Here is a 487,587-nt window from a genome sequence, read left to right as displayed (position 1 = left end):
ACAGTAATTCAAAAACGGCTTGATCGATTTGAACGAAACTTCGTATGCAGATCCCTCACTACCTGGGGTGATATGTTCTGGGGGTCTCGCAGCCCACCTGCACACGTGGGCGGAGCTACAAACAGAAAATCAGATTTCACCCATTCATGTCAATGGAAAAAATATAAAAAGCTGCCATTTTCACAGTAATTCAAAAACGGCTTGATCGATTTGAACGAAACTTCGTATGCAGATCCCTCACTACCTGGGGTGATATGTTCTGGGGGTCTCGCAGCCCACCTGCACACGTGGGCGGAGCTACAAACAGAAAATCAGATTTCACCCATTCATGTCAATGGAAAAAATGTAAAAAGCTGCCATTCTCACTGTAATTCAAAAACGGCTTGACCGATTTGAACGAAACTTGGTATGCAGATCCCTCACTACCTGGGGTGATATGTTCTGGGGGTCTCGCGGCCCACCTGCACACGTGGGCAGAGCTACAAACAGAAAATCTGATTTCACCCATTCATGTCAATGGAAAATATGTAAAAAGCTGCCATTCTCACAGTAATTCAAAAACGGCTTGACCGATTTGAACGAAACTTGGTATGCAGATCCCTCACTACCTGGGGTGATATGTTCTGGGGGTCTCGCAGCCCACAACTCTATGTTGCTTGCTCAAGGGTAGGTTCACCCAAGAATTTATATGTTCTTGCTCCAGGAGGTGAAACTAAAATTGTTGTTTATAATCACGTTTTGCGTTAGTTGTATTGTATTCATTTTGTCAAATATTTCACATTATAATTTGAATATTGTACTTTTTATTAAGCTGTAAAAAAATAATTTCATTCACCACTGTAAAGTATCTTTATTTGAATCCATTTACAGTGTTATTGCTATAATTAAATACCCGTGCAACGCCGGGGCATCAGCTAGTCATATATACTATCTTCCTGAAAAAAAGAAGCTGAGAACTTACAACCTATAGACATTAATAACCTTTCTGATTTCTTGGAAAAATCTCGCCCTACTCTCCTTGTGTCATTTGTTTTTGAACAAGACCTAAACTCTGTAATGTGCATGTTTTTTTGTTTTTCTCAGGCTTTATACCTTGGACAAAGAGTTTGGGTCTACCGTGATGTGACTAAAACCACTCAGGAATGTAGAAAATTATTCTTAAACATGAGACAAGAAGTTAAGGCATTGGGGGCCTCTTTTTAGCCAAGTTTAGTTAAGTATGCTGGGACCAAATATACTTTCTTTTCTCCTGATCAGCTTAAGACCTTTCTAGACGCTAAGAAGCTGCTCCATTGATGCAGGGATAATTAATTTTAATTTGCAGATGTTGTTATAACCCGCTAAGCATATGCCTAATTGCTATATGTATGATTCTAATTGATCTCCTTGTCTTTTGAGTTCTCCCCCCTTTTTTTTTTGTGGTCTGAGGAAGAGATTATGTATTGCATTGAGATTGTTAAATTCCTTTTTTGATGTATTAATCCCTTATTCTCTGTATTTCCAGAACAAGTGAATGCTTGTAACTTTATTGATAAAATGAATAACCATAATAATTAAAAAAAAAAATTCAATAAATAATAATGAATGTGCTGTCACATTAACACCAATTAGTATCGGCATCAGTAAATCAAATCAGGTGTTGCTATATACATCATAGCACTCCCTTCCTACCTCCTATAATGTATAAAGCAAATAGCTTAAACATAAAAAAGAAAGCACTTATCTTACTAAAATCTTGTCTGTGTAGTTCAATAGGAGTGCAGGCTTTGTGAGGGTGGCCTTTATTTAAGTAATTTTGAGGAACATTTCCTGTACACTTCACAGTATCATTCTGCTATCTATATATGAAAACAATTTATAGGTAACACTAGTGTTTTAGCCCGTTACATTTGTTACAGTAACGGGTGCTAGAATAGCCCCACCTATACTCTGACCCTGACTCTGACCCCACCCATGCCCCGCCTCTATCATGCCCGGACTTTGCCTCCCACTGATCCCAGTCCCACCACCTCATCTTTCACCATTTCTTTTGTACCCTTTTGGCCCTCCTGACAGGGTCTTTACTTACCCGAGGCGGCAGCAGCAGTCCTGACATACCAACCTTTTTCTCCTTCAGTGCCCCAAAGCAGCACTGGTCCTACCTTTTTCATCTCTCCCTTTCCCCCTTTCACACCCTCTACCATCTCTCTCTGACCCTGTTTCACCTCTTTTGCCATCTTTCCCTTTCCTGTCCCCCTCTTTCCTTCCCCAAGACCATCTCTCCCTCCTGCCCCCTCCACACTCCCTGAAGTCTATCTCTCCCTATCTCCTACCATCTCTCCTGGTCCCCCTAATAGCCCCTCTGTCCTTCTCATCCATCTGTCTCTGTCTCTCTCTCCTTACCTCCTGCCTCTGCGGAGCTCTCGCAGCTCCTCCTCATCCTCCTCCAGCCAGGCTTCAGCCATCTTCCACCGCGGCCTGCTGCCGCTGACAGCCACCGTGGCCGACATCCACCTCGGGAGATTCTCGCGCATGCACACTCCTACCTGTAGTGCCCTACAGCGCATGGAAAATGGGAGCACGCAGATGGGAGTGCGCATGCGCGCTTAGGGACTTATTCTATTAGATATTTGGAAAATACATTGGAACAGTTTCATGCGTGTGACTCCAACTTAACATTCACGGCTAAAACAGATTTTAATTCTATTTCCTTTTTGGATATATAAATCAAGCTGGAGGAGGGCAAGTTTGAAACCACCATACATCGAAAAAAAATACTGATCGAAACAACCTTTTATGTTTTGACAGTTATCACCCCAAACATCTACGGGTCAATTTGCCCACTGGACAATTCCTGAGATTACGACATCTTTGTACTACAGTTGTTGAATATAAGGAACGTGCATAATACATGTGACAAAGGTTTACTAAAAGGGGATACCCCAGAGGAGGTTGTTAAAAAAGCATATATGAGAGCCCTATATGCACAAAGAGAGCATTTACTTTAAAACAATGACATGTCTAATGAGTCTAGCTTGGTGTGTGTATTGCCCTACTACTACTATTAATTATTTCTATAGCACTACCAGATGCACACAGCGCTGTACAGAGTCACAAAGAAGAAGAAAACAATCCCTGCTTGAAAGAGCTTACAATCTAAACAGCCAAACAGAATGCCATGGATACAGTTAAGGGAAACGGTTAATCTTCTGGCTGGGTTGGAGGGCAGAGGAGTAGGGTTAAGGATTGAAGACTATATCAAAAAGTTGGGGTTTCAGTCTGCTTGTAAACACGAGAAGGGGCTTGACGGACAAACTCGGGTAATTTATTCCAGGCATAGGGGGCAGCTGGATGAAAGGAACGAAGTCTGGAATTGGCAATGGAGGAGAAGGGTAACGCTAAGAGTGACTTAACTGAGGAACAGAGTTCTCTGGGAGGTGTATAAGGAGAGAAAAGCGAGGCGAGATATTGAGGGGCAGCAGAATGAACACACTTGTAGGTCAGCAATAAGATCTTGAACTGTATGCGATGGCAGATAGGGAGCCAGTGAAGTGACTTAAGGAGAGGGATGACATGAGCGTAGCGAGGTTGGTAGAAGATAAGTCGTGCAGCAGAATTTTGCACAGATTGCAAGGGGGAGAGGCAACACTACGGGAGACCAGTTAGAAGTAGATTGCAGGATTCTAAGCGTGAGGTTACAAGAGCATGGACAATGATCCGGGTAGTGTGCTCATAGAGGAAGGGGCAAATTTTGGTGATATTGATTATTGAAGAGATAGAAGCGACAGGTCTTAGCAGCTTGTTGGATGTGCGTAGAAAATGAGAGGTCAGAATCGAAGACTACTCCAAGGTTGCGAGCAGAGGGGTCTGGAACAATGACAGTATCATTTACCAAGATGGCGAAAGGAAGAGCAGAGGGTTTAGGAGGAAAGCGAAGCAGCTCAGTTTTGGACATATTTAGTTTTAGATGACGGCAGGACATCCAGGCAGCAATGTCAGCCAAAGAAGCAGAGACTTTTTCTTGGACTTTAGACTATGGAGTGTTGGGGGCAAAAACCAGATTGTAGAGGACTGAGAATCTGTCAAGTTGAAAGGAAGTCCAGACAGCAACGGATCAAGTATCTTGGATAGGAATGGAAGAAGGGAGACAGGGTAATAGTTGGATGGGCAGGAGGGGTCAAGTGAGGGTTTTTTGAGAAGTGGCTTCACCACCGCATGTTTGAAGGTAGAAGGGACAGTTGCAGTGGAAACAGATAGACTGAGAATATGGAACATGGGAGGGATAACAGTATGTTAGATGGGGTCGAGTAGAGGGGTGGGAATAGGGTCTGAGGGGCATGTAGTAGGCATGGTTGAAGATAGAAGTTATTTTCTTCCTCTGTGATCTCAGAGAGGGAAGAAAAGTCAGCAGTAGTTGACGGAGGGACAAGAGAGTGGGATCAGACAGGAGAAGCTTCCTGAGCTGTTTGGGTGAAGGATGAAGGGGTGGTGTGAGATTAAAGTTCAGGAGATTGGATGGTGGGTAGGGGAGAAGGAGGGGTCGGAAGTGGGGGCGCTTTGAAAAGAGACGATGGGGGTTGAAAGAAAGGGAATTAGTTAGTTGGATGTAGTAGTCTTGCTTGACCCGTGTAAGTGCAGAATTAAAGGAGGTTAGCATAAATTCAAAGTGAAGAAAATCAGCACTTGTGTGAGATTTGAGCCAAAGGCGTTCAGCATAGTGGGTACAGGAACATAATTAACGGATGCTGGGAGTGAGCCAAGGTTGAAGTTTGGTACGCCTGACAGAGTGAGGAACAGGGGGAGCTAGGCAGTGGTGTACCAAGGGGGGAGCGGTCCACCCTGGGTGCAGCCTTAGGGGGGTGCATAGCTGGCCAGGTCCGGAAAATTCAGCAGTGAATGGTTTTGAAACAGCTCCCTTTCTCCCTCCCTGTCCCTTACCTTTGTGGCCACGAGTCTAAATTGCCTTCTTACCGCAGCTGGAGCCTTGAAGCTGCGTGTGGGCAGCCGTAAAGGTCATCTCTGATGCAACCAGAAGTTGCATCAGAGATGACCTTTACGGTAGCCATATCCAACTACAATGCTCCGGCTGCTGTAAGAAGGCAGTTTAGACATCGTCGGCCACAGGGCAGGGAGGTTTGTCGGACTGGGCCTGTTGTTGGGGGGGGAGGGAGTGGGGAGGGAGAAAGGGAGGAAAGGTGGGGTGGAGAGGAAAAGACACTGAAGGGAAATGAGTAAAACAGAAGGGGGAGAAGGACGCTGAAAGCACATGGGGAAGACAGAGGGGGAGAAGGACGCTGAAAGCACATGGGGAAGACAGAGTGGGGAGAAGGACGCTGAAAGCATATGGGGAAGACAGAGGGGGAGAAGGACGCTGAAAGCACATGGGGAAGACGGAGTGGGGAGAAGGACGCTGAAAGCACATGGGGAAGACAGAGTGGGGAGAAGGATGCTGAAAGCACATGGGGAAGATAGAGTGGGGAGAAGGACGTTGAAAGGACATGGGGAAAACAGAGGGAGAGAAGATGCTGAAGGGAAATGGAGAAGAGAGAGTGGGGAGAAGACGCTGGCAGGGAAAAAGACAGAGATGCCAGACAGAGATGGGGGGAGCAGAGGGAAGAAGATGGGTGTCAGACCAATTTGGAAGGGGGGAGAAAGGGAGAGGCACAGTAACAGAGCAAATGGAAGATGCAGAGAGAAGAGAGACAGTGGATGGAAGGAATTGAATGAGAAGATGAGGAAAGCAGAAACCAGAGAAGACAAAGGTAGAAAAAAAATTCTCTTTTTTTTTTTTTTGTTTCAGGATAAAGTAGTATATTAGTTGTGTTGATAAAAATTTATAAACAAAGCCATGCCAGCTGAACATCTCTTTCTCCAGTTCAGCAGCTAGAACTTTGATTTATAAGGAAGGAATAAGCTAAATATTGCAGTACTGAGGCTTGTATGGATGCTGCGGGGATGGTGACGGGGCGGTGAATGGGATGGCGGTGACGGGGCAGTGAAGGGGACGATGCAGTGACGGGGACAGATTTTTTTCCCCGTGTCATTCTCTAATGCTCATGTCAAAAGCTTCCCTCTGACTCAGCTTCCTGTTTCCGCTTTTGACTGAGCACCGCGTTTCTAATCTGAAGTTCTGTTGATGCCGGGGATAGAAGGAGGCCCATTGCTGATCTTAAGTGGCATCATGGGGGGGGGGGGGGCATTGCCGATCTTGTTGCCAAAATCGGAAAGGTGAGGAAGGGAGAAAGATGGGCCTGTGGTGGATGGAGAGATTGAGAGAAGGGGGCAGATGATGGAAGTGGGGTGAAGGGAGAGCAAATGCTGAATGGAAGTGGAGAAAGAGAACACATACTGGATGTAAGGAGGGATAAAGAAAAAGGACATATGCTGGATGGGGGAAGAAGATAGAGTTAGTGGGATAGTGGAGGGGTGAAGGAAAGGGGTGGCATGCTGTGGGTAGACATAGTGAAAAGAGAGAAACTGAGGAGTGCATAGTAAGAAAGAATTTTATTTAGACGGAGGCAGAAAATAAAGAAGGAAGACCAGAGAAGGAAAGGGAAGAGAAAGAGGAGAGAGAGATGCCAGAGAACGGGGAAGGAGACAGAGATATCAGATCTGAGCGGAGAAATGAGAAGAGAGAGATGCTAAAAACCACAGGGGGGAGGGAAAGAGAGATGAAAGGAGAAAGATGCCAGACCATGAGGGAACAGAGGTAAGATGATGGATGCCAGACCAAAGGGGGGGGGAGTCTAGAGGAGAGATGGCAGGGGGAGACAGACAGTTTCTGGAAGGGGTAGACAGTAGATGGAACAGGCAGATGCTGGATTGAAGAGACAGGGCAGACGCTGGAAGGAAAAGAGTGAAAAGAAGATAAAAGTAGAAACCAGAGACAACAAAAAGTAGAAAAAAATCATTTTATTTCTATTTTGTCATTAGAATATATCAGATTTGAAATATATATCCTGCTAGAGACATAACTGGGGACTGCAAAGCCCAGGCAGTGCTTCTTTAGCTTCCAGCTGGCTTAGGGCACTCTTGGACCAGGGGGAAGTTGCCCTAGTTGCACTCCCCTAACACTATTCCTGTCATGTATGACTGCAGTATTCTGTTAGCATGATATTTGTGTAGCATTCTATAATAATTTGGCTTGTTCAGTTTTCTTGATAGTAGAGGGGATATATGTGAAGGGGAGGGGAGACAGGGGTTTTGTTGGTCCTTGCTCTGTATATCCTATATAATAAAACGCTAGCCGCGCATGCGCACTCCTATCGGCGTGCTTCCATGATCAGTAGGTCTGTGGCCGCAGGAGTGCGCATTCGCGAATCCCCAGCACCTACCTACACTCGCTGGATATCCTGCTCTCCTGTCGGCTCCTCTCACGAGCCGCACCAGCGTCGGAGAAGGCTTCCGACGCTGGCGGGGATTGGGAAGCGCCGAAAAAAGACTCCAGCTGCTACTTTCTTCGCGGTCCTGACTCCAAACGCCGATTCAAGCAGCGTGTGCAGCACTCTACACACACTGCTTCGGGGCCTTCTACTGCCCTGATTTGCTCTGTCGCGTCTCTGATGATGTTATCCTAACTTGAGCAACAAAGCAATCAAGGCTTTGTTACCATTTGGATCTTCTTATCTTTCTGAGAGAAATTAAATTGAAAAAAAAAAGAATGACTGCAGATGGTGAATGATGAAATGTGTGTTTGCTTATTGACTATTGAGCCACATTTTGAGTTAATTTACACTCAAAAATAGCACATCCATCACATTGAATAGCAATTCTATTCTATCTACTGTAGTTTCACCGTTGCTACAATTACCCATACTTAGCTTAAAGAACTTTAAATAAATAACTCTTAAATTTAAATTTTTGTTGGTTTTGCAATTTTATAATTTCAATTATAATGTGATGCAAAAAACATTTGCTCCATTTTAGTGAGCCAGAGCTAAAAAAATGTTTGAAAGACACTGCTATACAGTATCAAGTAACTTTAATGCAGACCAATCAGAATCATTATTAAAAGGCAAGAGAATACTGATGTCATCCCATTTTCCAATTCATTTTCACTCTATATGATCACTGGGATAAGAACCCATTTATCCAATTCAAAACTTTGCCCTGTACACCCCAATTTTGTAATACTTGTTTTAGAAGATTAAGGTCGACAAGGCCAAACGTACTTAAAAGGTCAAATTGTATGGCATTCTGACCCTGACTCCAAATGGATCTACCTTTAGCCACTAAAGAACAGAGCAAGGTTCTCTACACTGTTACCTGTTATAAACCCTGATTTAAATGGGTGTAATAATTCAAAATGGTCCAGATAATCTGTCAATTTGAGGATGATACCAAAATCTGCACTAAAGTAGACAACCCTGATGGTGTGGAGAACATGAGGAAGGATCTAGTGAAGCTTGAAGAATGTGCTGGAATTTGGCAGCTAAGATTTAATGCTAAGAAATGCAAGGTCATGCATTTGGGCTGCAAAAATCTGAGGGAACAGTACAGTTTAGGGGGTGAAGAACTTTTGTGCACGAAAGAGAAGTTGAACTTGGGTATGATAGTCTGTGATGATCTTAAGGTGGCCAAACAGGTTAAAAAAAATGGTGAAAGCTAGAAGGATGCTTGGGTCATAGGGAGAGGAATGGCCAGTATGAAAAAGGAGGTATTGTATAAGACTCTGGTGAGACCTCATTTAGAATATTGTGTATAATTCTGGAGACCGCACCTTCAAATGATAAAAACAAGATGGAGTCAGTCCAGAGCAGGGCTACTAAAATGGTTGATGGTTTTCGCCATAAGGTGTACAGGGAATGATTTAAAGATCTCAATATGTACACTGTGGAGGAAAGGAGGGAGAGAGAAGATATTATAAAGATGTTTAAACACCTGTATGATATAAATGTGCATAAGGCGAATCTCTTTAAACTGAAAGGAAACTATGGAATGAGGGGTATAAGATGAAGGTGAAAGGGGATAGATTCAGAAGGGTGGTGAATGAATGGAATGGCCTTCCAGTGGATATGGTGGAGACAAAAAAGTGTATCTGAATACAAGAAAGCTTGGGACACGCACATTGGATCTCTAAGGGAGAGGCAGGGATAGTAGATGGCATGGTTAGGCAGACTAGATAGGCCATATGATCTTTATCTGCTTTCATTTTTCTGTTTTTGTCTCCATCTCCCTCTCTGTCTCCTCTCTCCCTCTTCCACCCCTTTGGTAATTGTGCTTCTCAGCACTGATGCTCTAAACTCTTCCCACTGTGGTTGGGTTTCCAGATTTTCCCGAAGGAAAAATAAGCCCCCGGTTCTGCTCAATTCCGCCTGCGTCATGCACTGTTCTACCCCCAGCCCCACCCCTTAACCTGTTCATGCTTTGGGATGGCATCCGCACACGTGCGGATGTGTCGCGATGACATTGCGTTGATGCGTGCATGTGACATGTTGACATCACGCGTGTAACATCACCACATTGCATCTGCACTTTCACAGATACCTTCTTGACTTCGGCAGCTTTTCAAAACCCAGACGAAGTGCCGTGTTTTGAAAAGCTGTCCAGACCCCCGGACATGTCCTCAAAGGAGGACATGGTCCAAGGAAATCCGGACTTCTGGTAACCCTACACTGTGGGGCTGACCAGTCCTTAAATCTCCTCTCTATCACTCCCCCTTGCCTCTTGATTTTGTACTTCTGAGAGGGATTTTATTGCCCTTTAGGTCCAGGGTATCCCAAGCTTGTAAATCACTAAGATTACAATAGTAGACTGCAATTTAAAAATTCTGTTAAAACAAATGAATAAATCCTTGACACTTCATTTGAAGTTGTAAGTCCTGGGTGGAGGGGACCCTTGATTGCTAAGGCCAGCCCTGAGAGATGGTGCATCTTGAACTGAAAAAACCTCAGCAGATTCAAAAAGATTGTTTATATGTTCTTAGATAAAAATCTGATACGTCGAGCATTACGCTGCAAAAGAAGAGAAGGTCTGCTCATATAGTGACACCTAGTGGCAAGCCAAAGAACAAGGAAATTTATTTGGGGAGAATTAATCAGAGTATTTCCTGTGTTGGGTTATGGTCCAGTACTCAAAATACCTTGAGGGTCTCTAAGGTTATTCTGGATGCCAACAGAAATGCACAAATATAATCAACATAATGTTATCTTCTGGCAGCAGAGATATGAAGCTTTCTAAGAGAGCCAGCCTCAAGCCCTCAGACCTCTATTTATAGGGAGAGTTCCTGGTTAGTAGTTTCTCTACACAATACCTTTTGTGATCCTTCTGCACCGAAGGCTGCTTTATTATCTCTAAATGCTAAGGAAATTTGTTTTGAAGCATCTAAGGAGAGCTATCGGTACAGAAATTAATCTGACTTCATTTGAGTTTATTACTGCCTTTGTTAATAAAGCTTAGGCTGCTTGAGCAGTCACCACATTGCTTGTTAAATGCTATTAAGGCTTTAATGAAAACTCAAAAGAAAGCTAAATTCTATTACCTTCCTTTTAAGAAAAAGTCTTCTATTGAAAAAGGAATGGATGGGGATCAGTTGGTCTCTCCTGATATTGATTTAACTGCTTTGTTGGAAGAACATAAGAATTGCCGCTGCTGGGTCAGACCAGTGGTCCATCGTGCCCAGCAGTGCGCTCCCGCAGCGGCCCTTAGGTCAAAGACCAGTGCTCTAACTGAGTCTAGCCTTACCTGCGTACGTTCTGGTTTAGCAGGAACTTGTCTAACTTTGCCTTGAATCCCTGAATGGCGTTTTCCCCTATAGCATCTTCCGGAAGAGCGTTCCAGTTTTCTACCACTCTCTGGGAGTGATTCAAATAGTAGGTTTGCTCTTTCAGTAACGTATGTAAATTAATGTGCTAAATCATTGGTTATGAAGCTTTATTTTAAAAAGAAAGTTGTAGTCGTTTGAGGGGCAAAAGTGATGATATTTCCTGATGTTGGCAAAATATGATCACTTTCGCCATATCTTCAACAACTGCATTGGCTACCAGTCGCCTTCAGAATACAATATAAAGCAGTATTGATTTGCCATCAATTCTTGTATGGAAACATAGCAAAATTGTTTAAAAATAAAATGCTTAGCTACAGATCAGGATTAATTCGTCGAGGACCCTAGGCACACTAGTACACTGGGCCCCCTGCCACGCCCCACCCCACCATGCGCCCAGGTGGAAACAGGAAGCTGCGTCAGAGGAAGGCTTTGAGCAAGAAGCACCGCTTGCACAATTACTGTTCCCGTTGCCTTTCTTACCTGTGTTGCTTGCTTGTCTTACTTTCCATCGATGGGGTGCCGATCGGGGGGCCCGCGTTGCCAATCGATGCTGGAGGGGCCCATCGCCATTTGGAAAAAGCAATGTTGATGCCCTCCTTCATTGGGCCCCCCTGACCATTTCGGGCCCTAAGCATGTGCCTACTTGGTCTATTGGTTAATCTTGCCCTGCTTAGCTATACACCAAACAGATCACTACGTTCTGAGAATTTAGTTCTACTGCAGACGAATGTTAATCCAAGGCTTGTTGAGACTGGCAAAATGACTTTATGCTGTGCAGAAGTTAAAATATGGAACTCCCTTGAAGGCCCGGAATGTCCTCTCCGACGTCAGAATTGACGTCGGGTGGCGAGAGCTGGTCGGCCCCGCGGGAAAAGCAGGGTGAACTTGGAGCCGGCCTGTTCCCGATGGCGGCAGTGGCACCCTTTCTCCGACAGCAGCCTATTCCCCGGTGGGTGGCCAGCTGTGCACCCCTTTGGGGCGTGCACCCAGGACGGACTTCCCCCCTGCCTCCCCCTTGGTACGCCATTGAGTCAATCCTTTACCGTGAGATTCTGTGTAGACAGCCTCATTAGCATTCTCTTCTCTGTCTCCCATCACTCTAGGCTGTTGTGTAATTCCCGATTTGTCTCTCTACATGCGAGATGGTAAAAACCTGTTTGTTCTGCATGTATTTATTTTTCTTTCAAAAAAAATTTTTTTAAAAAAATCTGGTCATGAGGCTTATCGGTGCTGCCGAGGCTCCCAGCTTTGGGACATCTATGGCTATGGGAGAGCTCAGACTCTGAGGTCAGATGTCTGTAGCCAAGGTCATTTGGTCGGCCTGCACTAAGAGTTTGGGATCTCAGGGACTGTAGCCTTGGGAGCAAGGCTCGCGCTCCAGGTTCTGACCGCAGAAGGCTTGAATGCAGACTGAGGGGGTCTGTGGCAGTTTTTCTACTAGGATCAGAGCCAATGCGTTTCCTCCCCTCTATTGTGCACATAAGTTCTGGTGAGGGTTGAGGTCTCTAGCTGGTCGGTGGGTCGGAAAGGAAGGTAGAAGAAGCCAGCAGTTTGGGTTCCAGGCTTGTTTGAGGCAGAAGCTCTCCCATTTTTCTGGCTGTAGTTTCAGCTCCCAGTACAAGCATAGCACAGTGAGTACAAGGCTGACAGTCTATGAGAGAATCGTAGGATTCATTAGAAGTGATTTTTTTTTGGGGGGTGCTGGGCTAGAGATATGGTCTCCTACCCCTAAAATCCTAATATCACCCCTAATGTAGCTCCCATGGGCTCTTTTTGGTGCCAGAATTGCTGCCATGGTGGATTTCACAATTTGAAAATAAAAGCTTCTCAGTTATCTATTGGTATTGTTCTCTTTCGTTCTTTTGCTTTGCCTGATGTACTGGACAAATGGCATTGTAAGTTACTCGATATTCTTATGGCTCTTGCTCTGCAAATGATTCTCTCACACTGGAAGTCAGCTCAATTATTAAAAACCTCTTTTTGGTGAGCTACGGTCATGATAATTCATAAATATGAATGCAAAGCAAATTCCCTTACTAATAGGAGCTTTAAAACTAACAAAATATGGCTTCCAATAACAAATATCTCTTCTCATTTTTGAAGTAATTGTTACATTTCAGCTGCTTAATTTACTAAAATGAGTTCTAATCGAATCTTGTCTAATCGTTGGTCTTTACCTAATGGTATGGTTATATATGGTTAAAATTGTCAAAAAAACTCTGTGGAGTGACGATGTTCCCAAAAGTCCATTTGGGAACATCGTCACTCCACAGAGTTTTTTTGGTTTTCTCTGGATTTTCTTCTTTGTGGATATTTTGGGGCCAATTCCTTTTGTTTTTTGTTTATTTAAATTTGTCTACATAGATGCTTTTAGTCTTCTCTGCATCTATAAAATCTCATTGTATTTTATTTGATCACTTGTAATATGTTAAACTTCAATAAAAACATTTTTTAAAATGAAAATAAAATCTTCTATCTGCCTCAAAACACTTTGATTTAGGTTAAATACAGGTGGGATGGACTCCACAGGCAGGATACATTGGATTCATACCAGATTTGCACTGGTTGGTGGGCCATGGACCATCTAATTTCTATGCACTGCAAGGCACATGAAGGGGTGGGAGCCACGGGCATAGCCCCCTCTTATTCACCTAGGGATGTGGGATCCCAGATGGCTCAAATTCCAGACCATAAGTCCTGGTTAGAGCTGGAAAAGAGCAAAAGTGTGTCCCTGGTGAAGTACAGCTGCACACCTTCTGCAAAATCCCAGAAAGGGACATGGAAGTGACCCCAAGGGACCTCAAGGTGTCCTGTGTACAGTTTTGCTCCAGAATTCAATATGCTGTATGAAGCATATTTATTTAACAGCAGTCACATGGAACCCTTGGGGTTCAGAGCGATGCTGTACCAGGGGTCTCTCATTCCAAGGGTGCACTTCTTCCTCAGCGGTGCCATGCGCAAGACATGGAAGTTCAGTCGGAGGACTGGGATGATATGGATTCAGTTTCCATGCCTTTGCTTTCCTAGTCTGGATCTCCAATAATAGGGGATTCTGAGTCATATCTGGGAGAGTTGGATCCTGAACAGGTGAAGGCTCTGGATCTTGGAGAGGACCTGACTGTGCACAGGTTATTTAAACCCTCAGCTCTTTTGGAGATAAGTACTGAGTCTCTCCAACAATTAAAGACAGACTCCTTAGTCCTCTGCTACCCAGTGCTTGCTTATGAGCAGCACTAGGGCTCAGATAACATATGCGTTCCCTCACATCAGGACATTACTAAGTATATTTAGACAGAAATTTAACCATGAAAGCATTCACCTCGGCGTTGGTGAAAAAATGTTTCTTTATCCTGTGGAAGTTGCGAACCATAAAATCTTTTGAACCTATGACATTTAGACTCCTTGTCTAATCCCTGATACTTAGCACTTTAGATTACTGTAATTCAGTTCATATTGCGGGACATCGAACAAATATACTTAGACTTAAAAGAGTTCTAAATGTCGCAGTATGCTTGATTTTGACTTGAAAAAATCAGATCATATTACATTTTACTACAGAAGACTTAATTGGCTTCCGTTTGAGGCTCGAATGTTATTTACACAGCCAGGCACTGGAGTATTTACTAGAATTGTTTATACCAAACCGTTCTTTACACAATTCTACTTTATTTATGTTCCCCCGAGCTCGAGGTTGTACGTACTCAGATTCCAGCAGCGTCTGCTTGCTTATCAGGCAGCAAGCTGGGACAGGGAGTTACGCTCATTATTCACAATGTCTTGTTCCTACTTACATTTTAGAAAACTACTAAAGTCAATATTATTTACAAAATTTCTAGAGCGCTAATATGATCTTATGATAAATTTTGTAGATCACTGGGAATGTCCGTTTTTTATCTTTTTGTGAACCACATCGATCTGTAAGGTTTTGCGGTCTAGAAATGTAAATATAATGTAATAGACCATGACGAAGATTTATACAATGGACGCTGATTTTAACCAGCTATTTGTCCCACCAAAGGTGGATTCTCTGGTGGTGCAGGTAACCAAATGTACCCAATGAAGATGGAGTGGTATTGAAAGATACCCATGACCCTAGGCTGGATTGTGTTCTTAAGAAACAATTTGAGGCTGTGGTTGCAGGATTGAAGACAAACTCTATCCCCGTCCCCGCCTTGTCCTCGTGAGCTCGGTCCCCATCCCCACGAGCTCAGTCCCCATCTCCACCCCCACCACATCCCTGCAAGCTTGGTCCTTGTCCCCGCCCTATCCCCACAAATGGTCTGATCCCACCTGCACAAGCCTCAAATAGTCATGATTTTATATTGAAATCATTTTATTAAAGTTTAAAAAGAAACAATATTCTGTACAATTGTCATTTTATAAATCACAAATAATACAGAGCAAGGATCCCCTTCCCTCCCCCTTACAAATATCCCCTCCACTATCGAGACAACTGAACGAGCCAAATTACTACAGAATTCTACATAGAAAAATCAAGCTTACAGAATACTTCAATCACACATGGCAAGAATAGTGATAGGGGAGTGCAACTAGGGCAACTGCCCACTGGCCAGAGAGAGCCCTAAGCCAGCTGGAAGCTAAAGAATCATGGCCTGGGCTTTGCAGTCCCCAGTTATATATTATACCAGCTCTGGCAAGATACACAATACATTTCAAATCTGATATATTCTAATCACAAAATAGAAAGGAGAGGTACTGGACCCGCAGCTCAGAGCTGGAGCTAGAGGGAAGGGAGAGAGATGTTAGAACCATGGGAGAGAGGCTAGAAGGAAGAAAGAGAGGTGCAGGATCCATGGGGAGTGTTGAGGGAAGAGACAGAGATACTGGACTGAAGTGGAGGCTGGAGGGAAGGGTAAACTGGGTGTTCAAGCCATGGGAGGAGTAGGTGCTGGACCTGCAAGGAGGAGGAGAGAGAAGGGAAGGGAAAGAGAGATGCTGAACCAAGGGGAAGAAGGGAATGTCATATTTAATACAGTGGAGTGAGAGACACATTGGTGTAAGAGTGTAAGAGGAGAGAAGCTGCATGGGATTAGTGGGGCAATGCCAGACATAGGAGGGTAGATGGACACAGAAGGAAGATGGCTAGACATTAGGGAGAATAGGAATGCAGGAGAAATGCTGGACTTAGAGGGGGCATGGGGACACAGAGGATTGACACTGGACACGGAGGGGATAGGGACAAAGAATAGTGATGAGCCACAAATCTAGAACATCTTCCTTCCCTCGAACTCCCAGCTGTGGGTCTGGCACCTCTCCTTTCTCTTCAGCTCCAATGCCCCTCTACATAGGTCCAGCCCCCCCCCAAATGGGTCCAACTGTTCTCCCCTCCCAGCCCCCAGCCCAGATACAGCACATCCCTTCAGCTCCAGCTTTGGATCCAGCCATCATCCCCCATCCCATGATTCCAGCAGCCATCCCCCCTCAGTTACAGAGATAGTGGCAGCAGCAACACCCCCCTCCATGATTGGCTAAGAGTTCCATCCAAAGGGAGGACGGCAATACTGAGTGTGATCCAGCTCCTGAAAAACCTGAGCTGGGGGGGGGGGTCAACTTTTGGAAAAGCCTCCTGGAGCCTACACGATTCCTGGAGTAACTGGGGATTCAACAAAAAGGAGAACAAAGTTTTTCTGCCAGTAGCCCTCAGAGCAAAACTCAGACAACAGATCTGGGAGATTAGGGACAGGCCGGCACCAACAACTTGGCATTACCTGTAGGTGTTGGGCTTGTTGGTAGCAACTATAGATGTGGTCCCCTGGGCAAGAGCACACCTGTGTCTCCAGGATGCTTTTCTATCCGACTGGTGCCTGCAAACAGATGCATTACAGATCATGTATCTTGGAAAGCAGCAGAGGCGCAGCTTAATTTGAACTGGCGGCTGGAGCCTCAGTCCTTGGCCTGAGTTGTTCCTCTTCGTATCTCCTCATGGGGGATCCTAACTACAGATGCCAGCCTCCACCTGGCACTTTTTCCGGGTTTTGAAAACCATTGAGCTCGGGGTCACGTCGGGAGGGCATCTGTGCGTGTGATGTCATCGCGTTGCATCCACGCATGCACAGATGCTCTTCAGGCCTGGTCCCAAAGAGTTTGTGTGGGGCTGGGGTTGGGGAGTGGAATGGGGCAGGGCTATGGGCAGAATGGTATGGGGCCCTGGGCAGAACGGGGCGGAAACAGGGCAAAATGGGGCAGGGCCACTCATCCTCTTTTTTTTGGGGGGGGGAGGACAAAATCTGGCAACCCTCTCATGGCAATGCAACCTAGCCTGTCACAAAGTAGTATATCAAGGAATAATAATCTTGAATTGCGCATTTATGGCTCAGGCTTTATCTACCCTATATTTTTTAACTGGTATGTTAACAAGCAGAAGAATCCTGGCCTGAATACTTTATCCTATTATCGAAAAGGGCCAGGTTCCATAAATGGTGCTGAAAATTAGGTGCCAGGAAAAATCCATGCTCAGTGCTATTCAATAAAGGGTGTTCTGTGATTAGCACCCTCTATTGAATAGTGCAGGGGTGGGCAACTCCCGTCCTCAAGGGCCGGAGTCTAGTCAGGTTTTCAGGATTTCCTCAATGAATATGTATTGAAAGCAGTGCATGCAAATAGATCTGATGCATATTCATTGGGGAAATCCTGAAAACCCGACTGGATTCCGGCCCTTGAGGACCGGAGTTGCCCACTCCTGGAACAGCGCATAGCTTTGAGTGCAAGGACCTACGCCTGCTGAAACCTGCTAGCACACCTGCTAGCACATAAATCCTAGCACACACCATAGCCATCACAGAAACACTGTAACTGGATAGTAACACCATTACTAAAGCTCATATAAGAACATAAGAACATAAGCAATGCCTCCACTGGGTCAGACCCGAGGTCCATCGTGCCCAGCAGTCCGCTCACACGCGGCCCAACAGGTCCAGGACCTGTGCAGTAGCTCCCTATCTATACCCCTCTATCCCTTTTTCCAGCAGGAAATCGTCCAATCCTTTCTTGAAATCCAGTACCGTACTCTGTCCTATTACGTCCTCTGGAAGTGCATTCCAGGTGTCTACCACACTATCATTGTATTGTACCACTATCATTAGTAGCGGTATAGAAGCTCACAATAAGCAATGAACGAAGTTGGGTGCAGATTTTCATTGCCTACATTTTGTGAATGCTCGCCCATGCCCCGGCCCCTTTTCAGCTCTAAGTAATCCAATTTAGGTGACTATTGTTGTAGAATAGCATGCAACCAGATCTGTGTGCAAATCACATGTAGTACCATTTAAGTGCTTATTAATTGCAAAAATTAAATCACTGGAGCTCATTAACTAATTATTTTGCATGCAGATCTGGGATCCATGCCCAATTTTAGGCAACCTTTATAGAATCCAGGGGAAAGAGTACTCATGGGTCAGCATACTTAAGTAATGCCACAGTACCATATTGTCTGAGGTGTCCCAGTTTCACTTTATAACCACACTGCTGCCACCAGCCCAATGTGTGGCAGCGGCCAAAAAAGCAAACAGGATGCTGGGAATTATTAGGAAATGGATGGTAAATAAGAACAAGAATATTATAATGCCTCTGTATTGGTCATGGTACAACTTCCCCTTGAGTAGTGCGCTCAGTTCAGGTCACCGTACCTCAAACAAAAAAAAAGATATAATGGAATTAGAAAAGGTTCAAAGAAGAGCAACCAAAGGGGATGGACTCCTCTTGTACTAGGAAAGACTAAAGAGGTTAGGGCTCTTCAGCTTGGAAAAGAGACGGCTGAAGAGGGAGATACGGTTGAAGTGTACAAAATTCTTAGTGCTGTAGAAGGGGTACAAGTGAATGAATTTTTTTACTCTATCAAAAATTACAAAGACTAGGGGGCACTCAGCGAAGTTGCAGGGAAATAAATACTTCTAAAACCAATGAGGAAATATTTTTTTCATCCAAAGAATAGTTGAGCTCTGGAACTCTCTGCTAGAGGAAGTGGTAACAGCAGTTAATGTAGTTGGGTTTAAAAATAGTTTGGACAACACCCTCACTACTGTCAAAAAAATGTGCCGATATCATAGAGCACTAGTGCACCTTAGTAAAAGGACCCCTATGATCTTGTGACCACTATCTCAGATTCAGAAAACTTTTAAAAGCATTTCTATACCAAGACAGTGAGCCAACCCTGAAGTAACTGAAATGGGAACTGTAAAAGACCATTCTTAACTTGTCTAATGCAACTCCTGGGACAAAACAAAAAGCCAACAATGGTCTACCTGTAATTGCAACTATATATTTGAAACTATGGCCTAACTGTATTAGTAACTGTACTGACCTACCTCTACTAGCAATTCTATTGAATGTCCGTGTCAAACTGTCCATTGTAACTTCCTGGTTAACTGGCCCAATTTCTTGTAATATAATCCGACATTGAACTGAATAAGTAAAAGTGGAATAAAAAAACCTGATTAACATAACACATTACAAAAGTCCATAGACTGCTATTGAAACTGACACGAGGAAAGCCATTGCTGGTCCTGGAATCGGTCTCATTGAATGTTGCTACAATTTGGATTTCTGTCAGGTACTTGTGATCTGGATTGGCCACTGTAGAAACAGGTACTGAGCAAAATGGACCGTTTGTCTGACCCAGTATGGCTATTCCTGTGTTCTTTTGTACCTAGCAGAAATATTTTGGATTGGAATTCATAATCAAATCAAGAACTCCGGCAGAGTCACAGGAGCAGCTCTCCATTGGATGAGCTAGTACAGTGGTCTCAAACTCACGGCCAGGGGGCCACATGCGGCCTGCCAGGTATTATTTTGAGGCCCTCGGTATGTTTATCATAATCACAAAAGTAAAATAAAACAGTTTTTTGATCATATGGCTCCTTAGCTATAAATCAGAATATTATTATTAAGACTTAGCCAAAAGGCAAGATTTATAAACTATAAAGAGTTTAAATTCTTAGCATTTTCCTTTATGTTTCGCTCTTTTTGAGTCTTGGATCCTAAGTTGAGGACTTGAGCATGAATAGTAAAAAATTTTTGTTAATTTTATGAGGTTTAATTAAATTGTACTTAATGTGTTTTCTATTATTGCTTTCTGTACAAGTGTAATGCTTGAAATTTAAATTGAAAATCAATAAAAATTTAATAAACTATAAGGAGTTTTACCTCATGCAAAATTGTCATTTCTTTAATAAGAAATTAACTATTTTTTTCTGAGGCCCTCCAAGTACCTGCAAATCCAAAATGTGGCCCTGCAAAAGGTTTGAGTTTGAGACCACTGAGCTAGTAGGATATCCCTACAGGAACTGTCTTAACCTAATTGCTTTTCTTCTCCTGTTCACATCTTCATCCCATCACTGGCTCATTGTGTGTAAGAATTTCTGGAGACATTGGGAAATGTGTCGATGTTTTTTTTAATTAATTCAGCATTAGCTGTTACAGACAGGCACAAAATAATCTGTCTCATTTTATTAGTATTTGTCTTAAACAACTATATAAATATGATAAGAGAAATGATAAACTCATCATTATCCAGTAAACAAAGCAGTTATTTCTTTATATTGTAGTCCTTCTTGTGTCTTCCAGATGTTGGCAGCAGGTGCCTGTTTGCATTGTGATGTGATATGCAGCTAGGTATTCTAATAAAAGCCAAAATTCAGAGCACATACACTGTGTTATTCTCGACTACAAACTTCAAAAACCACCTCTCCCTTTCTTGTGTAAATTAATTATTTTGTATAGAACAGCCATTAGTAAATACTGTACTCTATGGACAGAACACAGGCACTACTTGTATATTCTTTTAGGATTCTCAACAGCCAGAATTTTATAAATATAGTGAAACAATTAGAAGACCATAATCACACTTGTTCAGATAACCAAAGAAACAAAAACTAGAACAGGGGTTCTCAATCCAGTCCTGGGGACATATCCAGCTAGTTAGGTTTTCAGGATACCCACAATGGATATGCATGAGAAAGATTTGCATACCAGAGAGACAATTCATACACATTTATCTCATGCATATTCATTGTGGATAATGTATCTTGAAAACCAGATTGGCTTGGTGTGTCCTGAGGACTGGGTTGAAGACCCCTGAACCAGAATAAAGCTTAAAGCTGGCCAGGCTGAAACTGCTACACAGTCAGGGTCCTATACTGCTCCCTGGTAAACAGAGATATGTTTCAAGAGATTCAGGCAGATGATATTTTCTATAGTCAACCACTGGCTGAAGCCATCATGCACGCTCTGTAGACTTCTCTGAAGGAGTTTCTGAGTAGGACATATGGGAAGCAGGATTCCATCATATCCACACTGAGGAAGGAGGACTCTTTCACTATCTGAAACAAAATACAATCAAAAAATGTGAGATAGGAATTGGAAATCAGTATAGCCTGGGAGTGGGGGGGGAGAGGGCATTTTTTTAATGGTTCAAAAATAGATGCACTGATGACAAACATATCTAGGAAATGGCCATTTTCCAAAATAAAAAGTCAAGACATTTCCCTGTTTTGAAAAGAGCAATTTTCTCTTGGATGTTTTTTTTTTCCTCCAAAAACAGCCATTGAACAGGAGGGGGGCTGAGCCCAAAGGACGGAGGGAGTGAGGAAAACCAATATTTTCCTTTCTCCCAGCCCCAGGTACAACTAAATCTTGCCCCCCCCCCCCCACACACACACCAGGTCCAACTAAATCTCAATCTCTCTTTCCCCTCCCCCCGAGTTCCAACTCTCTCCCTCCCTTTCTCCTATACCCCAGGTCCAACTCAATCTTCTGCCTTCCCCCCAACACACACATACTTATGTTCCCTCTAAGCTGAGCACCTGAGCAATTCTAGGGGTGTTACAGATTTTACAAGGTCGCACACAAAAATACGAGTACTTGCAAATCTGGGAAATTGTTGGCTTTTAGAACTTGTTGCTTACACAAAGAAATTCACCCAAGGCAGTGTACAGCAGGTTTAGCTTGAATAAAATTTACAAATATAAGCAAAAATAAAATCAATGAGGTAAACTTGGAGATAGACAAATTGAATCCTATTAAAAGGAACGACATGATAACAGTGGCAAAAATATACACATTATAGTAGCACAGTAGAACAATCACATAACAGAAATATGATAAATTTCAGCACAGTACAAATGATACACCATGAAAAACATTGGTAAAAAGCGAGAATAGGAAAATGATGATTCTGGGCACAACTATGCATGTCCATAAAATACATGGGTACTCTACAATTCTTATAGCCGAATCCAAAATCTCTTGTTAAAGCCAAAGATAGGTTATTAACATGGAGGAAAAATGTCTCAGTAACCCAGTGAACCATCCACAAGGGATAATAATCGTTCACATACGTATGGGGTTCCAGTGTCTATCATTGCCCATAAAACCTCTGGGCAATTCTCTATTTTTAACTTGAAACTTTTTTTTGTTAGTTTGAATCTTTTTTTGTTATTTCAATTTTATATATCTTTATAAATAAATAACTTATCAAACATTCATTAAGGTGCTTATCTTGATCTGCATTTGCCAGCGTCTGAATAGTGACAAGGCTATTCACTCAACTCCCATCCCCGACGGGACCCATTTCGCCTGGTTTCCGGCTTTATCAAGGGTCTACTACATTCATGGGGCAATTGTCTGAAAGAGAACCGCCGCTCTACGCCAGCATTTCACTCTCTTACTCATTATTCTCTTACTCGTTATTCTCTAACTTTGATAAGTTATTTATTTATAAAGATATATAAAATTGAAAATAACAAAAAATGTTTCAAACTAACAAAAAAAGTTTCAAGTTAAAAATAGAGAATCACCCGGAGGTTTTTTGGTCAATGATAGACACCGTAACCCCATAAGTATGCGAATGATTATTATCCCTTGTGGATGGTTCGTGGGATTATTGAGACCTTTTTCCTCCATGTTAATAACCTATCTTTGGCATTAACAAGAGATTTTGGATTTGGTTATAAGATATAAGTTATCTCTTGATCCTCATTGGATTTTGTTACTCTACAATTCTTCCACTGTTCCATTCAAACTGCTTCCTGGGGTACACATAAAACTTGACATCTTCTTGGTGCATATATTTATACACTTGTACTCTGCAACATAATTTTATGAAAATCATCCTCTGCATATAAGGTAAATTATACACACTAAAAATTATAAAAACCTCACCCACTTGCATGTAAATAATGGCACTTACTACCGTGTTTTCCTGAAAATAAGACACTCTTATATCAATTCTGGGCCCAAAAAAGGCACTAGGTCTTATTTTCGGGTAGGTCTTATTTTTTTTCATGTACAATGATCATCTCTCCCTTGCTCTCCTCCACCCCAATTCTTCCTATTTCCTTTTTCTCCCCCACATGTGCAGCATCTTCCTCCCCTCTCACACATCCCCTTGTGCAGTATCTTTCTATCCCTCCCATCCCCCTGTGTAGCAGAACCCTTGCAGCTTCTATCCCTCCCTTCCTCCCATCCCCCTGTGCAGCATCTTTCTATCCCTCTCATCCCCCGCCGCTGCTGCGCACCCCGCATTCTCCCGCTGACCCTTTCATTTCTCCCTCCCTCCCATCCAAACCCCCACCGTGAGCTGAAATACCTGGAAATAAACGGCAGCGTCGGCAGCACAGGCTGCATCGCGGCCTGCCCTTCTCACATCATCAGCAACGCGGCACGGAACGGCCAGCCGTGAGAAGGGCAGGCCCGATGCAGCCTGTGCTACTGACACTGCCATTTGTTATCAGGTATTTTGGTCTCGCGGTTGGGGTTCGGATGGGAGGGAGAGATGGAAGGGTCAGCGGTGAGTGCATGGGGGGCAGGGGCATGGGGGGGGGGCAGGGGTGTGGGGGGTAGGGGAAGCACTGTTGCTGGCGACTAGGGCTTATTTTGGGGGGTAGGTATATTAAGACCTACCCCGAAAATCATGCTAGGGCTTATTTTTAGGGTAGGTCTTATTTCAGGGAAACACGGTATATAGGTACAAGAAAAGTTTCAAGTTTATTTTAATTTGATGAATCGCTTATTCAAATTTACTAAGCGAGTTACAATTAAAAAAAAGATAAACCTATATTTAGACATATCGTTTAAAATTTTAAAATAATGGATTAGACCGACAGACTTACAGACTAATCGATACATAAGGAATGGAGGGATAGAACTACAATTCAATGCTTTAAAATAGAAAAAAGAACCATAGATGGAAAAAACATTAGGGAGGGAGTAGTATAAACCTGGAGGATAACTAATTTAAGATTTGAGCATAATTTAAGGATTAAAAGTGTCTTTAAAAAGGAAACTTTTTCAGTTATTTTTAAGATCATTTTCCTCCTCTCATATATTGGGGCAAAGTGTTCCAAAGTTGCGGAGCCATCACCGAAAACATATCATGTCGTGGAGGGGACTACTATGAGCTTTTGGTTAGTAGAGCAGAGAGAACGTGGTGTATTATAAGGGATAAGCATTCTATTAATAAATTGTGGTTTGTTGGTGGAAAGAGTTTTAAATACTAAAAGTAATATTTTAAAGGTGATACGGTGGTTAATTGGGAGCCAATGTGATTTGATCAAAAAAGGAGTAACATGATCATATTTTTTACCGTTATGAATGAGTTTGGCAGCTGTGTTCTGTATTATTTGAAGGCGTTCAACAAAAATCTCGCCCACAATAAATCCTCAATCAATATAGTAGTAAGGGCAAAATTCACCACATCAAACAATTAAGATCTTTCCTTATCTTTGGAAGCATCGTGACTACTGCTAACTTCCAAGAATGGGGTAACTGTCGCTCCCTCAAAAGGCATTAAAAACCCAAAGCAGATGCTTGCCAAAGTATTAATAAATATTTTTATAGACCCATTAAGCCTGTACTGGTGTTGATGCAGTTGGTGATGAAGCAAAAATCTAATTCTATTGGCAGTTCAGAGTTTCCTGGATCCTCCTTCTTCAAGACTGTTGATGCCAAAACCAGGTGGGCTGCAGGAGGAGTACTGATGTTATTGCGAGTCACTTGATAAGTATCACTGACCTGGCCTTAAACCTTTGCACTTCTCCCAATGATCAGCCCTTTCTGTGGGGGTGCCTAGAAGGTGGTCCTCTCCTCAGGTTCTGGATTCAGGCAGTAAAGACTTGATGGCCACCAGCACTGGAGGGATCAGCCTGAAAGGAAGGTTCTAGTTCAAGTTCAGTTTAATCTTGATCTTGCCATGATCTTCCTGTGCCTAGCATCAGGTATCAATGATGCCGATGGTCCATCATCTTTAGTTAACACTGGCAATGGAATCCCACAATGCCATTGCTGAAGTGATAGAAGCTTTTGCTTCTTTCAAACAGGACTTTGATCATAGTTGGTTGTGATGACCTCTGTTCTTAATATTCACGACATATTAGATATATTAATTGTTGTCTATCTTTCTTTAACTTTATTTGTCTAGAATTTTTGTACTCCATTGTGAAAAGCAGACTATGAAATATGAATAGATTAATTCATTTGCAAAACAAATGCTTCAATTGTAATAAAATCTTGTTCATATTTGAATATTTGGTGAATGAATAATAATACTCTATTCAGTAAAATCAGTTCCATGTAAGCCCTGCAAGCAGCTGGTTTTGTCTTGGCCTTGTAATTTCCCACGGAGCCGATATATTCACAAATGGGCAAAAATAGGAACAGCTTTGGGAGAAAGATGAAAGAATCTCATCTACTTAGCTGCTTATCACTTAACAAATGACTAAAAGCATGTCAGCTCTCTCCTTGCTGACAGTGGTGGGTACTTCCTTCCCTTGTCATGTCTGCCAGCACCTGCATGCAGCTCACACAAAAAACATAGTACTTGGACGAGACCACAGTTTTCATCTCAGTGGGCTGATAAATTCTTTTGAGGACAAAGTTGGTCTTCTCCTCCTGCTTCCCAAATAAGGATGACACCAGCTGTCTTTACTCATTTGCTGTTTCTCTCTTGAAGCATTTGCATTTAAATTGCTTTGCTGCTATCTTGTTTCCCTCTCCGAATATAAAGCTGGAGACATATATCGTGTCTCCAGCTTTACATTTGGAGAGTGAAATATACAGGTATATAATTTTCTTCTACATGGTGAGTAAACTTTGGAGCAAAGCCATGAGATTTATGTCTTTGACCACTTTATGCAGAAATCCACTAATTAAAACTGTGCAAACCCTACAAGCAATCGTGTGCATTGTTACAGTACACTTCTCCCTCTGTATTCGTGGTTTCAGCAATCGCGGTTTAAATTATTCACAGTTTTTAGCTTGCTGGCTCCTCCCCCCAAATTACATCAGCTTGCATAGAGAAATTGCTGATTCCAAGCGTTTACAGAGAAAATTGCCGCTTTCCCAGCACGTTCTTCACCATGTTTTGCCTCTCCTTCATGAACAAGCCAGGTCTCCCACCATGTTCACGGTTTCACCATATTCACGATGGTTTTTAATAGAAAACAGCGAATAACATGTGAAAAAGTTATTTGCGTTTTTCTGTATAGAAACATAGAAAAAAGCAGCAGAAAAGGGCTATAGCCCACCAAGTCTGCCCATTCCAAATATCCCGTCCCCTGAATTTACTCCCTTAAAGATCCCATGTGAGTATCCCATTTTCTCTTAAAATCCGTCACGCTGCTGGCCTTTATCACCTGGAGTGGGAGTCTGTTCCAATGATCCACCACTCTTTCGGTGAAGAAGTACTTCCTGGAGTCGCCATGAATCTTCCCTCCCCTGATTTTCAGCAGATGCCCTCTGGTGGTCGAGGGTCCCATGAGCCAGAAGATATCATCTTCTGACTCGATGCGTCCCGTGATGTACTTATATGTTTCAATCATATCTCCCCGTTCTCTTCTTTCCTCAAGTGAGTACAGCCGCAATTTTTTAAATCTTTCTTCATACGTGAGATCCTTGAGCCCCAAGACCATCCTGGTGGCCGTTCGCTGAACCGACTCGATCCTCAGCACGTCCTTTCGGTAGTGTGGTCTTCAAAACTGAACACAGTACTCCAAGTGAGGCCTCACCATGGCTCTGTAAAACGGCATCATGACTTCAGGTCTCCTGCTGACGAAACCTCTGCAGATACACCCCATCATTTGTCTTGCCCTGGAGGAAGCCTTCTCCACTTGATTGGCAACCTTCATGTCCTCACTAATGATCACCCCTAGGTCGCGTTCCGCCGTGGTCCTAACCAAGGTCTCACCATTTAGTACATAAGTTCTACGCGGGTTTCTCTTACCCAGGTGCATTATCTTGCATTTTTTAGCATTGAAGCCTAGCTGCCAAGTAGTTGACCATTGTTCCATCAACACTAGGTCGTGTGTCATATTATCAGGTAATAAGCTTTTGCCTACTATGTTGCAAAGTTTGGCGTCGTCGGCGTACAGTGATACCCTTCCTCTAAGTCCTTGCGTCATATCTCTTATGAATAAGTTAAATAGAATCGGGCCCAGGACCGAGCCCTGCGGCACTCCACTGATCACGTCCGATGCTTCAGATGGGGTACCGTTCACCACCACCACTGTATGTGCGGGTCTGTTAATCCCCTATCACAGCGAATATGGAGGGAGAAATGTACAAGAAAGGTCTTGTTCTTTAAAATGTTTCAGTGGCTATCCGCTATTTCTTAAACTTAGGGTTCCTTTTATCAAGGTGCGCTAGCAGGGTTAGCGCGTCAGACATTTCATCACGCGCTAACCCCCACGGCAAGCCAAAAAACTAATGCCTCATCAATGGAGGCATTAGTGACTAGCGCGGCAGGTGGTTTAATGCGCGGTATTCCGCAGCTTGATAAAAGGTCCCTTTAAAGTCCCTGCTAACTGAGTTAATGCTATTTCTTTAGATTGGGAAGAAAACTGCATCTTCACAGGGAAATGAATAAAACATGGGTAATGTTGGTATGTAAGGACCTTTTAGTCTCCCTAGTCCTCCACTTGTTCCAGCCTATTGTGCAGATTCAGAACCTGCTTGATTTGTAGTCTTCATAGTCCTTTGTCCTTTAACTATGATCTCTTTGCACTTAATTCTATCATTTTAGTGTCTAAATGTAAGCGCCATTTGCATGCTAAGGGGTAAATATTCAGCTTTTTTGCCACCAGTGTCATTACTTCCAGATATTCAATGCTGGACTCTGTCCAAGTACCGGCACTGAATATCTGAGTTTATGTGGCCAGCTCTCTCTTCTGCAGTTCAGTGTAATTTTCAGCACTTAACCTCCTAATGGAACAATGGACCACAGAATTCAGACTGAAGCTTAATTCAGATAAAACTAAATTATTTATAGCCTCGCCACACCCACCTGTCACTACAACACCACTACGCATTAACAATCTCAACTACCCTATTCAACCTACAATGAAGGTCCTGGAGGTAATACTGGACCAAGGTCTAACCATGAAAGACAATGTGGACTCCCTAGTCAGAAAGGGTTTTTTTTACTCTCTGGAAACTTAGGTCCATTAGAGCATACTTCGACACTTCAGCATTCAGAATTCTGGTACAATCCCTAATACTAAGCCACCTTGATTATTGTAACATTGCCCATCTGGCAATCTCCCGGAAGCAAATGCAGAGACTACAACTGATACAAAATGCAGCAGTCAGGTTGATCTTCGGGTTGAAGAAGTCCGATCACATAACCCCTTCCTACCGACTCCTGCACTGGCTGCCAATGGAGGCACGTGCGAAGTTCAAGCTGGGATGTCTCTGCTTCAAGGTACTATCTGGTCTAGCCCCTAAATATATAACTGACCTCTTCTCCTTCTCAACCAATAGACATAAGAGAAGAACACACCTGAAGTTCGTTTCCCCACCGGCTAGAGGATGCAAATTTAAGAGACATCATCAACAACTTCTATCGTATCAAGCAGCCTTATGGGGCAAAGACCTGGAAAAACTAATTTCACACACAAACAACTATGGTGAATTTAGGAAACACCTAAAAACATACCTGTTCTCGAAATACCTAGGTAACGAATCTGAACAATAGACACCATCACAATCCCACCCCCAAATCTGATCTTGTAAACTGTTAACCACTACTCTCTAACTATGAATGTTCCATTCAATTTGTAAAATCTTTCTAATTTATTGTAAACCGCATAGAACTTCACGGTCCTGCGGTATATAAACTGTTGTTATTATTATTATTATTAATGACATTGCGTAAACATAGGATTGACTTTTATACAGTCTGATTTGGCCGCTTAACCAAGGTCAGGGGTGGGCAACTCCAGTCCTCGAGAGCCGGAGCCAGGTCAGGATTTCAGGATATCCACAATTAATATGTATGAGATGGATTTGCATGCACTGCCTCCTGGAGATGCAAATCTATCTCATGCATATTTATTGTGGATATCCTGAAAACCTGACTTGGCTCCAGCTCTCGAGGACCAGAATTGCCTACCCCTGACCTAGGTGGTTAAATGTTAGATATTGGAACTTAACTACATAAATGCCAACTCTGCCCTCAGACTGCCTGCACAATGGTCATCTTTCAGTTAACTGCCACTGAATATCAGCGGATAGCCCCCACACAAACAGTTTAAGGCAGGGGTAGGGAACTCTGGTCCTCAAGAGCTGTATTCCAGTCAGGTTTTCAGGATTTCCCCAATGAATATGCATTGAAAGCAGTGTATGCAAATAGATCTCATGCTTATTCATTGGGGAATTCCTGAAAACCTGACTGGAATACGGCTCTCGAGGACCGGAGTTCCTTACCCCTGGTTTAAGGGAAAAGGGACTGGGACTTATATATTGCCTTTTTGTAGTTTTATTGTTTATTGGAAGCTTCTATACTGCTACTAATGACTGGGGAGTCAATTCAGAGCGATTTGCATGAGCTTCAGTAAAGATGTTACAGTACATGAGTTAAATATATGTACTATATATGTTAACTATTTATACCATCTATGCACATATACTATTATTATAGTTTCTGTGTGTCATATATTCATCTTTCTTTGTACTATTTGTGAGTTCACTCTTTCATATTCCAAGTGGGTAGTAGCATGCTGTTTCTTCCATGTTGCTATTCCCCCTAATTGTTTATTTGCTAAAGTGTTCTGTGAAGAGTATCAACTTTATTCCTTTCTTGAACTTTTTGGTGTCCTTTTCTAGTTTTAATTCCCTCGGAAGGGAGTTCCACCACATTCTTTTCCTGATGCTTTTGTATTTGATGTCTCTGAAGGAGGGTATTTCCAGTAGGTACTCTTTGCTCGAGCATAGGGTGTGAGTTGGTTTATGGTTGTCTATTCTGTTTGCTAGGTATTGCGGTTCTGAAAGGTGAATGTTTTTGTGTGTCAGCATTTTCAAGCATTTTCCTTATCTGCCTTATCTAATATACCCGGGGCAGTGGAGGATTAATAGATTTGCTCAGGGTCACAGGGAGTAGCGTGGGGTTTAAATCCACAACCTCAGGGTGCTGAGGCTGTAGATCTAACCACAATGCCCCACACTCCTCCAACCAGCCAGAATTTTGACCCCCCTAGGATTATAGCACATGCATGCTTGAATGTAACATTCATATAAGCATATGCCAGTTGCACGCTAAGCAATAGTATAAGCTTAGAGTATAACCTGCATAGAACTGCAAGGAGGGGGAGGGGTGCATGTAGGTGGAGCATAGTCGGATCCCTCACCTAGGTGCATATTTTACAGAATACTATGTGCTAAAGTGTAGCATTTATGTGCTGACATTTATGCCTGCATTTTACATGGCATATCTGATGGTGCCTAAATATTGGTATGCAAATATCAAGCCTGGATAAAGACAGATGTTCCACAAAAAGACACAAAAAGTGGAACAAAAGATCTGGATGTTCAGAAAGTCATGTGATAACAACAGAAAACTCTTGGATACAAGAAGTCTGTGTCGGAGCTGTACAGTAATTTCACCAAATGCTAAATGCTCACAGGATTTGTGGAAAAAACTAGACCCTACATGGGCCGTATTTTGACAGAACATTTCCTTCCTCAGGGGTCCTGAAGGTGCATATCCTGAGCTCAAGCAAAATTGTCCTATTCAGGACTTGCGTCAGCTCAGCTCCAATGTCCACATCTGTACCCTGAACAGGCTTTACCTGCAGCGGTATGCAAATGCCGCCTTATGCTCTGTTCTGCAAAGGAGCCTGAGTGCCCTGATGCTACTACAGAAGTCATGCCCTGCATTCTAGCACCCAAATTTTGGTGACCATTAGAGAATTGCCCCCTTGGTGTCTGGTCCATGAACGCTTCAATTTTGCATCTGATTTTAGCTCCCACTACCTCTGCTGATAGGATGTTCCAGATATCCATTAACTTTTACTGAAAAAGAAAAGATTTTCCCATCTTTTAGTCTCTGTCCTGTAAAAGGCCTTGTTAAAGTCATTAGTCAATTTCAATATCCATGGTATTCAGCATTTGTCCTCGCTCCCTTCCATGCAACATCTGTCCTCTCTCTTTGCCCCTTCCACCCAGCCTCTACCCTCTCTCTACCCCTTCCATCTACTATCCACCCTATCTCTGCCCCTTGCATCCACTGTCCATCCATTTCATATAGTACATCCTGCTCATCTCCATTGGTTCAATTGTCTATCCTCTTAACGCCATACTGTTCTAACTAGAGTTTGGAGAGAGGGTTTGTCAAAAAATAAAGGGACCTATGTTGTCTCAAAAGGCCGTGTTCAACATCTTCTTTGGATAGAAACATGATGGCAGGTAAAGGCCAAATGGCTCATCTAGTCTGCTCATCCGCAGCAACCATCATCTCTTTCTCTCTCCGAGAGATCCCACATGCCTATCCCAGGCCCTTTTGAATTCAGACACAGCCTTACAGCATCCAGTTTTCACGAGGATTGATACTGCTCCTAGAACTCTGTATTTTAATAAGGGGAAGGGAGCAGTAAGATTTCACCTTGAACATCTATTTTTTGGACTTAGCTCACACCTTTTTCAGTAGTAGTTCGAGACAATTTATGTTCACGCATAAGGGTGAACAGATAAAAGCAACAATTATCAGGACTTTGATGGCCTGGAAACAAAAGGTTCATAGAGAGCATGAAAGCCTCTCTGCCATTTAAATTGCAGATTCAGCTGACCCAATGTGCGTGCATACTAATAATGAGGAAGATGGTAAAAGCCGAACTGCATGAGGACAGTTTTCTTTTTGCTTCTGTTAGTGAAGAGTAAGGAGGATGTGACAAAGGGGGGAGAGAGAGGTGGCTGTAATAATGATACACACCTAGAAAACTAACATAGATGGTAGAAAAAGTGAACTGATCCATTCAGTCTGTTCACCTGTCCCTGTTCTGTCAAAATATATCCAAGCTGCTAAAATAGATAATGACAGTTTCTAGGACAGTTTTTGTTGCATTTCTCTGTACCCTACTATCTTAGGTATGAGCATACAAGATCTCCCGTTTATGTCCTTGCCCGCTCCCCCAGCATTCACTTTTCCTTTGCCTAAAGGCTTTTAAATAAACTAAATAGCCAACAATACTAATGTGACTGTTGCACAAACATATCCTCCTAGGTCTCCTGTGTAACCTGCCAAACAAATCTGGCTATTTATTTATTCATTCAGCCCATCCTCCCAAAGAATCTGGAACGGGTTACATATGTATATCACAATGGATTTAATTTAAAAAAACATAGCTAAAAATATACAAATTTATCAAAATCATATATAACCTAAAAATTAACAATAATTCATCTACAAAAATGTATAAAATCAAAAGTAACGGCCCTAAACAGTAAAGCAAAATCCAATAAAATGTAAATTTTAAACAAATAAGTTTTTACTGCCTTATGAAATGCAAGTATTCTATCTATCTAATGACCTATAACATCAGACAGGAGCTGGTTCCACAATTCAGCCATAAAAACAGAGTAGGCTTGCTTTCGAGATCTTTCTAAACCAAAATAATTTAGCTGACGGAACACAGAATCACCTCTCACTTTAAAGAATTCCATAAACATGATTTCTCTATGGGCTCCTTTTACACGCACAAGATTAGCGCTATAGCGTGCGCTAGCCGAAAAGTTACCTCCTGCTTAAAAGGAGGCGGTAGCGGCTAGCGCACGCAGCATTTTAGCATGCGCTAAGCATGCGCTAAAACCGCTAGCGCGCCTTTTTAAAAGGAGCCCTATGTCTCAATGATTCATCCAACAAGGATACCCTAGAAGGGTTGTTCAAAGAGCATATAAAAGAGCAATGAATGCTAACCGTGGATAAAAAAATTCATTAAATTAAAAAAATTGGTGTTGTAGTTCGGTCTCCTGAAGAAGTATTTGAAGAAACATAGGACTATGTCAAGATCGAGAGACTGAGTTGATTCAATTATGAATTTGGGATATTATAAAGGAGGATGATTTTTAATTCACACTTGAGAATTTGATAACGGAAGACATCACATTTTTAAAGAATTGTTTGCCCATGAGAAGGATTACAACATTTGCATAAGAACAGCCAGCCCTTAATTTCACATAATTCCTCTCCTCTCCGTTCCTTCCTGCCCTCCATAGTCCTCCCTACCCTCTTCTAACCCCTTTCTCTGTAATGTCGCCTAGAGCTTGTATAGGTATGTGCGACGCACAAATGGAATAAATAAATAAATAAAAATAAGGGGTTACCTTTGAAAGCTAATCCTAAACTACATTAATTCCCACTTTTACTAAGCATGGTAGAGGTTTCTACTGCAGCCCACAGTGCTAAATGCTCTGACACTGTCACAATCTATTGACACAATCTATTGAACCACAGTCACAATCTATTGACACTCACTGAACTTGTATCTTTCCATATTAAAGGGAGGCTTTGAATATTTGCAAAAATATCAGACTATTTTGACTCTGCATCCTATATTTGACCCAGACTTATGTTTTGCCAATACCAGACGTTCAAATTTAGAATTGTTATAAAAAAAATCTGTTCCTAAGCAAAATGATTATTGCAAAGCTCCAGGACATTATCGTTGTAATGAATGTGTGTATTGGCAATATGCATGGGAGACTACTCAAGTTACTCATCTGTATTCAAAGAAGCCTTTTTATTTGCTGAGTTGCATGGATTTCATTTCAAGTCATGTTATATATGGTATTTGCTGACCCTGCTCCAAGTGGTACATTGGACAAATGACAAGAAAGATAAAATTGTGCATAGCTGAACATTTGAATCATTTATGGAATAATCATTTTCAAACCCCCTTTGGTGGGGCAACGGAATCAGGCGTGCCACGATGTTAAACGATTTGCAATTTGTGGCCCTGTCCCAGTTACAGTACACCAGGGGTGGCGATGTTTCAAATATTCTTCTGAAAAAAGAGCAAAGATTAATTTTTGAAAGGGATATGGTTTATCCCAAAGGAATAGATAGAATGGTTCCACTGGTGAATCAGGTTTGACATCATCTTTGTAGCCTTTATATCCTTAATGAGCAGTGCACATGTGCAGGCGTTTTTTGACAGTTGAAGGATTGTGTTGCTGGAGTGACGGTTTCCAAACTTCTTGCGCCTCAAAGCATTTTCTTATATTAATTTTTGGATTAGAACTTTTAGAAAGTAAGTAAATTTTATGAGTTCAATAGTGTTTGCTATATGGTGAATGAGTTTATTAAATAAGAAAATTTTTAATTTTTAATATGATAAAAAAATTCATTAAATTAAAAAAATTGGTGTTGTAGTTCGGTCTCCTGAAGAAGTATTTGAAGAAACATAGGACTATGTCAAGATCGAGAGACTGAGTTGATTCAATTATGGATTTGGGGTATTATAAAGGAGGATGATTTTTAATTCACACTTGAGAATTTGATAACGGAAGACATCACATTTTTAAAGAATTGTTTGCCCATGAGAAGGATTACAACATTTGCATAAGAACACCCAGCCCTTAATTTCACATAATCCCTCTCCTCTCCATTCCTTCCTGCCCTCCATAGTTCTCCCTACCCTCTTCGAACCCCTTTCTCTGTAATGTTGCCTAGAGCTTGTATAGGTATGTGCGACGCACAAATGGAATAAATAAATAAATAAATAAAAATAAGGGGTTACCTTTGAAAGCTAATCCTAAACTACATTAATTCCCACTTTTACTAAGCATGGTAGAGGTTTCTACTGCAGCCTACAGTGCTAAATGCTCTGACACTGCTCCGATGCTCATAGAGTTCAATGAGTGTCAGAGTAGCATCGGAGCATTTAGCTCTGCAGGCTTCAGTAGAAACCTCTACCGTGGCTTAGTACAAGGAGCTCTAAGTTAGTCCAATAAAAAAGGTATTATTTTTTTCCCTTTGTTTTTGTTTTATTTCTACATATTACCTTGAAGAGTGGACTAACACGGCCACCATACCATTTCACTCAAGATAACTGCTTTTGAAATCTATTGACGTTTGCTAGCATATTGCAAACAAAGACTTGATAGGACTTGTGCGATGATAAACAGTTTTATCTCATGGGTTAAACGTCACTTGGTTTGAGCCCTGTTGAAATTATACAAAGTATAGTATATATTTCTCAACTAGTTTGAAGAAATTTTACCTTCTAAGTAGGATTAATATTTTATAAGGACACATAAGAGTCTATTAGGGGTATTTTCAAAACACAAAGGCGTCCAAAAAACATCATAAATTGGCACCTGGACATCCTAATCGCAGGATGTCTAAGTGCTGATTTTCAAAACTGTCTTTCTGGACATTTTGCAATACATTCTAGTCGCTGTGTGTCCAAGAATAAAGGGGAGCATGTTGAAGGCATATTCTGGGCAGCGCTGCTCTGGAATCTTCTTGCCGCTGAGTCCCTCCTCCTGATGTAACTTCTGGCAAAACCAGAAGTTACATCGGAAGGAGGGACTTGGTGGCAAGAAGGTTCCGGAGCAGCTCTATGTGCAGGAAGCTTCTAAGAAACTAGTAGACCTGTCCTGGGAGGCACGAAGAGGCCGACCCAGGAGAGTCACAGGTTTGTTGTTTTTTGCTTTTTGGGGTTTTTTTTGCCACCTATGATCAGAAGCCAGGGAGGGAGGGTGCGAGGGTGGGGGGCTGTTGGACACGTGATAGGAAGGGAGGGGGGATGCTGCTGCACATGCAAAGGGGAGAGGGGGGTACTTGGGCTGCTGGACTGGCTGGAGCTGAAGGGAAGAGAGATAGTTGCCAGATCTGATCTGGGAATTAGGAAGAAGGGAAACAGGTGCTGGGTGCATGTGGTGGGTGGAGTGGAGCTGGAGGGAAGGGAGAGATGCCAGATCCACACCTGGGCGCTGAAGGGAGGATATAGAGGTGTTGGACCCATGGGAAGGGGGCTACAGGAAAGGGATAGAGGTGCAGGACCTGCAGGGAGGAAGAGAGAGAAGGAAAGGGAGAGAGAAAACCTGAACCAAGGGGATGAAAGAAGAGTGAGTAAAATATTGAACATAGCAGAGAGAGGGAGGAAAGAGAGAAAATGAGAGACACTTTGGTGTAAGGGAGTAAGAGGGGGAGAAGCTGAACACAGGGAGATATACAAAAAGAGTGGAGATGGTGGGCATGGTTGGGAAAAAAACAAAAGGAATTGACCCCAAAATATCCACAGAGAAGAAAATCCAGAGAAAACAAAAAAAAACTCTGTGGAGTGACGATGTTCCTAAATGGACTTTATTTGAAAGTGTCAAAGTTCCAAAGGTACACTGAAATCATCCACATATATATAAATTCATCCACATAAAAATAAATTAATCCATATAAAAATAGGTTAGCCACATAAAAGCCTTAAAGGACCTAGTCCGCTAGGGATACAGGACCCAACACAGTCCGCGTTTCGACAAAATGTCTTCTTCAGGGGTCCCTGGGGCTTTCTATTGCAAACGCAAGCAGTGTCTCACTTCCGGCTCACCACACAATTGTTTCCCACGTATTCACCTTTATAGGACCCCCAGGAATCCCTGAATAAGACTTTTTGTCCAAACGCGGACCGTGTTGAGTCCTGTATCCCTAGTGGACTAGGTCCTTTAAGGCTTTTATGTGGATAACCTATTTTTATGTGGATGAATTAATTTTTATGTGGATGAATATATTTTATGTGGATGATTTCAGTGCACCTTTGGAACTTTGACACTTTCAAATAAAGTCCATTTAGGAACATCGTCACTCCACAGGGTTTTTTTTTGTTTTTTCTGGGCATGGTTGGGAGCATAGGAACAGGGGTAAAAAGGGGAATGCTGCATGGGGGTGGTATATGGACACAGAGGGATAATGCTAGACATGAGAGGGTATATGGACACACAGAGAAGATGGCTAGACATGGGGGAGAATAAAAATGCAGAAGGAAGATGCTGGACGGGGGGGATAGGGATATAGAGGAATGATACTGTACACTGGAGGAGAGGATCATAGAATGGTGAGATGATGAAGGCAGGGAGATGGGCACAGGGGTAATACTAGAAAGGGACGTATAGGGGACATGGAGAAGGGAAATGCTGAACATAGGGAACAATACATTCACAGAGATAGAAGATGGATGGTGAGCATGGAGAAAGAACAAATGACAAATGGTCATGAGACCCTGGCAAATGAGTTAAGAGAAGACAAAAGAAAACAGAGACCAGCACCTGAAACCAAAATGATTTGAAGTATAAAATGACAAGCCAGTAAAAGGTAGAAAAATAATTTTATTTTCTATTTTGTGATTAGAATATATCAGATTTGAAATATTTATCTTGATGGAGCTGGTGTTAGATATAACTGGGGACTGCATAGCCCAGGCCGTGCTTCTTTAGCTTCCAGCTGGCTTAGGGCTCTCTCTGACCAAGGAGCAGTTGCACTAGTTGCACTCCCCTAACACTATTCCTGTCATGTGTGATTGCGATACTCTGTTAGCATGATTTTTCTGTGTAGCATTCTGTAATAATTTGGCTTATTTAGTTTTCTCGACAATGGAGGGGATATTTTTGAAGGGGAGGGGAGACAGAGGTTTTGTTGATCCTTGCTTTGTAAATTGTACAGAATATTGTTTCTTTTTATACTTTATGTTGAAATATGTTTATTGGGTTATATATCAAACAAAGTTAACAGTAGATATCATTTTCAAACAAGTAACGTCCCCCCTCCTCCCCCTCCCTGCCCTCTTCCCCCCACCCCCCCAACCTCCTAAATGAACAAGATTCCATCCTCCATCAATCCAATTGTTACGGGTTCAATAGGTTACTTCGAGCTTTATGAGTCAGTGTTAGCCAGAATGGTTCCCAAATAGAACTAAATGTTCGTCCTGTAGGGGTATCCAAGGAATCCAAGGATAGTCGTTCCATTGATGCTTGACGAAGCATCAAGATTCTCCAGAGTGATACTGTCGGCGGATCTGATGTTATCCAACAGTGTAATATTGTTTTCTTTCCCAAGAGGAATGTTCGAGTCATAAAACCTCGAAAACCTTTCGGGGATATCCGAGGAATGGAGTCCATTGAAAATAACAATTCCGGACAATTAACATAGCCATGGTGCCACATAGAAGAGATGTGTTGCTGTAACTGTTTCCAGAAGCCCTGTACCAAGGGGCATGTCCAAAATTGGTGACCCAAAGAAGCTCCTGGTTGAGCACATTTAGCACACTTGTCCGTAGCACTGATTTTAGCACGATACAAATATGTCGGTGCTCTATAGAGGCGTAAGTAGAATTTATAATTCAATTCAATAAGGGTCACTTGCCCCGTTACTTTAAAGATTGCTTGAAGACCCTGTTGGATATGCTGTCCAGTCACCTCACAAGGTATATCCCCTGACCAACGGGCCGCATAATTGTCATAGGAAATGGGCTCCAAACTCTCTCTCAAAAAACGTAAATGGAATTTCAACGGGATATGAGTCTGGGCCGTCAGGCATAGCGCTTCCGAAATAGCTTCCTGACTATGACTTGTAAGTCCTGCCAGTGGTAGAGATTTAACATAAGATGTCATCTGTGCATAAGCTAACCAGTCCCTAGAAGTCCAGTTATATTCAGCCAGCATCACCGTGAATGATGGCACCAGTCCCTGTGCTGTTACCACCTGTGAAATATATTGTAGATGAGAAGTTCTCCACACCGATGTAGGAAATCTAGATGTCCCAGGTTGAAAATCGTTGTTATCTATAAACGGCAAGTAGGCTGTGGCTGTTGGATTTATCTTTAATTGTTTACATAAACGCCTCCACACCTGACGCAGCGGGTGAAATAATATTTTACCAACTGGTGGCGGTCCCCCTGGAATACGTAAGGTGTGCAATAAGTAGCTGAAGTGATATGGGTAGCATAATGTCAGCTCCGCGGGAGTAGCCGAAAAATGGCTCGTCCCTCTGAACCAGTCATTCAAGTGGCGCATTTGGCACGCCTGAGAGAACATTCGGAGGTTATGCAGTCCCATTCCTCCCTGCTGCTTTGGCAGCATCAAAGTAGACAGTGAAATTCGTGCCTTTTTACCATTCCACAAGTATGATGTTAAGCATTTCCTAATTTCTTTCTCATGTTTAGAGGACAACAAGAGTGGGAGCATTTGAAAGATATAGAGCCACTGGGGCAACATCACCATGTTGTATAATGCAATTTTACCCATTAATGATATAGGAAAGTCCCTCCAAATTGACAGTTTCTGTCTCGTAATAGCGATGAGCGGTAGGACATTCAATGAATATAAACTATTAAGATTCATAGGTATTTGTATTCCTAAGTAGGACAGTGACGTGGTTGCCCATTGCAATGGAAACGGTCCCCTCCACCTATTTGGGACATCTCGAGATAATGGAAGTACCAAGAATTTTTGAAAATTTAGAACCATCCCTGAATATAGGCTAAATTCATCCAGTATCGCTAAAGCTCTGGTCAGAGAGGCCTGAGGGTCAGCCAATGTCAGTAGCATGTCATCAGCATACGCCAGTACACGCAATTGAGAGTTCCCCTCCGGGAGGCCCTGCAAACCATCATCCTTCTGCAGTGTTCTCAGAAAGGGGTCTAAATATAGCAAGAATAACAAAGGGGAGAGAGGACTACCCTGCCTCGTTCCCCGTGCTATCGGGAACGAAGGAGTCCTTGTCCCGTTTACCAATATGCTAGCTGTGGGTGATGTGTATAATAACCTAATCATATCGGAAAACCAACCAGTAATTCCCATATATGATAGCACTGAAAATAGGTATTTCCAGTTAACCTTGTCAAAGGCTTTAGCCGCATCTAGGCTTACTAATATTCCCTCCTGTCTCGCTAGTTGAGTTCTGTGTACAGCCGTCAATAATCTCCGAACATTTAGGACCGAATGTCGTTGTTTTACAAAGCCTACCTGCTCTGGGACAATCAATTGGGGAAGCAGTGTCGCCAACCTATTGGACAATACTTTGTCTAAAATTTTAATGTCTACATTTAATAGTGATATAGGTCTGTATGATTCTATATCCGTTTCTCGTTTCCCAGGTTTCGGAATTAGTGTAATGTATGCATGATTGGATCCCTCTGGAAACGTTCCCCCCTCGTCTGCTGCGTGATAATATGCCTCTAAAGGTCCACATAATTGCGATAGTAAGAGTTTGTAAAACTCCGGAGTAAACCCATCAGGGCCCGGGGATGTTCTGTTTCTTAGTTGTTTTATTGCTAATTGTATTTCCTTCCCCTGGATAGGTCTATTAAGTGTGTCACGCATAGTGGATGTCAATTTGGGCATCCCCGCATCCTCCAGAAAATCCACAGATTCGGGTCCCCCAACATCCTCCACCGAGGAGTAAAATCTTTTATAATAACTAAAAAATTTTTCCGATATTTCCCCTGTTTTCGTCAATTTCGTGCCATCCGGCATATGTAGACAAGAAATATACCTATCTGGCCTTCTCAATTTAGTGAGAGAGGCAAGCAATCTGCCCTGTTTGTTCCCGTGTCTATAATATTTGTGTTGTGTGAAATAGAGATATTTTTTTGTGCGTTCATGAATCAAGGCGTTCAGTGCAATCTGTGCTGATGTCAATTGTTCATTTGAGCGGGGCGTCGGATGTGCTAGGTGTCGTTTTTTAAGAAGTAAGCATTGCCGCTCTAAATGTATGATGCCCTGTGCCAACCTCTTTCTGTGAGCCACTACATAAGATATAATATCTCCCCTAAGGACGGATTTAGCCGCCTCCCAGAACAGAAGGGGTGTGTCTCTATGTTGATCATTAAAGCGAAGATAGTCGTCCCATTTTTCCATTAAATAATTTTTGAATTCTTGATTGTCAATTAAATAAGAAGGGAACCGCCACCCTCCCAAATTCTGAGATGTCCCAGTAAACAGATCCAGCCATATCGGACAGTGGTCAGATATAGAGATAGGACCAATTTCAGCTGTCTCAACATGAGAAAAGAAGGAAGTTGACGCTAATATGTAATCTATTCTGGAAAAAGATTGGTGGGCCCGAGATTGATGTGTAAAATCTTTCTCTCGTGGGTGCAATAACCTCCAGGGGTCCACCAAGTCCAGGGCGTCACACAAATAAGGTATGCCCTTGTGCGGTGCTGAGGAATGATTCATTCCCGGTCCAGTGCGGTCCTGTACCGGGTCCATGACCTGGTTAAAATCCCCCAGAAGTAGTAATGATATTGTTGGGTCAAGTTGGCCCAGTTTAACCAAACCTTGGAAAAATTTGTGATCATATTGATTAGGGCCATATACCATAAGAAGGTGAAATTTCTGATCTGATGTGGTCACCCTACAAAGCAAAGATCTACCCATAGGATCAGCATATATTTGTTCAACCTTCCCTTGAAATCCTCTACGCACCAACAGTGCCACTCCTGCATGTTTATTAGGGGAGGAAGCCGAACAAATCTGTCCCACCCACCCTCGTTGTAATTTGGCATGTTCGGTCACAGTCAGCCGGGTTTCCTGAATACAAGCAAGATCTGCCTTGTGATGTTTCAATCTGGTAAGGATCTTAGTCCTTTTTATAGGTGACGTTATTCCCCCTACATTCCAGGACAATATTCTAAGCGTCCTACCGCTCATCATAACCTGAGGAACATGCATGTCGCAACATTATTAACAGGAGAACCCCAGGCGCCCAGCCTTCACCTGGGGGATCCTCAGCGCTCAGTCTTTTCCTGAACCCGCAAAATGCGATTAATTCTCTTAGACATACTATATAAGAGGATAAATCTAACGATACATAACAATCAACATGTGTGTTCTTTCCCTCCCTCACCAATATCCCCCCCACCCTCCCCTTGATCCCCTGTTCCTGAACTTCCCCCCCAATACAGAGACCCATCCTGTAGCACTAGGATACAGGAAGGCAGAGCACGTCTCTGATGCTTGGAAACTCGTCCCCCTCACATAATAAGCTGAAAATGAAATCAGTACGGGAGATACAGCAAATGCATAGTTATACAGTGAGATATCATACAGAGTTCTAGTGAGCTTTCAATTAGTCAAGTTGTTGAAGGTCCTGGATTCCCCAGTCTATTTATGAATTCCCCTGCCAGTACATCTGATTCAAACACATGCCATTTGCCTTCCAGTTGGATTTTCAGTATAGCTGGATACAGAAAAAGGAATCGGTATTTGAGATCAGCCAGCTTCCTGCACAGAGGGTAAAATACTTTCCTTTTTTCTGTCAAGGCAACAGAGTAATCCTGTCCAATTCGAATGGGTATGGAATCATAATTCAAGGACTCCCTTTTAAGGCGAAATTCTTTAAGTATCTCCATTTTGTGCCTGTAGTTGTGCAATTTTCCAATCACCACCCTTGGCCTTTGATCATTCCCTGGTCGTGGTCCCACGCGGTGGACCCTTTCAAAGCGCACTGGGCCTATGTTAGCAGGCATCTGCATTTCACTAGCTAGCCATGTTTCCAGCACATTTATAAGAGATGAATCTGCGATTGTCTCTGGGAACCCCATAAATCTTAAGTTCCCCCTACGGGACCTATTTTCTAGGTCCTCCAACTTAGCTTGTTGTTGGTCTAGCTGTGTTTTCATGCGGGCCATGTCCGACGTTACACTGTGGGTTTCATCTTCCACTGCAGACACTCGTTCCTCCAGCTCAGTCACCCTCGCTGAATGGTCTTCCATTATTCCTTCGAGTTTTGTAAGTTGGGCAGAAAGTTGCTCCATACTGGGGGATAATGCCTGGGTGACTATACTTTTCAATTCCGCCAGCGTCTCCGGCGTGAATTGTCTCAGGACCCCGCATGCTGCGTCCGCCATTTTGTCCTCCACAGGTTTGCCTCTCTCCTTGTCCTTCTTGGTCGATTTCGTGGACATGGTTTGCTGTGTTTGTATTAGGAATCTGTCCATATAATTCCCCACTATAAGCGCCGAGTTTTGCTATAATTTATTTTTTGCCGTTCGTCCCGTTTCGCGGCAAATGAGGGGAACGAGCTCCGGAGCTGGCTGAGCTGCGTGCACGCCGGCTCACGTCATCACGTGACTCCCATTCCTTCTTTTTATACTTTAATACAATAAGTTCAATATAAAATCATAACTATTCGAAGCTTGTGTGGATGGAATCAGATGGTTTGCAGGGAAGGAATGGGATGGAGGCCGAGCTCGTGGGGATGGGGGACTGAGCTTATGGGAACAGGACAGGGACCTATCTCGCGAGGACGGTGTGGAGACGGGGAAAAATTTTTTCTCCATGTCATTCTCTAATCATAAGGTTTGACATCCTAGCAGTCAAGATGTTTAAGTAGGCAATTTTTCCCCCAAAATTATTTGGACATCTAGCACCTTTAATGGTTTCAAAAATGTCTGTTTCTCCACCTCTGACTTTGGATGTCTTGTGTGAAACTTCAAAAATTAGACAGATGTCCTATCAAAAATGGCCCTCCAAGTGTCTTTATAATATAGGCACCTCTGTTATAAAATTCCCCTCTTAAATTGTGCTTCTGTTACATTTATGGGATAGGTGGGCAGCTAAGGAGAGAAGGGAGAAGCAGAAGGTTGAGAAGAAGATGATAAAGCCTAGCTCGACCATTATTCAGAGCTAAAGGTTATTTACTACCTAGTATTTCCTCCATTGCTACCTGTGTGTGTGTGTTGGGGGGATGGTCTAGGGAGGGAAAGATGAGATGCTGGACATTGGTGAGAGAAGAAGAGGAGAAGAGATGTTAGACACCTTGGGGGAGAGTAGAAAGAAGGGAGATGCTGGTCCCTGTGGTATAGGGAAAGAGAGGCGAGATACTAGATAATGAGAGAGAGGGAGGGAAGGGAAGAGAAAGGAAGATGGTGGACATTAGGGTTAGGAAAGAGATGGTTGGGGTGGGGATGGGGGTAGGGAAGGGAAGGGAAATACTGGACACAGGTTGTAAGGAATGCAAGGGATGATGAACATGGAGGAAAGGGAAGGAAAGGAGTGATGCCAAGCATGAAGGGGTAAGGAAGGGAAGAGTAGATGTTGGAAACAAGGGATGGTAGTAAAGGAAAGGGAAGGGGAAATGCTGGAAATGGGGGTATTTCGAGAAGAGAAATGGTGATGCTGAATACAGGGGAGGGGAGGGGGAGAATATCTAAAGGTTTTCCTAGGGCATCAGATAACCATTTAATTGGTCCTGTATGCAAGGGATGGCGGAGAAGACTATCCTTCCACTCTTTTCTAAGCCTGGTACTCACCAGATGTAACAGAAGAAAGATGGATTCTCTGTTCCGTGACTTCATTTTATCGGTCTCTTGTCCAAGCTGTAAAAGGCTTACAGAAGCCAGCTGCAAGAAAGTGAGAGACAAAGATTCTTCATGTTAGACCTTTGCATGAAGATCTTGAGAAGGTCTCTATTATTCTGCCCTCATACGGCTTACTCTCATGACCATACTATACAGATAGATAAATCTTAGCATGTCAACATGCTAGTAAGTCCTTATAATTTTCAGAATTATATTTTATTGAGTAAATTTGGTAATTGTCCTCCTGGATGCTGCAGCTGGAGAAGAAAATGAAAATGTAAATTTGAAAAATGGTGGATGAGCAGAGATGAGGAAATAGTTAGGCAGAAAGGTGCTCCAAGTTTCAGAGTTGAAATGCTGAATTATTTGTGCATGTGGTTTAGTAGCTTAAGGTGAAAATACTTGCTGGTGGTTTGTTGGGGATAGAGTCGTGTGTTCAAGATGGAAGCAGACATATGACTGAATTCTGAAGATAAAAGATTTGGGAGATACATCCAAGACACGCCCACAGAGCTACGGGGGAGGAGAAAGGAGACCAACAGAGACAGGGTTTGGCAACAGGTAACAAGAGAAAGGTCATACGTTTGCAAACCCATCAGAGCAAAGGTTGTAGAGAGGTGACCAGGAAGTACAACAGTGAGACAAAAGACCCATGCTTACATGAGAGGAAAAGGGAGGTCTCAGGAGAAAGACCACTAGAAAGAAAGCTTATACAGGAAAGCGGGAATGGCTACAGTAGGTATGAGTGAGGCTACATTTCATACAATGCTTTGCTCACACATTATAGCAGGAAATGATTGCAGCATTACAGTTCTATGAAGTTATGTAAACTGCCTAAGTTTTTAGGTGGTATAAATTATTTAAATAAATAAAATAAAATTAACACATCTTAGAGTTATGTCATAAACTAGCAGGAGGATGCCAGGGACAGAACACCAATGTAATGTTATATTATATTTATGTACCACTAGAGGATTGATTATTAGTCATTATCCCCAAAGGTTAAATTTAGTAAAGTATGCTAATGTGTTACCATTTGTTAGCACATTTATGCAGTGGGATCTATTTACCAATAAAGTACACTAATGTGGTAGCACATTTTAATCAATCTAGTTCCAAGTGTGCTAAAGACTATAGGCCCGATATTGAAACTGCAGTCGGCAATGATCTTATTATTCATTGATAGGGTCACCGGCATTGAATATCTGGGTCAAAGTTCAATGCCTCACACTTAGCCAACAAAACCAATTTTCATTGGCTGGCAGAGTAAGATTAACGGCCAAATATAGACCTTTTAGGTAGGTCTATCTGGCTACGTGCTTTAGCCAGACAGCCAATGAAAATTGGTAGTGACCAGCTATGTTGTGTAACATAGCTGGTCACCAGGATAGCTGGAGAGCCAGCTATCTCCTGTTGCATATCGGTGGATAGCTGGCCAAACAGGATTTAGCTAGCTGGGAGTTCTTTCCTGTTGGCTCAGTTCCACTGAATATTGGAGGGGAGGGGGCTTTGTCAACAGACTGCATAATGTATTATGGTATGAAAAACATTACAGACAAGCCTTTTTTTAAAAATGCTTCTCCCTCAAATCTTTATGTGCCATCACATTGGTACCAGAATTACACATTACTCCAGTCTTGGAGATAGTATCATAAAGACAGCATCTCTCATAAAAAAGGGCTATGAAACACTCATATTCCTCTACAAGGCTACATTTGACCCAACCTGATAATAGATGTATTTATTTATTTGGATTTGGTGTGCACCTTTTTCAGTAGCAGCTTAAGATGAGTTACATTCAATTACAGTAAACATAGAAACATAGAAAGATGACGGCAGAAAAGGGCTACAGCCCTTCAAGTCTGCCCACTCTACTGACCCACCCCCTTAAGTCTATACCCTAGTGACCCTATTCCTTATCTTCACCCTCGTAGGGATCCCATGTAGGTATCCCATTTATTCTTAAAGTCAGGGATGCTGCTGGCCTCGATCACCTGCACTAGAAGCTTGTTCCAATGATCTATCACTCTTTCCGTGAAGAAGTACTTCCTGGCGTCACCATGAAATTTCCCTCCCCTGAGTTTGAGTGAATGCCCTCTTGTGGCTGAGGGTCCTTTGAGAAAGAAAATATCATCTTCCACCTCGACACGTCCCGTGATGTACTTAAATGTCTCAATCATGTCTCCCCTCTCCCTACGTTCTTTGAGAGTGTAGAACTGCAATTTGTTCAGTCTTTCTTCGTATGAGACCCCTGAGCCCCGAGACCATCCTGGTGGCCATCCGCTGAACCGATTCAATTCTGAGCACATCTTTACGGTAATGTGGCCTCCAGAATTGCACACAGTATTCCGGATGAGGTCTCACCATGGCTCTGTACAGCGGCATTATGACTTCAGGCTTCCGGCTGACGAAACTTCTTTTGATACAACCCATTATCTGCCTTACCTTAGATGAAGCCTTCTCCACTTGCGTGGCAGTTTTCATGTCTGCACTGATGATTACTCCTAAATCTCGTTCTGCTGTAGTCCTAGTTAAAGTTTCTGCATGGATTTCCTCTTCCGAGGTGCATGACCTTACATTTCTTGGCGTTGAAGCCTAGCTGCCAGGTCGAGGACCAACTTTCTAATGTAAGCAGGTCCTGCACCATAGTATCCTGTAGATTGCATTCACTTACTATATTACATAGTTTAGCGTCATCAGCGAATAATGTTATCTTACCTTGAAGCCCTTGAGTCAGATCTCCTATGAATATATTGAAAAGAAGTGGACACAGGACTGAGCCCTGCGGCACTCCACTGGTCACCTCTGATGTTTTAGAGAGGGTACCGTTAACCACCACCCTCTGAAGTCTGCCACTTAGTGTGACAGGGATCCGGCTAGGCCTAATAAAGCCAAGGGAAAAGCTCCTGTAAGTATCACTAAAGTTCCAGTGACTAAGTGGAAGAAACATCCTGGGTATAGTGGAAATCCTGTGCACAATATCAAGAGTGAGCCTACCCCTTTAAAAGTTCACAGAGCTCAGGCAGGAACTAGAAGGACAGGGCTCTTTAAGAATTTAGCTGACTCTGCTGTTAGGGGGCGTGGTTGCTGGCCCAGTCTCCCTTTTTCTGAGCTTCCCTTGTCAGAAGGAGAGGAGAGGCAGCTGGGACTGGAAGCTGAGGAAAAGCTGAGAAGGAAGTCAGCTAGAGCAGCTAACTTATGGCCAGCACAGGAAGGTTCTCACAAGGATTGGAAAATGGAAAATCCTGAAGTACAGTCTGAGGTTTGTGATATGGACTGGCTGGAGAACAATGTTATGTCTCATGGGGAAGAGCACCCCATGGAATGGGAGTAGGTTTGGAAAGCCTGAATTTTCTTTTCCTTTGTGAAGGGTTTTTTTCTTTTTGGAATTTTGTGTTTTGAAAGTATTTTTGTACACTGTTTTGAACCTGTGCTGGGAGCTACAGAATTTACCTTGATCTTATATGATTGGAAAGAGTGGCAACACCTGTAGGAGAACCGGCCTCTCTGCTCCTACTAAGGGGAACTGCTGTTCAAGGTTACTCCAAACAGCTTTAGAGCTAGTACTGGTAAAAGCCTTATATCCTAAACCATTACCAGAGGCATGAACTGTTCTGGCTTACCTTGAAGGAGGCATATAAGATGAACTGCATTTTGTGTTATTATTGTTTTGAACTTATCTCTGAAAGCACAGCCGGTGCTGGGATTAGAACTTGCGTGTATGAGAAAAGAAGCAGGAGAGAAAACTGGAACGTTTGGTTTTTGTATTGATGCCAAATTTTGACCTTTTTGTTTGGAACTTTCATTGATGTTCAATAAAAGTGTAATATTTGGACAAACCAGGCCATTTTGGTGTGCAATTTATGGGAGACACCAGGCAAGCTGTGTTCCACCACCTTTACGCTCACGCCAAGACTAGGATTCTTTTTTTTTTTTTTTCATTATTTTTTATTTTCTAATTTTTCATAAAGTGTACATAATAATAAATTACAATTGATAAATGCATATTATCACTTTTATATCTAATACATTATATATCTGAATTTGATTTTCCCCCTCACCCTCCCCCCTCCCTTTCATTACTTTAATATAATATTTTAATTTTCAAATTTTTATAAAAAGTATACAACATATTAGAATACAATTGATAAATATTCAATAACTTTTTTATATCTAATACAATATAATCTAAACAATTTTTGTCCCATTTCCCTCCCCTCACCCTTTTATTACCTTTTATTCATACGTTACATTTTGTATAATATATTATAACATACTATGTATAAATTAATTTTTCTTACCCCCCCTTTATGTGTGTCATAAAAAAAGATCCTTAAAAGAAGAAAAGAAGAAGAAAACATCATATTATTTATTCATTACAGTATTTTGTCAATGGCCCCCATATTTTTATAAATTTATTATATGTCCCCTTTTGTATTGCTATTGTTCTTTCCATTTTAAAAATATGACATATTGTATTCCACCAAAATGTGTAATTTAGGTTGTTGTAATTTTTCCAATTGTTAGTTATATGTTGAATGGCAACCCCTGTCATAATTAATAAAAGCTTATTATTTTCTGGTGAAATTTGACTTTTTATTCTCATCATTGTTCCAAATAAAATTGTATCATATGATATTGCAATATGATTTTCCATTAATTTATTAATTTGTGGCCAAATTGAATTCCAAAAAATTTTAATATAAGGACAATGATATAATAAATGATCTAATGTCCCTGGTTCTAGATTACAGTGCCAGCATCTATTAGACTTAGAACTGTCTAATTTTTGCAAACGAGTAGGGGTCCAAAAAGCTCTATGTAATAAAAAGAACCATGTTTGTCTCATAGACGCTGACACTGTACATCCCATTCTCCAAGACCAAATTAGTGGCCATTGAGATGCATTAATTTGATGTCCAATCTCAATGCTCCAAATGTCTCTTAGACCATTTTTTGGTTTTTTATTTAAATATCCAGATATTAATTTATACCACAATGCGGCTTGATGTCCTAGGAAGTCTGCTTTAAAGCATAAGAACTTTAAACTATATTGATTGTTTAATGATTTCCATTCAGGGAACCCAACCTGAATGGCCTGCTTCAATTGCAACCATTTAAAACTTTGTGTTTTATTGAAACCAAATCTGTGTTGCAATTGTGGAAAATCCAGCAGTTTACCTTCTGAGATAATATCATCTAGAGTTCTAATGCCTGCATTAATCCAGTTCTTCCAAAGGATTTGAGCTCCGCCAATTTTGATCTTGGAGTTTATCCATATGGATTGATTAGTTGATTTGTATATTGGGATGGGTGTTAATTTATCAATAAATCTCAATGTTTTCCAAGTATCCATTATTATTTTATTTTCTTTGTATCTTTTAGGTATATTAATACTTGGTAGATGAACTAAATTTAGGGGAAACATAAGGCGCCATTCCAAATATAACCAATCTGGTGCATTATCTATAAGTTCTGGGAGGATCCAATACATACCCTGACGTAGAATATAGGCTTGATGGTACCTATAGAAATTTGGAAAATTTACCCCTCCTTCCTTAATTGATTTTTGTAAGGTTACTAAAGACTAGGATTCTGTGGAGCTACTAGGCTTCGCCAGGATCCCGGTCCCACATTAGCCAATCCCTGTCCCCAAAGGGTTTACAATCTAAGGGCTCCTTTTACAAAGCTGCGGTAAACACACTGAATCCCATTCAGTTCCTATGGGTTTCAGTGCCTTTACCACGGCTGCATCGCAACCATGACTTTGTAAAAGGGGCCCTAAATTTTGTACCTGAGGCAATGAAGGGAAAAGTGGTTTGCCAACGATCACAAGGAATAGCAGCAGGATTTGATCCAAGCTTCCCTTGTTATCAGCCTGATGTTCTACCACTAGACTGCTCCTCTGAAATCTCTTCCAGGCTTATAACTTCATTTCCCAGGGACCATTTTCATGATTTTCAAGTAATTTGGAGGAAAATTTTATTTATTTAAAAAAATTTATATACTGCTTATAATTCTAAGCAGTTTACAGTCAACATACAAAGTATTTAAAACAATACATCTTTTCTAATATAATAAAACCCTAAGCTGCGCATGCACTCTTACCTGCGTGCTCCCGTTTTCCGTGAGCTGTAGGTCTCTTGCAGGTAGGAGTGCGCATGCGCGCCCAGCTGTGCCAGTGGCCTGCCTGCTCTCCACCTCTCGCGCATCCGGAAATAATGCTCTACAGCCCGAAGTTTATTTTCAACTCAAAAGACGCCACAATGGCTCCTCCCACGAGCCGCTCCTGCGTCGGAGAAGGCTTCCGACACAGGCGCGATCGTGAGAGAAGCCACCTAGCACCCTCAAACCCCAAAATAACATCCGACCTAGGAAACTTAAATGTGTCAATGGGACCGCGGGAAGGGGGGGGCAGCAAGGGACTAAGGGATCCACGGCGCTATCCTGTCGGCTCCCAGACACAACCAACTCCTCCCACGGCCTGGTCACCGAGCTCCACAGATGCAGTGTGGGCAAACCAGCTCTCTGCGGCCCATCAGAGGCCCCGCGCCAGAGTGCGTCGACAACCGATGCAGAAGTCAGCTCCCCCGGAGCCCAAATCCCACCAGCGCCAGACAGAAAGATAAGGTAAAGGGGAAATGGGATTTTGAATATGGTTAGGTAAAAGGAAGGGAGAAGGGCTACTGCTGGACAGGGGGAGCAGGGAAAGGGTACTACTAGACAGGGGGGGAGGTAATAGCAAGGGAGAAGGGCTACTGCTGGACAGGGGGAGCAGGGAAAGGGTACTACTGGACAGGGGGGAGGTAATAGCAAGGGAGAAGGGCTATTGCTGGACAGGGGGAGCAGGGAAAGGGTAATACTGGACAGGGGGGGAGGTAAAAGCAAGGGAGAAGGGCTATTGCTGGACAGGGGGAGCAGGGAAGGGGTGCCGCTGGACAAGGGGGAGAGAAAGAAAAAAAAAGAAAGAAAGAAAAGAAAAGAAAAGCCTAAGTCTATGCATCTATTCTAGCACCTGTTAATGTAACGGCCCCTTCAACATTTCAATGGCTTGCTCTGTGCGATTTTGTTTTGGATGTGTATTTTTTTTTTTTAATGGTTCCAAAAGATAGAAGCAAAGAGCACAAACACATCTCCCCTGCTGCGATCCTCACCCCGAAGTGCCGCGGTTTGGGGGGGTGGGCAATCATTATTGCGGCAGGAGAGATGAGCCATTGCTAAAATTTATGACTAACTTTAAAGGAATCATTTTAAAGTTACACCTGCCGCCACTTGGACACCTAACTGTGCCAGTGAATGGTAAGATTCTTTGTCACCACACTTCCTTTAAGTGTAAAACTTTTGACATTTTGTGTATAAAGCATTAGTGTGTGTTTGTGTTTTTTTTAATTGGTGGTAGATAAATGTATAAGTGCTTTTGAATGTCTGCTTATATGCATTTATCTGTGTTTCTCCCGTGTACCATAACACATGGTAAATACATAACATAAGAATAGATTTTCTGGGCAAGACCAATGGTCCATCAAGCCCAGTAGCCCGTTCTCACGGTGGCCAATCAAGATCACTAGTACCTGGCCAAAACCCAAAGAATAGCAGCATTCCATGCTACCGTTCCTGGGCAAGCAGAGGCTTAATAACAGACTATGGACTTTTCCTTCAGGAATTTGTCCAAACCTTTCTTAAAACCAGCTACGCTATCCGCTCTTACCACACCTCCAGCAACGTGTTCCTGAGCTTAACTATTCTCTGAGTGAAAAAACATTTCCTCCTATGGGTTTTAAAAGTATTTCCCTGGGTAAATAGAATAGCATGACTGCCCAAACTGAATTACACTATATTATACTGTATTATCAAACAGCTAGACTTAGGGTCCAGGATTGCACAGTTCTGGAGGGAGAAGCTGTCCTCCTTACAGCCATCATGTCAGCCAATACACTTTTTTCTTAATTATTCTTAAACCCAGAGGGGAATAATGTACAGTATCTTTGTGCTATTGTTTATTTCCCTTGTCCCAAGTAAATATCTGCTGATATGTGGCGGGGTATGTCTGGAAGTCAGGTGTCATCGTATAGGTAAATGTAGCACTGTTTGTCAATTCTCAGAGATTGTTTTATTGTGAAACAATTTCTCCCGCAGTTCCTTGTAATTACAATTCATGGAAAGCATTTAAAGAGCTTCGGTAGAGCAGTGGTGTGAGTGACACTAATGAGAATTACAGTCAGCTGCAGTGAGCTGGGAATACTGAGAAGGTACCATCAGATAATGCCAGGGCTATGCATTTACTGCACACTGGAATTCTTTAAATGTGCATGTGAATAATGGCGAACTGGTTGATGCGGAAGGGCCTTTTTCAATGTGATGTCTAAATCTGAGTTTAGATGTTTTGCAGAACACCACAAAAATCCAGTACCAAACATGCTCATTGTGAAAACTGCAAAATGTCTATCTCGTTTTTCCCCAAAAATGTATGCGTTTGTGCTCTTTGCTTCTATCTTTTGGAACCATTAAAAAAAAAAAAAAATACACATCCAAAACAAAATCGCACTGAGCAAGCCATTGAAATGTGAAAGGGGCCGTTACATTAACAGGTGCTAGAATAGACTTAGGCTTTTCTTTTCTTTCTTGCTCTCCTCCCTGTCCAGCGGCACCCCTTCCCTGCTCCCCCTGTCCAGCAGTAGCCCTTCTCCCTTGCTTTTACCTCACCCCCTGTCCAGTAGTACCCTTTCCCTGCTCCCCCTGTCCAGAAGTAGCCCTTCTCCATTGCTTTTACCTCCCCCCCTGTCCAGTAGTACCCTTTCCCTGCTCCCCCTGTCCAGCAGTAGCCCTTCTCCCTTGCTTTTACCTCCCCCCCTGTCCAGTAGTACCCTTTCCCTGCTCCCCCTGTCCAGAAGTAGCCCTTCTCCATTGCTTTTATCTCCCCCCTGTCCAGTAGTACCCTTTCCCTGCTCCCCCTGTGTTATGGTACACGGGAGAAACACAGATAAATGCATATAAGCAGACATTCAAAAGCACTTATACATTTATCTACCACCAATTTAAAAAAACACAAACAAACACTAATGCTTTATACACAAAATGTCAAAAGTTTTACACTTAAAGAAGTGTGGTGACAAAGAATCTTACCATTCACTGGCACAGTTAGGTGTCCAAGTGGCGGCAGGTGTAAATTTAAAATGATTCCTTTAAAGTTAGTCATAAATTTTTAGCAATGGCACATACTCAGATCATACCATTGATAATATACTGTATTTTTGCACATATAGTATGCAAATTATTTGTCTGGGTAAAAATAAACTCATATAACGTGCGCTATACTGGTTTATTTTTCTAAAGCAAACCATTTGCAAAATTAATGCATTTGTTGTAAAGAGTTTGAATTTTTAGGATTCTGCAGCTATTATTAGTGCATGAAACCTGCAGAAAACCTAAACATAAAAGAAATGCACTGTCTGAATTCAAGAGGGCCTGGGATAGGCACTTGGAATCTCTCAGAGAGAGAAAGAGATAATAGTCACTGCGGATGGGCAGACTAGATGGGCCATTATCTCTCATTGTTTTGATTTTTGCATTTTGTATTGCCTTTGACTATGTTCTGTTGTGAAAATGTTATAAATAAAGTTATGAAAAAACAACAACTAAGAACAAAAACCCTAATGTGGCTTCATAAAAGGGGGGTGGGATTAGTTGAGCCCTGGTATGGGAGGGTGGGGGTTAGGAGGGGTTGAGTTTTACAATGCGGATTGTTATCTTTGCTTTATTTAAGATCACTAAGACGAGTCAACCCCAGTGATCTTTTCTTTGTTTACTAGCTTTGGAATGATGAGGGGAGGGGAGAAATGTTCAGTTTTTTTTGAGTGTGTGAAATGTTTCTAATGTACTTTGATATGGGGTTTTCTCTGTATATTCTGTAAATTCATGTTTTTAAAAATCTTATACTTTGTAGTTGTTCTCAATAAAAACTTTAAAAAAAAAAGTATGGTCAGCATCTGAAGTCAAAGGTGACTGTAGGGTTTAAATATCAAAGACCTAGGGCTCCTTTTACGAAGGTGCGCTAGCGTTTTTAATGCACGCACCGGATTAGAGCGCGCTATAGTGCGTGTTAGCCAAAAAACTACCGCCTGCTCGAGGAGGCGGTAGTGGCTAGCGAGCGCCGCATTTTAGCATGCGCTATTCCGTGCGTTAAGGCCCCAACGCGCTTTCGTAAAAGGAGCCCCTGGTTTTATAAACCAAAGTGCATAAAATAAGAAGCAACTCAGACAAAAGGTTAACACATTATTTAAAAAAAAAATGAAACTTCCGATTTTAGAGCTGCCAATTTACTCAGTTCTAGTTACGCAGTCCTTGTTTTAGACTTACATCCCAAAGCAGTGCATTTTTTGTAGCCACTAACTCTACCTACTGAAATCAGTGCTGCAGGTCCCATAATGCATCAGAAAACCAGGATTGGCCTAAAATCTTTTGGAACTGAGGAACTTGGAAATTCTATAAGAACATAAGAACATAAGCAGTGCCTCCGCCGGGTCAGACCACAGGTCCATCCTGCCCAGCAGTCCGCTCCCGCGGCGGCCCAAACAGGTCAAGACCTGTCTAATCATCAGAAGGGGCTCCCTTGCCACCTTGGTTTCCCATTTAAGTCCTGCCTTCCTATCGAAGTCCTAGCCCTCCGGTCTTGCACATGCACGACCTGGTTGGTTTAATTCTCATTACCTGGTTAACTTCCTATACTTGTGTTACATCCCAGCTCCTCCCTCAGTATCCCACGATCCCTTTATCCCTCAGGAAACCATCCAATCCCTGTTTGAATCCTTGTACCGTACTCTGCCTGATCACTTCCTCCGGTAGCGCATTCCAAGTGTCCACGACCCTTTGGGTGAAAAAAAACTTCCTTGCATTTGTTTTGAACCTGTCTCCCTTCAGTTTCTCAGAATGCCCCCTCGTATTTGCTGTCCCCTTCAGTCTGAAGAATCTGTCCCTATCCACCCTCTCTATGCCCCTCATGATCTTGAAGGTCTCTATCATATCTCCCCTGAGCCTCCTTTTCTCCAGAGAGAAGAGCCCCAGCCTATCCAGCCTCTCGGCGTATGAGCAGTGTTCCAGCCCTCTTACCATTTTCGTTGCTCTCAGTAGAAGCAGCACAGGGGTATTAACCTTAGTGAAGGCAAGAGCTTTACAATATTAATCAATCCGTAGCTGTTGATTCTTTGTAATCCCAGCTCTATATTGAGTGATTAAGTCCCTTCGGGGGGCAATTTTCATACTGCCTGCATAGTAACAAAATCCGTGGGTATATTTTAGCCATGAACTTTGCACCAATTTTCAAAGCCAAAGTAACTGCATTATTTCATTTTGAAAATTGCCTATGAAAAACATACTGATAAATACTTCTATCCGCTTTTTTGTGGGTATATTTTTTAACAAAACTAATGCAAGTAGTTTTGTAAATACAAAAGTACACGTGTTGTCTCCACCAGAGCCCCTATTCTGCCCTCTGGGTAAGTCTCTGATACATGATGACTGACAAGAATATACATATGTATTGTGGAATTACTTTAACCTGCTGTACCTGAGAGTAACTCACCTCGAGCTACAACTGGAAGGCATGAGTCAAATCCAAATAAGTATGCGTAAAACACTCTTTTGGTCTCTTTATCTCGCTCTGCTCACATTCAAACTCCAACTATCGCTGATGCTCTGTATGACCTTGTAAGAGTCACTTTATCTCTCTGTGCCTCAGTCTTCCTACTTATTATTAGGTAATGACAACGGTTCATAGGCAACAGCGCGAAAGACAAAAGCGCACGCCGCACAAACTTACAGTTTTTAGGGGCTCTGACGGGGGGTTTTGTTGGGGAACCCCCCCAGTTTACTTAATAGACATCGTGCCGGCGTTATGGGGGGTTGTAACCCTCCACATTTTACTGTAAACTGAACTTTTTCCCTAAAAACAGGGAAAAAGTTAAGTTTTCATTAAATGTGGGGGGTTACAACCCCCCACACGCCCCCACAACGCGGCGCAATGTCTATTAAGTAAAGTGGGGGGGTTCCCCCCCACGCCCCCCCCCCCCATCGGAGCCCTAAAAACAGTAATTTAGAGTGGCGCGCGCCTCCGCGCTGCGCTCAATTGTCTGGGCGCGCCTTTGGGTTCATAGACAACGGTGTGAACCCACGCCCCCCCGTCGGAGCCCTAAAAACAGTCATTTAGAGCGGCGCGCGCCTCCGCGCTGCGCTCAATTGTCTGGGCGCGCCTTTGTCGCGGCGCGCTTTTGACCTGACACCAATGACAACACTGCTACTTTCTCTCCCCTCTGCATATTTCCATGCACTGCAGCACTAGAAATGTGCTGGTAAGCCTTCTGCTCCATGGATTCACTTTTCTGATTTACTGACTCATAAAAACACTCTGGCAACCTGTTTGAATAAAAGGCACTGTCCATTAAAATTATCAACACTATTCTCAATAATAATTCTTATGAAATTTTGCTAACCAGAAGGAACTCCTTTAGATGGATCTCGATGTTCTTGTTAAAGATGGTGAACAGCGCCGCTAGCACGTTAATGATGGCTTTTGCCAGGCACTGGGTGTTGTTACTGTAGCCTGTAGAAAGAAAAGATAGATGAGGATTTTGTTTGGATTTTTTATTAATGCTGCTATATTTCATTCCATCTCTTGGCTTTTTATAACATAACATAAATTCTTATATACCGCAACTACCTCAAGAAATATTAGTCAATCATAGTATGATCACGAAAAATTAATCAAGGTATTTGCCAAACAAGTAAGTTTTCAATGATTTTCTGAAGGCCAAATAAGAAGTAGAGATTGATATACGAGTACTAACTTGTTTATCCCACATTGCCACCTGAAATGCTAGAATTTTTACCCAAGGTGATGGTGGTGAGGGGGAAAAGTGATGGTGATGCTAGCCTGAAAGTCATTTTACTCATTGACTTCATTGTTTTTTTCGCTGTATGTCCAGCTCTTCTTTATTGTAAACCGCCTCGAACTACTTTGGCTTTGGCGGTATATAAACAATAAATTATTATTATTATTATTATTTTGGGATACAGCAAAGACCCACTCACATACACTGAGCTGGCCTGATGGTCCTTGCTTCCAAAGTTCACAAAGTTCCAAAATTTGTCTAGTTTTTGGGGTTACCAAAATCCAATGAACTATTTGAACAAATGGAGGTAGTTCTTTTTAGCCAGACAGATTAAAAATGTCATTCTTGTTTCAAAGCAAAAAGAGGAATTCACCCTTTTAATTTAGGGCTCCTTTTACAAAGGCGTGCTAGGGCCTTAACGCACGGAATAGCGTGCACTACATTGCCGCGTGCACTAGCCGCTACTGCCTCCTTTTGAGCAGGCGGTAGATTTTTGGCTTGCGTGCGCTAATCCGGTGTGTGCATTAAAACTGCTAGCACACTTTCATAAAAGGAGCCCTTACACAGCTGACTGTTCAGTTTGTCTCATTTTTGCCTCTCCTGCTGCTCTCTAAAATGAAAGGACAAAATACAGCAGGACAGTGGCCACAGGAACATATTATATACAGATAAATTATTCCTATATCTTCACATATCTATCTTTATGAAATACCAAAGTCAGACCACTGAATATGCAGCTGAATATTGTTGCTATCTGCATAGCTTTTTTGCGCTGTGCCAGCATGCCTCTAATCTAGCTCACATACGTTTTGGCCATATACAGACACACCTGGTCAAAAGTTATCCATTCAGAGGGGCAGGAATTTGGCAACAAAGGACATATCCGTGTAACTTCCAAAAAATTCCAAGCAAAGTAAAAAGAGCAATTTTTGAAGTTATTTTCATGGATAAAGCATTTCCTAAATAGCAAGAGGACTCTGAACACTGCTCTCCTCTCTGCAAGTAAAGATTGCTTTGACCCCTGGCTAAAAAAGAAATGAAGGCGCTCAGGGGAGGCAAAGGCTTTCATTTAACTCATCTACATTTATATCTGCTTGAAAGTAGGTGCACAATTTCTCTAGTACTACCGTAGGTATCCACTGTGTCCTGATGGTCCGTTTTATAAAGGAACCACACTTGTTCTAGTGGGCCTGCAAGCTCCATTACCACTGTGAAAATAGCCCCTTATTATAAAAAAAAAAGAAATCAGAGGCCAACCTTTGAAGCAGGCGACACTGCCCCTACTGTATTCTATGGTGGGGCAGTATGTAAGTAAAGCTTGCATGCTGCTTGCTGCATCTCTTTTGGGGTAGGAGACAAAGTGTGTGCGAGAGGGAAGATTGTACTGCTGCCGTCTATGCTGAACCAGTTCCATGATGGGGCAGTGTGTATGAAGAGAGCTGGCACTGCCGCTGCCTGTATCTACTTGTTTAGATAGTGTGCATGTGATGCTGTTTATGCTGTATCTGTCGGGTGAATTCTGTACTGTACATGTTTTGTGGTAGCACAGTGTGTCTTTATATGAGAGGGGCATAGAGAAAGTAGAGAGAGATAGATTCTTCAAATTTTCAAAACATAAAAGAACAAGAGGGCATTCGGAAAAATTGGAAGGGGATAGATTCAAAACAAATGCTAGGAAGTTTTTCTTTACTCAGCGGGTGGTGGATACCTGGAATGCGCTTCCAGAGGACGTAATAGGGCAGAGTACGGTAATGGGGTTTAAGAAAGGATTGGACAATTTTCTGTTGAAAAAGGGGATAGAGGGGTATAGATAGAGGATTGCTGCACAGGTCCTGGACCTGTTGGGCCGCCGCGTGAGCGGACTGCTGGGCGCGATGGACCTCGGGTCTGACCCGGCAGAGGCATTGCTTATGTTCTTATGTTCTTATGAGAGTGTGATTATGTGTGTCAGGGAAGCTTCTATTGCTGCTGCCTCTACTGCACTTGTTTTGTGGTGGGGCAGTGAGTGTGTGTGTGTGTGTATGAGGGAAACTTGCACTGCTGCCGCCTGTGCTGTACCTGTTCTGTGGTGCGGCAGTATGCACTGTGTGGATTGCTGCCTGTGCTGTATCTGTACCATGGTGGGGCAGCGAGCATGTGTATGTGTGAGGAAGTTGTCACTGCCTGTACTATACTTGTTTTGTGGTGGGACACCGCGTCTGTAGGAGGGAATCTTGCTCTGCTGCTGTCTGTGCTGAACCAGTTCCATGGTGGGGCAGTGCGTAGGAGGAAATCTAGGACTGCCGCAGCCTGTATCTACTTGTTTAGTAGTAGGACAGTGTGTCTGTGTGTATGTGATGGAAGCTTGCAGTACTGCTGTTTATGCTTTCTCTGTCTTGTGAATTCATTTCCCAGTGTTGTCACTCATCAAATTGTCCTTAAATTTCCTGGAATTATTTTTATAACAATAATGAGAACTGAAGACAATTCGGAAGCTTTTCCATACTCATTCATTAAACTAGCTACAAGCAGGCTGGAAGTACATTGGAATCCCTTACCATCCTTCTCGATGCTGTAGAAAGACAGGGGATCAGCCGCCAGTGTGGGAAGAGACACAGCTAGAAAGACTAGTAGCAAGCAAGCTATCTTGTACTCTTCCTCAGGGGAGGTGCTGTCTACAAGAAACGGAGAAACAATTACAGCCGCTGAAAGATTTCCGTAATGAGCTTTGTTCTTGCCGCCAATTGTTTTCTGCAGTGGGAGGGTATATCCAGAGCTGACAGCCTGCTAAATGCTTTGATGAATGAGGCTGCATCAGGATTTTTTGTCTCCTGGAGATATTCTTCTGTTATTTAATTCACATATATGCACTATTTGAAAACAATGCATTGATTTGGAGAGATGAGCTCATCTTTTCAAAAGTCACTAGGAGTGTTGTTTAGATTTGACATACCACCATTGGAACAACAAAGTTGACAACAAGGTGACTGACTGAGATAAGGTTACTATATTGCTCCATGTCAGCAGGGAGAGACTGTCAGTCCTGCATCTACAGGCTTGCAAGTCCAATTTCTCTAAGAACAGCAGGAAACTGCCAGTCCATAGATCAAGGACTGGCTCCTCTCCACAAGTAAAGGTTACTTTTACCCATGACTAAAAAGGAGACGGGTAAAGCAAGGACTGGCTTAGCTCTTCCCTGACAAGGTACAATTTGTCTCTGCAGTACCCACACTCCTCTGGTATCACCTGCCAACCAATGTTGGCTATGCTGTCTTTCTCTTATCTAACAGAGCTAGAGCCCAGCAGGCATGGCTGTGCTTTAAATTACTACTACTATTTCTTATTTTTATAGTGCTACCATCAAACCACACAAGAGACAGTCCCTGCTCAAAAGAGCTTACAATCTAATTATGAAAGACATACTGGACAAAAGTGGCGAGTCAATATATACTGCTCATGTAGGGAAAACAAAGGGAGAAGAGGTAGAGAAGGTAGGGGCTACAGAGGGAATGACAAACAGATGTGGTGCTTTACAAATTGGTAGGGTTAAGATTTAAATGCAGTTTCGAAAAAGTGGGCCTTCAGCCTAGACTTGAATACCACCAGAGACGGAGCCTGATGTACCGAGTCAGGCAGGTTGTTTCAGGCATACAGCGCAGCAAGGAAGAAGGGACGGTCGGGAGTTGGCTGTAGAAGGGTACCGACAAGAGAGACTTAATTGACGAATGGAGTTCACAGGGCAAAGTATAGGGAGAGATAAGAAAGGAGAGATATTGAGGAGCCGCAAAGTGAATACACTTGTAGGTCAGTAAGAGGAGTTTAAACTCTATGCGGAAGCAGACAGGGAGCTAATGAAGCAAGTTAAGGAGGGGGTAACGTGAGTATATCGACCTTGGCGGAATATTAGGTGTGCAACAGAATTCTGAACAAATTGAAGGAGAGAGCGATGGCTTAGCTGAAGACCTGTGAGAAGCACATTGCAGTAATCTAGGCGAGAGGTGGTGAGAGTGTGGATGAGGGTCTTGGCAGTGTTTTCAGATAGAAAAGTCTGGATTTTAGCGATGTTGTATAGAAAGAAGCAACAGGTTTTGGCGGTCTGTTGGATATATGAAGCAAAGGAGAGAGACAAGTCAACGAAGACCCTGAGGTTGTGAGCCAACAAGACAGGGAGGAAGAGAGTGTTATCTACTGAACTAGAGAACGGAGGAAGGGGAGAGGCAGGTTTAGGAGGAAAGATAAAGATTTCAGTCTTGGCCAGGTTTAATTTTAGATGGCAGTAAAACTTCCAGGTAGCAATGTCAGGCAGGCAGGCTGAGACTCAGATCTAGATTCTTGTAGAAATTTGGGGGGGGTAGAGAGGTAGATTTCCTAGTCATCTCATTCCAAGTCAATTGAAAAGACTGATCAATTTCTGGGTTTGCCTTCTTGAAAATTGGATTTCTGATTTTTCCCACTTATTTTGTAGCTGCCTACTTTTCTAGTAAAGCCATTTTAGGCTAGTCCTAAATCTCTGGCAACTCTATCCTGATACACTATAGCAATGGTCTCCAATGTGTGGCCCCTGAAGTCTTCCATTGTGGCCCTCAAACAGGTGGCTCAAATGCTCTTCAAGGCCTGTAAATGTGTTAATTTCAATCTTGTGTTGCTACTGTTGACAATCCAAAATAAAGTGGGTTTTTAAAATCTATCCTTAAAGTATTGTAGAATCATACTACTATTATGTTTAATACCCAGTCTGAACAAGCAGGTCCAGGCAGTTTACAAAATTAGTAATCTTGTTGGCTTTTCTCATATCCACACTGCGGCCCTTTGCATGAGAAAGGTTGGAGACCACTGCACTATAGTAGTGTTTCCCAACATGTGGTATGTTAACCCCCAGGGGAACATGAGACATCCACTGGGGGTAGGCAAAGCACTGCACCACCGGCAACATTAAGTTGTAGTGAGGGATGCGCCCAAAATCACCACGCCGCACCCCCTGCATTCCTCCTCAACTCTAAATTAGCAGCAACCAACATCTCTTACCTACTGCTCATGCTGGCCTCAGTTTTCCCTTTGAAGTCACTTCTTGGTTCCATGACCAGGAAATAACGTCAGGAGAGCCAAGGCCAGTGTGAGCAGCAGGTAGGAGATGCTGCTCACTGCCGGTGACGTGTTGAAGAGATAGGTAGGAAGACAGGAGAGAGAGGCAGAAGAGGGAGAAAAAGAGGTGCTGCTAGGGGAAAAGGGGAGGTGAGAGAGGGGTGCTGCTGGACTTGGGTGGTGGGGGGAAGTGAGAGAGGTGCTTCTGGACTGGGGACAGAGGAGGGAGACGTGGAGGTACTGTTGGACCTGGGTGGTGAATGAAGATGAGGGAGATGTGCTGCTGGACTTAATGGAAAAGGGAAAGATGCTGCTGGATTGGGGGGGGGGGAGGGCAGTGGAGAAGAAGAGAGTGACTGGATCAGGGGGGAACACTGGACTCAAGGAGGTAGAGATGTGAACCACAGGGGGAGGGCAAAGAATAGAGAGGGAGACATCAAGCCACAGGATGGGGGTGGGGACAGGAAAGAATAGAGAGGTAATACACAGAGAAGAGATGCTAGGCATGGAAGGAGGATAGGGACAGAGAGACAGAGGAGGAATGATGGATTGAGAGGGGGTGGGGGCACAGAAAGGCAATACTGATCACAGGGGTACAAAAGGACAAGGAAACAGAGAGTAGATGCTGGACAGGATAGATATGGATATAAAGGGAAGGTGGACGTGGAGAGAGAAGATATGTCAAATAGTCAGAATACCCTTCAAAGATAGAAGAAAAAAAAATAGAGAACCCAAAGAGAATGTTTCTGTGTAGAAATCTTGCAGCAGTCTTATTATGATTTCTCACTAGGTGCTGTATTAGTGTTTTAGGAACTGGTATAATATTTACAGTGCATTTTTCACAAATAAGGTTGTTGCTCATTGAGTCCTGGGAGTTAGTGCTGTTATGATATGGTAAGGTTCCAACTCTCTTTTTTGTACAAGTTTGTGCATTGAGTTTTGCAGTGGCGGGATTATTTATTGGCCTTACTGAGGTGATATCAAAATTTTTTAATATAGTTTGTTATAACATCAGACAGGGTTTTAGACATTTTGCAGTAACTGATACGTGTTGAGATGCAAGAAGAGCCTGCTGATCTTGTAACTTCCAATCTCATGAGACAGCAAAACCAACAAGCTCTCTGAGAAATGGGCTGAGTGGCTGAGGGCAGGTGGATTGTGTGTGTGAAAGACTGGCAAAGTGGCTGAGGGCAAGTGGGAAGAGTGTGAGAGAGAGATGGGCAGAGTAGCCTGGAATATAACCAAAAAAAGATCATATCTCAAACTTCAGTAAATTTTGAAAAGGAACCCATATTTAAGAAATCTAAAAACTTACTGTTGGCTGTGCAAAAAGATACTTCTCTCTCCTGTCAGTATTTCTCTCTCCTTACAAACAAGCAAGAATAATCAGTGTCCGCCATGTGAAAACACCCACTTACATACAGGCAGCATAGGTTAAAAATTGGTATAAAATTGATATTTTTGCCAACAAATACCATATATACTCGAATGCAAGTTGAACTGAATATAAGTCGAGACCCCCATTTTCCCCCCCAAAAGGAGGAAAAATGGTTGACTCGAATATAAGTCAGGCGGCTTAATATTCAAATGCCCTGCCTTGTCATGTTCTGCACCTAGCCCCCTTCCCTCCATCCCCTGCCCAGCACTGCACCCAGCTACCTTCCCTCCCTCTCCTGTCAGACACTGCACCCAGCCCCCTTCCTCCCCTGTCAGACTTTGCACCCAGCCCTCTTCCCTCCCTCCCCTCTCAGGCTCTGCACCAGCCACCTTCCTGCCTTCATTCCCTCCCTCCCCTGTCAGGCTCTGTGCCCAGCCCCCTCCCCCCTTCCCTCCCAGGCTCCCATGAATTCTCGCAAAAATTTGTAAGAGCCAGTCAGGAAGCCGCTCAGCACTGAGCAGCAGTGTCAAAGTGCGCTCCTGCTTGGTGCCGCTCAGCGGCTGAAGAAACCAGAACTTGCGGCAGCCATTGACCGACCAGGTTAGCAGTGGGGCAGAAGCGTGGAAAGCTCGCTCCTGCCCGCTGCACCTCTGGACCACCAGGGTTCAGCAGAGGAGGTACGACGGACAAAGGAGGGAAGGGGGCAGGGTGCAGAACCTGGTGGCAGCCTGCAATAAGTTTGGGAGGGGGGCGCTGGCCCGAATATAAACCGGGACCCCTATTTTTGGGCCAATTTTTTGGCCCAAAAATCCTGGTTTATATTTGAGTAGTTATGGTATATGAAAAACGATCATAAATTATTCAGCGTTTTTTTGAAGAGACTAGAAAGTTTTGGTTTTAATTGAATAGTGTTGCAAGGTTGGTAGAGCTTACAATTTTATATTTTATGATTGGGTTTCATATATTTGTGGCAAAAAGGTTATATGGGAAGTTTGTGATCCTATTCTTTATAGGTATATTATGAACTATATTTTGGAAAATATACTGCATGCAGGACTGTAGTATTGAATATTAGCATGCAGTTTTTAAATAGACACTGAAAACTCTATTTATTGTGCAGTTACTAAACATGTATTTTAATTAAACTGTTATTTTAGATACTTTCCTGTTTTACAATTGCCATTGATGTTATTTTAATTTATTTATTTTAGCCGTCATGATTTTGATTTATATTATTTTTTTATTTTATAGCTTTCACCCCTGAGGGCGAAACATGGCCACATCAGGTTTATTTATTACTAGTAAACAGACTATGTAAAAAGTCTTTTCGTTTGTAATGTTGTGTTCCTAATTGTGGTCTGCAGACCTATACCTCTCTTTCTGTGCTATTACCATTAATATATTATTGCTATCATTACTTTTCTTACCCTTTCCTTCAATTTATTTCCTTTCATTTGACAACTGGCATTCTTTACTCTCAGATTTAGATTTATTGTTCACTGCTTTATCATCTCCTCAGGAAAGATGGTATATTAAACAATAAACCATAAGATGTAACGCAGTAATATATTACTTGCACAACTCTGCAGGCAGATTGGTACGATCACTGTGGTCCTCAGATATGAAAAGGTCAGGCTCTGAACCAGAAGCTCAGTAATCCCCCTCTTTTACGAAACTGCAATAACAGTTTTTAGTGCGGGGAGCCGCGTTGAATGGCCCGCACTGCTCCCTATGCTCATAGGAACTGAATGAGCATCTGGAGCAGCGCAGTCCATTCAGCGCGGCTCCCCGCACTAGAAACTGCTATCGCAGTTTCGTAAAAGGAGGCCTATATCTCTCCCATAAGGCAGCAGGTCCATGAACGGATTAGGATTAACCTTTTGGTGGGCCTTAGGCAAACAAGCACATTGAATGCCCACCATAATATAAATATATGTTTAAATTTGCCTATACATATGAACACCAGTATATCTAGGGAGTAATTCTTTAAGTGGACACTTTCCTTTAGGTGCCCTGATGCCATGCAATTAGAGACAAATTCTATAAACGGCGTCTCGATTGTAGGCATCGGTAGGTGACCTACCGCTGTCTACACAGCCAAACGGGATGCACTTTTTTAAACAAAAAAACACTAAGGCAGGCCACCTACACCGTAGGCATCTCTCAGTGTTGAGGGAAATGCATAGGGACGCTAGCTGATCTTCATTTCAAATAGACGCAGCTGCTATGCTGATCGCAGCAAAGAAATCTCACTGCTGTGATCAGCTGAGCGGCGGTGTCAAGGAACTTGCCCCCCCCACGAAGTCGGGCAGCAGGAGGGATACCCATACCCTCCTGCACCCTCCCCCCCCCCCCCGAAGCATCCCCTGGCAGGAAGAGTGCCCACTCGTGATAGGCAGGAGTGATGCCCACTCCAACCTGCCAGAACACCCCATCCAAAACATCCCCTCACCCAGCAACTGACTGACCCCTACCCACCTAGCGACTACTCCTCCACCCACCCGGCAATCCATCTAAAGTGGAGACTACTCCCCTAACTCCCCTGTACCTTGTAAAGAGAAGGTCCAGCCAGAGGGAGGCATATACCCTCTGGTCAGAAGGCCCGCCACTAGAAAATGATAGGCTTTCTCTTCCCGGTGTATTCTGGGATACACTGGGAGTGGCCAAAGACTCCAATTGGCCAGATAACTAAAACCCCTCCCATGGCACCTATTCCATTATAGAATACTAGCAGTTTCACCAGATACAGCAAGGGTGCACATAATTCTGTAAATGGCATGCATAAGTAGCAGCTTCTTCCATGCTTGCCTTGCACCTCTTGCATTTACACATTATGCCACTTACACATGCTCTCAGAAGAAAAGAATGAAGAGAAAACCTCTGCGCAAGAGTCAAAGCATCCAAAAAGAGTAGAGGTGGACCAGTGGTATTCCAGCAAGATAAGAGCAGGACACCAGAGAGTTAATTAAAAAATCCATACATAAATGTATTCAACAACTTTCAATAGGCCATCTGTTACATTTATTTGTATGCCTCAAAGTGGTTTATCTTCTGGCCCATTTTGGACTGTTAGAATTTGTTGAATACCTTATATGTATAGATTTTTATCGACCCTTTAGTGTCCTTCTCTTGTTATCTTACCAGAATACCATTGGTCCACCTCTCCTCTTTTTTGGTTACTTATGCACATCCTTCCAGAATAGCGCTTAGGTGTTTCACTACCACTTGAGAGTGTAAATGAGCATAAATGTGTGTGCCTGTTATAGAACTGCTCCCTTGTCTCTGCACCTCCCCCTTGCATAATCACAGCACTCCCTCATAGTCTTATCCTGTGGCAGAATCGTCTTTATCATCCCTCCCCCTTCCTGATCCTTGTACCTGCAGGAGCCAATGAGCAGCACTTCTTACCTGATGCTGTCTTCTCCTCTATAGGTGGGGTTAACTGGTCTCGCTGTGTGCTTTTGACTGCAGAGGACAACAGACACAGGAAGAGGCAGCCGGAAAGAAGCAATGTTCACCAATTCCTCCTAATGACTGGAGAACAGTGCGCAGGAAATGGGAAGACTCACGGGCAGCGGAGTCTCTGGTCAGCCCCTGCTCTGCTTTTTTTTTTTTTTGCCAACAATTGATTTACCAGGGCAAAATTCTGTCTCTGGCACCATGTACGAGTATGATACGCCCATCTAAATATGTGCTTAGAATACCTATGTCTTAATCATATTCTGTCCAACACATACAGACTATATATTTTTTTATTTTTTAAATTTCTTCATTTCTTACAAAATAACATTTAGGTAATTTGGAATTACAAGTAAAAATAAAACAAAGAAATAATGCAAATCATCCTATCAAGGGCACATCACGAGGAGCTTGGGAGAAATTTTTATACGAGAAAAATATAACTTATTTAGCAGGCAATTCTATGTTTAACCTTATAAACCTCTAAAAAGAAAATAATTTATTTCACATCTTTCTCAAACTTATTCAAAAGGAAGGTTTCTAACTGACTTGGATCTAGAAATACCTAAGAGTATTTAACCAAACATTTACAAGGAAATTTTAGGAACAAGGTACCTCCCCTTGCCAGAACTAGGTCTCAGTAGGAGGAAGGCCTTACGTCGAATTTGTGTGTGTCTGGAAACATCAGGGAACACAGAAATTGATTGATCATAAAATGGTACCGATTTTTTTGGAAAATCAAAATTAATATTTTTTTCCCCCCACAGAGGGCAGAGGGGCAGAGTTGATCTTTTAGTTATAGAATCTTGAGTTGATTCTAAAAATTTTGTAGTGTCTAAACTGTCAGGAGAATTTAAATTATCCATCCCACCTTCTTGGAAACTATATTCTATACCTGTATTCAGACTGGCTAGAGCCATCACCAAGGCAGGGTCTACATCACAGGAAATGCCTGCTGCAGTCGCCAGCTCAAAGACACCCAATGCCACCTGCAATATAGTAAGAGAGGATTTTAGCAACATGCTCTTAGCTGAGAGTTGTTCTTAGTTGGTTTTCATAATTTTTTGGGGGGTACACATTTAAAATCCTTGCTAACTCTTCATTATCCTCTTTGCGGCTCTTTTCAAATAGTGTTCCTCTGCTGACACCTGTGCTTTTCAGTCTACTCAGGCCCCTAGCAATGCTTATTCAATCACTAGGAATTAAGTCTTTTTTTACTTTGTTCATGACATCTAGCTGTTTTGTGCAAATTCCAACTCACTCAACCACTCTAAGGCAGGCCACCTACACCTTAGGCATCTCTCGCTTAGTCCCACTTAATCAGTATCTCTCTCAAGTTTTTTAATGGCTTGAACTGAATCACCTTAAATATAATGATCAAAAATGTCAATCAATGTTGATTAAAGGCCACAATTGAGCATCATCTCCTACCCCCTTATTGGATGGGAGACCAATCTCTCTTAATTCCTCTCTTTTAGTTTTAGAAGTTGTTATTAACTCAGTCTTATGTTTGGAACCTCAAATCTCTACTGTTACAGACTTAATTTTTTGACCATTGTCAAATTAGATTGGTTAGGTCATTATTGGAAATGGACACTTTATTTGTTCTCATTCATGCTCTAATAACCAGATGTCTCAACAGTTAACTGTAGTGAAGAGATTTCAAATCATTCCAAATACTGTTACTAGATTGCTTTAGCACAGTATCTTTCAAACTGTGTGTCACAGCACAGTGGTGTGCCCCGAAGAGATTCTGGGAATGCCATGAGAGATTCCAGAATTTTTTTAAAAATTCCCTTCATAAGTTGAGGTACGGCGCATATGCAAGAGTCTGTCAATGTTATGAGCATCTGGTTTGTTTTTGTTTAAATTGTATTTTAATTGGCGCATTGTTTTGGCGTTTCTGTATACCGCCTAGAAAGCTTGATTGGGCGGTATAAGAAATTTTAAATAAACTTGAAACTTGTGTAAGGATACAACTGCCCAGACAAGCATAATTTTTTGACATGATTGGTACATGATTGGGGGGGAACTAGCACAAAGATGGCATTCCCTAAATTATTATCTCATCATTATTTTTCATTTAAGCTCTCTTAACTTTCATTTAGGATAACTTTCAACTTAGGATACTGCATATACTCAAATATAAACTGGGATTTTGGGGCCAAAAAATTGGGGTTCCGGTTTATATTTGGGCAAGCGCCCCCACCTAGAATTACTGCAGGAATTCGCGGGAGCCAGTCAAGAAGCCGCTCTGCTTGGAGTTGGAGCGTCAAAGTATGCTCCTGCTCGTTGCCGTTCAGCAGCAGAAGAAACCAGATCTCGCAGCAGCCACCTCCAACCGAGTTAGCAGCGAGGCAGGAGCAAAAGCTCGCTCCTGCCCGTTGCACCTCTGAACCATCAAGGATCAGCAGAGGAGGGAGGACAGGGCAGGGAGGGGGGACAGGGTGCAGAGTCTGGGAGGGAGGAGGGATGGTTGCAGAGTCTGACAGGGGAGGGAGGGGGGCTGGGAGCAAAGCCTGACAGGGAGGAAGGGAAGAGGGCTGGGTGCAGTGCCTGACAGGGGAGGTTATGTGAATATTAAGCCGCCCAACTTATATTCAAGTCAACCATTTTTTTCTCCTTTTTGGGGGGAAAATGGTGGTCTCGACTTATATTCGAGTATATACGTTATTTTTGTTATGTTTTTATGCAGTAGTTATCCTAACTTGAGCAACAAAGCAATCAAGGCTTTGTTACCATTTGAATCGTTCTATCTTTATGAACTTGGATTTTCAGCTCTGACAGAAATTAAATTGAAAAAGAGAATGATTGCAGATGGTGGATGATGAGATGTGTGTTTGCTTATCAACTATCGAGCCACATTTTGAGTTAATTTGCATTCAAAAACAAGCACATCCATCACATTGATTAGCAATTCTATTCTACTTTAGTTTCACCTTTGTTACAATTAAATCTGCTATAATAAAACCCTTAGCGCGCATGCACACTTCAAACTTGGCGCCGTGCCCGTGCATTCGCAGTACCTGCCTCAACTGATTTCCTGCCCCGATCTCCGACGCCGATTCCCTTCCTGCCTTCTGACTAGCTGCCGGAATGCCTCTTCTTCTTACCCCCAGACCAGCAGTGGCAGCAGCCGCGGTTTCAACAAGCAGCCACAGGCCATTTGCTAGGCCGGCCCACTTTGATAATGCGATCCGAGCCAGCCTAGCAAAAGCCCTGAGGCTGCCTGGCCTAGCGGATGCTGTACAGGGGGAGCAGGGAAGGGGGAAGGGAGAAGGGGTGCTGCTGGACAGGGGGAGCAGGGAAGGGGTGCTGCTGGACGGGGGAGGTAAAAGGAAGGGAGAATGACTACTGCTGGACAGGGGGAGCAAGAAAGGGGTGCTGCTGGACATGAGGGAGGTAAAAGGAAGGGAGAGAGACAGAAATAAAGGCAAATGGAAGGGAGAGAGACAGAAATAAAGACAGACATAAAGAAAGAAAAGGGGGCAGGGAGAGAGAAAGAAAGACAGACATACAGAAAGAAACAAATGCCTAAGTCTACACATCTATTCTAGCACCCGTTAATGTAACGGGCTAAAAAACTAGTAAATAAATAACACTCAAATTTATTTTTTTGTTGATTTTGCAATTTTTTAATTTCAATTATAATGTGAGTGAAAAATATTTGCTCAATTTAGTGTGCCGGAGCTAAAAAAGTGTGAGAGACTGCTTTAGCATGCTAAATGATCTGGCATTTCCCTTTTACTTAAAAAAAGTCACTGGCTGCCAATAGCTTACAAGATAACATTTAAGATCTTGGTTCTTGTGGTCAAGGCTATGCATACTGGACAACTAGTGCTATTTTTCAGTGCTCTGATCCCCCATTCTTTACCATGGCCTTTGCATCACAAAATTATAAACTTTTGTAGTGGTTAGAACTACAGCCTCAGCACCCTGAGGTTGTGGGTTCAAATCCCACACTGCTCCTTATCTCTGGAAAAGAAAGTGATGTAATTGCAGGTAAACAACACAAAGGGCTCCTTTTATCAAGCCGCGCTAGCGGGGTTAGCGCATCGGACATTTCATCACACGTTGGCGTGTGATGAAATGTCCGATGCGCTAACCCCGCTAGCGCGGCTTGATAAAAGGAGCCCTTTATGTTGTTTACCTGCAATTACATTCAGCAGGATATAAGATTACACATAACATAACATTGTTAACCTAATGTATACAGCATAAGCCAGGGTGGGCAACCAATGGTCCTCGAAGGCCATAACCCAGCTGGGTTGTCAAGATTTCCACAGTGAAGATGCCTGCATACATATTCATTGTGGAAATTTTGACAACCCAGCTGGGTTGTTCCCTTGAGGGCAGTGGTCGGATAAAAAACTAATGCCTGCTCAATGCAGGCATTAGCGGCTAGCGCAGCAGGCGGTTTAACGCACGTATTACGCGCGTTAAACCCCCTACCACAGCTTGATAAAAGGACCCCAAAGTTTCCTTGATTTACTCATGAAACAAAAGATATCCACAAAAATGTGTATTCTAACTGAGGAATAAATTAGGGCACCCCCACATATCCTCCCACTTAAAGTGGCTCAAATCACACACAGGTGTATCACATCAGGTGCACATGATTAGAACATTGTTACTCAGCATTTTGAAGGAGGTTTGCTCTACTTAAACCTCAGACATTTAGTTTGGTGTGCTCATGACTGTTGCGCTGAGAGTGAACACCATGGTAAGATCAAAAGAGCTGTCTGAGGCCTTCAGAAAGAAGATTGTAGCAGCTTATATCTAGTAAAGGATTTAAAAAGATCTCGAAAGAATTTAACATTAGCCATTCCACAGTCCGGAAAATAATATACAAGTGGAAGACTTTCCAAACAACTGCAACATGCCCAGATCTGGCCGTCCAAGCAAGTTGACCCCCAGAGCAGGCTGCAAGATGCTAAAAGAAGTCTCCAAAAACTCTAAAATGGCATCACGGGACCTACAGCAGGCTCTTGCTACTGTTGAAATGAAAGTGCATGCCACTACAATCAGAAAGAGACTGCATAGATTTAACTTGTATGGGAGGTGTGCAAGGAGGAAAAGCACAGTTACTTACCGTAACAGGTGTTATCCAGGGACAGCAGGCAGATATTCTTAACGTATGGGTGACGTCACCGACGGAGCCCCGGTATGGACCTTTTTAACTAGAAAGTTCTAGTTGGCCGCACCGCGCATGCGCGGGTGCCTTCCCGCCCGACGGAGGAGTGCGTGGTCTCCAGTTAAGATAAGCCAGCTAAGAAGCCAACCCGGGGAGGTGGGTGGGTCGTAAGAATATCTGCCTGCTGTCCCTGGATAACACCTGTTACGGTAAGTAACTGTGCTTTATCCCAGGACAAGCAGGCAGCATATTCTTAACGTATGGGTGACCTCCAAGCTAACAGAGAGGGAGGGGGGATGGTTGGCCATTAGGAAAATAAATTTTGTAACACAGATTGGCCGAAGTGTCCATCCCGTCTGGAGAAGGTATCCAGACAGTAGTGAGTAGTGAACGTGTGAACTGAAGACCAAGTGGCCGCCTTGCAGATTTCCTCAATAGGCGTGGAACGGAGGAAAGCCACAGAAGCAGCCATAGCTCTGACCCTGTGGGCCGTGACAGCTCCTTCCAGTGACAGGCCGGCCCGAGCATAACAGAACGCAATACAGGCAGCAAGCCAATTGGAGAGCGTTCGTTTAGAGACAGGACGACCCAGACGGTTGGGATCGAAGGTCAGAAAAAGTTGAGGAGAGGATCGGTGAGCCCTGGTACGGTCAAGGTAGTATGCAAGGGCACGTTTACAATCCAGTGTGTGTAACGCCTGTTCCCCAGGATGAGAATGGGGTTTCGGGAAGAAGACAGGCAATACAATAGATTGGTTGAGGTGAAAAGCCGAAACCACCTTGGGAAGGAATTTAGGATGGGTACGCAGAACCACCTTGTCATGGTGAAAAACAGTGAACGGTGGATCGGCGACCAGTGCATGCAGCTCACTGACCCTCCTGGCAGAGGTGATGGCAATGAGGAAAAGCACCTTCCATGTGAGAAGTTTGAGCGAAGTAGTAGCAAGAGGCTCAAAAGGAGGTTTCATGAGGGCTGACAAAACCACATTTAGGTCCCAGACGACAGGAGGAGGCTGTAGAGGTGGTTTGATGTTGAAGAGGCCTCTCATGAAGCGGGAAACCAGAGGGTGAGCCGTGAGAGGTTTTCCGAGGATAGGCTCATGAAACGCAGTGATGGCACTGAGGTGGACTCTGATTGAGGTAGACTTGAGACCAGCCTCGGACAGAGAGAGTAGATAGTCCAGAATGGTCTCTACTGCCAATGAGGTGGGATTGTGATGATGCAGGAGGCACCAAGAGGAAAACCGGGTCCACTTCTGATGGTAACATTGAAGCGTGGAGGGTTTCCTGGAGGCATCCAGAATGCGACGGACAGGCTGAGACAGGGTATCTGGAGAGGTTAGCCCGAGAGAAACCAAGCAGTCAGGTGGAGGGAAGACAGATTGGGGTGCAGTAGAGACTGATGCTGCTGTGTAAGCAGAGTAGGAAACACAGGAAGAGGAATGGGCTCCCTGGAGCTGAGCTGGAGCAGGAGGGAGAACCAGTGCTGTCGGGGCCACCGGGGGGCGATGAGAATCATGGTGGCCCTGTCCTTGCGGAGCTTGAACAAGGTCCGCGACATCAGAGGGAGTGGAGGAAAGGCATAGAGGAACCGATCCGTCCAGTCGAGTAGGAATGCATCTGGGGTCAGACGATGCGGAGAGAAGAGTCTGGAACAGAACTGGGGCAGCTGATGGTTGTGAGGAGCTGCAAATAGGTCCACTTGCGGGGTGCCCCAGCGAGCAAAAATGGAGTGGAGAGTAGGAGGGTCCAGGGTCCACTCGTGAGGTTGCAGGATGCGGCTGAGCTGGTCGGCCAGGGAGTTCTGTTCGCCCTGGATATAGACAGCCCTGAGGGACAGATTGTGGGCTATGGCCCAGGTCCAGATTCGGAGGGCCTCCTGACAAAGGGGACGAGATCCGGTGCCGCCTTGCTTGTTGATGTAGTACATGGCGACTTGGTTGTCCGTGCACAGGAGAAGAACCTGAGGGTAGAGGAGATGCTGGAAAGCCTTGAGAGCATAAAACATGGCCCTGAGCTCCAGGAAGTTGATGTGATGTTGACGCTCCTGAGGGGTCCAAAGTCCCTGGGTGCGGAGATCGCCCAAGTGGGCCCCCCATGCATAGGGGGAAGCATCCGTGGTTATGACCATGGAATGAGGAGGCGGATGGAAGAGAAGTCCCCTGGAGAGATTTGAGGAGTTCAACCACCATTGAAGAGATTGCTGAAGAGACGATGTCACAGAGATGGGATGAGAAAGAAGATTCGTGGTCTGTGACCATTGGTTGGCAAGGGTCCATTGAGGTATCCTGAGGTGGAGTCGTGCCAGAGGAGTCACATGGACTGTTGAGGCCATGTGGCCTAGAAGGACCATCATCTGGCGAGCAGGGATGGATGGATGAAGGAGCACCTGCCGGCAAAGGTGAAGTAGCGTCCGGTGCCGGTCGGCAGGAAGGAACGCCCTCATCTGATTGGTATCGAGAACTGCTCCGATGAACTGCAGGCGCTGCGTAGGAAGCAGATGTGACTTGGGATAATTGATCTCGAACCCCAAGAGATGGAGGAAAGAGATGGTTTGATGAGTGGCTTGCAGCACAAGCGGAGATGTAGGTGCTTTCACCAACCAATCGTCCAAGTATGGGAACACTTGTAGGTTGTGGGACCTGAGAAAAGCCGCTACCACAATCAGGCACTTGGTGAACACCCTGGGTGATGATGCGAGACCAAAGGGCAGCACCTTGTACTGATAGTGGTGATTTTGTATCTGGAATCGGAGGTAGCGGCGCGAAGCCTGATGGATTGGGATGTGAGTGTAGGCCTCCTTGAGGTCCAGGGAACATAGCCAGTCGTGTTGAGATAGAAGAGGATAAAGCGTGGCCAGGGAGAGCATTCTGAACTTTTCTTTGACCAAACACTTGTTGAGGTTCCTGAGGTCTAAGATGGGACGAAGATCTCCCGTTTTCTTGGGTACCAGGAAGTAGCGGGAGTAAAATCCCTGACCCCTTTGGTCTGGAGGAACTTCTTCGATGGCATTGAGGAGGAGGAGGGATTGGACCTCCCTGAGGAGGAGAGGAGTTTGGGAGGAGTGGGAAGAGTCTGGAACCTTAGTGAGTATCCGTGGCGGATGATGTTGAGAACCCACAGGTCTGATGTGATGGCCTCCCAGCGTTGGAGAAAGATGGTGAGGCGACCTCCGATAGGTTGAGGAAGAGGCATCGAAGGGTGGAGACTGGCTATGCCCTGGAGAAAGGAGTCAAAAGGGCTGAGGAGGTTTAGTCTGAGGGAGAGGCTTGGTCGCCTGGTGAGACTGAGAGCGAGCCTGAGTGTGCTGTTGTTGGCGAGGACGGCGAGATTGCTGCTGAGGAGGATTCAGCGGCCTGGCAGAGAATCGGCGTTGATAAGAGGACTGAGGCCTGTATGGTCGTGCCGGTGGAGTTTTCTTTTTGGGTTTAATGAGGGTGTCCCATCTGGTCTCATGAGCCGAAAGTTTTTGTGTTGTGGTATCAAGAGACTCCCCAAAAAGTTCGTCACCAAGACAGGGCGCGTTGGCGAGACGGTCCTGGTGGTTTACATCAAGGTCAGACACCCTCAGCCAGGCTAGGCGTCGCATGGCCACAGCCAGTGCGGAGGCTCGTGAAGTAAGCTCGAAGGAGTCGTAAATCGAGCGCACCATAAACTTTCTGAGCTGAAGGAGGTTGGAAATCTGCTGTTGGAAGAGTGGGACCTTACGCTCAGGTATATATTTTTCTAGAGCAGAAAGTTGTTGGACCAGGTGTTTCATATAAAATGAAAAATGAAAGGTGTAATTGTTGGCTCTGTTAGCCAGCATGGCATTCTGGTACAGGCGCTTTCCAAATTTGTCCATTGTCTTTCCCTCTCTGCCAGGAGGGGTGGAGGCATAAACGCTGGAGCCTTGAGATTTTTTGAGAGTGGACTCTACAAGGAGGCTCTCATGGGGCAATTGGGGTTTGTCAAATCCCGGAATAGGGATGACCCGGTATAAGCTGTCCAGTTTTTTAGGGGCACCTGGAACAGTCAATGGAGTCTCCAAATTTTTATAAAATGTTTCCCGGAGGATATCATGTACAGGAAGTTTTCAAACCCGGAGGCTTGGATGATTACAACAGGCCCCGCCGGGGCCGGCTGCAAAAATAAGGAAAAAGACACGAAAAGAAATTTTTTTTTTTTTTTTTTTTAGAAGAATAAAGTCGAAAGACAAAAATAGAACCAAAATTGGATCAAAAATCGCGAGCGGGAAGGCAAATTGAGAGTTTTCAACGGCCGTTGAAAAGCACATGCGTCTTCTTCGCTCCGCGGAAACGAAGAAACTGGAGACCACGTACTCCTCCGTCGGGCGGGAAGGCACCCGCGCATGCGCGGTGCGGCCAACTAGAACTTTCTAGTTAAAAAGGTCCGTACCGGGGCTCCGTCGGTGACGTCACCCATACGTTAAGAATATGCTGCCTGCTTGTCCTGGGATAACCTTTGTTCTCTAAGAGAAACATCAAGGCCAGACTGAAGTTTGCCAGAGAGAACATAGCCAAACAGCAGGACTTCTGAAATAGTGTTCTATGGACAGATGAGTCTAAAATTGAATTATTTGGTCACCAGAAAAGAGGACATGTTTGGCATATACCAAATACAGCATTCTAACTGCAATCACATCACTTTCTTTTCCAGAGATTTAAAAAAAAGAAAGAAAAAAGATTCGACATCAATATGTGAACATTTCTTAAGAAAGAATTGAATATTTCATGGGGTGTCCTAATTTTTTCACATGACTTTATGTCCGTTTCCCAATCTGTGCTGTAGCATCTTGAACCGTTTTGTCCTAATGGTGAACACACTAAGGTCCCTTTTAGAAAGTCCAATAGCAGGTCCCAACGTGGTTATGTATTTATTTTTCAGTACTGTTCTGTGTAATTTTTGTTTAACAGCGTCGCTGTATTTCTAACGGTGAGAAAGCCATGATGCATTTGCTTAGGTTAATGAGCAGACTAATTGCTTACTGTGGCCTGCTTCTGCAGACTGAACTTACTATCAAGCCGCCTCAGAGACTTTTCTATCTCTTAAATATGTTTTATTTTATTTTTAATTTTTTATCTTCTTTCATTCTTTCTATTTTATATTTCTTTGATTTTTGATCTTGGAAATGTATTATATGTTATTACTTATTTTTAGTTTATCAGCTACTTTAGCTATATTGTGAGCCTTTGGAACAGATAGGGTAGTTTTCCTCAAGTACCTAATTTCATTTTAGTTTGATACATTGTAAACTGCTTAGGTCAGTAAACTGCAGGAGCAGTATATCAAATCTTAAATAAACATAAACATACTGTATACATTACTATATTTTTTTCAGCATTATTGTATGCTAATGTTTTTGTTTAATAGCGTTACTCTACTTTTAATGGTGAGAAACCATGGTGTATTGCAGGGGTGTCCAACCTGCGGCCCAAGGGCCGCATGCGGCCCCATGAAGTATTTTGTGTAGCCCCGGTTGAGGGCGCTGCAGTGTTTTCCTCTGCTGGCCCCAGGTGTTTACCATCTTGCCAGCTCCCTCCTCTGTCTTGCTGCAGTGTTTGCACGTTTGTGTGGCCCCAGAAACATTTTTTTCGGCCAATGCGGCCCATGGAAGCCAAAAGGTTGGACACCCCTGGTGTATTGCATTGGTTGAGCAGATTAATTGCTTACTATGGTTATGTAATACCGTACATTTATTTATTTTCTAGCACTGTTCTGTGCAATTATTTTGTTCAATAATTTTACTTCTGTAAGCAATACTGCAAATAAAAAGTAAGTTTGCAACATTCTAAATGTTCTACTATGGTTTTTGTCAAATGCTGTCCATGCAGGAGCCTAATCCTATTTTTCCTATAGGATCCATTATTCACGTTGGTACAGATTATCTAAATGGTGCCCAAGCTCAGTGAAAAACGCCATATAAATGACATTTTCACTAATTTTCAAGGCACCTTTTGGCGCCTAACAAATCGGTGCCAAAATGGCGACTCCATTGGAGCTTTCCGGCCTTTAACGCCACAGTAGGTGTGGCTAATGCTGGAAGTGGCGTTAGGCACCAGAAAGGTAGGTGCCGGAAATGTAGGCCTGGAAACTCTGGTCTACATTTCCGGCATCTGCCTTTGCTGGAGGCGCGATCTGGTAACCAGTGCCGTTGCGCGATTGACACGTGATCCGACAATGGCGCCGTTTACAGAATCTGGGCCTTTATGCAGTTTTGAGGTGCAAAATGTACTTCTGGAATCTAACCTTCTATTTTCCCAAAGGTGCATTTCGTCATTCGCAATTTTGCGGTTTGCGGACTTTGTCAGGAACCATACGACTGTGAATAACGAGAATGGACTGTATTTGCAAAGTTTGAAATTAAACTCAATTTTTTTTAAATGGATTGGGGATAAAAGTGACCTGAAACCATCTATTTTTCTTGTTATATCAGGCATACAAATATCTTTATGTCGGGAGACTTAAGATGCTGCGTGTCCTTCTGGATTCTCATCTGATAATAAATTTTCATCTGAATTTTTTGATTAAAAAATATTTGGTCAGATACATCAACTCAGACATATTAGATCATTTTTAGATGTACAAAGTTTTCAGACAGTAATTCAGTAATTTTATTATCACTTGACCCACTGTAACAGCATATTGACTGGGTTACCTGAATGCCAGTTGTCTTGCCTACAACTATTACAAGCACAAAATGTTGCAATTAAGATGATTTTTTGAGGTACTAAATGGGAAAATGTGACACCTTTTATGATAATTCTGCTTTGGTTTCCAGTTAAGGACAGATTAGAATTTAAGGCCCTCTTTTATTAAGCCGCAGTAGAGGTTTCTACCGTGGCCCAGGGCGCTAAATGCTCCGACGCTGCTCTACCGCAGCTTTGTAAAAGAGGGACTAAGCATCTTGAGGGAAATTCTATAAACGGTGCCTAGTTTAATTGATGTATTAATTGTCCACGCCATTATAAACTAATTAAAACCGATAAATCAAAGCTACGCAAGGAATTCTGCACAGTGCCAAGCACAGCATAAGTCGAGGAACCTACTGACACCTACCTGAAAAGTAGGCATGATTAGGAGTGGCAAATAGGCATGCTATGACTTGGGCGGCAGCACTAGGCATCCGTGGTAGGCGCTGGTAAATTATTCTAGGAAAACATTGGCCTAATATGCTGGCACCTACCATACCAAGTGATACCTAAGCCAAGTTAAGTGCTGCTAGGTGTGATTCTGTAAACAGCCCCTAGCAATCAATTGACAACTGTCCTGAAGTTAGGTGCCGTTAGGCGCCATTTATAGAATCAGGCCCCTTATACTGTTGTTTAACCCTTTATTTGGCATTGTTGCTCAGAAGCAACATGTGTCTTCTATGGCTCTAATGGGAGATCTGCATCTCCAAATGCCCGTTACTTGGCACTGTTGCCCTCGTTCAACATCAAGTTACGTAAAGCAGCCGTTTTACCATCTGCCAATTAAAGGGTTAAAATTCTTAATGGCTAACCCCCAAATTCTATAAAGTCTGCCTAAAGTTATAGCAGGTGCCTACATCGGTGCACCTAGCCGATGCAGGGGCCTAACTTAATTGATAGGCTTAATTGGCACCAATAATTGGCACTTAACACCTCATAATTGCTGTTAATTGGACTTAATTGATAGTTAGACGTCTAATTCAAAAAATGTGATTCTATAAAAAGTAGGCACCTAGTCCAAGGTGTATAGTTAAAAATGGGCACTGTTAGGGGTGGATCATGGCCATGTTTCCAAGTTAGGTGCCTGTTTTCGAGTTAGGCATCATTGTGTGCCTAACTTAGGTACATGTACTTAAGCCAGAAAGCCCTGACACAAATACAGTGCACCTAAAAGTTAGGACTCCTAGCGATGCCACTTAGGTGGCACTAAGCGTGATTCTATACAATGCATCTAAGTTTTATAGAATCACGCTTAGTGCCGCATTAGATGGCGCCAGTTTTTTTTAGGGTAGCTTGGTTTGTGCCAATATGCCCTCTACATTTAAAAGTGCAATATAAGTTGCTACTATTGTCACTGAAAGATTTTAGACTACGAAGCTGGAAAAAAATATTAGGACTAAGGGGCATGCGTTGAAGCTACTAAGTAGTAGATTTAAAACAAACCGGAGAAAATATTTTTTCACACGACGTGTAATTAAACTATGGAATTCGTTGCCAGAGAATGTGGTAAAATCAGCTAGCTTAGCGGGGTTTAAAAAAGGTTTGGATAATTTCCTAAAAGAGACGTCCGTAGGCCATTATTGAGATGGCCTGAGGAAATCCACTGCTTATTCCTAGGATAAGCTGCATAAAATCTGTTTTACTACTTGGGATCTTGCTAGGTATTTGGGACCTGGGTTGGCCACTTTTGGAAACAGGATAGTGGGCTTGATGGACCTTCGGTCTATCCCAGTATGGCAATTCTTATGTTCTAATAAGATCATTAGAAGGGTCTGGTCCCGAACTTTGAAATACATTACCTTTAACACTATGGAAGAGAGCAAATTATATGCAATTTTATCATTAAAACTTGGTTATTTAAGAAATACTATTGAGATAACATATTCTAGTAATATGGACATTACTAACATAGATTACAGTACTATATCCTATTGCTGTGTTTCCTGAGTATTTTTTTTTTCAACCTGTTATCCACCTAGAGTTATTATATTTGGTTAAGTGAAATAAACTATAAATGTATGATAAAATTAAATTAATCAAATTACACAGCCAGCATCGGGTGCTAGTCGCATAATTGGTTTTATTGGAATTTGCCAGCACAGACAGTACAGAATGTTTAGCTGTGTAAGTTTCCATATGGCCAAAAGTTTTGCATTTATACTGAGACGGGAGTAAGGGCAATTCAGGGGTGGGGCTTAAATTTATCCTGAGATATTCTGCTGCCCTCCGGATACAGTAACTTATCCATTTACCATGGATTCTACAGTACATATGGCGCTTTGAGTTGTGCGTATCCCAATTTGCGTGTGCAATTTAATTGAATAACGAGCCAGTCAGTGCCGTTAATTGGCCACTAACAATAAATTATTGGCACTAATTGGCAGTAATTAGAATTTATGTGTGCATCTTTTTAGGCATATTGTATAAAGAGGTGCATGTAAATTCTAGTGCATGGAACTGATAAGGGGATGTGGCCATGGAAGGGGCATGGACAGGTCATGGGTGTTCTGAAAATATATATGCACTGTTATAGAATGCGACTGATCTGGGCCTAAGTTAGGCGTGTGGATTTACAGTAGGTTTTAGTTGGTGTAAATGGTCGTGCCTAAATTTAGTCAAAGGTCCCAGCGCTAAATGCTATTCTATGAAATGTGCCTAACTTTTAGGTGTGGTTTATAGAATAGCACTAAGTGGGGGTTTTCCATGCTGATTTTTGTTTTTTTTGGGGGGGATGCCATATATAGAATTTCCCCCTTAAAGAGGAAGTTGTCAATGCAGGCTACTGTTAAGATATGTTATTTTACTGTTAATTCCAGTTATTAGCATCTAGTATTTCATTGCATAAAATGGGACCTGTACTAAAACAGCACAAAGTAGTGGTACAATCATATCTAAACTGCACTCCTAAGTGGGATTACGGAATTAATAGCCCTAACTTTATATAAATTTTATCAATTTGAATGGACACTTATAAATTGATATTTTGACTCAAAATAAATTATAGGGATGAAATATTTATTTAATTTATTTATATGGATTTATACCCTGTCCTCTCCAAAGACCTCAGAACGGGTTACAGTTTACATTCACAGCGTTACAATATAGGATTTACATACTGTAGTTGCAATATATCTGCATATAAGATTACAGTGCTCTCCCGGTCATTCGTGGTCAGTGATTCGCGGTCCCAGTCATTCGTGGTATTTTCTGACCGCGAATGACCGGGCAGCCAGAGCGCAGGCGAGTGAAGGAAATCACTCGCGGTATGCTCCGACAGCCTCTTCCTGTACTAAAGTCGGGCCTCACCAATCCTTCACTTGCCAGCGCTCTGGCTTTCCTCTCCTGCCTCTCCGGCTGCCCTCTCCTGTCTCCCCCGCTAAAAAACGTATTCGCGGTTTTTCAACATTCGCGGGGGTTCCTGGAACGAAACCCCCGCGAATATTGGGGGAGTGCTGCTGATGAAGTGTTGAGAGAGTGACTAGGCAAAAAGTAGGTCCCTCTCCACATCTGTGCATATCGGCCTCTCACCTTAGCACCCTTGGATTTCTACAACCCAAGTCCATCACTCTGCACTTCTTTGCATTGAATTTTAGCTGCCAGAGGTTAACCTTAGAGACCATTCTTCTAACTCTTGCAGATACTTTTTTATGTTTTTCGCTCAATCTGGGGTGTCCAGTCTGTTACAAATCTTGGCATCATCTGCAAAAAAACAAACAAACTACCTTCTAACCCTTTGACAATGTCGCTCACAAATAAACTGAACGGAATCAATCCCAGCACCGATCCTTGAGGCACTTTCAATAAATTGCCTAGGATTTCAAGACTCTTCCCCACACTCTGTTTGAACTCTTACCACATCTGCAAGGGATGCTGGCACCACTGGATACAAATCCCTGGATTAGAGGTTTCTTTTTTATCTCTCCCAACATTACTATGAGACAACCATTAGCCTGTCAGAATTAAGTTGGGCTCAAATCAAACTGGCCTCTTTTGAACACTCATAACAATGTAACGTGGCAGTGTAAAGCCTTGACAAAAAGGAAAGTTTTAAGCAATACTACGGTCCACTTTTCAGCAAGTGACCCTTTAAAGATACAAAAGGTTTAGAACTGCTGAATCTGCTGCCTCTGTTCTTCTGTTTTCAATAAAGGAAAACATGGAAAATTGGTCACGGGCTGAAAGGCAGGCAAAGCAAATTGTAGCCCTCCAGGGTCAACACTCTGTTACTTACCGTATCCAAGCAGACACAGCATGGCTGATTATTTCTTCCTGCGTGCGCTAAAAACCTGTTTAAGAAGTCTGACCATGTTGCATGGCTCCAATCCTCGGAGCTCTTAAGTCTTTTCTGATGAAAAACATGTCAAAGAAGCCCCCTCCCACTGACTTTCAGAGCCCAGGTTAGTAAATAAAAAAATACTCCTCTTCCCTCCCCCGGCTCCTGCCCTTGGGGAAAGTGTTCCCAGTCCATCATGACATCAATGAACAATTTGTTAACACCCCGCCGATTTCAATTGCATCTGGAACACCAAAATGACAACTAATGGAGGCTGGCACAATGTCTGCTGCAAACACATCTGAATTTAAATGAGGATCCCCACATACCAGGGTCTAGCACAAACTCTGATATTAAAGCCGACAAGCAATACAGAACAAAAAATTCCAGAATGCTTAGTGAACCAAGTTAAGCCTCCAGAAGCTCGAAAAGTTAAGAATAGAACTGGTCCTTGAAATACAGCAAACTGCAAATTATTGTTGCTTGCGAAATGCCTATGTATTTAGTCAGGGTATAAATTTTTAAGATAAATATACTAGCAGATATCACAAGACCACAATCTTCTACATAGAAACATGAAGTCAGATAAAGGCCAAATGGCCCATCCATAGTAACATAGTACATGATGGCACATTATCTACAGCAACTCAGCCACCTCTCTCATCAAACTCCTATCTGATGCATGAGCCACCTCATGCAGAATTCTCAACAGGATCCAATTGAACCTCCCCTTGACAAAAAAATTTTAAATACAGAAGAATTTTCCAATCCATGTTCACCTTCCTCGGAGTCAAAATCTGGAATGATCTCAAAGAGACTATAAGAACCGAAGCTAATCATGCCCTATTCCGAAAGAAACTGAAAACCTCACTCTTTGACAACTGATTCCTCAAAGTTCGCCTTACACACCTGTCCTTTCTTTTACTATAATTAGGATCTCGTTCCCTGTCCCCCTTCCTTCCTTCCTTCCCCTTCCCCTCACTTCCCCTTCCTTCTTCTAGTCGCCTAGATGTGTGTGACGCACAAATATTAGATTAGATTAGATAAAGACCCAAATGGTCCATCCAGTCTGCCCAACCATACCCTAACTTTAAATTACTGATTTAATTTAAATTGTCCTTTTTCCTAGATATTTCTGGGCCAGAAACCCAGACCTCTGTCCGGTACTGTACTTGATTCCATCTACTGAAGCCTCCGTCAAAGCTCACTCCAGGCCATCTAAACCATGCCAGCCATTGAAGCCTTCCCCAGCCCATCCTCAACCAAATGGCCATATACGGGAAACAGACTGTTCAAGTCTGCCTAGTACTGGCCTTAGCTCTTCAATATATACCATTATTTTCTGAACTGTCACCGTTTTCCTCTCCACCAATTCCCCCGGGAGTGCATTCCAGCTTCAACCATCCTCTCCATACAGAAGAATTTCCTAACATTACTCTTGAGTCTACCACCCCTCAACCTCAAATTATGCCCTCTAGTTTTTACCATTTTCCTTTCTCAGGAAAATATTTTGTTCTACTTTAGTACTTTTCAAGTATTTGAAAATCTGAATCATATCTCTCCTGTCCCTCCTTTCCTCTAGGGTATACATATTCAGCGCTTCCAGTCTCTCCTCATATGTCTTTTGGTGCAAACCTCCTACCATTTTCATTGCTTTCCTCTGGACCACTTCAACTTTTCTTATGTCCTTTGCCAGATACAGTCTCCAAAATTGAACACAATAATCCATGTGGGGCCTCACCAATGTCCTGTACAGGCGCATCAAACCTTCTTTCTTCTACTGGTTATGCCTGTCTCTATACAGCCTAACAGCCACCGCCTTGTCACACTGTTTCTTTGCCTTTAGATCTTCAGACACCAACACCCCAAGGTCCCTCTCCCCATCCGTGTATATCAGCCTCTCACCTCCCCAGCACATACAGCTCCTTCTGATCTCTAATCACCAAATGTATTACTCTGCACTTCTTTGCATTCAATTTTACTTGCCAGATATTAGACCATTCCTCTAACTTTTGCAGATCCTTTTTCATGTTTTCCATTCCCTCTTTGGTGTCTACTCTGTTACAACTCTTGGTATCATCTGCAAAAAGGCAAACCTTTCCTTCTAACCCTTCAGCAACGTCGCTGACAAACATTTTGAACAGGATTGGCCCCCAGCACCGAATCTTGAGTGACTCCACTACTCACCTTTCCTTCCTCCGAGCAAATTCCATCAAGTTTGTTCAAGAGCCTCCTATGAAGAATTGTGTCAAAGTCTTTGCTGAAATCTAAGTAAATTACATCTAGCATTTACCCTTGATTCAGTTCTCTGGTCACCCAATCAAAAAAATTGAATCAGGTTCGTTTGGCACAATTTACCTTTAGTAAAACCATGTTGCCTCGGATCCTGTAACCCATTAGATTCTAGGAATTTCATTATCCTTTCTTTCAGCAATGCTTCCATTATTATTCCAATAACTTAAGTGAGGCTTACCGGCCTGTAGTTTCCTGCTTCATCTCTGCAAACATTTTTGTGAATAAGGACCACATCTGCTCATCTCCAAACCCAAGGAACTACTCCCATCTCCAGAGATTTGTTGAACAAATCTTTAATAGGACCTGCCAGAACCTCCATGAGCTCTCTCAGTATCCTGGGATGGATCCCGTCTGGTCCCATTGCTTTGTCCACCTTCAATTTTTCAAGTTGTTCAAAAACACTTTCCTCTAGAAATGGAGTGGAATCTACTCCATTTTCGTGTGTAACTTTGCCAGACAATCTCGATCCTTCTCCAGGATTTTCTTCCATGAACACAGAACAGAATTATTTGTTCAGCATATTTGCTTTTTCCTCATCACTTTCCACATATCGGTTCATAGCATCTTTTACTTAGTTTCACAATTCCACTTTTCATCTTCCTCCTTTCACTAATATATCTGAAAAAAAATTTGTCTCCCTTTTTTTTTACATTTTTAGACATTTGCTCTTCCGCTTTCGCAAGACTTATCTCTCTCTTGGCTTCTTTCAGTTTCACCTAGTAGTCTTCTTGGTTTTTTTTATATTTTAGGAACACCAACTATTTTACCTTTATTTTCTCCACCACTAGTTTGGAGAACCATATCGGTTTCCTTATTCTCTTGTTTTTATTTATTTTCTACACATACAGGTCACATCCCTCCTGCCATTTTTGCTGCCATGGGGAGGTCATTGGGAAGGGCCATCAGGACAGGACAGGACAGGAGGGGGGACTTAAAAAATTTTTTTTATGGGGCAGATTGTGTGTGTGTAACACACGCATATCTGTGCCATTAAAAAAAGAGAGAAGTCCTAACAGCAGTGGCAGGAGGCTGCTTCCCCTGTCTCTGCTGTTAGGGCTCTGCGCATATGTCAATCGCTTACTGAGTGATTGATCTGTTGGGTTTGCATACAAACTTGATAGCGCATCGATCGCTCCTGGAGAATTGGCCAACAGCGAACCAATCAGTATCTTTAGTGCATCCAGGCCTTTGAGTTTTGTGTGGCCGCTCTCCACTTTAGCTGTTATATTAAATCAAACCGTTTGATGATTGCTACTTCCCAGGTTGGCTCCCACTCTAACATTAGAAATATTATCCCCATTTGTGAGGACCACATCCAATATCACTTTTTCCCTTGTGGGCTCTCTCACCATTTGTTTGAGCAGAGCCTCTTGAAAGGCATCCACAATCTCCCTACTTCTTTCCGATTCTGCAGATGGAACTTTCTAGTCCGCATCTGGCAGATTGAAATCACCCAACAGCAGCACCTCCTCTTTCTTTCTGAACTTTGGGGTATCTGCAATCAGATCTTAATCAATTTTCTGCAAATGAGTCAGAGGTCTGTAGACTACACCCATGTAGATAGCAGTTCCATCTTCTCTTTTCAAAGCGATCCATATCGCTTCTTTCTCTCCCCAGGTCCCTTTCAGCAATATCGCTTACAAAAATGTTAAAATGACCAGACCCAAGAACCAAACCTTGAGGCATACCACTGGTAACATCCCTTTCCTCTGAGCAATCTCCACTGACCACTGACCTCTGTCGCCTTCCACTCGACCGGCTCCTGACCCAGTCCGTCACTTTGGGGGCCCATACCAAGGCCACTCAATTTATTAGATGCCTGCATGGACACTATTAAAGGCTTTGCTAAAATCTAAATACACCATATCTAGTGCACTCCTATCTAATTCTCTGGTCACCCAGTCAAAGAAATTGATCAGATTTGACTGACAAAACCTGCCTTTAGTGAATCCATGTTGCTTGGGTCCTATAATCCACAGGATTCCGGAAATGTCACTATTCTCTGTTTTAAAAGTGTACCATTAATTTACTTACCACAGAAATCAAACGTAGCAGCCTGTAGTTCCCTACTTTTTCCTTACTTCCACTTTTGTGAAGAGGGACCACATCCGCCCTTCTCCAATCCTCCAATACTACTCTCAATTCTATAGAAGCATTGAAAAGTTTAGCCAATCACCTCCACCAACCCAAAAAATCAACAGGTCTGCCTGGGGTTTTTTTTTTTCAATGGGCACAGATGTTGTGTATGTGTGTGTAATACACACACAGGCCCTGATTCTGCAAAGCGTGCCTAAAGTTAGGCACGGTTTGGGTGTCCAAGATAGGCATCTTTTGTAGAATCGCACTCAGCAAAGCTCAGCACTGTTTAGATGTCCAATTTTTGAGACGTCCTTTAGAGAATCGGGTTTTAGGTGAGAGTTAGACGTCCAATGTCCTTAATATTATAATATTTTATTATTACAACGTTATTAGAATGGTGATTTTATGGTGTTTTTTATTATAAATGTGATGCTGGGAGTTGGATCTGTTTGATGCTTTTATTTATTTCTCTTCCATCAGAGACAGTGACAGGGATTTGAACCAGCAACATTAGGGTAGAAGGCTGTAGGTTTAACCAGTGTGCTACATAGTGAGCTAGCAAATTGCATAGCAATTGTAAAACTAGGTCCTATAGGCATTGTAAAGGAAGTCTACTTTTCAGCATAGTTTGGGGTTCAGATAGACCTAAGTTCCATGGACAGAATTTAGGCACAGTTTGGACGTCCTTAATACGATCTGCTAAATAGCTCTCTGGGTTTTTATTTTTGCTTTAGTATGCTCAAAATACATTTAATAAGGCACCACATAAACAGAGCACATCAAAACAGATATATTGCATGCAAAACCTTCTATTTTTGTGGACAAACAGCAATGATCCATTAACTGAAGCACAGCATATGAAAAACAGCTTTGTTTCTTACTAAAAAGCTACCCTTTTTTTCTGACTAAACAGTGCTCCAATGAGCTCATTACTGAAAACAAGGAAAGCACATGGAAAAAAATATATAGATTGCATACATAACTTCATTTACAAAAGCTTAAAAACAGAATAAACAGATACAGACTTTAGCATGGCTTCTACTTCATTGGAAATGGAGATGTGCAGTTGCACAATGCTGACCTCATTGTGAGATCATCAAGGTGCACCTGCAAGGTACAATGCCACAATTAAAATATGTGCTGGGATTTGAACCCATGATCTCTGGAAGATAAGCAAAATGCTTTTACCCAGTGAGCCACAGCTGCTTCCTTGTAGTTATGGGAGTTCCTACCATGAGAGCTTAGTGATCCTAGCCATGTGAAGGTGAAAATACCTGGCAAGATCATAGCTTAGCAGAACCCTAAGCTAGCAAACAGATGATCCCACATTTTTAATTTGTCTACAGATTTTGTGATTCTGTACCAACCTCTTGGGAATGTCAATTTAGAATAACTATTATCACATCACAAAAAAACCCCCAAAACCCCAAGTCTGAAAGATAGGCCTGTTCCCCCATAGAAGAGACAAAAGGAATCAGTACCTTGATATCTGTATCTGGAGTGACAAAATCCTTCATACACTCAATTGGGCCCATCAAGTATGGACAGTGGTCAGAGAACACCTAGAGGAGAGGAAGAAGAGAAATGGGAGATTAGGGAACACAACCAGCTACATGCAATTAATCATCTCTAGATCTGCAAAATATCCAGGTCTGATTCCTAGATGTGATTCTATGTCCACAGTTTAACTGAGGTAGGGTGTGCTATGGAGGTACCCATGTTCCCAGGAAATGCAGAGGATGGCTTGGCACTTTTCTAGCACCATCTGCTGGTCAGACTATGAAATACATAGATATTAAAATGCCTTGATGTGCTTTTTCCTTTAGTCATATCAAATCAAGCATGTTTATTTGCATAAAGAAGGCAATTAAATCTACATTTTGAAAGTAAGAATGAATTTAATGTTGAACAGGTGAAGGAATCAATGTTGGCGTGTCTGCTGGGAAATTAGGATTCCAATATCTTTCCATATAATAAGCTAATATAACATTACTGTCAACCAATCAAAATCCAGATTGTATAATTATTTCATTACAGCCAGCCCCCCCCCCCCCATTCTGTTCCCTGTGATGTGGAACTTGAGTAGCCCAATGGTTAATGCAGGAGCTGAAGAAAATGGGGAACTGGGTTCGAGCCCCACTCCAGCTCCTTACAAGTCATTTAACCTTCCATTGCCCCAGGTACAAAATAAGCATTTGTATATAATGTGTAAATCCCTTTCCCTATACCTATTTCAGCTTCCTCTACCAATTTTACCCACCTTTTGGAGTCCTTCCTGTGCCATGGAACGGAAAGAGAGAATGACTCCAATGATGGTCATCCTTTTCAGCAGGTTCTCTTGGGCTGGTAAGGTGAAGACAGACAGGATTAGTTTCCTTTAGCTCCAACAATGTCTGAAAGCTGGGGCAGATCTCGGAGTGTAAGAACTGCCCAGGTCACTTATCTGCCTTAACCAGGAAACTATGGTTGTAATAGGAGCACTAGAATTGCACATGAAACTACCAGGAGGTCTGTGTATGTTGGGAAAACTACAAAATCAGGAAATGTCACTAATTTTAAATGAATCTTTTGAGGCCTGCAGGCTTTGAGACCTAATGGCATCTTGTGAGGTTTTGGAAAACTCAAAATCCTGACTCCAGATCTGAAGCTATTAAAGGGCAAAGACAAAGAAATTTTTATTCCAAGCATACTGACCGAAAGATAGAATAACCTAGACCTCATCAAGCTGTTCTTCCCAGGTATAGTATCATTCAAATATGTGCAAATCTTGGTCTTCCTCACTAGGTCTATGGGAAGATTAGGTTCTTACCTCGATAATCTTATTTCTAATAGAAAGGCACATGAGTCATTCTCCTCTAACTGCAGGTTGGGTAGAAGACATCATCTACCTTTTTCAGCTCCTTCTCCTTCCTCACCGGACTGTGAAGCAGTTTGTCCCAAAGCAGTTGTAAGAGGAGAAATAAGGAAGGGGACTGGGAACCTCCAACAAGCCACTTCTATTCTACTCTGCAACAATTATTGTTAAGCAAACAATGTTAATAAAAAAAATATTACAGAAACAAGGTGGAATGAACAAGCCATCTACCTAAGTACTTGTAGAGCTCTCATTCACTTTCTTTTTAGCATAGAAATATCTCTTTATTCTTCAGACCTGTCTGACAGGAAAAGATCCCAACTTTTGGAAACACTTATCTGTCTGAGGGCTAGATGCACTAAGAGGATGGGTAAGATCATGTGGGTCAGCACTGATCTGATTTTTTTGGTCAATTCAGAAAGAGCTATTGAGACACTAAAAGGTTTATATGCAAATGATTCATGCAGATTGACTGCTGTGAGAGCGACTCTCACACATGCGCAGAGCCGGTAGGTGAAGCCCGAACAACTGAGAGGCAGGGGAAGCCCCAAAAGCAGGCCCCTGTCACTCAGCCGTTCAGGGAAGGAAGCCTTTTTTTCTTTTTTTTAATGGGCACAGATGCAATATCTGCCTCATAAAAAAAAAAAGCCTCTCCCTGGCCGATGACGGCCCTCCCCAACGAACCCCAATGAACACGGCACTGGGAAGACTCCCCCCTGTGCTAGTGAAAAATAGCAGGAGGGATGCCCATTCCCTCCTGAAAATGCCATTCCTCCACCTGTGGCAGCGTTGTGGCAGGAAGGATGTCCACTCCCTTCTGACACCGAAGGCCCACTCACGTGCCAGGTACCCACTACCCTCCCTCTCCCCCCCCCCCCCGAAAAAAAGGCAGGAGGGATGCCAATATCCTCCTGCCACCAATCCCTTCCCCTTGTACCTTTTTAGAGATGTTGGAGGACGGAAGCTCAGTCTGTCTTGCTCGTAGGCCCGCCACTCCAAAATGGCAGGCCTTTCCCTCCCTAGCGCATCATGTGATACACAGGGAGAGGCCTAAGGCTCTGATTGGCTCAGACACCTAAGATCTGCCCCTTGGTAGAGGCCTTAAGCATCTAAGCCAATCAGGGCCTTAGGCTCCTTCCTCTGTATCTCATGATACATGGTGTACAAAGTGGACTGTCGAGACTCATGTGCCTTTCCACTAGAAAGATTATCAAGATAAGAGCCTAATCTTCCCTTCTAGCACATAAGGCATATAAGTCTTGACCAGGGGAACATACCAAAACAGTCCCTGAGTCTAGAGCAGGTCAGATGAGCCTGTTGTGAGCACCGAGGACCAAAATGCAGTGTCCCTTTGTGCTTTCATGTCCATTCTATAAAACTTCATAAAAGTATGAATGGTACACCATGTAGCTGACCTACAAATCTTTTGGGTGGAAATGCCAAGATTCTGCCCATGAAGAAGCCATACTTCTTTTGGAATGTGTTCTCTAAGAGATCGGCAATTCCTCTGGAAACAGAGGCCTTAGAAGCTGACCTTCCCAGTCGACTAGGATTGGTTAGCACAAAAAGATGATCCGAGGGATGAAAATCATTTATCACCTCAAGATAATGGGGCAGAACCCCGTGGGATGGAATGCAGGTAGCTGAACTTCCTGATTTACATGGAAGGCCAAAACCACTTTTAGCAAAAAAAGAAGGTGCTATGCACAGAGAGACCTTAGCCTTTGTAAATTTCAGGAACGGCTCTCTGCATGAGTGCATGCAACTCCGAGACTCTTCCCACAAAGGCGATTGCCACCAGAAAATCTGTCTTAATGGGAAAATCCATTAGAGATGCCTCCTATAAAGGCCTGTATGGAGCCTTACTGAGGCCCTGCAAAACAATGTTAAGGTTCCAATGCAGAAAAGGTTGCCATATAGGAGGATGCATCCTAAGCATGCCCTTCAAAAATCTGGCTATGTCTGAATGAGAAGCCAGTGAAACTTTCTCCACTTGAGCCCCAAAGCACAAGAGGCCTGCCTTCTGCTTGGACCACTGACATTGGAGCTCTTAAAGGCTCTGCATTCTCATTAGCACCCCAGCACTGAAACATTTTCCAAGCCTTAGCAAAAGCCACAACAGTCACTGGTTTCTTAGACCTTAAGAGGGTAGCTATGACCACCTCCAAGTAGCCTTTCTGAGTTAATGCCGCTTGCTCAAGAGCCATGTCATAAGCCCAAAGTATTCCGGATCCTCCATGGGAACTGGACCCTGTGAGAGAAGGGACAAATGAATCAGCAGTTTGAGACCCTTGTCCCTCTGCCAGCACATTAGATCCACATACCACGGCCGATGCGCCAATCTGGGGCAACCAGGATTACTAACCCTGGGTGGCTCACTACTCTGCGAATGACCTGACCTATCTTGGGTCATGATGGAAACACATACAACAGCCCTCTTTCTGGCTACGGTTGAACTACAGCATTCAAACTAGCACTTCTGGAACTGAATCTTCAGCTGAAGAAACAATCTACTTTCTTGTTGGCCGTCGTTGCCATCAGATTGAACTTCAGTTGTCCCCATTGGCACACAATGCTGTTAAAGGCCTTTCAGGACAATGGCACTCCCCTGGGTCCAGCATCTGACAGCTGAGATAGTCAACCTATACATTGTCCACTCCCGCTCATGTACTGCTAAAAAAGCCTGCAGATGGGCTTCTGCCCAACAGAACAACAACTGGGCCTCTAGTCACAACAGAGCACTCTTGGTACCTCCCTGCCTTTTAACATAGGCTACTGCTGTGCCATTGTCTGAGAAAACCCTGACTGCTGTGCCTTTCAGTGTGTTATCCAATGTCTGTAGTGGCTCGAGTGGCTCGCAGTTCCAGTCAGTTTCTAGATCATTTCCTCTGAGAGAGCAACCAGCATGACTAAACTAGATGACACTTGTAATGACATCACTATTGTCAGGATCACCCCAGAGGATATGCAGACTGGCATTCTTCTGGACAGAGCCACCAACACAAACTAATGCGCCTTCACCATCCAGGACAGCGGTATCTGGATCAAATTCATCTGTGGGGATCAGCGGGACAATAGCATGTCTAGAAGAGGGCGCATATGAGCTTTTACCCAAGGGACAACCTCTATGGTTGCTGTCATCGACCTGGAGATAGTGTCAAGTCACAGGAGATGGCATTGCCAGGGGTTTGAAATCTGGTGAGTGCACTTCAGTTTACATGACTTTGAAGACAAACAGAGCCTTCTGTCATGTTGAAATAAATTCCCAAGAACTCTACTACTACTACTCCTCATTTCTATAGCACTCTTAGACATTGTGACAACCTAGGCCATTGCCTAGGCTCTGAAATGCAGAAGACACAGTGCCTGGTGTGACTCCCAGTATGCGATACCTTTTTATACAAATTTCTTTATATTAATTTCACCAGGTTTTCTCAGATGTCTCATCAAACAGGAGTCAATCCAACATCCAGGAACTTTTAAGGCAGCTTTTATTACTGTCCCATACTTTAAACATAGCAAAAAGAAATCATAGAAACTGAGCTTTTCAAGAGATTTCATTCACACCAATTAGATAATCAGTAAACCAAACCAAAGCTGCTCTTTAACAGTTCAAATATCCCTTATATTGTAATGTATCAGAGAGAATTCTTTATACCAAAACCCTCTTAACTTAGGATTTTTAAAATTTATCTTTAAAGGCTAGGAGTTCATGGTGTCTGTTTTTGGAACTAATCCTGTCAGAACAGCCTTTTGTGAACTATCATTAGTCCTAATGGCCTTTCTTTTTTATGGCTAAAGCTATTGTCTTTGTTCTTTTTTTGTATTATTTTTCTTATCTTCTTTTACATCTTATATCTTTATGTCTTATTTATTAATTCATATAGTGATGGTGATCTATCCAGTACTACTCATAACAGCGGAACAAGAGCAAACATGACTCAGCTGGGAGTTGAGAGCGACAGCTGAGTTACTTCTACAGCAATTCTATACAGCTGGGAGCTGTTAGTACCACCATAACATCTGGACTTAAAAGCTAAGTACTGTGGAGGGGCATAATCAAAGGAAATGTCTAAGTCCGTTTTGGCCTAAGTCACCCAAAGTCAGACACGGGAAAAGGTCCATTTTCAAAACATACATCCAGCATATATTTTTTTTTTTTCTCCGAAAATCATCCAACTGTACGTCTAGCTGTCTGATTGCCCAGACTGCTAAGTCATCCATCTTTATACCCCATTTTCGACCAAAAATTTGTCCAACTCACAAATGCCTGGAAAAAGACTTTTTGGGCGTGGGAGGGGCCAGAAAAGTGATGGACTGGGCACCCAGACATGGCACCAGAGTAGTGGGGAACCTTACAGGGCACTGCTGTGAACTTTACAAAAAGAGTCCCACATACACATCTCACTACAGCTCCCTTATAGTCATGGTGAGCCCCCCAAAACACCCCAGAATCTACTAGACTCACCTATCTACCACCCCAATAGCCCATATGGCTGCAGGAGCCACTTATATAACAGTACAAAAGGGTTTTTTTGGGGGGTGGACATTTTTCACCATGAATGCAGTGATTACAGTGGCTTATGTGCCTGGGTCCTCCTCTCCATGGTTCACTAACCCACCCCCAAGACTACGTAAGCCACTTCTGTGCAGCTCTACTAGGCTTTCCTATGCCAGGCTGCCAGGTGCTGATGTTCTGGAGGCAGATATGTAAAGTAGTTATTACGATTTTTAGGGGGGGGGGGCAGTGATAACTGGGGCAGTGTGTGGGGATTTGTACTTTGTGTCTGCAGTGCTTATCTGGTCACTTTGGATACCTTTTGTGGACTTAGACCTGGTTTTAGATGGCCTAAGTCACAACGTCCAAGTTCCGTCTTGGCAGTGTTGTAAAACTTTTGGTTATACATGCAGTGCAGTGCGCGCTATTACGCGCGTTAAACCGCTAACATGCCTTCGTAAAAGGAGCCCATAATGTTAAAAGTTAATGCCAAAGACGGATAAAGGGTAGAAAATGAAGGAGAGAAAAACAGCAATTGGATAAGAAGGCCATAGAAACACAGTTAAGAGCACAGACAGAAGGAAGTGAAAACAGAGACTGGGAAAAGATGAGTAGAAAAATAAAATCACCAGATAACAAAGGTAGGAAATGTGATTTTATTTTCAATTTAGTGATAGAAATGTGTCAGTTTTCAGAATTTACATCTGTTGTCTATATTTTGCACTATTTCTCTCTGCTATTGCTTCCTTCCTATGCGGGGACAGAGAAAAAGCTTCCAGGTTGCTGGAGGCAGCATGTTTACTTCACTCATGCTGCCGGTGGTCCGAACAGTTAAGAGCAGTGCTGCTGGGAATGAGAATGGTGAGTAACCGGATCTCACTTGGGGGGGGGGGGGGAAGGGGACTCCGGCTAGGTGTGCAAGCCGCCCAGAAGGTCTCTGTGGGTCGCCATTGGCTCGTGGGCCTTGCAATGTAGACTACTTCTATAGGGTTACTAGATGTCCAGTTTACCTGGACAAAAGTAAAATAAAAAAAGCTGCCCAGACTCTTGAGTCATCAAAAAGAGAACATGTCCAGGAAATCCCAGACATCTGGTAACCCTACTACTAGGAGAACAGTCCCCCAAGTTCCACAGATGTTAAATGCAGGCTAGCTAAACAGGTTCCCTGTAAAAGAGTTGCCTTGTGAGCTACAGACTTCTGTGCTTTCTCCCAGGCCGAGCTGTGCCAGGGCTGCTGGGGACCTCTTGAACACTAAAAAGCATCCATATCCGGATAAAAACCCGAAAATAAAGTACATTCAGAGCAGAGCAGAAAGGCATCTTACAACTCAGGGGTAGAAAAAAAAAACTGAGGAGCTACAGCACAGCCCAGTGAGGAAGGAGATGGAGCTAAAAAAGATAGATGACGTCTTCTACACAACTCACGGTTCGAGGAGAATAACCCACTGGTCAAGACCCGAGCCTTTTGCACTAGAAGTAACAAGTCAGAGGCTTCTCTTAAAGAGGCATGACTGTATTAAAGCACTTCTAGAAAGGTCACACATTAGAAGTATAAATTTCTCTAAATATCACAGTCTTAGTAACAGCTTTGTCTAAACAGTGGCTGCACAGGTGTTCCTTAAACTCATAAACAGAAGAAGCACTGTGGCATTCTGGACAAAAATGGCCTCTTAGAAACTGTTAACAATCCTGGATGGTGTCTTGTCATCATATCACTTACAAGTCAGCTTAGGTAGCAGAGCTGCCATCTGCTCAGGTTTTTCATAGTTGCATCGTATCTGAACAAGGACATCCATGTTCTCTACCACGATTTTCTAAAAGAGAACCCAGTAAAAAAAACAACAACAACAAAAAAAAACAACTGATGGCAATATTCCTCATTATCTGGACATTCTCTACATCACAGCAGTTCAACATTATGACAGCATATTAGAACTTCATAAAGATGTAATATTCCTGAGATATTATCTTTTCCTAGCTGCAAAAGTCTTTAAAACTGTAAACAGCAAGAAAAATTCAACTTCTTGTGAAGAGTTTTAGAACTAGAGCCAGACAAAGCGGAACCAAAAGAAACAGCAACAGTACTTGAAGCATAATTAAGGCTATGCTGTTACCCTTCATGGGTGAAAGAGGTAGCTCTGTTCAAGTTCCCTATTAACTCTATTTATTAGTCTACAATGTTCATGGAAACTAGTGCTGCCTGATTTGCCAATTCAAATCAATTCGCCGATTCACCCAAATCGATTCGTTGTCCGAGAAAATTGGACTCACCAATTCAGCGACACCCACCATGGTGAGACCTGACATACCTCTGAGGTCTCCTAAAGCAGCAGCAGCGGCACTCTGAATGGGCTGCTTTGCAGCCTTCTCTGCTGGGGCCTTCCCTTTGCTGCATCACTGATGACATCATCAGTGATGCGGCAGAGGGAAGCCCTAGCAGGGCAGGCCATGAAGCAGCCCATTCAAACTTCAGAGTACCACTGCTGCTGTTGCTGCATTAGGAGGCCATGGAGGTATGTCACGGTGGGAGGGACGGTGGGGTGCTGCTGCACAGGGGGATGAAAGGGAGGGTGGAAAGTTGCTGCACAGGGGGATGAAAGGAAGGGTGGAAAGCTGCTGCACAGGGGGATGGGTGGGAGGGGAGGACAGTTGCTGCACATGGGGTAGAAAAGAAAGAAGAATTGAGGTGGAGAAAAGGAAGGGAGAGATGAAACAAAGTGATAGAAAGGGGTGAGAAGAAGAAATCTTTCATATGGTGGAGGGGAGGAAGACATGCATGGAGAAGAGAGAGGGAGAAATGTTGGACATAGGGTGGAGGGCAGGGAGATACAGTTCATGGGGAGAGAGAAAGAAATGTTGCATATGATAATGGAGGAAAGGAGAAAAGCTGCATGGTTGGGAATAGAGAGATTTAACTCAGGGCAAAAGACAGGGGGAGAGAGAAAAAGAGAGAGAGAGAGAGAGATGGTAGACGGTGGGAAAGAAACAAATGTTGGCTATGGTAGTGGAAGGTAGAAAAAAATAATTTTATTTTCTATCTGCGATTACAATATGTCAGATTTGAAATGTGTATCCTGCCAGAGCTGGTGTTAGACAGCGAGTGTGAGCTAGAACCTAACAGAGAGAAGAAAAGTATTTTTTATTTTGTTTACACCACCGTGCTGGTGTGGGGTTGGAGAGGGGAAAGAGGAGTGGGGTGGGTGGAAAGACTACAAAATAAAGCTGCCATGATGTTTGAAGAAAACACCTAACTTCGTTTTCCCTTCAGTTAGTGGATGCAAATACATAAAATTTCATGAGCGCCAACTCTCTTTCCAAGCTGCATTACATGATAGTGACTTTAAGAACCTATTCCTAATGTCCCACTCTTATCTTCAATTTAGAAAGCAATTGAAAACCCATCTCTTCAACAAATTCATTGGTAATCAATCTTTTGTAAACCGCTTAGATCTACTTGGTAATGCGGTCTAGAAACTGATTTATTATATTGTATTGTCTAATTGGGCAAGAAAAGTGAATCTAATTGAATTTTTTAAAAAAAATCGATTCAGTAGGCTGAATCAAATCAAATCAAAAAAATTTTCCCTGAATCGGGCAGCACTAATGGAACCCACTAAGATTCCTGATTGAGAGCAAAGCTGAAATCTTGAATTCCAGGTAAGACAGAAAGCCTTCTACAAGTGCTCATATTTCTTCGTCCTCCCCCCTACTTGACCACACAGTTCAGTTCTGTGCACCTCCATTATGCTTCCTGAGTACCATCACTGTTTAGTCCCTTTACAGAAATGCAAAATACCTGGGTTTGTAAGAATATAAGAATTACCATACTCTGGCAAAAAAAAATTATAATCCATGGTACATACTCCCAAGAACACACAGTAGATTTAACTAAGGGCCTCTTCTATTAAACTGCGCTAGCAGTTTGTAGCACAGTGAGCCACGCTGAATGGCCCGTTCTGTTCCCAACGCTCATATGAGCGTCAGGAGCAGCACAGGCCATTCAGCGTGGCTCTCTGCGCTAAAAACTGCTAGCGCAGTTTGATAGAAGAGGCCATAAGTCTACTATAAAAATAGATTATGGATGTCTTCTCCAGTAATATGCCCAAATCTTTTTTAAACCCAAGTATGCTGTAAATTTTACTATATTCTCAGGCATTGAATGAAAAAAAAAATATCATCCTTGATTTAAAGATACATATTAGTAACTTCATCAAATACCCCCTTGTCAACAACCATTTTGCATTTAGCAGTTCCACTCCACTCAGGATTTTATAAACTTTCATCATATCTTCCCTCTGCCATCTCCTCTCTATGCTGATGAATCCTAACTTCTTTAGCCTCTTCTTATGAGCAAGTTATTCCATTCCCTTTACAATTTTGGTTGTACCTTCTCCAATTTTGCAACATCTTTTTGGAGATGTAACCAGAACTGCATACAAGTAAGCTGTGGTTGCATCATGGATCAATAGAGAGGTATTATATTATATGAGGATTAAATGAAAAGTAATGCCTCCACCTCCGGAATTCAACAACAGGTGGTAGCACTAATATACTATATGTGTTCTCTTGTTCTTTGACATCTCTTCTTTCACCTCAGTTGGCAAGAAGTGTCTGTGTGAAGAGGCTGTTTTCCTATTGCTTATGAAATGGAAGGATGCAGTGAGCAGAAAACAGTGTCTTCGCACAGACACTTCTCACCAGTCAAGAAAGAAGAGATTTGAAAGAACAAATAAACAAGTGTAACACATCAGTGCGGTAGAATCATTACTTTTCATTTAACTTTCATAGTTATTATACATGTTCTTGTACAATCCCTCTGGAGGCTGAACTATACATGTTCTGTTCCTATAAAATCCACCTCCCACTCTTGAACACAGGTAGCTCCCAAGTCCCCGCCCACCTCATCCTCTGACCCCCATGTAGGCCACCTGCTCCTTCCCATTGCAGCTCTGGTCTTATTTTGTGACTAGAGTCACAACAGGCAGGAGCGAGTGGACATTTCTCCTGTCCATAGGACCCCCTAGACCACTAAGAATATCCAAGGTAGGCCTGGGAGGGGAGTACATGGGGTGGGGGATAAGGCAGGCATGCTTGGGGGCTCCCTGTCTTTGGGTGTGTGAGGGAGAGGGACCCACATTGGGGGGGAAGGGAGGGAGAAACGTTGATGCTACTACCCAGAAGTTAACCAATAACTGGCAGAATATACTTGTACATTTAGATTTAATACTGTATGGTGGAAGGGCTGAAGAGTACTGTGTTACTATGCCTGTGTTACTATGCCTTCCCCCTCCCACCCGCCCCCCTCCAGTTTTCAATGCAGCCTGCAGGCACTCAATCCTGCACTGCTGCACTCACTGCAATTATTTGTTTGGGACTGGAAAGGGTCAGGGCAATGGCAGGTGTTGGGTCTGTCCCTTTTAAAAAGTTGGCAACCATTTATGTCGCTGGCAGGGATCTCCAAGCCCTGCCAGCTGAAGACATCAACAATCCACCAAACACCAGTCAGAAAACTGAGGAAGACAGCAGCGGTGTGCCAAGCTACTGACACTGGCATTGCAGACAGGCTCAGTGCTAGTATATCAGTTTATGTGTGAAAACTGAGCATGCCAGGGATGCCAGTTTTGGTGGCATGGAGTGCTGTCACAGTTTTCTTAGCATGGGTCAGCAGGCTGCAAATGTCTTCAGCTGGCAGAGCTTGGGAGTACTAGGCAGCTAAGATATATAATTTTAAAATTTGACAGGGAGGGAGAGAGAATATGTGCCCAACAAATACAAGAATTGCCTCAGTCTATGCCACTACACTGCTCATTTTAAATCCCCCTCCTCTAGTCACAGCCCCCTACTCCCTCTGGCCAGCTGGCCCGCCTCTTCAAAATGGCGGCCCTTCCCCTCCCTGGTACATCCTGGGTTGCAATGGGGAGGGGCCTGAGACTCTGCCCAGGTTTGTTTAAGGCCCCTCCCATAGGTGCATCCGAGAAAGGGCCTAAGTCTCTAAATGGCCTAGACACATAAGGCCCCACCCATAGGAGGGACCTTAAACAACCTGGGCCAAGCAGAGCCTCAGGCCCCTCTGCTCAGTTTGCACCAGGGAGGAGAAGGCCCACCATTTTGAAGAGGCGGGCCAGCTGGCCAGAGGAAGTAAGCATCTCTCCCACCGCCAAGGAGTGTTGGGGGGGGGGTTTAGTTTGCGGTGGGAGTAGTGGGCATCTCTCCTGCTGTCCAATGGAGGGTTACTTGTCCTAGCGGCTCAGTTTTTGTTTTTTTGTGTTTATTCTGTGCATGTGCCCATCGCTATCACCAGCGAAGGGCACATGCAAACTTAGCAAATTTTCGTTACTCTTTGCCAACCTTATTTGCATGACCGTTTTTTGGAGAATGACTTGCTCTTTTTAAAACCGTTACTATAACAGCTGCGACAGTGGCATGTCCTTTTATACGCAGATTTTTGAGAATCTAGCCCTAAGTGAAGAATACACTGATTATCTCACATCCACATGACAACTTAGGCTGGTGTGAAGGTCGATAAATACCTTCAACTCAATGACTTGCGAAGTGATGTGCCAAATAAGGTTCTCACTTAGGAATTTCATTCCATAGGGGCCAATCAGCTCAGCTAATGCTCGCATTTCTGTGGAGGAAAGAAGAGGCAGACAACCATTCTTGTTAACAGACTGCCAGTGTTTGTTCAGCCTCCAAGTACAGGATTATACAACAGAGAAGAGATACAGGATGTAATGGTGATAATCAAAGGGATTCCATCATGATTTTGCTCCATCCCTTCCAAAGCCTCTCCGTGTTACAGCAGAGGAATTTTCTAATTATCATTTTCCATTAAACATAGAGGGACCGATATTGACACTGAAGTAGGGAGGACAGCTAAATCCCACACTCAGCACCGAGTCTGAATATTCAATGTCGAGCTGTTTCTGCTGACTGGCATTGAATGTCTAATCTATTTTTGGCTAGCTCAAACTTAGCCAGCTAAGTTGATTTTAAGTGCTAGCCAGTTAAGCTATAGCAGCTAAAGAGAGAGCAGCTATTTGGATGGCCCGATTTGGCTGCTAAACATGGCTGTTCAGCACTTAAAATCAGTGGCTATCACGAGATATAGCTGGCTAAGTTTTAGCTGTTAACCGCTAATATTCAGCAGGAGATCCCCAAGTTCAGGAAAGGGTGCAAAAAAAATAGAACAAAAAACCCAGTGTGGATAACAAATGCAGTGAAGAAGGCGATAAGTGACAAAAAAGCATCATTCAGGAAATGGAAAAAAGACCAAACAGAGGAGAACCAAAAAGTGCACAAAGAACACCAGAAGGAGTGTCACCGAGTGGTTAGAAAAGCAAAAAGGGAATACGAAGAGAGACTGGCAGAGGAAGCAACAAACTTCAAGTCTTTCTTCAGATACGTCAAGGGGAAGAAACCGGCAAGAGAAGAAGTGGGACCATTGGATGATGGAGATAGAAAGGGAGTAGTAAAAGAAGAGAAAGAGATAGCTGACAAGTTAAATGAGTTCTTCACGTCAGTCTTCACGAGGGAGAATACAACCAACATTCCGGAACCCGAGGAAATCGTAATAGGAGACCAAAATGATAAGCTGGTCAATTTAGAGGTAAGCCAAGAGGATGTACTCAAGCAGATACAGACTAAAAAGTGACAAATCGCCAGGTCCGGACGGCATTCACCCAAGGGTACTCAAGGAACTAAAAAACGAAATAGCGGAGCCACTTCGACAAATATGCAACCTATCCCTAAAAACCGGAGAGATCCCGGAGGACTGGAAAATAGCAAATGTCACGCCCATCTTCAAGAAGAGCTCAAGGGGTGACCCAGGAAACTACAGGCCGGTGAGCCTGACCTCAGTCCCGGGAAAGATGATGGAGGCACTGATTAAGGACAGCATCTGTGAACACATCGAAAACAATGGGCAGCTAAAACCGAGTCAGCATGGCTTCTGCAAGGGTAGGTCATGCCTCACAAACTTATTGCACTTCTTTGAGGGGGTGAACAGCCAGGTGGATAAAGGGGAATCTATAGATATCATTTACCTCGACTTCCAAAAACCCTTCGACAAGGTACCACACGAGAGACTGCTCAAAAAGATATGGAACCACGGGGTGCAAGGGGAGGTCCACCGATGGATCAAGAACTGGCTGGCAAACAGGAAACAGAGGGTTGGCGTAAAGGGCCATTACTCGGACTGGAAAGGGGTCACGAGCGGAGTTCCACAGGGGTCGGTGCTGGGACCGCTCCTGTTCAATATCTACATAAACGACCTAGAAGCGGGAACCAAGTGTGAGGTCATAAAATTTGCAGATGACACCAAACTATACAGCAGGGCTCAAACGAGGGAAGACTGCGAAGATCTCCAAAAGGATCTAACGCAGCTGGAAAAGTGGGCCGAAAAATGGCAAATGAGCTTCAACGTAGGGAAATGCAAGGTCATGCACGTGGGGAAAAAGAACCCGATGTTCACTTACAAAATGGGGGGAACACCACTAGGGGTCAGTAACCTGGAAAGAGACCTGAGAGTGATGGTAGACGCAACACTGAAGGCATCGGCGCAGTGCGCCACGGCCTCAAGGAAAGCAAACAGAATGTTGGGTATCATTAAGAAGGGTATCATGACCAGGACGAGGGAAGTCATCATGCCGCTGTATCGTGCAATGGTGCGGCCGCATCTGGAGTATTGTGTCCAGTACTGGTCGCCGTACCTCAAGAAGGACATGGCGGTACTTGAGGGAGTACAGAGAAGAGCGACTAAACTGATAAAGGGAATGGAAAATCTCCCATATACCGACAGATTAAAGCAGCTAGGACTTTTCTCCCTGGAAAAGCGGAGACTTAGAGGAGACATGATAGAAACCTTCAAGATCCTGAAGGGCATAGAAAAAGTAGACAGGGACAGATTTTTCAAATTATGGGGCAACACAAGTACAAGGGGGCACTCGGAGAAATTGAAAGGGGACAGGTTTAGAACAAACGCTAGGAAGTTCTTCTTCACTCAGAGGGTGGTGGATGCATGGAACGCGCTTCCAGAGGCTGTGGTAGACAGGAACACATTAAATGGTTTCAAAGAAGGTTTGGATAGATTCCTAGAAGAAAAAGGGATTGAGGGGTATAGATAGATATAGTCCACTGCTCAGGCAATGGGCTTGATGGGCCGCCGCGGGAGCGGACCGCTGGGCAGGATGGACCTATGGTCTGACTCAGCGGAGGCAACTTCTTATGTTCTTATGTCTCGCTGAATATTGATGGTTAGCTGGCCAAACGCTATTTAACCATCCAGGAGCCATTCCTGGTCGGTTAAATAGCGCTGAATATCGAGCGGACAGTCCTTTACAGAGCTGCCCTATGGTACTGATTGTCTTCCACATAAAGGGAGAGCAATTTTCAAAAGCCATTCACCCGAGGAAACAAGCTGCCTGCAATTGCCAACCCTGTACACAGTGATCAGTGACACGGATAATTTTACCCCCACAAATAAAGTGGGTAGTCTCAAAGATTGGGTCTAGGCCACAGGAAGCAATACATGCAGTTTTGTGTTTTCAAAACAAAATACATGTCTCCTCATTCTATAATCTCGCATGCACAATTTTATGCTTAGCACACAAAATTGTGCTCGCAGGTTATTAAATACTGTCAATTATGTGAGTAACGTAATTGATAAATTAGGTGATAACTATCAATAAGTGGCTATAATTTGAGTTAATTGGTGATAATTGGTAACTGCACTTAGTTATAATTCTATAACCTTAAAGCGTACATTTTTTTACTTGTAACTGGCGGGGTGGGGGGGAGGGGGAAGGTGGATGTGGGGCATGGGCAGTACAGGGACGTGCCCAGTACTTATGCACTAAGGTTATACACGCATAACTGACAGCATTTAGGCGCAATCTGACACTGAAGGAAGTTGTTGCGTCTAAAGTTAAATGTGTAAATGCAGACTTACGCCAGTATTCTAAAGCAGCAATTATACGCATAATTGCGGTTTTATAATTTGCGGCTAACGCACGTACTTTAGGCTCCTAACTTTAGATGATATTGTTCTTCAGGAAAAAGGTACCCACAGAAAAAGCAGAGGGGATAAAAAAAAGATTCAGGAATTGCAGAGGAGACAGAGACAAAAAGACACTCAGAAAGAACAGGGTCAACAGAGTTAGAGGAACTGCTGAGGGGAGAGAAAGGAGCAGCTAAGTGTAAAGCAGGAGCAAAACAGTAATTGCTAAGGAGATGGAGGGAAGCAGGGAAAAAGAAGTGACCAGAAACACAGAACATGCATTTCACAGAAGAAATAGTCATTGTCTGTGATTATCCATAGCCATCAGTGCAAGAAAGAATACATCCCGAGTCTTCTGTTCTATTATCACCATGCAGTGCAGTGATTTTACTCAGCGAACTGAGCATAAAATGTTTCCAGAGTCTGTCTTTCTCTGGAAGAGGTAGTATTGCTATTATTTTGTAAGCTTTTCTGGTACGCTTTTCTTCCTTTCAAAAGTTACCTCTGCTCAGTATACTGAAAATGGAAACAGATCTTTTATCTTTTTCCCCAAATGACTTCACCTCTTAAATGGTTTCCAATGTGATGTGTCAAGATGCTCATTATCTTTATACAATGCAGGTCCTAAAGCTGATTTCAGATGTGGCTGTATCTAATATGCCCGTGGCTTGCTTCACATTCCTTGTCGCTGGATTGGTGTACACAAGTGATTATGACTTCACTGGCCTGCCACTGGGATGTCACAAGGTATCCCCGACAGAGACTGGCAGACAGACCCAGCAGACAGGGATAGGGACAGGGATAGGGACAGAGCTTTTAATATAGTGAGGAACAGGCTCATATAACCAAGGTTCCCTAATGCTGATCCTCAGTTCATAGACATAATCGCGGAAGACAAAGGCGCGCGCCGACAACTGAGCGCAAGACGGAGGTGCGCGCCGAAGAAAATTACTGTTTTTAGGGGCTCCGACAGGGGGTTTTGTTGGGGAGCCCCCCCACTTTACTTAATACAGATCGTGGCGGTGTTGTGGGGGGCTTGGGGGGTTGTAACCCCCCACATTTTACTGGAAACTTAACTTTTTCCCCTAAAAATAGGGAAAAAGTGAAGTTTTCAGTAAAATGTGGGGGGTTAAACCCCCCGAACCCCCACAACGCCCCCACAATGCGGCGCGATCTGTATTAAGTAAAGTGGGGGGTTCCCCCCACGCCCCCCCGTCAGAGCCCCTAAAAACAGTAATTTTCTTTGGCGCGCGCCTCCGCGCTGAGCTCAATTGTCTGCGCACGCCTTTGTCCCGGCGCGCTTTTGACCTGAAACTCTGATCCTCTTTGGTTCATATAGAGCATCTGAGAGGAACGAGGCAGCCATCTCAATCTTCGCCACCTCCTGATCCACCAGAGACCAGTCATCAGACTCCCGATCCAGGACACGCTCAGCCCATCGAAACACGGCGCGTGCGACCAGCCCCCCACAAATAGCCGCCTGGACCCCAAAGGCAGAGACCTGAAAAGTTTGCTTAAGGATGTTCTCCAACTTGCGCTCCTCAGAGTCCCGCAAGGCAGAACCGCCCTCAACAGGCACGGTATGCCGCTTAGAAATCGCCGAGACCACCGCGTCTACGACTGGCGATGCTAACGTAGCCCGAGCCCCCTCTGGGATGGGATACAAACGAGCCATGCTGCGCGCCAAATGAAACGGCGCCTCCGGCGTCTTCCACTGTTCCAGAATAATATCCCGAATATCCTGATGCATAGGAAAAGAGCGGGAAATGGAACGGATCCCCCGCAACAGAGGGTCCCCCACACGCGGAGTCTCCGGCGGCGCATCCTCAAAACACAACACCGAAGAGACCTGTTGAATCAGGTTCGGCAGCTCATCTCGCTGAAAAAGGCGCACCACGGACGCCTCTTCGCCGGAAGACGGGAAACCCGACAACCCGCTGCCAGCGGCCGTCCCCTCGAGAGGGTCCTGGAACTCCTCAGAAAGGTCCAGGTCCTCATCCAGACCGACATGCTCCTCCGACCAGAAATCCTCATCCCAAGACACCCGCGGACGCTTGGACAAGGGAGGAGGAGGAGGAGGGGATGCCACAACAGCCGAGAGAGGCAAAGCCGCAGGGAGCGCGGAGGAAACCCCACTCCCCGAAACCCCCTGAGCGCAACCGGGACCCCCAGCCGCCTGAAAATAGGCTCTGCACAAGGAAAAAAAGAAATCAGGAGAAAAACCCCCCGAGGGTCCCAAGGGACTCCCTGCCACAGCAGGGGACCCAGCCGAAACCTGCCCCTGTTTTTCCAATACAGGGGGAAGGTCACCTGAGGTGGAAGACAAAATGGAGGGGCCAGACTGAGAAGATGGCGACTTTCCCGCCAAAAATGCTCCCTCCATAGCCTGTAGCGGCTGAGAAGCCTGAAAAGTCCCAGCCGCTAAAACAGGCAAGCCGGCATCAGCTGTCAAAATATCAGCTGAGAGGGAATCCCCAAAAACCCGACCGTCGGCGGCTCGGGGAATCCCTCCGTGGGCGGTCGGAGAAGACCGGGCTTCTCCACTGCTCCCAGCCGACTCGCGAGGCACCATCGGCGGGGAGCTCTGGGCGCCTGCCGCCGCTGCCGACGGAGCTCCTCCACCGCACCGGCCTGAACACCGCTTGCACAGGCCGGCCGCGAGTGCCTCGCGCCTGGAGCACAATGAGCACTTTTTCCCTTTAGAAGTGCTCATTGCTCCATACGCGACCTAGCTATAAAAAAGTGCCGGTTAGATGAAAAAATACAGTAAAATACAGTTTTCTTAAAGGGAAACAACCCTCCAGACCAGCACTACCTCAGGATTTTTTTTTTTTTTTTTTTACAGAACAGACTCCACAGGCTCTCGAAGCAATATGCCTTGCTTGATTTAGGGGGCAAGGCTTACTGCTGAGGCTCCTCTAGAAAAATTTGGGGAGGTGGAGGAAGTGGGGGGAGGGACCCCACTCGAGACCCGCCGGGTTTGACACCCCCGAGGTCGGACGAACCCCCAAACAGGGTCCGCCCAAGCTCCGTCCGGCCAAAAACAGGGACTATAAACCCCCTAAACAAATTCCAACAGCCCTACCAAGGGAGATGGGTACAGATCACATCAACACCTGCTGGAGACTGAAAGAAGACTGAGGGAAATAGAGAAGGGAGTATAGTATATACTGTCCCACAGTTTTGTTTTCAGTCTCCACCTGCTGGTCATGATTGGATATATACCCATTCGTAAAGATTAACCTCTACTGGTCTGGAGAGTGCTAAAGAACAGTAATTTTCTTTGGCGCGCGCCTCCGCGCTGAGCTCAATTGTCTGCGCACGCCTTTGTCCCGGCGCGCTTTTGACCTGAAACTCTGATCCTCTTTGGTTCTGCACTTGCAACTGTTTCAGACTTGCCCAAGCAAGTACGTTTGACTATTTCCATACTATCTTTGCATTTCATGTTGGAGCCACAGTGTACAGAGGTATTTGTTCTTTGCATGCTGATTTATTTTATTATGTTGGGTACAGGTATTTTTTATCCTGACCCAGGGTTTGGGCCTGCTATCCACTGCTACATAAGGCTGATCCCAGTGGTATAGCTTCCAGCGGGGAGGGGGTCCAGCTCTCTGCTCTTTGTTGTTTACTGGGATTACCTGGCTGTTTTCCTCTGAATGATCAAGGCATGGTTTTCGCTTTCACTTTCATTTTGCTTCCCTCCCCCCCCCCCCTCAAGCCAGGGTAGGAGGATAGGTTCACCTTTGTGAAGCTGCTTTTTCAGCTCAGTGCTGCCTTTGGGTTTGTTTTATCAGGTCTTATTCTTCTCTACTGCTCCTCGCCCTGCCATGCCACACCACAGCATTTTTCCTGCTGCTCATCCCTCCAGCAATTCCCGCTATCCTCTTGTGAATCTATGTTCCAGCAAGATGGAGGAGAGATGCTCTTTGATAAGGCCTATCTATCCAGTGCTGCCATTCTACTTGCCCATCCTTCACGAAGGCAGTACTTCAGCTCCATCCCTCCCCTGAATGTTATATTAACTTGGCGGACTTCCTGCTTTCCAGCATTGTGATGTTCCCGTGTACATTGTTCCAACAAAGTACACAACCCACTGTACAGAATACTGAACTCTTTAGCCCACCTGTGGTTTTGGATGCTATGTACGATGAGTCCAGCAGTATTGGTGTTGTTCAGAGCACTACTAGATCCCATCCTTTGCCTGTTCTCAGCTTGATGAGTATACCACTGCAGCTGGCCAACAGAACAAACCAATTTCTGATCTTTAATTTCTCCACACAGCCGGTAATCACAAAGTCAATCAGCTGTACCAGGACACCTTCATTGCTGACAAGCAGCACTCTACGGCCTTCCCAGAATTCTTCAGATTCTGAAGACCCCAGACCTCCAGGTCACTGCAGAGATGTGGCTACTCACAACACTGTGGAAGAATTTACTGCCATCAACCCTGAAGGAGATATTCCAACTGGTTGAATTGGAGTGGATTTATTTGTTTGATATACCTCAGTTTGGTGTCACAGGAGGTCTTGCTCTAGTTCTTTAGAGAGGCATTACTCATGTTGGTGCAGTTCCAGGTTATATTCCCACTCCCAAAATTGAGGATAGCGGCAGCATCATCACTATGATTGTACACATCAAGAACCAGAGGAGGTGGGAGTACTTTTGCTCTGGTGCTTCAGCTGTGTCATCAATGCTCCATGCTAGAGAATGATTCGATTTGAAACTTCAGCAGCTGTTCTGAGGCCAATGATGCTTCTCTCATCAGCAGTTTTGATGGTCTAGGAAATTACCAAATAGTCACTTCCGTGCAGCCTGCCCTGTAATCTTCAAGAGCTGCTTCCACAAATATAAAGATATAATCATACAGACTCTAATCATCCAATGAACAATCAAGTCTGAATGATTCCATTTTTATATTTAAGGAAGTGTTTTTTATGTGTCTTTAGAAACTTTAACTTGCAATAAATATTACAAGTTTTAAAAAAAACAGAACTGACTCACTATTTAGTCAATGCTAGTTTCCCAGCTTGCTATGGAGGGGTTAAAAGTGGAAAGGTACGCCAGCAGCAAAAGAGATGAATAAATGGAAGGAATGATCCAGAAGAGATGGGAAATTCCTCAGGCTGAAGCTCCTATTCTGAACATCTTTCACTGTTCCTTGCTGAAATTCTAACATTTATAGATGTTAATCCCATATTACCAAGTAAGTTCTGGTTGCCTACAACCAAAATACATACTCCAGTGGGAAATGCTGAACTTAATGGTAGGAAAGAAGCACTATCTGTACCCTTTCCCCCGCCCTCACAGATAACAGGAAATACATATCTCACACAGAATGGAGGCCTGAGTCATTGCCATGGTAACGAGATGAAGGTCCAGTGATTTAATGCAGCATCATGCCAGGGAAACACTGTGTGTCAGCCCAGCTCAGGAGCTGGCCACAAGGGTCATCTTCAAAAGGGATCCAAGTGAGTGCTGGGTGGGGGGACTATACTGGTATATGGAGTGGATTGGTATGCCTGACATAAAAGAAAGCCTTCTTCAGCATTCAGTAGGCTGAAGTTCTGTATGAGAATTAATTATTTCTGGTAACATCTGAACAGCTTGGGAAGAAATAAAACAAACAAAAAAAAGATTTAAGTGTTACTAGGAATAGGTTGGCAATTTAACTTGAAGTATTCTATGTTTCATGGTCCAAGAAACTAAGCTGCACAGAGGATGGTGAAAAGGCATAGAACCTCTCACTTGTAAGCTTGGATGGTTCAGGGATGGACACAGAAATACAGAGCCTGTCACCTCTTAGACTGCAGGCTCAGGGGACAGGCACAGGGATATGTGGCCTCTCACCTTTAGTACTGATGGCTTAGCGGATGGGCAGCTGGATAGCTGGATAGCTCAGGGGATTTGAAACAAGTAGCAAGAGTGAGCAAGAATTATACGATTATTGTCTGGGCATATCCTGTTAGCACTGGCTTTAGCAGATTGCAACTTGAGACAGGTGAGGCTGGTATTCTAGAGAAGCTGTGTTCACAGTCCTGAGAGGGAGTTTCAGATTAGAGAATGACACGGGGACAAATTTTTCCCCGTCCCTGCGGGAACTCATTTGCTCGTCCCGTCCCCATGAGTTCTTTTCCTGCCCCATTCCTGCAAGCTCCATCCTCATCCGCACAAGCCTCAAACACTTTAAAATCATAAGTGTTCGAGGCTTGTGTGGTTAAGGCAGAGCTTACAGGAATGGGGCAGTGACAGCGCCATAACTCAAGGGGACAGGACGGGGAAATTGAGTTCCTGCGGGGGCAGGGACAAATCCGTCCCTGTGTCATTCTCTATTTCAGATATTGCTTAACAGTAACACCTACACCTAATAGCTGAACTCAGGCCCACATTAGCTGAGTTCCAGGAGCCTCATCTAGAGAAAGACATGGGGATGGGGACTCATGGTAAAAGAAAAAATGAGTACTTTTACTGCAGATGTGGGAGTAAGGAGAAATTAGGTTCTTATCTGCTAATTATCTTTCTGTTAGCTTGTAGACCGGTATACTCTTTATGAATGGGTTATATGCCTCACTGTTACCAGCAGATGGAAACTGAGCACAAACTTGTATATCAGGCTAGCTTCCCCCCCCCCCCCCCCTAGCAATCCAGTCTGCCGAATAGCCAAGCAGAACCAAGAGAAGACTTCAACTGCGAACAGGAGTGTACAGAACAACAAACACTTCTAAACTACTGTTGGAACATGTGTAGAACTTAATCCTGGGAAAGAAAACATCCCCACAGCTCACAAGCTAAGCCAGCTGAGCCATAGCCGCTGTTCTTACTTCTCCCCGACCCTAGAAAAATTCTAGAACCCGCAGAAAAAACAAAATCTGTGCGCGGACAAAATCAAAAACTCGCAATCACCGCACAAAGACAGATAGGGTGGGGGACTATACCACTCTACAAGCTAACAGAAAGAAAATTAGCAGGTAAGAACCTAATTTCTCCTTCTGTATCGCTTGGTAGACCGGTATAGTTCTTATGAATGGGATATACCAAAGCAATCCCCTTTAAGAGTGGGACACCCAACGGGCCGACACCAGAACACGTTCACTGAATACCACGTCTCAACGCGCTTGAACATCCACATGGTAGTGTCTTACAAAGAAATTCAGAGAAGACCAAACTGCAGCCTTGCAAATATCCACTGGAGGCACTAGAGAAGATTCAGCCCAAGAAGCTGCCTGACCCCTAGTGGAATGAGCCTTAAGAAATTCTGGAACAGGCTTCTTCTTCAGAAAATAAGCGGAAGCAATAGTCTCCTTGATCCAACGCGCAATAGTAGCCTTAGAAGCGCCATCCCCCTTATGAGGACTTGCTAGAAGGACAAAGAGATGATCTGATTTCCTGATCTCCTGGGTCCTCTGCACAAAAGAGTGAGGGACCCGACTGACATGCAACTTGAGCAGCTGTCTCTGCTCGGAAGAGCCTTCCCGGCTACCCAAAACCGGTGGAGGACCACTGCCTGACTGACATGAAAAGGAGAAACTACCTTTGGAAGAAAGGAAGGAACAGGCCTCAAGACAACACATTCCTTAGAAAACTCCAAGAACGGAACACTACAAGAGAAAGCCAGCAGCTCAGAAACACATCTAGCTGAAGTAATGGCCACTAAGAAGACCGCTTTAAGAGTAAGGTCCTTCAAAGAGCAGTCACCCAATGGTTCAAAAGGAGGGCGCACTAAAGCTGACAGAACCAGATTCAGATCCCAAGATGGAACAGAAGGTCGCACAGGAGGCTTGAGCAACTTGGCTACCCGCATCAGGAATGGCAGTCAAACGCTGACCTTTCAACAAACCATGAAAGGCTGACAAGGCCACAAGCTGAACCCAGAGAGAAGACCAAGCCAGTCCCTTGTCCAGGCCATCCTGCAAGAAAATCTAAGATGTTAGGCAGGGAAGCGCAAAAAGAGACTGCTCCATGCGCATCACACCATTCCTCAAAGAGACACCAAACCCTCACATAAGCCCGAGAGGTGGACAGTCTCCGGGACCCCAATAGAGTTGAGATCACTTTATTTGAATACCCCTTCTTACCTAGGTGACCCCTTTCAAGAGCCAAGCCCTAAGACAGAAGGGACCCGGATCGAACACTGGAATGGGGCCGAGTCAGAAGGTCATCCAAGTGAGGCAGAGGAAGAGGATCTGCCACCAGATGCCTCACTAGATCCACGTACCATGGTTGTTGAGATCAATCCGGATCCACCAGAACCACGAGGCCTAAATGGCAAATTATGCGGAGAACTCTGCCCACTAATGGCCACGGAGGGAACACATACAACAGCCCCTCCGTTGGCCATGGTTGAATCAAAGCATCCAGGCCCTCTGCCTGACCATCTCTGCAATGACTGAAGAAGTGGGGTGTTTTGGCGTTGACACTTGTGGCCATCAGGATCTAGCACATGACGACTTAGGAAGTCCGCTTGAACATTCTCCACTCCGGCTTTGTGGGATGCTGATATTTCCTGAAGGTGTGACTCCACTCAGACCATGAGCAGAGTTGTCTCCTGTGCCACCAAAGTGCTCCTGGTGCCACCCTGATGATTGACAGGCCACCGCCGTGGTTATCTGACAGAACCCTGACTGACTTACCCATCAGAAAGGACTGGAGCCACCAAAACTGATAGTGCAGGCTGTCTAAATAGGTGCCCTGTAAAAGGGTTGCCCTCCCAGCTACAGACTTGTGACCCAGAGAGTCTGTGTCTTCTTCCAGGCAGAGCTGCCCCAGTAACACTGGGGGCCTCTGAAGTATGTAAAAGCCTCATAATTCGTAATTGATTGACCAAGAAGCCTCCTGGAGCATGCACAGATGTGTGTGACATCATCCGCGCATACTAAGAGGCCCTCCAGATGCTGCCGGAGCTCGCCAGGGCTTTCCAAAACCCGGACAAACTTCTGGGTTTTAGAAAGTCTGTCTGGGATCCCAATAGTCCTCTAAAAAGAGGACATGTCTGGGTTTTCCCGGATGTCTGGTAACCCTAATTTTATGCATACGAGTATTCATTGGGGATATCCAACAAGCTAGGTAGGGATGGGAGTAGAGCAGCCACTAGAATCAGTTTGAACGTCACTGACCTAGAATTGTGATGAACTAAATCCCAATCAATGAAAATCCCAAGTGAAATGAGAGGTATTCAGAGCCTAAACTGCCCATGTTTGCCCTCATCTCTGTGTGATATCAGATGGGTTGATATTCAAAACAATTTAACTGGCCAGAAATGGCCCCTGGCCAATTAAATCACCTTTATAGGGCTAATTGCTAATTTTCAGCAGCACTTAACCGATTATTGCCACTGAAAATAACTGGCTATTTGGGGGCAGAGCTGGCACCTGGCCAGTTAAGTGCCGATATTTAGCACTTAACTGAAATAAATAGGACCACACAAAAGACAGTCCTATTTTTATGTGGTAACTCATACCTAGTTAAGTGCTAAATTTCGCACTTAACCAGCTATGCGTTAGCCGGATCTAAACCCGGAAATTCAATACCAGCGCCTGGATATAGCCTGGCACTGCATTTCTGGATTTAATGTTGTCAGCAGTCAGCAAAACACTATCACTGCCTGCTGAATACTGGGCCCAATCTTACCCCCTCTTTTACTAAGGTGCGCTAACCGATTAGCACGCGCTAATCGAATTAGCGTGCGCTAAACGCTAAAGCATCCATAGACTAACATGTACGCGTTAGCATTTAGCATGCGCTAATCGTTTATTGCACCTTAGTAAAAGAGGGCCTTAGTATCTACGTACTTGTCTGAGGTTACATAGGAAAATGCATGGTGTTGCTAAGAGCATACGCTTTCCTATGATACTTGGATTCCACAGAGTAGCCAGGATATTGTTTATGACATTAAATAATTTTTTAAAAAACATCTTATTTTAAATAAGTCTTGTACTTCTTCCTCAGATATCTTTCACTTGCCTGAAATATCTGAATATTCCTCAGCACTGAAGGCCTGCTCCCCACTGGTGTCCCGGGAAATAGTAGTGAAACTCTGCATAGTTGGGGAATGGATGATTAGGCCACTGCTAGCCTGTCTGAGGAGGCTTTCCAGGTACCTAAATGCAAAACAAGGTGTTGTATTCAGAGTTGAATTTCCAAACTGGTTAACAAGGTTTCAAGCAATGCACAATGAATGTTTGAGGCAAATTTGCACACAGTGGGTACCTGAAAAAGTCCTGCATGTATTCTTTCTGCCTGGCCTGAAAACATGAATAGCTAAGGCTGAGAACCACTAAGCTCCATCATGTACATCACTGAGGTTTATAGGAAAGTGGTTCTCAACCCTCACATGGAGGCATACCCCTAACCAGTCGGATATTCAGGATAGTCACAAGAAACATGCAGAAAAGAGATATGCATCCAGGAGTATTGGAAGGTCTCAGGTTTTCTGTTAATTATTTGGGGATACAAAAGAATGTGAGACCAAGTGCATAGACTCATTTTCATAAGTCAGCAAGGGCTGAAAGGTGCAAGAAAACACAGTTGCTCAATGATAGGGTTGACATTATAAGCTAGTATTTTTAAATTAATTAATTGCAGTTTGAATAGCTATAGCAGTAGCTCTTTTTTGCTTCAATGAAAGTAAGATAGGCCTGAGCTATGACCAGAACTAGTAATGCTTACTGTATTTTGATATATTTATGATTCTTTGTTTTTATAATATATTGGTATTTATTTTATTTTTGTGCTCTGTAAACCACTTTGGGTTGTTATTTCCAAGGAAAGCAATTTAGAAATTTGATGTAATATCCAGAAAATTACTCTGATCGGTGTGCCTCCAGGACACAGTTAGGAAACAGTGTTCTATACAATGGCATTCAGTTTTAGCAAATATGCTCCGAGCCCTGTGATATCAGAGCACCATAGGAAAATAAAAATATCTACAGGGCAAGATTTCCAAATCTGCTCGCATTGACACAAGTTGCGCTAGCCAGAGGGTTTTAGAGCGGGCTGGTGAGGTAGGTGCTCTGACGCTCTTAGGAATTCTATGAATGTCGGAGCATTTACTTTGCAGGCCCACGCTAAAAGACCTCTAGCGTAGCTTGATAAAAGCCAGCCAAAGTTTGTTGGAATTCTTACTGGCAAGTTTGCACCAGTTTTCAAAAAGAAAAGAGGACTAGAGATAGGGTTCCACTACACAAAAGTGGAAGTAGGGAGAAGGCTGAGTCTGACATCAAAATTTAGGGGTCCTTTTACAAAGGCACGGTAGCGGTTTATCACGCGGAATACCGCGCGTTAAACCGCCTGCCGCGCTAGTACCTAACACCTCCATCGATGAGGTGTTAGGATTTTAGGCTGCCGCGGGGGTTAGCGCATGATGAAATGTCCGACGCGCTAACCCCCGTAGTGCGCCTTGATAAAAGGAGCCCTTAGTATATTAATTGAATTGCTTCTAAAATAGAGGATAGTGCACTTTCAGGCATTCAGTGGATTATAATATCCAAGGTTTTATTAGAGGTAGTTTTTTTTTAGATGCACTTGGTTTTCAGAAAGACCTCTGACCTGGTTCTACTTAGGTGACATAAATATGCTGAGTGCTCTTGAGATAAGCCCTAAGGTGACTAGGTTAGAAGCTGGTTGTGTGGGAAGTGATAAAGAATAGTGGTAAATGGAGCTTGGTTCAAGGAAGGAGCATCACCCGTGGTGTGCTGCAGAGATCTGGCCTTGACCCAGTCTTTTTCAACATTTTTGTAAGTGCTATTGTAGAAGGGCCATCAGGAAAGGTTTGTCTTTTTGTTGATGATACCAAAATCTGCAACAGGATAATCACTTTGAAAAGTGTGGGAAACATATGCAGGGCTGCAGCAAAGCTTGGGGAATTCTCTAGTGTTTGGTAACTGATGTTTAATGTAAAAAAAAAAAAAAATAGTCGTGAATTTGAGTTGCGACATAACATAAGGGGTGAAGTTCTTCTATGCATAAAAGAAGGGCAGTGCCTAGGAGGTGATCATAATGTATCTGATGATCCTAAGGTGGCCAAATAGGCAGAAAAGGCAATAGTAAGCCAAAAGGATACTTGGGTGCACATGGAGAAGAACAGCCAATAAGAGAAAGGAGATCATGGAAGGAAGTGACATTGGCTTCCTAAATGGATTTCTGATTTTGAGCTCTTGCCTCTTCACCCGAATAATAGCTTCTATCTCGCTCCATCAGCTATCGGGAACTTTATTTCTCACCTGAATGGTGTTCAAAACTCTCCCTGATGGCACACAAACTCAAAATGTTGGAGGTAAAACAAACTTTAAAGCAGTTTCGCCACACCGGTCCAGATGGCACCATGCACCAGGCCCACGGGCCTAGCTCACCAACGCAGGCTGTGGTGCCGGAGATACAGAGTAGATCTGAAGATGAAGGAGAGTTGGAGTCAGTTAACCTCCAAAGCTTAAGCCGCGAAGTTCAGAAATGTTATAAAGATCTCTGTTTGGAGCTGAACGACATGAAGATTGCCACCCATATCGATACAATACACCGGGACCTTAGAGACTTGGGATCACACTTTGACGAGATGGAGACTCAATTTGAGGAACAAGGGAAGGCTGTAATGGATAGGGTTACCAGACGTCCAGATTTGCCCAGACATGTCCTCTTTTTAGAGGACATGTCTGGGCATATGGATGGATTTTCAAAACCCAGCACTTTGTCCAGGTTTTGAAAAGCTTCCACCTCGGGACTGCATGTGATGTCATTGTGTTGCATCCGTGCATGCGCAGATACCTTCCTGACATGGTTCTGAGGACGAAAACAGGTTGAGTAGATGGGGCTGGGGCAGGACTTGGATGTAATGGGGCATGGCTGGGTGGAGCTAGATGGGGCTATGGGTCTGGATTTTACATCAGTAAAATCTGGTAACCCTAGTAATGGACCTCCAAACTAAATGTACAACCATGGAATCCCAGCTGGAAGATATGCACTATAAACTCAACGGCATGGAAAATAGGGTACGTCGGAACAATTTGCAGTTCTGAGGGATCCCTGAGAGTAATAATCAGGAAAATGTGAGAGTTGTTCAAACCTTGTGCTGATAGATATTAAATCTGACTGAGGCCTCCTCTGAAGTTGAGCTGGAGTGGGCACACCAGGCCTTGCCTGCTGCCTCAGAAGATTGTCCCTGGGACATTATTGTGTGTTTTGCTAAATACACAGATAAAAAAATTGATTTTACAGAATGTTTGCGAGCTTCCATCCCTCCACTTTCAAGACGCCCCTGTCTCTCTTTACCAGGATCTGCCAACGGGGCTTGACACAATCTGGCTTGGCAGGTGCCACAGCCGCTGCCTTTAGACCTAAGGTTAGGACCTTAAATTGTCTTTTGAGGACTACATTCACTCCGGGGTCTTGCACATCTTTTAAAGTTACTCCGCTTTCATTAGGCAGTGAAGTATGTTTAGTTACTTACGTTACCAGTGAATCCACTTTAGGCAGGTCAAATAGTGGCTGAAAATCCAATGCCATCAGATACAGCTTTGTCATAGTCTTGGCATCCAGCAGATGACTTTTAGACAGGAGAACTCTGTCCTGAGAGGGCAAACCCCCCTACGCAAAATCACAGGTGTGACCTCAGATGGTGCCTGCATCCTCTGATAATTTAAAAAGACTGTGAAGATTAAACTCACAAAATATGGAGTAAACCCCTGAACAAGGAGCCCTGAGAACTCCTGCAGGAACTCATCCTGTTTCCTCACGGGACCAGAGGTGTCTGCTCATCCTCACTTCGCCGAATCCACCAAGTCGCTACCTGTGGGCTCTAGAGGTTTTTCTTGACTCCCAGAGCCACCTTCAAGTGTGATGCCCTAGAGCAGGGGTGTCAAAGTCCCCCCCCCTTTGAGGGCCGCAATCCAGTCGGGTTTTCAGGATTTCCCCAATGAATATGCATGAGATCTATTAGCATACAGCGAAAGCAGTGCATGCAAATAGATCTCATGCATATTCATTGGGGAAATCCTGAAAACTCGACTGGATTGCGGCCCTCGAGGACGGACTTTGACACCACTGCCCTAAAGGGATCAGAAGAGGTTAAGTCCAGCACTTCTGCCTCCTTCAGGTACTCTGTAACACATGGAACACGGATGCTCCTCAGCCTGCATCCAGCATGAATCCACATTAAAACAGCCTGAGGAGTCCATCTGTAATGATTTTAAGCAAAATCAAGGTATTTTGAAGCAGACAGAAGCTTTTAAAATCAAACCAGGAAATCTAAGATGGCCACTGTGACAGCATTTTAGCACTAAAAACGGCTCGGGACTGCTAAATAAAAACACAGAAAATTCAACATATGTTTATGTTTATTTATTCATTTGATGAATCGCTTATCTATAATTTACTAAGCGATTTACAATAAGATACATAAGCATTATAAAACAAATTACTAATATCATATACAAACTAAAAACAAAACTCATAAGCAGACAAACACTTAAACATTTTAAGACAAACATAATCCTTTTAAAAGACATATTAATAATATCAAGTACTAAATAAAAAACCGACTTATACACAGACAACACTAAGACACATAATGATAAAAAAGGGGAAAAGTTACATAATAGATGTTTCAAGAAGAAAAAAGAGAACATTCAAGGAAAAAACATAGGGAGGGATAACTTGACTACAGTAAAAAAAGTATTTCTATTAAAGATTAAAAGCATCTTTAAAAAGGAAAGTTTTTAATTTATTTTTAAAAAGACTGAGATCCTTTTCATTTTTTATGTATTGTGGCAAAGAGTTCCAAGTCTGGGGGGCCACAATTGAAAACATGTCATGACGTCTGGTACCTACCACTTTTAAGGAAGGGACTGCCAGTAACCCTTGTGATAAAGAGCAAAGAGAACGTGATAAATTATGTGGGATAAGCATCCGATTTATAAATGAAGGTTCATTTGTGGATAGAGTTTTAAATACTAGCAATAGAATTTTATATGTTATGCGATGAGTAATAGGGAGCCAATGCGACTCAATCATATAAGGGGTTACATGGTCATACTTTTTACCATTATATAAAAGTTTGACTGCAATGTTTTGAATTATTTGTAACCGTTTTTTTTCTTTTTGCGTAATATTAAGTAATAATGCATTGCAATAATCAAGCTTTGTTATTATCAGTGAATGTAAAAGAATATTTAAAGATTTAGGTTCAAGAAATTTCAAAATTGAACGAATCATTCGCAATTTATAGAGGCAGGATTTGACAACGTTGCTGATATGATCATGATAGGAGAATTTTTCACCAATCACAACCCCAACATAGGGGTTTTGGAAGTGGGGGACCCAAATACCAACCTCAAAAACCTTTAAAACTTCAATTTGTAGATCACTCTGATGTCTCCCATAGGTTACAATAGCCTGAAACTGTTGTACTTGTGCTGTGCCTGCTAGTGCTGCCCAATTCACCGATTCAAATCAATTCACTGATTCACTTCGGTGAATTGATTCGAATTGATTCATTTTCCCTATGATTCAGACTCATCGATTAAGTGACCAGCCCTCCCCCTCCCTCCCCTTCCCTCCCAGTGAGGCCTGACATACCTCCAGGGCCTCTTAAAGCAGCAGCAGCAGCAGCAGCGATGACTGGTGGACAGATGCAGCGCTCTGAGCAGGCTACTCATGGTCTGCCCCACTGGGTCCTTCCCTGTGCTGCATCACTGATGTTGTTACTGACGACATGGCAGAGGGAAGCCCTGGCGTACAGGCCACAAATAACTTGTTCAGAGCACTCCCTCTGACCGCAAGTCATCGCCACCACTGCTGCAGCAGCTTTAGGAGACCAGACAGTTTGTCAGATCTCACAGTGTGGGGGGGTCAGTTGGAAACTTGAAATTTGGAAAGTGCCACATAGGGGGTTGAGAGGCATGGAAAGCTGCTGCACAGGGGGCTGGGAGGGAGGGATGGGGGAAGAGAGGAAGAATTGTTGGGCATGGGGTGGAGGAAAGGAAGGGAGAGATGCAATAAAAGGTAAAAAGGGTTGAGAAGGAGAAATCCTGCATATGGTGGAGGGGAGGAAGACATGCATGGAAATGAGAGAGGGAGAAATGTTGGACATAGGGTAGAGGGCAGGGAGAGAAAGAAATGTTGCACATGATAATGGAGGAGAGGAAGAGATAGATGCTGCATGGAGGGGAATAGAGAGGTTTGACCCAGGGCAGAAGGCAGCAGGAAAGAGAGAGAAGAGAGATGGTAGACAGAGGGAAAGAAATGTTGGCTAAGGCAGTGGAAGGGAAGGTACAGATGGAAGAAGGATGGTGAGCACAGAGAAAGAAGAAAACATCAAAGGGGCAGGTGACCCTGGTGAGTGAGTTAACTAAATACAAACAGAAACCAGAGCCTGGGATCAATATGATTTGATTATTAAATTGACCAGACAATAAAAGGTAGAAAAAATAATTTTATTTTTTATTTTGTGATTACAATATGTCAGATTTGAAATGTGTATCCTTCCAGAACTGGTGTTAGTATGTGTGAGGAAAAGTCTTTTTTGTTTATACCACAGCACAGGCATGGGGTTGGGGGGTTGGGGGTGAGTGAAGAGGCTACAAAATAAACCCGCCAGTGTGTTTGAACAAAACGCCTGATTTTGCAGGAAAAGCAGATCGAATAAAAAAAACCAATTCAGTAGGCTGAATCGAATCAAAATTTTTCCCATGATTTGGGCAGCACTAGTGCCTGCTTCAGCTGGGCAATGTAGAATGGACTCAGACAAACATAAAAATTCACTCCAAATGCTTGTTTCTTTGGGCTGCCAGTCAGACCCTGAATGAGCCTGAGACCCCAGATCCTCACAGCTCCTCATGTATCTTCGAGGGGGGGGAGACACAGCTGGCACCTGCTAAAGCCCTCAGGACCGGCATGGGGGCCACACAGCTTGCACTCAAGCTCTGATAAAAACCAGAAGTTAGCCTTTCTCCTAGGGGAATGGTTCCCAAACCACCAAAGTGTTAGGGCAGGCTGCCCAGTCAGGTTCCTTATAAAAGGGTTGCCCTCCCAGCTACAGACTTCTGACCAGAGAGTCTGTGTCTTCTCCCTGGCAGAGCTGCCCCAGTCGAACTGGGAACCTCTGAAGCACTGCAAGTCTCACCGTTTGGATGAAGACCCCAAAATAAAAAATTTAAATCAGGGCAGATCAGAAAGACACCTTCCAACTCATTTGTAGAACGAAAATCTGAGGAGACTGGGCACAGCCTAGAGATACAGGAGACAGAGCTAAGAGAAAAAGGTAGATGATGCCTTCTACAAACTCACGAGTAAAGGAGAATAACCCACTGGTTCAAGACTCATATGCTTTTTGCACTGGAATCAGTATTAGGGGAACACAGAAAATGCCAAAGACTCAGTGTTAATTAGAAAATGACACAGTATTTAGATAGCATGGGGGTTAGAAGGTAGTTTAAATCAGAGAAACCCATAAAGGATAATTCAGCTTCAAAGCAACAGACTTACAATTATGTATGCCCTTATTTAATGGCAATATTTTCCCAGGAAATAAAGTTTGGTGTCTGTTGTTTAAGCAGACAATTTTTTTGTATTGCTTTACATCCTGAGGTTATAACATATCCTAATATGTTCATATCCCCAGTGCCTGTTCATGTTGTTTTTCCTTTGTGTGAAAGCCAGCTGCTAGCTTGAATTGAAATTTAAGGTTAGTGCAAAGCCTAAGCCTCTTCATATCACATTTAACCAGCTATATTTTATCTGGTGCATATCCCATCTAGTCCAATCCAATCCTTGCCTTTCTATACCAATTCATCCCTTGAAAAAGGCTCGACTCAGTTAACAAAATTTCTTGAGTACAACTAGAAAAAAAGATCATTTCTATCCTACAATCAACCAGTAGTGTAGTGAAGGTAGGAAGCACCCCCTTCCCTGCTCCTTCCATGCAACCCCCCACATTCCACACTCATGCCCTCCCTTCCCACCCCCATACCTCTTAAAATCTTCGCCAGCACATGCAGCTTCTCCAGTTTGCTGCTCACGTTGGCTTTCCCTCTGATGTCACTTCCTGGTTCCGCAACACGGAAGTAATTTTAGAGGGAACCAGGCCACTGTGAGCAGTTGCTTGTGCTGGCAAAAATTTTAAAGAAGTATGGGAGGGTGCGAGCATGGCATGGGAAGGCACTAAGCAAACTGATCGTATACCAATCGGTTTGTGACCTGATTTTCCTCCAATCTGATTCACTAACCTCTGTGCCGATCTTATTCCAATCCGATTATGCAAATGAGGGGGAATGGCACGCAAATGTAGGCAGGCAGCGATTCACTAAAAAAAATAAGGGACACCGACTGGGCTGACCGATCCAAAATATGCGACTGCTGAGGACCAGTTGCTCAGGTCCTTTCCAACTGCCCTGCCTTCTGCCGCCCTGCTCTCTTTCCTGCTTCTCTGCTCACTGCCCCAATCTCCTGCTCTCAGCCCTGATCTGCTGCTCTCTGACCCAACTCTCCTGCCCTTCCCTGCAGTGCAAACCCATAGTTTTAACCCTTGGGTTTAAAGCGGGTTAAAACCATGGACTTGCGAAGAAGAAAAAAGCAAAACAGCACTGGAGGCAAGAAGGGGAAGGAAGGCCGAAAGGGACAAGTCAGGGCAAGTAAAAAAAAAGGAAAACAAAACAACCGGACAGATAAAGCATGCGCAGACCATCTACAGGCAAAGTAGATGGTCTGCGCATGCATCAGTATCGCTACCCAGCGATTCATGTCGTCGGATGGGGGCATGCCTCCGATCACCCCCATTTGCATCAAGATGGTTTGTGAATCGGTCGGCCTGCCTCCAATCGCCCACAGATTGGACATGGATCGGAAGATTAGTAAATCTAGCCCAAAGTCTTTTGTTACTTTATTCTGAGGCTGCTAGCCCATCTGCACTGACATCCCCCAAGACTAGATATCAATGATATGATCTCCCATAGGCCTTTGCTGACATTGGTAAGGCCAGCAAGTTAAGGCTGGGCTTACAGTGACACTTCAATACTTTTTTGGGGGGGAGGGGGGCTCATCCTTACATACACCATTATGGACTGTTTGGGATATCTACAGAGTATATTTATATGAAGCATTTGTTTGATAAATTAGAGGAATTTCCAGCGGCAATTGTTTGGGTTACTTTTCGGGCTACTCTGAGTACAAGTTGGGCTATATTTAGGCTATTTTTTGCAATGAGTTTGGCTGGAAAATGTTTTGCCATCTAGCAACCCTGGTTACGCTAGAGTCAGTCTCTATAACTTTCCTGCTGTAACTTATTTTGGTATTTGAGCACATCACAGAAACATCCCTACACTATAGTCTCATTCAAATCCCCCTACTACTTTTCAAGCTCATGAATTCTTGTCCCTTTTTCAGGAGAGATGTAGAACAAGCAACCCTTGTCCTGTTTTCTGAATGATGTCATTGCATTTCCCCTTGTTCTGGCTACAGATGGCTCAGCTTCCCCTTACCAGTTTGTGTAGATGGTGGTGATGGTCTGATCCCCACTAGAATTTAGTGGCTGTGTTTGCTGCAGGAGTGCGCTGCGGACAGCACGAGTAATATCAATGTTGATCATGTGGGCAAGGGAGTAGATTGTGGTGATGTAGGCACCCAGACTGGCCAGTACTTCTGATGGGCGTTGAATTTCCTTTGTGTTTTGGTTGTAGTTCAGCATCGAGACCATGGCTCTATAGAGACAGATACAACTTTGTTGAGGGCAAGGCACTGACATATCCCAAAAGTATAGCTAGCCTTGTAACCCAACATAAGCAATTAAGCTCTTTCATATGGGAATCCTGTTCATCAAGTTCTCATACCTCAAAGGTTTGAGGTGGCCTAGCTGAATATTCATCCTTGTTCAATAAACTTTCAGGCTACTAGACGTCCTCCTGCGAGACTGATCATTAAATGCAACAATCATAATCCCCCAAAAACCAGTGTTACCAGAAAAACACTGTAAAAATGTATAATTGGATCTCATACTTTCAAAATGTCCTAATCTAGATCATTTGGACTTCGGAGAGGCCAGCATAGTAAAGGATTGGCCACATAGACATCCCAACAGAGCAGTGAGATACCTTAGAGGGCACTGCTGTGAACTTCACTGAAAGGGTGTCAGATGTATATCTCACCATAACCCCGTTATAATTTATGGTGAGCACCCCCCCCCCTCCAAATCTACTATACCTACCTATGTATTACCCCAATAGCCCTTATGGCTCCAGGTGGTAACTATATGGCAGTATAGTAAGGTTTGGGTGAGTTTTGATGTGCTCATACTTAATACTATAGATGTTGTGGTTAGAGTGTCTTATGGGCCTGGGTCCTCCTCTCTATGGTTCACTAACCCTCCTACCAGGCTACTTAAGATACCTGTGTGATGTTCTACTAGGCTTTCCCATACTAGATGCTGCTGTTCTAGAGTCAGGTATGTACCTTTTTGTTCTCATTTTTGTGTGGTGGAAGCGGGTCAGTAAGCATTAGGGAGTGTAGGGGTGTATTACCTTTGTTGCATGCAGTGTTCATCTGGTCAGTTTGGGCACCTTTGTGACGTCTTGCAAAACATTTGATTATCGCTGCAAGACATCCAAGTCTAACCCGCCCTTATGCACGCCCAAAGCCCGCCTATAACACACTTCCACCATGCCCTTCTCAAGCTCTGGATGCACAGAGGCTGGGACACCTCGCTAGATGTCCAGAAAGGTAGTTTTGATTATTGGCTCTTGGACGACCTGGTGATTAGGATGTTTATATTTTTTGATTATGAGCCCCATAACTTTTGTTCAGACACCTTGATGCCTGGCCAACAGTTATCTATTTAAAAGGGAGAGGAGACAAAGGTGTGGCAGGGTTGGGTTTAAACCTTAAGTGAATAGGGATAATATTCATTTGTTGTCTGGTAAAAGTTATCCAGATAAGTATGCTGCAATATAGAGTAGCCTAAGATATCATAGAAACATAGAAAATGATGGCAGAAAAGGGCCACGGCCCATCCAGTCTGCCCACACCAAAGACCCACCCCCTATCTACCTCCATGAAGAGATCCGACATGCCAACCCATCTTTTCTTAAAATCTGGCACGCTGCTGGCCTCAATTACCTGTTGAGGAAGATTATTCCAACGATCAACCACCCTTTCGGTGAAGAAATATTTTCTGGTATGGCCATGAAATTTCCCACCCTTGATTTTCCATGGATGCCCTCTGGATATCTTTAACTAGCTATATTCAATGGCACCAGTGGATTTTTCAGGAACTGTTATCATTTTAAATATCCACAGAAAGATATTGTGAAACTTTAATTTGTATATATTTGGGCTGAATGCTGAACCCCTAATTTTTCAAACACTGAGACGCTGCTTGTCTCATATGCTGTTGGTGCAAACAGTATACTATGCTATCTTGTGAGGCAGAAATCTCCAGCCTTTGACTGCAGTTATCAGAATCTGAGCCTAGCACCAATTTAAGGCCGAATACCTGTTGAGGCGTGTTTCCACATGAAGGCTCAGGTACTCTGCAGGTGTGATGACATGGTCAAAAATGTTCAGACTGGAGACGGTGCTCAAAGTCAGAGAGAGTTCAGACAGGGTAACATGCAGCTTGTCCAAGCTGGGAAATAAAGTAAAAAAGAGACATTCAAAAACACTGTAAACAAACTGAAACTCACTGACCCTATTTCTGTTAGTAACATTAACCTATTTAGACACAGCAAGGTAAAGGGGATGGGACGATATACTGCTTTTTCTGTGTGATTACAATCAAATCAGTTTGCATATTTTAGACAAGTGTAGTGGTACCTTGGTTTGCAAGCATAATTTGTTCCAGAAGCATGCTCGTATATCAGAACGAGTATCCCCATAGAAAATAAAGGAAACTCAGATGATTCGTTCCACATCCCAAAAACGCCCCCCTTCCCCCCTTCCTGAGGCCACTGACGTGCTCGCTCCCACCCCGGGAACCCGCTTTGCACCCCCGTAACCCACCCCCAAACCATTACCTCAAGCGGACACTGGCATGCGCCAACCCACAGGACATACGCGTGCTGGTGCCAAAAGAGCCTGCTGCGCCTGCCGCTGATCTATGCTGGGCTGCTGCGGGGTCTTGAGCATCTGCACATGCTCAAGGCCTTCTAGCTGCCACCCTCTCTGAGATTATGGGATTGAGAATCTCATGAGAATTTCGGAGAGGGTGGCAGCCAGAAGGTCTTGAGCATGCGCAGATGCTCAAGGCCCCGCAGCAGCCCAGCATAGATCAGCGACAGGCTCTTTCAGCACCGGCATGCATATGTCCTGTGGGTTGGCCAACTTCTTTGGTTCTTGTGTTGTGCTAGGGCTTGTGGGACCAGCTTTTGAAAAAGCAAAGGAAACACTCGGTCCGAGTGTTTTACATTACAGATTAGATGTGCTGCGGTATTTTGTAATATCTGAATTCATTTAATTTCATGCTGGAATAGCTCATCTAAATTTATTTATTACAGGACCAGGGCAGAGATTTTGGGAGCTGGCAGCGCAGCTGAGTGACTGGCATGACTGGTAAGAAAGCAGCGGTTGATCTTTGAGTAATGCATGTGGGCAAGGTTAGCCGCATTTCACCCCCTCTCACAGGACATTTGCATCAAAACAAGCGAAACATTACATGTATGTGTGTATAGGTATTCAAAGGCCTTGTGCCATATTTCCTGCTTTGGTGGAGGTAGAGCGGCAGAGGTAGAGGCAGAGGGAAGATGATGGACACAGTGTGTATTGGGGGAAGAGATGCTGGACAAGGCAAGGAGGGAGAGATACTGGATATAGTGTGGTGGAAGAGGAAAGAGATATTGGACATGGATGAGAGAAGGGAAGGGGAGAGGAGATGCTAGATAACTTGGGGAAAAGAAAGGAGAGATGCTAGACTAAGAGGAAGGGGGGATTAGCGAAGGGAAGAGTCTGTACTACTGGGGATGAGAGAGAGCATATATATAACCAAAGATTAACCTATGATATTAGATACTGTTAATACTTTTATCTCCCGATACCATTTTGGGCTACTGGCACTATTTTGTGGCCAGCACCAGCATGGGCAGGAGCAACTGGTGATTGCTCCTGCCTGGGGCCTACTGAACCTCAAGGGACAACAGAGGTAGGCCCGCTGAGGGGGGAAGGGGGAAAATGCTTGGAAGGGGCCTGATTTTGCAGGGGGCCTTATTATGGGGTGCTTTAATCATGGAATGTTAATCAAAGGCCTGGATTAGGGGAAGCAATGATCAGGGAGTGCTGGATCAGGGGGAGGGGCTATGATCATGGACCAGGATAGCACAGAGGGGCCCTTTACAATGCAGGCTTGGAGCAGCAGGTAGTGGTTTTGAGGTAGAATAATGCTGCTTGCAGGGTTGTTCAAAAGTGGCATTGTTCTTTTACCATTGGAGTCAGCAACCTGTGGTAAATCAAGTTGTGCTAAAAAGCTCGCTTTTTATTACACCTTGATAACCTCCCTCCTTCTGAGATGACAAATATAAGTTTGTACTGAAATCCCTAGAAGTTTCATCTTCTGCTCCCCGTGTGATTTTCTGCTGACATCTGAACTATAGGGACTATACTAATGCTCTAATAACATACAGTTTAAAGCAGGAGTCCCCAAAGTCCCTCCTTGAGGGCCAAATCCAGTCGGGTTTTCAGATTTCCCCAATGAATATGCATTGAAAGCAGTGCATACATAGATCTCATGCATATTCATTAGGGAAATCCTGAAAACCCGACTGGATTTGGCCCTCAAGGAGGGACTTTGGGGACCCCTGGTTTAAAGCATCCTGTTTCAATTAACGGTACTCTGTAAAAAAAAATTATTCTCATCCTTATTTTACAGGAGTCCGGGTCATACTTGGTCATCAGGCTCCTGTCCTTCCTCTGGCTCTCTGTCCCTGGCTTTTCACTCTCCATCTCTCCCTTCTTGGCTGCTGCTTTGTTTAGCTTTTTATTTTTCGCTTTGCTTATTGTCCGGGCGCAGTGCTTCGGCAACAGCTGAAAAGAAAAATGGACAGATGTTAGCCCTTATTGTGATGAGAGGCATAATATAGCATATGAATCAGGAAGGCAGAAAGCTGCATGAAATCCAGCAGGCTCCACTTCGAAAGGAGAGGTTGGTTCAGTCCTGCCATTACCCCCACTGCATGCATAAATCTTTATAGTTATGATTTTCCTTAGAAAACCAGGTCTATAGCCTTAGCGTTGGAGTGGAGGCACAACCAGGACTAGCTGAGCTTGCCCTGGAAAATGAAGCCAGTGAATATCCTTGGCAAGAAATAGCTTCTATTCAGCAACGGTAAGCACAAATCCATAGCCACAATAAGGCAAAACCTACCCTGGCCTCTGTTCTACTTATCATTCTTAAAAGGTTACTCGGTTGCATGGTCCATTGCACAAATACACACAACAGTTAGTCCATGGAGCTCACAATCTGGTCAAGGCACACAGGCATGACAAATAGAAATTTATTTATTACAGTAAATATCATTAACATCAAAGCGCCTCAGATTAAAAAAAAATGTATGAAGTCAATGCTAATGCTCTATCAAGAGATATAAGCATAAAACTTGTGCACATTCTCAGAAGCAGGTTTAAGTGTCAAATCAAAAGTAATACGAGTGGCAAAATTCAGTCACTCTGTATCTAACTCATATTAGGGTTACCATATGGCTCCAGAAAAAGGAGGATGGACTGACATCCGGGATTTACTTCCATTGCTTGCAACGGAAATAAACCCAGATGACTCTGTCTGTCCTCCTTATTTCCATTGAAAGCAATGGAAGTAAAACCCTTATGTCTCAAGCCATCTTCCTTTTTCTGGAGCCATATGGTAGCCCTAATTCATATGGATCGGTGAGGTCAGTGAAATAGTAGACCTATCTTAATCACATGATCAGTGACACAACTGCAACTTAAAATAGACAATCGGTGCTTTTTAAAAAGCTGGCACAGCTGAATACAAGCATAAAATATATTTGATATTCAGCCACTTGCCTCTTTATGAACCAGATCAATTGTCTGAATATTAGGTCCAAGAAGGCTATAATCATGTAGAGCCAGACTTTTAAGATGTACAAACAATTTAATAGGCAGGAAATGAATAAATCCTGAGAGAAAGCATGTTGCACCAAATCAAGAAGGCTGTTTCAGGCATGAGACACAGCCAAGGAGAAAGAGAGAAGACGGATTTTGGGATAGAGGAAAAGGGCACAGATAAGAATGGCTTATTATGAGCTGGTTGGGAGCACTGAGGCACATGGAAAAATTAATGGAGGACGTGGTAACCGTGGTTAGAGTAGCTAAGCTTAAAAAAGGTTTGGACAATTTCTGGAGGAAAACTCCATAGTCTCCTATTGAGACAGACACTGAAGAAGCCACTGCTTCCCCTGAATCAATAGTTATGGAATGTTGCTAATATTTGGGTTTCTATCAAGTACATGTGACCTGGTTTGGCCACTGTTTGGAAGCAGGATAGTGGGATAGATGAACTGTTGGTCTGACCCAGTATGGCTATTCTTATGTTCTTAACAGAGGGGAATTTTCCATCTATAGGGATGGAATGAAATCAGCTTATAATATTGGCCAAAGGTAGTGGGGGGAGGGGGGCATTGGATATGGGTAGGAAGAACATGGGGTGGTGGGTAGACTTAACATTAATGTTAGGAAATTCTTTTTTACAGAGAGAGTGGTGGATGCCTTGAATGCTCTCCTGAGGGAGGTAGTGGAGAGGAAAACTGGCAGAATTCAAAAGCGCGTGGGATGAACACAGAGGTTCTCTAAGGTGTCAGGTCAAAAGCGCGCCGGGACAAAGGCGCGCACAGACAATTGAGCGCAGTGTGGAGGCGCACGCCGCAGAAAATTACTGTTTTTAGGGGCTCCGATGGGGGGTTTTGTTGGGGAGCCCCCCCAATTTACTTAATAGAGATCGCGCCGTGTTGTGGGGGCGTTGTGGGGAGTTGTAACCCCCCCCATTTTACTGAAAACTTAACTTTTTCCCTGTTTTTAGGGAAAAAGTTAAATTTACAGTAAAATGTGGAGGGTTACAACCCCCAAACCCCCCCACAACGCCGGCGTGATCTCAATTAAGTAAATTGGGGGGGCTCCCCAACAAAACCTCCCATCGGAGCCCCTAAAACCTGTAATTTTCTTCAGCGCACGCCTCCGTCTTGCGCTCAGTTGTCGGCGCGTGCCTTTGTCTATCGCGGGGTTGTCTATGAACCGTTCTCTAATTAGAATATAAATGGGCAAACTTTCACAGTCTGAATCCTGCAAAGGAGATGGTTTGGATAGGCTGGAGTGAGCTTCAACGGCAACTCCAGTAGTTGGAACCTAAGGTGGATTTCTAAGGTCTATGGCCCAGAAATAAAAAGGAAAAAAGACATTTTAATTTAATCATGAAATTGTAATGCATGCAATTACAGGGCAGACTGGATGGACCGTTCAAGTCTTTATCTGCTTTCATTTACTACTTTACTCTGGGGGAGGAAGGGGGGATTCTGTTAGGCTGGATTGGGGAGGGGGATACCAGGTGGGGAATTTTACTTTCTTATTGTTTTGGAGCTGTTCTTATTCCATGATGCTGGATATTTTTATTGTTACTTGAGTCTGAATTGTATTGTATGTTCATAGAGTTAATAAATTTTTTTTTTAAAAAATAAGTCTGTTCTTCATGACTTGCCATCATTTAGTAACATAACATAAAGGCCATTTTTGATAAGACTAAATCTGATTTTAGATGGTTCCTGAAAAATGTCTAAAGTCGGAAGCAGAGAAACAGCCATTTTTGAACAGGATGTTCAAATAATTTTTTTTTTTTATAATCCCCTACTTGAACGTCTTGGCCACCAAAACAACTAGGCCACCAGGACATCTAACTTTATTTGCCATTTTTTATTTTTAAAAAAGTCCAAGTTAGAAACTAGAGAATGACATGGGGAAAAATGTGTTCCCGTCTCCACCCTCTCCCCGTGAGGGTGTGAAATTTTCAAAACCTTTATTTTCACAGGTAAATCAGCTTTAACAATGATCTCTGGACTTTTAGTTAAAACTGGTCTGCCTATAGCCCATTTCCTTTTTTTAATTGTTCTCAGTAAACTCTGTAAGAACATGGCATGCCTGGCTGCTGAGGTTGCTCTGCTCCGCACAGATGTCCATAATGCAGTTACACACTTGCTTGGTAATTTCCTCCAGGAAAGTATTGCACATACCAACTGCGCAGTTCTTCAGGTGGGGGTTCTGCCAGAAGGAGGAAAAAACACGGTTAATGAGGAAAGAACACATATGTTCTAGCTCCCACTCCCACACATTATCCCCCCCAACCTCCATACAGTTACTCTTAAGAGGTGAGGCATGGCCTAGTGGTATAGCTGCTACCTCAGCATCATGAGATTGTGGGATCAATCCCAGCACTGTGCTTTGTGACCCTGGGCAGGTCACTTAATCTTTCATTGCTCAAAGTACAAACTAAGTACCTGCATATATGTAAACCACTTTGAATAAAAAGGCAATATACTAGTTCCAATTCCCCCCCCCTCTTAAAATGTTAGAGTGGCCAAAAGTAGTTGACAGCAGATTAAGCATTATAAGCTTCCTGTTTATACACTTCTCCCTCAGTATTTGCGGTTTCAGCATTCGCGGTTTCAATTATTCATGGTTTTTAGCTTGCTGGCTCCTGCCCCCAAATTACATCAACTTGCATAGAGAAATTGCTGATTCCAAGCGTTTACAGAGAAAATCACTGATTCCTAGCACTTTCTTCACCCTGTTTTGCCTCTCCTTCAGGAATAGACCATGTCTCCCACCATGTTATTCGTGGTTTCACCATATTCATGATGGTTTTTAATAGAAAACAGCGAAGAACATATGAAAAAGTTATTTGTGGTTTTTCTGTATTTGCAGTTCTGTTAATCCCCTATCACTGTGAATTCGGAGGGAGAAGTGTAGTGTCATTCTTGTTTTTCCTCTCTACCCCCCCCCCCCCCCCTTACTAGTACTACCCTCTGTATTAATCCTCAAAATTGCTTGAATTCTAGAACTGTTTTGGTTACTATTATTGGGCACCAACTACTCCCTTGGTAAAATATTTCCTTGCATTTTATCTGTGCTTTCACATCCCTTCCAGTTTCATACCATGACCCTTTGTCCTTGAGTTTCTTTGTAAAATGCTGCCATCTTGTGTTCTAAACTGAAATCTCACATATTTGCCTTTAGTAAGGTTGAATTCACTTCCAAAGAGAACCCAGATTAGAAGGGCTTAGTGTTTCTTTTTATGGCTAGTTATGATATTGCCCAATGTTGTCAGAACAACACAATTGCAGCAAAAGACCTTTCTTCAGTTGAAACCTAGAGCTTTGGCTTTGGGGGATCTCCTTTTTTCTTAATTTTTCAGGAAATGCTTGGCATCATTGGGGAATATTTCATATGTGTTCAGAGAAACCAACACTTTTGTCTACTTTTTTGTTTGAGAAAGAGAAAGTTGCAGTCACTACCTGAGAAATGATTGCATCCTATATAATAAAACCCTAGCCGTGCATGCGCACTCTTAACTGCGTGCTTCCATGATCTGTAGGTCTGTGGCCGCAGGAGTGCACATGCGCGGCTCGGCCAGGTAACAGCTGCGACTCCCTCCTCCTCCCTTACCCCCCCCCCCCGCCGCCAACCCTAGGCATACCACTAACATGCCGCGAATCCCCCCTCCCCAGGCACACCACTAACACGCCGTGACTCCCCCCCCCCCCACTGACCCTACCCGGCACAACAGAAACCCCTGTTGACCCTCCCAGCCGACCCTCCCACCGCTAGATGGCTGACAAACCTGGCAGCTCCAGCAGCATCCCAGGCACACTAAACACGCTGCTTCGGGCCTTCTACTGGCCTAATTTCCTCTGCCGCATCCCTGATGACATCATGTGTCACTGTTTCTGTGGTGTTGCATTTTATGCAGAGTCCAGCTTCATGCTGGTTCAATTTAACTTTGTCTATGTATTTCTATTTTATCCTCCCTTTTACAAAACTGTGGAGTGTTTTTTAGCGCCAGCCGTGGTGGTAGCAGCTCTGATGCTCAGAATTCTATGAGCGTCAGAGCTGTTACCACCGTGGCTAAAATCCACATTACAGTTTTGTAAAAGAGGGAGGGGTTAGTTTGTGATTACATATTCCATAGTAGGCGAAGGTGTTTTCTGTGTTCTGTGTGTTTGAAAGACATGGTTTTCTGTTAGGATTGACGGTGTAGGATTGATCTATACTAGTCTGGCTTGTTTAGTTTTACAATGGGTGTATTGATGTACTGCTCACTGCAATATGTAAGATGCTGCCTTTTCCTAGATACTCATGTGTGACGTGTGGCTTGTTACTAAAAATCATGTTTTTCTTACAGATGGGGGGTGCCAAAAAATGATGGGCCCCGGGTGTCACATATGCTAGGTACGCCACTGCTATCTCCCTCCCCCTCCCATTAAGCACTGTTTTTTCCCAACATGGACTTTCCCTTTCACCGAGACCCCCCTACCCCTGTGCTTATCTTTAAAATCCCTAGTGGTCTAGGGTGCAAAGGGCAGGAGTGAATGGAGATCCCTTCCTGCCCTTTGTTCCTTATATTGGTAGGAGTGCTTCAGGGGAAGGGGAGGTCCATGTTGTGAAAAAATAATGCTCTTAGGAAAGAAGATGAGAACAGATTGGAGGGGCAGCCTTGTTCTCAAGAAGGATGGATGAGAATCAGAAGGTGAGAGCCTAACTAGCTATCCTTATGTGGGTTCCAGCTGATATTCAGTTAGGACCCTCATAAGTGTCTTATGGGTGTGACTGTCTGAATATTGGTCGGGCCCCACATAAATACTGGGAGCCAGAAGTCTGGTCAAACCCGGATATTCAATGCCAATGCTTGTACATGGCCTGGCATTGTAAATCTGGGTTTAATTTAGCCCCCAATGGTCAGTGCATAAAAAATATCATCCAAGTTGGCTGAATAGTGACTGGTATATTATTTTTGCAGTAAACCACTTTAAGTTGATCATTGTCCAAGAAAAGAGGTATATAATTATATGTTACACAGTGTAACATCATAGATGAAGTTTACCCTCTCCTTTCAAAGCCAAGAGCAGACTGAGCCCAAGCCTTTCCAATAGGTCATAATCTTTACTACTTGACCTAATTCCCTCCTTTATTACTGACCTCCTCTGGGCACATATCATGAGTGTAGTTCATAAAGTGTGCGCAGATCATAGGAAAGGAAATAGAATAACGCAAGGCCGAGGGCTCCTCCATTGTTTGTGAAAACATCTTCTCAAAGGTGCGAATGTGAAAGCTGTAATGAATCAAGATATGTGAAAGAACAAACAGCAAATGAGAAAAAATTAACAATTCTAGACCACAGTAAAAACTATAATTATGCATTATGACCAGGAACTGTGAAAAAAATATGCCAACTTTGTTCAGAAAGGTTTGTAAATTAAGTTGAAATAGCAGCTTCATGGAATCGTTATAATGTTAAAATTGCTGGCAGGACCCAGGCACAGCCCTTCTGGCACAGGGGGGAACACGGCAGGTCCAATTAAAGGGATTTAAAAGAAACCCTGAAGGCTGCCTGAGAAAGAGATGTGGACCCCCAATTTATCAATAATGGGACATCCGGACGTCTGGTAACCCTACATACTGTATTACAGTTTACTAAATGTATTATACCTCTAGGCTATGCTAGATACAATGGTTTCCAATTATGTAATGAGATTTATTAACCACCTTTTCATGAACTTTCAGTTTACAATACAATAGTAATCAGGTACTCTTAGGTATTTTCTCTATCTGTCCCGGCAGGCTAACAATTTAACTGTGGTACCTGGGACAATGGAGGGATTAAGTGACTTACCCAGGGTCACAGGGAGCAGGCTGGGATCAAACTCAGCCGTTCTAACCACTAGGTCACTTAAATATCACAAAGCGTCAAGAAAACCCAGTGCCCCGGCTGGAAGGCATCCAGAAGTGCCCGGACGTTGACACTCATTTATGGCACCATCACGTCGATGTCCGCGTAGGCATAGAGGCCCATTTGGCCGCGACCCTGAGCCCATCACTTCGGTGGAGGATCCTGGAGGAGGGGAGGTGCGGGGAGAGGAGGAGAGACACCTACAAGGAGGAGAGTCGTCGACGCCAGCTGACTGCCTACAGGAAATGCCTCTCGCCGCGAGAGGCACATCCTATAAGCAGTCAGCCCGCACCGGGACCTCTCCTCTTTACCGGCATCTCATCGAGACACACCTGGAATCTACTGCAGCACACAGTTTGCAATACACTGGCATAGTACATGGTGCGAACATTATTTTACCTACTCTCTCTTTCTCATCATTATCCCAGGATATTTAGAACCCTATTCTCCCATCTATTCCAGTGATGGTGTTCTTCTAGGAGCTACAGCCCCATCAAGAATTCAGTACACATGTACTAAGAGCCTAATCAGTAGGTGTTAGTTTTTCTCATGCAACATTATTAAGTCTACCAAATGATCCAAGCTAACACGAACTGAGTTCCTTAAATACCTAAACAGTGTCAGCAACTTGTTGTTTAGGGAGGGAGGGTGATTGAAATGGGAAAAACATGGGGGTCCATGGCTGTAGAGGCATCTAGGGCAGGTGATACAGAAAGAGACTATGAAAAGAAAACCATGAAAGATTATACAAACCAGAAGATAGAGAGGTCAGAGGTCTCCACAATAAGCTCCTCAATGGAATCAAGCATCTTAGTATGAAACATAATTGTGTTCATGACTTTTCCTAGGTCTGGGTTATCCCGTAGCTGCAGGGGAGCCTTAGACACACTGGTGTAAGCCTGGTGGAGTAATGAAGAATGAGAAAAGACAACTGCTGAAAAGCTCACAACTTCTTCCACTGACTGCAGAGCTTTGAAAAATGCAATGCTTGCTGTATTCATATTGTCACAGTCTCTATCAGCCACAGAAGCCATGCCACATGAAATAAAAATGGAATTAAATCAGTGGGAATGTCCCAAACAATTACCCCCCTCATTCTATAACTAAGGCCCAGATTCTCAAAATGGGGTTCTAAGTTGTAGAGTAGGCTTCAGGGTTGGGAAGGAGACAATGGGAAGTTCTTAAAAGTTAGGTGAAAGACATCTGGAGAGGGTTGCAGTGGATGGAGGAGTGAGACAATATCTTGTATGAACTTTTTGAGTAAATGCAGATGAGCACTGATGCTGGTTTTAACCAATAGCTGCAGCAATTGAGTCTCTGGGATGAGGTAGGGCTTGATCGCTGGACATGCTATTTTTGGAGACAGGGCTCCAGGAAAGAGATTGCTGGGGGACTTTGTTTGTGCAGAGTATTGCTGGACTGTTTACTTCTGCTTATACCAGCATTTGTTTTATGTGGTGGTGTATTTAAGGCAGGGGTGTCAAACTCAATCACATAAGGAGCCAAAATCTAAAATACAGGCTGTCGCAGGCTGAATTTTTTTTAAAGAGAGATCCTTTTATTAAGGTGCGCTAACCGATATAGCGCATGCTAAAGATTAGTGCATGCTAAAGACGCAACTTCCTGTTTCCGCCCGGGTGGACCATGGCAGACAGAAAGCAGGAAGGTGAGCTGCAGACAACGTTGCTGAATCACTGCCGAGGCCAGCAAATTTTTCCAGCATGACGGCGACATTGGATCGGCACGGGAGGGAAGACATGCTGGGTCGTGAGAAGGGGAAATTCCGAGAGAACTCCTGCGGGCCACATAAAATGGCCAGGCGGGCCAGACTCAGCCCGTGGGCTTTGTGTTTGACACATGTGCTTTAAGGAGATGAGTCATATATATATATATATATATATATATTGAAGACAGTCTTAGTACTATAGTCCAATTTTAAGGAGGAGGTTTCGAACATTTTTTTCTCTCAATCTCTCTTTATATATATGTATATAAATTAATGAGGATCTATATATGGATTTATTAAGGAGAAGAGTGCCATACCCTGGAAGGAGTGCATCTTGCTGCCTTTCTAAGCCTGCCTTTCTTGCCTGCCTTTCTGAGCCTGCATCTTGCTGCCTTTCTTAGCACATGAGTGCATCTTGAGTGCACCATAAGTGCATCTTGCTGCCTTTCTTAGCCTGCCTTTCTTGCTGCCTTTCTGCCTTGATACCAGAGGAGTGTGGTTGGTGAAACAGTCCATGGTCTGCTGGCCATATTCTCCCCCCCACCCCCAAGCCTCTACAAACCTGCTATTGGAGTTATGGCCATGTTTGATTGAGCAGGAACACTGAAAGAGAAATGGTGCCATAGGTGTCAAAATGGGGGGGAGGAGCCACAAGGGGAATGGCTTCCCCAACAATTGGAAGTCATAAGAGTCAGTTATGGCTCTCACGACTTCCCCATCTACCACTTCCCCGTCTCTGTAATTTTAAATCTTTGGGCATGTGGCAGCGGCAACAAAGTGAACCTGCTGCTGTCAGCCTGCCATGGAAACTTTCATTCTGAAGTGGTCTGTCAACTCAGAAAGAGGGAGTTGCTGCAGAATGAAGACTCCTGGGGCAGGCCAACGTCAGCAGGCTCACTTCGTTGCCATATGTTGCACTGGCTGGGGGGGGGGGGGGGGGTTGGGAAGGCAGGGAAGAACAGATACTGGATGGGCTCGGGTGATTGGAAATGCAAAGAACAACAGATGCTGCATGTGCTGGGGGTTTGGGAAGACAGGAAAGGGCATATGCTGCATGGGTGGGGTGGTAGGAAGTGAGGGAAAGAGGTGCTGCTGGTGGGGGAGGGAAAATAAACAGAGAATTGTTGGACATACATGCATGGAGTGGGAGGGAAAGAGAGATGGTTTTCATGGGAAAAGGAAGAAAGAGGGAGAATTGTTGGACATGATAGTGGTGGAGAGGTGGAAGCAAGAAATGTTACACTGGGAGGGAGGAGAGATGACTCAAAGAAGGGAGACGGAAGGAGGAAGAGAGATGTCAGACCACTGGAAGGGGAAGGAGAGAGAGTTGCTAGACCAGGGAACGAAAGGGAAGGAAGGGAGAGAGATATGCCAGACTGTGGGAAGGAGAGGAAAGAAATGCCAGACTGCGGGAAGGAGAGGAAATACCAGTCCGTAGGAAGGAGAGAGAAATACCAGTCCGCACGAAGGGGGGAAGAGAAGTAGAGAGATGTTAGACCACAGGAAGAGAGAGGGAAGGAGAGAGAGATGCCAGAATATGGGAAAGAGATGCCAAGCTGTGGGAAGGAGAGGAGAAAGATGCCAGACCATAGGAGGGGGGAAAGGGGAAGACATAGATGGCAGACCATGGGAGAGGAAGAGAGAGGGAGAAGATGGTGCACAGGGATGGAAGGGAAGGAGAGAGAGAGGGAGGAGATAGTGCACAGCAATGGTTGTGGCAGGGAAAAAGGATAAAATAAATGCTTCGTATGGATAGATGGGACTAGGGGAGAAGGAAGATGGAGAAGATGGTACACATGATTGGGAATGCAAAGAACAACATGGGATACATGTGAAGGGAAGACATGGAAAGGTAGATAGATTTTGAATGTTAAAAATTAATGCCAAAGATGAATGTAGGGCACAAAGTGAAGAAGAAGAGAAAAACATCAAATGGATAAGATGGCCCTGGAAACACATTTAAGAGCTCAGACAGAAAGAAGTGCAACCAGAGCCTGGGAAAAGATGATTAGAAAAATAAAATCACCAGACAACAAAGGTAGGGAATATGATTTTATTTTCAATTTAGTGATTGAAATGTGTCAGTTTTGAGAATTTATATCTGCTGTCTATATTTTGTATTGTTCAGAAACAAATTAATTTCTTTCTATTTCTCTGGTGTTTTACTGCATGTAGAGTCTGGCATCTTAAGATTTCATTTGTGTATATTAGTACTTTTAGTTTGTGGTCCTGCATTTGCATAGGGGTTATCTGTGTTCTGCATGTGTGACCAAGGCCAGGTGTTCTGATAAGAATGAATGTTGAGAAGCATACAGTGTGCTTTGTGCAGTTTAATTTTGTGGCTAACCATTATGTGTTGTTAATAAGATTATATTGTGTGTATATATGAAAAATGAATGGAAAATGGTATTACAATTAGTACTATTATTATTAAGGGGTCGGTTCAGGGGCAGAGTATTCTGCTGCCTATAAATGGTGCTATCAGTTCATCTCCCCCAACAGTACTGAAGCTGGGTCTTGGGGGGGGAGAAAGCAGTTGGCATAGCTGAAAGAGCTGCTATGCAGTAGAATTTCAAGGCAGTACAGAAGTAGAAATCCTTCTACATTCAGTCTTGTGGGAGTGTTCTCTGTAGAATGCGTTCCTGTTCTTTCTCTTATTATTATTTTTTGAGTGGACCATTGTGTTCTTCATTTGTAGGTATCAGAAGATTTGACAAAAAACTGAGGAGGAGCAGCAGATCAGACCATGGGAACTCCTGAACATGTCCAGTAAGCCAAAAGACTTACTTTAAATAGAAGAAAGCACCAACATACCGGAACCATCGAGACACATCAGCATCAAATGTGCCAGGTCCAAAAAATCAAATATTGGTGCATGAGTGCCTATACTTAGCCAGTAGTGCCAAAAATCAATGCCTACTGTCCAAGTCCTCTAACTTTTAAGAACTTCCCAACCTTCCCGTGGTCTTGCGAGGTTGCAGAAGGAACTCACAGCAGCCATTTTCTTTAGCAGCATTTCATGAGGCAGGAGCTTAGAGGATTGCTCTTGCCCTGGTTCACTGCTGGACCATCAGGGCGTGCAAGGTAGGCTTTACCAGGGTCTGGGGAGCTTGAGGAAGGTGTTGTGGGGTGGAGGGGTCGCTCCTATCACCACTCACCGTTGGACCACCAGGGCTCAAGGTAGGCCAGGGGAGGCCTGTAATGGGTCGGGGAGGAGGACACAGAACCAGCTAGGACAGGACAAGGAAGGATTGTTCCTGTCCTGGCTCACCACAGGACCACCAATACCTATACTTGAATATAAATCAGTTTATAATAATGATTTTCAACTGATAATCTAGATAGTTAGACCTGTATGAAGGTCCGCTACCTAAAATGTAGACTGTTAAGCTAAGTTAGATACTCAAGCTTTTATTAATAAAATAACCCAAATATTGTTATACTACTCTCACCCATTCTCACAATGATCAGTGGACATGCCACAAACACAGCATAGTCAAACCATGGGTAGCAGGCCCAGCAACCACAATCTAAACAGTCTCGGACCATATCAACCATTCTCAATCATGGCCTCCAATCAAAGCATGGCAATACTGAAAAACAGTATTGCACCTTTACTTCACTCCTGTGATGGAACATTACCTGTAGCCTGAACCAGTCGAGTCTCAGGGCCATGAAATCAAACTTCTCTTTGTTGTCAACTGTAGGAAGGAAAAATCTTTATTGATCACTATATTTTTTTCTTTTGGGTTTCTAATATTGTTTGCAACTTGGTCTGAGACCGAAATGGTTCTAATGTGATACAAAATATAGAAACTCAGGGGGGTAATACTCAGCCCATGGCAGTCAGCAATTTTGTAAGCAGGCTGAATTAGGCCCAGATATTCAGTGCTGGAACCTATCCAGATTAGACTATTGCAACATTGTTTATGTTGGATTGCCATCAGTTTTGATTAAGAAACTGCAAACTATCCAAAATACTGCTATTGGAGTCCTTGTTAATGCTCGAAGATATGATCACATTTCTCCTTTTTTAAAGGAATATCACTGGCCACTCGTTAAATTTTGCATTATGCATAAGGCTTTAACGCTTGCGTATAAAGCATTACAATCAGGTCAACCAGACTATTTAGGAAAATTATTAGTTCCCTATAAGTCTTCTCATAGCCTACGTTCATTGACTGCTCACCAACTTGCTTTACCTGCTGTTCATTTGGTACGTCTAGCATCTATGCAGAAGTCTGCCTTTTCTGCAGCAATTCCTTGCCTGTGGAATTCCCTTCCAGTCACAATTTGTTCTGTGTTATCTTATGTAAAATTCAGATCAATGGTTAAGATGCATCTTTTTGGTTTAGCATTTTTATGAGAGGATTGGTGACTTAGGATCCTGGTGGGGGGTTTTTGGCAACTATTTAAACAAGATTTTTAAACAAAAATTATTTAATTTTTAGTTTTTTAGATTTATAGATTACTTGGATTTTTTTTTTTTTGGCTTTGTCTTTTCTTTGCTTTCCTATTTTAAATGGCGTTCTTTTCGTTTCTTGTTTTTATATATTTTGGTTTTTATATATTTTGCTGTTGATAAATCGAAGTGCAGTTAAAACTTTTAATAAACCTATCCAAGTACCAGTGTTGAATATCTGTGTCACCCAGAAAGGTTCCTACCTGACTCCACTCTCACACTGCCCTGGCACTAACCAGATAGTACTGCAACAATCAGCACTAATTCAATGGCACTACAGTAGACTCTCCGTTAACCGCTGCCGCAGCCTGTAAGCGAATTGAACCCATGCAGTGGGGCTGTTCTAATATTGTGCGTGCCTACTTCCCTTCTCCTCCAAAATAGGAAGTTACATCATGAGGGAGAGGGAGGAGAAGGCATGCACAGTATTAGAGCAGCCCCGTGGCATGGGTTCAATTTGCTTATAGGCTGCGGCAGCGGCGGGAGAGAGGCAGGGAAGCTTACATCACCTCACCACACAGTCAGGGGGGGGGGCCTGCCCTGTTTCCTGCCCCCGCACGCCAGCCCTGGAAAGGGAAGGGGAAGAGATGCCCAGACAGTCTGTTTGCCTTCCCCTAACGATAGTGGGCCCCCCTTATGTTTTCGGACAAGCAGTCGGGGGCCCAGGAGGAAGAAAATAATTTGTGCACTGCTGACAGATGTGTGAGACAGAGAGGGAGAGGAGAGGGAAGGGGAGGGGAAGAGAAATGCTGCTGCACCCAATTGATGAGACAGAGGGAAGGAGGGAGAAGGAAGACCAGAGAAGGGGGAGGAGGGGAAGAGAGATGCCAAGATCATGGGAGGGAGGGAAAGGAAGAAAGAAAAAGAGATACCAGACCATGGAGGGGGAGGGACCAGGGGAAAGGAAGAAGGAAGGGAGAGAAAGTAAGGAGAGGAGAAGCCAGATAATGGAGGGAGAGATGGAAGAGAAGGAGAGCAGAGAGATGCCAGGGCATGGGGAAGGGAAGGGAAACTAGGAATACAGATGCCAGACCAGAGGGAAAGAAAGGAGAGGAGATGCCAGAACATGGAGGGAGAGTTAGAGATAGAAGAGAAGGAGAGGATAGAGATGCTAGGGCATTGGGGGAGGGAAGGAAATGAGAGAGAGATGCCAGACCAGAAGAATGGAGAGGAGGGTGAAGCTGAGATGAATCATGTACAAAGGAGAGAAGGGGCACAGGATAGACAGTTTATTGAAGGGAAATAGAAAGAGGGAAGATGCCATATGGAAGGAGAGGGCAGACAGTGAATGGAAGTAAGACAATGATGAGAAGATGAGGAAAGCAGAAACCAGAAAACAAAGGTAGAAAAAAATTATATTTATTTATTTTTGCTTTAGGATAAATTATTATTGTAGCTGTGTTGATAATTGTTTATTAATAGGAAATGGAATTGAGGTGGGGCAGGGCAGGGGGCCCAATGGACTTGTGTGCCTAGGGACCCTCAACAAATTAATTCTGCTCTGTTAAAACATTTTGAATATTGACCCCTTAATAACTGTATCACAATCCTTTTCACTTTATAAATATGTGTTTATTCCATCACTGTGGCTTTCTTGCTTCTTCCTATATAGATTTTCTCAGGGAAGTATCGTTTACATAAACCAAACTGTTTATAATGATTTGCTATTAAATCAGTACTTGAATCAGGTTTTCTGACCTAGTTCTAGCCTGGAGTTTGGACCTTGAGACTGCTAAGAAATAAAAAAAGAAATGCAAATGAAGGCGACACTACCTTGTTTGACACTGAGAGAAGACAGAGAGTTGACAAATGAAGACATAATGATGGATTCCTCCTCAGGGCAGACGGTCAGATTCTAAAAGAGAAGAACCACCTGATCCTTAGAATGACATATGCACCATGAGATATACTGTTTTGTTTTTTTTTAACTTTATTTTTATTGAATTTAACATACTTTACAAGTATAACTACTTGGTTTAGAAATACAGAATCATGTTCCAAAAGAAAAACATCATTAAACATTACAATATTTAAAATAAATATATATATGAAACTTAACTCTTCCTTAGACCTCAATTAGGAGGAGGAAAAAGAAAACAAAGATATTATAGGGAGTAATATTACAATAATACAACAAAAAAGTAAAGACTTAAACGCTACGACCCAGCATTTCCTTTAAGCTACATTCCCTCCACTAGATAAACCTTTGAGATCTATAAAGGAACGTAGATGATCTGGTGTAAAATACACATATTTCAGACCCCTAAACTTAATAACACATTTGCATGGATAAGCTAGCAAAAAAGTAGCACCTAGCTTCCTTGTCTCTTCTCATGCCCAAAAACATTTTCCGTCTTTCCTGGGTTATTCTAGTTACATCATGATATAACCATAAACGTTGACCACAAAAAAGTGATCCAGACTTTTTAAAGAATAACCTCATAACTGCATTAAGATCTTGTTCAAAGATAAAGTTAACAATTAAAGTTCCTCTTTCTTTAACTTCCATAGATGATTCCTCTAATATTGCCATAAGATTTTGCAAGTCTTTATCAGTGACCAAGTTCTCACCCTTAGGTATATCTGAATTTCTTTTTGAAGTAGGTAAAAAGTATACTTTATTTAGGGGCGGAATCTGATCTTGCGGATAATTCAAACATTCTACCAGAAATTTTTTAAAAATCTCAATGGGTGATATTGCCGAAATCCTTGGGCAATTTAGGATTCTCAAGTTCAATCTTCTGTTAAAGTTCTCAATCATTTCTATTTTACGGGCAGTAGAATTTTGTTCTTTAACAATAGTGGTAATTGAATTTTTCAATGAAGCTGACTCAGTTTGTATTTTGTCCATGCACTCTTGCTTGACTTTTACCAGACTATCAGAAAAGTTATCCATTTTCTTAACCATTACCTCAATATCTGAGGCAGTCTTCTCCACCTTCACATCCAGTCTCTTGATAGCCTCCAAAAGTATCTCTAGTGTCACTGCTGGGGTGCTTGTTGGTGCTCCTTCTCCTTCAGCAGCCCTTCCACCCAGCGTTCCAGCTAGGGCAGTAGCTCCTCCCATTGCCTGCTCCGGGGTCTCCAGCTCCTCCCCCTCGGGGCCAAGCTCAACACTCTGCGCCTCTGCTGGACATGGGGGGCGCAGAGAGATGCGGTGGAGACAGTGATGTCATCAAGTCCAGAGACCCGAGTGCTCCCTCACTCAGGTCCGACGCGGAACTCTCCCGCCGCGGGGATATCTGGGCGTTGGCTGGGCTCAGCGGCTGTAGAAACTGCTGAATTGTCTGCTGGGCAGGAGACGATGTGAGCAGCGGCAATTGCCCCGCTCTCACACTCCCCTTCCTCTTCGTATGAGGCATTCCGATAGTGTAAGTATCTGGTTCGAGTTATTGAAATGAAGAAAAAAAACGCTGAGCCTGCCGAGCACAGCTACATAGTGTCCGCCATCTTGTATTCCTCCCCCACCATGAGATATGCTGTTAACCTCAGCAATGCCAGGTTTCTTACCAAGGGGAAGGCTTATTTTTAAAGTGATTTTTCAGGGACCAGCTTCCACTCGTGTGGAAGACCTTGGTTTGATTCCTTGTTCTGGCTTCCACTCTCTTGCCCAGACAGAGTTGGCTCAAGGTTTTACCACACCTCAGAGGTACAATAATTGTTAAGAGGCACTGCTGCAGGTTAAACTATAGTTTTTGGTGGGAATCCTAGTGCCAAACTTATAAATTTGAACGTATGAGAGTAATACAATTGGGACATTATAAGAAATTTAAGGATGTTTGGGACCCATTGACAAAATTTTGTAAAGATTGATTATTGGTTTTAGCCCTTTGATTATACACATCCAGGAGGGGTGGGTGGGGGGATATGCCTTTAAATTATTATTTGATTGTAATTTGTTGGTCTTGACCATTTGTATTACTCTTGCTTATCTTTATACTGTATGAAAGGATGGGGGGAAAGGATATGTATTTATTATATCATTTGATTGATGGAATTAAGTGCTGTTTATTTTGTACATTGTTTGATAATATGTTGCACTTGATGTTGGTTTTTAAAATGAATAAAGATATGGAAAAAAAAAAGAAAAAACAGGCACTGCTGCTCAACAGAGGTCAGTTCCAGCTGAGCTGGAATTCTAAATGAACAGAAGGAAACTAAAACAAAATTGTATTTTCCAGCCTTTAGGGATACAATATAGACCGGGAGAGAAAGAGGTATACAGAGAATTTGGAAGGAGATATCACAAAAAGTAGGAAATGCAAGGACAAAAAAGGGAGAGGGACAACTTTCTTTAGATTTCTTAACCTATAAGGAACATTTCCCCCCTCCTCCCCGAATAATGTTGTAATCACATCTAGAGATCTACAGACCAGTGGGTCATTATTTGATTGCCTAGTTTCCATATCACCAGAACCCATCAATACAATTATAGTTGTAGGATATATGGCTGGGGATCTGTCACCCCTCAAATTATGCTATATTTATCACTGAAAACACATTAACTTCTTGTTTACTGTACCTGGATGAAATCGCTCAGCACCAGAGCATCAAACCTGGACAGGTATTGGATATAATATTTCTGAATCACCCATAGGTAGTGGTGTGTCAGGGTTTTCAGTTCTTCCATGTAGAAGATCAATTCAGCAATGTTCCTGCCAAGAAAGAGAAACAGAGGGACCGAGTCACAGCCTAAAGAAAAGCAAGGCAAAGGATGACCCCACTTGGTGACCAACAGTATCAAGGGGGCATGGCACAGCTGAAACAGCAACGTCAGAGGGAAGGCTTCTGGAGGAGGCACAGGATGCTCGTGAGGAGCCACTGCCCACAGCCATCAGGGAGCTGGTGACCAAAGGCGGCCGCTCAGCGTTCAATGCAGAAGTCGGGACCTACCTGAATGAACCGGGTATGAAGGTTCCTTCGACCCACACGTGTTCCCCTCACCATCTCAAAGCCCGAAGAGCCATTTTCCTTTTGGAAGGGGCCAGACTGGGCGTGGCCCCAGAAGTTCCTGGGAGGCAGCTCTGCCCCTCCCCCAGTACGGAGCAAACTTCTTGACTGTGGCCAGGGAGGGGATCATTTATGTTGGATTTAGCCCCCCCCCCCCCACTCACACCCTTGATCCCAAATACATTGACCACGGCTTTCTGAGTTTTGTACTGGCCAGGTGCAGCCAGCGAAGGAATGGAAGGGCCTTTGGGGGGGCTCAGGTTGATTTCCCGCACGTGATGGAGTGTCCCTGAAAACTAAGGGGAGAGCAGGTTGACGCTAGCATTTACTGGGTACATTTTTCCCAGGATAATTGAACTATAGATTGGATTTATGAGCTGATTACCACTTGGACAGGCCAGAAGGCAAGGCACAGCATGGAGGAAGAGAGACACCAACGGTAGGGGGAATGCTTTTATTGTTTTTATTTAGTGATTGATTTGTCTGTTCAGGAAGAAATGGCATTTGTTTCTTTTCCTCTGGGGTTGTACTGCTTGCAGAGTCTTGCATCTTAGGGTTTGTTTGTAAATATTAGTACTTTTAGTTTTTGGTCCTGTATTTACATGGGGTTATCTGTTTTCTGGTAGGAATGAATGTTGAAAAGCAAACAGTGTGCTTTGTGTATTTTAATTTTGTGGTTAACCATTATGTGTTAATACAATTATATTGTGTGTGTATATATGAAAAATGAATGGAAAAAATGGTACAATTAGTACTATTATGGGGGCGGGGTCTGGGGTGGAGATGGGCACGACTTAGCCTAGTGTTCAACTGCCGGTCCGTGGACCGGTGCCGGTCCACAAAATAATTATTTTATTTCCGCTGGTCCATAGGTGTCAAAAGGTTGGAGCTATTGCAAAGAATGCCAAATTTCTAGTTCTCTTCCATTTTGTTTTTGAGGGGTGTGGGATTACTAAAGTATTGTCCTGTAAAGATCGAAGAACCCTTGATGGGGAATATGGAATAATTAACGATGCCATATAATCAGGAATACCTGTATGTAAGGTTTTATACGTCAAAGTTAATATCTTGAATTGTATCCGCGAATGGACTGGTAGCCAATGTGACTGTTTTAGTAAGGGAGTTATATGATCATATTTCCGTGGATTGTTTAGCACTCTCACTGCCGTAATTTGTAATGTCTGAAGACATTTCAATTGTGTTTTAGGCAAACTCGCATATATTGCATTAAAGTAATCTAATTTTCAGTTTATAAACGCATAAAAAAGTTTTAATAGCAATTCCTTAATAAGATTACAAGTTGCTTTAAGTCTCCTTAGGGCATAAAAGCCAGATTTAACCACAGCTGATATTTGCGAGACGAACGATAACTGGGAATCAATAACGAAACAACTTGACTACCGGAATCTGTGTATTCCAGAATGTAGGGACCAATGATGGAAATGATTTTTAACAAGTAGTAGATTTTTCAGGATTAAGGACCATATAATGATCTGATAGCCACAATGATATCTTTGAAAGGCAGTTTTGTAAGCAAGAGAGATCCAAAGAGGTTGTCAACAGGCAGTAGGAGAGTCATGCTGAATACTATACTATTACTATTTATTATTTCTAAGCAGTACTAGATGTATCTGGTACTATACACAATCCCCTGCTCAAAAAAGCTTTCAAGCTATTCAATACTAAATAAAGGATTAGGGAGGTTCACTTATTATGGGAATGATTAAAATAACATGGGTACTTGAACAGGTGAATAAGAGGTTAGGAGTTAAAAGCTGCCTCAAAAAAGTGGCCTTTCAGCCTGGATTTGAAAAGGGCCAGAGAAATCACATAACATTACCAACTTAGGAAGTCTATTCCAAATGTACGGTGAGGCAAGATGCAAAGAACAGAGTCTTGAGTTGGATGTGGAGGAGAAGGGTACAGACAGCAAAGTTACTCACCTGTAGCAGATGTTTTCTTAGGACAGCAGGATGCATATTTCAACTGATAGGTGATGTCTTCTAAGGAGCCAAGCATGGGAATTGCTCCCCAGCAATCAATCTAGAAGCTTAGATCAGTACAATACTAAAGCTGATAGAATGCAATACCAAGAAGAGGAAGGGGGGGGGCAGCTGGAATAAGAATCTTGCTGTCCTTGGAGAACATCTGCTACATAAGAACATAAGAATATAAGATGCGCCATCTCCGGATCAGACCTTCGGTCCATCAAGTCCGGTGATCCACACACGCGGAGGCCCTCCCAGGTGTACACCTGGCATAATTTATAGTCACCCATATCCTTCTATGCCTCTCATAAGGAGATGTGCATCTAGTTTGCTTTTAAATCCTAGGACGGTCGATTGCGCAATAACCTCTTCGGGGAGAGCATTCCAGGTGTCCACCACTCTCTGCGTGAAACAGAACTTCCTGATATTCGCCTTGAATTTGTCTCCTCTCAGCTTCATTTCGTGTCCTCTTGTACGTGTGCAAGTGGACAATGTAAATAGTTTTTTCTGCTCTATTTTGTCAATTCCTTTCAGTATTTTGAAGGTCTTGATCATATCCCCTCGCAGTCTCCTTTTCTCAAGGGAGAACAATCCCAGTCTTGTGAGTCGATCTTTGTATTCCAGTTTCTCCATACCCATCATTAGCTTTGTTGCTCGCCTCTGCACCCCAGCAGTTTTATATCCTTCTTTAGTTTGGGGGACCAGTGTTGGATGCAGTATTCCAAGTGGGGTCTGACCATTGCTCTATAAAGCGGCATTATAACCCTCTCCGATCTACTCGTGATTCCCCTCTTTATCATGCCCAACATCCTATTTGCTTTCTTTGCTGCCGCCGCACATTGTGCAGACGGCTTCAGGGTCCTATCTACCAGTACACCCAGGTCCTTTTCTTGTTCGCTCTTACCCAGCGTTGCGCCTGACATTCGATACTCGTGTTCCTTGTTCTTTCTGCCTAAATGCATTACTTTGCACTTTTCCACATTAAACTTCATCTGCCATTTCTCTGCCCATTTCTCTAACTGATACAAGTCGCTCTGGAGTTCCTCGCTATCCTCCTGCGATCTGATTGTCTGGCATAGCTTTGTGTTGTCTGCAAACTTGATGATCTCGTGGAGGCTTGTTGCAGCGGTGGAGAGAGGTAGCCGGGAGGAAGAAGGAGGGCTGAGGCAGAGACAGAGAAGGTAGCGGCGGCGAGGGCGGGCAGCGGCGAGAGTAAGCTCCGCCCACCCGCACCGCGTCACCAGCGGAGCCAGAGGCCGGACTCCCCCTTAAGAGGAGGGGAGCTGCGGCACGAAGGCAGCACAAGCCGCGTGGAGGCTTGTTGCAGCGGCGGAGAGAGGTAGCCGGGAGGAAGAAGGAGGGCTGAGGCAGAGACAGAGAAGGTAGCGGCGGCGAGGGCGGGCAGCGGCGAGAGTAAGCTCCGCCCACCCGCACCGCGTCACCAGCGGAGCCAGAGGCCGGACTCCCCCTTAAGAGGAGGGGAGCTGCGGCGCGAAGGCAGCACAAGCTGCGTGGAGGCTTGTTGCAGCGGCGGAGAGAGGTAGCCGGGAGGAAGAAGGAGGGCTGAGGCAGAGACAGAGAAGGTAGCGGCGGCGAGGGCGGGCAGCGGCGAGAGTAAGCTCCACCCACCCGCACCGCGTCACCAGCGGAGCCAGAGGCCGGACTCCCCCTTAAGAGGAGGGGAGCCAACGGCGCCCAGCCGTTCGGCGCGCGGCAAAGGTGAGCGGAAAAGGCGCTCGCCTTAGCAAGAGCGCCTTTGCGAAGGGCCTTAAGAAGGGCAGGCCAGGTCACTACATCCAAGGACTCCAAGAAAGGAAGACAGCAAGGTAAGGAAGTATACACAGACACGCACACACACAAGTAAAAGGGAAGCAAACACAGAAAAGAAGGAAGGAGTAGACCCAGGAAGGACCACACATCAAAGGAACGACAGGCAAGGAAGGCACTGAAGAACAGTAGCAAGGGCAGAAGACAGGGTAGAAGCAGGCTAAGAAGGTAGTGCACACACATACACAGAGACAGCAGTAACAAGCTCAGCAGGACAAGAAAAGGCGGACTCAAGAGAGAACACGAGCTAAAGGAGAAGGCAGCCACAGAGGGTAAGCAAGGGGCAAATAGCACAAGCGCATAAGTAAAAGGAAGCGAAAGACGAAGAAGGTAAGGAAGAGCCAGGCACAGGAGTGAACACACTAGCAAAGAGCAACAGGACTCCTAGAGAGCGGACAAATATGGAAGCGGAAGGAACCCGAAGGATGAGCTTCCCAGTGTATTGCACGGACTGCCACATGTATGACTACCTCCCCTCCGGGCAGCAGTCATATGTGTGCGGACGATGCCAGGAACTGGAAAGCTTGAAGAGTGAAGTCAGTCGACTGAAGCTCAGGATCCAGGAGCTGGAGGGACTCTACATCTCCGAAGCCCCCTTCCAGATAGCCGAAGACCCCATGCGAGAGGGGTGCATCAAGGAACAAGTCAGGGAGCTCGAGAGGTTCATCGAGGATGCCTACAGGAGAGTGGAAGAACAGGAGCACGGAAATGAGGAAGACACACAGAGCAGAGGACAAGAAACATCTGACACCAAGGTAGAGGATACCCACGGAGGAACCTTGCTGGAAGAAACGAAGAACACCAAGGACACAGACCTGCGACCGACACGGAGGCTGAAAGAAGGGAAATCTGCAATCCTGGTGGGAGACTCAATCCTGAGGCACGTTGACAGTCACATAGCAGGAGGGAGAGAGGATCGGCTAGTGACCTGTCTCCCAGGAGCAAGAACAAAGGACATCGTTGACAAAATTGAGAGAATCCTGGAAGGAGCAGAGACGGAAGAGACAGCAGTGATAGTCCACGTCGGAACGAACGATGTCACCAGGAGGGACTACAGCAAGAATGCACTGACTGAACAATTCAAGATCTTAGGAAGGAAACTGAAGATGAGGACCCAGAGGATAGCCTTCTCAAAGATCCTGCCAGTACCGAGGGCAGAAACGAAGAGGCAGACGGAGCTACAATCAATTAACGCATGGATGAGAAAATGGTGTGAGGAAGAGGGATTTCTCTTCGTGAGGAACTGGACAACGATCTGGGGAAAGAACAAGCTTTTCAAGAAGGATGGTCTACACCTGAGCAAGGCGGGAACTAGACAACTAGCAAATAACGTCAGAAGAGCGATAGAGCAAGCTTTAAACTAAGTAGAAGGGGAAAGCCGACAGTCGACCTGGTATCGACGGTTCGGGAAACAGTACCTAGTGAGGGTACTGAGGGGAAAGATTTTGGGGAAGACACAAGTGGCAAGCAACAGACTATGAACAAACAAGGGAGTCAGATGAAGCGAGAGGGGGAAAGGATGAACATACTGGAAGGGGAAGTCAAAACGGGACTGGATGATGAGAAAGAACAAGAGGAGGACAATAGGAACACGCCACAAGGGGAAGGCAATAGGAATCTACCACAAAGAGAGGACAAAAGAGACAATACTCAGGAGTTGGCAGGCCAGGAAGGGGACAGAATGAAGCATGAAATGCAAGGGAAAATAGAAAAGAAGGGAAAATGCCAGGACTTGAACTGCATGTATACTAATGCAAGGAGCCTAAAGAACAAAATGGGGGAACTAGAAGTCATGGCCAATAATGAGAGACTAGACATCATAGGGATCACGGAAACATGGTGGAACGAGGAAAACAAATGGGACATAGTACTGCCAGGATACAAACTCTACCGAAAAGACAGGACTTACCAGAAGGGGGGAGGAATAGCACTATACATAAGGGATACCATTCACTCAACTACTGTGGACACAGCAGAGACAAATGCCCAACTGGAGTCATTGTGGATCAAAGTACCAGGAAGCAACGGATCCGAGATAAAGATGGGACTGTTCTACCGTCCACCTGGGCAAACTGAAGCTGAAGATACAGAAATGGTAGCCGAGCTGAGAAGGGAATGCAAGAACCCAAACACCATAGTTATGGGAGATTTCAACTATCCTGGGATAGACTGGTGTCTTGGAAATTCAAAATGTGCAAGGGAAACGGAGTTCCTGGAAGCAGTCCAGGACTGCTTCATGGAACAACTAGTCGAGGCACCAACAAGAGGATCAGCGACTCTGGATCTGATCCTCAATGGGCTGAAAGGCCCCGCGAAGGATGTGGAGATCATAGGACCACTAGGAACCAGTGACCACAACATGATTCAGTTCAAAGTGCAAGTAGGACTACCTATGGGAAAGAGAACCAAGGCAACAACATTTAACTTCAAGAAAGGGAACTATGATGCCATGAGACAAATGGTGAGAAAGAAGCTCAGAAACAGCTCCAAGGAAACTCGGACTGTGGAGCAAGCCTGGTCCCTATTCAAGGACACAGTAAACAAGGCACAAAACCTATATATACCAAGATTTAGGAAAGGTTCCAAGAAGAATCAGACAAAGGACCCTGCATGGATAACCAGTGAAGTAAAGAAGGCACAGGCGGAATAGAAATCACTAATGTAATGTAATGTAATGTAAAGAAAGTGATAGGAGACAAGAAAAAATCATTTCGGAAGTGGAAAAAGGACAAAACTGAAGGAAACTGGAGAGAGCACAGGAAGCAACAAAAAGAATGTCACCGAGTAGTCAGGAAAGCCAAGAAAGAGTATGAGGAGAGACTAGCCAAGGAAGCAAGAAATTTCAAACCATTTTTCCGATATGTGAAAGGGAAACAGCCAGCGAGGGAGGAGGTGGGGCCCCTGGATGAGGGTGACCGGAAGGGAGTGGTGAAAGAGGAAAAAGAGGTGGCTGATAGGCTAAACAAGTTCTTCTCGTCGGTCTTTACAATAGAGGACACATCCAGTGTGCCAGAACCGGAAAAAATCTTCAGGGGAGATCAAGAGGGGAAATTATCATGCATGGAGGTAAGCCTCGAAGACGTTCTCAGGCAGATAGATAGATTAAGAACGGACAAAGCTCCGGGCCCAGACGGGATCCACCCGAGAATACTGAAAGAGCTCAGAGATGAAACAGCAGAGTTACTGCAGCATATTTGCAACCTGTCCTTGAGAACAGGGGTAATCCCGGAGGACTGGAAGATAGCGAATGTTACACCGATCTTCAAAAAAGGATCGAGAGGTGACCCGGGAAACTACAGACCGGTGAGCTTAACCTCTGTTCCGGGGAAGATGGTCGAATCAATGATCAGGGAAGGTATCAATGAGCATATAGAAAAAAATAATCTGATGAGATCGAGCCAGCATGGTTTCTGTAAAGGCCGATCATGCCAGACAAATCTACTGCATTTCTTTGAGGGGATAAGTAAGCAATTGGACCAAGGTGACCCAGTAGACATTATATATCTAGATTTCCAAAAAGCCTTTGACAAGGTGCCCCATGAACGCTTACTGAAGAAACTGTGGAGTGGAAGGGAACGTGTACAGATGGATCAAAAATTGGCTGGCGGACAGGAAACAGAGGGTAGGAGTAAAGGGGCACTACTCTGACTGGATAGGGGTCACAAGTGGTGTTCCGCAAGGGTCAGTGCTGGGACCATTGCTGTTCAATATATTTATTAATGATCTAGAAACGGGGACAAAGTGCAAAGTTATCAAGTTCGCGGATGACACAAAACTCTCCAGCAGGGCCAGAACTGTTGAGGAATGCAAAGAACTGCAGAGCAACCTGAACAAACTGAGTGAGTGGGCAAAAAAATGGCAGATGAGCTTCATTGTGGAGAAATGTAAGGTCTTGCACATAGGGAAAGGGAACTCTATGTACAGCTATACGATGGGAGGGAGGGTACTCGGGGAAGGCAGCCAAGAAAAAGATCTGGGGGTATTGGTGGATAACACAATGAAGCAGGCGGCACAATGTGCAGCGGCCTCAAAAAAAGCGAACAGAATGTTGGGCATTATCAAAAAAGGTATCACTACCAGAACAAAAGAAGTTATCCTGCCACTGTATCGAGCAATGGTGCGCCCACATCTGGAATACTGCGTCCAATACTGGTCGCCATACCTCAAGAAGGACATGGCAATACTCGAGAGGGTCCAGAGGAGGGCAACGAGGATGCTAAAGGGTATGGAGAACCTTTCATATGCCGAACGGTTGGACAGGCTGGGGCTCTTTACCCTGGAGAAGCGGAGACTGAGAGGGGACATGATAGAAACTTATAAAATCATGAAAGGCATAGAGAAGGTGGAGAGGGACAGATTCTTTAGACTAGCAGGGACAAGAGGTCATTCAGAAAAACTGAGAGGAAACAGATTCATAACGAATGCAAGGAGGTTCTTCTTCACTCAGAGGGTGGTGGACACCTGGAACGCGCTTCCCGGAGAGGTGATAGGACAGAGTACAATTCTGGGGTTCAAAAAGGGACTGGATGACTTCCTGGAAGCGAAGGGGATAACAGGGTACAGATAGAGGTTTACCTTACAGGACATTGAGCGAATAGGGTATGGATATTTTAGGTTAGGTAGGGAACACTTTCAGGTCATGGACCTGGGGGGCCGCCGCGGGAGCGGATTGCCGGGCACGATGGACCCCTGGTCTGACCCGGCTTAGGCAACGCTTATGTTCTTATCTCACTGGATATTCCTTCTTCCAGGTCATTAATATAAATATTAAATAGGATCGGCCCAAGTACCGAGCCCTGGGGTACACCACTAGTCACTTTCTCCCAGTCGGAGAACTTCCCATTTATGCCTACTCTCTGCTTTCTGTTTTCCAGCCATTTGCCTATCCATCTTTGTATATCTCCCCTCTATTCCATGGCTTTGTTGTTTCCTGAGAAGTCTTTCGTGTGGAACTTTGTCAAACGCTTTCTGGAAGTCCAAGTATATTATGTCCACCGGCTTTCCGCTATCAATTTGTTCGTTCACGGTCTCAAAAAATTGAAGTAAATTCGTTAAACATGATTTTCCTTTCCTGAAGCCATGTTGACTGGGTTTCAGCAAGTCATATGTATCCAAGTGCCAGACTATGCTATCCTTGATCAGTGCTTCAACCATCTTTCCAGGGACAGACGTAAGTTCTTACAGGTCTGTAGTTGCCCAGTTCTCCTCTCGATCCTTTTTTGAAAATTGGCGTGACGTTTGCTATCTTCCAGTCGTCTGGTATTTGTCCAGTTTTGATTGTCAGGTTGGCAAGTTTTTGCAATAACTCTCCGATTTCAACCTTCAACTCCTTTAAGACTCTCGGGTGAATTCCATCCAGTCCAGGGGATTTGTCACTTTTAAGTTTGTTGATCTGGTAGTATATCTGTTCCAAGTTCACTTCAACTGTGGTAAGGCTGTCTTCTATTACTCCTCTAAACACTTTCACTGCTTCTGATATTGTTGCGGTCTCCTCCTTCGTAAAGACGGACGCAAAGAAGGAATTTAGTTTGTCTGAAATTTGTTTATCTTCCTTGATGTACCCTTTTCTTCCCTGGTCATCCAGGGGTCCCACTGCCTCTTTTGCAGGTTTTTTTCCCTTTCATGTATCTAAAGAAGGCCTTGAAGTTTTTGGCCTCTTGCGCTATTTATTCCTCATAGTCCTTTTTGGAATTCCTCACCACCTTGTGACATTTCTTCTGATCATCTTTATGTTTGTTCCAAGCTTCAGTTGTTTTCATGCGTTTCCATTTTTTTGAAAGAGCCCTTCTTTTCTTTTATGGCTTCCTTCACCTGTCTGGTAAGCCATGCCGGTTCTCCCTTACCTTTTGTTCTCCCTTCTTTAGAAATCCTCGGAATGTGGAGATTTTGTGCTTCTGTGATAGTATTTTTCAGTAGGGTCCATGCCTGGTCTACCATTTCAAGTTTGTCCACCTTTTTCTTGAGTCGTTGTTCTACCATGGCTCTCATGCGATCGTATTTACCCTTTTTAAAGTTTAAGGTTGTGGTTAAGGTTTTGGCACGTTTCCCTTTCCTGATGTCAAGTTTAAAGTTGATCACATTGTGATCGCTTGTCCCCAGCGGGACCGTAACTTCTACTTCTTTTGTTGGTCCCGTGAGACCATTTAGGACCAAGTCCAGGGTGGCATTGCCTCTTGTCGGCTCTTTTACCATTTGTTCCAGGAAGCAATCCCCTAGCGCCTCCAGGAACTTGGCCTCCTTGCCGCAGTTGGAGGTTCCTAGTTTCCAGGATATCCTCGGGAAATTGAAGTCTCCCAATATTATTACATTACCCATCTTGCATTCTTGTTTAATTTCCTCTATCATTTCTGAGTCAGTTTCCTCCGCCTGTCCTGGGGGACGATAGTAAAGGCCAATTTTCGTGTCTGCGCCATTTTGGCCAGGAATCTTGATCCAAAGGGACTACAGCTTCTCTTTCATTTCCGTCGTAGCCACTCCAACAGATTCTACTCCTTCCTGAACATTTAGGGCAATACCTCCACCTTTCTCCCCCCTCTCGATCTCTTCTATATAGTTTGTATCCCTGTAGTACTGTGTCCCATTTGTTTTCTTCAGTCCACCATGTTTGTTATGCCAATGATCTCCAGTTTATCATGTCTTGCTATTGTCTCTAGTTTCCCCATTTTGTTTCCTAGACTTCTAGCATTCGTATACATACATTTGAGTTCTTTTCGTGTTACCTTTTTGGACTTTCTACTCATTGCTGTCCCTACTGTTTCTTTCACGGTATCCTTAACCGCTCCTGTGTTGTCTCCCTTGTTTGCTGTGTAGTCATCCCCTCCTGTGTTGAGTTATCCCTTCCTGTCTTGTCTCCCTTATTTGCTGTGAGGTCGTCCCCTCCTGTGTATGAGTAGTAGCCCATGGTTCCTTCATCGGGGCATCCTGTCGTCTTTGCCATTGACTGGTGGTCGACTGTCGGCTTTCCCCTATTTATTAGTTTAAAGCCTTCTCGATGGCCTTCTTCATGTTGCCTGCCAATACTCTTGCTCCTTCCTTGTTGAGGTGTAGTCCATCCTTTCTGTAGTACTTGCTTTTTCCCCAGAACGCCGTCCAGTTGCACACGAAGTCAAAGCCTTCTTCTTCGCACCATCGTCTCATCCAGGCATTGATAGCTTGCAATTCCCCTTGTCTCTTTCCATCCGCTCTTGGTACTGGGAGGATCTCGGAGAAGGTCACCTTCACCTCCCTGATCTTCAGCTGTCTTCCAAGTGAGCGGAGCTGACCCTTCATCTCTTCCCTGTCATACTTCCACCCACTCACATCATTGGTTCCCACGTGGATGAGCACAGCAGTATCCTCTCCCCCTGCGTTGTCTATGATCCTGGAGTTGGCCACATCCTTCACTCTTGCTCCAGGCAGACAGGTGACGATTCTGTCCTCTCTTCCTCCTGTGGTGCGGCTGTCCACGTGACGTATAATGGAGTCGCCTACGATGATCCCCCATCTTCTTTATTCGGGGGTTCCTTGGGGATCTTAAGTCCACGTCTATGGTATAGGGCCAGTCTTCTTCCTCCAGTGCTACTCTTGAAATTGTTTTCGGCTCTTCGGATGGGGGGAACGTCTTCCTTCGTTCTCTCTCTTCCTCCTGGTGTGCGGATGTCTCCTACCTCATCTTCGGTTTTTTCTGTGTTTGCATGGGTGTCTTCTCTCCTCTCTTCCATCCTGTGTACAGCTTTCCAGCCCTGGGATCTCTACGTGTTGCTGGTGGGCTTCCTCGATTAATCTTTCTAGTTCCACGATCCCTTCGCTGGTATCGGGCTCCTCTAGCAACTTCTCCTGCATGCGGTTTTCTTCCTTCCTAGCAAGGAGTTCTTCGAGTTCCATCACAGTTCCCTCCAGCAGCCGAACTTGCAGTTTCAGGCTGTCCAGCTCCTCGCATCGGCTGCAAACGTATGCCCTAGTCCCCGAGGGGAGGTAGTCATACATACTGCAGCCGGTGCAGAAGACCGGAAAGCTCATCTTCTGGCTTCTGTGGGGTGGGGGAGAGGCAGATGTGGGATGGGATGGGAAGGATGAGAGATAGTGGATGCTGGACAGATAATGAGAGGTGACAAGCTGCTTTTCACGGGTTGCATTTGCCAATCTTTAGTGATGACTATGGCACATAGGTGCCATTTTCTTTGAAAATCCATTTGGTAGGAAGGGAGTGACCAAGATGGCGGTGATGTGAGCACGCTGAGTGAGAAGTCGAAGAGATTTGCTGCAGCTTTTCCCCTTTTTCTTTTACCTTGTCCGGGTTTCCATGGCTGCATTATATTGCTTACTAAAAGAAAGGGGATACTGAAGTTTGCTTCCTCACTGGCTTCTGCTTCATCCCCGCTCCAACAGAGAATCGAGTGTTTTACCACAGTGGTCCATTCACAGGATACCGGAGCTGTTAACCCTGCTTTACAGATTGACAAAGGAGCGTCATCAGTGTTGGGGCATGAGATCTCATTGTCACCTCTGGAACCCAGCAATCCTCCGTGTCCAGCGTTGGTGGGGGAGACACAAGCAACTGGTAGTGATGTGAGTGAAACTCCTGCAGAGAAGATGCCAGGCTTTATATGAGGGGGTGGGGGTGGTATAGAAGGGTGTGGAAGATGCAGGTCTTTTTGTACATGGGTGGGGTATGGAAAAGGAGGGAAAATGGATGGATGGGGGTGTAGGATGGGAAGGGTTGATTCTGGACTATAGAGATAGATGAGGGTTGTAAAGGGAAGGGCTGATGCAATTCAGACTAGCAAAATTCAGACACTGAAACTAGTCAGGAGTGATAATACAGTGCTATTGGCCTGTGCTTTTCTTTTTAGGCTTGAAGGAATCCCAAAGCTTTATGGGTATTCAAGGCATTATGTGAGCATTTCATGAGGACAGCTCATATCATGTGAGAAATTCCTGGTAAAATTACCGAGACCTTGACTATTCAGCTGGTCAAAGCAAACAGACTTTATAACCCAGCTTAAGAGACAGGATGATTGCAGTATACCTGACAGCAGCATAAAAATCATAAAAATAGAATGTGGACAGGGTTACAAACTGTTTGGACAGGTGAAGAATTGTAAACTCTCCACTGTTTGGAAAGGCAAAGAACAGAGAATGTTTTACTGACAGAGACAGAACAAAGAATTTCTAAGTACTCAGAGGCCAGCTATAAACAGCTGTTGTACTAATTTTTGACACTGCTGCCTTAGGATATCATTTTTTATTTAAGTATTTATATATAATTAAACTTAGTAGCTTCATCGCATGTCCCCTAGTCCTAGTATATTTGGAAAGAGTGAACAAGCAATTCACATCTGCCCTTTCTACTCCACTCATTATTTTATAGACCTCTATCATATTACCCCTGAGCCATCTCTTCTCCAAGCTGAAGAGCCCTAGCCGCTTTACCCTCTCCTCATAGGGAAGTTGACCCAACCCTTTTATCATTTTTGTCGCCTTTCTCTGTACCTTTTCTAATTCCGCTATATCTTTTTTGAGATACTGCGACTAGAACTGCACACAGTATTCGAGGTGTGGCCATACCATAGAGTGATACAAGGGCATTACACTTCCCCCTCCCCATTCGCGGTTTCCCTACTCGCGATTTCACATAATTGTGATTTTTTTGGGGGGGGGAGGAGGAAAAAAAACAACCATATTTTTGTTTTCCCCCCGGCATCCCGGCCTTACCTGGTGGTCTAGCTGGTTTTCGGATGGCTGTGGGGAGTTCCCGTAGTCTCGAGAGGCTACGGGATGCCAGGGTAAGGCGGAAGGGAGGCGGGGGTGGGTCAGAGCTGGATATTCGCAGTTTTTCGCCATTCGCGGTCCGGCTCTGCCTGTATCCCCCGCGAATAAGGAGGGAGAAGTGTATAACATTTTCATCTTTGTTTTCCATTCCTTTCCTGATAATTCCTAACATTCTATTTGATTTCTTAGCAGCCGCCGCACATTGAGCTGAGGGTTTCATCGTATCCTCAACAATGACACCTAGATCCTTTTCCTGGGCAGTGACTCCTAACACAGAACTATAGTTTGGGTTCCTCTTTCTCACATGCATCACTTTGCACTTGCTCACATTAAATATCATCTGCCATTTTGATGCCCAGTCTTCCAAGGTCCTCTTGCAATTTTTCTCAAACCTCTTGTGATTTAACAACTTTGTGTCATCAGCAAATTTAATGATCTCAGTAGTTATTTCCATCTCTAGGTCATTGATAAATATGTTAAAAAGCAGAGATCCCAGCACAGACCCCTGGGGAATCCCACTATTTATTGAGTTAACTTAAATTAACCTAATAACTCACTCCACACTCATAAACACAAAGGAACTGTAATAATTAAAAAACTTTTTATTCCTTTACAATAGCATAATTTTAAACCTCTTCCTAAGGTTCAACAACGCACTGTGGATTTAAAATTCAAAAAGCCACTACTATACTTCAGGAATCTTGTAAAGGGGGAAAAAAAGCCTCAGACTCGAGCCTGCTGCTAATTTTATAAACATTCAGGCTACTATTAGAGATACCTATCAGCATAAAAAACCCCTCTTCCAAGTATTCCTACCGTCAGTAATAAATATTTTTTCAATAGTAAATACTTTTCAAATATTGAAATATTTCAATAAATTTTCATCCACATGCGCTGGGAGCCCTACTCTAAACTCCTAAAGAACAGCTGTGTTGAGAGCGACCATAAAATCGTTTCCCGCTAATGTAATTGGACTGTGTCCGGATTGTGTGCCAGTATATAATGTTACTAATACTGTTATGATAAAAAATTATCTTTCCCAGCGCTGTGCTGGATCAGGTCCATGTGTCTTTCATACACACTTCTGTTCTTGTGACAAGTCTGCTCAGCCAAAGCTTTCAGCGGACTAGGTCCCTAAGGTTTTTATGTGGATTATTTTATTATTATGTGGATTGCTCAATTATACTTTTGGAACTTTGAAATTTTCAATAAAGTCCATTTCAAGAACATTGTCACTCCACAGTGTTTTTTAGTTTCTCTTCTCTGTGTATCTCCTAGGGTCAATTTTTTTGTTTTGCGTGCTTTGTCAAATGCCTTTTGAAAATCCAAATACACAGTATCGACCGGTTCACCTTTATCCACATATTCATTCACCCTTTCAATCTCTTGTTGGGGGGGAAGGGTCAGGGATTGGGTAAAGGTAGAGTATGAGAGTTGTATACAACACCATGTACTTTTGCCTTTTTGCTGTGCATGGTTCCTCTTGTTTTGTAATACTTTTTGCTGAAGAAACAATAAAAATATATATTTTTTTTAAAAAGTAGTCTCCATGAGAAGTCTGAGTCTCTGCCTGCCTTGCTTGACTGACACCCTGATCAGACCTGGAGCAGGGCCGCTGAAACATCGGGGACCCCTGGTTCCCCAATGGAGCTCCTTCCACCCCATGAGGAAATGGAGATCAACACCAGTTTGACACAGATTAGTTCCAAAGTCCTTCAAGTACTCAGTGTTAATTTACTTGTCACAGTCAGTGAATGGGCCTCTAAGGTAGACAGGAGCTCCTGAGGAGCCAACACAGATACCCTCAATTCCATGGCCTCTTGTAGGACAAAATGTTACTCCACTCCTCCTGGAACATGGCTTCGATTTGCTGCTGGTAAAGACTGGAGGGATCACATCCTCCAAAGTCATTGGAGAAGTATTGGTGAACAGGTCTCAGTTTGATGGATGCTATTACACCCCACCTGATTCCCGGGAGGGTAAGAAGCTTCACATTGGAAGCACTTGAAGAATATCGATGTTCTCAATGCCTTTATGCTCACAATGCTGTGCTTCAAGGGAGATTGATGTCAATGCCTCTTGACTTCAACTCAACGATTGGCATTGGGATCCCTTGGCATTCACCATCAGAAGGGGATCAGAGGATATCTGCTCCTGGTGACCACTACTGATGTTCATCATCGAGGAAGGTGAAGACCCTCTCAATGCTGATGCATCCCCAGTGTCCAATGCCAAAGTTGATGGACTGAACTTCTTGGCACCAAAAATCCATTTGCACTGCATTCCACAACCTCTAAATTATCTTTTTGCCATCTGTGAATAGTTAACAAAAACAAGGACCATTACCGGGCCCAGACACTGTAGTGGGCGATTATGGTTGTCTGTAAGGAATATGATCCTGTTGCACCAAGTACACTTCTTAAAATCACTTGGGGTTTTCTGAGACATAGGAGGTAAAATAGCCGAGGCAAAATTAAACAGCTCAATGGTGCATGAGGCCCAAGACTTAGTGAGCCATGAAAAAAAGTACAGAAACCTGTCAAGTTCTGAAAAACCTGAAAAAGTGAGAACAATACAGTAAAGACTGAAGGCATGAGCTGTGTAGAGGGAAAGTAAAAACAAGTCCCCAGTGGTCTGCAGAAAAGATAGTACTGATCTGATCCAGCACGACAACAGTGTGTGGGAAGGAGCATGCATACATGGTGAGCTGCTCTCAAAGTCTTCTACACTGATCACTGGAGAGCCATTCCCATGCTGGGCTCTGTCAGATGATGTCACCCATCAGTTGGAATTTCACATCCTTCTTGTCCTCAGAAAAAAGAATGGCTTATTAAATAAACAGATTTCCCAAGGAGGGGCATAAGGAGAAATAGTAGAGCAGAGATACTGAGGAGCTGCAAAATTGATGCACTTATAGGTATGTAAGAATATATGAACAAAGAATAGCCAACTGCGTCAGACCAATGGTCCATCTAGCCTAGTATCAGGGAGTGGCCAAGATGGCGGCGTGACTGGTGCGCTGTAGGCAAGTCGCTGTTTGTTTTTCCTCAGAAAGCTATGCCTCATATCAAGCGGAAAGGCTCTGTTCGGTCGGGACCCTTACCGGCCGAAACTTCAACGCCTTTGCGCCAGACCTTCCTGGATTTCGCCACCAGAATCCCTCTCTCTGCTGGACCGTGAGGCTCATTGAAGTTAGCGTCTCAGGACTTAGGCGCTACCCTTGAGCCGGAAGTTTCATATCACCTCCAGATCCGACTATCCCTCCATGCCCCGCAGCTGATACGTCTGCGCTTCGGAGTGGCCCCGATACCGAGGTGGTTGTGGGAGTCCTCTCCAAGAAGGGGGGCGAGACGGAGTTGGGGGCTGTGGGTATTGAAAATCAGCCAGGGGCAGAAGATACCTTACTGACCCCCATGGAGGTAACTCTGTTTGATGTGTGGAAAATGCTTGTGAGATTGGAGGGAACGGTACTAAAGACTTCTGCCGAGACTTCGACTTTGGTGAATAAGGTAGACTCTTTAACAAAATCATTAGAGGAAAGTAAAATTGAAAATGAATCAAGATTTGTGTCTCTTAATGAAGAAATGACTGCTCTAAAAGCTGTTAATGATGGGTTAATTAAGAATAAATTGTTAATCCACAGGAAAATAGAGCAATTAGAGAATCATAATAGACGCTTAAATTTGAGATTCTTAAATTTCCCAAAAGCCTTGGAGATTTCCTCTGTGGAAATGTTTAGGAATTACCTACAGCAAATATTGGGCTTCGCTCCCGATGCTATTCCGCCTTTAAATAAAATATATTATTTGCCTAGTCCTAAAAAGTAGATGCGGAGCGAAACACCAGGAATACCTCAAGGAACTATGGATCAACCACTTAACTTGGGAAACTTATCTGAGATTCTAGAAGCAATTACTATGAAAACTGAGGAGAGAGCTACCTTACTTGCTTCATTTGTATTTCAACAGGATCTCAATGCTGTACTGAGGTTATATTTCGTAAAGCTCAGTCTCCTTTCATGGGACAACGTATTTGGGTCTATCCCGATGTTAACAAAGAGACACAAGAAAGGAGGAAACTATTTTTGCTCATGAGGCAAGAAGCAAAAGATTTAGGGGCTATTTTTTAACTGGTGTACCCATGTAAATGCCTCATTAAATATCAAGGGACAAAATATACCTTTTTTGTTCCTGAACACCTAAGGAGCTTTCTAGACATGAAAAAGATCAGAGAATAGTGGATATTATTGTATATGAGAGGAATCGATTCACGTTAAGCAATTTTCTTTATTACTTTTTGGTTATAAGTCCTTTAAGATTCCCTCCCCCACTTTTTCTTCACTTTATATTGGGGGTCTAAGAAGAACTTTATTACTGTTTCATGTTAGAAATATTTGCTTGTCTTTAATCTTCTTTGTTCGAGTTACCTACACAAGTGTATTGCATGTTATGATTTTCAATAGATAAATAAAGAAAGAAAGAAAAAAAGCCTAGTATCATGTCATCGACAGTGGCCAATCCAGTTCACAAGTACCTGGCAGAAACCCAAACATTAGTCCAGTAGTTCTTCCCTCCTTCCTTTTTGTTCCTATCGTCGTCGTCTATGTTACAGCCTTACTTTGTTTGTCACTCCCTCTTTAAAATTTTGTACATCGCACTGAATTTATGATATTGTGTTTTAATCAAAATTTTATGAAACTTGAAACATTCCATGCTATGGACACCAGGGCAAGCAGTGGACTGGGATTAGTAGTATCCCTGGGATGTAATAGAGAAGGAAATGACAGATTTTAGCAGTCTATTAGAGATGTGCAGAGAAAGAGAGAGAGGAGTAACGGTAACTCAAAGCTGAGGAGATGGGAGGATGATAGTGTTTTCTACAGAAATAGAAATAGAGGAAAGAGAAGAGGTGGGTTATGGGAGAAAGATAAGAAGCTTAATTTTGACCATATTAATGTCAGACAAGCAGGCTGAAACTTGGGCCTTGATTCCTGGTGAAATTTCAGATATACACAGTTACATCTGGGAATCATCAGTTTAAAGCTGGTAATGAAAACCATCTTTACACTGATGAACAGAGCACCAAGAGAACAAGAACAGAGAGAGAAGAGAAGGAAGATTGATTAACATCTGTTTACCAAAGTTTCATTTCTTCACAGCACAAGAATTTTACAGCCTACATTAAAGTGAGGTTCTGCTGGCAAACAGAACATATATCGTCAAAGGGACATGCAGGGTTACCAAAGACTTTACCATTGCAAGGTGATTTTTCACTGATGGATTATTATATCTTACATGTCAACATAGTCCTCCTGGTTCTTGGATTTAGTGACATTTTCACCATGCCGCACCAGCCAGTTAATCTCATCCCGACCGAAAGATAAAGCCATGAATACATAGATAGCCTAGGAAACAGAAGAAAGAAGATATGAGAGCACCCAAGAAGGAAAGAGAGGGCAAGGGAAGACTCAAAACAACAAAGGGAAGATCAAAGGTAACAAGGGTAGGAGGAGAAAAAATGTGTGAAGGTTAGCAAAAGACAGTAGCGTACATTTAAATTTGGAGCCCCCAACCTCTAGCTTTAACATTGGTAGGAGGAATAAGAGCACAGTAAATTGCCTTGGGTGAATCTTATCATAAATACAATTAATAAATACTAATAAACAAACAAGCACTAAATGCAGTATAATTAGCTGAACACTTGCACTGGGCAGGCAGAGAAGCACAATCTCCTACTGTTAAGAGTCAAGTCTTATGATAACAGCATTGTGATTTTGCTCCTGCAGTTATCATGGTACTTAGCTTCAGGCAGCAGGAGCTACCTTGGGCTGATCATTTTTTAAGTTTTGTATAGTATAGAGAGTACTATTAGGTATAGTAGTCTTGTTCTTTTATCTTGATGTAGAAGGAAACTGAACTCTCTTCATATAGATTCCTGTAACAGTATGACCCCTGCAACTATACTAGTGCAGTCCAGAGCTTATTCTATAGCCTTCTGCACTCCAGAATACAAATGGGCAATGCTTATGCTTCAATACAGCAAGAACTTTGCTTTGATGTATGCCAAGGTTTGTACTTTTTTCAGTTCAAAGATTTTTTATTGATTTTAACATACAAAAAGTACAAAAAATGTTAACAAGGCAACGTAAGGCACATGATAAGACTAATCAGACCTTACTTTCACCAATACCACTTTGCCTTAATCATACAACTGATGATCCTACCACAACTGGACTACTGTAATTCCATCTACATGGGAATCAACTGCTCTAATTCACAAACTGTAACTCATCCAAAACACTATCGTAAGACTTATCTTCAACCTGAGAAAATATGACTCAGTCACAACCTTCATCAAACAAATGCACTGGCTATCCATCCCATCACAAATAACATTCAAAATATCTTGCATTATTCATCGCATACTCTATGGAAACTGTGCAGCCCCACTCATCCAACTCTTCTCAATAGAATGGTCTACTTCCCGTAGAACCCTCAACCAGATGCCACTAAATCTCCCATCCACTAAAGATCTTCACTATAAACGAGTTTTCTACTCCATGCTTACCTTCCTAGGAGTCAAAACTTGGAATGGCCTTACAGAAAAAACCAGAACTGAACCTTGCCACATCATCTTCCGAAGAAAACTGAAAACCCATCTGTTTGATACTTAATCTCCTTTACCCTCTCTTCTCTCCCTTTTCCTTCTTCATCTCTCCCCTCTTTTTCTCTCCCCTTCCTCTCCCTCTTATCTATCCACCTCCTCTCTCTCCCCTCTTACTTCTTTTACAGTCATCTTGAGCCTGTATAGGTATGAGCGACGCACAAATAGAAGATTAGATTAAGATTAGATCTATGAATGCACACACCTATCAATCTATTGGAGTAAAGTTTGGGAAATCATTTCTTCAATCTTGAACATACAAGAGCCCATAAGTCTGCGCATTATTATATTGGGCTACCAAGGTTTGTACTTTGAAAGGAAAGTACCTGTAACCCACTTTTGGCTGATGCAACAATGGGGAAAACCCATGCCAAGAGCCCTTTGTCAGGATGCCCTAGCCTCCTTAGTGCCAGAATTCAGAGAAAAGTTTCCAGAATGATTCTTATGCTTTTCTGAGCCACAACATACAGGGCACAAATGATCATCTTTCTACTCTTCAAAGACATTGCTTTTTTCAAAAATGATATAAAAAGGGCAACTATGGTGTTGAGAGGGATCTCTCTCTCGTGAATTCCTCTGAACTTATCTCTACTCATTTTGTCACTTCATCTTCTGGAAAAAACACAAAGCAGTGCCCAGCCATCTCGAGACCACCTTCTAATCCAGCCATTCCCAAAGGAAAAGAGACTTGTCTCCCCGTAAAGTTGTGTTAAGATAGGCTCTGTAATTGCTATTGAGTAATAAAACAGATGGCCTGATTGTACGCCATAGGGAGTCTGTTTACTCGAATTAGATTCTGATAAGTGTTCTTTCTGTACCATTTAAAGAACATTATTTTTAACTTCATTCTACACTTACCTGGCATTTGTACATAACTTTTAAATCTTGATTGTTTTCATTTTCATTCTTGGTTATAAATAATAACGCTTTCATTGTTATTGTATATAGTACTTGTGTTATGTAGTTTGTCAGTATGCCTGAGAGGTAGGAACTCATATCTACCCAGTTAAGGGGGACGTGATACTAACATCCTAATTCCAGAGTGCTTTATAAAAAGTAATGTGTTTGCATCTCTACCTACACTGTCTAGTAAGGGCCTCCACTCCTACAGGCATATCTAACCTGCTGGGATTTCAAGATTATCACAATGAATAATACATATAGCAGAGACCCTATATGCAATCCTTTCTCCTGTATATTCATTGTGGTGATCCTGAAAACCTAATTAGCTAGAAGCACTGACCTAGTAGACCACCATCTTCTGGATGGTTTATAGGAAATCAAAATTAGAGACTCAGTTCTGCAGTGGTTCATCTCTAGCATTTCCTTGATATCCTTTCCCATCCTCTGTACCCTTTTAGTGCTTCTCTCTCTCTTCCAACCCCCAATCCCCCTTCCAAGGGTATCCATCTCTCTCCTTCCTACCTTCCCTACTGCTGTTTCTGTCTCTCCCCTCCCATCTAGCAATACCCTACTGTATGTTCTTTTCTCTTGCACTCTCTACTTTCCATAATGCTTCTCCAGCTCTCCTCCCTCCATCCATTCTGTTTCTCTCTCCCTATCTCCCTCTCTTCATATTATTTCTCCAGCCCTTCCTCCCTCTTTTCTTCCATCCATGATGTTTCTCCCTCCTTCTCTCCCTCCATCCATGCTGTTTCCCCCTCCCTGTTTCCCTCCATCCATGCTGTTTCTTCAGCCCCACTCCATGCTGTTTCTCCAGCCCCCCCAGCCCCTCCCTTCCCTTTAGTTTCTCCAGCCCCTTCTACTCCCTCCCTACGATGCTGTTTTCTAGCTCCTGACTCTCCCACCTGCCTCCTTCCCGGGCCTGGCTGGCCACTGTAATTGAATCTTCAGACAGCCAGCAGCAGCAAAGAGGTATGTCTGTGTTGCTGGCCTGCCCCAGAAACTGCCTCTCTGCAGCGACTTTCTGTTCTCATGTAGGCAGGACTTGCAGAGAGGCGGCTTCCAGGGAAGGCTGATGGCAGCAGGCTTACCTCAAGATTCAATTACATCAGCCAGGCCTGGGGAGGACGTAGGTGGGGGAGTCAGGAGAGCTGGCTAAACCCAGATAGACTCCCCCATTTTTGAAAAACCGTCTGGTCACCCGAACAGTCCTTGAAAAATAGGACATGTCTGGGTCTTTCTGGATATCTGGTAACCCTAGGCAGGAGAAACTGCAGGAGAAATGGGGAGAGGGGGAGGGACCCAGCACCACCAGAATTACATCCAAAAGACTGAGCTCCTTTTACGAAGGTGCGCTAGCGTTTTTAGCGCACTCACCGGATTAGCATGCGCTAACCGAAAAACTACCGCCTGCTCAAGAGGAGACAATAGCGACTAACGTGTGCGGCATTTTAGCGCGCGCTATTCCGCGCATTAAGGCCCTAACATGCCTTCGTAAAAGGAGCCCTAAGAGAGAAAGCCTCTGACCAAGAAACTCAACTGAAGCACCAAGAAATGGCAAGAAGCCCACCAAAGAAACCTAAGACAGAGCTGCACAGCGAGGTTCTACTGCCTGCTAAAGACAGAGAGATACTAAAGGGAACCTAATGCACAGCAGCCTTATAAGGCAAAGTTGCAAATTACTCTCTCTCTACCTGCTGGTAGATGGGCAAAACCCAAAGTACGGACTGATCGTTTGGAAAGTCAGTTAACATTTAACCAACATAGCTCTTACCTGGTTAAGACATTTTTTTTTTACCCTATCAATCCACTTCAGTTCAGAATATCCTTGACAGTAAATCTCTTCAATCTTTACTTCAAGCTCTTTTTATTTTTCAGTTAGCATACTATAATGTGCTTTATCTCTATAAAAAAATAGTAGTACATCTCCTTAGCAGAGCTAGGAAATATGATCATGATACTTGTTTTGAAGTATATATTTCCTGCTCATCATATCTGTTAAAATTGCTTTTAAGCATTTGGTTTTGACACATTGGATTTTTTTTATTATTTTGGATCTTCATTTTTTCTTATTTAGTCTTCTAACTCCTATTCTCCAATGTGTATCCCACGATCTGTCAAGAAAACCCTCTTGTGGTTCCAATTTATTATAAACCACATCAAAAGTCCATCAGATGTATTTAAATTACCCCTTCCCCCCTTTAACTCACAGAGACCCAGTGTTGTAATATTACAACATCACATTTAAGGCTACAAAATAAACCCTCCCCCATTTTTTTTCTTTTTAAAACTTCATGTACATTACTAATAGAACCTATTGTTCAGTTCTGCAACACCATTGGATGGTTGAATGTGTAAATAGGTCTGTTTATCTGGCCATGAAGTCATACAACCCTGTTGCCTGCTTTGGAGTATATCATCTTGTTGTTTTGGACGGGATACATCAGGACTAAAGTAAGTAAAAAGCTTGAAATATTTTTTTATGTGATCATTAATATGTGTAGATCATGCAGATTTTATGACATCATTGAATATACTGATTTTAAGAGATTTAGAGCTGGTTATTTCTATGTTGTAATTTTACAACAGTGGGTCAAAGTGATAGCAAGGTTTTGTCTGCACTCCCCTGAGACCCAGTGTTGTAATATTACAACATCACATTTAAGGCTACAAAATAAACCCTCCCCCATTTTTTTTCTTTTTAAAACTTCATGTACATTACTAATAGAACCTATTGTTCAGTTCTGCAACACCATTGGATGGTTGAATGTGTAAATAGGTCTGTTTATCTGGCCATGAAGTCATACAACCCTGTTGCCTGCTTTGGAGTAATGATGTCCATTCCCTCTGCACACCACTGGAGTACTTTCAGAAGTTTGTGACAGAAGATATGATCAACGCTCTGGCAGATAACACAAATCAGTACAGTTTTCAGAAGAAAGGATCATCTATAAACACAAACACAAACACAAAGGAAATAGAGCAGATGATTGGCATGTATCTGAAGATGGGTCTTGTCCAAATGCCTGGAGTCCGTATGTACTGGGAAGCAGACACAAGATACAGTCCTGTCGCTGATGTAATGTCACGAAACAGATTCCAGTCTCTGTTGACATCATTACATTTTGTGAACAATCTAACCGTGTCTGAGATGGAACAAAAAAGTGACAAACTCTGGAAACTCAGACCATGGCTTGATGCTTTCAGAGAGAAATGCCTAAAAGTGGTCCCTGAAGAACATAACTCTGTTGATGAAATGATGATCCCTTTCAGGGGGAAATTCAGCAGCATCAAACAGTACATGCGTGGCAAGCCAAACCCATGGGGGTTCAAGCTGTGGGCAAGGACTGGAATCTCTGGTATACTTTGTGATTTTGATGTGTACCAAGGCAGTGTGAATGGAATACGGGCAAGATCTGAACTTGGACTATCAGGGGATGTTGTGATGAAACTTGCTTCCACACTTCCACATAGTCACAACTACAAGATCTATGCAGACAACTTTTTCACCAGCATCCCATTGATAGTTAGGCTGCTGGATTGTGGAATTCATTACACAGGAACAGCCAGACAAGTGCGCCTTCCAAACTGTAATCTTGAGGATGAGAAAAGCTTGAAGAAAAAGGGAAGAGGAAGCTTTGATGTCAGAGTGGAGTCAAATCACAACATTTGTGCTGTGAAATGGTTTGACAACAGACAGGTTACACTTGTGTCTTCCTTTGCTGGCCCACAACCAGTGGAGAAGATTCAACGCTGGGACAAAACTGCCAAAAGATTTGTTGAAGTTGAGAGGCCTTATATCGTGGCTGCCTATAACAAATTCATGGGCGGAGTGGATTTGTTAGACTCATTTGCAGCAAAATACAAGTTTCCACTGAAGTCCTACCGCTGGTACCTTTACATCTTCTGGCACACCATTAACCTAGCTGTGATCAATGCTTGGCTCCTGTACAAAAGGGACTGCAAAGCTTTGGATATCCCAAAGAAACAGATGCTAAACAGGAGAATGTTTCAGGCCCAGTTGGCATCTTCTCTTATCCTGATCGGAACGGCTGGGTCAGTGTCAAAGCGAGGGCGACCATCTGCAAGCCCAGTTTCATCAAGAGGGGGCACCTTGACTTCCCAAAAGAGGCAGTTTACAGATGATGGAGGTTCTTCAGCTGCCATGACAGCCAAAAAGTCAAATGCACACCCTCCAAAGGAAGTTTGCAAGGACATGATTGGACATTTTCCCATCAAAGCCGATGGAGGACGGTGCCGACACTGTGCAAAAGGCTATACCAACACACTTTGCAGGAAGTGCAATGTTCGCCTGTGCTTTTCAGAGCAAAATAACTGTTTTTGGAACTACCATAACTGAATAAATGAACAAATAAAACATGCACATATAGGGCTCGATTCACAAAACCGTGCTATGAAGATAGCACAAGTGCTATTTCATAGCGTGGCCGTTTTTACCCGTATTTGCGCTAACATGAAATTTTTTGTGCAAAAACACGAAATTTCTTGATTACCGCTGATAGAAGTCAATGGGCGCTTCACAGGGAAAAATTTGCGTTTTTATATGATACTCATTTTTTGTATTAAATTGATAATAAAAATTACTTTTTTCTTTATTATACTATTGTTGTTGTGTATATACATAAACTTAGGTGGGTCTTTATAAGCTGTAAAGTACAAATAAACTTTTAATTATTCCTTACATGTGTTCAGAGAGAGAGTGACACTATTGAAATTCTGCTACCTTACAGGCCCAGCGTTGCAATTTTACAACATCCTCCCCAAAAGTTACTAAAATGTCAAAATAAAAAAAAAAACACTGATTTAGGGATCACAAGCCTCCTATAACAACATGTGAACGTTCGAAAACATTTTTTTACGTTTTTTTCTATATTTGGGTCTCTGGGGGTTAATCAAGCCACGCTGCTGAGTAGCATGAGCTAAATGCTGAGCCGTCCACAGGAATAGCGTTTAGCTTGCGCTGCCTGGCAGTGCAGCTTGATAAAAGGGGGCGTTACTGTTTTGGCTATTTTGTAGAGCAGGCCTGCACAACTTCGGCCCTCCCCAGGCCAGGTTTTCAGGATTTTCCCAATGAATATGCATGAGATCTATTTGCATGCACTACTTTCAATGCATATTCATTGGGGAAATCCCATAAACCCGACTGGATTCGGCCCTTGAGGACCGGAGTTGTGCAGGCCTGTTGTAGAGCGATCTACCGCTTGATATTAGCTTGAAGACCTCATTAACCCTCCCCCTTTTAGTAAGCCACAGTAGAGGTTTCTACATCGGCCCGGAGCGCTAAATGCTCTGACAGTCATAGAATTCATATGAGCGTCAGAACATTTAGCGCTCCGGACCGCAGTAGAAACCTCTACCATGGCTTAGTAAAAGGGGAGGGGGGATTAAAGAAATTTTAAATTGCAATGAAAACACACTATTATAGATTAGATTTTGAGTCCTGATAAAGCTTCACAGAACTGTCAGGTTTCCTCAGGACCTGGGTCTAGAACAGATGAGTGGGAAGGGAGGGTAACAAAGGGGACCTACTATTTTTAACATGTATCATTATTGAATGTTTCTTAGGGTAGTTTAATTTGAATAGTTTGTGAATTGTTTTTGTTATATTCTGTTGGCTTCTTGTTGGGTTTTTTTTAATGAAACATGTAGGTATTACAAATAAAACAATTATCATGCCATTTAACCAATAAAAAACCCCCACAATTTAGCTGTCTGTGAATTTAAGTTAGGTGATGCTAGGCATCTGCAATTAGGCCACCTGTTGGCATCTAACATAAGTACCATTTATAGAATGAGGCCCTATTTGGCTAACTTTGTTGGAAGATCCTACGGGCAAAATAGTGATAGGTAAGTGATGCTGTAGTCCTCTACCTCCACTTCTATGGTGTGGATGGTCACCAGACCCTTTTCTTTACTCATTCACCCAACACTGCTTAGTCTGCATAGTCAGAATTTACACCAAGGGTATAGCCATGGGTGGGTCATGGCCCCATCACCTTGGAGTTAGGCCCACCCTATCAGTGGCAATAGTATGAGCCAGTGAAAGAAGTGGAGGCAGTATTGTCAAAGCTCATACTGGCTAGTGCCCACCCTGTTAACAATAAACCCTGCCCAAAAAGCAATCCTGGCTATGCCACTGATTTACACCTCTAGAAACCAAAAAGGAAGATAAAAAAGGGACAGGTGAAAGCAAAGGGGAAACAGAGGTTATAAGGAGCCTTAGAAGGTCGGGAGGCAGGAAGGCAAGTCAAGAGAGTGAAAATCAGGAGAAGTAGGCAAAGACTGGGGAGGGCATGAAAGATCCAACACAGGCCGTGTTTCAACTCTGTGGTCTTCCTGTGTTGGATCTGTTCTCCTTTTAACTCTTCATATTATGTGGATAAAGTGTATAATACAGAGCACTACAAATGGTGGTGTGTTTCAATAAACATAATATAAAGAGTTAAAAGGAGAACAGACCCAACACAGGAAGACCACAGAGTTGAAACACGGCCTGTGTTGGGTCCGTTTTCCTGCTTGCATTTCCCTACTGCAGATCCCTACTGCTGTTTTTGTTTGCTGACCATATATTACATAACATTCAAAATAGAAAAACAAAAGACGTAGCATATACTGAGATATGTGAGAAACTAAGGGCTCCTTTTACTAAGGTGCGCTAGCGTTTTTAGCGTATGCAGGAAATTACCGCGCTCTATGCTTCTAGAACTAACGCCAGCTCAATGTTGGCGTTAAGATCTAGCGCGTGCAGCAAAGTAGCGCGCGCTATTCCGCGCATTAAAGCCCTAACACGGTTTAGTAAAAGGAGTCCCAAAAGCTCAAAGCATCTTATTTGAAGAGAAAAGAATGGAGGCAACAAAAAGGCAAATTTGGATAATGAGGCAATCTTGGTAGCACTGCTGCTCTAAGTCCCACTTGTGTGCAGATGTAGCAAAAGTATCTCAGGATGCCCATTTGGCTAGCACTTGCCTTTGGCCCTAGAAGTCCTGGCTGGTCTGCTAATATTGTCTGTAGCTCCTTGATGGCGCTTCTCAAAAACATCCGTCTGTCACGATGAAAATGGCCACTGTACAAAAAAAACCATACTGTGAGTTACTGGTCCCACCCATCCAATGCTACCTGCTGTTACTTTCAGTAGAGGCTTATTCGTAATTCACTAAGGTGCTGAAGATCAATCTGTAGCTTGAGAGTTTTGTGCAGTGGCAAAAGTTCAATGTAAGGAGCCCCAGGTGAGAATTTTGGAAAGGGCCCTGAGAATGGAAAATTCCACCTAGAAGATTTGGGAGCAGCTGCAGATAGACCCTCCTCTTCCAAGGCTGTTTGGGTGCAACGAGCCACTACTTAGGTCATAGGTGCCCGATATAAGAGGCTTGGGGAGGCTAAGCCTCTCCAGCCCAACTGCAACCTTCCCCTCCTCTACCAGCTGCATGAGATCAAATAGGGAGTGTCCCCTCCTCGCTGCCTGTCTGCCTGACCTGCTGCCTCCCTGATTCAGTGGCCTGCGTCAATAAAAAAAACCCTATGTGCGGGGCTCTAGAGTTCTGCATACCAATTCCTGACCAAACAGCTCTTCTGGTTCCTCTCAAATAGGAAGTTGTATTACAGGGGGTAGGACCAGCAGAGTCATCGGGAAGGAACCAATGCTCAGAACTCAATGACCCCGCACACAGTTTTTCTTTATTTACAGGCCACTGAATCATGGCGTCAGCAGTTTGGGTGTCGGGTTGGGGATGCTCCCCTGTTTGTTTTTCTTTTTGAAGCAGTGGGGAGGAAAAAGGAGAGAGAGAGAGGGTAATGCTGGAGAGGTAGGAAGTGGTAGGAAAGAGAAAGGGTGAAAGGGAAAGAGAAAAGAAAGATACACAGGGGCAAAGCTGCAAATTTATTTTGGGGAGGGGGAAGAGACATTGGATTAAAGCTGGATAGTGGTGAGAGGAACAGACAATGCTGAATGGTGGGAGAGAGACTGAGGAGTGATGATAGAGCAAAGAGTGAGAGGAGGAGGGGGAATGCTGGATGGTGGGGGGATAAATAGAGGTGAATGGTTGGATGGGGAGTGAGAGTGAGAGAGACAAAGTTTGGGACAAAGTACATTGGATTTCTAAGGGAAAGGAAGGAGTAATAGTTGGCATGGATAGGCAGACCAGATAGGCCATATGGTCTTTATCTGTCTTCAGTTTTCTGTTTCAATGTTTTCTATGAATAAGTGACTTATGAAATGAATAATATTCTCACCTGTTAGCCAATACATTTTCCTTGCACTCCTTTACATCGGTCACTCGCTTCCCATATCTGTAACGAGAGATAGTGAGAAAGCATTTTATCTTGGTCCGGCATTCTGAGAGTTTTGGAAAATCTATGTTCACGGTGGCTTAAAGGAATTCATTTAAATCTTTACGTAATTCAGCAGATCACATACTCTACTTGCCTACAGTATCTGAAAGGAAAGATATCTGTGGGCCATCCTATGTTTTATTTTCTTCTCATATCAGATATTAGGTGATTAGGAAAAGAGAGTTCTCTTATGCTGGTCTAATGCTGTTGAACTCAGTAGCCAGAGAGATGAATTTCATGGGGGATTCCGAAAGCTCAGGGTAGGACTGGTTAGTTCAGAGGCTGTCTTTGCATTATGGGCTCAATATTCAGTGCTATTTAGATAGCCAGGAATGGTCTCCTGGCCATCTAAATATCCCATTGCTAGCTGTCTGCTGATATTCAGCAGGGGATAGCCGACTATCTCACACTGAATATCCTGGTCTCCGGATTAACCGGTCACTGCCAATATACAGCTTACAGGCTAAGTTTGCGGCCAAATACAATAAGAATGGTATGTTTTTGGCTGTTAAGACTTACTCCCCCTTTTGCAAAGCTGCCACACGGCAAAAGCCCCGAAGACCTATAAATCTCTATGGGCTTCGGGGCAGTTACCTCTAGAAGCCACTAGCTTGACCCCTGCTTAACAGTGGGTGAGACAACTTCAGCGACGGCCCCGAGTTCTAAAGAAACTAAACAGGCTGGCTAAAAGTAGGGTTACCAGTTGTCCATATTTCCCCGGAATTCTCCTCTTTTGAGGACATCGGAAATCCGGGCGGATTTTCAATTCAACAACTTTTGACTGGGGAAACCGTACATCTAGTAATCCTACAGCAGCTCAACCTATCCAGAGTCCTCCTCCTCCCCACGTGCACCTATCTGGAGTCCTCCTTTCACTCTCCCCCCCCCCCCCATGCACCCATCCGTCCTGTTGCCTCTCCGCCCCCCCCCCCCATACACACACACACCTATCCAGAGTCTTCATCCCTCTCTAGCCTCCCTCCCCACCCGCTCACCTATATGGAGTCTTCCTCCCTCCCTCCCCCCCGTTATCCTAAGCTTGCTCACCCGGCGCTTTTGTAACTCTTCAGCCGTCATCAGTGTCAGTGAACTAAAAACACTGCCTTCGATGACCTGCAAGCTTTCTCTTTGCAGAGAAAAAGCTTCTGGGTCACCGAAAGCAGCATGTTTAGTTCACTGACGCCGACGACAGCAAAAGGGTTACAGCAGCACCAGGTCAGGAAGCACAGGATCGGGGGTGGGGGGAGGGGAGAAAGATGATAGATCACAGGAATGGGGAAGGAAAGGAAAGATGCCCTAGACTTCCAGGGGAAGAAAGGGAAGGGGCAGGATAAAGACCAGACTATGGGAGGAGGAGAATGGATCGGAAGGAAAGGATAAAAATCTCAGACCATAAGAGGGTGAAAGAACATAAGAATTGCCGCTGCTGGGTCAGACCAGTGGTCCAACATGCCCAGCAGTCAGTTCCCGCGGTGGTCCCCTAGGTCAAAGACCAGCGCCTTAACCGAGACCAGCCCTACCTGCGTACGTTCCAGTTCCGCAGGAACTTGTCTAACTTTGTCTTGAATCCCTGGAGGGTGTTTTCCCCTATGACAGCCTCCGGAACAGCGTTCCAGTTTTCCACCACTATCTGGGTGAAAAAGAACTTCCTTACGTTTGTACGGAATCTATCCCCTTTTAACTTTAGAGAGTGCCCTCTCATTCTCCCTACCTTGGAGAGGGTGAACAAGGAGAGGGAAAGAGAGGGAGGAGATGGTACACAGAGATGGAGGGGAAGGGGATAGAGAGGTAGGACATGGTGCACAGAGATGGGAGAAGTGGAGAAGGGAAGGAAAATGGAAGAAATAGATGTGAATAGGGGAGAAGATGGTACATATGGATAGATGGGAAGGGAAGACACGGAAAAGTAGATAGATTTGAGGAAGAAGTAGAAAAATGGAAGAAAGTTGAATGTTAAAAGTTAATGCCAAAGGGCAGAAAATGAAGGAGAGAAAACCAGCAATTGGATAAGAAGGCCATGGAAACAGTTAAGAGCACAGACAGAAGGAAGTGAAACCAGAGACTGGGAAAAGATGAGTAGAAAAATAAAATCACTAGACAACAAAGGTAGGAAAAGTTATTTTATTTTCAATTTAGTGATTGAAATGTTTTCAGAATTTACATCTGTTGTCTAAATTTTGCACTGTTAAGGAGGAAATATATTTCTTTGTATTTCTCTAGTGTTATACTGCATGCAGAGTCTGGCCTCTTAGAGTTTTGTTTGTGTATATTAGGACTTTTAGTTTGTGGTCTGTATTTGCATAGGGTTTATCTGTGTACTGCATGTGTGACCAAGGCCAGGTGTTCCGATAGGAACGAATGTCATGAAGCATTATTGGTATCATGGCCCCAACTACAAAGATATTTGTTGGCAGTTTGGATTTTGAAAGGCCCCAGACTCGGGGCCACATCTGTAGGTCGTCTGTGCATATGCGGATGTCCACATGAGGACATTACATGCATGCGCACATGAACGTGATGTCATCGCAACGACATCCACACATGCATGGAGGCCCTCTAGACATGGCCCAGAGCTCGGGGAAGGAAACGTGAGGTTTGTGTGGGGACGGGGCTGGGGGCAGGGTCAAGTGTTCTCTGTTTTTTTAAAAGAGAAGATCTGGTAACCCTAGCTAACAGGTTCCCACTGGGATTGGTCTGTCAGCTACAGTCAGAAGTCTGTGTGTTCTCAATGCAGTCAAAGCGAAAGAAATGCTCTGAGCACAAGAATCCTGAAGAAAAAAAAGGACTAAAATCACTGAATAAAATAATAAAACATGGAGAGCAGAACAAACACACTCCTGCAGGCATGTGTGCAGAAGGGAAAAACTACAGGTGGAGCTAAGGAGCTCAGTGAAGCACAGAAGAGGACAGAGAGAAAAATCCAAACTGGATTCCTTCTGCAGATGGCAAATGGCCATGGGGACTCTAGAATGTCCTTATTGCACTGGAATACCCTACTTATTAAGGTATAAGAGTATATAAATTTGTAAAGAAACAAATAAAATGTATACAAATTGTGAGAGCTCATTTTCTGAAGTATCCTTTGTTTGGGACTTTGAAAAATGATAGCAATAATTCTCCTTCCATCATCTACTACATGACCTTTTCTTAAGTCCCTGAACCTTCTCGGACCCAGTGTATAAGCTTTTCAAAACGGGGCCACTTCTGATAGATGGTACAGTGCCTTGTACACTGACACTAATGACTACAGAATTAATAATACATTAAATTATATACAGAACAGTCTAATTCTCTAAACACTGTTATTGTCATATTTATTACAGAAATATTGAGGTAATGCTGTTGCCATCACCCCAGATCCATGAGATATTCTCTGGCAGGACTACCACACTTACCCCTTCATATTTCCCAGGAAGTCCTCTATGACTTTGTGGGTGTAGAGTGTTTCATCTCGGATGAGGGTGATGTACAGAGAGCTCTGCAGCGCCATCTTCCATAGTTCTAGGCACTGTGGGTTAGCATTGAGGCTGCTGTTAGACAACAGGAAGCCAACTGAGGAGAAGGGAGACCACCACTAGTTACAATGTGAGATTTCAGACTGTTGGTTTTTAATTTTTTTTTTTTAAGCAGCAAGGCTACCTAGAGTCTTTGGTATTTTATTTATTTAAAAATTTATATACTGCATACAACTATGCGGTTTCCATATCACATACATAAAATCTTGTTTCCCTATGATTAGCACATATAACATAGACATGTCTAAACAACATCATTAAGCTTTCCTGTTATAAACAGGGATACAGCACAAATTCAATCAATTCAGAAATACAGGCAAGCTTTAAATCATACGTTGCTGTCCAAAAAATTCTTATAAGGCGATTATCAACTGAAATATACGGTACCTTAGCATAAGAAGGCATTGGCAAATAATTGAGTTATCAGCATTTTCTTAAAATTCATCCTCCCCACACAAAACCACAGGATACCAGGCAAGACATTCCATAGTCCTACGCCAGCTACAGATAGTTTTCGGCACATATTCCAACAAGAGAGAATGCCTGTTTAGAGAATTTGTCCATAAGTTGATCAGTCTGCCTCTCTGTACACCCCTGTGCTGTACTCATTAGGTGCTGTGTCATATCATTTTATTAAGGTAACCATACATACTCAAGTCAAAGAAAAAGCTATACAATTAGGGTTACCGGATTTTCGTAAATGAAAATCTGGACCCATGGCCCCGCCAAGCCATATCCCGTTCTGCCTGAGTCATGCCCCTTTTTGCCCCAGCCCTGCACCGCAGCCCCGCCCCCTCAACCTGTTTTCTCGTCCAGACGGCATCTGTGCATGGGCTGGTGTGACACGATGATGTCATGCGCACGCGCATGACATCACCGTGTTGCATCTGAGCATGCGCAGATGCCGCCCCAATGTCGCTCGTTGCTAGAAGCTTTTCAAAACCCCAACAAAGTGCCGTCCGGACCCCCGGACATACCCTCGAAAAGGAAGACATGTCCGGAGAAATCCAGACATCTGGTGACCCTATGTTCAGGGAAGAACGAAGTGCTGGAGGGGTTCCTGGCACAAGTCAGACTCAGCATGGCAACACAGATAAAGACAAACACGCACCGTCAAAGGCGCGCCGAGACAACTGAGCGCAAGGCTGCGCCGAAGAAAAACAGTGTTTTAAGGGGCTCCAACAGGGAGTGTGGGGGGGAAACCCCCCTCCCACTTTACTGAATATAGATCGCGCCGGGGTTGTGTGGTGTTGTGGGGGGTTGTAACCCCCCTCATTATACTGGAAAACTTCACTTTTTCCCTGTTTTTTAGGGAAAAAGTGAAGTTTTCATTATAATGTGGGGGGTTACAACCCCCCAAACTCCCCCCAACGCCGGCATGATCTGTATTCAGTAAAGTGGGGGGGGGGTTCCCCCTCACACACACCCCGTCGGAGCCCCTGTTTTTCTTTGGCACGGGCTTCCGCCTTGCGCTTAGTTGTCTCAGCGTGCCTTTGTCGGCGCGCGGTTTTGACCTGTCACCTTCCTCTGACATCAGAGGGAAGTCTTTTCGGGTCGGCTTCAGCGGACAGGGGAATGCAGGATGGAGGGCATGGGATCCCCAGCGGCGATTACAGAGGATGGGGGGGGTCCTAAGGGTACGCGTACAGTGTGGCCTATGACATGCACTATAACCTGTTTTTTAATATTTTAATGCCTTTTAAAGAATAAACCACCATTTCTTTTTTTAAACTCTTTCTCCATGTTCTCACTTCAGCTATTTGTGCTCCACTTCTGCTTTATATCTGACACCTGCAGGTTTGCTGATGACGACCAGCTCCACAGCATCATTACAAAGGCAGAAGCAGCTAATCAGAGAACTTTCAAAATCTCTACTCATTAATACCCCCAGGCACCTGAAGAGAGTGTGCCTGTGACTGAGGACAGAAAGTCTACCCCTTATATGGGTGAACTTTCAAAGGAATTTACATGTACGAGTACTGGAAGGGATTTCAGCATCTTTTGATGATTCTTTTTTTGGTTTAGTAAATGGAACCAAAGCCCACAGATTGTGAAAAATTGCAGGCAGACCTTAGAAAATTGGAAGACTGGGTGTCCAAGTGGCAGATGAAATTTAATGTGGACAAATGCAAAGTGATGCACATTGGGAAGAATAACCCAAATCATAGTTACTGGATGCTAGGGTCTACCTCGGGGGTTAGCGCCCAAGAAAAGGATCTGGGTGTCATTGTAGACAACACGATGAAACCTTCCACCCAATGTGTGGCAGCGGCCAAAAAAGCAAACAGGATGCTAGGAATTATTTAAAAAGGGATGGTTAACAAGACTAAGAGTTCCTTTTATCAAGCTGCGCTAGCGGGGTTAATGCACGCAACGTTTCATCACGCGCTAACCCCTGCGCTGGCCAAAAACTACTGCCTGCTCAAGAGTAGGCGGTAGCAGCTAGCGCGGCCGGTGGTTTAAAGTGCGCTATTACGCGCGTTAAACTGCTAGCGTGGCTTGATAAAAGGAGCCCTAAGAATGTTATAATGCCCCTGTATTGCTCCATGGTGCGACCTCACCTGGAGTATTGCATTCAATTCTAGTCTCCTTATCTCAAGAAATATATAGCAGCACTAGAAAAGATTCAAAGAAGAGCGACCAAGATGATCAAGGGGATGGAACTCCTCTCGCATGAGGAAAGACTAAAAAGGTTAGGGCTCTCCCTTTCTCTCCTCTCTGCCATCTCTCCCTTTCACCTCCTTCTACCATTTCTCCCTGACCCCCCTCTGCAATACCCCATGTCCATCTCTCCCTCTCTTGCTCCCACTGTCCTTCTCCAAATCCATCTTTCATTGTTCCCCTTTCACCCCCCTCTGCCGTCCCCAAGTCCATCTCTCCCTGTCCCTCACAAATCTGACATCTTTCCCTCCCTCCCTCCTTCCTTCACCCTATTTCTGAGTCTCCCATCTCTCCCTCCTTCCCTCATTTGAGTCCAACATCTCTCCCTTCCCCAAGACCTATATTGCTCCCTCTCTAACTTCTACCCCTCCCCCAAATCTGAAATGTCTCTGGAAAGGCCTTATATCTAGGCAGCACTCTGGTGGAAGTGATGTCGTGCTGCCGGTCAGCGTACCTGCTGGTCATCTCTCTCTGCTGTGTCCCTTCTCTGACATCTACTCTTACCTCCCCCCACCACCCCACGTCTACCTTGAATTTCTTGTAAAAGTTACTGGATGGCGGAACCGATTCACAGTGTTGCTCTGCTGCCAGACCCTGCATCTTCTCCCCGCTGTGGCCTGCCCTCTCTGACAACTTCCTGTTTCTGTTGGGGCGGGCCGCAGTTGAGAGAAGACACTGGGGCTGATGTCAGGGCAAAGCTGTGAGTTTGTTCTACCACCAAGCAACTTTTACTAGAAATTCAAGGTAGATGTGCCAGGGAGGGGGGGGAACGGGGGGAAAGGAGGGGAAGAAGTAGATGTCAGGGAAGGACCGTGGCAGCAAGATGCTGCTCTCAGGGAGTGCCGAGGCTGCCACCTCAGTTGGTGTTTATATCCCCGCAAGATCCCCATTAGACCTGATACTACCAGGTACATGTTGTCTTAGCAACAGTGGAAATGCACTCCCTTGAAGAAGAACGATTCAGAAAAAAATAGGAACAAATTTGCTGTCTGTGTATTCGAATTTCGAACATCTTGCATAGAAACAAATTTTTTAAAAAACAACAACTTAAGCTGTGCATATATGTGTGAGATAAGCCTATGTCCTGCTCAGTGGCGTACCTAGCATATGTGACACCCAGAGCCCATCATTTTTTGACACCCCCAATCTGTATGAAAAACATGATTTTTAGAAACAATCCACACGTCACACATGAGTACCTAAGAAAACTCAATATCTTACATACTGCAGTGAGCAGTACAAATCAATACACCCATTGTAAAACTAAACAAGCCAGACTAGTACAGATCAATCCTGCACAGTCAATCCTAACAGAAAACCGTGTCTTTCGAACACACAGAACACTGAAAACACCTTCGCCTAGTATGGAATATATAATCACAAACTAACCCCTCCCCCTTTTACAAAACTGTAGTGTGGTTTCTAGCCATGGTGGTAACAGCTCAGACTCTCATAGAATTCTGAACATCAGAGCTGTTATCACCACAGCCGGCGCTAAAAAACGCTCTACGGTTTTGTAAAAGGGGGGATAAAACAGAAATATGTAGACAAAGGTTAAACTGAACCACCAAGAAGCTGGACTCTGCATACAATGCAACACCACAGAAACTGCAATGCATCTTCCCTAAAGCAAAAAAATAAATAAATATAATTTTTTTTCTACTTTGTCTTTTCTGGTTTCTGCTTTCCTCATCTTCTTGTCACTCTCTTCCTTTCATCCACCGTCTACCCTCTCTCTGCCCCTTCTATAGGGCATCTTCTCTCCTTCTATTCCCCTTCCAGAAACTTTATGCCTTCCCCTTCCATCTCTCCATCCTCTTTTGTCTGGCATCCATCTCCTTCCCTCCCCCCTATGCCCTGGCATCTATATCTCCCCCTCCATGGTCTGGTATCTCCTTTTCTTTCCCTCCTTCCCATGGACTTGGCATCTCTGGTTCCTCTCTCTTGTCTTCCTTCTCCCTCCTTTCCTCTGTCTCTCCAATTGGGTGCTACAGCAGCAGAATTTATCTCCGTTAATGGCACTAATTGGCTCATTAGCCAATTTAGTTGGGTGACATCTTGGATCGGTTCAAAGTTTTGGATACCATATACAGAATTTGCACTATGCCATTTATGTGCACCCTTATAGGTTAGCACTTAGGGAGCCTGCAGGTTATAGAATTGTCTTTTACATGAGAACAGTTTTGCAACACAATTTTTCTGCTAGCCAGCAGAGTAATGTGGAACCTACTTATTATCCATCGTTCGATCACCTCCACAGACAGGTACTCACAGGGCATCTGGGGAAAACAAAGAAGGGAAACATATTACAGTTCTTCCTTAGACCCCAATAACAGAAGAGAGTGCACCAATGATAAAGAGATCTGTAAAAAGGGGAAAAAAAGAGGAAAAGGCCCTAGCGTGAATATTTCCCCGTTTTCAATAATACAAGTATAGCAGTCATTTAAAACTTGAAACTCAGGGGGAGATCTTCTTTATATATTCTTTAGATCTTCTTTAAATCTTCTTTAAATCCTGCCCCGGCAACCACCCCACCCCGCCAATCCAATATGGGCAGGAGGGAGCCCAACCTCTCCTGCCCAGGCGACCCCCCTACCCCACCCCACCCCCACCTAGGCCCTCCTGCCCATGATGCATCCACCCAAATGTCCCCAAACCCCCGATTGGCCCAAGACCCCCCCTTTATCTTAAAGAAGTTGGACGGACAGACAGGTCCCAAGCCCGTCCGCCCGGCAAGCCCACCATCCACAGAATGGTGGGCCTTAGGGCCTGATTGGGCCAGGTGCCTAAAGCCCTGCCCACAGGAGGGGCCTAAGGCAACTGAGCCAATTATGGTTGGCCCAGGCGCCTAAGGCCCCTCATGTGGGTGGGGCTTTAGGCACCTGGCCCAATCAGGTCCTAAGGCCCGCCATTCTGTGGATGACAGGCCTGCCAGGCGGACAGGCTTGGGACCCGTCCTTCCAAATTCTTTAAGGTAAAGGGGGGTCTCGGGGGTGGGGTGTCACGGGGTCAGCGGGGGTGTCGCAGGGGTCAGCGGGTGGGAGGGTTTGAGGGGCCGATCGGGGATTCAGGGGGGAGTGCATCGTGGTCAGGAGGGCTTGGGATCCTTCCTGCCCGTATCTTAGTGGGGTTGGGGGGTAGGAGGGACACCTGGGCAGGAGGGGTTGGGCTCCCTCCTGCCCATATCGGATCAGCGGGATGGGGCTCCCTCCTGCCCTGATCGTGTCGGGGGGGGGGGGGATCTTGGGTCACCGGAGCAGGAGGAGTTGGGCTCCCTCCTGCTCAATCCGATCACGGGGGGTGGATTGCGGCAGGAGAGATGGCCAATCTCTCCTGCCGTGATGGCGATCGCCCACCCCTCAGAACCGCGGCACTTCGGTGATGAGGATCGCGGCAGGGGAGATGGCTCATCTCCCTTCCCATGATGCTCACCCCAATATGCCACCGTTCAGTGGGGGGGGGGGGGAGGCAATCGCGGCAGGGGAGATGAGCCATCACTCCTGCCACAATCGTTGCTGCGGGGGGGGGGGGGGGATTCTGTAACCGGTGTTCTATTTGACAGACACCAGTTACAGAATCCAGCTTTTAGGCGAAGAACTGGCTCCTCCTTCGCCTAAAAGGCCTGGTTTTGGGCATTTGGGACTTAGGCTGTTTTTTTGGTTGGTAATGTGTCTTAAGTGTAGACGTAGTGGTGGTCTGGGCATTTAAACAGCTGAACGTAGAGGCAGGCCATTATCCAAAAAAAAACCCTTTTCGATGTTTTTTTTTTTGAGAATGGACATTTTCCCTGCTTCTACTTTCAGCATTTAGGGCCTAGGCCAAAAGGGGACTTAGACCTTTTTTTTTATTATGCCCCTCCACGTATTCAATGCACGAACCATCTTTATTCAAAATCTTTACAAATTGTTTCATCAGGCCTAGCTTTATATGTAGTGGTGGCAGTATGATTCTATCTCATGCTACCAAAGGTTCATTGATTATATTTAGTCCTCCAACCACCATTATACACAAAAAAAAATGTGGGTAATTTAAATATATAAATTCCCCATTCAAAAAAAAAAAGCTTGTTATTATATCCCGACTCTGCAGAAGAGATCTTTTAAATAGCGGTAAAAAAAAAAAATAATAAATTCAACCATATCTAAGAAACTAGAGCTGATACAGTCTATCCAATGCATTTTTCTGTAACAGGAACCCCAGGAACGGGTAAAATAAAATAAACAGGAACTGGTAAAAAAAAAAAAAACACGGATACCAAGAAAAAACTTTTGTTTGTTGGCCTTTGTTATATCTCCATGCACACCTCTATTCTGAATGGTTTTTATTTTTTCAGGTTTTTGCTTCTCCTATACCAACAGAACCAGCTAGACAACACCTCAGTACAGGTAAGAAAATTCTGCTCATACAACTAGACCTATCCGTAGCCTTCGACCTGGTAGACCATGACATCCTCCTACAAACACTAGACTCCATAGGATTCTCAGGCAAGGTACTGTCATGGTTTAAAGGCTTCCTACAATCCAGAACCTACAGGGTTAAAACAAACAAAGAAAAATCAGAACCATAGTCCAACCCCTGCAGAGTTCCCCAGGGATCACCTCTGTCTCCCATACTATTCAACCTATACATAGCTTCCCTCAGCTCCTGCCTAGACAAACATGGCATAACCTCATACAGCTATGCAGATGACATCACCATTCTCCTCCCCTTCGACCATCCAACGCCCACCACGATAGGCACAACACACAGAACACAAACTAAAACTTAACTGATAAAACAAACTTCATCCTCCTAGAAAACAGCAATACCCAACCTTAACAAACCTAGTAATAAATTCAATCTCATACCCCTTTCCAACACATGCTAAAGCTTCTTGGAGTACTGATTGACAGAGGCTGTACCATGCAACCACAAATCAACAAAATAATAAAAACATCATTCGCAACTAAGAGAAACCTAAGACAAATTTGAAAATTCTTCAACAGGAAACAATTCCAACTTTTGGTACAATCTCTTATTCTTGAACTAATAGACTTCTGCAACATACTATACCTCCCCTGCCCAGCGACCATGATAAAGCAACTACAAACAATACAAAATACAGCCCTAAAACTCATCTATTCACTGAAAAAAATACGACAACATCACAGAGGCATACCACAACTCACACTGGCTCCCAATTCAAGCAAGAGTACACTTCAAATTCTATTGCCTACTATTCAAAGCTATAAATGGAGACAGCCCAACCTACTGGAACAACCGACTAACTCAAGCCACCTCAACCAGACACAGGAAAACCCACTCACTATTCACACACCCGCCAACCAAAAATGTCAAATGAAGAAAACTATGACAACCTAATGGCCACCAGAGCAGCAAAACTAGACAGACAACTCACCAGTCTGCTGTCTTTGAGCACAGATTACAAAACCTTCAAAAAAGAAACTAAAACTCTATTCTTCAAAAAATACATAAAACCTATTTAACACGACCAGATCCATTCCAAGCTCCACCTACTACATTGTATACTCCTTATCAAATCTAAAATGTTCAAATTACCCAACATGTATTACCTAATTTCACGATAATTCTTATGAAATCCGCTTATATATCTTGTAACTTCATGACAACTCTTATGTAATCCGCCTTGAACTGCAAGGTAATGGCGGAATAAAAATCACTAATGTAATGTAACCTTTTACTTTGCTGCACTTATAAATTTTCTGTAGATTTTTTCCCCTTGTCTTCTGATTTCCAGTGCCCTTTTCTTTCTTGTAGGGCCTTCTGGAATACTTTCATCCCCTACAAATAAATAAGTGAAGGGGCATAATCGAAAGGAACGTCTAAGTCCGTTTTCGTCTAAGTCGCAAGTCGTCCAAAGTAAAAAACGTCCTGCCGATGTGATCGTCCAAGTTGCTAAATTGTCCCATCTTTATACCACATTTTCGGCCAACTTTTCATCCATGTCAAAAACGCCTAGAACATGCCCTGTTGGACGTGGGAGGGGTCTGCAAAGTGATGCACTGAATACCCAGATATGGCACCTAAATAGTGGGGTACCTTACAGGGCACTGCTGTGAACTTCACAAAAAGGGTGCTATGTCTTCTCCTCACTACAGCTCCCTTATAGGTCATGGTGAGCCCCCCAAACCACCTCCAGAATCCCCTGGACCCACCCATCTACCACCCCAATAGCCCTTATGGCTGCAGAACAAAAGAGTTTTGGGGGTGTATAGGGGAGTGCACGTTTCAGTATCAATGCAGTGATTACAGGGGCTTATGGGCATGGGTCCTCCTCTCCATGAGTCCCTAACCCACCCCCAAGACGGCTTAAGCCGCCTCTGTGCTGAACGACTAGGCTTTCCTATGTCAGGCTACCAGGTGATGATGGTCTGGAAGCTGCATTTTTGATTATGATTTTTATAGGGTTGGGTGATTATGATTTTTATAGAGTTGGGGGAAGCCGGTGATCACTGGGGTAGTGTGTGGGGGGGTCTGTATTATGTGTTTGCAGTGCTTATCTGGTGACTTTAGGTGGTTTTTTTGTGACTTAGACCATGTTTTAAATGGTCTAAGTCACAACATCCAAGTTTCGTCTATGCTGGGCTGTATAACTTTTGGTTATACATGTTGTATGACTAAGTCTAAGCTGGCCCACGTCCCGCCCAACTCCCGCCCTCCACACTCCTCCTGAAACGCCCCGTTTAGCTATGGTCGTTCAGCGGCACTATGAAGGCCTAGGTCGTTTAGAAATACATCCAAAACCCGTTTTCATTATCGGCACTTGAACGTATTTTGACAATGTTCATCCAAGTGCTGACTTAGGCCGGTTTTTGGACATTTTTCTCTTTCGATTATGAGCCCCATAGAGTCTAGAAAGCTTCATCCTTCCCCTTAATTCTGTGAGTCATCATTCCTTATTGAGCAGTATTGACATTGTGACCACCACTGTGGTCCGCCCGGGACTCCACAGCACCTCTAGTGGTTACAATCACAAATAGCAATGGCGTGTGACCCAGCCTGGAGTCACTCTGCAGGCCTGAACTGACACCAATTAGAAAACAAAAATCACAATGTTCCAAAAAGGTAATAAATCAAAATGTCTCAGATTTATTCTTTCCAAAACACAAAAATCAGGATAATTATGAGTTCCACAGAACAGGAAAGAAGGCCATCAAACTTCAAACAGTCCAAACTCAAAAAGTAAGAACAATAAACAGTTCAGATATAAAGTCCAAAGTGTTTTCCTTATTTCACACCTCTGAGGTTTGTGCTCACCTCAGAATTTAAATCAGCCTGCTCCTAAGCAGGATATTCAGTTCATCAAAAAAAAACAAACCAATAGGGTTTAAGGCACTGGATACCCTATTCTCAGTGCTTCAAAGTGAAGCCTCTGGCAGCCTTGCATTTCACTGCCAGGAAAAGGAGAGTGCCTCAGGTTTGCTTTCTATCTTAGCTAACTATAGCCTCAAAATGCCCTCCCAGGTAATAGCAAATCTCTCCCAAATCAGACACTATCAGCTTCACAGCAAAAATGCAAAACAGTAATAAAAAAAAGAAAAGCAAAATCCCAAAAAGGTTCAGCTTCAACAAACAGTCTTTCTCAAACAAAGCAAGCTGAAAACACACTCACTGTTTCAATCCAGTTGGGACTTGCAGCTGGTGGAAAGACCAACCTCCATGGCTTCTTCACCAGAACTTATTTCCTCAGGCAGGTTGTCCCGTTCCATGGGGAGATCAGAATCAGAAAAGGCTTCCTCCTAGCATTTCTCCGGCTTCCTGCACCTCCATAGGTGAGGCTGTATCACCCTTGCTTGGCCCGAGGAGACTCTCAGGGAGGAAAGGTTTGAACCTTCTCCCTAGCCTGCCTGTCTGTTTGCTCTCAGCTGCTGGTTTTTGTACTCTAGGGGCATGCCCTATTCTACACAAGTCAGCAGACCTGCCTGGGGCTCTTGGGCTCCTCCTGTGGTGACCTAGATACTGCTCATCCAGGAGATCCTTGGAGATTTCAGGCTCCCCCTGGTGGTTAACCTGAAAATCATCCCTATTTATCTTAACATCTTTATACAATCCCATCCGGGTTTTCCTATTAACTTTTCCTCCGGGCTTAGCTGGGACCTTGCCATGCTTCTTGTCTGCCTGGTCACAATATATGCAGGCAACCTAGGCCTTATCTGACTCTACTATTCAAATCCAATGTAACAGTGCTGTTTTCTCACTGACCCAATATATGGGAGGATATCTCTGGAAAACTATTAAGTTAGTCTAATAAAATAATTATTGTCTTATACTAGTTTATTGTGCAATATCTGTATGTAACAGCATCAAGAAGGGTACAGATGACCAGACTTACCGTATCAGAGAAGGAAGGACTGATCATAGTGGCAGGGTTGCTGAGGAGGCTTAGTAACTGGGCACCGCGCCATTGCTCTGCAGAATGGTTCCTTCGACAATACAGAAAGTACAGAGACAGAAGGGCATTTGTGACCACCTGTGATGAGAGGGAAACAAAATGGCAAAAAGATGGGAAGAGTTGGCCTGCCCAGGTGACTAGTCAAAAGCCCTCTCAAAAATAGTAAGGAGGGAAATTTCCAAAGGGATCTAAATGATAAATAGGAGTTAGGCACCTAGAACATTAAGTTAGACAATGGACCTGGATGCAGGGGCTTAATGCAGAGCTACAAACTTTCTCAGTTCCAGGAAGGATACTTTAAGCATGTCTTGAATTTCAGTCAGACTTTAATAATTGGCAAAATACTTCCTTAGAAAAATCAATACAATATTATAAGAAATTGTTTCTAAGGTGCTCTTCACTTTCCCCTTCCCGATTTAATGAATTCATTGAACAATTTTTAGAGACCTCAGAACCACCACTCCTCCGTCCCACCAAGGTGTTTCAACGGGGAGATTCAAGTGGTGAAATCCTCACCGGTCTGCTTAATTTTAATATTATACCTCTCTTATCATTTTTTATGGTCATTTATCTCGGTAATGGTGAGCTATGCGTTTCTCAATGTAGACTAGCGGTGAGACCCGACATGTTTCACAACAGTTTCATTCTTATAACAGTTCTGTTCTTATAAACAACGAAGGATAAGAGATGGACGGCTGCTGTGGTGGGTAGACCCCTGACGAAACTGTTGTGAAACATGTCGGGTCTCACCGCTAGTCTACCTTGAGAAACGCATAGCTCACCATTACTGAGATAAGTGACCATAAAAAATGATAAGAGAGGTATAATATTAAAATTAAGCAGACCGGTGAGGATTTCACCACTTGAATCTCCCCGTTGAAACACCTTAGTGGGACGGAGGAGTGGTGGTTCTGAGGTCTCTAAAAATTGTTCAATGAATTCATTAAATCGGGAAGGGGAAAGTGAAGAGCACCTTAGAAACAATTTCTTATAATATTGGATTTCAGTCAAGCATCTTGGTATATTATTGGACTTGTGGGGCTGATTTCAGTGGGCAGAATCATAGACAAATAACCATGCTGCTTTGGGGTATATGGAGAAATTAGATCTTACTTGCTAATTTTCTTTCCTTTAGTCCCTCCAGCCCAGTCCACATGTGAGTATAAGTACCAGCAAATGGAAACTGAGAACTACTGGCTTCAAACACCATCCTGGAAGTATTCTGTGTAGCCCATGGCCAACCATTATTTCTCAGTTTCCAGCAAATGATAGGTGTTTTAAAAGAGCAATGTTTAAAACTGGATTAAATCTAGGAGATTATAATGCAATAGTGAAGAAAGTTGGGACTGGCTAGTTGTTCCTCTGCCAAAGGTGCTACACCCAGGGTTTAGGTCTTTTTCCTCCCCTATCATAGGCAGTTACCTCTAGAGGGCATGGGCTGCCTGTGCCTTGGCACCCCTTCCCTACTTTCTCAGAGGGGGGCTCTGGATTGTCTTCCTAGGGAGACTTAGAGCATACAGACAGAAAAAAGAAAGAAGACTCACTGTGCTGTAAGTTGAGAGCTTGAAGCAGACATAGCTTTGAAGCTCAGCTCAGTAAGCTTTCTTATAGAGGGAAATTTGTTGTTCAGAGAAGATCTGGAAAAGTTAGCCAAGATTTGGTTGAGTTTAAGGTGCCTAGACTTCCAGAGAGTTATCTCAAAATGCCCAGTTCTCTTCCTCTAGAGCAGGGGTAGGCAATTCCAGTCCTTGAGAGCCACAGGCTGGTCAGGTTTTCAGGATATTCACAATAAATATGCATGAGATAGATTTGCATCTCAAGGAGGCAATGCATGCAAATCCATCTCATACATATTCATTGTGGATATCCTGAAAACCTGACCTGCCTGTGGCTCTCAAGGACTGGAATTGCCTACCCCTGCTCTAGAGGAAGAGAACTGGGCATTTTGAGACGAGGACCTTAATTGCTTACCCCAGCTTAGAGGTTGCTTTAGAGAGGCTAGGTACTATTGCTTAAGGAGAGCAAATGGAACTCAGCAGAACAGATATTTTGAAAGGGGCCATAGGAGGAGGATAGGAGGCAGAGCCAGTTGTTTCTAGATTGGCCTGAACTTCAAAATGAAGTTTTGGGGACCTGCCTCCAGTGCCATCAGCAGGAGAACAATTAATAATAATAATAATTTATTTTCTTATATACCGCCCTATCAACAGTTCTGGGCGGTTCACAACAAGGAATAAAACTGAACAATTCAGTGAAAGAGATACAATTTCATAATAAAAACCAATACATCATAAGCAATCAAATGCAACAGAGACTATTATTCAATTTAAAATATTATAAAAATCTAATGAAGAGAAACATAATATATTTAAAAAATGGCCTACAGCAGATTCTTCTAAAAATCTATCAACTAATGATTGAACCCATCACAATTGAAAACATCAATCTAATTTATCAAATAAATATGTTTTTAAAACTTTCCTAAATGTAGTATAAGAATAAGTTTGAGCGATCAATGGATGTAACCGGAATTAAACTTCCCAGCCTGGTACTCCAATGTCCTGTCAAAAAAAGTTTTATAACGGCAGGACCTCGGGGCAGGAAAGGCAAAAATACCTGAATTTCTGGTATGTTTTGCTGAATAGAAAAATTTCAAATAGGAAACCAAGTAAGATGGCAATAAACCAAAAAGCCTTGTAACATATGCTTTTACCAGAGATAGATTCAAATAAGAACAGAAGTTAGTTACTGGAAATTTCATAAAATGTTGGAAACATTTTTAGGGGTAAGGGATAGGGATTGGGACTTGTATACTGCCTTTCTGTAGTTTTACAACCACACTAAAAGTGATTTATATAGAGGAACTTCAAGCATTTTCCCCTATCTGTCCTGGTGGGCTCACAGTCTATCTAATGTACCTGGGACAGTGGAGGATTAAGTGACTTGCCCAGGGTCACAAGAAGCAGTGTAGGGTTTGAACCCACAACTTCAGGGTGCTCAGGCTGTAGCTCTATCCTCTAATCACTGCACCTCCCTCTTTTATAAGAAAGATGGTAAAGTTAGTACTTTCAGTTAAAGAATTATAAGGGCATCTTTTTATCCAGGAAATTATATTTTCTCATAGAATTATTAAGGCTTCTTTTTTATGTAAATCACCTTGAACTAGATGGTATTAGAGCAATTCAGAAATCTTGTATTAGATTAGATCAGTGCATGCTCGTGATTCTTCATGAAGGTACACTTGAGTTTGTTCATCATGCCACAGTCAGTTTTGTGGAGTTTCCTTGTTTTTCTTGGTGAAAAACATCAGCAATCAGAGTGTCTTGTGCATCTGAAGACTGTTGTGCCTGCCATGCTCAAGCTTCTGGATGAAAACCCTAGGATCCATCATAGTGGTGGTTTAGCAAGGAGAGTCTTCCAGATTCCCATTCAGGAGGAGCATCAGCGTTCTCTTTGGTTCGCACTGTTGAGTCAGCATTCCCAGTTTTGCGCACTTCCATTCAGGTTTGCAACAGCTCTGAGAATGTATTCCAAGGTGATCATAATGGTGGCTGCTTTGTGGGAATGCTGATAGTTGGATTGGTTAATTCAAGTAAAGCCATAGCAGGAGAGTAAGATAGCACAAGTTGTATGGTCCAGTAGCTGCAGGAATTGGGATGGGCTAAGAAAGCAAATAGAATGTTAAGGATCATCAGGAAAGGAATGGAAAACAAAGATGAGAATGTTATAATGCCCTTGTAGTGCTCCATGGTGCAATTCTGGTTGCTGCATCTCAAAAAAGATATATAGAATTAGAAAAGGTACAGAGGTGAGCAATGAAAATGATAAAAGGCTGACTTCTCTGTGAGGAAAGGCCAAAGCAGTTAGGGCTTTTCAGCCTGGAGAAGAGATAGCTCAAAAGAGATATGATAGAAGTCTATAAAATATTGAGTGGAGTGGAACAAGTATATTTGAAACACTTGTTTATTCTTTCAAAAAAATACTAAGACTAGGGGGCATGCGATGAAGCTACTAAGTAGTAGAGAATGACACGGGGAAAAAATCTGTCCCCGTCACAGCCCCGTCCCCGGCCCACCATCCTCTGCACCGCCCTGTCACCGCCGTTCCCTTCACCGCCCCGTCACCGTCACCGCCCCGTCACCGCCACTGCCATCCCATTCACCGCCCCATCACCGTCCCCGCTGCATCCATATAAGCCTTAGTACTGTAATATTTAGCTTATTCCTTTCTTATAAATCAAAGTTCCTGCTGATGAACTAGAGAAAGAGATGTTCAGCTGACAGGGCTTTGTTTATAAATTTTTATCAACACAACTAATATACTATTTTATCCTAAAGCAAAAAATAAATAAATAGAATTTTTTTTCTACCTTTGTTGTCTGGTTTCTGCTTTCCACATCTTCTCATTCAATTCCTTCCATCCACTGTGTGTCTTCTCTCTGTGTCTTCCATTTGCTGTTACTGTGCCTCTCCCTTCACCCCCCCCACCCCAATTGGTCTAACACCCATCTTCTTCCCTCCGCTCCCCCATAGTCTGGCATCTGTCTTCTTCCCATTCTGTCTTCCACATTTCCCTTCAGGGTCTGTTCCTCTCCACCCTCCTTCAATGTCTGTCCTATTCCTTTCCACCACCACCCTTCCCTCCCTCCTTTACCATCTGTTCCTTTGTACCACCCTTCAGCTCCTCTCGCGTGGCCTATCTATCTACCTTCCTCCCTCTTATTTTCATGGCACGTTACAATGTAATTTGTGCAAGCTCGGTCCCTGTCCCATACCCACAAACCATCTCGCTTCTGTGCTCCTATTTTCCCCATTTCTAATATCTCCCCTATGTATCTGCCATTGCCCCCCCCCCCCTGTGTCCATATACCATCCCCATGGCATGTCCCCTTTATGTCTCTGTCCCTAAGCCCAATGCACATAATTTCCCCTCTTTCTGTTACCTTCCTGTGTCCAGATTTCCCCTATCTTCCTCTTCCTTACCAGTGTGTCTCTTCTTTTCAACCACATCTAGCTTTTTTCCCTCTTTCTTCCTCACCCCCCCTGCTTCTAGCATCTGGCTCACCTGCCTGTCCTTCCCTTTCTTTCCTGCTGTGGGTTTTTCTTTTCATCTTCATCCCCTTGGCCCAGAATCCTTTTCCCTTTCACTCCCTCCTTCCAGTTTGAGACGGGAACACGGGAAATCGCACGGTCCCCGCAGCCCCCACCCGCCTGCCTAATCGATCTTAGTGTTTAGCCAGCTCTCTCCCTTCTCCTCGCCTTAGTTTGTAGGTTTTCTTTTTCGGCCACCTGCACGCTTTCCCAAAGAGCCGCGCACGCGCGGCTGCTCAGTGTTCAATCTTCTGCTCTGCTGCAACTTCCTGTTTCCGGTTGCGTCAGAGCAGAAGATCGAAACTGAGCAGCAGCGGGTGCGCGGCTCTTTGATAGCGTGCGGGTCGCCGAAAAAGAAAACCTACAAACTAAGGTGAGGAGAAGGGAGAGAGCTGGCTAATCACTAGGATCGATTGGGCAGGCGGGTGTGGGCTGCGGGGACCGCGCGATCCTTCATGCCTCACTGCGGGGACAAGACCATTCACCGCTCCACGGGGCGGTGAATGGCCTTGTCCCCGTCCCCGCAGCGACTGCTAGTTTTCGTTCCCCGTTTTGGTGGGTTACCCGCGGCTAAACGCGGTGGCCGCGGGTAAACCGCCACCGTGTCATTCTCTACTAAGTAGTAAATTTAAAACAAACCAGAGAAAATTTTTCTTCACTCAACATGTAATTAAACTCTGGAATTTGTTGCAAGAAAAGGTGGTGAAAGCAGCTAGCTTAGCAGGGTTTTAAAAAAGTTTGGATAATTTCCTAAAACAGAAGTCCATAAGCCATTTCTTGACTTTTTATGAATAAATACCATTATTTAGACTAATTTTATATTTTATTACCTAAATGTTTTAACATTGTAAACTGGCCAGATACATGTTGATGGTCGGTATATCAAATTATAAATAAACTTGGGAACTTGTACTCTTTCTTCACTCAGACCCAAATTCTGTAACCAGCGCCTTAAGTTAGGCACCTATTTCAGAGGCGCCCAACTAGTTAGGCGCCTATCTAAATTAAATAACATGCTCAATTAAGCTTTTTAATCAGCACTGATTGAAACATAGGCGCCTATCAAGAAAATGCGATTCTGTAACAAGGCGCCTCTAAAAATTTAAACGGCCTTCAAAAAAATAGGTGCTATGCAAGTTAAGCACCGGTGTGACTACGTGTTAGGCGCCTTCTTACAAAATCACCGCTCTTAAGCGCTCGCAAGGGCGCCTAACTTTTAGTTGTGCCTAGAGCTGGCCTATTTACTGGGCGCCTCCAAAACAGCTGCCCAAATAGGTGCCGCTCAGTGCGATTCACTAAACAGCACCCAATTTTACTTGAATCGCACTGAACGGTGCCTACATCGGCGCCTAACTTTTGGGCGCTTCTTATAGAATTTGCCCTTCAGTGTATAATTGTCAGTGAATGTGGTAAAAGCAATTAGCATACTAGGATTTAAAAATGTCTGGACAAGTTCCTAAAAGGAAAATTCATAAGCCATTATTGAAATGGACTTGGAAAAATCTGCATCATAAACTCTGTTTTACTATTTTTGGGATCTTGCCAGGTAATTGGTCACTATTGGAAACAGGATACTAGGCTTGACAGACTTTTGGTCTGTCCCAGCATGGCAATGTTTATATGCTTATGTTCTCTCAGGGTTTCCGCAACTGGCATCATGCTCGTTGCATTTTTCTGGGTCTTGCCAAAACTCAAATTGGTGACCAATGGACTTTCCTGCCTCATTCACCTCAAGCCCCAACCAATTGGGTTTGAGGACCTACTATATAAAGACAAAGTGCAGACCTCACAGCATACCTTGAAGAAAGCCACAGCATGATGACTGAAACATCTTCTACCTGATTAGATGCAGAAAGACCCAGAAAAGTGCAACAAGCTTTATTTGCTTATTGTTCCTTCTCATTCTTGTCAGGTTTCTTTCCTTATGGGCCAGTACAGGCATAATGTGTGTGTGTGGAGGGGGGGGAGGGGGTGCATAAATATTAAGAAAATGTTAGCACCGGATTCTACCTGTGAGAACCGAGTGGCCACTTGCTGAGGCAGCAGCTCTTTCTGATCCCAGCTGGTTCCAGATGTTGTGAAGCTTTATCATAGCAGGTTTCAAAGCTAATACCCTGTTTACAGTATGATCCTCACCTACTCCCAGTAACACCAGCTCTGCCACATACAAAAAAGTATCGCACCTTGGTGTGTGGCCCAAATTCTTCACTTAGTTTTTTCAGAGGATTCTCGTATTCTAGCACCATCTGTCCCAATCGTGGAAAACTGGAATCACTAAAATGAAAGAGAGAGATTTAAATAAGAACAGAAATCTTTGGTCACACTTTCTTCACACCCACACAACCACACTATATAGAACAAGTAGTGCACAGTCATAAGCAGTGCAAGTTTCCTCATATACCAGTGTCTCTCAAACTGTGTGCCACAGCACAGTGGTGTGCTCCGAAGAGATTCCGGGTGTGCCATGAGAGATTTACAGAATTTTATTTTATTTTTAAAAATTCCCTTCATAAGTATACACTAGAATGGATGACATATTTGTCACGTAAGCAAGAGGCTGACACTGTTATGAGCGTCTGTGTGCGTAAGGATACAACCGCCAAGCCAAGCATCATTCTTTGATAAGATTGGTCCTTGAAAACTAACAGCAAATATTTTTTATGCAGTAGTCATCCTAACATAAGCAACAAAGCAATCAAGGCTTTGTTGCCATTTGGATCCTCTTATCTATGCTAACTTGGATTTTCAGCTCTGACAGAAATTTTAAAAAAAGAGAACGACTGCAGATGGTGGATGATGAAATGTGTGTTTGCTTGTCAATTATCAAGCCTCGTTTCAGTTAATTTGCACTCACAAACAAGCACATCCATCGCGTTGATTAACAATTCTATTCCATCTACTTTAGTTTCACCGTTGTAACAATTACCCATACACAGCTTATAGAACTTTAAATAAATAACTCTCAAATGTAAATTTTTGTTGGTTTTGCAATTTTATAATTTCAATTATAATGTGCTGCAAAAAAACATTTGCTCCTTTTAGTGTGCCAGAGCTACAAAAGTTTGAGAGACAAGTCATACACACACTATACTACAGCAGCATGTGCTATGGTGGGGCAAATGTCCCTCAGAGATGCACATACAGGCACAATACGAGTACAGGCAGCAGCAGTGTGAGGGGTATGTAATAGAGAATGACACGGGGACAAATTTTTCCCCGTTCCCGCAGGAAATCATTTTCCCTTCCCTGCTCCATTCCTGCAAGCTCCGTCCTTATCTGCACAAGCCTCAAACACTTTAAAATCATGTGTCCGTTGTACGGTTAAGGTAGAGCTTACAGGAATGGGGCAGGGACAGTGACAAAACTTGTGGGGACGGGATGGGGAAATTGAGCTCCCGCAGGAACGGGAAAAATTTTTTCAAAGTGTCATTCTCTAGTACGTAAGTCTTATTGACATCAGGGGAAGGGGCAAATTCAGCTTTAGCATCCAGAGCATTTGGGGGGACACGAACCCTTCATGCCTTTACCCATTTTAAAGCAGTTTTTGGTATGCTAGCAGACTATCTTACCTATCATTTTTCCTTGAATCATTCCACTAAGAGTACACATAGGATAATTTTTTTCAACTATCTCTCTATAAAATCCTGTCAATATAAGAAATTATTTGACAGAATGTTTTCATTCCAGGCCGCTAAACTGAATACGTGGCTTGGAATATTAATGATAGAGGCTTCTTCCTACTCTGATTTTAGAAAATTACTTAAGACACGTTTGTTTGACAGGTTTTCATCTTAATTGTGTTCCTATTTCACTTTTTTAGGCTTCCCAACTGATGTATTTTACATTCATAGTAATTATTTGACTGTTTAATTTTATGTTATTTTAGTCACACTGTATGTATTCATTTTTTGTTGTGAACCGCTTTGAATCTTTTTTGGTACAGCGGTATACAAAAATAAATTATTATTATTGTATTATACCTATGGTAGAACTGCAATACCAACTTTCCTCTCATACACACATTGTACCAACACACAGAGCTTAATTTGATCAGCTGATTCCATTTCATTCAAGCTAATCCTGATTGAACCCTACTGCAAATAATTAGTTATCTGGTTCTAGAGTCTTTATGGAAAGGACTTGCCTATATCTAACCTGCTTTGAAGGGAACCCATTTGGTGTTGTATTAAATTACTAACCTTTGTTTCTCTGTTTCTGTTTATCCACTCCTACCCTAGATGAGATCATTTTCAAGTCTGGCTTCATGTGCAACTTTCTTCAAATTAGTCCCTTATTTTCTAACTTCAGTTACTCTATCTCTTCTAGTTATTTGCTTACACCATATGCTATCTATTAAAATATATATATATATTTTTTTTTAATACAAATTTACAATTTTAATATCAAATGATACCAAAGAAAAAGGATTCTTACACAAAGATTACATTAATTATACATATATCACAAAAAATTCCTTTTCAAGCCCACAAGACTGGGGAGCCATACATCTATATCAATTAACATAAAATACTAAGAAAACTAAGAATTGGTACTGATTCATATGAATATTGACCATTCCCTATTATTGGGACACTGACAACCTCCAGCTTTCTCAGTAGTGAAACATTAAACCAACAAACTTCATTTCTTTTCTCGTGCCATTAGAAATTGTTGTAACTGGATGGGATCCCAAAATACATATTCAATGTCTTGTACTTTAACAAGACATTTACACGGAAATTTTAGATAAAATGATGCCTCAAGAGCTAGAACTCTTGTTCTTAATTTTAAAAATTCTTTCCTTCTTAGTTGCGTAGCTCTTGAGACATCAGGAAAAATCCTAACCAAATCTCCACAAAACTTTGTCAACCTATTTTTAAAATAAAGTTTCATAATTAACATCTTGTCTATCTCACTCATGCATGTTATTACCATAGTGGACCTACTCTGAATCACATCTTAACTATCTTCCAAAAATTCTGTTAAATTTATTTCATTTGTAACCAGGTGGTCCACATCCTGGTCGGATTGTATCTTCTTTTGCGGAATATAATAATGATTACAGATTGGAAAAGTCTCCGCATTGGGTAAGCCCAGTATTTCTTTGAAGAATTTCCTTAACAGAATTTCAGGAGATAATAAATGTGTCACTGGGAAATTAACCAAGCGGAGATTCCTCACTCTATTTATATTTTCCAACATTTCAAGTTTAGAATGTAATACTGTAGAATCCTTAACAGCAGAAACTAAGACAGCTTGTAATGAATTACTTTGAGTTTCTACCACACTTAATCTTTTATCCAAACAACTTAAATTGGAATCCACATTCACAAACTTTTGAGACACAAATTGTGAATGTTTGTTTCATTGATTCTCTGAGAAACTCTTCAACTCTAGATATACCTAACCACAAGTCTTTAAGGGTAATATCTTGTTTTTCCACTGCTAGCGGTTGATCCTCTACAACTCCTGAAAATTCAGGCGGTTTAGGTATGTCAGTGAAAACTAATTTACTTAATTGTGTAGAAGGAACCACATATTCAGTAGAAATAGCAGGGGTAATCTTCCCACTATCACTAGATACTGGATGAAGGGGGGGGGGTCCTTTCTAGGGGACTCATCGATACACCCGACATGAGAAAGTTCATATCAAGTAAAGGTTGTGGTAGATTTTCTGCAGAAAAAGTCAAATGCCTGTCCATTGGTCCAGAAACAGCAGGTGTTGAGCTCTTAGGCTTGATTTTCCTTTTCCCCATAAGGATTAAAATTTATATAACCTGAGTTCTCGCTCCCCGGCTCCTCATTGCTCCAAGGGGCTCCCAAGGGGCGGGACCTGCCCCTTCGGCCACGCCCTGCGGCCGCAACCACGGCAGCAGTCTGGGTTTTAAAGTTGAAAAAATCAAGAGAGACGGACCCAATGACGTCAGGGGTCCGTCTCTTGCAGTGCCTGCCCGATTCCACCACCGAGCCCTGCCACTGCTGCGGGAGACACAGGGCAACAAGCAGAGTCTCCTCCGACGTCCCAGCAGGTAATGAACAACTCCCGGGTTCAACCGCGGCAGCAGTCTGGGTTTTAAAGTTGAAAAAATCAAGAGAGACGGACCCAATGATGTCAGGAGTCCGTCTCTTGCAGTGCCTGCCCGATTCCACCACCGAGCCCTGCCGCTACTGCGGGAGACACAGGGCAACAAGCAGAGGCTTCTCCGATGTCCCAGCAGGTAATGAACAATTCCCCTATTAAAATATTTTATTGCTCATTGTGTTGACATTGTAATGTAATATATTATGCCATATTTTGTATTGTAATCTGAATGTTATTTTTACTATTGCAATGGTCTATTGCTTATGTATGATGTATTTTTGAACTCCTTAAAACTCCTTAATGAACTCCTTTAAAAAGGCGATAAATAAAGATAAATTAATTCATTATATAAAAGTTCACCTATGGCCTTCACCCTGTGCCCCTGCTGTATCTTATCAAAAATCTTTATAATCCATCTAGAACAGGAAAAAAGATGCAAGTTCTCTGGCCTCACCTGTTTCCCTGTAGCATCTCATGAGCACAGTTGTACAACCCAATGAGAGCTTTCCGGTCCTCAATGCGAGACAACAGTAGGATGACAGAGGTGTAGGTCACAATGAGGTCCAAGTAGTTCTTAGTGAAATCATAATTTATGTTCTGTAAGCATGATGAAAGGTAATGTTATACTGTGTTCACATGGCACCATTGGCATGCATGTTGCTGTGGATATTCATTCGTTAGTCTGTCTACTTAGACAGAAAGAAAGCATGGTGGTTGTCTCAAGATTACACAGAGAGTGGCAGATGGGGGATGGAACCAATGTATCTACATCATCCTACACTGCCATTCCTAAGTTTCAGGGTTGGCTCAAAACCGACCCTTTTCTATGTCCATTCTCCTGAAACTGGTAAAAGCAGTTCGCATAGCAGGGCTTAAAATAAGTTTGGATAATTTCCTAAAAGAAAAATCTATAAGCCTTAAGAGGGACTTGGGAAAATTCACTTCTTATTTTTAGGATATGCACCATAAAATCTGTTTTATCCTTTTTTGGAATCTTACCAGGTACTTGTGACCTGGATTGGCCACTGTTAGCAATAGGATACTGGGCTTGATGGATCTTCACTCTGTCCCAGTATGGCAACGCCTATGTTTTTAACTAACTCAAATACATTTTGGAGTGGAGACTGAGAATCTCACTCTTAGGCTATCTTTTCAGAGTGCTGGTAAGTTAGCATGTGTGTTGAATAGGGTTACCACCAGTGGCAGCTGGATAAGGTAAGCAAAACCTAGCCTCACTAATTATTCAGTTTCCATATCTTTTAACATTTCCATAAATCCATAAATCTTCAGTGGCTTATACTTGTACTCCCTGCATGACTGCTACAGACCAATTCTGTACTGCTCCCGCCATGCTGAAAAGCATATTTTCTTAACTGGAGTACATATCAATAAGGACTATGCAAAATAATGGGTCACTGAGAGCCTCCCCCCCCTAATCTTGGAAACTGAAAGATAACATGGGAAACCATTGCACATGCGCTGACATCTGCTACTCAGAGTGAGAGATGATCAAAGCTCATGTTCAACCATGCAATTCCTCCTCCTCTATTTGTACTGTGATTCTAGGCAAGCTACAATTTGACACATCTGGAGGTTTTTCATGTATGTCTAGTGTAGAGAATGACACGGTGACAAAATTCATCACCGTTCCCATCCCCGCGGATAACCGCGGGAAATAATCCCATGTCATTTTCTAGTGTCTATTTCAACCTCAGTCCTTCTACACCAGCATTCTTCAAAGCAAAGCTTGCGGGTCAGTGGTTGTGGCCATTCATACTCTGATTCTTATGTGAGCCAAGGATAATGAAGCCATTGTGACATCACTGATGTGATTGGCTCTTAGGCACTGGTGGAATGAGGCATTATGACATCACAATATCTGCTCTGGATAACAGAGACTCTCATTCTGTAGAGTCTATCTCAACTTCAATCCTTCTACACCAGTATTCTTCAAAGCAAAGCTTGCGGGTCAGTGGTTGTGGCCATTCATACTCTGATTCTTCCCTCTCTCCTTAAAGAATGACATGAAGATGGTTTCCCGCGGTTATCCGCGGGGACGGGAACGGTGATGAATTTTGTCACCGTGTCATTCTCTAGTCTAGTGTATGTCTCTAAAAGCTGGCAATACTGCTACCTTGCACAGCAAATGTTTATCACCTAAACCCTGGTATAGCTAATTCAGCTGGGAACAACTTCTGTCCACAAACTCTGAAGTGGTGAAGGATGAGTTTGCAATGAGGATCCTTGCTGGGAGAAAAGGCCACAGAGGGACCTATGCCCCTGCTTCTCCTTACCAGCCACCACTGGTCGCCTATCTAACTCAAGTCAAGGGTAGTTCTATGTGCCTAATGAATTAGTTTTGGAAACCGTTTAATACTCATGTACAAGCGGTATATCAAATTCAATAAATACAATACAATACAAATGCTGAGCTAAGCTTTTGCTACTGCATTTATGAACTTGTAGTTCCTGCTTTTCCGAGAGTAACTGGAGCTACAAATCCATAGAAAAAATGGGTAACACTAGGTCTGGTTTAGCCTGTTAGGAATGGCCTGGGTTCATAGGCAGCAGACACTGGGGTCATGGGCTGGTTAATATTCTGCCCATTGGCCCAGGAATTACAGAACTTGGGGGTGAGGCTGGAGATTTGCTTGATTGCCCTTCCAACCAACCAAAAAAGGTATTCTGCTGCCCCTTTCTGGGTCAGCTGATTTATGCCTTGGAGATACTTACTATATCAAAGTAGCACTGACAAGCATCAATTGTATTCAGCAGCTCGTAGACATGGTCCTACAGTTATCAAAAAAACAGCACATAAACCACATTAATGCTTTTCTTTCAGATTGGACTGGCAAGTTCACAAGTACAGCAAAGCATAAGGGCTGGCACACTGCTGGAAGAGCAAAGGCTCTAAAGTGAGACCATAACTGCAAGTAACAGAGAGCATTCAGCCAGTAAGAAAGACAGATTATCTGAGCATTCCATGTTCTTTTATTCTGTATATAGACTACAGTAATGAATGACATGTTCCAGGGCATTAAAGAGCAGCACAGGAAGGTAGGAGAAAACAATGGGTTATTTCTGTTGGGTATCTTCAGAAAAAAGCAAGTAGTGTCAGGGGCATAGCTAGACACCCAATTTTGGGTGGACCTGGACCCCAATTGGGTGGGCATGAGATCCTATCTTTTCCTCTCCCACCCAGGTGAGGTGATCCAGTCCTGTCTCTATTCCCATTCTCCTGCTGCCGCTGCCTTCGCTGGCAGCGAGCAGCAAGAGTGCTGCTTGCACTGACCCTAAACCCTTCCTTTTGATGCACTCCACCTCTGCGGAAACAGGAAGTTGATCAGATGGAAGGCTGTGTGGCCGGTGTGAGCAGTGTGTATCAGTCAAGCTGCTCACTGTCGGTGAAGATCATCCTTTAAATGTATGCAGGAGGAGAGATTTCAGGAACATTTAGCTGACGGAGTTGGGGATCTCCACCAGCTACCTCAGAGATGTGCTTCTACTGGTTGTGCCACGGGTAGTGATATTTCACATACGGTATATTCATTCATTTTGCTTCCACAATAAGCAAGAAGCCAACATAACAGAGCCACAACAAACTTTTATACAAAAGCATAGCAAGAGTTGATAAATACAAAGCCTCCTATAAATACACAATTTCCCTGCATTAAAATCAGGAAATAATGGACTGTTCCAATTTTCAAAAGCTGGGTGAAGGTGGTGGTAACACACTATTCCATTGGACCAGAGTAGTCAGAAAACTGGAAATTTCTACTGCATAAGATGTTGAAAAGTATCAGACTGCCTTTTTGCACCAAAGTATCCATGTAGAAAACAACAACACAATTTACTAACACACCTACATAAAAGAAATTGTGCCCAATGCAGTAACCAAATAGTATGTGACAAAATGCATGTAAAATTGAGCACAAACATGGGAGAGCACACTGGAAGCATGCATATATAGGTCTGCACTAGCAGCAGTCAAATTTTATGCACACACACATGTACTGGAATGTTATTCTGCTCATATGTGCAGTCCAGTGCTTTACTGTTAATAGCTCCTCCCTTTTTTTAATTTTTTTTTTTTGCACCCCTGCATTTCAACATATCAAGAAGAAAAAAAAATCTTGCAAATCCTTTATGCTGGCAGAAAAAAAAGAAAAAAACAGACTGAAATTAAATGTTAGCTACAAAAGAATAAGAGATATATAATAGTGTCCCAATTTCGTACACCAAAAACTGGTAACCTTAGCTTGGCCACTACAAGAAAAGTGGAAAGAAATCAAAATGTTCTTAATGTTTGAGATATTCATGCTATCAGTTTTCTGAGATTTCTCCTTATTTTACTTAATGACCTTTTTAACAACCATCTCAGTCCCTAGAGTAGGTGTGGGCAAATTGTGGCCTACAAGACCATGGGAAGTATACATAGAAAATGGCCCCCCAAAACGTCATCAACCAGAGTTTTGTTGGCAGTGGGACCATTGAAGGATACAACTACGCAGGAGCTAATGAGAAGAACTCACCCGGAACTCCATGACATCCACAAAGGAAAGGTAATAGCTGGACAAGGTTTTCAAGATTTCCGTTTTCTCCTTGTGTACAGGACCCAAGTGTTGCTATCAAACAAAAATATACATTCTGTCTGTCAAATATCCTGCACAGGAGACTCCAGGTTTTTAAATTTTATTTCCTACACCCTAACTAGCAGACTGCAAACTTCTACAGAATTGGGGAGAGCCTGAGAGTTCCTTGATGCTACAGGGCCATGGAGAAGGAGGCTGGATAGCTGAGAACCGCACTTGCAGGAGAAATGGTATCTCCTGTTCTATTGCTCTCGTCTTCTCTTGCAGCCTATTAGCTGGTAGTTGAAAGTCTAAGAGAGATGTAGGGAGGCTCCTGCTTCTGATCTGTTGCAACCGCTTGGGCTTCTCTCTGAGATCTAATTAGCCAACAGTGGAGAGGGGACAGGAGCAATGGAAACAGATTCTAACCTGGGAGAGGGGGGATATGTGAGAGCAGGGGTTATGGGCCTGAGAATGGAGCCATAATTTGAGAGGATGAGGAAAGAGGCTCAAAGAGTTATCAAAAGCAGTGAGAAGGTTCCTAAAATATTAGCTTAGTGGGAACAATATGCCTATCTTAAAAAGGTGTAATGAGGGGAGGGGTAGGAGGTTTTCTGTGTTTCGGGTTGAGTACTATCTGTTAGTGAATTATTATGCTAGTTATATAAAGTCTGTTCCAGTGTGAGCCTGTACTTTTGAGTTTGTGTAAACTCTTAATGAAAGTTATTAATACGAAAAAAAAGCTGTGATAAGGGAAGAAGCTGAGAGAGATTCTTAGAGGGCATAAGTTAGAGAGGAGCCAAAAGAGGTAGAAAGAGCCATGGACCTAAGAAGGGGAGAGAAAAAGAAAGAGGTGAAGACTGGAAGAGGACAGAGGAGGTAAGATAAGAAAAAATTGTAAGAGGACAGAACAGAAGAATATGAGAACTGCCATAATAGGTCATATCAGAGGTCCATCAAGTGGATAAGAATAATCATACTGAGTCAGACCGATGGCCCTTCAATTTCAGAGCATCCTGCTTGCAAAAGAGGCCAATCCAGATCACAAGTACCTGACAGAATCCCAAAGAGTAGCAACATCCCATGCTACCAACCTGAGGGATAAGCAGTGGCATTCCCTGTGTCTATGTTAATAGTCAACTATAGACTTTTCCTCCATGAGCTTGTCCAAACCTTTATTAAACCCAGATACGATAACTACTATTATCACTTCCTCCAGCAACAAATTCCAGAGCTTAACTATTTGTTGAGTGAAAAAATATTTTCTCCTATTCATTTTAGTATTTATATACCACTTACTTACATTCAGTTACTCAAGCATTTTTCCCTATCTGTCCCAGTGGGCTCATATTCTATCTAATGTACCTGGGGCAATGGGGGAATTAAGTGACTTGCACAGGGTTACAATGAGCAGCATGGGATTTGAACCCACAACCTGAGGCTGTAGCTCTAACCACTGTGCCACACACTCCCACAGATTAAAAGTATTATCATGTAATTTCATGGACTGTCACCTACCCTCCTTTTACAAAACCATAGTGCAGTTTTTAGCTGCGGCGGTAACAGCTCTAACGCTCATAAGAATTCTATAAGTATCAGAGATGAAAACCGTGCTACTGTTTTGTAAAAGGAAGGGCTAGTCTTTGAACTTTCTGAACGCGTAAACAATTGATTCACATTCACTCGTTCTACTCCATTCATGATTTTGTAGACCTCTGTCATATCCCACTTCAGCTGTCTCTTCTCCAAGCTCAGTATCCTGTTGCCAACAGTGGCCAACCTGGGCAAGATCCTAGTTAATTACAGCTTATAGACCAGGGGTGCCCACACTTTTTGGGCTTGCGAGCTACTTTTAAAATGACCAAGTCAAAATGATCTACCAACAATAAAATTTTAAAAAAACACAACGCACACTGTACGCATAGAAAATGTTAATTATCATTCCTATTCCAGGGTTTTTCAAAGAGGTCAAAGCACATGACTCTATGCGCTATCACCTCAGTAACAACCATACAAAAATAGACAAATATACCCCCCTCCCTTTTTACTAAACCACGATAGCAGTTTTTAGAGCGCAGGGAGCTGCGCTGAATGCCCAGTGCTGCTCTTGACGCTCATAGGCTCCCTGTGTTAAAAACCTCTATTGCGGTTTAGTAAAAGGGGACCTTAGTGCAGTGGCGTACCTAGGGGGGGGGGGGGGGGGCGGGCCGCCCCGGGTACCAGCCCTGAGGGGGTGTTCCCGGCCTTGCCGCTCAGTCCCCCCCCACGCCCGAAGGACCGCTCGCCCCACTGACCTTCCAGCACACCTATGAAGCAGCCCGCAGCAGGATCAAGACGTCAGCAATCCCTCAGCTGCTTGGGCGCTGCTTCCTGCGCCGCGGTCCCGTCCCTCCTCTGACGTCAGAGGAGGGGGCGGGACCGCGGCGCAGGAAGCAGCGCCCAAGCAGCTGAGGGATTGCTGACGTCTTGATCCTGCTGCGGGCTGCTTCATAGGTGTGCTGGAAGGTCAGTGGGGCGAGCGGTCCTTCGGGCGTGGGGGGGGGCAGTAGCTTAAGGTAGCCCGGCGCAGGAAGCAGCTCCTAAGCAGCGCAAAGATAGCTGACGTCGCGATCTTGCTGCGGCTGCTTCATAGGTAGTGCGGGGAGGCCAGGGGGGCGAATGGTCCTTCGGGGTGGGTCGGGGCATCAGGCCTTCAGGGTGGGGCGGGCGGGCAGGCAGGCAGACTTTCAGGGGGAGGGGGGTGACAGGCAGGCAGGCAGGCCTTCAAGGGGGGGTGCAGGTCTTCGGGGGGGGGGGGGGGCAGACCTTCAAGGGGGGACAGGCCTTCAGGGGGGGTGCATGCCTTCAGGGGGGGTGCCGACCTTCAAGGGGGTGCAGGCCTTCAAGGGGGGGACAGGCAGGCAGGCCTTCAAGTGGGGGGACAGGCCTTCGGGGGGGTGCAGGCCTTCAGGGGGGGGTGCAGACCTTCAAGGGGGTGCAGGCCTTCAAGGGGGGGACAGGCAGGCAGGCCTTCAAGGGGGGGACAGGCCTACAAGGGGGTGGGACAGGCCTTCAAGGGGGTGCAGGCCTTTGGGGGGGTGCCATCCTTCAAGGGGGGGTGCAGGCCTTCAAGGGGGGGGACAGGCCTTCAAGGGGGGACAAGCAGGCAGGCCTTCAAGGGGGGGACAGGCCTACAAGGGGGTGCAGGCCTTTGGGGGGGACAGGCAGGCAGGCCTTCAAGTGGGGGGACAGGCCTTCGGGGGGGTGCAGGCCTTCGGGTGGGGGGTACAATCCTTCGGGGAGGGTGCAGGCCTTCAGGGGTGGGGTTTAGGCGTTCAGAGGGGGACAGACCTTCGGGTGGGAGGTAAAGTCCTTCGGGGGGTGCAGGTCTTCAGGGGTGGGGTGTAGCCCTTCTGAGGGGGGACAGACCTTCGGGGGAGGGGGGTCCTGGTGTAAAAGTACACAGAGGGAGAGAGGGAAGGGGGGGTTCAAAGATACGTGCATATGCCAAACTTTGGGGGTTAGAAATAATGGGTCTAAAAACAGAGGAGTGGGAGAGAGATGGTGCATAATGGGATTTAGGGAGGGAAGGAACAGAAAGGGAGAGAACTTGGAAACAGGGGATGGTGTGGAGGGGGGATAGAGATACTGGATAGGAGGATAGTTGGGAACAGAAAGGGAGAGATGGTGGATCCTGGGGTGGTGGGGAGTTGAGAAAAGGTGAATCTGTGGATGGAGACAAAAAAAAGGAAAGATGCCAGATCTCCGGGAGAGGGAAGGGAAACGGAAGGGGAGAACAGAGATGGCAGACGGATGGTTAGCACGGAGAAAGGAGACCCTGGCAAGCAAGACAACAAGAGCCTGGGACCAACAAGATTTGAATATTGATCAGAGAACAAAAGGTAGAAAAAATAATTTTATTTTCTGTTTTGTGATTACAATATGTTAGATTTGAAAAGTGTACATGAGACAGCTTGAAATGGGAACTTTTCTATTTTTGTGAATGGCAAGGCTGAGTTCAGTTAAAATATATGCTTTATAAGAAAATATAATAATGTGTTTTATAAAGTTTATAAGCATTGCTGGCATACTCGGTGAGGTGTTCCTAGTGTTGGTGGTGGTGGTAGCATGTCAGTGTGTTGAGAGGAAGAGGTAGTCTGGGAAATTCTGCTGAGCAAACTCTGGGCCCATTTCCACCCCCAGTTAGTCCACTCCACTCAACTGGTTCACACACTGAGTGGGTCTTTGGGTGTTATTTCTGGGTAGTTGTTTTAGAATCTCTTCCAGTGGTTTGTCAGTATCTCCTTCTGGTCCAAGGAAGGAAACTTTGTCAACCTTAGCATTGACCTTCAGAATATGTTTGTAACAGCGCTGCTTGTGTGGCATTAGGCTATGTAGTGATCGAAAGAAAAAAACAGACCTTTGCACATTTTTGCACTATATGGTGGGTGTATGAGGAGATTCATTTCCTGCACAGTTAAGTCCATGTGAAGTTACCTTGTGCTGTATTTGACATCTAGCAAGGTCTCTGTTTGGAAGGAAAGATCTAAGCTTAAAAATGAAGTGGCCAGAAGTTATGTTAAAAGTAGATAGCGTAGCTGGTTTTAAGAAAGGTTTGGACAAATTCCTGGAGGAAAAGTCCATTGTCTGTTATTAAGACATGGGGGAAGCGTCTGCTTGCCCTGGATTGGTGCACTCAGCAGCAACAATTTTTTCTACTGAATAATAGTCTAGGTACAATGAAAGTAAATAGCAAAAATGTTTGAGTAGATAATTAAGGAAATCTTTTTCATATTGCTTGCTTATGGACTGGGAAAAAAGACTGTTCAAGCAAATGTCTCCAGAACTGCTTTAATGGAAAAATGTGATTTTTTTTTTTTAAGTACTTTGTGAAATTTATTGTTGTTGTGAAATTTATTGTTATACTTTGTTTAAACTTAAAAAGCGGTGTCATTAACAGTGAATCCAATCGAAAACAGGGTGAATCGAATCGAATGAAATATTTTTCTCTGAATCGGGCAGCACTATTGGCTACCATGAGAATGGGCTACTGGGCATGATGGACCATTGGTGTGACCCAGTTAGGCTATTCTTATGTTATGTTCTCATCTGTAGGGGCCTTTGTTTTCACTTCTTATTTTAATGTATTTTTTTCCTGGGAACTTATCAGTGTTTTTTTATAATGGGAACAAAAATGGAAGAGAATTAATGTGTGTGGAATGGGGGGGTAACTAATTTCTTCAGCTAAATAATTCAATCCACTTCAAACAGACATAGGAGAACTCACGCACCATTCACACACCCTCCAACCAAAAACGTCAAAAGAAAAAAACTGTTCGACAACCTCCTAGCCATTCGAGCTGCAACACTTGACCCCCAACTCTACAACCTATTGACCTCGACCACAAACTACAAAACCTTAAAAAAAGAAATAAAAACCCTTCTATTCAAAAAACACATAAAACCAAACTAACATAATCAGAACTGTCCCAAGCATCACCTGCAACTACTCCATATGTACTTCTGATGTCATGACAATTCCGACATAATTTATGTTATGTTATGTTTGGAATAATGGTTACATAAATGAGGTTCAATAAAAGAAAATTTTCACTGCCTGTTTCTTTTTTTTTTTTTTTTTTTGTGCCGTTTCTATTCTGACCATTTATTCCATTTCATGGTTATTGCAAAAAAAAAAAAAAAAAATTTTACATGGGGGGGGGGGTGTCAAAAAATGATGGGCCCCGGGTGCCACATACCCTAGGTACGCCACTGCCTTAGTGTAAAATATAGACAGCAGATATAAATTCAGACACATTTTGATCACTAAATTTAAAATAAAATCATTTTTCCTACCTTGTCTGGTGATTTCATGAGTCTCTGGTTGCACTTTCTTCTTCTGACTGTGCATCCAATCTTTCTTCCCTTCTTTTAGCCGGTATGCTTCCTCTCCTCCAGACCTCGTTCCCTCCCCCAACTTTTCCTTCCTCTCTCCCTGCCCTTTCTTTCTCTCTGCCTCCCTTTCTTTTCTTTTTTTCTGTTTCTCTTCTTTCCTTCTGTCTCCCTGCCTGCCCTTTTTCTTTCTTTCTCCCTGCCCTCCCCCAAGCCACTGCCACTGCCATCGGGGACCAGGCCCCAAACTGCCACCAATAACAGGCCCGAAAGCCGACACCGCCCCAAGCTCTCCCTGCTTCGGCCGACCAGCATTCCTCTCCCTCACGTCAATTCTGCCGTCGGGGAGAGGAAGGCTGATTGGCCCAAGATCGCGACCTATTGGGGAAAATGCTGCCGGGTCCTGCCTTCGTGGAAACAGAAAGTAGGCAGGACCCGGCAGCAAGAAGAGCAAATGCTTCACTAACCTGTCTCCCGCCTTAGCCCATAGCGAACGCTTGCTTCAGGGCTCTCAACATGTGGGTGCCGGCTTCCCTTCTCTTCCCTCCCCCCCCCGGACATAACTTCCGGTTTCGGAGGGAAGAGAAGGGAAGCCGTTACGCACACATTAGAGCCACGGAGCATAAGTTTGCTACGGGCTGAAATCTCCAAGCTGTTTTTTTTTTGTTTTTTTTTAATGTTCAGCAGCGGCGGCGGCAGCAGATGACAGCTGGGCGGACCGCCCAGCTAAAAGGCCCTAGAGAGAACACTGGAGAGGAAGGCTGATCGGCCCGGTAGATCAGGACGGCAACACGAGTCTATCACGGAGCCCGGGATGGGCTCCGCGATCGACTCGCGTTGCCTTCCTGAGCTACTGGTCGATCGCGATTGACGTGTTGGGCACCCCTGTTATAGACTTTTCCTTCAGGAACTTGTCCAAACATTTTTTTAACTCACTGCACCAACTGCGTTTACCACATTCTCTGGTAACAAATTTCAGAGCCAACTGTTCACTGAGTAAAAAAAAAAAAAAAAAATTCCCGTTTTAAATGTACTATACTTCCCCCTCCGTATTCGCGGTTTCTGTATCTATGGTTTCAATTATTAGCGATTTTATGCCAAAAAAATCATGTCATTTTTCAGGCTATTTTAAGCCTTAAGGGGGTTAAGCCTTATCTGGTGGTCAAACAGATTTTCGGGCAGGAGCAATCTTCCCACGCTCCTGCCCCGTGCAGATCGCTCACAGGAAATGGCTGCCTTGAGCTCCTGTCGTAGTCTCTGCCAGATACTTATGACTTGGATTGGCCTCTGTGTAGATGGAATATTGGGCTAGATCAGGGGTCTCAAAGTCCCTCCTTGAGGGCCGCAAATCCAGTCGGGTATTCAGGATTTCCCCAATGAATATGCATGAGATCTATGTGCATGCACTGCTTTCAATGCATATTCATTGGGGAAATCCTGAAAACCCAACTGGATTGCGGCCCTCAAGGAGGGACTTTGAGATCCCTGGGCTAGATGGACCACTGGTCTGACCCAGTAAAGCTATTCTTATGTTCTTGCTATTTATGTTTCTAGATTGGAAAACTAGTTCACAATCCATAATAGGACACTGCTTCCTATGCCATAATTTTTCCATTTTCTCAGGAGTCTTTACTGGGTACTCTGTCAAATACATTCTTGAAAATCCAAATACACTATATCGGTGAAGCATTACTTCCCTTGCCTAAATCTATGTTTGTTCTGTTTCATTAAGAATAACTGTTTGTCATAGAGTGTATAGGAAGTTGCTAGTTCTCTTTAATAACACTCCTTCTCAAAGCCACCTTAGGAAGCCACTTCCTATAGTATAGAGCAGAAAAGGTGTGACATGAAGGGAGTGGTCCAGGTAGGGAGATAAAACTCCTGAGTACATCAAGCCAGAGAGGCTCAGTGAAAAAATAAGCAGCCCTACTGCAAATGCCTCTACTACAAACGTGTAAGCTAACAGTTACCTAGCTAAGGGCTAGATTCACTAACTCTCTGATCTGTGTGCGATCCGTGTCTGTTAGCATGCAGGCCGACAAATTCACTAAAGGCCTGCATGTAAATGGAGACATTGATGAATTTATTTTAGTTTTTGATATAATAACAAAGTCATTGATATTTATAAATAGTCAAAATTTGAACCCAGAAGTTAGTTATAAGATAAAATAAAATGTAGAATTAATGGATAGGAAGGAGGTTTGAAGTAAATGATTACACCATATGCATTCAAGATGAGGACCTGAAATAACATCCATGTTATAAGAGGTTCCTTTACTGAGAACAGAGCATTTTTATGATACTTCAACCTCCTAGTTTAGTTCTCATGTGGGTGAGTTTGTTGATAAAGTGGGGCATCTAAATGTCTTACTAAATTATAAAATAGAATTTTGATACTGATATGTAAAAAGTTTTTTAAAGGAAATAGTGTATAAATTATCCTGAAGACTCCCTTTTTTTTGATTGGTAACTAAGTTACCGACAGGTCTGCAGCAGTCGGGTTTGCCAATAGTAAAACCTGATTCAAAATAGCCAAGCAATTGTTAGTGAATCAATCAGCTTGGCTATTTTGCATGGGGTTTTACTCATTTGCATGGGAGGATCGAGATAGGATCACTGCAGGCGTTAGTGAATGGGGTTGGAGGGAAATCTGGCCGTAAAGGGCTCGCAAACCGATTGGTACACGATCGGTTTGCTTTGTGAATCTAGCCCTAAGTAGGCACAGTTTTATCTTGGAAATCTTGAAAGAATCCTGATTTTAGAGGCCCATTTCAAAATTTGTAACACCTTCCTGGTATGGTCCTCTAAAATCAGGATTCTTAGAAGATTCCAAGATAAAGCTGGCATGGATTTGTGTAACACTTGACTTTGAGACCTGTCAACAACAAGCCTGAATAAAGCCTGCACCTAAATCCCAAGAGACATAGGTAGGCTTTTGCTCTTCAACCCTTCCGTAAACATCTGAAAACCTGGCTTTTCTCAAAAATCTAACACTCCCTCCTCATCTGACATCCTAGCCCTCTAACTTCCTTCTCTCCTCCGATCTTCATCTAGCCCTTTCCTGGAGTTTCTTTCTCATTACAATTCCTGTAAACCGTGCCGAGCTCTACGACCGTGGAGATGGTGTGGTATACAAACCTAAGGTTTAGTTTAGTTTAGTTTAGGCTTTTACAAAGCTGTGCTGCCAAGTCGCGTACACTAGATGCTGAGCCACCCATAAGAATAGAATGGGCTTCTTGGCAGCGCAGTTTTGTAAAAAGACCTATTTATTTCTGTGAAATAGCCAGGCTTCAGAATACTGTATCTGTGAAGGCCGATACTATCACAATGTTTATATTCTGTAGTTTTGTTATTTAGAATTCTTTCTACCATTTTGCCAGGCACTGACATCAGGAGGCCTACTGGTCTAGAGTTTCCTGGATTTTCTCAGAGCCCATTTTATTATTTCCAACCCAACAGATATTTGAAAGAATTATACAAGAGGGGTTCAGAATGTTTGTCCATCTGTCTGTCTGAAGGCAAAATAACACTCTGAATATTTAACGGAACGGGATGAAACCTGGCATGAAGGAAAGCTGATAAAAATACACATTGAGTTTGAAATCGGACTGGAGATTTCAAAGAAATAAACCCCCCATGTCCCCACCCAACCAACACCAAAAAAGCATTGCTCCGTGCATTTCTGCAGGACGAGTTCCATTTTCTGTAGCACTGAAATTTAAATACAGTGAAACATAAAGGGCCTGTTTTACAACAACAGCCCCGAAGCCCTTTAAATCTCTATGGGCTTCGGGGCCGTTACCGCGGCTTTGTAAAACAAGCCCAAAGTCTTACTTTCAAATTTCCTCTACAGTTTTCTACTGTGCCAACCACCCCAAATTCTACCCATTTGCACAAATTCCCCCACCTACAAAAACTACCCTCCAACTCACAAACTATTGCTACTCCTAAAAATTATCCCAACTGCTGCTACTACCTAGCAAGCTGCTCCTGCCCCTTAAATTACCTCCCTGCAATCAGTCCAGCCTCTTCCAACAGTCTCACCCCAATATATACCCCTCTAACTGCCCCACCATTCTGCAAACTGTCCTCACCCCCCAAAAAATATCTAGTTTGAGGGGTGGGGAAGCAATTGCAGGGGGGAGTTTTACAGGTGGAGCCCTTAGGAAGTTGTAGTTTTTGAGAATGGGGCAGTTTCTGTGGTATACAGTAGTTTTGTGAGGGTAGGAACACTTTGCAAAATGTTGTATGAGAGGCCAGGATAGTTTTTTGGGGTAGGGGCAGTTAATATGTGTAGGAGGGCAATTGTTTGAGAGTATTTTTAGGTGTGGGGCAGTTAGCAGGGAGATGGGATGGTTGGAAGGGTTAGTTTTTTGGAATCGGGGCACTCTGCAGGGTGGTAAGGTGGTTGCTGGAAGTAGAGTAGTTTCCAGTGTACTAGGGCAGAGGGTAGTTTTTGTGGATGAGGGCAGTTTGTAAAACAGTGGAGAATTGTGGGAAGGTAATTTTTGTGGGTCGTGCAGCCTGCAAGGTGTTTGGCAGTTATGGGTTATTTTTAGTGTGGGGCAGTTTGTGAGGTAATTGAGAAGCTGTGGGAGCATAGATTTTGGTAATGGAGCAGTTGACCGGGAGATATGATATTGGAGATGATCATGATTATTCAATTTAATTATTAAATTCACAGGTGGGAGGCTAAGATCCTGAAAATTAATGGAAGAAAGCACAAAGCTGAAGAAGTTGCCTAGAATGCCTAATACATTTGCACTGGCCCTAGGCAGTGGCGTAGCGAAGGTGAGAGGCACCCGGGGCGGTGACATCCCTCCCCCGCCCTCTTCTCCTCCTCTCCCTGACCTCCACACGCTCCCTCCCTGCCCCCTCCTGCGCTACGCACTGCTTCCCTTCCTCCATACCTCTGTAACGTTCCTGGCGCAAGCAGCAACCTCCAAGCTGCTGTCGTGCCAGCATCGGCTCTTCCTCTGACGTCACTTCCTAGGCACAGGTCCAGGAAGTGATGTCAGAGGTACAGCTGACACTGGTGCGACAGCAGCTTGGGGATTGCTGCTCGCACCAGGAACAGTTACAGAGGTATGGGGGAAGGGAAGCCACACACACGCATGGCAGTGGACTGGGTGGCGAAGGATCAGGGGGCGGGGGCGGGGGCGGAGAAGAGGATGGGTGCCTACACCCTCACCAAGATAGCGCTCGTGAAAGACCGCCTCTTCCCCCCCTTACTACTCCACTGGCCCTGGGTAATATAACATTCAAAATCTTACCTCTTACATTTAAAGTTAAGCAATATAATTCTCCTGGATTCATAGACCGACTAATCACCCCATATATCCCAATGAGGAGACTCTGCTCCAGTCAACAAAATCTTTTAATCATTCCCTCTCCAAAGCATATAACACCACCTGAAAAAACATTTTTTTCAATAACAGCTCCCACTCTCTGGAATACCCTTCCATCATACCTTCATCGGGAAACCTCATTGACTAGATTTAAAACCAATCTTAAAACTTTTTTATTCAATGATGCCTATGATATTATATCTTAAGGCACAACAATTTTAACTTGATTTAAGAAGTATTTTATTATCCACCTACCCCTCGTTCCTAATGTGATCCTCCCTCCTTCTTTCCTATCCAGATATTGTAATTCCTTATAACTATCTTACCCTATTGTATTCTATGTCTGTCTATGTAATGTATCCCCCATTCTTTATATTTTCTTTCCCCCCCCCCTCCGCTTTTATTGTACACTGCTCAGTATTATAATGAGCGGTACAGTATATCAAAACTTAAATAAACTTGAAACTTCACTTGTGGCTGCTGTTGTCATGTCTCAGGACTATGTTTCACTTATGTGCGGTAGCCTGCAGTAACCAAGTGACGCAAACATAAGAACAGCCACTGCTGGGTCAGACCAGTGGTCCATCGCGCCCAGCAGTCCACTCACGCGGCAGCCCCCAGGTCAAAGTCAGTGCCCTAACCGAGACTAGCCCTACCTGCATTTGTTCTGATTCAGCAGGAACTTGTCCAACCTTGTCTTGAATCCCTGGAGGGTGTTTTCCCTTATGACAGACTCCAGAAGAGCATTCCAGTTCTCTACCACTCTCTGGGTGAAGAAGAACTTCCTTACGTTTGTACGGAATCTATCCCCTTTTGACTTGTACCTTAACAGCTGTTGAATTTAAGGAAGGTTTGAAAGCACACATTCTCAACAAGTAAAACAAAGGATGATAGCTGAGGAGGAACTTAGGGCAACCAACAATGTTTAACCTTTCACTCACCGTGCTGTTTCGAGTGTCAATGTTGGGAAACTTCTTGTTGATGTATTTGATGGACGACTCCATGATCTTCTCTGTGAAAAAAGCTGGCTTTGACTTTGTGTCTGAACATGTCTGGAAAAATGGAGAGACACAAAAGAAAATTAGTGCCAGCCTGGTATGTCAGATAGAAGCATCAGGTCAACCTATAAAAGGCAAATGGCCAAATGCCGTACGGAACATGTACTCACACAGGGCTGTAATACTGTGGGTTGCCACAAGACATGTGAAACACTCACATATGACTGTACTGTTAGGAAGCACCATATGGCTCTAATTCTAAGGCATGCTTAAAGAAATATGAGATCTTCACCTATAAAATATACTGTAATTGCTAATATGACACCAAGGTCATGTAGTGTTCTAGTGTAATGACAGTTCTTCCCCAGCCACCTTACTCTCCTGACTTGGCCTCTGCTGACTTCTTCTTGCTTCCTAAATTTAAATCCACGCTGAATGGAAAGTGATTCGACACCATTGAATGAAATAAAGCAAAATTCGATGCACCAACTTTTGGCAATTCGTGAAGATGCGTTTAAGGACTGTTTCCAGAAGTAGAAACGATGTTGGGAAAAATGTATACTTAGGGAAGAGGAGTACTTTGAAGGGGACCCAATGGAATAAGTTGTAAGAAGGTTTAATAAATTTTTATAAAATCAGTCCTGGAATTTTTTGAACAGACTTCATATAGTGGGTTTTTGGTGGGTTTTCATGGGCTTACACTTTCCACCACAAGTGTACTAGTTAGGGTGCCATATGGGCCTGGGTTCCCTTTTCTGCAGTCCCCTGCACTGCCCACTAGGCTTCTCCGGAGACATGCCTGCAGCTCTACTAGGATTGGCCATAGTGTAACTGTTATACAGACAGATATGACCCGGTACAAGATCCTTTATCTGAAATTCTGAAAATCGAAAAGCTCCGAAAACTGAAATATGATGCAAACTAGAAGTAGTCAATTTCCCTGATGTGACACATGCTGATACCAATGCAAGAGCATGTGTTTCTCCTATTCTCTGTGCAATTCAGGTTGGAAGGCTGGAAAAATGCAAAGAGAACTGGGTCTTGAGGGCCACATGTGCATGTGTGCCAGATTCCACTCCGGGTGACAGTGAGAAGCACGAAAGGTCTGTCCTTTAATATTGTGTTTTAAGTTACATCGACTCATATTCAAGTCCTAGCGACTTGATAAATTAAGATCCAAAAAGAAGTTGGTTTTGTGCTACTCCAACCAGGTGTTAATATTAGCATTCCAAAAACCAAAATATGCCTGGTCCCAAGGATTTCAGATATAGGATCTTATGCCTGTACTGTTTCATGCAGATATTTGAGGGTTGAGAGGGAATCAATGACTACTGAGGGGAGTGTGTGGTGGGTCATATTTTCAGTCCTCCAGTGGTCATCTTGTCGGTTTGGGTACCTTTTTGACCCTTATTCATTTTAAAAACAGGTTTAGCTCAAAACATCCAAAATTATGCCCTGGACATTTTGTAAAATGTTTGATTATCACTGTAAAATGTCTAAGTGCTAAGCATGCCCTAATCCCACCCAAAACATGCCTCTAACAAGCTCCCTTAAGATTTAGATGAACTGGAGACAAAACAACCAAAAAGACATCTAAAACATCAGTTTCGAAAATGCCTACTTGGACATTTTGACTACTAGGATGTCCAAGTGTCAGTTTATGCCATCTTTTGGATGTCTATCTTTTTTGAAAATGAGCCCTAATCTGTACACCACTTGGCTTTGTCTTCCAACTGATTTCTTGCTTTATACCCAAAAAGGTTTTTACTGTGGAGCTGATTCTATAAATGGTGCTTAAATCAGCCAGCGCCTAGAAGTTGACCTGAACTCCCCTTCCCCCGTTCCTGTGGATAACACTATTTTGCTCTCAGTCTATTCAGTTCATAACCTCAGAGTCATGTTTGACTACCTCTGTCTCTGCACATATCCAACAGACTGCTAAGATCTGTCATGCCTTTAACATCACTAAATCCGTCCCTCCCTTTCTAAACACATTACCAAAACCTTTATCCACACTCTCTTCACTTTCTAACTAGACTATTGCAACCCACTGAATATCCCTTCAGTCTGTTCAGAATTCTGCTGCATGATCTATCTTCTGCCAGAGTCACTGCACAAACATAACCTCTTCTCAAGTCACTTCACTGGCTCCTTATCCATTTCAACATACAGCTCAAACTTCTACTGAATTACTGGCCTACATAAGAACATAAGAATAGTCTTACTGGGTCAGACCAAAGGTCCATCAAGCCCAGTAGCCCGTTCTCACGGTGGCCAATCCAGGTCCCTAGTATCTGGCCAAAACCCAAGGAGTAGCAACATTCCATACACAATCTCAATGAACAGCAAGGTTCTGGAATTCCAAAGAGTAACAAGATTCTAGAATCTCAAGAGTGGCAACATTCCATACTACCAATCCAGGGCAAGCAGTGGCTTCCCCTATGTCTTTCTCAATAACAGATTATGGACTTTCCTTCATGAAATTGTCCAAACCCTTCTTAAAACCAGCTACGCTATCCGCTCTTACCACAACCTCTGGCAACACGTTCCAGAGCTTAACTATTCTCTAAGTGAAAAAAACATTTCCTCCTATTGGTTTTCAAAGTATTTCCCTGTAACTTAATCGAGTGTCCCTTAGTCTTTGTAATTTTTGATGGAGTGAAAAATCGATCTACTTGTACCCGTTCCACTCCACTCAGGATTTTGTAGACTTCAATCATATCTCCCCTACAAGTACATTCATTCTGCAGCTCTTTTCTCCCTACATCTCTCCCCAGGAATTTCACTCATCAGGAAATCATTCTTTTCTTTTGCACTTTTCATCTATTATCCTACGTTTCTTCTACTTTGTTGCATCATATGCCAGGAACAAATTCCTGAGTTGGTACATCATGCTCACTCTCTCTTGTCCTATTCAGATCCAGACTAAAAGGCCATCTTGTCCAGGCAATTTTTAAATCATAACTCCTTTTTTACCTGTTTAATACCCATACAGTTTTTAATCTTTCCCTATAATAAATGGAACTACCCAATCTCTTATTTGTCTTGATTATCTTTTTTTAAATTTAATCAACTTTGTTTGGGAGTCAGGCAAACCACATCAACACTGATAAAAAAATTAAGGTGAGGCATTTCCATAAATAAAATCTAACAGAGTATATAACTTATTTTGCTTTAATCGCTATTATTTTATTTTGTTATTGTGATGAATGTATTGAGGTGCTATTTTCTGAAATGTATATTGCGCATATGTATTTGATGGTCTACACCATATGTTTTGTTTGTGGTTTTGTAAAAATATAATAAAACATTTCTGAACTTAAAACAAAACAAATAACAGCAGTGTAAACCCTTCCAGAGACAGCAAACTAGATGGTGGAAGAAAGGGCACAGTGGATTCTTATCTGCACCCTTTCCCCCAAAGTTCTTGTAACAGACCACCAATTGAAAAACCATATTGATACAAAGCATGAACAAAGACATATACATATTACCCTGACTCATCGAAAAGAATGTTTTATAGCATACATGTAGAACCCCCAGTGAAGCCCCAACACTTCTCCTAAGCCCCGCATAAACCTAAATCCATACAAGGTTAACAAATATGGAAATCTGTAAATGGACCATTTATCTATTCAAGACTAAGCTATGTTGACAATGAGAATGTATTCCAAAATCCCAAAGGGTATCCAAATGGATTGGAGCAATTCCTACTAAGAAGATGACTTGCTCTATCTAATATCCCTCCTCTCTAAAAGAAGCATTGCAGAGTCCAGCCATTGTGGAAAGCCTTCACCAAGAAAAAATCTTTCCCACAATTATGTGCAGAAGTTAGAAAAACACTATTAAATAAAAATTAAAAGGCAAAATGGTAAGAGATATTGCACCAACCTACTGAAAAATGTATACGCTTCCAGAAAGCTACATATATAATGGGAGAGCTGCAAAAAATTAAAGTGGTCTTTAGACAGAAGGTCATGAGATTCTTGTAGGGCAGAAAAGGGGATCATACAAGAACTATCATCCAAAATGTATGCAGGCACTGAACACACATGTAAAAGACAATTCCTGCTCAACAGAGCTAATTAAAAAAAAAAAAAAAAGACAAACACAGGTGTCTCCCTTGGGAATGAGTATATTAAATGTTTGGCATTTGCTGATGACATTATGATGGCAGTAACTGACCTGAAAGAGGCATAGCCCAGATTTTATTTGTCTTTTTTTAATAGATTGTCAGCTCTGTTGAGCAGGAATTGTCTCTTACATGTGAGTTCAGTGCCTGCATAAATGTAGAACTGCTACCAAAATAAGTAGAAGTAGCAGTATTAAGTGTATAGCAGGAAGAAAAGTCATCACAGAAGGAACATGTGAATCTTCTGTTGTCCTACAGGTCAGATTGCTCATACCCACCCTGGTCCTGCCCCACCATCAGTCTCGCCCCTACCCCTGCTCCACCCCCCACCTTTCATCCATTTTGTTAGTCCCCCTTCCCTTCTTCTGTACCCTTTTACTACTTCTCTCTTTGCCTCCCTCCACCCCCGCGGGTGCTTCTCTCTATCTCCTTTCAACCCCTCGCAGATGGTTTTCTCTCTCTCCTTCCCTATATCTCCTCATGGGCGCTTCTCTCTCTCTCTCCCTCCAATCCTAACCCCCCCCCCTCCCACCGCAGGTGCTTTTCTCTGTCTCTCCACAACCTCCTCTCCCATGGGGTCTTCTCTCTCTCTTTCTCTCTCCCTGCTTCCCCCTCCCCCATGGGCACTTTTCTCTTTCTCACACTCTCCACAACCCCCCTCCACCACAGGTTCTCTCTTCCTTCCTTCAACACCCCCCCTCCCTCCCAAAGCAGGATGGTGCTTCTCTCTCTCTCTCTCTCTCTCTCCCTATGCCTCTCCACTGTTCCCCAGCAACCTCCTTGACAAATTTTAATCTTTGGGCCAGCAGCAGCAACATGAGGACATGTTCAGGTAAATCCAGATGTCTAGTAACCTTACCCCAGACAGGGGAGAAAGCCATCTGGAAACCTGGACAGTCCTCTAAAAAGAAGATATGTCTAGATAAATCTGGAAGTCTGGTAACCCTACTATGATTTCAAAACTACCTGCATAGACAGGTAGCCAGAATACACCTGGAGGACTTTACTGAGAGGTTTAGAAATCCCATTTTTGGGCCCTGATAGAAACAATATGGTCAGGAACACTTCATCGGCAACTACAGTAGATTGTCAAGGGTAGTGAGAATTATACTCAAAAATGAAATTTAGGAAGGCTTGCAAAATGTGAGCAGAGGCAAGCGTGGGACTAAACTGAGAGGAATCACTTTGCCCAGCTATGACAATCATACACAGGAAGGCCAATGTCCGTTCAGAATGGTTTCAGGGGTACCCCGGGTCTAGTCTCCGACTCCTCATGCTAATCAATACATTTTCTTTTCCTGGTAGATTTAAGGAGCTATTTCCCACGAAGACAAGAACATCAAGGCAGTGGGTGTTCTGCCGCCCCTCACCCTCAGTTCTGCCAGTCTTATGGCATGCTTCCTCCTAGGAAAATGAGTCAGATGCGAACAAACTAGAGCTGCTGCTACTACTATCAGAACTGGAACTGTGTTTCCTCTTTTTGGATTTGTGACACCTCTTGTCCTTGTCCTGCTCATGTCCCCTCTATTTTGCACTTGATTGCTGGGTTGTGGTGCTTGTATGATCATCACAACAGTGTCAAACTTTCCTTTGTCACTGACTAAGCCATCTCTACCCAAGTTATCCTGCTCCTTGGATCTGTCCAAAGCATGTTAGACCATGCTGCCAGAGTAGCAGGACCTGTTCAGCTCTCAGTGTTTCAGTTGAAGGTAGCTTGTTGTCCAAGGACAGGGTATTAGGTATGGGTCTGTTAAAGCCGCTGTATATCAGGCTGTTTATATGAAGGATTGAATACATCAACAGTTAAAATGGGCTGGGAAGTGCAAGGGGGCCACTACTCAGGTGCCACTGAGGGCTTTGCAAATAGGAGCCTCCTGGAGTGGGCCAGTTTTTGAATACAGGAGGTTGTAAAAAAAATTCAGAAAAACTCCGTGGAGTGAAATGAAGGGCATTATAATCAAAGGATAAGGGGTGAGACAAAGTGGCTTCAGAATTCATATTGACTCCTTGCCCTCTGTTTGGATCTCTTACATTCAAAAGTGGTCTAAATTGGTTCAAATATGTGGGGTAGAGTGCTGTATCACACCTATATTACTTATTTAATTAAAATACTTATATCCTGCATATCACATTATCTATACGGGTTACAAAATATACATACATAGAAACATGACGGCAGATAAAGGCCAAATGGCCCATCTAGTCTGCCCATCCGCAGTAACTATTCTCTTTCTCTCTCCGAGAGAACCCACATGCCTATCCCAGGCCCTTATGAATTCAGAGACAGTCTCTGTCTCCACCACCTCTTTTGAGAGACTGTTCCATGCATCTACCACCCTTTCCTTAAAAAAAGTATTTCATCAGATTACTCTTGAACCTATCACCTCTTAACTTCATCCTATGCCTTCTAATTTCAGAGTTTCCTTTCAAATGAAAGAGACTCGACTCATACACATTTATATTACGTAGGTACATAAACAAAACAAAACATGTCAAAATATATATTTTTTTTTTTAAAAAGGAAAATAATTTACAGAATTTACAGAATTAAAACAATACATATAACATCTACCACTAAAAATATCTCATGGTACATTTCCAAAAGCCTCACTAAACAAAAGAGCTTTCAATATTTAAGGAAAGGATAAAATCAATAATAGCACGCTCTCCTTGGGACCAAGAATTCAGCATATACTGGTTCAGGTTCTAACAAATAAAGGATTAGGAGTGGTCAAGGAGGTAGCCATACTTGTCTGTTGAATGCTGACTTCACCTATACCAGTGGTCTCAAACTCAAACCCTTTGCAGGGCCACATTTTGGATTTATAGGTACTTGGAGGGCCTCAGAAAAAAATAGTTAAAGTCTTATTAAAGAAATGACAATTTTGCATGAGGTAAAACTCTTTATAGTTTATAAATCTTTCCTCTTAGCCAAGTCTTAATAATAATATTGTCATTTATAGCTAAAGAGACATATGATCAAGAAACTGTTTTATTCTATTTTTGTGATTATGATAAACATACCGAAGGCCTCAAAATAGACCCTGGTGGGCCACAAGTTTGAGACCACTGACCTATACTTTTGCAATCACCTTGTATAGCATCAAGGAGATCACAACGGCTATAACTCTCAAGATATAGTTCTGTTGAAGAGCAGTTTTGTTTAAATCATCAACTTGACACTGTTATTGTTCGAGCCATTGAACTTACTGGTTTAAATGTTTACATTCTTCGATTTCAATGGCTTGCCCTGTGTGGCTTAATAGTACACTTAGCTCACTCTGGGTTGTTAGTTGGGGCTCTGTAAGGCATGGCCACTGTCTTTGCTGTTTGGGGTGTGAACATAAGAATTGCCGCTGCTGGGTCAGACCAGTGATCCATCGTGCCCAGCAGTCCACTCACACGGCGGCGGCCCTTAGGTCAAAGACCAGTGCCCTAACTGAGACTAGCCTTACCTGCATATGTTCTGGTTCAGCAGGAACTTGTCTAACTTTGTCTTGAATCCCTGGAGGGTGTTTTCCCCTTTAACAGCCTTTGGAAGAGCGTTCCAGTTTTCTACCACTCTCTGGGTGAAGAAGAACTTCCTTACGTTTGTACAGAATCTATCCCCTTTTAACTTTAGAGAGTGCCCTCTCGTTCTCTCTACCTTGGAGAGGGTGAACAACCTGTCTTTATCTACTAAGTCTATTCCTTTCATTATCTTGAATGTTTCGATCATGTCCCCTCTCAGACTCTTCTTTACAAGGGAGAAGAGGCCCAGTTTCTCTAATCTCTCACTGTACGGCAACTCCTCCAGCCCCCTAACCATTTTAGTCGCTCTTCTCTGGACCCTTTCGAGTAGTACTGTGTCTTTCTTCATGTACGGCGATCAGTGCTGGACACAGTATTCCAGGTGAGGGTGTACCAAGGTCCGGTACAGTGGCATGATAACTTTCTCCGATCTGTTCATGATCCCCTTCTTAATCATTCCTAGCATTCTGTTCACCCTTTTCGCCGCCACCGCACATTGTGCAGATGGCTTCATTGACTTGTCTACCTGTACTCCCAAGTCTCTTTCCTGAGGGGTCTCTCCGAGTACTGCACCGGACATCCTGTATTTGTGTATAAGATTTTTGTTACCGACATGCATCACCTTACACATATCCATGTTAAATCTCATTTGCCATGTTGCGGCCCATTTCTCTATCGTGTTTATGTCACATTGCAGGTCTTTGCAATCCTCCTGCATCTTCACTACACTAAATAACTTCTTATTGTCCGCAAATTTAATTACCTCACTCGTCGTACCAATTTCCAGGTCATTTATAAATATATTGAAGAGCACGGGTCCAAGCACCGAACCCTGCGGCACTCCACTCAAGACATTTTCCAGTCCGAATATTGTCCATTTACCCCCACACTCTGTTTCCTATCCGCCAGCCAGTTTTTAATTCACGTGAGTATTTCATCCTCGATTCCATGGCTTGTAATTTTTCGAAGTAGTTGTTCATGCGGGACTTTGTCGAACGCCTTCTGAAAATCCAGATATACAATGTCGACCAGGTCGCCCTTTCTATCTGCCTGTTTATTCCCTCGAAGAAGTGCAGCAAGTTCATCAAGCAAGATCTTCCCTTGCTGAAGCTGTGCTTGCTGATCCTCATCAGATTGTGTCCGTCAAGGTGATCAATAATGCGGTCCTTCATCAGCGCCTCTACCATCTTTCCCGCTACCGAGGTCAGACTCACCCAGTCTGTAGTTTCCCAGATCTCCCCTCGAACCTTTCTTGAAGATCGGCGTAACATTCACCACTTTCCAGTCTTCCGGAATCCTTTCTGATTTGATCAACAGATTGGCTATTAGTTGAAGCAGTTCAGCTATAGCCCCTTTTAGTTCTATGATTACCCTCGGATGGGAACCTCTGTTGATTCTGTATTCATTGTAGGTCCAAAGTTGTTTCCTGTAAATTCTGAACCTGGCTGCGTGGCTCTGTATGTGTCAGCCTGATTATCCTTCATCATGTCATGGGGGTCTTTTATCAATAGTTAAGGTGATGGCAGACATCTTCTCTTGTATGTATGTACATCTAGATATAGATATGGATGTATATTCTTTTTTGTAGCACAACAGGATACAGTTATTAGTGTCCAATGCATAGGTCTGAAGGAAAGCGGTAAAACTTCTGAATGATTCAAGAAAATTTGACCATGTAACTCCTCTCCTAATTGAAGAGCACAGCAGATTTCCTTCAAGATCTTGACCATTGTAGATAAGGAGTACTACACAGTCTCTCCCCCTATCTCTTTCACCTGCTAATCCCCAACATGCCATCTGGAATCCTTCACTTCTCCTAATCAAACACTTAAATAATGCCATCCTTTCAACACATTTGCTATGGCTTTGTCAGTACTAAAATCTTTAGCACAATAGGCCCCTCCTTGTGGAATGCTCTCCCTTCACACCTACGCCTTGAATGCTCCCTAGAGAAATTTAAACCTGGCGTAAAAACATTTTTTATTAAAATGCTTTTCCCGATCCTTTTCAGAACCTAAAACCTGGGATTTATCTCAGTCTTTCTGGCTCTCCTTACTATCCTATACATCAATGTAGTTCCTTTTCTTCTATATTTTTCCCTTCCTCTTGTAAGGACAGTATATCAAACTGCAATAAACTAGAAGCTAACCGGACTGCAGATAAAACGGCCATTTGCAACATGTCCACCAACTAGGTAAAAGGTGATATGGATACAATTGTGCAAATCTCAAGTTGGCCACTAAAAGGGCTTGACTTTGGCAGCTAGAAGATGTTAACAGATGGAACAGAGCTGAAATAGTCACCTGAGGTGGAGCAGGGGAGACTGATAGGATAGCATTATTGGGTAAGATTATCCATAGTATAAGTTCTATAAAGCCCCTGGAAATTTGTGATTCATGCAGCATGTGCCCCCACACACCGAAGCCACAAGACCCCAGCTCATCTTAGTGGATTTACATATTACAGTACCTGGATCATGGAGAAAACATGCTGTAAGAGAAAAGGACAGATACTTGGGCCAGTGCCTTGCTCAAAGGCAGATTTAGACATGTAATCAAAGCACTGCCCTACCACTGCCACCTAAGTCAATGTTTTGGTCCAGGTAGCTGTTAGTGTTCTGCAATGGCTATAAAAGCAGCTGCTGCACAACATGGACAAAGTGAGCTACTATCACCCAAGGGCTAGCATGAGGCAGAATCAGTGCAACAGTGGTTTTATACCTCCTCTGCTGAAGCCTCTCACCCACGGTGGAGTGCCAGATGTGCCACATAAATTTATCTGCCACAGGGGGAAGGGGAGGGGGGCAGGCAAGTGCACAAGACAGTGAAGGGTAACTGTACACATTCAATGGTTCAAGAAATGTATCACAACATTATTTGGACAATTGAACAGGGGGTGGCAGGGGTAGCAGAGGTATCTAGAAAGGCTTTTGTTATAGAAGGTGAAAGGGTTAAATCTCTGCATTTCCAGCCCCTTGGATCCAGAACTGACTCTCAGAGCTAGAAAACTAGATTTTGTAGAGACTGCAGAGGAAAACCGTCACAGTCTGCATGGCACTGGAGCCAGGTTTGTTTGGTTTTTCCATCTGGAACCCTGCATTTCTTTACATTCCAAAAGAATCAAAAATACTCCTTCCCTGATGTTCATTTAGGCCCTGATTCTATAAATAGTGCCTAACTCAGCAGATGCCCAGGAAAATGGCACCTAGTACATATCATTCAAAATTAGGAGGTTGCTTTAGTCTTTTGGTGCGATTTTACTGTGGAAGACGCTGTCCCGCACTGGCTGAGCCGCTGCTTTCTACAAGTTTAAACTACCCAATTGTCTACAGCAGTGTTCACACAATTTCTTGAGGAAGACAACCCTGGATGCCGAAACTGGGATCCTAGTTGGGACCACTCAGAAGACCTGTCTTTATCTAGATAGGTCCTCGCTCATAGACTTGTGACTTTCATAGAAAGACTCATCATATATGATAGACTCTAAAAACCATATCGTATTCCTATGGTACTTAAATATTTGTACTAATAAAGCAACTGGTTGTTTTTGGGCATCTCATCTGCCTCTTTTTGTTTGTTTGCATTCAAAATTAGGAGCCATATATAGAATTGTGCCTAGTGGCGCCTAAATCAAGTTAGGCAGCGGCATATTACACCAGGGTTTTCTTAGCCTACAATACCAGCGCATAAAGTAGGCACCTACCAACGCCTAACTCAGTCCAAACTCCACCCCCTAACCACACCTATTTGTGCCAGTAGGCACCTTGGTGTACATAAGACACCTATATTGAAGATGTAGGTGCATACTGCGTTGGCACCTACCGGCTAATTCATTTTTTAAAATTGTTTTATAATCAGTTTTTAATGATGATTTCAATTATCTTCATTAATTTACCAATTAAAAACAATTAAGTTAGGTGCCTACATTGATAGGCGCCTACCAGTAGGTGTTGTACATAGAACCAGGGCCTTAATCTGTATCTGCATGCCTCTTCAAGTTCTGGATATCATTGTAGCCAATGTGTAGCCAAAAAAGCAAACAGGATGCTGGGAATTACTAAAAAAGGGATGGTTAACAAGACTCAGAATGTCATAATGCCCCTGTATCGCTACATGGTGCAAACTCATTTGGAGTATTGCGTTCAGTTCTGGTCTCCTTATCTCAAGAAAGATATAGTGGCGCTAGAAAAGGTTCAAAGAAGAGCGACCAAGATGATAAATGGTATGGAACTCTTCTCGTATGAGGAAAAACTAAAATGGTTAGGGCTCTTCAGCTTGGAAAAGAGACAGCTGAGGGGAGATATGATTGAAGTCTACAAAATCCTGAGTGGAGTAGAACGGGTACAAGTGGATCGATTTTTCGCTCCGTCAAAAATTACAAAGACTAGGGGACACTCGATGACGTTACACGGAAATACTTTTAAAACCAATAGGAGGAAAATTTTTTCACTCAGAAAATAGTTAAGCTCTGGAACGCGTTGCTAGAGGATGTAATAAGAGCGAATAACGTAGCTGGTTATACTAAAGGTTTGGACAAGTTCCTGGAGGAAAACTTCATAGTCTGTTATTGAGAAAGACAAGGGGGAAGCCACTGCTTCCCCTATATTGGTAGCATGGAATATTGCTACACCTTGGGTTTTGGCCAGGTACTAGTGACCTGGATTGGCCACCGTGAGAACGGGCTACTGGGCTTGATGGACCATTGGTCTGACCCAGTAAGGCTATTCTTATGTTCTTATGTGTCGCAAACATTTTAGGCTGCTGGCACACTAATCTTGGGGCTGTAGCTGGAGGACACCTGGAAATGCACAGATGTCCTCCAGCCGTGGCCTTGAGACTCCTATTACCAACAGTGGGGGAGAGCTGCAGAAGGAGAGGTGAGGAGAAGGAGCAGAAGTGCTGGCAAGGAGGAGAGGCGCCAGTGCTAGCCGCAAGAGGTACGTCCTGTAAACAGTCTGCCTGCGCCTCTCCTCCTCGGTGGCATCTGGGGGCACACAGTTTGCGATACAATGTTCTAAACAGAAAGACACAAAGAGCAGGGCATGGGCTGGATGGAAGGACCACAGGAAATGTAGTTGAATCAAGCAACTGTTTACTGACCTGACATAGATCATGTTTTGGCCTATGCCTACATCAAGGATCTAAACATATAAAACTTAGCATAAAGAGTATCAAAATATAACAAATAAAAGTGAACAATTTATATGTAGATCATTACCCTCCCCCCCCTTTTTTTTTTTTTTAAATAAAACCACATTAGGCTTTTTTATCGCCTGCCCCAGCGATAAAAGCATTCCTATGAGTGTCGGAGCTTTTACCATTGGGGCCAGCAATAAAAAAGCCTAATGCGGCCTTTTTGTAGCATCAAATTCCTATGAGCATAAAATTCCTACGAGCATTGGAGCAGTGTCGGAACATTTAATGCCCCGGGCCGCGGTAGAAACCTCTACCGCAGCTTGGTAGAGGAGGGTCTGAGTTCTTAAGTACGTTTTTCTGGCTGGAGCTTTTCCCCCCCAATACCTACACATTTGTGTTCATCCTTCCCTTACTATCCTTGATATATACTGTAATCTTTTCTTACTTTCTATTCCTTGTGTATCTGTTGATTTTGTGTTTGTTGATGTATTTTTTTTTCATTGTTTTAATATTCCCTGCCTCGCTTTTAAATTGTAAACCATATAGAATTAGCTTTTGTTAATATTGGCACTGGCAGTATATCAAATAAACTGAACTAAACTAAACTTTACCCTCAGTCTGAATGTCCGAGGTTTCTGTCATCCACTTTCTTATCGTCTCCTCTCCCCTAATTCTATTATTCTACACATACCCAAATACTCCTTATTGCATTATGTTCGCCACACCCACATAAATATACACTCACACTTATCCTTCTATACACACCACAGGAATCTCCAATAATCCACTTGGGGATATCAGTAGCAGGGTCGCAATATCTTATTTCTATAAAAACAACTGTGAACTATGGAGGCAACAATTTACCATGTCATCACCCTTTAAACATCACATCACTTTATGTAGTACTCTTTGGGCCCTTTTGTTTATAGCATACCCATTCCAGATTGCCCTTCAATTTACATGTCTGCAACTCATATGATTCCATGTCATGCATTCTATTACGCCACCCTTTCATTGGGAGTTTTGTGTGATTATCAAAGCACAGAGAGACCACCACCCTCTCACCCTCCTTCCCCACCCCCGCCCAACTTCTACCCCATTCACTTGTTATAAAGCTCAGTGAGCAACAAAGCAGAGCTATTGGCATGAGCAAAAATCCTTTTTAGGGACCCAGCTATGCCCATCCATCCTGGGGCCTTACCTTTTTAATGTTGTACACACGGATCAGGACCCCTTTACCCCTGTCATTGAGAATTGTGAGCTTCTCAGCCAGCTTGTGCTGGTAGGCTGAGGACAGCGACATTGCTAGTGGCTCTGGAAAAAGTACACAGTCAGTGTGTGACCAGAAACACCGTCTGATGCTAACTTGTCCAAGCTAGAAAATGCAGAATCTCAAAAATAGATTCCCCACACCCTACCAGCTTCCCCAACTGATATACAAAACCAGTGGTTTTCTAATGATGTGACTGCTCTCTGGTTTCTCATTGGTTCATAGGGCAACTTCAGAAGGGGGTAGACCACAAGACTCATACCACAGCTCCATTTCCTGTACAAAAGACATCTGCAAAACTTCTCTGCACAGCAGAAGAGAAACTTCCTCTTTCAGGTTTATAAATATGTAAGCCAGTTTATAAGGGATCTTTCTATGGGAACAAACAGCAGTGATGCTTGTCTGCTGCAGGCACTAAAGAAGTTCCAAGTTTTATCCTTAATGCAAGTCACTTCAAGATATTATTCTGTTGAAATGGTCTTCTTTGGCTAATCTGTCAATTCCTGAATTTGGTTTCTGTTTCGTAGCTCAGACAGAGCTAGTGATATTATGAAGATCACAGGAGGATGGAATCCTACACATATCGCAACAACCATATCTGGGAGAGCAGAAGGTTTGTGTAAAGACTTCTAAAAGGTCCCCTTACCCAGGGCAGAATTAATTCTTCGAGGACCCCTAGGCCTACAAGTACAATGGGTCCCCCTAGCCCTGCCCTCGCCCCTCCCCCATTTATATACCTGTTTTATTTACGTCTTTATTTCCACTTGTATTTCTTTTATTATAAAATTCAAAACAAACAACAAAGACTACCATATGTGCCAGTGTACCGTTTTAGTTCTATGCAAGCCCCAAACATCTCTGAACAAATCCCCCTTCCTTCCCTTCTCACCTACTTGCCCAGGACTTTAACTCTGAACCCTTGCCATAAGTATATAAAAGTGTTCAAATGCATTATAAAGCAGGAATACTATCCAAAACATAAGTCTATATTAATAACCAAGTTTGCAACTCCTCTCAACTGCCTCACTCAGTCATCCAACTTTGACTCATATGTATGTACAGTGCTCCCCCGCGAATTCGCAGTCCCGATCATTCGCAGTATTTTCCGACCATGAACGGAAGGCAGGAGAGGGCAGCTGGAGAGGCAGCAGAGGGCAGCCAGAGAACCGGCGAGTGAAGGAACTCACTCGCTGTATGCTCCGACCACCTCTTCCTGTACTAAAGTCAGGTCTCACCAATCAGGAACTGCGTGTAACAAAACAACAAGGCAAGTGGTCCACCAAAGAATCCATCATAGAACAAAGTGCTCCCAGGAACCATGCCTGATGCATTTCGCCAAACAAGGCTGGTCGATACTAACAGAAAACCATGAGTTTTATACACACAGGACACAGAACCACTCTCACCCAGTATGGAATAAGTAATCACAAACTAACAACACCCCTCCCTTTTTTTTTTTTGACAAAAGCACACGAGGTTTTTAGCACTGGCTGGCGGGCTGAATGTTCTGCACTGTTCTGACGATCATAAGAATTCTATGACCAACAGAGCAGTGCAGAGCTTTCAGCATGCTGACTTGTGCTACAAACCGAAGGAACGGTACAGTTTAGGGGGTGAAGAAACAATGGTGCATTTCCTCAAATACTGAACAAAATATAAAGATAGCAGATGTAAATTTGAAAAAAAACAGAAATAACAAATCATTTTACAAATTAACAAATAAAACAGAAAATGGAAAATAAGATAATATCATTTTATTGGACTAATACATTTTTTGATTAGGTTTCAGAGGTGAAACCCTCATTCCCTAGGTCAGTAAAATATACTGCTGTTAAAGTATCCTATCCTGACCTGAGGACGGAGAATTTGGCCTCTAAAAGTTAGTCAAAAATGTATTAAAAACAGTCCAATAAAACGATCACCACATTTCCATTTTCTATTTATAAACACTTATCAACACAGCTACAATGCTACTTTATCCTATAACAAAAAATTAAAAAATAGAATTTTTTTTCTACCTTTGTCATCTCAATTTTCATATAGGCTCTCTATCAGCTGAATTATGTGTTTGAGTATTCCAATTTGCACTAGAGTTCTCCATAGGGCTCCTTTTACGAAGCCGTGGTAGCGGCTTTAACGCGCACGATGTTCAATCACACGCTACCCCTATGCTAGCTGAAAAACTACCACCTGCTCAAGAGGAGGTGGTAGCGGATAGCGCAGCCAGCGGTTTAGCACACGCTATTACGTGCGTTAAACCGCTACCGTGCCTTCGTAAAAGGAGCCCATAGTTTATTGTAATCCACACAGTCAAAAGCTTTGCTGTAGTTGATGAAGCAAAGGTATAGGGCAGTGGTTCTTAACCTTGTTGGAGGTACTGAACCCCACCAGTTTCATATGCGTGTTCACTGAACCCTTCTTTATTGGAAAAATAAAATATGATTTTTACAAATTCAAAACATAGGTATACAGTGAGGGAAAAAATAATATCAATTTTGAAAACAAAAAAGTTCTCCTATATTTCAAATAATAATAACATAATTATGAAATTTACTGCAAATCAGTGTGACTTCTGCTGTTGCCTCTTAGAGACCAGTTCAGAAATGCGCGGCTTTACCTTGGCAAGTGCCACTCTCATGTCATTTTCGCAACAAAGTCTGTTCCTTTTCTTCATTTTTATGTCCAGCATCCTCGAAAAGGATTGCTCGCAAAGATATGTTGTAACAAATGGTATGAAAATTTCCAGAGCTTTCTTAGCAATAACAGGGTACGTTACCAATTGTTGACACCAAAACGTTGAGAGCGTTGTTGTTCTGAAGAGTTGCTGTTGAAACTGGCTCTGCTGAATTTCAATGATTTCATCGAGGTATTCATCATTGACATCTGTTGTCTCAACACTAAACGTGAACGGCTGTCTCACCCATTTATCAATTAACTTTTATGGGTCCGTTTACTAAGGCACACTAGCTATTTTCACTAATGCGGATTTACACCATGGAGTTATTTAAACATCTCTATCATATCTCCCCTCTCCCACCTTTCTTCTAAAGCAGGGCTGCCCAAGTCCGGTCCTCAAGATCTACTAGCAGGTCAGGTTTTCAGGATATCCACAATGAACATGCATGAGAGAGAGATTTGCATATCAAGAAGGCAGTGCTGGCAAATTTCTCTCATGCATATTCATTGTGGATATCCAAAAAACCTGGCCTACCAGTAGATCTCAAGGATTGGACTTGGGCAGCCCAGCTATAAAGTATACATATTGAGATCTTTAAGTCTGTCCCCATTACACTTTATGACAAAGACCACACACCATTTTAGTAGGCTTCCTCTGGACCAACTCCATCCTTTTTATATCTTTCTGAAAATGTGGTTTCCAGAACTGAACACAGTATTCTAAATGGGGTCTCACCAGAGTGTTATACAGAGGCATTGTTACCTCTCTCCTACATGCAGGTTGTTTTTCCTGAGGTAATTTTCAAAGTATTTTCACTGAAATATTTTCTAAGCCACAGAGCAAGAAGTATATACATACTTTCCACAACTACAAGCACTTAGAAAATGGCCCCCTTAATATTCTGGGTGGCAAGTGGCAAATCATGCTTGAAAAGGGCAATTTTGAAATGTGCTTATCTTTCAGTTAGAAATCACAAAGTATGGAGATAACCAGGGGTCTTTACCCCCACCCATCACCACCACCACACACAGCCCCCTGAAATGTTGTAGAGGTGTTTCTATTTGCTGGTCTTCTCTGTAATTGGTTTTTTTCCTACAGTGGGTATGATATTTAAACAGTTTAAGCATATCTGAATACAGAGTTGAATTTCATCAGAATAATTCCACTTTATATGCCTCAAAACACTATTAAACTAGTCTCCCCGCCTCCTTCAAATCACTCTCACTGAGGACTATGAACTTTGGCATCTATGAGGATCATATAAACTTCTTGAAATTATGCCAACATTCAGAATGCTGCTGAACATGAAGGGGAGGAGAAAATATTTCAATTTTCCAGTAAAGTACAGAGAAGCGCAATTTTATTTTTTTTTTTGGAGGGGGGCAGGGAAGCATTGATTTTTTTACTGTACTAAAGGTTCCTTAAAACTACTAGGAATTATGTACTCAGTGCTGTTTCTAAAACTCCGAAATGTTGTTACAGAGCTGGCTAGGACTTTGTGCAGGGGAGGCAAACGCACAATGAAAACCTCACAGAACCAGTCTGCGGAACTCTGTAGTGACTTCTCTTACAGCCTGAGCTCTGGCTGCAAAAAGGCAGGCTGCAGCCTGTGCCAAGAGAATATGCTCCACCCTACCAAGCTGCTACTGTCCTTAAAACAATCTTATATCGAGACTACACTAAAATAGAAACCCCAACGATAGCCACATCCTTTAACATTAAAATTGAAGAATTCAATCTCCTACCAATAAAGGAACAAATAAAAGTTTGGCACAAAGCAACAGAACAACTGATAGAAAATATAGCTCCTATATGCACAAAAATCATCAGTAACAAAAAAATGGAAAACCCTTGGTTTACAGATGAATTACTATTAATTAAAAAACAACTCAGATCTGAAGAAAGGAAATGGAGACATACTAAATCTAGACAACATCAAATCAAATACAAACAACAAATGCAGTATTATAAAAACAAAATAAATGAAGCAAAAACTACGTATTATTCAAATAAAATAATAAATGCAAAAAATTCATCTGCTCTCTATGGTATCCTAAAACAGCTTACAATACCCAAAATTATAGAAGATCCATCCTCACAAACTAGACCTAGTGCACAAAATCTTGCAGATCACTTTATCAATAAAATAGACAAAATAAGAAACAACATTAATCCAAATACAAATCTTAATCAAGAAGAAATACAAATACAAACAATACCTACTTCCAAATGCACTAATTTCATAATACCTTCCATTGAATATCTTAAATCTCTTCTAGGAAAAATTAACGCAAAAGGAACAGATATTCATACTATTTCCCCTTTTATATTAAAACGACATTTCTCTTTTTTTGGCCCTTTCATCCGATGCATGATAGAATCTAGTCTAACTACAGGGCACATTCCTAAAGAATGGAAAGAAGCTATTATTCGTCCAAAGATAAAAAACCCTAAAGAAACAACTTAAGAAATATCAAATTATCGCCCAATAGCCAATTTACCATTCCTCACTAAACTAATAGAAAAAGTCGTATTTAATCAGATAACTAACTTCATAGAAAAAACACATATACTACACCCAAACCAAACTGGATTTAGAGCAAATCACTCAACTGAACACACAATGATAGGACTTACAACTAACATACAATACCATTTAGATCATCATAAATCAATAATTCTGATTTCACTGGATTTATCTGCAGCTTTTGATACTATAGATCATCATTTACTCATTGATAGACTTTCTTCAATTGGCATCTCAGGACAGGTTCTAAGTTGGTTTCAATCATACTTCAAAGATCGCTCAGCAAAAGTAGTATTTAATAATTCAACATCAAATAATTTCACCAATTCATTTGGAATTCCACAAGGCTCAATTCTTTCTCCACTTCTATATAATATTTTTTTGGCACCCTTACTGACGCTCAGTCAATCCATTGGATTTTCTACATTTGCATATGCAGATGATATACAATTGCTTCATTCATTAAATCCATTAAATTCAAATGAGCTAATATCCATAAATAACAAATTAATACAAATAAGCCAATGGCTTAAGGAGAACATGTTAGCGCTGAATCCAATAAAATCCTCAGTGATGTTTTTCCCTTGGAAAAAAGATCTAAAAGAACAATTTTCATCTCAGATATTATTAAACGATATTCCCCTTCAGCAAGTAAACACAACAAAAATATTGGGAGTAACCTTAGATCAAGAATTTAACTATCATAATCAAATCAGTACAGTTGTCAAAAGCTGTTTCAATAAATTAAGACTTATCAGATCATTAACAAAGGTTCTTAAACCAGAAGCACTTAACATTCTCATTCATTCCCTAATTATTTCTAGGTTAGACTATTGTAATTCACTATACTGTGGCATAACTTATAAAGAAATAAGAAGACTACAAATAATACAAAATACAGCTATAAAAATTATAACAAATTCAAAAAAATATGACCATGTTACACCCCTCCTTCAAGATGCACACTGACTACCTATTATACACAGAATAACGTTTAAAATCGTACTATTATCATTTAAAATTCAACAATCACACGAGCCGCTATTTCTGGACAGACTATTAATCCCTTACTCTTCACTAAGGACACTGAGATCAACGCAACAAAACTTATTAACCATTCCTTCTTTAAAAATAATTGGGACAAGAAGAGCAACTATATTCTCAGTACAAGCACCCCTACTGTGGAACAATTTACCAATTTATCTACGTAACGAACCATCATTAGTCAAATTCAAACGCGATCTGAAAAGCATTCTTTATAAAGATGCATTCAATACATAGATAGATAATTTCAAAAAACACAGTACTTATTTTCTAAAGAATCAAATGAGTAGGACATCAACACGGAAACTATAAGTGTTTTTTTTTTTTAATTTTAAATTTTAATCTTAATCCTCTTTTTTTTCCCCTTCATTCAAAAAGATTATTAATACTAATCTGGATCCTTATTTATTCTTTATACTAAAAATTTCTACTTTTAAATAGATTAATTATTCCTAACATTACCTTCCTTCATGAATCATTTAAAATAACCAAAGCTCTTTCTATCAATTAATTTCCTTCAGCTCTTTCTATTAATTAATTTCCTTCACAATTTTTCTCTTTTTTCTAAATTGACCCTACCCTTATGTACAAACCTTAAATGTTTTTTTTTTTAATTCATTTTTAATTAATTTTATAAATTGTATAAATTGTATTTCTCCCTTTTACCTACTTGTTTCAGTTTGTATTAATAGAACATAATGATTAGTCTGTATAATAGTTTTATTTGTATTTGTATTTGTCATTCCCTAGCTTTTACAATTATGTAATACGCATTGAAATATTGGATATTGCGTAAAATCAAAATTTAATAAACTTGAAACTTGAAACTTAAACTAGACTTCACTTTACTTTAATTTCTCAAACCATGGCACTGCTCATAACTGTCCTCAAGCTGGTTGTTGGCCTCCTGGTATTTCCAGTCTATGTGCTACATTTCCTGGGACTCTGGGATCCTATCTGTAAGAGGTTTTTCTCCTTCTTTATGAGCATAATTACCAGATTTGTCAACCATCACATGCAACTGTACAAGAAGGAGTTGTTCAGCACCCTGGGAGACTTTGCAGGTCCCTCAGGCCAGCTCACTCTGCTGGAAATTGGCTGTGGCAGTGGTGCTAACTTCCAGTTCTACCCTCAAGGTTGCAGAGTAACCTGTTTGGACCCCAACCCCCATTTCCAGAGGTACTTGGATAAGAGTTTGAAGAAAAATGGGCATGTACGGTTTGAGCGCTTCCTAGTGATCCCTGGGGAGGAAATGACCCAGGTGGCTACTGCTTCAGTGGATGTGGTGGTCTGTACCCTAGTGTTATGTTCAGTGAAAGACATAGATGCTATGCTGAGGGAGATCAAGAGAGTGCTTAGACCGGTAAGTACTGGGTACCAGAGGGAGATGTTCATTAAAACCTGCAGTGAATAAGGAAAGGAGAAAATCCAAACTGCTTTCTTTGTCAGAAATTGAAAAATTGTTTTTCATTTTTATACTTTAGAAATAAAAGCTAGAAAGCAAGGGGATGGATATCAGTTTTGTACAAAACCTACATAGTACATCTGTCACTATCTTTAGAGAGAGGAACAACTGCCTTGGGTTATTCCTGATACAGGCATCAGAACTGGGGGGAGAGAGAAAGAACAGATTACCAGCTTAAATAATGGAAGAGAGGGAGAGATCAGTGTATCATGTATCAAAGCAGGAAAAAAATTAAAATGCATAACAGAGTTAACATTCCTTGAACAGTCTCTCCCTTCCCTCTTCTCCCTACTCCCCCAGTTCTGATTTCTCAGCCCCTTTTCTCCCCCCACCTCACCCCAGACTGCTATTGCCTACTCATCCCAGAGACTGTATGACTGCTTAAATGCAATGGAGTCAAACCCAATAGTGGTGACAAAAACCAACTAGTGATGGGTTTCCCTGTGACAACCTATGTGTTCACAGTAACAGTACATGATGACAAAGACCTGTATAGTCTATCCAGTCTACCTGAAAAAGCTGCCAGAGATGCACTCACTACACCATGCAAGTTATAGTTGTTCATGCTTAAATACTGGTTGGCAATTAAAATTACCATCTTGCCATCCACTTATAAGCATTTGGGACACAATGGGGGTCAATATTCAGCCAGCAGTAGAGGTATTTTGCTAACTGCATGGGACTGGTGCTATTTAACTTATTTATAAACGATTTGGAAATTGGAACGATGAGTGAGGTGATTAAATTTGCAGATGACACTAAACTGTTCAAAGTTGTTAAAACGCATGCAGTTTGTGAAATAATGTAGACAGACCTTAGGAAATTGGAAGACTGGACATTCTAGTGGCAGATGAAAGCTTGTGGTACTAATACCAGTGCGTGCATACTCACTTATCTATTTCTAGTTTAATGCACCTGTGGTAATTATTTATTCCCGAATATATGTTAAGGAGAAATGGTCATCTAAGGGCATGCGGTATAAAGACAGCAATAATGGAAGGTTCCCTCCATTCACAGTCTTCACAGACTTCATCAGGAAACTGGCAGTAAGAATAAACATCCCAGTTTCCGGTACAAAGAGCCTGAGCCAAGGAAGACAGGCCACTCATGAACTGAGAAGCCAACAAAGGGGTATGGAGACCCTACCAGGAATCTGTAACTGTGTAGAAGACAGATGTGTTGACTACGACAGCCTGCTCGGCTAACCACCATCCCATCACAGAGAAAGCAGAGGATCCAGAGCGTCAGTGCCCGATACACAAAAAGACACATCCTCTATGGAAATGTTGAGGGTTCGTGGAGAAACCTCTAAAAGAGAAGAAAGAACTCTTGAGAAAATACAGAGTGTGCTACAAATGTTGCACTTCATCTAAGCACATGGCCAAGGACTGCAAAGTGGCCATGAAATGCACTGTTTGCAACAATGACAGACACATCAGCGCCTTGCACCCTGACAAGACCTAACCAACCTCTTCGAGAACCCCATCCTCCAAGTCAAGCCAAGGCGGGGAGGACAAGGCAGAGCGGGAGCCAATACCGGACATCATTGTGAACTGCACAGAAGTGTGCGGAGAAGGCCTCAGTGGAAGATCATGTAGCAAGATCTGTATTGCCACAGTTTACCCAAAAGAGCAACCAGAAAAGGCAGTAAAAACTTTATGTCATTATTGATGAACAATGCAACCAGTCCCCGGCAAGGACAGAGTTCTTTAAACAGTTCAAAATCCGGGGAGACCGCTACCCATACCACCTCATAACGTGTGCAGGAAAGGAAAGGAAGAAGGGGATAAAGGCGGATGGGTACATGATAGAAGCGATGGACGGCAGCATAAAAATGAAGCTACCAACCTTGATTGAATGTAACAAAATCCCGAACAAAAGGGAAGAACTCCCTACACCCAAGGCTGCCTATTATCACCCTTGTCAGTTTTGTTAGTGGCCCCCCCAATGTATGGTGGTAGGAGTTAAGTTAAAGGCGTACTGACAAACGCTGGTCCCAGATTCAGTTCCCTCACTGAAGTTTCACCAGGAAGTAGAATAATAGGCACAGCCAGAGGTGATTGCATAAAGAATATATTATAGAAATAGGCTTACAGAAGAGCAATATTTATAAGCATTACAATTAAGCATTACAATTAAGCAGAGAGCAGAGCAGTTTCCCTGCCTTACAGAGTCCAGAAGGAAGTGTGAAGTTTCAGGGAAAGGCAGAGAGAGAGAGAAAGAGAGCCAAGACCCCTCTCCTCCAAAGATTGATAGATAGATTGATAGCTAGATTGATAGAGCAGAGAGGAGGCTTTTATACCTTGGCTGAATATAGAAACCTGTATGCCCCAGTATCTTTCTGTTTAGAACTTGCAAACTGTTTGAAACAAAGGTTAATTTAATTGCTAAGGAGGGTGTGATACTTGCAAGCATGGTGATGGGATTAGTCTCTGGCTTCTTTGTTCCATGCACCTGGACCCATTGTCCTAAGCACCCTCTTAATCAGACATTAACACCTTTTAGCTAGTCATGATTCAATCAGGGCTATCAGGGATACTTAAAACATATCAATCAGGGCTACTTGAAACCGTCTTCCTGCCCTCAGGGTCTATCTGCATTTCCCATGCCAGAGTCAGATTGATATAATTTCCCATAGGCCTTGCTGACATAAGTAATGCCAACTAAAAATGTTGAATGGTAGCGACAACTAGGCTGACATCTCCCATATTTTTTTTATTTTTATTTTTATTCTTTGAAATGAGGGCAAGCTTGTGGTACCCTTCTTTAAACAGCCAGTCTGCAATTAGCAGATGCTTCTTTTACCTCCAACATTATAGTCGGACGTCCCCTTTGCTGCAGAATCTCCAAGCTATGAAGATAAACAGTTCCCATTATGAGTTCAAACCTCTGTCTTAGGTTGTATAGGCCATCAACTGGGCGGGGGACCCCCGTATGCCTATATCTTACTCGTCGTTGAGCGAGGGATGCAGGAAGCTTTTTCAGGTGGTTCAGGTATAAAGGTACCAAGATGTCATGAGAGAGTATGCAAGTATGGGATATGGGATAATATTATATCTGACCCTGGTAAGGCAATGCAATAGGCCATGCCAAATTAAAATGCTGGATGGTAGCGACAGCTAGGCTGACAGTCGGGAGGAGGCAGAGCAGGCTTGCACACCCAGCGGGGACAGGGCAGGAATGAGACTCCCTGCAGGAGCCGGCCCGATGGCTGGAGATCGCCGGACTGGACAGAGGGAGCAGGTAAGGGGTGCTGGGAGGGGGAGCTGAGAGGGGGAGCAGGGAAGAGGTGCTGTTAGATGGAGTGGAGGAGATAACAGGAAGGGAGGCCTACTGCTGCATAGGGGAAGCAGGGAAGAGGTGCTGCTAGACGGGGGAGAGGTAAAAGGAAAGGAGAAGACCTACTGCTTGGCAGGGGGAGAATGAATGGGTGCTGCTAGACAGGGGGAGACTTAAAAAGAAGGGAGAAGGGCTCCTGCTGCACAGGGGGAACAAGGAAGGGTGTTGCTGGACAGGGGGAGACTTAAAACGAAGGGAGAAGGGCTCCTGCTGCACAGGGGGAGCAGGCAAGGGGTGGTAGTGGACAGCCGAGGAAAGAGAGAGAAAGAAAGTGGCCAGGGAGAGAAAAAGAAAGAAAGAAAGACAGACACACACATATTCTAGCACCCGTTAATGTAATGGGCTTAAAGACTAGTATGAAAAATGAAAGGAACAGCCTGGCAGGGAAGGGGAGACAGGGTGCAGACCCTGGCAGGGAGTATGGGGTTAGGTGCAAAGCCTGGCAAGGAGTGAGGGGGGCTGGGTGCAGAGCCTGGTATATATTAGTACACAATTTGGTTCAGAATGTTTTTTTTCTGGTTTTCCTACTCTAAATCTAGGGTGCGTCTTATGGAGCGAAAAATACGGTAAGTGCCCCAAAGGTGCCCAAATTGACCAGATGACCACTGCATGCATTAAGGTATGACCCCCATCACACACACTCCCCTAATTCTCACAGACCCTCTCCCACCCTCAAAATATCTCAAATAGAATACATACCTGTCTTTAGAACAGCAGCATCTGGTATGAGAAAGCCTAGTAGAGCATCACACAGGTGTCTTAAGTAGCCTAGTGGATGGGCTAATGAGCCGTAGAGAGGAGGACCCAGACCCATAAGACAATCTAACCACTACATTTATGGTGGAAAGTGAGTCCATCAAAACCCTCCAAAATCCTGAAAGGAAAGGTGAGAAGTGGAGTCCCTCAGGGTTTGGTGCTGGGGCCGATCCTGTTCAATATGTTTGTGAGTGACATTGTTGAAGGGTTAGAAGGAAAGGTTTGCCTTTTTGCGGATACGATACCAAGATTTGTAACAGAGTAGACACCGAGGAGGGAGTGGAAAACATGAAAAAGGATCTACAAAAGTTAGAGGAATGGTCTAATATCTGGCAACTAAAATTCAATACAAAGAAATGCAGAGTAATGCATTTGGGGATTAATAATCGGAAGGAACTGTATATGCTGGGAGGTGAGAGGCTGATATGCACAGATGGGGACAGGGACCTTGGGGTGATAGTGTCTGAATATCTAAGGCAAAAAAAAAAACCAGTGCGACAAGGCGGTGGCTGCTGCCAGAAGGATGCTGGGCTGTATAAAGAGAGGTGTAGCCAGTAGAAGAAAGAATGTGTTGATGCCCCTGTACAGGTTGTTGGTGAGGACCCACTTGGAGTATTGTGTTCAGTTTTGGAGACCGTATCTTGTGAAGAACATAAGAAAACTTGAAGTGGTCCAGAGGAGGGCGATGAAAATGATAGGAAGTTTGCGCCAAAAGATATATGAGAAGAGATTGGAAGTCCTGAATATGTATACCGTAGAGCAGTGTTCTTCAACCTTTTGACACCTATGGACTGGCAGAAATAAGATAATTATTTTGTGGACTGGCACCGGTCTGCAGACCGGCAGTTGAAGAACACTGGGCTAAGTCGTGGGCCACACCCCGGCCATCTCCACCCAATCTCTGCCCCAGACCCCGCCCCCATAATAGTACTAATTGTAACACCATTTTTTCCATTCATTTTTCATATATACACACATAATATAATCGTATTAACAACACATAATGGTTAACCACAAAATTAAACTACACAAAGCACACTGAATGCTTCTTAACATTCATTCCTACCAGAACACAGATAACCCATACAGATATGGGACCAAAAACTAAAAGTACAGTACTAATATTAACAAACAAACCCTAAGATGCAAGATTCTGCATGCAGTACAACCCCAGAGAAAGAGACAAATGCATTTCTTCCTGAACAGACAGCAGAGGTAAATCAATCACTAGATTAAAAAAATAAAATCATTCCCCCTATCATTGTTGTCTCCCTTCCTCCATGCTGTACCTTGCCTTTTGGCCTGCCTCCTGGTGTTATCTTTGGGCTGGCTTTCTCTTCCTCAGTGCTGCAGTGCACAAAGCCGAGGGCAGCGGCACCGCTTGCATCCCGCGCCTCATCCGGAAGCCTTCTCTCTGACATCGCATCAATCACACTGTGGACCGGCAGCTGAAAAGCACTGTCTGGAGCCCGATGCATGTCCGGCCCTGTGGACCAGCAGGAAATTTCTGCGGACCAGCACCGATCCACGGACTGACGGTTGAAGAATGCTGCCCTAAAGGAAAAAAGGGACAGGGGAGATGTGATTCAGACGTTCAAGTATTTGAAAGGTATTAACATAGAACATAATCTTTTCCAGAGAAAGGAAAATGGTTGAAGTTGAGGGGTGGTAGACTCAAGAGCAATGTAAGGGAATTCTTCTTTATGGAGAGAGTGGTGGATGCGTGGAATGCACTCCCGAGAGAGGTGGTGGAGAGGAAAATGGTGACAGAGTTCAAAAAAGCATGGGATGAACACAGAGGATCTCTAATCAGAAAATAATGGTATATATTGAAGAACGAAGGCAAGAACTGGGAAGACTTGCATGGTCTGTGTCTGCATATGGCTGAGGATGGGCTGGGGAGGGCTTCAATGGCTGGGATGGTGTAGATGGGCTGGAGTGAGCTTTGACGGAGACTTCAGTAGTTGGAACCTAAGTACAGTACTGGGCAGAGCTTTGGATTCTTGCCCAGAAATAGCTAAGAAGAAAAAAATTTTTTTTTAGATTGAATCAGGTTGGGAAGACTGGATGGACCATTCGGGTCTTTATCTGCCGTCATCTACTATGTTACTATGTAGATGCCACCTGCAGCCATAAGGGCTCTTGGGGTGGGAGACGTGAGTATATTAGGTTTTGGGGGAGTTTTGGAGGGCTCACCCAAAATTATAAGGGTGTTTTGGTGAGGTACGTATAAATGTGGCAGCCTTTATGTAAAGTTCAAAACAGTTCCCTCTAAGGTAGCGGTCTCAAATTCAAACCCTTTGCAGGGCCACATTTTGGATTTGTAGGTACTTGGAGGGCCGCAGAAAAAATAGGTAATGTCTTATTAAAGAAATGACAACTTTGCATGAGGTAAAACTCTTTATAGTTTATAAATCTTTGCTTAATTGCTTCTGATCATTTCAGCTATACACAGCTGAAAGAAGTGCAGAAAGTGAAAAACTATCTAAACTTCTTAATGGCGGAATAAAAATCACTAATGTAATGTAATGTAATGCTTGGAAAACTTGTGCCTTAAGTTTCCAGGGGTCGCGTCTGCAACCGCCTTCAGCTCTCACCTCCTCCAGCACTGAATACAACTGCCATCTTACATCAAGCAGTCACCGTCAGGAGATTACACACGCCCAAGCTGCACTGCCTCATTCTGGAATGTTGCTCTACCTTACATTCTGGAACGTTGTGTGGCATTTTTGACCAGAGACGCATCCCAGTATATAAATGCAGACCATTTGGATGTGGGAGGGGCCAACATTGAAATGGACTGGCCAAGACATAACAACAGAGCAGTGGGTCACCTTAGAGCAGTGGTCTCAAACTTGCGGCCCACCATGTACTATTTTGAGGCCCTCAGTATATTACCATTGTTCTGGAACATTGCCCGCCTTACTGCTGTAACCTCACAAGCGCTTTCCTGTGTCTGTATGCAATTGTCCTCTCCACTCCACCTCACAATCGCATACAGGCGCAGGAAAGCGCTTGTGAGGTTACAGCAGTAAGGCGGGCAATGTTCCAGAACAATGGTAATATACTGAGGGCCTCAAAATAGTACATGGTGGGCCGCAAGTTTGAGACAACTGCTCTAAGGTGACCCACTGCTCTGTTGTTATGTCTTGGCCAGTCCATTTCAATGTTGGCCCCTCCCACATCCAAATGGTCTGCATTTATATACTGGGACGCGTCTCTGGTCAAAAATGCCACACAAAGTTAGATGTCTTGTTGGCCAAGACGTCCAAGTGGCCAATTTTCATTAAAAAAAATTTGGACAGCTAGGATGTTCGAAAATAGCTGTTTTTCCATATCCAATTTTGGATTTCTAGCAGTAAATGCACAAAGTCAGACTTTAACGCACTATCAAAATAACCCTCCACAAGAAATAACATAAAATCCTAGAAAAAGATAACTTTTTAATGTAGATTCTAAGTAACATCATAACAGCCCTAGGTCAGGGAACTGTAGCAAAAGTACATATGAATAACAGTGCAGTAAGCTAGAACAAGCTATAGCCACATGCTAACAGAATCCCTCACCTAAGTCATACACGAAAAACATGGACAGACCCTCACCTAATGCCTGTGTGAATTGATTCTTGTCATTAGCATCTGGTCCATTTCCCCAAAATAGCATCCTTCTTACATTTTCTGCATTGAATAACTGCCTTCCTAGACTCTCACTGGCTACCTATGCAAGCACGAATTCAATTCAAATTCTACTGTCTATTATTCAAAGCATTAAACGGCTCCGCCCCCCCTATCTAAACAACCGCCTAAACCAGATCCTCACCTCAAGACAAAGAAGAATTCCAAACCCTTTTGCCTTTCTTCCACTCAAGGGCACTCAGCGCAAAAAGATGTTTGATAACCTTCTGGCAACGCAAGCAGCAAAACTTAACCATTCCATCTCCAACCTGATGACGGCAACGGGTGACTTCAAAACTTTTCGAAAAGAAATCAAAACCCTACTTTTCAAAAAATTTATCCAGATATCTTAACCCAACCCTTCCCCCTCCTCCTAGATAAATTCTCCCCCAAAACCTCCATTTAAATAATCTCTTCCTCCCCAAAACACCAACCAAGTATTCAGATCCCTGAAATGTTACGTAATCTTATTTGTACTCTAACTGTAATCTATTTGTTATATCACACAGTAACGTACAGTCAATTTAATATCCAATTTGCAAGTTCTTCCAGAATTAATCCAGGTACCTCTCTTCCCTTGTAACCAAAAAAAAAAAAAAAAACACCCCAAAACTGTTGTAACTTCACTGGAAATGTCCAGTTAGCTCTTTTGTAATCCGCCTTGAACTGCAAGGTATAGGCGGAATAGAAGTCCCTAATGTAATGTAATAACATACAGCATTGGAAGAGCAGCATTAGTAGATTGCATGCATCCAACATAAGAGAATCTATGGGGGGCCTATGATAGATTCTGACACAATTTGCACCTTGGTATATTTCAGGGTGTGATCAGAGGAGTGGCCTAATAAGAGCAGCATGCTGGGATCAGAAGGCTCAGGTTCAAATCCCACAGCAGTTCCTTTTGGCCTTGGGCAAGTCATTTGACCCACTATGCCTTGGGAGAAGGCAATGTCAAACCTGTTCCCGCCCCATTATCATAACAAGGGGATGGGGTCCCACACTGTGTGGTTACCGAGAGTCAATTCAGTTGAGGGTTTGCTTTTTTTTTTTTTCCCACTTATTTTTGCTTCAGGTTGAGTGGTTGTTGGAAGATCAATTTTGGTAGAGCGCAGAACATCTCTTTTGGTAATTCATCTGTAGCTCTTTTCTGATTTTTCTCTTTTTCCACCTCTTGATTATATGTTGCTAGAAGGAGGATTCTCACCTAGATTTTCTTTTCTAGGCAGTGGTTTTTCCCTGGGTGGGTTTTTTTATTTTTGGTTTTCATCTTTCTGCACATCTAAGTGGTTTATTCATAACAAAATATACTCCATAGATACATCAGTAAAGAAAATAATCAAACAATAGGCTTTGAAGAAGAAATTCTAAAGCACAAACAGGGGACACTTCCAATGGAGGAAAATTTATTAACATAACAAATGCCATACTGGGTTTACCTAGTTCAGTATCCTGCTTCCAATAGTGGCCAAATCCAGGTCACAAGTATCTGGCAGAATTCCAAGAATCTTTCTATCCTCAATGATAAACAGTCACCTTCCTGAGGTCTACTTTAATAGCAGTTTATAGACTTCACCTCCAGAACTGTCCGACCCCTTTTTTAAACCCAGTTATACTATCCGCTTGTTGCCCTGAGTGAATATTATGCACTGAAAGCAAGGAGTAGTGAATATATTCCCCATGACTGCAAGTAAATGGTGTAGAAGTATAAAAGCTTTGGAATTTGCAGTTTAAAATTATCGGTGCTATGTTTTACTGTGTTCTACAGTTGGAGTGTGAGCTCCTGACCTATGAATGTGTGCTAAGCTGCCTGCACCTGGGTTTCCAAGGGAACTGGAAGGTAGGCGCAGACAGACACCTTTCAAACTGGTTTCCATCAGTTTCCAGAAGCCAGTGTAATGTGATCTCACTGCAGATGAGTTGCACAGGGACAGAAATCAAACCCATCCTTACCCATCCCCGTAAGTAATCTCTTCCATCCCCGCCTGTTCCCATAGACTTCAGAAGTAGTTATTTCATTTAATTATGCTACTGAATTAAAGGCTCTGGTAGAGACCCATTTATAAATAAGCAGAGACACTTTATTAATTTGGAAATATTAATTGGGAATAAATACTTTGTAAATGAGTCTTTGCCAGAGCCTCTAATCTAATATAATAAAATGCTAAGCCGCGCATGCGCACTCCCACCTGCGTGCGTCCGTTTTCCGTGAGATGTAGGGCACCTTAGGTAGGAGTGCGCATGCGCGCTTACGTCACCAGCCGCCGATGCCTCCACAAGCCGACTGCAGCCAGCCGCCGATCTCCGTTCCTCCAGCGGGTGGGCGGAGGGGTGTCTCGGAGGAGAGGGATCGCGGCCGCTCAGCGCCCCCACCGAGGAGCCCAGCAACTTTCCGCCCCGGCTCTTAAACTGACCTGAGTCCTTTGCCATCCCCCCCCTTCCCTTCCTGCGGGCCCGACTACCTACCCGGCAATTCAAGCAGCGTGTGCAGGAGTCTTCACACGCTGCTTCGGGGCCTTCTATTGCCCTGATTTGCTCTGCCGTGTCTCTGATGATGTCATCAGGGACGTGCCAGAGTAAATCAGGGCAGTAGAAGGACCCGAAGCAGCATGTGAAGACTGCTGCACACGCTGCTTGAATCGCCATGTGTAGTCGGGCCCACGGGAAGGGAAAGGGGGGTAGAGGAAACACTAATGTTTCATTTGTAAAAGCTTAAAAACAGAAAAGAAACAGATACAGACCTTAACATAGCTTCTATTTCATTGCAAATGGAGATGTGCAGCTGCATAATGCTGACCTCATTGTGAGATCATCAAAGTGCATCTGCAAGGGAGAATGTCACAATTACCGTATTTTGTGCTCTATAAGATGCACTTTTTTCCCAAAAAATTGGTTGGAAATAAGGGTGTATCTTATAGAGTGAATAAGGGAACTGCTGCACAGGGAACTGGTGTGGGGGGTGGGAAATGGAGGGGGAGGGAATGCTGCTTTGGACAGACAGACAGAGGGAGGAAGGGAGACAGAAAGAAAAGAAAAAAGACACAGGGCAGGGAGATACACAGAAAGACAGGCAAAGGGGGCCAGGGACAGAGACAGATAGAAAGAAAGACAGCGGGAGTCGCGTCAAGGAGGGGTGCTGGATACGGTAGAGGGAACTTTTCCAATGGGTGCAACTGGGCGGCTGTCGGGACCTCTGATCAGGGGCAGAGCAAGGTAAGTGTATCATAGTGATAAGAAGGAGGAAGGGGGGAGTAAAAGGAAGGGATGCCTAATGCTGGACAGGGGGAGAAGGAAAGAGGTGCTGATGGACAGGGGGGGGTGAAAAAAAAGGAACCGAGGCCTAATGTTGGACAGGGGGAGAAGGAAAGAGGGGCTGCTGGACAGGGGGGGTAAAACAAAGGGAGAAGGGCTGCTGCTGCATAAGGAGAGCAGTGAAGGGGTGGTGGTGGACACAGGGGAGGTAAAAGGAAGGGAGAATGGACAGGGGGAGCAGGCAAGGGGTGGTGATGGACAGCCAAGGAAAAAGAAAGACAGAAAGAAAGAAAGCGGCTAAGGAGAGAGAAAGAAATAAAGACAGACACATACACATATATTCTAGCACCCGTTAATGTAACGGGCTATAAGACTAGTGTAAATATAAAATAAAAATACTCCAGCTGATGAAGAGCCTCAAGCCATGTCAGCTGAAGACTTCCTCTGAAGGTGGCCAAAACTCCCTTTTGCCAAGCTTGGTAGAAGGGAGTTCTGACCACCTTTAGAGGAAGTCCTCAGCTGAATGGTATATGGGGATCTCCATCAGCTACAGCAAGGGTCAGGAAGTACTTCAACACTGGAAAAATAAAACCAGAAATTAATTTCCTTTCTGTTGAACACAATACAAAAAAATTGTGATATGAAAAAGGAGAGAGGAACACAAGTTTCTGGATGTCCAAGAGAAATAGTTTATTTTTAAAAATCGCATTAAAATCAAGGTAAAAGCAACCTCAAGGTGAATTAGGTACAAATTGTGTCACTGATGTAACATGCTTACAAAGGTCCGAGTTCTTTCCCCCCAATGGGATCCTGTGGCATGACCTCTCTCTCCAGCTCCTGATTCCCTCACTTACCTCCTCTCCAGAAGCTGTAACTTTAAATCTTTGAGCAGCCAGCAGTGACAATGAGGTGAACCTGCTGCTGTCGGCCTGCCCTGGAAATCTTCATTCTGCAGCAACTTTCTGTTCACGCATAGGAGGGATGCTACAGAATGAAGGGTTCTGGGGCAGGCCAATGGCAGCAAACTCACTTTGTTGCCATTGCCAACTGCCCAAAGATTTTAAAATTACAGCAGCCAGAGGAGGTGGTAGACAGGGAGTCAGGAGTCATAACTAACTCTTTGGACCTCTGATCGCCAATTTTTGAGGGGGCCATGGCCTCTTTGCCCCCTGTTCCTACACCTGTGCTTACCACACTCCCCTAATGAAACAAAGTATCTTTTTCCCTCCCTTCTCACACAGCTCCTGTGGGTGTACTACCTTCCTCCAGGTCCAGACGCACTTGTTCTCTTCCGATTGTGTTCTTTCCCACATGCAGCCTGAGGCTAACCCAGAAGCCTTCCCTCTTATGCATTTTTACATCAGAGGGAAGGCTTCCTCTGATGCAAACCATATCAAAAAGGAAGACTTCTGGGATGGCCGCCAGCCATGGTAGGAAGGAATGCTCCTGGCAGCCTGAAGAGAGTGAATGCGGCTGAACCCAGAGGAAGGTAATACTGCAGAAGCCCTGAACTAACTACTCCCATCCCTGTGTGAGTCTGGAAGGGATCCCCGCAGGACCCCCAAAGATCTAGAGGGGATCCCCATAGGAGTCTCATTGCCTCCATTCCCATGCAGCACACTAGACTTAAGCCATGACTTTGGATGGGAAGTTTTATCTTTTGGGGAGAACAACCCAACTGATCACAACTAAAACTCAAATTTAGGTTTATGCCATACAAATAGGCCTGGACTTTAGAATGGCAGCAGGTTCCATTCAATAAGGATGATCCCAGTATATCTGGGCTATTTACATCTGATTGGGACTTTGTACATAAGTTTGGAATGTAGAAAAGAAAACCGTTATGGTTCAAGAGTATTGTCTCTTCTGTGTTCCAAGAAGAAGTAAAGGTTTGAGTTATTTAGCAACTTGTGCGGTCTAACATCATTGGGAGAGTGAGTAGAAGTCTGGTGCATGCTTGGTATGGAGTCCAGCCATGGAAGTTGGATCCTTCTCTAGTACTAAACAAATAAAATAACTTTATGTGCCCTCTGCCAGAATCTGAGAGAAAATTAGAAACATGATGGCAGATAAAGGCCAAATGGTCTGTCTAGTCTGCCCATTCACAGTAACCATTATTTTTTCCTCTAAGAGATCCCATATAACTAGCCCACACCATCTTGAATTCAGACACAGTCTTTGTCTGCACCACCTCTTCCAGGAGACTGTTCCACGCTTCTACCACCCTTTCTGTAAAAAGGTATTTCCTCAGATTACTCCTGAGCCTATCACCTCTTAACTTCATCCTATGCCCTCATTCCAGAGCTTCCTTTCAAATGAAAGAGACTTGACTCATGCAGATTTATACCACGTAGTTATTTGAACATCTCTATCATATCTCCCCTCGCCCACCTTTCCTCTAAAGTATACATATTGAGATCTTTAAGTCTGTCCCCATACACCTTATGACAAAGACCACACACCATTTTAGTAGGCTTCCTCTGGACCAACTCCATCCTTTTTATTTCTTTTTGAAAGTGTGGTTTCCAGAATTGTACACAGTATTCTAAATGGGGTCTCACCAGAGTGTTATACAAAAGCATCGTTAACTTTCTCCTACATGCAGGTAGTTTTTCCTGACACAATTTTCAAAGTATTTTCACTAAGCCACAGAGCAAGAAGTACATACATACTTTCCACAACTACAAGCACTTAGAAAATGGCCCTCTTAATATACTGGGTGGCAAGTTGCAGATCATGCTTGAAAAGGGCAATTTTGAAATGTTCTTATCGTTCAGTTAGAAATCACAAAGAGTAAGGGGATAACCAGGGGTCCTTACCCCCACCCCCACCACACACCCAGCCACCTGAAATGTTGTAGAGCTGTATCTATTTGCTGGATCTCTCCGTAATTGGTTTTTTTTTTCTGCAGTGGGTGTGATATTTAAACAGTTTAAGCATATCTGAATACAGAGTTGAATTTCATCAGAATTATTCCACTATATACACCTCAAAACTCTATTAAACTAGTCTCCCCTCCTCCTTTCAATCTCTCTCACTCAGGACTATGAACTTTGGCATATATAAGAATCATATAAACTGTACTTATCTTCTTGAAATTATGGCAACATTTCAGAATGCTACTGAACATGAAGGGGAGGAGAAAATATTTCAATTTTCCACTAAAGTACAGAGAAGCACAATTTTTTTTGGGGGGGGGGGCAGGGAAGCATTGATTTTTTTACTGCACTAAAGGTTCCTTAAAACTACTAGGAATTATGTACGCAGTGCTGTTTCTAAAACTCTGAAATGCTGTTACAGAGCTGGCTAGGACTTTATGCAGGGGAGGCAAATGCACAATGAAAACTTCACAGAACCAGTCTGCGGAACTCTGTAGTGACTTCTCTTTCAGCCTGAGCTCTGGCTGCAAAAAGGCAGGCTGCAGCCTGTGCCAAGAGAATATGCTCCACCCTACCAAGCTGCTACTGTTCTTAAACTAGACTTCACTTTACTTTAATTTCTCAAGCCATGGCACTTCTCATAACTGTCCTCAAGCTGGTTGTTGGCCTCCTGGTATTTCCAGTCTATGTGCTACATTTCCTGGGACTCTGGGATCCTATCTGTAAGAGGTTTTTCTCCTTCTTTATGAGCAAAATTACCAGATTTGTCAACCATCACATGCAACTGTACAAGAAGGAGTTGTTCAGCACCCTGGGAGACTATGCAGGTCCCTCAGGCCAGCTCACTCTGCTGGAAATTGGCTGTGGCAGTGGTGCTAACTTCCAGTTCTACCCTCAGGGTTGCAGAGTAACCTGTGTGGACCCCAACCCTCACTTCCAGAGGTACTTGGATAAGAGTTTGAAGAAAAATGAGCATCTGAAGTTTGAGAGCTTCCTAGTGACCCCCGGGGAGGAAATGACCCAGGTGGCTACTGCTTCAGTGGATGTGGTGGTCTGTACCCTAGTGTTCTGTTCAGTGAAAGACATAGACGCTGTGCTGAGGGAGATCAAGAGAGTGCTTAGACCGGTAAGTACTGGGTACCAGAGGGAGATGTTCATTAAAACCTGCAGTGAATGAGGAAAGGAGAAAATACAAGCTGCTTCTTTTGTGAGAAATTGGAAAATTGTTTTTCATTTTTATACTTTAGAAATAAAAGCTAGAAAACAAGGGATGGATATCAGTTTTGTAGAAAACATATATAGTATATTTTTCACTACCTTTAGAGAGAGGAACTGCCTTGGGTTATTCCTTATAGAGGCATTAGAACTGGGGGGTGAGAACAGGAAAAAAAAATCTATGTGCATTAACAGAATTAACATTCCATGAACAGTCTCTCCCTTCCCTCTTCTCCCTACTCCCCCAGTTCTGATTACTCAGCCCCTTTTCTCCATTCCCCACCCCAGACTGCTATTGCCTACTCATCCCAAAGACTGTATGACTGCTTAAATGCAATGGAGTCAAGCCTAATAGTGGTGACAAGGCAACTAGTGTGGGGTTTCCCTGTGACAACCTATGTGTTCACAGTAACACAGTAAATGATGACAAAGACCTGTATGGTCTATCCCAGTGTTCTTCAACCACCGGTCCATGGACCAGTGCCGGTCCACAGAAATTTTGTGCCGGTCCACAGGGCCAGAACGTGTATCACGCCTAAAATAGTGTTCTTTAACCGCCGGTCCACGGTGCAATCGATGCGGCGTTATCTTCGAGCCAGCTCCCTCTTCCTAACTGATTCAGTGCACAAAGCCACGGGCAGTGGCTCCTACGAGCATCCTGCGCCTGAACCAGAAGCCTTCTCTCTGACTTTGCAACGTCAGAGGGAAGGCTTCCAGATGAGGCATGGGACATGCAAGGTGCAATAAGTACTATTATGGGGGCGGGATCTGGGGGTGGAGATTGGGTAGAGATGGGCGGGGTCTGGCCCATGACTTAGCCCTGTGTTCTTCAACCGCCGGTCCACAGAATAATTCTTTTATTTCTGCCGGTCCATAGGTGTAAAAAGATTGAAAAACACTGGTCTATCCAGTCTGCCTGAAAAATCTGCCAGAGCTGCACTCACTAAACTGTGCAAGTTCTAATCTAATCTTCCATTTGTGAGTCGCACATACCTAAACAGGCTCAGTGCAACAGATCAAAGAGGAAAGGGAAAGTAGAAGGGGAAGGGGGCTTAGAAAAGCAAGAGAAGGGACCTAGAAGTGGGGGGTGCTATATAGAAATTAAGACAGTTAATTGTCAAAGAGGTGAGTCTTCAGGTATTTTCCGAATGTAGTTTGTTTCTTTCCTGATAATAATAATAATTTTATTCTTTTATACTGCCATAACCAAAAGTTCTAGGTGGTTTACACTAAAAAGAGTTGGACAATCAGCAAAATACAATAATACTATAAAAAATACAAATATTGGTAAAATAGAATTTCAATAATAAAACTCACTAAGTAATCAACTTATCAAACAAAGTGGTCTTAATTAATTTTTGTAAACTGCAATAGGATAACATAGATTGCTGAATACATTTACCTAACCAAGATTGTTGCCTACCAACTTGAAATGCTAGGGTCCTATCTAAGAAGATCTTATATCTACACCAGGGGTCTCAAAGTCCCTCCTTGAGGGCCGCAATCCAGTCGGGTTTTCAGGATTTCCCCAATGAATATGCATGAGATCTATGTGCATGCACTGCTTTCAATGCATATTCATTGGGGAAATCCTGAAAACCCGACTGGATTGCGGCCCTCAAGGAGGGACTTTGAGATCCCTGATCTACACTCATTAATTTTTGGATAAGCAAATAAGTAGAAGTTTCTAGTTTCTCTTGATGGTCTATGCAACACAAAATGAGGAAAAAGGTAAACTGGAGACAATCCCGATATCAGCTTAAAGTAGATGCAGGAAAATTTGAATAATACTCTTGCCTCCAAAGGCAGCCAATGAAGTAAATGATAATATGGACTAATATGGTTATTCTTTTTTAAACCAAAAATCAATCAAACAGCTGTATTCTGAAATATCCTTAGAATTTTTTTGGGTGCTCCTAAATAGATGATGTTACAATGTCTTTTGGTAGATCATTCCAGGCTTTTACACCCAGATAAGTTAGCATAGAGTGGAAAATGTGCTTGTAGTGGAGGTATTTTGCGGATGGCAGGTTTAGTTGGATTCTGTTAAGGATTCTTGCCCCTTCACGGAGGAGGGTGTTTATGAGCAACTTGAAAAACTGAAGGTGGACAAAGTGATGGGACCAGACGGGATCCATCCCAGGATACTAAGGGAGCTCAGAGAGGTTCTGGCGAGTCCTATTAAAGACTTGTTCAACAAATCTCTGGAGACGGGAGTGATTCCTGGGGATTGGAGGAGAGCGGATGTGGTCCCTATTCATAAAAGTGGTCACAGGGATGAAGCAGGAAACTACAGGCCGGTGAGCCTCACTTCAGTTGTTGGAAAAATAATGGAAGTGTTGCTGAAAGAAAGGATAGTGTACTTCCTTGAATCTAATGGGTTACAGGATCCGAGGCAACATGGCTTTACAAAAGGTAAATCGTGCCAAACGAACCTGATTGAATTTTTTGATTGGGTGACCAGAGAGCTGGATCGAGGACATATGCTAGATGTAATTTACTTGGATTTCAGCAAAGCCTTTGATACAGTTCCTCATAGGAGGCTGTTGAACAAACTTGAAATTTGGACTGCCCACGGCGCGCAGCCATTTGCAGGGCCATCTCAGCCACCAGCAGAGCCGCCGGAGATTCGAGGAGAGGAGAGCGTGCGAGCTCCGCTCCGCCCCTCTCCCGTGACCAGCGAGGGACAGATCGGTTGAAATTTGGACTGCCCACGGCGCGCAGCCATTTGCAGGGCCATCTCAGCCACCAGCAGAGCCGCCGGAGATTCGAGGAGAGGAGAGCGTGCGAGCTCCGCTCCGCCCCTCTCCCGTGACCAGCGAGGGACAGATCGGTTGAAATTTGGACTGCCCACGGCGCGCAGCCGTTCGGCGCGCCGACGAAGGCGCACGACAAAGGCGCATGCGCCTTAGTGAGCGCCTTCGTGAAGCGGCAGTAGTGAAGCAAACTAGAAACAAGCAGCTCACCAGCTCCCCAAAATAGGATAAAGCAACAGCTAAGAGATAATCCTATCAGTCAGATCACTCACATCGTATATTTAGCAACTAACGCCCTAGCAACCTTACTCACCAACAATGGCAACCCGCCTTCCTAAAACCCTGCTTGTCCTTCTGTTGCTCGCCCTCCTCATATCCAACTGGAAAACAGCAGGCTACCATACTTACTCCATCCCAATCATTACAACAGACCTCAGGCAAACTCCACCAGCCAGGAAACTCCACTCCTTCAGAACTCTGACACCATGTCCTAACTCCAGCCTAGAAAGCATCCCAACATTCTGGGGTAAACGACCCCCGCCAAAACCCAAGACAAACAGCCATAAACACTTGACACCCCCAAGAATCTTCCTCAACTCAATCAGTTCACAATTCTCCTTCACAAATTTCACACCAATAAAATGTGCTTACATGAACATAAGATCAATCAATCCAAAGGTGGAATTAATCAAAGATTGGCTAATCAAAGATCATCTAGGATGCCTATTCCTAGCTGAAACCTGGATCACTTCAGACTCCGACCCAAGCATAATAGATCTCTGCCCAAAAGGATATAAATTAGAGCTTGTCTGTCGAGAAAACAAACGAGGGGGAGGGTTAGCCATCATAGTAAAAAACAACTTTAACTTAAAAGTCCTAGCCAAGAACTCATCCCCTCACCTGGACCTTCTAGCATGTCAACTCTCCGATAACACTCTCTCCGGAAACCTGACCTGCATTCTATGCTATGTCACACCAGGGAAATGGTCCACATCAAAACAAGAACTCAAAGAATTCATTCTCCAGAATTCACTAACTTCCACCCACAACTTACTCCTCGGAGACTTAAATCTCCATCTAGAAGACCACTCCTCCAAACAAGTAGAGGGAATACTCTCATATCTCGATACCCTATCCTATCAGATACTTAACCCCGAACCCACACACGAAAAAGGCCACCAACTGGACATTGCAGCATTCACGTCCCATAACCTTGACACTCAAAACATACACACATCCAACGGTATATGGCACCCCTCCCTCTGGTCAGACCACTACAAATACACTTTCACTATAAATTGGGCTCTAAACAACCACAAACCCGCACCCCAAAAAATCCACATCAACACACGACAGAAAATCAATCCTACTACATTTTGGGAGAAGGTAGATCCAGCATTCGACCACATCAACCCCAAAGAATTTGTAACTCACTGGCGTACCCTTAGCGAAGCTACTTTGAACGAGCTAGCACCAATAAAAACAAAAAACAAAATCTGTAGACCTTCAGACAAATGGTTCGACGCTGAACTTCTCCATTTAAAAAGACAATGCAGACACCTCGAAAGAATATGGAAAAAACAGAAACAAGACCAAACAAAAGTAGCATGGAGAATCCAAATCAAACAATATAACATCAAACTAAAGGAAAAAAGGAAAGCATACTATTCCAAACTAATAGGCACTGAAAACCCAGACTCAAAAATACTCTTCAATATTGTAAGAAAACTCACGGACACCAAACCTTTCCTAGCTACTCAAGGAAACCAATCTCCTTCAGCCCACCAATTAGCAGACTACTTCAAGCACAAAATCACCAATATCAGATCCACATTCAACAATTCATTAACCCTCCTCGATGAGATTATAACAACACCAACAATAGATGAAGCCTTAGTAGCTGACAGAACGTGGACTAACTTCCCCAAAGTACAATGGAACGACATGACTCGACTATACAACAAATATAGTAAAACTTCTTGTGACCTAAACAGCTGCCCATCGTACCTGCTAACAACCGCATCCATCAAGTTCAAAGCTAACCTCATGAACTGGCTACAATCCACGCTCACAGATGGTCACTTCCCACCAGAACTAGGCGAGATTATTATCACCCCCATACCGAAAGATCCCAAAGCTCCAAACAATAATCCAGCCAACCACAGACCCATCGCTTCAATCCCATTATATATCAAACTACAAGAAGGTCTTGTAGCACAATACCTCACCAACTACTTAGAAGACCACAACATACTACACCCATCACAATCAGGATTCAGAAAAAACCACAGCACAGAGACACTACTTGTATCTCTAATGGATATAGCCCACCAACACCTCAGCAAAGGGAACAGGATACTACTTATCCAACTAGATCTTTCAGCAGCTTTCGACCTAGTGGATCACAACATACTACTCCAGATACTAGACGCCATAGGGATCACAGGTTTGGTACTCAACTGGTTCCAAGGCTTCCTTAAAACTAGAACTTATAAAGTAAAGACAAAAGACCACATATCTGACCCTTGGTCAAACCCCTGTGGAGTACCACAAGGATCTCCATTATCACCCATACTTTTCAACCTCTACGTATCCTCACTGGGCACCACTCTAGACTCCCTAAATATAGTCTCATTCAGCTACGCAGACGACATAACAATCCTTCTCCCCTTCAATACCCAAGACCCCAACTCATCAGGACGACTGAAAAAACTCTGGAAACGGTAGAAACATGGATGACCAACCACAAACTTAAACTAAACACGGATAAAACCAAATTCCTGCTGCTAGAAAAAGACAAAGAACCTACCTTAACTGATCTGATGACAAATGCAATCACATACCCAATAAAGCCAGCACTCAAAATCCTGGGAGTAACAATAGACAGGAGATGCACAATGCAGACTCATACTAACAAAACCATCCAAAAAGCCTTCTACACCATGCGCAACCTGCGAAAAATAAGAAAATTCTTTGACAAAATACAATACAGGATCTTAGTCCAATCACTTGTACTAGGACTTGTAGACTACTGCAACAGCCTTTATCTACCCTGCCCCGCTTACATGACCAAACAATTACAGACAGTACAGAACACAGCACTCAGACTTATCTACTCGCTAGGAAAATACGATCACATCACTAATGCCTATCTCGACTCACACTGGCTACCGATACAAGCAAGAACTCAATTCAAACTATACTGTCTATTATTCAAAGCACTAAACGGAACAGCACCTCTCTACCTAAACAGCCGCCTAACCCGAAACCTCTCAACTAGAGTAAGGAGAACCCAGACCCCATTCACCTACCCCTCACTCAAAGGCACAAAACGCAAAAAGCTATATGACAACCTACTTGCTACACAGGCCGCGAAAATTGACCCCATCATATCCAAGCTGCTGACCACAACTACGGACTACAAAGCGTTTCGAAAAGATATAAAAACCATACTATTCAAAAAACACATCCCAATATTATAATCTACCATCATCTTCTCTCCCTTCATAACCTCCTGCAACTCACAACCAACTGCAATTTCGTCCCCATAGGCAACATCTAATCTAGTTGCATCGGGCGAAAAGCCAATTCATATCTAGAAACACAGTTTCCCCAAATACCGAAAAATCAGATATAACAACCTAGGAACAGACGATTTTTTGGTAACATAAGATTATGCTTTGTAATATTATGTAAAGCAACATAAGGTTATGCGTTGTAATATAACATAAGGTTATGCTTTGTAATATCATGTAATGTAAGTTTTGCAATGTACTGGAATAATAAGGTAAAATAACATAAAATAACTCTACGTAAAGTCTTGTAAAGTTATGTAAGATAAATTATGTAAGATAAATTATGTAAACTTAATGCAAGTTATGCAAGCACGGTAAGGATAATGTAAAGTAACACAAAGTAACTCCACGTAAAGTTATGTAAAGTTATGTACGAAAAGTTATGTAAAGTTAGGTATGCAAAGTTTGTAAAGTTATACAAATAATTGTATTGTCATCGCCTGGAAATGACCAGCCATCTTCTAATGTAATCCGCTTAGAACCGCAAGGCACAAGCGGAATAGAAATCACTAATGTAATGTAATGTAATGTAATGAAGGGCTGAAGATAGGACCCAAAGTGGTGAACTGGGTCAGAAACTGGCTGTCGGACAGACGCCAGAGGGTGGTGGTTAATGGAAATCGCTCGAAGGAAGGAAGGTGACTAGTGGAGTCCCTCAGGGTTCGGTTCTGGGGCCAATCCTGTTCAATATGTATGTGAGTGACATTGCTGAAGGGTTAGAAGGGAAAGTGTGCCTTTTTGCAGATGATACCAAGATTTATAACAGAGTAGACACCGAAGAGGGAGTGGAAAATATGAAAAAGGATCTGCAAAAGTTAGAGGAATGGTCTAATGCCTGGCAACTAAAATTCAATGCAAAGAAATGCAGAGTAATGCATTTGGGGATTAATAATAGGAAGGAACCGTATATGCTGGGAGGAGAGAAGCTGATATGCAATGACGGGGAGAGGGACCTTGGGGTGATAGTGTCCGAAGATCTAAAGGCGAAAAAACAGTGTGACAAGGCAGTGGCTGCTGCCAGAAGGATGCTGGGCTGTATAAAGAGAGGCGTGGTCAGTAGAAGGAAGAAGGTGTTGATGCCCCTTTACAGGTCATTGGTGAGGCCCCACTTGGAGTATTGTGTTCAGTTTTGGAGACCGTATCTGGCGAAAGACGTAAGAAGACTTGAGGCGGTCCAGAGGAGGGCGACGAAAATGATAGGCTTGCGCCAGAAGACATATGAGGAGAGACTGGAAGCCCTGAATATGTATACCCTAGAGGAAAGGAGAGACAGGGGAGATATGATTCATACGTTCAAATACTTGAAGGGTATTAACGTAGAACAAAATATTTTCCAGAGAAAGGAAAATGGTAAAACCAGAGGACATAATTTGAGGTTGAGGGGTGGTAGATTCAGGGGCAATGTTAGGAAATTTTACTTTACGGAGAGGGTAGTGGATGCCTGGAATGCGCTCCCGAGAGAGGTGGTGGAGAGTAAAACTGTGACTGAGTTCAAAGAAGCGTGGGATGAACACAGAAGATTTAGAATCAGAAAATAATATTAAATATTGAACTAGGCCAGTTACTGGGCAGACTTGCACGGTCTGTGTCTGTGTATGGCCGTTTGGTGGAGGATGGGCAGGGGAGGGCTTCAATGGCTGGGAGGGTGTAGATGGGCTGGAGTAAGTCTTAACAGAGATTTTGGCAGTTGGAACCCAAGCACAGTACCGGGTAAAGCTTTGGATTCTTGCCCAGAAATAGCTAAGAAGAAAAATTACAAAAAATAAAATAAAAAAAAATAAAATAAAAATTTAAATTGAATCAGGTTGGGCAGACTGGATGGACCATTCGGGTCTTTATCTGCCGTCATCTACTATGTTACTATGTTTCATTTCAGAACATTTTTTCCAGTTCAAAGAAACATGAGAGGAAGCTCTGGAAAGGGGGGGGGGGACATAGGATGAAAGTAATGCTGAAAATTAATAGATGGCCCTTGTCAGCAGCATGTAGAATACATAGAAGTAAAGGTCAGCAAACAGTGGCAATAGAACTTTTATAAAAATGAAGGAAGGCTGGAGAGTCCTGGACTCATGGCACCACCTGTCTTTCCTTTTGGCTTCTATTCTCACCTTTCCTCCTGACATCATGGCTCCTTCTGTCCTACCTCCTAGGACTAGGTGACATTCTTGGACCCAGTATTGGTGGTAGCAGCCAGTTAAATATATAGTGTTACATATGCCTTTCAGCGCTATAGAAATAAGTAGCAGTAGTAGTAAAAGAGGGACTCACTGAGCCAATGCATGCTTGCATGTACGAACCAGGAAGTGGCTGCAATGTAACATATGCTGGTCGATAGAATAATTTAACTGGGCAGAAATGGCCGCTGACTGATTAAATTGCTTGTTCAGGACTATCCAGTAATTTTCAGCAGCATGTAATGGGTTTTCAATGCTGAAAATTAGTGGTTAGCACCTAAATGAAAACCAGCTATTTTGGAGATGTTCTGGAGGTGGAGTCAGCATGGCTGGTTAAGTGCTTATATAGAGCATTTACCCAACCAGGGACCACATAAAATACAATCCTATCTTTATGTGGTAACCCATAGTCGCTTAAGTTCTGAGTATCAATTTAACTGGCTCCACATAAACTGGATATTCAGTGCCGAAGCCTGGAAAGTGGTTACATTGATATATAAAATCTTATATGGAATGGGACCTGAAGGTTTATTACAATATTTATCCTTTCCAGTAAGTAGGATTGCTTCTCGTTTTCAGCAATCTTTGAAGCTCAGTTATTCAACAAGTAAATATATTCATTTGAAGTCTTTGATGAGTACCGTATTTTCGCGGATATAACGCGCGCGTTATACGCGTTTTTACATACCGCGCATACCCCTCGCGCGTTATATGCGTGAGCGCAGTATACAAAAGTTTTTAAACATAGTGCCCACCCCGCCCGACGCCCGATTCACCCCCCCAGCAGGACCGCTCGCACCCCCACCCCGATCGACCGCTCGCACGCGCTCCCACCCGCACCCGCATCCACGATCGGAGCAAGAGGGAGCCCAAGCCCTCTTGCCCGGCCGATTCCCCGACGTCCGATACATCCCCCCCCCTGGCAGGACCACTTGCACCCCCACCCCGAAGGACCGCCGACTTCCCGACAATATCGGGCCAGAAGGGAGCCCAAACCCTCCTGGCCACGGCAACCCCCTAACCCCACCCCGCACTACATTACGGGCAGGAGAGATCCCAGGCCCTCCTGCCCTCGACGCAAACACCCCTCCCCCCAACGACCGCCCCCCCCAAGAACCTCCGACCGCCCCCCCAGCCGACCCGCGACCCCCCTGGCGACCCCCACGACCCCCCACCCCCCTTCCCCGTACCTTTGGTAGTTGGCCGGACAGACGGGAGCCAAACCCGCCTGTCCGGCAGGCAGCCAACGAAGGAATGAGGCCGGATTGGCCCATCCGTCCTAAAGCTCCGCCTACTGGTGGGGCCTAAGGCGCGTGGGCCAATCAGAATAGGCCCTGGAGCCTTAGGTCCCACCTGGGGGCGTGGCCTGAGGCACATGGGCCCAACCCGACCATGTGCCTCAGGCTGCGCCCCCAGGTGGGACCTAAGGCTCCAGGGCCTATTCTGATTGGCCCACGCGCCTTAGGCCCCACCAGTAGGCGGAGCTTTAGGACGGATGGGCCAATCCGGCCTCATTCCTTCGTTGGCTGCCTGCCGGACAGGCGGGTTTGGCTCCCATCTGTCCGGCCAACTACCAAAGGTACGGGGAAGGGGGGTGGGGGGTCGGCCAGGGGGGGTCGCGGGTCGGCTGGGGGGGCGGTCGGAGGTTCTTGGGGGGGGCGGTCGTTGGGGGGGAGGGGGGTTTGCGTCGAGGGCAGGAGGGCCTGGGATCCCTCCTGCCCGTAATGTAGTGCGGGGTGGGGTTAGGGGGTCGCCGTGGCCAGGAGGGTTTGGGCTCCCTCCTGGCCCGATCTTGTTGGGGAGTCGGCGGTCCTTCGGGGTGGGGGTGCGAGTGGTCCTGCCGGGGGGGGGATGTATCGGACGTCGGGGGGGGCATCAGGCTTTCAGGATGGGGACAGACCTTCAAGGGGGGACAGGACTTCAAGGGGGGACAGTGCACGGAAAGTCAGGGGGGGGTGAACGGAGAGTCGGGACAGCGCACGGAAAGTCAGGGCAGTGCATGGAAGTCAGGGGGGGTGAACGGAGAGTCGGAACAGCGCACGGAAAGTCAGGGCGGGTGAAAGGAGCGTCGGGCATCATGCGCGGTATACCCGTGAGCGCGGTATACAAAAGTTTTTGTACATATCATCGTGATTTCTGCGCGCTATACCCGTGTGCGCGTTTTACACGGGTGCGCGTTATATCCGCGAAAATACGGTAGATCTTTTGAATATGTAGGAACCAAACTTTGGAATGATCTTCCTTTTGAATTAAGGAAAGTTTCATCATATTATATCTTTGAAAAATTGAAAAAATTTAAAAACATATTATTTTTAAACATTGTTATCTGCCTAGAATCTGATTGGAGATTAGAGCGGGCTATAAATGTTATACAGAATAGAAATAACCTGGCATTGAATCATTGGGAATAACACCACAGGCGGTCAGCAAAATGCTCACTATTGCTGGCTGAATATTGACTCCCATTGTGTCCCAAATGCTTATAAGTGGATGGTAAATTGCCAACCAGTATTTAAGCATGAATGACTATAACTTGTGTAATCAAGATGGCTGCATGAGTAAGTAGCTCTGTGCTAGCTTCGCAAATTCAGACTGTTTTTGTAGTTCACATTGTGTTATTTTTCTACCTTTCTGTTCCCTACCTTTTTTTTTACTCTGGGCCTGCCGTTGGCTCTTTTTCTTTACTTGGAGAGTTCTTTTTGACCTGAAGACTGTGATCCTTGCTCGGGCCTGGGGATGTAAGGATCCCGGGGTGTGCGGCCTTGCACCGAGACTCAGGAGGCGACAGTGCCAAGACCCTGACCTCAGCTTCAGAATCGTTTTGCAGCAGCCACAGACCGAGGTAAAGGGAGTCGCAAGTTGGACAGAATAAGATGGTCTGGAGGAACACAGACTCTGATCAAAGAAGGCGTGCATGTGCCCAGGAGGAGAGAATGAGAGAGGCTCGTCAGGTGTCGCGTGGAAAAGAGGCGCGAGCCATAGACAGGAAACCGAACGAGGAAGAGCACACGGGACTTGGAGGAATCTGGGGAGCCGTCGCAGAGGAGACCACAGCACTGGATGCCTGGGGGACTCCGATTGTTTTCTGCCGGCTCTTAAGCCTTATGGGTAGTTCTTAGGGCAGTCATATGTACAGTTCTACTGTGCTGGCAGAATGTTTAAAGTGTGGTAGGAGTGACGACACTTCTCTGATTTCTATACTCTTCAGGGCAGCTCCACTGTTGCTGGGAGCTGCCCCAACCCAGTCCAGCTGCTGCAGAGAGGCAAAAGGGATGAGTGTGGGAGATGAGCTCCGCCCCCCGACGCCCAGTGCAGCGCCAACTTCTGTTTTCCTGCAATACGCAGGGAGGCAGAAGGGACGAGCGTGGAAGACGAACTCCACCTCTGACGCCCCTTGCAGTGCCATATTTTGTTTTCCTACATCCCTCAGGGCAGCTCCATTGTTGCCAGAAGCCGCCCCTGCCCAGACCAGACCAGCAACTGGTGGAGAGGGCAGAAGGGAAGAGTGTGGGAGACGAGCTCCAACTCCCGACACCCCTTGCAATGCCAACTTTTGATTGATCCTTATTCTTCAGGGCAGACCCGTTGTTGGGAGCTGCCCCAGCCCAGCCTAGCCCAGCGGCTCCAGGGAGGCAGAAGGGAAGAGTGTCTAGAGAGGAAATTGAGAAAAAAAGAATACGCCAGAACACAATGGAGAGCTGCCATAAATAAATTTAAGGACAATATATCCGAAACAAAAAAACTACTACGCCAGTAAAATAGGAGGCAACACAACCGACAGCAAAAAACTGTTCCGCCTAGTACAACTTACATCCCCCCCAAACCAAGAAATTGCAACCCCCTCTCATAAAATCTCAGCCCATGAACTAGCAGATTTCTTCCTCAACAAAGTCAAGCAAAATCGGAAGTTGCCAAGACAGCCACAACAAACACCTCCCACCCCAACTATATGGAATACACTGAACCCTTAAAAGCTGATCAGATCTGGTCTTCGTTCACCAACCTTTCCATCCTTGATACCAATAAGCTATTATCAAAACTAGCCTTATGAAGCAGTCCCCTTGACAAATGTCCTCCATGCCTTCTTTCTGCAGCACCGCATCATATTAAATGTCTCACCATCCTGCTAAATAATTCCCTGAACCAAGGGCATTTACCCAAAGAATTGGGCAAAATAGCCCTAACCCCTATACCGAAAACAGCCCAAGCAGACCTCGCCTTAGCATCCAACTACAGACTGATCGCTGGCATTCTGATCCTCACAAAAATCCTTGAGTCCCATGTCAGCAAGCAGCTAGCCTCTTACATAGAGCAACACTCCTGCCTCCATACATCCCAAAACGGCTTTTGAAAAAAGCACAGCATGGAGCTCATCATCATCATTCTAATCACTAAAATCAAACAGTTGCTAAGCTCAGGTCATCAGGCAATACTGTTTCTATTTGATATCTCCACAGCCTTCGACTCAGTGGACCACCAATTACTCCTAACCAAACTCTTGGAAATCAGAATAACAGGGACTATACTAAAATGGTTTGCTAACTTCCTACAAAATCGCGAATACTTGGTCAAAAGGCAAGAATCATACTCCAATCCTTGGAAGGCATTCTGTGGCATCCCACAAGGCTCCCCATTGTCCCCAATCTGAGCTCTTTGGGACAAGTCAAAATGGAAGACGAAACTGTACTTTCTTATGCCGACGATATTCTCCTTCTCATCCCCATAACCAAAAACTACCCTAATATTGCCGAAAAAATCTCAAACAATATAGATAAAATTCAAACCTGGGCAATGAACAAGAAGTGGAAACTGAACGCCACTAAGACCAAAGCCATTGGTTTCTGCACCGTACAACAGAATGTCATTCCTAACCTCACACTTCCATCAGGCATCACTCTCATCATGGAGAAATCCACCAAGGTACTAGGCTGCATCCTAGATGACACCCTCACAATGGAACCACAAATTTCTAACCATCTACACTATGCGTCAACTGCGACTCACAAGACCATACTTTCACCCACACCATTTTACCCTGATTGTTTAGATGATGGTCCTACCTCAACTGGACTATTGCAACTCCACCTACCTTGGTATCAACGCTACTCTCACCCGCAAACTGCAACTCATCCAGAACACAGCCGTTAGACTAATCTTCAAATTAAAGAAATTTGATTCAATCACAACCTTCATCAGGCAACTGCACTGGCTCCCAATTTCATCCCGGATAATTTAAAAATCGTCATGTATCCTACACCAGATTCTATATGGAAACTCAGCAGCCCCTCCCATTCAACTATTCTCTGCTGCTTGGTCGACATCACATAGGATAAAGCCAAAAAGGGACAGACTCAGGAGTAACCTATGGAAATACTTTTTTTTTAACAGAAAGAGTGGTAGATGTGTGGAATGGTCTCCTGGTGGAGATAAAGACTGTAATTGAATACATGAAATCTTGGGACAAGCACATAGGATCTCTAAGGGAGAGGAAGGGAAGCTAGGTATTATGGGCTATCCACTCTGACCTTCCATATGGTCTTTATCTGCTGTCATTTTCTGTATAGTGTTGCTGACATTGTTACAGATTTCTCTGGCACTAGCTGGATATTGCTGGTGCAGGGCAAGGGTAAAGCATATATTAGCCGGTTTGAAGTGATATTCAGAAACATTCCTGTCCTAATTTATCAGGATAGTTGCACTGAATATTGCCGACATCTGATAGCTCCAACTGTCGGTGGTCTATTCATGTATTCAGCACTATTACCAGACAATGGCTGGTGCTGAGTCCGTGGCGAAGAACCAACTTCCTTCTTCAGAATCACCACGGCAAACTTCTCCCAACAGAAAGTACTTCTGTTTCACAACACCACCACTGCTACATCAGGGGAAAGATGTAAAACATATCTTATCTTTCACAGATTCATACTTTTAAAGAACTTCCATGCAACTTAACAGTGGAAAAGACAAAACAAAAATGGTCGCATAGCTTATACGGCTGTTTTCCCCTTGTACTGATTGGTAATGTTTAAATAAACACCAGTAGAAAAAAACCTGATGGTTACCTATCAATTAAATACAATATATAGAACCACCAAAATGACACTGGAGGTAATTCTTTTCTCTTTTATTTATTTTTATCTACTTATAAATGGGAACAAGCCTCAGAATATTGAGTATTAAGTTTTCACCCATACAGGGTTCTTTCAAAGAGAAAGACACTTCTTTTCTCTTACTCACTTTCACATCACTGGCTTGAGCCATTCCTCCCTACCATCTTTAAGTATAATCATTAAGTATAATTTTTTTATTTCTTCAATGATTTACATTAAAACTACTATTTAATACTAACGGGACTATGTAATTCATTAATGCTAAAAACTATTTAGACCTCATAGTTCATTTCAGAGACTCTGGACCGACAGAAAGTGCACTAGTGCAAAGTGTACTAGTGCTTTAAAGTGCCATTTCAAAAAGTGCATATGTGCTGTAAACTTTTAAACCTAATAGAGCTTGAAGTACTTAGCTTTGTTCTCATGCTCTTTAAGAACCAGGACCGTTGCTTGCTACTCTCAGTCCAGTCTGCTTTGTTCACTCGTCGCTCTGAACCGGCAGGAGTTCATCCTTAGCCCAGATAAGCGTCGCAAAAAGACTCTTCCCTAACGCAGTGGGGATGTAATTTGAACCACTTCTTCTGTCTGTAAAGGAGGCCTCTATATCACACCAATGTAAATATATTTACCATTCCCTCTTTCCAAATTGATCCACAGTGCCTCTTCCTTGCCATTCAGATCCTGCAATTGTGTGGTTTAATATGATCTTTAATGTATAATGCAACTTGCCCTCCTTTTCTTCCTAACCTGTCTTTCCTGAACAGTCCCAGTCATGGTTCTCCGTGAACCATGTCTCTGTGATCGCCACTATCCAACTCATCTTCTTCCATCATAGCTTCTAGAGCCAGAATCTTGTTTCCCATACTTCAAGCATTAGTATATACTGCTTTCCAGGCATTGCCCTCTTTTCCCATCTATGTAGAGGTATTCAGTGATTTACCTACCTGAGGGTTTATACTCACCCAGGGGCTTTGATCACCCTGCCCCATCACTTCTAGTTTAAAGACCTCTTCAGTAGATTAGCCAGCCTGCCGCCGAAGATATTTCCTCCCTTCTTTGATAGATGTATACCATCCCCGCTCGGCAACCCTTGGAAAATCATCCCATGGTCCAGGTAGCCAAAATGTTCTCGATGACACCATCCACATAGCCATCTCCAAGATGTGTGCTTCTCTGACCTGGCTCTTACCCTCGACAGGATGTATGAGAATACCACCTGCGCACCTGACTACTTCACCTTCTCTCCCAGAGCCACTGTGTATATATATATATATACCGTATTTGCCGGCGTATAGGACGACTGGGCGTATAAGACGACCCCCCAACTTTCAGTTAAAAAATAGAGTTTTGTGTTATACTCGCCGTATAAGACGACCCCTTCTTCCGCACACCTTCTCTACCGCCCCGGGTGCAGCACAGCCGGCCAGGTTCCCTTACTTTTGTGGCACTTCCCCGACCGACCGACAACAGCCCCGGTCCGACAAACCTCCCTGCCCTTAACCGCGAATCTAAATTACCTTCTTACAGCTGCTGTAAGAAGGTATTTAGATTCGCGGCTACAGGGCAGGGAGGATTGTCGGACCCGGGCTGTTATCAGTCGGTCGGGGAAGTGCCACAAAAGTAAGGGAACCTGGCCGGCTGTGCTGCAACCGGGGCGGGGCGGCCGCCCCTCGAACCGCGAGGCTACTCTCCTTCTCCTTACCTGCCATGCCTGCAGCACAGAGCCGAACGGAAGTCTTCCCGACGTCAGCGCTGATGTCGGAGGGAGGGAGGGCTTTGTTTAAGCCCTCCCTCCCCTCCGACGTCAGCGCTGACGTCGGGAAGACTTCCGTTCGGCTCTGTGCTGCAAACAGAGAAGGTAGGGAGAAGAAGAGCCGCGCGACTGAGTACATCCAGCCCCGCAAGTAAGGGCATGTAAACTGTACCCGGCGTATAAGACGACCCCCGACTTTGGGGATGATTTTAAGGTACTAAAAAGTCGTCTTATACGCCGGCAAATACGGTATATATATATATATATATATAATATCTACATATATAAAATCGGAGGTATGTATGTGTGTATGTGCCGCGATCACGCAAAAACAGCTTAACCGATTTGAACGAAACTTGGTATGCAGATCCCTCACTACCTGGGATGATATGTTCTGGGGGTCTCGCGGCCCACCTGCACACGTGGGCGGAGCTACAAACAGAAAATTAGATTTCACCCATTCATGTCAATGGAAAAAATGTAAAAAGCTGCCATTCTCACTGTAATTCAAAAACGGCTTGACCGATTTGAACGAAACTTGGTATGCAGATCCCTCACTACCTGGGGTGATATGTTCTGGGGGTCTCGCGGCCCACCTGCACATGTGGGCGGAGCTACAAACAGAAAATCAGATTTCACCCATTCATGTCAATGGAAAAAATGTAAAAAGCTGCCATTCTCACAGTAATTCAAAAACGGCTTGACCGATTTGAACGAAACTTGGTATGCAGATCCCTCACTACCTGGGGTGATATGTTCTGGGGGTCTCGTGGCCCACCTGCACACATGGGCGGAGCTACAAACAGAAAATCAGATTTCACCCATTCATGTCAATGGAAAAAATGTAAAAAGCTGCCATTCTCACAGTAATTCAAAAACGGCTTGACCGATTTGAACGAAACTTGGTATGCAGATCCCTCACTACCTGGGGTGATATGTTCTGGGGGTCTCGCGGCCCATCTGCACACGTGGGCGGAGCTACAAACATAAAATCAGATTTCACCCATTCATGTCAATGGAAAAAATGTAAAAAGCTGCCATTCTCACAGTAATTCAAAAACGGCTTGACCGATTTGAACGAAACTTGGTATGCAGATCCCTCACTACCTGGGGTGATATGTTCTGGGGGTCTCGCGGCCCACCTGCACACGTGGGCGGAGCTACAAACAGAAAATCAGATTTCACCCATTCATGTCAATGGAAAAAATGTAAAAAGCTGCCATTCTCACTGTAATTCAAACACGGCTTGACCAATTTGAACGAAACTTAGTATGCAGATCCCTCACTACCTGGGCTGGTATGTTCTGGGGGTCTCGCTGCCCACAACTCTATGTTGCTTGCTCAAGGGTGGGTTCACCCAAGAATTTATATGTTCTTGTTCCTGGAGGTGAAACTAAAATTGTTGTTTATAATCATGTTTTGCGTTAGTTGTATTGTATTCATTTTGTCAAATATTTCACATTATAATTTGAATATTGTACTTTTTATTAAGCTGTAAAAAAATAATTTCATTCACCACTATAAAGTATCTTTATTTGAATCCATTTACAGTGTTATTGCTATAATTAAATACCCGTGCAATGCCGGGGCATCAGCTAGTATATATATATACTTGGGATTTAACGTATGGCTTTTATTCAGTTTAAATTAATAGTAACAAAGATTAATTAACAATCTTACCCCCTCCTTTACAAAGTTGCACTAGTGGTTTTAGCGTCGGCCGGGGCAGTAACAGCTCGGACGCTCATAGGAATTCTATAAGCGGAGCTGCTAACGCCCTGGCAGGAGCTATAAACACTAGCGCAGCTTTGTAAATGAATGCCTGTTCTCATCTGTATCATGGAGTTTATATTTGTAGTGTTGGTTGACTGTACAGTCTGTGTTGTCATTGCTAATAAACATACTTTAAAAAAAGGAGGAGGTTAATTAAGGTCAGATTAAAGAAATATGTAGAAACAACCTCTTACCAAACCATAGAAAATGTACGCTTATTATTTCCACACAGTCAATACCACATATTTACTTTAGCTTATTCCATGTTTACTGAACAAACTCAAACTTTGCTAGCTGTTATCAGGTTAGTACTGCTCTTAAAAGTCTGATTTAAAACAGAATTTCTAATGCAACCGGAACATCAGTCTTGACCAACATGTTTTCCTGTTGGTTTGACATAGAGGTAATCTTTTAACCTTTTTTTTTTTTCTTTTTAACTTGGCACGTCTGCATCAGCTGTGCCAAGGGATAGAAGCGACCACAGCAAGGGAGCACCATAGATCTTCATGAGATCACCAAGCAGTGGCGTACCAAGGGAGGGGCGGGAGGTGCAGAGTGCCCCGGGTGCCAACTCTACGGGGGTGCACAGCCGACTGGCCGGGTCCGGAACCTCCCGCGCTGCTCTAAACGGCACCTGCACCTCAGCGCGGCTGCCGTACTTATTCCGACACAGAGTTGGCAGCTGCGCTGAAGTGCAGGAAGGTCCCCCGATGACTGCCATCTGCCGCCTCTACTCCGAAAGAGGTAAGTGATGTCAGAGGGGGTGGACCGCCAGCCGCAGTCATCACGGGACCTTGCTGCAACTCCCTGTGTCTTCCAGCCCACCCCCTCCAACGTCACATTTCCAGAGGCGGAGGCAGAGGCAGCAGAAGCAGTCATCGTGGGACCTTGCTGGTTTGGAGGGAGAGAGGAGCATAGAAGGGTGGTGGAGGGACAAAAAGGGGGTCAGGGTGGTATGGAAGGGTGGTGGAGGGAGAGAAAGGGGCAGATGCTGATGAAATTGGTGTGCAGGGAAAGGAGAGAGAGACATAAGGGGGAAGGATACTGGATGGAATTGGGTTGGAGGGAAAGAAAGGGGGCAGATGCTCATGGAATTAGTGTGCAGGGAAAGGGGAGAGAGACATAAGGGGGAAGGATACTGGATGGAATTGGGTTAGAGGGAAAGGAAGGGGGCAGATACTGATGGAAGTGGGGGGGAAGGGAGAGGAGAGAGTGAAATGCCAGACCATGGGGGTGCGGGAGAGGAAAGGGAAGAAGAGAGAGATGCCAGATCATTGGAGGAGGGAAGGGAAGAAGATGGATGTCAAACCAATGGGGGGTGAAAGGAGAAATGGAAGGGGGAGGCATAAAGTTTCTGGAAGGGGAATAGAAGGAGAGAATATGCCATATAGAAGGGGCAGAGAGAGTGTAGACAGTGGATGAAAGGAAGAGAGTGACAAGAAGATGAAGAAAGCAGAAACCAGAGAAGACAAGGTAGAAAAAAAATTCTATTTATTTATTTTTTTTGTTTTAGGGGAGATGCATCGCTGTTTCTGTGGTGTTGCATTGTATGCAGAGTCTAGCTTCTTGGTGGTCCAATTTAACCTTTGTCTACGTATTTTTATTTTATCCCTCCTTTTACAAAACTGTAGAGCATTTTTTAGCACCGGCCATGGTGGTAACAGCTCTGATGCTCAGAATTCTATGAGAGTCTGAGCTGTTACTAGATGGATGGACTGGATGGACCATTACTAGATGGATGAGACTGAATGGACCATTCGGGTCTTTATCTGCCGACATCTACTATGTTACTACCATGGCTTCAATCCGGTCCAATGGAGCAACATATCTGCCTTAATTTCACAATTCATTAATGAATTAGAGCAAGAAGGCTCTAAAGTGGAGGAACAGCCAAAAGCAAGATCTTCCCCAACGGGCTGGAATAGGAGGAGGGAACAGACCAGACAAGTGAACAATGAGGAAAGAGAGTTCAGGATCCAAAGAACTGAGCGGATCCCGGCAGAAGATGCAGGCCAAGGAAAGTCCCCAGACATCGGCACCACTCAGTCACTCAACATCCAGATGGGATCCGACCAACAAACTGCACCTCTGTCAAGCTATAGCATAATACTGTTCTCCTAAAAGGAAAGGGTTACTGGTTTCCCCTCCCCCCAAACTGCAACTTCTGCACATAACAGAAGTACAGCACTGTGGCTTCTGGAAGTTTGTTAGCTTTCTTTCTTAGGTTCACACTGCCTTTAACACAGACTGAACAAAGAGCTTTCTATTATAAGCAGGAATATCTCCTGACAATCTTTATTTTAGCTTTTAAGAAACTATTAATCATACCAGGTACCAGCCAACTCTTCTGTATTTTCACCTGGCTCTCATAACATTTCTGTATGTCTGTTGTACTAATAGACACACACTCATCTATCACTGGCTCTGTTTCACTTTCTTCTGGCTCAGAGAGCATTTCTACGTTGTGGACCTCTGACATATGGTTCCCACCTTATGTAAAGTGTCTAGCCTCATTGAGCCTTAGAAGTTTATTTATTTCTTCCATTTGTGCGTCGCACATACCATACAAGCTCTAGGCGACTTCATCTCTCTCTTAGCCTTCCTTCCATGAATGGCTATTGCAGTGGAGTTCTTCTCCCTCACTCTCTGGTCCCCCACCTGTTTAAGGAGGCTCCTAGGTGGAACAGATATTTTCATTGGCTGAGGCATAGTGATTTTACCTGCCTGCCTCAAAGTGTTCTGAGGTAGCTTATCCTTCAATGATTTCTCCACCCCTCCCCCTCTTCTCTAACTAGAGCAGGAGATGTGGAATCTATGGACTGTCTCAGTCTCAGATGAGGATAAATAAGCCTTTGGTGCAGGCATGTTTTTTTATTTCCTGCAGCTTTTTCTTTAGCTGAATACCGCTATTTCTGGCTCTTTCCCCAGTGACAGGGCAAGTTCTTTTATTCCCTTGCTGAAATCTAAGGATTTCTTGGGTTGCCACATTTCCCCTGTCACAGGTGGGATAGTTTTTAGTGGTGGGTGCAGTTTGTGGGGTAGGAGGGCAGTTGCAGGTATAGTTCTGGGATTGGGGGTATTTTAAGGGTAGTAGGGCAATGTACAGGATGGTGGTATAGTTCATAAAGATGGGGCAATTTGAGGATGGTGGGAGTTGGAGGTAGTTTGTGGGGTGGTGGGATAGCTACTGGTGATATGGTTTGGGAGTGAGACAGTTTTCAGGGTGGTGGGTCATTTGCAGGGCATAGCTTTGGGAATGAGATAGTTTGTAGGTGGTTGCAGGGATAGTTTTTTTTAGGGTGGGCCAGTTTGAAGGGAAGTGGGGAAATATGTAGGGTGAAAGGGAATTTGCAAGGGGTAAAGGGTGAGGCAGTTACATGGGGTGGCTTTACTGCTCCTAATTTTTATAGCGCTACTAGATGTACACAATGCTGTACTCATTATATTCAGGTACTTGTTTTATATGGGTAATGACAGTTTGGGGGGTTGGGGGAGTAACATAGTAAGTGATGGCAGATAAAGACCTGCGTGGTCCATCCAGTTTGCCCAGCAGTCTCATGATCTAGTAGTTATTCATTTTACTTGCAAAGTTCCTCTATAAGATGTCCTCCCCACGATAAGCAAGACCTACACTCAGATGATATAAATGTGCTATAAAATATGCATACTTGCTCCTGATCCATCTTGCCATTTACAGGACACAGACCATAGAAGTCCGTCCGGTGTCAGCCACATTGCCCCAGTGCCGGAGTCGCTGTCAAAGCTAACTCCAACCCGTCCTGATCTGTTTTGCCATCTATGAGACAAAGACCGTCCAAGACTGTCCAGCATCAACTTCACTTCCTCACTGCTGGGACTGTATTTAATCATCACTCCTGCGAATCATAAATGAAATTATAGTTGTTGATCTTTTGAGTCTAGTGTCAATACAACCAGGACGAAAGAAGTTATCCTGACGCTGTATCGGGCGATGGTGCGCCCACACCTGGAATACTGTGTCCAGTTTTGGTCACCATACCTTAAGAAGGATATGGCGTTACTCGAGAGAGTTCAGAGAAGAGCGACACGTCTGATAAAAGGGATGGAAAACCTTTCATACGCTGAGAGATTGGAGAAACTGGGTCTCTTTTCCCTGGAGAAGAGGAGACTTAGAGGGGATATGATAGAGACTTATAAGATCATGAGGGGCATAGAGAGGGACAGATTCTTCAAACTTTCAAAAAATAAAAGAACAAGAGGGCATTCGGAAAAGTTGAAAGGGGACAGATTCAATACAAATGCCAGGAAGTTCTTCTTTACCCAACATGTGGTGGACACTTGGAATGCGCTTCCAGAGGACGTTATAGGGCAGAATACAGTACTGGGATTTAAGAGAGGATTGGACATTTTCCTGCTGGAAAAGGGAATAGAAGGGTATAAATAGAGGATTACTGCTTAGGTCCTGGACCTGTTGGGCTGCCGCATGAGTGGACTGCTGGGCAAGATGGACCTCAGGTCTGACCCAGCAGAGGCATTGCTTATGTTCTTATGTTCTATCCTCTTTCTATTTAGGGATCGTTTGTGTCTATCCCATGCGTTTTTGAACTCGGTCACCGTTTTTGTCTCCACCACCTCCACAGGGAAGGCATTCCAGGTTTCCACCACCCTCTCCATGAAAAAGTATTTCCTGGCATTACTCCTAAGTCTACAGTAAGATAGCTTGTATAAATAAAGTTTGTTTTGAGGGCTAATTAGTGGTTAATAATAAACTCATGAAACAATTTGTTGCTTTAGCCTCTCCCATTGGTAAAGCCCAATAGTATTGTTACTTATGCCGAGATAAGGAAGTATCTACTTTCTTTATGGTAGTATCTGCCAGGAGAATTATAAGGGCCCGAGAACATTTATTTAAAATTCAACACCAGTTATCCAAGAACACCTGATCATCCTGGTACATACTATTACTACTAATCATTTATATAACCCTGAAAGGCGTACGCAATGCTGTACATTTTGACATTTATAGATGGTCCCTGCTCAGAAGAGCTTACAATCTAACTTGGACAGGCAGACATGACATATAGGGTTGGGGATGCAGAACCCAAGGTGAGAGGAGTTAGGAGTCAAAAGCATATGGTGAAACAAAGTAGAAGGGACAGAGTCTGCAGTTGGCAGTTGAAGAGAAGAGCACAGATAGGAGAGACTTTATCAGCTGAGCGGAGTTCAAGGAGGTAGGGGACACAGGAGGAGATAGGCGAAGAGAGATAGTAGGAGCGTAGAAAGCTTCGCTTCCGCCCACACCACCTCTGGACCACCAGGGATTCCAGCGGCAGAGGTACAATGGGCAGGGAGGGGGGGGACACAGGGTGTATAGCCTGGCAGAGGCCTGCAAAAAATTTGGGAGGGGTGGGTGGGCGCTGGCCCAAAAATCCCAGTTTATATTCGAGTATATATGGTAATTTATGATATCACCCATATAATTGTATTTTCTAGGGTGGTGCCTTTTTCTTCATGGAGCATGTGATTGGACATACTTCCAGTTGGACCTTCTTCTTCCAACAGATCTTGGACCCCACCTGGCAACGACTGTTTGATGGGTGCCATCTGATGCGAGAAATATGGAAAAACTTGGAACAGGCTGGCTTCAAAGAGCTAAAACTACGACACGTAACACCTCGACTGAAGCTGAACCCAGCCAACCCTACTATCCTTGGATATGCTGTGAAATAACTTCAAATCTATCCTTGTTTTAGAGCCGAGAACCAGCAGCTGAGGGAATGGAGGGGTATGGGGAAGAAAGTGGTGACCGGCTCATCTTTTTTGGGTCAATCAGAGATGATATTCAGTAGCAGTGCTTAGTTTAGTGCCACTAAATATTTGCAGTTGGGCGGCGACAAGCAATTTAAATGGGCCAGAGCATCTCTAGCCTGCTTAAATACCCTGAAAATCAGCCCATATTTTTAAATAATAAATTTTTATCTGGTAAAAGTACATACAGATGGTTCTTTTGAGTTTGTGTGGCTGCAAGATTATTGCTTTGACTGCACCTGGTAAAAGTCACTGCCCTAGGTGAATGCCTAGTCTTTGCCTAATGGTTGGCCAGGCTTATAACTGCTGCTTCATATAGATTACCCCCTCTATACTTTTGCTTAGGGTAATAATTGCTAAAGGTCAGGATGCCCAAAAAGAAGACTTCCAATTTCAGGTGTACTTTGACATATACCTGGTAAAAATAATCTTATAAATTCCCCAAGCGTCACTGCCGCTATAACCGACCAGTCTCTATGTGGAAGTGTGGCATCTTTAGAGCCACATTGACAGAAATGAGGTATAGAATTGGTCTCAACTCTTATAAGACTTTCTTTAGCATGATAAAGTATATGGAGTATCTGCCTGAGTCTGATTTGGCATCTAGGACTGGCTCTATGGCACGAAAGTCCAGTAACCTTTGCACTGTTGCCCCGACTCTGAGGGCTCTCTCCAGTCAGCCAGCTGGAGAATCTACAGTGGTCTGGAAGGGGGCACCAAACTCAATTTTGTAACCGCCTCAAACAACTTCCAAGACCCAACAGTCTGTACCAGGGGTAGGCAATTCCAATCCTCGAGAGTCACAGGCAGGTCAGGTTTTCAGGATACCCACAATGAGTATATATGAGATGGATTTTGCATACACTGCCTCCTTGAAATTCAAATCTATCTCATGCATATTTATTGTGGATATCCTGAAAACCTGACCTGCCTGTGGCTTTTGAGGACTGGAATTGCCTACCCCTGGTCTGTGCCAATCTGAAGCCAGGCCGACTGGATGGCCAACAGCCTGCCCCCTATCTGGGGGAGCTCAATCCCTGTCATGGCATCACTGTGATTTCTTAGAGGTTGGGGAGAAGTAAGAGCCCGCAGCCTGCTGTCTCCTGCTTCCACTGGACCTCTGATGTGATCCCTGAAAAAAACTGCCGTGTCGCTTGGCTTGATGCAGAATGGAATCTTTGAGAACCTAGAAAATTACCCCTTTCCGGACCCTGAGCCATCCATGGTCTGCTGTCTGGTATGGCCTTAGACGATGGTCCACAACACTTGCCATCAGGTCAACAGACCCTCTCCAAATAGCATCTGTCCCTTAAAGGGGAGCCTGCTCAACACGGCTGTAGAGGCAGAATCTTTTGCCCACTGTCTGATCCAGAAGAAAATCATGCCAAAAACAGCCCCTGGAGACCTCCCTGATGGACAAAAAAACCAAAGGGAAAGGGATTTTAGAGGGAAAGAGGCTGTAGTTGTAGAAACCTTCAAAGTCGACCTTTCAAGATCCTCCCATCTCCCCTATTTTCCCCATAGGCTATAATAACCTTACTCACTGTGTTATGTGGTGCCTGCCTGCTTTAGCAGAGGAATTCAGCTGGAACAAATGAAAAAGAGATCTGCCTCACAGATTCACTAGACAAACCTGGTCTTCGGGCTGCCAGCCTGACAGAAGTCGAACTGAGCTTCAACCCCCGGAAAACCTCATCTCGAAGGGGAAGGAGGACCACGCAGCCAGCCCACTATTAATCTCAGTCAGTCTGAGAAGGAGTTCAAACAAGACTGCACTCAAGCTTCTGACTAAATCAGGGATGTGAGCAGTTATGTAGGGGATGGCCTGTGAGCTATAAAAAATACCCATAGGTTGGCTAGCTAGGTGTCCCCAAGGGGCTAATCCTGCTAACAGTCTGCATCTTCTCCCATGCAGAGATCCTAAACCTCTAGGAACTGAGCCTCCAAACACACACTGAGAAAAATACCTGAAAATAATAAAACCGCAGAGCAAATCAGAAGCACTTCTGAGCAATTTGCTTGCAGAAAAACTGAGGGGGGCAGGAGGTGGAGTTGAAAACATAATTGATAGTTTTCTGCAAGCAACTTGTGGGTTCAGATACAAAACCCTAAGGTTCAGGACCACTATACACATTACACTAGAAATACTGTTAGTTTTTGTAGCACCCCAGTGCAGCTAAGATCTGTGTAACATTTTTACTAAAATTTACCACACAGGTTTGGGGAAAGGGAAATTTGTGCAAGTAGAATTTTGTCATTAATAAAAAAGAGACTATGTACTTAACTTGGTAAGCTCTTTTCCAGTAGATAGGTGAGACATTCTAGACTAGTGGGGTAGTGTCCCCATGGCTGCATGCCATCTGCAGAAGGAATCCAGTTCAGATTTTTCTTTGCCTCTTCTGTACTTCACTGAGCTCCTTAGCTCCACCTACAGTTAGTACCCAAGCACCAAGGGCCAGCAATCAAAGTGAAGCAGAGACACCCAGACCAACCAAGGTCTTAAATAACTATTCTGTTTAAAGGAGTAACTTGAAAAAAATCAGCTGCAAACAGCCAGAAAAACATCAAGGGAGCTCAGAAACTACTCCCTCCTAAAAGAGGAAAATAGATACAGTATACTCCCCAGCCCCCAAGGGCTGACAGTTATCCAAGGTATAAGTTGGAGACGCATAAACAAATTGAGATAATATTCAGGCACAGGAAGGACAGGGCAGGAGTATAGAATGTCTCACCTATCTACTGGAAAAAAAGCCTACCAGGGAGTACATAATCTCTTTTTCCAGTGCAATAGGTGAGACATTCCAGACCAATGGGAGGTACAAAAGCAGTCCCCACAAAGCTAGGACAGGTTTACTATGCCACCCCTCAAGACTGAGGAACCCAAAGGCAGAGTCGAGTCTCGCCGCCACATGCACTCTGCAAAACAGGGCAAACGGGTGTACAGAAGATCACATTGCCACCATGCAAATCTCCTCAGGGGAGACAGCTCTAGCTGCGGCCCAAGAAGTCATACATCTAGTAGAATGTGCCTGAACAGAAAGAGGAGACTGCTTCCCAGAAAGTATGTAGGCTGCTGGAAAAGCCTTACAGATCCATCTGGAAATCTAGGCTTTAGCAGCGGGAGCACCCTGCTGGATAGAAGAAGTCAAGTCAAACATGGCTCGCTGATAGAACAGCAATCAGAAAAAAAACCATGTGGAATGTCAAGGCCAAGAGGGAAGCATCCTGAAAGGGCTCGAAGAGAGTCTTGGAAAGACTATACAGTACCAGGATGTGGTCCCAGAAAGGGAACAGTAGAGAAATTGGTGGTCCAATACGGAGTCCCTGTCAGAAATCTGGCAACATCAGGGTGAGACGCCAAAGACAAAAGATGACCCCAGGCATGACAACAAGAGAGCCCAGCCACTTGGACCCCAAACAGATGCTGCAGAGAGTCCTTGATCAAGACCAGCTTGGAGAAAGGCCAGTACCACTGAAAGTGGAGCAGAACACGGCTCTGCGTGGTCTTGAGCGCACCGATGCTGAAGCAGATATAGCAATCAACTGATGAGACAAGAGAAGAGTGCCAAGGACCACATCAGAAAAGCTCTTGTGCTCTAAAGCAGAAAGCTCAAGAGCCATGCCATAAGAGCAAAGCGACCCATGTCCTCCTTGCATAACGAACCCGTTGGAAGCAGGTCAGGATGGATGCTTCACAGAAAGCGAAAATGCCTCAGATCTGTGTACCATGGCCTGCGAGGCCACTCTGGAACCACCAGAATGACACAGCCCGGAGGATCTGCGATCCGCCTAAAGACTCACCCTATCATGGGCCAGGGAAGAAAGACATATAGGAGGATTCCCTGAGACCCCGGCTGCATCAGAGCATTGAAACCCTCTCTTCCGAGCATTGAAACCCTCTCTGCCGAGCTGCTTGAATATGCTTAGCCATGAAGGGCTCGGCACTCTGTCGTGGCTAGCACCAATTTACCCTGAACCAAGGGCCATCTGCTGAGGAAGTCGGCCTGAACAATGTAGACTCCTGCCATATGCGCTGCTAAGAGCACCTGGAGACAGTTCGCCACCCAAAGAAAGAGAAGGCGGGCTTCCTGAGCCAGAGAATTTGTTGCTGGTATCTCCCTGGCCATTAACATAGACTACTGCTGTTGCAGTGTCAAAGAAGACTCTGACCGCTTGGCCCTCCAGAGTCTTCTGCCAATGCACAAGAGCCAGCTGAAGGCTCTTAGCTCCAACCCGGTTGAGCAACCATTTCCTCCAAGAGGGAGTCCAATACTCCTGAATGTGATGCTGAGTGCAACGGGCTCCCCAGCCTGAAGGCTGGCATGTCAGCACCACGAACCTGGAGGTGATTTGCAGTGGTATGACCTTGCATAACAATTGTGGGAGAAGCCACCCATAAGGCTTGCTCGAGCCTCCAGAATCCATGAAAGACTGGTCTGTAACGCACCCCAGTGCAGAGCTCAGCATGAGAGCAAGACAAGCTGGAAAGGATGAAAGTGTACTCTTGCCCAAGGAATCACATCCAAAGCGGTAGCCATGGATCCCAGGACCTGAAGATAGTCCCCACGCTGAATGAACTAGATAAGGGAAGAAATCTGGAAATGCAGAATGAGACCATGTGTCCCTGGAAGATAGAGGCAGCCCACAGCCATGTCAAAGAGAATGCACAGGTATTTCAAGACTGCTTGGGCGAGAGACTGCCGTTGTCTGTAATGCACAAGCCAACTTAGGTCCTCTAGCACCTGGATCACCTAATCCACCATGCATCAACCCTCAGCCAACGAGGGAGCTCTGACTAGCCAGTCGACCAAGACAGGGTGTACTTGCAAACACACTCTATATTCCCCAACTGAGAATGTCATTAAAAAATGCTACTGAAATTGTGAAGTCAGCTCAGCAAGACAGTATGTGAAATAACGTAAAATCCTAGAAAAAGATACTTAGAATCTACAGTACAAAATTAGCATGTCATAACTAGTTGCCCTAACTTCGAGGGCTCAAACTGTAGCAATGGTACATATGTAATGACAGCACAGTAAACTAGAACAAGCTGGAGCCACATGCTAACAGAATCCCTCACACAAGTCATACACGAAGAACATGGACAGACCCTCACCTAATATAGAATAGGTTAACAAATAAAAATAAAACAAAATATGGAAAATAAGGCAATAGTAACAATACAATTTTTGAGCAGCTCTTTCAGAGATCAAAACCTTCCTTCCTAAGGTCAGGACAGTATGAGTAAAATGTGACAATATGATATTGATATTGTGACTGTGTGAGTTGATTCTTGTCTATAGCATCTGGTCTGTTTCCCCAATATAGCATCATTCTTACATTTTCAACACTGAATTAACATATACAACATTGGAAGAGCAGCATGAATAGATTCCTGTGATAAGGAACCACATGTGCTGGAGGGGAGGTTAGTACATAACATTCTCATATAAACAAAAACACTTTTTATTCTTTAGTTTTACCTCTGCCAAGCAGTACAGGCATCAGTCTTTTTCCCACAGCTCTGCCCTCAGCTGATGTCTAGGGAAAAATCAGGAATTCATCTCTCTTGGTCAGGGACTCTCTGAAGTCTGAATTGATTCCAGGTTCAGGTATACATTCTCCTCCCTACCCGAGGACCACCCCTGTGACTCAGCAAGACTGCTGAGCCCAGTGCATCATGGGAACTATAGTTTCCACATTATTGGGCCAGCGGCCTCTGCTGCCCAGTGGTATAATGACATCATTACTGAGGGAGAATCCCTGACTCTTTTACAATTCCCTTATGTTAAATGCTTTTTCCATGCATCAAATATAAGGGAATATATAGGAGTCCTATGGTGGGTGGTATCAGAGTAGCCTAATACTTAAGAGCACTGAGCTGGAATCAGAAGGCTTAGGTTTAAATCCTATAGCAGTTCTTTTTGGCCTTCGGCAAGTCATTTGACCACCATGCCGTGGAGAAGGCAATAGCAACCCCCCCCCCCCACACACACACACACCCTGTTAACATAACAAAGGTGGGGAGGTCCTACACTGTGTGGTCATCAGGAGTCAATTCTGACTCAGGGGCACACAAGGATCTGGCAGGTTAGGGTTACCAGAAAAGGGAGAACCGGATTTTACTTCCACTGAAAACAATGGAAGTAAGGAAGATGGATTTAAACATCCGGGTTTTACTTCCACTAAAAACAATTTAAGTAAACCCAGATGTCTCAATCCATCCTTTTTCTGGAGCCATATGATAACCCTATGGCAGGCACTTGTGCAATTCTTTACACTTTGAGCTTCTGCATTAATTTTTGCTTCAGGTTGAGTGGTTGTTGGAAGGCCAATTTTGGTAAGAGCACACAACATCTCTTTTGGTAATTCATCCTCCTGGAGTAGTGGCTGTAGGCCTTTTTTTATTTTTATCTTTTTTTCCAGTTCTTGCATGTCACTAGATGGGGGAATTCTTGCCTAGATTTTCTTTTCTAGGTACTACAGTGGGTTTTCCCTGGGTGGGATTTTTATTTTTGGTTTTCATTTTTTGCATTGTCTATATGGGATTGGTTTGTTCATAACAAAAAGGAATATATAGACGTTATCATAACATAACATATAACATAACTTTATTCTTCTATACCGCCATAATCTAGAAATTTCTAGGCAGTTTACAACAGAAGAAGGCTGGACAATCAGCGAAATACAGATACTGTAATTACAAATACAACACGTTACTTAACAATGTTCAATATACAATTTTTTGTTAACCCTAATATCCATGTTTAAGAAATGAATTTGTCAAACAACGCTGACTTAATTACTTTTTAAAAGCTCCATGAGACATCATAACTCCACCGACGTAATTACCCCACCAAGACTGCTGCTTGTTTGAAATGCAAGAGTCTTATCCAAAAAAGTCTTGTATCTGCAGCCGATAATTTTTGGATAGGCAACTAAGTTAGAACTCCTAGTTGTCCTCATTGGGCTGTATAACACAAAATGAGTTAAAAGGTAAGTTGGGGCAATTCCCCAGATCAACTTAAAGCAGATACAAGAAAATCTGAATATACTCCAGAGGTACATCAATAAAGAAAATAGTCAAACAAACAAACTTTGGAGAAGAAATCCCAAGCACAAATAGGGGATACTTCCAATGGTGAAAAATTTATTAACATAAGAAATGCTATACTGGGTCTACTTAGCCCAGTATTCTGCTTCCAATAATGGCCAAGCCAGGTCACAAGTTAGTTGGGTACCATTGACTCCTGCTCAAGTCCTAGAGACTTTATCTAAAAAGACTAGATCTAAAAAGAGATCGGTTTTGTGCCAGGTCATAAGTAGCTGACAGAATTCCAAGGAGTAGCAGAATTCTATGCTACCAACCTCAGGGATATGCCTGAAATGTGGAGATGCAAAGGGGTACTCCTCTGGCTAGAGACTGCAGCTCCAACCATCAGGCTTAACTGTGGCATGCTTCCACTGTCCAAGACAGATGCTGCTCCAGTACATCCCTCTGTGGGCACCATTGGGAAAGCAACACATTCTGGAGCAGATGCAAGTGATCCCAGCACCTGAAAGTAATGCCAGGTTGTTGGAGTGCTCTATGCTGATGATTTGCAGATTTCTATCCATCTACACCTGAAATCTTGACAGACATTAGTCCTGGGTTTCAAACTGCTTGTCTGACATCACTACCTGGCTGTCTCACTGCCATCTAAAATTAAACATGGCCAAGACTGAGCTCTTTATCTTTCCACCTAAACCTATCTCTCCTCTGCCCCCGTTCTCTATTTCTATGAATAACACCCTCATCCTCCCTGTCTCATCAGCTCGCAACCTTAGGGTAATCTTTGACTCATCTCTCTCCTTCTGTTCATATATCCAACAGACTGCCCAAAACCTCTTTCTCTACAATATCGCCATAATCAGACCCTTCCTCTCTGAGCGAACTGCCAAGACCCTCGTCCATACCCTCATTACCTCTCACCTAAACTACAGCAACCTGCTTCTCACAGGCCTTCTGCTACCATCTTTCTCCCTTTCAATCTGTTCAAAACTCTGCTGCATGCCTCATAATCTGTCAATGCCACTATGACCTCATAACACCTTTCCTCAAGTCACTTCATTGGCTCCCTATCTGTTTCTGCATATAGTTCAAACTCCTCTTACTGACCTACAAGTGTATTCACTCCGCAGCTCCTCAGTATCTCTCCTCTCTCCCCACATCCCCCCCTCCCCCTGGGCACTCTGCTCACTGGATAAGTCTTTTTTCTTCTTCTTTAAATCTTTATTAAGTTTCAATTTTTTATGACAATAATAATCATATGAAATCAACAGTATCCAACTAATATCAATAAAAAGGAAATATAATAACAAGGTAAATTAGACAAGTTTCAACTGTTTGTTAGTCCACAATAACATAAAGGAGGAGTTCCATAAAGATCATTTATTAAGGAAAATAATGGTAGCCTGAAGTGGACCTAAACTAAACTTCTTTGAGCATTCATTCCTGAATATTGACAGGGGTACTTGCAAACCTCACCTCTTTTTCTAGAATAAATCTCGTCAACTGTGTAGAATCAAAAAAAGTGTATCTGGCACCCTTGAAATTAATCGAACATTTGCAAGGGAACCTTACTACAAAAGTAGATCCCAGTTTCAAAACCTGTGGTCTCAAAAGCAGAAATTGTTTCCTTCTTTTTTGAGTTAATTTAGATACATCAGGGTACATTCTTATTTTTTGATTCAGGAACAAAGCATTGTCAGCCTAGAGGCCTATGGGAAATGATATCAATCTGACTCTGGCATGGGAAGGCAGATAGACCCTTAGTGCAGGGAAACTGTATTAAGTATCCCTGATATGTTTTAAGTTTCCCTGATTGAATCATGACTAGCTAAAAGGTGTTAATGTCTGATTAAGAGGGTGCTTAGGACAATGGTGCACAGATCAAGCCAGAGACTTAATCCCATCACCATGCTTGCAGGTATCTCACCCTCCTTAGCAATTAAATTAACCATTGTTTCAAACAGTTTACAAATTCTAAACAGAAAGATACTGGGGCATACAGGTTTCTATATTGAGCCAAGGTATAAAAGCCTGCTCTCTGCAACACACATAGCTCTCTCTTTTTCTTTCAAGCTATCAGGAGAGGGGTCTTGGCCCTCTCTCTCTCTTTCTATCTAGCTATCTCTTGGCTCTTTGCTTGGCATTCTGGTTCTGTCTTGGCTCTCCCTCTCTCTGTCTATCCTTCCCTTTATCTATGGAACACGAAGCTTAGACCATCCCCCGTTTCTCTCTCTCTGGCTCTTCCTAGAACTGCAAGCTTCTTTGTCCCTCTTTGCCTCTGAACTCTGTAAGGCAGGGAAACTGCTATGCTCTCTATTTAATTGTAATGCTTAATTGTAATGATTATAAATATTGCTTTTCTGTAAGACTATTTCTATAATATATTCTTTATGCAAACACCTCTGGCTATGCCTTCTTTATTCTACTCCCTAATGAAACTTCTGTGAAGGTATTGAACTCGGGACCGCGGATTGTAAGGCCGTGTCAAACATAACCCCTCCAACCTAACATTATGGGGGTGCGACCATCCTTACATTTTATTATCCTGACAAGCATCTTTATATTTAAAAAATAGCTTCAATAACCAATCTCTATCTGAATCTAAAGCTAATTGGACAAATAGTGTAGCTAATGTAATCTGTTCTGAATCTGATTTTCTATTAAGTTTGTCAAGTCCAATAGGTCTAATTCCGGTTCCTGGTGATCTTCCAGAGTTTTCTTCTTTCCCAAGGAAATATAATAGATTTTGGAAATAGGTGGAAAAGAATTCTGTGAGATTTTCAGAATCTCTGAAGATATCGTTTAAACATATCCATTGGAAAAGTAATTATTAATTTAGGAAAGTTAATCAACCTTAAATTTTCTCTCCATGTGATATTTTCCAAAATCTCCATCTTGAAATTAATATTACCATTTTCTTTCATTAGGAGCTGATTTTGTGTTCCAAGAATTTCCAACTTTCTCTCCTGTTCAGTTGATTTTTTTCTCCAATTTGTCCACCTTTTGTTGCAAAACTGTCTCAGTTAATATAGCAGAACAATGAGTGGAAAAAGTTTGAAATTGAGTCCCCAGAGAAAGCTGTAATGTGGCAATTGCTTCCCATATAGAGTTTAAATCAATTACTGTAGGCTTTTCCAAGGGTGCCACTGTGTAGGTAAATTTCAGCTCATTTAAATTCACAGTACCTGGTTGAGCATGGTTGGTGCCGGTACTTGCTGTTCCTCTGCCATGGTCAGTTTACCTCTCGGCGTTGGTTGTAAAAAGGGAGCTGTTGACAGTCTCCTAATCGCAAGTTCTTCTTCTTGATCTTCTTCGCAGCTCTCAGAGGTTGCTGCTATGCTCCGCTCACTCCCCACATCCTGCTGCACTCGTCGGGGGAGTGGCTGCACCGGCATATTAATCTCCTCCAGCGAGAGACTGGTCTCCTCAAAAGAGGTGCTGGGGCTCTCCGATATGCCCCCACCTCGCACTGAGGACTTTCCATCTGGGTCTGCTCCAGGCCCACACTTGATGAACACGTCCATTGGCCAGATAGTGGTTGCGGCCCGGGTTCAGAAGGGTAAACCTGGGTCTTGGACTTACGCTTCACCATAGGTAAGGAAAAAGGCTCAAGTGTGTTCCGCCGAATGCGTTCAGGTGGCCATCTTGATTAAGCTCCTCCCCCTTATCTAATTGGATAAATCTTATCTGTACCCTTCTTCTCTACAGCCAGCTCCAGATTCCGTCCCTTCTACCTTGCTGCACTGTATGCCTGGAAAAAAAACCACTTGAATCGGTACGTTAAGCTCCATCTCTGGCAGAATTCAAATCCAGACTCAAAACCCACTTCTTTGAAAAGGCTTTCAATTCCAAACTCCACCTTCTAAGCATCAATATCTGTCTTCTCAGTCCCTTTGTAATTCCTCGTACTGCTAATAATTCCCTCTATAATTCCCCTTCTGAGCACTGTGCATTGATAGTAACATAGTAGATGACGGCAGATAAAGACCCGAATGGTCCATCTGCTCTGCCCAACCTGATTCAATTTAATTTTTTTTTTTTCTTCTTAGCTATTTCTGGGCAAGAATTCAAAGCTCTACCCAGTACTGTGCTTGGGCTCCAACTGCTGAAGTCTCCATCAAAGCTCACTCCAGCCCATCCACACCCTCCCAGCCATTGAAGCCCTCCCCAGCCTATCCTCAACCAAAAGGCCATATGCTCCTTCTTGTCCAGTTTGTCTGTTTTGATTATATTGTAAGCTCTTTTGAGCAGGGATCTGTCTCTTCTATGTTTTGATGTACAGCGCTACGTATGTCTAGTAGTGCTCTAGAAATGATAAGTAGTAGTAGGGATAAACAGTCACCTTCCTGAGGTCTACTTTAATAGCAGTTTATAGACTACACCTCCAGAACTGTCCAAACCCTTTTTAAACCCAGTTATACTAACTGCTTTTCCTACATCCTATGACAATGAGTTCCACTACTTAACTATCTGTTGAATGACAATATATTTCTCCTATTTGTTTTCAAAGTATTATGTAACTTCATAGTATGTTCCCTAGTCTTTGTATTTTCTGAAAGAGCAAATTATTTGTTTACTTATTTATAATCCGCCTATCAAACTTTCTAGGCAGAGCACAAAATAGCACCCATAAAATCATTACAAACAAGACAGATAATGATTTATCCCCTCCCCCTTTTACACCACCATGAAAGCAGTTTTTAGCGCAGGCTGGCACGTTGAATACTCAGCACTGCTCCCGCCGCTCATAAGAACTCTGAGTGTCGGGAGACGAGCAGAGCATTCAGTGCGCCGGCCTGTGCTAAAAACCACTTTCATAGTTGTTGTTTTTTTACCAATTTCACTCTATATTTTACCAGTTCCATAGTATATTTACCAATTCTACTCCACTCAGTATTTTATAAACCTCTATCATATCTCCCTTCAGTCGTCTCTTTTCCAAACTGAAGAGCTTTAGCCTTTCATCATATGAGAGTCATTCCATTCCCTTTATAATTTTGGTTGTCATTTTTTTTTTACCTTTCTAATTCCACTATATATGTTTTGAGATGCTGCACACCATGAAACAATACAGAGAAATTAAAACATTCTTATAATACCAATTTTTTTCAAAATATTCTATTTGCTGTTTTGGCCACCACTGCACACTGCGCAGATTAATATATTGTCCATGATGACACCTTTTTCTTAGGTGGTGACTCCTAGGGCTCCTTATACGAAGGTGCGTTAGGGCCTTAATGCGCAGAATAGCGCGCACTAAAATGCCATGTGCACTAGCTGATACTGCCTCCTCTTGACGTGACATAATCAGGCTCGAGGAATGGGCATCGACATGACAGATGAGGTTCAACGTGGATAAGTGTAAAGTGATGCATGTCGGTATCAAAAATCTCAAGCACGAGTACAGGATATCCGGGGCGGTACTTGGAGAGACCTCCCAGGAAGGGGACTTGGGAGTTCTAATAGACAAGTCGATGAAGCCGTCTACACAATGTGTGGTGACTGCGAAAAGGACGAACAGAATGCTAGGAATGATAAAGAAGGGGATCACGAACAGATCGGAGAAGGTTATCATGCCGCTGTACCAAGCCATTGTACGTCCTCACCTGGAGTACTGCGTACAGCACTGGTCGCCATACATGAAAAAAGACACGGTACTACTCAAGAGGATCCAGAGAAGAGCAACTAAGATGGTTAAGGGGTTGGAGGAGCTGCCGTACAGCGAAAGATTAGAGAAACTGGGCCTCTTCTCCCTCAAACAGAGGAGATTGAAAGGGGACATTATCAAAACATTCAAGGTACTGAAGGGAATAGACTTGGTAGATAAGGACAGGTTGTTCACCCTCTCCAAGGTAGGGAGAACGAGAGGGCACTCTTTAAAGTTGAAAGGGGATAAATTCCATACAAACATAAGGAAGTTTTTCTTCACCCAGAGAGTGGTAGAAAACTGGAACGTTCTTCCAGAGGCTATCATAGGGGAAAACACCCTCCAGGGATTCAAAACTAAGTTAGACAAGTTTCTACTGAACAAGGACGTATGCTGGTAGGGCTAGTCTCAGTTAGGGTGGTGGTCCTTGACCAAAAGGGCCGCTACATGAGCGGACTGCTGGGCATGATGGACTACTGGTCTGACCCAGCAACGATAACTCTTATGTTCTTTTTTTTTTTTTTAAATTTTTTATTCATTTTCAAATTTACAATAAGTGTAACAATATATCCAAACAAATTAACAATAAATATAACACTTAATAATCAACAATTGTACAAATAATATGCTCTTATCTCCCACCCTTCCCAATCATATAATCAATACCTTATACAATATGTAACAATAAATTTACCCTCCCCCTCCCCCCCTCACAATCAAACTTGTAAATTTAAGGAAAAAAAAAATAAAATGTCATCTAATCGGTACAATTCTTTGTAAATGGCTCCCACACATCCTGAAATTTCCAGAAAAAAACGCGCTGTATTGCAATAAATCTTTCCATTTTATAAACATGACATAAGGAATTCCACCAGAAATTATAATTTAATCTACTCCAATTTTTCCAATTATATGTAATTTGTTGTATGGCAACCCTAGTCATTATAAGTTCTTATGGTAGTTTTTTGGTTAGTGCGCGCTATAGTGTGCGCTAATCAGGTGCATGCGCTAAAACCGCTAGCGCACCTAGTGTAGAACCCAGCATCATGCAGTTATGATTTAGGTTACTCTTTCCAAAGTGCATCACTTTGCATTTTTCCACATTAAATTTCATCTGCCATTTATTTATTTTAAAAACATCTATTCCACTTAAAACCTAAGCAGATTACAATAAAACATCAATACATCACAAACTTTAAACCCACCGCAAAATAATTAACTACCAGGCTATCCTTAAAACAGAAAATAAAACCACACAAATCTGCTGCAAAAACCATCCATTCTAATAAAATGTCTTAAAAATCAAATGAGTTAATGCTTTAAAAGATTTCAAACTTTTACATAATCATTTTACTTCTTTTTTTTTTTTTAAAATCTTTATTCATTTTTAAACTTATAATAAGTGTGATAACATATCCATACAAATAACCATAAATATATCACTTAATAATCAACAATGATACATATAATATTCTCTTATCTCCCCCCCTCCCCACACTTATCTATCATATAATCAATACTTATACAACATGTAACAATAAAAATACCCTCCCTCCCACCCCATTATTGAACATGTAAATTTAAGGGAAACAAGATTTTTCTAATCATTACAATACTTTGTTAATGGCTCCCAAATATCTTGAAATTTCCTGAAACAACCCTGTTGTATTGCAATGTCTCTCCATTTTATAAATATGACATAAGGAGTTCTACCAAAAATTATAATTTAATCTATTCCAATTTTTCCAATTATATGTAATTTGTTGAATACATAGAGCTTTATGGACTCCTGTTCGTTTACAAAAATTGGATAGCTCTAAGTCTAATGAATGTTGGCACTATCATTTCGAAGCAAGGACTTTAGATCATTTATTATTCTATTGTCCATTCATTATGAATTTTTGGAAATCAATTTGGGACCAAATTAACTGTTTATTAGATAACCCTGTGGCATTATCATATGATACTGTGCTGTTTAGTATGGCAATGAGAGCAAAAAGTCAGATATTTACAAATAATAACAAATTATTACTTATAATGACTGGGGTTGCCATTCAACTTTTACATAATCTTAAAGAGCCTGATAAGGCATTCCATAACTGTGGACCAGCCACTGAAATTGCTATCGCCTACATTTTCATATAATGTATCTTATTTATTGACTCAATAGATGAGCTAATTGCTATGATCACAAGGAGCAAGTTGGCAAATATTTCTTCAAAATATTCTGTCAAATACCAAGGTGCTATCTCATAAACCACTTGATGTATAATTGTCAAAAATTTATACTCAGTGCAACCAATGTAGTTGCTTTAACACCAGGGAAATATGTTCATACCAAGATGCCCCCTTGATCATTCTAGCTGTTGTATTACACACTTTAGACTTAGCAATGCCTAATGCATCAGAGCAAAGGCCCTGCCAGGACTGGCTGTGAGCACCCTGATTTGAATGCTGTGGACCCGGCTGCCGCTTCAAATAAGGGAAGGAGCGAGGGGGTTCGTGGCTCAGGACCGCTGCCTGCTTCGGGACTTGCGGGAGGGGGGTTCGTGGCTCAGGACTGCTGCCGCTGGTGTTTCAAATAACTTTTATTTTCCCTCAGTGATTTTTTTTTGCCGGTTGGGTGAGAGTGCCAGTTAACTGTGTACCCGTTAACTGAGATTCTACTGTATCTTACAGGCAATATATTATATTAACTAGATGATATTCAAAATAATTTAACATCCTGGAGCATTAAGATGTACTATATTTGGAGTAACAATGCAGTTTTGGTTGAGCACCCCCCCCCCCCCACCTCAATATGACCGACATGTTGTTCTCTCTGTTATTCGACATAAGGTCAACAAATAAGCTATAAGCAATAGATGCCTCATTTATAAATTGTTTGACCTTTACTTCCACATGGGTTAAGAAAATGTTAATGAAGCCAATGTATTTTATTGAAAGACTTTATGACCTGCTCTTTCCTCTAAAAAGAGTTTGAGACTTTCTCAAAATTAATCCCATCTTCCTTCATACAACTGAATATGTCTTCATCTGAATGCCAGTGTTGCAATAAAGAATGAGAGGTTGGGCCCTTAAGAGTTAGCCCATTGCTATACCAATTTATTGAGCAGTCTGCTTCTAAGTTTCAATAGCATAAAAATGTTATGAGAGGCTCTCTGATTGGAATCCTACAATCCTGTTGAGTTCTCTTGCATTTGAGCATGTTCCGCTATTGGCAAGGAAACTGTGGAATGCACTGGAATGTTATGATTTTATTTCTGTCTTTCTCTCCCTACACAAGTCTCTCTCTTCTGCTAAAAATCTAATAACAGCAGTACGGCTGCAGATTTCTAAGAAGGCTGGTGTTAACATCTACTGAGTACCTACTATTACAACCCTGACATTGGTAGTTTAGGGCTGGACTTTGATTGGATTACTCACCTTTTCAATTCTGAGCTCAACTGAAGTTATACACAGGTACAGTAGATATTTCCCTCCCCAAAATGGCTTCACAATGTAAGTTTTGTACCTGAAGTGATAGAGAGTTAATGGAAACACTTTTAAAACAGAGAATGGTGAAGTTTCTTGAATCTTGTGGATTACAGGACCAGAGGCAACATGGATTCATTAAAGGTAGGTCGAGTTAGACAAATCTGATCAATTTCTTTGACTGGGTGACCAGAGAATTGGGTAGATTAAATTTACATTTTAGCTAAGCCTTTGACAGTGTTCCACACAGACATTTAATAAATAAACTGAGTGTCCTTGGGATGAGTCCCAAAGTGACGGGCTGGGTCAAGAAATGGTTGAGTGGAAGGCGACAAAGCATAGCGATCAATGGAGATCACTCTGAGGAAAGGGATGTTACCAGTTGTGTGCCTCAAGGTTCTGTTCTTGGACCTGGGTTGGTTTTTTTTTGGTTTTTTAAAAATCTTTATTGATTTTCAAGCTTCGATAGTGCAATACAAATGGTAAATCAGAAAAACTGCACAAAACACACTATTCACTATACAATTATTACATTAAACAATCATTTTCTCCCATCCTCATCTTCATTCTTAATATAATAATACATATGATGTGATTACAAATTATAAATAAATAATTTAACTATTCAAAATACATTTCCCTCCCCCTCCCACCCTCCCTGGATGTGTAAGGAAATCTAATGATAAAGAAAGAAAATGACCCTTATTATAATGCAATAAAATTAGTCAATGGACTCCATACATCATTAAAGGATTTACTAGTCCCCAAACGTTCCACCATCATCCTTTCATACTTATATGTGGTACACACATTTACCCACCAAAAAGTGAAATTGATCCTATCATGATTTTTCCAATTCTGTGTAATCAATTGAACAGCTATTCCCGTCATAATCAGGAAAAGTCAACTTTTATACTTATCTAAAGTAGGCTTAATATGTAGTAATGTACCACAAATTACAGCTTCATAAGATAAGGGAATAGCTGCTTCAAGAATGAGATTAATTTGTCCCCAAATTGATTTCCAGAAACCAAGTATCAATGGATAAAAATATAACAGATGGTCCCTATATTAATATGACAATGCCAGCATCTATTAGACTTAAAACTATCTAGTTTTTGTAAACAAACTGGGGTCCAAAAAATCCTATGTAAAAAAATAACCAAGTTTGTCTCAAAGATGCTGACGCTGTACATTTCAACTTCCAAGTCCAAATTCGTGGCCAACGAGATAAAGAAATATACTGTTTTATCTCGATACTCCAAATATCTCTAAGACTATTTTTTGGCTTCTTATTCAAAAATTCAGAAATTAATTTGTACCACTGGCAGCCTGATGTTCTACTAAATCTGTCTGGTAGCAAAGGATCTGTAAGCTATAATAAGTTTTAAGTTTTTCCATTCAGGGAACCCACTCTGAATAGCCTGCTTCAACTGCAACCACCTATAATGTTGAGACTTTAAAATACCAAATGATTGTTGCAGCCGTGAAAAATCAAGCAGTTTTCCATTAGATATAACATCATCCAATGTCCGAATACAGGCGATCCCAGCACTGCCTACTTGAATCTTGAAGTTCAACTATAAGGACTGCAAAGTAGATTTCATTACAGGAACATCTGTTAATTTATCAATAAATGTAATTGTTTTCCATGTATCCAATGAAATTACGTTGTCTTTAGCATATCTAGGTAGTCTGATACTTAATACATGAGATAGTTGCATAGGGGACATAATTTTCCATTTTAGATATAGCCAATCTGGAAGATGCTCCATGAGCTCAGGGAGGATCCAATACATACCTTGATGCATTATATAGGTTTGATGATACCTATAAAAATTGGGAAAATTTACCACACCCTCCACAATTGGTTTTTGTAAAGATACTAGAGCAATTGTCACATTTTTCCCAAGCCACACAAATTTTGTCAGAATACTATTTAATTTTTTTTGTAAAAGGACCCCTGAAAATAAACCGGTAACATGCCCATATGGTAACAAACCACAGGCAAAATCATCATTTTTACCGTCTGAACTCTCCCCCACCAAGACAGATGTAATGGGTTCCAATGCTCACACATTTCTGAGACCTTCAGTAATAAGGATTTTTCATTTACTTGCATCGTCTCTTCCAACGTCTTCTGAATCCAAATGCCTAAATATTTTATACCTCCTTCCTTCCAAAGGAAAGGGAGCGTGTCAAATAATCCTTGGAACAATGTACATTTAGTGGAAGAACCTCAGATTTACTCCAATTTATCTTATATCCTGAAAATTTCCCAAATCTATCAATCAAACCAAGTAAATGTGGAATGGTAGTTTCAGGATTCCTCAAATGAAGCAAAATATCATCTGCGTAAGCAGAGACTTTATATTCTCGACCTGCGTAAGGAATACCCTGAATCTCCTTTGCCTGTTGAATAGCATTGTTGTCCCAATCCTAACATGGGAGTTTGACATCTTGCCCGCTAAATTCAATTTCATACTATTTTCTGATCTCAAACATCTTCTAGGCTAGTAAATTTAAAAAAACAACAACAAAAAACCTGTAGAACCATCGGAGAAGAATGATATAGAATCTGATCTATGGTCAAAAGAATCTTAAAATGTACTCTTTGCTGCATGGGTAACCAATGCAATTGTTTCAACACTGGAGTTATATGTATCATTCTTGAAATCCCAGTAATCAATTTTGCAGCAGGGTTAATCAACAACTGCAATGCCCTCATCCTCACTTTAGCAACTCCCAAGTATAGAAAATTACAATAATCTACCCTACTCAAGCTTAATGCTTGCACCACACTACGAAAGTCAAATGGTAGTAACATAGGTTTTAATATACTGTATATATCTGTATAACAATTGCAATTGCATATAACCTGCCCAAATTGTTTTTAATATTTGTTTTTCCATAGTCAAACAGCTATCCAATCATACTCCCAGTACAGTCATCTCCTTTTTTTTTTACCAACAATCTCTCCGCAGTACTTCCTATCTCAAAGTTATCCCTTTTGCTTTATACCACCATCATCTCCATTTTGTTGATATTTAATTTCAAATCATGTTCATCCATCCATCTCACAACCATTTCCACATATCGTTGCAAACATTGCTCAGCACTAAGGGCATCACATACCAGAACCCCCTCCCCCCCCCCCCCCCCCGAATATCATCGGTGCACAGCACGTATGCCTTTCAGCATTATAGAAATGATAAATAGTAGCAGTAGTTGATGCTGTTGTAATCCTCGTTGAGGTGCACCGATTGAGACAGTGAAAGAGTACTTGAACAGCATAGTTTTGATGCTCCTGGATGAGCTGTCAATGAAGAGACGCCACTCTTTTGGGTTACAGGTGATTCCAATTGCCTCAAACAGACTGGTCACATTGTGGCAGAAGCAAAGCCCAGCTTGATGGGTGAAGAAGGTAGAAAAAGCTTGGTGATGTTTCCTCTGATCTGTGACTTGGCACACTTTCATCCAACAAGTTCCACTGCTTTAGCCCATACGTCAATAGTTTGGCATTGGACTTGGTGAGACCAAGATCTCTGATCAAGTTGTTGAAGTCTTTTTGGTTTGGATAATATGGGTTTCATCAGCTGCACCACTGATATTGTCAACTGGATCTAGAGCAGGGGTGTCCAACCTGCGGCCCCGTGAAGTATTTTGTGCGGCCCTGGTTAAGGGCGATGCAGTGTTTTCCTCTGGTGTTCCCGGGTGTTTACTGTCTTGCTGGCTCCCTCCTCTGTCTTGCTGCAGTGTTTGCATGTTTGTGTGGCCCCAGAAACATTTTCTTCGGCCAATGCGGCCCAGGGAAGCCAAAAGGTTGGACACCCCTGATCTAGAATGTCTCCCTCACTCTGTTAATTGCTGCTCTCTTTTGAAGACAGCTGCTCTCTCTGGATGGAGTGGGTATGGGGAGCTCAGGGCAATGTGGCACCAGAGTGATGAATGAAGGAATGTCCACATATGTGACTGTAGATGCATGTTTGCCAGTTCGACATTTGGAAGGGTCCACCATGCAGAAGTAGCAGTTGCTTGAGTGGTCAGTGGGTTCTTGCAAATTCTTGGGATAGCAAACTTTATGGCTTTTTTTCCCCTCTATACTATCCTGTAGAAGAAAAAAGTGAAATTGTGGTAATGAAAACAATAAATTTATTTCACCTATGCCTAATGTAAGATTCTCGCAACATATTTCATATATATTTTCAAATAACACTGAATTGAAATATTTTTTAAAATTAAACATTCTAAAAAAAATTTGCTTCAAAAAATTCTGCCATGCTAGTGAGAAACAAAATTGTCTTGATTCCCAGCAGGCACGTCAAAATAAACCTTGTAGGCATTGCACATCTTAGCAGATGCTTCTAAGGAGTACTTTTTCCCTTGTCTTGTTATATTGGCCGCATACACAGCTAAATACACCTGCAAGATGTTTGTAGCTGCTGCTGGATACCATCTAAAACAATGCAGATATGTTACCACTTAGGCAGATGGAAATGAGCTGAGTTGATGGCCTTAAGATTTCTATAGTTATACTATTTATATTGATGGAAATTTCAAGTAAGTTCTTGAAGGCAAGTTCTTGAAGTTACTCTAAGGTCCCTTTTACTAAATCCTACGGTCAAAATTAGCACATCAGGCACCTACAGCCAATTTTGGCAAGAGGCAATTAAAAAAATTACCACTTGTCAAAAAAGTGTGGCTTGCAAATGTGTCTGCCAAGAAGCAGGTTTCTGCCCACATACGCTGCAGTAACATCTATCTTTTTGCAGCTGGTAAAGGCTCCTGCTCTAACCTTTACCGTCGATGTTCACCTTTACCACAGCATGCCAATGCATTGTAGGTAAACCAAACAAGGAAAAACTGTGGAATAAATGTTTGTCGTCCTCAGAGGTCCTATGATGAAATGTGCATTCTTATATTAATAAAATTATATTGAGAAAATACCTTGTTGAGGGTGAAAGTGAAACCCTACCAATGTGAAGAGGTGCAGGAATATGAGGTGAAGTGATGGATACCCGTGTTGGGTCCATTTCCTTCTAAACTCTTCGAACTATGTGAATGCTTCCATCATCAACAGGCAGTATTTTTCTACACTTCAGTCACAGTGCACGTTCAGTGCAGCTTTCCTATAGCTGTGAAGCATACTGCAAAAGGAAAAGCCCAGTAGCATTTCAATTTATGTGCAATAAGGACTTCCAGAACAAGTTTCTTTGCTTTGTGCTGTTTCAAGTGAAACAACCCCCTCCCCACGGCAGTGGGTTCCTGACAGAACTGAAAAAGAGAGTTTTTATGCTTAGTTTGATTTTTAACCATTACTGTATTTATCTGTTTTGAAACTGAATGGTTATGACTGCCACCTGTTGGGGACACAGGGGAACTGCATCCAGTCCACTTAGGTTATGCAATAGAAGGGGGTTGTGTGTAACCATGTAAATAATAAACCAAAGGATGAAAACAGACATTTTTGAGGGATGTTGTGATTTGTTTAAAAATGAGTCTTGGGTGGAAATAAAGCTTGTGGGTTCAGATGAGTGGGAGTATATAAACCAAAAAGAGCTGTGTCAAAAATAGGGGAGATGGAAATCAGCTCCCCCCCTCCCGAGTCTAAAGGAGAGGAGGATGAGGTGGGCAAGATGGACCAACCAAGCTGGATTGCTCAAAAAAAGGAGTCCACATGAATTAGAGTCTATGAGCTCGCATTGCCTAGAATCTTAGCTGTGCTTTTTGCTCATTTGGGAGGAGGCCCCCTAGACGGGAAACTTTTCAGAGTTGGAATCCTGTGCACAGGCAGAGGTGGACCACTAGGGGTGCTCCTGAGGAGTTGGGCTGATAGCTCAGGCTGCCAGGGTACAGAGTGGCATTAGCAGCCCAGCAGAGGAACCAGGCTGCTGGGGTGTGGATTGGCACTAGAATCCCAACAAGGGGGGGGGGGGGGGGGAAACGACCCACTAGTAGACTCTTGTAAGGACCAAAGGCCCCAGACTATTGCAAGACCAAGCCCACGGGCCTGGGGAAACTAGCCACCACCCACCCCTGACAGCCTTCACAGACTGGGTGAGAACTTGGGAAGCAGGTAATGGGGGAGAGTTGGCAAGAAAGCAGAGAGAGTTAAGCACATAGCCACACCTACCTAGTGCCAGAGTTAAATCAGAATCTGGGGCCACTGGCGAACTGCATAGGTAGTGATTAAGGTGTGGACATATGTGCATATCTATCTATCTATCTATCTATCTATCTCTGACCAACTGAAAGTTGTTAACCACTAGGCCTGTGTACATAGTGTAAATAAAAGTGTCCATAATTTATTAGCCAACCTTGTTCACAGATGTTTATCTTTGGTTTCCCAGTTCTTTTCCCCAGGTGGTGATACTGAGCGCCAACTGAGGGACTGACGGAGACTGCATTCGGGAATCTCTAACCAGATCAGGCCCCGGACCCAGAGCTGCCCTGAAGGGGACGTTATACAAGGTATACACAGATCCTGAAATACTTGCATCAGAGCATAAATGATAGGCCAACTTTTTGCTTAGCTAATTGAAAAGTACACTCTTTTATCAGCGTAATGACCACGCTTGGATGTCTCTAGGTTTATTATTGGGGAGTTTTCCCCAGAGCACTGAGTGCCAGCTCAATTTCTCATTAAGCTTGGTTATTTTCTCCAGCAAGGAGATGAGTACACAGGGTTCGCACTCAGAGCCGGATTAACGAATAGGCCTAGTAGGCACATGCCTAGGGCCCGAAATGGTCAGGGGGGCTCAATGAAGGAGAGTATTTTTTTCAAACGGCGATGGGCCCCCCTCCAGCATCAATCAGCAATGCGACCCCCCCCATCGATGTACCGATTGGCAACGGACCCCCCTTCCCCATCGACGGAAAGTAAGATAAGCAAGGAATGCGGGTAAGAAAGGCAACAGCAACTGTAATTTTCCAAGTGGTGCTGCTTGCCCAAAGCTTCCCTCTGATGCAGCTTCCTGTTTCCATCGGGGCGTGTCAGAGGGAAGCTTTGGGCAAGCAGCACTGCTTGGAAAATTATAGTTGCTGTTGCCTTTCTTACCCATGTTCCTTGCTTATCTTACTTTCTGTTGATGGGGGGAGTGCGTTGCCGATCGATGCTGGGGGGGGGGACGTTGCCATTTGGAAAAAAAAAAAAATCGGAGTGAAAGGTGAGTGATGAGATGGGCCTAGGGTGGAGGGAGAGAGAGAAGAGGCAGAGCAGGGCAGATGATGGAAGTGGGGAGAAGGGAGATAGAAGGGAGCAGGGCAGGACAGATAATGGAAGTGGGGAGAACTTGTGCCCAGCCCTCACCACTGCTGCTGCTTTCCCATATGCTGGATGGAGGGGGGGAACAAGATAGTTAGTAAGATAGTGGAGGGGTGAAGGAAAGGAGTGGCAAGCTGTGAGTAGACACAGTGAAAAGAGGGAAATTGAGGGCTGAATAGTAAGAAATAATTGAATTTAAACAGAGGCAGAAAATAGAGAAGGAAGACCAGAGAAGAAAAGGAAAGAGGAGAGAGATGCCAAAGAACAGAAAGGAGACAGAGATATCAGATCTGAATGGAGGAAATGATAAGACAGAGAGATGCTAAAAGCCACAGGGGGGAGGGAAGGAGAGATGGAAGGAGAAAGATGCCAGACCATGAGGGGAACAGAGGAAAGATGATGGATGCCAGACCAAGGGGGGAGGGGGGCAGAAGGAGAGATGGCAGAGGAAGGTAGACATTTTCTGGAAGGGGCAGACGGTAGATGGAAGGAAGAGAATGACAAAGATGAGGAAAGCAGAAACCACATGACAAAGGTAGAAAAAAATTCTATTTTTTTGCTTAGGATAAGGTAGTATTTTAGCTGTGTTGATAAATGTTTAGAAAGAGAAATAGTGATCCTTTTATTGGCCTAATTTTTATACATGTTTAACTTTCAGAGGCCAAATTCTTCCTCAGGTCAGGAAAGGATACTGTAACATCAGTATACTTTACTGACCTAAGGAAAGAGGTTTTGACCACCAAAAGCTAATTAAAAAATGTATTAGTCCAATAAAATGGTATTATCTTATTTTCCATTTTTTGTTTTATTTTTATTTGTTAATTTGTAAAGTGATTTGTTATTTCTCTTTTTTCAAATTTACACCTGCTATCTTTATATTTTGTTCATTATTGGGGGGATATGCACCACTGTTTCTTCATCCTTCAGTTTGTAGCACAAGCCAAAATGCTGAATGCTCTGCGCTGCTCTGATGGTCATAGAATTCTTATGATCATCAGAACAGCGCAGAACATTCAGCCCACCAACCAGCGCTAAAAACCTCTTCTGTGCTTTTGTAAAAAAAATAAATAAAAAGGGGGGGGGGGGTAGTTTGTGATTCCTTATTCCATACTGGGTGAGGGTGGTTCTGTGTCCTGTGCGTATGAAAGACGGTTTTCTGATAGCGTTGACCATCCTTGTTTGGCGAAATGTAACAGGTATGGTTCTTGGGAGCACCTTGAATAAACCTGATTTGATACTCCTTATTGTCTGCCGATCTTCTTTTATTCCACATTGGATTCTTTGGTGGACCACTTGCCTTGTTGTTTTGTTACAAATTAACATACATGAAGTGTAACATACATGAAGTGGAACATACCAGAGGAGTTATAGATTTGGTTGTTTATACATATGGGTTAAAGTTGGAGGACACAGAGTGAGGCAGTTGAGAGGAGTTGCAAACTTGGTTATTACTATAGACTTATGTTTCAGATAGTATTACTGTTGTACAATGCATTTGAACACTTTTATATACATTAGGAAAGGGTTCTGAGTTAAAGTCCTGGGCAAGTAGGTGGGAAGGGAAGGAAGGGGGGATTTGTTCAGAGATGTTTGGGGCTTGCATAGAGCTAAAACTGTACATTGGCACTGGTATGGTAATCATTGTTTGTTTTGAATTTTATAGTAAAACTAGCTTTATAGCCCATTACATTAACGGGTGCTAGAATATGTGTGTGTATGTGTGTCTTTATTTCTTTCTCTCTCTCTCTCCTTAGCCGCTTTCTTTTTCCTTGGCTGTCCACAACCCAGGGGGCCCAGTGTACTTGTGTGCCTAGAGGCCCTCGAAGAATTAATCCTGCCCTGTTTGCACTAGTTGCATAACAGCTTCCTGATCAGTGACCTCAGGTATGCCACAAAAATGGATTTTCCCTCCTACCTTCAGTTTTCAGTCAATCATGGTTGAGATGGTATTAGCCTGCTCTTCTGCCCTCAATTCAAAGTCTTCTAGACAGGCTCCTAGTTCCTTCATATCATTTTACAAAGGATCATTGTAGACCAGGGGGTCTCAAACTCACGGCCCGCCAGGTACTATTTTGAGGCCCTCGGTATGTTTAACATAATCACAAAAGTAAAATAAAAGTTTCTTGATCATATGTCTCTTTAGCTATAAATTACAATATTATTATTAAGACTTAGCCAAAAGGAAAGATTTATAAACTATAAAGAGTTTTACCTCATGCAAAATTGTCATTTCTTTAATAAGACATTAACTATTTTTTTTCTGAGGCCTTCCAAGTACCTATAAATCCAAAATGTGGCCCTGCAAAGGGTTTGAGTTTGAGACCAGTGCTGTAGACCGATATGTCATTCTGCTGAAGTTCTTTCAAAACTCAATCACGATCTCTTAGCGCATGCTTACCAGTCCCAGTACTTAATTCTACTACAGCAGGCAGAGTCAGAGACTGATTCCAGCATAGAGGCAAAGGTGCCAAAGGTAAACCATCCTAAAGAGATTTACCACACCAAGGAATGAAACTGAAGGCCAAAGACTGAGATTTTTCAGACAGTACATCCAGAGTATGAATCTAGAATGATTTAAGTGTAGTATTGCTTTGTAAATGAATCAAGGCAGCATTAAATGATACTGGGTTTTCTCTATCTGTATTCTTTCAGAGGCTCCAAAGTGGGAAGCAATTTAGTTAATTTTTTTTTAAGCTGAAACTTGTCTTCCACCCAGTAGTTAAAAGTATGTACATGAAGGTTAAGAGCACACGTACTTGCAGTAAAGGTAACGTGACCATTTATTTTTTTCATCAAAACGGGACATCTATTAATTGTCAGTCCCGCCCCCAATCCTGCCCTTGCCCGCCCCTAATTTCTCCCAGACGCAAAGGAGTGGAAAAGTCCAAAAGAGATTGGTGAACTCAAGATATTTCACACATTCCTTTATTTCTTCAATACAACATACATCGACTTGACATGTATATGTTTCGGCCCGAATGCAGTTTGCAAGTGGTGGCAGTTTTGTAATGCGCGATTCATATAATGTCAAATTGGTCGTTGGATGCCATTTTATGACCCTTATACAGACCTGTGAGACTCCTGAGGCAGGCCCTTCGGGTCGAAACATGTACATGTTGAGTCGATGTATGTTGTATTGAAGAAATAAAGGAATGTGTGAAATATCTTGAGTTCACCAGTCTCTTTTGGTCTTTTCCACTCCTTTGCGACTGACAGTTGCGTTTGTGGATTTGACTCTCCTGTGTTACTCTATCCAATTTCTTCTATTTATTTTTCATGTACACATAATACCTTATTATTTCATAATGGTAACCATAAAATTAAAAAAAACCCAAGAAAGCACACTATACGCAGAGAAAATGTTAATTATCATTTATATTTAGGGGTTTTCAAAGATGTCATGGCAGATGACTTTAAAATATGCAATGTCACCTTAGTAACTATAGAAAAATATACAAATATAGTGCAAAACTTAAACAGCAGATATAAATTCTCAAAACTGACACATTTTGATCACTAAATTGAAAATAAAATCATTTTTCCTACCTTTGTTGTCTGGTGATTTCATGAGTCTCTGTTGCATTTCCTTCTGACTGTACATCCTTTCTTTCATTCTCCACTCAGGCTCAACAATTTTCCCTTTCTATTCCCTCCCTCCTTCCTTCCTATGTCCTTAGTGCCCCCAGTGCCTCCTTCCTATGTCCCCCTCACTGCCTTCCAGCCTTTGTCCCACCCCCTCCATCGAAGCCAGCCAGCCTACCTCCCTCCCTGCCGCGCTAAAGCCAGCCTACCTGCCTCCCTCCAGCGCCGAAGCCTGCTCCCCCCCCCGGACCGGCCCCACTGCTGCTACCTACCCGCAGAAGCCTGGCTTACCGCTGTTTCAAACCCCCCCCGGTCCACCCCCGCTGCCACCCACCACAACTAAAGAAAAGAAAGGTACAGGCTCCGGCCCACAAACCTTCTTCAATTCTGACGTCGGAGAGGAAGTTCCGAGCCAGCCTTGAATATGTTTACCTTAGAGGAAAGGAGGGACAGGGGAGATATGATTCAGATGTTCAAGTACTTGAAAGGTATTAACGTAGAACAAAATCTTTTCCAGAGAAAGGAAAATGGTAAAACCAGAGGGCATAATTTGAGGTTGAGGGGTGGTAGACTCAAGAGCAATGTAAGGAAATTCTTCTTTATGGAGAGGGTGGTAGATGCCTGGAATGCGCTCCCGAGAGAGGTGGTAGAGATGAAGACTGACGGAGTTCAAAAAAGCATGGGATAAACACAGAGGATCTAGAATTAGAAAATAATAGTAAATATTGAAGAACTAAGGCCAGTACTGGGCAGACTTGCACAGTCTGTGTCTGTATATGGCCGTTTGGTGGAGGATGGGCTACGGAGGGCTTCAATGGCTAGGAGGATGTAGATGGGCTGGAGTGAGCTTTGACGGAGACTTCAAGTTGTTGGAACCTAAGAAAAGTACAGGCAGAGCTTTGGATTCTTGCCCAGAAATAGCTAAGAAAAAAACAACAAATTTTTAGATTGAATCAGGTTGGGCAGACTGGATGGACCATTCGGGTCTTTATCTGCCGTCATCTACTATGTTACTATGTAACTAGAACACAAGTCAAAGGCAAAATTCTGGTATACCAGCACAAGTTTGGCTACAGTTTCTACCTCCTTGAGCTCTTGTATAAAGAGACTGTGAGGGTGTGCTTATACTAATTACTAGTGCTGCCGAATTCACGAGTCGAATCGGTTCACCGATTCATTTCGGGTGAATCGATTCGAATCAATTTAAAACAAAAAAAAAATTGGCCTCCCAATTCATTAACTGACCCTCCCCCTCGCCCTCAAAAGCAGGAGCGGCAGCGCTGCCTCTTTCTGGCCAGCTGCTGCCGCACCTGCTTTAGAGGGCGAGGGTCAGTCGGGAAGTGCTGGTGTCTGGCTTCCCCTCTGGCCTCCTGCTGGTGTCCGGCTTCCCCCCTGGCCTCCCACTGGTGTCCGGCTTCCCCTTTGGCCTCCCGCTGGTGTCCGGCTTCACCCCTAATCTCCCGCACACCATTTACCTACCAACAGCAGCCTGCAGAGATGATCGCTGGGGCTAGCGATTTCTGCTATAGGTCTTCGGAGCTGTTTCCTCTGCCGCGGTCCTGCCCCTCCTCTGACGTCAGAAGCAGGATCGTGGCAGAGGAAACAGCTCTGAAAACCTGAAGCAGCTTGCAAAGAATGCTAGTCCCAGCGATCTTCTCTGCAGGCTGCTGCTAGTAGGTAAATGGTGCGTGGGAGGCCAGGGGGAACACGCAGGCCTTCATGGGGTGGGGTGGGGGTGGTACAGGCCTTCGGAGGGGTGCAGGCCTTCGGGGGGAGGTGGTACAGACCTTCAGGGGGACAGGCAGGCCTTCAGGGGTGGGGTACAGGCCTTTGGGGAGGGGGGTGATACAGTCCTTCAGAGGGGACAGGCAGGGCTTCAGGAGTGGGGTGCAGGCCTTCAGGGGTGGGATGAAGGGCTTTAGGGGGGGTGCAGACCTTCAGGGAGGGGGGCCCTGATGTAGAAGTACATAGCGGGAAGAAGGGAAGGGGGGTTCAAAGAGACATACATAAGCCTGACTTTGGGGGGAAGAAATAATGGGTCTAAAAACAGAGGAGAGGGAGAGAGATGGTGGACAATGGGATTTAGGGAGGGAAGGAACAGAAATGGAGAGAAGTTGGACACAAGGGATAGTGTGGAGGGGGATAGAGATACTGGATAGAAGGGTAGTTGGGAAAAGAAAGGGAGATATGGTGGACCCTGGGGTGGTGGGGAAGGAGGGAGAGATGCTGGATGAAAGGGTAGTTGAGAAAAGTTGGATCTGTGGATGGAGATGAAAAAAAGGAAAGATGCCAGATCTCAGGGGGAGGGAAGGGAAATAAAAGGGGAGGACAGAGATAGAAGATGGATGGTTAGCACGGAGAAAGAAGAAAGAAGGAGACCCTGGTAAGCAAATTATCAGAAGACAACCAGAACCGGGGACCAACTAAATTTGAATAATGACCAGACAACAAAAGGTAGAAAAAAAATAATTTTATTTTCTGTTTTGTGATTACAATATGTCAGATTTGAAATGTGTATCCTGACAGAGCTGGTGTTAGACTGCAAACATGAGCTAGGATTTAACAGAGAGAGGAAAATTCTTTTTTGTTTGTTTATTTTGTTTACACCACAGCACCAGTGTGGTTAGGAGAAGGCAAAGGGGGTGAAGAGGCTATAAAATAAACTCACCAGGATGTTTGAAAAAAACCATCCAGTTGAGCAGGAAAATAGAATTGAATCATCAATTCAATAGGCTGAATCGAATCAAATTTTTTTTTTCTGAATCGGGCAGCACTACTAATTACCCTATAACAAGAGGCAGAGCCAAGATTTGGAATATGGTGGAGGGGGGGATGGGAAAACAGTGAAAAAAAAATGGTGCATTTTCTTTTGAAGTCTGTTTGTGGGTGCCTCACCTATCTACACCTTGATCTATAACCTTGTTTTATGATTTTTATTTTGTTCAATACTTGAATAAATTACTGATGCCAATTTTCTTTCACCATTTTTGCTTCCTGGAAGATTAGCCATCTGTTAATTTCGCAGATTAGCCAGTGCTGTGCCTTTGTTGCTAGGAGATGTGTGATATAACTGATGTCACAGTACCTAATAAGCAGACATAGCCCACCTGCTGTGCCTCTGTTGCTAGGAGATGCATTATGTAAGTGTGATGTCACAGTACCTAATAAACAGAAACACCCCACCTGCAGTACTGTTCTCCACAAGCTAATCAGAATTCCAGTCAGTCCTTGAGAGTCTTTTTCCTCCCTTGGTGATTTCAGTTGGAGCAGATGAGAATTCTGTTTTTATTATACTGTCCTCTGCTATGGCTTTTTTTTTTAAGCCTCATGACTGCTGTCTTATGGTACAACCAAAGGAGTTCACCTATATCAGTGATCTTCAATGTAAGGCCTGTGGGACAATGGCAGCCAATGGGGACCTCTTTGGCAGCTCCTGCTGTCATTCTGGGTTTTTGTTTCAAGTTTCAAGCTTATTTAAAATATTTGATATGATCGCAATATCCAAATCCAATGCGATTTACAAAGATTAAAAAAAATAAAACTCCAACAAACAGGACATTAAAAACAATTATAACATAAAGATGCAGTTGAGGGGGGGTTAAAAAAAATTGGAGTAAATACAATTCCAAAATAAATGAAAAAGAATGGGTAAAGAGACAAAAGGTTAGGGAACGTTACCCACTTAATTTCTACTTAACAGTGTTCCTTGTCCAGATATATTCCAGAGTGAGGTCATGTGATTTTAATTGGGTCAGTTAAAGGCGTCCTTAAACAGCCAACTTTTTAGTAGGCCTTTGAACTTGTTAAGTGATTTTTCTTCTCTTATGTTGAAAGGAAGCAAGTTCCAAATTTGAGGAGCTGTAACAGAAAAGATCATATCGCTCCTTGAATAGATGATTTTTAATGAGGGAATTACTAATAGAGATTTTTCTTCTAATCTTAGAGATTTTACAGGGGTGTATGGAATTAGAAATCTTTCTAAAAATGCTGGGGCTTTATTTACTAATATTTTATGTGTGAGTAAGGCTATTTTGTAAGTAATTCTATGGTTTACCTGCATCTCCCATGAATCACAAACTTCCACAATATTACTCCAGACTACACTCATCCCACTGTCTGGACTCAGATGCCTTTCTCCTTGACTGGACAAGCAAATCTCAGATGCCTTTCTGCCAATACCCTTAATAGGAAAAGTTCTCTTCAAAGTCAAGCGAGAACCAGCAGACATGATTCTCATCGCTCCAAGGTGGCCGAGGCAACCCTGGTTCCCTCTTCTTCTGCAACTCAGTGTAAAGGAATCAATTCCTCTACAAATTTTCTCTTATCACTCAGTGTTCCCTCCTCCACACCCACAGCTTGGTACTTCTCTTCAACAGGGTAGCTGATTTTGATTTCTCCGCTCCAGTTTCAGCTATAATAAACGCTGCCAGGAAACCATCCACACAGCACTGTTACCATTTCAAGTGGACTCATTTCATCTTATGGTGTTCTCAACATTCTTTACTACCAAATACCTGTCCTCTGTCCTCAGTGTTTGATTATCTCCTGCACTTTTCCCAACTCTGGACTTAAGACTGCTTCAGTAAGAGTGCACCTCAGTGCTTTTCATGTCCTTCTCAATGATAAACCTCTGGCCATACACCCATTAGTTTCCAGGTTTAAGCCTCCAATCAAGCTTCCTCCAGTTGCCTGGAACTCTCGTACTCACTGGTCTATCGTCCTCACCGGTCTCGTCCTCCCTTAAATTTCTCACATGGAAAGTGGTCTTCCTCAGCTGCATCACTTCAGCTTGATGTATCAATGAGCAAGTACTAGTTTCAGACCCACCTATTCTATTAAGACAGAGTGGCCCTTCATACTTATTCCAAATTCCTGTCAAAGTTAATCTCGGAATTCCACCTCAACCAATCTATAGTTCTGCCTGTCTTTTTTCCAAGACCACATTCCCATCCTGGTGAAGCTGCTCTTCATACCTTGGACTGTAAACTTGCTTTAGCCTACTACCTAGATCAAACCAAGCCTCACAGAACCTCTACTCAGCTGATCCTCTCATTCGATCTTAATAAACTGGGAGTTCCTGTAACCAAGAGAACAATCTCTATATGGTTGGCAAACTGGATTTCCTTCTAGAGAATGACAATGGGACAAATTTTCCCCCGTCTCCGCCGGAACCTATTTTCCTGCAGGGACGGGGACAAATTTGTCCCTGCCTTCTGCTATGCTCGGGCTGGGCTATTGTTGGAAAGTTGTGTCACAGCTCACAAAGTTAGAGCAATGGCAACCTCAGTTGCTTTTCTCCATTCCAATTCTATTGAGGACATCTGTAAAACAGCCACCTGGTCCTCAATACATTCTTTCACTTGCCATTTACCGTCTGGAGACTCATTCCAAACAGGACAGTCAGTTCAGCCAAGCAGTTTTACAAAATTTATTCTCTACGTAAGTGTCAACTTCCATCCATCCCTTTCCAAGTAGCTAGGGAGTCCCATCTGTGTGAATAAGTTACCTTCTTTGTCCTGGGATAAAGCATAGTTACTTACCTGTAACAGATGTTATTCAGGGACAGCAGGTAGATATTCTCACAACACTCCCACCTCCCCTAGTTGGCTTCTTAGATTTTCACTGAACTGATAATCCTACGAGCCAACGTTAGGCAGGAAGGTACTCACACATGTGCAGTATGGGCTGTCTCAAGACTTCTGGAAAGTGAGTGACTTTTAGACCGTCCATATCAGGCTCCGTGGATGACATCACCCATCTGTGAGAATACTGCCTGCTGTCCCTGTATAACAACTGAGAGGGGAGACATGATCGAGACGTTCAAGTATCTCACGGGTCGCATCGAAGTGGAAGAAGATATCTTCCTTCTCATGGGTCCCACGGCAACCAGGGGGCACCCGTGGAAAATCAGGGGAGGGAAACTGCACAGTGACACCAGGAAATTCTTTTTCACTGAGAGAGTGGTTGATCGCTGGAATAATCTTCCACTTCAGGTCACTGAGGCAAGCAGCGTGCCTGATTTTAAGGCCAAATGGGATAGATACGTGGGATCTATTCACTAAGTTAGGTGGGGAAGGGTCATTGCGGTGGGCAGACTGGATAGGCCGTGGACCTTATCTGCCATCTATTTCTATGTTTCTATGTAAAGGTAAGTAACTGTGCTGTTTGTCCCTCAGTTTCCTGAAATTTGAAAACAGTTCATTTTCTGGCCCTGTAGCTTTAACAAACATACCCTACCATACTGCCCCAATAACTACTTCAATGATATAATGTCTGCAGACCAAATAGAAGAGCTTCTTACCAATTTTATCTTTTGAAAGTTTTGCAGCAACTTTCTTAATGCCCCTGTTCCTAGCAGTAGTATCAAAGACCAATGCCACTATATTGTCAACTAGCTGCCATAGTTCAAGTAACTCGTTTGTCATATCAGGTAGTTTTGATGCACCCAAGAGTTTACCTTCTGGGTATTCTGAAGCACCAGATACAAGCACAGCAAGTCATTTGTGAGACTCTCCAAGATGATCTTGAATCACTTTACGTCCCAGGGAAAAACAGCATAGCATGGAGGATTCTTTTGTACAGCGGCAATAACATCTTCAGCAATTTTTATTTCTTAGCCATTCCGCTGCAGTGCGTAGTTTGTCACGAGATGTCAGCCACCGAGGTCACCATTGCCAGATGTAAGGACTGCTGAGACAATGAGAGAGATCTGAGTGTCTGATAGTTTCAGTCTGTCAGCTGCAGCAGTTAGTTCATCATACTGTATTATTTTCTGTGGAAGTTGGATTGTTATGAAGTCAGCTGCCTTGGTCTTTTCTCTAGGTATAAATTTGTCAACCTCCATGTCACATTCTTAAGTACTTCCTGCTTCAATATCCATCTCACCACAATCACACACTTTAACATTAAGCAACCTTGCCCCTTCTTTTTCAGTCTTTCACTTTCATTTTCCTGTCTAAATGTTTGCATCACTGCTTTTGTTGCAACTATCTCGTCATGTCCAGACATGGTTGCCTTTCTTTTACCTCTTTGATCAAGGTAGAAGTCCATGTCAGCTTTCTTGTCTTCACTTGACAGCAGTCAAGAACTCATAGTTTCAATGGCACCTGGAGCACCAATATCAAAAAGTGTGTCCAGCTTCTACTATTACTACTACTATTTATTTCTACAGCGCTACCAGATACACGCAGCACTGTACATTAAACATGCAAGAGACGGTCCTTGCTTGAAAGAGCTTACAATCTAATTATGACAGACTCACCAGACAAAAATGGAGAATAAATATATGCAGTTCATGTAGGGAAATATAAAGGGATGAAGAGGTAGAGAGGGTCAGGGACTACAGAGGGAATGACAAACTAACATGCTTTACAAGTTTCCTCTTTTCACTTTCACGTACTTTTATTTTTTAAAGACTACACTTCTCCCTCTGAATTTGCGGGTTTAATACTCGCAAATTTGGTTATTCGTGATTTTTTCCCCCCCCTAATTTTAAAAGGCTGCCCGGACCTCCTCAGACCTTACCTGGTGGTCTAGCGATGACGCGGGGCAGGAGCGATCTTCCTACGCTCCTTCCCCGTGCAGAGGCATCATCAAAAATGACTGCCATGAGTTCCCGTGGTCTCAAGACTACAATGAGAACTCACGGCAGCCATTTTTGATGACAGCTCTGCATGGGGCAGGAGCATAGGAAGATCGCTTCTGCCCCACGTCACCGCTAGACCACCAGGTAAGGTCTGGGGAGGTCCGGAATGCTGGAGGGAGGCGGAGGTGGATCAGAGTCAGCCCTAAAAGTTATTCGCAAATTTTCCATATTCGCGGGCTGGCTCTGCCCCTAACCCTCGCAAATTCAGAGGGAGAAGTGTACTTCATGCATACTAGAGAGCCATAACATCCAGCATACAATTCTGCCTGGTCTTTGTCTTGATGCGTGCCATTTGCCAAAATACAGTGACAGTGTCAACAACACTGTAGGCGATTTCATTTGAAATGCTCCTTTTTATATATTCCTGATGATGGCGAAGATGCAAAAAAATACTTCATGACTTGTCTGCAGGTAGGCAACTTAGGCCCTGTAATCAAAGTTAATGAGTGTGCCATGAGCCAAAATTCACTCACTGCTCTGGTAACTGGCCTTGCGGATTTCTCAAATGGTGAACTTGGCAAACCAGGATCATCATCTTTAGCTTTTTTCACTTCTAGTTGACATAGTTACTAATGAAACATACTACTGAATTTTGGAAACTTAAAAATACACCACAGTACCACAGCAAAACTCAAACACTGCTTTGAATAGAAGTGAACTTATACTTATCCGATATTAGGTTTATATAGGTGCTGGCACTAGATGTAGCAAGTCATTCTTGCCCATGCAAGCTCAGAACTAGAGAATGACACGGTGACAAAACTCATCACCATTCCCGTCCCCGCGGATAACCACGGGAAACCATCTTCATGTCATTCTTTAAAGAGAGGGGGAAGAATCAGAGTATGAATGGTCACAACCACTGACCCACAAGCTTTGCTTTGAAGAATGCTGGTGTAGAAGGACTGAGGTTAAAATAGACACTAGAAAATGACATGGGATTATTTCCCGCGGTTATCCGTGGGGACGGGAACGGTGATGAATTTTGTCACCGTGTCATTCTCTACTCAGAACATGCCTTAAACTAGAACTGATATTTCAGTAAAGGTGGGGGCGCTCACAAGCTTTTCTTAGGCAGCTGATCAGCTGCTGATGTCATACTTGCCCAAACAAACCCAATCAGCCTTGTAACAGTCAAACATTTAGTTTGTTCTATGAATTTCTGTATGACATTATAACCCAGAAATTCTTTCACATGATGATCTCGGGGCTCAAGGGTCTCTCGTACGAAGAGAGACTGAACAAATTGCAGCTCTACACTCTTGAGGAACGTAGGGGAGACATGATCGAAACATTTAAGTACCTCACGGGACGTGTCGAAGTGGAAGATGATATTTTCTTTCTCAAGGGACCCTCGGCCACAAGAGGGCACCCGCTCAAACTCAGGGGCGGAAAATTTCATGGCGACACCAGAAAGTATTTTTTCACAGAGAGAGTGGTTGATCATTGGAACAAGCTTCCAGTGCAGGTGATCGAGACAGACAGCGTGCCAGACTTTAAGAATAAATGGGATACCCATGTGGGATCCCTACGAGGGTCAAGATAAGGAAATTGGGTCATTAGGGCATAGACAGGGGGTGGGTAAGCAGAGTGGGCAGACTTGATGGGCTGTAGCCCTTTTCTGCCGTCATCTTCTATGTTTCTATGTCTGTTAGATTTACTTATATTTACATGTTTAATGTACATCCATAGCATAATGATAGCATTATCACCTGTTTAGTGCAGAATTATAAGCCAATTTTAAGGGAAAAAACTGATTTTGGTGGTGCTTATATTCATTGGCTTTGAGTGACCCCAGGATTGCCTTTGTTCCAACACTTCAATTAGTAAAATTTCTCTAACTTTAGTTTTTCTGGACAACCCTATTTCGGGGAAATGGTTAATGCATTTAATTTCACCCTATTAAGGATGCATATCAGGTTGAATATTTCCACTACCTTTTGTGTGTTGGATATAGTCCAAATATGCTATTAGAATATCTTTTTACACTGATCTGCCATCTTGTTTTGCTTTCAGTGTCCAGTAGACACCATGGAGCCTGAGTCACTGGTTCAGTGCCCTTATGACAAAAATCATCAGATTCGACCCAGTAGACTACCTTATCATTTGGTAAAATGCAAAGAGGTAAGTGTAGACTGGAAACAGAAGAGCTTCCTGATCTCTTGAGATCAGTCCTAGCATATGTTTCTTGTCAGAGCTTACCTGATTCTCTTCACAATAAGATCATCCAAGTAAATACAGCAAATTGCCCTAAATTTCAGTACAAATGCTACATTTTGAAAGCAAACCAGACTAAACAAAATGCAATAACTTGAGTAAGTTAAGTTTCTTAGCTAATGTAAACTATAGTAAACAAAAAAGAAAATCAAATGATTTAGCTTGTTGTAAAGGCATGAATTCATTCTGTTAATGCAGTAGTTCTCCTTTAGTTCAACTGTTGTGGAGTCCTTGGAATTTTGTTAAATATACTATGGTGGCCTTAAGAGTGAAGTTATATATGTAGAAGGGCATTTTCCATGGGACACCTAAGTCTAATTTGGAAGTTTTGGAAAAAACATCCTGAAATCCAGTAGAGAAAATGTTCATTTTCAAAACACCCAGATGTCTATATTTTATTATTGAAAATTACCTATGTAGATGTTTTGGTCCTTAGCAAGTGTATCTTTTTTGGCCATTTTCAAAAATAAAAACGTCCACATGAAAATGCACAAGAGCAAGTTTTGTAGACTTACCCAACTACCTTGTCTGATCACGTTAGGGGAATCCCCACCAGCTGAGCTGTTTTTGGGGATTCCTGCCTGCTCAGCTGAAGGGGATTCCCCCTGCCAGGATCAGCTGAACTGGCAGGGAGATTCTGTCCCTCACTCCAATCCCCTCCAAATAAAAACAGAGTTGCCGAGCCTTACACCCCTCCCCCCCAACATTTCTGGACTCTTCCCCAGACATCCCCCATATCCCTGGACCCCTACTTCAACATCCCCATACCTTCAGATGACGAAATCGGGAAGCCCACTCCCTCCTGCCTATAGGGCCACTTGCTCAGAATGATGGGCCTTTCCCCCTCCCAATGCATTTTGGGATGCAGTGGGAGGGGGCTAAGACCCCGATTGACTCAAAATCACGATGCTGGGGGTGGGATATGTGTGTGTGCAGGGATGTTGGGTGGAGGGGGTGTAGGACTAGGCGCCTTTTTTTTATTTGGTTAGTTTAGAAGTGTTCTGGAGGGGGAATCAGTGACTGGGAGGGAGGGAGGAATCTCTCTGCCAGATCAGCTGATCCTGGCAGGGGGAATCCCCATCAGCTGAGCAAGCAGGAATCCCTGAAACTGGCTCAGCTGATGGGGATTTACCTGCAGTGATTAGCTCTCAATGTACTGCTTTTCTCTCATCTTTGGGTGGCGGGAGGGGATCAGTGAACATTGGAGAAGTAAGGGGGGATCATGCCTTAATCCCTCCAGTGGTCATCTGGTCGGTTTTGGCATGTATGAAGCACTTAGATGCAACTAAAACAGGTTTAACTGCAGGTGTCTAAGTTCCGTGTAGGATGTCCTGGGAAAGCATTGATTATCGCTGCAGCACGTCCAGGTCTAAGCCTACCCAATGTAATGTAATTTATTTCTTGTATACCGCTACATCCGTTAGGTTCTAAGCGGTTTTAAGAAAATATACATTTAAAATTGAAAGTAAGAAGTAAGAAAGGTGCTTAATAAATTCCCTTACTGTCCCGAAGGCTCACAATCTAACTAAAGCACCTGAAAGTTGATAAAGAAGTGAAAAATAAAGAAGAAGATTAATGTTAAACATTTTAACTAGACAGCATTGATCTGAATAGTACTTTGGTAGTGGAAGAGAGGAGAAAAAAGGAATAGATGTAAAAGGGAGAACCGTTGGAAAATAGAATTTTGGAGAGAATTTAAATGAAGGAGATATAACATAATAAAGGCAGAATTAAAAACAATAGATAAGATTAAAGAAATTCATAATATTACAAGGAAAATAAAGTAAAAATGAAAAATAATGTCTTTAAACACAGTTTCAGCGTTATTGATGAATTTGGAGCAAGCAAGCGGTGTTGAAAGATCATGTACGCTGGTGCCGTCGTTGCATATTTTAAAGTAATCTGCCTTGATATCTAACACCATCCCTGTTATGCGTGAGATTTCTATTTTGCACAGTATCGGATTAAATGGATCCTTTTATTTACACCGCACCTTCTCTCTCCCCGGCCTCCCTCACTCTGGTAGTGTTTGATGTCCACCTATAACATACTTCTCAACATGTCCCTTTGAGCTCTGGATGCACAGCGACCTAGAAGTGCTTCTGTACGCCCAGAAAGTCAGTTTTGATTATTGGCCCTTTGGATGTCCTACTTGGGCTGGTTTTTGGATGTTTCAAAGTTTTGATTATGAACTTCATGGTCTACTATTGGTTGGTTTTCTATTAACTTCAGTTGTTAGTAACTTGGTCTTACAAGAACATAAAGAGTTGCCATACTGGGATGTACTATATAGGTCCATCAAGCCCACTATCTTGTTTCCAACAATGGCCAACTCAGGTCACAAGTACCAGGCAAGATCCCAAGGAATAGAACAGATTTTATGCTGCTTATCCTAGAATAAGCAGTGGATTTCCACAAGCTATCTCAATAATGGCTTGTGGACTTTTGTTTTAGAAAATTATCCAAACATTTTTAAACCCTGATAATCGCTTTCACCACATTCTCCAGCAACAAATTCCAGAGCTGGATAACAAGTTGAGTGAAGAAATTTTTTCTACAGTTTGTTCCACATATATTACTTAGTAGCTTCATCACATGCCCCCTAGTCCTTGTATTTTTGGAGAGAGTAAACAAGCAATTCACATCTACCCTTTCCACTCCACTTAGTATTTTATAGAACTCTCTCTATATTCCCTGAGAAGAACGGTAAAAAAGAAACTTAGTGCAGCAGCTGCAAAGGTCAAAAATATATATATCAGGCATGGATGTTATTCAAAAATATCATCCTAGAAGCCCATGTATGTTTTTTAAAAAAGGAAGACCAAACGGCAGTCGGCGTGGTTAATGAGTGAGGTAAAGGAAGCTATTAGAGCTAAAAGAGAATGCTTTAGATCAGGGGTCCAACCTGCAGCCCGAGGGTTGCATGCAGCCCTGTGAAGTATTTTGTGCGGCCCCGGTCGAGGGCGATGCAGTGTTTTCCTCTGCTGCCCCCGGGTGTTTACCGTCTTGCCGGCTCCCTTCTCTGTCTTGCACTAGCGTTTGTGCATATTGCCTCATCTCACTGCTAAATCTTAAAATTTTGGCTAAATTATTAGCTGATCGTTTATCAGTCTACTTACCTTGTTTAATTCATCCAGATCAAGTTGGATTCATCCGGGGGCAACAGTCATTCTTAAATGTCTGTAGGGCAATCATTGGAATGGCTCATGTTCAGTCCCGCCATATTCCAGCATTGATGGTCAGTTTAGATACGGCCTGAGCCTTCGATCAGGTGGATTGGCATTATCTTTTTGTGGTACTAGAATTTATGGGAATGCAGGGCTGGTTTTTGCGGGCCCTTCAGACCCTTTATGCTTCCCCATTAGCGCGACTATTAGTCAATGACAGCTATACTAAATCTTTTTCTCTTGGCCGCGGTACACGACAGGGGTGCCCATTCTTGCTTTATTTAGAGCCCCTTTTATGGACCATTAGGAAGAATCCTGACATTACTGGAACTGCTGTTTCTGCATTTGCTATAAAAGTAATGGCATTTGTAGATGACTTGCTGTTCACATTGACAAATCTGCAATCGTCTCTGTCACATTTATTGCACGCTTTAGATGAGTTTAAATTTTATTTGGGGTTTACCTTAAATAGGCAGAAATCTCTGGTGCTGGCCCTCCCGACCTCATTACAAGAAACCTGGGAGGGTGATTTTCCTTTCTCCTGGGCCCTTGACTTGTTTAAATACTTGGGGGTTATTCTTCCCAGAGACCTTTCTTTATTGTATGCTAAAAACTTTGATAATCTGTTGTGTGTGTCTCTTAATCTGTTGAGAATATGGGCAGCATTCCCTTTATCAATCTCGGGTAGGGTGGCACTGTATAATATGGTCCTTTTCCCCTGTTGGCTATACCGTTTTCAAGTTTTACCTCTTTTGCTTGTTAGACACCAGGAATTGAAATTAATTGCAGCGATTCAAAAGTTTTGTGGGGAGGACAGAGGGCACGGCTACCCTATGCTTGCTCTTGCATGCTGCAGGAAAAAGGTGGCTATGGATTGTTAAATATTCGTTGGTATGCATTTGCCTGTCAAATGCGCCATATCAATGACAGGTTTAGAGGCACTTCCTTTTTCTCTGATACCCAAATGGAAATTTCACTATTGCTTCCCTACCATTTCAGTTACATGCTTCATGTAAATGCTCAGGCCTTATGTAAGTCTCGTGCCACCTATCCCATTTTTCAGCCAGCTTGATGGACTAGGCTTTGGGTGTGCCGTGCTCTTCATCTGTCTTCTGGGGTTTCTCCTTACTTGCCTATTCAGGGAAATGGAGACTTTTTGCCAGTTCTTCATTGTCAGCCTCAACGATCCTGGAAGACCAAGGGTTTGCAATTTATTTTTCAATTGTTTACAGACAAGGGAGAGTTATTTACTTTTGCTCAATTGAAAAGATTATACCATTTACCACCCTCTGATGTATTTCATTACTTTCAGGTTAAGCATTATATACATTCTCAACATATTACAGAGAACAGTAGGAAGGCGCTCTCGGAAATATTTAGCCTCTCAGCACAGGTAGCAATTCATTTACGATTTCACCATGTTAGGTTGCTGGACTGCCAGACAGGACTAAACTTTGATATATTGACGGATCTGTGGTCCACTGACTTACGCTGCACTATTACAGCTTTTCACCTATGTAAAGCATTGAAGAAGCCATTGAAACTTACCTTCCACATCACTCATTGGGAACTTCAACAAAAATTCTTACTGCGACTTTATGTATCTCCTACTTGAGCGTTTAGGATGCAGATTAGCCCTACACACTGTTGTCTGAAATGCGCATCACCATACGCTTCTTTGGGACACTAGTTTTGGCATTGTCCATTGGTGTCTGCCTTTTGGAGATCCTTGGGTAGCTAAGTCTCTTGCATCTGGAACCGGAATTGGATTCCTACTCCACAGATGCTATTTGGTTGCTATCGGCGGGCCTTGACTCCAACATGTAATATGACCGCATTTGTGGATCGAGCGATTCTGATGGGCAAGAAGGCTATACTTTTGGCCTCGATGACCTCGGATGGTCCTTCAGTAGCCCAATTGCGATTTCTATTTATTACTCAAGCATCGTTGGAATGTCGTGGACAGCAGGACCTGGAAACTGCAAAAGGGCGCAGATTTTGTGCTATTTTGGGAACCATTTTGGTCTGATCTTACACTTCATGCTCGCAGTAGAATTTTGAACTCTTGAGTCATTGGTTTTGGAGCTATCTTTTTGTATATCAGGATTGATGATGTATACTGGGGGGGGGGGATTTTATTTGTTTGCTGATTGCTTTGTACTGTACTGTTGATATGGCAGTGGTTCTATTATTCTTGAAAAATTTAATAAAAATCATTTAAACATAAATATTGATGAGCCCATTTTACTACCATTTTAATATTAATGACCTCGTTGTGCTACATTTTCACAGCAGAGTCGGATACTGCTAGGAAGCTCGGAAAAGGCCGTTCTGATACTAGCTGGTAAAATACTGGCACACTAAACCGGCTAGAACTAGTTTAGCAACCATCGTTAAGAGCACGGTAAGTTTTGAGAATCCTCTTCAGGGAGAAGCAGATGGATAATCTTCAAAGTGACAATGCAGTATAATTTTATGGAAAGAGAAGAAGAACCTCAGAATCACTTGTACTGATGTACAATTCCAGAGTTGGAAAAAATGAGCCACAATGGGCTATGAATGCAAATATTTTAAGTGGGGTGGCCTTATCAAAATTCTGTCTGTAAAGAAATATCTTGTTTGCAGTATTCTGCAGCAGCTGTTTTCTACCCTTCACACAACTACACAGTCTCACTTCAAATATTGTCTACAAGCTTCCTCATTTGATTGAATAAAAGAAAGCTTCTCAAAATAGAGTTGCTGTTTCCACCTCCCCACATCCCAACTGATTCATCTTTTTGCACCATACACATCACTTGAATCTGTAGCCAGGAAAAACACGTTAAAAATCGATGGGCCACTGTCGCAGCCGTTATTATAGCGATTTCAAAAAGGCGAGTCATTCTCCAAAAAATGCGTAAGCAAATGAGGTTGGCGGAGGGTAGTGAAGGTTTGCTAAATTTGCATGTGCCCATCGCTGGTGATAGCGATAGGCACATGCACAGAATAAACGAATAAAAAAAAAAATATTGAAGTTTGGCAGGAGGGATGCTCACTCCCTCCCATCGCCAAAGTCAAGCAAACCTCCCTTCCCCCTAGGAGTGGGAGAGATGCCCTCTCCCTCCTGTTGCCAAGCAACGCACCTCATGACATCTCCCTGGTAGCAGGAGACATGCCCACTCCTGCCACCATGTGACACCCCCCTTAATCCTTTATTTTTTTTTTTGCTGTGTCTTCCTCCAGAGCAACCCACAGAAAGCAAAGATGCTGGCAACCTGTCCTTACAATGCCCGTCACAGAGTTCCAAAACAGGAATTAAAGCTTCACATTAGTACCTGTACTGACAGAAGTGACCCTGTGCTCTTTGAAGGTAGGACAACACTCTGGAATTCAATAAATTAATAAATAGTTCTGGGTGAGCTAAGACCTTACTTTCTAGATGATCGTGGTTTTCATATAAGGTTTTAAAATCCCTTTCTCTAAAACCTGTTTGTATATATAAGACACTGAATACAAATTAATAGTTTCATCTGTGTGTGTCCTGGTGTTTGTCTATGTTCTTTCTGGCAAACTTTAGTCTGGTCTTAGAGAGCAAATCATCTTTCCCTTAAAAATTTAGTCTTCTCAGAAAAACTGAACTAAAACTGACAAACTGAAGTGTGACTTTGGGAGTGTTTGCGTTATTAAATCCTGCATACATAAAATAAGGACACTTAGCAACAGACTGACATTTGACAACTAGAATCAGCCCAGCAAAATGGTGACATAGTTGGAAGTAATTTATACAGGCCCAACTGGCATTTCCCATGAGCTGCATGTAGCTTCCGCATTTAAACTACAGCTCTTTAAACACTACTAGCTATAGCCAACATGGGCCTGAAGGGGAACAAGATGGAGTCTCTTGCAACTTCCCCTGCTCCCAGAAAAAAAGTTGTTTGGAAGCAGAATCATTCTTGTGTTTAAATCAACTGGCTCTGCAGAAATTTTAGCCACTCAAAGAGAAGCTTCTTTCTACTCCAATTCAAACATCTCTTGTTGTACCACGGATCTCGATTCTTGTACATTCAGAAGCTAAGCTCTCAAAGGGGCATCACCCCCCAGCACAAAAGTTGGAGAGTAATGAAAGATTAGGTTCTTACCTCTGCTAATCTTCTTTCTTGTAAATCTCCTCTGTAGTCTGAATGGTAGAGTGTTGTGCATCTTATGCAACCAAATTCTGTAGGATTCTCAAATCAAACTCTAACCCCTCATCCTGTGGTCATCTCCTGTGACACTCCCCTTGAAGGTCAGTCAGTATTCAAGCCAGGTAGGTCTATAGTAGAGACAGGAAACAAAAGAAGAGAGAGAGAGAGGGAGTACGTGGAACTCCCTACTGCATAATCAATTCTGCTCATGTTAATAAATTCAAAATAGCAAAACATAGCATAAACATTCAACTTGAACATGAAACAATTTGGAACATCAAGAGGACCTCCTCTAAAGAATCGCGCCTCATCAAGGCTGAGCACTCAAAATCCATGCCGAAAAACCAAAGTGCTGTAGGTCTCCAGAAGCACTGGACCATGACCGAGAAGACTGCTAGGGAGAAGCATCTTGATCTTTCTATCCCACTGACGACCGACAAGATTCGCAAACTATGGACGACAAGGCCAATCTGGGATGTGTCGCTATCCGGCGGATGACCCGACCAACTGGAGGCTAGGGAAGGGACACATAAAGGAGCTCGTGAGCTGGCCAGGGCCAAACCAAGACATTCAGCCCTAAGTGTCTGCGCTCTGTTCATTGACTGAAGAAGCGCCTGACCCTCTAGTTCTCTGATGACACCATAAAATCCACTTGGGGCCGACCTCAGCGCTGTACGATCAGACAGAAATGCTGTCCACAAGATTCTCCTGGGTCCAGGACTTGTCGACTGAAGAAGTCAGTTGACTCCCGTCAATGCACCACCGAGAAAGACAGAAGACTAACTATGCCCAGCGAAACAACATGCAAGCCTTAACGAATTATATATGCCACCGCTCTGGTGTTGTCTGAGAACACTCGCATCGATGTTCCTTCCAGAGTGGGCTGGAAGCGAGTAACACCAGGTGAATTGCCTGAATCTCCAAATGATTGATTGACCAACACCACTCATGAGAAGACCACTATCCCTGAATGGAGCAGTCCCCGCAGTGATTGCTCCAACCCAACAGGCTGGGATCTGTCATAAGAGGTAACCACTCTAAGATCCGAAGAAACTGGCCCTGGCAGAGAGCCTTTCCCTGAAGCCACTAGCGCAGACTTCTGCAACTGGTTCCGTCCAGGTAAGCGGCATCTGAAAGGGATGACATTGTAGAGACCACCAAAAGAGGAGGGACTCCTATAGAGGGCATATGTGTGCACTGGCCCAGGGGACCACCTTCAAGAAGGCTGCCATGGACCACAGCACCTGCAGATAATGCCAGGGTGTGGAAGCTGGAAGGTTCAGGAGATCTCTGATCAGCTGCTGAAGTTTCAAACTGCGTGGCTCGGGAAGAAACACACTACCCTGCCGGGTGTCGAAGAGAAGCCCCAGTACTCCAAGGTCTGAGACTGGCTCTTTTTGAAGTTGACAATCCAACCCAAGCTCTGAAGCAGAGAGACCACAGTCTCCAACATAAGGGCACACTTGTGTCGAGACGGAGCCCGTATCAACCAGACATCCAAGGATGGATGGACCTGGACACACTGCCTGTGGAGAAAAACTGGTACAAGTTCCATCATCTAGGTGAAAGTGCCGGGGAGCTGTTGTGAGCCCAAAGGGAAAAGCCATGGATTGGATATGCTATCACAGAACATGGAAATGCAGAAATCTGTGATGCTCCAGAAATACTGGAATATGGAGGAAAGCCTCCATAAGATCCAAGGACGCTAGAAGTCCCCAGAAGAGACAGCAGCAATGACCTGTGTGCACGATTTCCATTCTGAAATAAGGAATTTGCAGGAAGCAAGTGACTGACTGGAGATCTAGAATGGCTTTCAGTCCTCTGAGCCATACTTTGCAATGATGAAGCATAAAGAGTATCTCTAGTGCTCAGATGTCCAAGAGATGTTGCAAAGTAGTGTAGACCATGGACTCATTTTCTGACCGACCTGCCAGCAAGTCCAGAAACAAATCCAGAGGCAGGCAAAAGAAATCTATCTTATGCCCCTCTCAAATGATGTTCAGCACCCATTTATCCTAGGACATGTGAGTCCATTCCTGGCAAAACTGAGCAAAGCAGAGGGCTATTTAGGAGCAGTAGCTGCCCAGGATCTGGATGTCTGAGGATGGTTAGAATTGGAAGTATTGTCACATGGAACCCTATTCCTAGGAATATCTCTGGGAGGAAGAGCCCAAGGATCTCTGATGAAAATGGCGGGAGGGGAGAAAATTACTACCGGCCCCTCAAAGTCTGGCAAGACCTGTTTACACCGGCCATGATCCACCAAAGTTTCTCAGTGAAGCAGCAGTCAAGCTCTGTGGGACTGCATCCTTTCCTCTGACAGAGGACCACTGCAAAGGGGTCTCAAGTCACTCAATCCACCAAAAAGATGAACATTAAGTGAAAAAAAATAAGAAAAAGATGCAGAGTAAATCACAAGACTTCTGCATAGATTGCTTGTAGAAATTGAAACTGAAGATGGCTCTAACTCTCACTCTGAGGGGGAGAAGCATGTGCTCAGAAAAGGGTTTGGATTTCTGTAACTCCCAGATTGCGGGATGGGATTGACCACCCAGCGTACTAAATCTGGAAGGGACATAACAGAATTAGATTTGGAAAAGGACTTGGTGAAAGTGGTAAACAGACCAAGACAAATACAAGTAGAAAACAAAAATCTCGATTAATAGTTACTGTGATGAGATGCCACCTTTTGAAAAGTGGATTTTTTATTTTTGCTCTGTAGAGAAAGAAATGTCTTGATTCTCTTTTGATGCTCTGTTCTTGTATTTTCAATGTAATTTTTTGTCAAGGTATTTTGTTTCTAATCTATCATCCTTTTTTCCTAGATTTTTCCTAGATTTCTCATAGCATTCCATAAACATAGGAGAGAATCACATGCATTGTTTAATTTTCTATCTGCTCAAGGTTGTAAGAGCAAGAAATTCTTTGAACATACACTAGCATTTCAGGCTGCTTTTTATGACAGGGAATTTAGGCCACTGTTGCGTTGTGCTTGCTTTTACAAGCACTTTAGAACTCAATTGAAAACTCATCTTTTTTCAAAATATTTAGCGAACTAATTGAAATCATCTTTAAGTTATGTTATTTTTAATCTTTTGTTTACCGCATTGAACTTACGGATATGCGGTTTATAAGTAGGATATCATGGTATGTTATGTTCTTTGTTGTAACCGAAGATTCTTTTAATATAGATTGTCCAGTCATGTGAAAAAATTAGGACACCCCATGAAATAGCCAATCTATTGATCAAATTGGGAAGAATTTCGGAAGACTGGAGTGTAGCGAATGTTACGCCGATCTTCAAGAAAGGTTCAAGGGGAGATCCTGGAAACTACAGACCAGTGAGTCTGACCTCGGTACCCGGAAAGATGGTACAGGCGCTGATAAAAGACCACATCATTGATCACTCTGATGGACATGATCTAATGAGGACCAGCCAGCACGGCTTCAGCAAAGGAAGATCTTGCTGCACTTCTTCGAGGGAGTAAACAGGCAAATAGACAAGGGTGACTCAGTCGACATTGTATATTTGGATTTTCAGAAGGTATTTGACAAGGTTCCGCATGAACGACTACTTCGGAAAATTGCGAGCCATGGAATTGAGGGTGAAATGGACAATACTCTGACTGGAAAAACGTCACGAGTAAAGTGCTGCAGGGTTCAGTGCTTGGACCTGTGCTCTTCAACATATTTATAAACAACCTGGAAATTGTTACGACAAGTGAGGTGATTAAATTTATAGATGATACGAAATTATTCAGAGTAGTGAAGACGTAGGGGAATTGCGAAAACCTGCAACGTGACATAAACACACTCGAGAAATGGGCCACGACATGGCAAATGAGGTTTAACGTGGATAAGTGTAAGGTGATGCATGTTGGTAACAAAAATCTTATACATGCCTACATGATATCCGGTGCGGTACTTGGAGAGACCTCCAAGAAAAGAGACTTGGGAGTACTGGTCGACAAGTCGATAAAGCCGTCTGCGCATTATGTTGCAGGGGCAGCGAAAAGGGCAAACAAAATGCTAGGAATGATTAAGAAGGGGATCACGAACAGATCAGAGAAGGTTATCATGCCACTGTACCGGGCCATGGTACGCCTTCACCTGGAATACTGCGTCCAACACTGGTTCCCCATACATGAAGAAGGATATACAACTACTTGAAAGGGTCCAGAGAAGAGTGACTAAAATGATTAAGGGGCTGGAGGAGTTGCCATACAGTGAGAGATTAGAGAAACTGGGCCTGTTCTCCCTTGAAAAGAGGAGACTGAGAGGGGACATGATCGAAACATTCAAGATAATGAAGGGAATAGACTTAGTACAGGGCTGTCCAACCTGCGGCCCAAGGGCCGCATGTGGCCCTGTGAAGTATTTTGTGTGGCCCCGGTCAATGCAGTGTTTTCCTCTGCTGCCCCCGGGCGTTTACCGTCATGCCAGCTCCCTCCTCTGTCTTGCTGCAGCGTTTGCGCAGCCCCAGAAAATTTATTTTCGGCTAATGTGGCCCAGGGAAGCCAAAAGACAGGTTGTTCACCCTCTCCAAGGTAGAGAGAACGAGAGGACACTCTTTAAAGTTAAAAGGGGATAGATTCCATACAAACGTAAGGAAGTTCTTCTTCACCCAGAGAGTGGTGGAAAACTGGAATGCTCTTCCTGAGGCTGTTTTAGGGGAAAACACCCTCCAGGGATTCAAGACAAAGTTAGACAAGTTCCTGCTAAACCAGAACGTACGCAGGTAGGGCTAGTTTCAGTTAGGGCACTGATCTTTTACCTAGGGGCCGCCGCATTAGTGGACTGCTGGGCACAATGGACTGCTGGTTTGACCCAGCAGCGGCAATTTTTACGTTCTTATGTAAATGTTCATATATCGATGTCAAATCTTTTTTTAATCTCTAGAAAAGATGCGCTAACCCATCTCGCTGCACAGCACCTTTCCATCTTCTCCTTCCCATCCCCCACATGCAGCAGAACCCTGACGACCCAGCCAACCCATCTCCCTGCGCAGCACCTTTCCATCTCTCTCTCTCATCCCCCACATGCAGCAGAACCCCGATGACCCTCTGACCACGAGGCCCCGACATACCTCCGTTCTAAAAAGCAGCAGTGGCAGCAACACTGAACAGGCTGCTTTGCTGCCTTCCCCGCCAGGGCCTTCCCTTTGCCACCACGTTAATAATGATGTCATCAGTGATGCAGTGACAGAGGGAAGGCAGCGAAGCAGCCTATTCAATACTGCCGCCGCCGCTTTTCAGGGTGGAGGTATGTCGGCCTTGTGGTCAATAGGGTTCTGCTGTGCTGGATGGGAACGAGAGATGGATAAATGTTACACAAGGCGATCTTTCGCGGCCCAGCTGTCATATAGTGGGCCACGGGTTCGGGACCCCTGTGGTAAAGGATTTAAAAAGATCTTGAAAGAATTTAACATTAGCCATTCCACGGTCTGGAAAATAGTGTAGAAGTGGAGGACTTTCCAAACAACTGCCAACATACCCAGGTCTGGCCGTCCGTGCAAGTTGACCCCCAGAGCAGACTGCATGATGCTAAAAGAAGTCTCCAAAAACTCTAAAATGTCATCACGAGACCTACAGCATGCTTTGCTATTGTTGATGTGAAAAGTGCATGCCTCTACAGTCAGAAAAAACTTGCATGGCAGGTATGCAAGGAGGAAGTTTCAAGTTTAATCAGACTTGATATACCACTTTTACAAACCAAAGTGGTTTATAACTTTACAATTTTAAAAATTATTTAAAAACCAGGGGGAAAGACGAACAAACCAATACTGACAAATAGGACAAAGAAACAAAATGGTTGAAACAAAAGGGAAGAGGGTGAGGGTACAATATCAAAAATAAAAAGACAGGGTACAGGAAAAAAAAACCAAGGGAGAGGGAATGTCAGGAGCAGAATGGCTTTGCTTTTCTCGCTCTCTTTTTTTTCTTCCCATTATCGATCGTAAATCTCATAGGCATCTTTGAAAAGAAAAGTTTTACGATTGGTTTTGAAATTGTTTAAATTAGTTTCTTGCCGAAGTGTTAGGGGAAGGGCCTTCCAAAGTGTGGGCACAACTACTAAGTAAATGGTTTCTCGCGTTGTATCATAGAATAGCTAATTGAGGGAAACCTTTGCTCTCTAAGAGAAACATCAAGGCCAGACTGCATCTGAAAACCTGGCTTTTCTCAAAAAATGTAAGTCTCCCTTCAAATTAGGAATCAAGGAAACTCTTTTATCTTGGCATCCCAAGTCCTCTAAATTTTTCTTCACACTTCTACCTCTAACCCTCTGTTGTAGTTCCTTCCTATTTCTTCTACTGTAAACCGCGCCGAGCTCTACGAACATGGAGATGATGCAGTATACAAACCTAAGGATTAGATTAGATTAGACTGAAGTTTGCCAGAGAGAACATAGACAAATACCAGGACTTCTGGAATACTGTTATATGGACAGATGAGTCTAAAATTGAATTATTTGGACTGAAAGAGGACATGTTTGGCATACAGCATTCCAGGAAAAGAACCTCATACCACCTATTTGGCAGCTGAATTTTAATGCCAAGAAGTGTAAAGTTATGCACCTTGGTAGCGGAAACCCATGCAGAACCTACACTCTGAATGGTGAGACCTTAACTAGAACTGTTGCAGAACGGGACCTAGGAGTAATCATTAGTGAAGATATGAAGACAGCCAATCAAGTGGAGAAAGCCTCATCCAAGGCTAGACAAATGCTGGGTTGTATCCGGAGAAGTTTTGTCAGCCAAAAGCCCGAAGTGGTAATGCCGCTATACAGGTCCATGGTGAGACCACATCTGGAATACTGTATACAATTTTGGAGGCCACATTATCAGAAGGATGTGCTGAGAATAGAATCGGTTCAACGGTTGGCCACCAGGATGGTCTCAGGACTCAAGGATATCCCATATGAAGAACGTCTAGGTAAGTTGCAGCTATACTCTCTCAAGAAACACAGAGAGAGGGGTGACATGATAGAGACGTTCAAATACATTACTGGCCGTATTAAGGTGGAAGAAGACATCTTTTTCCTTACAGGACCTACGGTGACAAGAGGGCATCCGCTAAAAATCAGGGGCGGGAGATTTCATGGTGACACTGGGAAGTACTTCTTCACCGAAAGGGTGGTTGACCGTTGGAATGATCTTCCACTTCAGGTAATTGAGGCCAATAACGTGACTAACCTTAAGAACAAATGGGATCAACATGTGGGTTCACTTCAAAGAAGAACTTAGGGGGGAGGGTTATTTGAGTGGGCAGACTTGTTGGGCCGAAGGCCCTTTTCTGCCGTCATATTCTATGTTTCTATGTAACTGTGAAGCATAGAGGTGGAAGGATAATGGTTTGGGGATGCTTTGCTGCAGCAGGACCTGGCCAGCTCACCATCATAGAATCCACTGTATCAGAGGGTGCTTGAGGACCATGCGAGACCATCTGTAAGAAAATTAAAGCTGAAGCGGAATTGGACCCTGCAACATGACAATGACCCAAAACATACCAGTAAATCCACCAAGGACTGGCTGACAACTAAGAAATGGAACATTCTGGAGTGGCCGAGCCCTGATCTTAATCCCATTGAAATGCTGTGGAGTGATTTGAAATGGACTGTATATGCAAGAAACTCCTCAAACATCTCATAGCTGAAAGAATTCTGCATTGAGGAGTGGGCCAAACTTTCCTCAGACCAATGTCAGAAACTGGTAGATGGCTACAAGAAGCGTCTCACTGCAGTTATTTTAGCCAAAGGGGGGTAACACTAGCTATTAGGGTGTCCTAATTTATTCCTCAGTTAGAATACACATTTTTGTGGATACACTTCCCCCCTCCGTATTCGCGGTTTCTGTATCTGCGGTTTCGATTATTTGCGATTTTCTGCCAAAAAAATCATTTTCATTTTTCAGGCTATTTTAAGCCGTGAGCCCCCCTTAAGCTTTACTTGGTAGTCTAGCGGGTTTTCAGGCAGGAACGATCTTCCCACGCTCCTGTCCCGTGCAGATCGCCCACAGGAAATGGCTGCCTTGAGCTCCTGTCATAGTCTTGAGAGACGACGGGAGCTCAAGGCTGTCATTTTCTGTGAGCAATCCACACGGAGCAGGAGCGTGGGCAGATCGCTCCTGCCTGAAAACCTGCTAGACCACCAGGTAAGGCTTACAGGGCTTAAAATAGCCGGAGGAAAGCGGGGGTTAGGGTCAGAACCGGCCTGAATATTATTCGCGGTTTTTTAATATTCGTGGGAGGGCTCTGCCCCTAACCACCGTGAATACAGAGGGGAAAGTATATCTTTTGTTTCATGAGTAAATCAAGGAAAATTTTGTTGTTTACCTGCAATTAACATCACTTTCTTTTCCAGAGATAAATAAAAAAAAAAGATTTGATATCGATATGTGAACATCGATATGTGTCCTAATTTTTTCACATGACTGTACAATCTATATTAAAAGAATCTTTGGTTACAAAAAAGAAAAACTGATTCATCTAGGAAAAAAGGATGATAGATTAGAAACAAAATACCTTGACAAAAAATGACATTAAAAACACAAGAAACTAGTTTGTGAACAACAGAACATCAAAAGAGAATCAAGACATTTCTTTCTCTACAGAGCAAAAATAAAAAATCCACTTTGAAAAGGTGGCATCTCATTACAATAAATTTTGTTTTCCACTTGTATTTGTCTTGGTCTATCTACGACTTTCAACAAGTTCTTTTCCAAATCTAATTCTGTTACATCCCTTCCAGATTTAGTATGCTGGGTGTTCAATCCTTTCCTGCAATCCGGGAGTTACAGAAATCCAAGCACTTTTCTGAGCACATGCTCCTCCTCCTCAGAGTGAGAGTTAGAGCCATCTGCAATTTCAATTTTTGCAAGCAATCTGTGCAGAAGTCTTTTGATTTGCTCTGCATCTTTTTATTTTTTCGCTTAATGTTCTTTTTTTAACTAGTGTGCTGGTATTCTAGAATATTAACTTTTCCTCATAGCTAGAGTTAGTGCAGTTTATATTTCAGTTTATTTTATATAACACTATTGGCCCAGCTATCTGAGAGGTTCACAATCAGTTCAGTTTGAGTGTCTATTTTGCAAATTTTTGTGTTACATCTCAGTGTCTGGTAGTGGAGAGAGTTTGTGTTCTGTAACATTTTGTTCAAACTCTGGCATCAAATCAGTATTTGTAATTCTACTTCTGGTCTGTACCTGTTGCTAGGAGTTTATTTGTTGATTTGAGAATGTCCTATGAAGAGGAGAAGAGGTGCCGGCTGATTGCCTAGAACAGGGATAGGCAACTCCGGTCCTCGAGGGCCGGAATCCAGTCAGGATTTCCCCAGTGAATATGCATTGAAAGCAGTGCATGCAAATAGATCTCGAGCATATTCGTTGGGGAAATCCTGAAAACCCAACTGGATTCCAGCCTTCGATGACCGGAGTTGCCCACCCCTGGCATGGAGGATGTGCCTCTAGCCACAAGAGGCATGTCCTGTAGGTAGTCAGCCGGTGCTAGCGCCTCTCCTCCTCCCTGGCGTCTTGTGATACACTGTCCTTCCTATATGAATGATTAATTATCCTCTAGGAGGGGGTCATTCTATAAATGGGCTCCACAATTTAGGGCATCATTTTATAACTGTACCTGGACACCAAGATGTTGCATTAGTGCCAGATTATGCTAGCATTTTGGTAAGTCTAAATGTAGGTATGAACAGTTGTGCTAGTCTATGACATGAATAACTGTCTGTGCTAAATACAGCACTTTAGCATGTACCTTATAGCTAAGCAACTTGTGCATTAAAGTGCTGGAACATTATTCTATAGTTTATGCACAAGTGTGCTTTATGCTCGTACAGTACAAGCCCAAAAATCCAGTCTGCTCTGAAATTGTGTGTTAGTCGGATGTTCTGAATTCTTGGGCAATACTTCAAATTTGAAGGAAAGGGAAGAGAAGGTACTTGCCCTGAATGGGGGAGGCAGTAGTTTGGGAAGTGGGAAAAGAATGAAGGTGCTGGATTTGGTGTGTGTGTGGAAGGGGGGGGGGGTGGTGGAATTCAGGAAGGTCAAACTATAGCTGTGGCTCTGGCCCTTGTTCTCCACACATCCTCAACTCATCTTTATACAGTGTTTTCTTTATGCCCTCAGAAATATCCATTAAACCTAAGGAGGAAGTGCCCAATCCATCCAGCTTCTGGAAAAGCCCTCCATGTGAAGAAAACTGGGATGTTGGTAAGCAGGCCCAGGCCACCTTCTCTGCATCTATCTCCCTAGATCTTAACTTCTTCCCCCAAACTTTATGCTCTAATCTCATGTGTTCCTCTCTGACTGAATATTGTAGTGTTATCCAACAGCCCAGTGTCCAACGCCCATTTGATTTAGGAAGAAAACATGAAGGGGCATTTGCGATATGAAGTCCAAATCCAGTAACAAACATGACCATTTTCAAGAGAGAAAGAGAGTCTATTTTTTTCCTTTCATTTTTCAGATGTGCTTGTCCTCAGTGTGTCTATCTCTTTGAAACATTTTTTTAAAAAGTGTCCAAAAGAAAAATGCTCAAAACAAGCTGCTGGAATGTAGGAAGGGCCAGCATTATTAGTAGACTGGCCCAGTGGCGTACTAAGGGGGAGGCGGGAGGGGCGGTCCGCCCCGGGTGCCAGCCATGAGGGGGTGTTCCCGGCCTTGCCGTTCATTCCCCCCCCACCACCCCCGAAGGACCGCTCGCCCCACTGACCTTCCTGCACCACCTGAGAAGCAGCCCGCAGCAGGATCGCGACTTCAGCGATACCTGAGCTGCTTGGGCGCTGCTTCCTGTGCCGCGGTCCCGCCCCTCCTCTGACATCAGAGGAGGGGCGGGAATGCGGCGCAGGAAGCAGCGCAGAGATCTCTGACGTCGGGATCCTGCTGCGGCTGCTTCATAGGTGGTGCAGGAAGGTCAGTGGGGCGAGCGGTCCTTCGGGGGTGGTGGGGGGGAATGAACGGCAAGGCCGGGAGCATAGGTAGTGCTGCTTCATAGTGGTGCGGGGAGGCCAGGGGGTGAGCGGTCCTTCGGGGTGGGGCGGGCAGGCAGGCAGGCAGGCTTTCAAGGAGGAGGGGGGTGACAGACAGGCAGGAAGGCCTTCAAGGGGGGACAGGCCTTCAAGGGGGGGACAGGCAGGCCTTCAAGGGGGGGGGGACAGGCCTTTGGGGGTGTGCGCAGACCTTCAAGGGGGAGGGACAGGCCTTCAAGGGGGGGCAGGCAGACCTTCAAGGGGGGGACAGGTCTACAAGGGGGTGGGACAGGCCTACAAGGGGGTGGGACAGGCCTTCAAGGGGGGAACAGGCCTTGGGGGGGTGCAGGCCTTCGGGGGGGGTGCAGGCCTTCAAGGGGGGAACAGGCCTAAAAGGGGGGTGGGACAGGCCTTCAAGGGGGGTGCAGGCCTTCGGGGGGGTTCAGGCCTTCAGGGTGGTGCAGACCTTCAAGGAGGTGCAGGCCTTCAAGGGAGGACAGGCCTTTAGGGGGGTGCAGGCCTTCGGGGGGTGCAGACCTTCAAGGGGGGGAAAGGCCTTCAAGGGGGGGGGGACAGGAAGGCAGGCCTACAAGGGGGGGACAGGCCTACAAGGGGGGGGAGGACAGGCCTTCGGGGGGTGCAGGCCTTCGGGGGGGGTGCAGACCTTCAAGGGGGGGACAGGCCTTCAAGGGGGGCACAGGCAGGCAGGCCTTCAAGGGGGGGACAGGCCTACAAGGGGGGGGGACAGGCCTTCAAGGAGGTGGGACAGGCCTTCAAGGGGGGTGCAGGCCTTCAAGGGGGGACAGGCAGACCTTTAATGGGGGACAGACCTTTGGGGGGGACCCTGGTTTAGAAGTACATGGAGGGAAGGGGGGTGTTCAAAGAGACGTGCATATGCCAAACTTTGGGGGGGAGGAAGAAATAATGGGTCTGAAAATAGAGGAGAGGGAGAGAGATGATGGACCATGGGATTTAGGGAGGGAAGGAACAGAAAGGGAGAGAAATTGGACACAAGGGATGGTGTGGAGGAGGGATAGAGATACTGGATAGGAGGGTAATTGGGAAAAGAAAGGGAGAGATGGTGGACTCGGGTGGTGGGGAAGGAGGGAGAGATGCCAGATGAAAGGGTAGTTAAGAAAAGGTGGATCTGTGGAGGGAGATGAAAAAAAGGAAAGATACCAGAGTTCCTGGGGAGGGAAGGGAAATGGAAAGGGAGGACAGAGTTGGCAGATGGATGGTTAGCATGCAGAAAGAAGAAAGAAGGAGACCCCAAGTTATCAGAAGAAAACCAGAGCCTTGGACCTACAAGATTTGAAATATAACCAGACAACAAAAGGTAGAAAAATTAATTTTATTTTCTGTTTTGTGATTATAATATGTCAGATTTGAAATGTGTATCCTGCCAGAGCTGGTGTTGGACTGCAAACGTGAGCTAGGATTTAACAGAGAGAGGAAAAGTCCTTTTTGTTTCTTTATTTTATTTACACCACAGCGCCAGTGTGATTAGGAGAAGCCAAAGGGGGTGAAAAAGCTATAAAACCCACCAGGAATTTTGAAAAAAAATCACCCAACTGGGCAGGAAAATCGAATTGAAAAACCAATTCAATAGGCTGAATCGAATCAAAATTTTTTTTCCTGAATCTGGCAGCATTAGTTTGCGCTACTGTCTTAGACTTTAGGACCTGGGATTGGGGAGAGATGGCATCTTCAGTACTTTATAATGCAAGTGAAACGAGGATTTGGTCAGACTTTTGAAGGGTCTGCAGAAAAAAAATATTGTAAAGGCCGGGGACATGAGACATCAGGAAATGGGAACTTTTCTTCCTTCTATTTTTGTGAATGGAAAGGCTGAGGATATCAGAGAGTTCAGTTAAAATATGTGCTTTATAAGAAAATATAATAATGTGTTTTATAAAGTTTATAGCATAGCTGGCCTACCCAGTGAGGTGTTCCTAGTGGTGGTGGTGGCAGCGTGTCAATGTGTTGAGAGGAAGAGGTGGTCTGGGAAATTCTGCTGAGCAAACTCCGGGCCCATTTCCACCCCCCAGTTAGTCCACTCCACTCAACTGGTTCACACACTGAGTGGGTCTTTGGGTGTTGTTTTGGGATCTCTTCCAGTGGTTTATCAGTATCTCCTTCTGGTCCAAGGAAGGAAACTTTGTTATCCTTAGCATTGACCTACAGAATATGTTTGTAACAGCGCTGCTTGTGTGGCATTAGGCTATGTAGTGATCGAAAGAAAAAAACAGACCTTTGCATATTTTTGCACTATATGGTGGGTGTATGAGGAGATTCACATTTCCTGCACAGCTAAGTCCATGTGAAGTTACCTTGTGCTGTATTTGACATCTAGCAAGGTCTCTGTTTGAAAGGAAAGATCTAAACTTAAAAATGAAGTGGCCAAAGGTTATGGTAAAAGCAGATAGTGTAGCTGGTTTTAAGAAAGATTTGGACAAATTCCTGGAGGAAAAGTCCATAATCTGTTATTAAGACATGGGGGAAGTGTCTGCTTGCCCTGGATCGGTAGCATGGAATGTTGCTACTCTTTGGGTTTTGACCAGGTATTAGTGTCCTGAATTGGCTACCATGAGAATGAGCTACTGGGCATGATGGACCATTGGTCTGACCTAGTTAGGCTATTCTTATGTTATGTTCTCATCTGTAGGGGCCTTTGTTTTCACTTCTTATTTAATTCGTATTTTTTTTCTGGGAACTTATCAGTGTTTTTTATAATGGGAACAAAAATGGAAGAGAATTAATGTGTGTGGGATGAGGGGGTAACTAATTTCTTCAGCTAAATAATTCAATCCACCTCAACCAGACATAGGAGAACTCACGCACCATTCACACACCCTCCAACCAAAAACGTCAAAAGAAAAAAAACTGTTCGACAACCTCCTAGCCATTCGAGCTGCAACACTCGACCCCCAACTCTACAACCAATTGACATTGACCACAGACTGCAAAACCTTCAAAAAGAAATAAAAACCCTTCTATTCAAAAAACACATAAAACCGAACTAACACAATCAGAACTGTCCCAAGCATCACCTGCAACTACTCCATATGTACTTCTGATGTCATGACAATTCAGACATAATTTATGTTGTGTTATGTTTGGAATATAAGAAAATTTTCACTGCCTGTTTCTATTCTGACCATTTATTCCGTTTCATGGTCATTACAAAAAAATATTTTTTTACATGGGGGGGGTGTCAAAAAATGATGGGCCCCGGGTGCCACATACCCTAGGTACGCCACTGGACTGGCCTCACAGACATCACAGAAGAGCAGTGGGGCACCTTAGGGGGCACTGCATCCCTAACGAGACCATTTATTTTTTTCATCAAAAGAGAACATCTATTAATTGTCAGCCCCGCCCCCAATCCCACCCTAGCCCTGCCCCTAATCCCACCCTAGCCCCGCCCCAATCCCACCCTAGCCCCACTCCAACCCCACCCTAGCCCCACCCCCCAATCCCGCCCCCAATTTCTTTCATTCATTTTTCATGTACACATATCTTAATTCATAATGGTAACCATAAAATTTTAAAAAACTACAAAGCACACTATACGCAGAGAAAATGTTAATTATCATTTATATTTGGGAGGGGGGTTTTCAAAGATGTCAAGGCAAATGACTTTCAAATATGCAATGTCACCTCAGTAACTAAAAAAAAAATAGACAAATATAGTGCAAAATATAGACAGCAGATATAAATTCTCAAAACTGACACGTTTTGATCACTAAATTAAAAATAAAATCATTTTTCCTACCTTTGTTGTCTTGTGATTTCATGAGTCTCTGGTTGCGTTTCCTTCTGTCTATGTATCCTTTCTTTTGTTTCTTTCTTTCTGCACTCAGGCCCAACAATTGTCCCTTTCTATTCCTTCCCTCCTTCCTTCCCATGTCCTTAGTGCCCCAGAGCCTCCTTCTCATGTCCTTGGTGCCCCCATTACCTCTGTCCTGTGTCCTAAGTGCCCCCAGTGCCTCCGTCCTGTGTCCTTAGTGCCCCCAGTGCCTCCATCCTGTGTCATTAGTGCCCCCAGTGCCTCCGTCCTGTGTCCTTAGTGCCCCTTCCTGTATTTAGTGCCCCCAGTGCCTCCTTCCCATGTCTTTAGTGCCCCCAGTGATTCCTTCCCATGTCTTTAGTGCCCCCAGTGCCTCCTTCCTAAGTCCTTAGTGCCCCTTCCCATGTCTTTAGTGCCCCCAGTGCCTGCTTCCCAAGTCCTTAGTGCCCCTTCCCATGTCTTTAGTGCCCCCAGTGCCTGCTTCCCATGTCATTAGTACCCCAGTGCCTCCTTCCTATGTCCCTCTCACTGCCTTCCACACTTTGTCCCACCCCCACCCCCCAAGCCAGCTGTCTGCCTGTCTACCTCTTTCCCTCCCTGGCCAAAGCCAGCCTGCTTGCCTGCCTACCTATCTCCTTCCCTCCCTGCCGCAAAAAAAAAAAAAAAAGCCTCCCATCTTTCCCCCTGTCTGCTGCTCTTACTGCCCTGCCGCTCTAAACCCAACAGGAAGTCTTCTTTCCGATGTCAATTCTGATGTCGGAGATGACGTTCTGGGCCAGCCAGGCAGCGATTGGCTGGCCCAGAACGTCCTCTCCGACGTCAGAATTGACATCGGAAAGAAGACTTCCTGTCGGGTTTAGCAGCTGTAGCGGCTGGGCGGTAAGAGCAACAGACAGGGGGAAAGATGGGGAGGTTTTTCTTTTTTTTTTTTGCGGCAGGGAGGGACAGGAAGTGATCGCCTGTCCCGTTGTCCTTGAGCACAGCTTTGGGACGCTGTCCCTGAAAACAAGACATTTCAGCATCCCGAAGCTGTCTGTGGGGACAATGAGACTGTCCCATTCAAAACGGGACGTATGGTCACCTTATGCATCCCCCCCGACAGCCTGTCTGCCTGTCCCTCCCTTTGAAGGCCTACATCCCCCCCCCGAAGACCTGCCTGCCTGTCCCCCCTGAAGGCCTGTCCCCCCCCTTTGAAGGCCTGCATCCCCCGAAGGCCTGCCTGCCTGTCCCCCCCCTTTGAAGGCTTGCATCCCCCCCGAAGGCCTGTCTGCCTGTCCCCCTATGAAGGCCAGCGTCCCCCCTGAAGGCCTGCCTGCCTGTTCCCCCTGAAGTCCTGTCCTCCCCTTTGAAGGCCTGCATCCCCCCGAACGCCTGCCTGACTGCCTGTCCCCCCCTTTGAAGGCCTGCATCCCCCCCGAAGGCCTGCCTGCCTGTCCCCCCCTTTGAAGGCCTGCCTATCTCCTCTGAAGGCCTGTACCCCCCTCTCCCGGAAGGCTGCACCCCCACCCCCCTGAAGGACTGCTATTCCCCCTGGCCTCCCAAATCAATCTTCCTAACTTCAGCAGCCTGCAATAAGATCGCTGGTGCTAGTGATCTTTGCAAGCTGCTGTATCGGCTTCGGAGCGTCTTCTCTCTGCCGCAGTCCCGCCCCTTCTCTGACGAAAAAAAGAAAGATGCCAGACCTCTGAGGGAGGGAAGGGAAACGGAAGGGGAGGACAGAGATGGCAGATGGATGGTTAGAACATAGAAAGAAGAAAGAAGGAGACCCTGGCAAGCAAGTTATCAGAAGACAACCAGAGCCTGGGACCAACAAGATTTGAATGACCAGACAACAAAAGGTAGAAAACTAATTATATTTTCCCTTTTGTGATTGCAATATGTCAGATTTGAAACATGTATCCTGCCAAAGCTGGTGTTAGACCGCAAATGTGAGCTAGGATTTAAGAGAGAGAGGAAAAGTCTTTTTTTTTTGTTTATTTTGTTTACACCACAGTGCCAGTGTGGTTAGGAGAAGGCAAAGTAAGTAGATTGGTAAATTGTTCCAGAGCTGGGTGCTATAACCAAGAAAATAGTAGATCTCCTGGTCCCTATTATTTTTAAAGAAGGGATAGTCAGTAAATGTTGTTCTGTTGATCTAAGTGCCCTGGATGGAGAATACAGTATCAAGAGACTAACAATTTTGGAGCATTAGATTATTGAATTTTAAATGTTGGCAGTATAATTTTAAAAGTTATTCTATGTGTAATTGGTAACCAGTGTGCTGCTTGTAGAAGTGGTGTAACGTGATCAGTGGTGTAACCTGATCAGTTCTAGTTTTTCTGCGGAGCTGAGAAGTTCCTACTTTGAAGCTCTTGCGTTAAATTAGTGCCTTTCAGCCGCGGTTCATCTTTTTTTCATCATGTGCTTCGCATCTTTATTTTCTATAACACTAAAATATATATACTGTATGTATATATATATATATATATATATATATATATTTTTTTTTTCTTCTTTGTTTTTCATTTCTGTTTTGACGCTGGGGCCTGTTCCGTGGCCTCAGCCTTCAGGCTTCGATTTGGCTGAGGCCATGTTTCCCTCCATGTCCTGTCTGATCACCTAATTCAAAAAGTGTAGCCGGTGTCAGCGCGCAATTTTGATCACAGACTCACATAACTGGTGTATACAGTGTCTGGGCCCAGACCACTGTCCCGGGTCTTGTGTGTGCTGCGCCATGTTATAGAAACAATCCCTGAAGAACCGTCAAGTTCAACAAGAAAAAAAATCTTCGGGATCATGGATCATACTCCTGATAAACCATCGACATCGGCCTCGACTTCGATGTTGATGAAGCCTGTCTCGACCAAGTCATCGTCCTTGGGGAAGACATCAACATCGAAGACATCGTCATCACCTGATGTATCGATGTCACCGACTCAGGGTAAGCTAGCTAAGAAGCCACCAGCTTCCTAGTTGGAGTGTCAGGCCATACAGGCATCGAGTGTAGTCATGCTGGCCATTCAGAGACCACTTAGGTGGCTTGCCTCTAAATCCTGAGGACCATCATCATCAATGCCACCCTCAAAGAGCGCACCGCAGTACCAGTGATACCATCTACACCGTCGGTATCAGTGCCTGATTTGAAAGATATGCTCGAGAATATCTTTCGCAGAGAGTTTAGTAACATGATGGCCAAATATTATCCGACATCGACACCTCTGTCTGCCATAGGGGTACCAGACCAGTCTGAGCATCGCTCTGCTCCATTGGAAGGTGTCAAATCATTGAGGCTGTCTCAACATCGTTCCTCCTCAAGTCATGTATCACAACATTGATCCAAGTCACCGAGGCCTAAGCATCGATCTCCAATCGAAGCAGCATCGACGTTCGGAGCAGTAATTGACATCGCCTTGACACTGATCATTGAGGCAACACTTGCACTCCTCTAAGCATTGTTCTTTGAGGAAAATCATCTTCGCCTAAACAGTGAACATTGAGACACAGATCTTCATCTCAGGTTCGATCTTTGGGGCTGAGTTCATCCTCTCCCAGGAACTGTTCTTTGAGGCAATGTTCATCTTCTCGACGCTCATCGAGGCAGCAGACTCCAGTGTCAAGGCATCATTCTTCAAAGTGTCTTCAACAATCGAGGCATGAGTCCAGTCTCTCATCTCCAACTCCTTGGTCAGGGAAACATGTTTCTAAATCAAAACATTCTTCTCCAACACGCTCTGTCAAGAGGATACGCTTTGCATCTCCTGTCCCTTCCAAACCATAATGTTCCAGGGGTCGCTATTCTTCTTTTTTGCCTGAGGACTCAGATATTCATTTTCAGTATGCTCCTGTGGCTTCCCCATCTTACTCGGTGCCAGAAGGTTCTCCACAGGCAGGCTCTCGTAATTCTTCTCCTCAGAGAGAAGTTTCATCATCTGAACCAGTGTCTTTCACCAGATTTCTTCATCAAATGAGTAAAGATCTTCAAATTGTTCTGGAATCTGATTCTAAATATACTAAGGAGTACTTGGATGAGTTGGAATTGTCCCATCCTCCTAAGGAGTCTCTTAAGTTGCCTATGAACAATATTTTTAAACATACTTTTAAACAAAATCTGGATACTTCCTACTCAGTTCCAGCAGTGCCAGCCAAAATGGATTCTCGTTACAAGGTAGTTCAGTGTAAAGGATTTGAAAAATCTCAACTTTCACACTAATCTTTGGTGGTTGAATCTTCTTTAAAGAAATCCAATCCTTCTAAGGTGTATGCTGCATTTCCCCCTGGACGTGAAGGTAGAACAATGGACAAATTTGGTCACAGATTGTATCAGAATTCCATGATGACAAATAGAATTCTGAATTATTATTTTGTTTTCACCTCATATTTGAAATTTTGGATTAAAACTATGCCATCGTATCTCAAATATTTATTTATTTATTTATTGAAATTTTACATAATTCAGAAGAATATTCCTCTTGTACAAGTAAAGCAGAAAAGAAACAAATTTAAATAAACTCACAATTACTGCTATCAGGAAAAATTCATTCTTTCTTAGACCACTAACTCAGGAGGGAGAGGAGATGAATATATTGAAGAGATAACAAGCATAAGTAATAACTATATTCTTGAAAGGCTTAACAGTCTTTAACCCCCTCTTTTCTTCCTACTCCGTATCTCAAATATTTACCTTCTCATCATATATCTGAGTTTAAACATATGCATCGTACTCTCACGCAACTCCAAGTGCACATGGTACAGGCAGCATATGATGCCTTTGAGATGTCTTCAAGAGTCACAGCATTTTCAATGGCTATGCGACAGTTGGCATGGTTAAGGCTAGTAAACATGGAATCTAATCTCCAAGACAGATTAGCAAACATCCCCTATCTTGGAGAAGAACTTTTTGAGGAATCCATTCAGGATGCCACTAAACGATTATCTAAGCATGAAAAATCCTTTGCCTCCTTACTCAGACCAATACCTAAACCTTCAGCTTCCAGGGGATTTAAACGTTCTTCCCCTTATTAGAGGCGTTATCCCCCCAAGTCTGCGCCGTATTCCAGACTACCGCTGAAGAAACAATCTCAACAACAGCATCAGCGGAAGCCTTAGACACCAGCTGCAGCCAAGCCTACACAGCCTTTTTGACCATCTCAGCCAGAGCATAACATCAATCTCTCTGCCTCTGTCTCCCCCCTCTTCCCATTGGAGGTCATCTACACCATTTTTATCAACAATGGGAATTGATCACTTCCGATCTCCCAGTGCTCTCAATCATCTAAGAGGGTTATTCTGTTCATTTCCTTCAGATTCCATCAGATTACCCTCCAAGAGAGTTTCCTTACAATTCGTCACAGACCCACCTTCTTCTCCAGGAGGTACAAGTTCTGCTAGCTCTCAACGCCATTGAAGAAGTTCCTCTGGAGCAGCAGAACATGGGATTTTATTCCTGTTACTTTCTTGTCCTGAAGAAGACGGGAGGTCTTTGACCAATATTGGATCTCAGAGCTCTCAACAAATTTCTCTTCAAAGAAAAGTTTCAGATGCTGTCGCTGGCATCCTTGTATCTCCTTCTAGATCACAACGATTGGTTATGCTCTCTGGATCTCAAGAAGGTTTACACTCACATCCCCATTCATCCAGCCTCTCGCAAGTTCCTCAGATTTCAGATGGGAAATCAGCATTATCAATACAAAGTGCTACCTTTTGGCCTGGCATCATCTCCCAGAGTTTTCACCAAGTGCCTGGTGGTGGTAGCAGCAGCATTATGAAGTCACAGACTCCAGGTTTTCCCACATCTGGATGATTCAACAATGATAGAAAAGTCATTCTATATACATTAACAACAGCCAATGTTAATAAATCTTCTTTTGCTGTGATTGAAACTTATGCTCAGAGACATGAAGGCGAATGTGACGCCTCACCACCCAATCATCGCATTGTTCAATACAGTGTCAAGATGATGGTATTGATCACTATTGGATTTATAAAAGCCAAACTGGCTAAAACTTTATCATCTTATGTATGTAGCTTAAAGAGATAAAACTTAGCTTCAGAATTCACTGGTTCCGACGTGCTACGTTTCGGTACTGCTGCAAGGAACCGATGTAACTCTACTGCACCCCTCAAAATTTGGGTAATGGATGATTGGCTCGTCAAAGACCCAGAGAGTTGCTGTAGCAATACAACAGACTATTTGGTTCCTGCAAAATTTAGGATTCGAGATCAATTTTCCCAAATCCCAACTGTAGCCCTCTTGGACTCTGCAGTTCACTGAAGCTATACTAGACACTGTACAACTCAGAGCATTCCTTCCCCATCAATATTAGGATGCACTCATTCAACTTTGCCATAACGTGTCTGCCCTCACTTCACTCTCAGCGAGACACATGATGGTTCTTCTATGTCACGTGGCCTCTACTGTTCATGTGACTCCTTTTGCCACACTTCACCTCAGAATTCCTCAGTGGACCCTGGCCTCTCAATGGTCGCAGGCTTTCGACCCGCTCTCTCAGCATATTACAGTGACTTCTTCTCTACGACAATCTCTTCAATGGTGGATGCTCTCGTCCAATCTTTCCAGAGGTTTGCTATTCCAAACGCCCACTCACTAGATTCTTCGACCTACGCTTGGGGGGCTCATCTTGATAGTCTCCGTACACAAGGGCATTGGTCCGCCACAGACCGTCGAAATCACATAAATCTGTTGGAACTCGGAGTGATCTTCAATGCTCTCAAAGCTTTTCAACATCTTCTTCATGATCAAGTAGTGCTCATTCGTACAGATAACCAAGGCCATGTACTACGTGAACAAGCAGGGAGGAACAGGATCTCTCACCCTCTGCAAGGAAGCTCAGAGGGTTTGGAATTGGGCAATTCTTCACAATGTTTTCTGAGAGCTGTTTACATTCAAGGGGAGAAAAATTCACTGGCAGACAAATTGAGTCGTCTCCTTCAATCTCACGAACGGACACTCAATTCTCCGTCTCTCCATCACATTTTTTCTCAGTGGGGGACTCATCAGATAGATCTTTTTGCATCTTCCTACAACAACAAACTTCCCCAGTTTTGCTCCAGAATTTACTTTCCTCACCGCCTAGAGGCGGATGCTTTTCTTCTGGAATGGACGAACAGATTCCTGTATGCGTTCCCTCCATTCCCTCTCATTCTCAAGACACCTGTCAAACTCAAACACGAACATGCCACCAAGATTCTGATAGCTCCTCGGTGACCCATACAACCTTGATTCTCCCTTCTACTTCAACTCAGCAGCAGGGAGCCACTATTTCTACCAGTTTTTCTGTCTCTGCTTATACAGAGTCACTGTTCTCTTCTTCATCCCAACCTGCAGTCTTCTACATCTGAAAGCTTGGTACCTCTCGACATAACTTCAAACCTGCAGTTTTCTCAGTCTGTCAGAGACATCTTAGATGCTTCCAGAAAACCTGCCACCAGGCAATGTTACAACCAGAAGTGGACTAGGTTTTCTGCTTGGTGCGATCTTCATCACAAGGAGCCTCAGTCTACCTCCTTATCTTCAGTTTTGGATTACCAGTTTCATGTATCTCAATCTGACCTCAAATCAACCTCTATTAGAGTCCATCTCAGTTCAATTACTGCTTTTCATCAGCCACTAGAGGGAAAACCTCTTTCTGCTCATCCTGTGGTTTTCAAATTTATGAAAGGACTTTTCAATGTCAAACCACCTCCAGTGGTTTGGGATCTCAATGTTGTTCTTGCCAAATTGATGAAGCATCCATTTGAAGCAATGTCTACGGCTCATCTAAAATATCTTACTTGGAAAGTTGTCTGTCTCATTGCTCTCACTTCTGCTCGCAAAGTTAGTGAGCTACAAGCTTTAGTAGCGGACCCACCTTTCAAAGTATTCCATCAAGGTGGTATTCCTCACTCATCCAAAATTCTTAGCAAAAGTTGTTACAGAATTTCATTTCAATCAATCAATTGTTCTTCCAGTGTTTTATTCCCCAAGCCTCATTCTTATCCTGGAGAATCAGCTCTTCATGTGCTGGACCGCAAGTGTGTTTTGGTCTTCTATTTGCAAAGGACTAAGTCACACAGATCTTTTCCTCAACTTTTTGTCTCCTTTGATCCAAACAAGTTAGAGCATCCTGTTTCCAAAAGAACAATCTCCAACTGGTTGGCTGCTTGCATCTCGTTTTGCTATGCTCAGGCTGGTCTGCATCTAGGGGGTCGAGTTACAGCCAACAATATTAGAGCTATGGCAGCTTCAGTAGCTTTCCTTAGATCTACACCTATCTAGGAAATCTGCAAAGCTGCCACTTGGTCCTCGGTTTACACATTCACTTCACATTACTGTCTGGATTCTTTTTCCAGATGGGATGGCCATTTTGGCCAAACAGTATTACAAAATGTATTCTCCTAACGTCAACACTCCCACCATCCCATTCTGGTTAGCTTGGAGGTCACCCATATGTGAGAATATACTGCCTGCTTGTGCTGAGATAAAGCACAGTTACTTACCAAAACAGGTGTTATCCAGGGACAGCAGGCAGATACTCTCACAACCCACCCACCTCCCCTGGTTGGATTCTTGGCTAGCTATCTGAACTGAGACGTGCGCCCTATATTGGGTGGGAAAGCACTCGCGCATAAGCGGTGAAACAGTCACAAACTTTCTGAAGTTCTTCAAGCATCAGGGCTCCATGGATGATGTCACCCATATGTGAGAATATCTGACTGCTGTCCCTGGATAACACCTGTTACGGTAGGTAACTGTGCTTTATAGCTAGTTGAAATGCCCAACCTCCTTAAGAGGTGCATAAATATAGTGTATTAAGCTGCAATAGTAAACCTAGTTTATATTTGTATATACATAGACTGATTGATTTGGTATAAACCTGTGCATATAAGTAGGACGATCAATGTGCCAGTAACATTAGTAGGATGATTATGGCATAACCATGCCGATATTAATAACTCTGTATTGTAACACCACCAGAGCTCTAAGTATTTCAGTATAGAGTCCATGTATTATAACGCCTCGCAGAAGTTCTTTTGAAACTCTGTATGGTAACATCTCTACAGAAGCTCATGCAGTATAGCACCTTTGCAGAAGCCCAAGTAAACCGCTCTGAATTGACTCCCCAGTCACTAGTAACATGTAAGAATATGCTGCCTGCTTGTCCTAGGATAAAGCACACTTACTGTAATGAGTGTTATCTGGGGACAGCAGGCAGATATTCTCACATCCTTCCCACCTCTCCTGGTTGGCTTCTTAGCTTGCTTATGGAACTGAGGAACCACAAGCCAACGTCGGGTGGGAAGGCACTTGGCATATGTGCAGTGCAGGCAGTTGCAAACTTTCTTAAAACTTAGTGACAAGTCACTTTTAATACTGTCCATACCGGGCTCTGTGGATTACGTTACCCATATGTGAGAATATCTGCCTGCTGTCCCTGGATAACACCCGTTATAGTAAGAAACTGTGCTTTATCAAATAAGAGCCTAATCTTCCTTTCCAGTGCAAAGGGTACAGTAGTCTGGACCATAGGAATGTACAAAACAGACGAGCCTGCCTGCCAGAAGCACCAAAAGCTGCACCGTTCTGTGCCGCCATGTTAGGGTTGATCAGAAAAACCAAAGATTTTTCTGGACAACCCTACTGCCATGTCCACCCTGTAAAACTTTGTAAAATATGGAGTATGAACAATGTAGCTGCCCTACAAATTTTGTAGGGTGGTACAGCCTAGGACTCCACCCATGACGAAGCCACACTTTTTGTGGAATGTGCCTTCAAAGAAATCGGTGGCTGTTTACCATATCCAATGTACACAGAAACAATAGCCATACAAATCCATCTGGAAATAGTAGCTTTGAAGGATGTCTTTCCCAGGTGACTACAGCCAGTCAATATAAGAGATGGTCAGAAAGATGAAAGGAATTTGTCATCTCAAGGTAATAGAGAAGAAGAAGAAGAAGGGGGCGTGGCTTAACGCGAACACAAATGGACGTGTGATCGCGACGCTCCTCTTCATCTAGGCAACGATTAATAAAAAAATTATCCCCTTCTTGCCGATTTCATCAAGAAATAATTACCGTCGATGCTGAACTTGTGGCAGATCGATATTACCCTCCTCCGCCGAAACTGAAGCAAAGCCTGAGAGAATAAGAGCCAAAAAATAAGAGCGCCGTTTTTTCTCTGTGTTGGAGCGATGCGGTATTGAGGGCTGAGTTTCTGAAGAGGTGAATGATAGAAGTTTAAAAAAAAAAAAAAAGAGCTTAAAGATCACGGTGAACTGGCCTTGAACTAGCCGACGACAGAAAGGAAAGGAGAAAAGCTTCCTCCTTTGGACTGATTTCGGTGGAGGGCTAGTGCCTGTCAGTCTGAAACTATGGCAGTTTGATGTAGCCCTCCCCCGCCGGTTTTGAAGCGAAGTCCTGGGGGTAAGGAGCCGTTTTTTTTTTTGTGTGCTGTGTGACATCAAGAATAACTGTGGAAAAGTGAAATCGATGAAAATTGTGGCAATTGATGCTACCCTACACCGCCGAAACTAGATAGGAACCCTGAGGGAAGGGATCCAAAAAAAAAATAAAAGTCTGTTATTTCCTCAACGGCATAGCATTGAAGGCGGGCTATTGTATACTGTGGCAGACAGAAATTTTACTGAGCCTAAAGTTTGTGGAGAAGGTAAAATCTGTAAAAATATAAAAATAGGTTCAGGAATATGGCAAGCACCAGACAAAATAAAAATGAAGCTGGTATGTCAGCAAAAAGGCAGAAGCAGGATCAAATTACACCAAGTAAGATCCCACTTCCTGCTGAAGAACCTGATATACTGAGTAAAGCAGAAGTTATGGAAGAACTGAGACAGATTAAACAAATGCTTAAAGAGACTGTGAGTAATATGGCTGAAATGAAGGAAGAAATACTAAATATCCACAGACAAATGGAAATAAATAATAAAAGAACAACTGTCTTAGAAACTAAAATGGAGGTCTTAGAATGTGAAGGAAACAGATGCAAAAATGACAGTTTGGAACTGAATAAATTGAAAAATCAACTGGAAGATTATGAAAACCGAGGAAGAAGAAAGAATATTAAACTTTTTGGAATACAGGAAAATTTGGAAGGGATGCCATACAATTTCTAGAAAATTTAATTCCAAAAATACTGCAACTGGATTTAAAACAACCATTAGAAATAGAAAGGGCGCACAGGATCCCAGTAAAAAATATAGAAAATCAAGGCAGACCAAGACCATTAATATTCAAAATGCTTAGATACCAGCAAACAATAGAAATCTTAAATGCTGCCAAGAAAGACAAAAATTTAAATTACAAAGGATCCAAAATATGGTTTTTGCCGGATTTTGCTAAAAACACAGCAAATAAAAGAAAGAGATTCTTAGACTTGAGACCTCAATTAAAAGAAAAGGGATATAAATACGGATTGTATTACCCAGCAAAAATGAAGGTATCTTCTGGAGATAAATCTTTGTATTTTGAAGATCCAGAAAAGCTAAAAACCTTTCTTTCAAAATCAGAACCCATGTCATTTTAACATAATGGATGTTGAAATGATCATAAAATACCAAGACTGATTTTGATGACTTTGTGAAAAAAATATAAAACTATGAGACTTTGGAATACTGAAGAAAGAAAAATATGAAATAAAGAACAGAAAATAAAATGAACTAAAGAAAAGACAATAAAAAATATAAAGAAATAATAGACAAGAAAGACAGAATGAAAACTCAAGAGACTAAATTTAAAAGAGTAAAATATGGATGGCTGGAGTAAAGAATGATCAGAAAGAAATAAAAACTTGAATAAAAAACAAAAGCAGAAGAAAAAAGAATGCACCAGATAACAATAAAAATTGGATAAAAGAAGAATGCAAAAAAGAAAAAGGATACTAAAAACTTTTAAAATAATACATGAAGATATGGATATTTGTTTTTAGATATTAAAGGTTGATAAGAATTGATGGAATAGAAGGTATAAGAAATAGGAAAAATATCATTACTATATTAAATATATGTTTATGATAAAATTTTATGATATAAACTAAAATACTGGGGAAATATAAATTAAAAATTGATGAGTGAAAAAAGATACATTAATGAAATGTTAGAAGTAAAATATGATTAATGATATCAAAGGTTAATATAGATAGATAGAAGGGGTTAGTAATTAAATATTGGTTGCCTAGAGGGGAGGGGGATGTTCGGGTTGCTGTACCAATGTGTGTCCTTAAGCAGTCATTATATTGGGTGGGAAAGGGAGGGAAAAAGATGAGATTTACTAGAATGATTAAGGAAAAGGTTAATAAGGGATTGAATACTTCAGGGGTAAAAATGTGTGTCATAAAGAAAATTTTTTGGATTTTAAATACGAAGGAAGAAAGGAAAAAGATTATGATGATAAGTTTTAAAATATATAATGTCTTTTAAGATATATTCTATTAATGTCAATGGCCTGAATCATGTAATCAAAAGAAAAAAGGTATTAGCATTTTTAAAAAAGCAAAACGCGGATGTTTATTGTTTGCAGGAGACTCATCTGAACATAAAGGAATCAAAAAAACTAAAGAATGGGTGGGTAAAAGAATGTTTTTTTGCTCCAGCAGCAGGTAAAAAAGCAGGGGTAGCAATTCTTATAAATAAAAAATGTATGGCCAATTTTAAGGTAATAAATTCAGATCCACATGGAAGATGGATACATATTGATATAAGTATGGGAAATAATGCCCTGACGTTGTTTAATATATATGCCTCTAATTCGAATCAATCAGAATTTTTAAAAAAGTTACAGAGTATGCTTCTAATTTAGTGGTGGCTGGAGATTTTAATGCTGTAATGGATCCATTATTGGATAAAAAACCAGGTAAAAACATAAAATCTCTAGGTTTAGATAATTTGGCTCAATCATGTGATCTGAAGGATATATGGCGTATTCTTCATTTTAATGATCAGGAATTTTCATTTTGTTCACAGGTTCATAAATCATTTTCAAGAATAGATTATATTTTTGTTTCAACAAATAAGGTGCAACAGGTGATTAAAGCTTCCATAGATCCTATTATTATTTCGGATCATGCGGGAGTATGGATTGAATTACAATTGGATCAATTGGAGAATGGTAGACCTCTTTGGAGATTTGATAATGCATTGCTTGTGGATGACAAATTTTTGGAAAATTTTAAAACACAAATTAATGATTTCTTTCAAATAAATTTAGTGGAGGATACATCTATTGAGAACGTATGGGATGCATTTAAAGCAACTATGAGGGGTAATATTATATCATATTCAGCTTTTGTTAGGAAACAGATTAAAATGCAATATATAGAATTAGAAAAAGAAATTAAAATATTAGAAGCTAAATTGGTAAGTAAATGGGAACATGAAGTTTTGCAAGCTCTTTTGAAAGCAAAAGGTAAATATAATGAATTAAATTCAAAAATGATAAGAAGAGATTTGTTTTCCAAGCAAGCAGTGTATTATGGAAATTCTAATAAGGCGGGAAGATTATTGGCAAATTATCTTAAAGCAAAAAAAAGAAGAACTAATATAAATGGGATAAAAGATGATAATGGTATAATAACAAATCAAACAAATATAATTTTAAAACAATTTCTAAAATTTTATAAGGACCTGTATTCTTCCGAGCCTTATTTGGAGAGACAAAAAGATGGTAAAAATTTTTTAGATTCTATTAATGGACCTAAGATTCCTGATCATATAAAATGGAGATTAGATGAACCTATATCATTAAAAGAATTAGAAACAGCATTGAGATCTCTTAGAGTTGGATCCGCTCCAGGTGGTGATGGTTATACAGTAGAATTTTATAAAACATTTCAAAATGTCCTATCCCCATATTTACTAAATTTATATCAGACACAACTTATAAAAGGTGATATTAAAGGTACTATGGCTGAATCAATAATAATTGTTTTGCCTAAGCCAAATAAAGATCCTACTTTGGTTTCAAACTACAGGCCTATATCTTTAATAAATGTGGATAATAAACTTTTGGCGAAAATTTTGGCTTTGAGATTAGCCAAAGCTCTCCCACATATTATAGACACGCATCAGACGGGTTTTGTTGCTAAAAGACATTCCTCTAATAACTCTAGATTATTGTTTCATATGTTAAATTTATCAAAAAAAATGGATGAACCGGCTTTTACAGTTTCCTTGGATGCAGAAAAAGCGTTTGATAGGGTAGAATGGAAATTTATGTATCAGGCTTTAGAATGGTTTGGTATAGGTTCTGGATTTATACAAATGGTAAAAACTTTGTATAGCTTCCCGATTGCAAGATTAAATATTAATAATATGATATCTGATGGTTTTCAATTGCAGAGGGGAGTTAGACAGGGTTGTCCTTTATCTCCTTTGTTATTTGATGTTGTATTAGAACCCTTATTGTTAGCAATACAGCAAGCAATGGGGATACAGGGTATTCCATATTCAGATATGGAATATAAAATTTCGGCTTATGCTGATGATATTTTACTTTATTTGAGAAATCCAGAGTCTACCTTATCTTCTTTATTGGAATTAATTGATAAGTTTGGCAAATTTTCAGGTTATAAAATTAATTGGAATAAATCTGAAATTATACCTTTAAATGTTCATTGTGTAAAAGGATTATTTGACGCTTTTCCGTTCATATGGAAAGAAGAAGGATTTAAATATCTTGGCATTCAAGTTAAAAATACAATTGAAGATACCGTAAAAGAGAATGAAAAATATATATTAAAAAAAGTTACGGAATTGTGCGAGCAATGGAACCCTTTACATATTTCTTGGTGGGGGAGAGTTCAAACTATTAAAATGATGATGTTGCCTGTAGTTTGTTATCAAATGAGTATGATACCTATTTATTTTCAGGGGTCCTTTTATAAAAAGCTTAATAGCATTTTAACAAAATTTCTTTGGCTTGGTAAAACACCTAGAATAGCTTTAGTAACTTTGCAAAAATCAATTAAGGAGGAGGGGTAAATTTTCCAAATTTTTATAGGTACCATCAAGCCTATATTCTACGTCAGGGTATGTATTGGATCCTCCCAGAACTTATAGATAATGCACCAGATTGGTTATATTTGGAATGGCGCCTTATGTTTCCCCTAAATTTAGTTCACCTTCCAAGTATTAACATGCCTAGAAGATACAGAGAAAATAAAATATTAATGGATACTTGGAAAACGTTGAGGTTTATTAGTAAATTAACACCTATCCCAATAAACAAGTCAACTAATCAGTCTCTATGGATAAACTCCAAGATCAAAATTGGCGGAGCTCAAATCCTTTGGAAGAACTGGATTATTGCAGGCATTAGATCTCTAGATGATGTTATTTCAGAAGGTAAACTGCTGGAATTTTCACAATTGCAACATAGATTTGGTCTTAGTAAAACACAAAGTTTTAAATGGTTGCAATTGAAGCAGGCCATTCAGGTTGGGTTCCCTGAATGGAAAACATTGAATAATAAATATAGTTTAAAGTTCTTATGTTTTCAAGCAGACTTCCTAGGACATCAAGCCGCATTGTGGTATAAATTAATATCTGGATATTTGAATAAAAAACCAAAAAATGGTCTAAGAGATATTTGGAGCATTGAGATTAAGCATCAAATTAATGCATCTCAATGGCCACTAATTTGGTCTTGGAGAATGAGATGTACAGTGTCAGCATCTATGAGACAAACTTGGTTCTTTTTATTACATAGAGCTTTTTGGACCCCTACACGTTTGCAAAAATTAGATAGTTCTAAGTCCAATAAATGCTGGCACTGTAATCTGGAACCAGGGACATTAAATCACTTACTGTATCATTGTCCCTACATTAAAAGTTTCTGGAATGCAATTTGGCCACAAATTAATAAATTGATGGAAAATCATATAGCAATATCATATGATACAGTGTTATTTGGAATGATGATGAGAAAAAAAAGTCAAATTTCACCAGAAAATAACAAGCTTTTATTAATCATGACAGGGGTTGCCATTCAGCATATAACCAACAATTGGAAGAATTATAATAACCTAAATTATACATTTTGGTGGAATACAATATGTCATATATTCAAAATGGAAAGAGCAATAGCAATACAAAGAGGGACATATACTAAATTTATAAAAATATGGGGGCCATTGACAAAATATTGTAATGAATAAATAGTTGGATTTTTCTTCTTCTTTTCAATATCTTCTTTGTGACACACATAGAGGGGGGTAGTGAAAATAATTTTTACAAAATATGATATAATATAATATACAATATGTAATGTATGATTGAAAAGTAATAGAAGGGTGGGGGGAGGGAGAGGGGATAAAAATATATTTAGAATATGATGTATTAGATATAAAAGTGATATTGTGTATTCATCAATTGTATTTTAATATTTTGTACACTTTATGTAAAACTTGAAAATAAAAAATAATAACATAAAAAAATATATAAAACCCTAAAAAAAAAAAAAAAAAAAGGTAATAGAGAAGAACTCTCCTAATTTCTAACAACACCAAACTTTCATCCCTCCTTTACTGACCTGTAGCCAGAAACATAGGCAGACAGCCTTCCTGATTGACATGGAATGCTGACACCAAATTTGGCAGAAAGGAAGGCATGGTGCAAAGAGACACGCCATCCTCTGTAAGCCTGAGGCTCAGACATCTTCCTTGTTGAGGCGATAGCTACCAGAAGAATTGTCTTCACAATGCGATCTGTTAGCAACACCTCCAGCCAAGGTTCGTACAGGGCCCCCCCTGAGGGCCTGTAACACAATATTAAAATTCCATTTTGGAAATGGCAGTCACACGGGAGGATGAAAACACAACATTCCCTTGTCTTTGTGGGTGGGGGTTGCAGCCAGCATCTGCAAATCCTTCAGGACCAATGCAGGGGCTAGTTAGCCTGTGTTCAAGCACCTGATGAACACAGGCGAGCTGAGCTCCCAGGTGACCGAACCCGAGGTATCCATAATGTTTGTGCAGGCCGGCTAAGTAGATTCTCCTAAAAGAAGTGTTTCTTCCCCAAGCTACAGACCTCTGATTACAGAGGATGTATTTTCTCGCAGGTAGAGAAGCTCCCAAGAATACTGGGGATCCCTTGGGCACTGGAAAGTCTTGAATAACTGGATAAAAATACCCAAAAATAACAAATCATATAAAGAGCAGAAGAAGACACCTTCGCAATCTGCTTGCAGAAGGAGAAACTGAGGGAGAAAGGCACTGCCCACTGACACAAGGAGGCTGAGCAGAAGAAATTGTGTCTGATGCCTTCTGCAAGTTTCCTGAGAGTATGGGGTTATGGAACGTTCATTTATTGCAGAAAAAAACAGCCAAATCATGAGCCTGTCCTAGTCTCACCCAAACCACGTCTCTATGCCCCTTGAGATTTAGATGCACTGTGGACAAAGCACCATAGAAATCCATCTACAAAATCCATTTTGAAAATAGCAGATTGGAAGGGTTTGGCGAGAAAAACGTCTACCTGCCCCTTTAAGCCACATTTTGAACATTTTTTCCATTATTGAAAATGAGCTCCATACTGACCTCTACTGCAGTTTCACTATGTACACATAAAGAAAGACAGGCACTACAGACTGTCCACCTGGAAAGTCAGTAACAGCTGTTAACTCTTGTTCTGAATGTGTTTAATGCTGGGTAGGTTAATGTCCTTGTATATTCTCTGGGAGGTGAATTAAAAGGCTGCTTACTTTGCCTCAGTAGGGATCCGTTGTGAAGGAAAAAACAAAAATAAAACCCACAAGATTACATTGTATATTCCAAAGAAAATAACTTTTTTATTCTAGTAATAAGTATTATAGCAGCATTTTGCAAATCAGAAATAAATCAGTTTGGACATATACAATGGAGAGACCCCCCCTCCCATACAAACAGTGCCAGCATATTTCTGTAAGTATGGCACATCTTCTCTAAAGAAACTCTGCCAAACCATGGGGGTTTTATACAGAAAAGATCTTTGTCTTAGACCATTCCCCTGGCTGTGAATATGTATCACCCTATTGGAGCAGACAAGCTGCCTATCTAACCCTCTCCTAGTCCACTCCTTCATTCTTCCCTGGGGGGGGGGGGGGGGGGGGGGGGCTGGTCAGGCATAGCTTCTGGAACTTTCTTCTTGAAGTTTCCATTCTTCACATGGGTACATCAGTATCAGTGCATTAGCCTGGCATCACTTTATCAGTTCTTAGGTTCCCAAATGGAGTGTCCTGCTGACTTGCATTTGCTTTCAGCACTGTCAAATGGCTCATTGTCTTTCCAGCACTGGTTGGTGTCCTTGAGAAACTTCACAGCAAGAAATCTACACACTCACATGCCAAACATTAGCATCTCAGCATCTGAACTGAAACCAGTTTGTACAAGCCCGTAACTTCAGCAACTCCAGCAAAATGCAGGAATAGGTCTCACAACCTGTAAAAGTCTCCCATAAGCTCCTGTCATCTATCTCAGAAGGTTTCAGTGTTGCTGATGAACTGTAGTGCTATGTGCCCTTGTAATTCAAATTTCCTAATTGCCTCTTGCTGTATAGTATGAACCTATTTGCACTGAAAAAGGTGTGTGTGTGGGGAAGGGGGGGGGGAGAGGCCCTGATATCTTAATTTCAGAAGATGACTACATTAATTAACCGATTTGTGTTTTACATACCGTTTTTGGTAACCTGATTGCTTTTCATGTCTACAGAAGAGAAGCCTGTTTCCCCATTCATTCTGGGTGGCAGTGTAAACTCAATCTTGATGAAGCAGAGGTGAGTGTGAAGTCTTAGCAGATGAAGTTTAAGTCTATGGTGGGCTAGAAGGATCTCTTGCTGTTCATCTGGTCTTCTACCTTAAAAACACATAAAGGAGATTAACATAATCAAATGTCTGTCATCATATCCAGAGGGTCATAATAAGTTGCTAGAAATGTATTAACTTGCACGACTACTGAAAATAAGTCTTAGTTTTCATTATCAAACATGAAATGGCCCTGAGACAACCCCCCGAGGCTGTTCATAACTAGCAGGAAAAGTTTTATAGGATCAATTTATTTTCACACCTGCATAATCTATGAACTTTTGTTGTGTCAGGAAGCTACTGCCACTAGAACCAATTATAGCAAGAGTTTCCTCATGGTTTTTGTCTCTGTCCCTAGGGCTCAGCAAAGCTTCAATTCAGCAAACCTTGGGAGCAGCAGTACATCTATAGCACAGGTTCCAATACCTAATTCCTGGAAACAAGGTAAATAGAAGGGGATTAAGTAACATACAGAATAAAATGTGCCCAGTGCAAGGATAACTCTGAACTAGTATAGATTTTTTTTTTCTTTAAAGAAGTTTAGACATTTCTTCTGTCCAGAGAAACTGTAAGCTGTCTTCCTTTAGCGTGGCTAGCCAGGTTGCAAAAAACTTAGACATCAGCCAAAATTTGTAGGCATCTGAAAATTACCTGTTGCCTTTTATTTATTTATTAGTCTTTAATCCCGTTACATTAACGGGTGCTAGAATATATGTCTGTCTGTCTTTCTTTCTTTCTGTCTCTCTCCCTACCCGTGTCTCTTTCTTTCTGTCTCCCGCCCTTCTGCTGTCTTTCTTTCTTTCTGTCTCTCTCCCTTGCCCCCTTTGTCTGTCTTTCTGTCTCTCTCCCTGCCCGTGACTTTCTTCCTTTCTTTCTGTCTCCCTCCCGCTGTCTATCTATCTTTCTTTCTCCCTCCCTCCCTCCCGCTGTCTGTATTTCTTTCTGTCTGTCTCCCTGCCCTCTATGCAGCAGCAGCAGCAGCAGCATTTCCCTCCCCCCACTTCCCTGTGCAGCAGCCACAACACAGCATTCCCTCCTCCATTTCCCTGTGCAGCAGCATTTCCCTCCCCCCACTTCCCTGTGCAGCAGCCGCAGCAGCATTCCCTCCCCCTCCATTTCCCTGTGCAGCAGCATTTCCCTCCCCCCACCCCACTTCCCTTTGCAGCAGCAGCATTTCCCTCCCCCCACTTCCCTGTGCAGCAGCCTCAGCAGCAGCATTCCCTCCCCCTCCATTTCCCTGTGCAGAAGCATTTCCCTCCCCCTACCCCTGTGCAGCAGCATTTCCCTCCCACCTACTTCCCTGTGCCTGTGCAGCAGCATTTCCCTCCCCCCACCCCACTTCCCTGTGCCTGTGCAGTAGCATTTCCCTCCCCCTCCACTTCTGTGCAGCAGCAGCACCGGTATTTACCTCCCCCTCCATGTCCCTTTGCAGCAGCAGCATTCCCCCTCCCCTGTCCCTTCCTTTCCCTTCCCAGCAGCACGCAGCTAAAACGGCTCCCTTAGTTCTTTGCCGCAGTTTTTTTAAGTTTAAAGCTGCCGCAGCGGCTTCTCTCACGATCCCCACCTGCGTCTGAAGCTTTCTCCGATGCAGGTGCAGCTCGTGAGAGGAGCCTCCGTGGCGGCGGCTTTGAACTTAAAAATAACTATGGCCAGGGAGTGTAAGGGAGCTGGCGGAGCCGGCCAGACTGCAGAACATTACCTTGGGGTCCGCGAGTGTGGGGCCGTTGTCCCAAGCTAATAGAACCCTAAGCGCGCATGCGCACTCCTATCTGCCACGGACCTACGGATCACGCAGGTAGGAGTGCACATGCGCGCTTAGGGTTTTATTATATAAGATGTTTATATAATGTTGCCTATTTTTTCCTGACTTATTGTGATGGCGCTTCTCTCTAGTTTGGCATTTTTTTAGAATTGGGCTTTCCCCCCCCCCCCCGCCTAAACTCCCTGTTGCTTCTCTTGGAGCAACTTCTCCAAATGGATTAGCTTCTATAAGGGTAGAGGGCAGTCTGCTCAGTAACAGTAGCTTCACTAGGCCTGAAGCCATAGCAAAGGGGCCTAGGAATTTTCCACTCCTGCATAAAATTTGTGACATGGGTACAGAATTGCTGAAGGTTACACCCCATTCTTGGTTCTTTAAACTACTTAGGCCACACTGCTTTGCTGATGACATCTATGCCATCCTAACCTTTGTCTTCTATATTATATAAAAATAGCATTTGACACATTTTTACCTTGGTTTACTGCCCTAGAGCTTTAACAATTAAAGTAGGTATTACATCGCTTGCCAGGTATAAATTTACTTTGACTTAGTGTGTATATGTGTATATAATATTTTTATTTAACAGACTTATAGCCCGCTTATACCATAGCAGGTTCCCAAAAATACATATATTATGTGGTGCAATGATTAGAGCTATAGCCTCAGCACTCTGAGGTTATGGGTTCAAATCCCTCGCTGCTCCTTATGACCCTAGGCAAGTCACTTAATCCCCTCATTGACCTAAGTACACGAGATAGAGTTTGAGCCCGCCGGTACAGATAGGGAAATATGATAAAGTACCTGAATGTAAAACCACTTAGGACAGTGGTTCCCAACCCAGTCCTGGAGGACCACCAGCCAGTCGGGTTTCTGGGATAGCCCTAATGAATATGCATGAGAGAGATTTGCATATAATGGAGGTGACAAGCATGCAAATCTGCTCCATGCATATTCATTAGGGCCATCCCCAAAACTCGACTGGCCTGGTGGTCCTCCAGGACAGGGTTGGGAACCACTGACTTACGATATAAGTGGTATATAAATAAAATAAATAAATAAAACATCAACTTAATAAATGTGAAGAGGGAGAGTCCTGTGTTCCCTGAATGTAAGTGCAGAGATTTAGCAGGCATGGCTCTGATGTCATGGCAACAGTGAAGCTATCATGCACAGTGTGGAATCTTTCCACTGCCAGGGACAGATACTATTGGTTCTTTAGAGCTTTTTTCTGACTGATAAAAAGTGTAGAGCAGGGCTGCCCAAGTCCGGTCCTTGATATCTACTGGCAGGTCAGGTTTTCTGGATATCCACAATGAACATGCATGAGAGAGGTTTGCATACCAAGAAGGCAGTGCAGGCAAATCTCTCTCATGCATATTCATTGTGGATATCCAGAAAACCTGGCCTGCCAGTAGATCTCAAGGACCGGACTTGGGCAGCCCTGGTGTAGAGAAAAGCACAGAGAGGCAGTTGGAGTCAGAAGGGGAAGGGAGTAGCGGTTAATAGTTTTGTGGGAGTAGCGGTTAATAGTTTTGTGGGAGCTGCCAGAGAATTTTTCTATTTCCTTCAGAAAACTCAGGGATAATAATTGGAAAAAAGGAAGAAGTTAGAAAAAATTAATTAAATTGCAACAAAACCAACTGACTTTAATAAAGTACCTTGTCTATAGAGAGTGATCAAAAATATATATATGAAGTGCTCAGAGATATGAAACTCTATAGGGAAGGATGAAAACCTCCCTGTTGTAAGAGTTCACCTTCCAGTCATTGCAACTTCTTTAAACAATGATCACACTCTAAGACTCTAGGACTTTGAAATCAACTTAAAATATTCGCCACGTCTTAGAGCAGTGGTCTCAAACTTGCGGCCCGGGGATCACATGCGGCCCGCCAGGTACTATTTTGAGGCCCTTGGTATATTTATCATAATCACAAAAGTAAAATAAAACAGTTTCTTGATCAAATGTCTCTTTAGCTATAAATGACAATATTATTATTAAGACTTAACCAAAAGGAAAGATTTATAAACTATTAGAGTTTTACCTCATGCAAAATTGTCATTTCTGTAATAAGACTAACTATTTTTTCTGAGGCCCTCCAAGTACCTACAAATCCAAAATGTGGCCCTGCAGAGGGATTGAGTTTGAGACCACTGTCTTAGAGTGATAATTGTTTAAAGAAGTTGCAATGACTGGAAGGTGAACTCTTACAACAGGGAGGTTTTCATCCTTCCCTATAGAGTTTCATATCTCTGAGCACTTCATATATATATTTTTGATCACTCTCTATAGACAAGGTACTTTATTGAAGTCAGTTGGTTTTGTTGCAAGAGAATTTCTCTAAGCAGCAGGTTACCTCTGTGCATATAGCTATAGCTCTGGGGATCAGTGTTCCAGAAAGCACAGTTACTTACCGTAACAGGTGTTATCCAGGGACAGCAGGCAGATATTCTCACATGTGGGTGACGTTATCCATGGAGCTCGGATATGGACAGCCTCGCAAGCATACTTGCTTGTAAAACTTTAAGAAAGTTTGCAACTGCCGCACCACACATGTACGAGTGCCCTCCCATCGAGATTCTCAGCGAGAGGGAGAATTAGAAGGCCTTGAGGATGCGCAGATGCATGCTCAAGGCCTGGCAGAGGCAGGAAGTTCTTCAAGCGGCACCGACACGTCCTGTGGGCTGCGTGACGGTGCCAGACGGGGGGTAAGTATCAAGTTGTTCAAGCGGGAGGGCCTTTGCGAGTGGGGGGGAGCGATTCCAGTTCTTGGGGGGGGGGGGAAGGGGTGCTCGCAAATCGAGTCAACACTCGGTTTGTGAGACAAGTTTTGCAAGAATGTTTTGCTCATCTTGCAAAACACTCGCAAACCGGGTTACTCACAAACCGAGGTGACTGTACATCTTTCTCCTCTTCATATTTCTCTAGCATGTATTTAAATCCTTCTTACTATAATTAGAGTGTGAGCCCACTGGGACAGAGAAGGAAAATTTTTCTAATGATTGAAAATGTAACTCTTATTTCTAATGTATTATTATTGTAAACTGCTTAATACTCATGTACAAGTGGTATATCAAATATAAATCCAATACATTCCAAAAACAGACCCTGAGCACCTGATGAACCACAAAGCAAACTGGCTCCACAGGTACTAGATATTTGAGAGATTGGCCTGCGAGCAGCAGTCCACCCTTGAGAGTCTGTGTCCTTTCTCCGGTGGAGTAAGCCCAAGAAGGGAACCTCCGAGCACCAAAGCCAAACAGGAAAATGAACCAACAGCCCAAAATAGCCAAAAATTATAAAAAGAAAGCAGAGCAGATCAGAACACACCTTCTCAGTTCACTCAAGAAGAAAAAACTGAAGAGGGAGCTATCTCCACTGGTGAAGGGGAGAATTTGAATGACACCCTTCTGCAAAGTTCACAACTATAGGAGGACAACAGCTTCAGTACAGAATCTTATGTCTTTGCAACAGAATAATGGTTTGGGGAGACCCTTAAGTTATTTACAAATTCATAGTATTTGTAAGGGGGCAGTGCCCTTAACCCCCCACAAATATGGAGGGGGTTATCATTATGTTCAGTTGTATTGTGCAAAAGAGACTCTAAGCTCACCTATGCATTCTCTAGTGCTTTTATTTCTGCTTGTAATCTTTCAGATAAATCCCTGAAACATGCCACCAGGGGATGCAACCTTGCAGATAAGCTGAACCTTAAAGTTGCTGGACCTGCATATCAACCAGATGAATCCACAGCCTACTGGATGAATGAAACTACTGCAGCTCATCCCTCCTTTCCATTCAAGACTGTGAGAGGTGAAGAGAATTCAAGGAGCAGCCAGATACCTACTGCCCTGAAAGCAAATCCTTGGGAAAAAGGTAAAGCCGAGTGCAGGTGTCTCTGTTTCAGAGCCTGCCTATGAGTTACTGGTCCTGGGGGACTCTGTTCAGAAACTCCCTACTCAATTGGCGCTGGCTGGAAGTGGCAGTAAAGGCTCTGGCTCTGCCTGAGCTTGGGGCCATGTCTGGAGGGTCCTGAGAATTTGCAGATGTGAAAACATCACACACATGCCTGGATGCCCTGCAGACGCAGCCAAGCTCAGGAAAAGCCAGTCTTTCCTGCCACCTCCAGTCAACCCCAAACGAGCCCACAGCAGCTCACAATAGGAGCTCCTTATCCCTGGGCCACTGGTATCCGCAGTGGGACCACAATTGACATGGCTCTCACCTTTGGGTTACCCCTCCCCCCATTCGCCACTAGAGAGGTACCATCCTGCGAGGGGGAGGCAAGGGGAGATAAGGTTTATATGGGGACAGGATGGGGTGGAGCTAGGGAGGATAGGGTGGGGCTGTGGACGGGGCAATGTGTCTTTTTTTTTTACTTACAAAATATGGTAATCCTAGGGAAGAGGAACAGTTGAAACTGAAAACTGATGGGAGAAGGAAACCTTTAATTTTACTCTTCTGCTTCCTATTTCACTTGCTTGCTTCATCGTATTATCAGTCATCTCCCTAACTATGGGACACCCTCAGTCTCTAAATTTGCAAGGCAGGGAGACATGTTACCTCAAGCTTTCATTGCTGTATAACATGTCTGACACTTACTACCCACCAGGAGTTGAACCTTGGTCATTGTAGGGTCTCAGCAAGCACTACACAAGCTTTTTCCTATACCTGCAGATATGGTTCTTCTCTGACAACCCTCTACAAGTAAACTGAGATCCTTCTTGCCTTGGACCACAAACTTATTACCTGCAGTTTTCTGGGCAGACATAACTTAGCACAACATAAGGTCAGGGTCTCAGAAAGCACAGTTACTTACCGTAACAGGTGTTATTCAGGGACAGCAGGCAGATATTCTCACATGTGGGTGACGTCATCAAAGGAGCCCTGGTATGGATACTTTAAAAGTGCATCGCCACTTTAAGAAACTTAAAAAGTTTGCGATAGACCACACCGCACATGTGCCTTCCCACCCGATGTAGGCGTGCGGCTCCTCATTTCAGTAAGCTAGCGAAGAAGCCAACCAGGGGAGGTGGGTGGGTTGTGAGAATATCTGCCTGCTGTCCCTGGATAACATCTGTTACGGTAAGTAACTGTGCTTTATCTCAGCACAAGCAGGCAGCATATTCTCACATGTGGGTGACCTCCAAGCTAATCAGAATGGGATGGTAGGAGTATTGGCCTTTTAGGAAAATTATTTTTTTTTAATACTGTCTGGCCAAAGTGCCTATCCTGTCTGGAAAAAGGTTCCAGACAATAATGTGAGGTGAATATATGAATTGAGGACCAAAAGTAGAACGTAGGAAAGCTACTGAAGCTGCCATAGACCTGACTCTCCAGTTGCAGCCCAGCCTGAGCATAACAGAACGATATGCAAGCAGCCAACCAGTTGGAAATCGTTCTCTTGGAAACAGGATGCCCCAACTTGTTAGGATCAAAGGAGACAAACACTTGAGATGTCCTATGCAGCTTTGTTCTGTTGAGATAATAGGCCAAAGCCCATTTGCTATTCAGAGTGTGAAGAGCCGTTTCTCCTGGATGAGAATGAGGCTTAGGAAAAAAACACTGGAAGTACAATTGATTGATTGAGATGAATTTCAGTGACAACTTTTGGTAAGAACTTCGGATGGGTTCGAAGTACAGCCTTGTAAACGGTGGATCCGCCCCTAGTGCTAGTGATGGTAGCCTCCTCCCCTACAGCCACTCCCAAACCTCCGGCATGAAGAAAAAGGAGCATATGAGAAAAAAGATTGAGGACAATGGATGCCTGTTGGAAGATACCGACTAACATTGATGGTATTGTGGAAGGCATATCTGAAGAAAAAAACACCTGGTTGATCCTGCTTTGCAGTAAAACCAATGGAAGAATCTGAAGTGGCGGGGAAACTAACTTACAGGCTCTACACCCCTGTTAGTTCCCACCATAATATGCCAAAATGGTGAAAAAGTAACAGGAAAAAAAGAGCCACCTTATATGCTTGATACCCCATGGTGGAATCCTGAAGTCGTCAACGAAAGGAAACATGAACATCCAGAAGGTAATGTGCCAATCAACCCATGGGCACAGACATAGCAGCAGCTCTGGATGTCAACTGGAAGCACCATAAGCAGACGGAATATTGTCAGATGTGTGCTGAAAATTTGTAGTGGAAGAAGATATGGAGGAATCTAACTTACAGATTCTACACTCATGTTAGATTCTACATGGTAGACCTTGAGAAGCAGAAATAGCAAGACGTGTGCTATGTAAGGTAGGTTGTAAAAAGAAGTGGAGGAATCTAACTTTACAGACTCTACAGCCATGTTAGATTCCGCACCATAGTCCCAGTCCAATATGAAATTTGGCAAAAGACAGTATGAATGGTGATGGTGATGGTGCTGCCGCTATGACATGCTAGCAGCCTATGACCCTGTCCGCCATAGCAGATACTGGTAGAGGGTAAATCCATCCATAGTATGGCCCTCTGCTCTATCAGCAGTGAAGCATAGACCTTAGGTGAATAATATATGGGCTGATTGATAAGAAGGGTCTCCCATTAAAAGAAACAGCAGGAACAAACTGCTTTTTGTAGGTTTCTCTTAAAATGCCTTGCAAAGGCTGTTTAAGGAGCTCCTTAGGAGGATAGAAACATAGAAACATAGAAATTGACGGCAGAAAAGGGCCATAGCCCATCGAGTCTGCCCATACCAATGATTCACTCCCTGATTCTTACTCTCCTAGAGATCCCACATGAATATCCCATTTTCTCTTGAAATCTAACACGCTGCTGGCCTCAATCACCCGCTGAGGCAGCTCGTTCCAATGATCGACCACCCTTTCGGTGAAGAAGTACTTCCTAGCATCACCCCGAAATTTCCCTCCCCTGATTTTCAGCGAGTGTCCTCTGGTTACCGAGGGCCCTGTAAGACTGAAGATATCATCTTTCACCTCTATACGCCCAGTAATATACTTAAAGGTCTCAATCATGTCCCCTCTCTCTCTTCGCTCCTCCAGTGAGTACATCTGCAGTTTTTTTAACCTTTCTTCATACGTGAGATCCTTGAGCCCCAAGACCATCTTGGTAGCCATAGTCCAAAATTTCCAAAAAGTCTGTATTTAGAATCTGCCTCCAACTGCACTGAAATAACTTTCCCCAGCTGATGAATAAAGCAGGTGAATGAAAACTTCTCTGTGGGAGAGGATGCCCTTCCAGGTGAAAGTCTTGGAGACTTGGAAGAAGGAGAATCCTCCTCAGTAGCAGAAAGAGAAGGTGCTATATTGGAATCATCCTGTAGGTCAAAATCCACTAGAAGAGAAGGAGAGCGATTCTTTGACTGTACCAGTCAGGTGTCGAAGGTTCTTTGGAATGATTACGTTTTTGAGAAACTTTTTGATGTGGAACCATGTTTGGATATAGATAAGCTCCTACTAGACTATCTTGAATACGAAGATCAGTGCTTCAAGGAGGTAGAGTGATGGCTAGATGAGCAGTGCTTCGATGCAGGACTGGATGGACATGACTGATGTCGAGAATCCTATCGGTGCATCGATGCATCATCGACGGTACCAGAAGGCCTTGCAATTTCACACTCAGGTTGGGTCGGTACCAGATGAGTCGATGTCGGCGTAAAGAGATTAACTTATCCCCATACTCTTCATGGAACAGAGCATAGAGCTTATTTTGGAAAGCTAGCACCGGTATCTTTGGCTTGTTCGCCGGTACCACTAGTGCTGCAACACATTCCAGACAGGATGACTCAGAAGTTGTATCACCCCTCGATGGTGGAACTAGTCGCTTAAGGGATTTTCACTTGGCCGGCATGAATGGATTCAACCCCGTCTGGGAAGCTGTTGGCTTTTAAGCTGGCTTATCAGATGGATCAATGACTTGCAACACCGGAGTCAATGATGGTACATTGGCGGAGTCAGTGACTTAGTCATTGGTGCCTAGGTTAACGGTGTCGATGATGTCTCTCCCTCCATGCTGACATTGAACAACTTTTCCTGTTGAAGGATATGGCTTTTTATGGTACACTTTTGAAGAGTGTAACACTGTGCACAGTTCTGTATCTGGTGCTCCGGACCCAGGTACTGAAGGCACCAGCTGTTAGGGTCCATAAGGGAAATAGTGCGAGAACACCAACCGCACTTCTTTGTCAGGAAGACTGCCTCAGCTAAATTTAATTAGATGGCCAAGGTGATATGCAGGGCCCCACTGGAAAACCCGTTGGATGGCTGAAGAAAAAAAGAAAATGTATTTTTAAAAAAAAAGTTTAAATAAACAAAATCAATGAATAAAAGAAAGAAATGAACGCGATGATGCACTTTTAAAGTATCCATACTGGGGCTCCGTGGATGACGTCACCTACATGTGAGAATATGCTGCCTACTTGTCCTGGGATAATGCAAAATACAGAAGTACTAAGCTCCTATAGAATTTGACTTACATGTTTGTTGCCTGTGTCCAAACTAGTGACTCAGATAAAGTTGTTAAAAGACAAACACAGATGGAAAGATACAAAAGATCAGACGAGAAAATGGATTTTACATATAACTACTCATTCATATTAATGTTTCAAGAGGCCTGCTCCATACCCTGCTCAGTCAGATCTGAAAATCATGGCCTCTATTTGGGAGTCTTCTTTGATCTTAACCGAGGGGCAAATGAACAGATCAGTTCTGATTTAGTTACTGATTGCACTTGGTTGTTTCTCTCTAGTTACAGCTGGGACTCTATTTTTTTCTGAAAACATTCAGTACTGTATCTATACCTCATCACCTTGTAGCTGAAAAGGTGAAATTTTTAGCCATACAGCAAACTTACCTCTAGCTGGTGCTTTCTGAGAACAGCAGGCCGAGTATTCTCATGGCTGGGTGATGTCATTCGAAGGAGCCTGGCACGGAGCTAACATAAAAATATGCAGAAACTTCTAGTTGTGCCATACTGTGAATGCACAAGTGCCTTCCTGTCCAACGTGCAAGCACAAGTTCCTCAGTTCCATAACATAGCTGATAGAACATAATTCCTAGGGGAGGTGGGAAGGTACTGTACGTGAGAATATTTGGCTTGCTGTCCTTGCAGAACACCTGCTACAGGTAAGTGATTTTGCTTTCTCCAAGATCTTCAATTCTCACAGATGGGAATCCCTAGCTACCAGGTTCACTGAGAAGAAGACTGAACATTAGGCACTTGAAATGTTGAGGCCTGTTAAACAAGCAACTTGAGAAATAAAACGTACTATTGTGGAACATAACATTGTCTGAGAGCTCTAGGGAAGGGGTTTCCCCCAAACTGAGCTACCTGTAACTCTACTGCTCTAGAGAGAATGGGGGGGGGGAGGAATACTCAGCGCCCCTGCCTCTCTCACGTGCTCTGCAGCACATGGAATACAGCCCCTGCCTCTCTCACGTGCTCTGCAGCACATGGAATACAGAAGCTCCTCAGACAGTCATCCAACACAAATCCTGGCATGAATCAGGGGTAAAAAAGCCAGAGGAATCCATATCTATTGATTTTAATCAAAATCAAGGTGTTTCTGAGGAAAACAGAGGCTTTTAAAAATGGATCAAAAATAAAAAATGGCCACTACAGGAGCGTTTTGGCGACAGAACATGGCCCAGGACAATTAAGTGCAAAAAATATAGGAAATGAGTTTTTGAAGGTAGGGAACCTAACTCCAAGTTACAGAACCCCCCCCCCCCCCTCTGTGTGTCCTATACTGTAGGCTACAATGGCCAGTACTTACTGTGCTGCTGGAGCTGTGCCTGCTTCAGCTAAAACAGAAGATGGAAGATGGTGAAGACTTACTGCCTCAAGACAAGCTTATAAAAAATTATTCCAGATGCTTTTGTTTCTTTAGGCTGCCAGTCAGACTGTTAGAGCCTGAATACCCAGACCCCTACAGCTCCTCGCACCTCATGGGGGGAAGGGGAAAACGCAGCTTACGACTTTTAAAGTCCCAGGAACCAAACAGCCTGCGCTTAAGCTCCGGTATAGCCAGGAACCACTACAAGGGGAACGGTCCCCAGGCCACCAAAGTGTTAGTGTAGGCTGGCTAGGTTGGTGTCCTGTAACACAATGTCCCTCCTTGCTATATAACATGTATATGAGTGAGTGCATACCTGACCTAGGCAACCTGGGTACCTATGAACCACCGAAAAGTGAATTAACCCCCCCCCAAAAAAAATAATAAACTAAAAATAGATCAGAAAGACACCTTCAACTTGTGTCTAGAAGGAGAAACTGAGGGGCACAAGCAATGTCAGAGGAGGCGCAGCTGAAAAATGTAGATGATGTCTTCTACACATTCTCACAAGTAGAGGTGAATAACCCACTGGTTCAAGACTCATATACCTTTTGCACTAGAAAAGTCATTATTAAAATGGACTTGGGAAAATCCACTGTTTTTTTCCAAGGATAAGCAGCATAAAATGTGTTCTACTCTTTAGGATATTGCCAAGTACTTGTGATCTGGGTTGGTCAGTGGTGGGAACAGGATACTGATCTTGATGGACCTTATGTTGTGGCAACTCTTATGTTGTGAACTTCATCATGACCTTAGGAAGCAACTTTGGGCGAATGTGGAGAACAACTCCATTGTGATGAAATTTAGTTTAAAATGGGTCCACTTCTACAGCCTGAATCTCACCGATATTGCGAGCTGAAATGAATAAAATTACTTTCCAGTTCAAAAACTTCAGATGGCAGGAATCGGGTGATTCAAAAGGAGCTTTCATCAGCTGGGTGAGAACCACATTATGATTCCACAATACAGTAGGAGGTTTGATAGGGAGCGTTGTCAATAACAAACCTCTCATGAACTGAACAACTAGGGGCTGTACAGAGATGGGCTTACTCTCTATTTGAGAATGGTAAGAACTAACTGCACTAAGGTGAACCCTTATGGAGGTGGTTTTCCAACTAGACTTGGACTGGTGCAGGAGGTATTCAAGCAGTTTTGTGTAGGGAAAACTAAAGGATCTCTTGGAAGATCTTGTGGGTTATATCTATATTGAGTGCTCTTGCATCTGGATTAGAACCACTTTTTCAAAGATCTTTGATATAAAAGGTAGATTTGAGACAAATAGAGGCCTGAATACCCACCTCCGCCCTTCCCCCACATACTTGTTCACATAGAACACTGCAACCTGCTTGTCTGTTTGAATGAGAATAATTTTGATTTTGTAGCCAATCTCTGAAAGCCTTTAGAGTGTTCCATATATCCCTTAGGTCCAGGAGGTTGATGTGGAGTTCTTTTTCCTGAGCTGACCATTTTCTCTGTGTGTAAAGCCCAGCTATACTGGCTACCCATCCTAAGTTGGATGCATCTATCACTAACACCTTTTGTGGAAGTGGAATTTGGAATGGAAGTCTAATCAGACAGTCTAGTCAGGAAACAGGGTTTCAACTCCTCTGTGGTACTTGAATGACATCCACTAGATTCCTAATAGTCTCAGACCACTGGGAAGCGAAGGTTCACTGGGCTTCTCTCAAATGGAGATGTGCCATGGGCCTAACATGCATTGTAGAGGCCATGTGGCCCATCAATCTCAACATTGCTGAGCTGTGATCTGCCTGCTGATTTGGACTTGCAAGACCAGAGCCACTAATGTTTATACCCTATCTTGGGGCAGGTAAGCCCGAGCCTGCAATGCGTCTAGCAGGGCTCCTATATAATCCAAATGCTGAACAGGAAGTAGGTGGAACTTGAGATAATTTATCACAAACTCTAGTAGCTCCAGCACTCAATTCTGCGCATAGAATATGAAGCCCCTTCTTGAGTCTTGCTCTTGCCAGCCCCACCCCCCCCCCATCTGCGTGGAAAAGCTGCTACTTCCACTAGACCAGGGGTGTCCACACTTTATGGGCTTGTGAGCTACTTTTAAAATAACCAAGACAAAATGATCTACCAACAATAAAATTTTAAAAAACACAAAGCACATTGTACGCAGTTTTCAAAGAGGTCAAGGCAGATGACTTTATGCAATGTCACCTCAGGAACAACTATATAAAAATAGACAAATACACCCCCTCCCTTTTTACTAAACTGCGATAGCAGTTTTTAGTGCAGGGAGCTGCGCTGAATGCCCTGCGCTGCTCTCGATGCTCATAGGCTCCCTGCGCTAAAAGGGGGCCATAGTGCAAAATATAGACAGCAGATATCAATTCTCAAAACAGACACATTTTGATTACTAAATTGAAAATAAAATCATTTTTCCTACCTTTGTTGTCTGGTGATTTCATGAGTCTCTGCTTGCACTTTATTCTTCTGACTGTGCATCCAATATTTCTTCCCTTCTTTCAGCCTGCTGTTTGCTTCTAGACCTCATTCCCTCTGCCAACTTTTTCTTCCTCTCTCCCTGCCCCCTCCCGTCTTTCTGTCTCCCTTTCTTTCTCTTTCTCTCTATGCCCCCTTTCTTTCTGTCTACCTGTCCCCCTTTCTATCTTTCTTTCTGTCTCCCTGCCCCTCTTTCTTTCTGTCTTTCTCTCTCCATGCGTCCTTTCTTTCTTTTTCTCTTCTTTCTTTCTGTCTCCCTGCTCCCCCTTCTTTCTGTCTCCCTGCCTGCTCCCAAGCCACTGCTGTCGCCATCGGGGAACAGGCCTTCAAACCACCGCCGCCCCAAGCTCTCCCTGCTTCCCCACACAGAATCGTCGGGCCAACCAGATTTCCTATCCCCGACATCATTTTTTAAGTCGGAGAGGAAATTCCGGGACAGCCAGGCAGCGATTGGCTGGCCCAGAACTTCCTCTCCGACATCAGAATTGATGTCGGGTGGGGGAGGTTGGTCGGCTTGGTGCTCCTGATTTGGGAAGCAAGTAGAATGCGAAGGCAATGCGATCGACTCACGTTGCCTACGTGATCTACCGGTCAATCGCAATTGACCTTTTGGGCACCCCTGCATTAGACATTTGGTAAACACCTTTGGAGCTGACATAAGGTCAAAAGGATGAATGCAGTACTGGTAGTGGTGGTTCCGTATTCAAAATCTGAGATACTTCTGTGACTGGGAAGTATGGGTGTAAGCATCAAGAGAGCATAGCCAATTTATTTCCTGAATCAAGGGAAGGAAGGTGCCCAGGGAAATCATCCAAAAAATTTATTTGACCGGGAATTTGTTCAGGGCTTTCCCTTGTATTTCAGCATATTTCTTAACTTATTGTTAACCGCATCATGCTTCATCTGGTTGAAAACCCAGTATATAAGTTTTAGTTTAGTTTTTCCCTTGATGAAATGGTTTCACCGCATTGGTCTTAAAGTGTGGAGATTTCCTGCATCAGTACCTGTTTGTGTGGAGAGCTGAGGAATGATGCTCTCAGTGGGCAATTTAGTGGTCTTTGACACCAATTCATTGTGCATAACTGAGACAGGCTATTCGAAGAACCCACTGGTCAGAGGTTACAAGGGGGTCACCTTTTGATGGAAAAATAAATCAGCCTCCCCAACCTTCCCATCCCCAAGTAGATTGTCCAGGATGATAACTGTAACTGTGGCTATGCTTTCTTACCAGAACCAGTCAAAAGTTCACCCCCTAGTTTGACTGGGGAGCTGGTTGGACTTTCTGTTGACAGGGTTGATGGAGGTGGGAACGCAGACTGGGACTGCTAGGCAGAGAGGAGGCAGGTACCTTTGAGAATAGTAGGGTCACCTTCTTTGCCCACTAAAAAACCTCCTAGTTGAAGAAGCTGCAGCTGCAGGCTGCCGAGATGGGGACTGGATGCTGTCTGTATGCTTCTTAATGAGATCAGCTATCTATTCCACTTTGGATCCAAAAAGATGGAGAGGGAAAGTCCATTAGCCTCTCATAAACTGCTGGTTCTAGGTCAGACATGTAGCCACTAGCCTGTGTATCCCCACACCCACTGCAGAGACCCTAGATGCAATATCAAAAGCGTTGTAAATGCTCCTGGCCAGGTATTTCTCACACTGTACCTGCTTTTTAGCCAGCTGGTGAATTTCTTCAGCCTGCTCCAGAGGGAGACAGTCTTCAAGTGATAATGTACTGCATACCATCGACTTCAAGTATATGCTCACGTACAGCTGGTTAAGACTGGATGCAGAAAATAAGCATTGAGGCCAGACAGGATTGGATGCAGAAAATAAGCATTGAAGACAGAAAAGTTTTCTTCCCAAAGGAATCCAAAGTTCTGGTTTCTCCACCCAGGGGAGCTGAGGCATGAGTCCTAGTACTTTTGGCCTATTTAAGAGTAGACTGCACCAGCAAAGAGTGGTGAGGAAGATGGGCCCTCTTCTTAGGTTTGTCCTGCACTGAGACAGCATTTCCCAGTGTGTTCTTAAGGATACAATGCAATGATATTGTGACACCTTCCTTGGGAGGTAACTCATAGTCCAAGAGTTCCAAAATTTCAGCCCTAGGTTCCTCCTTTGTCTTCAACTTAAATAGGATGGCTGAAGCCATCTACCTGACAAAACCGGTGGAAGACAGAATTAGTTGAAGACAACTTCTATCTTGAGGTGGTAAGGGATCAGAAGGAATTCCATATGACTCCTCTAAAGTAACGTGGATCCTCATATGATCCCATCAGTCCCAGTCAGACTCCTTTTCCAAATCTTAATGGATGGAGAGGGCACGTTCAAATTAAGATAGAGGTTTCGGCTCAAATTTAAGCCTAGCATCGTGGAAAAATAAAGAAAACTTAAGGGCCACAAAAACTATAGCTGTACACAGGAGAGGGATACTGTGAAATGAAAAATAAATGAAAAAAGCAATGTAAAGATCCGATGGGAATGCACAAAAGCGATCACAAAAAATCAGAGATGAGGAAACACCCAAATGCATCCTCTCAGCTCTGTGGAAAAACGAAGACCTGTGCTCACATATTGGGGAGAAAGGCACCCGCAAACGCATAGTACAGCATAATTAGAAGCTTCTGCATATTTTAATGCTGGTTAGCTCTGTGCTTGGCTCTGTCAGATGACATCACCCAGCTTTGAGAATTGAAGGCCTGCTTGTCCTTGGAGAAAAGAAGATTAGGTTCTTACCTCAGTAATCTTTCTGTTATAAGACATAGGATTCTGTACTGAAGTTGTTGTCCTCCTTTAGTCGCAAACTTTGCAGAAGGGTGTCACTCATATCTTTCAATTATCCATGCCTTTGACAAAAAGCATCTGTCTCTTAAAGGGAAGCCTGCTAAGCATAGCCTTGAAGGTTGAATGGCCCGCCCACTGTCTGATTTACAGCATGCGTCAGGTGGAGATGGAGTATGCATCATAAAGCACTTCAGCCATATAGTCTACCCCTGCAAGCACGAGCTGAGCAGGGTCCGATCTCAGCCCACATCCTTTCTGTGACACCTAGAAATGGGTCAAGGGGGGGAATTAGTTGTCCTCTTTAGGGGAGGGAGGGTAAGGAATGGAATGCTACCATGAGGGGGGTAGTCATTCTGTTCAGGGGTGAGGGAGTGCAATTCTGCCGGTTGTTGGTGGGGAGGGGGCATGTTTTTATGGGGAAAGTCTTCTGGTGGAGTGGGGGGACAGAGGGATACTACAGGGAAGGAGAGAGAGTACTAGAAATGCCTGACACCACAGGGAAGGTAAGGGGAGGAAAGATGGAATATAAATTTTCGATTTATATTTGAGTTACCATTTTTCCCTAAAATGGGGGATGGGGGGGACAAAATTGGCATCTGGGTTTATATTTGAGTATATATGATAGCCTGGGAGGTTCTAAGCTTACATTGTGGCATGTAAAGAGGTCACAAGACAGATGGGGAAGCATGTATTGAAGACAATGAACTAGGGTTAGTATTGCAAATTTAATCTTAGCTGACACAAGAAGTATTGGGTAATGAGATCAATCATTTTGGCACTGTAGAGCTGTATTCTTTATTGTCCCACCAGACTAGAGGCTGACCGAAACTGCAAATGAAACTCATCACCTGGTTTTGGCCAAAGCAGAAACCTCAAGTTTGTATGAATGTGAATCTGTGACAGCCACTGGGGATTGTTGGAGCTTGCAGTCTCAATCTCTGCTAAAGCTACAGTATGCAAGCCAGAATATAATTTAAATAAATGAGACTGTATTTTCTTCCAAGCATAATAGCAAGTATGTAATTTGCCATCAATTGTTTTGCCAATTATTATCCATATTTCATTTAAAATAAATTTTATTCTACCTTTGTTGTCTGGATGTTTTATTTTTCCATCACGTTGGTGCCAACTTCTTTTTTTCTGCTTTCCTGTCATCTGCTAATTCTTCTTCAAGTGGCTGCTAACCATTTATCTGTTTTACTCTCTCCTGCTTATTCCCTCACTACATCTGCCTCCAACAAATTGATCATTCCTTTTTAGCTCTTTTCTGCCTCTTACCCTTCTCCTCTTTTTCACTTTTCAGTTTACCTATCAAATTTCCATCTTCTCTCCCATTCCCCATCTCATTCCTTCCTCAGCCTTCCATCCCCTTTCATCTTCAATGCACCCCCCCATTACCATATTTCTACCCTCTGTTATATCTATCCTCTCATCAGTTTCCTTGCCACCCTCTCCTCCCCCTCAGGGTTCTACCATTCTCAGCATCTTTTTTCCTTCACCCTTATAGCCCAATATCTGCTCCCTCCACCTTCCTTCCCCACCCTCATAGCCTGACATCTTCCCCTCTCTTTCCTCACTCCCATTGGCAGACATCTCTCCATCACTCCATTCTGCTCCTGGATCCAACATCTCCCTCCTCCTCCTCCTGTATATCTCTCTCATCCACCCCCATATCTAACACCTCTCGCTCCCTCTCTTGCATCCCTTCCACCATGCAGCATTCTCTCCCTTCTTCTGCCATATCCAACATTTCTGATTCTTTCCTACTGTCCACCATCTCGCTCTCCCCTTGCCTTGTGCCCTGGGTGAAACATCTCTATCCCTCTCCATATACCATCTCTCCCTTTGTTCCCTCCATTATCATGTACAACATTTCACTCTCTTCCCTTATGATGTAAGGCTCTCTACCCTCCCCATGCCAGCAACTTTTCTTCCTGCCCTCCCCCGTATTCTTCCTAATAAGGCTTGCTTCATTGGGTCATGGTATCGGCAACGATTCTCACATGCTGCCTGTTGCTAAACTGGAAGCCTCCCCTCTGCCGTGAAGAGACTTCCGGGTTAGCGGCAAGCAGCACGTGAGTATCGCTGCTGATACCACGACCCGATAGCTGACATCGTCCAAGATTCTTTGTGGGAAAGGAGGAATTCTGCGCAACTATGCAATTCTGCGCAAATTCTGTGTTGCACAGTCACGCAGAATTCCACCAGGAGAAAACTACAGCTCTCTAAACCACCAGAGATTTTAAGGAAGGCATTTGATGAGAGGGGAGAAAGGATAACTCTTTTTCAGGGAGAGGAGACAAATGGAACAAAGAGCAAATTTTTGGCTTCCACCAAATACATGGTCCATTTTTAGCCAAAAAAAAATGGCAGAATACTAACAACCTTTCTGCCAAAATCGGGAGAAAATTGATTTGGGGTTGGTTATGGTGCTATAACCAAAACTGAAACCAAGCCAAGCCAGATAACCGAGTTGTCTGTTATTAGGTGGAAATAATTCCTCAGCTCTGATGTCATCACTTAAGAACCCATGCAACCCCCTGGCCAGTCAGTAATTCTCAGGGTCGGATTCTCAAAACTCACCAGTAAAATCCGGTGAGTCAATGTAGTGGCCGTAGCGGGAGCGATTTTTATTTTACGGGCGTGAGATTCTTGGCCAGGTTTTCCAGGAACACTGCACATTCACCCAATCAGCACACATAAACCACTTTAGAAGGTGCAACAAAATGTTTTATTGAGACTTCTACCTGAGCCTATTCCCTCATAGATCAGGAAAGGCAAAGATACACTTTTAACTTTTATATCTCGTGGCTAGTGCAGTGGCCTGTACACTTTAGGCAGTTAGTTAGCCATATCACATTCAGTCCAGCAACTTCCAGCTTTTGGTCAATTTCCCCAGTTTTCTCAAGATTAAAGCACTGTAATTCTAGTTCCTACTTTATTTAGGAGAAGAAACCCTTTTCTCCAGCAACAATTTCAACTGACTTCAGCTCAGCTGCTACACCCCAAACACAGGACAAGTCACGTTTAAACCAGTGGATTCAGTTTATAGAGGTCTTAGATTAGAAGCTCCCCTCTCTATGTTTTCCTAGATGGGTTCTCAGCTAGCTTTCTCACTCGTCCTCCCCAGAGCTTGAATGCAGCCACAGCTAAGGAAGGTTTATCTCCTTCAGGATCCTCTCCCAATGATTTTCCTCTGTGGCAGATAAATACCTCCTTGGTGAACCCTGCCAAGGTAGCTCAGCACTGAGCTAAAAAGCCCAGTGCAATCTGGGACATGTAGTCTTGGGCTAGCAGCCCCTGGTATATGGAGATGGAATAATAGCATTAGCGGAAGATAACCCTTATTCTTTCACAGGGCGATTCTCAACATAATAGCATGCAAATTATAAGCAAGCTATTTGTGCAGAGAATTGCCGGTAAAGAGCAAGAGGAACTGTGCCTAGCGCTTGCTCAGAGCAAACGCTAAACACAACTCCTCCCTTATGTTAAAGCTGCTCTCCCTTCCTGGATCAACTGAGCTGCCGGTCTCCCCCGAGTCTTGCCGGCTCAGCTGATTAACCAGCAGGGAGAGCAGCAGAAAGAAAAGTCCCCCCTTTTGCTAATACCCCCTTCACATGCAACTCCATGGACCCCCCCCCAACACCCTATACAAAATCGAGAAGAGGGATGTCCATTTCCTCCTGCCGCCGTCAACAACAACACCACCACGCTCCCCCGACAACCCATCGGCCCCCTCCTACATTTAAATTGAAACACAGCAAGAGGGATGTCTACTCCCCCGCCACTAGGGTCACCCATCCTCCAGACAACACGCCTCCTCATACCTTTAAATTGAAAGGTTGCAGGAGGGACGCCCATTCCCTCCTGCCACCGGCATCCTCAGTCCTTTCCCCCCAACCAACCAATAGTCTCCCTGTACCCTGAAACTGAAGAACAGCCAGAGGGATGCTTACTCCCTCTGTCCGGCAGTCCCCATCTTCAAAATTTGGGGGCCTCCTCCTTCCTGGTGCATCCTGGGATGCACTGGGAGGGGCTTAAGGCCTCAATTTGCTTAGGCACCTAAGGTCCCTCTCCCTTGGTGAGACTTTAGGCATCTGAGCCAATAAGGCCCCTAACAGTGCATCCCAAGTTAAATTGGGCATAGGCCTGATTGGCTCAGGCTCCTAAAGCCCCGCATAGGGGACCCCATTTTATTACCATTTTAATATTAATGGCCTCGTTGTACTACATTTGCATAACAGTCAGAGTCTGCTAGGAAGCTTAGAAAAGACCACGGTGAACCATTCTGATAACTGGCCAGTAAAATACTGGCATGCTAAACCCGCTGGAACCAGTTTAGTGACCATCGTTAAAGGCATGGTAAGGTTTAAGAATCCAGCCCTCAGTCTAGGAGGTGGTAGGTTCTCCATGCAATCTCTGGTGGTCTGATAGGACTTTTTACGTTCAACAATTTTTATTGATGACTTCACAAATATATATGGAACAGAATATACAAGAAAGCCCCCATCATCCAGTTTTACACATAAACTCCCACCCACCAGTGAACAATTATGTTGATAACAGCATATAGAGACCTCAAAACAGAGCATCAAACTATGAAAACAGTGTATATAAGAATAACAACCATATAGACCTTGAAGAACTGTCAAGACAGTACGGTACATAATACAGAACTCGAGCCAACCCAGATAAGGAGGTTTGTCAAACAGCAAAATCAACATCCCCTAGGTACAGATCCCACCCCTCTCTAAACCGTCCCCCCTCGAGCTGTGGGAATCAGAGAACCCATCTGCAATGACACACATAAGAGATATAGGGGTCCTTTTATTAAGCTGCAGTAGGGGTTTAACGCGCATACTACCGCGCGTTAAACCGCCTGCCGCGCTAGCCACTAACGCCTGCATTGAGCAGGCGTTAGCGCGTGATGAAATGTCCGACGCGCTAACCCCGCTAGCGCGGCTTGATAAAAGGACCCCATAGTCTTTCACAGGTCCAATGCATTCAAGATCAAGCTCCGAGTCCTTTGAGGCAAGGATTACATGTATGGCTTCCAGGCCTGCATGACCAGTTTTTTCCATCGAGGAGCTGAGCGAGCCTCATATGTCAACAATACATGGCATTGATTTTTCTAATGTAAGAAACCAGGTGGAGAATCTTTCAACCAGTACTGTAAAATACATTTATGTCCAACTATACAAGCCTTATGGAACAGTGAGCATTTCCAGCCTCATATACCCTACATCTACCTGCCTGGCCAAAGATAACCCCCCTGGGTGAGCTAACCACTACTTAGGACTTTTTTTTAATGACTGGCCAAGGAGATGGAAAAGAAGAATTTTAGGGATGTAAAACCGGCTCTTGCCCTGGCCACCTTTTTGGTTAAAGGGTCAGACTTTTCTTATGCCTCAGAAGAGAATGACAAGGAATTTGTCCCCCATCTCTGCGGATAATTGCAGGAAACCATCCCATGTCATTCTTTAGTGTCTATCTCAACCTCAGTCCTTCTACACCAGCATTCTTCAATGCAAGGCTTGAGGGTCAGTGACTGTGCCCATTCATACTCTGATTCTTCCCTCTCTCCTTAAAGATGACACAGGAATGTTTTCCCGTGGGGACAGGGGCAAATTCTGTCCTGTGTCATTCTCTACACTCAGACCTCAAGTGCTTGAAAGGGACTGTTAATCAGCAGTTGACTTCTTTGATCTTTATTTACCTGGAGAGGGGCTGCTCTGGAAATACTTTTGTATTTGACTTCTTTGGTTTACTGACTAGCCTCCATGCAAGACTGCAGGTATGTGTTTATTATGGAAGCACCACAGAATAAGACCATGTTCGTTTGTGGTGAGTAAGATCAGCTACACCGGTGAGTAGGTGGAGGGCTATAAAATGCCAACAGTATGAAGACAGCTACTGTTTCTTTTCCTTCAGTGCCAAAGAACTATCAGATGAGCAGTGCTCTGGTTCCACTATCCTTGCGTAGCCAGCAGTTAATGTGGGCTGAAGTGATGGCAAAGCCCATCTTGGCAGGAAGCACATTCATATTTGCAGCACCCATGATGGCTGATGCCAGAGTCAAGCCTCTTCGGTTATCTCTCTCCCTGTTGGCATCAATGGATCTTTCTAATAATAACTTTATTTTTATATACCGCTATACCACAAACAGTTCAAAGCGGTTTACAGAGGAAGAGACTATATACAAACAGCAATATAACAGAAAGCTTTTCGAAGTTACATTAGTGTGTCAAGATACATTAGTATGTTAAGATTTAGACCACTTCCAGATAAATTTGACCAAAGTACATCAAGGCAGGAGTGGGGTCAGAGAAATTTGTCAAAGAGATAAGTTTGGTGCTCATTTCTTTTTACATTTTCCTTATAAATGCTTAATTATTTTTTAATCTAACAGATACCTTTTCTACGATCCGAAACAATGCAAGCCTTGTCTTGAAAATAAACTGCAAATACAGATCCCAAGTGTGGATAGGAGGGACATGAGTATGGAAACTTAGGGCCTCTTCTATTAAACTGCGCTAGCAGTTTTATAGCTCAGGGAGCCGCGCAGAATGGCCCACGCTGCTCCTGATGCTCACAGAGTTGCTATGAGTGTCAGGTCATTCAGAACGGCTCTCTGCACTAAAAATTGCTAGCGCAGTTTAATAGAAGAAGGGGTTAATTTTCTAAATGGAAGATAATAGAAATAATTTTCTAGATATCTTGTATCTTTTTTGATTTTATGTTTCCTTTAGTAACCCCCTCTTCTACGAAACCGCGCTAGTGTTTTTTAGCGCTGAGAGCTGCGCCAAATGGCCCACGCTGCTCCCAATGCTCATTGTGTTCCTATGAGCATCGGGAGCAGCGCGGGCCATTCAGCGCAGCTCCCCGTGCTAGACACTCTTAGCACAGTTTCGTAGAAGAGGGGTAAGTAATGCCTCTTTTCCTTTTGATCTCCTCCTTACATTGTGGACTTACAGGAAACTCAATGGTTTTCTTTTTCCATACAGAAATTTTTTGTTTCTATTTGCATTTGTTAATTTTTGTATAATGCTATTTGCTAATTAAAATTTAAAATAAAAAAGAGAATGACACTGTAACAAAATTTATCCCCATTCCTGTGGATAACCGCGGGAAACCATCCCATGTCATTTTTTAGTGTCTATCTCAACTTCATTCTTCAGTGCAAGGCTTGAGGGTCAGTGGTTGTGCCCATTCATACTCTGATTCTACATGGAGATAGGTTTCCTGCGGTTATCTGTGGGGATGGGGACAGGAACGGTGATGAATTTTGTCACCATGTTATTCTCTAATTGTGAGCTCATATGAGCAGGGTCTGACTCCTTTGTGATTATGTACAGCTCTACGTACGTCTGGTAGAAATCTAGAAATAGTAGTAGCATTTATTTTTCACATTTATAACCTGCCTACAAATAAGTGACATACAATATGAACATACATAGTAAAAGAAAAACAAGAACAGGATAAATTCATTTTTCATTTTAGTAGTATAAAAAACTGCATGGAAACTAATAGTTCTTTCCCGCCAATTTTACCAGCAATGCTTTTATAACTTGCTGTGCTATGTCTATATATTTTTCTTTAAAATTTTAAACCTTTTTCTATAAACTGTCTTGATATGGTAATGTATGAGATATATCAAGTTTTAACTGAAAAGAAAATTGTTGAATTTACATCTAAGGCAGCTTATGAGATATGCCTAATTGGAAGACAGAAGGTTTGAAAACAAAAGTAGTAATCCTTGACACAAAAGCAGAGACATGAAAGCTGAAGATTTATCACTGCAGTGCCATAGATTTAAGGCCAATGAGTTAGATTTCTATTGTGGACCCTTGCCATGTCTAGGACCAGCTCTAGCATATGTATATTCCAAAAACTATCATATTCTAATCAATACATAGAAAATATATTTACACTTTTCTAATTGTGTTGGTCTCTTTCTAGTTTGCCTTTCCTCCGTCTTCTTTTAACTGTCTTGGTAGAGTCTTCTTGTTCATTTCACACTTCTTTTCTCTGCATGTCCATCATCAATCTTCTCTCTGTATCCTTGTCCACCCTACGCAGCATCACCTTTGTCCTTACCCCTATCTTGCCACCATGTTATTATCCCCTCTTCTGTATCCCTATTCTTGACCTGTACCTGCTCCCCCCCCCAACATACCAGCATCTCTTCCTGTCTGCCATTAGGCCAGCATTCCTCCCTTTCTTCCCCCATCCCCAGATGTCCAGTAAGTGTTCCTCTTTCCTAACTACTGTTCCATCACCCCTTGAGGCCCAGCACATGTCTATGTTCCCCCACCCCCAACCGAGCATCTTATTCCATTCTCTCCTCCTCATCCTCCTGGAGGACTGTAAGTTCTTGAAGGACTGTAAGTTTTTTGGCTTACCTCCGGACTTACCCAAATGATGTCCTGGTGGTCTAGGATAAGGTGGGCATTAGCAATCCCCAGTCGCTGCCACCCGCTTAACCCTAGACCAGTGTTCTTCAACCGCCGGTCCGCAAAAAAATCTTGCCGGGCTGTGAAGGATTCGGGTCCCCACCGCAACAAAAGGTGCCGGCGTCAGCTGACTTGAAACTTCCTGTTGCCGTCGCTATGCCGGGACTCCTACCTTCCACTGCATATGCCGGGACTCCTGCCGCGTATACCTCCTGCCTTTGTCTCAGCACCCCCAGACTAGCAGCGGCAGCTCCGTGTGCTTTTAACTTCGGCACACAGCTGCCCCTAAGCAGTAGTTCAGCTGCGGTTTCATGAGACAGCCTCAGGGCCTTTGCTAGGATGGCCTGCTTTGATGATGCGATGTGGGCCAGCCTACCAAAGGCCCTGAGGCTGCCTCATGAAACCGCAGCTAAACTAAAAGCACACAGAGCTGCCGCTAGCCTAAAGAGAGGAAGCATTTGCTGGAGAAGGAAGGAGGGAAGAGAGAAGGGATACTCCTGGACAAGGGAGGGGAAGGGGGTACTGCTGGACAGGTGAGAAGTGAAAGGGAAGTGAAGAGAGTTACTGTTGGATAAGGGGAGGAGGAAAGGGAGAAGGGGTACTGCTGGACAGGAGAGGAGGAAAATAGGAAGGAAACAGCTGGCAGGGAGATTAGAAGAGGGGAAGGAGTCAGGATGGAATGGAGAGATCAGATGAGGGAAAGGGGAAAGAGATAAATGAGAAAGTAGAGAGAGATTGATGCTGGGAAGGGGGGTCAGATGAGAAATAAGGAGAGAGGGACAAAGATGCTAGATCTGGTGTAGGAGAGATAAAAATGAAGACAGCAGAATGAATCATGTAAAAAGGAGAGGGGGGCACAGGCTGGATGGAAAGGGGAGAGGGGTATAGAAAGAAGGCAAATACCATATGGAAGGGGGAGAGAGCAAACAGTGGATGGAAGGAGCAGATGCTAGATTGAAGAGACAGAGGGCAGATGCTGGATGGAAGAGAGTGAAAAGACGATGAAAGCAGAAACCAGAGACGACAAAATAATTTTATTTCTATCTTGTGATTAGAATATATCAGATTTGAAATATGTATCCTGCTAGAGCTGATGTTAGACAGAACTGGGGAGTGCAAAGTCCAGGCAGTGCTTCTTTAGCTTCCAACTGGCTTAGGGCTCTCTCTGACCAGGGGGCAGTTGCTCTACTTGCACTCCCCTAACACCATTCCTGCCATGTGTGACTGCGGTATTCTGTTAGCATGATATTTGTGTAGCATTCTGTAATAATTTGTCTTAGCCAGTTTTCTTGATAGTAGAGGGGATATATGTGAAGGGGAGGGGAGACAGGGGTTTTGTTGGTCTTTGCTCTGTATATCTGTATTTATAAAATGACAGGATATTGTACAGAATATTGTTTCTTCTTATACTTTAATAAAATATGTTCAACGTAAAATCATAACTATTTTGAGGCTTGTGCGGATGGGATCAGATGGTTTGCGGGATCGAGCTCATGGTGGACGGGGCGGCGATGAAGGTTTTTAAAATTTCAGTCTTAGTAGTTTGCCGGTCCACAAAATAATTATTTTATTTCCGCTGGCCCACAGGTATAAAAAGGTTGAAGAACACTGCCTTTGACCACCAGAGCCCTTGATCACTAGGGCACCATTCGGGTAGGTATTGAGAGGCTTTGGGGAAAGAGGTTAACTAGCTTTTGAAATGCACTGAAGTAGGAAGTTCTGGGGATCAGGTTTGACTTGTCCTCTCTGAATGGTTAAGGTGACCATACGTCCCGTTTTGACGGTACACCCCGTTTTCGGATCCCCTGTCCCGTTGTCCCCACACACAGCTTCGGAACGCCAAAATGTCCCGTTTTCAGGGACAGTGCCCCGAAGCTGTGCGCGGGGACAACGGGACAGGCAATTGCTTCCTGCCCCTTCCTGCTGCACCAAAAAAAAAAAAAAAAAGCCTCCCTCCAGGCCCGATTTAAACTTCCCCCCAGTCCACCGCCGCTGCTCCTCTGCTTACCTCCCTGACGCTAATCGCGATTGGCTAGCCCGGAACGTCCTCTCCAACGTCAGAATTCATGTTGGGAAGGTTTCTGGGCGTGATTAGCGTCAGGGAGGTAAGCAGAGGAGCAGTGGCGGTGGACCGGGGGAAGTTTAAATCGGGCCTGGAGGGAGGCTTTTGTTTTCCGTTGTAGGGGGGGAAGGAGGTAGGCAGGCTGGCTGGCTGGCTCTAGGGGAGGGAGGTAGATAGGCAGGCAAGCGTTTGAGGAGGTAGGCAGGCAGGTTTGCTGACTTTGGGGGAGACAGACAGGCTGGCTTTGGGGGAGGCATGCAGGCTCTGGGAGAGGCAGGCAGGCAGGCAGGCTGGCTGGCTTTGAGGGAGTTAGGCAGGCAGACTGGCCAACTTTGGGGGAGGCAGGCAGACTGGCAGACTTTGGGGAGGTAGGCAGGCAGGCTGGCTCTGGGGGAGGTAGGCAGGCAGGCTGGCTCTGGGGGAGGTAGGCAGGCAGGCTTTTTGGGAGGGGGTGGGACAAAGGCTGGAAGGCAGTGAGGGGACATAAGAAAGAGGGATGAAGGAAAGAGAGAAAAAGGCAGAGAAGGGGGGGGGGGTTGTAAGTAGAATAAAGACTAGAGAAACAAAGGCATGGACCAAAGGGGAAAGACAGGAGGCAGAAGCAGGACTTTGGGAGGTGCAGACAGAGGGGGAGAACCCCTGAGGAAGAGCAGAGAGAGGCAAGATCATAACTGCGGAGGGAGAGAGAGAGAGGGAGACCTGGAACAAAGGTACAAAGGAGAACTGACACTGGATCTGGGGGCACTAAGGACATAGGAAGGAGGCACTGGTGGCACTAAGGACATAGGAAGGAGGTGCTGGGGACACTAAGGACATAGGAAGGCACTGGGGACAATAAGGACATAGGAAGGGAGGAGGGAGGGAATAGAAAGGGACAATTGTTGAGCCTGAGTGCAGAAAGAAATGAAAGATAGAATGCATAGTCAGAAGGAAACGCAACCAGAGACTCATGAAATCACCAGACAGCAAAGGTAGGAAAAATGATTTTATTTTCAATTTAGTGATCAAAATGTGTCAGTTTTGAGAATTTATATCTGGTGTCTATATTTTGCTCTATATTTGTCTATTTTTCTATATTTACTGAGGTGACATAATTGAAAACCCCTCAAATATAAATGATAATTAACATTTTCTATGCATAAATTTTAAATTTTTTAATTTTATGGTTACCATTATGAAATAATAAGATATTGTCTGTACACGAAAAATGAATGGAAGTAATTGGAGGCGGGGCTAGGGCGAGATTGGGGGCGGGACTGAATATTAATAGATGTCCCGTTTTGATAAAAAAAAATAAATGGTCACGTTATGAATGATTGGTATGTCTGCAAAAATGAGCAAACAACATGGGCCTGCACAGACCTTTTATGTCAATATTTTCTTCTGTTTCTATGATTATAAAGCTTCGTGTATTCTGGTGGCCATGCTTGAATCCGGTATACTGCACATGCATGCATGCTTTCTGTATGGATTACCCGGCCCTTCCACATTTTGAGCAGTTTTAAGGAAAAATAAGTCAACATTCAGTAGCTAATTATTTTATTCTGCAGCTAATTAAAACTTATTTGAAGAAAAATTGAGAGATTACATTGTTCAAACGCGCACAGGAATTTAGACCCCATCGCCTTAAAGCTAATCCAAAACTAGGGAAAACTTCCAACCCAGTTTAAAACTGTTCTCTCCAAATGTCCCTTCAGTTTTCCTAGTATCCCTTTTTCTCTTGCGCTTAATTCTTGCAATAAATGCGACATCGTCACATCACCGGATTTTCAACTATAAGAAGCACATTCTGATCTTACCTTATCTTTTGTAAAGCTCATTTTTTTAATGAACTACCTCTTTGTTGTAATGAATAAGAAAAACAGTACAGTCGATATATAAAAACAAACGAAACATCTCAATCCGAAAGTTTCAGCGCGTCATTGGACAGGATTGGGGGGGGGGGAGGGGGCGGTCAAGATCCCGGCGGAGAGAGCGTGACGTATGTTTAGCTGCAGGTGTGAAAAATAAATTGGGCTCCGCCCGGCGTTCGCTCTTCCTTCTTGAGCCGGAACTCGCCTGCTGCGGAGCACATGGGCTGAGTCGGGTGTCGCTGAAGGAGATCTGTTTGAACGCAGGAAGCAAAGGTAGGAGTAGAGAGAAAATGGGTAAGGATGGAGCTTGGTTTCAGGAAGGAAAGTGAAGGAAGTGGATTCTGGAAAGGATATGAGGTCGACAAGCAGTAGAACTAAGCCTAAGGAGAGTAACCGAGAGTGAACCTCCAAAAGGGTAAACGTGTTGGGTGTCCTTTTTTTTTTTTTAAATCGGTAGTTTTAGTTTATTGCTGAGTAGAGGAGGTTTTTACTTCTGGTGTCACTGGATGAGGATGCTTTAGAGCTAAAGTAGTGGGTCGTGTGTGTGCTATAGCCTTTCTTGTAGAGGATTGGGGAGGGAGTGGCTTTAATATATATATAGTTTATTTCTTGGACTAACTCTTGTAGTTTTCATTCGCTAAACTTGGCATTCAACATGTCCAGCCGCCATCAGATGGCAGGACACTTTGAAAACAACCATGGGGGATGGTTAGCCGGAGCCGTGTTTCTCAACTTCCTTAGGCCAAGTACCCCCTAAGGCTTAGGGCCTAAGCCTAACACATACCAAGCGAGTGCCCCCGCCCCACCCCTGTAATAATAGTACGAATTCTAACCCAATTTCTTCCATCCATTTTTCATATAAACACAATATAAACTTATTAATACATAATGGTAACTACAAAATTAAAATTAAAAAGAACACAAACGGGGGTTTCAAAGAGGTTAAGGCAGATGACTTTAAATTATGCAATCAGTAACGACTATGTAAAAATAAACAAATATAGAACAAAATACAGACAGCAGATTCACAAAACAGCCATATTTTGATCACTAAATTGAAAATGATTTTATGAGTCTCTGGTTGCATTTCCAATTTTTCTTTCTTTCTGCCTCCTGCACGCTTCCTCTCCGGACCCCATTCTCTTCCCCAACCAACATCTCTCTCTGTCCCTCTATGTGTCCAACTTTTATTCCTCTCTCCTCCACCCCTATTGGCAATATGGCTCCCTCTCTATCTCTCACTGTATATCTGTCTTGAGAGATCCAAGCATCTCTCCCACCCCCTCTACTGCCACATTCAACACTTCTTCCTCTCATCTCCCAGATCGTGTGCAGCATTTTTCACTGCTGCCCACCAGCCCCATGCCCATTTCTCCTTCTATCACCCCTCTCCAGCACCATGCCACATTTCTCCCTCCATCGCTATGTCCAACGTTCCTTCCCCTTGCATCCCCTTCAATCTGCCCTCTCTACTACCATATCCAACATTTCTCCCTCTCATCCTTCTTATTCCCCATGCATCTCTACCTCACTCCTCGCTCCCTATGCCCTATTTTCCTTTCCCCTTGTGCACCATCTCTCACTCATGCCCATCAATTCTCACTTTCTATTCCCTCCTTCCTATGTCCCAAGTTAGTGTCCCCATGTGTTGAGTTTGTGCCCCCTCCTCTTCCATCCATAGAAGTTGCAGGTGCCGCCAGGGATCCCTGCCTGCCACCCCCCCTCCCCCCCAAAGCTGCCACCGCCAGGGATCCCTCCTTGCTTCCCTGTATGTGTACCCGGTGCATCACCTCTTGCCCCCAAAGCTGACCCTGCTACCTTGCTGAGCCAACACACTTCATCCCCCCTCCAGCAGCAACTCTGCCCAGGAACGGGCCACGGAGCGTGCAGTGACTCGCATGCTGCACGTAGCCAGCCCACAAGCCTTCCCCCTGACGTCAGTTCTGATGTCCAAGAGAAGGTTCCGGACCAGCCAGGCAGCGATTGGCTGGCCCGGCACCTTCTCTCTGAAGTCAGAATTGGCGTCGGGGGGGGGGGGGAGGCAGGGAAGGCTTGTGGGCTAGCCACATGCAGCTTGTGAGTTGCTGCACATGCCTTGGCCCATTCCTGCGCAAAGTTGCTGCTGGAGGGGGGATGGAATCAGATTGGCTTGGTGAGGTGGCAGGGTTGGCTTTGGGGGTGGGGGGTGCAACAGGCGTGCATACAGGGAGGCAAGGAGGGATTCCTAGTGGCAGCGGCTTCAGTGTGAGGCAGTGAGGAATTCCTGGCGGGGTGGCCAGGCTGCATACCCCCAAGGCAATGCATACTGTGTGTTGAGAAACACTGCGCTGGAGGCCCTTTCTGGACTAGAACAAAACTGTAATTCATTAAGTCGCTAGGACTCAAACACAAGTCGATGGCACCTAACAACAACAAAACACCTTGCATTCACTTTTTCCGATTTATTTATTTATTTTTTGTCACTTATTTTGGTTGTGTATTACAGGTACTGGTTTTGTTTTCGAAGAGCCGATATGGATACACTGCAGCTGGTCGCATGTCCCTATAATCCAGCGCACAAAATGAGTGCCACGGAGTTCCAAGTGCATATGCTGACATGTAGAGTAAGACTATTTAAACAGCAATTTTTGTTTGTAAAGTATATCCGTTTCTAAAACTTTTTTCCTGTAAGAAGTTTTATTATTGGAAATGTAGCGAACATGTGTTAATGCTTGTTAACGCGTGGCAGTTTTGGTGTTACTTGCTCAGAGGCGGGGGATCAGGCAAGGAGTACTGAAGCCACAGTAGGGGGAGAGGGCTCCAGTATTTGCACCTCCTGAAGTAATTTGAGAGGTGACTACTGCTCTCCCCCATGTCCTTCCCACAGTATATCTGTGCCTTTTTAAAAATATATTTAGGTTTAGTTTCCCTGGGGAAGGTAAATACCTACCCTTCCTCCTTAACACTGTAATGCAATCTGTGCTCACATGAAAAGTGAGTAATTAAATCAAAACCACATGATTACTTAATCTTTGACTGTATAATACTAATGATTAGCTGGAAATACATATATGTATATGTGTGTGTATATACACATGTATGTACCTGTGTGTATACACACAAATGGATAGAGATTTATTTTTTAATTCCTTAAACTGTAATATTGTCTGCTTGGCTTTCTCTGTCCTCATTGTAGGTGGCCCTTTTCCTTCTGGCAAATAACTTTTGAAATTATTTCCAGTGTAATAGGTGAGAGACATTCTACAATAGGGTTATTTCCTTTAGCCACATGCTGCAGAAGGAATCCACTCTGGATTTTTCACTCTTGCCTCTTTGTATTACACTGTCTCTCTAGCTCCACCATCAGTTCTTTCCTTTTGAAGGCACGACTGCAGATGTTTGTTCTGCTCTCCCCATTTTATTATTTTTAATTTGTTGTTGGTTTTTTTTTTTTTTTTTTAATCCCTTTTTCAGGTGCATGGAGCGATTTTTATAGCTCTGCCTGCTTGAGAATTCGCAGACTTCAGTCTGTAACTGACAGGCTGATCCCACTAGGTACATGTTAACCAGCCTGCTTAGTTTTCTCCAGAGCTCAGGGCCTTCTCTGAGGTGATCTCACCTTTTGCTAGTCGGGGGTTGAGCAAAGGCTGTTAGGCACCCTTAGGAGACTCTGGGGTATCTTGCACGGTGCTGGCTGCATCATCGCACATCTGTTAGTCTGTAAGGGTATAGTTGGACATTGGAGTCCGAAGATTAGATCTGCATCAGCATTTCCAACATTGTGGCAGTGACTATTTTCATTGGCTACTGTGAGAGCTAAAACAGGTTTCCAGCACTGATCCGTCGGGTCACAATGAGTAAACAGGCTGACAGCCTGTGAGAGATTGGGGGAGGTTGGAAAACAGAGGTTTTCAGTATTTTTGGATGATCCCCCCTCCTGAAAAATCCTAAAATCACCATATTTTGAGTCTTGGGAAGTGGAAAAAAAAAAAAAGAATCAATTTTAGTGCAAATTTCTTGATGGTGGCCATCTTGGATTTGGGGGGTGGGGGCGTGGTTTCTTCAAAACTGCAAATTTTGTCTGGAAGCCTACTAGGATGAAGTCCCTGGGCTCTCCTCGTATGGATTCTTGTCAGGATTGAGCTAATTTAGCGCTTTTGGAGCATCCCTGCGCCACGTAGCCCTGCTGAAGGTGGTGACCAAATGCTCAGCTAGCCTGGCAGGGCAGCCTTTGTCGATTTCGGGGCTCGGCACAGCTGGTAACTCTGTGGACCTGGAGCCGGACACTTTCTCCTTTTTGTGAAATTTTTGGGGTCTGAGTTTTAGAATGTGTGTTTTCTCCCTGCACGTGTCCGAGTGGCATTGTGCCTTTGGACATAGTCTCTCCCCAGCCTGCTGCTGTTTGCATGCTGCCTGACATTCATTTGGAGACTCTGCTGTAGATGCCGAAGGAAAAAAAGACTGTGTGCTGGATCTGCGGATCCCTCTGGGGGCTTGCATCCTGGGGATGGTTCTTCTGTCCTTTGCCTATTTCAGTTTGCGGCTCTGCCTTATTTCTGAGTCTTTGCAGGAATTGCACTTAGTCACTCAGCTGGCTCTGTCCATTTCTTCCTCCTGGCTTGGTAGTGTGCATTCAGTCTGCTACTTTTCCCTGGCACCCTGTTGTAGACATTCTGGTCTCGGACTAGTTTGATCCTCCAGAAGGGGCTCTGAAATTAGCTTGAGCTATGTCCCCCTTGTCCCCTCTGGCACAGGAGTGTCATCAGCTTTTGGGTTAGCCCAGGGTATGCAGGACCACTGTGTGGATGTGGTTCTTGGGACACTTTTGGACGCAGCCACTTTAGGCATCAAAGCTGCTTTGGTGTGTTTTTTTTTGTTTGTTTGTTTTTGCTGCATGCACCCATCTTGCTTGACTGCGCACACTGGAGAGTGAGGCAGTGGATTCCCCTCATCCACTCCTCTTGGCTGGGACAAATTATATAGCTGCTGCATTTGATTATGATATGAAAGTTTGGCAAAGGTGTAGGTGTACTCCATCTTTACCCGCCGAATGCTCTGGTTAAATAGTGGGCTGGTGATTTCTCTTCCGAGGCTACATTGGCTAGGCTGCCCTTTTAAGGGGCAGTTATTGTTGGCAAAGGTCTGGACGATCTCATGGATTCTGTGTTGTGATGGACCATCGCCCAAAGACTCTGCCTGATAGTAGATCCAGACCTCTAGGGGTTGTAGTCGCTCTAATTCATGACGTTCCAAACCATATGCAAATGCAACATTGCGGAGATTTTTACAGGGCTCCCTTCGATGATATACTGACTATGGGTGTTCCCTGCCTTCCACCTCCCATTTTGTGCCCTCTGCAGAAAGGCTTCATGAAGTCATGCCAAGGGATGCTCCTCTGCAGATCAGATGGGGGGCTGGCTCAACATTTCTTCCTGCCTGGATGCACATTATGACCGACCAGTGGGTCTTGGACATTATTCGGTTGGGTTACAAGCTGGAATTAGCTCAACCTCTGAAAGTTTGGTTTGTGGACTCTTTCATGTTTCCCGGAAAGAGCACTCATGTTCAGTGCTTGCTGGATTTTCAAACTATAGAGCCAATGCTGCCCAACCTCTTGGGCTCAGGCAGATACTCAAGATACTTTTTTGTTCCCAGAAAAGGCTCAGAAGATTGGAGGCCTATTCTGGGATCTTCAACACATGAATATGGCTCTCAAGATTAATTGCAGCAGTGGCCCCAGGAGAGTTTCTTGCCTCTCTGGATCTCAAAGGCGTACTTGCACATTCCAATTTTTCCGGCCCATCACAACTTTTGTGGCTTCATGTTCTGGAACAGCGTTACTGTTTTTTGGCCCTGCACTTTGGGCTGGCTACACCACCGCCCCAGACATTCACCATGGTGATGGTGGTAGTGGTGGCTTACCTGAGACAGATGAGTCTCCAGATTCACCCTTACTTGGATGACTGGCTGATCAGGACCTGGGCTGGTTTGTCGTTTTTCAGGAAGAGCCATCTTAACACCCAGACAATTGTGGAAATACCTGGGAGACTTTTTCGACATAGCGGAGGGCCACGTCTATCTACTGGAAGCTCGGAGGCAGAAACTGTGTACTAGAGAATGACATGGTGGCTGTTACCTGCGGCTAGCCCGCCAAAATGGTGGGGGGAAAACTATGTTCACCATGGCTACGAGGACAAGGCCTTCACCGCCCCGTGGAGCGGTGAATGGCCTTGTCCCCACAATTAAGGGAAGGAATGCACGCGGTCACCTATCGTGCTCCCACCCTCCTTACTGATCACTGCTGCCGCCGCCTCACAGTCCAAATATCTCCCTACTCCCTCCCTGCCCCTTACCTTCAGCCAGCAATTTTCTAAATTGCTTTCCTACAGAGCAGCCGGAGCGTTGAAGCTGCGTATGGCTGCCGTAAAGGTCATTTGATGCACCCGGAAGTTGCATCAGAGACAACCTTTCCGGCACCTTATGTAACTTCATCACTCCAGCTGCTCTGTAGGAAAGCAATTTAGAAATTGCCGGCTGAAGGTAAGGGGCAGAGAGGTTTGTCAGCAGTCGTGCGCTCACTGCACTGCAAGCAGGAAGCACTCCGGCCTGTTGTCCGGGGGGTGGGGGGCATGGGTGCATGGTGGATGCGGCTAAGAGGTGTTCTAGCTGCAGGGGGGGGTGAAAGTGCCACGAAGGTAAGGGGCACGGAGGGAGAAAGGGAGGAAAGGTGGGGTGGGGAGGAACAGACGCTGAAGGGACATGGGGAAGAAGACAGATGCCAGACTATGAGGAGAGCGGAGGGAAGAAGATGGGTGCCAGATTGATTTGGGGGGGATGGGAGAGGCACAGTAACAGAGCAAATGGAAGACAGAGAGAAGAGAGACAGTGGATGGAAGGAATTGAATGAGAAGATGAGGAAAGCAGAAACCAGCCAACAAAGGTAGAAATTTATTTTTTTTTGCTTTAGGATAAAGTAGTATATTAGTTGTGTTGATAAAAATTTATAAACAAAGCCCTGCCAGCTTTCTCTAGTTCAGCAGCCAGAACTTTGGTTTATAAGTTTATTATTAGGATTTAAATACCACCTATCAAGGTTATCTAAGCGGTTTTTACAATCAGATACTCAAGCATTTTCCCTCTCTGTCCCGGTGGGCTCACAATCTATCTAACGTACCTGGGGCTATGGAGGATTAAATGACTTGCCCAGGGTTACAAGGAGCAGTGTGGGGTTTGAACCCACAACCCCAGGGTGCTGAGGCTGTAGATCCAACCACTGCGCCACACACTAAATATTGCAGTACTGAGGCTTGTATGGACGTGATGGGGCGGTGAAAGGAACAGTGGTCCGGGGACGGTGACGGGGACAGATTTTTTTTCCCCCCCTGTGTCATTCTCTACTGTGTACCCAGATTTCTTCCCTTCTACAGCAACCAGTGCCATCAACCTAGGATTATCTTAAAGTTCTAAGCTCCATGGTTGCCACGCTGGATGTGGTTCCTTGGGTGCTTCAACCATGGCCAACGGAGGGGCTGTTGTATGTGTTCCCTCAGTAGCCATTAGTGGGCAGAGTTCTTCTCCGCATAGTTCGACATCCAGGCCTTGTGGTTTTGGTTGCTCCAGATTGACCCAGGTGACTGTGGTACACGGATCTGGTGCGGCATCTTGTGGCAGATACTCTTCCTCTATTGGATGACCTTCTGACTCAGGGTCCCATTCCAATGTTCGATCCGGGTCCCTTCTGTCTTACTGCTTGGCTCTTGAAAGGGATCGCCTAGGTAAGAAGGGGTATTCAGCTTTAGTGATCTCAACTTTCTTGGGGTCCCAGAGGCTTTATACCTCTTGGGCTTATGTGAGGGTTTGGCGTCTATTTGAGGAGTGGTGTGATGCACGTGCAGTGGTCTCTTTTCACGCTTCCCTTCCTAACATCTTAGAGTTCTTGCAGGATGGCCTGGACAGGGGACTGGCTTGGTCTTCTCTCTGGGTTCAGCATGTGGCCTTGTCAGCCTTTCGTGAGTTGTTGGAAGGTCAGCATTTGACTGCCATTCCTGGTCTGATTCGCTTCTTGCAGGCAGCCAAATTGCTCAAGCCTCCTGTGCGGCCCTCTGTTCCATCTTGGGATTTGAATCTGGTTCTGTCTGTTCTACTGCACCCACCTTTTGAACTGTTGGGTGACTGCTCTTTGAAGGACCTTACTCTTAAAGCGGTGGTCTTGGTGGCCATTACTTCTGCTAGACGTGTTTCTGAGCTGCAGGCTTTCTCTTGTAGGGCTCCCTTCTTGTAGTTTTCAAGGGAGCGGGCTGTCTTGAGGCCTGTTCTTCTTTTCTGCCAAGGGTAGTATCTCTTCATGTCAGGCTTCATGTCATCCCAGTTTTGGGTAGCCGGGAGGGCTCTTCCGAGTAGAGACAGTTGTGCAAGTTGGAGGTCAGTCGGGTCCTTCGCTTTTCTGTGTAGAGGACCCTGGAGATCAGGAAATCAGATCATCTATTTGTCTTTCTAGCGGTCCCTCATATGGGGGATGGCGTTTCTAAGGCTACCATTGTGCACTGGATTAAGGAGACTATTGCTTCTGCTTATCTTCTGAAGAAAAAGTCTGTTCCAAAGTTTCTCAAGGCTCATTCCACTTGGGGTTAGGCAGCTTCTTGGGACTGAGTCTTCTCTGGTGTCTCCAGTGGATATTTGCAAGGATGCAGTTTGGTCTTCTCTGCACTCCTTTGCCAAACACTACTGTGTGGATATTCAAGCGTGTCAGGATGCAGTATTCGGCGAACATGTTCTGGTGTCGGTACCCTTCACTGGTACTGCTTTATTATCCCAGGACAAGCAAGCAGGTATTCTCACTAGTGGGTGATGTCATCCGACAGAGCCCCGATGCGGACGTCTCGCAAGCAGACTTGCTTGAAGAAACTTCAGAAGTTTCGAGATGCCCGCACCGCGCATGCGCGAGTGCCTTCCCGCCCGATGCACCGGGTGTGTCTCCTCAGTTCTTTTCTTTCCGCGGAGCTGAGAAGTTTTGCTTCAACTCTCTGCGCTGAGTGAACCCTTGTTCTTGCCTTCTAGTGCTTGCTGTTTTGAGTTTTTTTTCTCTTATCGTGTGTTCTATTCTGTCGTTTTATTATTTAAAAAAAAACCCCAAAAAACTTTTCCGTAGATTCGACCGGGTCGGCCGCGTGGCTGGGGCCCTGCAGCTTCGATCTAACGGCGTAGCTTTTTCGGCCTACGTCCCGGCCTATTACCGGTTTTAAAAAGTGTATCAAATGCCATCGCATGATTTTGTTGACGGACCCGCATCGACGCTGTTTACAGTGTCTCGGGCCTCAACATCTTCCGAAATCGTGCCGGCCTTGTTCCACTCTAATAGCACGTGCTTTCAAGCGTCGCTGTTTCCTGTGGGAGTCGATGTTCGCTATGGAGGCTTCCAAGGAACCTTCGGCTTCGACCAGCGCTTCGCCTTAGATGTTGGCATCTGCTCCTGCTACATCGGGTCTTTTGAAACCGGCTTCCTTCGTTCCGGTTTCAACTCCGCCTCCTGCTCCGGTGCCTGCATCAGTCTCCTCAGGTCAGGTAACTCCACAGACCGTTCCCCCGGTGGTTCTTAAGGTGCCTAAGGCTTCTAAGGCCAAGCACTCGGCCACCCGGGACCGCGAAGACCGTGCAGTGGGTCCCACTTCGGATGCGGCTCCCCCCTTATCGGCTTCGATGCGGTCGCTCATGGAAGCCCACTTCCTCGAGCTCATGACTACCATGGGGCCCAAGTGGCTTGCCACAATCCAGCATGGGCATGCGGAACCTCCTCGTGGGGTCGAGCCGCCTCCTCCTCCGCCTCGCCGCTCGCTCTCACTGCTAGGCGAGGAAGCTAACAGGAGGGCAAGGGTTCGGCCTCCCTCTGCCAGGAAGCTCTCAGAGTCTGGGATTGGGCAATTCGCCACAACGCCTTCCTCAAAGCTGTCTACGTTCAGGGGGCGGACAATGCCTTGGCGGACAACTTAAGTCGTCTCCTCCAGCCTCACGAATGGTCCCTCCATTCCAAGCCCCTTCATCAGATCTTCTCTCAGTGGGGGACGCCTCAGATAGACCTCTTTGCAGCTCCCCACAACTTCAAACTGCCTCAATTCTGCTCCAGGATCTATACTCCTCATCGCCTCGAGGCAGATGCCTTTCTTCTGGACTGGAGGAATCTCTTTCTATATGCGTTTCCTCTCATTCAAAAGACTCTGGTCAAGCTGAAGTCTGACCATGCCACCATGATTCTGATAGCTCCTCGGTGGCCCAGACAGCCTTGGTACTCCCTTCTACTTCAACTCAGCAGCAGGGAGCCATTTTTTCTTCCAGTGTTTCCTTCACTGCTTACTCAGCATCAAGGATGTCTGCTGTATCCCAACCTGCAGTCTCTCCACCTGACAGCTTGGTTCCTCTCAACTTAACTCCTCTCCAGTTTTCCAAAGTGGTGAGGGATGTGTTGGAGGCTTCCCGGAAGCCTGCTACTAGACAATGCTACTCCCAAAAATGGACTAGATTTTCTACCTGGTGTGTTTCTAATCGTAAGGAGCCCCAACGAGCCTCCCTATCTTCTGTGTTGGACTATCTTCTGCACCTATCTCATTCTGGCCTCAAGTCTACATCGATACAAGTCCATCTGAGTGCAATTGCGGCTTTCCATCAGCCTCTGCAAGGGAAACCTCTCTCTGCTCATCCTGTGGTTTCCAGATTTATGAAAGGACTTTTCCATGTCAATCTTCCTCTCAAACCTCCTCCAGTGGTTTGGGACCTCAATGTTGTCCTTTCACACCTTATGAAGCCTCCTTTTGAGCCTCTCAACAAGGCTCCGCTGAAGTTTCTCACTTGGAAAGTGGTTTTTCTTGTTGCGCTCACTTCTGCTCGCCGAGTCAGTGAGCTTCAGGCCTTAGTGGCGGATCTGCCTTTCACAGTATTCCATCATGACAAGGTGGTCCTCTGCACTCATCCGAAATTCCTGCCTAAAGTGGTCTCTGAATTTCATCTCAACCAATCCATAGTTCTTCCTGTGTTTTTTCCAAAGCCTCATTCTCATCCTGGAGAATCAGCTCTTCACACTCTGGACTGTAAACATGCTTTGGCTTTCTACCTGGATCGCACCAAACCACACAGAACTGCTCCTCAACTTTTCGTCTCCTTTGATCCGAACAAGTTGGGACACCCTGTTTCGAAGCATACCATCTCCAACTGGATGGCGGCTTGCATCTTTCTGCTATGCCCAGGCTGGATTACTCCTTCCCTGCAAAGTCACAGCCCATAAGGTCAGAGCAATGGCGGCCTCTGTAGCCTTCCTCAGATCGACACCGATTGAGGAGATTTGTAAGGCTGCCACTTGGTCCTCGGTTCATACCTTCACTTCTCATTATTGTCTGGATACTTTCTCCAGATGGGATGGACAGTTTGGCCAAACAGTGTTGCAAAATTTATTCTCCTAAGTTGCCAACTCTCCCATCATCCCATTGGGGTTAGCTTGGAGGTCACCCACTAGTGAGAATACCTGCCTGCTTGTCCTGGGAAAAAGCAATGTTACTTACCGTAACAGTTGTTATCCAGGGACAGCAGGCAGCTATTCTCACGTCCCACCCACCTCCCCTGGGTTGGCTTCTCTGCTAGCTATCTGAACTGAGGAGACACACCCGGTGCATCGGGCGGGAAGGCACTCGCGCATGCACGGTGCGGGCATCTCAAAACTTCTGAAGTTTCTTCAAGCAAGTATGCTTGTGAGACGTCCGCATCGGGGCTCTGTCGGATGACATCACCCACTAGTGAGAATAGCTGCCTGCTGTCCCTGAATAACAACTGTTAAGGTAAGTAACATTGCTGTACACCCCATTCGTAAGGATTATACTAGGCACTACAGAAGGAGAAATTAGGTTCTTACCTGCTAATTTTCTTTCTGTTAGACTGTAGACTGGTATAGTCCCCCACCCTGTCTGTCTTTATGCAGGTGATTGCGGGTTTTTGTTTTGCTCACGTGTAGGGTTTTTTTGGGTTTTTTTCTGTGGGTTCTAGAATTTTTCTAGGGCCGAGGAGAATTAATAAAAGTGGCTATGGCTTAGCTGGTGAGCTTTGGGGATATTTTCTATCCTGGGCTTTAGTTCTACACATGTTCCAACAGTTGTTTACCAGTGTTTGTTGTTTTTACACTCCTTTTCAGAGTGTGGTTTACTGTTTTCAGTTGAAGTCTTTCCTAGGTTCTGCTTGGTTATTCAGCAGGCTGGATTGCAAGAGGGGAAGCTATCCTGATATACAAGTTTCTCAGTCTCCCCATGCTGGTAGCAGTGAGGTATATATCCCATTTGTAAGGACTATACCAGCCTACAGGCTAACAGAAAGAAAATTAGCAGGTAAAAAACTAATTTCTCCTTAGTTACCTTGAAGTTACTGATGAATTTTGATTCTCAGATTATCTTTTTGTCCTGACCAGTCTGGACAAGCGACAGAGGATGGCATCTAAGGCCTTGATCTCCAGATGGATTAGAATGGTGATTTCTTTCACATACATTGGCTGTGGGAAGCTGCTGACAATCTTGTTGAACACACACCACCAGAGTGATAGCTTCATCCTGGGTGGAGACTCGGTTTCACCCAAGGAGATTTGTAGAGCAGTATGACAATCCGCCTCTTTGGCCAGACCTAGGCCCCATACTGGCCACATTGGGATCCTTTTGACTTACTGAGGGTTAGACAAATGCCAGCATTCATACCTTTTGAGGGTAGCCTGAGAGCTCCTGATAAGCTCTCCCTTTCCAGGGTATTATCCCTGGGAGTTTTGTTTAACTCTTTTTTTTTTTTTTCCCCTCAGGGTGAGTAGCAAGCTCTTGGGTATCTTTGCAGTGTCCATATGCAAATGAGCTTTTTCAATGTTGTCTTCCCGGGTTTTAAACCTATGTTTTCTGATAGCAGCTTCCTACTACAGATTCCTTCTTCAGGTCTGAGAATCCTGGTGAGGGGAGTATATCTGTCATATACTCTCCCCCTCTGACAGAGCTTAGCCAAGGGCTTTTCCATACCCTTCAGTCCAGCGTTTCGGTATAGGAAGTCTGTGGTGCCAGGGGATTGCTTTCACCTATGTAACCTGTTATACTGAACTCTGTAGTTTTCCTTTTACTCTTTAAACTTGTCAGGATTATATCCAAAATTCATTACTTCCGGTTTTACACGGAACCCAGACTGTCCCATTGAAGACCCCTTGTCTCCTGATTCCTGATTTTTGGGCTAATGTTTTTGACGTGAGGGACTGGTTAGTTCTGATGTCGTAAGGCCAGAAGGTCCCTCCCTACCACCCTCTTAAGCCTGTTAAACTCCCCCCTTTAGGGTTACCTAGGTTGTTGCTCCATCCCTGAAAAGGAGCATTCCATGAACGAACACTGCCTTCACTTATAATATCTGAGAGAAGGGTTACCCTTTGGGGGTTCATTTATCCCAAGGGCTTTCTGGGCTTCTAAGTACTGATTGTCAGAATCCTGTTGGCTTACTGAGGGTTAGGCAAATGCCCATATTCATCCCCTCGAGGGTCGCCTGAGAGCTCCCGAAAAGCTCTCCCTTTCCAGGTTACTAGCTCTGGAAGTCTACTTTCCTTTTTGTATCTAGTTTTGTCTTTGTTGTTTGCATTGGTCTCTCTTTTTTATTTACCTTTATTTATTTTTTATGTTAATTTTTATGTAAACCACTTAGACTTTTCAATAGGCAGTATATCAAATTGAAATAAACTTGTTTTCCAACCCATTTTCCATCATTATCTTTGCAGTGTCCATACACAAATGAGCTCCTTCAGTGTTGTCTTCCTGGGTTTTAAACCCATGCTTTCATCTGATAAGCAGCTTCCTACTACAGATTTCTTCTTCAGGTCTGAGGATCCTGGTTATGGGGAGTATATCCCATCACAAGTAGCTACATGGTCCACTTTTTATATACATTCACCAAGTTTTACAGGGTAGAGATGGCAGCCAGGAAGGATGCAGCTTTTGGGTCCTCTTTGTTGAAAGTAGGCTCAACAGTCCTGCCCTAGATTGAGAGGACTATCTTGGTACGTTCCTACGATTCAGGACTACTAGATACATTGCATTAGAAAGAAAGATTTGGTTCTTACCTCAATCTTCTTTCTATATATGTCTAGTAGTCCTGAAACCCTGCCATGTGAGTGGGCTTTGCCTGCTTTTTGCCTTGGTAAGGGTGTATGCTGAGATTTGGGGAACTTCCTTGTCTCTTGGCTAAGATGATTTAAAAAAAATGCTATGCCTCTGCCTGATGGCAGGACATGGGAGTAGCTACAAGTTCCATAAATGTTAAGATCTGGTTGTACATTATCTATCTTTCTCTTTTTTTTTTTTTTCACAAAGTTTTTCTAACATTTTGTAGTGTAGTGTCGGAATTATCCTGTTCCCCTCTTTCCTGTTATGTTTCCTATGAAGGGGCAGGAGCAAGCCTACTGGGAAGGAAAAGGAGGTGGCGTTGAAAGATGAGTGACATCCTTCTGCAATCAACTTGTGGGTTCAGATGGATAACCCTACGGTTCAGGTCTACTAGACACATATACAAGAGAGAGGATTATCGAGGTAAGAACCTAATCTTTCTTTCCTCTCCCAGACACTAAACTGAGTAGTTACATTCGGAATCATAATAGTATTTGTACAATCTATGACTATCTTTAATCACAAGACAAATCATTAAAACCCATCAGATCATAACACAGTTAAGAATCACTCTACCCATCTCAAGCAAGAAACAGTGATCGTTTTATTAGAGTTTTTTTCTCCTTTCCTTTAGGCAAAAGAGAAAGATACCCAGCTGAATTCAAGGTTTCAAAAAAAGAAATTAACATTCTGGAAGTTGGAAAACAGAAATAAACCAGCAGAGTGTATGAGTATCTCGGACACCTCTGGTAAGTAACAAATCTTATATGCATTCTAAGTGCATAATTTCTGCTTCTCTAGTTTTTCTAATATTTTGTAATGTAGTGTTGGAATTACCCTGTTCCCCTCTTTCCTGTTATGTTTTAGAGTACTGTGTCCCTAATGCACAGTGTGTTGCCAATGTAATGACATTAGGTGGAATAATTAAGTCAAATGGGATAAGGAGGAAGAAGCAAACAAAAACAATTTCATTGGGTCAAGGTTTATTTTGCAATAGAAATTGCGTACATCATTTGTAGCAAAAGGAAAAATAACCTAGCCCATATAAGTGGGGCAAAGGAAAACGAGCGGTGCTAAAAGAGAATGTCTTTCATAGGTACTTATATTACCTGATACCCTTTATAAATTTATATTTTAATAATCCTCTCACCTAACAAAGAAAATTATCTAGCTTCTCAATCAGTCTTTCCAATTGGATGAAAGAAAACAGAACTAATATCAGGAAATTTGATTAAATGCTTGCAGGGGAATTCAAAAATGAAGCTCATATACACTATAATGACCCATGGTTTCAGCTGTAAAAAAGCTTTTCTGTTTCTGCATGGCACAACAGGAAAAATTTGTAGCTTAGATTTCCTCTTTCCTCCCACAAGATCTCTTGTAGGAAGCTTCATTTCCATACTTTTGCTCTTCATCTCTTTACCTCTGGACTGCAGTGTTCTCCCTAGCATGTTTTAGCTGGGCGCTCCGCCCAGCTAATTTAGGTGAACGCCCAGCTGTCATCTCACTTGACATTGCAAAATGACAGCCACAGTGCTCCCTTTTCTACACTCGGTAGGCTACATTGCGCGTAGACAGGAAGGCCGGCTTGCTATGGGACTTGGTGATAGCTGAACGTTTCTTTCCGATCCTAGTCTAATGGATTTCCTGTTTCCATCCACTTGGTGTGAAAGTCCTTTCTGGCCATGCGCGGGTGGGCGAGCCCGCACGGGCGGCTTGGTGTGCGCAGTCGCAGTGCTCTATTTATTTATTAGTGCTCGGGGATGTCAAAGATGGCGGCGTTCTCGCTGGAGCAGAAACTCTCCCGCCTGGAGGCGAAGCTGAAGCAGGAGAACCGCGAGGCCCGGTGCAGGATCAACCTGAACCTGGAGATCAGCCTGCAGCAACCCTGGCCTAGTAAGAAAGGAGGAGCCGAGAGGCCCCAGAGTGGGGGAGGGGAGGAGAAAGGAAGGCTTCATTTACTTCCTGTCGTGGTATGTGCATAGCAGAGGCTTCGGGGGTGGGGGGGGGAGGCTTGGGTGAAGAGCTGCCAAGGGGTCCGGGGGGGGGGGGGGAGGGAAGGGGAGATGGCCTTTGCCTAGCTTTCACTCCAGAGGGGGGGGTTGTTCTCATGTTGTTGAAGCCCATAGTGCAGCAGGCAGGGGGTTGAGGGCATTCATAAGTTCCCTACGTTCTCCTCTCTGCAACTGGGAGGCTTGGCAACGCTGAGGACTGGCCTTGTTTCAGTCAGAGAAGTGTTTAAATGCCTCCTTCCCCCTCCCCCCATTGAAAAGACCAGAAATGTGGCTTTTTATTAAAATTCCTTCTGTATTTTGGGGGGGCTGTTTGAGGTGGGGGTGCAGTGGGAATGGAGAGGGAAGTAGTTAATGGGAATGGATAGCTCCTTCCTTTTTGGGACCCACACACAAAATATTTCTGATGACCGGTGCAGTTCACTTTTGTATAGTGTGATGTCTGTTTTCTGCTCACTTTGATGGTTTTGTATCTTTGCTTTGGTTATCAATAAAAAATGTCACGTAAAAATCCTATTCTAAAATACAGTCAGTGGGGGTAGGTGGCTTCTGGTCATGGATGTGTCTAACTGCCAGAAAGAAGAACAGTATGCTCGAATATACTTGTCAAATGTGAAACTTGTATCGGTCCCTAAAAATTCCAACCAAATAGCCATCTTGTAATCTTACTGGATATGACCCAGAATGCCTCTTTTGTAATCCACCTAGCACCACTAGGTATTGGTGGAATAAAAGACACCAATGTAATGTAATCCTGTGTCTTGGCTTCTTGGGTGAGGGAAAAGGGTCCGCGAAATCTCCTCTGGAGGTAGTGGTATAGATGTCTCTACTGGTGGCTTTCTCTGTGATTGTTTCCTTGTGTCCTGTATGGCAGGGTTTGTGGTGGTCTTGGTCTCCATAAAGTGGTCAGATTAAGGGTGTTGGGCTTAATATTTGGCCACCTCTTCCTTGGAATGGGGGAAGGGGGGGAACTTGATACCATGATGCACATATGGTATTATCCTGTTCCAGGCTTGATTAGCCAGAAGCATCTTATTAAGATCTCAACTGAGATAAGAGCTATAAGGAAGTGCGAGCTAAATCTACAAGCGGTTCATTGCCAGGGTTAAAAGTGAGACTTGAGAGAAACTTTATAGGAATGATACTTACCCCCTCCTTTACGAATCTGTAGTACAGGTTTTAGTGCTGGAAGCGGCAGTAACTGCTCCGACGCTCATAGGAATTCTAAAACCCACACTACGGGGTCATAAAGGAGAGAGTAGTATATATGTCGCTAACGTAATACGTAAAGAATTAAAATCAAACAAAAATAATTTGCCAACTTCGGTTGGTTACAGGCTTTAGGGATATTTACTTCAATTGAGCATTGGAAAACAATTAACAATAATTAACTAAAAGTATACATTTAGGGCCTGTTTTACAAAGCCGCGCTAGCAGCTGCCACGCAACAACAGCCCCGAAGCCCTTTAAATCTCTGGGCTTTGGGGCCGTTACTATGCTGCAGCCACCAGCATGGCTTTGTAAAACAGGGCCTTAATTTTCCTCACCACCAAATTTCCCCGTTTCGCCCCACTCGGCTACTTTTTCATGCCACCCGGCTGGAGAAAATTTCTGGGGAGAACACTGGGACTGCCCTGCAATTCCTCAGTTGTCTTCTTCTTAGAAGCAAGACCGTAGGAGCTTGTCTGATCTGCTCGTGTTTATTTTCTATAAATTCAGTTTTTTCAACTTATTTCATGCTGTAGGGGGATCCCTTTTGGAGATAGCTCTGGCTGCAGTAGACCACAGACTCTGAGGCAGAGTCCGTTTTTCCAGGGGGTTGGCTGCTTTTCAGTTCACCCCTTGGACAGCCTGCATTTACAGTTCAGGAGCTCAGGGACCATTCCCTTGGGCGCATAACCCAGGTTCATCTGCTGGTGGGCTTGAGCAGAAACTCCATATACTTTCATTGTGCCAAAGAAAGGCTCAGACAATTGGAGATCCATTCTGGATTTCATGTCAGTGCAGTGCTTAAGGTTTTGCGCTTTTGCATTGAGACAGTCCGTTCTGTCATAGTGGTGGTTGTTTTGGGGGAATTGATAGCCTCTCTGGATCTGAGGCCTGTTTGCATATTCCCAGACCACAAAAAGTTCCTGAGGTTTCTTGTTCTGGAAAACCATTACCAATTTTTGGCCCTTCCCTTTGGACTGGCGACTGCATTTCACAATTTCACTGAGGTGATGGTGTTAGTGATTGTCTACCTGCAAAATATTGGCTGGACGTAGAGTAGTGATGATAAATACAGGTAGAAGCTGGAAGGGGAGGTATAGGGGACCCAGCGAAAGGAAAGATAGGTACATAAAGCTAGAATATGGATACTGAGCACAGAGAAAGAAGACATGTCAAATGAACAGGAGATCCTGGCAAGTAAATTAAGAGATGACAGAGGGAAACAGACACCAGAGCCTGGGACCAACATTGTTTGACAAATAAAATGACCAGACAACAAAAGGTAGAAAAATAATTTTATTTTCTATTTTGTGATTTAGAATATATGTATGAGAAGTGAAATGTTTATCCTGCCGGTGCTGGTGGTAGACATGGGTAGGGCCCAGGGCAGAAATTTGGGAGGGGACTAAAAGCCCACTACTAGCCCATGCCATCTTCAGCTTCCAATAGACTTAGGGCTTTCTATAGCTAGGGGGCAGTTGCACTAATTGCAGTCCTTGGCCTGACACCATCCCTGGCTTGTGTGATCTTTATATTTTGCACAGTATAGGAGGAACTTAATCTATTTTTTTTGGTGTTGTACTATATGGAAGGTGTGGCTTCTTGGGATTTTGTTTTAATTTATGTTTATGATTTTTGGTCAGTTATTATGTATTTGGCATTTGTCTTCTGTGTGTGTGACGGAGGGTATTCTGTTGGGATGAATTTTCTATGTAGCATTCAGTTTCCGTGATAGTGGAGGGGAGATTGTGAGAGGAGATGTTTTTGTTGATCCTCTTTCTGCATTTGTGATTTTATAAAATGACAGTTATGCAGCATATTATTCTTTTTTATAAATAAAATGATTTCAATATAAAATTTTCAAGTCTTGTGTGGATGGGATCAGACAGTCTGCGGGTCGGGGACAAAATTTTTCCCTATCTCATTCTCTTTTTTTTTTTTTTTTTTTAGTTTAACATTTTTTATTAATTTTTTCATATAACAACAAGTGTATCAAAGATTCATACAATTACCTTAAGTATACACTTGATATCTCCATAACATACTGTACATACAACATATCTTATATAATCCTTAATACAATTTTAGATATCATGTAAAATTTAATAATTTTATCAACTATTATTCAATTATGAATCCCTTTCCCTCCCCTTATTTTGTTAGTTGCACACAATATAACAGCTATTATGATTTATTTATATTTTATGATAAAGAGAATAAACCTACCCCCCTCCTTTCTTTATCAAGTATCTTATTATGGAAAAAATTATATCAATCATTACAAAAATCTGTTAATGGTCCCCAAATCTTCTTAAACTTATCGATATATCATTTTTGTGTTGCAAATGTATGCTCCATCATATATGTATGTATATGTATGTGTATGTGTGTGTGTGTATGTGTATGTATGTGTGTATATATGTGTATATGTGTATATATGTGTATATATGTGTATATGTGTGTATATGTGTGTATATGTGTGTATATATGTGTATATGTGTGTATATATGTGTATATGTATATGTGTGTATGTATATGTGTGTATGTATATGTATGTATGTATATGTATGTATATGTATATGTATGTATATGTATATGTATGTATATGTATATATATCAAACTGAATTCCACCAAAAATTGTAATTTAATCTGTCATAATTTTTCCAATTATATGTTATTTGTTGAACTGCTACTCCAGTCAATATAAATAAAAGTTTGTTATTATTTGATGAGATTTGACTCAGAGTTCTCATTGCAGTACCAAACAAAATCGTATCATGTCAAGGCTACCGGATTTTCCAACATCCTATTTATTTGAGGCCAAATTGATTTCCAAAATAGTAATATGAATGGACAATAAAATAAAAGATGATCTAATGTCCCCGCTTCTAGATGACAGTGCCAGCATCTATTAGACTTTAGAGCTATCAATTCTATGTAAACGAACAGGGGTCCACAAGGCTCTATGTAAAAGAAAAAAACCATGTTTGTCTCATAGATGCTGATATTGTACACCTTAACCTCCAAGACCAAAGTCGTGGCCATTGAGATGCATTAATCTGATGCTTAATCTCAATGCTCAAAATGTCTTAGACCATTTTTTTTTTTTTTTTTTTTTTTTTAATTTACAAATCCAGATATCAATTTATACCCATGGAATCTATCTGAAAACATAAAAATTCCATACTATGATAAGGTTTTTCCATTCAGGGAACCCCACCTGAATGGCTTGCTTCAATTGCAACCATCTGAAATATTGTGATTTATTTAAACCAAATTTATTTTGCAATTGTGAAAACTCAAGCAGTTTACCTTTATTCATTACATCCTCTAAAATACTAATTCCAGCAATCATCCAATGTTTCCAGATAATTTTAAAACCGCCAACCTTGATCTTTGGGTTTAGCCAAATTGTTTGAGTTGTTGATTTATTTATTGGAATAGGAGTTAGATTACTTATATACCTTAAAGTTTTCCAGGTATCAACAAATATTTTGTGTTCCTTATATAACCTTGGCATTTGAATACTGATAACATGACTCAGACGTAAAGGAAACACGAGTCTCCATTCTAACCAGAACCAATCTGGTTTTCAATGGGCTCTGGGAGGATCCAATACATACCTTGACGCAGAATATAGGCTTGATGGTACCTATAAAAATTCTCTTAATGCCAGTCAAATATTAAGAGTGTGAAGAATAGTCTATTGCTAGATTGCTTTGGGGTATTATTTGAGGTCCATTAATGATTGTTTTGCTGTTTTGATTGTTCAATGTTTAACATGTTGGTTATAACAGCAGAACAGACTTGATCTTTGGGGAGTTTCCCCCATTCCCCTACTTCACATCTGTTTCTTGAAGGGGCTACACTGCCTGCTTTGAACTAACTGTAGGGGCAGCAGAGCCCTCGGTGAAATAGGAGGGATTAAAAAACTGGAATGGATTCCTAAGGCTCGCGAACACAGGGGTATAACCCACTCATCCATAATGACGCACCTATCTACTAGAAAAGATATTAGGAAACATAGAAACATAGAAGATGACGGCAGATAAGGGCCATAGCCCATCAGGTCTGCCCACTCTACTGACTCACCCCAAGTCTACTATCCTGGGATCCCACTCCTGGTGACAGGTTCCCTTGGCTTAACCCTCTAAGGGATCCCACATGGGCATCCCATTTGCTCTTAAATTCTTGCACGCTGTTTGCCTCGATCACCTGCACCGGGAGCTCGTTCCAAGGATCAACCACTCTTTCGGTGAAGAAATATTTCCTGGTGTCGCCATGAAATTTCCCGCCCCTGAGTTTGAGCGGATGCCCTCTTGTGGCTGAGGGTCCTTTGAGAAAGAGAATCTCTTCCATCTCGATACAGCCGGTAATATACTTAAACGACTCGATCATGTCTCCTCTCTCCCTACGTTCCTCGAGTGAGTACAGCCGCAAATTTTTCAGCCTTTCCTCGTGCGATAGATCCTTGAGCCCCGAGACCATCCTGCATCGACTCTACTCTCAGCACATCTTTTCGGTAGTGTGGCCTCCAGAATTGCACACAGTATTCCAAATGAGGCCTTACCATGGTTCTGTATAATGGCATTATGACTTCAGGCTTCCGGCTGACGAAACTCCTGTGGATGCAACCTAACAACTGTCTTGCCTTAGATGAAGCCTTCTCCACATGATCAGCAGTTATCATGTCTGCGCTGATGATCACTCCCAAGTCTCGTTCTGTTGAAGTTCTAGCTAAGGTCTCGCCATTCAAGGTGTAAAGTTCTGCACGGATTTCTGCTGCTGAGGTGCATAATCTTGCATTTCTTAGCGTTGAAGCCTAGCTGCCAGGTCGAGGACCGTAGGTCCTGTGTCATACTATCGGGTGAATTGCCATCTCTCACTATATTGCATAGTTTGGCGTCGTCAGCGAATAACGTTACCTTACCTTGAAGCCCCTGAGTTAGGTCACCTATGAATATATTGAAAAGGAGCGGGCCCAAGACTGAGCCCTGCGGTACTCCACTGGTCACCTCTGATGCTTTAGGAAGGTATGAACCTAATCTTTTTGTAAACTATATTTCATTAGGCATATGAGAAACATCGGAATTGTTGTGACTCTGTTTTTGAGTTGCACCACCTGAAGCGTGTTCATTAAATTGAGTATAAGTGTGTTTGTGTAGCAACCTACATATGAATCATCACATTTTCTCACTTCTTAAAGTTCAGAGTTATGGATATATATTCAGCTATTGTAAATACATACATTACTCAATGCAAAAAATGAAAATTTCTCAGCTTTGCTAATGTTTCCACAGCTCCCCTCCCCTAAGAAAGCCAAGGCTATACTGTGTAATGCTGGCGATTCTGTATTTGAATCATATCTTTTATTTTTCAGCTGACACTCTGTATCCAGAGGCACTACTCCAATGTCCATATGATTCATATCATCGGATCCGAGCCTGCAGATTTCCATATCACCTTGTGAAGTGTAGAAAGGTAGGCTGTTGGTGTCAGAGCGATATTAAGGAAATGCTTCCTTCTTGTCACTCATTGAGAGGGCTACCAAACAAATTTTTGGAATAACAAAAAAAGAAAAAATTTCTGTAATGTTTTAAACGAGATAAATGTTTATATACAGTAAGTATACGATAGTCCTCAGTGTGAGGTGTATAACACTGTGGTTATTTCACACTCGGTGACTAAAAGACCAGTTGACAAAATTAGCCCCATTAAAAGGCAATCATTCAAACTCGTACACCAGGGCTGCCCAAGTCCGGTCCTCGAGATCTACTGACAGGCCAGGTTTTCAGGATATCCACAATGAACATGCATGAGAGAAATTTGCCTGCACTGCCTTCTTGGTATGCAAATCTCTCTCATGCATGTTCATTGTAGATATCCTGAAAACCTAGCTTGCCAGTAGATCTCGAGGACCGGGCAGCCCTGTCCTATACCATCACCTGGCTCTGTTTAATAGTATTTATAGATTGCCCTTTGTTTTAACATCAAAGCAGTTTACAAAATTAGGACAAGGAAAATGAACACAATTTCTTAGAAAAGGAGGAAGAGGAACATCACTCATCAGGTAGACAAGCAGACTGACAAACGGTACAGACGTTCATTATATACTCATTCCATACAGTTGCTACAATGCTCCGTATCTTCTGGGAATGCTTAACTGAATAGATAGTATTTCAAAAGAATGCAAAATCTTGGGTAAGAGTGTTCAAAGGAAAGTTCATTAGGAAGAGAATGCCATAAAGTTGGAACAGATGCAAAAAAATAAAAAAAGCTGAGTGTCGGGTAGATGCTAATTTTGCCATATAAACCAGTGATAACATCAATTGATGAGTCATAGAGGAACGTATGGTTCCAATTGATTGACCAAGAAGCCAGATTTTCCTGAGTGTAAAACTTTGATTGCCAAGATTAAAGCTTTAAGCATTGGATAGAATTTGATGGGTAACTAGTGATGCTCTTTCAGGAATGGAGATACATGATCGTATCTGCAGGCATTAGTGAAAAGTCTTATGTACTTGTTCTAAATAGTTTACAATTTAACTACTGTGGATGGAAGGCCAGTGTAGACGATATTGCAGTAATCATTTTGATGCAACCAGAGCATAAAGGAGAGATGCACAGTAGAAAATGACATGGAGATGGGTACACCCAGCATGGAGACAGAGCCCGCAGGGAGAGGATGAGCACAGGGACAAACTTTGTCCTCCTGTTCTCTTAAAAAAAACTTGACTAGTATCAGTATGCAAAAACTTATCATATATACTCCATATAAACTGAGGTTTTGGGGACCAAAATGGGGGTCTCTGTTTATATTTGGGTCAGTACTGATACGCCCCTCTCCTGAACTAGTTTCTGACCTCTGCTGGGCCTGCCGTGAGACCTGGTGGGCCAGGACAGGAAGGATCCCTTCAGTCTCCTGTCCCGACTGACTTAACTTTTGCCTCCCTCCCCGGTGTACCTTTTTTAAAACCCTGATGGTCCAGTGGTGGGTCGGGACAGTAGGGATCTCTCCCACCCCTGTCCCAGCTGATTCTAAGAATTTTTACCTCCTCCCACCTCCCCCATGTACCTTTAGAATCCCTGGAGGTCCTACTTCAATCGGGCTTTCGCCCTTTCCATTCTTCAGAAACTGCCCTTGCTAAAGTCTTTAATGAACTGTTCTATGCCAAATCCAATGGCCTCTACTCTATCCTCATCCTTCTTGATCTGTCTGCCGCCTTTAATACTGTTCACCGCCATCTGCTCCTGGACACACTATTCTTACTGGGATTCCAGGATTCTGTTCTCTTCTGGTTTTCTTCTCTCCCATCACATTCTCAGTGTATGTTAATGGTGGATCCTCCTCTGCTGCCATCCACATATACCCGCGCTCTCGGTACACTTTTCTCCTTCCATGGTTTTCAATAGCACTATGCTGATCTACCTCCACACCTGATATCTCTACAGAAATCCAGGTCCATATCTTAGCCTGCCTGTTTGACATTGCTGCTTGGATGTCTCGCTGCCATCTAAAACTGAATATGGCTAAAACCAAACTCCTTATCTTTCTGCCTAAATTCATCTCGCTCCTTCCACCGTTCTCTATTTTTGTGGATAACACTCTCCTCCCTGTCTCGTCAGCTCACAACCTTGGGGTGATCTTTGACTCCTCTCTCTCCTCTTCCACACAAGTCCAACAAATCACTAAAACCTGTTGCTTCCTCTATAATATTAGCAAAATCTGACACCTCCTCTCCGAGCACACTACCTAACCCTTATCCACACTCATCACCTCTCTTTTAGACTACTGCAGATCTTCCGCTAATCCGTCTCTCACCCCTTCAATCAGTTCAAAATGCTGCTGTACAACTCATCTTCTGTGAGAGCCGGCCCTCCTCAAATCACATTATTTGCTCTCCATCCGCTTCTAAATACAGTTCAAACTCCTCTTACTGACTTACAGTTGCATTCGCTCTAACTCCTGAATCACCCTCCTCACTCATCTCCCCCTATGCCCCCCCCCCACTTCTTTGAACTCTGTTCATTGTTTAAGTCCCTCTTCTTTAGTGTCCCTCCAGACCAGCCCAGAAACGAATGGGTTTACACTCCTCTGCCAGCAGGTGGAGACTGAGACATTGACTTTTGGCTACAATTACAAGTAGGCTGTGCAGTCCTTCTTACACTCGGGTCTCCTTTTATCAAGGCGTGCTACGGGAGTTAGCACATCGAACATTTCATCACGTGCTAACCCCCACGGCAGCCTAAAATACTAACGCCTCGTTAATGGAGGCGTTGGGTACTAGCGCGGCAGGCGGTTTAACGCGCGGTATTCTGCGCGTTAAACCGCTACCGCGCTTTTGTAAAAGGACCCCTCAGTCTTTTCTCAGTCTCCAGCAGGTGGAGTGGTCTGTTTGCAGTCTGTTAAGGCCTATTGGATCTGGTTGCTTGAGTCTTTCTTGTCCCTTTTGCTGTCCGGACTGAGCTTGTGGGTGTCACATTCAGAAGGGTCGAGTCCTCCCCCCCTCCCCCCCCCCCCCCACAATTTCCTCCACCTCCCCAGGTTGTTTTCTGGCTTTAGTGGATCCTCAACTGTACACCTTGCCATCGATACTGGCACTGACTACAGTTTAGAGAGCCATATGGTGTCTGATTTAACTTGAGACAGTTGGTGAGCTGTGAGATTTTTTTTTGGGGGGGGGAAATGAGCTGTGATTTTTTTTTTGGGGGGGAAAAAAAGACAAAAGAAATAAATGGAGTTTAACAAAAGCCTGGATGGCGTTGTGCATGGGTTTTTGGCATTTTATTTGAGTGCTTTGGTTGTGGGCGTCGGCTGATGTGTGCGAAATGTCCCAGCCACTTCCAGGGGAACCTGGCCTTGGGTGTCAGTGTGCTTGGTTCTCCTTCGCACGCGCATTGTGAGTCGGTAGGAGGTGCTGGAGAAGCCCAGGCTTCCCCCTGCCATTCATGAAGGGAATTCTCTTGTCGCTTCAGCCTGCTTTTATGACCAAATTTAGTAAATGTATAGCTGATTAATTTTAGAGACTGAACCTCTAATGTTCCTTGGTTGCTTAATTCTGTCCTGGGGGATCAGGGCACTAGTTTGTCAGATGTGTAACCCAGATGAGTGAAGTAGTGTTAGTGCTTTTGTCATACATACTAGTACTTTTGCACAGATCTTTGAGTCAGTTTGTCTCATGTTCTGTTTGAAGCTCAAAGTCAAGTTTCAGCTGTATTTTAAATTGAATGGAGAGAGGTCACCAGTAAGACAGGAAATAAATCTGAAGGAGCTGAATTTCTTCCTTCTCCCATTATGGAGATGGCACAAGGTTTAAGATTTTTATTCTGGAATGTTAATTGCTGCAATTTATTACTAGTTTGTGACTTAGCTGACTTCCTATTAATTAAGCCGATGGTGATGATGCAGTATATATAGTATGACATTTCCAAGGCATTCTTGTTTTCATGTTTGGCAAGCTTGATTGTCTGATCAGCAGCTTAATCCACTTGCAATATTGGTTAGCTACAGGACTGCAAGCAGAATGTTGTGCTAAGAGTTGGACATAGAAATAGTTTACTTTTTTAAAGCATCAAACCCAATTGAATTACATGTTTCTTCAGAGACTCGTAAGTAAAAAAAAAAAAATAAATAAATAAAATAAAATTGCAAATTTAGACTTTTTACCATTATACTTAGGGCTCCTTTTACGAAGCTGCGTTAGTGATTTAACGCGCGTAATAGTGCGTGCTAAACTGCCATCCGCGCTAGCCGCTACCGCCACCTCTTGAGCAGGTGGTAGTTTTTCAGATAGCGCAGGGGTTAGCGCGTGATAGTCACGTGCGATAAAGATGCTAGCGTGACTTCGTAAAAGGAGCCCTTAGTTTTGTAATTTTAAAAACGTATCTTTATCCAGGTAATTAAACTGTACTGTATTAATAGATTCAAGTATTGATCTGGATGTGAATTGTATTTTAATTATTCCCTGTTAGTGTTAGAGGAATCTCTTCTGTAATCTGCTTTAGTACTCTATTTGAGAAAATAGGCGGAATATAAGCTATTTATACAGTAGTATATAGTTCATGATTCTGTTAATGCTGCAAATTTATCAGCTAAATTTTTGCGTGTTATATCTAAAATCATTACCTGTAAATCTGAAGAGCTTTTTTTTTTTTAATTTTTTCCTAATTAAATGGAAAATGTAGGATTTGGAGGAAAGAGTGCATAATTGAGATTTTCATTTGCAATGTCTTCTGCAGAATCATCCTGATGTAGCAAAGCAGCTGGCAACATGCCCTTTTAATGCTCGCCATCTAATTCCCAGAGCAGAGATTGGCCACCACATATCAACTTGTGATGACAAGAGCTGCATTGAGCAGGATATTGGTAAGAACAAGATTGGAAAGGCACTCTTCAGCAGTGCTTCCCAAAGTCTTCAAGCCAAGTATCCCCGTGTTCCAATCAGCTCTGTCAAATGGCAGACGCATTCTAATCACGAAATAGAAAAAAGTAGCTATTTCCTACATTTTTATTGTCTGGTCGTTCTTTGTTGTTTTTTTTTCCACCCTAATCATGTTGGTTCCAGTATCTGGTTTGTGCTTTCCTCTTCTCTCTAATCTTCTATTTCTGCGTTGCTCATACCTAGGTAGGCTCAAGGCGATTTAAAGAGGGAGGTGAGGAGGGGTGGGAGAAGAGGAGGGTAGCAGGGGGTAGGGAAAGGATACAGGTGATTAAATGTCAGATGAGTTTTCAGTTTCTTCCAGAATATGGTGTACTTAGGTTCCGTCCTGGTCATTTCAGTGAGGTAGTCGCTCATATTAGGCATATTTATTAGGGATACCTTGAAAACTGGCTGGTGGTCCTCCAGGACAGGGTTGGGAAACAGTGCTCTAGAGTATACATTTCCAAAGAAGCTTCTTAACACTGAGCAACATTTTCGAAAATGTTTGTCCTTGTCCTCGGCTTTATAAATAGTGAATCACATACACAATCAGCTTATTGGTTAGAATAAGGCTTTCCAAACCTTGTTGGGACCCCATTGCTAGTCAGATTGTAAGTGTTCGCAATGAATATGCGTGGAGAAACGTATATGGTCTTGATTCAAAAGAGCTATTCAGACTAGTCTCTAACCTGACAGATGTCGTCATCCTTTTTTTTTTTTTTCATGTTTTAAATTTTTATTGATTTTTCTTCATATAACAAGTGTCATAAAGATTCATACAATTATCTTAAGTATACACTTGATATTTCCATAACATATTGTACATACAACGTATCTTATATAATCCTTACTATAATTTTAGACATCGTATAAAAATTTTTAATAATTTTATCAACTATTATTCAATTATGAATCCCTTTCCCTCCCCTTATTTTATTAGTTGTACACAATATAACAACTATTATAATAATTTATTTATAATTTATGATAAAGAGAATAAACCAACCCCCCCCCTCTTTTATCCAGTATCTTATTATGGGAAAAATTATTTCAATCATTACAAAAATCTGTTAATGGTCCCCAAATCTTTTTAAACTTATCGATGTAACCTTTTTGTGTTGCAAATGTACGCTCCATCTTATATATATATGGCAAACTGAATTCCACCAAAAATTGTAATTTAATCTGTCATAATTTTTCCAATTATATGTTACTTGTTGAACTGCTACTCCAGTCAATATAAATAAAAGTTTGTTATTATTTGACGAGATTTGACTCCGAGCTTGTACGAAACAAAATCGTATCATATGTCAAGGCTACCGGATTTTCCAACATCCTATTTATTTGAGGCCAAATTGATTTCCAAAATAGTAATATGAATGGACAATAAAATAAGATGATCTAATGTCCCCACTTCTAGATGACAGTGCCAGCATCTATTAGACTTAGATTTATCAATTCTATGTAAACGAACAGGGGTCCAAAATGCTCTATGTAAAAGAAAAAACCATGTTTCTCATAGATGCTGATATTGTACACCTTAACCTTCAAGACCAAAGTCGTGGCCATTGAGATGCATTAATCTGATGCTTAATCTCAATGCTCCAAATGTCTCTAAGACCATTTTTCTTTTTTTTTATTTACAAATCCAGGTATCAATTTATACCACATTGCGGCCTGGTGACCCATGGAATCTATCTGAAAACATAAAAATTCCATACTATGATAATTTATTAAGGTTTTTCCATTCATCCTTCTAACAAGCCGTACCTACGACTTGTCTCCAACCACTTGACACCCTCACTCACTACTTTCTCTCAAAAATACAAGCCACAGATTCCTTCTCCGATCCAAGATGGCGCTGTGTCAGATGACTGAAAAGATATTGAGTTACTCACTCATTTTGACTTGTTTGCCTGTGTCGTTCTTCCGTGATGTGGAAGAGAATGGGCAGAAGTACCGTTAGAGCCTTGCGATGCCCAGAAAATCCCCCCTCGCAACGATTGAGCAATTTCTGAGCCACCTTTAGAGGGAGTCGGCAGCGTTGGAGAATCGCCCACTGGACCCTTCGGCACAGAGTGATGCTGTAGCCGAAGTCTCTGGGCTAGAAGCCACTGTGAGCCCCGACATCAAAAACCTGCCTCCCCAGCTGCAGAGAGCCAGCTCACCACAGGAAAGGAGCATGTCCAAAGAGGTAGCACTCCCTAACAGAGAGGCTATAACTTCTGGGAGCCAGACTTCCAATTCCTCAATGGACTTTAAGTCCAAAGAAGAACACTACGGTGAAAACAACTTTGGGAAAAGAGACAAGACCAACAAAAGAAAATGTGGAAGGTGAGCATTTCCAAACTCTGCATGAAAGTTTGGTTTTGTTTTTTTTAGCTGAAAAACCTACCTAAGTTATCCTGGACTCTATTTGGGACTTGGTGGTCAAGCTAGGAAATTCTTTAAATCCACAGATTAAGGATATAGAAAAAAATTTACAAGAACAGAAACGAGAATTAACAGGTTAAACAAGAATTCTCCTCAGTAAAAATCAATGTAGAAAAAATTGAAAAGGGACAGATCCAAGATGGCCACGGTCGTGGTCTGCTGAACGCCGTCGGCAAGCCTTACTTCTTAAAAAACTTACTTCTACGGCGTTGGTGCTGCAGAGTTTTTGTCATGCCGAAGAGAAGGGGAAAGGGAGCTTCTTCGGCCTCACGGCGTCCCGGAATAGCCTCCTCCGGTAATATTGAGGAGTTGCTGCGGCGGATGCAGGGCGTCATCGGAGCGTCGGTATCGCCCCTGGCTGAGACGCTTCCTGATGACAGACTGGAGGTGTCTCCTCGGGCTCATGAGATCACATTGAGCCCCGACGCACGAATCCCTCCTCCTAACCCTCGAGCCGCTAGCTCCCCGGGAGTGGGGAGGCAGCCGGAAGTCGGCTTGGGCCCCCTCCCAGAGGCTGTGGGGAACGGCGAGAAGAACATCGACTCAGGCTCACAGGGATCGCAGTTGAGCCTGAGTGCACACAAGGAGATTTCCATCTCAGAATCAACCCCGACACAGGAGATACGGAGAGGAGAAGGTCCCTCAGCTGGTGAGCCTAATCTATCACTATTAAACTTGCAGACATTCAATATAGTGAAACCCCAAGAAGTTACATTGGAGGCTTTGTGGGATCTGATTGCTAATTTAACTAAGACAGTAAATACTAATCATCTTCAAATAGAGGGAAAAATAAAAATTCAAGAGAGAGAAGTTTTTCAGATAAAACAAGACTTGGGAGAATCCAAATTAGATATTCAAAGTATTAAAGATCAACTTAAATCTTCCAAATTGCTTCAGGACACTTTAAGGATAATATAAATTTAAGAAGAAAGATAGACATTTGAAAATTTCTCTAGGAATAATAATTTAAGACTGATTACGGTAATTTTCCACGGATCTCGACAGTGACTCCAAGAGAAATGTTAAAAAGGTATATGTTGGAGATATTGGAAGTATCGGAAGATTTATTGCCTCCTTTCACCCAGGTCTATTATCTACCTAATAAAACTCAAGATCTTCAAGAAGAAAAAATGAAGGGACCAATTGATGTATCAGCTTTGCTTGAATTATCTGATAAAGAAGTTGCAACACCTGCTACATTGATTGTGACCTTGGCTATTACGATGGATAAGAATTGGCTTCTGAGACTATTCTTTAAAAATAAAGAGAAAAACTTTCTTGATCTAAAAATACAGATGTTCCCAGACTTGGCAAGAGATACACAAAGACGTAGAAAGGAGTTTCTATTATTAAAACCTGGTGTTTTGGCTCTAGGGGGAACTTTTTATCTTCGTCATCCTTGCAAGTGTATAGTTTATTATCCCAGGACAAGCAGGCAGCATATTCTTAACACATGGGTGACGTCACCGACGGAGCCCTCGGTACGGACCTTTTTAACTAGAAGTTTCTAGTTGGCCGCACCGCGCGTGTGCCTTCCCGCCCGACGGAGGAGTGCGTGGTCCCCAGTTTCTTCGTTTCCGCGGAGCGAAGAAGACGCGTGTGTTTTTTCAACGGCCGTTGAAACCACTTTTTGCCTTCCCGCTCGCGCTTTTTTTCCTTATTTTTTCATTCTTTACCTTCGGGTTTATTTTTCTTTGATTTGCAAAAAAAAAAAAAAAAAACTTTGCTTTTTTCGTTTTTGCCCCGGCGGGGCCTGTTGCCAGTATACAGGCCTCGGGCTTCGATTTTGCGGAGGCTATCTTCCCCTTCATGCCCCCGCAGGTCGGTTTTAAGAAGTGCCAGCGGTGTGCACGCCCGATCTCCATCACCGACCCACACAATTGGTGCTTGCAGTGTCTGGGACCGGAGCATCGGGCGGACTCCTGCACCCGCTGTGCCACTCTTCAAAAGAGAACCCTTAAAAACCGAAGAATTCAACAAACTCTTCTCTTCGGCACCGAGTCGGCGATGGACTCCTCAACTTCAACGGCGGTACCTCAAAAATCGGCACCGTCGACCTCGACACCGACCGACCCCACATCGGCGTCGCTGGCGCCAGGTAAGCCGGCTAAGAAGCCTTCCTCTTCCCTCGAGCGCCCTCCAGCTACGGTGGCGACACCATCCCTACCGGCATCGCACCGGTCCCGCAAACGCTCCGCCCCGATCTCGGTGAGTGCCTCGTCATCGGCCTCCTCATCGCCGGGGCGTGGAGCGGCATCCAAGGAACCGAAGAAAAAGAAAGCGGTTCCGATGCCACCCCTAGATGACCGTATCTCGGCCATCTTAAAGGCTCAACTCCAGGAGCAGTTAAAGAAACAACTTGAACACCTGTTGCCCACTATCCTGGCACCGCTCCTTCCGGTACCAGACCGGCCCGAGCCCCGTACCGAGCCCCCGGTGTCCACCCCTTCGGTACCTGTGAACACCTCCATGCCGATCCTTTCGGCCCAACAACTCCATGGCGATCCGGTGGTTCATTCTCAGGCCACATTGGATCCTCCTCGGCACCAGGCGGGACGGCATTCTTCCCAGGACCGAGATCGACGCCGGTCGTCCTCTCCTGGTACCGTTTCGGTGCGCTCTGGAAAGTCTTTGTCCAAGACTCGCCATACCGCGCCCTCCACCCCGGTGTCTCGACATGCACCAGAGGTCAGGGACCCTGACTTATGGGAGGAAACTCCTCTCGGTACCGAGGAGGATCCCTCCTCATCTGATGAGGAACCATCGGCACCCGATGCCACCTCTAAACCAGAGCAGTCCTCATTTTCTAAATTTCTGAGAGAAATGTCTGCTGCCCTGTCCCTTCCCCTAGAATCTGACTCAAAAAAGTCTCAAGCCTTTCTAGAGGCTTTAGACTTTGAGCAACCTCCTAAGGAGTTCCTCAAGCTTCCCGTGCATGACATCCTACGGGAAACGTTCTACAAAAACTTGGAAAATCCCCTCACGGTACCGGGAGCCCCCCGTAAACTGGACAACCTTTACCGTGTCATCCCTATTCCTGGATTCGACAAATCTCAATTGCCCCATGAGTCCCTTCTGGTTGAATCCACCTTAAAAAAGACTCAGGGCTCCAGTGTCTATGCCTCTACCCCTCCTGGCAGAGAAGGTAAGACCATGGACAAGTTTGGCAAGAGGCTCTACCAGAATGCCATGCTTGCCAACAGGGCAAACAACTATTCCTTCCATTTTTCTTTCTATCTGAAACATTTGGTCCAACAACTGTCTGCCCTCCAGAAGTACCTTCCTGAGCGCAAGGTCCCGCTATTCCAACAACACATCTCTGGCCTTCTCCAAATGCGCAAATATATGGTCCGCTCGATATACGACTCCTTCGAGCTCACCTCTCGGGCCTCTGCCATGGCCGTAGCCATGCGTCGCTTAGCCTGGCTCAGAGTCTCCGACCTGGACATCAACCACCAGGATCGTTTGGCCAATGCCCCCTGTCTCGGGGACGAACTCTTTGGAGAGTCACTGGATTCCACCACCCAGAAACTCTCGGCCCATGAGACCGGGTGGGACACCCTGATCAAGCCGAAAAAGAAGGCTCCGCCTGCCCGACCCAATCGGCCTCAATCATCTTACCAGCGGAGGTTCTCAGCCAGGCCACTCAATCCGCCTCCCCAACAATCTCGGCGACCCCGTCAACAGCAGCACCATGCCCAGGCTCGATCTCAGGCCACTCAACCCTCTAAGCCTCCTCAGCCTGCTAAACAATCTCAGCCCTTTTGACTCTTCTCTCCAGGGCATAGCCAGTCATCCACCCTCGCTGCCTCTTCCACAGCCTATCGGGGGTCGTCTCACCATTTTCTCCAGCCGTTGGGAAGTCATCACGTCGGACCAGTGGGTCCTCAACATCATCCGCCACGGCTACTCTCTCAACTTCCAGACTCTTCCACCGGACAACCTTCCCGTAGAGTCTGCTTCACACTCATCTCAAACCCCCCTCCTCCTGAGGGAGGTTCAATCCCTCCTCCTTCTCAATGCCATCGAAGAAGTACCTCCAGATCAAAGGGGTCAGGGATTCTACTCCCGCTACTTCCTGGTTCCCAAAAAGACGGGAGACCTCCGTCCCATTCTCGATCTCAGGGACCTCAACAAGTGTCTGGTCAAGGAAAAGTTCAGAATGCTCTCCCTTGCCACGCTTTACCCTCTTCTTTCTCATCACGACTGGCTATGTTCCCTGGACCTCAAAGAGGCCTACACTCACATCTCCATCAATCAGAATTCTCGCCGCTACCTGCGGTTCCAGGTGCTACACCACCACTATCAGTACAAAGTGCTACCGTTTGGCCTCGCCTCCTCCCCCAGAGTCTTCACCAAGTGCCTTATAGTGGTGGCGGCCTTCCTCAGATCTCACAACCTCCAGGTGTTCCCCTACTTGGACGATTGGTTGGTGAAAGCACCTTCATCTCAACTCGTGCTACAAGCTACTCATCACACCATCTCTCTCCTCCACCTCCTGGGGTTCGAGATCAACTACCCCAAGTCGCATCTGCTTCCCACCCAGCGACTTCAATTCATTGGAGCAGTTCTGGACACCACGCTGATGAGGGCCTTTCTCCTCTCCGATCGCCAGCGGACCCTGCTCCATCTCTGCCGTCAGGTACTCATGCATCCCTCCATTCCTGCCCGACAGATGATGGTCCTCCTGGGTCACATGGCCTCGACGGTGCATGTCCTTCCTCTGGCACGTCTCCACCTTCGTACGCCTCAGTGGACTCTCGCCAACCAATGGTCACAGACTACGGATCTTCTTTCTCATCCCATCTCTGTGACATCATCTCTTCAGCAATCTCTCCAATGGTGGTTGAACTCCTCAAATCTTTCCAGGGGTCTACTTTTTCATCTGCCCCCCCACTCTATGATCATCACCACAGATGCGTCCCCCTACGCGTGGGGAGCTCACCTAGGAGATCTACGCACCCAGGGACTTTGGACCCCACAGGAGCGTCGTCATCACATAAATTTCCTGGAACTCAGAGCCATGTTCTACGCCCTCAAGGCTTTCCAACATCTTCTCTGCCCTCAAGTCCTCCTCCTGTGCACAGACAATCAAGTCGCCATGTACTACATAAACAAGCAAGGCGGCACCGGATCTCGCCCCCTTTGTTTGGAGGCTCTGCGCATCTGGACCTGGGCCACGGACCGCAATCTCTTTCTCAGGGCGGTCTATATCCAGGGCGAACAGAACTCTCTGGCCGACAATCTCAGCCGCATCCTTCAACCTCACGAGTGGACGTTGGACCCTCCGACTCTGCTCTCCATCTTTGCTCGATGGGGCACTCCGCAGGTGAACCTCTTTGCAGCACTCACAACCATCAGCTGCCCCAATTCTGTTCCAGACTCTTCTCCCCTCACCGTCTGGCTCCGGATGCATTCCTGCTCGACTGGAGGGATCGGTTCCTGTATGCCTTCCCTCCACTTCCTCTGATGTTGCGGACCTTGTCCAAACTCCGCAAGGACAACGCCACCATGATTCTTATCGCACCTCGGTGGCCTCGCCAACACTGGTTCTCACTCCTGCTCCAACTCAGCTCCAGGGAACCCATTCTCCTTCCTGTGTTTCCTACTCTACTTACGCAGCAGCATCAGTCTCTACTGCATCCCAATCTGTCTTCGCTCCACCTGACAGCTTGGTTTCTCTCGGGCTGACCTCTCCAGAGAACCTATCTCAGCCGGTCCGCCTCATCTTGGACGCCTCCAGGAAGCCGGCCACCCTCCAATGTTACCATCAGAAATGGACCAGATTCTCCTCGTGGTGTCTCCGGCATCATCAGGAACCCACCTCCTTAGCGGTGGAAACTGTATTGGAATATTTGCTCTCGCTGTCCAATGCTGGCCTCAAAACTACCTCCATCAGAGTCCACCTCAGTGCCATCACTGCGTTTCATGAGCCTATTCTCGGAAAACCCCTCACGGCTCATCCTCTGGTTTCCAGATTTATGAGAGGTCTCTTCAATATCAAACCGCCTCTCAAGCCTCCTCCTGTCGTCTGGGACCTCAATGTGGTTCTCTCAGCACTCATGAAACCTCCGTTTGAGCCTCTTGCCACTACTTCGCTCAGGCTTCTTACCTGGAAGGTGCTTTTCCTAATTGCCATCACCTCTGCCAGGAGGGTTAGCGAACTGCATGCACTGGTTGCTGACCCACCATTCACTGTTTTTCACCATGACAAGGTTGTTCTGCGTACCCACCCTAAATTCCTTCCCAAGGTGGTCTCGGCTTTTCACCTCAACCAGTCCATTGTGTTGCCCGTCTTCTTCCCTAAGCCTCACTCGCATCCTGGGGAACAGGCGTTGCACACGCTGGATTGTAAGCGTGCCCTTGCTTACTACCTTGATCGTACCAGAGCTCAACGAACATCCCCTCAGCTATTTTTGTCTTTCGATCCCAACCGTTTGGGTCGTCCTGTCTCCAAACGGACACTTTCAAATTGGCTTGCTGCCTGTATTGCATTCTGCTATGCTCGGGCCGGTCTCTCTCTGGAAGGAACTGTCACGGCCCACAGAGTCCGAGCTATGGCTGCTTCTGTAGCTTTCCTCCGTTCCACGCCCATCGAGGAAATCTGCAAGGCGGCCACTTGGTCCTCAGTTCACACGTTCACTACTCACTACTGTCTGGATGCGTTCTCCAGACGGGATGGACACTTCGGCCAATCTGTGTTACAAAATTTATTTTCCTAATGGCCAACCATCCCACCTCCCTCTTTGTTAGCTTGGAGGTCACCCATGTGTTAAGAATATGCTGCCTGCTTGTCCTGGGATAAAGCACAGTTACTTACCGTAACAGGTGTTATCCAGGGACAGCAGGCAGATATTCTTACGTCCCACCCACCTCCCCGGGTTGGCTTCTTAGCTGGCTTATCCTAACTGGGGACCACGCACTCCTCCGTCGGGCGGGAAGGCACTCGCGCACGCGCGGTGCGGCCAACTAGAAACTTCTAGTTAAAAAGGTCCGTACCGAGGGCTCCGTCGGTGACGTCACCCATGTGTTAAGAATATCTGCCTGCTGTCCCTGGATAACACCTGTTACGGTAAGTAACTGTGCTTTACAATTCTCAGAAATATGTTTTCTTTGAGCCAAACCAGCTAACGGCCTTCCTCTCCTTGTCCCGCCTGGAGAAGGGGTAAGAATGAGGGCTTCAATAAATTAGACGCCTGAATATCAGTATACCATGTACAGCTTATCTTTAATGAATAGGTTTCTTTTAGTTCTGTTTAATATACATCATGGATCATAATTGTGGACTTGAGAGATTATACAAAAAAATTTTTTTTTCCCCATGTAAATTATGAGGTTTATTTCTTTGCTTATTTGATGTAATCACTTTCTGTACAAGATTTATCTTGAATTGTAAATTTGAAATTTATAAATAAATAATAAAAAAAAAAAAAAAAAATTGAAAAAGATGTTACAGGGGTAAAACAAGTTAAAGATGCTATGATAAAAGATAATTGAAACGCCTTGAAAGGGAAGGAACAACAAATTAGATAGTATGTTTTGATTCAGTTACCAGACACCTGTTTTTCCTCTTTCTTTAGATTCTTATCTAAAGATGATTTTTTTTTTTTTAACTCATGTAAATTTTGGATTTGCAATGAGGACTTGAGATTATTTATATTTGATTTCATAGAATTTACTTTTTAAAGGATTAATATTCAATCTTTTCTGTATGAGATGTTTCAATGCTTGATAGTGTTTTAAAATTAATTTAAAAAAAAAAATAGCCACAAGTCTCCCTTGATGCAAACAAATCTACTGATCTTGTAGACATACTGAAATCAAGAGGTCATGCACTCCAAGTCAACACAAACTGGAGCTCATTCACTACACCTACATGGACTCGGTTTCAGTTTCTATTTAAAAAACATGCTCAAACATACATTCTTCTAATTCCTCCCCCCCAAAAAAAAAACAAACCCAACACACACACACTTTAATGTCTAAAGCCTCAGATAAGTTTCTAGCTGATCTATATATCTGGGACACACTAAGAGAAATTCCCAGCAAAAAGAGGACATGTCGTCATCGGATCCATCATAAGACGAGAAACTACCTCCCAACCTGACAACTAACCCTTCCCCCCTCCGTCATAAAGCTTATGGAAGGGCTAATACAAATTCAACTAATGAACCACCTGCAACAATTTCAGCTACTCCACAATTCCCAGTCAGGCTTCAGACCGTCATATAGCACTGAAATGTTAATTGCATTCCTCATCCCTATACAATGCATTCCTATTCAATCTACTAAGCAAGGGACAAAATGCTGGCCTACATTGTAAGTAGTCCTAGATGCGGCCGCTATGCTTATCACAGCAAGGGATCTAACTGCTGCGTGTTTAGCGGCCGTGGCTGCCAGTCCCCCTACTCCCCAAATGAATGTGGCAGGAGGGATGCCCAATTCCTCCTGGCCGTAACTCTTCCCTTCCCCCCCCCCCCCCCGAACGAACACGGCAGGATGCCCAGTCCCTCCTGCCCAGAACACACCCGAATGAAAGCGGCACAACCCCCGTAGATTGCCGGCAGGAGGATGCCAAATCCCTCCTGCTTGAAACATCCCCACTCCTTCCCCACCCCCGAACAAAACTGGCAGGAGGGCTTTCAGGTTGGAATTTTTAAATAACATCCATGCCTATTGTATATTTTTGACCTTTGCAGCTGCACCTTTTAAGTTTCTTTTTTTTAACTATTTTCTCATTATCTCTTGTTTTTTGTTTTTTTTAAGTTAAGTGCTGTTGTATTGGTGCATGTTTGGTTCTACATGGTTTAGGTTTATCAAGTTTTTTGGGGGGTATATGTTCCTCAAATTTTTTCTCTCTCTCTGCATGTTATCAAAATACATTAGCTGCACACCATTTTCTATGACAGATTTCAGTTTAGATCTATCTTTTTACTTGCTTGTAGGTGGGCATAACCCACATTTTCAGGACTGATCATGTAAGACATTTTATTTAAAAAAATATTTAAAAATATGGAATGAGGAGTACATTCCATGGTCTGCATACCAGAAAGAATGCCCAAAGAGCTTAGGAGTAAGTAATTTTAGAACAGTTCTTCAACCACTGGTCCGTGGACCGGTGCTGGTCTGCAGAAATTTTCTGCCAATCCAGAGGGCCGGCACGTCCATAGGGCCTAAGACTGCGTTCTTCCGCTGCCGTTCCACAGTGTGATCAACGTGGTGTCTTTCGGTCCAGTTCCCTGAGTGCTGCAGCGCACAGAGCCGTAGGAAAAGACTCCTACACATGGTCTGTGCCAGAAGCCTTCTCTCGGACGTCGCAACATCGGAGGGAAGGCTTCCAGATGAGGCACGGGACGCTGCCCACAGCTTTGTGCAATGCAGCACTCAAGGAGCCGGCCTGAAGTCACTGCGTTGATCGCACAGTGGACCGGCCCAAAGATAACACCAGGGGGGGGAGGGCAGGCGGGTGGCAGGTGGCAGGCCAGAAGGCAAGGCACAGAGGGAGAAAGACAACGGTAGGGGAAACTTTTTTTTTTTTTTTTTAATTTAGTGATTGCTTCTTTTCCTCTAGGGTTGTACTGCTTGCAAATGCATTTCTTCCTGAACAGACCAGAGTCTTGCATCTTAGGGTTTGTTTGAATTTTAGTACTTTTATTTTTTGGTGAGATGTTGAGGGAAGGGAGATGGGTACAGGGGAAATACTAGAAAGGGACATATAGGAGACACAGAAGGGAGATGCTGAACATGGACAACAATACACACAAAGATAGAAGATGGATGGTGAGCATGGAAAAAGAAGAAATATCAAATGATCAGGAGACCCTGGCAAGTAAGTTAAGAGAAGACAAAAGAAAACAGGGACCAGTGCCTGAGACCAACATGAATAAAATGACGAGGCAATTAATGGTAGAAAAAAATTATTTTACTTTCTATTTTTTGGTTAGAATATATCAAATGTATCCTGCTAGAGCTGGTGTTGGGACCTACCGTATTTTCTCGCATATAACGCACGCGTTATACGTGGTTTTTACATACCGCGTGTACCCTTGCGCGTTATACTAGTGAGCGCGTTGTACAAAATTTTTTTTACATAGTTCCCCCCCCCCCCCCCGACACCCGCACCCCCACCCGAAGGACCGCTCGCACCCCCACAGCCTCCCCCATGGAGAAGATGTCTACCTTGTTTCCAGATGCCAGCCCAGCTGCTTCCTCTGCCGGCGGTCCTGCCCCTTCTCAGAGCCCTGTGCTGCGCTGCTTCCTCTTCAGGCGGTCCCGCCCTTTACGTCGGGGTCTCCAGAGGAGAGTCGGGCAGCATGTGCAGTATATGGGTGTGCGTGGTATATAAATATTTCTGTACATAAATTTGTGTTTTTCGCGCGCTATACCCGTGTGCGCGTTTTACACGGGTGCACGTTATCTACGTGAAAATACGGTAACTGGGGACCACAAAGCCAGGCCTTGCTTCTTTAGCTTCCAGCTGGCTTAGGGCTCTCTGACTCCTCTAACACTATTTCTGTCATGTGTGACTGGTGTTCTGTTAGCATGATTTTTCTGTCTATCATTCTATAATTTGGCTTATTCAGTTTTCTCAGTAGTGGAGGGGATATTTGTGAAGAGGGGAGACTGGTTTTATTATCCTTGCTCTGTATTTGTGTTTATAAAATGACAATTGTACAGAATATTGTTTCTTTTTAAACTTTAATAAAATAAGTTTAGTATAAAATCATAACTATTTGAGGCTTGTGTGGATGGGATGGGACGGGGACCAAGCTCGTGGGAACGGGGCGAGGATGGGAACCAAGTTTGTGGGGACAAACTTTTTTCCCCCCTCCCCCCTGCATCACTCTTTAATCTATACCCTTCCTCTTTGATTCTCATGTATTATATCACTATCTTACTGGTGTTCACTGCCCTTTCTGTGTCATGTCTTCCCTTGGGCCCCCCCCCCTTCCATGGTCCCAGTGGGATGTACTTTGACAGATATAATGGGCAAATCCTCAAGACTGTTGCGCTAGGTGTTTAAGAGGTATAGCAACCTCTTTTGTTGGCCTGCAGTGTTAGGTTCACCTATTTTCCCCTCTTCAGCATAAACCAGATAGCTGTCCATGTGGCTTTGTAGGTTAGTGGAGAATTTGTGCTTATCAATCCTTTGTGGCCCTTCATGATCAGTTTTGATCCCCTCCATCCCCACCCAAGAAGTTTAGAATAAATGATGCACCTGAGGAAAGCATGCCCAGGTTATAACCCCAGTCCTGGATTTTGTGTCTCCTAATTGGATCCTGAACCATAGTATGGGAAGCTCTGGTTTAAACAGTGATGGTTGAAAATTCAAGGGAGTGGGGGAAAGACTTTTTTTTTTTTTTTTTTTTTCAAATCCTTTTGAAACACTCACCTGCCTTTTGATAAAATTGGGGATTATTTTATTTGCTGTCTTGATTTCAGTTGAGCAGACCAAAAGTTACCGGAGAGAGGAGGTTATACTGGAAAGAAAGCAACCACCACCATGTGATGAAGACTGGGATAAAGGTAAGGAGACAGCAATTGAGGAGCCTTGATTATAAGCCATTGATATAGTGAGTGAATTGTGACTAGCAGCATGGTGTTATTGCACACCACACTCTGTTAACATTTGCTGAGATGTGAGGATGGAACACTTTTCTGGTTAAGGCCTGATCTACTTTTCTCCCTCCATATTCGCGGTTTCCATATCTGCGGTTTCGCTTATTCACAACTTTTTGGCTGCTGACTCCCCCCTCCCAAAAAAAAGACATAAATCATCACTAAAGTTGTTGGGTTTTTTCTTTTTACTGTACAGTACCGATAAAATTTATCACTTACAATTACTGTAACTCTGAAAATCGCTGCTTCCATGCTCTCTCCCACAGATTCGCTGCTTCCATGTTTCCCAAAGTGCACTGAGAAAAACATTGCTTCCCAGCATCCCTAGAGAGACGGGCTTCTTCCCAGCATGCATGAAATCGCTGGTTGCCTGCCCTGAAATAGCTGCTTGGCTGCCAGAAATCGCTGCTTGTTTGGCTGCCCTGAAATGCGGTTTCAATAGTAAAAATAACAGTGCTTTCCCAAAACCGCGAATAACTTGTTTTTCCATATTCACGCCTATTGGCCGCCTGCATCCACTGTGAATACGGAAGGAGAAGTGTTTTTGTATATGTGTGTGTATATGCTTGTACGTGGTGCCGTGGTGTTGGAGCTGCGCCAGCTTGACGGGGGAGTTCAGAGGTCCTGCTCATGCGTCTGAAGGATGGCCGGCTTGAGTCGGAAACCGGGAGGCACTGGTTAACGGTAAAGGCATCGCCAAAAAGGGAGGAGAGCCGCATGGGACCCCGGGGAAAGGAAACCACCACTCTGCAAGGGCTGCAGCACCCACAGACAGGTACCCACCCACCCCTGGGCCACCCTAGTGAGAGCTCGTGTAGTGAGTCAATACTCGTTTTGCGAGAAAAGTTTGCTGAGTGTTTTGCTCGTCTTGCAAAACATTCGCAAACCGGGTTACTCGCAAACCGAGGTTCCACTGTGTGCATGTGTGTATATATGTATTTTTTTTTTTAATTTATTTTTTTAATTTTGTGCAGTTAAATGATTTTGTAGTTTTCCTCAAAAACATGGGAGGAGAAGGTTGGTGTCTGGCAATATTCGGCCACAAACATTAAAATAAAATCTAGATTAGCTGCACAAACAGCAAATATAAATTTTAAGTATCTAATTTGAACATTTCAACTTGTGTGTATTCAATGGCACTGCTTAAGAAGATAATTTGAAATGTTTAAATGAAACATTCCAAGTCTTATAAAATTGGGAGAGGTGTGACAAATGAGATTTTTCGTAATTCACTGCAAATCCTTTAAAGTTCAAACATATTGTGAAATTTGTGTCTTGAAGAGCCTGTTGACACATTGGGGGCTTTGATTAACCAGTTGTCTAGGTAAGGGAACATTTGAAGGCTGGATGAGTGAAGAAGTACAGCTATTACCACTAAGCACTTGGTGAACACTCTGGGTGATGCCAGCTCAAATGGCAATACTCTGTATTGGAAGTGGCATGTGCCCAGTCGAAAACAAAGATATTTCCTGTGGGCTGGGAGGATGGAAATGTATGTGTAGGCTTCTTTTAGATCTAGAGAAGAGTCGATCATTCTTCTCTAGCGGTGGTAACAGGGTTCCCAGAGAAACAATGCAAAATTTCTCCTTCACTAAGTATTATATTGAGAGCATGGAGGTCTAGAATGAAATGCAGACCCCCGGACATATTTGGTATATGAAAATATTTTGAGTAGAACCCTCGGTCCTTCTCCTGCATAATTACTTATTTTATGGCATTGAGCTGGAGGAGGGCTGATTTTTTTTTTTTTTTTTTTTTTTAATTTTTTATAAAGGAGTAGAAACTCTACGATTCTTGTGGAGGTAGTGTGGTTTTTTTTGTTTGTTTTGGGGAGTTTGTGGTGTGTGTGTTTTTTTTTTTTTTGTTTGTTTGTTTTTAAAATGAAGGGCATAACCCTGACTCACCACCTGGAGGACCCAATGATCTGAAGTTATGAGGGACCATCGATGAAAATAGTGAGAAAGTTGATCTCCTATGTAGGAAGATACTAAAGGTAAGGGTTGAGAAATACTGACTATGCTTTCTAGTATGGAGTAGTGCTGCCCAATTCACGATTCGAATCGGTTTGTTTTTGTTAAACTGGACTCGCCAATTCAGCTGCAAGACGATTTTCATGCCGCCGGCCGCCCGACTCTACCCATCTAATGTAACTTCCAGTTTTGCGAAACCCGAAGTTACATTGGAAGAAACGAAAGTAGTGGGAGAGTCAATCAGTGAGCGAGCGGACCTCATGCAGCAGACCTCAGCAGCAGCAAATACTATTTTTGGTTGGCTTTCCCCGCATTTCTCTTCTTCCCTGCGATTTAATGTCCAGTAAGTAAATGAATTGGAATGGGGGCTGGTGAGTCTTAGGGGCTGGGGATGGAAACTGAGAATCAGAATGGGGGCTTGTGAGTCTTGGGGCCTGGGGATGGAAGCTGAAATCGGCAGGGGGGCTGGGGATGGAAACTGAGATTCGGAATGGGGGCTTGTGAGTCTTGGGGCCTGGGGATGGAAGCTGAAATCAGCAGGGGAGCTGGGATGGAAACTGAGAATCGGAATGGGGGCTGGTGAGTCTTGGGGGCTGGGGATGGAAGCTGGGAATCGGCAGGGGGGCTGGTGAGTCTGGGGAGCTGGGGATGGAAGCTGGGAATTTTTGATATGATATTGCCTTGATTAAATAAAATGTTAACTTAAAAAGCTGTGTCATTAACAGTGAATCGAATAGAAATATTTTTCTCTGAATCGAGCAGCACTAGTATGGAGTCAGACTGTTGCTTAGACTGAAGCTGTGACAGATTTTTACGCTCTTTGCTGTCTGGGATGCCTTTGTAGCAGCTCACGAGGATGAGGAAGGTAGGCTATACCTTCTTTCAGAATAAGTGGACTGCTTAGAAGTATTAAAATAGTTTCATGGCAGTTGAGACTGGTTTGACCTTTAAGATAAGGTGGTGGTCACAAAGTCCTCATGCTGCTTAATCTTTTGTGTTGCTTCCTCTATACAATCTCCAAATAGATCTCCTAAACAAGGAATATTAGAAGTACATTGACATCTAGATTGGAGATTCTGAGCCATGCTTGCCTGTATGGCAGTGGACTCTTTGGAACAGCAGAACAAGGGGTTTTACTCCCGTTACTTCCTTGTTCTGAAGAAGACAGGCGATATGCGGCCCATTCTGGATCTCAGGGCTCAACAAATTTCTAGTCAAAAGTTTTTCGAATGTTGTCCCTGGCATCCCTTTATCCTCTTCTTGAGCAGAACCTCTGGAACTCAAGGAGACAATTCTTAAAACAGAATTTTGATGTCTCTGCCTTGGGGTTTCAGGCAGCTATTGGAGGGGGCTTGTGGCTCGTGCCGTGTTTTGGTAGGCTAAGCGTTTCCTGGATTGTGAGTCTGACTGGTCCTTGGTGGATCAGGAGGTGGCTAAGATTTGAGATGGCTGCCTCGTTCCTCTCGGTTGCTCTCTGACTTGGTGCGAACGCCAGCCAAGTCTATGGCTTTTGGAGTGGCCACGCGACGTACCGTGTGGCTTTGCACTTGGTTGGCAGTTGCCGCGTCCAAAACTAAGTTTACCAAATTTCCCTTTCGGGGTCTTTTTGTTTGGAGAGGACTTAGATAAGTTGGTTCAGACTCTGACAGACTCTAAAGTGCCCTGCCTGCCTGAGGACTGTGCCTGCCCGGCATCTTGAGGTGGCATTGCCAGCAGGCATCTGCGGGAGTTCCGCAAGTATCACCCTGGGCGTGGGGCTGCTACTTGCCAGGCTTCGGGGTTTTCCCAGGTTGGTTTTATCAGCACATGCAGACCTTTCCAGGGGCCCGTTGGGGGGCTGGGAATCCCTCCACCGGTTCCCCCGTTGCCCGTCCTGCACAATGACTCTTTGCCAGCGCCCCCTTTGGTTCCGATGGGTGTCTGGCTGCGTGAATTTGTTTCCTAAGTGGGCCGAGATCATATCCGATCAGTGGGTCCTGGAAGTGGTGCGGGATGGTTATACTCTGGCAGGCAGGAGACAGAGGGTTGGAGTGAAGGGTCACTACTCTGGCTGGAGGAAAGTCACGAGTGGAGTTCCGCAGGGGTCTGTACTTGGACCGTTGCTGTTCAATGTATTTATTAATGACCTGGAAACGGGGACGAAATGTGAAGTTATAAAATTTGCGGATGACACTAAACTCTGTAGAAGGGTCAGAACTACGGAAGAGTGTGAGGACCTACAAAGGGACCTAAGCAAACTGGAAGAGTGGGCGAATAAATGGCAGATGAAATTCAATGTAGGGAAATGCAAGGTCATGCATATAGGGAGAAAGAACCCGATGTTCAGCTACCAAATGGGGGGACTAGTATTAGAGGGAAGTAACCTTGAAAGAGATTTGGGTGTACTGGTGGATACAACAATGAAGTCAACGACGCAATGCGCAGCAGCCGCGAAGAAGGCGAACAGAATGTTGGGTATTATTAAAAATGGTATTACGACCAGAACAAAAGAAGTCATCCTGCCGTTGTATCGGGCAATGGTGCGCCCGCACCTGGAGTACTGTGTTCAGTATTGGTCACCGCACCTTAAGAAGGATATGGCAATACTTGAGAGGGTCCAGAGGAGAGCGACACGAATGATTAAGGGCATGGAAAACCTTTCATACACTGAAAGATTGGAGAAGCTGGAGCTCTTCTCCCTGGAAAAGCGGAGACTCAGAGGAGACATGATAGAGACCTACAAGATCATGAAGGGCATAGAGAAAGTGGAGAGAGACAGATTCTTCAAACTTTCAAAACATAAAAGAACAAGAGGGCACTCGGAAAAATTAGAAGGGGATAGATTCAAAACAAATGCTAGGAAGTTTTTCTTTACTCAACGGGTGGTGGACACCTGGAATGCGCTTCCAGAGGATGTAATAGGGCAGAGTACGGTACTGGGGTTTAAGAAAGGATTGGACAATTTCCTGTTGGAAAAGGGGATAGAGGGGTATAGATAGAGGATTATTACGCAGGTTCTGGACCTGTTGGGCTGCCGTGTGAGCGGACTGCTGGGCACGATGGACCTCAGGTCTGACCCGGCAGAGGCATTGCTTATGTGGAGTTTGCCCGCTCTCTGCCAGATCATTTTCTTGCCTCTTTTTGTGTCAGGCAGCATGAAAGACACAGGCCTTTCGCCAGACCCTTCAATGCTTGCTAGATCTCAAAGCAGTTGTTCCAGTGCCCTCTCAGGAGTGCGGCACTGGCAGGTACTCGATTTACTTGTGGTGTCCAAGAAGGAAGGGGACCTTTCGGCCCATCCTAGATTTAACAGGGGTCAACCAGGCTCTCAGAATTCCCTTTTCTCGCGTGGAAACACTGGTCTGTCATTCTGGTGGTTCAGCCAGGGGAGTTCCTGATTTCTCTCAATCTGACAGCAGCGGATTGTCTTGAGGCCTGTTTCTTTTTTTCTGCCAAATGTAGTTTCTCCTTTTCAGGTTAATCAGGCAGTGGTCCTCCTGGTGTTGGGTAGTCGAGAGGGATCTTCTGAGCAGCAGTTGCACAAGTTAAATGTCGGTCAGGTTCTTCGCTCTTTATGTGCAGAAGACCCAGGAGATCTGGAACTCGGATCATCTCTTTGTCCTTCTAGTGGGTCCTCGTCAGGGGGATGGTGCTTCTAAGGCTACTGTTGTGCACTGGATCAAGGAGACTATTGCTTCTGCTTATTTTCTGAAGAAGCCTGTTCCAGAATTTCTCCATGCTCATTCCACTAGGGGTCAGGCAGCTTCTTGGGCCGAGTCTTCGCTAGGGCCTCCAGTGGACATTTGTAAGGCTGCGGTTTGGTCTTCCTTGCATTCATTTGTCAGCCACTACCTGGTAGACTTTCAGGTGCGCATGTTCTGGTGTTGGCCCTTTGGGGGTGCCACCCATGATGGAGACTGCTTTGGTACGTACCATTTATTTATAAGATTAATCTCTACCGGTCTGGAGAAGCTAAAAAAGTAAATTTCTCCTTCTTTAGCACTCTCCAGACCGGTAGAGGTCCCCACCCTATCTATTGTTGTGTTGTGTGGGCAGTTTTTGGTTTTTGCTGCGGGTTCTAGTATTTTTCTAGGGCTGGGGAGAATTGAAGAACAGCGGCTCTGGCTTAGCTGGCGAGCTGTGGGGACATTATCTTCCTGGGATCTCTCCTCTGCATTTTCAAACAGTATTTAGGTATATTAGTTATTACTCCCGTTTGGAGTATTGTTTATTTCTGTTTCAAGTTCTTAGTTCTGCTTGGCTATTCGGGAGAATTATAGGAATAGGGGAAGGTACCTCTTATGTACTATTCTACAATTTTGTTTTCAATCTCCACCTGCTGGTCATGATGAGATATATACCCGCTTATAAGATTAACCTCTACCAGTCTGGAGAAGCTAAAAGAAAGTAAATTAGCAGGTAAGAACCTAATTTTTTTTTTTCTTTTGAGAGGGGAATGTTTCTATTTTTCCATACAGGGATCTTTTCTGCTGGTAGGGGTGGGGAGGGGGCAGGTTTGGATAGGGATAGGAGCAGGGTGGTAGTAGTTACTAGGAGGGGGAAGGGTTTTCTCAGGTTTGTAGATGACTGGGTGGCAAAGGAGTTTGGGTATATTTTGGTACGTGATGGCTTAAGGTTCTTTTAATGTGGGAGAGCTGAATGTGCCAGTGAAGAGAAAGTGGGTGTTGAGTAATTTGAAAAAGCTGAAGGCGGATATCATATTGTTGCAGGAGACCAGACTTAGAGCATGTGAAACTGCCCGGGTGGGGGGTGTTATGGAGAAATTGTCTCTTCTTTCTCCACTAGTAAAAAAACAGAGGGGGGGCATCCTTTTTTGAAAAACTGTGCACTTTTAAGTATGAGGAGGGAAGGAATGGGGAGAGTAGATTGGCTTGGGTTATGGACAGATTGGGGGATAAAGGAGTGAGTTGGATTTTTTTGGGGGGGGTGTTTTTTTTTTGTGTTTGGCTTTTTTTTTTTTTTTTTTTTTACTTATATATGCACCCAATGGAGAGAAGGGATTTTATTTTATTTTATTTTTTTCCTTGGGACATGGTTTACTCTTTTTGAGAAAGTGGCCAAGGGAATGAAAATCAATAGGAGGGGATTTCAATTGTGTGCTGGGAAAATTGGACAGATGGGTAAGGGGAAGGTGTAGAAGAGGAAGGGGAAAGCCCTTCAGGATGCTGTGAATTTGTATGCATTGGTGGACGAATGGAGAAAAGGGTTTATCCCAGGACAAGCAGGCATGATATTCTCACATGTGGGTGACGTCATCTACGGAGCCCCGATGCGGAAGCATTTTCAAGCAAACTTGATTGAAGATTTAAGTTTGCTCTGCTGCTCCACACATGCGTGCCTTCCTGCTCCACTAGGGGGTGTATCCCCTCGTGGTCTCCAGTTCAAAATTTTCCGCTGAGCCTAGAAGTCGTGTTTTTTCTGGCTCTGCCCCAACTGTCTTCTAGCACCGCAATTTTTCTTGTTTTTCATTGTTTAAGTCGCTGTGCGCGAAATTTTTTCTTCTTCAACTTGATTCCTGCTTCGTTTAACCGACCCGGAGGCTTCCGGGTCCCCGTGGCCGCGTGGCTACTCGAGCCGCGGCCACTTTCGATTCTATGTCCTGGCCTTTGACCGGCTTTAAAAAGTGCACCCGGTGCGAGCGGCTTCTTTCCATCACAGACCCGCATCGCCGGTGCATCCTCTGCCTGGGGGCCGCTCATCCAACCGACTCCTGTCCCCAGTGCGCAACTTTCCAGAACCGGGCCCTCCGTCGAAGGAAATCCCGCATGGCAGATCTTTTCGCCCCAGACCAACCTTCTACCTCGGCCTCGAGGTCGGCCCCGGCCTTGACCTCGGCCCCGAATACCTCAGCATCGCCTCGAGACTCGACTCCGAAGTCCTCGGGACAACAGAAAGCCTCGGCTCCGGGTAAGTCCCCTCTTCAGGTTCTGTACCAGCGAAGAAACCAACCTCGGAGACACCGGCGACGCATGGCGGAAGTCCCATGCTTACAGCCCCGACGAAGCCCTCCAAGCCTTCGTGCCGTGCCTCCACCACACGGGAATACTCTGATACGAGGTCGCCCCCGGTGGAGTGCACCGAGGCAGGAGACATGCCTTCGATGCTGTCCGTGCCCATCTTCCAGGACTTACTCCGAGCAATGATCTCATCGGAGCTGTCCGCTGCAATGGCCCATCCACAACCGGCCTCTGCCTCTACCTCGACCCCGACCCCGCATGTGCCAGACCAGCCTGAGCCTCGCGTCGAGCCACCTCGGGGAAAAGTGCGCAAACTTCGCCGCATCTCATCCTCCTCGGACTCCTCGCTGAGGCACCTGAGGCGCTCTCCCTCCACAGACCGCCACAGGGCAAAACGGCGGGCTAAACCAACAGAAACCTCGAACCGCCGTACCTCTAAGAAGGCCCGGGGTTCCCCCACTCTACGAGGCCGTTCACCTACACCTCGTACGGGACCGCTGAAGGTGGCAGAGTTATCACTCTCCAACCCTCGCATCCTCCGAACTCCCCCTCGGACCGGGGCTCTGATCTGAGGTTTCGGGCTTTCACCAAGGGAGTCCGGGTCGAGGTCACCGATTCGACATCGATCGGTACCCTGAACCCCGGCATCGTCTCCGAGGGGCTCCTCGAGACGTCGGAGATCCACGACCCCGGAACACTTTCACAGTACTTCCCCGGTCTCGGAGCTTGGATCGGAGCAGGAACCTCGCTACTCGAGGGAAGCCTCCCCTTCCTTCTCCACCCGACGGAGGTCTCGTTCACCGACACCCCCCCCCCCTTGGGGCCTCGGGAACATCCCGACCATCCTTCTCACGCTTTGTCCAGGACATGGGCCACGCTTTGAATTTAGACCTCCAGTCCGACTCCAGATACTCTAAAGAGTACCTAGCGGAACTGGATATGCCATCACTACCCAGAGAGTCCCTTTGCTTACCGCCTAACCCGATACTCCAACAGGCTCTCTTTAGGAACCTGGAGACCCCCTATATGGTCACAGCCGTGCCCTCCAAAATGGAGGCCAAGTACCGTACAGTACCCTTTCTGGGATTTGAACAACCACAGCTCTCCCACCAGTCGCTGTTAGTAGAATCCTCCTTAAAAAAGGCTCACCCCTCCCGGGTCTCAGCGGCAGTCCCCCCAGGCCGAGAAGGCCGAATCCTAGACAAGTTCGGCAGGAGACTATATCAAAATGCGATTATGGCCTCTAGGGTGCAAAGCTACACTTTCACCTTCACATCCTACCTCAAACACCTCATTGGACTACTGAGAGCCTTTGAGACTGACCTACCGGCCTCTCGCCAACTTTTGGAATCCCTCTCCAACCTACGCCTCCATCTATTCCACGCGGCCTACGATGACTTTGAACTCTCCTCCAGAGAGGCAGCTTTTGCTATCGCCATGCGACGACTAGCTTGGCTATGCCTGGTCGACATGGACCCCAACTTACAGGACCGGTTGGCTAACCTCCCCTGCGTGGGAAAAGAACTGTTCGATGACACAATCGAGGCGGCTACAAAACGCCTCTCCGAACACGAACGCTTGTTTGCCTCCCTCGTCCGACAAAAGCCCAAACCGCCCGCGTCCAGGCCGTATAGGGCCCCTCTACGCCGCTACCCACAAAAATCCACTCCTGCCTTCTCGCGGCCTCCACCCAGGCGTCCGCAAGCCCACCACCGGGCCATGCCCAAATCCCAACCGCCTGCGACTACCAAACCATCCCCGTCCTTTTGACGGGATACGCGGAAGGGGGCGGGCCCCCTCCGCCATAGTCCCAGGCCTCCTTTCCATCGGGGGTCGCCTCAAAGCCTTTTACCCTCGCTGGGAGCAAGTCACGTCGGACGCATGGGTCCTTGGCATGATCTCATCAGGATACTCTCAACTTTCGGACCATTCCTCCGGAAAACCCCCCAAGGAATTGCCCTCCCAACCGGACGCAGCTACCCCTACTCCTCTCCGAAGCTCGAGACCTGCTTCGCCTGAGAGCAGTGGAGGAGGTTCCCCCCGACCAACGGGGGAAGGGCTTCTACTCCCGTTACTTCCTGGTACCGAAAAAAACGGGAGGCTTACGCCCAATACTAGACTTGAGACGCCTCAACAAATTTCTGATACGAGAAAAATTTCGGATGCTCTCCCTACCGACCCTCTACCCCCTGATCGACGAGGGCGACTGGCTCTGCTCCCTCGATCTGAAGGAGGCGTACACACATGTCCCAGTGCACCCCGCTCACCGCAAGTTCTTGCGTTTTCAGGTAGGGGACTGGCACCTACAATATCGTGTCCTTCCCTTCGGCCTAGCATCGTCACCTCGGGTCTTCACCAAGTGCCTCGTGATGGTCGCAGCAACCTTACGCTCCCAGGGCCTCCAAGTATTCCCCTACCTGGACGACTGGCTGATCAAAGCCCCGTCCAGGGAAGCGGTTATCTCAGCGACCCAACAGACTATTACCTACCTACAAAGTCTGGGGTTCGAGATAAACTTCCCAAAATCCCAACTACGCCCCTCCCAGTCCCTACAGTTCATCGGGGCCACGCTGGACACTGTTCGCCTCCGTTCCTTCCTCCCCCCTCCGCATCTAGAGGCGTTAGTAAGCCTGAGTCGAAGGTTTTCCCTGCTGACCTCGGTATCAGCTCGGCAGATGATGACTCTTCTGGGCCACATGGCCTCCACCGTCCACGTCACACCCTTCGCCCGCCTCCATCTGAGAATTCCTCAATGGACCCTGGCCTCTCAATGGCGTCAAGACCGGGACCCGATCGACCGCCACGTGACAGTGACGCCTTCTTTGCAACGATCGCTCCGCTGGTGGGCCGACTCTTCAAATCTTTCCAAAGGTTTGCTCTTCCTCACCCCACCCCACAGCAAGATACTCACCACGGACTCGTCGGCGTACGCTTGGGGAGCCCATCTGGACGGCCTACGCACTCAAGGGATGTGGTCAGCAGAAGACCGTCGCTGCCACATCAACGTGCTAGAGCTTCGGGCCATCTATCTCGCAGCTGTAGCTTTTCAACATCTGCTCCACGACCGAGTGGTTCTCATCCGAACCGACAACCAGGTAGCAATGTACTACGTAAACGTAAACAAACAAGGGGGAACAGGGTCTTGGTCCCTTTGCCGGGAAGCCCTGCGCCTCTGGAAATGGGCAATCTCCAACAACACCTTCCTTCGAGCGGTATACATACAAGGAGAACAAAACTGTCTGGCGGACAGACTCAGCCGCCTCCTCCAGCCACACGAGTGGTCACTGCACTCTCAGATCCTACGACAAGTGTTCGAAAAGTGGGGGACGCCTCAAATAGATCTATTCGCATCCCCCCACAACCACAAGCTGCTTCTATTCTGCTCCCGGATGTACTCCCCGGACCTGCTCGAGGCCGACGCCTTCCTCCTCGACTGGGAGGGAAGGTTCCTATACGCGTTCCCTCTGTTTCCTCTGATACTGCGGACGCTTGTCCACCTGAAAACAGTACAAACCACCCTGATCCTGATTGCTTCTCGCTGGCCACACCAGCCTTGGTTTTCCCTTCTACTTCAACTCAGTGTCAGAGATCCACTGCCTCTGCCTCTGTTTCCCTCTCTACTATCACAGGGTCAGGGTTCGCTGTTACATCCCAATCTTCAATCTCTTCATCTGAATGCTTGGTTTCTCTCCCCCTGACTGATCTCCCCGTGTCTCAGTCAGTCAAGGAGATATTGGAGGCCTCTAGAAAGACCTCGACGAGAACCTGCAACTCCCAAAAGTGGACCAGATTCTCAACCTGGTGCTCCTCACACAGCCAGGACCCGGTGTCGGTCCCCGTCCCTCTGGTCCTTGACTATTTACTTCAATTATCTCATTCCGGCCTAAAGACCAACTCCATTCGAGTACACCTCAGTGCGATTGCGGCCTTTCATCAGCCCCTGGAAGGGAAAGCCCTCTCGCTCCATCCCTTAGTCTCTCGCTTCATGAAGGGTCTTCTGAATGTCCACCCTCCTCTCAAACCCCCTCCGGTGGTTTGGGACCTCAACGTGGTTCTGGCTCAACTAATGAAACCTCCATTTGAGCCACTAGACAAATGCCATCCAAAATTCCTAACTTGGAAGGTAATTTTCCTGCTTGTGCTCATTTCCGCTCGGCGGGTTAGTGAGTTACAGGCTCTGGTAGCGGACCCACCCTTCACGGTATTCCATCACGACAAGGTGGTACTCCGCACCCATCCAAAGTTCTTGCCTAAAGTAGTGTCTGATTTTCACCTCAATCAGTCCATTGTCTTACCTGTGTTTTTTTCCCAAGCCCCACTCTCACCCCGGAGAGGTGGTGCTCCATACTCTTGACTGTAAGAGAGCGTTGGCCTTTTACCTCCAACATACTCAGTCACACCGGAAAGTCCCACAATTGTTTTTGTCCTTCGACTCAAACCGGTTAGGTCACCCAGTCTCCCAGCGCACCTTGTCCAACTGGTTGGCCGACTGCATCTCCTTCTGCTACGCTCAGGCTGGTCTCACGCCGCCTGGTCGAGTAACAGGACACAAGGTCTGAGCGGTGGCAGCCTCCGTAGTGTTCCTCAGGTCCACACCTATTGAGGAAATCTGCAAGGCTGCCACGTGGTCTTCGGTTCATACCTTCACCTCCCACTACTGTCTGGACTCTCTGTCCAGGAGCGATGGCCGGTTCGGCCAATCGGTTTTACGAAATCTATTTGCTTAAATTGCCAACTTCCCTCCATCCCTTTTCAGTCAGCTTGGAGGTCACCCACATGTGAGAATATCATGCCTGCTTGTCCTGGGATAAAGCACAGTTACTTACCATAATAGATGTTATCCAGGGACAGCAGGCATATATTCTCACAACCCGCCCACCTCCCCGAGGTTGGCTTTTTTGCTAATTAAGTGAACTGGAGACCACGAGGGGATGCACCCCCTAGTGGAGTAGGAAGGCACGCATGCGTGGAGCAGCAGAGCAAACTTAAATCTTCAATCAAGTTTGCTTGAAAATGCTTCCGCATCGGGGCTCCGTAGATGACGTCACCCACATGTGAGAATATATGCCTGGATAACACCTGTTACGGTAAGTAACTGTGCTGTCTGGGTTGTACACTTGTTTCTCCCCACAGTATGGTTCATATTCTCAAATAGATTTCTTTGTGATGGAGGAATGTAGTCTCAGTAAGGTCACTTGGTGGGGATGGATTCTATATGACTTTCACCACCATATACAGAGCAGCATGGTCAGAATTTGGAGGGTAAGGAAAGGGGGACAGCGGGAGCCATGGAGACTAAATGTTTGTTTTATTTAAGATTTGATATACCGCTCCTGCATTTTACTGACCTAAGCGGTTTACAAAGTATCAAACTAAAATGAAATTAGGTACTTGAGAAAAACTACCCATCTGTCCTGAACGCTCACAATCTAGCTAAAAAATACCTGATGAAAATTAAAATATGTAATACATTTCTAAAATCAAATATGAAAGAAATAGAAATAATGAAAGAAGATAAAATAAAACAACTTTAAGAGATAGAAAAGTCTCGAGGCAGCTTGATAGTAAATTCAGTCTGCAGAACCAGGTCAACCGGCCACCACCAAAGAAGCAGGACCAGGAACCATGCCAATGAAGACCACCATGACACCAGTCACCGGACAGGCAAGGCCAGGCGCCGCCCACAGCAGACCCCTGAAGTGAAGTCCAGTTTCTCTTTGTGTCCAATGTAGATTTATTGGGGAAGAAGGGTATACATGAGGACTTGCGGGTGGCTTGGCTTAACTATCTGTCTCTTAATGATATGGCAGATGTGTCTGTTTGTACTCTTTGGGATGCAGGGAAGGCTTTCATGAGGGAGCATCTGTTGAAACTTACAGCTATCAACAAGAAAGTTCAGAGGTAGAATTACCGTATTTTCACGCATATAATGCGCGCGTTATACATGAGAGCGCGTTTTACAACTTTTTTTTTACATAGTTCCCCCCCCCCCCCCCCCGACGTCCGATTCACCCCGCAGGACCGCTCGCACTTGCACCCCCCCCCCCAATCATGGAGAAGCTCCTACCGTTGTCCTGCTGCTTCCTCTGCCGGTGGTCCCGCCCTTTCTCTGACGTCAGAGAAAGGGTGGGACCACCGGAAGAGGAAGCAGCGCAGACGCAGGGCTCACAGAAGGGGCGGGACCGCCGGCAGAGGAAGCAGCAGGACAACGGTAGGAGCTTCTCCATGAAGGGGGGGTGGGGAGGCTGTGGGGGTGCGAGCGGTCCTGCGGGGGGGTGAATCGGACGTCGGGGTGGGGGGGCATCAGGCTTTCAGGGTGGGGACAGGACTTCAAGGGGGAGAGGAGAGTCGGGCGGCGACGAGAGTCGGGGCGGCATGTGCGGTATACGGGTGTGCCCGGTATATAAAAATTTCTTTACATAAATTAGTTTCCCGCGCGCAATACCCGTGTGCGCGTTTTACACGGGTGCACGGTATATGAAAATACGGTAGGTGTTCTGCAGTCTAGGCTTGTGCATATTCAGATGTGTTAGAACAGTGTTTCTCAATATGCGGTTTGCGTACCTTTTGGAGGTGGGTGGGCTGCTGCTTGGGGGTACATGGCCTGGCCGCCTCCGGGGATCCCTCCCTGCCTACCCGCTACTGAAGCCGCTGCTGGGGATCCTTCTTTGCCTCTCTCCCTTGCTCCCTCTCTTCTGCCTGCTGGCCCGCTGTACTCCCCCCCCCCCCCACACCCCGAAGCCGATCTTGTTACTTTGTTGGAGCTGAACTGGCTCCCTCCTCCCCCATCAGCACTCCATGAAGGGATGCAGGCAGCGACTCACATGCTGCGTAGCTGAACCGGAACCTTCTCTCAGATGTCAGAAATGTGGGCCAGCCATGTGCAGCATGTAAATCGCTGTACACGCCGTCCCTGCACAGAGTTGCTGATGGGGAGGATGGAGCGAGTCTGACTCCAGCAAAGTAACAGGGTTGACTTTGGGGGGGGGGGGGGGGAGTGCAGCAGGGTGGGATCCCTGGCAGCGGCTTCAGCAGAGGGTGGGTAGGCAGCGATCCTGATGGCGCCTGTGGCTTCTATGAACAAGTCAGCTTCAGAAGAGGTGGAGTGCGGGAGGGGCAGGCAGGGATCCCCGGCGGTGCCTGCAGTTTCTGTGGATGGGTCAGCTTCGGGAGTGGGAAGTGTGGGTGGGGCAGGAAGGGATCCTGGTTGGCAACTTAATTTTGTGACAGCTGAAAGGCAGGGAGGGGGCACAAACTCAACACAGAAGGAACAGAAGGAGCATGAACATGGGACACAGATTGGAGGGAATAGAAAGGGGGAATTGATGGGCGTGAGAGATGTTGCACATGGGGAATGGAAGAAAGGAGCATAGAGAGAGAAGAGTGAGGTAGAGATGCATGGGGAATAGAAGGATGAGAGGGAGAAATGTTGGATATGGTGGTGGAGAGGGAACGGAGGGATAGACTGAAGGGGATGCAAGGAGGAGAAATGTTGGGCATAGTGATGGAGGGAGAGATGTGGCATGATGTTGGAGAGGAGTTGATAGAAGGAAAAATGGGGCTGGTGGGCAGTGGTGAAAAATGATCTGGGGATGAGAGAGGAAGAAAAGTTGGACTCATGGAGGGATAGAGAGATGTCAGTTTTGAGAATTTATATCTGCTGTCTATATTTTGCACTGTATTTGTCTATTTTTCTATAGTTACTGAGGTGACCTTGCATATTTTTGTTATCTGTCTTGACCTCTTTGAAAACCCCCAGAATATAAATGATGTAACATTTTCTTTGCATACAGTGTGCTTTGTATTTTTATAATTTTGTGGTTACCATTATGTATTAAGATATTGTGTGTGTAAATGAAAAATGGATGGAAGAAATTGCATTACAATTAATACTATTATTATGGGGGCGGAGCTTGGGTGGGGGTGATCGGTTGGTATTTATTAGGGTTAAGGGTGCTTGGCTTGAAAAGGTTGAGGAACACTTGACCAGATGGGACTATTGGTCTGACCCAGTAAGGTTATTCTTATGTTAAACTAAACCTTAAGTTTTTATATACCGCATCCTCTCCATAAAGATAGAGCTCGGCACGGTTGGAGACAGATGGCGCAAACCTTAAATGACCAAATAGTTGTCCTTAGGTCAAATGAGCCACAGTTATTACACTGAATGAATGAAAGCCATAGGGATTGGTTGAAGTAAGTATTAGCAGGTGTTCTACGATTGGTAATTTTTCTGGTTTCTTTTGTGATGGAACAAGGTTGTAATTGGACGGGGTAATTTTTCTGGTTTCTTTTGTGATGGAACAAGGTTGTAATTGGACGGGCTACCTGTATAGGAAAAGCAAATCTAGGGATGGGTGTAGGGATCTGAATTTCTAAACTGAGAGCCACTACCAATATCGAGGACCTAGAATATAGAATTAACTAGCCTGATTAAGTCAAACTTCTTAGCTTCTGTATTACTGGGAGGAAAAATAAGCCTTGTTTTTGTTGAATACCCAGTACCTACGGGGCAATTAAAGCAGATATAAAGACAGATAAGAGAAATACTAAATATTTTCCAGCCAAGCAATGAAAAGAACCCCGGTAGAATAAAATATGTGAACAAGTTTGAAAGCTCCTGTCAGTTTTCTCAGCACTTCAAAAAACTTTCTGGCAGGATAATCGGCCTATATAGATGTTAGTTGAGCACAGAAAAGTTGAGCACAGTTAACTCTTTATTATTTGTGTGGCAACCAATTGATGTATTTCTTCAATCCCCTTTAAAAGATGACTTATATTGTCTAACATACCAACTTTTCTTAAATATAAGTTTATTTTGATTTCAGTGATTTCCCTTTTTAGGTTGTGATTTGCCTTTTTATATTCCTATAGTTATATATTGTATATATAATTGTAAATTACTTCCTTTACTGTTTTAATTTTAATAAATAAAGTGAACAAAAAAAAAAACTTACTAATAATAAAATGGAAGATAAGCAACTGGCCAGTAATGCTGTCAGAGGGGATCACTCCTTTTGAAAGAAGTGCTATAATTATTTAAGAAAATGGTGAATTGTCTTTGAATCTCCAACTTTTTAGACAGAAGGACATGAAAAATTATATGGAGCCCCTGTATATTTATGTAAGCAGGGGATGCATTAATTGGATGTGATGTAACTTTTTTTTCATGTATGCATTAACACTTTTTCTGTAACAAACTTCTGTTTTCTCTGCAGAGCTGCAGGGGCAATCAGGCCCAACATTCATTTGGGGTACAGGAACTACTAGTAACAGGTAATGACTATTCCACTTAGAGCAGACTAATTTATGTGGTCTTAATAGCCAGCGGAGTTATAATACGTTTGTTTTATCTTATTTTTATTTTTGTATTTATATACCACTTACAGCCTAAGTTTACATTCAGGTACTCAAGCATTTTTTCCTATTTGTCCTGGTGGGCTCACACTATCTAATGTAGCTGGGGCAATGGAAGATTAAGTGACTTGCCCTGGGTCACAAGGAGCAGCATGGGATTTGAACCTACAACCTCGGGGTGTGTAGAATTTTTCAGAATTCCCCCATTATAAGGGCTGTCATGAAATACACCCACCACCACCATAGCAGTCTCCCATTTCTTTCTCAGCTTATATCTTTCCCCTTGTTAAGTCCCCAGTTTTCTCTACCTCCTTCCAGAATTCCTCCAATTTTTCTCCCTCTTCCAATCATTTTGTTCACCTGTTTTTGCCCTGTAGCAGCATTCTGCCTTCTAGAGTTGTGCTTTTCTTCCCCATCCTTCAGCTTTCACTACTTTCCTCCCATGACATATAGTATCTACATCTTTCCAAGTCCTCCTCCATCCCTTCCCTGCATGCATTGCACAGCTCCCTATTGGGCTGCTTCCTTTGAGCCATGCAGGCCTCCATGCACCTATGACACTTGAAGGACCTACTGGGGACTAAGTAGAGGAGGAAATTGGCAGCCTGATGTGCAGCTGGGGAACTCCTCTTGCTGTCCTGGAGCAGTAAGTAAGGGTGCTGGGAGGGAAGCAGCTGGAAAGTGAACATTTTTGTGCCACTCCACTGCAAAAACAAATTACAGAATTCTGCAAAGTCTGCAGAAATAGAGAAGTCTGTGCAATTTTTGCAGATGTCTCCCAGGAGTAATGTTCCTTTTTAAGCTAAATGTTGTTATAAAAGTGTTAAGATCTCATGTTAACATATACTAATAGGTGTAATGAATAAGTTTACTTAGAATGAGTAGCTGACTGTAAATATTTTGATTTATCATTAGAATGGGTATTTTAGTGCATATACAGTTTTATCCTGGTTATATCAGTTGATTTTAAACTAGTATTAACAGAATATTTATATCCTAGGAAATTGATACACATATGCATAATTTTCTGTATAATCCTTCAAAATCTGTTCCCTGCCTCCTCTGGGGCACTAGTTAGCCTGTGTAAAGGAGACTTGGTGGGCTCAGTACAAGAATTTAGGCATCTATGTCTGATCAGCCTGATATGTCCTGCTCATTCCAAAAAAAAAAAAAAAAGAGGAGTAGTACTTGGGAGTCTTGCGTGTATATTAAGGGAAAGCTGTCTTGAAACCTTAGTAGCAGGATAGTGAAGAAAAACATTGGGATACCTGAGAGGGGGGGGAATATTAGAAAGAGGAGACAACAGAGTAAGAGGGAAGTATGGGTGAGTATATAGGAGGGAGTTGCATATAATGTGAGTATGCACATGTTTTGTTTGTGTGTGTTTGTATAATAATAATAATAATAACTTTATTCTTGTATACCGCAATACCATGGAAGTTCAGTGCGGTTAACAATAGAAGAGACTGTACATTTACAGCGATGATACATATTACAGTGTTACATTTACAGAGATGTTACATAAATAGCAGTAATAAAAAGGCATATACTAAAGAAGAGACTGTACGTATACAGCGATGTTACATGTTAAAGCGGTGGTACATTTACAGTGATGTTAAATGTGAGGCAATGAAAAGGCAGGGCAATTAGATAAAACAGAGATTGAGAAAGAGAGGCCATAGTGGCATGGGAGGGGGGCGTAGTCAGAGGGAATGGAGGCATGTCAAGGTCAGGAGGGTGCAGGGAAGGAGGGAAGGCAGCGTTAGCGGAATTTGTCGAAGAGGTGGGTTTTTAGTGACTTCCTGAACAGGTGGTAGGGCGGGGAGTTGGAGATGAGGGCGGTAAGGCAATTGTTCCATTTGCCCGCTTGGAATGCTAGGGTTCTATCAGTGAATCTCTTGTAGAGGCAGCCTTTTAGGGAAGGAAAGATGAATAGGTGGGCGTTTCGTGTGCGAGAGGGGCCTGCTATTTCAAGGTGCTCAGACAAGTAGATTGGGGAAGATCCTGTTAGAGTTTTGAAACAGAGGCAGGCGAACTTAAAGATGATCCTTGCCTCTACTGGAAGCCAATGGAGTTTGGTGTAGTAGGGGCTAACATGGTCGTATTTTTTGAGATCATAGATGAGGCGGACGGCCGCATTTTGGACTGTTCTAAGACGTTTGATGGTATTTTTATAGGATCCCAGGTAAATAATGTTGCAGTAGTCTAATATGCTTAATACCAGAGATTGGACGAGAAGACGGAAGGCTTGGTGGTCGAAGTAGCGTTTGATGGTGCGCAGTTTCCAGAGGGTACAGAAACATTTTTTCACCTGGGCACTGGTATGGTCATCGAAGGTTAGGGTGCGGTCCAGGATGACTCCAAGGATTTTTATGGTGGGTAAGATAGGGTAATCTAGCCCATTCAATCTGAGGGAAGTGTTTGTTAATTTGTGGTTGGGACTCGCTAGGAAGATTTTGGTTTTTTCAGAGTTCAATTTTAATTTGAGTTTTGAGGTCCACAGTTCTAACTTGGTGAGGATAGATGCGATGAGTTTTTCCGTTTCTAGAGTGAGTGAGGTAATGGGAACAATGATGGTGATGTCATCTGCATATATGAACGATTTTAGGTTAGAGTTTGCTAGGCTTCGTGCCAGAGGGGTCAAGTAAATATTGAATAGGGAGGGGGATAGGGGAGAGCCTTGTGGGACTCCACAAGAGTTACACCAGTGGTGGGAGAAGGCTCCATTACTGTGGACCTGGTAGGTACGGTTGGTTAGGAAGCCTGTGAACCAATCTATTACCTGACCGGAGATGCCGATGGAGTCAAGGCAGTTGAGCATAATGTCGTGGTCGACCAGGTCGAAGGCACTACTCAGATCGAATTGAAGTATCAGGGCGCTTTTACCCAGTGAGAACAGGTGGAGGAGGTAATTTGTCAGGGCAGCTAGGACGGTTTCGGTGCTATGATTTGGGCGGAAACCGGACTGGGAGTCATGAAGAATATTGAACTTGTCAAGGTAATTCGTAAGGTTGTTGTTGACAAGACCTTCCATGAGTTTTTGGAAGAGTGGTATGTTGGCGATGGGTCTGTAGTTGGTGATGGAAGAGATTGGCTCCTTGGGTTGTTTAGGGATAGGGGAAATGAGGATGTGGCCAAGTTCGGACGGGAAGTGTCCAGTGGACAGGCATAGAGATACCCAATTGAAGAGTTCTGCTTTGAATGATGGGGGGGGCGCATTTCATGATGGTGGGAGGACAAGTGTCTAATAGGCAGTTGGAATTGGCGTATTTAGAATAAAGTTCGAGGAATAGATTCCAGTCAGGATTTACAAAGGAGGTCCAGGACATGTCGGCTATTGAACCTTCTGTATCTGCTGCGCGTAGGTTGAGTGGGGGATCGGGGCTGTGAGCTGAAAGAGACAGTTTTAGAGTGTGGATTTTGTTCGCAAAGTGGTCGGCTAGAGTGATTGCGGAGGGAGGGAGGTCGGAGGTGGGGCGTTTGTGAGAGTCTATGTCGAATAGGGAGTTAACTAGTCTAAAAAGTGCTTTGCTGTTTAGAGAAGGGGAGTTTATTAGTTGGGAGTAGTGTTTACTGCGCTTATCGATCTGTTTTTTGTATTCTTTGACTTTCAGTCGCCAGGTAAGTCTGTCTAAATCAGTCCCTGATTTACGCCAGATTCTTTCATGTTTCCGGACTTCTCGTTTTATGGTCAGGAGGTCCGCGTCAAACCAGCTGTTTGAGGGGCGAAGAGTTTTCGAGCGAAGTTTAAGAGGGACAGTGGTGTTAAGAACCTGGTCGCTAAATTTTTCCCAATTTAGGTGGAAGTTGGGGTCTACGTCGGAGTCGGAGATGAGAGTGTAGTGTGACCAGAAGTCTGCTGGATTAAGATGTTCTCTTGTCCAGATGAATTGCTTTGTATGGATGGGGTTAGGCTTTTTGTCAGGTTGTTTTTTGTGCCAGGCTAGTTCAAAATTGCACAGGAGGTGGTCAGACCAGGGGGTATTTGACCAGGTTTGGTCTAAGAGACTTATATTGGGAGTGGTGTTGGTATTGGAGAGAAAGGTGATGAGGTCGAGGTGGTGGCCTTTGTTATGGGTTGTGGTTTGGGGGGGATTGGAGAAGCCTAGTGTCGTGAGGAAGGAGAGAAGGTCTGCGACATTTGAGTTCTCTTTCTGTTCTAGGTGTAGGTTGATGTCTCCTGCTAAGAGATTGTAGGTACCTGCTGACGAGTTAGCAAGAAGGTGCTCGTAGAAATCATCTTTTGCTTGATTCCATTTATTAGGGGGTATATAGAATAGCGTGACGATTAGGTTATCTATACAGTCTGTTTTGGAAATTTTGCAGGTGAGGATTTCTAGGTCCTTGGTTGATTTAGAGTCTAGGACAGGGGTGTCAAAGTCCCTCCTCGAGGGCCGGAATCCAGTCGGGTTTTCAGGATTTCCCCAATGAATATGCATTGAAAGCAGTGCATGCAAATAGATCTCATGCAGATTCATTGGGGAAATCCTGAAAACCTGACTGGATTCCGGCCCTTGAGGACCGACTTTGACACCTGTGGTCTAGGACATGGAAGTGAAGGTGATTATGGAGAATGATAGCGAGGCCACCTCCTCTTTTTGAGTTTCTTGAGAGAGTGATAATTTTGTAGTGTGGAGGGAGAATGTCCCCTATGATGGGGTCCTGGTCGGAAATGAGCCATGTTTCGGTTAGGAGGACAATGTCTAAGCGAGTTTCTTCCAGCCAGTCTTTGATGAGCTGGGCCTTATTTCTAGCTGAGTGGATGTTCAAGTAGGCACAAGGAAGAATGGATTGTTGTGGGGGGCAGGAGGGTATCGTACGTTGCAGATATTTTAGAGATCGTTTTCTTTTAGGAGTTGGTCTAGGAGGGTGGCGGGTGGTATTGATCACAGGAATTGGGAAAGGACCTGCTTCTGTGCAATCGTGTATAAGTCGATGAGGGCGGAGGAATTTGTCAGGACCGGGGATTCTAGTCCAAGTGGTGTAGGTTGAAATAGGTTCAAATGCTAGAACATTTGTAATCCAGCCTCTTGTGCTAAGCAAATAGAGGAGGAGAAAGGCGGGAAGATTATGAGTGATGCTGGTCATGTTGGAAATGTTGGCCTGGTCAGGAGGGGGGAGAAAGATTCAGAGGGGGGGGCAATCTGAGAGGCTAGTGTGAAGGGGAGACCAAAACTGGGTTCGCAAGGGGGAGATTGAGGGGTGTTGGGGGGAAGAGGAGGGCTAGGGGAGAAGCTTAGAGAGGGGTAGCTAGGTAGAAGCAGCAGGCCTGGGAAGTGGAAGAAAGAAGAGAATAAAGGGTAAAGTGGGTAGGCTAAGGGCGGATACAAACACGGGGTATGTAAGCTAGAGTGCATAGGGGAGGCTTATGAATGAATACAAATTCAGGGCATGTAATCTGGAGAGATTGTGGGAAAGGTAAGTCTATGAGCAGAGGGAAATATAGACTAAATTCAGAAGGAAATGTTGAGGTCCTGGCTTTGGTTTTGAAGTAGCAAAACTCATCCCCTGCTGGTTCGGGGGAAGGGCGGAGCGTAGTTCTGTGAACCAAAGTTCAAAAAGAGGTTAGAAGCATTTAAGATGAGATGGACTATGAACAGATCTGTACTAAGTGAGAACGATGTGTAGGTATAAGAGACTATGAACAGGTCATAAGATGGAATTAAAGGTAAAAATATGTAACAGGTATGAAATAGGAGTCGTGGGTAGATACAAAGATTAAATATGTGAACTTGAGAGAAGATGATCAGATCAGGGAGGCCGCAAGTGAGAGTCAAGGAATATAGTACGTGGCCCTCAGGAGTTAGTGACACTGAGTTAGGTGTCGGTCTTTGGCGGCTGAGCCCTTGAGAGGGCTGGAAAGGCAGGCCAGATGCCGAAGTGGCTGCTGGGGGCGGGGCAAACCGCCGAACGCGTTGCTCCTCCGGTGCAGTGAAGGGGGACGACTCGATCTCCCTTCCCCTTCACTGTGCTGGAACAGGGAAAAAGGCCCGGTCTGCAAAGCCCTTAAGAGGGCTGGAAAAGCAGGCCAGGTGCCTAAGTGGCTGCTGGGGGCGGGGCAAACCGCCGAACGCGTTGCTCCTCCGGTGCAGTGAAGGGGGACGACTTAGATGTTCCTGCCTGATGAATGCTGTTTCCTTATTTAGAATTTCTCCCTCTAGATCTCTTTCACAGCAGCACAGCTATCTTATTCATCCCTAAGATCAAGGGCATTGTTCATGAACATCGAGCGGGAGTAAAATGTTGGAATAAAAATGATATTTAGTGTAAAATACAGTATGGCGGTGGAAGAAGGAATGAAGCGCTTTTCTCGCAGTCTCTGCCTCGGGCACTAACACGTGACTCGGGGCCAAGCCGACTCGCATGCAGCGCAAAGAAGGAGGGGAAGGGGGAAGCCCAGCGGAGCCCAACTCCAGTCACCGGCGCCCAGACCGGCGCCCGCAGCACGCGCGGCCGGATGAGCAGGTGCAGCGGCTCTTAGCGGCGTGTGTGTATGTATATACATTAACGGGTGCTAGAATAGATGTTTCTTTATCGCTCTCTCCTTGCCCGCTGTCTGTATCCTTCTGTCTGCCCCCAGCACACACCTCCCCCCCAAAGCAGCCCCCTTTCCCTCTCCTAACTGTCTCTCCATGGCCCCCTTTCCGTCTCCCTATCTCTCCATGGCTCCTTCTGTCTTCCTCCCCCCCCCCCCCCAGAGCAAAGCTGTCTGTCCCCAGCACACCTCCCCACAAAGCAGCCCCCTTTCCCTCTCCCTATCCATGGCCCCTTCTGTCTCCCCCCCAGCATACCCCTCTCCCCCTGGCTCCCGGTATTGATCCCCTTCGTACCCTCCCTCCATCCCGGCGTCTTCTGGCCTGCTCCTCTTCAAAGCAGCCTGCGATCGTGGTGGCTGGCTTTAGTGAACCTAGCAGGCCGCTCTCCAACTCGGTAGCACGTTCCCTCTGACGCGATCCCATGCGTCAGAGGGAGCGTGCTACTGAGGTTGGAGTGCGGCCTGCGAGGTTCTTTAACCTGCCGAGAACGCGGGCAGGGAGAGAGCACAGTCGCATGCCTTCAGCCACCACACGCGCATCCGAAGTGTTGGCCATTGGGCTCGTTCCAGAGGCAGGATGCTCTACATTTTCATTAATGCACCAAAGGTGCACAGCATGTAAGAGCTAAGAAGCACAAACATTCTTCCCTTTCTAGGCATGCCACTGCATCCTTCTGTTATGGTTAATTAGTACTAGGCTATTTTTCTATGTGAACAGTTATCTATAGCTATGTTTCCCCAGATGTCTGGCTTAATTTATCTTAGTTAGTGTTGTGAAACTGTTCCCAGATCCCATAAATTGCTCTTCACATACAATGCTTCCTAAATATGACAAAGGAGGGGAAAAAACAAACCCAGATGTTAATTTTGGAATAATTACATTAGTTTATTATGAGAATTACTTCAGACAATTACAAAGAAAAAGAACTTAGTATAGCTGGTTAATAATATAACTGGAGGTAAATTGATAAGTCTGATCATAGTTCACACCTTTCTAAGTCAGCTAGCTCTTGCTCTTATGTTCCCCTAACAAAAAAAAAATACACTAGTTCTTCAATGGTTATAAATGTAACTAAAGAAAAGTGAAAGAAAATATATTATCCGTGTCTTTTTCTATATAGCAACATGCTTCCAGAGAAAGGGAACAAAATCAAGCCCCCTTTAATCACCTCTGAATATTCTTTTAAATGTGACCACATTGAAAGTCCCAAAGTTTCATGCATACATATCCTAGGGCACAAATCATCATTGCATAGTCCTTTTGAGAAGGGAGACGGAATATATAATACCAACCATTCTTCAATGGCTGTTCAGTGCTTTACCTCCCTTCTTCAGCATCCGGTTGGTTGATGCATTTACATGCCACACACTCCTTTCCCAGATCCTCTTTCAGGCCTGGGTCATGATGTACCCCATATCTAGGCATTTTGAATAACACTTTCACATACACAATGCAATATAGAGGAACAAAGCTACGGAACTAACCCAAACGGGAGGAAAAAGCCTCCAGAAGAAAACCCTCCCGCCGCCACAAAAGTGACTTAAGGTGTTCAGGCAAAACACCTCATAGGCATAAGAAAGACCTCCCCTGGAAAAATAAAAAGCTGTGTGCTGTGCAATGAAAATTCAATGTGGTCAAAATGAAAAACTCGGACTTATCTCAAATAACAATTGGTACACCATTTTGGTTTTTTGTAGATTCAATTTAAAGGAATCGATTTTCTTCTGAATATCAACCAGTTATTTATCAAAGACCTCAGTACTTAAACTACTTTTAGTCTTCCCTAGTTTGGTGTCAACTCAAATTGGATTGTTTCTGTAGTAACTCTAGTTTTCTCAATAAGGACCATTAAGTCTAAAGAACATTTGTTCAAAATACCTGCCCTCTGTGACAAGAATGCTTGATCCCCCATATCTAGGCATGTCCTGTCACTGATAATTCTGTCTTCAGAGCTCAGATGACTGAGGGTCTGAGTAGGGTGCAGATGTGACTCTCCATATCAATCTCTTAGAACCACAAGCAATAGGCAATACTCAAGATATTCCAACTCCTCCAGCAAGTACAGTAAAACCTTGGTTTGCGAGCATTATTCATTCCAGAAGCATGCTTGTAATCCAAAGCATTAGTATATCAAAAGCGACATTTCCCCATAGGAAATAATGGAAACTCAGATGATTCGTTCTACAACCCAAAAACTTTAATACAAAATACTATACATACTTGTTTTGTAAAACCTTGCTCATTTAGAACAGTCACTACACTCCTGCAGCGTCAAAAGAACCATCGGCTCAGTTGTGGTGATTTGACGTGTGTATATGGTATGTACTTGTATTGCAAGACTTTGCTTGTTTAGAACAGTCACTACTCTTGCAGTGTCGGAGAGAAAAATCATCGGCTAGGTTGTGATGTGTGTATACGGTATGTACTTGTATTGTAAGACATTGCTTGTATATCAAGTTAAAATGTAATAATGTTTTGCTTGTCTTGCAAAACACTTGCAATCCAAGATTTTACTGTAGTCCTTGTTCATATGGACAATCAAGTTTTATCTTTTTGTATGGGTAATTTGGATTTGGGTAACTGCTCGTGACATACTTCTCAGGGCAGTTTCTCTAGCAGGTAAACAGAATGTTTTAGCTGACAAATTGAGCAGACTTCTTCAACGCCATGAATAGTCTCTCAGCAGAACCATCTTGCAATTGATTTTCTCTACATGGTGGACACTAGATATACTGTAGACCTGTTGCCTTTTTCCACAACAAGAAACTTTCTGCATTTCTACTCTAGACTCCATGCTCCCCCATTGTCTGGCACTGGATGCCCTCCTCATTTCATTGGGAGTACAATTTTCTCTACACATTCCTCCAATTCCTCTCATTGGGAAAAACTTCACCCAGATCGAGACATCATGATCCTCATAGTGCCTTGTTGGCCATGTCAACCTTGTTTCCCACTCCTCCTAGAGTTTTCAACCAAGAAACTGTGCAAGTTGCAACCGTTACTAACCCTAATCATTCGGAACAAAGGCGCTCTCCTACGTTCCAGCCCAAGATCGTTGGCACTCAAAGCATGGTTTCTTTTCACTGAGCAAGTAAATGCTTTATCCCTTTCTGCTGCAGTCTGCTTTTCATTGAAACATCTAGAAAACCTTCTACACAGCACTCTTACCACTTCAAATGGATGAGATTTTCTGGAACCTATCACATGTCCATTTCTGTTCATCCTAGACAATCTTCTTCACCTCTCTGGTCTAAAACCCAATTAAGTTCAAGTACATCTCAGTGCTATCAGTGCATTTCATTCACTTGGACAAGAAACCTATCTGTTCATACCTTGGTCATAAGATCTCATGAAAGCTGTACCACACCAAACCATCTATCGCGCCTTCACCTGTTGCCTGGGATTTTAGCATAGTACTGTCTACTCTTAAGCCACTTACAATGTGCTCTCTCAAAAACATCTCACTTGGAAAATTGTTCTCATAGCCCTCATGTCTGCATGTCATGTGAATGACCTTCAAACATTTGTATCTAATCCTCCCTATATCAGATTTTACCATGAAAAAGTAGTGTTCTGAACTCATCCAACATTTCTACCCGAAGTTATCTCGGAATTCCACCTGAATTTATCCAAAATTCCTACCTGAAATCATCTCAGAATTCCACCTCAACCAGTCCATGTACTGCCTGTTTCTTTCAAAGACCACATTCACATCCTGGAGTGGCAGCTCGTCACACTTTGAACTGCAAATGTGCTCTGACATACTACCTGGCCACAATCCAGTTGGGTTTTCAGGATTTCCCCAATGAATATGCATTGAAAGCAGTGCATGCACATAGATCTCATGCATATTCATTGGGGAAATCCTGAAAACCCAACTGGATTGCAGCCCTCAAGGAAGGACTTTGAGACCCCTGCTATAGTGGATCCTCACAGCTCTTTGTGGCTTTTGATCCTAACAGACTTGGAGTTCCTGTTACCAAAAGAACCATCTTCACTTGGCTGGTGGACTGTATTTATGCTACAGGGCCATGTAACAGCCTACAGTATACGAGCTATGGCCACCTCAATAGCTTATTTCCACTTTTCATCCGAGGACATCTGCAAAGCAGCTACTTGGGCCTTGATCCATATCTTTACTTATCCCAGGACAAGCAGGCAGGTATTCTCACTAGTGGGTGATGTCATCCGACAGAGCCCCGATACGGACATCTTGCAAGCATGTCTTGCTTGAAGAAACTCAGAAGTTTCGAGATGCCCGCACCGCGCATGCGCCAGTGCCTTCCCGCCCGATGTACCGGGCGCATCTCCTCAGTTCTTTTCTTTCCGCGGAGCTGAGAAGTTCTCTTCAATTCTGCGCTGACTGAAATTTCAGTATTTTGCCTTCTCTCCCCGCGTTTTATTGTTTTACTTACTTTCTTTGACTTTTATTTCTATTTAAAAAAAAAAAAAAAAAAAGTTACAATTATTTCGTCCGGCGGTTCGGCCGGGCCGGCCTCGTGGCTGCGACCTAGCTCCTTCGACCTAGCAACGTCACTTTTCCGGCCTATGTCCCGGCCTATCACCGGTTTTAAAAAGTGCAGCAAGTGCCAGCGTGCGATTTCGTTGACGGACCCACACCGGCGCTGTCTTCAGTGTCTTGGTCCAGAACACGTTCCGAAATCGTGCCGGCCTTGTTCCACGCTCACAGCGCGCTCTTTTAAACGGCGCTGCTTACTTTGGGAGTCCATGTTTAAGATGGAGTCTTCTAAGGAGCCATCTGCTTCGACTTCGACAGATGTTTCACCGGTCTGTTCGAAGCCTGCATCTGCGACTCATGCATCGAGCATCGTGAAGCCAGCATCGTTCACACCGGCTTCTGCATCGAGTTCAGCATCGGTTCCTGCTCCCGTCTCCTCGGTTCAGGTACCGCCTTCCACTGTTCCTCCCGTGGTCATAAAAGTGCCCAAAGCTACCAAGCAGAAGCACTCGACCACGAAGGAACGCGATGACCGTGCAGGAGGACCCCCTTTCGGTGCGGATCCCTCCATATCGGCATCGCTTAAATCCCTGCTCGAAGCTCAATTTGTTGAGCTCATGCGGACGATGGGACCGAGGCTTATCGCTAATATTCAGAGCGATACTACGGTCCCGGTCCCGGAGAGCGGTCCGCCCCCTCCTCCTCCTCCTCGTCGTTCGATTTCCCTGCTCGACGAGGGGGAGCGGCGGAGGGCGGCGGAACCCACTAGGCGGGCTTCCCTTTCTGACATGCCGCCTTTAGAGCCCATTACACCTCCACGTCACCAGGGTACTACATCGGCCCCTGATAATCGGAGTCCTGGGCATACTGCATCGCAGGAGGAGTTCTTTCGCACTCCATACCAGACTTGGGTGGCACTGCGTGAGTCGGCATCGTTGCCTCCCATGCGCTCCACTGCATCGAGTCCAATCCATTCTTTCGAGGCTTCAAGGGATCGATCGATGCATCGAAGATCACGTTCCCCATCCCGGCATCGGGAGGGGCATCGATCTCGACATTCTTCTAGACACTCCTCGCGTCATTCGGAGGTGTCTCCACAGAAGAAAATGCAGCGTATGGGATACTCATCCTCAGATTTATCCCAGCCAGAGGGACCGGAGTATGAAGAACCATCTACCTCATACTCTCCATGCCGCTCTCAGCTCTCCCTGGAACCGGAGGCTTCCACGTCTTCTAGTCCGTCTCGCCGGCCGGCCTTGGCGGACCAACTTTCCTTTTCATCCTTTCTCAGACAGATGGCGGATGACTTGGATGTGACCTTAGATACTGGGTCGAAGTACTCTAAGGAGTATCTGGACACCATGCATTTACCTCATCCTCCGGCGGAGACACTTCGGCTTCCCCTGCATAAGTTACTTGACCAGACTCTCATGCGGTGTTTGGAGACACCGTATTCCATACCTGCGGTACCTAGCAAGTTGGATGCTCGATACCGCATCGTGCACCACAAGGGGTTTGAGGGAGCTCAACTCTCTCATCAGTCCCTCCTAGTCGAGTCTTCCCTTAAACGTTCGCACCCCTCCCAAGTCTACGCTTCCGTGCCTCCTGGCAGGGAGGGGAGAACGATGGATAAGTTTGGTAGACGTATCTATCAAAATTCAATGATGGCGACTCGAGTGCTCAATTACAATTTTTTCTTCTCGTCCTATTTGGATTTTTTCTTGCCGGTACTCCGCAAGTTCACACCTTTCATCGATGCTGAGGCTCGGTTTGAGTTTGAGGAGGTGGTGGCGACCCTGTCCCAGTTGCGCCTTCAATTGATGCAATCCTCCTATGATGCTTTCGAGCTCTCGGCTCGTGCTGCGGCCTGCTCGGTCGCCATGCGTCGACTGGCTTGGCTTCGCACCATTGATATGGATCCGAATCTCCAAGACAGACTTGCAAATGTGCCTTGTGCGGGAGCGGATCTGTTCGATGAGTCTGTCGAGACTGTTACTAAAAAACTGTCAGACCACGAAAAATCTTTCCAGTCTATCATGAGGCCTAAGCCTAAACCACAACAGTCTCGTCCTTCTAGACCGCCTATAATCTACCAAAGGCGTTATCAACCAAGGCAGGCCCCTCCTGCGAGACAGCCTGCAAAGCGACAGCCGCCCCAGAAGACTCAGCAAAAGCCTCAAATGCCGGCTGCTCCCAAGGCTACTCAGCCTTTTTGACTCTCCTCCAGGGAGCATAACCGATCTCGTTCTGCCTACCCCATATTTTCCCATAGGGGGTCGTCTCCATCATTTTTGTCATCGATGGGAGGCGATCACCACGGACCTCTGGGTCCTCTCCATCGTAAGAGAGGGATACTCTCTTCATTTCCAACGGGTCCCCCCGGACCATCCTCCAAGAGAGTATCCTTCCAACTCCACACAGACCGCTCTTCTTCTCCAGGAAGCTCAGGCTTTGCTCCGGCTTCGGGCCGTCGAGCCGGTACCGGTGGATCAACAAAACCAGGGGTTTTACTCCCGGTACTTTCTGGTCCCGAAGAAGACGGGCGATCTGCGTCCCATTTTGGACCTTCGGGTCCTCAACAAGTTTTTGGTCAGGGAACGGTTCCGCATGCTGACCCTTGCCTCTCTTTATCCCCTCATCGAGCAGAACGATTGGTTATGCTCTCTGGACCTCAAGGAGGCCTACACTCACATCCCGATTCATCCGGCCTCCCGCAAGTTCCTCAGATTCCGGGTGGGACATCTGCATCTGCAGTATCGAGTGCTTCCCTTCGGCCTATCTTCGTCGCCCAGAGTCTTCACGAAGTGTCTGGTAGTGGTGGCCGCTGCACTCCGGAACATGGGTCTCCAGGTGTTCCCATACCTCGACGACTGGCTCATCAAGGCCCCGTCCGCTCCCAAGGTCATTTCGGCGACCTTGACTACCATTTGTTTTCTGTAGAGCTTGGGCTTCGAGATCAACTTTCCAAAGTCCCATCTTCAGCCCACCCAGTCTCTCCCCTTCATAGGGGCTGTCCTGGATACCATTCAACTTCGAGCATTCCTTCCTCCTCCACGCTTACATGCTCTCCTTCTACTCTGCCAGTCAGTGTCTTCTCGCCAATCCATCTCAGCGAGACACATGATGGTCCTTTTAGGCCACATGGCATCTACAGTTCATGTGACGCCTTTTGCCAGACTACATCTCAGGATCCCTCAATGGACTCTGGCATCTCAGTGGACTCAGGTGTCCGACCCGTTATCTCGTCACATTGTGGTCACTCCTGCTCTACGGCAGTCTCTTCTCTGGTGGATGACCTCTTCGAATCTATCCAGAGGTTTGCTGTTTCATTCTCCTCCCCATCAGAAAGTTCTAACGACCGATTCATCGAACTATGCATGGGGGGCCCATCTGGATGGTCTTCGCACTCAGGGGTTCTGGACCAGTGCGGAACGACTCCATCAAATCAATCTTCTGGAGCTCAGGGCCATCTTCAATGCTCTCCAAGCTTTTCAACATCTGCTTCACGACATGGTGGTCCTTATTCGCACAGACAATCAGGTCGCCATGTATTATGTCAACAAACAAGGGGGCACGGGCTCGGCCCCTCTTTGTCAGGAAGCTCTTCGGGTCTGGGATTGGGCGGTTCGCCACAACACCTTCCTCAGAGCAGTCTACATTCAGGGGAAGGACAACATCTTGGCAGACAAATTGAGTCGTCTACTTCAGCCTCACGAATGGACGCTCCACTCCGACCCCCTTCATCAGATCTTTGCTCAGTGGGGGACACCTCAGATCGACCTCTTTGCAGCCCCCCACAACTTCAAGCTGCCTCAATTTTGCTCCAGGATCTACACTCCTCATCGCCTAGAGGCAGATGCTTTTCTGCTGGATTGGAGCAAACGTTTCCTATATGCGTTTCCTCCTTTTCCTCTCATTCAAAAGACTCTAGTCAAATTGAGATTAGACCATGCCACCATGATTCTGATTGCTCCTCGGTGGCCCAGACAACCTTGGTTCTCCCTTCTACTTCAACTCAGCAGCAGGGAGCCAGTACTTCTTCCAGTGTTTCCTTCACTACTCACTCAACATCAAGGTTCACTACTTCATCCCAATCTGCAGTCCCTCCACCTGACAGCTTGGTTCCTTTCAACATAACTCCTCACCAGTTCTCTCAAGCAGTGAGGGAGGTCTTGGAGGCTTCCAGGAAGCCTGCTACTCGACAATGCTATTCCCAAAAATGGACTAGATTCTCTTCCTGGTGTATTTCCAATGCCACGGAACCTCAGCGAGCTTCCCTATCTTCTGTATTGGATTATCTTCTACACCTGTCCCAGTCTGGCCTCAAGTCTACCTCTATACGAGTCCACCTGAGTGCTATTGCGGCTTTCCATCAGCCTCTACAAGGGAAACCTTTGTCTGCTCATCCTGTGGTTTCCAAATTTATGAAAGGGCTTTTTCATGTCAACCCTCCTCTCAAACCTCCTCCTGTGGTTTGGGATCTCAATGTTGTCCTGTCTCATCTTATGAAGCCTCCGTTTGAACCTCTCAACACGGCTCCACTCAAGTATCTCACCTGGAAGGTGGTTTTTCTAGTGGCCCTCACGTCAGCTCGTCGAGTCAGTGAGCTTCAGGCCCTAGTGGCGGATCCACCGTTCACCATATTCCATCATGACAAGGTGGTTCTCCGTACTCATCCAAAATTCTTACCTAAAGTGGTCTCTGAATTTCACATCAACCAATCCATCGTGCTTCCGGTGTTCTTTCCAAAGCCTCATTCTCATCCTGGGGAATCTGCTTTGCACACTCTGGACTGTAAACGTGCTCTAGCTTTCTACTTGGATCGCACAAAGCCACACAGAACTGCTCCTCAACTTTTCGTCTCCTTTGATCCAAACAAGTTGGGACGACCGGTATCGAAGCGCACCATCTCCAACTGGATGGCGGCTTGTATCTCTTCCTGCTATGCCCAGGCTGGATTATCCCTTCCCTGTAAGGTCACAGCCCATAAGGTCAGAGCAATGGCAGCCTCTGTAGCCTTCCTCAGATCGACACCGATTGAGGAGATTTGTAAGGCTGCCACTTGGTCCTCGGTTCATACATTCACCTCTCATTATTGTCTGGATACTTTCTCCAGACGGGATGGACAGTTTGGCCAAACAGTGTTACAAAATTTGTTCTCTTAAGTTGCCAACTCTCCCACCATCCCATTGGGGTTAGCTTGGAGGTCACCCACTAGTGAGAATACCTGCCTGCTTGTCCTGGGATAAAGCAATGTTACTTACCGTAACAGTTGTTATCCAGGGACAGCAGGCAGCTATTCTCACGTCCCACCCACCTCCCCTGGGTTGGCTTCTCAGGCTAGCTACCTGAACTGAGGAGACGCGCCCGGTACATCGGGCGGGAAGGCACTGGCGCATGCGCGGTGCGGGCATCTCGAAACTTCTGAGTTTCTTCAAGCAAGACATGCTTGCAAGATGTCCGTATCGGGGCTCTGTCGGATGACATCACCCACTAGTGAGAATAGCTGCCTGCTGTCCCTGGATAACAACTGTTACGGTAAGTAACATTGCTTTCTCACTACTCTGGAACAAAACTCCAGAAGAGATGGTGGATTTAGTTAAGCAGTTCTGCAAAATCTTTTTACTTTCCATCCAACCCTTTTGGGTTTGCAGGGCCCATGACTATCTCCATTATCCTTCTCCAGAGTCATGATCGTGGCAGCTTGAGTTGCACGTGAGAATATATGCCATCTTGCCCTTGGAAAAAGCAAAGATACTTAACCTGTAGCAGGTGTTCTCCGAGGACCGCAAGACCCTGCCCCCCAACCTTCCTTAGTTGGCTGCTTATCTTTATTATTGAACTGCTGCTGGTCCTGTGAGTCGTAGCCGGGTGGGTGGGTGGGCATCTGCGTGTGTACAGTTTGGTACTGACTAAAAATTTTAAGTGACAGTGCACTTGGCAGTGTCAGTACAAGGTTCTGAGGATGAGGTCACCCCCACATGTGAAGAATGACTTCTATTCTTGGAAAATACCTGCAACAGTTAAGTATCTTTGCTATCTTGGATGTAATATTTATGGGTGATTCTGTGTATGGAGAACAGATTTACTCTTAATTTTGCATATAGTGTATGTTTTAGATTAATGAACTTTGACGTTCGTTCTCTTTCAGCAGAGAGCTGAGTAAGATGGAGCCAAAGTCTAGTCTTGGCTTCAACATAAGAGCACCCAAGACCTTGCCATATGTACTATCGTGGAAATCCAGTAAGTATAAGTAAAGAAATCATAATGGATCACTAGCTAAAAAAAATTGTCAAAAATAGCATACCTAGATATCTCGTGTGTCTTTCACATTCGGGTATTCCTTCTATCTATTTATTTGGTTTTATATCCTGTCCTCCCAGAAGAGCTCAGAATGGGTTACAAGTTTACTTACATAATAGTGTATTTGTATAAAGTGATGGCAAACACAGTATCGTAAAGATAGCATGGTAGAACATTGTCTGACAAAAATGGCAAAACATAATTAACAAAGCATGGTAAAACATAATATGACAAAACATAGCATGGCAGACATGGTAATACACCAACAGTATCCAGGAGCAAGGAATCATTAAGCACATCAATGGCTACACTATAATTCTTTACAGGCTAGGTTGAAACTCAACTCAAATTACTCTTTTCAGAAAATTTTCTTTTTTGGAAACGTTTAAGCTCATATACCAAACCATATCTATTACTCAAACAGGTAGGCATATCATAATGCATTTGTTAGTCAGATCATGTTATTTCAGATCCCCATCCTGGTATCACAGCTCTAATCACATATGCCTCCTGCTATTTCTAAATATACAAGTACATTTACACCTATCCCACACATACAAATGTTTCTAATCTAATGCTTGACTTTATATACCGAGTCATCATTCAAGGAAAGCTCGACTCGGTTTACAATAGTTAAGTTATCGAATAAAAAAATCAGAAAAGAATAAGACTAAGTTTGGTAAAGTTAATTTTCAAAGTGTTTAGCAAATAAAGTAGCTTTTAAGGATTTGCGAAAAGGTTGAAGTGAGCCGGAACTCCTTAAAGAATTAGAAGGTCATTCCACAGTTGAGAGAACTTAAAAATCAGAGAATGACTGAAAAACTTAACTCCCTTAATCCCTTTTTGGGAAGGAAGAGATAATTTGAATTGTTGATCACCTCTTGCAAAAGAAAATCTATAAACATTCCAGGATAGAGGAAGGAGAGGAGTAAAAATGCCATGTTTCTATCTTTTCTCACTCTCAATGATGATAGACGACAAAACAGTTGCCAATGATCTTTTCAATTGACGATGCTTGTGGTATTTTCAAAGGCCACATTTATCTTAAATGGATCAAACCAAATCCAGCATTAGACTAAAATTTAGTATCTTTTTTTGGTGGGGAGGGTACTTTAGTTAGAGCTTGAAATGAAATCCATATACTTCATAATATCTGACTTCCTTTTAAGGTATTGATTTTTGAAATCTTTTGTGCCCTAGATACAACCAGCCAAAACTGAGGTACTTCAGAACCATTGTGTAAGTTTTGACACTTCTGTGTTCTCTTTCATTAAAGTTTTATAATATGATACATGCTTTATTTAGAAGTGATGGATTTATGTGACTGATTCAGTTATCCAGTTCAGTGTATATCGGAGGCTTTTGGGGCTGTACAATGACAATTCTCACAATAGATTTTTTTTGTGTGTTTGTGTTTTGAATGCTTAGTTGCTGTTAATGAGATGCAGTGTTTTTAAATGAAAAGTGTGTATGAAATACAGAAGAATGCATACACATGGGAATCAGTAACTCAGGGTCAAATACCAAGTAAAGGAAATAATGCTCTAAGAAACAGGTAGAACAGGAAGCATGAACACTTGAGTAGATAACTAAATGAGCAGCTGAAAGATGTTACAGCAATTTAAAGGTTAAGTAAATGACAAGAGTATGATATATTGTTAAAGCTGAATTTGGATAAGAGGATCCATAAAAATACATTGTGGTTGCTATCACAGGTGTCAAAGTCGGTTCTCAAGGGCCGCAATCTAGTCAGGTCGGGTTTTCAGTAATTCCCCAATGAATATGCATGAGATCTATTAGCATACAATGAAAGCAGTGCATGCAAAAAGATTCCATGCATATTCATTGGGGAAATCCTGAAAACCCGACTGGATTGCAGCCCTCAAGGAGGGGACTTTGACACCCCTGCTCTATATGAAGCTCTAGACATGGCAATAGATGCATTACCAATGAAGGATAGTTTAGCCCCTCAAATGTTGATTCTCATGGGCAAATGGTGTGCCCCATTTACTGAATTCTAAATGGGAAGGGCCAAAGTAGCCATGGAGTTCCTAAAGTTGTATGGGTTGCTAACAGCGCAGAAATCTGACTCCTATTATCAGGCAGAAGATCCAGATTCTTAGATTCAATATTCTGATATCATCTCCCTTTTTACTTAAAGTAGTATTTTATCCTTGTCGATCAGAAGATTCATAATTTCATTGCATAAAAATCTCAGGCTCAGTTCATCCTTTAGAAATTTGTGCCACTTCTTGACAAATAACATAAGAATAGTCTTTACTAGGTCCATCGAGCCCAGTAGCCCATCCCAGTGGCCAATACAGGTAACTAGTACCTGGCAAAAACCCCAAAGAGTAGCAACATTCCATGCTTCCGATCCAGGGCAAGCAGTGGCTTTCTCCATGTCTTTCTCAATAACAGACTATGGACAATTTCCTGGAGGAAAAGTCCAAACCCTTCTTAAAACCAGCTATGCTATTGGCTCTTACCACAACCTCTGGCATTGTGTTCCAGAACTTAACTATTCTCTGAGTGAAAAAATATTTCCTCCTATTAGTTTTAAAAAGTATTTCCCTGTAACTTCGAGTGTCCACCTAGTTTTTGTAATTTTTGACGTGAAAAATCAATCTACTTGTCCATTCTGTTATTTACTTTATCCATCTTACTATTCATAAGGTTCATCTTTCCTCATCTCAGTTAAGTTTAAATTAATGTTCCTTAGTTCTTCCATTACCTCTATTACATCTAATGCATCCTTTAGCAGAGGAATCCCACTAGGAGTCTGTGGATCTTCTTTTAATCTTTCCTGTAGATTTTGCAGGAGTTTGTTTTTTTTTTTTTTTTGGTTGTTGTTGGTTTTTTTTTTGTTTGTTTTTTTTGCATCTTCTGCTTGTTTGATGTCATTTTAGAGGATTTTATACTCAAATAGAAGAAAACTTGTTACTTTAAAGTCTAATAAATGATGCTCGGAGGAGGGAGCTCAACTGCTAGCCAGCCATTCACCATGCCTCCAAGTTCCAGAATCAGGACCATGAAGTTCTATGCGGTTTACAATGATTAAAAATGCTACAAATTAAGTAGAACTAGCAAAGTTAAAAGCTAGTGACTAACAGCTCTAGAGATTAGTTATTGTGGAATAAGATTGTACAAATCAGCTACCTAAGTACTTCAGGAACAGAGATGTTTTTAGGTGTTTCCTAAATTCCCTAAATGTAATCATGAAAAAAGCAAAACAGTTGAAAGATTTAAAAGAACAGATCTCATTGTTATAAGGATTATTGATGATTCTTGTTTAAGAATTTGGTGCCAGGTGAAACATATACCAAAATTGCCTTTTTTTTGATAGGTGGTGGTGCTGTAATTTTCATATGCATCAGTTGCCTTTAAAGTCTATGAAAGTGCAGTTGAGCCTCCCATCACTCCAGGAGGGTGGATTGATCATTAGAGAAATAGGGCAATACCTGAGGACCCACAGCAGTAGGGGATCCACTCTCCCCTTGCCTCTTAGGGCTCCTTATATCAAGCCGCGCTAGCGGTATAACGCGCATTAAACAGCCGGCCATGCTAGCCGCTACCACCTCTTCTTGAGAGGCAGTAGTTTTTAGGCCAGCATGGGGGTTAACGCATGATGAAAATTAACGCGCGCTAGCCCCACTAGCGCGGCTTGATAAAAGGAGCCCTTAGTTTAATCACTTTTTATAGGTGGTTAGGAGCCCATAACACTTCTCAAGGGCCCAGATCATTATCAGTCTGTCCCCTACCTCACTCTGTTTAAAAGTTGGCTCTTCTAAAATGTCTGTCAGAACTTACGAGCTTGTTTTCATTTCTTCTTTGCAGATACTCAGAGAAGTGAAGGGTCTTCAATAAGAAAATATTATTTTCATGCTTGCCACTTTTGTTTGGGGAAAACAACCCTTAGCTATGGACCTCCATTTACTTTACATGAACACTTTGGATTTTTTTTTTTAAATTTTGTCCATTTAGTAATCTGGAAAAGAGGAACAGTTTCTTAAAAAAAAAAAAAGTTAAAAATAGAATTGTTAGTTTTGAAAGGTATTGTGGACTCAATCGTAATGGCAGTTTTATCAGGTTCTGATTTACTGTTCGTTAGTTATCTTTGAATGTTACTGAGCCAAGGTTGGGCACATTCCAGTTCTGTACATGGATCACTACATAGCTCTGGCTCACCCAGGATCATCAGGAAGTCACCAGTATTTTAAGGAAAATATGGCCCTACTGCCCTGAAGTCTTGTCCTAAAGAACAGAGATCCAAATCCAGACCTGAAGGGTTTCAAACCAGTTTTCCCTTCTCAGGATTTGCACAGGTAGATTTGTAACCATCTCTGAGAAAACATGACCAGAGTCACCAGAAACAGCCTCACTGAAAGTACTTAAAAATACTTTTGAGTTAATTAGAGAAGGTTAGAAAATCATAAATTAGATGATAAGCTCATCCAGAGCCCAACTCAATTTTGATTTGGCCAACTTTCACATCATGGATCCATTCTCAACATTTTGTTTGCACTACTTAGTCATTCATGTTTTCCCAGAGATGTTAACACATTTGAATAATTTGTCTCCATTATATGCAAATATATACATATTCATTAGTAATATGCTGGAAACTAGACTAGATTTAGTTTCTTGGGTTTGTAGAGCTGCAAGAGAAAAAAATATCCTGCACACACTTAGCTTTCATATTTTATTTAAAAACCTAATTTCTTTAAACTGTTTTAGTAATGACTATCTACTTTGAATAGAAACAGAGCTGATGAGTGCAAAATGCAGTCGTGTATTTTCTGATCTAATTTGCTTGTTATGGTTTTAAGGTAATTTTGAATAAAGTTGTTTTAAAATTGGTTATGCATGTGAGCAGTGATCGTATGTTTCAGTATTTGCTGTTTTATGAGATTTCTATTTCCTTATATCAAAGCTGTTTGTTTAATGCATTTTTCATGTTTTCATTAGTTTTGCATGATTTCTGCTTACATGATGCCAGGGTGGATTTGATTTTAAATCATGATTTACATCACTAGTCAGAAAAATTTGATTTAAATCATTTACATCTCTACTGTAAAGAAGCATGTTATCTCTGCAGACAAAAATTCTTCTAGATAGAAAAATTGCCTGTGACATTAATGGAATTTATTTACCAAAAAAATTTAAACATTGTATGAATATAGTGTCTCCTTACTCATGACTGTCAGCTTTGCTTTGGACACCAGTTACTGCCCTGTTTTCTCCTAACATTGACCTGTGTTGATGCTCTATTCATGTACATAAGAATTGCTGCGGCTAGGTCAGACCAATGGTCCATCATGCCCAGTAGTCCGCTCATGCGGTGGCCCTCTGGTCAAAGACCAGCGCCCTAACCGAGACTAGCCCTACCAGCACCCGTTCTTGTTAAGCAGGAACTTGTCTAACTTTGTCTTGAATCCCTTCAGGGTGTTTTCCCCTACTCCAGAAGAGTGTTCAAGCTTTCTACCACTCTCTGGGTGAAGAAGAACTTCCTTACTTTTGTACAGAATAATGTGATGAGTAATACATTAGAGAATGACACGGGGAAAAAATTTGTCCCCGCCCCACATATTTTAATGAGTCCCATAATTCCAAACTTTTAGTTAGCCTTTCTATGCATACGGTGTTTATTTTTTAAAGAGGCTTTATTTCCAGTTGTATTTTTTTTAAAAAATTATCAACTTATACAAATGGAATTATAGTTTTTGTTTCTCACCAAAATCTATTGGGTAACTTTTCACAATGTCTATGTCCAGCTGCTGCGCATGCAGCTCTTGAGCACTGTCGGCTGTCATTGGGCAAGTGACAGGTGCGTGGAAGGTGGTGGTGGGGGGAAGTGGTGGCAGGTAGCTTGTGCATTTACTCCGTAATCTTCTTTTTAACAAGCAGCCGGAATGAGCCTTGAAGTTGTGCGTGGCTGCTGGAAAGGCCTCCTCTGACGCAATTTCTTGTTACCGGTTGCATCAGAGGAGGACTTGCCAGCAGCTGCACGCGCCTTTAAGGCTCGCCTTCTCTTTGTTAAAGAGAAAATTAAAGTAAGCCAGGGAAGTAAGGAGGGAGCTGCTGGACCACGATTGGGATGAAGGAAAGAGGGAGGAGCTGCTGGACCGGGCGCTCTTCAGCAATCCTCAGTTAACTGCGGGGCCAAGGCCATTCACTGCTCCACGGGGCAGTGAATGGCCTTCTCCTGTACTTGCAGTGACTTTTTTTTTTTTCCTTCAAATTCTGTCCCTGTTTCAGCAGGTTACTGTGTCATCAATAATAAAACCCTTAGTGTGCCTCCACATGCGCAGTACAATATAACTGCCCAGCAGGGAAGCGTCTCGGTGCACGATAATATCAATGTTGGTGTCGGGGAAGCAGGCTTAAATTGGCGGTGGTGGCAAGAGGGGCAAGCAGAGAGACGGACAGAAAGCTAGGGGGCAGGCAGAGAGAAAGGGGGGGTAGGGAGAAAGACAAAGACAGACAAGCAGGGGGCAGGGAGAGAGAAAGACGCCTTAGTGCCCCATTGTGCTAAAAGTCTACACATATATTCTAGCACCTGTTAATGTAATGGGCTAAAAACTAGTTCTCTAAAATATGCTTTTGAGACTCTTGACAAAGGCATAGATATTGAAACACTGTTGCCGTTGAGTCTTTGAGTCTCCGCAGTGCTACAAACAAAGTGCATCTTGAATTTTACACCCATGGCTGAATTATTGACATCTTCTCCTCTGTTGTGCTATAAAGTCTCCTGCTATATAATTAAAAACTAATCCTTATTTCATGTTGTGGCATGAAGTACCCTAAAATGTGTTCCCCCAACTAATATAATGTTTACAGTTCTTTGGGGGAGGGTTTGAGTGAGTAAATCTCTATTTTGAGAACTAAAGAGTAGGTTATATGATGACTAACAATGATAATGCTAGTACTGAATTCTCCACATCATTTGAGGGGTAAAAATACTATCTACATAATTTATGCTGTCTTGTGTTGAAAATTGAAAGTTGGGTTAAACCACTCATTCTGTGTACTTGTATTGTCTAGTAATTTGAATAAACCGTTAACTTGTATTTGAAGTTTGTGTTGTGTGTTTATTTTGTCATTTATGCTTGTTATATTGCGACAAGGAAGTGCACTAGTGCTTCCATTCCAAGATCTACCATGATTACTTAAAACTATGGATAACCAAAAGCTATTATAATGCACCTGACTTTCTGAACACAAACACTGAACAGCAAGAAAGCTAGAAGCCGATGATAAGCAGCATCTGCTGTTTGTGCAGCCTGAGCTATCCCCCTTCTGATTTTGCTTCCTGGTCACAGGACCAGGAAATGACTTCCAAGGAAGAGCTGAAGCTTATGCAAGCACCAGGTAGAAGATACTGCTCACTGCCAGTGACAATTTGAGAAGGTACACGGTGGGGGGTGGGGGGGATATGGGGTACTCAGCACAGTGATGTGGACGCTCCCACTTCAGGTGCCACCTTCCCTCACTACACTGCTGAGTGTAGGTACAAGGACAAAGGAAGATGAGACAAGTATTGGGTACATTCATTTTCTTTAAAATCCCCTCTCCCCAAAAAATTTTCAGGTTGTGGTAAACCATGGTAATTGAACTGTGGATACAGAATCGGTGGATATGGGAGTCCAACTGCATATCTTTTGCCTTTACTACTTTGCTTAAGAGAAGTGGCATGTGATACTTGGGAGAGACAATTTCTCTCGTCTCCAGGATTTGGATGATTAGAAGAGATCAACCTAGAACTGGATGGGTGGGGATAATGCTGTTCATAGTGTGTGTGGACAAGTGGGATAAACCTCACCGTTACATACCGGTGCTGCTTCTGAGGAAATGTCCAATGGTAGAAAAAAAGCTTCAAAAATAATTTGTAAAGAAAAACTTCCAGTTTTTAAAAACTTCCTTTCTTGTGGGGGTGGGGGAGATGTTTACCAACAGGATTAATAAAGGTGTTATCTTCTAGAAAGAATTACTATTAGTATTCGGAGGACGAGAGGAGAGCTGTGACCTATCAGGAGCGGCCAAAGAAAAAACTGACGAAGGGAGGGGCAGTAGGTGTAGGACTCCTGCACATTCCCAGTAAGCTCAAAAGCTTACGTAGCTAGGGGAGAGTATCGACATACAGGCTCAGACAGAGGACTTCAATAAGTGTGCCTGCATATCCCATGCTTGTCTCCAGAGAAAAGCTACCCCAGAAGAAGGCTTAAGGCACATTGTTAATGGGTGGTTAAAGCTATCGTTGCTGCTACCCTCTATGTCAGTGGTCTCAAACTCGCGGCCCGTCAGGTACTATTTTGAGGCCCTCGGTATGTTTATAATAATCACAAAAGTAAAATAAAACAGTTTCTCGATCATATGTCTCTAGCTATAAATTTTATTATTATTACCACCAGATCCTCCCACAAATTAAAACTATCCTTCCCCTCGCTAAAAGGCATTTCCCATGCAGAGAAAGCTAGGGACCTCCCTCCACTTCAAAATCACTGAGCTCTGGAACAACCTTACCTCCCCTCTTCGGAACTTGAGCTCTCTCCAAGTTTTCCGCAAACATCTGAAAACCTGGCTTTTCTCAAAAAGCCTCCAACTTAGGAATCGAGGAAACTCTTATCTCAGGACAAGCAGGCATGATATTCTCACATGTGGGTGACGTCATCTACGGAGCCCCGATGCGGACAGCATCTCAAGCAAACTTGATTGAAGATTCAAGCTTGCTATGCTGCATCACGCATGTGTGCCTCCTGCTCCACTAGAGGGCGCATCACCTCCTCGTGGTCTCCAGTTTGTTTTTTTCCGCTGTGCTAAGAAGACACGTTTTTCTTAGCTCTGCCCCAATGCCTTCTTTGCACCGCGATTTATTGTTTTTTTCGTCGCTAAAAGTCGCTGTGCGTATAAATATCCTTTTTTTCTTCCTGCTCATCGTGCTTTTCGCGCTGTTTTCCTTGCGATCCGGGGGTTCCCAGATCGTCGTGGCCGTCTGATTTTTCTATGTCCCGGCCCGTTTCGGGCTTTAAAAAGTGCACCGGGTGCGAGCGTCTTTCACTCACAGACCCGCATCGCTGGTGCATCCTCTGCCTGGGGGCCGACCATCCAACAGAAACTTGCCCCTGGTGCGCAACCTTCCAACACCGGGCGCTTAGACGACAACGAGCCCGCATGGCTGAACTTTTTGCCGCCGATCAACCCTCGACCTCGGCCTCGAGATCGGCCCCGGCCTCTATCTCGGCCTCGGGGACCTCGGCGTCAAAGACCCCGAGCTCCCAGAAGTCTTCGGCTCCGGGTAAGTCCCCTCTTCCCTCCTCCGGTTCCATACCTTTGAAAAAGCCAACCTCGGGGACAACAGCGGGACAAGGGGGGAGTTCCCTACCCACAGCCCCGACAAAACCTCCGAAGACCTCGGGACGTGCCTCCACCACTCGGGAATGCTCTGAATCAAGATCGCCCCCGGTGGAGTGCACCGCGGCCTCGGACATGCCATCGATGCTGTCCGTGCCGATATTCCAGGAGCTGCTTCGAGCAATGATCACAACGGAGCTATCCGCTGCCATGGCTCACCTCCAACCGACCTCGACCTCGCGTGCGCCGGACCAGCCTGAGCGACGCGTCGAGACCCCTCGGGGCAAAGCACGCCGTTTTCGCCACCTCTCATCTTCCTCGGACTCCTCTCTGAGGCACTCGAGGCGCACATCCCCGATGGAGCTCCGCGGGGCGAAACGAAGATCGAAGCCTCTCTCAAAAAAGGCCCGGAGTTCTCCGGCCCGAGGACGCTCCCCCTCGACTCGATCCGGGGGACCGCTACGGGTTACCGAGCTGTCTTTCACTAACCCACAGCTCTTACTGACTCCCCCTCGGTCCGGGGCTCCGGTCCGAGGCAACAGGCTTTCGCCGAGGGAGTCCGGGGAAGGGTCCCCGATCCGACATCGATCGGTACCCCGAACCCCGGCGTCGTCTCCAAGGGGCTCCTCGAGGCGACGCAGGTCCTCGACCCCGGAGCGCTTCCATAGCGCATCCCCGGTGTCGGATTGAGGGTCCGAACGAGAACCTCGCTATTCGAGGGAGGCTTCTCCTTCCTTCTCGGCGAGACGGAGGTCTCGGTCACCGTCCCCGCAAGGGGCCACGGGATCCCACCGACCTTCCTTCACGAGGTTCGTCCAGGACATGGGACGTGCCCTTGACTTGGACTTACAATCTGACTCGAGGTACTCCAAGGAATACCTGGCGGAGCTGGACATGCCTTCCCCGCCCAGAGAGTCCCTCCGGCTACCGTTGAACCCGGTACTCCGGCAGACCCTCATCAGGAACCTCGAGACTCCCTACATGGTGACGGCGGTCCCATCTAAAATGGAGTCTAAGTACCGAACAGTATCCTGCACCGGGTTTGAGCAGCCACAGCTGTCCCACCAATCCTTACTGGTGGAGTCTTCTCTGAAGAAAGCTCACCCCTCTAGAGTGTCCGCGGTGGTCCCTCCTGGACGCGAAGGCCGGACACTAGACAAATTTGGACGCCGTTTGTATCAGAACTCTATGATGGCATCTAGGGTCCTGAACTACACCTTCACCTTTTCATCTTACCTGAAACACCTGATCGGACTACTGACCTCTTTCTCTGGGGATCTACCTACCCCTCGTCAGGCAGCGTTTGGCCTCCTTCTCGAGGATTTTTCCAGCCTCCGGCTACATTTGTTCCACGCCGCTTATGGCTTTGAACTATCCTCCAGGGTCACAGCCTTTGCGGTGGCCATGCGCCGGCTGGCGTGGCTACGGCTCGTCGACATGGACCCTAACCTGCAAGATCGGTTAGCGAACCTCCCTTGTGTCGGGAAAGAACTGTTCGACGACACCATCGAGGCAGCTACAAAATGATTGTCAGAGCACGAACGTTCCTTCGCGTCTCTTGTACGACAGAAGCCTAAACCACAGGCCTCTCGCTCTTTCCGGGGTTTGCCTCGCTGCTACCCCCAGAAATCTACCCCAGCCTTTTCTAGACCGCCACCACGACGCCCTCAGGCTTACTCTAGGGCCCCACAAAAATCACAGCCCACTGCGCCTGCAAAGCCGTCTCCGTCCTTTTGACGGGATGAGCGGATGGGGGCGGGCCCCCTCCGCACCTCCACCTGGCCTCCTTCCCATCGGGGGCCGCCTACAAGTTTACTACCCTCGCTGGGAAACCATAACGTCGGACTCATGGGTCCTTGGCGTGATCTCATCGGGATACTCGCTCAACTTTCGAGAGGTTCCTCCCGACAGCCCGCCAAGCGTGTGTCCTCCCAATCGAGCGCAGCTGTCCCTCCTCCTCTCCGAGGCACAGGACCTCCTTCGCCTGCGGGCGGTGGAACCGGTCCCCCAAAACCAAAGGGGCCAAGGGTTTTACTCCTGATACTTCCTGGTACCGAAGAAGACGGGAGACCTGCGACCGATCCTAGACTTGCGGCGCTTGAACAAATTTCTGAAGCGGGAAAAGTTTTGGATGCTTTCCCTTCCGATTCTTTACCCCCTGATCGACGAGGGCGATTGGCTCTGCTCCCTCGATCTGAAGGAGGCCTACACTCATGTTCCGGTGCACTCTGCTTGTCGCAGATTCCTGCGCTTTCAGGTGGGAGATCTCCACCTTCAATACCGGGTCCTCCCATTTGGTCTATCCTCATCCCCCCGAGTCTTCACGAAATGCCTAGTAGTGGTCGGGGCTGCCCTACGCTCCCAGGGCCTGCAAGTGTTCCCCTACCTGGACGATTGGCTGATCAAAGCCCCGACCAGGGAGGGGGCTATCTCAGCGACCCGACAGACTATTACTTCTCTCCAGTGTCTGGGCTTCGAGATAAACTTTCCAAAATCCCAGCTATGCTCCTCTCAGTCCTTACAATTCATCGGGGCCGTGCTGGACACGGTCCGTCTTCGTTCCTTCCTCCCTCCGCAACGCCAGGAGGCGTTGGTAAATCTGAGCCGACAAGTCTCGAGATTGACCACGGTCTCGGCACGACAAATGATAACGCTCCTCGGCCACATGGCCTCCACAGTCCACATTACCCCGCTTGCCCGCCTTCATCTGCGGTTACCACAGTGGACTTTGGCTTCACAATGGCGTCAGGATCGGGACCCGATCAATCGCCTCGTGACAGTGACTCCTTCCTTGCAACAATCGCTCCGTTGGTGGGCCGACTCTTCGAATCTTTCCAAGGGTTTGCTCTTTCTCGCCCCTCCACACCACAAGGTCCTAACCACGGACTCGTCAGAGTATGCTTGGGGGGCTCACGTAGACGGTCTCCGCACTCAAGGCCTGTGGTCCACGGAGGACCGTCGCTGCCACATCAACGTGCTGGAGCTTCGGGCCATTTACCTCGCCGCGATGGCCTTCCAACACCTGCTTCGCGACTGGGTGGTCCTCGTCCACACGGACAACCAGGTAGCGATGTACTACGTAAACAAACAGGGAGGGACGGGATCCTGGTCCCTCTGCCGGGAGGCCTTGTGGCTCTGGGAGTGGGCGGTCTCCCAAAACATCTCCCTTCGGGCGGTCTACATCCAGGGAGAACAAAACTGCCTGGCGGACAGGCTCAGCCGCCTCCTCCAGCCACACGAGTGGTCCATGCACTCTCAGGTACTACGACAGGTGTTCGACACGTGGGGGACCCCACAGATAGACCTGTTCGCCTCCCCCGACAATCAAAAACTACCTCTCTTCTGTTCAAGGATATACTCCCCGGACCGTCTCGAGGCCGATGCCTTCCTCCTAGATTGGGAGGGGAAGTTCCTCTATGCGTTCCCGCCGTTTCCTCTGATTCTGAGGACGCTGGTCCATCTAAAATCCGTACGGGCCACTCTGATACTGATCGCTCCTCGATGGCCCTGCCAGCCTTGGTTTTCCCTACTACTTCAACTCAGTGTCAGGGAACCTCTGCCTGTCTTTCCCTCTCTGCTGTCTCAGAGTCGGGGCTCACTGTTACATTCCAATCTTCAGTCTCTTCATCTGACTGCTTGGTTTCTTTCCCCTTGACTTCCTTCCCCGTATCACAGTCGGTCAGGGAAGTGTTGGAGGCTTCTCGGAAAGTCTCGACTAGACTCTGCTATTCTCAGAAGTGGACTAGAGTCTCATCCTGGTGCTCCACTCACCACCAGGACCCGGTGTCGGTCCCCGTGTCTTTGGTTCTGGAGTATTTGCTTCATTTATCTCACTCTGGCCTGAAGACCAATTCCATTCGGGTGCACCTTAGTGCGATCGCTGCCTTTTATCAACCCCTGGAAGGGAAGGCTCTTTCACTCCATCCCCTGGTTTCTCGTTTCATGAAGGGTCTTTTGAATGTTCATCCTCCCCTCAAACCGCCTCCGGTGGTTTGGGATCTTAATGTGGTTCTAGCCCAACTAATGAAACCTCCATTTGAGCCTATGGATAGGTGTCATCTTAAATTTCTCACTTGGAAAGTGATCTTCCTACTTGCCCTCACATCAGCTCGGAGAGTGAGTGAGCTGCAGGCCTTGGGGGCGGACCCACCTTTCACTGTATTCCATCACGACAAAGTGGTTCTACGCACTCACCCCAAGTTCCTACCTAAGCTGTTGTCTGATTTTTATCTCAATCAGTCCATTACTCTACCGGTATTTTTTCCTAAGCCCCACTCTCACCCTGGAGAGGTGGCGCTCCACACTCTTGATTGCAAAAGGGCGTTGGCCTTTTACCTTCAACGCACTCAATCTCATCGGAAAGTCCCCCAATTGTTTTTGTCCTTCGACCCAAACAGATTGGGGCACCCAGTTTCCAAGCGCACCCTGTCAAACTGTTTGGCTGCTTGTATTTCCTTCTGCTACGTTCAGGCTGGTCTCGTGCTGCATGGTCGTGTGATGGGACACAAAGTCCGAGCTATGGCAGCCTCGATAGTCTTCCTCAGGTCTACGCCGCTTGAGGATATCTGCAAGGCTGCCATGTGGTCTTCGGTTCATACTTTCACCTCTCACTACTGCCTGGATACACTGTCCAGGAGCGATGGCCGATTCGGCCAAGCAGTGTTACGTAATCTGTTTTCTTAAATTCGCCAACTTCCCTCCACCCCTTCGTTATTAGCTTGGAGGTCACCCACATGTGAGAATATCATGCCTGCTTGACCTGGGATAAAGCACAGTTACTTACCGTAACAGGTGTTATCCAGGGACAGCAGGCATATATTCTCACAACCCGCCCACCTCCCCAGGGTTGGCTTCTTTGCTAGATATGTGAACTGGAAACCACGAGGAGGGGATGCGCCCTCTAGTGGAGCAGGAGGCACACATGCGTGATGTAGCATAGCAAGCTTGAATCTTCAATCAAGTTTGCTTGAGATGCTGTCCGCATCGGGGCTCTGTAGATGACGTCACCCACATGTGAGAATATATGCCTGCTGTCCCTGGATAACACCTGTTACGGTAAGTAACTGTGCTCTATCTTGGCATCCCAAGTCCTCTAAATTTTCTTCACACTTCAACCTCTAACCCTCTGTTGTAGTTCCTTCCTATTTCTCCTACTGTAAACTGTGTCGAGCTCTACGAACGTGGAGATGATGCGGTATACAAACCTAAGGGTTAGATTAGATTAAGACTTAGGGCTCCTTTTACAAAGGTGCGCTGGGGCCTTAACATGCGCAATAGCATGTGTTAAATTCCCGAGCGCGCTAGCCACTACCGCCTCCTTTTTAGGAGGCAGTAGATTAGGTAATTTTGTGCGTACGCTAAAAACCCTAGTGCACCTTCGTAAAAGGAGCCCTTAGTCAAAAGGAAAGATTTATAAACTACTGTAGAGTGTTACCTCATGCAAAATTATCATTTCTTTGCTCAGACATTAACTATTTTTTTTCTGAGGCCCTCCAAGTACCTACAAATCCAAAATGTGGCCCTGCAAAGGGTTTGAGTTTGAGACTACTGCTCTATACACTATAGATAGCTTGAAAACCTAGTTCACATCCTTGTGGCTTCTGTAGTTTCCACTAGTAAGGAAGCTATTTAAAAAATAAATATGCTAAAGAGCTGTTACATGCTTTCTTTCAATAGCCAATTTTCATCATTTCATGATACGCTGTAGGTGTCAAAAATTGTTTAAATTTCCACAAGGAAGTATTACTCTCTTAAATGATAATACTGAGAGCATTCATGGAAAACAAAATCTGTTTTTAGGATACATTTAATCAAATGTATGGACACACCTTTTTGGGGCTAGGCAAACCAAATATTCATGATCACTGGCAGACCACAGATGTTTAATATAGAAAAATGAAAATTTAAAAAGGGAGCATGGTAACACTGGTGTTAATGTGCCTGACACATTCATGCAAGGGGCTATTCTATGCTGTAGCTTAACTTCTGCTGGCTCCCCTAAGGACCTAAGTCTCAAACTTAAGAAGCTTTTACACCCTCCCCCTCATGCCTCATTGCTGAGCATGCTCCTCTGCTCACCAGTCTTTCATCCTAAAAGCCAGGCTGTAGGAGCTTATCTTTTCTGCTCATGTTTATTTTTGTGATCTTTCAGTATTTTTCATTTGCATTTTTCACCCTCGTGCTGTGGAGGTTCCCTACGGGACATCCTTGATTGCGAGAGATCACCATTTTGCTGTGGGTTGGGGTGTGTGGTGGGGATGGATGGTGGCTTGGGGTGCCGGTGCAGGGAGGTTTTCTTTTTTTAATGGGACAGGTTGTGCGTGTTTAACTCGTGCACATCTGTTCCATTTAAAAAATACAGAAGCCCTAACAGCAATGACAGGAGGCTGCTTCCCCTGTCACTACTGTTAAGGCTCTGCGCATGTGTTAATCACTCACTGCATGATTGAATCGGTGTGTTTGCATGCAAATGATTTTTTCCTCCATGCAAATCATTTGCATGCAAACTTGATAGTGCATTGATCGCTATTGGAGAATCAGCCAGAGAATTTACAAGAAGATGTAAGATGGACCTGTCTCCAAAGTGTAGGGAACTTGGCCACATAGCTGTTTACCATTTAAGAAAGCGTCCCAGTTACTCCTGAGCCTGGTTGGAGTTATAGTGGATATAGTGATCACATCCCTAGTGAGGGAAAAATGAAGGAAACCCAGCCATTATTAAATAGGGATGACCACCTGAAAAACACTGACCATATGTATTATCTTACGAAGAAAGCCAGAGTCTGGTCCCTAGTCAAAGGTAAATCACTATAGGGCAGGGGTGCCCAAATGGTCGATTGCGATCGACCAGTAGATCGTGTTGCCTTTGCAATCTTTTCTCCCTGCTGCTTACGCAGGTCTGGTGCGTATAAGCGCCAGTCTCGCAAGACTTCACCTCTGAAGTCCATTCTGGGCCAGCCAATCGCTGGCCTGGAACTTCCTTCCAACGGTAGAATTGATGTCGGAGGTGAAGTCTTGTGGGCCCGGCGCTTGTACGCGCCAGGCCTGGCTCAGGGTAGCAGCAGGGAGAAGTTGGCGTGGTGGCTTGGGGGAAAGAATCGGGGAAGTGGAGAAATTGTTACGATGGCTTGGGGGTGGCAGGGGGAGAGAGAAAGACAGGCAGGCAGGGGGAAGAGAGATAGAAAGGGAGAAATAAAGAAATATTGGCTTTACAGAAGAAGGAAGTGCAACCAGAGACTCATGAAATCACCAGACAAAAAGGTAGGAAAAATTTTTATTTTCAATTTAGTGATCAAAATGTGTCCATTTTGAGAATTTATATCTGCTGTCTATATTTTGCACTATGGCCCCCTTTTCTAAACCGCAGTAGCAGTTTTTAGCACAGGGAGCCTATGAGCATCGAGAGCAGCACAGGGCATTCAGTACAGCTTCCTGCACTAAAAACTGCTGTCGCGGTTTAGTAAAAGGGAAGGGGGCATATTTTAAAGTCATCTGCCTTGACCTCTGAAAAAAAACCCGATTACAAATGACAATTAACATTTTCTCTGTGTACAGTGTGCTTTGTGTTTTTTAAATTTTTATTGTTGGTAGATCATTTTGACTTGGTCATTTTAAAAGTAGCTCATAAGCCCAAAAAGTGTGGGCACCCCTGCTATAGGGGTTGAGATGGGTAGCAACCTTATAATTTAATAAAGGTTGATGGGTGTTTTTAGCTTTAGTAAGGGCCACTTCCAATTAGGATATAACTAAAAATAGATTTGGAGCAGTTTTAAAATGTTTCAATAAAAATAAAAAATATATAGATAGCATTCTATGAATAAGTATAATAGACAGTAGCTATTCCTCCCCCCCCAAAAAAAAAAAAAAGTGGTGGCTGCATTTACAGTTATTTCTATTCCACTTTATTACTGTGTGCTAATGCCATTAATGAACAGTATTAGTAAATAGGTACCATGGCACAAAATGGGATATGTGGTAAACACACATTAATAACATTGGTGTGAATGTTATTAACGTTAGCCCAGAGACTAGCTAGTATTGAGTAAGGTAGGCAAAATGCCCAGGTCTGCTCAAGGGTAGGGGCTGCCTGCAGTTGAATCTTCCCTGTCCTTTCCCCCCACCTGGGTCTAGTATCTTTATAGCCCCCTTTCTCCCCTAAAGACACAACATAAAAGGCAGCCTCTGTCTCAGGCCAACAGTGTTTTTCTTGGCTACATTCGCCCCTCTGATACAACTTCTTGTGGTTGGGTTGTGGCAGAGAAAAGACTGCCAGCCAGAGAGCTGTGTCTTCTGTGAGACACCTCACCATGTGGAGGACTGGCAAGGGGGAGCTGTAGAGATGCCAGACCTGGGCATGAGGGAGAAGAGAGAAAACTCAGGTGGGAGTGTTATGAGGGCAAGTAGAGACTTAAATTACAGAATGACACAGGGACTCATTTTCCCATCCGCGAGCTCTTTTCCTGCCCCTGCCCCTGCCCCTGCCCCATTCCTGCAAGCTCCATCCTCATCTGCACAAGCCTCAACACTTTAAAATCAGGAGTGTTCGAGGCTTGTGCGGTTAAGGCGGAGTTCACAGGAATGGAACAGAGAGAGCGCTAAAACTCGCAGGGAAGGGGAAATTGAGTTCCTGTGGGGATAGGGGCAAATTTGTTCCCGTGTCATTCTCTAACCTAAACCAAACAGGAGTGGGAATACACTGGATTGGGTGGGGGGTGTAAAGAGAAGAGGGAGAGACCCTGGACCAAGAAGGGAGGGAGAAACAGATGCCAGACCATGAAGAAGTGGAAAAGGAGAGAAAGAAATATGAGGGGGACAGATTAGGACCCCTGAAAAGGGGGAGCTTGTTTCTACCTGGAGGGATATCGGAGGAGAGTTGTTGGCTGCCCCCAAGTCTCCCGCAGCAGCGGTTCGTTTTCTCTTCCCGACCTAGCTGGCAGGCATTGTCAGAGACGGACCCCTGACATCACCGGGTCCGTCTCCAACTGATTAAAGAACAGCCGCTGCCGCAGTTGTGGCCGTAGCCGCAGGGGCGTGCCCCAAGGGGCACGCAAGGCCCCTTGGGAGCCACAAGGAGCCACAAGGAGCCAGGGAGTTTGAATCCAAGTTGGTATTGCTTATTTACTTTTATAAGTCTCTTACTTTAGAATTAAATATGGGAAAAAGGAAAATCAAACCGAAAAGTTCAACACCAGCTGTATCTGGTCCCATGGACAGGCATTTAACATTATTATCTGAAATTCCATCAGTAGAACTACCAAATATCAATTCCTCCTTCTCAGGAGCTTCAATGAGTCCCCTCGAACGGACTCCTCCCCTTCACCCAGTATCCAGTGGTAGCAGGAATATAAAACCTACTATATCCAACGGACAAGTGGTATCCTCCACTCATATTAATAAGTTAGTTTATACGGAAATACCTAAACCACTGATTTTTTCAGGTGGAGTGGAGGAAAATCCACTAACGGAGGAAACACAGGATATTACTCTTAAAGATGTATGGTTAGGTATTTCTAGAGTTGAAGGGTTTCTCAAGACAACGATGAAACAAATGGGGGACTTCTCTCATTCAGTTTCTCATAAATTAGAAAATGTGGATTCTAATTTAAATTCTTTGGATAAAAGATTAAATGTTATGGAAACTCAATGTAATACACTTCAAGCTGTCTCGGTATCTGCTGTTAAAGATTCTACAGTGATACATTCTAAAATAGAATCTATGGAAAATATGAATAGAGTGAAAAATCTCCGCTTAGTCAATTTCCCAGTAACTCATCTATTGTCACCTGAAATTTTATTAAGGAAGTTTTTCAAAGAAGTACTGGGATTGGCAAATGCGGAAAATTTTCCAATAAATAATTATTATATTCCTCAAAAAAAAAATAGAATCTGCCCAGGAGGTGGACCAGCTGGTCACGACAGAAGTAAATTTGACAGAATTTTTGGAAGATACTCAGGACGTGATTCAGAGTCGGTCCACCCTGGTGATAACATGCATGAGTGAGATAGATAAGATGTTAATAATGAAACTTTATTTTAAAAACAGGTTAACGAAATTTTGTGGAGATCTGGTTAGGATCTTTCCAGACGTCTCAAGAGCCACTCAGTTAAGAAGGAAAGAGTTTCTGAAGTTAAAGGTTAGAGTATTGGCTCTGGAGGCATCTTTTTACCTGAAATTTCCCTGTAAGTGTTTGGTAAAGCTGCAGGATGTTGAGTATGTTTTTTGGGACCCCATTCAATTACAACAATTTTTAGTTATGAGAGAACAAAAATGATTTGTTTCAATACTTGAGAATATAGAGGAGAAAATTTAATATCCCATTTAGTAAGGAATGGTTCAAGGTTCGTTGAGATGAACTGAGAGCTATTATCCTTTATCTTTTCTTGAAAATTTGTTTTGTTTAAAATTGTAACAAGTTTCCCCATAATATGGGCTTGAAAAGGAATTTTGTATGTATGAATGATTATGTATTGTTTGAGAGATTTTCCTTTTTTTTCCTTTTGAATTATTGGATATTGTAAGTATTCAAATTATAATTTAAAAAAAAAAAAAAAAAGGACCCCTGAAAAGGAGTGTTTCTTTGAAACACGGACCATGTCGGGTCCGACCTTATCTGTCCTGTTGGATACAACCTGTTTTATGATGTTATTCTTATGTTTGTCCAATAAAGACTTTGGCATCCTGTACACCATCACTGCAGTTTTTGCTTTTGTTCGTTCACTTGTCACTTCACTGCAGTCTTGTTGGATATATTTTTTTGTTTCTACCCTTTAATCCACAACAACACCAGAAAAAAGGAAAGGGTCCTTGCTTTAAATCATAAAAGTCAAACAGATAAAGGCAAGTGAGATGTCTCTAACACCTTGTGGAATGATTATACATACAACTGTAAATATCAAACTCAAAACTGGCAAAAGTATATTATAACTCTACAGTGAATCGGATACAACATATACCTCCGTGCTTCCAGTTATCTCAGCTAGCAAGCACTACTCCATAGGTCTGAACCATTAGAACCAGATCTTCAGAAACACCACCAGAGGCTCAAAACTTCATTGCCTCGGGCTTCCCGTGCTGCCTTGTCACTGGATCAGTTATCTTCAAAATACTTAGACATGTTTCGCTAGATAGTTTTATCAAGGTGTAGCCCTACAAAAAATTAAAAGGAATAATATTACACTCCATTTATATTAACCACACTGTATTCAAATTAACCCACATAATGTTCGTTTCACTTTTCAATATGCAACTGTAAATATAGCATATGCACCAGTCCAATGAATATATGCAACAGATCTGAACTTGGTGGGGGGGTCAGATTCGTCCATTGAGTAAACGTCCCAACTAGGATCCCAGTTTCAGCATTGAAAAATGCCTCCTGCAGGAGGCATTAATGGTAAAAATTGCCACAACTCTTAAATAAAACAGCAAATGATTGATGGTGAACGCTGACACAGACACTGGACCAAAAGGAGGGAAAAAAGAATAAAAGATCTGGAATAAAGGTGAAGGGGAGAGAATAAGCAGCAATGAGAGAGATACTAGACTAAAGAGGGGGCAGATGCTGGATGAGGTGCGGATGTAGACAGAGGGTGATAGAGATTGGATCAAGGAGGGAGGAGAAGAGAGAAACTGAACCACAGGGAAGGGTGCAGGTGGAAGGGAAGAGAGAAACTAGCCATGGGAGCAATGGAGACACATGCTGCATGCATAGGGAGTATAATGACAGGGACACAGGAGCAATGCTGGACACAAGAGGAGAGAAAGACAGGGACCATTGAAATGTTGAATAGTAGTTCTGCCCGATTCAGGAAAAAAATTTTGATTCAATTCAGCCTATTAAATTGATTTTTCAATTCGATTTGATTCAATTTGTCTGCCCAATTTGGGCATTTTTTTTTTTTTTTTTTCAAACATCCTGGTAGGTTTATTGTATAGCCTCTTCACCCCCTTTGCCCTCTCCTACCCACATTGGCGCTGTGATGTAAACAAAATAAAAAAGACTTTTCCTCTCTCTGTTAAATCCTAGCTCACGTTTGCGGTCTAACCAGCTCTGGCAGGATACACATTTCAAATCTGACATATTTGTAATCACAAAACAGAAAATGAAATTATTTTTTCTACCTTTTATTGTCTGGTCAGTATTCAAATCATGTTGGTCCCAGGCTCTGGTTGTCTTCTGATAACTCGCTTGCCAGGGTCTCCTGCCCATTTGTCATTTCCTTCTTTCTCCATGCTAACCATCCACCTTCCATCTCTGTCCTCCCCTTCCATTTCCCTCCCCTGGAGCTCTGACATCTTTTCTTTTTTCACCTCCATCCCTGCAGCTGCAGCAATGGACCTCACCATCCCTAGATCCACCATCTCTCCTTTTCTCAAATACCCTTTCATTCAGAATCTCTCCCTCCTTCCCCACCACCCCAGGGTCTACCAGCTCTCCCTTTCTCTTCAAAACTACCCTCCTATCCAGTATCTCTATCCCCCCACCCCACCCCCTCCACACCATCCCTTGTGTTCAACTTCTCTCCCTTTCTGTTCCTTCCCTCCCTAAATCCCATTGTCCACCATCTCTTTCCCTCTCCTGTTTTTAGACCCATTATTTCTTCCCCCCCTCCCTTCCTCCCACAGTTCGGTATATGCACGTCTCTTTGAGCCCCCCTTCCCTCCCTCCCTCCATGTACTTCTACAACAGGGCCCCCTCCCCTGAAGGCTGACCCCCATGAAAGGCCTGCCCCCCAAAGGCCTGCATGCTCTCCCCCCTTTTTTATAGCATCATCCAGCTTTCCTCATGGCCTCCCGGTCTTAGTTTCAGCTAATTACAGCAGCCTGCAGAGAGGATCGCTGGTGCTGTAGCGATCCTTAAAGGCTGCCATCGGCCTTCGCAGCACGTTCCCTCTGCCGCGGTCCTGACCCTTCTCTGACATCAGGGGCAGGATCATGGCAGAGGGAATGTGCTGCTGAGGATGACGGTAGCCTGCAAGGATTGCTACTGCACCGGCGATCCTCTCTGCAGGCTGCCGTAATTTGATGGTAAGAACGGGTGGCCAGGGGGGAAGCCGGAGGACGCTGCCAAGAGCGCCTAAGCACTGCAGCACTTCCTGACTGACCCTCACCCTCTAAAATAGGAGCAGCAGCAGCAGTGGATGGCCAGCAAGAGGCAGTGCTGCCGCTCCTGCTTTAGGAGACCTGAAGGCATGGGGAGGAGGGTCGGTCACTGAATCGTCCAGGCCGATTAAAAAAACAAACAAACAACGAATCGATTCGAATCAGAAATCGGGCAGCACTACTGAACAGAGTAAGATAACACAAAAGGTAGATGTTGAATATGGAAGCAGAATAGAGACACTGAGGAGGCAGATACTGAACACGAGGTAAGGATAGGGACAGGGCCAGAGAGGAGAAGGATAAGGACATGGCAGGGAAGGGACATGGAAAGGTGGTTACTGTACACAGAATAGAAATCTCAAAAGGACAGGAGATCTTGGGTCATGAGTTGAGAAAAGCAAGAGAGAGACATTAGAACCAAAGTAAGAATCAAACAATCAAAGTAGAAAAAGAGGTGGTTTTTCTGAAATGAATTAGAATTTGTTAGTTTTGGGAAATGTGCATCTCTGATATTTTGTACTTTAGTTTCTCTTACTATGACTGGCCTTCAATGTAGGCATGTAATGTGGTTGCTTTTTCCAGGGTTTGTTTACTGGAGCTCTGAAAGAGCCATCTCCCTCTATCCCCTCAATCTCAGGTTCCCACCATCTTGGGAGAGATTATAGGGGCCCATCAGTTTTTCCACCCTGAGTCCATTCAGTTTTAGCTATGCCACTGCTCTAGCCTTTAGATGACTGGTCTGTCAAGGGACCCTAAAAATAAGAGGGCCAACTTGAGTTCACAATGTTTATTTGTGTGGGTTTTTTTTTTTTTAATTGCATTGTTCACACAATTTCTTTCTGCATCTCTACCCCAAGAAAGATTGCAGCCTCATCAGTTTGCATACCCCTCTTTAAGAAAATATCTTAAGTGACCAACATTTATGGCCATAGTTTCATGATTCCCGATATAAGTTTTATAAAATGTGAGGTGGTCCCTGAAACTGTTGATTAAAAAATATTTGTGTACTGCTAATCTGTAATTTGAAACTGATTGCAATATGTATAGAAATATTTTTTTTAGCTGTCACTTAACAAAATAGAAAACATTAAAAGAAAGCCATTTTAAAAGAAAATAAAAGCAACAGAACAAGTTAAGCAGATAAAAGAAGCTCCAAATTTCTATGAAATCTTAAGGAGAGAAAGTCTGAGCAAATAAATTAGTAGGACTGACATTTCACAAGATCACCTTTTTAAGGCATCTACTCACTTACCCCCTTGTCTACGACACTGCGCTAGCGGTTTTTAGCGCAGAGAGAACACAGAGAGCTGCGCTGAATGGCCCGCGTTGCTCCCGATGCTCAATGAGTTCCTATGAGCGTTGGGAGCAGCACAGGCCATTCAGCACGGCTCCCCACACTAGAAACTGCTAGTGCAGTTTCATAGAAGAGGCCCTTAATGTGGAGTTGAAATTACAACCTGGAGCAAAAATGTCCCAACTCTGAAAGGACTCCCTTGAGTTATCCAGTTTAGTAGTGGAAGATGTGGTATTCTTATGTGCCATCTGGATCCTGGTTGTCTTTATCCAATATACAACACTATGCAAGGGAATTCAAATTATCAAAGGTGATGTCTTATACAGTGGCGTACCTAGGGTATGTGGCACCCGGGGCCCATCATTTTTTGACACCCCCCCATGTAAAAAAATATTTTTTTGTAATGACCATGAAACGGAATAAATGGTCAGAATAGAAACAGGCAGTGAAAATTTTCTTATATTCCAAACATAACATAACATAAATTATGTCTGAATTGTCATGACATCAGAAGTACATATGGAGTAGTTGCAGGTGATGCTTGGGACAGTTCTGATTGTGTTAGTTTGGTTTTATGTGTTTTTTGAATAGAAGGGTTTTTATTTCTTTTTAAAGGTTTTGCAGTCTGTGGTCGATGTCAATTGGTTGTAGAGTTGGGGGGTCGAGTGTTGCAGCTCGAATGGCTAGGAGGTTGTCGAACAGTTTTTTTTCTTTTGACGTTTTTGGTTGGAGGGTGTGTGAATG

At 44.0% G+C, this 487,587-nt stretch overlaps 5 protein-coding genes across 7 annotated transcripts; 4 read left to right on the top strand and 1 right to left on the bottom strand.

Annotated features, from left to right (window-relative positions):
* Positions 1–20,135: 20,135 nt before the first annotated feature.
* NCKAP1L (NCK associated protein 1 like) lies at positions 20,136–285,381 on the bottom strand. 2 transcript variants are annotated; one of them, XM_033938673.1, is made up of 32 exons: positions 285,286–285,381; positions 246,147–246,411; positions 218,946–219,056; positions 206,747–206,839; positions 204,948–205,004; positions 202,669–202,811; positions 198,316–198,406; positions 190,983–191,120; positions 184,860–184,908; positions 179,849–180,005; positions 176,355–176,411; positions 175,092–175,188; positions 165,833–165,942; positions 146,546–146,678; positions 143,797–143,878; positions 141,204–141,262; positions 136,589–136,734; positions 135,085–135,217; positions 132,031–132,150; positions 128,771–128,910; positions 126,392–126,523; positions 124,386–124,604; positions 114,883–115,019; positions 101,459–101,556; positions 96,649–96,742; positions 89,837–89,919; positions 89,058–89,138; positions 68,000–68,093; positions 59,744–59,860; positions 56,808–56,917; positions 44,275–44,364; positions 20,136–21,081 (listed from the first exon to the last, which is right to left on the bottom strand). In XM_033938673.1, exons 2-32 carry the CDS (start codon positions 246,333–246,335, stop codon positions 20,959–20,961), a joined length of 3,483 nt encoding a protein of 1,160 aa, XP_033794564.1. In that variant the 5' UTR covers positions 246,336–246,411; positions 285,286–285,381; the 3' UTR covers positions 20,136–20,958. The 2 variants fall into 2 exon arrangements, with proteins under 2 accessions (XP_033794564.1, XP_033794565.1); XM_033938674.1 differs by lacking the exons at positions 246,147–246,411; positions 285,286–285,381 and adding an exon at positions 232,981–233,107.
* LOC117356667 (methyltransferase-like protein 7A) lies at positions 240,163–241,967 on the top strand. The gene is made up of 2 exons (XM_033936214.1): positions 240,163–240,660; positions 241,668–241,967. Exons 1-2 carry the CDS (start codon positions 240,163–240,165, stop codon positions 241,965–241,967), a joined length of 798 nt encoding a protein of 265 aa, XP_033792105.1.
* LOC117357708 (methyltransferase-like protein 7A) lies at positions 255,288–279,887 on the top strand. Its single transcript, XM_033938676.1, has 2 exons — positions 255,288–255,785; positions 279,488–279,887. Exons 1-2 carry the CDS (start codon positions 255,288–255,290, stop codon positions 279,722–279,724), a joined length of 735 nt encoding a protein of 244 aa, XP_033794567.1. The 3' UTR covers positions 279,725–279,887.
* A 31,106-nt stretch (positions 285,382–316,487) lies between the features above and the next one.
* LOC117356680 (gametocyte-specific factor 1-like) lies at positions 316,488–375,267 on the top strand. Its single transcript, XM_033936222.1, has 7 exons — positions 316,488–316,589; positions 323,072–323,198; positions 334,145–334,228; positions 357,447–357,510; positions 357,897–357,982; positions 362,953–363,171; positions 375,136–375,267. Exons 1-7 carry the CDS (start codon positions 316,497–316,499, stop codon positions 375,138–375,140), a joined length of 678 nt encoding a protein of 225 aa, XP_033792113.1. The 5' UTR covers positions 316,488–316,496; the 3' UTR covers positions 375,141–375,267.
* An 11,557-nt stretch (positions 375,268–386,824) lies between these two features.
* Positions 386,825–467,957, top strand: LOC117356514 (gametocyte-specific factor 1-like). 2 transcript variants are annotated; one of them, XM_033935800.1, is made up of 10 exons: positions 386,825–386,966; positions 389,179–389,296; positions 401,454–401,568; positions 409,422–409,522; positions 414,281–414,407; positions 428,338–428,421; positions 445,660–445,717; positions 462,948–463,036; positions 464,297–464,335; positions 466,934–467,957. In XM_033935800.1, exons 2-9 carry the CDS (start codon positions 389,207–389,209, stop codon positions 464,314–464,316), a joined length of 684 nt encoding a protein of 227 aa, XP_033791691.1. In that variant the 5' UTR covers positions 386,825–386,966; positions 389,179–389,206; the 3' UTR covers positions 464,317–464,335; positions 466,934–467,957. The 2 variants fall into 2 exon arrangements, with proteins under 2 accessions (XP_033791691.1, XP_033791690.1); XM_033935799.1 differs by having other exon boundaries at positions 462,945–463,036.
* The last annotated feature ends 19,630 nt before the right edge of the window (positions 467,958–487,587 follow it).

Source organism: Geotrypetes seraphini, chromosome 3, assembly GCF_902459505.1.
Source record: "Geotrypetes seraphini chromosome 3, aGeoSer1.1, whole genome shotgun sequence".
Taxonomy (NCBI): Eukaryota; Metazoa; Chordata; class Amphibia; order Gymnophiona; family Dermophiidae; genus Geotrypetes; species Geotrypetes seraphini.
This window is presented reverse-complemented; position numbering and strand designations above follow the sequence as displayed.

Excerpts from the sequence above, each read along its gene's own strand:
- LOC117356667 (XM_033936214.1), top strand. The coding sequence starts at position 240,163 with ATGGCACTGCTCATAACTGTCCTCAAGCTGGTTGTTGGCCTCCTGGTA. Across the intron at positions 240,661-241,667 it reads TCAAGAGAGTGCTTAGACCG|TTTAATGCACCTGTGGTAAT; the intron begins GTAAGTACTGGG and ends ATCTATTTCTAG.
- NCKAP1L (XM_033938673.1), bottom strand. The coding sequence starts at position 246,335 with ATGCATCGGGCTCCAGACAGTGCTTTTCAGCTGCCGGTCCACAGTGTG. Across the intron at positions 126,524-128,770 it reads GACAGGAGCCTGATGACCAA|CTTGGACAAGCTGCATGTTA; the intron begins GTATGACCCGGA and ends TTTATTTCCCAG. Across the intron at positions 56,918-59,743 it reads CTACAGCATCGAGAAGGATG|GCTACAGTAACAACACCCAG; the intron begins GTAAGGGATTCC and ends TTCTTTCTACAG.
- LOC117357708 (XM_033938676.1), top strand. The coding sequence starts at position 255,288 with ATGGCACTTCTCATAACTGTCCTCAAGCTGGTTGTTGGCCTCCTGGTA. Across the intron at positions 255,786-279,487 it reads TCAAGAGAGTGCTTAGACCG|GGTGGTGCCTTTTTCTTCAT; the intron begins GTAAGTACTGGG and ends TGTATTTTCTAG.
- LOC117356680 (XM_033936222.1), top strand. The coding sequence starts at position 316,497 with ATGGAGCCTGAGTCACTGGTTCAGTGCCCTTATGACAAAAATCATCAG. Across the intron at positions 323,199-334,144 it reads TGACCCTGTGCTCTTTGAAG|AAATATCCATTAAACCTAAG; the intron begins GTAGGACAACAC and ends TTATGCCCTCAG. Across the intron at positions 334,229-357,446 it reads TGAAGAAAACTGGGATGTTG|AAGAGAAGCCTGTTTCCCCA; the intron begins GTAAGCAGGCCC and ends TCATGTCTACAG.
- LOC117356514 (XM_033935799.1), top strand. The coding sequence starts at position 389,207 with ATGGATACACTGCAGCTGGTCGCATGTCCCTATAATCCAGCGCACAAA. Across the intron at positions 409,523-414,280 it reads ACCTTGTGAAGTGTAGAAAG|AATCATCCTGATGTAGCAAA; the intron begins GTAGGCTGTTGG and ends TGTCTTCTGCAG. Across the intron at positions 414,408-428,337 it reads CTGCATTGAGCAGGATATTG|TTGAGCAGACCAAAAGTTAC; the intron begins GTAAGAACAAGA and ends TCTTGATTTCAG.